This window comes from Aulonocara stuartgranti (assembly GCF_965226115.1).
Source record: "Aulonocara stuartgranti genome assembly, chromosome: 8".
NCBI classification, from domain to species: domain Eukaryota; kingdom Metazoa; phylum Chordata; class Actinopteri; order Cichliformes; family Cichlidae; genus Aulonocara; species Aulonocara stuartgranti.
The window spans coordinates 10,325,755-10,790,080 of NC_138959.1; the positions used below are offsets into that span (position 1 = coordinate 10,325,755).

General features: G+C 39.9%; 12 protein-coding genes and 1 long non-coding RNA gene across 31 annotated transcripts; 7 read left to right on the forward strand and 6 right to left on the reverse strand.

Annotated features, from left to right (window-relative positions):
* Window positions 1-1,831: 1,831 nt before the first annotated feature.
* Window positions 1,832-10,686, reverse strand: LOC309713117 (uncharacterized protein). The gene is made up of 4 exons (XM_082544488.1): window positions 10,250-10,686; window positions 4,022-4,164; window positions 3,155-3,319; window positions 1,832-3,080 (listed from the first exon to the last, which is right to left on the reverse strand). The coding sequence occupies exons 2-4, from the start codon at window positions 4,076-4,078 to the stop codon at window positions 2,991-2,993; spliced, it is 312 nt and encodes a 103-aa protein (XP_082400614.1). The 5' UTR covers window positions 4,079-4,164; window positions 10,250-10,686; the 3' UTR covers window positions 1,832-2,990.
* Window positions 10,687-24,548: 13,862 nt separating this feature from the next.
* On the reverse strand, window positions 24,549-88,334 carry ptprea (protein tyrosine phosphatase receptor type Ea). 6 transcript variants are annotated; one of them, XM_082544984.1, is made up of 22 exons: window positions 88,228-88,334; window positions 57,240-57,494; window positions 41,699-41,776; window positions 40,999-41,089; window positions 40,447-40,520; window positions 38,305-38,349; window positions 36,971-37,107; window positions 36,008-36,098; window positions 34,633-34,709; window positions 34,455-34,491; window positions 34,249-34,346; window positions 32,535-32,654; window positions 31,280-31,443; window positions 30,843-30,978; window positions 30,543-30,692; window positions 29,608-29,701; window positions 29,341-29,417; window positions 29,079-29,213; window positions 28,735-28,860; window positions 26,649-26,800; window positions 26,371-26,506; window positions 24,549-26,244 (listed from the first exon to the last, which is right to left on the reverse strand). In XM_082544984.1, exons 3-22 carry the CDS (start codon window positions 41,769-41,771, stop codon window positions 26,170-26,172), a joined length of 2,088 nt encoding a protein of 695 aa, XP_082401110.1. In that variant the 5' UTR covers window positions 41,772-41,776; window positions 57,240-57,494; window positions 88,228-88,334; the 3' UTR covers window positions 24,549-26,169. The 6 variants fall into 6 exon arrangements, with proteins under 6 accessions (XP_082401110.1, XP_082401112.1, XP_082401111.1 ...); XM_082544986.1 differs by lacking the exon at window positions 88,228-88,334 and adding an exon at window positions 77,922-78,166; XM_082544985.1 differs by lacking the exon at window positions 88,228-88,334 and adding an exon at window positions 71,922-71,980.
* Window positions 88,335-89,460: 1,126 nt separating this feature from the next.
* On the forward strand, window positions 89,461-91,854 carry clrn3 (clarin 3). The gene is made up of 3 exons (XM_082544609.1): window positions 89,461-89,830; window positions 90,272-90,457; window positions 90,601-91,854. Exons 1-3 carry the CDS (start codon window positions 89,599-89,601, stop codon window positions 90,876-90,878), a joined length of 696 nt encoding a protein of 231 aa, XP_082400735.1. The 5' UTR covers window positions 89,461-89,598; the 3' UTR covers window positions 90,879-91,854.
* A 17,662-nt stretch (window positions 91,855-109,516) lies between these two features.
* foxi1 (forkhead box i1) lies at window positions 109,517-112,239 on the reverse strand. The gene is made up of 2 exons (XM_082544893.1): window positions 110,676-112,239; window positions 109,517-110,398 (listed from the first exon to the last, which is right to left on the reverse strand). Exons 1-2 carry the CDS (start codon window positions 111,271-111,273, stop codon window positions 109,863-109,865), a joined length of 1,134 nt encoding a protein of 377 aa, XP_082401019.1. The 5' UTR covers window positions 111,274-112,239; the 3' UTR covers window positions 109,517-109,862.
* Window positions 112,240-125,247: 13,008 nt separating this feature from the next.
* Window positions 125,248-323,281, reverse strand: dock1 (dedicator of cytokinesis 1). 2 transcript variants are annotated; one of them, XM_082543129.1, is made up of 52 exons: window positions 323,086-323,281; window positions 298,783-298,866; window positions 298,424-298,464; window positions 298,232-298,287; window positions 297,341-297,437; window positions 294,393-294,541; window positions 293,654-293,789; window positions 291,387-291,544; window positions 291,053-291,134; window positions 290,415-290,550; window positions 289,183-289,255; window positions 286,584-286,723; window positions 285,074-285,199; window positions 283,457-283,581; window positions 280,504-280,602; window positions 279,999-280,071; window positions 274,959-275,062; window positions 274,205-274,388; window positions 260,047-260,144; window positions 258,290-258,379; window positions 257,417-257,517; window positions 257,196-257,324; window positions 255,242-255,350; window positions 250,509-250,579; window positions 248,958-249,064; window positions 242,298-242,425; window positions 237,420-237,515; window positions 187,587-187,688; window positions 185,718-185,812; window positions 170,345-170,423; window positions 169,264-169,364; window positions 164,018-164,076; window positions 163,226-163,374; window positions 161,381-161,466; window positions 160,945-161,101; window positions 160,226-160,266; window positions 159,779-159,869; window positions 157,068-157,187; window positions 155,792-155,881; window positions 154,959-155,063; window positions 149,432-149,573; window positions 147,610-147,691; window positions 145,586-145,670; window positions 142,810-142,896; window positions 141,259-141,435; window positions 139,292-139,375; window positions 133,978-134,115; window positions 131,693-131,835; window positions 131,026-131,224; window positions 128,764-128,938; window positions 127,970-128,121; window positions 125,248-126,132 (listed from the first exon to the last, which is right to left on the reverse strand). In XM_082543129.1, exons 1-52 carry the CDS (start codon window positions 323,126-323,128, stop codon window positions 126,037-126,039), a joined length of 5,670 nt encoding a protein of 1,889 aa, XP_082399255.1. In that variant the 5' UTR covers window positions 323,129-323,281; the 3' UTR covers window positions 125,248-126,036. The 2 variants fall into 2 exon arrangements, with proteins under 2 accessions (XP_082399255.1, XP_082399256.1); XM_082543130.1 differs by having other exon boundaries at window positions 286,584-286,663; window positions 323,086-323,280.
* On the forward strand, window positions 198,028-232,789 carry insyn2a (inhibitory synaptic factor 2A). Of its 6 annotated transcripts, none has more exons than XM_082543143.1 (4): window positions 198,028-198,451; window positions 209,910-211,143; window positions 217,764-217,835; window positions 229,665-232,789. In XM_082543143.1, exons 2-4 carry the CDS (start codon window positions 209,915-209,917, stop codon window positions 229,846-229,848), a joined length of 1,485 nt encoding a protein of 494 aa, XP_082399269.1. In that variant the 5' UTR covers window positions 198,028-198,451; window positions 209,910-209,914; the 3' UTR covers window positions 229,849-232,789. The 6 variants fall into 6 exon arrangements, with proteins under 6 accessions (XP_082399269.1, XP_082399270.1, XP_082399268.1 ...); XM_082543144.1 differs by lacking the exon at window positions 198,028-198,451 and adding an exon at window positions 204,615-205,770; XM_082543142.1 differs by lacking the exon at window positions 198,028-198,451 and adding an exon at window positions 204,615-205,755.
* Window positions 323,282-323,365: 84 nt separating the features above from the next.
* On the forward strand, window positions 323,366-345,662 carry cUnh10orf90 (chromosome Un C10orf90 homolog). 6 transcript variants are annotated; one of them, XM_082543133.1, is made up of 12 exons: window positions 323,366-323,434; window positions 325,133-325,773; window positions 325,892-326,659; window positions 331,030-331,093; window positions 333,297-333,388; window positions 335,262-336,483; window positions 338,698-338,850; window positions 339,176-339,300; window positions 339,671-339,842; window positions 340,728-340,791; window positions 341,764-341,851; window positions 343,601-345,662. In XM_082543133.1, exons 3-12 carry the CDS (start codon window positions 326,078-326,080, stop codon window positions 343,637-343,639), a joined length of 2,601 nt encoding a protein of 866 aa, XP_082399259.1. In that variant the 5' UTR covers window positions 323,366-323,434; window positions 325,133-325,773; window positions 325,892-326,077; the 3' UTR covers window positions 343,640-345,662. The 6 variants fall into 6 exon arrangements, with proteins under 6 accessions (XP_082399259.1, XP_082399260.1, XP_082399261.1 ...); XM_082543134.1 differs by lacking the exon at window positions 323,366-323,434 and adding an exon at window positions 323,477-324,675 and having other exon boundaries at window positions 325,182-325,773; XM_082543135.1 differs by lacking the exon at window positions 323,366-323,434 and having other exon boundaries at window positions 324,937-325,313; window positions 325,593-325,773.
* A 232-nt stretch (window positions 345,663-345,894) lies between these two features.
* On the forward strand, window positions 345,895-426,388 carry adam12a (ADAM metallopeptidase domain 12a). 2 transcript variants are annotated; one of them, XM_082543132.1, is made up of 23 exons: window positions 345,895-345,919; window positions 359,265-359,386; window positions 364,234-364,307; window positions 385,965-386,043; window positions 391,033-391,109; window positions 393,105-393,291; window positions 399,991-400,056; window positions 400,646-400,717; window positions 401,119-401,288; window positions 402,284-402,368; window positions 403,897-404,045; window positions 410,322-410,499; window positions 415,899-415,988; window positions 416,168-416,363; window positions 416,456-416,564; window positions 417,090-417,288; window positions 418,765-418,842; window positions 420,453-420,561; window positions 420,786-420,921; window positions 421,180-421,294; window positions 422,404-422,664; window positions 424,385-424,560; window positions 424,643-426,388. In XM_082543132.1, the coding sequence occupies exons 1-23, from the start codon at window positions 345,910-345,912 to the stop codon at window positions 424,710-424,712; spliced, it is 2,808 nt and encodes a 935-aa protein (XP_082399258.1). In that variant the 5' UTR covers window positions 345,895-345,909; the 3' UTR covers window positions 424,713-426,388. The 2 variants fall into 2 exon arrangements, with proteins under 2 accessions (XP_082399258.1, XP_082399257.1); XM_082543131.1 differs by lacking the exon at window positions 345,895-345,919 and adding an exon at window positions 346,549-347,077.
* On the reverse strand, window positions 417,851-427,731 carry LOC309712409. The gene is made up of 3 exons (XR_014278287.1): window positions 427,650-427,731; window positions 419,556-419,602; window positions 417,851-417,908 (listed from the first exon to the last, which is right to left on the reverse strand). It is a non-coding gene; the product is annotated as an uncharacterized lncRNA (long non-coding RNA).
* On the forward strand, window positions 427,470-434,932 carry dhx32a (DEAH (Asp-Glu-Ala-His) box polypeptide 32a). Its single transcript, XM_082543139.1, has 11 exons — window positions 427,470-428,082; window positions 428,699-428,892; window positions 430,139-430,511; window positions 430,601-430,840; window positions 430,925-431,018; window positions 431,374-431,523; window positions 432,085-432,276; window positions 432,459-432,599; window positions 434,019-434,209; window positions 434,297-434,484; window positions 434,727-434,932. Exons 1-11 carry the CDS (start codon window positions 427,822-427,824, stop codon window positions 434,923-434,925), a joined length of 2,223 nt encoding a protein of 740 aa, XP_082399265.1. The 5' UTR covers window positions 427,470-427,821; the 3' UTR covers window positions 434,926-434,932.
* Window positions 434,933-434,954: 22 nt separating this feature from the next.
* bccip (BRCA2 and CDKN1A interacting protein) lies at window positions 434,955-439,023 on the reverse strand. The gene is made up of 7 exons (XM_082543148.1): window positions 438,785-439,023; window positions 438,427-438,501; window positions 438,259-438,339; window positions 437,247-437,336; window positions 436,942-437,129; window positions 436,172-436,340; window positions 434,955-435,955 (listed from the first exon to the last, which is right to left on the reverse strand). Exons 1-7 carry the CDS (start codon window positions 438,923-438,925, stop codon window positions 435,785-435,787), a joined length of 915 nt encoding a protein of 304 aa, XP_082399274.1. The 5' UTR covers window positions 438,926-439,023; the 3' UTR covers window positions 434,955-435,784.
* A 118-nt stretch (window positions 439,024-439,141) lies between these two features.
* On the forward strand, window positions 439,142-442,426 carry uros (uroporphyrinogen III synthase). 2 transcript variants are annotated; one of them, XM_082543149.1, is made up of 10 exons: window positions 439,142-439,329; window positions 439,784-439,855; window positions 439,943-440,026; window positions 440,117-440,213; window positions 440,350-440,424; window positions 441,283-441,357; window positions 441,464-441,547; window positions 441,678-441,763; window positions 441,842-441,940; window positions 442,039-442,426. In XM_082543149.1, exons 2-10 carry the CDS (start codon window positions 439,793-439,795, stop codon window positions 442,159-442,161), a joined length of 786 nt encoding a protein of 261 aa, XP_082399275.1. In that variant the 5' UTR covers window positions 439,142-439,329; window positions 439,784-439,792; the 3' UTR covers window positions 442,162-442,426. The 2 variants fall into 2 exon arrangements, with proteins under 2 accessions (XP_082399275.1, XP_082399276.1); XM_082543150.1 differs by lacking the exon at window positions 439,142-439,329 and adding an exon at window positions 439,340-439,489.
* Window positions 442,427-442,487: 61 nt separating this feature from the next.
* Window positions 442,488-446,685, forward strand: mmp21 (matrix metallopeptidase 21). Its single transcript, XM_082543151.1, has 7 exons — window positions 442,488-442,956; window positions 443,066-443,987; window positions 444,517-444,656; window positions 444,762-444,903; window positions 445,037-445,294; window positions 445,384-445,556; window positions 445,996-446,685. The coding sequence occupies exons 1-7, from the start codon at window positions 442,804-442,806 to the stop codon at window positions 446,299-446,301; spliced, it is 2,094 nt and encodes a 697-aa protein (XP_082399277.1). The 5' UTR covers window positions 442,488-442,803; the 3' UTR covers window positions 446,302-446,685.
* Window positions 446,686-464,326: the final 17,641 nt, after the last annotated feature.

The window sequence follows — 464,326 nt, forward strand, 5'->3', positions numbered from 1 at the left end:
GTCACACGCAGCAGGCCTTTTCCACACCTAGACCAGTATCACACACTGACCAGCACAGAGGAAAACCACCAGAAACCTCTCCCCACTGCTCCTACCACTCCACACTGTAGGCAGGCCACTCACACACCTGGCACTCAACACAGCAACACCAGAGAACACCACCCTCCCACATCCAGCCCATCCCCAGCTTATATAACCTCAGAGAGGTGATTGCTGACTGGGCCCAGGTGGTAAATGAGGCTGATGAGCAGCAGCTGTGCCCTGGGGAGAGAAAAGAGCAAGAGAGAGACAGAGGGGTGGAGCAAGAAAAGAGGCGGAGAAAAACACCACAAGGGCTTCGGAGCGTGATGTCACGGGGGTGGGCGTGGAAAGGATTTTGGCCCGATTCACCATTTTGGGGGTCTAAGCTAGGAGCGATAGCATAGCCATGGTTCGTACTTGCTGTGTGCTCGGCTGCAATGTTCGATCTTACGACCGGCACGGGAATAAGGTTGGATTGTCTTTTTATGCTTTCCCAACCTGGAAGCAACGTGAAGGAGCTCATGTATCGGATGTTACCAAACGAAGGCGTCTAGCCTGGATAGCAGCCGTGAGACGAGCTGATATCAAGTTCTGTTATGTCTCCAGATATCAGCTGGTGTGCTCACAACATTTTCATTCCGGTAAGTTCTAAATATGTTCTTATCACACTTTATAGCTGAATAATATTACCGTTGATGGTCTCGGAAGTTATAGAAATTGCGATCAAACATCGAATGGAGTGACTTTGCAGACATATGTGCTATGTAACGATTCGCTAATTGTTTCGCACAACTGTAGGGAAGCCTGCCTATGAAATGGATCAAACATACCATTCTGGGCTCTTGTGTTGCAGTCTTGTGCGTTCCTCAATAGCTTCTGCCTGTTCTTCAGTTACTTTAGCTGTGTTTATGTACTTTACGCAGTGCAGTTGTAGCTCGGTAAGGCCAAGGGACTGTGCACCTGTGCTGTGCAAACACGCCAGAGACAGTGGTAATGTGGATGACTGTACAGTGTGTGATGTGTAGTATTTCTCCAATCCAGACAAACACACTGCTTTGTGTTTTTGAAGTGTGTCTAACACTGGTGACAACTCCTCAAACGTAGCAGAGGGAATCTTTCTTTTTGAAGGATGGCTTCTTCTGCCTTTCACCACAGACGGTCCGTTTATATTTTCATCAAGAGGGAGGACACTGATTGATAATCGGGCAAATTATTAACGCCAATGTGTTAATTTGCATCTACTATACAATTATGGGCACATAATATGATAACGATATTTTAACAGTTCAATGATAAAGATTTAACATTAATTATGGTGGGGGGTGGAAAATGGCTATGTCACTCGATGCACTCCAGCTGACTTACCTTGGTATGAATGACGACGTACTCAGATTTTGGCGGCTTGAAAATAGCCAAATCTTGCACCCAGCCATTTGTAAATTGGATATGCGCCTCCAGTGACTTGTAATTACGAAACTGGTTCGCAGTGTAAGCACTTACTCCACAAACAAGATAGGTGAAGATATCGGGGTAGGACAGTGGCGGTAAGTCGTCTGGGTCTTTACTCCACTGCCGTATGTCGTATGGGTCCAGATTTGCGATGCACTCTATTTTTTTCAAATACCGCTGCTTCGCCTCTGGACGCAATCGATCTCTATACCGTCCGTTTTCTTTCGAGCTGCTTTTAAGCATGTTTCTTGTCGTAGTCGCCGTTCCAATACAGTGTATTTGTTTGGATCGTAGACCCCGAAAATGGAGCTGCGCTTCCACAATGCATTGCGGCGTGACGTCAACTCCGAAGCCCTATCAGGAGGCCCAGCTACACTGAGAAAAATAAAGGTGCCAACTGGAACCAAAAGTGGTTCTTTAGAGTGATGCCATAGAGCACAGGTGTCAAACTCTGGCCCGCAGCCTAATTATATTTGGCCCGCGAAGCCATACCAAATTATTATTAGAGCTGGCCTACTGGTATTATACAGCTAATATATATATTGTTTAGTATTAAGCTTTGCTTGTTCCATATTCAGTTTTTCAGCAAAACTTGTTTGAGTCCATAAGAAAAGATTCATTCTTATATCTGGAGGAAGATTTTTTTTTTAATAAATATTAACGTTAGCCCGCGACTTTGTTCCAGTTTTGAATTTTGGCCCACTGTGTATTTGAGTTTGACACCCCTGCCATAGAGGAACCTTTTTTGGTGCCACAAAGAACCTTTCAAACAATGGTTCTTTGAAGAACCATTTCTTTCAGTGGTTCATTGAAGAACCATTAAAGGTGCCCCAAAGAACCAACAAGAAATGGTTCTTTGGGGCACCTTTAATGGTTTTTCAAAGGACCTTTTTAAAAATGGTTCTTTAAAGAACCTTTTTTGAGTGGTTCTTTAAAAAACCATTTTAAATCTTTCAAAATAAAATGCATCATAAATTGAATTTGAGCAGGGTAAAATAAATACGAGCACAGCATAGACATATATTAATGGTTTGTCATTTTGTAGTTACCAAAAGACAAAAAGGCATTTTAACCCTCAGCACAACATCACTACTAATACATGTCACATATTAGTGTTTTAAACAGTAATAATTAAATATATTTGCTATACTATAAATAAATATAAATACTATAGCTACAGATAACACAACAAATAATACATGTATTGTTTAATTAATAAAACATCAGAAAGTGATAAAACACATTAGAAATAGCAATAGCTTCATAACAGACCAATAAATCAACACATTTTCATCAGCAGATGTTTGCATGTTCAGTAAAAACATTTCAACAAGTTTATGATTAAAATGATCAATGAACTTCAGCCTTACGCTATGTAATGGACGTTTCATGTTGTACTCATTGTCCTTTGTTAGTCCAGTTTAGGACAATGTCTCTGATGTATGTATCATATCAAATATATGTCATATCAAAACAAGCCCACACCTGCAGTTGTTTCAGTTTTTCACTGGTGTTTCCTGTCAGCTGGTCAACCTCACATCCATATCAGCCAACCAAACGACAAGTTCCTCCCTTTGTGCTTCAAACCCCTCCCACTCTGAGACAAGGAGCTGAAAGAGAGAGAAAAGAGTCAATTATAAAGAAGAGAGAAAAGTGAAACCCTCAGAAGGTCTGACTCGCATACCTGCAGTTGACCTGTGATGGACTCCAGTTTGGCGTTCACGTCATCCCTCGTCGATGCCAACAGCCGAGTCTGCAGGGTGCCCTGAAAGAGCTGAGTTAATGTTCGACTCCTCCTGGTCAGGCTCTCCAGCTGGATGAGCAGAGGTCTCCCCTCTCGCCGCCGCCTCTGAACACAGAAACACAAATTGCATCTGAAGCAGGAGGAGCAGATTTTTTTTTGCTATTCTTTTCTAAATCCAGGCTTGATCACGTGGAGGTATTTGGAAAACTTTTTTGGCCAGTGGACGACTGTTGTCTTGCAGAAAGTCAAATCAAACATATGCGATACACAATCAATTCACAAGAACACATTATAAAAAATAAATCCAGTTCTTGCCTGATTTCAAGTGAAATCTGCATCAAATCAGGGTGACAGAAGTAAAACAAGTGCACAAAGCCTCACTTTGTACAAGCCTGCTATTACAGTTCTCCTCTATGCAGACGACTTTCCTGTTTTCAAGGCACAACTTGGATCTGCTGTACGAATCTTATGGATACACACTAAATGAAACAATAGTGTGCATGACTCCAGATTCTGATCCCTCATCCTAATATGGTCCCAACATAGCAACAGCAATAAAGCAAATGTTGAGGCGTCAAAATACAAAGTCCATAAACCAATGGCTGACATGGGTTTTATCATAAGGGTGATAAATATACAGATTTCAGTCTGTCTTAGAGATTTGATGTTCATTTACCTGCAGATGCACTATACGTGCCTGCTCCATGGTTTTTCACAACATTTTGCACATCACTATTTAATACAGGAAGTAGGTGAACTAAAACAAGTCATCTTTCTTTGTGAGAGGACCATATTAATGAAACAAACCTCAATGACATCATAGGGATCCCTAAAGATGCTCCTGCTGCTTCTCTTCCTCCTCATCCTAAGCTTCCTTCTCCTTGTCCTCGCCTTCCATCCAATTGTAATTCAACCTAATTGTGTTTCTCCTCTTCCTCATTTTGTTGGAGCTGTGAACACAATGTGAATCTGGATTAATTTGTGCAAACAAGAAAAATCTACAGCTTTTTGGTCAGAGGTGCTCTTGTGATTTAAGCCGGGTAGAGTAGATTTATGTGTTGATGCTACCTGCTTCAGCTCTGGCTGCTGAGTGATATTTACACCCTGGCTGGATTACAAACTTTAACCATGTGCTGAACTTTGGCCCAGCGTTGATACCTCTTGTTAGTATAACGACCTCTTCTTAGCTTGTATGTATGATGTATGATGGTGGATAAATGAAATATACAAAAAATTAACTATATTACAAAAGAACATCTATCTTGGAAACATCAAATGACCGGAGCATAACTTGTCAACTAGTCCGAAACTAAGTTATGCAGGAACAGTCAAAGACACACCTTCTCATGTCACATTTCTATTCATTTCTATATAATTCGATTAGACAATAAAGAGTTATCTAATCTAATTATTCATTCAAAACTCTTATGCATAGCTGTATTTTATACAGCTCATACAGAATTCAAAGTACAGGTTCATGTGAGTATTTAGTGTACGGCTCAGATCTACAGAATTTCAGAGTTTCTAGAGCAGACACAGAGCTCACGCCACAACAGACTTCAGGCGCCATTTCAGTGACTTTAACAATATTGTAACATTCACAAGAACCAGACGGTTGGGTCTCAGTTTGTCCGTTTATTCGGCACATAAGCAAGCGGGTTGCTAACTCCGGGGAGAGCGCCCTCGTACAGCTCCTCTCTCCAGCCTGGCACACACACACAAAAACAACCAGGTCCCCCCTCCCCTTCCTGTACCACAACCAAACATGAATCTTAAAGGAACAACAACAGTGTGCAGAGATCACCAACATGTCACTGTACAATAACACTTAACCATCGTTACACTGCCCCCCCAGCAATAAGTTCCTCGTCCCCGAGGGAACGACACAGTCTCTGAGGCGGGGTGGTAGCCTACGTTCCCTCCTTGACCTCCTGAGCCCCTGAGGTGGACGCGGAGCTTCGGGGCTTTGGGGTGGAGAGTCCGAGGGAGGGGAACGCAGCCCCGGTCGGGGGTCCCTCTGAGCAGGGTCACGGACACTCTGTACACGTCCCTCTGGAAAGGAGGGGAGGGACTGCCCTCTGTAGGGGGCCATCCGGTCTCTGTGCAGCGCTACTATCCTCCCCCTAGGAGGCAACTGCACCCTGTAAACAACCTCCCCTACTCGCTCTAGGACGCTGCAAGGCCCCACCCAGCTGCTATCCAGTTTAGGACACCGTCCCTTCTTCCTCTTTGGGCTGTAGACCCACACCAGCTCCCCAGCATGGAAGTGCCTCCCCTTAGTGGTGATGTCGTAATTCCTCTTTTGGCGCAGGCCTGCCTTCGCCAGCTGCTCTCGGGCGTAGGAATGTGCAGAATCCAGCCGGTCCTGCAGCTTCCTTGCGTAGTCCCGGCCCGGTGGTGCCTCTGGCGCGTCCGGGGGCTTCCCAAAAGCCAACTCTGCAGGAGTTCTCAGCTCTCTCCCTAACATGAGCAGGGCAGGCGTACATTGGGTGGAGTCCTGTACTGCCGACCTGTAGGCCATGAGGGTAAGGGGAAGATGGTAATCCCAGTCCCGTTGGTGTTCTGAGGTAAGGATGGCTAGCTGCTGGGCCAGCGTCCTGTTAAACCTTTCCACCAGCCCATCGCTTTGGGGGTGAAGTGGGGTGGTGCGGGTCTTCTTAATCCCAAGGCGTCCACACATGGCAGCAAATACCTTGGACTCAAAGTTACGCCCCTGGTCACTGTGGAGGGTCTCTGCTGTTCCAAAGCGGCTGAACATCCCCTCCACTAATACATCAGCGACAGTCTCAGCCTCCTGATCTGGGATGGCGTATGCTTCCGGCCACTTGGTAAAATAGTCCATTGCCACAAGAACATAGCGGTTTCCTCTGTCTGTGCGAGGAAATGGGCCCATGACGTCCACAGCTACTCGCTCCATTGGGGCTCCTGCTGGTTGCTGCTGAAGCTGAGCCCGGGACTGGTCCTGTGGCCCTTTGTGTGAGGAACATGCATCACAGCTGCGGCAAAAGTCCTCCACGTCCCTCCGCTGTTGACCCCAGTAATAGCCCTGGCGGAGGCGGCGGAGAGTCTTGGAGACCCCAAAGTGGCCGGAGCCAGTGCTCCCATGGCAGGCTTCCAGCACAGCTGACCTCAGCGACCTTGGCACCACAACCTGCCACCTCTCCTCCCCCGTGGCAGGATCCTTCCAGGCACGCTCCAACACCCCCTCCTTCAGCCTGAGAGCTGCAAACTTGGCCCATAGCCCCCTGGTACAGATGGAAAACCCAGTGACCTCATCCCAAAGGGGTTGCTCCCCCTTCTCCAGCCACTGCAGGACCGGCAGCAGGTCCGTGTCTTGTTCCTGCCGTGCCCTCCACTCCGCTGCATCCACCACCAGAAGAGCCCTGCAGGCGAGCTGTGCTGCTCCGTCTATTGTCGTGAGTTCCCGCTCTATTTCCTCTCGCTTCTCACAGTAACGGCAGCCAGCTGCAGCACATGGGCGGCGAGAGAGGGCGTCTGCGTTAGAATGGTGCGTCCCTGCTCTGTGCTCCACAGTGAAATTGAAGGCTTGGAGCTCCTCCAGCCAGCGAGCCACCTGTCCCTCTGGCTCCCTGAAAGACATCAGCCACTGAAGGGCAGCATGATCAGTTCTGATAACAAATGCTGTGCCGCACAGGTAGTACTTAAAGTGTCTCACCCCCGCCACCACAGCCAACAGCTCTCGTCGTGTGACACAGTAGCGCCGCTCACTCCTGTTCAGGACCCGGCTGAAGTACGCCACCACCTTCTCCCCTTCCGGCCCAACCTGCGACAACACCGCTCCCAGCCCCACATTACTTGCGTCAGTGTCCAGGACAAAAGGCAGGGCGGGGTCAGGGGGGGCAAGGACTGGGGACTCTGTCAGCGATCTGCGGAGGGTGTCGAACGCCTGCTGACAGTCCCGGGTCCAGATGAAGTCACGGTCCTTCTGCAGCAGGTGGAAGAGTGGTGCGGCTATGGAGGAAAAGCCCTTCACAAACCTCCTGTAATAAGACGCCAGTCCTAGGAAGCTTTTGAGCTGTTTCTGGTCTGCTGGTGTGGGCCACTCGGTAATGGTGTGAATTTTTTCCTCCAACGTGCTGATGCCCTCACGACCCAGCTTGTGGCCCAGAAACTCCACCTCCCTCCTCATGAAGTGGCACTTGTCGGGGTGCAGCTTCAGGCCTGCAGCCGCCACCCTCTCCAACACTTGTCTCAGGGCATCCAGGGCAGCATCAAAGGAGCTCCCGTGCACTAGAAGGTCATCCAGGTAAACCAGACACCGTTGCCGTGGGACGCCAGCCAGCACACTGTCCATAAGCCTCTCGAAGGTCGCAGGAGCGTTGCAAAGACCAAAGCTCAGGACTTTGAACTGCCATAGTCCCCTGTTAGTGCAGAAGGCTGTCTTCGGTCTGGATTCCGGGGACAGTGGCACCTGCCAGTAGCCACTCCGCAGGTCCAGGGTGGAGAACCAGGAGGACCCGGCTACTAAGTCGAGAGACTCATCAATCCTGGGAAGGGGGTAAGAGTCCTTCTTCGTCACTTTGTTGAGTGGTCTGTAGTCCACACAGAAACGCATCCTAGGACTTTTTTTCTTAGGCACCATCACCACCGCGGAGGCCCACGGGCTATCAGATGGCTCTATGATGCCCGCCTTCATCATTTCACACAACTCTCTGTCCGCAGCCTCCTGATGAGCCAGGGGCAGGCGGCGTGGGCGCACTTTAATAGGCTGGGCATCCCCGGTCTCAATGACGTGCTCTACCAAGTGTGTCAAGCCAACATCACTTTCTTTCAGGGCAAAAATGTCACTAAACTCTTTTAGTACCTGCCATAGACTCTCTTGCTGCTGTGGAGTCAGCCCCTCACAGTTCTTTGACCAGATACTCCTCACTGCTAAGAGCCTCTCCTCCTCCTCCGCTTGCTGTTCTGCTGGCGGGTCTGCAGGGGTCTCTGCGGTGGAGGTGGACGCCGCGGCAGATGCTGTGCAGACCGGGGGAGGAATAAGCGGCACCTTCTTCCCATCAGGGATTACGAGGAAGCCTTTGCCTAAGTCCAGTACACCGCCAATGGCTCATAAAAAATCCAGCCCAAGGATGCAGGCGTCCTGCACGTCAGCCACCCAGGCAGCATAAGACACACCGAGGTCCCCCACCTTGAACTGGAACACTCCCCTCCCTCTCATTGGGGCCAGATCACCGGTCACAGTCTTAAGTTGCACATTAGTCGGTTGCACAGCAGCTCCGGTTGGGACAATATCGGGTCGGACCAGCGTTGCATTGGACCCCGTGTCCAGCAGGGCCGTACAGGACACCCCCGCGATCGTCACTGGAACATGGCAAAAGCCGCCAACCTGGGTCCATCCCACAGCGATGGCCGCACCGGGTGGAGGTGGTGGTGGCGTGGGGATGTCGTTCTCCCAGGCCCGTGTACTCCCGCCTACACGGGCCCGTGGGCGTTTCCCTGAGCCGCTGCAAGCTTGGGGCACTGCCTGATGAGGTGTCCGGGTTGTCCACATCCCCAGCAGCTCTGTGGTCGGCGGTGTGGGCCAGCCCGAGGGGAAGGCGACTGCAGCGAAGCCGCCTGCACCAAACTGCACAAGCCCGCTGGCGTCTCCATCTGTTCCACAGGTGCTGACACAGCCCTCACCACGTGTGCGTCATCAGCGCCCCCAGAGGATCCTGCAAGCATCTCCCTCTCCAACGCTAGCTCCAGGGCTGCACTGAGTGTGGCCGGCCGAGCAAGCTGAGTTTGCATGCGGAGCTCTTTAGGGCTCAGGGCCTGCAGGAACTGGTCCCGAGCTAACTCCGCTTGCACTGATGGTGGCATGCTGTCATACGCCCTCCGGCAAAGGCACTCGATTTCATGGGCCAAAATGTGGAGGGGCTCGCCTGGCAATCTGCGTCTGTTGTGGAACTCCGACCTCAGCAGCACTGGTTGGTTATACTGCCCGAAGCGCCTCTGAAGTGCTCCGACCAGAGCATTATAATCTCCCCTCTGCTCCTCGGTCAGCAGCAGCAGGCATGCAGCTGCATCCTCACACAGGCACAAAGCCAATTGGAGAGCTTTATGTTCCTCAGACCAGCCAGCTGCGACAGCTAACAGCTCGAACTGTGCGATAAACACTTCCCATGGCGTCTTGCCGCTGAACTTAGGCGTTTTTATATTCGCTGCAGCTTGCTGGGCGCCGCCATGTTTGTTTACATCACGTGACGGCGCACCAAGCGAGGTCGACTCCTTCCCGCCGGAATCGCGGCCGCTGTGCGAACAGTTCCCGAGCCGAGTCAAACCTGGAGAAAATCCAGCCTCGGCAGACAGCCGCAGCGCCGTTTCCCTCACTCCATGGGCGGGCGAGCGCGGACGAACGTCCCTCTCCTCCGTCTCCTTCTTAATTTTGCCCGGCAACATCCTCGTCTCGTAACGGCAAGCGTCGCCAGCAACAGGGTGTCGGGCGTTCTGGGGTTCTTTTTTCTTTCTTCACTTCTGACACCAATGTAACATTCACAAGAACCAGACGGTTGGGTCTCAGTTTGTCCGTTTATTCGGCACATAAGCAAGCGGGTTGCTAACTCCGGGGAGAGCGCCCTCGTACAGCTCCTCTCTCCAGCCTGGCACACACACACACAAAAACAACCAGGTCCCCCCTCCCCTTCCTGTACCACAACCAAACATGAATCTTAAAGGAACAACAACAGTGTGCAGAGATCACCAACATGTCACTGTACAATAACACTTAACCATCGTTACAATATATTAAATTTTAATTTCGGTCTAGCTGACATTAAGTTATGTACGCAGCACGCAATTGAACCACATATTTTAGAAGCCAAAGGTTCAAATTAGCTGGGAGCACCTTCACCTAATTATAACAGTGGTTTTGTTAGGAAAACAGTTTCTGTATACCAGATACTAAATTGCGCTGACCTCAACGGCTAACTTATCTAGCTAATCGCTACTGTTAGCACAACATTAACAGCAAGCTACAATGACGAGTAACAAAAACAAAACAGTAATAAGGTTTTAATGAAAATGTTTTACCTTTTCTAACAGTCCCAGAATCCACAGCTTCAAAGTCCAGCAGGTACTGAAGACTGTTATCCATTTCGCTGTCACTGTCCGTGAGTTTTTTTTCCCCAAAAGGTCAAGGCCCGCCGCTCGCACACTCTGTCTGCGCATGCGCATCCCAACGACTGACCCCCTCCGTCCGCTCCCGGGAGGTTATAGTATGACGTGTTCTGACGTCACTCTCCCTGTCATTTATTTGGCTCGAAACACATATTAACAAATTGCTCAGTGATGAACAACTACTCAGATCATTTACCTAAGCTGTGCTTTGTCAAAACGAAGTGTGTGTTCATTACACTGACATTCTGTTCTGCAATTGTTATTTACTTGTATTTTATAATTTGACTTTACATACTGCTGGGTGGTTTGTAAAGTTTACAATAACTAGTATTATCATTATGCTATATTTTCAAAAATATATAATAATCTCAAAAATAATGCCTTGGAGTAGAAAATAGTAATGCTTTATTAAAATTTAAAACTAAAGTACAGTATTTGAATGTGTGTATTGTGTCTACTGTTTGTTAACTCACCATATTTATAATGTGTTTGTGGGGTTAGGGGTGTGTGTGTGTGTGGGGGGGGGGGGTTAGGGTCTTTAGGCTTTGGCCCCCACCCCTGCCACCAGTATATTTTTAAGCAAATATTTCTAACTTTTATTTGAATATTCAGTTTCCTACCATCTTCTCTTAAAGGGTAATTGCCAGGTAATCCGCCCTCCCCCTTCCCACACACATGCACGCAAAGAAAACACACAGTATAATTCACAGCCTCGTTATAGTGAGTAAATACTTATGCCATTTACACCATCAAACTTAGATTGCTAAGGATGAAGAACCTTTTGTTCTTTAAAGAACCATTTGTAATAGCTGAAGAACCATCCACAAAATAAAAAGGTTCTTTGACGTATGATGGTTCTTTAAAGAACCATGAAGACATCTGAAGAACCATTTAAGAACCATAATTTTTCTGAATGTAGGGTCGTAACACATAGTTTACTTTAGTTACGTTTTTCAAACAATTTTAAAGTTTTAACACAAATGATGAAGATGTGATTGATCACAGGGTTTTACAGAAATTTAGAATAAACATTTTAGAGATTGTAGCTGTTTTTTTATACATGATCTTCCATTTTCAGAGACTCAAAAGTAATTTGACAAATTACTCGCCTCACCTGATTGACAACTCCCCTCATTATTTAGTGATAAATAAAGTGTTAAAGTTTGAATGTATGGTAGCTGTTCACTGGAACTGTCAATATGTCCAAAGACACGCAAGTTTTGATGAAAGTGAAGAAAGTGATAGCAATCTGGTGACAGCAACAGAAATCTGGTTCCTTATGTTACATTGAAAAGAAGGAATGCACTTTGTAGCTCAGAAGCACCAGAAGGCTTAGAGGAGCACAGAAGGAAGCTAAAGTAGGTGATCACAGAATTCTGTCCACAAATTCATTCAAGTCCAGGAAAATTACTTGGGACAGTGCTTCAAAGTTCAAATAGATTGTGACCCAAAGTAACCCAAGAGTTTCTCAAAGCAAAGGAATTGTATATTCTTCAATGGCCAAGTCAGTCACCTGATCTCAGTGCAACAGAGCATAGTTTTCAGTTACTCAAGACAAAGCTGAAGGTAGAGAGACCCACAAACTAGTAGAAAGTGAAGGTGGCTGTAGTGAAAGTCTGGCAGAGATTTTCGTGGCAGCAAACCAGTGATGTCAACTGGTTCTTGACCTCAGGCAGTCACTGACAGCAAACGATTTTTATCCAAGTATTAAAAACAATCCTTGTATTTAAAGTCATGCTAGTTTGTAGGGGGTATCTCAGAGATGGAAAAATAACATTCAATATAAGACTGATGGGATGTAAATACGATGGACAATGAAGGAAATGGAAAGCACTCCGAAGTGGCACCAAGAAAACAACACAACAAGAAATGTGCATGGAATAGATGGAAAAGAAATGTAAACTCCAGCCTGTTTGTATGTTTGTTGGTTTGTAATTTTCTTTACTGTGTTTTTTTTTTTTCTTTTAATGTTAACTAAAAGTAATTTAAAGAAATTTAAAGTTGGAAATAAAAAAATCATGCTAGTTTATCCACTTACTTTGAGGCTTTGTATAAAAATAGCTGACGAAGCTAATGTAATTATATTTATTACAGTTTTTCTCAGTCACTTTGGTGCGTTTCTCAGATCAGAATTGAAATTCTCATAACTATTAGTTCAACCTCCACAACACTCAGTCATTTCTGCACATCATAGTAGCAATTTCTCCTCTCTCTGAACAAACTGCAAATGATTTTGGACATGAATCAGTTGCTTCCATACATTTCCCTGCTGCTTTCTGACATTTCCATTTGCTTATGTCATGTCAGTCAAAAGTAATCATACCTATGGATGCTGAATAGTCGTTCCCAAAAAAACTAATAGTCATACATCCATTGCTTGAGTCATCACACACAAAATTGTTGAACTAGTTATCACATGCCAAATATTGGCCATCTGTCAAGCAAATCCTATACCTTTCTGTATCATTTTCCCTGGAAATGTCTCCGAAATTGAACAATTGATCTCGGGTGAATTACAGCTGTCACTCATGAGGAGGCGTGTGAAAGTTTAGTTGTAACCAATGACAAACAACTTGTTCACTGTCAATTATGGATGAATCCTGTGAATCCCCAATTGGCAAGCATATATAAACTGCGCAGGAGCTAGTGTGTACCATTTCTACACTTCTGTGACACAAAATGGAAGGTCAGCACCGTGGAAGAGGGGTGAGGATGCGGGGAGGAAGGGGAAGGGGAAGAGGGAGAAGAGGCAGAAGAGGCAGATATAGGCGGATTCCTAATGAAATAAGGGCTACAATTGTGGACCATGTTGTCAATCACGGCCTCACCATGGAGGAGGCTGGTCGAAGGGTGCAACCCAATATTGGAAGAACTACTGTCAGTTCAATCATTCAAACATTCCGTAGGGAAAACAGGTATGCAAACAGTAATACACTGTACTGTGCCATCTCAGACACATCACATGTTACTGTACTGTATTTGCAATTTCACAAAAAGTTCACTCTGCACCACATAGGATTGTAAGACAACCTCGCGGAGGCGGAAGAGGGCCCCTTTTTACCCCACAGCAAGAAGAAGCCATTTGTGCAATGGTCATTGCAAACAATGCAATAAAGCTGAGAGAAATACAAAGCGCTGTCATAGAGAATTACACGGTATTTGGCAATATTGAATCTGTTTCAATTTCAACAATTGACAGAGTACTCAAGAAAAATGAAATCCACATGAGCAAATGGCCCTGCTAGCAGCCATGGATGCAGCATGTGACGACATCACAACAGGGTCCTGCAGAGGATGGATTCACCACTCCAGGAGACACTTTCCTCGCTGCATTGCGAGGGATAACATCTGTTGTGATGTAGATGAAAATATGTGGCCAGACAGACAGGAACGTCTGGATGTGCCAGAATGATTTACTGTACTGTTACATGTGCTGTTTATTGTTCACATTAGTGCACAGCTCTACCAAATGGGTGATTTTATGTTTACATGTATTCTACAGTGCACAAGTGACTGTAGCATATTTTTCTTTTGCACAATTCTGTAGGATTACAAACACTTCTACACAATGGAAATGTGAAACGTACGTATTCAGTGTCTCAGTTACTCCCAAGACTCCCATAACATCTACAGTGACTTTACTGCACATTTCAGATGGCTGTACAGGTAGGCCATAGTGCTGTCGTCAGCATTTTCAGGTGTCACCAATTGTTTTTGCAATGGGAAACACTGAAATTATAAACTGTCATAGTGGAAACATGACAATGCCATTTGACTATCTTGTTCATAAAGATGGTGTCAAGACTTTTCATTTTGATGGCACTGACAGTTTCATTGACATGGATACTTGCTTTTGAGGTATGGATAATCAATTCTGTGCATGTGACGTGCTTTTGCAGGCTATCCACTAGGTTTTGCAGTTTGCACTAATTGTTTTGGGAAATGCACTAACTGCTGTGCAAATGTTAATGGTGTTCTGAGAAACGCACCAAAGCGACTGAGGAAAACTGTAAACTCAGTTAAAGCTGAGAATCGTTACTTCAGTAACATCTGATGAATTGTTAAGACTGTGCTGAATCTTTTGAGGGGGAAAAGCAAGCCCAAGCTTTCACCAAAATTTTGATGGTGCCCCTTTTCCTATTGTTTACATATGTTTTGAGACCAAAGCCATGGGCACACTATTGCCTGTTACCTATGTAGGCAGATTCTCATGTGGTTTATTCCTCTGCGATATTTCAGATGACACACTTTTAAGAATGCTTCAAAACACAACTCTAGTGCTCGGTGACAAGTTTCTTCTTTATGATGATTTTTTTAGTAGAACTCCAACATACTGTCCCTTTCTGTTGGTGTATTCACTAGCACACAGATAGATAGATAGATAGATAGATAGATAGAGAGCCTCAAATGGCTTTTACTAACCTTTCCAACTCTGTTTCTATTTCTAAACATTTTGGTTCCAAATTGGGCAGCTGGTTCATCAGTGCATCCCCTGGAATTCCTAAAAAAGAAACTTGAAAGCATATTAGCCTGATATGGCAGAGGAAGGAGTAGGATAACACAAGTAACGCACTTTAGAGGGCATCGTGTCACATTAGCATTCCAGTAAGAGCTATCTGATTGAATTACAGTCAGACTGTTTTGTTTTTTTCTGCAGGAAGACCCTGTGCTGTGAAGGAGGAAAAAAAGAGGAAGAGGGTGTGTGAGAACAAATCTAACAGCAATGCATTATCAAGCCAGTGAGGATCCCGTAGGATAGACAGATGCTCTCCTGTCAGACAGACAGACAACAGGATCTCCGGTTCTTTCCTCAGATATTAATGGTACACATCAGAGTAACTTTGTGCTGAACATTGGGGGGGGGGTTAAATTCCCAGATGATTAAACATTCAACTATTTTGCTGGCAATAACAGAAATGAGTAAAGAAAATCAACAGAATATTTATGAAAGATAATTCATAATTTTATTGGAGGGGTTATATTGGTTGGGTCTGATTATTGGGGGGGTCGTAACCCCCTAATCCCACTGGAAATTATGCCCCTGATGGTACAGTTTCCGTGGTTTACCCTGTGCCTGTCTGTTTTCATCAGACATGGCCACACTGAGGCTACAGAAAATTGCGTTCTAATACAGTTGCTCCAAGATCTTAAACAATGCTACTGTAGCATGCGAAATTAAACCAGTCTCCTTTTTTTACTTTAGCTAAAAGGGATTTCATTCTTAACAGTGTTAGAAGTATAGCTTTATGAATGAGAAAGTCGATGGCTAAAATTTGTTAATCATACTTGCCCTGTCTTTTTGTTTAACACTACGTTTGTTGAAATTTGTGGTTTTAAGTAGAATATCTTCCCACTATGTACCATATTAGTATCAGTTACTTTTCATTTAGTGGCAAAATTTTGATTTATTACTTAATCATCACTAATTAAAGGGTGAATACAGTGATTACAATTTTTGTGACCGTCATTGTTAGCAGCTTTTAGCCTGTGGTTGACTGAATTTTTCTGTTGTACATTATTTTCTTATTGTTTGAGAAATCTGAATTTAAAAAAGAAATTGCCTATTTATCTCAGTTAACTATCTGTTTCAAGTACAGCTCCAGGTCACAGTCCATGACAAACCAGACAGCTTTGAAAATGTGAAGGTACACTTGTATTCATATGTGCCCAAAATAGCTTCAATGCCATCTGATGTGCCATCAGATTTCTTTGAATTGTACTCAGAGACCAAGGCATTCCTACAACCTGTTTGTGGTTTGTGGTGGCGTATACTTTGCCTCCAACAAATGGCCTTGCTGCCTGCTGGTTCCAATCCAGTGCTCTTTTGATGTAGCCAAATTTCACTCAGAAGGAATGTTTTTGTTTTCGAGTGCCTCTTTAGCTTTCTTGGCACCGTGTTAGCATTGGTCAACAGCTGGTACACTAGAGCTGGGCCCTGTTTCAGGAAGCCGGTTTAGTGGAAAAACTGAGTAAGTATACCCTGAGTTAACGAAAACTCTGGGTTTTCGGTTTCACAAAGCGAGTTCAGATGAAGCCTCAGTGAGTCACTATGACGACACACTCCGTGAAGCTAATCTGCCCCCTAGCAGGTTTACTACAACTAACCCTGACTGTCTCCGCCCCTTTGTCGGAAAGCTGACAGTAGGAAGTGTCAGACATGGCGTGCCCCTTCCTTGAAGAGCCAGTAGATCGTGAAGCCCAAATTCTCCGCAGAGCTCTCCGCCGGGAGAGAGTGATCAGAGCGCGTTTGGACATTTTATCATTTCCTGATGATTTTCTGTGTGAACGTTACCGTTTCTCAGCACAATCTATAAGTTATTTGGATAACATCCTCAGGCCATATATTACGCATGTGACACATCGTGGACATCCTCTCAGTTCTGTACATATTATTTGTATTGCACTTCGGTTTTTTGCAAACGGGAGCTTTCTGTATAATATTGGTGACGCTGAGCACGTTTCCAAGGCTACCGTCTGTCGGGCAGTCAGGAATGTTACAGTTGCACTGAAACGTCTCCTGTACTCGTTTGTGTTCCCCGGTCATAGACCCACAAGATTTATCAAAGAGGGATGCCACAAAATTGCAGGTATCAGGATGACCAAAACTTAATTTATGATGTGGTGATACTTGGACTACTACTTAAATTGTACATTTATTTTCAGGGTTCCCAGGCGTGATTGGCTGTACAGATGGCACTCACATTCCAATCATTGCTCCTTCAGTAAATGAAGGAGACTATGTGAACAGGAAGTCTTTCCACAGCATTAATGTGCAGGTACATAGTTCCCTGTAGCATTTCAAACTAACAAATTATTTCATTATAGTAATGGATGCTAATTTGTGTTCTCTGCACTGTGAAGATCATATGTGATGCTGCCAACATTATCACAAATGTGGAAGCCAAGTGGCCAGGCTCTGTCCATGACTCACAAATATTCCGTGAATGTACACTGAGCACAAAATTTGGACATGGTGAGTTGAGAATACTTTAAAATATATAAAGACCAATTGCTTCAGGGACATTTGAACTGAAGTGTATCCTTCTGTCTTAGGAGAGTTCACTGGCTACTTGCTTGGTGATAGGGGGTATCCATGTTTACCCTATTTGCTTACCCCTTACCCTGACCCTGAACCGGGCCCACAGCAGCGATATAATCTGGCTAATTGCAGGACAAGAGCCAGAATTGAAATGACTATCGGAATGCTTAAGGCCCGGTTCCAGTGCCTGCAAAGACTCAGGGTCACCCCAGAAAGGGCATGTGACATTATTGTGGCATGTGTGATTCTTCACAACATTGCCACAATTAGAGGAGAACACTGTCCTTCTGAACCAAACATCAGCAGTGATCCAAACCATGAACATCCTGACCCTCCCACGGACATACAAGATGGAAGAGCAGTCAGAGACACCATATGTCACAATCATTTCCTTTGACCCATCACCTCAACATGTTGAAAGAAGAATAAACAGATTTTTTGTTCAACTGGCTTTATTGGTCGCCTGTGTTTCCTGTACACAAAGTATTAAAAGATGTACACCTCATAAAGTGTCTCTGTTGCTTCCTCCTCTGTAACAGCTGTCAATGTTTCTTCATTATTTTCCTGTAGTAAAGAAGTTAACAACATTGCTGTTCTACTGTAAACTCATATAATCTGTGGAGTATTACTCACAACTGCATGTTGGTCTGGCTCAACAGGAGGCTGCACCAGATGCAGTACACCACCACCATCAACTGATAGAATATGAGGTTTATACAGGTCACTTATAACAAGGGACCAAATGGCAATTAACAAACATACCAAGCACCTTACACTTCATTGTCATTATGCTCTCAAAGACAACCAAGACTGAGGGAAGGCAAAATCAGTAGGAAAATAACTTCACTACAAAATAATCCATTATGGTAAAGAGTTTATCAAATGAATGAGTCGCACTGCAAAGGTGACTGTGAAGAAAGGATGTATGCACATCATGTATTATTTTGAATTTACCCCCTACGTAGGCACTTGTGTCTTGCGGGGTTATTGACTCAGAGGATGTCCCCGCAGAGATGCCTTCGGCCACAGGGCGCCCACTGTTTTGGCTGAGGGCCAACTGCTCAGCCTCTGTGAGTGGTGGTGGTGGTGGAGGACCCCCACCTGTTTTTCGGGCCTCCGCTTTTTTTCTGTTGGCTATAACGGGCCACATTTGAGCATACAGAGTAAGCAAATATGTACTTGTAATGTGCTCAGATAATTTCAATAAGTGCTTACAGAAAGAAAATTAATGTAGCCTCTAACTGCAATTGATTTACATCGGACAAACAGACCAAGCACTGTGGCTCATAATACAATTACACCTCACCTGTTTGGACTATATTTTTATATTTCATTTTTACTTTCTGCCAGGCACGTTTGGGGCCTGTTGGGTTGCACCTGCGCTCACATCACATCACAAAATAAAATGTATAAAATAACAAATAAAATAACATATGATAAAATAACGTGTTAAATGGGTGGAAATCCCTAGATCAATGTTTATATTAACACTCACGCATTGACTCTGTCGGCTATGTTTTGCCATGCATGCTCCCTTTGTTTTGCAGCTGAGGCTGTGTTACTTTTTTTCTGAGAAATCTGCATGTTATCGGCATATGCTGCCATCAGAATTTCGGCCTCAAGCGCTGTGAAATACATTGACCGCGCCTTCTTTCCCTCCGTCTCCATGGTGACTCGCTTAATCTGTGCTCCGCTTATCAGGGCTTTATGTATCCTCGTCCGCGCGCTTCACTTGGGGTTAAAGCAACTCCGCGTTGATTGAACTAATTGTTATCAGCCTTTCTGAAACCGAATATTCCGAGTTGGACAGTTCGGGGTTACTCAACCCTGCGTATCATTTTTAACTCTGAGTTTTCTAAACCGGCTTCCTGAAACAGGGCCCTGGAGGCTGTTAACAGACCAGCTGAAGCCATAATATGAGTATTTTTTTCTACAATATTTATTGTTGTCATTGTTGTTGGTTTATTAAAATAATCAAATCCCTGTTGTTATTAAATGTGCTTTATAAATAAATAAATGAAATGAAATTACAGCATTTACATTTATGTTAGACTACTTTTAACTAAGTGTTTTAGCCTACTGGTTCATGACATGTGTATTAATTTAACTCTATTGGAAGTGAAAACTTCCTTTTATATTTATTTAATGAAGGTAACGGTGGTCCCCGTGGTAATCGGAGCACTAGGTGCGGTGACTCCCAAGCTAGGCGAGTGGCTCCAGCAGATCCCGGGAATAACATCGGAGATCTCTGTCCAGAAGAACGCAGTCCTGGGAACAGCTAAGATACTGCGCAGGACCCTCAAGCTCCCAGGCCTCTGGTAGAGGACCCGAGCTTGAAGGATAAACCGCCTGCAGGGGCGTGCTGGGTGTTGTTGTGTGTATATATATATATATATATATATAATATATATATATATATATATATATATATATATATAAAATATATATATATATATATATATATATATATATATATATAAAGCTCTGACTTGTATTATGTGTATGAGTCTGTGGTCTGGGAGAGTCCTGTAACTCTCTGTCTGCAAAATACAGTCAATAATGTTGGGCAATGAATTATATAGTTACTTCTTGAAAAAGATAACTTAGTTTTGCAAACAACAAAGTTTTTTGCTGTTCACCTAAAAATGCAGCCAAGGAATTTTTTTTAAAATAAACATTTCAAACTATTTACAGAACAATCAGGTGTTCTGCATCAAATCTGATGCCACACAAATTATTTGGGTCACTCCAAGAAATAATTTCTGTCCACTATGAGATAAAGGAGAACAACAGCCTGATACCTGCAGGCCCGAGATGTATCACTCCTGGCAGAGAGTGCTTTCAAGCACTTTCCTTATAAAACTCAGTTTTTACCGTTGCTTCCCACAGTAAACATAAACAATGATAATATTCAGGGGAAAAAAAAACATTGCATATATTTTTATCATAACTCTGGTTTTACGTGGCCTCAACACAATTTAAAAACTGCTATAAAGTCCACACTTTTTCTGTCAATTGTTCCGTCTGTCCTGCTCACATCTCCAATGGTTGTACACGTTGCCATTAACGTGGCTTCACTCCACATCAGCCGCACCGCTTTGTTAGCTAAAACACTGGTGTCGGCACATAAGGACGCTGTCATAGCCTGTCAACAACGTTGATTAGCTGCGTATATACTGTAGACACTCACTGTCACCTCTCTCCTGACCTCCTTTGACAGTGATTTTAACCACAATTTTGAGTCCTTGATTTATCACTTCCTAGGACCTGTTCCCACTGATTATCAATTTCCAGTACTTATGTATTTTGGCATAGCATACCAGCCTTTTCTTCCTGTTTTCCTTGCTTAAGAATGGTTTCTTGACTGCTGCTTGAGTTTGAGTTTTAAATACTGTTAAATTCAGTTGTTTTCCACCTTTCCTTCTGTACTTCCTTTGTGGAAAGCATTAAATACCCATAATTTACCATAATTTCTATGAAATGCTGAAATCTCATTGTTGGTTCAAAGAGTTGCTTTGTTCAGGAGATGTTTTCAAAGGAACTTGAGCTTGTTTTGGACAAAGTGACAGAACTAGTGACAAGACTTTTTTTTTGACACGTACTCAGTATAATCAGAAGTTATTTTCCAAAGCTACATATGAAAGCATTTCAGCAGAGAGGTCACATCTCATGTCATCCTGCTTGTAAATGGCTCATGTTCCATATTATACTAGAAAGAAAATGGAAGGCACTGTGAATGACAAAATAGAATTAGCTTGGGGTCAACCAAAGTAATGGAGTCAGTTAGGGGGTTAATACATAATTCATGTGACTTCTTCACTCATCCTGACCTTTTTTGGGCAGCAACTCTTCCCGCTGAGGATTGTTACCATGGCACTGGTTGCCCGAGGAAGTTGTCAACAAAGAGGCTTTTTGTCTCTTGTGTTTTTTTCTGAAGGATAGGAAATGTAATTGTTTGACAAAAATAGCCTAACTTTACTCCTCCCTGAATGACTGGTGACAGCAACCTTTTGCTATGTAAGCACACATACAGAGTTTAACAAATTTAAGCAACCACCACCTTGTCCAATATTTATGCCACAGCTGCTGTAAATTAACAGTATTGGAAATTTAAAAAAATATTTTATGTTTCTGTTATACCTCTAGATCCATCTTGCATCTGGATACAATGTGTAACATATTAGATCAGGTGTGTCATCTTGATTATGAGATCTATGACTTGAATATTAGACTTCCCAGAGCTTTTCCTTTAAAAAAAAAAATTTAAAGAAGCTTCTAACTAGCAAATGCACATTATCTATGTTTTATCAATAATACGGCAGATGGGACCAAAATCTCTATTTGAAATGAGCACATCTTTACCAGTGTTACAGAATTATACTCCAGAGGAATATGTGTAGCAATTGGGTGTAGTGATCATAAATGGTGATCAAAAACTGAAGTACCCAGAACGGGATCAAATAAAAGATGTTTTAGAGATTCAATTAAACATAAATTTGTAGACAGCATTCAGAGAGTTTCCTGGTTAGATGTTTTATTAGAAATGGAAAATGTTAGTGAAATTATTTTGCTGTTTTTGGTGAAATATCATACACCATGAATGCCAGAAAGTCGGAAATATTAGCCATATATATGGCTAATATTTCTACATATTCAGATGATGCAACAGTATACATGTGAAGTCTATTTGAAATTATTGGACCATGCATGGCCCTCAGACTAAGTTGGAGTGCATTTATCAAGAGAAGAGGTGCTTTATTACAATTTTCTTTTCACATAAAGCGGAAATCTGTGTGTAACAGCTTACATGTATGATGTAGTAGAACACAAAACATTATTTACTGTTAGATCCCAAGCCAGCTGTGTGTCAATAAAGATACTGTTATTGTGCCACATTTGTAAATATGCATATTGCTCTGGGTTTTCTGCCGTGTGTGAAACTGTAATGAAGTTATGCACTAGGGCTGCTGAAAACCTTGCCATGAGTTATTTTCTAAAGAAATGACAGGCACATCGTTTCTCGGCTTTGTAAGTGATGGAGGAGCTGCTGTGATTGGCCAGTAGAGAGGAGCTGCTGCAGTTGTGGGTGAAAAGATAAACCATCATTCACTGCATCATTAAGAGAACATGCTTCTGTGATGTTGTAAAACATGTTAGAGACCAGAGATATTTTCACAATGACTCGCAAATTCCAAAAGTCTGCTGTTGATCTCAGGAAGTGGGTGTCTCCTATAGAGATTTACAACTGTGTGAGGAAGAAGAAGGAAATGACGCACTGAAGGAAAGCAGAAAAAAGTCCCCTATCAAAGCAGACCATTTCTACAGAGTGTAATAGTAATATTAATCACATTATCAGTATTATTTCAGGACTTGACTGCAAACACTGAATGAGGACTGAGTAAAGAACAATAGGACAGAGTCAGAGTGTTGGCACTGTGCTCACAGCTTTGAGACATCCAGCCAGTTGTGCACTCCTTCTGATAACATCTCCCCCGCTTAGTCCAAATAGAAAAAGAAAAATGATGAAAAATATTATTGCTTTAATACCCACAATTATTTTGTACAGAAATGCACATAACAGCATAGAGGGATATGATTATTCTAGCCCCAAACTAGTAACCCGGGAAACCCAAAAAATTTAATTTGGTGTAAGAAAAGGAAAAATAGTTTTTCAAATGTATGTATTTGCTATGACTTTCGTAACTGCAGGTAGAAATTGTTAACATGAATTGATATCGCAATAAATGTATAATTTTCACAATGCTCACCCTGATATGGGGAATAATTTGTGTTGTAAGGAGCTGTTTTGTTTGTTTTACATATGTTTTTGGTATGGTGTTGTATGCCTATGTGTAGCTTGTTGTAGTTTCTTTTTTGATGATGTGCAGTTACAGTTAATGGGGATCAATGGCCCCTTTAATTAAAAACTCTTTACATATAGATTGAGGCGTACTGCCCCCTGTTGGCTTAAACTAAATATACAAGTTAAAAAAATCTGACTTTTTTCATTGTTTATAGAATGGAAGTGTAGGAAGAGTAAGGAGGGACAAACAAAACCTCTTTGTTACTGTGTATGTTTTGAATTAGTTTGAGGTTTTCGCTTTCTTTTCTTAAACAGTCTTTTGTATAGACATTGACATTACAGTTTTTCTCTGATGTTTGCATATTAGTGGCTAGTGTTCGTCTGTGGTATGTCTCCACTGTTGCTTAAAAAGAGAAGGTAAACTGCACACTTAGAAATTTTTATTGTCTTACGATTCACATAAAATGGCATTAACGTCATGGCCTTCCTGTATGTTGCCTTCCTGTCATCTTGAACTAATCAATCCATGCTTCTCTGAATTAAACAAGGAATTGTCTCTGACAACTCAGATCAGCAGTTTCTGAAATACTCAGACTGGCCTGTCTGGCACCATCACATTCAGAGTCACTTAAATCACCCCTCGTCTATATTCTGATTCTCAGTTCACACTGAGTGCCTCCCACGTGGTTGGCCGAGTTAGATATTTACATTAAGGAGCAGTTGAAAAGGAGTACCTAATGAAGTGGCCAGTGTTTATATGTTTTTCCTGCTTTAAGTAAAAATGTATGCTGGGAAATGCCTATTGTTGTGCAGACATCCAGGGCTCTAGGAACCAGTCCAAAGTGCTCTATACAACATGCCTCAATCATACGTTCACATTCATACAAGAGTCAAACATTCACACACATTCCTTCAGAGAGCAACTTGGGGTCAGTACCTTTCCACAGGATATTTGGCATGTGTACTGTAACAGCCAGGGATCGAACCACCAATCTGAGTAGTAGATGATCTGCTCTATCTCCTGAGCTTGAGCTAGGTAGATTAATAGTTTTTGGGTTGTGTGGGGTTTTTTTGTTTTGTTTTTTTAGAAGTAAGATACAACATATAATTATGTGTAAAAACCATGGCAAATAGTTGATATGAAAGTTATAGTACTAATTTACAGTTAAAGTGCAACTCTGTTATGTAGAGTGAATGCAGCATTTTCTCCACACAAATATCGCATTAAGAACACCCCGCTGTCACTGATTCAAAAGCAAAACAAACAAACCAAACTGGCAGCTTAAGCTGTCTCCTGTGTATCTCACCTAAATTTGAAATGAAACATAAAAGCTGTTGCATATTGAAGACATTTTTTTGAGACACCCGCAGCATTTTCAGAAGATTTTAATATTGCAATTTGCATTTCAAAGACACTGAGAGTCAAAAAAGGGATAGGCAAAGGCAGAGCTGTACGTTAAACAGCCTCTCCTCGAGTTTCTCAAAAAGGGTGCACGGACAGAAAAGGAGCCATGGGAAAAATAGACTTGGGTTGTTTCTTGTGCTTAACCTCACATCTCCCACAGACATATACATTTAGCGCACGAAAATATGACCAATCACTTGACAGGTTCTTGCTGTTCAGCGAATTTCACAATGTTAGCACTTTGTCATGTTAGCCTATATTTACATACAGCATCAACAAAATTGCTAATGGAGTACCAGATGGATTTACCTCAGAAAAATGCACAGAAAAGCTCAAACATTCAGATACTTACAGTTTTTATTTAAAACATTCTGCTTCCTCATTTTTACCACTGTGCCAAAACAAACCAATGGAATCTAAAAGATGTCAAAGAAGTAGACGTAGATATAATGGGCTGTTTTTGTTTCTCTGGCATTAGACAGGCACTGAAGCACCACATTGGTATATTGTGGTTTTTGCCATTACAGGACTGAGGATTAATGATGAACTTCTATTACTTCCCTGTATAGTGACTGTGCATCGTAAAATTATACTGCAATTACTACATTTGGAGACCACACTTCCTGTCTTTAAAAAGTACATATGGCACTAATTTGTGTAAAACTCTAGTCTAAAATACAAATAAAGCAGTAAACATGCTCTTCAGTATTACAGGTTCTTGGTAAAAGGCTTAGTTGTGTGCTTGTTAATGTGCAGCCACTTTAGCAAAATGCTTTTTGCTGTCTACAGACAAAAGGCAGACTCTAGTTATGTTACATCCATGTTCACTGCAGTTACACGACCTTTTGAGGTACAAAACGTTAAAGTTTAAGAATCTTTTGCGATTCTGCTACGTCTGTTGAACTTCTGCCTCAGTCCATATTTTAAAAAAACAAACTAAAACCTATGTATCGTCACCTCAGCCTTTGGTGCGTAACTTTATGCCCTCTGCATTATGGTTGATGTGATTCATTCATTCATTTTCAGACACCGTTTCCATTGGAAAAAGCATCACAATCGTGATGGCCATGTAGCTCGAGGAGAATGAAAAACAGTTTCAGTATCACCTCTAATCTCAGAAGTCATCAAAATGAAAGAATGTATGTGTACAATTAACTACAACATAAAACAAATATTAACATTCCTGCCATCTTCTCCAAATAAAAGAAAGGAATGTCATTGTCAATACATAAATACATTTACAATAACTACAGCTTTTAAAAATATTATGTGGTCAATCCAAAATAACACAAACATTTAAAGTACAATATTATACAACAAAACTAAAATCGGACTCTGAAACAACACTTCATGATGAAGAAATGATCATACATGTTGTGAAATATACATTATTAATCTAGCTTTTTCATTTACAATTCTCATCGACTGACATACCATATATTACAGCGAGAAAGGAGCTGGAGTTAATGGTAGGACAAGTGCATAGCAAAATAGTAGATTATTTTAACCAAGTTAAGGAAACGCATAAAACTGACAAACTGGCTTTAGAAAACAACATTTAAAAACCGTGTTTAAGGCAAATCTCATCATTTAAAATTGGCATAGTCTGAGAAAATGTCAACAAAGTCTTGTACCACCCTGTAGCAGAAGTCATATTGTTCCTGTGGGACGGAAAGAAAACAAAAAAGATGGTTAAAGATGGACACATAATTGCCTACAAAATCAGCGACACTCGAGCTAAAGCGAGACATTTTTCTAGTGCTTTTAAATACTTGGGAACCACTCACCACTGTTTGGACCATGTGAGGCCTCTGCATGCGTAAACTCTTCACAGTTTGAAACACGTCCAGCAGGCCTTCTGCCTTGACTCGCTCCAAGATATTGCTCAGTGCAATGAACGTACCTGTTCGCCCTGCACCAGCACTGCAGGACACACAAAGCACGAACAGTGTTTGCAATGCAAAAATCCTTCTATATTTTATATTGTCAGATAAAAAAGAAGACAACAAATGTGACAAGGTAAGTGTATATAATATTTATATGAATAGAGTTCTATGTGTTGTACCTGCAGTGTACAACAATGGGGTGGTTCCCAGACTGCTGCTGCTGTTTCTGCACTGCGGCGATAATGTCGATCATGCCTTTCCCCTCGGCCGGGATTCCGATCTCTGGCCAGCCGTGGAAGTGGAAGTGCCTGATCATCCTTGTCTGCTTCTCCTTTGAGAGGAAACCCACAGGCGGTTGAGAGATCATAATATCGTTCAAATATGATTTATTAGCAGCATATGAAAGCGTAATGGCAAGTGTGACGTCAGTACAGGTGAAACGTGCAGCAGACGAGTGGTGGACATATGGGTGAGGCCCAGGGAGGCAGGAATGTACTACAAAGCCTCTGGGAGGTGAGGCGGGTCGAATTAAATAAAATATATGAGATGGGAGGCTCCCGCTTGATAACCCTAAACACTTCCTATCCTTATTTTTCCCTCTGGCAGCCCAGAGAGCTCGATATACTCACTTAGAGATTTGTTGCTGTTAGCCAATTGTATTAGAGCCTGTCTAGCTTTACAAAGATAAAAATACTTTCAACTTTCTAAAAAAAATCCTACTCATCTTTTAACTAACACTCTACTAAGCAACTAATCTGTCATTTCACTTGTTGATATCTTTATACCATTTTCACTCACATCTGTAGTTTAAATGATTTGAAAATCATTGCAATACAGCAATTTAAAAAATATATAGTACACCTTTATTCAGTTGTAAGGTTTTATGTATCAGGACATAATAGAAAAAAAAAACCTTGTCCGTAAGAGGTTTGAAAATCGGGTAAATACAAGCATACATGACAAAACATCAGCAGGGATCTTAGGTAAGCAGCTGCTGCTGGGAAGGGCTATAAGTTCATTTACAAACACTAAACTACAGTGAGAGAGATTGCTGCTGTTATTGGTTTTAGCATTTAAAACACTCGATAAATGAAACGAGACAATACATAGTTTGTCCACCAGAGGGTACACACATATTCTCTGTAATTCATAACGTTGTGTCAATAAAACGGTAGTATTTTTAAACTGCATCACTATATCGTCTTAGTAAGGACCAATGAATGAAACAAATCTATTTGTTTCACGTCTGTAAAAGGTAAAAAATTATCTTCAGATATATTGACTTTCTTAAAAAAAAGAAGAAGAAAAAAGAAAGAAAATCACCAAATCATTATCGGTATCTCTCTGTCAAACTTTAGATCACAACATTCAACACAGCCACCAATCTTCCCACCAGTGGATCTCCCAGCAAATTCATAACATGAGGACATCTGCCCAAAAGCTAAAGCTGGAGCCACATTAGCTCATGCACAGCAGATATTCTAAAAGTGATTGGCTTAAAAAAAAATCATACAGAAAGTGTATGATTGATGACTAAGAACCATTCTGAAAATGATTCTTAGTTATTTTACCGACTGTTTCTACAGTTTGGCTTAGTTTTCTTTAAATGACGTGGTGTAAATAACGTGGTAGTGTTCATCTGAGGTCCTATTTGCCTAATTTTAAGACGTGCTAATGGCAAGATGCTTTTAATTATTTATTTTTTAATTTTATATCCTTATCCTTATTTATTTGATACCCCTGAGCCACAGTCGCCCCGTGGCTCAGGGGGTTGGGAAGCGCATCTGTAACCGGAAGGTCGCCGGTTCGATCCCCGGGCTCTTTGTCCTGGTCGTTGTGTCCTTGGGCAAGACACTTTACCCTACCGCCTACTGGTGTTGGCCAAAGGGCCGATGGCGCGATATGGCAGCCTCGCCTCTGTCAGTCTACCCCAGGGCAGCTGTGGCTACAACCGTAGCTTGCCTCCACCAGTGTGTGAATGTGAGAGTGAATGAATAGTGGCATTGTAAAGTGCTTTGGGTGCCTTGAAAAGCGTTGTATAAATCCAATCCATTATTATTGGGTAAGAATTCAGAAGTTGTAATGGAGTTATTTTATGTTGTGTTGCGACACTTGTTCAATTTTCATATTCTAAAAACCAATTATTTTATATAAAGGAGTTGCATGAAGGATCAATAAAAGCCTTTATTTCACGATAACTGATAAAGATGCAGAGCAGGCGTGTTACATTTGCCTGTATTGATAGGACAGGTTTAATTTGCTTACCGGAACAAAGGTGAGTACCAAGTCTCGTAGGCTAAAGGTTTCACACAGGGTGTCTCCCTTTAGCTCTACTGTGTAGTCTCCATAGGAGACTGAGTCCTCTGTCGGCCAGTACTGGCAACATTTGTCCTGCAAAACAGATGAACATTTGTTTACTCACAGCGATGAATAAAAGAAACTGTAGTTTAACAAGTTAAATACTTCATAAATATGAACTTAAATAAATGTACAGTTTCGTGACAAAGGCAGGAAATCAGAACTGGGACGTTTTATGTTGTGTGTATTTATTGTGTTTATTAAAGCCATCAATCATAGCTGGCTTGCAGCGATTAGTTACTGCAGCTTACCTGCTCCCTCTCCTGGAGCTCAGTGAGCATGACTATGGAGTGACATTTCCACTCCCACACCATTCTCCAAAAATCCTCCACTGTGTGCTGCAGAGGGCCCTGTGTGGCAATGTAGTAGTCCTTGTGTCTGTAGCCCTGAGTCAAATCAAAATATAAAGGACTTTATCAGTATAATATAAAGCTTCATCGGTACAATTATTTGTGTTAACACAAATACCTTAAAACCTCAGAAAGAACAAATTAGGAAATACAATATGCTCACATCTATAAAAGACGCATTGACATAGTCTGTGTACTCTTGACCTCTTCTCATGGAAAGAATTACTCTGTTGAAGTCATCTGAAATGGAAACAGTACATCATGAACACGCAGATTAAACTCAAAAACATGTTTACATTAGTAGTATGGTATTGTAAGTATTGCAAGGGACAGAATTAGAAAAACATTCTAAAGGCAGCTGCAGGCAATGTAATCTGCAGCTCAAAATTTGACATAAGTTGGTTATTTATATGGATTTCATCTTACTTACAGGGAATAATTTGCAGAACTCTGTTCTTCTTCATGTTGGCTGGGAGGTTTCCTGTTCTCATGTTCTCTTTCATTATGCGCATGTTAGTCAGTTTCTAAACAAGGAAAATCTAAATGTTACAACTTTATAAAATATTCACCGTCCTTTGGTTTAGGAATCAAAACAGGGGAAATAAACTAAGCTGCAGTATTGATGATAAATCATAATGACCATTCTGTAGCACAATTGAATTCTCATGCAGCAATAGAGGAATGTATGCAAGTCAGGTTTATATGTGCAGTGGTGTGCTGATTTTTGTTTTTTTTTCTTTCACATATTTCAGATACGTTTAGACAAAGATAACCAAAGGAAATAAAAAGGCAGTTTTACATCATGATTTCATTTATTAAGAGTAAACCAGCTATCTATGTGTACGTGTCTTGTCTAAACCTAATAACGGACTTTGACCATTTGTGATCATTTGCAATGAGTTGGTCTTCTTTGCTGATTTTGAAGAAGAGTGGTTTCAGATCATCAAAATTTGCTTGATCTGTTTGATATGAAACATGTGACAAATATGCAAAAAAAAAAAAAAAAAAGAAAGAACTGGGGAAGAAGCTAAGTACCTTTTGACTGCACTATATGTTCTTAGAAGTGATATGACTGAAGGGGATTGAAAAAGCTAGAATTTCTTTTGCATTGATTATTAGTGTATATTTTTAGTGCCTGCGTGGGCAGGTTCATAGTTTCCAGAACCTTCACATGCTTCATAACATTTATGAAAAGTGTTTCAATAACTGACAAATAAAAAGCTTAATAAGTTAAAATGACTAATAAAGAAACAACTGCATTTTTGTTAGGTTTTCTTTAGAGATTTCTAAGTTTAGTCTGTAATATTGTGTGAGCGTTTGTTAGATGGGATCCTTTATGGGTCTGAATGTAAAAAGAGGTTCTACCTTAAACTCTTCCTCCAGGCCAATCCGATCACCATCATTAAAGGTGTTGTGCAGTTTCTGCAGATGACCTTCCAGAGAAGAAACATCCAGTTCTGTGTCTCCATAGAGGTAGTATTCAAGCAAGGCCTGATAGATGAATGAGTACTGCATCTGGAGTGAAAATACACACAGATGAATAACACACACTATGCATGGGCCTAGTTGCAGATGATTTACTGTAAAGGATAATTCACATGTCCCACACACATGCCAGGTGTTAGCGTTACGTCATGTGGCTAACATAATCCTTCCCCAACTCACATCTGTCTGGATGAGTTGCGAGCGCTGCTCTCGTATCTTGGAGACAAACCCAAATACGTCAATTTTCTGCTCTGCGTGCATCATGTCAATCATGGCATCTATTACAATGAAGGTTCCCGTCCTCCCAACACCAGCACTGGAGATGGAAAACAAATGACACACTGAGCTGAGTGAACCATAATCCTCAGCTGACACTAGCACGTTAACAGACATCAGGAGGGAACAAAGCAACATCTGTGCTTGTAAACACATGTATTGCAATAGTCACTCCAAATGTTTCCATCTTTAGCAGAGAGATTGCTTGCCCACACACATACAAAGGGGATGTTTAAGCATAATACACTGATCTCCACAGAAACAAATTGGATAATTAAAACCATTAGGAGTAAACAGTAAAATACTGAACATTAGGCTACATTAGCTCAGCTCTCGCATACCTGCAGTGGACCACAATGGGCCCAGCGAAGTCTGGATTTACTGACTTGACCTTTTTGAGAAATTTGAGCATTCCAATTGGGGAGAAAGGAACTCCAAAGTCAGGCCAGCTGGTGAAATGGAGCTGGGTGACCAGGCGGGGAGTCTTAGCGGCGTCACTGGCCTGCTAAATAGACACAAGAGGGGGGAAAAGCCATTATCTCTTGTTGGTTGAGCATTCTGTTGAAGATCATTATCAACTCTGTCTTACTCCCAAACCAGCTAGGGAAGCAAAAACAAACCCAATAATTGTTCCTCTAAGACGAATTTGGGTCAAAGTGGTCCGACTGTTTGACTTCATATTTAATGTATCATCTAGTATTTAGTAGAGCCCAAAATTATATGTAGGTAAATCCACCCCTACTACTGGAAGGAATGGCTTAATAAGAGTATTAGAGTTTGGGGGGATTTATATATTATAATGGTGCACTGAAATCCTTGCAGCAGTCTAGAGTAATTTTAGTTTTTCATATACTTGCAGCTTTATCATTTTCTGTTGGGGATCTTTGGATCTGTTACAGTGGCTCCAAAATAAGTAGAATGTCTGGATAGAGTTCTACTAAGTTATGGGAAGCGTCATAAGGCTTTAGTGTATTACTATGTTATTTCAGCATATGGGTAACAGAACCATGTTACCCCTAAGAATACTTGGGAAAACTACATTAACATGACATTAAATGGTTAAGAGTAGTTATTAAGTATATCAAAACAATATCACAAAAAGTAAGTACAAATCTTTTCCAGTTTCATTTGCTACTCCAATCTGTTAGAGATGTAAGTCTCAAAAGGGGAATTTCATTTATGTTCTGTGGTTGCATGACAAAGTGCAAGGTTTTTGTGAAAGTGTTAAGAAAACTGTTCGTGAGATTTCAGTTCCCAGTACCACTTAGCAAAAGATTGGTTGTTTTATGGGATTGGTAAATCTGGATGGGTGGTGATAAATACAATATATTGCCGTGATAATGGATGGATTCTGGTTTATTATGAGTGGTGAAACTTTGTTTAATTCTAGCCAAGTGTTGCTGACAAGTGCTACTATTGAGTGTTATGTATTGAGTTTAAAGACTAGACAGGAAGCTGTTAACGCTAACCAGCGTCATGGTGGCAATTGATTTTATCCATAGTTCTGGATATATTTGCTATCAGAAAAAAATAACCACAATTTATAATGTATGCATACTATGTGCAATAATAACAGAGTCAATGGTCAAAACTTACATATTGCACACAGAACTTGCGTATGGTGTAATCCACCAGGACTGTGAAGTCATCGACCGCTACCCTCACATTTCCGTAAGTCCAACAACCCTGGTCTGGCCAGTACTGGTAACATTTGTCCTGCAGAGAGATGATATCCATTAATATTAGTATTCATTTTTACTGATCTACATAGCAAAACTGATTCTCTGGCTTTTGCCATCTTAAATATAAAGCTGTGTCTTTGTAAGTGGTGCAGTGATGGAAATTAACACGATTAGCATGTTTTTGATGGCAGGAGAAAACCAAATCTCCCAGAGAAACCTGGTTCAAACCCAGGACCCTCTTTCTATAACCACGGAGACGCTGTGCTGTAATGAATAAATGATCAAAGCAACTGTCTGTGACACATCTAAAAAAAGTTTCCTTTATTAAGACAAACGGGTAACTTGCATGACTTCCGTCTGTAAGCAAGCAGTTAGTATATGAGAGCGGTGAAACCACTCCATATCTATTTTTACTTGATTATGATACTACCTTGGACGACTTTATCTCACACGTTATATGACAGCTGATTTGAACACATTAACACCCTTTTTAATACTTCCCTATTTTTATCGATCCTTTGTTAATAAAGTCGCCTTTGCTCACAGTAAAAACACTTCAAGTACTGTGCTGTGAAAAAGTATTTACCCGCTTCCTGATTTTAGTGTTTTGCATATTTACCCTACTTCAGATCAAAAAAATCTTTAATGTTAGACAACAATAATCCAAGTAAATACAAAATGCAGTTGTTAAAATAATGATTAAAACCTCATTCCATTTATTAAGGAAAAAAGCTATAAAAACGTACCTCACCACGTGTGAAAAAGTAATTGAATCAAGAAATACCTTAAATAGAACCTGTTTAATAAAATGTGGTACGCTGAGAGCATCATGCTACGATCTAAAGAAGCATATATCAGTCTGGAAAAGGTTACAAAGCCATTTCTAAGGCTTTGTGACTCCAGTGAACCATTATTCACAAGTGGAGAAAACTTGTAACAGTCATGAACCTTCCCAGAAGTGGGTGGCCTACCAAAAGTACTCCGAGTGCACATCGCAGACTCATCGAAGATGTCATAAAAATATCCCGAGCAACATTTAAAGAACTGCAGGCCTCACTTGCTTCAGTTAAGGTCAGTGTTCAAGATGAGGGAAGATATAAGAAAGACACTATCCAGTGCAAACGTTTTGTAAAGTTTGTGTACAGTTACATATTGTATAAAAACATTGCAGCATTTTCTAAGTAGATCAACAGTCAACCATTTCTCACATAGAGCCAGGTAGGTTTGGATAGCTTTTTTTTTCCTTAATAAATTCAAAACTACATTTTGTATTTAATCCGGTTATTTTTGTTTAATATGGAAATTTTTTGATACAAAACATGTAAGTGCAACAATAAGAAAGTAAAAAAGAAATCAGGAAATCAGGAACAGGGAAAATACTTTTTCCCTTAACATGTAGCAGAGAAACAGGCGTCAGACAAGATAACATCATCTGACACCACCTTTGACCACAACCAATGAAATCTATATTTAAATGTGCTTAAGGGAAACTTTACTTTTCACTTCCCTTGTCCAAAATGCTGTTAGAGACGAGAGTTGGTGGAAGAAGCAAACACTGTAGTTATAGCTGTAGAGACCACATGACAACTGAAGCACTCCCGTTATGAACAACGTTTAAAATCACTTACTTCTTTTCTTTCTTTCAGATTTGTCAACATAACAACGGTTGATACTTTCTGCTCCCAAATCATCCGCCAGAAATCTGCTACGGTGTCTTCTTTTGGACCTAACAGATCCCCCCCCCCCCCAAAAAAAATTTAATTAAACCACAATTTAAAACTAAAAATATATAGAGAGATAATTATGTCATGTTTCTAAATGCCCTATAGCTTACCTTGTGCGCCTATGAATTTGTTCTTTTCCGTGAAACCCTATTTTTTTAAAAATCAAAAATAAATATAGGATTAATAATCTTCACTGTTTTTCACCTGAAATGGTAAAGATCAGACAAGTATTTAAATGCTCAAGAGTTCAAGCTCAAATTCACTATTTTGGCACAAAAAAGGACTCACATCAATGTAAGAGGCATTCACATAGTCTGAACAGGGATTTCCCTCCAGCTCTGTTAACACCACTCTAGAATGATCATCTGCAATGAAAAGTACCACAAATTTAGCAAAAATGTAACTTTTAAATCAGTTTACAATGTGTATCATTACTACATTATTAAAAATGATTATAAAATATATATATTGAGAAATATACTTTTGCTTTCTTGGAGATGGCTGGATGAGAAGATTAAAGCATGTCTGTGCAGTCTGAAGCCACAATCAGCAGACTGCCTGACTAATTTGGCATTAAGCCTTTAAACAAGCAGTAACTTTTTTAAGGCTCTTCTGGTTTACTGTCATTTGTTTACACTATTTGTATATATTTACAGCAGACCCGTATTCCCTTAAACCCGGAGAAAGCTGAAAATGCTGCACTCAGTGTATGTTCAAGTGATTCCCAATGTCATCATTTTGGTATTTGGTCTCCATTTAAGAAGGCCTGAAACAGTTTTCTCTCAGTGGAGTCTGTTGAAGTACAGTGACCTGAGTGTTTTTGATGGAATTGGATGTTTTGGCTCTGCAGAGACAACGCAGCTGCTTGTTGATAGCACAGAGACGTACTGTGATTACTGATCTGCAGAGCTAACACAGCAAGGACTATATGAAACGCTATGACATAAGAACCGTAGAATGTAACCACCTTTGTTCTTACAAATTTGTTTACCACTTCCCCTTGAAATTAAGCAATTATTTATATTTTATACTATTCATCTGTGGCTCTTGGGCAAACCTAGTCTCATTATAAATTCTATAAAACCTGTATTTCACAAATCTGGCTTCCAACAATCACTAATCTGTCTTTAACGTGGTCATAGCTCTGACTGTGTCAGCACAGCAGCCCCTCCAACCTGCTGTTCAAACTTTCAGTTTGCAAGGTGCAGCCAATCATAATACAGCTGGGTGGGGGGTGGAGCTACACCAAGGCCAAGATGAGGATGAAGATTATTCTGAAGAGTCCAAAAATAGAAACATGGCTCCGTAAAAGTATAGGAAGTATATATTTCAAGTCTTTGTGATAGGGTGACTAGAAGGTTTGTATTAAAATAAGTGGTAGCTCTTGCCTTGAAAGCAAATGAACATGTTTCCATGGAATTCAAACCATTTATTTAAGGTGAAGAACAGTTTAAAAAAACCTAAACCGTGATGCATTGTGAAAATACAGCAGAAACCGCAAGTAAAAAAGATTTGTGATGAAACCACTTCATTGCAACTGCACACACAAACTCTTCTGAAGAATCTACTGTAGCAAGGGAAACAAGAGTGTTTGAGGCATGTGACACATGGGACAGGAAGCTTGTAGGTGTGACTCAGAAAACTGAACAGAAAGTATACTCACAGGGAAGGATGTTGGGGTATCTGTTCTTCTCCTTATTTTCTTCCTTGTTTGCTTCTTCGTATGTCCCTTGGGGATTACCCCCTGGCAAGGACTGCAAAATAAAATGATAGTTTTGAATATACGCGCACATAATGAAAAATGATTCGTCAGCAGCTCACGGCCAGTGCATTGTGTTCTGCTCTATGCAAGGCTTTGTTCAGCCTTAGTGTAGGCACTTCCTCTGCTGCCTGCCATAAACAGTTCTCCATTAAAAGCTGAGAACTTCAGCTTCCTCTGTCTGTACTGATAAACCATCTAAATGAAATCATACTTCAATGTGTTAACATAAAGCATGAATCATACTCTTTATTTTGACACAAATTCTAAATCATAGACACATATAGACGAAGGGGTATTTTTTCCATCTGTGTGGGTGTATGTATCAGACCAGTATCAGATCAGTTATGTGTCATGGGAGGTGCAATAAATAAAGCTCCCGTAGTTTTCCCTGAACAAAAATACACATGTAAGTCATGGTTTTGAACTCTTGCTCACATATGAACATGGAGAACATTACAGTTATGGGAAAACCCTTTCAGTCCAGTTTTGGATAGTTTGTGATAGTTTTGTTGCCACAACACAGATATGACGAAGTTTGACCATTGTAAATCATTTCACACAGTGTTACTGAGTAACACTGCGTGAAGGTTTAAAATGTAAGTAACTAAATTTCACTGGTAAATCATGCATAGAATTAGAGGTGGGGAGGCACTTGCAGTGTGTTTAAAAAAGGAAAAAAGTGAACCAATATTTCAACAGACCTACAAATGCACATGAAGGCACCATAATAGCCCTGCCTCACATGCCTGATGTAAGCATCACTCTGATTGTTTAAACCACACAAAACTGCTTTGTGACTACCGTTAACTACCGCTAATCTAACTTCCAGGAAAAAAAAAAAAAAATAGAAGTGGGGCGGCTTACATTGTACTCCTCCCTGAACAGCTTGCCATCATCAGCTGAGCGGAGCCTGTATTCCTCCTCTAGGTGGTCAACTGGGATGGGCAAGTATGTCTTGGAGGCAGAAGAGGATCTGGGCAGAAGAACCACCGTCTGTTGCTCTGTGGGGAGAAGAGACAGTGGGTTTATCACCCAACCTAAGCTGATTTCTTTGTTTGGTTTTAATATTTTGCCATTAAATTATTTGTTGTGTTCAAATAAAATTTACATTAGCATCATTCAGCTTAGTATTTAAAAGTTGTCTGCTATTAATAAATCAAATTGGTGTCACTGTGATATTTAGCTATGTTAAATGAGTAGTTGAATGTAATTCAATGCAAAACATTTGATTTGGTTTATTTAGAAAAGTGGTTCCCAACCTTTTTGTCATGTGGCAAGGGAATCATATCTCAATTACTGATTTCACTTTAGGGGGTTACTTTGCACAACCTATATAATATTATGCAATATACTAGTTTCATATGTTTTTTTCTACAGTTCACCGTATGATTACCACTCTAATTTTATCAGTAATTTTAGGCAAATCATTGGTTTAACTAATAGCTAATACTTTATTTTATCAGATCTCATTGGCTAACTATTTTGACTGTCTATTAGTTACTTAAACACTTTAAATAGCTAAAGCACTTATTTGCTAGTGTTACTTCCATAATTTCAATGGTATACTAGCTCCTTTTAGCTGACATCTTGAATGTGTATCTGTTAGCTGCCTTTAGCTGACTATGTTGACAGCTTAATTATTAGCCATGCATTTCAGCTCTCGCTAACGTTATTTTCAGCTGTAATTTCAACAATTTGTCTACTTCTTTGTGGTATTATGACCATTTATCCACTCCTTTTAGCTGTTTACACTATTCTAGCCTATTAAATAGCATTACATATTCTGAAGACTGTCTGACGCTATTTAGTAAAAGACTAGACTAGTTCAGTCTACAATAGCGCACCTTGGGACTGAAGCATATCTGGTTGGGAATCACTGAATTAGTTTACTGAACTGCTTTACAATGAATCAAAAAACAAAATCATGACCAAACTGCTTTTCACCCATATGTGATGCTGGTGCGTGTTTGCTAAACAGGAAACAGAGTGCAAGTACTGGATGATCACCACACATCAGACATTAAAACCCAAAAAACCCAAAAGGAACCCCAGGGAGAACCCATTTACACCATCCCACAGGTTTGCCAGCGCACTGGCAAGGCATTCTGTTAGCGTCACAATTTGCAAAATACAGACTGGAAAAGTACTGAGAGAGGGTTAGTAAAAGGTTCCTGATACTGCCACCCTGTATACTTGACCTGGTGGTATAATGGTGTATAACGACTCAGTACTGTGTCCAAGCTCTAAAACATAACACACACATCACATCACTTGTAACACAGACATGTACAGAGGACAACACAGCACTGTGATCAAGCATTGCATTTCATTCATTGTGATAATGTAATCCTCATAGATGTACTGTGTACAAATAAAAAACTTGTATGTATATACACTCAGAGGCCACTTTGTTAGGTACACCTGTTGAACTGCTTATTAACAAATATCTAATCAGCCAATCCCATGGCTGCAACTCAGTGCATTTAGGCATGTAGAAATCCTTAAGACAATCTTCTGAAATTCAGGAAGAGCATCAGAAAGGTGATTTCTGAGATTTTGAACGTGTCATGGTTACTAGTGCCAGATGGGCTGGTCTTTTCCCTCACAACCATCTCTAGGGTTTACAGATAATGGTCCAAAATAGGAGAAATTATCCATTGAGCAGCAGTTCTCTGGAGTAAAATGTCTCATTTATTTAAGAGGTCAGTGGAGAATGGCTTGATTATTTCAAGCTTATAGAAAGGCAACAGTAACTGAACCACTTGTTACAACCAAAGTACACAGAAGATCACGTCTGAACGTACAAAATGTCGAACCTTGAAGCAGCTAGACTACAGCAGCAAAAGATCATATACAGTGTCACTCCTGCCAGCTAAGAACAGGAAACTGTTACTACAATTCACACAGTCTTACCAAATTTGGACAATGGAGGATGATGAGTCTGGACTTCAATGATATTTGGATGGTAGGGTCAAGATGGCATAAACAGCATGAACAACAAACACAAACAACAAGCATGGATCCATACTGCCTTATATCAACAATTCAGGTTGGTAAAGCTGTGTGGGATATTTTCTTGGTGCAGTTTGGGCTCCTTAGTACCAATTACCACTGTTTAAAAGCCACAGTCTGCCTGAATATTATTGCTGACCATGTTTATGCCTTTATGACCACACTGTACCCATCTTCCAATGGCTGCTTCCAGTAGGATAACATGCAATGTCACAAAGCCCAAATCATCTATAACTGGTTTCTTGAACATAACAATGAATTCACGGTACTTAAATGGCCTCCACAGTCACCTGATCCCAATTCTGTTGCAAACGTTTGGCATGTAAGAAACAGGAGATTCACATCAGCCAAAAAGTCAACAACAACTGTATGATGCCATCAGCAAGGTGCCAAAATCAAAATGCTTCTGGCACCTTGCTGAATCTAATCAATGAAGAATTAAAGCATTCTAAAAGCAACAGGAAGTCCAGCCAAAGACTAGCAAAGTATACCTAATAAAGTGACCAGTGAGTGTATAATGAATGTAGACAACAATAAGCGATAAAATTAAAAAAAAAAAAAAAAAAGCAATACAGTGTATATTTTATAGTTTCATTATACAGACATATTACTTTAATTAATCAATCTTTCAAATCGTGTAGAATTTAGAATTAAAAAGCAATTAAGTACTACACTTCCCTATCGAGTGAAAGTTTCAGTTTCATATAAAATACTTTTGTAATATGACACCGTTTCATGTTTAAAATTATTGTGATCGGCAGCAAGATGTCAACAAGATATAACAACAAATTTGGGGTGTGTTGTGTATTTTATTTCCCCTTAGCTCAGTGATATACTATTTCCCATTTGGATAAATACAACATGCTCTCTACATTCCTCTGTAGCGTTAGACAAAAATATACTTCCAAAAGAAGATTGAAACATGTTCAGTGAGTTCAGCGAGTTTCCTGTAAGAGCTGATAGCTCCTGTCATGTGGTACTTTACATGAAACTATTATGATGTCGCTACAAGTTGTCAAAAACTGCTCAGAGAGAAGAACTACCCTTTGTACCAATAATGTTCCAAACTAATCTTACATACGCTGTCAAAAAGCTATACAAAGTGGTAAAGATAATAGAGCGTTTTGTTTTTCACATCAACCACAGGAAGTTTAAAACAACCACAAGGCAATGGTGGGACAACCTGCATATACAGTTACAAATATAAAACCTCTTTGCAGCTCCCTATCGATGCATATCTTAATCTCTAGCCTGTTTTTCACTTTAAGTTTCTGTTTCTGTGCACCACGTTTTAACTCTACAACCTACAATGTGTCTCACAGTGTTACCTTGTTCCTCCAGGATGCCATTTGGTATCTTCTTGTCAACTGTTGTGACTACAGCTTTCCTCTGGTTTTTTAACCTGCAAGGAAAAGAACAGAGACGTTACCGCGTTGTAAAACACAAGAAAAGATGATGACATGGTAAAATCATCTACGCTGTTTTCGTTTAACCAAAGTTCTTCATTGTAGTTAAATTATAACATCTGCCAAAAGATAACCTTGGAAAAAAAGCTATCCAACCTACCATCTGAAACTTGAGAAGCTATTTTTTCTCATTAGCTGATGTCAAGGAGAGACAGAGTTGTAGTCTGAATGCGGTACAGAATTTGTTATTCACTCTGTTAAGTTGCCTACTTCTACTGTCACAGTCTTTTCTGTTCGAAGCATGAGAGGGAGTCAGCCTACAGCACTTCCTGACGGGGCTCCGCCTTAATGACTAAAGGAGGAAGTGTTTGTCACCGGAGCTCTGCCCCTGAGCCTGGCTAATAGCCAGTGAGTGAAGAGCAGGGAGAGGGATAAGGTGAAGTAACTGAATCCCAGCAGGGTGGGAGTTTTTACCTGAGGAAGTACCAGGCTAGCAGTGCGATGATGAGCACCAGCAGGGACACAACCAGCACAGTGGAGATGATGTATTGGTTACCTGTGGTTTCTGTTTAAAGGAGAAGGAAAGTCACAGCCAGGGGTCATGTAACACCACCAACAAAGAAACAGGAAGAGGGGGCAAGACTGATAATATATGTGCCTGTGTGCGCAAATGCTCTGCAGCATTCATGTGTGCATCACATGAACTCATCACATAAATACTTGATGAAGCAAAGCACCTCCAGTAAACTCTTGTGGCCACAGAGCTGATTTAATAACTGGCCTAAGCAGTATTTTGTCTATAGAGATAAGCATCAGCATATTTCATCCTCCTGGAGTGTCGATCAGAAAACAACAGACTCTTAGAGTGGCGACTCAACCAAGAGTCACAGCCACACAGCCGACCATTATCTGTGTTTATAAAGATGTACAATAAGCCTTAAATTACTGTCCAGGGTTCCTGAAGTTCACTGTGATCTGGTAATAACAAGGCTGTGTAAGAAAAAAAGGCTATTATCAAGCTGATGCCTGCATTGCAGAAGATGTATTATAATTATATCTTATGGAAAAGCACCGAGTGCAGTGTGTGGGGATGGGATCTGGTCGCTGTCACAGATTGTTGAGTGCTGTGCAGTCTCACACATTAAGGTAGAAGTGACCTTGTTTGTGCTCTTACCGTCATTACTGTTGTTGTTCACTGTTGTGGAATTGTTTGCTGTTGTTGTCGTGACAAACAAAAGTAGAACCATTGTGACTGCAGAAAAACAAAATGAAGACGGATATTAAATTTAGTGCCAGACATGCCTGCAAACTCAAGATTCATGTGGATGTGGGAGTTGGATAATATCACTATTCAGAGGAAACAAAAGCCATGGTTGGTTGATATGAGGCTCATTTCTTTATTCATGACCGTTGCTTTCAGGAATGTGCTCATCGGTGCAAAGTTCGCTGGGACACAATGGAACAACACACTCATATCCTGGTCATTCATTAGTGCTGTCATAAAAACCCCAGTGTAATGCCAAACATGTCCACATGGTGGCACAATAGACCAGTTTTTTGTTTTTTTTATTGTTCTTTGTTTTGTTTTTTTAAATCTGGTAAAAAAAACAAAAAAAAACATAGTTCCTTAATAAATCCAGCAATAAAGCATCCAAAGGTAATACACAGGCCAAGGAAAAACACATCCTTTAAAGCTTTCATTTAAAGTAATTTCATATGAAAGGGGTTTCACATGATGGTTAAGGTTATGGCAGCACAATTATTACAACCATTTCGACTCATCAATGTATTTTCAGATTAGGAAAGAAGTTAGTAGTCTTAACAACTGTTTTCCTTCGGCAGTTTCCAATGCAATTCAATTCCAGGATATACCAAGAATAGGGCTTTAAAGTTAAAGAAACCTCCCACAGTCACACCCCATGTGTGCCAGCAAAAGCACTAGATGTCATATGACGTTGAGCTATAAATGAATGTCCTATCCAAGTTGAGAGTACGATCACGAGGCATGAAATCAAGCGACGCACACCAAGAGGTTTCACAAAAAACATTAGATACTCTTCCTTTTGTCACCTTCACTGCTCGCAAACACAAATGTTTGTTCAAATTCACAAATATACAAGACTTGCACACACACACAGATTTTCAGATTGTCCTTGTACAGTGACATCCAAGAGTCGCAACTGAATTATCTTTTTGCCGTTCGTAGATGGAACCAGATAATTTAATTGATTCTAATGTTTGAGCAGTCAGACTGGATTCACATCGGACTGATTTAAGCACCTCTTTTTAAAAAAAGGAAAGAAAAAAGAAAAAAAAACTACTGGTGGGATTTAAAAACCAATAAGCCTTGAGATGTTTGCACCTTTAAAAAGATTTTTTTTTTTCACCAAAGCATTCCAAAAGTTGGAATTTCAGCAAAGGGCACCAACACAGAGCTTCTATCACACCATAATGAAGTGTGCGCTTTCTCTCCCCAAGGCTGCAGGTGTGCCTGGGAGAGAGAGCGTATGTGTGTGTGAGGTGGAGCTTTGCAGCTGCAGTGAAAAGAAAACCCAGGCCAAGTGCATAGTCAATGAAGACACTGTGTTGAAGCCTCCACGCTGTGCCGCAGTGTCCTGTAATGGGTCCAGGCAGGACACCAAAGGAATGCGGAGGCAGCAGAGCAGAGACACCGACCGCAGTGGGGAGAGAAGGCGCAGAAGGTCCAGGTCAATAATATTTCCTGGAGCAATTAATAAACCCTGACATGTCAAGCCCCTGCTCTGTGGGGAAGACTGATGAGAGAATTCTAATGAGAAAAGAGGAAGAGGAGGAGCCCCTCCCCACCCCCGTTTCTCCAGCTCTGTCTTTGCTCTTATCCCCCTCTTTAAGGTCTTCTCTGCAAATGTCACAGGCTCGGATGAGGGGGGAGGTTATTGAGTTGAGTTTGTACAGTGTGTGAATCCTTGGGGTAAGGCTTGGTGTATCTGTGATGTGGAAATAGATTTGCAGCACCATTTGGGACTTTCCTCTACACAGGCTGCACTGAATTTTATGTATCCTGCTTCTGTCTGTTTGTGTATACGATGGCTCAGCAGGGACACCCAGCGGAGTGCTCACAGCCAGGCCTATGGCTGTGTCTTGTGGTTAAGTGTTGCTGCTTCTTCTAAGCTTCTCCCAGTTCATGGCTCCCGTATCATCTCCAGAGATGTCACCCTGTCGTGTTTTTGCCTCCAACCCCCTGTGTGACTCAACTACTCCTTTGGGACTACATGCTGTTCAGCTTCTGCTTTCCAGCTTTTCCCGTCTTGTCGGTGCAGTGGTCTCCTGTCTGACCTCATTAGCATCTTTGAGGAGATCACCAACTTCCTTTCCTCTCTTTTTGTGAGGACATTTCTCACACTATTATACTATTAATAACACTACCGACTATTACTCTGGATAGCTAACTCAGCAAAAAACAGCTGTCCTTTAGTTAGGGTCAGATCCTAGTCAAACAGTTATAATCACATTTTGTGTGCTCTCATCTGTGTATTGTCCTTTGTGCATTTACCACTCAGCAGCTAGCCAACAACCATTAGCCATAAAGAAAATAGGTCATGGGAGATGGAAGCTTCGGGGAGGGGGGGCATCTTTATTTTATTATAGGAGACATGTCCAACTAGCTTTGGGGAAGGGGATTGTCTTGGCCAGCTAGACAGCTACTCATTTCAGTGGCATGCATGACCCAGGTTACCGAAGCATAGAGTTACCTCTGTGGCATATTTGCTTATCCTGGGCTACAGAATGGAAGGCATCAGCTATAGAAAAGGAACAACTTGTGTAGATGGGATGTGATAAAAGTAGAGGATGAGATTTCTAATATAAATCAATGCAATATTAGTTAAGCACCATCTGTGTATGTGCTGGAATACTGGAAAAAGAAATGCTTACTATATATTATGTATATATATCTATGTATAATAATATTATAAAAATAAATCACATTTTATGCTTACTCTAGTATATTCCATTTATCCTATCTGCGCTGCTTTACCACACACATCTTTTTAAAAAAATGAATGCTACATATAGTGGACTGGGCTAGTGGACACTGACAGGTTCGAATCCACTTAACGGCTACCCTGAGGTACCCCTGAGCAAGGTACCGTCCCTACACACTGCTCCCCGGGCGCCTGCTTAGTGGGCTGCCCACTGCTTCACTGAGTGAATGGGTCAAATGCAGAGAAAAACAAGTAATTTCCCCATGGGGATCAATAAAGTATCCATTATTATTATTATTATTATTATTATTATTATTATTATTATTATTATTATTATTATTATTATTATTGCTCATATTCTTTGACAGAATGCAAAGGCTGATTTCTGGCTCTAACTCATGTATCTTTCTGTGGTTTTGTGCAACTACAGGAAATTGTTTAATATGAGGCACACTATATGAGAGTAAGTTAAAGAGAACATGGAACATGTAATTTACAGAGAAGTTACAGCAGGAAAAATCAGTATCACATCAAATTTTTAAGCTCGCACTACTTTCTTGATTTTTCTAATAATTTGTTTTTTTTGTTGCTGTTTTTTTTTTTAAAATCTATTAAGAAGTTTACGGTCACTGTCAAAACCGAACCTTATTTCCTTAGCATGCCTACATATTAGTGGGCACAATCCTTGTTTCAGGAATTAAGTGCATTTAAGGCCAATCTGAGACAGCAAAGTCCTTTAGGGAAAAATGTCTTTTTTGCGTTTTCTCTACCACAACTGAGCAGGGAAACGCTAAACAAGATTTTGTGTTAACAGAACTATAAATTTACCAACTTGATTTTAGGCAAACTTAAATACAAAAGACCCAAATTTGACATTTCTCGTAAAAATCCTGTTAGGAAGGAATTACTTCACAGCTGAGTTGGTTCAGGCATCTGCTTTGAAGGCTTTCTAGCAACATTTCTTTAGAGATTTTTCAGGAAACTCTTTAGAGGGATTACATATCTAATTTGGTCTTAGAATGCCTTGGGATCTCAGGAGGAAATGACAACCATTGCTATGACACAATATGTCTGAATAACCTCACCTACAGCACTTTGGTCAACCTGTGTAGTTAAATGTGCTTATAAATAGATTTACTTGACCTGACTGTTTCCTGTATATGTTCGTTGCCATATAAGAAATCATTTTATCATAATACCATAAAACTGATTCACCTAAAAGTCACCACTATGGAAACTGTTAGCAGAGACCTTTGGCACGTGGTGTGCACTGTGTGAGTCACAACTGATTTGACTGATTATACCCTGCTTCCTCTGAAAACCAGCGTACTTCATAACATACGCACACATGCCCAGATATCAGTAAGACAAATCACACAAATATAAAGATCTTCATTCTAACTCTAAAAATGAAAAGGAGGCCCCCTGGTTACATGAGTGGTAAAAAATATTGTTGTGAGGCAACAAGATCAATGACTCCTGGCTATGAGCTAACAAGGCGTGGGAACGTGATAGCTGGATTGTGTTCACATCTTAATAATGCGTGGCTACAAGATACAGATTCTGTTGTTTACAGACCACAGCTGGAGAGCTCTGTAGAGATAATATCGCGTGAAGCAAAAACATCTTGTGGCGACACGGCATTATTTTCCCTATTCATGTCACCAGGGAGGCTTTGTAAAAAGGCGATGTGGGAATTCTGAGTCATGGTGAATCTATTCCCAAATCAGTAGTCTGATAAATGTTTTTCCCTGACACAGTTGTGTTTTGGAGGATGAGCTATTGCTCTCTGTGGAATTGTGTTTTCCTTGTGGTGTGCTCCATGTTCTGCCATTCTTTCAGTCTAGGTTAAAAAAAAAACACCACAGAAGTGACATAATGATACCCCTGGTCTTCCATTGTCTCACTAATTAGCCCTAGGATCTTAACTGTCAGAAAGACAAGCTTGTTACAATTAGAAGATAAGACAGAGAAATTGGCTGTCCTTGCATTTGACAGAAACGGTGTTCTCGGGACTGTCAGTTCTACTGAACGTGGCTTCTCTGGGCACAGAGTCTCTCTGTCCATTCAGATACATCAGCTTGGGAATTCAGAGAATGGGTTGTGGGTGTAGGGGTGATGTGACAGGCTGAAGAGGCGGGAGGTACACTGTGTCCTTCGAGCAAAATAATGCCAGACTGTTTACCCTTTAGGCCACAAGTTTTTTTATAGCCAAAATCTGCAGGGCAGATTATTAAAAAGGGGGAAAAAGTTATCTCAGGCCTTCTTTTCATTGCTTCCTGCACAGTCCTGCTAAACTTAAACATTATCAACATATTTATAACTCAGAAATGCCCTATTTAAGACTACATTTTGGGAGAAAATTAAACAATCAATACCAATCTCATGTCTGTCAGTTAATTTAACCTTCTATCACAAAGGTTAGCTTAGCTAAAGACAACGGGAGAGACACTGTGCACACCACAGTCGTGCAGGTGCTAGTGTCGAGCCAGCCTGTACTTCAAGAGATTTGATAACCAAACACCACACAGTAGATCAAACTTTGTATCCAGCAATTTTACCAGATTTTTGACACAAAATACATGAAACGTCTTCAAGCTTGAATACAGTTATTAGACATAGTGCAGCTCGGACTAAATGTAAGTAAGCATGTAGATAAAAAATTTAAAAATCTACATCCACCAGTTCAGTCCAACTAACACAATTTTCAACATCCATGTGGACATTTGACAGCCCGATGGTGTTTTCTTCTGACCAAGTGCACTTGTACACTGAGATTTTATTTTACAATGCAAAGTAAGAAAGCCCTTCAGGTATTGTTACAGGAATGTCGCCTTGTCCCTGGTGTCCACAGCTGCTTTTGTACGTGTCTGCATCAGTGTACAATACCCACTTAAAGCCAACACTCTGCTATCTATGACTTCACACTTAAAAGAAATCTTCTCAAACTTCCTACTAGAATATTAACCTGTGTCACAAAATATCAAAATATTTATACTGAATGTACTCATTTACACAATAAATACGACCATAAATATAAGTAGGTGATACTTTCTTATAATAAATTCTGGAATTTAGAAATCAGTAGAGCTCTGTGCTGGATGATAATAAAATAAGTAAATTATATGCATATCTGCAGAATAATGCGCTTTGGGTTTTTGCTCTGTGCATGTGTTATTGTGGTAAAAAAACATCACTAATACAGACGCGGTTAGCAGGTGGCAGTGCCAACACACTTAAATTGTGGTTGTTACAAGAATAAAAGTGATCAGGTGACTTTGTGCATTTTCTTTTTTCGGCTGCTCTTTTGCGGTAGTACCACAACAGAACTCAACAAACACTATTCATCCAGAAAGCTGCAAGACCTGTCCTGTGTGACATGCTGTGGTTAGTTCTGTGTCTGTGTAAAGTTTTTACTGTAATATTTTGCCATCGGGGCAGAAAGGTGCAGAAAAAAGGAATAGGTGTGAAAATAAACGGTGATATTGCAAGTTGTATGATTATGTTTCGCGGTGTTTGTGGACTGAAACCTAGAATAGTTCAGCTGCTCTATCAATTTTAATCATTTCCTAAAATGTTTATTCTGTAGTGACAACCCAGCTTTTGGCGAAATGCAATAAAATGTTATGGTGTTTGGGTACCTAACTTATAGAACGTCATAAAGCCCCTAAATGTGTAGAATGCAAGTGTTAAATCAACCAGTTTTGACCAGAAAACACGGTCAACAAGTTGACACTTTCTATTTGAGTAAGTCGGCCTGTGACACGTCTCGCTGTCTCTGTGGTCTCAGTCACTGGGGAGCTGCAGTGTATAAACCTGAGCTGGGTTAGCTATTTAAAGGACAGTGCACTACATTCACAGCATTGACAGAGGAAATGGTGCTGGAGTGTCCATCTGTGCACACAGATGTGCAGAGGTTTCTCGCGCAATGTAACCTAGTTACACAAGGTTTTCAATGTTTTTTTTTAAAACTTCTGCTTCTCTTTGATTTCAAGACAACATACAAGGTTTTAAACTCTGACTGCTTCACGATTTACTCCATGCAAATGTTTAAAATGAAACTGCAGGAGCCCGGTCTTCTCCATTTTTGACCCATTAGAATCCGGTATAAGATTTCAGTTATTATACCACCAGTTTGTTCCAATATGTATAAAGGTGTTGTTCAAATTGTGTTTCCATGGCAACCTGATCAGCAATGCTGCCACCAGCGTGGCACCTGTTGGATGTTGCACATGTACGCTTCATTTTTTTTTTTAAAGAAAAGAAAATCCTGCACAGAGGCACTAAATGAAAAACTGAAAAGCTGATGTCAATCCAGCCTTTTGTTTCATAAAGAAAAGTGCCTTTTAGTAAAAAGTGTAAGAGAGAGTTTTAACATTTAACATGCCCAGACACAATTCATGACCCCTGGTTATGGGCACTTTTATTTCTGTTTCATATTTATTTAACGTTAAAGTCTAGACACTGATTTACATATTTGCCTGCAAGTCTTACTAAAATACACAAAATCTCTGTCAGTTTTCTCAAGACTCCAACATGATCAGGAGTTAAGCAACCAAATCTGGCACAAAGGTACATCTTAGGCACTTGAAGGTTCTTATCCATAGCAGATATTATAACATCATGTTGCCTAGCAACCACCTACTACTGTGTCATGTTATAAAAACACTGCATTGTCATTTATCATATCGCATTTTCATTTCATGGCAATAAAATCTCATTTACACCCACAAAACTTGAATATTATGATATCTGATATATTAGTATGCCGCCACATTGCCTGGCAACCACATAACAATGGTTGAAAATTGCTAAAATGATGTTTATGTGGTAGAAGAGGGCAGGATCATTCAGTAGTAAATGAAAATATTCTGATTCTAACTAGAATCACCTTTCATGTGTGCTAAAATGCAAATTAATAGCATTTTAATGAGGTCAGGTATCAGTCAGTAGAGGTCTAATGAAGGCTAATGAAAATTAGAAAACTGGGGGAAAAAGTTTCATTTACTGGGTGTAAATTTAAGTTCTGTTCTATACGGAACTTATGATAAACCATACGTTTATCTGATTCCTTGATCAGCTACAGATTCTAAGTCAATTAAAAGTTGAACATGTGTCAAAACTGAAGTATAACAGCATGAAAAAGGGAAAATGGTAAAGCCATTCACCACACTACTGGTCCTTAAAGTATGACAGTCTAAAGTTGCAAGTGTTGCAGCACATCTAAAATCCAGAAAATCCACAAGGGACCCACCCAATCTTACATCTTCACTCCATCCGAGATAGAGTTCCTTGCAAGATTACCAGCTTTAATTTACTTTTTATATAAATGAATAAATTACCTTGAATATGTAACTATACATACTTGATCAATTTCAAACTGAATTTCTATTGTTACTGTGGCCCACAAGGGGGCCCCGAGTCACACTTTTGGAATCACTGGTCTAAATTACACCAACTAGGTTCAGTGCAACCAGAGACAAGTAAAGATAAAGCCATTTATATTAATGTTATTAGTTTAGGAGTAACAAGCAGTGCAGAGTAACAAAATGCACTTCAAAGAGTCTCTAGTCAATCAAGGACATGGAATGATTTCTGGTTTATATTAGCACAGTGTGCTAAAGGTATCAAGATAAGATAAGTCCAGCTTGGTTGCTCACTATCACTGTATATAAAAGATGAGTGTAGCCATCATGACATTGCCCAAGTCCTCTTTTAAGCTTCAGCTGACTGGCGTCATCTTGTATTTGTGAACACATGTCACAAGAAACAGGTGACTCAAACTGAAAAAGCAAGGCATACTGCAGGCTCATACAGGAACAACTGTCAATCACATGGTAGGCTCACCCTTAAACATAACCTTCTTTACTGTAAATGTGACCATAATTTACAAAATCAACACAATTTTGTATTAAATGTTAATCCTAACTATGAATTGTGACCATAAATACATCAAGGAGGTGTTTCCTGAGGTAATTTTATCAGACTTCAGTCCAATGTGCCTTCTCTTTGCAACCCCTGGCTGACCATTAGAAAGAATGCACGTTTGAGACACTGGCTATAATTACAAACCATTCAGCACTGAATGCATTAAGCGTCCATCAAGTTTAAGAGATTATAAGATGCAGTTCAGTACTTTGACACACTCTGCGGTATCTCACACTATCTATAGCACCATTTTACAGTAACAACTCTAGCTCTGCAGCACTGCTCTCTTTGCAGAGTGGGTTTCTCCCCTCTTGTGTTCCTAGCATTGTCATTAATCAGTTTGTGCCTCCTTTCCCAAGGCGCTCAGATGCCGTGGTAGCGGTAATGACCTTGGGGACCCGCTGGCTCCACTCCGCAGTGTCAGCCTTCTACCTCTATGTGAACAAATGTATCATCTCCTACAGAGATCCAAGCTGTGTGAAAAAGCTTGCACTTGTTTATCCTGTTACGTATAAATGCATAAGGCATTGTGTACTTAGCAAAATAGCAAAGAGAAAACCCTGTTACCCATTGCCAGGGGAAGAGAGTTATAGCTGGTTGCCAGGTTGAGGCCAAAATATCCTGCTGACTGAGACGTGGCCGTTTCTATGCCTGACCCTAAAGCAATGCCATTAGAGTGCCCTACCTAAAAATAAGAGCTTTTATCTGCTACATATTAGTTAAAAATAACACAGAGTGAGATCAGAAGCGATTATTGATAATCCTCTTAAAAACATTCTGGTCATAACATATCAGAGTAGCTCAAATTTAGCATAGGACTTGATGTCTCCAGTGTTTATAGCATTTAGAAGCTGCCGTCACACTCTGGTGAGGCCTTGAAACCAAGAGCATAATTGGTAGTAAATATTTACTCCAGTCTGGTGTCTGCAGCATACGCCACATCTGAGCGTACACTTTTTGAGTCTCATTTAGTCTGCGTGTTCACACAGCCGTACGTGTCACACACATGCACACAGTCACAGTTAATATTTTCCAAAGAGCCAGTGGGTTTTTAATCATTTCAGATCCACAGATTTGCACGCCTGCACAGATACTCTCCATGCATAAGTTTCTACACCAAATCTGTTAACAATTGGCAGGCAAGGCGACACTGCCTGCCATGGAATACAAACACATGGAGCTACAATAAGGATACATGGGAAACACATGTGCCGGTGCCCGTTTGAGAACCACCGCGTCAGAAATAATTTTGCTAGTGGTCGATCATCAACAACATGTGTGTCTATGCGTTTGTCTGAGCAGGTGAAAAAGGCGCCCTGTGAGACTCTCATCATGTCCTCCCAGCCCCTTATATCTTCCAACCTGACAGAGTTGAACACCGCAGCATCCATCTTTCTCCCATCCTGACACCTCTGGGATGTACCTCCTCCCCTCTTTCAATTATTCGGAGGCAGGGCAATTATGGCCTCGAATCAGAGCCACCTATAGTCTGAGTAATGCATGGCAGCTGGGCTGCAAGTGACAAAACGGGCTTGTGACACTTCTCATTGCACAGCAACTTGGTGATTATCCCCTCTCTGCTATGAACAGGCAAAAGACATGCAGAAGGAAAGAGAGACAAGAAGATAGGTAGCAGCTAGTCAGTAATATGACATATAGCAATCTTTTTGTTAACCTGTAGGGCCATTAAAAGCACAAAGTGTAACATATAGTGGTCAAATAAGGACCTAAATTACTGTATATGAGGCAACCATTTGTTGGGTTCTTTGTATTTGAGTGTATGCTCGGCCTACATTACTTGAAAATACATGACTTCCAAGATAATTATGGTATTTATCAATCTGCATCCATCATGAGAGTCAAGAGGTGATTAAGCGGGGAGAAAGCAGCTCCAGACTCCATTCAGAGGCTCTACATGACGACATATTTAGAGCTCATGCTATATTATGTTTGCTTTTAATAGAAATTGTCTTATACTGAGATACTGTTTAGCAGTGGAAAGCTATTGCTGTCATACAAAGCTTCTGCACGTCCACACAATAATAATTCAGTTAGATTCTCTTTTATGGGTCTAGCTGTTCTGATGCATTTAATAGAAAGAAATCAATTGAGAAACTTCAGCCTTTCTGAGTCTAAGCCTCAGCAGTTGCCTTTATTCAGCAAACATCTCAGCAAAAGCTATAAAGAAAATGATGACTACCGGTCACATTATGGAAAGTTAACCTCCTTAACTGACTGTAAATTTGTTTTGGGAGGTTTTATGGTCAATAAAAGTGATTAGACAGGTGAAGCTGTAGTTACATGTGGAAAAACAACAGCTGAGTCAGATGCCATCTGGGAATCAGGTTTTAAAGAGTAATTCGGCCAAACAGACTCCTTCCCCTGACAATGTATGCCTCATCCCTATGTCATGTTATCCAAGCGTAGAAATAACAGGCAATTGAAAAATCCTGTGGGAAAGAGCAAACCCACTTCATTCAGATGAACTCAAATAAAGTGCAGTGTTAGTGCCTGTAATGATGAGTCCACAAAGCTTTTCTTCTGGTATGGGAGTTATTTAACATCCGCACGGACACAAAGACTTGGATTAAAAACAGACCTAGCTCTCAGAGGAAGAATGCCCTCCAGAGAAGGGGGTGTTCTTGCACAGAACCCCATTTTTTCAGACACAGACAGAAAGATAACCACACTCCTTTGGGATCTTCACAGGGCAGACAAGATCTATCCCCCAAAATATCCTTTCATTACCACAAGAAGGACGGGGAGGAGGGAGTGAGGGCAGCAGTGGAGAAACAAGTGATAAGCACTGCTGCGGGAGAACAAAAAGCCACTTGATTCTGAGCGAGGAAAAGAGAGGAGGGACCAGAAGGGATAAGTGAAAGGCTCACGCTGAGAGGATGAGGAGCCTGCCTCTGCTGCTCTGCAGAGATTGAGCAGACGTGTCTGCTCGGTGCAGACGCAGACCTTAAAATCCTTCTCTTTAGAACAATCCTTTCAATAAGAGACACCATGACTGTCTTTCGGTTTCTATCATGTCTCTTGACTGTCTGCAGGAAGAGCTAAATTTTACTCTTGCACAGTTCCAGTTGCCATAGCAAAATTGCTCCTCAATGAGAGATGTTATTCATCTTCAGGAATAACAGTCACTTGAACCTGGTGACAAACATATAGAAAAACAAAACACACCAGTCTTTTGTGGCATAATCCTGAATTTAGAAAGTCAGAATGTGCACTGACTGCTTTCTTCTTCTTAAAAAGAAGAAGGCAACACTCTTCCTTTTAAGAGAAAGTAAAAGAGGAAGCGTACTAATTATGTTACCCAAACTTGAACCTAACAAATTTTCACAATCCTCTTTCACGGGATCACTGCCTCTGCTGAGCATATTATGAGCACCACTTTGTTGATTAAGATTGTGTAACCTTTTTGTTTGGCCTGAATCCTATAGAAATATGAGTCATTCACTGAGGCCTTGGGCACCATAGTGAGCCTCATTGTCCTTGCTCCTAAGCAGGCTTGTTGCACAAGTGAGCAAACACACATACACACACACACGAGCCTAAGTCGAAAGCCTCTTGGAGAGTTCGCTCCCGTTTGGAAAAAGGAAGTGCAACATCCAGTCTCCGTATTGCTGACAAAAGCTTGTTGAGACCAGGCCAGTATGGTAGCTATCCTGTTGCTAATAACTCTTGACAGAGGTATGACAGTGCATCAGAAACCATAGAGGTGGCCATGACATACTGGGTATCACTAAATCTTGGCAACAGACAAACACTTTTGATCAGCAGGTCACAAACGTAACAAATAGGTGAGATCTCGGCTTTGCTAATGCCTACACCCATGAAATGGGTCGGACAGCTGTGGAGCATTACTGATAGAAGTTTACACACTGTTTGGGAATAATTTCCATATCTGCCTTTTTTCAACTTTGAACAAAAACAATGCTCTGAACCAGGTGAAAACAAAAGTCTATGCACAATTATTCTATGACCATGGCCTGTTTTTCAATCGTGAAAAGACATTTGAAAGCTGAAAAGCTATAAGAGACTGTAGCAATGTGTAGCTAGGGGGGAAAAATGCTTTGATACAAGTTGAAAGGGCATTACAACCTTCCAAGAAGAAAAAAAACGTCCTTGCCGTTATGGAAGCAGTTCAAAAGTTCCTATAAAATGCAATTTTCCTCCTTCAAATCAACTCTGGAAGGTTCAGATTCCCAGCACCTGACACGTACAATCTGGGTCATACTACTAATAAAAGCTACTGTTTTCGCACATAATTCGTTGTGTATGTAGGGCTACATGTGTGTGCATGTCGGTGCTTATGTGTGTGTTTCTGCAGTGTAAGCACATGCTGTCCTCCATCTGCTGTTTGATAGAGACTGTTTCCTTTCCTGTGCAGCCAGCCAACCAGCCGGCCTTCCTGTACTGCTCTGCTCCAGAGAGGAAACGGGAGCAAGAGAGACACACACTCTTTGCAAACTCGCTGGATAAGATACGTGCACATGCATTTGCAGCTGGAAGCACAATGATGATTTAACCACGCATTGTACCACAAAAACGCATGTAGATAGTCTCTCGATTCTCTCTCTCTCTCTCCTTCCTCCCATCTCAGGCTTGTCTTCCTTTCTGCCCTTGACTGTATTGTTCTCCTTTTCCTTATTTGAATCACCATTACTCACTACGATATTTCAACTGCACAAAAACAAAGCAGAGTGCCAAATAAAAGAAAAGTCAAAAGCATGGATTTTGTGGCGCTTTTGCAGCTGTAAAATCTGCAGTAAGTTACAGGATCTCCTCTCACTTAAACAACTGAAAATAAAGAGCTCTGCTACTGCAAAGAGGTACAAACAGTTAACTTTACCTGACATATTTTACCTCACCAGATAACAGGATATTGATCCTTTTGCTTTCTTTTTTTTTACTTATCACCAAAAGTTTCTTGTAACTGCTTCACTCATACTGAGCAAAGATTTAAAGCGGTGACCTTTGATTTAAGTGTCTAAAAGGTTTGTTTTTACACTTTCGTGGTGGTTCCCCCCATGGTTTACCTTTGTGTGCATTGTGTCTTTGTTTTACAGTAAATAAGTTCTATATTAATTTAATTTGTGGTTATGAGTGCATGACTATTTGTCTGCACTGCTGTGTGCATGTTGTACACACATGAACTAGATGGGCAAGTAATGAAACACATGTGTGGTTAACCAGCCGGTTACCAGTCAGTCTGATTCGAATCCCTGGCCTATCGATTGGTTCACGTGCACCAGGTTTGCTAAAAACTTTGGTTCACGTGCACTAGGTTTGCTAAAAACTTTTAGCATCTTTATATCTTATATTTTTATACTCGTGACCATTAACATGTGCTGTCTCTATTACATATGGTTTAGCTCACTGGGTTGAGCAGGTGACTCATATATAAAGGTAATGCAGAAGGCCCCGTTGTGGTCATAACACATAAGTGGTAAAAGCAAATAAAGCCCTAAAAATATATTTTAAAAAATGCTACTGGTTAGCTATCTAATATGAAGAACATTAGATGTTGCTCTTCCATATGTGGTTAGCTGCTGGAATACTAATCTTGGATGTGTTTGCAAGCTTCTGTAGTTAGCCAGTGCACCTTCAAACATAAATCTATTCTACTATAATAAAACTTGAACATTGTAAAAAAAAAGAAAAAAAAAAAAAAAGAAAAAGCTTAGCTTTTTGACTTCGTAAAAGAGTTTTCCCACTCGTCCTCTGTAGTTTTTTTGCCTCGTTAAAGGCTCTGTTGTTTGGTCTGTTTTCTTTACCCTGTTTTATGCATCTCACCACCCCTCAGCTTTCAAGCTTTGTGCACAATACAATATCAACTGTGAGCCGCAGGACTTAATTGTCATCTGTATCAAAGGTGGACAAGACCCATTCCTTTTTGTCTGGATTCACTTCCATGCCTGTCTTCATTAGTTCTCCTCTCATGCCTTAAGCAGTGAGTCTTCAGTGTTAGCACTGCCGACTTTAATGTCACAACATGATTCTGCAAGCAAAAAATATGAGGTTCATAATACTTTTTAAAGGGCAAGACAATCAAATCTAACCAGAACAAGGTGCTAATCAGGTTTCTCTTATTATTATTACAAAAAAGTGACTTTGATTCGTTCCAGACTCCTGGTTGCATGCAGGGCTTTTCTTGCTAAGAGATTCTTTTTTCCCCAAAGACATGCTTGTTAGGTTAATTGGTGATTCTAAATTGGCTGTAGGTGTGATTGGCTCTCTGCATCTCTCTCTGTGAGCTCTGTGATACACTGGTCATCTGTCGAGGCTATACCCTGCCTCTCACCACATAACAGCTGGAACAGGCTCCAGCCCCTCCTGACGTTCACTCATTGCTTTTAACTTTAGGTGAAACGATTGCACTTATGTGCTTAGTCTACTCCCTAAAGTCCATTTTCAGGCAGAAAAAAAAAACCTGGCAAATTCATACTGAAAATACAAACGAAAGCATTTTATACTCTTTATATTCATACCCTTTATATTCATACCCTTTTAATTTGCACTAAGCTGACCAGGCTTTAACAGCAATGCACCATGGTGCCACTTCCTGTTTGCACTGTTTACTAGCTGACGCAGACAAAAGCTGGAGCCATGAATATCCAGATTGAGGAAGTCACGGAATGGCCAAGATGCAATGCAGTAAAAGGTCTATTAATATACAAAGAAAATGAAAAGCCCTGTACCAAGCAAAAGATGTGAAACACTAATCTCAACAGTGAAAAGATTTTTTTTAAACATAAGTCAGCAGCTGCTATACAGTACAAATGGTCAGATTGCAAAGGTCACAATGTGCTGAATTACCTGGATGAGTTTTAATTCAGTGTAAGCCTTTCCTCGTATCCATAATAGCAGGTCACATGGTTCTGATCGATTCGAGTGGTCACATTGTTGTAGTTATCTCCAGGGAGTAGTTAGACAGAAGAAGGCATGTTGGAGTGACGTGAATCCCTGGATCACTTGTGGGTCTCAGCTTTTCACTTCCAGGAGTTTATCAAGCAGGAGTCAGCCAAAATGTTTGAGGAGCAGCACTGTAAGCCTTAAAGGGATTCTCACCACCTTTATTTTAGGAGAGAGGGAGAAGGACACAGAATACATTAAACAACTGACAACAAAGAGAAACATGAGGACGAGAAGCTAGAGGATGAGGAAGGGGTGATGTAGTTCCAGTCTTAAGCAGAAATGGTATGTGGCAAGCAGGAGAGCACAAATTTCAGAGGATAGCCTCCTCAAAGTAATGAGTATATGGTACTGTATATAGACAGTAACACCTTGCCTTTCATCCATAATGATGCTATTTAGCTTTGATGTAAATTGAGAAGAAAGCATGAACACTGTCTTCATAAAAAAAAAAAAAAGAAGAATGGTGGAGATGGCACAAAGTCCAAGACAGTGGTAATGGATGGCTATGCACTGAATCCACACACACTGGGAAAAACTTTCATTAGTTTATTTTTGGGAAGTCCCATTTTGCAAGCCATCTATAATACAAATTACTCTTTCAAAACACTTGGTATCCCAGCTCACCTTATTTGCAAATTTAAAAAAAAAAGGCTCCACATCTTTTCTATATGTGCCAGAAATGGAGCATAGGTTTACATAAATCCACCTCCTGTATGTCTGCCAACACATTTTTAACAATTTCAGTCTGAATGTGTGAGAAAACCCTCCGTTACCCATGGGAGACCTGAAAGGAGGGTATAAAGAAGGAGGGGAGGATGGGTGAGGAAATGGGGACAAGGAACATAATTTATCTAACTGAGAATCTGGGGGAAGCTTTTTTTTATGTGGAAACCTTATAAATAAAGTTTCACCTTCAGCTGAAGGATTCTTGGATAAAACTTTAATTCTTAAAAATCACATTTCTAAAAAAGAAAGAGAAAAACACAAAAACACAGAAGAAAAGAAAAGATTTCAGCAGTTTTCACTTGATAGCGATGGGGAGCATGCATGCCGAGTGGTTGCTATGGTGACTGTCACGTCTAGCCGTGCGAAAGGAAGGTGCGGATGGAGGGGTTTCTCTCCCTCTCTCTGGCTGTTACAATAAACTAATAGAAACATCTCCTAAAGCCCTATCCTTGTTCTGCCCTTTCCCACTGGAAAACAGGCAGTCAACATTTGCTGTAATAAATGAATTGCCACACTTCAGGATTCCCATGATAATCAAATAACAGCACAAGCCAAAACATCCAGATTCAGGAAGGACAAAGTGGAACAGAAACCAAATTCCGCCCCCAAAAAGGAAATATCATATTGTTAAGTTTGCACAATATAGTTTTAGATTATAACAAAGTTCCTGGGAAGCACCATGAGAGACTGCTTTAAATCTCATGTCGTCTCAAAGTGCATAAATAAATAATATAAGGTCTGACAGTGTGGAGCCAGATCAAGAAAACTGTTGAATAATAGAAGAACCTTCCTGTAATGCAATCAGATGCAGTGCATCACTGAGAGCAAAGGACTGCAAACCGTGAAAGCTGCTAAAAGCAGAATACAAACGTGTACAACTTTGTACGTGTAAAACTGAATTACTGTGAAAAGCAGTAATACATCAAAAATTTTGTGTCAGATACAATATTTAACTCAATCTCTTACGGGGCACATGAAAAAGGCAAAGTATGCATAGTTGTGACAGGTGGGGGGAAATACGATGAAGTGAGTCAGTCAATCGTGCGTGCACATTTTATTATTGTTATTTAAAAAAAATGTCTTGTTCTCCACTACAGCTGCAAAATAAATATCATTTAAACTAAAGCAAGACCAATATAACCAATTGTATTTAGCAAGCCAGGTTGTCCGTGATGACTGCATACAGCTCTCACTTCGTCAAACAGCGCATGCGATAAAACAGCCCATAAATAATCAGTCGTACTTGTCAGATAAAATATGCTAGGGTACGAAATCATTTGCACACCTAGAGGGGTATAAAATACATTCTGAGCTCAATATGCATTATAAGTAAACACAGCCAAAAGGTCATGTGTTCCACAAAGATACGCAAACAACAGCTCGGCTACTGGGATTAAAAGCAAATAGAGTTAAAACTATAGTCAAACAGGAATATATATAGAAAAGAAACTTAATAAAAAAAATCATCTTCCTCTCTGATGTTCATCTCAGCGAGGAACAGATTGTGCAAGTGCAACATATGTGCTTTTCCTGCAGGTGTAAGATTTACAGCTCTGCACCAAATCTCGCATACAGCTGTCATTTTCCCTGCCAAAGCCTGTTAAGTTCAACCCAAATAGAACCAAGGTGACAAACAGCAGGTCAAACACAGATGGACACCAATATGTATGTAGCAGACATCTTTGACTCATCTACCTCTCCAGGGTTGTGGTCAATCAGATTAGAGCATCACACTGAGATTTCCGAATACACTAACACAAATCCAATTATAGAGATAAGCTCTGCGGGCAGCTACTCCCATCACACACACACACACACACACACACACACACACATACACATAGAATGAGAGAGGAGAGAGATGTCACTTCACCCTAGCTGCTATCGGGCCCCAGCATCAGTCCAGCACAAAAGTCCTCTCTGACCTGCCACTATGTGTCACTTCCAAAAACACAAAGCCTCTATGAACAGTTCACAACTTTCCCAAAGACTGATACAGACTGATTCATTTCCAAGCAATAAGGAAAATATGACCTTTGTGTCACGGTTCTGGGTCAGTTTGACCCAGTATTTTGAGTTGTTATGTTTTGGTTCATTTTTGAATGATGGATTGTTCTTTATGTTTCTCTGATGCTTTGTTGGGTTTTATGATGAATCTGTGTTTCAGTTATTTTGGTGTGTTTTTGCATTATGGATTGTTTTCTTATTCTCTTGTAGTGCTTGTGGTGATGATGATGATGATGATGATGATGATTTTCATGTTTCTGTTTATCCATGTTTAAGGATTTGTTGTTTCATGTATAGTTTGAGTTGCATGTGTTATATTCTGTCTGCCTCTCTGTCTGCGTCTTTGTTTAGTGGTTTCTTGTTTCCTGTTTTATTGTGAAGGTCTGTGTCTCATTTGAGTGTGTTCAGTTCTACTGCTCCCCTGTCTCGTTAGTCCAATTTCTCCCAGCTGTGTCTCCCTCCTGTTGCCCATTCCCTGATTACCACCCTGTGTATATTAGCCCTGTTTTTTCCTGTGCTCAGTGTTGTGTCATGCCATCAGACTTGCCTGTGTGTTTCAGTTTCTAGTGATTCAGTGTCAGTTCATGTTTTGTCACCAGCAATAAAGCTGACGTTTTTGATTTTCAATTTAGTGTCTGAGTCCTGCATTTGGATCCACCTCTCCATCCGCCTGCATACAGAGCCCTGACGCTTTGAGTATTTTCTAAGTGCTACATAATGGAAATTATTAAAAGACGGTGGTAAACTTTAAAAGTTAAGGCCTATAGGAAATGAGAGCAGTTTAGCAGCTGTTTTACAAAGTGTTATAGAAATGTAAAAGTGAGAAGAGTGGCAAGGTGCACTGTGATTTATGGTGTTTAGAGTCAAACTTGAAAGGGACTAAAATCAGCCTTTATGAGAACTGCAGCAGCAGAAACGATAATGAATGGCACTTCAGAAATAAAAGCATGTGTGCCAGCTCTCTGATCTGTTATGAATGGAGCCGTGTCCCTGATTAGCCGTCACCACACTGTTGCCTTAATAATCCAGAGCAAGAGGTCAGGCAGGAATGAAGAGTGTGATTTTGTTATCCGATACTCCCTCGCCTGTCTGTGTCACTTCCAAACACACCGGTGGATCTTGGCATCCAGGTTTGATGAGCACCAGTAAGTGGCCCTCAGCCAAAGTAAGCAGGATATGAATGTGATAAGATCATATAGCAGCTCTTCCAAACTTGGCATTTGGAGTTATAATCAAGTATCTCAAAATTTCCTAAAGGGGCCAGTCAGGACTAGATCCTTTACAGACAGACTGTGGATGACCACATTGATACTGATATTTATTTAGTGGACAGCTAAATGAGAACTCTGATTTAATACGCACCTGTGGCTCTCTCAGATCGATAATCAATACCGTGATAGGGCACTAAATTACCCAGAGCTCAGAACAATTGAGCATCTGTGGGGTGAGATGGAAACAATGAACTTAAAGCTGAACTTAATATAGCAGAAAATAGGTTATTTGCAAGATGAGGATTCGCTGAAGCAAGGCCACCTTTAGCAGAAACTAACACTAACCCTGTGTGTTTGGTCTGCCCAGATTTTCCACTTCATGAATGATTATCCCTTCATTTAAACCTTTTATTTGGGTCCCACATTAGAAAGAAAGGGACATAAGTGAATGTAAATATGAAATGCCAAAATGCACACAGAAACCAAAATCAGACAGAACTGAAAGAAAATACAGCATACTTTGTTGAGATATGGGTCACGACCGCTAATTCATTTTTCCTTTGATTTCTGTGGAGATCTTTGGTGTCCTTTCAGATATTAATTTAAGATATTTCTAATCAAATTAGTTTCACAATGACATACGTTGTTTGTTTTTAGAGAAATTTCTGAGCATCTATTGGATGCTTTGCCCTAACAAAGAAAACACAATCAATGGATGAAACCTAATAACTGTATCTGGCTTTTTACATAGGGTAGATCAAAGTTTCCCCTTCTCTATTTGGTGACTGTGGAGTAATGTTAACTAAAAAATATGAAAAAACTAAAATTCGATGAGGAAAAAAACTTTTATTCAACTAGAATAAAAAGACAAATTTAATGTGAAAAAAAAAAAAGAGAACTGAAAGGATTTTGTGATAGGAGGAAACAAGGAGTCAGGTCAAATTTGTTATCACAGCTCGCCAGATGAGGTGCTGATGGGCACGTTCATTGAGACTTAACTGAAACTAAACAAAATGTAAAACAAAAAGTCAAAATGAAACTAGAACTGTAATACAAATCAATAATAATTCTGTGGTGCCTCAGTTTTCCTGTTCTAAGCTGAGAGAATAGGCACTATATATATATATATATATATATATATATATATATATATATATATATATATATATATTATGGAATGCCCTTTAGGAAAATATTATATATATATATATTCCAACCAAAGTCTGAATATATAGAATGAAACTTGAATATATAGAATGATCTTTTGAATATATAGAATGAAGCTTGAATATATAGAATGATCTTTTGAATATATAGAATGAAACTTGAATATATAGAATGATCTTCTGAATATATAGAATGAAACTTGAATATATAGAATGATCTTTTGAATATATAGAATGAAGCTTGAATATATAGAATGATCTTTTGAATATATAGAATGAAACTTGAATATATAGAATGATCTTCTGAATATATAGAATGAAACTTGAATATATAGAATGATCTTTTGAATATATAGAATGAAGCTTGAATATATAGAATGATCTTTTGAATATATAGAATGAAACTTGAATATATAGAATGAAGCTTGAATATATAGAATGATCTTTTGAATATATAGAATGAAGCTTGAATATATAGAATGATCTTTTGAATATATAGAATGAAACTTGAATATATAGAATGATCTTCTGAATATATAGAATGAAGCTTGAATATATAGAATGAAACTTGAATATATAGAATGAAGCTTGAATATATAGAATGATCTTTTGAATATATAGAATGAAACTTGAATATATAGAATGAAACTTGAATATATAGAATGATCTTCTGAATATATAGAATGAAACTTGAATATATAGAATGAAACTTGAATATATAGAATGAAGCTTGAATATATAGAATGATCTTTTGAATATATAGAATGAAACTTGAATATATAGAATGATCTTCTGAATATATAGAATGAAACTTGAATATATAGAATGATCTTTTGAATATATAGAATGAAGCTTGAATATATAGAATGATCTTTTGAATATATAGAATGAAACTTGAATATATAGAATGATCTTCTGAATATATAGAATGAAACTTGAATATATAGAATGATCTTTTGAATATATAGAATGAAGCTTGAATATATAGAATGATCTTTTGAATATATAGAATGAAACTTGAATATATAGAATGAAGCTTGAATATATAGAATGATCTTTTGAATATATAGAATGAAGCTTGAATATATAGAATGATCTTTTGAATATATAGAATGAAACTTGAATATATAGAATGATCTTCTGAATATATAGAATGAAGCTTGAATATATAGAATGAAACTTGAATATATAGAATGAAGCTTGAATATATAGAATGATCTTTTGAATATATAGAATGAAACTTGAATATATAGAATGATCTTCTGAATATATAGAATGAAACTTGAATATATAGAATGAAGCTTGAATATATAGAATGATCTTTTGAATATATAGAATGAAGCTTGAATATATAGAATGATCTTTTGAATATATAGAATGAAACTTGAATATATAGAATGATCTTCTGAATATATAGAATGAAGCTTGAATATATAGAATGAAACTTGAATATATAGAATGAAGCTTGAATATATAGAATGATCTTTTGAATATATAGAATGAAACTTGAATATATAGAATGAAACTTGAATATATAGAATGATCTTCTGAATATATAGAATGAAACTTGAATATATAGAATGAAACTTGAATATATAGAATGAAGCTTGAATATATAGAATGATCTTTTGAATATATAGAATGAAACTTGAATATATAGAATGATCTTCTGAATATATAGAATGAAACTTGAATATATAGAATGATCTTTTGAATATATAGAATGAAGCTTGAATATATAGAATGATCTTTTGAATATATAGAATGAAACTTGAATATATAGAATGAAGCTTGAATATATAGAATGATCTTTTGAATATATAGAATGAAGCTTGAATATATAGAATGATCTTTTGAATATATAGAATGAAACTTGAATATATAGAATGATCTTCTGAATATATAGAATGAAACTTGAATATATAGAATGAAGCTTGAATATATAGAATGATCTTTTGAATATATAGAATGAAGCTTGAATATATAGAATGATCTTTTGAATATATAGAATGAAACTTGAATATATAGAATGAAGCTTGAATATATAGAATGATCTTTTGAATATATAGAATGAAGCTTGAATATATAGAATGATCTTTTGAATATATAGAATGAAACTTGAATATATAGAATGATCTTCTGAATATATAGAATGAAACTTGAATATATAGAATGATCTTTTGAATATATAGAATGAAACTTGAATATATAGAATGAAGCTTGAATATATAGAATGATCTTTTGAATATATAGAATGAAGCTTGAATATATAGAATGATCTTTTGAATATATAGAATGAAGCTTGAATATATAGAATGAAACTTGAATATATAGAATGAAGCTTGAATATATAGAATGATCTTTTGAATATATAGAATGAAACTTGAATATATAGAATGAAACTTGAATATATAGAATGATCTTCTGAATATATAGAATGAAACTTGAATATATAGAATGAAGCTTGAATATATAGAATGATCTTTTGAATATATAGAATGAAACTTGAATATATAGAATGATCTTCTGAATATATAGAATGAAGCTTGAATATATAGAATGAAACTTGAATATATAGAATGAAGCTTGAATATATAGAATGATCTTTTGAATATATAGAATGAAACTTGAATATATAGAATGAAACTTGAATATATAGAATGATCTTCTGAATATATAGAATGAAACTTGAATATATAGAATGATCTTTTGAATATATAGAATGAAGCTTGAATATATAGAATGATCTTTTGAATATATAGAATGAAACTTGAATATATAGAATGAAGCTTGAATATATAGAATGATCTTTTGAATATATAGAATGAAGCTTGAATATATAGAATGATCTTTTGAATATATAGAATGAAACTTGAATATATAGAATGATCTTCTGAATATATAGAATGAAGCTTGAATATATAGAATGAAGCTTGAATATATAGAATGATCTTTTGAATATATAGAATGAAACTTGAATATATAGAATGAAACTTGAATATATAGAATGATCTTCTGAATATATAGAATGAAACTTGAATATATAGAATGAAACTTGAATATATAGAATGAAGCTTGAATATATAGAATGATCTTTTGAATATATAGAATGAAGCTTGAATATATAGAATGATCTTTTGAATATATAGAATGAAACTTGAATATATAGAATGAAACTTGAATATATAGAATGAAACTTGAATATATAGAATGATCTTCTGAATATATAGAATGAAGCTTGAATATATAGAATGAAACTTGAATATATAGACTGATCTTCTGAATATATAGAATGAAACTTGAATATATAGAATGATCTTCTGAATATATAGAATGAAGCTTGAATATATAGAATGAAACTTGAATGTATAGAATGATCTTCTGAATATATAGAATGAAGCTTGAATATATAGAATGAAACTTGAATATATAGAATGAAGCTTGAATATATAGAATGATCTTTTGAATATATAGAATGAAGCTTGAATATATAGAATGATCTTTTGAATATATAGAATGAAACTTGAATATATAGAATGAAACTTGAATATATAGAATGAAACTTGAATATATAGAATGATCTTTTGAATATATAGAATGAAGCTTGAATATATAGAATGAAACTTGAATATATAGACTGATCTTCTGAATATATAGAATGAAACTTGAATATATAGAATGATCTTCTGAATATATAGAATGAAGCTTGAATATATAGAATGAAACTTGAATATATAGAATGAAACTTGAATATATAGAATGAAACTTGAATATATAGAATGTATGAACCTCTTTTTTAGAGATGATGTGTTTCTGAATTCTCTGCCTTTACAAAATGGCATCAGCTGAACTATTTCAGTACTTTTTAGAGCTTGACAACTGTTTTGCGACAGCTGTTCAAATTGCAAATTTCCATAGTCCACTAGTTGTATCCTGTGGTTGTACAGTGTTCCAACATTTACTGACAACATTTGAGATATGGCCATCCAACTAAACCCCAAGTCTCGCATGTCAGTCAGCTGAGTAGCTGGTATGTTGTACCTAAAAGAGTTAGAAACAAAAGAAGAAATATGTTAACTTCTTTCTTATTTCTTGCATTCATTATCTTGTTTGCCATCTCTTGACTCTTTCAAGTGCCATACACATTATGAATGAATTTGTTTCCATTTTTATCACTTACCTTGACCTTCCTCTTTGAGATGTAGAATGATATAATGAGCCCATAACATGTGCTTCAGCTTCTGCTCGAAGTGTTAGCTCAGTTGACATCTCCATCAGTGATTGATAAATTCCCTCAAGAAGTGTGCATAATCTTCTCCCAGAAACATTTTGTGTAACATTATTCATGAGCACTAGAAATGTTGCAATAATGAAAACGTGTTCTTCAAGGTGACGTAGTATAAATTCAAATTATTTCTACCATTTGCAGTTTGAACAGCTGTCGCAAAACAGTTGTCAAGCTCTAAAAAGTACTGAAATAGTTCAGCTGATGCCATTTTGTAAAGGCAGAGAATTCAGAAACACATCATCTCTAAAAATGAGGTTCATACATTCTATATATTCAAGTTTCATTCTATATATTCAAGTTTCATTCTATATATTCAAGAGATCATTCTATATATTCAAGTTTCATTCTATATATTCAAGTTTCATTCTATATATTCAAGTTTCATTCTATATATTCAAGTTTCATTCTATATATTCAAGAGATCATTCTATATATTCAAGTTTCATTCTATATATTCAAGAGATCATTCTATATATTCAAGTTTCATTCTATATATTCAAGTTTCATTCTATATATTCAAGAGATCATTCTATATATTCAAGTTTCATTCTATATATTCAAGTTTCATTCTATATATTCAAGAGATCATTCTATATATTCAAGTTTCATTCTATATATTCAAGAGATCATTCTATATATTCAAGTTTCATTCTATATATTCAAGTTTCATTCTATATATTCAAGTTTCATTCTATATATTCAGAAGATCATTCTATATATTCAAGTTTCATTCTATATATTCAAGTTTCATTCTATATATTCAAGCTTCATTCTATATATTCAAGCTTCATTCTATATATTCAAGTTTCATTCTATATATTCAAGTTTCATTCTATATTTTCAAAAGATCATTCTATATATTCAAGTTTCATTCCATATATTCAAAAGATCATTCTATATATTCAGACTTTGGTTGGAATATATATATAATATTTTCCTAAAGGGCATTCCATAATATATATATATATATATATATATATATATATATATATATATATATATATATATATATATTAGTGTGTGTGTGTGTGTGTGTGTGTGTGTGTGTGTATGTCTTCTTGACCATGTCTACATGCCTAAAAGCATTGAGTTGCTGTCACATGATTGGCTAATAAGAGATTTGCATTATCCTTAACAAGCCATTTAATATGTGTACCTAATAAAGTGGCCGGTGACTGTGTGTACACACATATGCACATATACACACAGACACATCTGTGAGTAAAATTTACGTTTTAAATGAGCAAACTGTTTATATGACTCTTTTTAATTGTATTTCATTCGCCTAAGCACCTTAAATTATGGATTGAATTGTGCATTTAGCCCGTCTGTAACAGCAAAAAAAAAGAAAAGAAAAAAAGGATCAGTCTGGACAGCCTGTCAACCAAATTTTCAGTCACACAACCCAGACACAACGTGACAGACATAACAGCTGCCCAAAAAACCTTTACAAATCCTCAGTTCATTATAAGTACAGCATGTAAAAACAGTTATTATTCAGCCTTCTATCCAATAATCCGACACACATCGCCACAGTGGCAGTGTCTGTCTTCCCTTCCTCCTCTCACATCCTTCCCAAAGTTGCTCTCCCAGGAGCCTGGGAGCACCTCAGACAGAACTGGGTTAAGATTATACAAGATCCCAGCTGAGAATTCCCTGCAAAATATAAACTCCGTGAACCCCAAGTGGTAAATATTCATGAGAAACAGAGAAACAGTGGTATTCCAGCACGAGAGGGAGCAAACACATCGCCACACACAGGCATCTACAAACCATCTTCTAGTACAGACAAAGCCAAAACAACCGTGAACAGTAGACTGACATTATAGGGCATGTAAGAAACATATACACCTACACAAGGGAGGAAAAAAACTCTTGAGGATTTCTCATGCTATATGTGTGTGTGTGTGTGTGTGTGTGTGTGTGTGTGTGTGTGTGTGTGTGTGTGTGTGTATATATATATATAACGGTATATATATCTGGCTACAGCACAAAAGCCACAAGTCATGTCTATCTGCGCAACCTTGTCTGGGAACTGAGATGTTTCACATGCTAGAGAGGAAAAAAACCACCAACGCCTACACGTTTTTCGCAAGAAAACTGCCAAAAATAGGGAGTGGGAAGGAATTTTTAAAATGTCTAGCTGTGATTTAATATATAACAATAACTGTTCATTTATCCACTTTACACTGTTGCTACTGAAAAAGGGGGAAAAAAAAACATAGTTCAGGCTGTCTATCAGATGCCAACATAAAGATATGGATCAAATCAAATCAAAGTATCCAGTAAAGAAAGTCTCAAAAGAATAACTAGTCACTATTTTTAATTAAATTTAAAAAAAAAACAAAAAATCTTATGTAATCATCTGTGGTTACTGCGGGGGGGAAAACCATATGAGTGTGTACGTGAGCCTTGTAAAAGTCTTTTAAATGATTAGTAAGAGGCACAAGTGCTATATTTATATCTAATCTGCTGCATGTCTAGAATACCTTTCACAAAACTAGTGAAAGGTACATTCTTGATGTGGTGTGCACGTACATAATCCTATCCAAAACCTCAACACCACTGTCCAGCTTGTGGGGTAAATCTAACTCTTTTGACCACTGGTCAGGAGTACTCCCCAAGCATCACATCACTGTCATTGTATGCAGCCGACTCAGAAAACCTGCAGTCCACAAGCAGGAAGAGAAACAACAGATCATATCCTGTGTGTGAACTGTGGTTTACAGCAAAAAGTGGGTGGGGGTGTGTAAAATTAGCTGGACTGTGAGAACTAAAAAGAGTGAGGTTGAAAGAAGAGACAGAATGGCCAATCAGATGAAGGAACATAAAAGAACATGGGGAGGAAAAGCGCTAGAGCCATTATTGGTTCAGCTTTGAGTGACTGTTGAGTGTAAAAACACTGACTAAACTAACACATCTCTGCCTCAGCATTGGCTCAGCTGTACAGCATATGAAGCCACGTTATAAAACCGAATAGCTCAATAAAACTGTGTACTTTTGAGCTATGACAGTAATATTTATTTGTGGGTGTGCCACACAGTCATAGGCCAAGAATTAGTTGTCTAAGATTACTCATGTTGTAATAAAATCGAGTTAAAAAATACCAGACGAGTGACAAAAAAAAAAGGCTAAATTGTTCCAATACACACAAGCAAAATCCTAGGGGTTTAAAATTTACAGACGTTTCATCATAATGATCCACTTACCTCAGAAGGAAAAAATAGCTTGACTTTTAGCTGCTACATACTGCACAATGTTCACCGTGTATACAGGCTGCATACAAAGGCTGTATATAACAGCTTGTACATTTTTTGTAGCATCTAGTTTAGCGTTACAGCCAAAGTCATCATGGTTTTAGAAGTAATGAACATATTGTAAGCTTTCTTAGCAATGAGCATATATAGACTGTGTGCAAACATTTTTTCTGGCTTTTCTACAAACATGGACGTCATTTGGGTTTGCTATGCTTTTGGAGAAAGACTCAACTGGCCATTCAAGTTAGTACACTTAGTGTTACCAAGTGGGTGCAAATATTCAGTTTATTACTGCAATCTGGGTGAAAAAAAGCTGTCTGCTGCAGTTAAACCAATGCCACAAGAACGCTTAAACTTTTTAAAGTAAAGTTTTATATAATGTGATCGATTGTTTATATAAAAGGTTCTGCTCATAGGCACTTAAATGATTTCCTGCTTGGATACCGATTGATCTAATTGGCCTCTTCTGGATGTGGCCCATCTTTCCTCTGTCTAAGCTAAAAAGATGAAAGAACAGCTGTGGAAAGCATGGTGTAATAACCTGCAAACTTAAAAGCACTCAAGTCAACTGTGGGATCACCATGCAACAGCTGGACACCCCTATATGGTCCTAACCAAAGTGTGTTTTCAGACAGGAAGTAGGAGATGATGGAAAGAACATCCTGGAAATCTAAGTCAACAGGATATGGATGATTTGCAGGATAACGTTCAATGCACTCAGGAGCAATGAGTAGCCTGAAAAAAAGTTCTGAAACCTCTTTGAATCTTTTTCTTCAAAAGCATCAAATCAGCTGATCTGGTTTCGAGCAAAGCACAAGTAAATATTGCAATCTAGTCATCAGACGGAGATAACCTTGCATCCCTCACCCTACTCTCCTTCCAGGAAGGAGTGATGTAAATGTTCTGTAGTGTGATCACTTGACATGCAACATGAAACGTGTAGGAGGAGATCTGCCCCAGCCTCGAGGGCTAGCAGATCAAATATGCAGGATGCATGGACCACAATGTCAATAATCCTGAAAATAAAAATAATGATAGTGTTGCATCCTGATATCCCAAACAGACCTGAGAGATTTCGGCCTAGTTCTTCAGGGTATAGCATTTACTGGTTGCCACAACTTAATTAATATCAGAAATAGGATTTCTTCTTGGATTGCAAATCATACAGATGCTCAGATTACAGATGCAAAGCCACGGCATGTTACTTTATGCTGTTTTTTTTATCTGTGTTGCAGTGACCTACAGGGAAACAAAGAGGTGGGAGAGGGGCTGCTGTACCCTCTTTAACAGGTAACAGGAAATTGGCCATTCAGCATATCAGCTACATCAGCTGCTCCAGTCAGCCTGCAGACTGATGGATGGCAAGTCACACTCGAGCTGCGACACCATTGATTTCCTCCTCATAAAACCCAAGACTGCTGATTCAAGATAATGCTACATTTTTAAAGGCTTTGCTGTGATATTGCTGCGATAAATTCAGAAGATTAAACTGATAAACAAGCTCAGACACACTGACCAATGAGATTTATTTCCAGTATAGTGATTTATTTGTCTGGTGCTGTTCATTATTTATTTACAGTCTATCATCAAATGTGTACTTTCATTTCTAGTGTGCTTTCCGCTGACTTCTAAAGAGATTATTCACAAGGCTGGAACATTCCTGCTATGAAACACTGGTGTTGTTGTCAGTAAACTGGAATGTTTCCTAGTAATAAACATATCGAGAGCCTTCATATTGTGTACTCCCAGTGAAGTACAGTCCCACTTAATGACATTTTTCACAGTACTTATCATGTCACAAAGTATTATGCTTCCACCGAGCTTCCACCGATTAAAAACGTCTTAATATTATCAGAAATATAACACAATACTTTGATTTTTACAGCACAATAAATGAGTGAACTCAGTGGTATTGGTCGTCTCCTTACTGCAGTGGTCTTGGTTTGATTCCAGGCCTGGTCAGTGCTGCATGCCGCCCTCACCCTCTAAACCATTTCCAGAAACAAAAAAGGCAGTATGTGGTGAGTGCAGACACTCTTTATACAAGCACCACAGAAGCTTGAGGTTCACTTCCTGACAGCAAGAACATGAGCTCATTTGTTTGCTGTGTTTCATGTAGAATACAGTGCAGTTCAGTGTGCGTTTCATTTTCTAGTGCATGGACAGTTTTTGTGGTTGCAGGTTTTGAGTCGAGTAAAAATGCCATTTATTTGATTAAGGGAGACTTGTTGTTGTTGGATGCTCGTAATAAAAACAGCCAAAGTTTAAAATAATGTAGATGTGATCGTCGTGAGCTAACTCAGTCTTCATACTGCTTTGAACGCTCTGTTCAGGCATTCTTTTTGTTCATTGCGCTCTTTAACATTACTGCGTGTGGATAGCTTAATTTGGTCAATGGTTCCCTTAAAGGGTAAACGGGTTATTTTGAATCATGAAAATATGCTTTAGTGGAGTTTAACAAAAAAAATAGGTTAAATATGACCTTTTATTCTCAATTTTAAGTGTGGAAAGCCGTTTTTATGAATACCAACGTGAAAACATATTGTGGCTAGGCACAGTGTTATTACTAAGTTGTACCCAGTCATCAGTCTTGGCTTTATTAAATAGGATGTTATAGGTTGCGGGCTTGTCAGACAGTCATGCTATCTGTCACAGGGATTACTGGTGTGAATCGTTGCGAAGAGCTGTAAACAAAAGGCCCCACGTGCACAGCTCTGAGAACAGAAGATAAGAAAGTGTAGGAGGGATTCTGGTTGGAGGGGGGGTTACTGATCACTGTGCCAAGCTAGGAGCTGTGTGATGGATTTCGCACACATCTTCTCATCTATCTCTGAATCCCTTTGTGATGAACAAAAAGCAAAAGAGCCCCCTTCTGAGTGCATTCTGATGAAGAGGAGCACTATTTTACCATTCATGTCATTTGCCCTCAATGCACATTGTGCATGGGTGAGCAAACACACCCCGTGGTGCTACGGGGTACAATTAATGTTTTTCAGGCACATGGGTCTCATGCTGGAATATTTTCAGGAATGGAAGAAAACCAAGGACATGAAGCATTTCTCAAAGCTGCTAAAATTCAAAGTGAATCTATAGATATATCTGGCAAATCCAGCAACAACATAGAGGTGCATTGTCTGTCGGTATCGGCAAGTGCAGCATCTTGGCGGTACAAAAATCTGAACAGAGTAACGCTTGCCAAATGACATAAGCTGAAAGCAAGCCCCCTCCATTTTTAGAATTAGTGACATTACACAAGCAAATAACAACAGAGATGCCATGTCAGCCTCTCTGGAGGGTCAAAAATGCACGGATTAGACTGTCATTAATACTGAATCTGGATTATAACAATCCTGAGGCAGCTCAACTGCCACAGATTACTTCTATCCCAGCAAGGGCAATGACAGACAATGGCACTTTTTGTTCTCCTAGAACTGACAGTACCGCACAGTAACAAAGAGAGACTCATTTCTAATAGGGTCAGGAGTGATTAGACAAGCGGCAGAACTGGCAGCTCATAGAGAGACCCAAGATCTCCCAAAATCCACTAGTATCAGACAAGATTTGTCAGATCGATTGATGACCTAACTACAATTAGCCTATTAGTGCAGCTTGCCGTTGTAAAACAAGTTAAATTATCAGCCTACCCTTTGAAGATGTTTTATTACAACATGACGCTGTAGTGGAAACAGATTTAGTATTAACACAACACATCTTTGCAGGACCACTTAGCTTTGATACAAATGGCACCCGTCTGTCTAGACATCATCACATATCTTGTGATGACAGCCCACCCATTTTGGCTATTGTGATTGCAGTCATGCTTTTGATGCATTATTTATTAGCCTCCCACAAAAAAGTCCAAGAATTTTATCCTCAGTTCTAATAAACTGAACCACAAATTTAAACGCTGAAGCTGATTACAGTGTCGTAACGCAGTTGTTTACTTTCCTACATCCTTAAAGCTCAGAAATATAAATGACACAAAGGTCGCCTTTACAAAGTATTGTGTTGTTCTGACATAAACAGCACCCATTTTCCTTTCTTATGGCTTCAAAGAGACATGTAAGAAGAGGGAACTGGGAACAGGATAATCTCTAGCATTAAAACAAACTCTTGTTCTAATATCTGGGACTTCATTAGCATTCTTTCACTCAAACTAAAAGGCGTTGTTTCAGTGGAAGACACAGATAGAAGGAAACAAAGTGGAGATACAAAGGGTATCAGAGGGAGTTGGTACAAAAAAAGGCATGAAAATCTAAAGCCTGAGGAGGTAAAGAGGGGGAAGTGAGACAATCTCAGAAACAGACAGAGAGAGACAAAAAGAAGGAAAGAAAGAGGGAATACAGATCAGTCAGTGTGACCTGTCCTTGCCCCACAAAAACAAATGACATCAGGGTGGCTGCCAATCAGCTGATGTGACTCAGAGAGGCTGTCAGAATTCACTCCAGCTTTATTTTCCTGTTCCTGACACTTCCCTGTAACTTTTATAAAAAGGAGACAAATGGGTAACTGGAATCACACTGCACATTATTGTAAACTGAACTCAGCTAACAGTGTTTTAATTACTGAATTTTTAAAAATCTGCCTTCTGATAGAATCTAATTGTTTCATTACAATAAAAACCCACAGCCTTTTTATTCTTTGTGCAAAAATATAGCTTATGTAAACCAATCCGGCAACCGTTTCACTCCAATTCATGCGCAGACACATTAACAGCGAGAAAAAAATGTAATTACTCTGGTTAATGTGGCTTGCTTTAATTAGACGCATCTTTGGTGACAATGCAAAAACCATCACAAATGGCAGCGCAACAGGAATTCTCAATGACTGCCATTTAGAAGCCGACAATCTCACCGTCCTCTTATTGAGTGGAATCACTGTTTAGCTTTAGAGCAAACCAGAGATGAGAGGCCGGCTTTTGTTTACTCTTGTAAGGAATCAAGGACACAGCATTTCTAACGTTTTGTGCAAATCATCACAGAAGCTTGAAAAGTGACAATTATTCAGGCAAGGCTTAGCAAAACGATCCATTTTTGTTGCATTCTGAACTTTTAGCAATTTAATCGTAAATATCAGATCTGTATATTTGTGTTATTATTTTGTAGCTCGACTATGAGTTTATCTGAAAGTTCAAAATTTGATTGTGTATAAATGAGATGTGAACAAAACCCTTTGTTTAAATTGGAAAGGGAAATCCTCTCAGTGCTACACACTGGGGAATGCAGATATAGAAAAAAATCATTTCTTGTGAGAACCCAGAGGTTGAAAGTAAAACATGCCCCTGCTAATCAAGTTCTCCTCTGCTCCAGAACAACAATTTGAACACGTTTTAATAGTCGGTTTCTATAGAAACAGATCAATGCTGATTTCAATGATAAAATGCAGTTGAAGCCCTTAAGAGAAAGTTTTACTATTGCAACATCTTTCACTAGAAATAAAATACAAATTAATCAATTCTGTAATCCACTGCGCCTGAATTAACATTTCAATGAATACAGTAGGGGGCATCATTTCCTTGAATGAAAAAGGTTTTTTTTTGTTTTTTTTAAAAGCAAACGCCTGAATCAGCAACTTTAACCGTCTTCTAATGATATGCAGTGTGTTTGAGAGTGAGATAGATGATGTGCTACAGATATCTCATCTATACTTGACAAACTGGGTGTGCAAAAGTGAAAGAAAGTCTAGTGATAAGGGCCCACAGTAGAATATATTTACTGCATATTAGTAAATCCAGACAGCAAAACTGTGTGTAATTATGACATATTTAGTCTCCTTAAACAATGTAATTTGGAAGTGTGAGTGACAATTAAACTCTCTAAACTTTAGAGAGACCAGCATATGCCATTTTCAAATACGGACTGCAGCCCTGAACTATTCTAGATGTCACCCAACAGAGGTGCTGAGGTGTGAAGATGTGAGAAAGCAAATGTCACGTGAGGTTTGATTGGACATCAAACGGTCTTCAATCTGCAAGCTCCCCAGCACCAAAGAGTGCGTGTAAGCCAACTGAACACAATAATTAATTATCAGTTGAATTACCAGTGAGAAAGCAATGTTGTGTGCGCAGTTTCCTGCACATCGTCTTGCCAGAACTATCACCTAAACCAAAACTGAAAGTTCATGTGTGAAAAAGAGGTTGTTCGATTTCTTATTTTGATTTCTCAGCAATCAAACTACTGTAATGTCAAATTTAGAACAGGGAAAGTTGCAACTCTTCACATTTAAAAGCAAATATTTGTGCTTTTTGTGCAATAAAGACGTCAAAATTGGTTCCTTATAAAAATGCTTATGGGGCATATGTAGATTTGCCAAGTGCTAACTAACTGTATACATAATTCTCCCAAAAAAAAAACCACAGAAATGAATTCAGGATCAAAATGTAAAAAGGCTGGCATCCCCATGACGTCTCTGGGGGAGGGAACCCGGAAACAGAAACCCCCCGTTGACATCACCCCAGCAGGATTTAAAGGAAACCTAATTGGACATATGCAAATGAAAGATGTGTTAAAAATTCCTCTTTATCATTGGGGGATGCATTTTGGCACCAGTTACCATAGCTCCATAAATTTCATCTTCCCCAGCTTGGGCTTGTTGTATGATGTCAAATGTGCATCCACTCCCTATTTTCTTTCTCTCTGCGTCTTCATTTCCCTTCACAGCGTACACCCAACCCCCTTCCATATTTTGACAAGAATCAATTACAGACACAGGAATGCAGGATGAAATGTGTGGCCTGGAGCATGTAGGATTTTATATCAGACCCCACACCGGTATGGTAGTAACGACAAGGGTGGGGAAACTATAAAAACAACCCTCTGCTTCACCTTGATTACCACGCTAACGTTTCCAGTAGCTTGATATTTCTGGTAGCCAGAAGTATCAAGCTACTGGAAGTGCACTAATGAAAAACAACCAAGCAGATATGTAGGAGTTTTGGCTTTTTTACAGGATTAAAGTGCACAAGCGCCGAAGGACCAAACACCTGCTGGTGCAGCTACACATGAGAAACAGTGTGCCACTCAAGCTGAACATGATGAAAATGGACTCCAACTAGTCTGCACTAATGAGTTTTTGCAATGAAGCTGAAGGCATCTCTATGGCTAACTAAGCAGCTAACTAGTCCCCTGCTGTGGCCCAGCTGCTGGATGCGATAGTACAGCGATGAACTGGCAGAAGTACAGAGCTCTTTTTATTTATTTCCTCTTGTAATTTAGCCAAGTTGGACAGACATCACTGATGGCTCAGAGCGCATGTGTCAGATTTGGTTCAAAATGCTGCTCAGCACACAACAGACTCAACATTTACCTCGTATCAGATTCGGCCCAGCAAATAAACACCGCAGCAATGCAAAAAAGGTTAGCATTTCTTTGATGGCATGCTGTGCTTCAAAGAAAACCAGCAGTCCTAGCCTCTCTTGTCTTCCTCCTCATCTTACAGTAGGCAGTCATAAAAGACTGCAAATGAGGGGGTTTCTCAGTATGTTCAGAGAGCAAGGCGTTTTCCCTCTCAAGGGAAGACAGATCTGATGATCAAATCCTTTCCTGTCTCCTTGTTGAGCCCCTCTCTCTGCAACGGAGCGCATTTCCCTCTCTAATGCCAGCCATGTGTCACCCACTACTGCCAAACTGTTTTGATAAAAAGCCTAACTGCTGAATGTAGGAAACAAGGAAACAAATTTTAGATAAAATCCATATGTTCAATATCTAAAACAACAGAGTGGTATAACAATGATGAAAAGCAAACAAACACCCTTTTCCACTTCTTTTAATGCATTTAAGCCACAAACATCCCCAGGGAAAATAATATAAACTGTGAAGCATAAATGAGGTCGTGTTTTCAAGTAGGACGAATGACATTTGCAGCCGAATAACAAATTTGTTATTTTGCAAAAATAGGCCATATAGCGTAGCAGCATTAAAAATACATACCCCTATGGTGTATATTTGTCTTTTGCTTAGTCTCCAGATGCAGAGAGAATGAACGTGGGGAGGAAGAAGTTTCGAACAATCCTCAGTTCACCAGCGGTAAAATAGACGTTTGTGTGAAGAGCCACCCACTGACTAGGCTTGGCCCACAAAGAGACTCACTGTGAAACTCGGCCCTGAGACACATCATTATTATGATCACCCTGATCTCCAACCTCATTTTACTCCTTGCCATGATTCTCCATGAGAGAAACCACTCTGCTTTTTGATGACTGACTGTGATCCCTGCTCCCTGTTAACTGCCACACAACTATCTAGCTCTATGAGACATTATGAAACAGGCAGGCCACGAAAGCAAGCCGCCAAATACAGGAGGAAGCAGTCTGCTAGCACGCATTGCTCACTTATTATCACCATATGTTGCAATCACTGTATCTCCAGGGCTTGTAGTGCATCAGTGAGTGAGGTTGTTATCAGCTCTAGAGCAAATGAAAAGCATTTCCTTTACATCCAAGTTGTTGGCTCTGGAATACGATATGCATTTTTTGAAAATGATGAAATGTCATTAGAGGGGGATGCCTTAGTTTTACTTTCCATACAACAGATTTTTTCAGAATAAAAGCATGCTTTTCCTAGCCAACAGAATGTATTTAAACTAATGACATATGAAAAAAAATACACCAACATAGTGTTGTTTTGTTTTTTATTCTCACAAAAAAACATCTTTTTGAGAAAAGGTGCAGACAGAGCTGAAATAACTATCTAATCTACCAATCAAGACACTGAATCAGCAACCATTTTAGCGATCAGTTAACAAACTGAATCATATTTTAAGCAAAAAGGTCAAACATTTGCTCTTTCTAGCTTCTCCTCTTTGAGGCTTTGCTGATCCTCTTTCCATTTTTCTGTTTTATATCAATAAACATCGGAGGCATGATCTAAAAGACAAAGTCACATTGTAATTTGTATTTTGTGTACCAACATTCTGAAGCCCTGAGTTTAGCTATTTGACTGTTGCCCACCACATTTGGATGCAAACATTTGACTGACTGTAGCACTTGGTAGCTGAATTGTTAGCAAGATGCATTCTTTACTTCGTATAATATTAACTCTTTATTCTGGTGTGTGGCTACCTTAATAGGTTGCTACCACTTGGCCAGGCAATGTAATTCTGAAACACATCACATTGCCTGGCCAACTGGTAGCAACTTGTAAAGGTAGCCACATACCCTGAATCATATTCTTCTTTCTATTTTATTGTAACTTTTAATTGTAAGTTACAAAATAAACATCATGTTGTATGAAAAAGACTTTTTATTGAGCATATAAATGTATAAAGAAGGTGTTTACTGAAGTTATCATTTGTGAGATATAGCTACTTTTTGTAAAGTTTATAATGTAACCCAATGTTTATTTTAGGTACCCAGCATTTAAAAATAACAGATATTTAGCTTAAACACAACAGTTAACCTGCTGATTGAAAATAATGAGTAGAAGTCAAAATAACCAGTTATAGTTTTATAATATCACGAATAAACATTTTTAAATTAGATTCTTAACTTTTACAGCGATGCGATTTGTGGTTCTGTGGCTTGTCTCCACTTTTGTATCTCACTTGGCATCGAAGCTGACAGTAATTATGAAAAACAAATGTCCTTTCATTGTAAGCAAATGGTGTAGATGTGGCTTTGTCTGTGACTGAGCACAAAAAAGCTTTGGCAGCGTTTGGGGGAGTGTTATTGTTGACAGTGTGCTTTCCCAGTGGGAAAACATACTGCATGACCAAATGTTGCAATGATCAGACACAGACAGTACGGCACAGTTTTGCTCATTAGCATAAAAATCTTTCTGGATACAAATCAAGAGAATAGACATGGAATTATGAGCTGCAAGTCATTCAAAACACTCTAAAGTCTAAATGTTTCAGCAGTTATAGATTAGATTTCCATAGCTGAAGGTCAGTGGGACAAAGTCATGTCATGGCACGTATTTTCTTACATAGATGAATCAATGCAAACTACCCCCTAGAGCACGATGCCTTCTATACTCTCACATCTAAATTATTATTGATGCCTTTGCAAACTGGTGATTTATTTTCTAATGGAAAACATCTCATGTGATAACACCTCAAACAGCTATAAGCACATTTTTGAGGAGCAGACCAGTGATTATATTACCCTGTAGAATTGTTACAGAAGGGCTGGAGTGAAAATATAGCACATGCTTCATGCTTATCAGCACACACTACATGTTGGCTAACCCCTGACTGTTGTTTCACTGCAGCATCGAACTGCTGAAACTCATTTCAACACAATCATCATAGTCAAAAAAAGAAGAAGCCTCGACACTATCCAGCCTCCCAAAGTCAAAAGTTAAAAGGTGCTTTTAATGAACGAGATCCAGCCTTGTTCTACACTCCACATCTTTTCAGCTCGACACAAAAACTGACAACCCAGATATTGAATTAATGCTCGTCTCTGTCACTGGAGGCCTTCGTGATGATCAGCACATTTGCAATTTTTACAAGTCTCAGCATACCAATGTTAAAAAGAAACCCAGGAAAGGCTGTGACTCTGAAGGAATAAAATAACAGCGTGACTCTGATTTTTTTTCTTCACATAGTCAGCTAATAAAAAAATTACTTGTGTGTTAAAATAGTTGTTCTGTAGTTGTTGTGAAGCGATCAAAGAAAATAAGCCATCCTTTTAAATTACCCCATTGTATTTGGGTGAAATTGTTTGCTGGTGTTATTCCAGTGCCGTCAAACTGCATCATATTTCTGAAAACACACAATGAAAATATTGAAGGACTGACATAATGATCACAAACAACTCCCTGTGCAGCAGCCTTGAAAGAATGAATAGGAAATGAGCTTCTTTAGTAAGCATCCATTATTCATTAAGCACTGTATTCCTCCATGTCGACACCCTCTGTAGTGACACAGCCAAACCATTATTTCCTTATTCTCACCATCACTCACTCTTTCTCTCGCACCAGTTACACCCAGCTTTCATGTTATCGCCATACGATCAGCACCCAAATGCTTTACACTAGATAAACTCTACAACACGCAACAACTAGTAAACTAACTGCACTTGATGTTAGCTGAAAGAGTAGCACCCGGCAATAATGTTTTAGTAAAGACAAGAGCCACTGCAACTGAGCAGTTTATGGCGATGCAAAAGAAAGGCTATTGCATATGCTGACATATTGCAGAGAATAAACCTACCTGACATTATACAGGACTGATAACATAAGTCACAAGATCGTGTGAGCCCTTTGTAAATTGTGCTGCAGAAGAGATGAGATAAGTTAATCATGCTTTCTACATGCGCTATCATCACATGCGACGCAGCCACTTTTAGACTCAATTAAAAGCCACTTAAAATGCATCTAAGCAAGAATATGGAAGTTCAGTACAGGTTGAAATTTAAAAAGAAGGTAATTCCAGATACTATTTAGAAACATCACTAATCTCCACACACAGACAGGGGGAAGGTTCAGTTTTGTGTTATTCTTTTTCTTTTTTTTAACTCTGGAGACATTGCACATTATCATAAACATCGAGCTATAATGGAATGTGTAGGTGTAACATCTGTGGACCCAAGATGACTGCATCTTGAATCACGCTAAGAATAAACAAACGAGCCTGGAAAGATATCCTCAAAAGCCGACTCTTTTTTCTTCTTAGCTGCCAATGTGAACCCAGCCTCTACGCTGCCCTTTGTTTTCCATCGAAAATCTAATATTTGTTTTTCCAAGTCATCCATTCGGATAAAGTAAAATGGACTGAACATGTTTTAAGCCAAGAGCGGTATATGTTTGCTTTCCCTTCAGCTAAGTCACGCCACAGTGTGCAGGTAGTTAATCTCTTCTGGGCTCCACCCTACCTGCACTGAGCAGGTCACCGATTTAGGAAGCCATTTTTCAGCTAAAAATGCTTAATTTTTATGTTAGAATCATATCTTAAGAAACTGGCCAGCTGAGCCTTGTGATTATTAAAAAATACATTTTGTCCATCTGCTGCACTTCCTGCAAAACACAAGCCAGCACCAGCATAAAGACACTTAAAAGATTATAGAAATATGTGTATACCATTGTCCAAAAACCTTGTCATCTAAAAGCGTTGTGGTCTACTTTGTAAAGCTCTTATGTATCAACTTCCATAAACACAACTAAAAAACTATGCGTTGTCTGGGGTAGGTAACACCCACATTACTACTTGTGGAGTGACATAATTCTGTATGTCCCTGGGCTATATTCTCTTATTCAAACCAGGTGGGCCGAACCTAGCGGTCTGTATCCTAAAATGAATAGTAAGGATCATGAGATGGTTACATAATAATTTTTTTTGCACAAAATCAGTTTTAGTTTCTCCTGAGGCTCCATCTTTGAGGTAAAAAGCTTCCTTACTGATGCTTACAATCCAGGGTCATGCTCAGGATGTAACCTGTGATACACCATCACAAGTAGACATTATTTCATACTAACTGCTAAGATGTGTTTCCTGTCCTTGAATTTTTCCACTGCTGTTTCTAAGAGCACAAAGCCATCACAAACCCCTGTTAAATTAGCAGGCTAAACAGTTTTGCTTGAAAATGACTCACATGATTAATCAGTTATCATTATCATCATGCCAGTGAATAATCATTGTAGGTACACATAATTGAGGTGCATAAATGAGACAGGAAGCAGCTCTTTTAGTGATTTTGTTTTTTTCAAGGGGAGGGCCTAAATAATATAATTTTAAAGTCTCTTCTTTTGTGTCTCATGTGTTCAGCTCCACTGTTTTTTCACAGGGCCAACTTACAATCCTCCTTTGAACAGAGGTGAGTGAGCTCCGAAGCATCTGAAAAGAGGCAACTTTGATCTCTATCCAGCTGTTTCAATGCTTCAACTATCCAGCTGACTCTTTAACACAGCTGACAGTAAACAAAAGCAAATTTCCCCAACTTCAATTTGGCCTTACAGGGACGCTAAAATACTTAGATTCTTATCTATCCCACTGAAGCATCTGATCAGCCACAAAATCCATTCTTGAGCATGGCAACAACATCCAAGACTGAGTCATAAAGATATCTTCAGCCACAAAAACAACAAGGAGTCATGCAGCAAGAAGAGACACAAGCGACTTAGAGCAACTTAACACTATATGAGCAAAAGTATTGGGTTAATCTTTGAATTCAAGTGTTTTCTGTCTAATTGCCGCATGTGTATAAAATCAAGACCCTGAGCATGCAGTCTGCCTATGCAAACAATTGTGAAAGAATGTGTCATTTTAAAGAATTCAAAGAATTTGAGTGTGGTACTGTAACAGGATGCCGTCGATGCAACAAGTCAGCCATAAAGTGCCAGACCATATAATGTTACAGAGCGGGTTTGCTGAGTGCTGAGGCACATTGTACGTAAAACGCTCCAACACTCTGCTAACTCAATAACTGAGCTCCAAGCCTCGTCTGGTATTAACATCAGGAGAACAACTGTGTGCTGGGAGCTTCATGGCATGGGTTTACATGGTATATATGGACTTTGTTAATTCTGCACTGGGGGCATTTCAGTGATTACAGCAGCACAAGGGTCAGGAAGAAAAAAATCAATTAGAGATATATTAAAAATATAAAAATAGAATAATTAAGCAGACTAGTGTACAATACTATGTACAAATGGTTACTATATAAGACAAAATACACTAAAATATCTTCTTTTTACTTGCACATAAGGTGCAGTGGAAGTAGTAATGGATACAAATGTATTTTTTAGCTTCTATTTATCCTATGTGGGTGTTGCACAGTCTGACTGCTGTCGGGATGAAGGACCAACGAAAGCACTCTGTCCTACAAAGTGGCTATAGCAGTCTACAAGTGAAGGAGCTGCTCAGGGCCTCGTCTCATGCAGTCTCATGCAAGGCATGAAGGGTGTTGTCTGTAATGGACATCAGCTTAGCTAACATCCTCCTCTCACCCACATCCTCTATATAGTCTAGAAGGAATAGCCAGGACAGAACTTGCCCTATTTACAAGGCTATTTTCCTGTCCTTCTCTATGCTATCAGCTCCCCAACAGACAACAAGATTGCAGAAGCCGTCATTGTGTCGTAACAGGTCCTCAATAATGTCCAGAGAACCCAAAAGACCTCAGGCTGCCCAGCAGATGGAGACGACATGTGGCCATGCCATGACGGACTAGGTCCTGGAGATATGATACATAATGTGTAGTGTACTGGGCATTGCTGTGTGATACCCAGTACTTTTGCTCATATAGTGTATGATTACAGAGAAAAGACAACAATAGCAAAACAAGATTTCTTTAGTAGAAATCCATTGCCAGGGAAAGTAGTACACACAAAAATTGAAAAACAAAAACAAAAAGCAGACCAATCAGGAAGTGGACGTGGCTGTCTGCATCACTGTTTACAAAAAGTCTGCGTTTCAGTCAGACAAAAACAATCTTTAACTTTTCAGACTAAACGTAGGCCAGCAGCATTTCTGACAAGTCGCTCTTTTTTAAGGATGCCTAAAACACAGTAGTGGTGTGTATACTGGGCCAAAATGTACTGAAAGTTACACACTTTAAAAACAAAAGTATGTTAGCAAGGCTGTACCCTGAACTACATGCCAAATTAGGCTATTACAAAAAAAAAGGAGCGGCAACCTTGAATGTTAACATGATTAAATGTTTTTCACTTATTTTAAAAAAAGATGTTGAGTCTCTTCGTTTCCTTGCAGCTGTGCTGGTCTGGGGTGTAACAGATCAGGTGGTGAGGACTGTTGTGATTCAGAAAGATACAAGTGCAGGTACCAGTTTGTTCAGCTTGTAGTTTGTCTGCCCTTGTAGCAGCCACATGTTTAATCCATGTAACAAGGCCTCCTTCCATGGAAAACCCTTTGTGTGTCATTTAAGTCCCAGCTCACTGAGGTTACAGGCCTGTCTGTATCCTACCAAAGCCCTACAGCAGGAAGCAAAACACCACTAACATGCCGTTTCTGCTTTTTTAGTTTGACTGTTATGTCAGTGCTTTCAGTTACAGTTTGCTTTAACTGTCGATTGAGCTCACATCTAAAAACAGAAGATCTATACAGTTAATCCTCCCCATTACTTTTCATTTATGTATTTGGATGTAAAATGGAATAGCAGGGTTAAAAGCAAGGGTTAATTTTCCATCTTCTCTCACTGCATGACTAAAGATATGTTTTCTCATTATTTAGTGTTTTTCAGGATGAAGCCAACATCTAGAAGGAAGACTGCAGGGTTTGAATTCTGCAACATTCGCCGCAAGCACAAACAAGCCTACGATTGCAACATGCTGCAGCTTAATGGGATTCAATAAACTTCCACCAAGGAAAGCAGAAAAAATAGCAGGTTGGATACAAATACTATCTGCATCAAAAGGAAGATCTTACTGTGACAATTCCCATGCCTAATTCATTAGCCCTTTTTCAAGGCTATGATCATTTCCGCTGGCAAATATCTGATGAGTTCTGGGTCAGACCAGACTCATCCCTAAATGTTTCAACTTTATACCAATTAGTTCCTTCTCCGCCTATTTGAAAAGAGCGTGAAAAAACATGTGCTTGAAAAAAAAAACCTTCAAGCAGAGTGCAGTTAATGTATTTGCAGTCTAGGAGAGAGCACAACATGATGTGTCAAAGTTAAGCATTTCCAGAAATTAAGAGAGAAGTGGCAGATAGTTGAATTGGCAATTTAAGGTTTATATCCAGCAAGCTGTTAGAAACTACAGGTATGGACATCACACTCCTACCCACCTCACTTTGGATTTCATTAATCATCACATCTGTTCATTTCACGCAGCACACCCACACTAAAAGGCACTTACATTCACCACATTCCAACATACCATGTTTTCAGTTCTATCTATAGCAGAGCAGAACTAGAAAAGAACATCTTGGCGGTGATAAAAAACACCAATTAAATGTAAGCTGGCAATAACTGCTGCAGCTAGTAACTGTTGAGTAGTTACGAGACCAAGGCGCTATTACAAACAACATATACGCGCTCTCACACTTATTTCTCAAGATATAACAAAGAAGGAGGTACAGAACATACCACGGACAGGGCCTTTTGATTATGCCAGAGATTAACTTACATCCGGTATCCTTCAGCAGAGCAAGTACAAATTACCCTCAACGAATAGCGTTTCGCTCGAGTCAAATATGAATAGCAAGAAGATGAAAGCCAAATCAATCTGCCAGCAGCACTCAGCAGTCAAATGTTATTTCTTCCCTTACACAGACTCATTTGTCTTGGCGAGCACAAACTATTTGTTTATTTCATTGCATCCTCATTAGCTTCTGCCAGAGCAGTGTCAGAATCTTCCTTGGGTCTATGCTGTATAATTTAAATGAAATTCAGACACAGACTGTCTACATAAGAGACAAAAGAGAAGATAAATGAGCATTAAGGAGAACATGTTGCATGACAGCTGCATTAATATTGAACCAGCAGAATGATGCAAGGTGTGTTACAAAATAAAAAGAAAATGAAGCAATACAGACACATTACAGTTTATTTTTCAAATTTAACAGAGACCCTTTATGCGTTTTCCTATTTCTGTCATACATATAGAAGATATTCATATTAAAAAGCTGTCGGTATGTGCAGTTAATCACGAAGAATAAAAAACCTCGGCCTCAGACTGCTCTAGACAATCTGTTTCTGTCATCCCAGTCACAAAGCTCCTGCTGGGAGCAGAAGTCCTGGCCACTAACAGATCAAACCTTCTGTTTGCAACGGGCGACCAATCAGGAAAAAAAGCTGTCTTAAAAGGAAGAAGATGAAAGTTAAAAATGGCTTGTTTCAGACAGCGTATGACCTAAGGGTTTGCACCAAGGCCTTATATAAAGTGAATACAGAATACAGTGCAAGAATCGAGCATAATACCTTCCCTCTAAGAATTTTTCTCTGGTTTCTAGAGAACATGTAATTGATTTGTCTTTCATAGTCTAGTAGCAAGAAAATCTTGGTAGGTCCTCAAAGAACTAACCTTTGCTTGACAGAGTATTCAGGTTTGTCTGGCAAGATCCTTAAGCTCCTTTATGTTGTAATGAACCAGATATTACAGACATTTGTTATTTTCGATACTAATCCAAGTTCATTCTGGAGGCGGCTCTACTCAGGCTGTAGAACCTGGCTGTGTCAGGATGACTAACAGACTTAATACAAGTAACAGCACCTCTATAAACTTGGCTAATGTTATGGCCCAAAATAGTGTGTAGTGACAGTACAGTGGCAGCTTGGTCCACTGTAGGCCAAGCAAGAAATGAAAAATGTGACATGAAAAGCATGTAGAATTAATTTCAGTGCAAGACTACAAATCTGTTTCTGCGTGGTGTTTAAACTGAAGTCCATCCATCAGTACAGGATGTCAAAGTGACCGCTCCTGTTGAAGGTCAGCAGAGCACAAACTCAATTGTTTCTCGGTTCATTTAATTTTTAATTTCCATGGTCTGATAAGAATCAAATGCCAAATACAGCACAGCATCTTCCCCCTTGCATTGAACTGGCAAACTGCCACAAGCAATCTGCTCCGGGGATGCTGATTTTTTGCTGGCCCTGACCTCTAACCTCCCAGGGGAGAGTTCTTCCCTTTGGGGATTAATGTCATTTCTGGTGATCATTACATTAAAACCAATGTTCAAATGCTTCGGAGCCAACAGAGCATTCAGCAACCAAATAACATTAAACTTGAGTCAAATTTTAACCTGACTCAAAAACCTGGGTCCTCCTATGACTGCAAGTCTAAGGAGACCATTCATGATATCTGAAGTAGTAATGCAGCCGTGGTCACCGACATGTTGAAACTGGCACAACTGCAGCCCACGTAAGAGTCAGCTAGCAAGTATGAAGACAAGAATGATCATTTTTATTGTTATGGTTTCTAAATAAAAACATGACGGTTAAACAAGGTAGAAGGGGGAGACTAAACCCCAAGACAGGGGATCAGGATAAAACTCCAAACGCTTGATCCATTAACCCATATTCACTGACGCACCGGGTTGACAGAAGTCGCTGCAGGTTGTCAAAAGGAGAGCTCAGAGCATTTAAGCACACGATAAACATGGTGACTTCTACGAGGAATTCACTCACTGCAACGGTAAAGCTGAATGCGCACCTGAAATGGACGCTAAATGTGAAAATTCCACGCGCTGCTGTGCGTAACGGACAGGTAACACGGCGTTTGACGTGACTGGGAAAATGACTGAAAATTTGGATGTTTCCCTCACCTCCTCGATATACAAGTGTCCGGGTGCAAAAAAGACGATGCAATGCCATAAAGGAATCTCATCACTCACCTTAGATGGCTTTAATATTCAGTCCTGAGCGCAGATTGTCTTGGAAAAGCCGAGGCGACGCTTCAGTGTTGCCGCCTGTCACCGGGAGGGAGGAGTTTGTGTTTACTCCAATATAACAGAGCTGTCAGCAACCGCACGGATCCTCTCTGTTTTTGGCGAAGAGAGGGAGCCGCAGTCTGGCCACAAACTTTATTACAACGTGTGTGTAGGACTTCTGCATTACAGATTCACTTTTTTTGTTTGTTTGTTACAAAGTCGTGTGGTTCCTTCTGAAGGTGTGCTTTATCTTAATAGGATTACATTTTACAGTTAATACTAGAGATGAAACGAGGGGGATTTGTGATTTAAATAAAGGGAATGAATTATGTATAATTTTTTGAACTGCAACAATGGGTGATAGACCGACACAAGAGTCTTTTGTTAATATGAGCAAATACACGTTCAAAGAATTGAATGCGTCATGGTTTAGGGGAATGGAAAAAAATGATTCTCTCGATCATTGTAGCTGCTTATCTGTCCTTATCAGGAGGCATGTATCCCTGCCCTGAGGTTTATAGCTCCAGTCATACTGGAAAAGCAGAACACTCTTCCTGTCTATTCTCAGAAAGCAGCAAATAGCAAAAAACTGTGAAATGTGATCCACAGTGAAACACGCTAATCTGATTTCTCTGTAATTTTGACATTTTATATAGTGTAAATGTGATTTATAATCTGTGACACTCCCCTGATAGCTTTAGTGCTTTATTGATGACGTATGCGTGTTATTAAGTGACAGCCCTCTTCCAGTAATTTTCTTTCTCATGCAAGATAAATAATTCATCTGCAATAAGTTTTATTGCCCTGCAATATCAAGGAAAGGACTTTGAAACCAAAGGCTGCAAACGTTTTTTTTAATAAGTCCAGCAGAAGGTGTGTGAAGTTCCTGAATTACAGGATCAAGAATCCTTGAAAGATTTGACATATTTCTTTTACATGTTTTGAAGTTGTTGGGTTTTGTTTGGCTCAGATCTTCAGATTCATCATCTGCACTTTACAATAATTTACTTCAAAAACAAATAAACTGTATATTTCTTCTTTTCTTTTTTTTTTTACATGACAATGGCATGGCACCAGGATTATTGTTGGTGAAACAGGTGTCTCTACTATGACAACCAGCTCCATGTTTCCCTTCAAACCAAAGGTCGCAGCCATAAACATGACATTTTATGACCAGCTATCTATATTCCCCTCCAACAAGGAAGGTAAATGAGAATTACTTAGAGAATCTTTAGAGGCTCAGAGGACCTTGATCTCATTCTGTGGCTTCACCAGAGCTTTAGAGAAGAAACTCTGGGATTCGTGTTTAACTAGTGTAACTGGAATACAGTGATAATGCCTTCCACAAAGAAGACTCTGCATTTCATATCAAGTGCTTTGGCTACATCTATATCTGTTGGGCTTATTGGATATGGCATGTCAACAAAGTGGGTTATAACAACCATGGAGTGCGCACAAAAGGCTACTGGTTTGTACAATGGATCTGCTGAGATCACCTTGGCCCTTTTTGATGGAATATTAAAGAGATCCTCCTGCCCCCTGTTTGGAGCTACAGATACATTCCAAGGTAATTTTCAAAAGTTCAACCAACTAGAAACAGACTCAAACAACAAAGTTCTCTCATATATCTCCACAATGGTAACTGTTTTTATTTTATTTTAATAAATTTCAGTCGCTGACACATCCTACCTTCAAGCAATGGGGAAAATTTAATTTAATTTGATTAATTTTGACCACCAGCTTCTGGTCTTACTCTAGAATCTGTGTCGCTCTTAGTGTGCATAATGAAAAGAACACACTGTCAACAGTTTTTCCTTCTGACACAAGCTGTTATGATTAGAAGTCCCAGACAGATATCTCAAAATAAAGACAAATGCTATCAAAACTTCCATCGTGAAGGAGAATGAAACTGCTCGGGCAGTTTTACCAGCCTCTTGTACTCAATAAACATGGAAGTTCAGTACAGCATTAAATGTAGGACCATAATAACCTGTGTTTTTGTGTTTAGTGATTCCTACATTGGCAGGAAGAGAAGTTGCTTCAGTAGTCCTACACGGTCTGGTTTTGTGCCTTCTTGCCCTCTGTCTGCTGTTTTCGGCATGCAGCATCCTCATCTCTCTCTACAATAGTGTCAGCAATCCTTATGAAACCTACATGGGGCCTGTTGGAGTCTACATCTGCAGCTCTCTCAGTGGTAAGTGACTGATATGTTATAGCAGTAAGCATGTTGCAGTTGCACAAGCGGAAGTGCTGGGGCATTTCCATGAAAAAATAAGGTGTGATTTTTGTTCTATTCTTTTGTTTGTGATATTTCTAATGCTACTTATTCTCCTGCAGCATGCTTGTCTGTGATAGTCCTCATCCTGTTTGTGGTGAACATCAGTGCGACCAATATGGCAGAAACCTTTGTAGAAAAGTATACTGAGGGTGTTCCAGTAGCCCTGAAGGGAAAGGCTTCAGTGATGCAGGTAGGATATTACCTGGTCATCCCTTACACAGTGCTCTCTCTCATTGCCATCGCCTTGATCTACACATATGAACATGCAGCCTACACACGCAAAAAAGAGCAGCAGAAGCCTACAGAGGATGCACCCATGGACTTAACAATGTATTAGTGCAACAGAGACCATGGAGTTTTCAATACCACTGATATATTAAAGACTTTCTCAAGAAACCTACTGTAATGAAAGATAACCAACTGTGGTTATACACAGTAAGGTCTGGATACACGGTAAAGCCTTGTTCATTGTATGATAGATTTATAATATTTAGTCTTACTATATCAGGAATAGTCTGGTTGGATCAAGTACCTTACACTTAAATGTCATGTTTTGAGCAACAATTATGTAATTTCAGCATTTTGATCAAATTTGATATCAAGGTATGACAGTGCAAAGTGTTTGCTGATACAGTAAAAATATTACCATGTAAATTTCTTTTCATTCATATGTTTTTGAAATTCCATTCTTAAAAAATAACTATTTATTCTGTTTGTTTGTTTTTTTTAATTTTGTGTAATCTTTTTGGATTAAATGTATCAATTTAGTTTGTTTTTTCTTTTTAAAAAAACCATCATTGTAATATAATCATCACAAAACATGCTTTACAGATCGTCAGGCAGACAAAACCTCAATGATTTTACTGTGTTCTGTGTCCATTAACATCAGCTTGCAAAATAAAACATTAGAAAACATGAATAAAGTGATGAGATTGGATTGATTTTACTTGAAAAAATGAATTTTTGCAATTTAATGTTATGCATTTACTGCGGTACTGCATTACAGATTCACTACGAACAAGCAAAATGATTACATTTATTGGAAAAATCTAAAGAGCGAGTCAAAAAAAAATGGATGAACCCACTGAGGGGGGTTTTACTGATGTCTGCTGCCCTCTATCTCTGAAATTATGTAATTGCAAAGAGATGCCAACAAGTCAACAGTTTCAACCGGGAATAAAAGAAAAGGGATTTGTTTTCAGTTAAAGTCTCTCATTTGCTATTATGTATTGCTGGCACAATCATTTGAAGGCTCGAATTTATCTTTAGAAGGGAGAATTAAGGCACACCCAGTCTACCCAACATGGATTAGACCACTGGTACCCACCTTTTCATTGGTTCTGGTCCACAGACCTGCCAATAAACTTGATAACTGAAAAGCAGCATGTGTTCTGTGATACTTATTTCTTCAGTCAGTTTCTATATTACCTTTGGTTCTCCCTGTTTCAATCAACTGCATTTATCTAACTACTGTTTCCACTTGGAGTCAGTGTGAATATATATTTACACCGCACATAATTATTTATTCTACTTTCCAGTAAATGTGCTTTGCCAGCAGGTAACTACACAGCTACTTACCTTCTGAATTACTACAGAAGCCATATGGATTACCTTTCTTACCTTCATCAATTCATGGCTCACCAGTGAAGCGGTGCTTAAGTTGAGCCCTTTAAACTCCAGTGATGCAATGCATCTTAACTGTATCCTTTTCCACGTGAGACCTACTACAGAAACCCCTGATGAGAGATAAAGATTTATTACTCAACTGTTTAAAACATTTCAAAGGGCTGGAAAAATCGCAGCCGATGCTGACCAACGTATTGATGGTTACAAAGCTTGCAGATTTTGTAAAAACATAGATCACAGATAGATCTTGCTGAGAGTTGGCGCCTATTGTCTCCTGGATCTTCGGGCATTCTCACAGCTGTGATTCACATGGCTGTGTTGACATGAGAGCAAGGGTGAGGTGTCCTGTTACCGTTTCCCCTGTCCCATCACTCAGGGCCTAAAGTCTGTTTGGACATGCCCTTTGCAGCACCTCTCAGCCCTGCAACGCCTTCTATCTGCCTTCAAAAGAACCACTCTTCCTTAAAGTCTCACACTTCAAGGGACCTGTGGAAGGATGCAGCAATTTGCTTTGTTGTCGTCAGCGCGAATATGTATTAAATTTCATGCATTTGCATGCTTTCTGCAGAGACATGTCAGGCCTGACAGAAATTCTGTTAGTAGAGCAAGAAAACTCACCATGCTTTTTGAGGTGAAAAAAGCTAGTTTTTAGTCTAAAAAACAGTCATTACCTTTCAAATTGTAGCTTATGTTTTATAACATGCCACCAAATAGCTCCTGCCAAATATCCTTCTTGCAGAGTGATGTAGACTGACTTAAACCTGCAGCTGTGACAAGGACACAGTGTGAAGTTGCGACAGGTTGTGTTCTCCAGAGGAAGCCACGTCAAAGCATGTTTCAGCACAAAACCGCCTGCTGTGAAGATGACAAGCCCTTCACAAGAAAGCACGGATTTGCCAGCCATTAGAGACCCTTTTAGTTTATGTTTTACTTTAACTCTGACAGAATGCAATAAACCTGTCTTGATCTCTAAAATGATCATTTATTTATTTAGTTAGTTTCAGTTAGCAAATATATATACAGCTTCAATCACACTTTCACTTTCAGTCATTTCAAGTTGATACACAGTAGAATTCCTCAGTTCTGAACATCAGCTGGTTTAACAGCAGCCAGAGGAGAGATGTTTAACTGTAACTATTACTGCTCTTCCTCTTTGTGCACTGAGGTGTGGAATAGCTACTAATAACGGATTCTTCTTGCCGTTTGCTGTGCAAACACTGACTGAATAAAATCAGTGATGGACGGTAATCTCTTCCTCTCTGCATACTCTCGGTCTCAGAGCTGACCAGAATGGATAAACCTGGGATTAGGCAGAAGCCCTAAGCCCTGACCACTCACTCTGTGTGATAGGATTAAAGCAGAAACTTTTGTACCTGTGAAACATTATCCACTAAGGTCCTGAATTACAGAGGACTGTGAAACAGACACCTCCAGCTGCGGGGAAGTGGGGTCACACATTCAGCCATGTCGAGTAAACGGTGGTAGGCCATAGTAGAACGGGGGAAGGCCTGGCCACCTTCCACTTTTAGGAACATATTGCTGGCAAGTGAGCAGTATGGTGAATACATGTAGGAGTATAAAACTTTCTACTCTAGTGAAGAACTCAAATAGCTTTATACAACATGTCATATTCACCCATTATTTTGTGCAAGAATTTTTTTCTACATCTAAGATTAAACGTTCACACACACTCAAACCACCAATCTTCAGATTAGCTCATGACCTGCTCCACCTCCCGAACCACCACCCCAAAATAATAATAATAATAATAAGAAGAAGAAGAAGAAGAAGAAGAAGAAGAAGAAGAAGAACCAAGTGGTACAAACAAAATAATAAAGCTTATCAACCCGAAAAATAGAGTCATGTGCCAAGACTCGATTATTTGATGTCGTGATTACAGTGGCGTGACTTTTTTCCCTCCACTGTGGCAGTAAGGTAGGTGTGTCTATCAAGGTGTGCCTCCCTGTTGCATTTCTCTATGATGTAATGAACTTTTATAGCGCTGGTGGATCTGTAATAAACTGTATTTTATGAATTTGTTCTGTCGACACAGAAAAGCAGCTCTATGTGATTTCAAAATTGTTTTTTTAATGAATTTGGACATAAGTTGGATTTTAAGACATTTTAATGGATGCGCATGGCTTTGAGTCTGTCTTGCTGTGATCATAAGGTGTTCTCACACTCAACTCGACTGTGTGATATTGGAAGGCAGGCTGGTTTCTTACTTATCTCCATCATTAATCTTAATTTGTCAGAGAAGGCTGAGGTGAAGGTGGCGGGAAAAAAGAGAAGAAGGAGGAGGAGGGCTGAAAGGTAATTGCACCCCTGCTGCTCCATTATGGTGTCATTCCTCTGTTAACAGAAGATAAGATCTTCCCCAAATCACCTGAAGCCAATTCTCCACTTTACCTGCACAGACAGAGAAAAGGAGAAAAAGACAGAAAGGGTTTTTGGCTCAGTCTCGCCCAAACAGCGATGGAGACAAATTGATTTAGTCACTCTGTGTAGAATCTTACTCGCCATTTTGTCTGTATGGTATTTGTATCTATACCTACAAGATGCAAATTGTTGACATGTTACAGCCAGAGTGATGGATGGATGCAGGGTTGACCACTTTCTCTGCCCCATGCCGCATGACACTATGGTTGATTAATGTGGTCTTGATTGGCGGGTGCGATCACTGGTTCAAGGAAGGATGGATACATTTAACCTACTGACACAACACGAGGTTCAGTTGAATTGGAGCCATTTGACCCAGACACAGAAACAGTTAACATCAAAAACAGTCAGTCAATCTCATAGGGCTTTTTTTTTTTCATTAAAGAACATGGCAGGACTTTCAGATACTGTTCATCTACTGTAGGTAGGTTTTTACCTCCATATGTCCAGTTTCCACATTTTTTTAAGGACACACTGCACACCGTGACAGGATATGTTAAGTTTTTGGCTAATAGTTCTTTGGGAATCAACTTGTTGGTGCAAAAATACTCTTTTATGTCTGAATAAAACTGATATCTTTAACAGGCTGCTAATAAGAAAGTATCTGCAGATTCTTTTGAAGGTTCTTTGATAAGATGTTTTATATCCCTTGAGTATGGTGTCTAATTTTTCCTTCTTATCCTTGAATGATTCGTGATTCATTCACTGGCAATGACATAACAAACGAAAACACATTTTTCTGAAAATGGTCAAGTACAACGACTGGAATAAAGAAAGAGTTAAAAAAAGAGTCAGTGTCCAAAGAAGAAGTCCAAAAGACTTTAAGAAAAAGTATTTTTTAAATTAAAGGACAGTCTGTTTCTGTGGAAATAAAATATGAAGAGGTGAGTGGTGGCTCAACTTTTGCACGGTACTGTGTATCTGTCAAGAAACTTTTCTATATATATAGCACACATTGCTTCTCTTCCAAAAGTCACTGAATTTTTAAAACAAAATATACCAAGTCTACATAATCACACTTTTTACACAGGAGGAAAACCTTTCAGGATAGTGAGGTACTCAAGCACAGCTCAAGGGGGCAGCATACAATAACTAGATCAACTGAATGAAACAAACCCCTTGACACCTTTGTTACCATAGATGCAGATTTGTAGCCAAATACCCGGGAATTGATTATGGGAATAGTTTTTAATTGTTATACTTTTTGCATGAAATCACATTTAAGAGTAAATAACTTCAATTATATATGTGGACTAGGCTTGTGATGTTCCAGAAAACATGTGGGATCTTAGCAGTTTTTCATTTCCCTTCATGTTTTCACTTTTGAGGTTATTCTCTTTCTCAGTGAGATATTACAAGTCTTCTGTTTGAAGGAGCGGCCCTAAGAGTCACTGGAGTGGGACACAAATCCATAGATCATAAACACTCAGCTGTAATTCTGACACTCCGTCACAGATAGCAAGCTGCTCTCCAATCCATATGGTCATAAAATTACAGAGATTCCAGCAGTCTGCACCCTTGGACAGGACATATAAATTCTCGCCTGCCTTACAGTATTTTCTTACCCTGGTTTGGGAATGAAACACTTTTCTGTGCAAAGAATCTGTGTAGTTTAGCCAAAAAAAAATGTGCAAAAGCAATGTAAGCTTTAAGGTAACAAATAATACATGCAGGGAAAAAAGTTGTTTCTTATATTTTTATGTCCAAATAATAGTTTAATTTGGGTTTTTTAATCCATGTTGAACTGTCAAAGCACTCAAAATGTCATGTGATCGGCTCCTGTCAAGGCTCTCAGAGCCTCTGAGTGTGTTTTACAGAAGCCAGATGGGGAGAAGTACCAGAATAAAGTGCATCAAGTGCCCCCTATTGTGCTTCATGAATGGATTAAAGGATTTGCAAAGGTCTGTCATAAGGCCTTCAATCATTGCCACACCTGCCTGAAATTTACAGCACCGACTGTAGGGGGAGGGAAGAGCCTTTGCGATGTTGTCACAAGGAGTATAACTTAATCTGTCAAGTCATTCAGCTTAACATCAACACCTTGAGCAACAAGAGCAGAGATTTAAACCATGACATAAGACACTGCAGATTATCACAGCGCCTCGGTCGATGAAGTTCATGTTTGGGAATGTTGCTGCAATTCAATACTTTCACACTCCATTATTCATCAGGTTTTCCACATCTCGTCTGCTGAGTTGCTGTGGCATTTTAACTTGTGATGCAAAGCCTTGAAAGCTGCAATCACGCGTCTGTCTTTCTAAGAAACAGAGGTTCTTTGAATAAAGTCGAACTTGATATTGCTTTTTAAATTTCTAACTTCTGCATAAGAAACAATGCAGCTTCTCTTCAGGAGACAATGTCCCGTGTCAGATGTGGAGACATGGTGTCTGATCAGAAATCCTCAGGGCTGATTGCATGTACATGAAACAATTTGTCAGCCAATATAACCGACTGACCTCCTCCTGACCACAGCCATGACCTTTATCCACTAAAAGATAAATGGGGCTAAATTTAATATTCTTTTTGAAGTTATAGCCTCTCCAGAAATAAATAAACTCTTATATTTCAATGTGAAACAACTGACATAGACAAAGCATAGACAGCATGAAGCAATTGGCTGTATGTAACCTGTTTCCCATTCTACCTGAGCTTTTCCTTCACCCACTCATTCCCTGATTCTCAGCTCTGTCTGAGCTATCAAGCAAAAAGCAAAATGACGTTGGAAACCGCCATCTTTAATATACAGTTGCAACCACCATCTTTAACATACAGTCTTTGTTAAGAATCAAGAGAGGTGGCTACGTGCAAAACAAAAAAAGTTCATCTGTAAGTAGGTTATTCGAAGCATGTCGAAGCACAGTTTTTACATATAATACCAGACTGATCAGCCAGGCCAATGTTAGTATTTTTAACAAAAAAATGCAATAGGTATGAAGTGATTTGCAGTGGTTTGCCCACCAGATAGCAATGGCAAATTAATTGTTTAACATGAAATCTGTAACTTGGTTCTAAAATCTAAAAGTGCTTCTCTGTGTGTTAATGTCATGACATATGAATATTGGATTTTTGAAACAATTCCAGTGTCAGCTTCAAAAATCAGTTGCCACATGCATACATGAAGTGAGGCATGAAAAATTATGCACAGGAACATGCACACAAAGCACAAAGATTAAATAGGGAAAAACTCAGCCATGCGCAAAATATATTAAAAGTAGTCTAAATAAAAGCTGGATTTTTTTGTGCTTTTCCCTAAAAAAAAAAAACCCAGCCAAAAGTAATAATGGTGGAGATAATGCTCCCTGACCTTTCTTCACCCTCTGTGTCAACTCATCACCTCCTAGTTGGATGTCAACGAAGGGAAGAAGAGCAGAGAGGGGTGAAGTGGGAAAGAGGTAGAAGGGGAGCGGGCTGGCAGGAGATGGATGGGGGTGGGTGAAGGGATCACCTTGCCAAATCCGCTGTGAAGGTCTCTGTTCTGTGCACTTAGTGTAGCAGCCGGAGCCAACACCTAGCAATGTGTAGGTCTCCCTGGGGCGACACTCAGGCCCTGGCCTCCCTGCCATTGTCATCTGTCCGTCTCTCAGCCAGTCTCTCCGTCCACAAATCTTGCCTGGAGGAAACTTACTTCCTCCTTCTGCATTCTTCCTCCCTCCATTACCCCCAGGAGGAGCAGGAGATGTGTTGGAGGGAACTCCCATGCAGGGTCAAGGGAGTATCGATGTCGAATCCTTAATGTCCGCATCTTACCACTAATTAGAAAATCTATCAAACAATATCAGACATAATAAACGAGAAAAAGCATATCCTCACATTATTTCAGCTGCTGAATATATGCCAGTGACATAAGAGTGATAAGATGTAATCACACCTCACTGACTGGAATGGCAAATATGTCATCGTCCTGAGACAGGGTCTAACCGGGCCATTTCAATGAGTGCACCCATGTCAGGGTGATGTATGGATGCAGTAACACAACCTCTGTGAAGGCATAGGGGGGAAAATGCTGCACTGCCAACCTGCTTCTCAGATCCTGAGCAGGAGAATGGGGGCTGCATGTAAACATTTAAGACGCGTCACTCATTTCTCCTCTGGTGATTTATAGCCAGCCTGGATGCTCACCCTACCAGTACTTATGTGTAAAAATCTGACAGAAAGCCCCACTAGGGGTCTAAATTTATTTAAAAACTTACATATAAATAAAAGTGATGAAAATAGACATCAGATAGCTAAATAGAAAGGTCAGTCATTCTGCTTTTAACACTCTGGATTACACCTTCAGAGGTTTGTCTGACAAAACCCTGCCCTTTGGCTGGTTATACATTTTGTGAAGCTTGGTTCTCTTAATGGAAATGGCTTGGGAACTCATTTGTGAGTAACAGCAAGGGAAAAAAACTAAGTCCTGGAGGAATTTCTTCCCCTGGGGATCCTTAAGTGATGTCCATCTCCTCTCAGTCATTCAGAGCTGAAACAGGAGAATGTGCCTGACACTTTGAGAGCTCTTAATCAGGATCTCTTAAGAAATCTGTTTTATCAGAATCCCACTGTGTGTTTAAAGATTCAGAAAGGCAATTAGCCATGCAGATAGTATGATTTTTTTTTAATGTGCTCACTCCTGTTTGGGGGCTGTTGTCCTGTCAGTGTGCAGAGTGCATATTTGCATTGTGAACAAAAGGCTGCAAAAGATTTTCCTGAAAAATAAAATATTGCTCTGTGAAAATTTTGAATGCAGTGAAAACATCACGTATTAGCAGTCGGATTCCAATTCCTGGGAAGTACAAGCCATCCAATTTGCATAAGAAAATTTAATCTTTTAAATTCTGGTTTTCTAAATGTAGTTTTAGTTCACAGCATAAAATAGTCAGGAAAAATTGTTTACTGTTTAAAAACTCATTTAAAGAGAAACAACTGGGCAAATCAATAGCTTTATAGTTACTCTAATTTTAATCAGTGACACAACCTGCCCAGCAGAGGTCCCCAACCCCTTTCCTCCCTCTAAACAGAAACCAAAAACCTCTCCATGCCAAAGCAGCATAGAGACAGAGGATCCTAAAGCACAATAAAATAGGAGATGTATGGGAACCATTGAGGTAGAAATGTCTGCAGTGATTTATCCCAGCGTGCCTTTCCCAGTTTCGACTCAGACATGCCTACATGTGAAGATTTAAATGTGAGATACAGGTGAGGAAATTCAAGATGACCCCGACTGAAACTATGAAATATGGGAGCATAAATGTACATTCTGTCAAAGAGGGTAAAATATCATGTGGGTAACACATACTGTACCATAGAATGAACCCCTGCCAGCTCCTGGAACAGTGCCCATACTGTGATCTGGGAGTATTTGCTTGCTGTATTCTCAAAAAGTTGCTCATTTTATACCCCACCCCACAGGATGAATCTCTAGTTCATTACCTGGATAACACGAGCAGAAAAACAGTTTAGTAGGTGACTCCAAACATTATTGCCTGTGCCTTTTTAAAGGCTTTCTAATTCTTTAAGTATGACACAAATACTTAACAAAGGAATGCTTCTTCTCTGTGATTAAGCACAACCCGCTGAGAAGAGGCTTCTACTTGCCATAAGATGTCAAAATAATCAGCTCAAAATGCTCAGGAGCTGCTTTGCCTCAAAGAGCTGGTCATGATTTGTGACAAAGCCAGAGTGTGTAACCAGGAAAACAAGGACGGTGCGAACCAACAGTGATAAAATAAACAGCCAAATACACACTGGGTGAAATATATAGCTTATATACAGGTTTCCCAATCTTTTCTGACAATTTATAGAAAAAAACTGATTATTCATGGCAGTTCTGATTTTGATTGTCACATTTTTCGAAGTTCCTTTTTTCTCTTGTTCTTAACTCTTTATTTTGTGTTTTTTAACAGGTGCATGAAATTGACTCATTTTGCAAGTTGAAGTCAAGCACATAACATTTTACATTATGAATGACTTCAATTCTAAACTGCAGCAGAGGTGACCATCACCCAGGAAGGTTATTAGAATATAAAATTTCTCAAGCCATCCCCTATGTGAATCTCCGATGCCGTTTACTGTAAACTAAAGTCGATCCTGACATGCAGGTGCTCTTCCCTCTAACTGTGTTGTAGGAAAGTGAGAAAAGGACTGCATGTAATCCACACCTGAGAGAGGAAATCAGATTGTCTCAAAATTGAAATCATCACTTCATACGCAGATCTGTTAAGCAATGTCAGGCTTTAATTTAGCCTGAGAATCTTCTTTCCCAGATATTCATTCAATAAGTTCATATCTGACTTATTTAACAGCCTTTCACGGCAGAATGAATGAGCACTTGGGCTCTGTTGGAAAGCCTTGAGATATATGATATTGACTTTGGCAGAGTAGTGTAATCAAGTAAGCGCTATATATCTTTTCTTGCACTGACAGTTTCCCCTGCTCTAGCATGAGGCTGGCTTTTAATCAGAAACAACAGCGTACATCCGATCAGGCTTTTCACACCAGAACCAGGGCAGTGTCATGCTGCTACAACATCAACATTATCTCAAAATACCAGTTTTTGCCCATAATATCTGGAGCCTTTTTGGGGTTATCTCAGTAAATGAGCAATCCAATTCATGGAACACACACACACACATAGGCTTTCATGCATCTGCAGTCAAAAACACATGCAATTATTGCTTCTATTACATCCATGAGCAGCATGCTTCATCTGAAGATCATTTTAAACAGTCTGCTGTCTCTGAGGTCTATCTGTGCACTTTAGCAGGTGGCTCTTTTCATTAAACCTAAATGCCCGATGGCTGTGCTGTTCATTAAAGGCTGTCCAGTAATATGGGCCTGAGATGATTGCCCCTGCAGTGGTTAAATATAGTGGTTGGACAAGGCCTCTACCACCGTGTAATGAAAAAAGTCAGTAGAGCCGGGGCTATTACGCTGTCAGCGCTCATACCATTACAGACCATTAAAAACATCACAACTCTCTGATTCATCCTCATTATATTTATTGGATAGATGGCTTGGTCTAATTGTAAAAGCAGTCCGACCCCTGCATAGTTCAACATGTGTCATCTATGTGTAGCCATGCAGGCACTCTGTGTTACTGAATAATAGCACAGAGGGTCTGATCAATTCAAAACAAAGATGTGCAATTATGATATATTTAGACTTTTAAAGATGTGGAACTTGCACCGTTTTTGTGTTCATTCCATAAAACAAGAGAACAAAGCTGTAAATTTAGTCATTAGTGCTGGACCCACATGAGCTCCCAGTGTTGACATGTACGCACAGGGCAGTGTGCCTGGCTTATTTAACAGAACGGAAATTAACCTCTTGTCACCTTCCCTTAATCACAGTCTTTCCACAGCGCTATGCATCCACTTTTGACACTGCTGGACTACAAGGGCTACCTTTTCCAAAGGGTACCTTAAAAATCCAGCTACACATGCTTCAACACCAGAGAAGTCCTGAGATATACCCAAACAAAGCATCCTCTGACTGCTCATTTGTGAAGGTCGTTAAAGTCTAATCATATTTAAATGACTCTCAAAGAGGCGTTTGAGCAGATCACCAGTATGCAGATGGGGGAAGAGGGGAACTTGCCCTCCAGGACTTGTTCTTTTGTCTTACCTCCTGCTTTGAATCCCCTGTGGGACTGTAGACATGTCATGACACATCAGCCTGCAGACAGAGAGCTACCTGACTGGGACAGGGACTGATACTACAGCAGACAGGCAGACTACCTTTATAGACACCCCCTAGATACACCCCCACCAAGCCACCTACACACACATACACTCACACACATTGCGATTTAAATGTTGAACACAAGAGCTATTAGCATAATGATAAGATGTAGTGACACCTCTCTTTGAATTCTACCAGGTAGCCTTGAAGCCGAGTGTAATGAAAGGGATAATTATATAATTTATACAGGGAGGGTCACTGACAGCTAAACAAAGCTATTTGGCTAAGGTCTGACCTACCTAATTAAGAAACAGTCCCCGTCAAATCTTTGACAGGGACATCAGTCTTGATGTCCCTGTCAAAGATTTGATCACTGGCAGTTTAAAATACATAAAAATGAATGTTGTCCAGCAGTTTTTAATAGCCCATAAGACACATAGTCTGCATATTTTTTCTAATCCAAAGAAAACTACTTAGTATTTTTCTGGATTAAAGAAGCCTAAAGAAAACAATATTACGTTGTCACAATCATTCACTTATTCATTGGCTTTTAACAGCTTTCCAAATGTTTTAACGACAATTTCAAATCCTACTTCACACTGAGATTCGTGGGGGGGGGGAGCCCCCTTAAAAGCATACACTATAGGTTATAATGCAACATATAATAAAATCACTAATGACCATGAAACGTCCCCACTTTGTTACTCACATTTAATTTTATTAATTATTTTCAAATGGTATTGATTTATTTTTCTTTTATTTGAAGATAGAATTTTATATAAATCACATTATGAACACACCTTAAGGACAGAAACAGGAGTGAAAGTTTGGTAAGTGTATCACTGAGACTTTTGGCAGACAGTAAAAGAAAAAATGATTTTTAAAAAGCTGCTTCCTGTGTTTTATTGGATAATACAAAATGTAACTAACGGATGAGAAACACCTTTGTTGATTGTTTTGATTATTTTTTCATATTATTAAAACCAAACAGACCACAAATCTCAAAATTAACTAACACTGCAAGAAAAACACACACACAGCTGACTGAAAACGACACTGTGGGATTATCTAAGTCCTACAAATCACTAAATGCTTTTTTCAAATCACAAAGTATAATTATACTCCGACTCTCAGCACAATCCACTGCAATTTTTGTAATTTATGCCAAGCTCTCCTCTGTGTCTCTAAGAAAAGCGAGTATTTCTTTAATGCTTGTTTTTTTTTTGTTGTTGTTCGGCTCCCCTAAGATAAATGTGCTGTAGTCAAACCAAGGGCATGAGAATGGCCCATTAAATGGCACAATAATCAGCACACCTCTCATCGTCATTAGTTAAATACAGCCCTACCCTGTCAATGTTTTAATTGCTCCTTTGTGTCCCTCAGATTATCTCAGGCTTGTAAAAACCCATTTTCTCTCATGCTGAATAAAAAACGGCCTCTTTGTTAAGTGGGGGCATGTCAACACACTTCTCTGGATGATGTTGGCCTCTCGGCTCTGCTGTCAGCATCGGTGTTGAGCGGACAGACACACATAAAAACATGCATGGGTGTGCGTGTGCGTGTGTATCCTGAATTATGTCACAGTGCTGGAATGCCATCGCATGACAAAAGGGAAGAGACTGTATTAAATGAGTTAGAGCTACACGGCATTGGAGCAAGACACACACAAATAACACAGACACACACAATTCGCTTGTTACATACAAACACAACATGGGCAGCAGTGCCACACTGTCGGCAATTTAGCGTGTTAATTGAGAAGCTTTTGCAGCAGAAGCAGAGAAGACTCTCTATCCCGGCAGCATGCATGTCGTGTGTTTATAGTTGACACCCAAGCTGTTTGGGGTTGATAGACTTCAATACCAGAGTCAACACATAGCACTTGCTGTGTGCTGATGCTTGTTTAAACACTTATCTGGCAAACATGTGTCTTCTTTCTGCTTCTTGGATTGCTGCTGCACAAGCCAAGCTGATTTTCATATGACTAGTGTCTCTCTATTTCCCCTAAACAGGAGAAATAGAGGAACCCACACAAATAGAAATCCACATATCACTTATATTTTACAGTATTAAAAGAGGGAACAATCCTTGATCTGTACAAAAACTTTAGTGTGTCAAGAATCATCAGCAATAAAACAATAAATGTTGATAGGAATCACTGACTGTGCGATTGAGGTGTAATTACCTTCTTAAGGGGGTGATCAACCTATTAAAGTATTACATCTTGTTGATTAAAGCACTTTAAAAGCACGGCCTTTCTTTCCCTCCCCTTTAAGATGATAGCAGCTGGCTTAGAAGAGAGCCAAGGCCTTGAAGTGTGGGCTGGGATTAGTACCATAGCAAACACAAAAGGAGCATTTGAAGGGGGCATGCCTGTCTCTTTTGAAAGGCTATCATTTAGAGCCTTCAGCCATAGATCATCTGCAGTTTACATGGTGAAAACTTTAAATGTTGATCATACCCATTATTTGTCTCTGTGAGGGGTGCGTTTGATGGTTTAGGCCAGGGAAGGCTCCAAAGGTCTCCGAGCTTCAGTCTGTCTCCCCACTCCTGTCTCTCTATTGGTATGCATCCCTCACAATAGAGGCAGGAGGCAGGGGGTCTCATTAGGGGCCGGGGGAGAGCTGTTCTGGGAGGGAGCAGTCGATGAATTCCTCGGGGCAGATGCACCATCATCACACAGCAGTGAAGCTGAAGAAAGGAACATGGGAAGCAGGTGAAACGAAATAATTCTCACTGGCGTTCTGCAAACTTTCGTGCAGCAAAACACAACTCGCAAAAACACAAAATGTCTTGCGGAAAGACGTGTCTCGAAACACAGAGGTACTCCAGGTGGGCTGCGTCTTTTAACAGCGGGAACTTCATCCGATGTGACTTTCAAACTGAGAGATGGCTTCCTTTAGAACTACTGACAATGACTGACAAGTGGAACAGAGGTAGCTATTTTGAGGGTCCCCTGAGTACCAAATGATGACCTGACTTCCGTCTTGCCACCAAAAGTGCAGGCTGGAGTAAGTTAAATGAATTCCCTCTGGGTAGCTACTTCCTCTGTTATCTGTCACCACTTCCTGTCTGTAAGGGGCAGGTAATGACAGCATGCAGGTGCTGCAAGCCGGGTGGTATCACTACAAAGTGTCAGAAGCACAAAACATGCCATTTTTCCCTAAAACAATATTACATTGTTTAATTTCTTGTTTAAATGCATCCATGTGCTCAAGCAATCACAATTCCAAGTTTTTGTGCGAGGTCAGATGGACCCTTATCATGTGAAAGTAGTCCCTGAACCAGGCTAAAATGATTACACATTGGCTGTTACTCAGATATTTGCTCTGCTGCACTGCACAGAGAAATTGATGTTCCACGAACCCTGGATATTGTTCTCGGAAGGTCACGGTTTGGAATTTCATGTAAGTGATGAATGGTTGCAGATTCACTGAGAGGCTTATGAGTAAGTCTTTCAGTGTACTGAGATAATCAGGAAATATAGCTGAAAAAATATTCCGCTGTGATACTTGTAATTTTTTTCTTCTTTAATTACTTAAGGTTGGCTTCAAGCGAGCCAGAAACAGACGTAAAACTTGTTAGAAGCATCAAATGATTGAAGCAAGCTTTCTTTTCTGGATTTCCAGCAGTGTGTAAAAACACTGCCATGGTTTGTTATGACAAAGGTCACGGATAAAGGATGATCTGCCTACAGTTCCCTAATGCGAGAACAAAGACTTTTTCAAAATATATTCCAGCAGTAGAGTGAGCAGGGGATAGGTTACATTGTTTTGGGGATAGGTTTTCCAGACAGAGTGATGTGAAGACAGGTCCTGGCTGTGGATTTACTGGGACTCGTTCTAGTCTGTTAATCCTTGTATCTCTTTGACTCTTTCAGCAGGTTCCTCAGCTGGAAAGCCTCATGGGGCTCTGAAGTGGCTTCCTTTCCTGTGTTCGCCATTAATTTTCAAATGAGCCAGTTTCCACTGCTAGAAAAGAGGAAAAATCAAGATTAAAATAATCTCAGGAAACTCCATGCACGTGAAGAAAAATACCAAATCAACATGGTGCAAAAACAAGTTGAGAAAATCTATTTTTCCCATCTTTGATAAGACTTAACAGCTGCTTATAATATACTAAAATCAGATTTTTTTACAAAATTAGAAAAGAAATGAAAAAAAAAACTACATGAATACTTTATCAAGTGTGGTTAGAATAGTTGTCTTGACATTTTCAATGTGCTCTCAATAGCTGAACAATTTGCACTGAGATGACTCTTGTTCTGTATAAAATCATCCATATGGCTGCTCAGCCAGAGCCAGGATCCCATGCTATTAGCGGCTCAAACATCAGTCTTTTTATGGGCCTCAGACGGGGAATGATGAAACCAAATCAGGTCATGCCAATTGATAGACATTCTCCTCAGCTATCACTTGCACACACAGTCCTTTTAAAGTAAAGTCTAGAGAGCTGCCTCTATCTTTACAGGTGTAGCGTTGCTTCCCCAGAAGCTGTCATCATATTGTTCAATGAAATATTTAACTTCCTCAAGAGATTGAGCTGTAATATAAGAAATCATCCCTATAATGCCCACTGACTGCTACAAACAGATGTGAAATTTCAAAGTAGACCCAGACTCTGTTTAGCCCCCCCATGGACGAGCTATCATGTTCTTCACCGAGGTCAGACGCACAGTCTCCCTTTTCAAATTATACCCCTCAGATTTGTCTGTTAGGTAGTGTTATATGGGCTGTGGAGAATTAAAAGGCTCTGATTTTATGTGAAATTCCCGGTGCTTTACAAAGTAATCATTTCCCATACAAAGTACATCTAAAAGCTACGCTAAACCTCTAAACCACAGAAGTAAGCCTACAACACATGGCATGGGAAAAATAAATAAATAAATAAAAATGGCAGATTATGGGGAGATTAAAGGTTGTACAGCTTGTTATCTTTGTGTATCAGTCGAGATCTTGGTTGACAGCTGATGGGAGTTATCTGGAAATGATACATCACTACTTCATGTCCCTCACTGACTACTGTCCCAGGCAGCAGACATCAGCACTCCTGTTGTGATTTTTACATTAAATAAAATTAAATGAAATTAAAACAGGGGAATATCTTTATTTATGCATTTATTTATGTAACTCTTCAGCTGGATTCATCGTCATTCAATAAAACACAGTAAATGAAGAAAGCTTCCCAGTGTATCTAGTCCCATATAGAGAAAGAGAATTAAAATAATCCAATGTTGAAACACTGACTCCTTCAATTATGAACCACCCTCACCTTTCGAGACATGACCCTTTGAGGATGGAACCCATCATTATGGATTTAGCCCACTAGGCATGGGGATTGAGGCCACCCTTATGCTGAGGCATTCTCCTGAGTCTCAGTCTTTATTCCTGGAGCAAGGGGCCCTCAAGCAGGTAGACATGGCCTGACTGATATTCATGTGGGCCAGGTAAATGTGCCCTTCAGGCATGGGGCACTGGAGCATTACTTTTCTGAGAAATGGGAAGGTGAGGCAAACTTGGAAAGCAAGGAGATGTACTCTGCAGTTTGCTGCATCCACACTCATATGGTGGTGCTTTAATAGTAGTTTCTGAGAAAGCATTAATACTAGCCAGACCACCATGGAGAAATACTCAAGTGTGCACAACTTTATATGCAAATGTTAAAATGCAGTTTAGCTGCCAAAAATACTCAGAACATTATATTTTATTCTAATGATGCATTAATGGGTAATAATGCTAAACTACTTTATATACTGCAGGGTAGCTTAATATAAAATAATACATCATTATTTATCAATTGGTTGCTCTAGTGGGGGAAAAAACGTATCTTAATACAATTTTAAATAATACTGAATTACTGAGTCTAAGAAGTTGAGAACAGAACTAAGGGATCAAGAAATTACACCATGAACAGAAAGGCCTGAGAATATAAAAGGCTCTATACTCTATTCACTAGATGTGATGAGGATTTCAACAGAAAACTTGTTAGTGTGAGAACCTCCTGTATGACAAAAATCCCCTTTGTCTGATCCGTGGCCCTGCTCCACAGATAATGGAGCAAAATGTGGCCTGAGGGAGATAATTTGTTCCCAGATCTTCAGATCGCAATATTTTCATTTGAGCCCAGGAGGGGACCTCTTGAGTTGCCAGCTTCCATTGTGTTCCAACAAGGGGCACAAAAGTCTTGTCAATTAATTTTTCTTTTATTCCAGACCACGGAGCGCCTGGGTGAATTCAATTATCAACCAATTAAGAGGTGTTTCCTTTTATTTACAGACTTTGATTCCGTGCGTATCCATATTGTTTGAAAATAAGACAGAAGCCGGGTGTAAAATCACTTGAACATTTTCCCCGCATGAGTTGTTTAATAGCCTTTCCCCCCCAATAGCAGCCTTTCTGTTGTGTCCCCTGGGTCACAAGCACGACAAAAGCGCATTACATGCTGCTGAACTCTCTCGTCAGTTGTTTGGCGGATGCTCCTTCACAGTGCTCTCCAATACAAACAAAAAGCCCTCACACAGACAGTCGGCCTTTTGCGTGACAAGACTTTGGGAATAGATGGAGACAGGTGGAATATTCAGTAAAAGAAAAATGAAGGTTGAAATCAAGCAGTCTCAGTCTGAGTCAAATCCAGTCCAGACAAAAAGCTGAACTTCTGAACCTCATGGAAGCAAGCTAAAGGTCTGATTACTTGTTAATGGGTCTATTGGAAGTGACAAGCGGAAAATATCTCTGTCTTACACACTTTACAGCTTACAGCTACTTGACTTCAGATTTCCTGACAGACCATCAAATATTTGTACAACTTTATGCTTTCATGGATTTGAGAACCTAATGAGGTTTTGTAAAGCTTTTTTAAAATATATTTATATATATATCTGACTGAGACTCTGAGCAACAGTGAAGCAGGCTCTCCAAAATACTTTGAACTTTACATCTACAAACAAAGCAGGGGCGAATCACACACTAATAAATAATGGCCCCATGTGCTGATGTTGATACATCATCAATGAATGACCCTACAGCAGACAACATGGTGTCCAAGGAAACACATAAATGTATTTATTTTGAGGAAAAATCCAGAAAAAGTCTGAAAATGCTTTGTACTGCCAGATTCACGTGGGGAATAAAACATAGTAACTCTCATTAATTATATAGAATTTCATACAGTCAAAGCCTTGACTATTTCTGACTAGTGCATCCAGCTCTCCAGAGGAAAAACAGGAAAATGACACATAAGCCTTGAATATGGAGTTCAAATAAATGACTTTTATTCAAACATAGAGGACACAAGTTTAAATAAAACACAATTAAGTCTAACATACATGGTTCTTCTTATGAAAATAATTTCTGTACATAGGCATCTTCTTTAAAGACTAACTGGTCCAATCCAGCTGCTACAGTGTGTTGTTTTTTGTTTTGTTTTTTTAAATCTACCCATCAGATCTCAGTGGGAAGATGCACTGACAAATTTTCTCAGTTTGAGAGAGTCACTGTGATAAACACCAGTTTAGTTCCAGTAGTCATACTACAAGGTGGCCAACCACACCAGAAAATTAGTATTAACGGGTGGTTACATAAGAACTGTGAGCAGTCTACACCTCTGTTCCTTCCCGGTTGTATATGAGGTTATTCACACTGAAATGGTTGGAGAGGCTCTGCACTGATGTGTAATAGTTCATTCTGCTGTTGTCAGAGTTCAGAGGAGCGATCACAGAAGGCGAGTAGGAGCCCAGTCCAGACATGCCCTCTCTGGGCTGAGAGAGTCCCCCGACGTGCCCGGAGCCGTAGTCTCCACGCTCTACGCCCCGGGCCCCGTCGCTTCCCCCGCTGCTCGCCAGGATCGAGTTCACGCTGGATGAGAAGCTGCTGAAACAGGGGCTGTGCTCCGCGGAGGGAGACGGGGACGACTTGGGCTCAGTGGAGGCCGGAGAGCCGTGCAGGCTGGGCGGGGAGGCACTCAGGAGGCTGGCAGTGTCGGCGAGCTTGTGTGCGCCGTCTTCAGATTTAAGTGGAAGAGCTGTGCTGTCAGCTCCGTTCAAATCTGATCTCCTCTTTCTCTTACGCCTGAAGTTCCCGTTGTCGAACATCTTCTCACAGTTTGGGTCAAGAGTCCAGTAGTTTCCTTTACCTGTATAAGAAACAGAAGAAATAAAGAAGGGGGGGATGAAAAACGCTGACATGCGAATACTTTGAATTCAAATTTGTTCCTGCTCACAACTGAACAGTTCACTTGACTTTTCACATTAAAATCTAAAAATAAATAAATAAATAAATAAAAATCAATAATTAAACGTCTCTGGTATTTCAGAAATACTTTTGATAAAGTTTACAAACAAAAGTAGTAATGATTCTCTGATATATAATCACAGAAAATTATGAGAGGTTTATAAAAAAAAAAAACTCACCAGGGTCATCCTCGTCCCGTGCCACTTTTTTGAAACAGTCGTTCAGTGACAAGTTGTGGCGAATTGAATTCTGCCACCCAGCTTTGCTCTTCTTGTAGAAAGGGAAGTTATCGGCCACATACTGATAAATCTGACTGAGAGTCAACTTTTTGTCCTGGGCATTTTGTATGGCCATCGCTATCAGTGCGGAGTAAGAATAAGGTGGTCTAACCATTTTGAAGAGCTCCTGCTGGCTGGATATGGATAGCCATCCCAGGTCTGCTCCACCAAACCCGGTGGGAGGCGGTAAGAACTGCCTCTGGTTAGACCCGTATCCAGACTGAATATAAGACGTGCCGTTGTTCCCTTGAAGATAAGGAGAAGAGTTGATGCTTGGTCCGTTTAGCCATAGGTATGGGTTTGTAGAGGGGGACGAGTACTCTCCGAGGCCGTAACCGGAGGGGTGAGTAGGCGGCCTCTGAGTGTGATGGTGATGCAGATTCTGCTGGTAAACGCCGTAGTTGTCGCAGTACACGGCCATGTCCAGGAGCTCTTGGGCGCTGTGGTGCTGAATAGGGCTGCTCTGTGGGTTAGATGGTTGGTGTCCAAAAGCATTCATAATCCGCCTTAAACAGATTCCCCAAACCTAATTTCGTCTCTGTGTCTCTCCCTCAGGACAGAACTTATTCGGAGAAGCAGGAGTATTTATGCGCAGCGCCCGGGTCCTCCACAGGTAGCCCATTGAAGAAAAGTTTTGATTTGGTCACACCCCCCTTCTCTGTCTTGCTACACCCAACTCACCCAATCTCCCTATCAATGAGCATCGATACTTCTTTTAAATGCAGCGACGAACTTCGTGTTAATTGTAAAGTATGCCCACATTAAGGAACGTTAGTGGTTTCGAACTTTCTCAATAACGACGCGTAATTACGCACCGCTGCTTAAATTGGGTGACAGTGTATACAGACGTTACAAAAGGAATCCTTCGCAAATAATCCAAAGTGAAATACAAAGCACGGTTGTGGCACGATGTTAATAATTGTTCCTTACTAGAATAATATTTTTTATTGAATTTTCTTTAATATTGTGATCAAAACTGCAGGTTACAAACGTATCTCGTTTAAATCAGTTTCGTTTAAAACTTGGTATCCGTGTCAGACTCAAACAAGGAAGTTCCACGTGCTTAAAACTTAAAAAGAATTTTGTTTGCAATAAACACTTCACAAGTGCCACAAGTTTTGTGTCAACAAGTGACTCGTGGAAAGCATACTCACTGCAAGCTCCCCAGGAAAACGGGTTATAGCTGCACTGCGAATTAGGAACAATTATATTTCTAATTATGTCATTATTTAATTATTCTGCATTATCAAAATTTGCCTATATTAGGCTACGGGGGCGGGGTCACTTTTTTCTACTAAAATTATTTTATAGGCACTTTTGAGAAAAACAGGAATAAGAAAAAAAAACACATTCCATTCACTTACATGTACATACAAGTATAAAGGTATATAATTCTACCGAGAGAAGCACACAGAAACTAAAATCTGGTCCAGAACTAACTTATTTGGTGTATTTGCTTGGAGGGAAATCACCTGGTGGTGTGTAGCCGACCCAGACGGGGGGCTGCAACAGCAGGCAAACGGTCCTTGTTTCGACTGACGGGAAAGTGGAACAACTTTAACAGCATCGATACTACAGGCGTCCAGAATGTGAGGTTATTTCCAGTTTAAGTGCTAAAAATCAAAACCTAACTGCGCAACCATGACAGACAAATCTGTGCTGCACCATTTATTTCTTAACACTGTGTTTAAAACCTTTCTGGAACTTAACAGGCCAATAGTAGCTGAAATCTATTCACTGCAATAATTCGCGTTCGCCTTTTTTAAATGATAAAAGTAGCTCAAGAGTTTCAACGTTTGAGCTGCGATTTCTTTCATAGCTCGCTGACACAGCCGAAGTTTGAATTTCAAGCGAATCTAACACGTTTTTTTGTTTTATTTTTTTGTTATTGTTAGATTATTATTTCATCTGAATTCTTTAGTCGCAGTTTGCTGCCGGACTCCTGCACTAATCGGCAGAACATTCCTCCTCTCCATGACCTTGATGTAATTGTTTGGCTCCAAGGTGTTGTCCCGACCACAGGCTTTACAGCAGTGGCAAGCAATTGGCTCCACGGGGGAGGAGTGGCATTTAACCCCCAGATGAAAACAACACAACCTGTTAGGTGTCTAACGAGTACAGCTAATTACTGCTGACTCGAAATCCCAATCTCAAAAATTCAAGCAAACTCTGCAAAGATCTGTATTTACAATTTACAGTACCTTCTGGCACGCCGTGACGTAATATCTGTAAGTGAATAATTGGGTTTTTAAAGTGCCACATGTATGACTAACACTGAAGATGTCAGGTGTGGCTCGACGTGACAACCTAACCTCCCTAATCCCCAACCTCCATTCGGTTGTAAAATAATAATGCTGGGCCTTTTTTTCAGGTTGGGGGGTGGAAGGGTTCTTTTGTTCGCCCATGTCTGTCTTCATCGCCTGTTTCCTCAAGCTTTGTAAGGTCATGGGAGCTATTCTCTAGGATTTCGTGTCAATCATGGAAAGGTCAGAGAGGAAAGACGGAGTCACACAAGCTTCAGTTTAAAATCTGCGCTGCAGGTGATGGGAGAATGGAACATTCTGCTTCTTCTCTATTCGCTCTGTTTCAGCACATTTTACCACTGCATTTGCAGCTAAACACATGCTGGGAGCAACAAAAGCCTTTGGGGTTATCTGCTAACTGTTACCGGGCAAAGATGCACTTAAGACCATTAAAAACACAAAAGAATATGATACAAATATTAATTTTGACTGTGCAAATAAGGTGACTTTGTGCAGGCGGGAGCTTGTCCTTCTCAGCGTCTCCCCCTAGTGGACGAGTGAAGCAAAACTAGCAATAGAACTGTCGGTTTTAGTGCCTATTAATGTGCAGCCCGCACGCCAATGCGAAAATAACAGGCCTTTTTTCCCTTCTTGCTGAATACTTTGCACAAAGCTTTCTCTGACAGTGTGCAGGAGATTAAATACAATTTAAGTGTTCTGATCTCAAACTTGGCAGACAGAGTAACAGTATGGCACCAGAGCATCTTTCACTTCTGCACTCAGTGGTCTTTTTTCTTCAACATGGCACATCCACTGCAAAAAAGCATTTATAATAGGATCTCTAGCGGAGGTTTGTGCTTTTTCTCAACTTCACTTCTAGGTTTTAAAAGGGTTAATAGGGGATAACTTTAAGAACAATGTTGCACTGTACCATCTATCTGTCTATCTAGTTTATATAGCACCGAATTAGCTCTTGTTAGCACATAAATGTGAAAGTGTCTCAGGATATTCACTCTCCTTATGTGGCCCAACTGGGAGAATCTGTTTTCTTTGTAATTACATGTTCATCTCTGCGAAGTCCCCTCTGACCACTTACTGTTTGGCCCTGACAGTCTGCCTCCAGGAGCTAGGCAGGCAGTCTAGAAGATTGCACGCTGAGAGAAATACAACCAGCTGGGCCTTTAGATTCAGTCTCCTCTGAACCTCTGATTTATGTCTCTACTACTGATTACATCCTTGGAGAGAACAGACTTTTCTGGTTTCTGAGAGCCAAAATCATAGCTATGCTGGGTTCACTGTCAGCTGCAGGCAGCTGAGGTATGCTCTAATCACTGTATCCTAGCGTGGTGTATAAAATATCTAAACATATAACATATCTAAACTAGGCACAGTTAGAATTTTGTTAAATGTGATTGTAAGCAGGAATTCCAACTGTTTCTACGACTACGGTTTCACGTCGGTTGCTAGTCTTGTCAAGACTGTTAATATCGCCTCATTATATTAAACAAGGCTAAGTTGATGTCACTTTGGTAATTGCTCATCTAAACAGTGTTTAGATGGCTGCACTAACTGTATTCTCCAGATGAGGGCAGCATTACCTTAAACATGGTACAGTTCAGCATTGCTAAACAAACCAAAACCACATCAGTCATGCTGTGCAGCCCTCTGGAAAGCAACATACATCAAACCCCAGAATCTGATTAGTGTATTGATTTTAATGGCACAGAACCCAGGAATTTATTGGGGAAGTGATGAAAACTGTTTGGAACATAACTCTCTGAATGCACTTTAATGGTTTTTTTCCCTCTGACATTTACAGTTTGACAATTTTATTTCCACTGTGTATTATGTACATTAGTACACACAACAATAATACACATTCTGCATGGGAAAGTTCAAGAAAGACAAACGTAATTGCGCTTAAAAAACAACACGAGATTCTGTGTCCATCATGCAACAATTCTTATTAACTACTTTTGCTTGAATATTACTAACAAAATTTAGATTTACCATTTCTCAAAGCTTTTTCAGAGTAAGTAACTCTGGTACAGAAAGATACAGGTGAGTTAGAATGCAAGTGGCAACCTCTGACTCTCTGGCTCCAAACCCAATCGACTCCTGTGTCAACATGGCCAAAAAAAAAGAGTATAGTTACAGCCTCGTAGGAAAAAATGGTTTCGTTGTTTATAACTAATATAATTATAACAGGGAATAAATAAAAACAAAATAGTTCAAGTTTTATTATCACTTAATGCAGGAAGGGTGATCACTTTAACTGACAGGTGGATGTCTAAATATGCATCTGCAGATGGCAGCTCTCTGCTAATGTGATTCACAGATCTAGCGAATGGCTCAGGGTGAGGTTAACTGCTCTGGCAGCTTTTCCAAGACACCTGCATCTGTATGTGATGCACCCTAACATTTAATGCACCTTGCTAAACTAGCACGCTAGCATTAGCTAATAACTTAGCACTCCACCCTTTCATCATAATATGGTCATTTTAGATGCAAAAAAAATAAACGTGGTAATAGTCAAGATTCTAAAGCTGAAGCTTTAAATTAGGGCTTCACAAATTAATCATGACGACTGTGTCCATCTTTTATTTACAGTTTATGCTTTAAAGTTGGGTGTAATCACTGGCATGTGTGAAAAGCAGATTAAACAGTGAAAAGGGAAGAGAGGTCCCAGCTCTCAATAGAATCTCAGTTGCTAGTAATATTAGCTGGAATCCATGAAAAGATTTATCTATTTGATTTTTATGAAACACTTGTGAATAACCTCAAAAGTATAGACACAAGATCACAAGTCCAAATGACCCAGATTTGATTGACTGATTCAATTCAATACTCTGTCATGGGACAACACGTCTGTAGCACTTTTTAGTTATTTCCATGTGAAGCTGAAAATGGCAGGGAACTCTGCTTTCTCATCAAACCACTTCTCCACCCCCGATCTCTAGGTATGTTTCCTAGCAACACATCCTTCTGACTGCCTGGGAAAACCCAGTGCTTCATAATAGGCTCAGCTAATATCAGCACCACTTGGCTCTCTCCCTCAAATCTAGATAATAAACGTGTGTACTGAATGTACATTTTGTATTTAGTGCTGAATGCAGCACAAAATAGCAGCTGCACTTACAGCCTGAGATTTAAAATGCCATCAGTTCTCTCCTGTGCTCTATATATTCACTGTCGACTGGTCTCACAAGCGCTTTTGATAAGAGTGATGGAGTGTCTGTCTGGAGTGTGTAAAGTTGGAGGCAGTACAGAAAAACAGCATTAAAGTGTTCAATCAAAGGCTTGTCTCATGGCTGCCAGTTCAGGTGTTTACTTTATAAAGTTTGCCCACAGATCAGAAACATGCTCACAGGAGTGTGTTCATTCTGTTTAATAAAAAAAAAAGAATACTCATCAGTTTCCTCAAGTCCACAGCAACGTTCAAGATGCTTTTCTTCTCTAACTCAGAAGCAAAATTGTTGCAAACTGATTTTGGTTCTATCAGCTATCCAATGACAGAATTTAAAATTTACTGGTAGAGGAGTCCGTTGAGGGTAATTGGGTTAATTTGGCCATGAGGATGAAATACCTTATTGTGTCTCATAAGCAGTCCAAAAGCTCAAAACACACACACACACACACACTCAATTGCAAACTGCAAACTTTTACATGTGAAAGCGTGGCTCTATTAAAATGTCTCACGTTTTTACTTCAAAGGTTAATTAGTGATTTAATTGATTCATGTTTCCATAGCTATCTCATGCAGCTCTAATTTAGAGTAACAGAGACATGCAACTAAAACTCTGTCTTCATATAATTAACATAATAGTAGGTTAATTCTACGAAGGCAGGCAGTTAAATTATGTTTTCAAAGAAATTAATCCATTCATTAATCCACAGTAAACATTATACTGATGGGAGTAGTTGCAGTGACTCAGTGATGATGCTTAGTTTCACATTTCTCCAGTGCAATGGAGAAGCTATTACAATAGAGCAGTAACACCACACCACTTGTTCTCCTGACACAAGTGATATTTGCTCTGTCGATGAACACAATTCATTCAGTCAGTTTACTGAGGCGCTCAGTGACAACTCTGCAGAGATAGAAGCGGCCTTATGGTTCTTGCATGACGCTATCTGTGACAGCTACATACAACACTGCACTGTCATGTCGACGTCTATCGACTGCTGGTGAAGTGCCATGTTTGTTTACAAGGAGGTACAGCACGCAGCTTTAAAACTAGAAGGCACTGGGCTTCTATTCAGGTTTAGTGTTATAGAGACAATCGTCTACACGTTTACAACGATTTCACGACATTTCCTTTTATACTGGGAGGAGACTGCTGAGTTGAGAGTTGACCTGATGATGATCATTGATGCTCTCCAAAAAGGAGGTTAAACCAAAGAAGGTCATTGCTGAAAAGGCTGGCTCTTTGCAGAGCATATTAATGGAAAGCTGACGGAAGGGTGCGGTGGGATGACCGCAAGCTTGAGAGGATTGTCAAACAAAGTTGATTCAAGAACTTGGGGGAGTTCCACAGGGAGTGGACTGACACTGGTGTCAGAGCAGCAAGAGCCACCACACAGGAAAGGAGCTACAGCGTTCACATTTCTAATATGCAGCCATTCCTTGAACAGAGGCAAGATCAGTAGCATCTTACCTGGGCTGAGAAGAAAAAAACTGGACTGCTGTTCAGTAGTCCAAAGTCCTCTTTTAAGATGAAAGTAAGTTTTTTTGCATTTCATTTGAAACTGAGTTCCTAGAGTCTGAAGGAAAAGTGGAGGTGTTTGAAGTCCAGCGTGAAGTTTCTGCAGCCTGTGATGATTTAGCGTGCCATGTCATCTCCTGGTGTAGGTGATGGTTGGTCCACTGTGTTTCATCAAGTCCAAAGTCTTCATAGTGTTTACCAGAAGCACTCCATGCTTCCACCTGCTGACAAGCTCTTTGGAGATATCAATTTACTATTCCAACAGGACTTAACACCTGCTCACAGTGCCAAAGCTGCTAGAAAATGGTTTGCTTACAATGTTATTATTGTGCTCGATGGGCTGGTCAACTTGCCTGACCTGAACCCCCCAAGAGAATCTCTGGGGCAATAAGAGGAAAATGAGGAGTGCCTCTTTAGCTCACTGGGTGAGCAGGCGTTCACATAGCAAATGTCAGAAAGCAGCAGCCCAGATTTGGGTCCGATCCACAGCCCTATACCGCATGTCTTCCCCCTCTCTCTCTCCCCACTTTCTTGTCCATCTTCACTATCCAATAAAGGCAAAATACTAAAAAAGAAAAGAAAAAAGAAAGCTATCTTTAAAAAAAAGAAGAAAGAGGAAGACCAGAAATGCTACCCTACATAAAAAATAAAAAAAATGAGCTGAAGGCTGCTATGAAAGCCTGGGCTTCAGTAATGCTTCAGCAGTGCCACAAGCTTCCACGTCACGCTGCAATGATGCAGTAATTTATGGTAATGGAGCCCAAAGTTAAGTATCAGAAGTTTGGCTTTTTGTATTGCAAATCCTTTTTGGATACTTTGATCTTAGGAGATGCTCTAAGTATTTTCATGAGCAATAAGCTATAATCATCAAAATTTAAACAAAAGATATTTCATGTAACATATAAGGTAACAGATAAGGAAGGTAATAAAAATACCTGAAGTTGACCTTTTTTTAAAATAAATGACAAGAAAAATACACTTTTTCACCATTCTCAGTTTTTTTTAAATGCACTAGCATTTCTTCAGGCAGTGGTAGAGATATTAGAGATACTTATGTCCCTAGGGGTTCCTTGGAGTACTGCAGTGGTTGTATATTTTGTTTAAATAATTATTAAAAATTGTCTGACAACCACTGGCTAAGGCAACTGGAAGATTTGACATTTTTATCCATAAAGTAATTCCCATATTACCGATTATTACTCAATGTTACCATAACTGCCACGCTCGAAACGTTCTAACTATTGGATGTCATAAAATTATGAACAAACAACAAAGGTTCCCTGAGGATAAATCCTAAAGATTTCACATCAGAACTATCAGTTGGCAGATGCTTTATTTTAGAGTGAAATTAAACTGATAAAGGTGCATTGTGTCAGTCTGCCACTGACATGGCTTTCCACTCTCTCTGTAACATAGACTGTATATAGAAGATGGACTAGCTTGAAAGTAATTATAGCCACGTTTTTCTAAATAATTTCATGCTAAACAAGCAGCCCTGCTTATAAACAGATGTATATTAGTGTTTGTTTTTTATGAATTTCTGTTGTCAATAAAAAAAAATCATTTTGTAGAACAGAATAACTAACTTAATTTCCTAAAAGCTTATGTTATTAAAAGTTAGACACTAACCATTTCCATTAGTGTACTTGCACCGGGGCTGCATTTAGGAAAAAAATAATCATATGTAAACTGCAGACAGTTGTGATTGGATATATCAGTGGCTGCTGATTTATGGAAATAGTCTTTTATTATGCAAAGGAAACATTTAGAAGGAAGCATGCACACTTGCTGCCTTCTGGCAAATGACAGTGTGTCAAGAGAGAAGGAAAATATACACATTATTCCTGGCTGAAATGACAAATGAGATGGGGACAGAGTGTGTTGTAAATACATTGCTCCTGGAGAGGAGCTAGCTCATAGCTCTCCCCCAACAAAGCCTCTGGAAATCCTCTCAATTAAGCGATGCATTTCCCCATGCTTTGAGGAGAGAGAGGGTGAAGCATAATGGCAGAGCACAAATCACCAAGAGCCTATTGAAAAAGCTGCCAGTTAACTATGTAATATTACCACTGCTGAAATGCTTCACCCTTTATCCCTTTTCAATTGCAAGGCTAGATATTGAGTGTGCACTGGGTATTCTTGATAAGTGAATTATATCACTGATGAAACTTTTTATTCCCACCTCACAGATTGGAGTGAATGGATTTATCATTGGAATCCAATAACCAGGTTAGAGTGACTATTTAAAAAAAAAAGAAGTATCAGGCCCTCATTGGACTTGTTCAGGTTTTATTGTTCTACAACTCTGAATCAGTGTGAATTTAATAAAGTGATGACACTCAACCAAAAATTGTTTTAATCCCAGGAGGAAAAAAATGTTATCTATATCAGGCAAAAAAATAGATAATCAAACGATTGCAGCAGAGGCACAGTCATGAATTTTACACGTGGATGCAGCAATACTTTAACCATTCTTATCAAGAAAAATGATTCAACTACATTTTTACATTATTTTTTTACACAAGTTTTATTAATTAATTATGTGAAATGTATTCAAAAACAAACAAACAAAAATATTACATAGACATGGGTATTCACAACCTTTGCCAAGACACTTAAAATTGAGCTCAGGTGCATCTTTTCTCCATGGATCATCTGTCCATGTCTGTATAAGGTCCTGTATATGACGCTGCATGTCAGAGCACGAACTAAGCCATGAAGTCCAAGGACTTATCTGTAGACCTCCAAGAGAGGATCGTGTCAAAGCACAGATCTGGAGAAAGGTACAGATTTATTCCTGCGTCGTTGGAACCTTCAGTCCCCGTGAGCACAGCGGCCCACCTCATCTGTAAATGGAAGTTTGGAACCACAAGAACTCTTCCTAGAGCTGGCTGCCAAACCAGTCTGAGTGATTATGGGTAAAAGGGCCTCAGTCAGTGAGGTGATCAAAAACTGATGGTCACTCTCACTGAGTTTCAGCATTGCTTTTTGGAGAGAAGAGAGCCTTCCAGAAGGACAATCATTTCTACTGCATTCCACCGATCGGGCCTGTATGGTCAGACACAAGCCACTCCTCAGTAAAGACACATGGCAGCCTGCCTGGAGTATGCTAAAAGGGACCTAAAGAACTCTCAGACCATGAGCACCAAAATTCTCTGGTCAGATGAAACAAGTATTAAAGTCTAAAGAAAACCAGGCATCACATCATCATTAGACGGATACCATAGTAACAGTGAAGCATGGTGGCGGTAACATCATGCTGTGGGGATGTTTCTTCAGCAGCAGAAACCAGAAAACTAGTCAAGGTCCAGGAAAAGATGAATGCAGCAGTATGCTAAATTGCTCCAGAGCACGCTGGATCTCGAACAAGAGGACAAAGGTTTATCTCCCAACAGGACAAAGCATGTAAAAAGGTAGTCAAGCCACAACAAACAAATGACTTTGGGATCACTCTGTAAATGTCCTTAAGTGGCCAAGCCAGAGCCTTGAACCTGACCGACTCTTTACAGAGATCTGAAAACAGCTGTGCACTGATGTTCCCTATCCAAACTGATGAGCTTGAGAAAAAATACTTTTAATAAACAGGATTTTTAGGTTTTGACACACTCTAGCAGCGATGCTATGCTTTTTATGTGAATGCATCTATAGTACCACCTGCTCTTTCTGAAGACACTGGTTCAACCTGAAGTCTGACTTCAGGCTGTGCAGTTGTTTTTAATCAGTTACTTCACTGCACCATTTCTCTAATTGCAACTTTCCTATTTTTTTTTCTCTTAGCTGATGGAATTTTCAAGTTTAGCTGTTGCTATTCAACCTAAAATCACACGTCACTTGGATGTCAGCTGCAATCTTTATTTAACAAATGAACGCACCCGCACTTATTGCTCATACGTGTAAGTGTGTCACATTGAAACTGAGCCAGGAAAGGACGGTTATGTAAGTCTTTCACAGGAGACTGTTTTAGGTCGCAGTAGATGGAGGATAGGTGTAAATAATAAATGCTGGCTGAACTGCAATTAGCGGCTTCATTTTCAGGCTACTCGAACTGAGCTATTGTTAATGTTCTTATTGACTGCATTTGTGTCATTTAACAGCTCTGTGGCCAACACTCAAGCGCACTACACGTTGGCTTGCAGCGATCGATCGGATGGTTTTAAGTCTCCCTATACACCCCTTTAGTTGTATATGGAATCAAATTAAACAATCATTTTAACAGTTTGACATTCAGATTATCATTTAGTTGCAGATTCCTTTATTTCCTTTAGGAGTTTAGTGGCCAACACTATTGCACTTTCTTGTAGGCAATGACCTGCTAGGTCTCCCTATACATTCCTTTAGCCATGTATGGAATTGAAATGTTCTTGTACCTTTTCTCTGATTGCAACTAGTGAAACCATAAGTCACAATGGGAAGAAAAGTATGAAGGTAATGCTTCTTAAAGAAAGAATGTAAAGTGTGCTCTTTAGAGGAAATGGAAGAAATAATGACAAAAGAGGTGAAACAATGAAAGATGATATGATTGCTATCACACTAAAGCCTGCATTTTTATTGAATATTACTTTCCATTTCTTTCTGTCATTGTAGAACAATTTATCATCCTGACAGCTACTACTTCCAAATGAAGGTCATATAGTTCACATACCTTGCAGCAAACCTTAAATCCAGAAATGGTAACATACATGTGTGTTAAAGTCAAAATGATTTTACTGGTCAATTATGTGCAAATATGAAGATTGGGGGAGTTTGTGTGAGTGAAGAATTATGTAAATATGAATATTCAACTTATTTCTAACCCATTAGGACACTGACTCTGTAGAGGGATTCATACTTAATATGTTTATTGCTAAAGCATTTAAAAGCAACTGATCGTGGGTGAATTACCAACACATTAATAAGACATTTCATAGTCTGACAAAATATGTTAACACCACCCATGAGCTACAGTTCTACAAGTGGTCTCATGACTATTTTTCCCAGAAAAAACTCTGAGGGAAAAGATGTCATTCAGTGTTCCTAATTAGGACAGGCTTTGTAATCCCCAACTTTCTGAAGATAAAAACACCTTCAAACAACAGATGCAGTATTTCTCCTCAGGCACACGCCCACTCACAAAGTGTCAGCAGAATAGGAAAGCAGAGGAATATGAGCCACCTGGGGCAAGCACTTCAAAAAGGTCCCACAAGCTCATTTTAATGTGCAGACAACAGGGTCTGTGAATGTTCTCACCAAATGTGAGAATTAAGGTGCAACAACACAACTTTACAGCATCTGTGAGCCACCGGAGCAAAATGAGAGCCGGAAAAGAAAAAAAGGTTCACCGTTAATAAAAAAATTACAAGACTGAATGCGCTGGGTGAATGTCGACTTACCGTGGAATGAAAGCTAATGTAGTGAAAGCCATTAGATTTCTAGTACTACTTATACACTGTAGACTCAGGAGCTACATTTGTTTAAATGCTATTTCTAAATGCAAATATCTCATCAGCCAATTATGTGGCAGGAACAGAGTGCATTCAGGCTTATAGAAATTCAGAAGTTCAGACTGAGCATCAAAAAGGGAAGAAAAGTGATTTAAGCGACTTTGAACATTGTGTGGTTGTTGGTGTCAGACAGGCTGGTCTGAGTATTTCAGAAACCGCTGACCTACTGGGATTTTCCCACACAATCATCTCTAGGGTTTACAGAGAATGGTCAGAAAAAGAGAAAATGCCCAGCGAGTGGCAGTTCTCTGGGTAAAAATGCCTTGTTGATGTCAAAGGAGAAAGGGCTGACTGATTTGAGCTGATAGGAAGGCAACAGTAACTGTTTAAAAAAAACCCACTTGTTACAGCCAAGATATGCAAAAGAGCAGGAAACCAGAAACTGATGCTACAATTCACTCAGGCTCACCAAAAAACGGACAATAAAAAATTAGAGAAATGTTTCCTGCTCTGATGAGTCTTGGTTTATGCTGCGACATTCAGATTGGACGGTAAGAATTTGGTGTAACATGAAAACATGGGTCCAACAGTTCAGGCTCCTGCTGGCCGTGTAATGGTGTTGGTGCTGTAATTGGCTGGTTTCTTGAACATGACAATGAGGTAACTGCCCTTAAATGGGATGCAATAGAACATATCTCAAAGGTGCTCTATTGGAATAAGATCCATAAGCGCATTTTGGGAATGGGAAATTCACATCATAGATGTGCAGCTGACAAATCTGCAGCAACCGTGTGATGCTTTCATGTTGTTATGAACCAAAATCTCTGAGGAATGTTTCCAGCACCTTGTTGAATGTATGCAATGAAAAATCATGGGAGAAACAAAACACAAAGATGGTCCAACCTTGTACTAGCAAGGTGTAACTAATAAGTGATTGCCTAATATTACTTTTGTCTTGTAATAAACGTTTTGGTGTAAACAATGGAAACTCTGAATCAGACTTAACATGACTGAGTTGATTTTGCACTGCTGGGAGTCAGTCTCAGGACACCAGCAGTCGACTTGTTAGTGTAGCTAACAGGCTGAAAGATATTAATATTATTGGCGTCATATTATTTATAACATAATAAGGATGAAAACTGGTTGGAGGGGCACCCGGCGAATTTTTGCACTTTACAACAAACACGACTGTTTTTTAAAATTCAGTAACTATTAAAACTTCTTTCATTGTTAAAGAAACAGGAAAACAACAGTAATTATCAATGTCTAGGTTATTAAAATGATTAATAAAATTGTCACAATATGACCTTCCAGTCTGTAATTTGTTGATTAAAACAGCACTCTATAACATTTGATAAAGAACATTATAACAACAGTTATTTCCTTAAACCTGGGCATGCTGCCACAAGGCTTTATATTAAGTTATTGCACCAACACCCAGAAGAATGCATATTATTAATGTAATTAAAGCGCAATGTAATTTAAAGCTGCTCTCCAAGTAATAATTATACACCGACTTTCCACTCCAACTATTAATCTGGAGTCACAATATATTAAATCTGTCCAGGACAGAAATCCCAGGAAGTTTCAAGGATAGCCACTTATTTAGATGACACGTCATTATACTCGAGAAGCGTGGAAACCACCCAGACTAAAAAAGAAAGAAAGAAAAAATGAAAATCTTGGTGTGCCCTTCAGCAGCTCCCATAAAACGAGAATTCAAGATCGTACGAGGCAGGACAAAGCTGGCAGCTGTTGTTTGCTGGCTTATTGACGCGTCGCCACTTTCAAACACGGGTCACATTCACACATTCGGCTTCGAAAACAGAAACGATCGTTTAGCGAGAGGACAAATTATGCAAATGAAAATGCATTTGAGTACATGTAAGCGGCATTTCCCGATAACACACCACTGATAAAGAAGTGGCTGCGGCGACGGCTGTCAATTAAGCAGGAGAAGCAGAAAGCTTCGTTACTTAGTGCTCAGCTGAAGTGAGGAAACATACAGATTGCCAATTTGTTCAGGATTTCTGAAATGTGCAAACACTCGCGTCTATTTTCAGCACCTCTCGCCGCGCGCAGAAATAATGAGGAAGACATCATCTTTTAAAAATACATACATTTGAAAGTTTATTCAGAAGTCATGTCAGTAGTGAATTGGGAACAGTCATTATTACTGAAATCCAAGGTTACAGCAATCAAGGACAAGATCTGAACAATGATAACGTGGTAGGAGTTAGTTGTATGTGCACTCCAAAATTTTACCAATAAAATCCATCTTTTTTTTTCCACATACCAACTTTGTAAAGCCCCTGTCAATTCAAAACCTACAAGCCCTTTTTTGTTCATATAAATGCCACTTAATCTAATGACACGTTAATACAAAAAATCATAATCAAGTCACATACAAAAAACCTGAAATAAAATAGTCCTATATACAAACCTCTGTACACAGTGGGAATATGAGTAAAGAGGGAAATAATGCTTTAATGAGCCATTTGCTCTCATATATATTTGAGAGTGGGTCAGTACTGGAAAGCCGTTGGTCCAAGCTCGTCTGTCTCAGCACAATGTCACAATAAAATTTCGATGCGGCATTGTGTCGGTCCTAGACAGCATCTGCAAATTCAGTGAATGCTTCTGTGCAACATGCTCCCAGCTGCAGACTGCATCATCGTCAAACAGCAGGCAAAAAAAACATAACATAAAAAAAGAAAGGAAAAGAAAAGATGGTACGAGGGGGCGGGCTGCGGTGAGGTATTCATCTTGTCAAGCTGGGACAGGGAAGCGAGGAATGTGTGGGTAAAAACAACCACTTTTCTGGGGTTACTGTTGATGTTGTTTTTGTTGCGTTGTCAGTGTGTTGTTTGGTCCTACTGTCAAGTTTCTTTGTTTACTGCACAATTCCTGAATCGATGGAGGCCTGTTTCCTGGTGGTCTTGGGAGGAGGTGGAGGAGGAGTCTTGCTCGGAAGAGGTGGCGGAAATTGCTGCGAACAGACAAAACGGGAACGTGAAACCTCGTTTTTGCAAAATAGTTTTGGATTTAAAGCGCAAGATTAGCATGTTCTATTGCTCCCATATTATTTTTTCTTTTACAAGAGGTTAATACTTGGATCATCTTACATAATTTATTAAACACAAGGCTTTGATTTATTAAAACAGGTCATACCTTATCTTACAGCCTGCATGGCTCTACAAATGACGGAAGTAGTAAGATAGAGTTTACAGAGCAAAGATTTCTCACCTTCTTTTACAACACACATTATTTCACCAACTCAATCCTCCACCCTGATTGCATCAAGCGATAAAACTACTATATAATGATAACCAACGATAACAGTTAAGCACACAATTATTCAGACTCCTGTTTGTATGCTTTGTGAAGGAAACTGAAACTTGTTTTCCTGCCAAAGGGCTCACCACATTTCACTGTGTCCCTGTGTGCAAGTCTTTTTTTTTTTTTTTATCAGAGCACAAACTGCATAACTACAAAGTTTCTCCCTTTTCCAACTGCTGCTTTGTAAATGGCCAAATGTACCTTGAGGTTTATGGGCTTCAGCATTGGATTAGTAGCCTCTGAGGCTAGCATTATATCAAGACTTTGCTGAAGTTTAGACCCTGAAATCTGTATTCAATAGTCTGACGAATTCTTCAAGATGGAGGTGATTCTTGGATAAATGCAACATCTTAGCACAATTTTCTGGACCAGGGTTGGGGACACATTGCTTCCAACCTTGTTGAACAATTTCAATGTTCTTAACAGATGGGTGTCCTTATGATCTTGGAATTGCCAAGTCTTGTGTTGCTTTTACAGTCCCACTGACCATTTGAGAAAACTGTCATCAGGCAGTAGATATTTTCAGTTACAGCTAAAATATCCAGGAAAAAAACATTACTTTCTTAAAAATGCCGTGACATTTTTAAAATTGTTAATACTTAGAATTTTTGTATTATTAATTAATTTGAAAAACTGTTGAACAATTTGACAGAAAAATTGGATAACATTTTAAAACAAAAAGAATTAAACGGGGAGGTGGTACGAATAAAGATTAGTGGCTAGAGATCTTCTGGTGTGTTGAGATAAGTGAAAGGTGATTTCAAGTCTTATTTAATCCAGATGGAAAATGTCTCAGCTGTTTAAGCCTGTCTCTCCACCTGAATTCTCCTCCTCAAACACCTGAGTTCCCAGCAGAGAGTACAGACAAGGAGTAATGCAAGTCAGTGACCTCACCTCTGCCTCCATCAAAACTGTAAATGAAGAATGGCTGTCACTCAGTCTCAGGACATCTGCGCTCACTACATTACTGTCAGCTTGCTGCCACACGGTGTGCATGTGGCTCTGTTTTACTACCTGTCTGTGGGCCGTGACAGTGGATAAATAAGATTAGTTAACAGAGTGGTGAAGCTGGCTAGAGTAGAAGTCGCCGAGCGTGGAGAGATGAGCCGCTGATTAACAACACGAGGGCTTCTGATGGATGTGAGAGGTAAAGTAATCATCCAATCAATCACGTCTGAGCACCAGGGGCAATGAGTATAAATAACACTGGGTGGACAGGTGGGTGTGGGCTCTTGCTGCTAACTGACTGATGCCTACACTTTTCTGTGACACACATTCTAAAAAATGACGGACAAATCCACAACGAGCCCAAATGTAAACAAAAAACACACATGCACGAACTCGCACACGTCAGCACAGGAAGTACACGAGCAGGGGATAGTGGAGGAGGCTGACCCAAATGTCAAGTGCGTGTAGCGGTCGCTTGTTTCATTACAAGTGCCATGCATCATTAAGAAGCTGCTCTCAGCTCTAATTAAAACACCTACTCTTTGATGTGGAGGGGGTGGTGGAGGTGTCGAGGGACTCGTCAAGTCTTGATTATCTAGCAGGTTGCCGTAATCAGCTGTGTTGCTTTTCAAAGGCAGCGGAGGAGGGGTTTCACCTTTGTCAGAGCAACCCATCCCGTTCAGCTCCAGACCTGTGCAAGAGGGCACTCATCAGCTCACATTCGTCATTGAACTACATTAGAATATCTTACACAGCAGGGCTGGTACCCAGAAGAGTTCAAAAAGGGTCCATTTCTGAGAAATTTATGTTGATTGAGACTAATTAATTTTTTTTTTCAAAGAAACTAGAAGAAAGGGGACTTAAATTTCGGAGACAGTCATTACTTCGCACATTTGAGGGGAATTTACAGTACAGAACAGTATACCTCTACTGAATAATGGATTTTCTGGCTCTGCAGTAGGTATGGAGTCCTATGAAACATCTATCTATCTATATATAGATATATCTATATCTATATATAGATATATCTAGATATAGATAGATATATCTATATCTAGATATATCTATATCTAGATATATCTATATCTAGATATAGATATAGATATATCTATATATAGATATATAAAGACAAGCGTCTGTCATCAAGATAAAGACAAGTGTCAGCCTTAGATTTGCTGTATGGACAGAAAATGCTAATGGTAATGTTACCGTGAAACTACTTGGTGTGCGAATATACACACAGAAACCCCTAAAATACTGCAGTTACAACGTGTCACGGTAAGAAAACAGAAACAAAAATAATGCTGAATGGCAGCAAAGTACGACGTCTTACTGGAAACGGCATGCAGGTTGTAGGAAACTTTGCTCCTTGGTGTAATGGGTGGGGGGCACTGTGAGGAGGAGCTGGAGGAAGAAGTAGGGGGTCCAGGTGACACAGAAAGACGGCGGTCTCCAACAATTTGATTAAGGACTTGGCTTCTTGGTCTCTGGGGCCGCAGAGGGCTTATCTGTGTGATCAGCCATAAAGAAAACAAGATATCAGTGTGATATTACAGCGGGCTCAAAGTAAACAACGAAAGTTACAGAAGTCAATAAAATAGAACTGAGAATAAAATTTACTGACAAGAGACTTTTGATTAAATATCATAGGGAGCCAATAAAAGATCCCTTAAAGGGGAACATTTTATTTTCACATGTGTGTATATACAGCCATATTGAACGGGCTATTTGTGAAGGAAAGCAAAAACCATTCAGATAAATGTTCTTGTTGGACTGCAGGAACTTATTTGTGGCTACAAATAATTGTTTGCATGCAAGACTGTGTTTTCTCCACTTTGGTATAGCAGGAATTTGAATATGAAAAGCTGTATCCTGAGGGCTATTCCACTCTGTAGTCGACATTAACAAACAACTTTGTAATTGGCCAACTGAAACAGTCAGCCACAAGGGAGACACTAAAAGTAACACACTTTATTCAGGGATTTAATTTTCTCTTGAATGCTGAAGATGAAATTCACATTGTGGGTGAAAAAAGCAATTTCTTGATTCCAGATTATACTTTCACACCGAGCTACTACATCCTAGTATGTGGTAATCACCGGAGACCAATAGGTTCTCTACCCTTGACCCCGGGGGCATGACGCTCGCATCATGAGCCAGACGGCTCCACCGTTGCCAGGGGCTTCTTTTGGATTCCATTCCTGCCCTTATCTTACTGCCGTTAGCCAGGGAGCATTCCCACTGGGCAATGAGAACACAGTGATACCACTCGGCTGTAATGGACACAGCGGTGGTGAAGAGGGACATGAACACAACAGAGAAAGAGAGAGGAGAGGGGGAGAGATGAAGATATGAAGAGTAAAAAGAGAACTGAGGGAACAGTTGAGAAGCAGAATTGTGAGCTACATCATGGAGAGAGGAAAAGGCAAGAAAATAAAGACCAAGTCAAAGATCTGAAGAGAACAAAACATAACTGAAATACTCTTGTTTGTAGCTTCTCTTACTCTACATGAGAGGGAAGACAAAAAAAAAAAAAAAAACACCTTCACAGTAACACCAAAAGACACAGCAGGGATATTTCTCTATTCTATGGCCCACTGATGTTTGCCGTGCGACATATATTGCACAATGTTTTATGTGCAAGTGGAAAAAGACGGGTTATGATTGCATTAGGTGATCACGTGTTTACTTGCCAAACTTTTCTGGATTTTTTTTGCCTTTAATACTTTTCCCTTAGAAGGTTTAAAAGAGTATAAGGAAGGTTGATAAAAACAAACGAAAAATAATCTCAAACCACAGTTTTCACCTTGCAGTTGCACGTCTCCTCCAATCGGTGAAATTGCAGTTTACACCCCTGTCTGTCTAGAGCACTTCCATGCTTGTTTTCCCGTGTGAACTTTGGGGGAAACAAGTTGGGATGTTTTCTACAGCTGTCTGTTTTCACCCAGCAGGAAGCAGTCCACAGTGATCACACCACTTGAAATACTCTGCGGTCTAGGCAAGCGAGGTGCCTGGAGAGTATCCACAGCTCGCATCACATCCATTTTCTATTGGTGATTGCACTGGGCTGTTAGCTACCTTTTTTAGCACACTGGTGCAAAAACATCATTTGGTCTTCCTACTTGTGAGCTAGCAGGTTAAAGACGGTCGTCGTTTTAGAAATCTGTTCTCACCCGGATCTATGTCAGGTGACAGCTAGAAAAGAGACACTTTCTATTTGGGCGCCTAAAATTAGTGTCACCAAATGAGTATCTGATCAAATTATAAATACAGTTAGAATTTCTCCTTCTGTTCCTGATTTATGAAGTAGCTGAATAACAACAAGAAAAGTGTTTTGGGAGCACATTATGATGTCGCAGTGAAGTTGACCCTCGGCCTTTTGGATATTCAAACTTCATCACTTCCCATTTCATTCTATTTGACATTTATGTCTTATTGGGTCATAATTAGCATATAAATTCTTAATTTATCATGTCTTGTGTGGTCACAGTAACCTCTGACCTCAAACTCCAATCTATCCCCAAGTCCAAATGTTTGACACAAGTTAGCAGAGTTACGAGAATGACCGACCCAAACAGAAGACGTAAAAACGTACCGTCTCTGACAGTATGACAGCTTCAGCTGGCTGCAGAGAGATGTCCGCTGTTTTCATCTCTTTGTCAAAGACCTCCTGGTGCTTACTGTTCCTCTTCTCCTTCTTCTTCTCTTTGCGGTCCTTCTCGGGTTCATCACGGTCTAGTTTGTCCTGAGACTTGGTGTGCAGCTTCTTTGGTAGAAGAGGCTCCAGCGCAAAACTGAATAATAATAATAATAATAATAAAAACAATACATCAACTCAAACAAAATGTGTTAATTTGTATATCCCGACTCATGCCAGAGAACATGTGGGAATATTCCTTTATCAATAGTAATCAGTTTCAAAGATCTACACAAATCTGCTGCATGCATGTGTTTTATGTACATTCTGATTAAATAACAAACAGAGCTAATAGCGCAAAGAATACTTCAGTCACAATTTCAATGTGAAGTTGTTAAAGTTTCAACCTGCATGTGAACTGGAAGAAAGAAAGCAGATGCATTTTTCAAGCACTTTCTCTGAAATTCTCTTAGATAAGAAATCAAAGTGGCACCTCTGTGTATAAATGACACGATTTTTCTCCCCCCCAAAAAAACAACATTGATTCCTGCAAGAACAATAAAACAGAACGAATGCTAGAGATGACATAATTTATGCCCCAAAGAATAGTGAAGCATGGTGTTACCCATCTGAGCCGGGCCTGGAGGGTGAGTTGTCAGAGGAGATGGAGGTGACTGAAGCTACTGACAGTGGCCTTTGGGAGGAGGGCATGGTGAAGGACCTCACCATGGAGGGAGGACGAGGTCCCCGCCGTTCATCTGCTGGAGGCTGGCAGCAGAGAAGAAAACAAACAAACAAATAAAAAACAGAACATTATTTAGTTTAAATGTTACTGATTGCTTTGTAGTTACTTAGAAAGTGCTCGGTGAATAAGGTAGCAGTGGGTGACAAATTACAGGAAATCCCAGATTAAAAGAGTAGAGAAAGAACAAATATATGGCATGGTACAGAGGAGCAATTACCATGAAATCATCCTCTGTGGTATATATAAAAATCCTGCATGGGGGCTCCTGAATCACATTTTTTTCCATCAAAACTACAAGTGGAAATGATCTAAGTGAGCAGGAGAAGGCCTACACTAGACCCACTTCTCCCATTAGATGGAAGGGTCACTGCAAATCAATACTAAGCAAGAAAATGACAGGAATCTTCTTCATAGTCACTAGATTGCAACCTAAATGAACACCTAGGGAGAGATTTTGGACTTTGATGTCAGGTGGTGCTCATCATAACATCAAATGAGGGGAAAATGGCTTCCATCACTGCAGCAAAGAATTGTGAAATCAACGCCCGAGGCACACCGAAGGCCTTTTGCTGACACATGGTGGCACAACACTTCATTTAGACACTTTATGTTGGCTTTCCCCTTTAATTTGTCACTCTTTCACTAGCTGGCAGTGATTATACTTTTGTATAATCACTGCCAGCTCGACCATTTTGCAGTCACTCGAATGGTCAGCACCTCCATACCAGGAAGAAAGGTGATAATTTTTTTACACAGCATTAAAAACACTCCAGCTGCCAATAAAACCGCCCACAATATATAGCTGGCTTGTGACAGGAAAACTGTAAAGCTGAAGGTCTTTTGCAGTTTTATCCTAAACCGATGTCCAGTACAGAGCTCGTAACAGAGCCGCTTATCTGAACATACAAGGTTAGCGGTAAAAAGAAAAAGAAGGAATCTTGTAGGACTATTAATTTTTGCTGAAATCTGACAAAAGAAAAATCTCGCAACAGCAGCTCTAACAAAGGAACCTTTTGCATTTAAAGAGTCTTTTCAGCCAAAGAAAGGGGCCATCACACACCTGATAGGGTAACCTCATTATCACACCCTGGAAAGAGATAGCTTTTCTCTTGTTTGAAAGGTCACCACCCTCTTACTTTAAAAATGGGCAGGTGCCCCGTTACCTCAGGCAAGATTGAGTGAAAAGCTTGGTCAAGCAGCAATTAAATCTGTAAAAGAAGAGAGAGATGGAGGCTACCCCACCATGCGCGCACACACACACACACTAACTTCACAGCTGACTGGAGCAAAAAGAAAAACACACGTGACACACAACAGCAAACTAAACTGTGAATTTGCCATTTTTATCACGTCAGCCCGAGCATCTCGACTTAGAAATCTCACTGAATTGTTTCGCTCTATTTTCTGGTTCAGACGCCAGATTATAAAAGTTTGGAAGCACTTTATGACACAGGAAAATCCTGTAAGTCCTAACAAGAGTCAGTCCTTCTCAGTTGCCATGTTTGTGTGCAACCTACACCTGTATCTGTTTTAATGACAAACCAAAAAAGTGAATTGTTTGCACCTCGTTTTTGTGTCATTATGAAAAAAATATATGCAAACATCTTGTCTGCTTTCCACAAAGATGGTTTTGAGCACTCTGAAAGGCGTTTATGCATCTATGGACATGTTTTGCCAACACAGCTCTGTGAGACAGAATTTGGAATTTGAATGAAAATTAAAGCGTCATTCGAAGATGGACATTGTTTCTTTGCAACTTTAATCCGGGTCAAGAAAGCCTTTAAATTTTCTGGGAATACACCCGTAATTAGGTATATTCTAATGACACAAACCTAACAAAATACTAAAGAAAGAACATGTAATTTCATTAGTGCTACCTTTTGAATATTAAAGACATGAATAAATGTACAAACTACAATCTGACCACAGAAAAAGGAAGATCAACATCCTACATAATGGATGTATGAGAGATGTAACAATAACAAATAATATTATAAAATATTTCAGAAAGTCCATCTCACAGAAATCGTTAGCCAAGCACCAGAAAGAACTGCAGATCCCATTAGTCCCTGTTAAAATTAGCACACTGAGCTACAAAGCACTGTCTGTGTTTAAAGAAAAGAAAGAAAAAAAAAAGAAGCTCTAGTACAGGAAAAAGCTCTTACCAGAGACTTTACCCCATACTGTTTCTCCACCTTCTCCCGCAGTTGCTTAAAGCACGCCTCCATGCGGTCATGAAAAGGCCTCAGTGCCTCTGTGACCTTCTCTCCATGGATCCGAACACCTTCAGCGAGATGCGGAATCTGGTGGAAGAAAAACAGCAGCGTGAGACAACTTCATCAAACACACCCTGGACTGCAGAGATGAGAGATCAGCTACATGCTGCTTCTTCCTTCAGAGGAATGCATTAGCGTCTGTCATTAACTTCATAAACTTAATTTCATGCACATGTCCTTTAGCTCATTGCCCTCTTGGATGTGCATATTCAGCACCAGCAGTAAAAGTACATCAGTAATTTTGCATATGCACTGCAAGCTTATCCAGGTGGAAGCAGGAACATGTTACAGAAAGCTGTTGCCATGACACTACCGCCGCCTTCCTGACCCCACCAACATCAATGCAACATATAAATTAAAACATGGCAATGAAAACAGGCATCTACTTTGTTTGGTTGGATGTTTTCTTCTCCATATCTGATTGCAAAAAACAGTATAATGCATCCTTTCAGGAACACTGCTGCCTCCCACTCTGTAGGAAGCTGGTGAATAACAAAATCTAAACACATACCAGAAGCAGCTCAGGTAGAGGAAAAGGGAGAAAGACAGGCAGTGAGCGAGAGTAGGGGGGAAGACTGAAACTGCTGCAAACTAGTAATTAGGAAACCCCAGTGCCACAGCTCTGCTGACTAAATCTGGTAAGAGGAGGACGCACCATCCCTTGGGAGAGTGACCATTTGAGTGTTATTTTCCTCTCTGCTGGTTAAAATCACAGGTTGAGGGTTTTCTGTTTTTTTTTTTTGCAGAGGTGTTTCATGCCATCTTTGGCAGAAAAAAGCAAAGATGTTATAGTCAGCTGTGTTAACAGCAGATCCCTTCTCTCCCATAGCAACTGTAAAAATATTACTTTACCGCGTTACCTCTATAAACGAGAAATACAGTTAAAGCTGAAAAAAGGTGTTTGTAATTCCCCTCTGATGAATAGCTTAAAAAAAAACTGCATTAAACGGGATTTAATTTCAACATCTGCATTTACTGATCCCAGTCAGACAATGAAACAAATTCACCTGAACAAATGGAAGAAATAATCTGTGAGACGTGAGACATATTGGATAGGTGGGATAATAAAGAAAAGTGTTTGTGTGTGTGCTAACCTGACCTTCCCTAGCCTACCCTTCTTTATATTCCCCGAGGACAAACTTCCTCCCAGGGCATATCATATCATGAGCCCACTTCATTCAACTTGTCCAAAACACCAATGCACTTTTGTGATGCAATGTTTCATAATACTCCCCAAATCATTTATATTTTATTTACACCCATGTCAAGATAAGAATTTCTGTCAGAAAGGAAGATTAGCAGCGCAGAAACACACCTGTTAAAAGACACTAGCCACCTAGCTATATGTTCTCAGGTATGTGATACGATGTGCTAATAAACAGCATCCTGTGATATGAGAATCACAAAACCTTTGGCCCGAAAGCATAAATGAAATGGAGGCCACAGACACCATGCAGGCATTCCCCCTGTTAGTGAGCACCTGCATCATCACCACTGGGATCTCACGGAAGAAGGAAAAGATGCGTCTGGGTATGAAAAGGCGAAGGGAAGGAAAAGAGAGGCAGAAGGTGAAAAAGGTTAAGAGAAAGGAGGGGGGAGAGGAGTTTTTGAAGGACGAAGTGTTGTGAGATGAAAAAGCAATGAAAAAACACAGCGAGAGTGAAAGCTGAGGCAAGATTCACGTCTCCCAGGATACCCACATCTTTTTATAGACCTTTGGATGATTGAGTGCGGCTGAGTTGAGGCATGGCAACAGATTTCTGCTTGGTGGCTGCACAGCGATAAGCTCATTGCGGAAGACACTTAGGCTCAAGGTTGTCAACACACACACGTGCGTATATGCGCACACAAACACACACAAACTTGCGAGTCTAATTACATAACTTAACTTTTAAAAAAATGCTTTTAATCCTCTCCGGCTGTCTAAGAGAGATATCTGTTTATCAGTTTCACAATTTGGTATATCAGTAAGAGATATCAGCTCTCGTGATGCTAAGGTGAATGTCATTATTAGAAACTGGGGACTTGGTTCTGCATTCATAAAAAGCCAACACCAAGTCCACGGTAAACATTATCTTACAGAGTCATGACAATACAAACTGTAAAAACTAGTTTACTTCATGGAAGAGGTACATTTGAGTTATTTTACGGGATAAAGAGGCAAAGCTGAGGTGTCAGAGATGACATGCTAGTTGGGGAGGCTAGGCAAAGCTAAGAGTGTTGTTGTTGATCATAAGTCACAGTGACAATAACATGTCACTAACAGTGCCCCCTTTCATGCAAGCTTTGAAAATAGCATTCATTAATATATTAGAAGACAATCAAAATGGCACGAAGGATATTGACATGTGGGTAGTTTGAGTTTTCTGCCCCGATATTGATAAATGACGGTAGCAAAAACAGTGGAAGAGTGTATCTAAACCAACACAGCAGTTTGTAAAACTACAGACTGCTTGCAGAGAAGGTCAGACGAACTGAGCACAAAGGAGTCACGAGTACAAGAAAATGAGTGGTTATTAAATAGAACATGCACAGTTCAAGCCTAACAGCATGACTTTGCTGTTCTGTGAACACAGAAACTAGACACAAGCGTGTCTAAAATTACATAGAGGCGATACAATACGGCAATACTGAGGCAATGCAAATGTACAATTGTGGCCACGTCTGTCCTTTTTTAACCCCCTTATGACAAAAGATAATTTTTGTCAGAAGCTTTAAAGGTTGCAAAAATAACCAGGACTATCATGAACCTATAACAGTTTATTTTTAATAATTCTTAATAATTTTTAATGTGTCCCGAATTCACATATTGTGCCATCATAATTAGTGGGCTGCAGCGATTAGAAATCACGCTAGAGCCCCATTTATAAACAGGCAAATGCCAGTATTATCAGCTGACAGCTATAAATGAAATGGCACTGTGGTTTAAACCCCCCCCCCCCAAAAAAAAAAAAAACAGAGCCTACTGTTCTTAACTGAACCCTGTCATTCAACTGCCTTTCTGATTCACAACAAACAGACTTCTGAGCCACACCCCGCGGTGGTAGGACAGCCACGCTGACTTCGAGATGCTTGGTATTAAAGCTGCGATGACATATTAAGACCTTTCGTGAAGGTCGCGCAGGTCTTGGAGACGTACGCAACATTTGGCGAGTCAGACAGACTAATAAGCAGACTCCGCTTTATGTGAGATGAAGCGACCAAAAGAAAAAGGCTTCTGTTAGAGGGTCCTATTAGGAAACAAGCCTGCCATTAAAAGATGATGTTTTTATGCTAGTGAATACAATGTTGATGCCCTGATGAAAATTCCCCTGATCGTTTAGCTCCCCATAAACAGACTGAACGATGTAGAAGTGAGGCGTTTCAGGAACTAATTTAGGCATCTTTCCAGAGCCAATTATAAACATAAACATTTCTAAAAACCCTACTTCGTACTTGCCAGGGAGTTGTTGTTGTTGTTGTTGTTTTTTTACAACACCTATTTTCCTGATTTCCACTTGCTCATTTCTCTCTAATTACTAAATGAGGACAATGGGTATTTCAGGATAGCAGTGCACAACGGCTCATTTCTACCCGTTTAGTTTGCTCATTGGAGCCGGCTTGCCTTCATTTGTCTCATTTAGATGGATTCAAAACACAAGATAAACAAGCCTGCAGTCTCTGGCAAAGAGACAGCTGACACCAATTCAAATCTGCTTTAGTGATCGCTCTAAAGTTTGTTGTGGGTATGTTTGGCATAGGCTTTCCTCTATGGCATGTGTGCATTATGATTACACCAAATAACCTCGAAATAATTTGAAACAATGATTTTAAGGACACTTTTTGAAATGGCTCCTTATCTGAGTAGTACCCTGGAATTAAAAAATAAAAGCCTATGCCACAAAGGTAATCACACCAAGATTACTGCTTGCTGCCATTGCTTCATGATAAGTATAAAAATAACTGATAGGTCTTAGAGATGAAATCCAGCTGCTTGCTCCAACCCTGTCATGTATAACGCCTTTGTGATATGCACAACGTTCCAGGAGTGATGAAGCAGCAACATGCTTATTTTTAGGTAACCTGCCGCTGCTGTGTCAACCTCTACTTCAGTCAGCGATTTCCTACAGATCCCCACGTACGCGCCACTTGTATGTCTAAGTAAAGTAGGCACACATGGAAAATTGTATTTTTAAAAAAAGTCTTCGCTATACAGCAAAACAATTATGTGAGCAGCATCATCAGTGTCAGACGCGAGGTACGAATACAAGATACATTCTTCTGTGTGAATCACTGAACCATGTAAAGTCAAAAGGCACAACAAAAACAAAAGAGCGTTCCTTTTTAGAGTCGGCGAAGTTCCACCAAAGATGCGGAGCACAAAGTCGACCTATTTTACAAACAACTGAGAGAGGTACAACTTTAGAATACGAAGCAGACTTTTCTTGTATCTGTTCAGATCCTGGGTGAACCATAAGGCAGGAAACCACAACTTCTTGAGTATTAAAGTAACCCACAGTTCAGATCCAGAGAGTTATACTCTATTAAACAGGATGTTGCTTTCCAGCAGTCCTCGTGTGCATTTCTTGCCTGCTGCATGTGCATCTCGCTCAGTGTTGCAGTGATGCTCACAGAGGCTCACATTTCCCCTGTTTGTAAGAGTTACTGCACTGAAAACTACTGCTACTGCACAAACAATAATGTATGTTCAGCTGTAAGTTTCACACTGATTCATTTTTATTTTTTATGTATAATCACTTTAATGAAGTGTCACACATAAATGCAATTTTACTTTAAATTTCAAAATCACACAGCGTAATGTCTGGAAGGCTGTAGATGGTGGTGCAAGGTTTGAACATTTCTGGTGTTGATTCCATTAATAAACTTCTCTAATAATTTTAACCATAGTGACTTGCCCAAAGCAAATGAATGCAAACCAGTGCCAATGATGTTAAAAGACTGAGTGGGATGAATGCACATTTTCATGCCTCCCAAGCTCCTTCACACCATCTAATCCATACTCAGCATTTTGACTGCCTGTCGGCCATGTCTTCCTATGCTCTTTACTTGTGCTATGGAAAAAGAATGCAAAGAATGTAACATCGTTTAAAGTAAATAATTTCAAACAAACTGGCAAAAGCACTGTTCCCTGAATCCTGGACCCTTATGATGCTTTGCCATTTTCACCTACGTGTCCCATGGCTCTTCAGTGGTATGGTCTTACCTGCCAGGCGATGAGGTCCTTGAGTTTCTCTATCTTTTCAAGGTCCTCTGGATGCTCCTGGATGTACTTGTCATTGAAAAAGGCCTGGAGAAAAAAAAAAGATGGCAGACAGAAAAACACTGGAGTAAGTATGACTATATAGAAAGGAGGAAAACCTGGAGTAAAGTTAGGTAAAGGTAAAAATGTAAAGATGTTTGCGATATAAATAAAAAGAAAACTGGGAGGAAATAAAGATGAAACAAGGGTGAAGCACTGGGAAGGTCTGTTAAGATGTGAAAAATGTAGTCAAGACAACCGTCTCTCATTCACTGCTCGCACTATTTCACTGAGACGAAGGAGTGACCTGAGGGCAAAGAATTCCCGTTGCTTCTCCTCTGACTCAGAAGGCACCCTCAAGACCGGTATAACTCTATTTCAGGTAGAGAACCCAATAGGCTATCGCTTTTTAAAATAATCAAAAGGGTAAAAGGGTTGTGTTAAAAAAAACTGAAAAAAGACCACATGAGCCACTATAGTATTTGGATTACACGTGAAAAATGATGAAAAACAGGAAATAGTGAAGACTGAGTTGGGCTTTTGGAAAAGGAAAAAATAATGGATTTATGATGACCTACAAGGAACATGATATAAATAAAAAGGTATAAAACATTAACCATCATAGTGATAGGGATTCAAGAATTTGCAGCAAGCATACGATGATAAGAAGTAGGAAGAAGTAGAGATGCGCTAATTGCAATTTTCTGATTCCGACTTTTATTTTTCAATTCAGATCAGGAAAAAAAAAGTTTAAGCTTTAGAATTTAGGCAACAAATTACAGGATGTTCAGTTACTTAAACTGCATTAATGCTGTGCTCTTACTGAGTCTGCTGGCTTGTTGCTGGCTCTGAACTCTGGACAGCTTTAGCCACTTGGCCTTTGCTTACTTCTTAAAAATGTCAGTGCTCATCTGGGTTAGGGTGATTTAAGTGTCTGATTAAGTTTATTGTTATGAATGTTTTTGTGGTGGCCCACATGTAGTTTATCTTGGCACTCGGAGACGACCAGCATGGGGCAGCGAGTGATGCTAAACAGACCAGTTACTAATCAAGCTAACTGGTCAGTCACTGGTCTGGAAATGAGTGGGTTTTGGTACTTGGTACTCTAATAATAACACCCAATTCACATCATATAATATAACCTGGAAATTAATGTGTTTTTATTTGAATGAGTTTAAAACATACTTTGATGATCTTAGAGATAATTTAAAGACACGGAGTACCTTTTTATCCTTAACGTGTACTATATGCAAAAATATATACTATAAGCAACAATAAATAACATAGGCATTCCTCTTGTTTCGTTTTCAGAAAATGTTTTTCTCTTTTTGGAAAATGTGTGAGATGATTCTGTGATGATGATGATGATGATCATAAGACATGTCTATTAGAATTCTTTATGGCAGTTACAAAGCTAGAGAAGTGGATGCTTAGCTCAGCTTACGACAAAGAAGGAAAATGGGGAAACTGTTAGCTTAGCTTGTTCAAAATATAAAAATACCTGACTAGCACTGGTGTGTAAAACTGTAGGCTAATGAAAAAAAATAAGTGCTTTGCCTCTCAGTGTATGAATCTTATATATCATGCCCCTGCTTCTGTGTATTGAACTGTCTCAAGGTCATCTTAGGGTCATCTTTAGTCATGTCTGCTGTGGTAGGCTCCTGCCAATCTTGCCCAGAGAGATAAAGGGGCATCATTTATTTCAACTTTACAACACCTAAGGCTAGAAACCGAGTCTTAAGGTTGTGCACTGGCCCTATAGATTTGAGTCTCCTGGTTCTAGCTTTATGTTTAACAAACCTTCACGGCATTTAGAACAAGATAAAATAAAGCTTCATGAATTGTGGAAACGTTCAAATTAAAGATTTGGACATGAATGTATAAAAGTTAAGATGATTTAGACACATCCAGAACTGTTTTCATTTGTCTACCTTCTCGTAGTTGGTAAAACCTCCCATGACAGCTGGGTCCACAATCCCATTCAACAGCATGGAGAGCGGGTTGATGGGAAGGTTGGGATCATTGAGATGCCTCTGTACCATGCTGCTGATCTTCTCATTGGTCTGCTGCATTGTTTCAATAGCATTTTCCAACGGACTGATCTCCTCCTGTGTAGCACAGAAGTTAAAGGTGATATCAGATATTCCCAGCGCTTATTCGCCTGTTTCAGTGCAAATACACATACTGTACACTGCTTTCATCCCTGCGATTACAACAATCAAAGGGAAACATTTTGTGTTACGAATTACAGAAAGGTTATAAGAAGATAGGCTGAGGATCGCTTAACTACACACATAAATCAAACAGAAACAATGAATAATTTTTGATCACCGTGCCCATATACAAACCTGGAACTGTCAAACGAAGATGGATAGTGTGTTCATGTACCAGAACTTCAAATCCCATGCCAAAAAAAAAAAAAAAAAAAAAAGACTAGCAATTTAGAGGAAAAGATGAATGAAGTACTTGGAACTGTTGTCATTCATTTCACTACGGTGTGAAAGCTAATTTCGACACAATCTATTTAACTCCACATAGGGGCAAACTCATCTCTTGGATGGATGAAAAAAATCACTTCATTGTATTAAGAGTTTAGAGAAAACATGCATGGACTGTTAAGTAAATGTCAGAATTAGACCCAAGCCAAAAAAGTAAAGATGTTGTACAAGCGAGACAAATCTCCAATCTGCTCCGGTATGTCTCAGGCCAGCTCGATAAAAAGAATTGTCAGATGGAAGGATTAGGCCTGGTGAATCTCAGCCCAGTCATTAAGCTTTAAATAGAGAGTCTGACCTCAGGGACCTTGCCTCTCCCTGGCTCATCTGGAGGGCAAGCTGCTCCTGACAGTAAATTCTAACTCTGCCTGAAGGAAGAGGTGTCCGCTCCGAATTAGTGTGACAATGGAGAGTAAAACTCTGCTACATGGACTCAGGTGTTTGGGAGGTAAAGGAAGGCTAATCGCACTAAGTAGTGCATTTGTTTTGGGACAAACTAAAAACACATGAAAAAAAAAAAAGCCTGTTTGGACTCTTAATTGACACTATAATCTGCCCTTGTGCTCATGACTTATATGGTGCACTTTTTTTCCCCGTACTCGGGGATGAACATTTAAAAAAAATCACTGATAAAGTAATTACATTTTGATAAAGCTTCAGTCAACACTTAGGTCCTCTGCTGTTGTCTGAAGGGTTTTCAATACTGTAATCCAGGTAATTGTACAAAAAGTGAAAGGAGAGCAAAGTCTGAACTGTTCTCCAGTTATATTTGTGCTGTGTAGCAATTTTCAGTAGAAACAGGAGTGCCTGGTGAATCAATGTGGGCCATCTGGCAGAGAGAGAACGTGCCCTGTCGTTAGCCCGGGGAGTGGCACCCCTGCGTCTATACTGCTTAAGTGGACAAATCACATTGATTGTCTTTAAGCAAGCCTGCACATCCTCATCTGATTAGGAGCCTTGCTTGGCACACAGGCCCTTCATACTCACAGTGGAGACTGACTTGACTTCAAACCAGCGCAGGATGCCAGGAAGTTTGTACGCTGTAGAGTACGTGGTTCTCTCAATCCACATGTTCTGCAGACACAAAGACAGACACAAAATTGGAACACAGTTCAAATCAAGATAATGTGGCTCTTTAAACAGATCAAGCTGCAGCTGTGCCAAGATATCGCAATGAAACAAGACTGCTGTTGCATAGATGAGACTTTAGTGACGCAATGGATTTGGTTGGAAGACGGCTCTACTGCCTCCCCGTCTGGATCGGAGCTCATTTGCTCAAGTGCTCAAGGGCAGTTCCAAAAATGTTGAGACAATGTGTAAAATGTAACATTAGAATAAAAACAAAATTTCCCTAAAAGAAAAAAGAAAAAAAAGAATAAAAACAAAATGCAATGATTTCCACATTTCATATATCCTATATTTTATTCACAACAGAACATAGAAATCAAATGTTTATGCTGTCAGTGCTACCAGTCACCCTCCTAGTAGATGGTAAGAAATTTCAGAAAAGTTCAGAAAATTGACCCCTGACCTTGAGAACAAGGTCACTGGAATTTGAAACTTTCTGAGATTTTAAGTAGACTAATCTATGGTATCAATTAAAACATCCTACGTCACCTTATTCTCAAATTATTCTCAAACTCGGGTGTTGAGCCTGCCTGCCCGCACATTCAACCAGGTGACAATGACAACACCCCATTATCCACCTTTTTATGGCTGAAGAAAAAACAAAGAAACTCATTTTGTGTTTGATGGCAGTAAGACATTTTTTTAAAAAGGCACAGGGCCAACTGAGGAGATCAGATACTGGATTTTTGGGAGAAGAATGTTCCGGTCCGATATGGATTCTAGCTGCTCAGCAGTACTGGGTTTCCTCTGTCGTAATTTTCCTTTCATGATGCACCAAATGTCTTCAGCTGGCAAAGGTTCAAGGCTTTTCCACTACAAAGCAACACTATTGCAACAGATGCAGTATTGTCTTACTGAAATATGCAAGCCCGTCCCTGAAAAAGACTTGCAGTTACCTTTCTGCACTGACCGTGGTCTACAAAAGCACCAATGCAAACCACTAATGCAGGCCTTTCAACTGAGAATCGTGCCTGTTTTAAATGCACCTGAGAGCTTGAAAATCAGACATCCAATAGTGATGTTCAGTCTTGTCATTTGTCCCAGAGATTTGTCCACTTTTTCCTCTATCTTTTGATGATATTATGTACTACAGATAATGAGATATTTCAATTTTTCACAATTTTTACATTGACGGGCATTATTCTGTTTTTCAAAAATGTGTAGATGTGTTTGTTTTTTTGCAGATTGGTGAACCTCTCCCCATCTTTACTTCTGAGAAGCTCCGCCTCTTGGGTTTGGGCTTGTGCGATTTGCAAATCACTGCATTCTGTTATTTATTTACAAACACATCAGCCCAACTTTTTTGTTATTGGAGTTGTAATATGGGATATGATATGAAATTGGATAGCTTCTAAAGCATCAAATATTTATAATCTCAAATAACAGTACACATTGAGAAAAAGAACTTGCATGGCAGGGATCACCTGCAAGTGAGGTCTGCTCCAAATGTAGTTTCCAGCCTCTTTTTAACAACCAGCACATCTGAAAAGAAAACTAATACTTCTATTTAAATATTTAGAGACTGCGTTGTCTTTAAAATCTACTTACTACTCACTCAGGAGCATCTGCAAATGACAAGGATTTGTGTTTATTGACATGCATAATAGATGTGACAGACACAATATGTCAGGCAATAGATATCCATAATCGCTCTGTCAGGACAGAGAAAGTCCAATCAGTCTGACAAGGGAAGCAAGTCTAAGATGAGTGAAATTCATCACCCTGTTCTGCTGAAGTGACGCCACAGTAAACACAGAGGAAAGCGTGACTGGCTTTAATTTGTCGTCCTTGTTATTGCTACCTGGTTATTAAGTGCGCACAAAGAATAACTCTCTAGATAAACTAAAAAACGACTTGACAGTAATAGTTGCATTTACTAAACTGGAGATAGATCACTGTCAGCGATTTTATTTTGTTTGGATGCTCTTGTTGGCACCACCTTCTCCTGTGTTCAAAGATGAATAAAATCCTCCGTCTATCCCTCCTCTGCGGTGTAAATTCTTCTGCCTATGTAAATTAGCTCTATGTTCTGCGGTGCTATTGATTTTCTGTGCTGAAAATATCTACGTAAGTATACGTGCATCATAAACTTGAAAGATTTCTCAGTCCTACGCTAGTAAATTTCAAGGTGGTGGCCGTGACACAACAGCAACCTGATGAGAACAGGCAAAAATTAAAATCCATTTTCAGCTCGACTCCACTTGCCACATCTCAGCATAAAACACTGACAAGCTTTTTGATTCGGAGGCTACTAACCTACCTACTCTAATTTAACCTACTTAAGTACATTATCTTGCAAGTGTGCAACTTGCAAATGGAGCTGAGTCATTTGTTCCTGGGAAATTATTTCATAAATTTACTTGTATTTTTTTCCTGTGTTTCATCTCTGAATGTGTGTAAATGACAAAGAAAAAAGATTTTTCTTTCTTTGTCAGTATAACTGGAATTCTTTAACAGTTACTGGTTGGTACACATTTTTTAAACCTACCATTTCTACCGCTCCTGTAAACGTAGACTCACATGTTCTACTGTAGTCCAGTAACACAGTCTTTATGTTAATTTTATGTCTGAAGTTAACCAAATAAATGGGGAAAAACTAAGTAACAGTAAACAAACAGAAAAAGACGGGAATTACCGCAAACTCATTGTCGGGATCCTTCTCTCCCTTCCTCACCGGCCTGGAATACTGGAATTTATGGACTTCATTTACCGTGTAGAAGCTGGGGAGGGAGAAAAATCAGTACCTGAGTAAATTAAAACTGTTATGGGCAATCCACAGCTTGATTCAAAGGTTGATTGCTTTGCTTCAGGTCAAACACAGGACAAACCGCCTCCCAGGGCAGCTGTGACAGGAATTATTGGGATTTGCATTTGGCTTTTGACTAACTATCCGAGATATGGCCTCATTGTGGGAAATAAATTCATTTTCGGCTCCCACACATAACTGGGAGGCCCTAAAGTTAGCCTGAGATGTCAGACATGCAGATAAGCTGCAGCACACCTGACAGGGGCACATGACTAACAGGGAGGAAATTTGCCAAATCAGGTTAACAGACTTTTCACAGCAGGAAAATGATGGTGTTACATAGTGGCTGTGGATACATGGCTTCCCTTACACAGGCTCATTACTTGCTTTCTTCGGCCCACCTTCATCTGTCTCACTTATTGGCATAAAGAGACATAATCACAGTCTCCTAGGAAAATTAGTACACCATATTGCATTTCCCATTTCCAAAACCACACCATATGGTTCAAAGCGTGCGAACTGGCTTTATTAGCAAATAATTATAAAGAAAATATGAACTGAATCAGTGCCAATCCAGAGCCACAACCCTATAATGATTAAAGAAATGGCGATCAATGTGTGCAGATGGGATGCTTGAACTTTTTCTGTGAAGGACCGATAATCTTTTTGATGAACAGACCACAAAAAAACAAAAAACCCATTTGTGACTACACAGAAAAGCTGGACTCAGGTGCCCCAACATTTGAGCCTTTTATGTTATACCGAGGACCAGATGTTCCCGTCTATGCTTACTCGCAAAGGGCAGCACACTGTTTAATGAACATAAGACCTATTCCCAAGTTAGCTGAAAAAGTTCGGCCTTCACGTAAAAAATGAAGCCTCTGAACTTCTGCTTTAATAAACAGGTTATTAAAGCAGTTTAAAATCAGCCACGTTACCCCAATTACGCCTTTTACATGTTTTTAGCTGGCGGGCTAGAATTGATGGAGTAGCATAGTCTGGCAAAGCAAGGTCAGATTGGGGTATGCTTTGCCTGCTGCTGTGACCCTGTGGCTCAAACAGCTCAGTCTCATTGCTATGCACCACTGATCTTTTCACTGAATGAGGGAATAAATGAGAGAAAATGGAGAGAGGGGGACAGAGAGAACAGCACTGCGAGAGTTGAAGAAGTTATAGAGTTAGCTGAAAACGCATCATGGAAAGTTTATATAGAGCAATCCTCTGTCAGTCTCTAAACACGGCTGTCTAATCTAGGCCATTTAACAAAGTTACATATTCTGATCAGATACACTTAGCGAGCAAGACAACAGCGTGCTGAAAAGATCAATGCAGGGGAATGTGACCAGTGCCTTGACTGGGCTTCTGATAAGATCACTGCGCAGGTATATTTGCCTAAAGGCTTTCCCATGTAAATGTCTTCTTTTAATTATGCCCATTGATGCGTTGGATGGCATACCTAAGTGAATTTGCACAGCTGAGCGATGCAGCACATGGCTGGCGTACAGAATGTGTACAAAGGGGAGCATGAGGGCCCAATGTTTGCTGTGGCCCTGACGCGCCACACAATGGTATTAATGATGTCAGAGGAACAATGTTGTACTTGGCACAGTTGATAACAGCAGATGGCTGCTGGAAGGTAATAACCACTAGAACGACAAGAAGGTCAAGCGCTGTTTGTTCTACAGAGACCCACATTTAAATCAAGATTTAATCGCCTTTCTCCATAGCATAAGTCAGAACGCCACACGAAAATGCGAATGCACTTGGACTCGTGTGTCACCACAAGCTCGCTGACCCGTTTGAATGACTGGGGGCAAGTAAACTTGGCTTTGCCAGATTGAAATTAATCTTATGTGACTCTGAGTTATCCACTGTAACTGTGAAGAAGTGAAGAGCAGGGACTTTGTTATTACCTGAGTATTTGCTCAGAGACAGACTTGTTTTGAAACTTGGCAGGCAGGTCGAGAATGGGCTTCACGGTAAAACACTGGATGTCTTAAGCAGAAACATCAAGGAATAAATGAAACTGTTGTACACACATCACTGAAGAGAAGTTACTCAGAAGCTGGTGGCGATTCAACCTTATAGTTAATACTGCAGTAATTTACATTTTGCAGTCTAGCTCTGTTCTAGGACTTCGGGAAGAAACGCCCTCACAGAACACAGCACACATCAATGGCAATCGCTATGCTGTATATCAAGTCAGAAATGATACGAAATGGAGAAGCTGGGGTGGAGGTGGATTTACAAAGCATCTTATAACTGTATGCAGGCTAATGCAGTTTAAACAACATGCCCCGAGCTTTCATCTGGCACTGAGGTCAGCTAATCTGTCGCAACTGCTGACTGTGCTTGACAATTTGTTGTAATGTATTGCTACTGGAAAAAAAAGATGACATAGTAATGACAGTAATATTATTAACCTTCTGGACTGGCCTATACAGCCATCTGAAAAAGATAGTTTTCAGAGCAGTTTTCGCTGCAGCCCTGTGAAAAGCCAAGTACACCCAAAGCACTTTTAAAAGCAATAACATTTTTTTTCATAAAAAAATTTTTTTTCTGGACTTGAAGTGTTTTCTTCAAGTATTGACTTCATCAGCCTCTCAGACCGTTGTGGAATTTTGTCCCACTCTTCTTTACAACATTACTTAGGCTTATTGAGGTTTGTGGGGATTGCATTGTGCACAGCTCTCTTAAGATCCTGCCTCAACATTTCAATCTATTTAAGCCTGGACTTCGGTTGGGCCACTGCAACAACACAATTCTTTTTCATAGATTTGCTGCTGTGCTTGGGATATGACCTAATTTTGGCCAGTCATTTGCTGTTGGACAGGTGGCCTGATATTTGACTCTTGAACCCTTTGACGAGTTCAACTAAGAGACTGCAAGGTGTTTGGTTGTTCCCAAATGTGGTGCTGTGCATTATAGGTGAACACCTCTAATCTGGTCTTGTCCAAAGGACATTGTTCCACAAGTTTTGTGCAAATGCAACTTTGCAAACCTAAGCCATGCTGCATGAAAGGCTAGAGGTTTTCCTCTGGCAACAATTCCAAACAAGACACATTTGTTCAGTCTTTTTCTAATTATACTTTCATGAACTTTAACATTTAACATCCTAACTGAGGCTTGTAGTGTCTGAGATGTAGTTCTTGGGATTTTTCAATCTTTTTCCGTGCACTGCAGAGTCTGATCTTGGGGTGAATTTGCGGAGACATCCAGTCTTTGGAAAATTGTAGCATTGTGCTAAAATAGACCTGAATGCTCCAGACCAGGAAACGGCACAAACTTTGCTTTTACAAAGGTGATCACGCGCACCACATATGTTTGATTAACAGCACCTGCCCAGCTATTTAATTTACTCACATTCATACACTGGTGAAGGCAAGCTACAGTTGCACTGCATGAAATAATGTGAAAATGTTACTTTTCACATGACTGTAATTGCATCATGATTCAGTCCAATTTGTCATTCACGTTAAATGGGGTGATGTCATGAACTGCCAGAATGTCCGTGCTTCACTTTGCTTAAAAGCTAAGAAACCTCTTCCTGTGCAAGTATGTAGCCATTCTGTGGAAAATAAAAATTCTATACTCTTATTCTGTGCACTGATATAATTTAATATGGTGGCTGCACTAAAAAAAAAAAGAAAAACAACCTTTTGAAAATTACGCCTTAAAGTTTAAAAAAAAATAAAAGTAAAATAAAGATTTGCTTAGTAAATGTGCTAAGGATACACTGTCCAGAGGAAGACTTTGTGTCTTCGCTGGGTGGTGTCGTTGTCTTCATCTTCTCTGCATTGGGAAACTGTGTCAGGAGACGTGCCTCGAAGTCTTCTCGCCGCTCATACTCCTTCCCGCGGTAAATGAACATTTTGTTCTGAAGGACACAGAAGAAGACACTAAGATCGTAAAAAACATCTTCATGAATGCATAATTCGAATTTACATTTGCAATATATATGCATGAGGTACACTACTTTATGAATATGAATATATATTTAAAGTACACACACTAATAGTACACAAAGAGCATGCAAGACCATGACGAAATGAGAAAAGCACTTTGATTTGCAAATCTACTTTGCCTGGTACTGTCGCTGGGTTCAAATGCATCATCATAATCTCCATTTTAAACATTTGGAAATGCACGTGACAGAAAGTTCTCGGAACCGATTCAGTGATTCGGTTAAGTGAATCCTAGCCAAGATCAGAGTTGGCTTGCTTGAGGAGTATTTCTGTTTAACCCAACTGACATACAAATGCATTTTGCTGTGGGCTCTTTCTAACAATAACCTCTAATGTGGTTGAAACATTGTAATGTTTTTGAAGGCAGACACAGAGAATTTTCCCGTCAGATATTAGTGCAGTAACATGACATGTCATCTTTGCATTACAGCAGTTAAGTGTCTTCTGGAAACCATGACGTGGTGCACTGGATATGAGGCTGAATATGACTTAGTTTATAAGCATAATAAGGAAATTAGACGACAGACAGTTTACAAGTAAGGGTTACACATAGGAATATAAGTCTAGTAATTTCTCTCCCATAAGCCATGGCACAAGAGCTACATGTGTGCTATCTGTTCTCATGCACAGATGGCAGAGCACATTTCTGTTTCAGACTTGCGTGAGAGTCTTAATTATCACATTAGTTTCTTCCTTATCCTCTCAGTTTCACTGTGCATGTGCAACCCCTCTGAGCAGAATGCTGCAGAAAGCAAAGATTTAAAACTTGACACTGCCCTTACTTAGGCTTCAAGAACAATAAAAATTAGCGAACCTCGTGAATGACTATCCATAAAAGCCAAAGAATACACACAGTGATACATAGGCACTTTTCATTTATTAGTGAGATGAATTGCAGGGATGATAAACACCTCGGGCACAAAAACTTTACAAAGACAATCCAAGTTGTTTTGTTTTTTTTACTTTAATTTGTCACGAGTCTGCATTTCTCTAAGACAGATTAAAATCTGGACGAAGACAGCTAGTCTTTCTCCAGCACTGCATATTGTTTTCTTATTCATAAGAAGACAGCAGATTCTCATTATGCTCGTTGAGCATTCAGGTCGTGTGAACAGTTATCTCAATGTCATAATTCTCCTTTTCATTACCCTCAAACCCACACTGGCTAGTTCTGGAAAAGAAAACCACTTTCAGTGAGATAATGAGTCATACTAAAATGGTCTTTTCTTTCTGGCTAGTGGGTAAAAAGCAATTTCCAACGGTCAAGTGACAAAACAGCAACAGGTCACATAACTTAATGCCATGGACTTTAAATAAAATTCATGTTGTCAGGATTTGAGGTCTTAAGGTCTTTGTGTCATACCCCTCTTTACAAAGAAAAGCCAACGGAAATGGATGGATAGTTCCTTTGAATCTACTACATAGATTGGCATATAAACTGATGAAAAGGTCATCTTGTTTTAATCCAAAACAAAAATAAATTATAAGAGAAGAGTGCACGGAATGCTCCTAGAAATGCATGAGCCATGAACGTGCCTTCAGCTGCTTGAATGTGCTCAGAAGTCTGTCTGAGGAACATTTTGACTGATAGAACATGACAGCTCATATCAGAGTGTCTCCAAATGTGGAGTCTTAGGATACATATTTCAAACCAACTCTCACACCCTCAACCACTCTATAAGCTGAGCTGTCACAGGAAACTTAATACGGGGATTAAGTAAAGTTTAGGACTGATGGGAAGAGAAAGGAGAAAGGAATAAATAAGTGAGGGAAACAATGGTTAGAGGAAATACTAAGCATTTGAAAGCTGAAACTGCTCCGTAAGGTTTTTTTTAATATAGAAAATAAATATAACAAAAAAAATGAAATGATACAAAGCTTTTTGGAAAAGTAATTTTCAAGGTTAAAAAGACAACTTTGGTTAAATATTCTGGTCTTGATCTTTTTGTACAATAATATAACCATTTATACAATATAGACCTATTGATGAAAACAATCTAAAACCACTCTGATATTCTTTTGTAGCACACAGCAACTGGAGTCAATGACCTAATCGAGTCTGATGTTTTAAAATGTTATCTGTAGCCTTTTACCACTAGCACCTTAGTTACTAACTATATTAACAACTAATAAATCATAAGCAGTTGAATTATGTACTCTTGCATAAAATCAATTAGTATGTGGGAGGGAGGTTACGAAATGTCTTCATCGAGGAATTTTTTTTTTTCCCCCTGAGGACACTGCAGTGCTGCAACAAAAAGCAATACAAGGCGTGACTGATAATTTGGGGTCCTCCTTATCATATTGTCCAACATTAACACCAGTATGAATTATCACATGACAAAGTGTCATATCATCATTCATATAGCAACACCATATGTTTGTGTTCCTTGTCCAGAACTCCAATGAGACAAGCCCAGGCATGTCTGAGAGTGAAAGCAGTCTCAGCTGCTGATGACAATTTAATACCTAACAAAGCAGCTCCTTCAACAACATCCAACTCTGCCAAATATATCCAAAAAAGTGTTGCTTGGAAACAACAAACTTGTTTTACCGCTTTGCTTTTACCGCAACCAGGCTATTAAGTGGGGAAGAAGGAATACAAACAGCTGGTGGTGTATGACCCAAGAGTAAACAAGTCTTGCTAGCTGCGCTCCATTTGAGAGTTTTGTACTCTACGTGAACACTCAAAGCGCTTTACACAACATGTCTTATTCACCTATTCACACCTATTCGTACAATCACATTTTTCTATGCTTAAGTGCTTTCTGGCTAACAATCACACTCCGATGGATCCAATGGAGAGTAACTCATGGTTAGTATCTTGCCCAGGGTTCCCAAAGGAAACAGTTAAAAAAGTTGACCCAAAATACAACATTCTGGGTACAAAATACTTTGTGGTTACATTTGGCTTATGTTGTGTCACTCCATATATTATGTCCCTACTTTTGCACTATAATGCTTCTGCTGCTGGCACCTTATGGTATTAGATTCACAATTCAAATTAGGCAGTCTGTCATCAGTGACAGTAGCTCATTGGGAAAGACGGATAGAAAATTGCATTTATTTTGTGTGCACTAATAAATGCTCTCGCCTGCAAGGTGCACTCATCTATTTTTGATCAGTATTCTTTTCTATATTGACATAAAAATCATTATTGCTCATTTCCTCAACATATTGGGATATAATTTTGAAGCTATCTTGCCAAACAATAGAGAAAGCCTTCTTCTATAACTGTATTTATCCATTAGTAAACCTCATCAAATTTCCAATATACCTACACAGAAATCCTTTAATATAATTATTAAGTATTTCAGGATGGGCCCTTATAAGAGAACAATGTCAACGCCATAACAACATTTAAAATGTCATAAATCTTTGGCTTTTTGATGTTTAACAAGTAAAAAAAAATTAACGACAGTGGACTAGTAACCATGACCAGCTTGTAAACTCTTTTGCATCTAATGTAGTACAAAGAATGCTCCACCTTTTTTTTTTTTTTTAAAAAGATGGAAGAATACAAATGTGAATTAAGTGTTGGTTTTTATACCATCTCTGGTTATTTCAGGTAAGGGCAAACATGAAAAAAGAATAAAACAGAGAAAGAAATAAGAGCTCCAAGCTATCCTCAAAGGTTCTTTAAAGAGCCTGTTAGATTAGGCCAGTGCAGCTTGCCCTGTCTATAATGGAGTTTCTGCCCTACCAGATGAAAGGGGTTAGACGGGGGGGCTGCGGAGATCGGAAAGTAGCCAAAGCCCTTGAGAAATGGCTGTTCTTCATAATAGAATGAAAAGGGTATGATCGGGGATCACAGTTCTTAAAACTAGAGTTTTATATCATCTTATTCCACGAGGACTTTTAGGCCATTTAGTGGCTGATTGTACGATAAAATGTCCTTCAGTAAGATGCCAGATGACAGTCTGAAAAACAGCCATAACAGGTCATACATTAAAAGCAAATTTAATCAGCACTGTTACTTTTCTTCTTGCAAAAAAAAAAAAAAAATCTCAGGCCTAACATTAAGCTTACTGTGACACAGCAACAGAGAAAAAATGATCTAATATAGATTACATTTAAAATGAAGAAGAAGAAAAAAAAGACAAAACACATCATTGAGCAAGTGAAATGAAATAGAGGGCAGATATGCACCCAGCAGCACCTCAGACACTGTGCTGAGATATCAAACACCAATTAAACACGTATTTAATCTCTGATATGCCGTGATCAGATTGGCACAAGGCCAGCCGGGACATTTACAGAGGAAAAAGAGATCAATTCAGGTTAAGCAGCCTGCTTTACTTGGTAGATGTTTATAAATAGGCGGCGGATTTTCCATCAGCTCAGAAAAATCAGTGTTCAGTTCTGGTGGTCATTTTAGAAATCAGTGTCTCTCATTGTGGTGCCACCACTTTAAAGAACATTTGCAGCTCCATCTGCTTAAACAAGCTTAGAGCTGAACGTAAGGGGAATGTAACCTGTGATTCAGCAACTGAAAGCAATTTACAATGGGACCAGACAGCCTTTTTCACTCTGTGCTGGGTACATGGTTTTGTTGTGCAGGTGGTGATGGGACACCTTGAGCGGAACTTCACCGGAACACCATCTTCCCGACACTGTGATGCTCGTGCTGTTGGAAAAATGGTGTCCAGCTGTAGTTTGGCAAATGGACTTAAGTGCTTTGCTTGCCGTCTGATCAGTCTTTTACTACAGACAAGATTTTTTTTTGGCTGTTCTTCAAAGCTCTGCAGTTTTTACAACTACTCCTGGCAACTGCAAATGCAGGCAAAGATTTTGAGTGGACCGGCTCACAGTGACTTACACAGGTCTCTTAACACTGAGGAAAAGTGATACATGGTGAATGAAAGCGAGGCACACATGCTAGAAGTGGGGGATAGAAACTGATGTATTCATTCATTCTTGCTTTTGTATCTTTCTTAGCTGTCTGCCTTTTTCCAAGAGAAACGTTCCATTTTCCCACACTGAAGGGGATCCACTCAGCGCATAATTCTGATCTACTCCGCAACCCACACATGGAGCAGCTGCCTATGATTCAGAGTTTGTCTCAGTGAGTGAGTAAGTTAAAGCCAGACTAGGTGGGGCTTTGAACAAGTGAGCCTCGCCACAACAAAACAATATTCATGGGAGAGATATGTGTGAAGCACGTATGTATTGAATGCTGAGGCTGAGAACCAAGCAGGCACCGGTAAATCTATTAAATCTATTGATCATCTTTTTTTGACAAGTGGCTCACCCACATTGTGCTTATCCGCCTTGAGTATGTCAGTGTATATACTCACACGTAGGAAGGAGGGGAACCCGGTGCCATAATAGCCTACAGCAAAGTAGTCTGGTTTAGGCCGGATGACCTTCACTATATTCTCATAGAACTGCGCCTGTTTCCGCTGTTGAGAGAATCAAAGATAAATTTTAGACGCAGGGACAGCACGCACATGCATTTTCCTTGCATATTTTACAGATGCAGTTGTGTTTTATCTCAAACTAGTGGTAAATTTCTCCCTTATCCTTTTTTAGTCTCAAGAGATTACAAATTAGACATACTACAGTAATATTTACATCACCTGTATGTATCTGTGATATATGAGTAACTATAGTCATTATACACAGTGTGCACAGTTATTAGACAATCAGTCCAAAAGAATTCAAAATCTCAAACTTGAATATTTAACTTTCTTTGCTATAAAAACTGGTAACACAAAAGGAAAATAAAAGGTTTGGCCTTTCCAAAATATTAACCCTTCCTTTTTTAAACATCAGAATAATTTTATAATCTTCCACCTAAAATTGCAAAATAACTCCAAAGGGTTTGTATGATACTTGTGCAATAAAGGGTTAACCCAAGTTTTTAGTGCCCCTTCTTGTCTGTAGCTGTCATGTCTTTGTACTTCCAGACACGGGCTGCAGGTCTTGAATATCAACATTCCTGATGCTCCAGATTTAAATGTTTTTTTTTTAAAAAGCACTCAGTAGGGCATTTTGATCTTTTTGTCACTTTCCCTAAAATTGATTAAATCCATTAAACATGCATATGCATAAGGTCAGTATAATCTCCTAATAATGTTGCAGTTTGCAACTTGAAAGTAAAGCTAACTAACAACATAACATTACTTACCAAGGATGCACTGAGTTGTTCAAAATCAAACATTTCATTCTCGTACTGCTCAGCCAGCTCCTTTCCCAAAATGATTGCCTCCTCCCACATCTAAATGATACATAAATAGTGAGAAAAATAAGATAAAATAAATAAAAATCAAGCATTCATTCGGTACCGGCTACTCTTTCCCAGACAAAGGTATTACGGTCCTTCTAAAATAAATTAATCCCTTCAACTTGTCACTTTTCCCCCCCATTTCTCTGAAATGAAAATCCAGAACCTGTCCTTAGAAGCAGAAAATGTGTCATCATGCATGTTTCCATGACTCAGTACAGTGAACTGTGTCACAGGTACATGTGAACCAATCAAACATGTTGAAAAGCTTCTAAGTGGGTTCCTGACAGACTAGATTGGACTGAACTGATATAGGGCAGCCTGGAGGTGGACCAAGTCCAGACTGCTATTCACATTAGCCTCCCATCAGTGAGAGCGGTGGTGGCAACACCATCTGGTACTGCTTTCTAGATGACACATCTGACACCCATGGTACTGTCCTCAGTTTAAACTCCACTCTCTCTGGAGTGCTGATGTATTCTTACAGCCACTGTAACACTTACTGATCACTCTGGTGGGTTTGTATGCGCATGTTTGTCCACAGCTCTTTCAAACTGTTGTCTCCCTAGCCACATCTTGCTGAGTGACAGCTGGCTGCAGAACCAAAAGTGGCGACTGCACCCCAACACTCATGACACATGCAAAGCTTTGGGACATCATCTTTGAGAAGCTGTGGCTTCAGTCCTACGGATTCAGTTCCAGGCTTAGCTTGCAGGTTGAAAAACACTTTTCTCCTTTGGAACAAATAACAGGCAATACACCAAAATAACACAGCAGCTCTGGTCCTATGAAGCTGGAAGATTTTTCTGGCTAAGGCAGACGAGATGGCATTCAAGTCCCTGACATGCTATGAGGGAAAAGGAGAAAAGGGAACAGTGAAGAGAAATATAAAAGAAAAGAGGTTTTAAATGGAACGTGTAAGAGCTACATTGTGTGCTCGGATACATGCCTTCATCCATAAGAGCAGAAACTAAAAACAGGGGATTATCACTGTATCAGTGCCTGTTCTGCAGAAACAGCACATTAAACTTCCATTCAGTCTTAAAAACCTGCCTTTTCAAGCCAGGAAGGCTATTTAGCTGAGACGACAACATCTAAAAATAGCATCTCAGGAGTCGAGGAAAAATCATTATGTCCACTTATGCTTATGAGTGTGAGTAACTGTGTATGGATGCCTTACCTTGCCCTTGTCGAAGTAATTAATAATCTCCTGGTAGAGATGGTCCTTAAGCTGTCCTTGAGTGGTGGCCTGGTAGCCGTCTCTCTGTGTCAGGTGGGCTGCACATGCCTCATCTGACCACTACAGAAAACACGTTAGCACTGGGGTCAACACTGTACAATACGATACAGAGTAAAAAGGAAAAGTGACAAGAAATCAATTGCTGACTTATATCCAGTGTAAATGGGTTAGAGTGATGTGTGGTCCTTTTTATAAGCTGCTCTGTACTTTGACAATGCAAGATGGAAACAACTCTGCAAGAAACCCATATCAGTATATACTGAATGATTCATTGATGGCATCAGTGCAAAGTGTAGCATTCCTGTGGCTAATGCTTAGTGTTAAAGGGGAACTATAAGCACATTCGGAGATCCATATTTACTGAGTCACACAAAGCAACTGAAGCAGAGTTGCATGACTCGCAGTTCAGAATAACCCTCTCTATCTTATACTGGGCCTCGGTGCTGCCCCTTAGCTGCAGCCGTTTTAGTGCTTTTCCTTCTGCATTGAAGCCAAATGTCTTCTGAGTAGTTGTACCTCACCAACAGAACTTTTGAACATGATGTGGGAGGGGGAGCTGTGCTCACAGCCGGTGCCTGGCAGAACCATGTTAGAGATGTTCAGCACAACAGCGTGTGTCTGAAACAGAGTTCTTAGAAGCCTGAGCTTTTGCCTCATAGGTTCAACTTGAACATATGCTGACCTCAATATCTAAAACCTAGATAAGAAAAAGCATATCAACCCCCCCCCCATAAAAAGCATTTAGAATGAGAATCTACAGATTAGTGCACCAGGAGTTTCCAAGGGTAGAGAGAAGCTGGGCTTTTACTACCAGTGTAAACACTAGATACAACTGAGTCACACACTTACTTAATCTTGTTTAGTAGAAAAGCTTTTTCATTTTTAAACAATGAAAGAATCTTTTGTTCTTATTGTTGACACACTATAGAGACTAATAAGGTTTCTGACGGCCTATAGCATCTTGGCAGAAAGACAGACAATCTGATTGGCCTCTGTGTACAGCAAGCGTAATCCTATGATTCTGTCAGGGCTGATTCATTACTGGCCAATTTTAATTGGTTTCTATGGTGTTGTGAGTAACCTGAAGAGTTAAGATCTCTGACCAGGTTTTTTTTTCTTCCGTTATTGTGATAGCCACATTTGAATAGCAAAGCTTCAATATTTGCATAGCCTTCACGGACAATGGGTGAAAAATAAATTGCACCACGTTGCTGTGGTATAAGGAAGGATTCTGGGAAGACTTGGCTTACGTTATTGATCCTTTAGTGCTGGACTGCATTTATATGTTAAAAAGGATCTCTGGTAATTCATGGACGAGCAGTGACCCCGTATCGACAAAACCCAAGTGCTGATACATCTCTGACTATGAAGAAAATGTTGTGAATTCATCAATGTTATTACACTGCTGCAGGTACTCTACTGGGACACTAATTATAGCCAGTCTTACTCTATAAATGCTGGAGGATACAGAATTATATATAAATCATTCCTTCTCTGGAATTTTGTAGTTCTCCCTCTGCGTGTTAAGGTTCCATCCAGGTACTCCAGCTTCCTCGTGAAGTCCAAAACTGTGCATGGTAGGATAATTGCTGAATCGATGTGTGCGAATGGTTGTGTTAGCCCTGCGATGGACTGTTGACCTGTCTAGGGTGTACCTTGCCTCTCACTCTATGACAAATTGAATAGACTTCCCTCTTCCAGACAATTACAAATGGGATAAGGGGTTAAGAAAATGGATGGATGGATGGCATTCCCTCTCATTCATTCTTGTCTACACAGGCCTCGACGTGAATAAAGATCAGTCACTTGTAGATGAGCAGAATCATAACAATAATAATAATAAAACATAGAACTCATGCTACAGATGCTACTGTGACTCCCGAGTGAGGAAAATGTGATTTAGTCACAGCCTCCTCTTCCCTGACGAGACCTGCACAAAGACTGAAGCAGCCAGCTATTTATGCAAAAACAGATGAGATGTTGGATGCATCCATTTTGGATAAAAGGCAGAGAGGAACAACTTCAAATTTAGGGTGTACCAAACCCCAGCTGGGAATAGACGCTGCAGTTCTTTGTATGAGGAGTTTTGCAAGTGGATGCGGTGTATTTTTGGCAGGAGATAGAAACTTTCAAGGCTATGAGCATGACTACTAACAAAAAGGTACTAACATAAAAGAAATGCTTCTTGATAATCTATAAATATTTATGTGCTCAATTCAAGTTGTGTCAGAAAGATGCCCTTTTTGCACCTTTAAGTAGGGATGCCTTGCACTGATGCTTGAGGTGATGATGATCGCCAAAGTACACATTTATCTTCAAGTATCCAGGGTGGTTGAAGCTACCTTTGTCTCTGTTTTAGAACATGAGCAGGTTTTTCTTTTCAATTAAAGATCAGATACTAGCTGTGACTTGCACTGGCTGTGCAAATAAAAGGCTGCTGTGCAAATTTGCCTCCTTAAAAGGTGTCGCATGTGCCACATTGGAATTAAAGGGATACAGCCCAATCAAGTCATTTGCTTGACACGTTAACCCTACGTTTAACATCTGCCTGACAGCAGCTTAAGAGTGGTTCAGTGTTTCTGTGTGCAGCTTCAGATATTTTAGAGAATGCACGTTAACATTTATTTTTTGTTGGCCTTGTGCATGGGTACCTTAAGCAGTTTTGCGTGCAGAAGCAGAGTATAAGCAGCCTCAGTGTAGTTGTCGCACTCTTTATGGAGGTCACACAGCTTGTAAAGGTACCTGGCAGTGAAAAAAGCAATGATTTATGGGTCATGACAGGGGGGGGGGGTTTCACACTTTAACAGACAGAGGGTTAACTCTGCCAGACGGATGTGTCTTAACAGGCTCTTCTAGTTCAAATACCGCTTGAAAAATAGATGGAAAACTGACAGGTAAGATTGCAGACTGGGAAACATATTTTATCAAAATCAAATATTTTATTCTGGGTCTCTGGAGACCTACTTTATTTAATCTTTGGGAGGCAAAAATGTAGCTCAACTAAGACTCCTTATTACATCTATGTTGTAGTGTTTAAAATGCCTCACAGGGACAAAAACGCTTCAAATATAACAAATGGTTAACACGCAGAAGCTTACCTGATGTACATTTCCTCTCTGTCTATTTCCTTGTAAAAGTTCTACATTGTGGAGAAAGACAAAGCATTAAAACGGGCTTAAAAGACATAGCAGATTTCCACTGAGAACTATGGTTGCATTCTGTTTAACTATCTAAAAAGAAGTTACTGGTGGATTATTTTAAAAATTAAAAAAACAAAACAACCCCCCCCCCCCAAAAAAAACCCCCCAACAGTATCAGGGCTTGTAGCGGGCACACATCCAAGCACCTAGTACACTGACTGGCACTGTCGTATTCACTGTCACATTCTCAGTGAAACCAAAGTTATTTAAAGTGCAGACTCGCTCAGATAAAATATGAAATATAGGCCATATGTCTGTAGTCTTTTCAATATGCCTAGTCATGTGAGCTAAAAGTGACATTTTGGTGCTTCCAGATGAAATGTCACTTTAAAGAACAGGGTGGTTTAGATGAACAGCTCAGGGATAACACTTTAATGCACTGACATGTCGAGATGCCTGCTACTGCCGTCTGTATGTAATTCTACATCATTACGGTGTTTTTTACCGGCAACAATAACCTATGACAGACAACCAGGCGCTGATAACACAAACAATTACCTGTATTGTTATTTATACATTTCATGTGTATCATTTCACGCAGGGGGTTCAAATCTAATTATGCATGTATCACCAGCACTCGGCTTATGCGCATTCAGGATTGAAAGCAGAGATCTTACAAGCACGTTGACAGTGCAGCTCATGCGGTTCTCCTTGTTCTCGTCATGCATGATGGTCCTGTAGTCCAGCAGCCTCTCCAGCAGACGCACCACCAGAGTGACGAAATTCTCACCCGTCCTGGCCAAGTACTTGTGCTTCCTGCAATGCTCCAGTAAGCTGGTGTTTGTGTCATGAGGTTGGATGGGGACACAGAGAAACAAATGTGAAGTATGTATTAAGATGGTCTTTGACAGCTGGTCTTTGAAGCTGTCTATTTTACACATTAAAACAGAGTTAGCATCTGCTCCGAAAGCAGACATTATGCAGGCAAGCTGCGATGGCAAGTCCTGTGATCATCAGCACACTGTGATTATTTTGAGAAGTGCTATGTTGCAATTAGCATTATCTAACTTGCGAGAGGCTCAAGCATAATCCTGCCCATTAATCAGCACTTACATTTTCTGAAAGAGAACTTTGTACTGCTCGTCTCCGCGGCCCCCTTCCACCTCGTGATCCAGCTTGGTGATGATCTCGTTCTCAAACTGCAATTAGACAGAGCAGGCGTAAATAATCAGTGTAGCTAATTTTTCAATTCATTAACGCCATCTCCCTGTTGCTCTCTCTCTCTCCAACAAACCCAGCTGTGAGGGTTTACGCTTCAACTTAAATCGGCCCTTATTTGCAACAGAACTGGCTGTGAGCCGGTTCCGATTTTCTTTATCTGTTGAAATTCTATTAGGACACAACTGAAAGTTGCATCATGAGACACCTTGCCTGTACTTTTTGCTCTTTAGTTGTTGTATCTGCTGACAGTGATGCATGGATCTATTTTTCCAATATTTGTATGTAGCAGCTGTATAAAAAAGTGAATTTCATTGTGCTGAAACAAACCTTTTTTCACTGACTTTTTGATTTACGTGTGTCTTGGACACGAGTAAAGGAAAAAAAAAAAGTGCAGCAAAGTAGAAAAAGATATGAATGCTGTTTTCTGGAAAGCCAAGGACTTATAACACACAGAGAAAGAGAGAGAACTAGTACAGGAAATATACTAGTTCTCACAATTGTAATCAAAACGTTACTGATCACAATTCATTGAAAATGATAGGAAAGTAGCAATCGCCCAAAATGATCCTGATCCAGACAGAAGATATAAAAGCTTTGCACACTTTCACTATAAAAGGACACGGCTGTGCAACCAGTAAAAATGATATTGGAGTGCTTTGGTTTTCACAAGACTACAATGGCGAGCAAAGAGACATTTGGAAAGTGCTGTGTTTCTTTACTATGATAGAAGTGAAGTACACATCACGTATTTCGGCAGCTCTCAGAAAACATCCCAAAGCTGAAAACAGCCTGTGAAATTTTATGACAGAACAGCTGTAACCAAATGGATTTCCTCATGCAGAAAGGCTTAATTTTGGATTGTAACGAGGCATAACATTAAGTTCCACTTACCATGGCTGTTGATAATCGCAGCACAACAAAATGAGATTTGCAGAATTACAAGTAAGCTGTGGGCTACAAAACTTCTTCCTTACTTGTGTTCTACCTTTGTATTCCTTTATTGTTTCGCTTCATCTAAAACCTTGTTTCCAATAAGCAAGAAACTCAGTTACATCTTTCCGAACTAAAGTTGGGAGGTGTGCACCAGTGAGTGAATACTTCATAAATTAAAATAATATTTCTTCATGTACCTGTCCAATGAATTTGAAGATTTTATCATCTACAATATTAATATTAGTAAAAGATGAAAAACTAAGAGCATCCAGAAAATATCTTGTAATATGTACTAAAAATAAGAAAGAAAGCCAACATCAATAGGTGCGATAATTCAAAAAATAAAAATAAAAAGTTTCTTTTTCCCATATATACATGTGTAGGTGTCTTCTATGACATAGCTGATTATACGCACTATGCACTGCATATACACACTCACGGGCCAAGTTATTAGGGACACCTGTTCAAATGATTGTTGATACAAATATGTAATCAGCCAGTTGCAACAGCTGGCAATAACTCCATGCATTTAGGACTGTAGACACAGTCAAGACCATCTCTAGGGTATTTCAAAATTGCCAGTGAGTGCCACTTCTCTGGGTGAAAATGCCGTTTAAAGAACAAATCTTTAAAGAACGTTTCCAGCATCTTTAATCTGGAGGCTTAAGACGACAGGTCCAACTAGGTAGTAGAAAGATGTACTTAATAAATTGGCCAATGAACATGTATATTCATTTTCATCTTACATATAATCTTTTTTTTTTAAGTAAAGATGAGCTGTAGTTCATGTTTTAAATGACACACCCGTTGGAAATGCATTGTGAAGTGGAACTCGCATTGCATCATGTCAAAGAAGATGGGGATGGTGGCCTTTCGCAGCTCGATCTCAGGAACTAGTGTCATCTCCAGGATAGGACCCACCATCTCCGGAATGAATTTTATCTTGTGGGGCCCTTTGAGATGAAAAAAAAAAAAAAAAAGAGAGAGAGAACAGAACATGTAAGTGCAACCTAACTGCACAGCTCATTTGCAGAATTTAAATTTGACAGAACAAATAGCATAAGTGAGGTAACAAGGCATAGATAATCCTTAATCCAGATTTAACAGTTGCAGTTTCAAACAATAAGGAAATGTGTCTTCTGATGTTTAGCAAATCTCCTCTCATCACATCAGTCAAGCAGTAAATAAGTGAAAACCAAACACCTTGGTTAAAAAAAAAAAAGCAATGGGTATAATAAGGCCAGAAAATGAATCAATCTAATCTAGTGGAAAGCTCTAATTAGAGGATCAGATGGTGTGGGTTGCAATGAAACGGTAGACATGAATGCCAAAATCTTAACACTCCAATCCCTGTATACAACAATCTCACTCCACCGAGATCTGACTGCCGTGTCTCTCTCTTACTGCACAAAATAACACTAATTAACACACGACTGTTAACATATACCTTGCAGGATTGACATGTTACTTGGTTGGCAGATAATAATAAAGACAAACTGAGAAAACACTGCTTCAACAAGTAAATTCATGCATAAAAGGGATTTTATCAGTTGAAAGTGAAACATCGATAGCGACACATGGAATGAGCTTAGTTACCTAGATTGTACCACATATCCCTGATTTCAAAGCCAATCTGTCTTCTCATGTCCTGGTACCTGAAACACAAACAAGGTATAAATGTCACATTGGCTGTTGTAATATCCACAGAAGATGAGAAACTCGATATACGCAGTATAAACACAAACAGTTCTTTATGACTATTTCAACTGCCTAAAAAATGCAATATACTCCAAATTTAAATAGCTGTCCTGTTTCATCTGTGCCGTCCTGCGCCTGAGTCAAAGTCAGTGTTTGCCGTAGTATGAAAATGTGAACTGAATTGAGAGAAAGATCATGAAGGAGAAGTGAATAAAGTAAAATCAGAAGTAAACAGGCCTTCTTTAAAGTGTCCAGGTCACAGTTTTCAACATCAGCTGTGACAAAGTTAAAAAAGTACTTCATAGCCCTGATGAGGGCTTTTCGGTCTGATCGAGGTCCATATAGTTTATGCAGTGACCTAGCTTAACACAAAATAAATTTATCTGAAATATATAGTAAATAGTTTCCCACTCTCTTCCTGCAGGGAGCTGAATAAATCAATCTCTCTCATCTATGTCTGAATGATAATCGCTTCAAAAGCATAAAATTAGACTGTCATAATGAAATTCATAATGACACAGATTCATTGATCTGGGATCATGGTGAGTTAGTTTAGTTTTGTTGTTCCACAATGTTCTTTGAAATACAAACACACCCTAATGAGATGTTTCCATGCAAGTTCGCAACATACACAGAAGCTGACAGTAAGTTAGTCTGTCTTCTGCTCTCTGTACATATTTGAAGACGGGGAAAAAAAAATCCAAGGATGATGACACAAGGGAAAGTGTTTGATCAAACAATCTTTGTTGGTGCTAGTATTTTTAGGTCGACTTTGTGTGTCAAGAGCCCTTACATAAAATAAAGATTTGCAGAAGAAGCTAGAAGGAGAGCTCTTGCCCTGACTCTTTGTCTAGCTTGTGCGTATTGTGGGCTTATAAGCTGATCAGCTCTGCCACGTCTGGGTCATGAACCAATCTTCATGGCAGTTTGGTGCCCGTCTTCGCTGCCTATCGTACTGTCCTTAGGTCACAGAAAGGACATATAGTGAAGTAAAAAGGACAGAGAGGAAAAGACAAAGCGTGAATGATGGAGACGCTAACAAGAGTGGAAACAGCAGGCAGAAGGGCAGAAAGGGTATTCTGAATCCGATCACCTGAATCAAACTGAATGGCTCTTGCTCCTTTGACAGACTGAACATTTCATAGGAGAATAAGCCAATTCTGAAACTGGTTTAAAAAAAAAAAAAAAAAAGGCCTGCAGCATTTTCACAAATTTGGTATCAAAAGGTACCTTAAGTACGGATTCTGGTGACATCCCTACAACGTTCAGACCAACACAAGTAACTAATATACCGCGGCTCTGTTTGGATGCAATGCTAAACCATCATAGTGTCTGCTTAACAATCCTGCGTGGTTGACCCCTGCTCTGATTGTTGGTATGAAAACCTGTGCTGCGCTGCCATGTTTTGTTTTTGTTTTGTTTTTTGGGGGGTGTTATATTTAAGCAAGAATCGAGATTTAATTGTCAAACAGCACTTGCAGATAATTACAGATCTCCTGGGGAATGTGGATAAAACAGAAAAAAATATATTGACGTGACTGAAACAAGATTGTGAGATTTGAAAAATAGCTGAAAGGTCTCAAATAAACTCAAAACCCCTCCTTGCCTAAGTAGAATATGGGTTCCATCTAAGTGGAGTTTGCATGTTCTCTGTGCATGTAAATGGTTCCTGTGGCTACTCCAGCTTCCTCCCATAGCCCAGTGACATGTACATTTGACTTACTGCTGATTCTTTCTTATATTAAATATATATCTTTATTAGATGTAGTAGATGTGGCAGTAGCAGACTTTGGACAAACTTTTTGTTTCAGACCTCCAGCTTTTCTGTGCATTTTGGATCAACCACAGCTAGCAAAAAGAAAACCATCTGGAGCTTGCCACTATTTGCTGACTTGATGTAAGCCTACATATTCACTGCCAAACAGCCTTTGAATTTCCAACCATACACACTAATGTATTTTGACAGAATCCTGAAAAAGCAGCTGCATCACCTCTTTACACACTGGTTTGGGTCAAAACAATTTACCATACTTATTTGTTAAATGGTAGAGCCCGAGGATTAATCCTCACAGTTTTTGGCAAAGTTATAAAAATAAATCAATTTGCATTTTTATGTATCAGGTATTACATGTTTGACTGTTTTTGCATCTTGTTGGGGCTGAAATATAGTCCTGTGTATATCTGCGAGTATGACGGCTCACGGCTTGCATGAATCAGTCGTAGGAAGTGCGTTTCTGTTCCCACATATGGGCGTTCAGATGACTGTGCAGAAGGCAGCGTGTCCTCATTGCGGCTGAGACAGATGTACGGTGCTGTTCTGTCACACTCCTGTAGGCAGCGGACAGGCAGCTATGACTGTCAGCTGTCAGACCCTACAACATATACCTGTCAGCCAGGGGCAGAAACCTGTAGGAGAGGTTAACTAAGAATAAAACATTTGGAGAGAGACAGTAGTGTGTGACTGGGGGCTCCTTGTAGTTTGTGTTGTGTAATGTAATTGGGTCAGAGGGCAAACATCAAGGCAGAGAAGAAAAAAAACAAAACAGTAGAGGTTGTGACTAAAATACAGAGAAAACAGATTGACAAGCAGAGCCCTATAAGGGCTGCTCAGCTGTGATCAAAGCTTGAAGCAAAGGAAGTGTGAGATATTCACAAAACCTGTCAATACGATGCTCCTCCTCATCACTCAAAAGTGGCTATTATGACAATGACATTGCTGCATGCTCATTTATGAGTACATGTGTCTGTGTCTCCATGTTCTCTGCGTAAGTGCATATATTTCAAAGTAAAGGGGAAATGATGGTTAAAATTAATTGCACAGTTTCTGCCAATTATAGCCATTATTAAGACATAAACAAATATCAACAAGGATTATAATGGATTTTTAAGGTCAGACAAATAATTAACCCCCTGTTTTATTGTGGCAAATTGTTTAAAAAAATGTCAATAACAATATTTTATTGTACAGAAAACTTAAATATTATTTTTCTCTGCCAAAGGATTCTATTATAGTTGTGAGGTTTTATCAGTTAAGTCAGAATGTATGCAAATTTGTTAGAAAATCACAGCAAATCTTGCTTTATTTATCACTTTTTACTATGTAAATATTTATTCTGATGTGTTTATGCTTTTATTTTGTAGTTTTAAGTCTGTGACTGACAAGTTGCTATGGTATCACCATGCAGTTTCCCCTCAAATACTGCTCAGGGTTCTTGAAAACAAGCCAAAGCCACAGAGGAATCCACAAAGGTGACGTCAGTGGCTACGTCCATCTTTTATAATCAGCAGCCTATGACTACAATGGGTGTTGGGAATGATGGTTGAAACTAAGAAAAATAAGACCCAGACTGCCATAGATATATTTATCCTCCCACTCAGGGCATGCAGACATGTAAGCTTGTTATCTGTGCCTCGGTGGTCTGAGTGTGAGAATGGCATTAGGATTACACAGGCTCCAGTAATGGAGCAGAACTTCACAAACAGCACTAGTAGATGTGTGATGCAGGGACAAAAAAAAAGCCAATGCAAAGTGCTAAAGAGCTGTGCTTCACAAATCTTTGATTTCACCCCTCTGCTCTCTGTTTCTGAGCAAGGCACAATAATTGGTATTGCAGGGAAAGCTTACAATTCAGCCACAAGCAGACAAGGATACTGGATGCAGAGAGGTAGAGGCTAAAAAAATTGAGCAGTAGGTGGAGGGACGGTGGAGAAAGAGAGTGTGCAGGTAGAGTTGTAAAGACTGTGGGAAAAAAAATGACAATCCCGATAATATTCCTGTTTTTTTGCTTAGAACAAATCGAAAAAGACTTGGTGGGGGTGGCTTGGATCTTGCATTGTGTTTGGCTGTTGTGCTGCATAGAACATTGTTTATTATCTATTGTGAGTTCACCGCGGCCAATAATAAAGCACTGACAAACGAGCAGTCTGCCTGTCGGGCGTGAGCCAGCGTGATGTATATTTCAGTGTCAAAAGCTCCTCAAAATGAAGATGAGAGCCAATATGCGCTATGTCTGCCCAGAAAACATTTACACATTTGGATGCATTATCACAGTTTCTGAGAAACACTAATGTAGATGAATGGCTCTTTGTGGATAAAGGGAGCCGGATGAACACGAAATGAATAGCTCCCTGAATTTATAGCTGAAAGCACAATTAAGTAGATTTTAGAAGCAGTAAAAAGGTCTAAATTTCAAGGATTTAAACGTTCAGCTATTTAAAAATTATGGGCGGTATAATAAGACAATTTTATTTCGCCTTCAGTTTCTGTCTTCAACAAATGAAAAAACCCCCAGAAGAGTGATGACCTGAATATCGAACATTACCCAGTAACTACATTTTGAATGTAATATATGCCTCTTCCTAGCCTTGAAAGTTTTGCAATTTTACAACATGGACAATGTAAGAATAATTTAGTCTGGATGTTGTTCATAACGGTTCTTTCTTTCATGTAGCAGCCAACAGCAGGATAACCATGTTCTTACCATTAGAAATACTTTTTTTTGTGGTGGCAAAGGTGTCGCCAAGGTACAGTGTGCAAGAGACAAAGACTAATGACACCCACTGCCTCGCTCTGAATTCAACAACTGTTACCTGATTTTTGGGACTCTGTATTTGGGGGGCCGGAAGGGTAAACACTAGCTAATGTCCGACGTGACTGATTTGAACATTTGTGTTCTTGCAAACAGCTCTGCTGGGTAATGTCGACAAAAGCAGCAGTACTAAAACAGCTTTATTAGGCCTGTACTGCCTCTGCCAGAACCACAGGAAGCCGTGTTTGCACATGCACTACAACCTGGAACATTTTTAGATATCACCCTGCTGGGATGTATGTGAGAAAGCACATGTTCAGATTGGTCAGAAATGGCTTTAAACCAAACAGCTACCCCAATATAAAGTCAATTAAGCCCATAGTTAAATATAAAAACTTAGGTAACTGTCAGGGGAAATGCCAGGTTTACCACGGTGTAAAATGCCCTGTTGTGCACTGCATGCGAGAGAGTTCAACACTGGACAATATCTGGGTGTGAAAATAGTTTATCTGATGAATTATACATAGTCTTGTCATGGTCATGCTGGGGAGGGAACTCGAGCTGTGCTGGTGGGAAATTAGGGCATCGTGTTTTTTTGAGAGTGTTCATTCTCACCTGTGGAAGATCTTAGCTCTTTTGTCACTTGAAAAGTTCTCTAGCTGCAATGACTCCTGGGTAAGGAAGGCCACAGCCAGATGAAAGTAGTTGTTCCACAGCTGACCCAGACACAGACGGAAAGACAGGAAGATTGCAGCAAAAGAATAGTTCAGAATGTCTGGTTACAGTTGTTCCAAAACAATAACAGTAACAGACTGGATTAAATAAATAATACAATATATTACAAAGTTTGGACATTTTTAAGAAATAGCTCTAACAACAGTCTTATCCAGTACTATGCTACGTGAGCAGGAAAGCATTGCAGTTTCATTACACTGCAATGTAATGATGAGATGGAATCTGTCCAAGTGGACGAAGAGGGCGCTGATTTAGGCCAACATCGTCTAGAGAACACACTACATCAGACAATGACAGAAGCTAAAGTGCAATGGTGTCTGGCTTTTTTTTTTTTTTTTTACTGCCAGCCCATGCATGAGTATAAAACACAACTCTTCATGATGTTGATAATTTCTAAATTCTCTTTGCCCAACCCATGTGCATTAAGCTATGGAGAAAACCCCACAGCTTTTTCCTTAAACCATAAAGAGGCCTCCGGCTCCAAATGCTGTATGCAATTAACGGTAGAAAAAGACTGTTACAATGACCAAGCTTTAAAAGCAAAGCTCACAGCAGTTCAGTTGTTGACAACATTAACATTTTTCCACATTTCAGACATTTAAAAAACAAGTAGAAAAAGCTGTTCAATTCCAGGGTGAGCAGGTTAAAATATTCAGAAATGCACATAAAATTGCTGGCCATTACAGGGTAATTGATGTTCCCTCTTCACAATTTTTATTTATTTATTTTCTTATGTCTGCTGCCTTCAGTGATCTTTTTCCAATTCAGAAAATCCAACAATGCGGCATCTCCAACAGCCCCAAGATAAAACTACAGGCTATAAGAAAAATGCCACAAAATTATTCCTAAAACTGTTGGGTAATAGTGCTTAAAATGTCAGTGCTGCCTTGTCTACAAAAAACATTATCTTGAGATGTGAAGTGCTGATATCAAGATATTTATTCAATGGTTCAGTTCCTACCTGTAGCTCGAAGTTGGTTTGATCCAGAAACTTCTTGTTCAACACGGCTGCATACTGACTGATGGCCCGTAGGAACACTCTGCAAAGATAAGAAGATTATGCTGGCTGTTTACAAAAAAGTTTTTCAAGAGTATAGAAGAAATGTAAGTAGCTTTTTACTGAAATTCAGCTTTCTAAAATTATTTCATAAAACTGCACCACCGAAAAAACATCCACCTGATTAAAATGATCAGCAATGCTTAACAACGAAAACATCTGAGAGAAAAAAAAGAAAGAAAAAAAAGAGGAAAGTGTTAAAAAAAATGCAGGATGCCCTCAACAAGTATGTATACTAGTCAAAAAAAATAAACACCAGATTGTGTTTGGAATAGATTTTAAAGAACATAACTATAATAACTATATACAGGATGATTAACATAAGATATGGCTTCTTCTGAAAGGGATGCAAGCTGTCACCCCTCTGCGAATAGACTGCACGTGTCTATATCTGGTGTTGAGGAATCGCTCTCCATTCCTGGATGAGCACAGACTATATAATGCAAAGGTCACTGGTTGTGGCTGTATCCATTGAACATGTCAATTTTCCCAGGTGCCTATCCAAACACATCCTTGGCCAGCCTTAGTGACAGACATATCACTAAGGGACATGAAAATGATTTCAAACTTGTATGTTACTTGTATGTGACATGCATTCTACAGTGGGGCAATAAAACTGAAAAGGTCATGCCCACTTTACTTGGAATAAAATAAAAAAAAAGCAGAGTAAGTAAAACGTATTTTAATGTGATGCAATTCATATTTGTGAATTATTTCTTCATCTGAGTTTTGCCTTCAGAAGTTACCTGTTGTTGCCCTACGTGCTGCGCTGGTCCTGAAACTCAGCATGAATTTAACATTGTTCACTGCAGAGTTACCCAATATGAACTCATTTGTTTTAAAGCTGTGACCACACAAAGAAAGAAATATTAACAGTATGCACTATCACGAAGAATGGATGTTTGCTCTTGTGAACAAATGTGTGCTTATAACAGAATAGCCAAGCAGGTTGAATCTCTCTCTCTGACAGACTGAGGTACAGTAGGCTATAGGCACCGGTGAAAAAACATTTGATGAGTAGATCTTAATGAGAACACTGTCTGATGGGTTAATCCACTGTGATGCTGCAGAATTAAATGTTAATAACTTAAGTGGCATGAAGCTTTTAGAGGGGAATTATGACTGCTACTCGCAGAGTCAGAGGTCCATCCGCTATTTAACTTAATTTCCTGGTAGAACCTGCTACACAACAATGTGTGTACCATCTCTAAGAATTAGCAAGCAAGAAAAAAAAACAGTCTAACACAGCAAATTCAGTAATCTGGCTCATTTCATTTAGGGTTTTCCAAGCTTAGTCCTTGCTTCAGCTATTGCGAGCACAATTACAAATCAATAAGACAACAGCAACAGCTGATTGCCTGCAATAGTGGATGAAGATATATCAGATTGGAATAAAAATGGCAAGGTGAAGCAAGGACGATTGTTATGCCACTTGAGTGGATTGCATCAGGGTTTCATGAGCAGACAATAAAGCAGCATTAAGATGTAACGCTCGTGTAACTGACACTGGCAGGTAAGCAGACATCTGCTCCACAGGCAGCCCCGAGAGAGCCTTCTGCTTTTGTCATTGTCCAAGCTAAATCCTTACTGGAACTGGGTCTCATTGTGGGAATTAGCAAATCCACATCCATTAGCTGCTTCTGACTTTAAAATTCAGTTCTGTGGCAGTAAGAATCTTTGGGCTGGAAGGTCGAAATTTCATTGCTGTACAGACCGGGCCGGGGTTTCCCACTGCCCCAAACAGCTGACCTTGAACAGGAATAACCATCACTGTTAAAACAGCAATGTTCTACGACCCGGGGTATTTTAAAGTTATACAATATTCATGTTCCACATTTATCTCCATTGGTGACTAAATGCTATCTGGGGCTGATGTGTGATACACATTACGAGTGACCTTAATCATTAGCTGGAAAGGTTAACTGTCATTGAACACCTTTGGATATGCCATTAGAATTCCATTTCTTTGGCTCTCTGCCCTCTCAGAACACCCCCGCCATCTCCTAAGCACTGAGACAGCCTATTACCACCCTGTCTGCACGAGCACATGCACCCTCTCTGCACACCTCACTCAATTTTCTGCAGCTGTGAACATGCCAATATAGTTGATACACTTAACACTGGACCAACGCTAAAATGGCTTTTCTTCCATTGCATGTGTGGGCAAAGAAAACACTTAGTGCTTAATGCTTTTGGCTAATTTATGACATTATTTTGTAGATTACTGGGGAGCCCCCATTTAAGCTATTAATTTAAGTGAAGAATACTACTGTATAAACAAAAACAAAAAACAAGCGCTTATTAAACATTTATGGATTGCCCCGTTAAAATAACACAACTTAAATGTTTTTTTCCCCCTTTTCCATATGTATTTCTTAGAGGCTTGCAGCAATAACTAATGCAACTCAAAGTTGCATGGGTTATTAGTGACACATTTTCCAATTAAACTCAAGAAAAAGCCAGACTGGAGTGTTTAAATGGATGCCTACAGGCACAACTACAGCCCTACATGACCTATATTTGCATTACACCAACTACATATTAGTGGGACAACAAGACATGGTAATTGCAAATTTACTAATCACAGGCTGTGGTTTGCATTTAATTTTGATGAAGGTGAGTTTATAATAGGTACAGGGCATGAAATATCCTAAACACCACATCTGCCGCTTTGTAAACATGAGTGATGTAGCAAACAGTTGTAAACGCTGGGTCAAACGACAAAATAAAATACGAATATCCGGGATCTTCATAGTTTTCAGCAAAATATGGCTCGGCATGCAAAAACGCAGCTGTGCCCAACCACTCCTTTTTGATCTCCCTTTCTGATCAAAGCTTACCTTCATGTTTCCACTACACCTGCATGATGATCCAGGGAATATGAAGTTTCTTGGGCTTGAAACGTGATTAAATCGTACTAACGTATGCTAACATGAACTGCTTCCCACAAACAAGTTCGCACAATATTGTAGACTCCACTATCTAAAAACCTATTTGAAGCCACCAGTCTGCCTCTGCACAGACATATAATTGGCTTTAACGAACAGACAGGACAGTTCCTCTGTGAGCACATCCTGCCATTAATTAAAGTGAAAAACCTAATGAGGTGGATGAAAATAGAATATACTCTCCCTCACAGTGGGTTCTGACTAAGACACTCCTGACTAAGACCATTTCAAAGAAGATTAAAGGAATTTAGGCCTATTTTCTTTAGTATTAAGTGTGTGTCTGTGTGTGTATTTTATATATATATAGTGACATTAAAGATATGAAATATCTAACTATAATAAGATAATGGTCCTTAAAAGGAAATGTGATAGAGTAATAAAATCTCATCTCTGTCTGTATTTCAGTTAGTCAGTGAAGAATTATTATTCATAAAAATGAGTCATTTCTGTACAGTCTATAATTAATTGCCATATTGATTTCAGGGAATATCCTTTGTACCGACACAGCAATCGGAGTGTGAATCATGAGTGTCTGCATAGTACCATTAAGTGTAAATTATACCATCTGTTGGTCTGTTGTGCCACAGCTTTTTTTTCCTAATCTAAAAAAGAAAAAAAGCCAAATTCTTGTAGAAGAGCTTTGGCTGATTTAAAAAACAGTAATGGTCAGTCATTAAGCAACAGAGAGAAACAAAATGAAGACAGACAGTGACAAACCAGTCCTTTATAACTTCATTACAAATACAATACAAACAATGGTGATTTGCATATACACTACTACTAATCAGTGACTTGTGTGTTTACTTGGCTAAGAACTTATACTTTTCTTGGAATACTGCTACAACTTTGTAATTCCTATAAAACAGCTGGTCCTTTGCTTTTTTTCCCATTTTTTTCATGTTAGGCTCAGTAGGGAAAATCAGGGTACCTCTAATCATCGGCAAAAGAACAAAAAACAAACAAACACAAAAAAAAAAAAACACAAGACCTCCTTAACTTCTGCTTAGGAAGACAAAAACATCACTAACTTTTTAATTAGGCAGCGCAAGGGCAACACAGCACCTCCTACACAGTCATTTTGATACAGTACACATACCGTATCATTATAATAAATATGGTCCATCAAACTGTCAGCGTCAGAAAAATACCCCCATTACTGCTGAATGATGGATGTGCTGTACATTTCAGCAAAACAGAGGATTTGCTTTTTATGCCATTGTTGCCTTTAAAAAAAATAACAAACAGGTAAGTTCCTGCAGCTGTGATACAATGACTTGAGCTCTGTCAGATGATCTGCAGCACAGACACCTAGCTTAGGTGCTAATGAGAATTTATCAGCAGATCATGCTTGGTAATTGAGTTCAAAGAGCATCGCCGATAATGATCATGAGCTATTTGCATAGGTTTGCTGAATAGACGGCCTATCTGCCTGTGCTCTGAGATAATGCAAGGTCAAAAACCTTCATTATCTGTCCAATTAATTAAATTAGATTACCTTTATTTCACATACCTGATATAATATCAGATCTATTTAACTGTCATTATATTTTAACCCAATTTTCTCTTCTGTGTGACAACTTCTCCTCTAATGCAAAGTGCAGCTGACTCTGGTTAAAATTGATGTCCTTTCCAATAGGCTGTCAGAAACCAAACAGCTCACCCTAGGAAAGCTTTAATGACTCAGAAATATCACTGGGGTGAGTCAAAGTATCGCTATCATGTGTTAGACCTTACATTCAGAATGAGGGAAAAACTTTGCCACTCCATTTGAATGTTTAAACCACTTCTCTAAGAAACTCTTAAAACTACAAGGATAGTGTAAAAAAAAAAAATCAATGCATCAAATATAAAACTCAAAATCTGGATTCACAAATCTGAAGTAGTGACTTGTAATCGCCTGAAAATGTTATAAAATTTGTCATAATTTCAAGTTCTAACAATCAACAGCTAATCAAATGAGAATTAGAAATATTACAGAAGTAATTAAAAGCCTTGACCCAGCCCTCATTTCTTTATATTTTAAACGCCATTCTTTATTGGGATTTCTAAAGTGGTCTAAATACAAGGATTTTTAAAATTTATTTATTTTTGTGAATCCACTTGACATTGACCTATGAATCATTCGAGCAGACTCAAAAGATGAACCACCTGCTGTATCTTTAGACATTTCTTTCTTCAGGAGTGGAGAAGGATTTTTTTGTTTTGCTTGTTGTTTACTTATTAAGCCTTAAAAATTGTGAGGCAATTGGACAAGTGAAAGGCAAAAGAAGAAGTGGCAGGCCTAAAATACTATCTACATTAGTCAAACAGTATCTGAAAGTCATGTCCTTAAAAAACAGGAAGAACTGACACATGACCTGAGAGATGTCATTATTGAAGCCTGGGGAACTGTTCCTTTCCTTTAAAGAAATTAGAAAGCACAGTGTCTGTGAGCTGAACTGAAATCATCCTCTGACCTCCAGGAAAAAATAAAAGCCTCTTATAACTTTATTTTATTCATTTATTTATGAATGAAAAGCACTGTGCTTTGAATTGACAGCATGTGCATGTGCTATTCATACATATGTCACAAGGACTGTATTAAGAAACTGGTACAGAGTACAGACTAAGTAAATGTTTGATCTGATGGAGGGAGATATTTGTGTTCTCACATACAGCGCTGCCAGGTTACTGTTGAGAAAAGTTCAGGGGTGCAGTTTATGTGTGAAAGCAGCTTTAGTTTAGTGTGACAAACTGAAATATGGCCCTCATGGTGCTATCAGATAAAAAACTCAGTGTTTAAAGATCTGTCTGGATGAACTCGCAGGCCAGTGAGGGCCTGTCTGTTATGCAAATAATGTGATAAAAAGCTGCAGTCCCTTTGACTCTGCAGCACCAGGCAGTATGATGTTAGTGTTGTAGCAATCAACCATGCAGCAGCCTATAAACACAGAGACCTGAGATGTAACAACGACAGCATGCGCTGCCTTTCATTCGGGGGAAAATTTTGCAAGGAGGTGAGAAGATTACTAATGAGGTAATACAAGCAGGATTCAACAGAACTCCAGACACTGGTGAGCACAGAAACTTTGTGAACTGGGGTCAGGCAGTGTTGGCAAAGTTCATGTTGAGCAACGATGAGATAATGAGGCACAGTTAAATTTCTCAAATGAGTCATGAAACAATTATAACGGATTTTAAAAAGCAAACTTTTTCAACATTTTGGCTTATTTTATGGTTTAAAAACTACTGATATGCCTATATAGATAAAGAAAATTAGATGAAACCTTAAATGCTTCTCAGGCCACAATGTTTCACTCAGTATAAAATACTGACTGATCTGAAATATATGTTCCATAAGCGTATCAGTGTTTTAAAGATGACATGGGGCCTGGGCATGTTAGCAGATGGGCATTCATGCTATGGGTACGCTTTTAATTGATGCTGAGTGCAGTGTGCAACAGTGCTCGTTTGAATGCCAAAATAAATACACATCATTAAATGAGGCTATTAAGTTTGACATATTGTTGATCTAAAGACAGAAGTAATTGTGCGAAAGGCGCAGTCGTCGGGTGTACTACAAACACGTCAGTTATGTTCTGAGAGGACAGACATAGATGAGGTGCAACATATTCACAATGTCTCCAGTGAAGCATCTGCCATAGAGTACTAAGCAATACTTACATTATACACAACAGAGAAAAAGTAATTTTTCTTGTCTGACAATAAAAGTAAATAGTAATAAGTCCCAGTCATCTACAAACCTGATGTGAAAAAGGAATGCACTGTACAAACTTTAATTTCTATTTAAAGCCCATGTGCACTCTAAATAGGATGGGAATACCTTTTGATCAATATAGCAGAACTATTATTATATTATTTTCAAATATAATAACTAGTGCTTTCAGCATTAATCTCGTTAAAATTAAGTTTATGCCATAACCACATTAACACGGCAAATCTCCGTTAGCGAGTTATAGCGGATCGCCCCGTGCGTTAACGAGCTAACCGCGCTAACGAGCTAACAACACTAACGCGTTAACGAGCTAACTGCGCTAACGCATTAACGAGCTAACTGCACTAACAAGCTAACCGCGCTAACGAGCTAACCACACTAACGCGTTAACGAGCTAACCGTGCTAACGCGTTAACAAGCTAACCGTGCTAACACATTAACGAGCTAACTGCACTAATGTGTTAACGAGCTAACTGCACTAACGAGCTGAGCTAACAACGCTAACGCGTTGACGCCATGTAGCCCCACGCATGGGGCGATCTGCGATAACTCGCTAATGGAGATTTGCCGTGTTAATGCGGTTATGGTGTAAACTTCATTTTAACAAGATTAAGGCTGACAGCATTAATAATAACTAAATTAATAGTTGTGATTTCTAATGGAGTATTTCCACATTGTAGTTCTTGTACATTTCCTTCCTAAGTAGAAGTATTCCTACTTAGGGCTCCAGTATAGTAGCTGATGGACTGTTTTCCTACACAAAAAGATGCCCTGCTGGGTTTTGATAATGACTTAGATAAAATCAGAATGAGAGAAATAACAGTGGGTGTTATCACTCTTTAGGGGGCACTATTCAAAGGCTAACTGGCTTTCACTCCGGTATACTGCAATCCATGGGCAAAAACTGGCCTGGGCAAAGGCTGATCATCGAGCAGATACACACAAAGTGCCAGACATCAACACAAACTTCAAATAGTGTACTCTGACTGATGTGTGAGAGTGGTGTGCCTGACATGTAAATAGTAAATCCTTGAGTGTATATCAAGATGTAAGATCACCTTACAGTTTTTAACGCATAGAGCAGTATAACATTATGCAGTACATCAGGCAACGCTATATCATGAAACCATATGTAATGACACCACAACAGATTGTAGATGTCATTAATTCTAAACTGCAAATGAGGAAGCAGACAAAAACCAAACATCGGAGAGTGACTGCGTAACTTCCACAGATTTAACAAAGCGGCATGGTTTGAAAGCTATGGAAAGGTCAGACCTTTCTTTTCAGCTGACAACACTAATGCTGTGAAAAAGAGTGTGGACAGGGTGTTTGGAAGGTCTGGTATAAAACATCTATGTAACGACATACACTGGAAGATTTATTCACCAACTGCTTTTACTTTGTAAAAAATCTTCTTTGAAATTGCATCATACTATTAACTAAAATGACCAAAACAGTGAAGATTATAAAGAGATTACTGTGCTCAAGACCACTTAAACATTTTCAAGAAAGTCTGGCTCTGTGAAAGCAAAATGTAAAGAAACAAGGGATGGCTCAAGACTTTTGCACAGTGTAGTCAATTGGAAAAATAAAGACAGTGCCAGGTGTGACAGGTGTGAGCTTTGTCTTTAAAGACAGAAACAGCATCCTTATTTCAAGGCTAACAAAAATTTCAACAACTGCTGAAACTGACTAAGGGATGTTTTAAAAGAACCCTAAAATTTCTCTGCAACTAGACCACAATCAATTCAGAGGTTTTCAAATAGCATTCGTTAAATAAAATTGTCTTTACAACAAGAAGATTTCAAATCAGACACCCTCAAAACCACAAGAACTGTTATTTTATTTGGTGAGTGCTGATTTATACATGGGGACAAAGGCGACAACAACATCAGTTTCAGTCTTTTTAAAGCCCTTCATCCTTCTTCCCATAGACCTGCCCTCAAGGACTAGGATTAGTCTTTAGTCATTAGTCAACTCCAAATGGCAACCATCCAGCTCCAGAAACCCGATCCTAATGAGTCTGTGTGATGGAGTAGGTTAGAGTTAAGGAGCTGCTTCTTTAACTTGTTGAGGCTTTCATCTTTTCATCTGCCTTGCAAGCTTCTCAAAAAACCCATTCATCTCAAAGTACTATTCTTAGTCACAATTAATAACACAACGCCACAAATCGTTGGTCTTATTTTGTGGAATTAACTTTTGAGAAGTCCATCTAATGTTAATTCAAATCACAGCATTAAAATATGATGGAAGTAGCCCTCTGAGACATGAAGGGTATATCATATATTCAATTGTGTGTTGCAAAAATACAGAAGACAGTTTGGTTTTATCTATATACAATGCCCTTTAAAAATGTAAATAAATATATATATATAAATATATCAATTGATTTAGCTATGGCTCTGAAAAATATATCACCCAATTTGTTAAATATGTTTTTGTTGTTGCAGTAATTAGAGAGTTTAGAGTGTTTAGAGAGTTTTTTTTTGCAGTAATTACAGCTGATCAACAATTTTTACTCAATCTGTTCTCAATCAAGTCTTCTGGTTGCTTCAACATTCACAGCTGTTCAAGTGCTGTGTCTTACAGCTGAAAAAAACACTGCCAGTGCACATTGTTCTGGACGTGATTCTCATCTCATTAGTGGTGCTATCACGATGTGTGGAGAAGAAAGAGCTGTCTGCTGGTGCTGGTGAGCCACATGCTGAATGCGGCATGTGCAAACTGCTCAGGAACCAGCGGTATATATTGTATAAAAGTCTTGAGCCACCTAATTTCTTTCTATTTATAAAGAACTTAAAAGTTAATGTTTGGTATGACCTCCTTTATTTTCTGCTGTAGATAGTTTTTTCGGCTTTGCCACTTTTGCCATCGAGTTGTCCATCTTCCTTTACTTTTTTAAAGGACACACTGCACACCAACATCCAAAGACAAAATTGGAAAAAGACATTCAGAAAGCCAGGAGATCTACTGCTTAATGACAGGAAAGTCAGGGTCCTTAGTAGAGATGGACCGATCCGATATTACGTATCGGTATCGGTCCGATACTGACCTAAATTACTGGATCGGATATCGGAGAAAAATAAAAAATGTAATCCGATCCATTAAATATCACGAAAGCACCTCGCAAAACTTGCAACACGCCGTAACTCACCTCAGAACGTTAGCAGTCGGAGCAGTATGCATCACGTGATAGAGCGGCTGTGGCATGCGGGACCTGTCGGTGGTCTGGATAGCATGTGGAGCTTCGCTAGCAACCTGGCATTTCATCTCCGACAAAGTTATCCCCGAGAGAAGTAAAGCAAGTGTGTAAGTCCATCTCTGAATGTTTGTAAAGCATTCCCACGTTAAGCTTAACAAGCGACTGCCTCTCGCTCTCCGGCTGCTACTTCAATCGTGAAACTGCTTAAATGATCAGCTGATCGGCTTTTCTGTCGCGAGTCCGTGTCTCTTGTTTGTTTTTGGCCCACTTTGCACCAGAAAGAGGAAACCAGCGGCTGAACAACAGCAGAACGTTTAAGCTTGATAAGCTGTTGTTAGAATGTATTTAATATTACTTTCTACTCGAGGATCTTTTTCTACGTAGCTGACGCTGGTAACTGTGCAGGGGCGGATCTAGCAAAGTTTAGCCAGGGGGGCCGATAGGGCATGAACAGGGAAAAGGGGGCACAAAGACATACTTTTCTTTCTTATTCTCATTTAAAATGTCGAGCTTTTAATAAATAATTATCTGACACCCAAAGTTTTAATTTGATGTAAAATGAATAGAAGTCAATTACTGTATATAGTGACTATTAAGTCTAATATATATACCCTAGTAAGCTATAGTACTTTTTACTTTGGGAAGGTACCATCTGTGCAGTCTGCAATTTTGTTGAAGAAAGATGTTGAATCTATTTAATATTTCTTGAAAAATAATTGATTTCTGTGCATTTTTTTTCACACTGCATCAAATTAAGGTTGATTACGTCGATTAAGCATCATGAGGTGGCGCGTGAGGGGTGGTTCCTTATTTTTTATTTATTTCTTTTTGTTGTTGCTGGGAGTTGGAACCCTATTAGTTAGGTTGCTTAATATTTACGCTAAGTACTCTTTAAAATACCAGAATAGGGAGGATGGTGTAGGTCTAAGTTTATTAGATTGATCAGTATTGCTGAACTATGAAATATTTTTTTTGTATACAGGTATAACAGAATAGCTTTAGTGTAGTTGTTGTTTTAAACTTGAGTATGAACTTGCAGACTTGCAAAATGCAGCAAGATATTTTAAAAAACAGTTTTGTTGATTAAAAAACACTATATCGGATTCATATCGGTATCGGCAGATATCCAAATTTATGATATCGGTATCGGACATAAAAAAGTGGTATCGTGCCATCTCTAGTCCTTAGAAACAAAACAAAAAATGAGGGGTGGCTCGAGAGTTTTGCACACATTTTCAAGCACTTGACAAAACAGCAATAAAGTAATTATTTTAAAGGTCTATTTTAATATGAATGGCAAATTAAAGCACTTTATTCCTTATTTTAGTCATGGTAAACCTATGGATAGATATCACCATAATCTTCAGTTGCCCTCAGGACTAAAAAGCTCAAATATCACAAGGTAATTGTTCTGAAGTTATGACACATTCACTGCATATTTTAATATCACCTTTATCATTAATCATTCCCAGAAGCAGCAGGAAGCTTTTTCAGACAAAAAGTTCTAATAGACCCACTGCACATAACCTGCCAAAGTAGCAGACTGACAGAGTTAAAAATGAACTAGTGAATAAAGCTGAAGAGAAAGACTTTCTTTGTTGAGATGTTGGTGGAGACCAACAGACAGCTATAAGGACATAAAATAAATGAGTTCTGCTGAACTGGAAAGTTGTTTCATGTCGACTGATAAATAAAAGGCAACGTCAAATTATTGTTGTGTTAACAAAACCAATCTGACAATGATTCTTGGGTTTTTAACTTTAAAAAAAAAAAAAGGTTTTTCTGTGAGATCTTCTGGCTTAAAATGGCTTCTCTTAGAAATTCCACTTAACCCCTACCCCTCTTGTCCTCTTGGAAGTTTTTCCTTAGAGTTGCTGACCCACTATTACTCATTCAAGTCATCAAATGAGCCACAGTGTGGAAAAAAAGCCATGGGTCATTACTGTCCACGGGGCCAAAGTGTGAAACCCCTGTAAAGCAGGTGGTTATGGTTTAGCTGTCAATGTAAGTCCATGGTCACTGAGGTCACATGAAGTTGTAAATGTTGGTGGAAACAACTAGAAAGGGATCAAATGAGTGCTCCGAAGGCTTGGTGCTATAAGCCACTACCTCTGCTTACAGTGAATATAGATGGTCTCTTTTTGTTCATCAAAAGGTGTCATCCAAACAATGAATGGTAATTTTCTGCATCTTTCAAATGTGGATAAGTTTTAGATACTGTGGGGTAGTGGGCTTATGGAACAAGACCCAGCAGCCACTAGCCACTGTGAGCTGATGAAGAACTGTGAGCTACCAGTTGTATCCCTATTGTTGGCAGATTCATGCCGTGTGCAGCATAATTCAGATCACAGTTTGCAGAATGATTTAAAATGGCTAGTTATGAATGAATATGATAGTGGCTTGTTTTCCTAAACTGTCTGACCTGCACTATTAAACTATAATTAACCCCAGTAACAAAAGTTTTAATCCACCAGGACTGAAATCTCCAAGTTTATTTGTTAAAAAACACAAAGTAACTTCAGAACACAGATCGAGATAAAGACATGGTTCAAAGTTTGTGGAGGATGTTATGAATTTAGTCTGTCTTTAATCCTGTACTCAGAAAAAGAAAAAAAAAAGGAAGGGCACATGAGGTATACCAAATACTCCCTTTTCTGTTAGATTGTTAATGTAAAACATTTACAGCTCTCTTATGTCACCTTGAGTTCTCAGTGTGAGGAGCAGGAAAAAACATTGATCAAACACATTCTGGAGGATGGCGACAAATAAAAGAGTTTTTCTAATTTGCGGCAAAGCTAACACCTGCAGTATTCAAACAGACTCGAGTATAAAGACTGTGAGATCAGCCAGACATTGACAAGCTTATTTTTCATTGAGCTGAACAGCAATTTAACTCCAGCAAGTGGCTGAATATATAAACTAGTATTCAGAATTAATCTCTTTCCAGCTATTTGCTAACAGGCAAAAGCTTGTTGGGTAAGATTCTGCTGAGGCAGGAGACTGAGTGTGAATCAAAGATTCAAACGCGTGCTACAAAGTGTGATCTTAGATTCAATTGCTCAGTGAAGCTCCTCACACCCCCAAAGCTGTTCTGAAAAGTAAAGGATCACAATCGGTATGGAGTGTGTGAATAAGCTTGTGAGACCAACACACCATGGCGTCGACTGCTGGTGTGCTTTGCGTGTGGCTCAGTAGGGTCCAGCACTGAGTTATTCCCTGGTATTTTTGCTCAGGTTAAACCAGAACAGATGTGATTATCACATCTGCGGGATACCGGGGAACACGCTCATGAAGCTATGCCAAAGACTTCAGCAATGTGACTCAGGTGGCAGACAATGTCTGTTCTGAATTCCAAAAGGAATCTGGCTTGCAGCAATCCGACGGACTAATGAAAGCACAAGAATCTAAATTGAATAAGCAATGCAATCTCTAGTCAAATGTCCTCGCTGGCAATGATGTTGGAATGGTTTTAGAAAGATTGGGCAGGGGGTGAAAACTGCTCACAGTAAACTAGAGGTTGCTGCTATGAGCTCTGCACCTGCCATAAATGGCCACTTTCAAGGTGCCCAAAAGGATTAAGCTCGAAGCATTGCTATACAATTCTGTTTGTGTGAGATGCATATTACCTTAAATGCTTTTAAAAACTGGTATTTTTGATGGCATTGTGGAAGAAAGTACAAACTTTCGCAATTCTTAAAACAGTTGGGATGCTGTGTAAAATGTTAATATATGTTAATATAAACAGAATGCAATGATCACTTAAGATAGAAAACATGTTGAATGTTTAAAGTGAGGCATTTTACTATTTCATGAAAAATATGAGCTCATTTGGAGTTTAATGACACCAACACATCTCAAAAACATTGGGATGGGGCCACCAAAAGGCTGGAAAAGTAAAAGAAACAGATGGAGGAAGATTTTTCAGCTAATTAGGTTAATTGGCAAGAGGTCAGGGAGATGACTGGGTATAAAAAGCAGATCTTGGAGAAGAAGATTTTAACAGAAGTGAAGATGGGCAGAGGTTCACCAATCTGCAAAAAACTACATCTACAAATTTTGCAATAATTTCAGTTTCATGTTTAATGATGTACCACTGACATGAAGTATCTCAACATCCACAAATAAAACTAATAATAAAATGATTCCAGGAAACCTGGAAAAATCTCTGTACACAAGGGACAAGACTGAAAATCAGTATTGGATGATCTTGATCTTTGGTCCCTCAGATTACATAAAATGACAGAGGTGGGTTGCTAAGTCCTACAGAGCTCCAAAACGTCCTCTACCACTGATATCAGCACAAAAGCAGAGGGAAGCTCCATGCATTGTGTAGGTGGCCCGTTTTGTGCATGTGGTGTGTAAGATTTTAAAGGTTGTTTTCTGAAGCTAGAACAGGTAGCTAGTTAGCAGATGAATTACAAAAACATTATCCTGGTGGAAAAAAGTGAGTCCAAACCCACTTTAGGCACCAGGCTGTAAACATGCTGATTTTTGCTGTGAGGATTTCACCAAGGGGCTCTACAGGGATCAGCTTACGTTTCAAGCCAGCATCAAGAAGCCATCTGAGGAGAACGGCAGATTTTGGCACATCTGCATTGGCTATCATCTCTCTAACTACGCCTTTTGTTTCTTGTCTTTTTGTTTCCCCTGTCAGTTGGGACTCAGACAGTATTATAATGCTAAATTTAGCAGAGTAATCTGTCCATGGGGAATTTGAATGTAGAATTTAACCAGCGATCATGATAATACATGAATGATGGTGGAGAAGGGAGAATTTTCTTTGTCAAAAAAAAAAAAAGAAAAAAGATTCAAGCATTTCATCTGGCAGCTGTTTTGGTATCACTGTATAATAGAGCTCAGCAACTCATTCTGATGTCTTGTTTTTTTAAAAGTGAATATTTTATATAAATTAAAAAAGAAAAACCTAACTGTTGGCTATGCTGATTTTCCTTGTTTAAAAAAATCACTAAGAAATCCCCCAAAATATACAAAGAACTCTAAACTTAACTGAAAGCTACAGAAAAACCCCACTACTGACTAAACTGCAAAGCATCTAACTTTGCTTTAAATTTTTAAAATTGCATTTAAAAAAGGTTTGCATCAATAACCCAGAAGCCTGCTGCAGAACAGCACAAAAAAAGCAGAGAGATTCTGAGACTAAGTTTGGAGATTAGCAGCGTATACCAGAGCATCTATAATTCATGTGATTGTTTGCGGCTGCGCTGACTGCTCATCTGATTGCTACACTGCTGAGGCCTTGTGCCGATATTTGCATGAAGAGAAAAACATTTGAAAATATTCATACCCGCTTCCGACTGCTGTTCCTTAGCAACCGTAGTGAAGCGAGTTGAAAGCAGTATAGTTTATGGTTTGTGTTTGCGTGTGCATTTCCAGCAGTGTCGTACTTACTTATTTTGCATCATGTTCATTATGATCCAGTCAGAGGGGTAGACATTTTTTCCAATGAGATCTTTGAACATGATAAATGTTTCCATTAGGAAATCCTGTGAAAGAGAGAAAGTTTTCAAAATGAGAACTGCTATTCTTCCTACTTCCAAGATAAGAGTAATCTGAAATGAACGGTTTGTCGTCCGTGGCTTTCAGGCAGAAACGGGTTTTAGATTCGTTTTAAAGGTCAAGGTGCTCGTGTATTTCTCTTTTGCAGGTAGCACACAAAACTAATAATCCAGTATTTTGTTAATATTACACAACTAATATTCATCAGATATCTGGGTAACACCTACAATGACCATTACCATTTAAAACATAGCATTAGTCATATCTACTCTGTCTGCACTCCCTAACTTTACATGTTTTAAGGGTTACAAAGTCACAATTAAAAGGCATCACGCACTCACCACTAAGATTATTGGATTCACCAAATATAAGCCAATCACATGGGAGAAACTCAATGCATTTAGGCGTGTAGACAGGCTTAAGTATTTCACAAACTGCTCATCTTCTTCCACACACATCCGTCTCTAGGGTTTACGTAACTTCATTTGTTGCTTATTTTATGTACTGCCTGTTAATATCAATTTAAAAGCAATTCCTACTACTGCTTTATATAGTTTCTTTGTTTTTTTAAAAATTATTGTTTGCATGACAGTTTAACATCACCAGGGTTGCAGCAGAAAGAACATGGGCTGAAATAGTTGTACAAGCCTTGAAAATACATCAAATAAACCCATTGATGTAATGGAATACACGGCTGTAATTACGTTTAGCTTCACTGTGCTTTATTGGTGGGCCAGTGATATTGATAAGCCTATTAACTTGCACCATCAGCAAATTCTTTTTTTTGTTTCAGGTTACAGCTTTCTTCTCCGGAAGGAATAACCAGCGCTACACAGCTGTGCATGTTTACTATTGCCATCTGGTGCCGATGTCCCTTTTTATGAGTCTTACCAAATTAATTGTGATTACAATTGTTATGTTCAGTGACGCCACACAACAAAAAGATATCCTCATCTGGGCTACAGCCAGCATCAGGATCTATAAGTGACCCATAGCCGAACCATCTTCAGGTACCACAAACCTGCAGAAAGATTCACGTTCATTACAGTGATTCCTTACCCTGCTATGGGAACTGGATAAGGAGTCCCAAACTGGATTTTCTTCTAAAATCCACTGAAAATATTACATTTAAGCCTCAATAAAAAAACAAAAAGCAAAACATGCAATTAAAATAAATAGTGCTTTTAAGAGAGAATGGGATGTCAGTGCATGCCAACTCAGTCACACGAGTACAAAAAAAGTGATTTTTCAAATTACAAGCAATGCCAACGTATCTGTCAGTGTGCGTTTTATAAAGCTTCGCCTGACTCAGATTCGTGTTCATACGATGAAAAAATCTCCAAAGAGCAAAAGCAAACAGAGTGGAGTAACTGAATGCTAATCTGGCAGGAGATAGGAGAGAAAGGCTGCTTTGAGGGCAGAATTATTCTGAGCTGAAACCCATAACCTCTGCGAGATTTATCCCTCCTCCACAGCTTGTTGGTTGCAACAAGTGATCATTTTCCCTCAGGAGCTACTATCACCAAGAGGAAGTGCAATACATGTATCGGCCCAAGTGCAAGGACTAAGAAAAATTCAATTTCATACTTTATTGCAAAAGAAATTGTATTTTTTCCTCTATAAAAGCTCTAATCTGACTTTTGATTTCTAGATAAGACAGAGCAAAATCATTCTGAAGCACAGGCAAGTATTTTAAGTTATAAAACGACAATGTGGCCTGAAGATCCAGCAGACACAGAAACACTGACAGAGTGTACTTACCACCACATCACTCCTTATCTTGCCAAAGGTGCTGATCAGATGAGCATAATGATAGTCGTCCATCTGCCTCAGTACGCCAGTCATGCTGGCCACGAAGCTTCCCTGGAGAAGAGAAAGTAGTGCATTCAATACACAATCAAGTTTAAATTGAAGGATCGGACAGAAAGAGTCTGTCTTTGATTTTTTGGCCACTGACCACCTGACTTGACTGGATTGGATCAGAGTACTGAAGCAGGCTTGGCCTCCCAGGTTTAAAAAGGTAGGCACCCTCACCTCATGGGTGATCTCATTAACCTGCTGCCCTCCACTCGTCAGCTCTGTCTCCACTGATTATAATACCCATGAGGTCCCCAAAGTGCCGTCATTCATTTGCAGAGCATTATCCTGCCTCTGGTTAGTACAGTGTATATGTGCTGCAGAGAAGAGATAAGTGGATGGCAATGTGTGCAAGACTAGGTGAAAAGAGGTTGCTGCTGCCAGTCAAGTGTCATTCCTTTGATGTGAATAGACAAAGCCAGATACACACTGAAAAAAAAAACAAGTGGAAGACGACTGGAAAGGCATGGATATGAACGGCTAGAGTTCGTACTGTTTACAGCTGACAGACTGCACAAGAAATTCACATAAAAAGATGGATTACTCAAGAGATTTGTACAAAGGATAAGAATAATCAGCTACCAAGAGACCAATACAAGAACAAAAGAAAACCAGTAAGACACTAAGAGAAGATGTTTGTTGTTATCTAACAAAAGATTTGGGGCTAATTAAAAGGAAATCTAAAGAAAAAGTTACAGAATTTGCTTAAATACTTTTGAAGAATAAAAGCATACTGTAATGATTTACTGTTCCCACAGTTTTACCTCAACCAGCTAATCAAAAATGAAAAGAGAAGGTAATTAAAATTACTCTGAAAAGAAAGCATGAAAGCACACCCAGCTTAATGAATATAAGGTCTGATAAGCATTAAGATACACAAGCAGGAAGAGTGACTCTTTATCTCTAAAGTCTGCAAAAATAAGTAGAATGCTGGCTAAATGAGACGACTTATAGTGCACCCTTTTCGTGCATATCTTTATTTAAAGGCAAAATCTTGCACGAAACATATTTCAAGAACAATTCAAAATAAGGCCAAGAGTAAGGTCTTCCTGTTTGACACTTATCTAACTGGCAGTAAAGCAAGCTGCACGAGACACAGAAAGACCTTAACCAGCAGTGAAATCACCATGTCTCCATAATCTATCATCACGTGAACAATCTCCTGATTGGGATTTTAATTTGACTACCTCAGTGAAGCGAGGAATGGTTGAGCAGCTCTAAAGCAACTGATATAACATTGCTGCTTCATGGTAGTTAATCCTCACAAGGCTTTGCTAGAAAACTTCTCCTTGAGCTTTAATTAGGCCTGACCTACCAAAGCACAAAACACAGCTGAGCAGAAGGGATGCTCGCACACACACAAACTCCTGTTCTTACCTCACCTGACCTGTCTTACCAATTCTGATTTTTTTCCCCCCTCTTTACTTGGATTTTATGGTTATTTTTTGCCTTAATATCCATATAATATATTGTACTGCATTTACATTTATCATGCTTATAATAGCTAACAACATTAAGATAATAATGCAAAGGCACCAAAATAATCCTCAAATGCAAACATCATGTTTACTTCGCCTTCCCTTAATGCTATGCAATGCTGTTGACGGTTTCACTTCTCCTCTCTGTAACGCTTCACAGAAACCATGTTATATTAAAATGGAAATATTTCTCTGACACACAGAGGACCAGACTCCTTCATCTGTGAGGGCATGTAAGTTTCAGTTAGTCTCAGTTCTTCAGCACTGAAGAGCACATTCAGACTAAGACTGATTAGAAAGTACCAAAGAGACAAGTGTACATACAAAGTCTACAAAGTGTATGAAGTGCCTAAGAAGTGGTTCTCTTGCCCGTCTCTATCTTTGTATGCTACTAACTGAGGAAAAAATGTTTCTGTTGCTCAATCGTATTCGGGAGTAGATACATGGATGGGTATTCCCACATACTGAGTTATAGATGATAATGGCCTTTTTTACCTCCAGAAAGGAAGTTGTGGTTTTGTTCATTTGTGTCTGTTATATTTGTCTGGGTTATGGAAAGTGGTGGAGATGTGGGGTATTGACAAAAGCACAACCCATTACAAAAATACATTTTATTGGAATTACACATTATATGCATCTGTAATGCACTACTGTTTGAAAATTCAGTGACCAAAAGGTTAAGATATATGGGACAAAATTAAAAGGACAGTGTGCAAAAAAAACAAAAAAACAAAACAAAACACACTACCTAATGCTTACATAAGTACTTCATATGTATTGCAGTTGCACTTGTTCTTGTTGGAGACCTGCTGTCAGCTGCAGCACCACCTTAAACAGAACCTGGAGCAAGGTGAAAGGCTGCTTCATGTGTTACTACACAATGCTCACTGAAGCTGCAGAACAATATAAGGGTAGTGTTGCTAGCTGCAGTGGAAAAAGGTTGGACTTTATTAAATTGAAGTGAATTTTTTCCTTGAGTATAAAAAGACTGTAACTACTCCATATAAATATATGAAAGGGAACAAAATATGGGGAAAACATGCAATATAAAATATAAATATATGTATATGTAGCGCAAATAATTATTTAAGTGCTGTTGTAGTGCAAAGGTTACATGAGCTATCTATAGCTATGGGAGACCACCCAATCATTTATTGATGACAAAATCCTTATAAAATGCTGGTGCAGTTCAAATTACAAAGAAGCAGTCATTTAAAAAAAACAAAACACGTCAGCCTCCTCTACATGCATAAATTAACTGGTAATTACCTGGCAACAGATATTGAATGATGCTGTGGAGAAAAACAAAAGTAATCTAAAAAGTAGTGTTTTTACTTCCAAAGAAGTAATGTATTACTCCAAAAAATGATGACTTGAATGTTTTTTTGACTAACGAACCCAACACTGTTTATTAGAGTTTGCTAATAAATGTCACAGGAGCTTCAAAGCAGCCAGCAGTCACTGATGCATGCTCCAGCAACACCCTAGCCCATACAGACTCAAATGGTTGGATGAGCTGGAGGATATCCCACATTTGTTCTTTTTCTTATGTTCAACTGTGAATGAATCTCCAAGATAAAGAGCCTTCAGCAAACTTTGTACATGCTGCAAGCCTCATTGTGGGAACTGCCATAAGGCTCCGAGGCTGCATACAGTAGCATAAGCCCCCCCAAAGCTCACTACCAACATTCAATCAAGACCGCCAACAGCGCAGCCATATATCTGCCAATGTTACTATTGATCCTGATGGAAATCCTGATGGAAAATTAAATACAGGTGAGGAATCTTGCAACCATATTTCCAAATTGCCGTGGTACACAGGGAGAGGCCCTCCCAGCAAAAGAAATACAGACGGCGCTCTGTGCAGCAATTAAGATCTAGATGCGAGGCAGAAACATGAGTCACACCAGCTGTTAAGGCGTAATGCGAGCAATGGAGATGTGTGTTTGGAGGGAACCAGGAGGTCTCTAGAGGCCAACCAACCAAACTCTTCACTTTTATCACTGGGATGAATCCAGTAATGTTACCATGACAACTCTTTTATTTCATATAGGGGGAGAAAAAGAATGGAAGTAAGTCGAATAAAGCAGCGTTAGAGAAGAAAGGTTCAGAAAAGAAAAGAGAAAAAAAGTGTCCCTCACTGGTAAGAAGTGGGTCGATCTTTTCTGATTTTGTTATAGAGGGGAGAAGGTATGTGACACACTGAGGAGCACCAAACAGACCAGTTGCAGAGGAGGAAGTGATAGAAAATGCATTTTACTGGGCTGCTTGCCTAACGAAACGAAGAACAATAACCACAAAAAAATAACAAGACTAAGAGAAAAGAAACTGAAAGGTTTAGAAATGATGAAATATATCTTTTTGCATTTTAGTTACAGGGTCACTTTAATTATGTGACACGTCCGGCATGTTTTGTGGGGTTTGTATTCAAACTCGAAGGCTGAAATTATTTGAACTAAACACTTTATAAAAAGGAGTTATTTTATGATAAATATTCTGGGTAAAATGACACTCTGTATATTAATGAAAATTGAAATCAAAAGGATTTGAAATCACGAATTATGCTGAAAGCTCTTTGAAGCAGTGTAGGCCAGAAAAAAAAAAAAAACTATTACCAGGATGAAAAATGTAAAAACAACAGTTTGGCATTTGCTATTTCTGGTGAAGAGAATGTAAAAGTATAAGAAGTAACAGTAGAGCAAAAGTAAATTCATAACACAACACAAGTTAATGTCAAAGGTTTGTACATCAGCTGGTTTTTGCAAAACAAATCTCACAATCCAAAGCCTGTTTGAAGCTAAGATAACAGATGAAAGAATTTATAGTGATCTGCACTTTGTATTATATCTAAATAACATTTTTTTTCTGGCTGTTGATTTTTTAAACAGTAATGAGATGGATAGTTTGCGTTACAGTCAAATGATCAGGAACAAATTATAGACAACCAAAGCCAGAACGCAAATGGTATCACAGAGCGCTCGGATCAAAAGGACGACATATCTCAAAAGTATCTAAAAGACAAGCAGCCCATCCAATTAAAATACTACCCAATTATAAGTTAACCATCTTTCTTATGAAATTTAACATAATGATAGCTCATTAAGTGAGCTGGGTGCTGATAATAGAGCACCGTCATTACTGATCAATCTCTCCAATATAACATTGTGCATGCTAGCAAGGCATTTTTTTTTTTTTAATCTATAAAAGGAAATATTAATCTCATGGCCTCAAACTGAAAGGAACCATAACTTTTAGCCTCTTCACTGAGCTACTGCAGGAGATGATGAAGCAGCAGAAGGACAAGACCAAATTGTTCATGACGCTTATGGAAACAGTCATTTAATGGCCGCCAACTGAGCCGTCAATCTCAATTCATTTATCTACTGAAACAATTTCTCAGCCTGAACAACAGTCAACAAAAAGTTTACAGGTGATATCTATCACTGAGTCTAGGAGCTGGAGATTTCCCAAACCCTGCCTCCATATCTGTCTTATGGGCAAATGAAACAGATTCTTAGAGGAAATGAAAAAGCGGTGATTAGAGGGCAGTGCCTGATCCATCATATGCGGCTCTCTAGCTTGCATCTCCCTGATAATTCATCTCACTTTAGCGCCTGACAGCAGAGGAGCAAAAATTGATGTTTGCTCTGAAGGGCTGCCCTATTAACAGAGCATTGTTTTAAGCCTTTAATTAAGCCAGTGGGGAAATGGCACAGCGGTATATAGAGTCGTACCAAGAGCCTCAACGAGTCTCTGAACGAGGAAAAACTGACACAATAGCAGAGGGAAAAAAAAGATGAGAACGAGGGGTTGATGACCAACAGGGATCCAAATTACTCCCTCCTCCTCTCCATTAGATTCAAGCTTGATGCAATATGATTTTACTGGCTCATTATGATGGAAATTACAACAGCACAAAGGAAACCTCGCATGGGCACCATGCTATTTAATCTTATAAGAACAACACCTGTGCAAGCAGAAGTGATTTGGGCTGCTAAGTCACGGAGGTTGTAAGGAAAGTGCAACGCACCCAAAAAAGATTCCAGTTTAAATTCTCCCCAATTTGCCTCCTCGCTCAGAGAAAGCATTAAGGGTTGCTGCAGATGAGATTCAAACATTTCCAATGAGGTGATTTTGTGAGGAGAATTCAAATTAAAAGATGACTGGCATCAGTAGTGCCTGACAAGAGAAAAACAGGTTAGAAGGAATGCAAAAAGATAGAGAAATCCAGAAATTAGCTTTGCGTCAACTATATTTAAAATGTCCAATTAAAAGTTTCTGTTATTATACTCATATTATGATTATAGGTCATGGATTCCTTCATCACAAACATATATTATTCATGTTCTTGAAACTAAATATACGTAAATGGAATCGAAAAAGAACAAAGGACCAAAGACAACAGCACTTTTCACACTGGTCTGTCAAACGCAGGCAGAGCTGAAACATACAATGTACTTGGCCACCGCTACACAATTCAGCTAACCCGCTTGGCTCCGACATCAGGCCAACAAGGTGGCAGGCAGGAGGGTCAGCCAATGGAAACAAGTTGGAGAGCCAGCTGAAGCCATTCACACTTCATTTGGGCTTTTTTTGCAGCAGCAGCAGCAGTGGGTTTGGTGCTTGGTGATGTCCAGATAAACACTTGACAGTAGATAATATGTGCAGAAAACCTGGGCAGCCAGCCATGAAAGTGACCCGTTAATTCATTCATTCAGATGGGATTCGGCTAAGACAAGCTTGAGGAAGCACTTTCACATCAAAGCCAATACACTTCCTTGAACAGACAACTTAATTTATATAGGGAACCCCACTGAATGAAGGCGACTTTCTTTGACAAGAAAGCCCCGTCTCTACTGCCAAACACGCATCATCCACCGAAAAGGAATGAGATCTTACCGACCATTGCTTGGTCAGTGTGACAGATTCAGAGATGAACTAGAGCACGAGTGGGATAGCGAAGGTCAATAATATGTTGCCATGTTTTGATGCCACGAGACCCGAAACTGTTTGCTATTAAAGATTAAAACCAGCTTTTAAAAAGATGTGGTTGAAGACAGTCCACGATTTCAATTGGCTGTTGGTGGTCAGTGAGCCTGAGGCAGAGACAGAAAATCAGACAGATTTCTGGAAGAAGCTTTAAAGCTCACAATGCACAGTCTGTTCGAAACACACCACAGATGCCCTGACACTTTGTTTAAAAATCAAATGTTATTAAGGATGAAATGATCGAAATAATCAATGTGTAAAACTGTATATAGGGTTTAGAGGTGACTACTAATCTAAATTAGTATGCAGTATGCTATATGGTAATGTGTAGTTTAAGAACAGGTAAGGTCTTCTGTCAAAAGACTTGATCAAATTTAGTAAATAAGGATTACAATGAAAGGAAAAGAACCGAATCAAACAATTGTTCCACAAGGTAATGCTAACAAAATGTTTGGCAATTAGTGTGAGAGCAATTTGACCTGAGAAAAATCATTGAGAGTAGTGACAGTAAGATATCCGGCCCTATCGAATCAGTGACCTCTCTGGACAAAGGTATGACCACAAGGTGAGGCAAATTTACATTAAAATGTTAAAGCAAAAATCCACAATTTATGTAAATATATTCAAGTACGGTGATAGTTCATTGCATTTCACTGCTCCTTCCAATCTATGCTAACATTTGGTTTTTTCATCACTTTGTCTCTTCTCACAAGGTAAAGTTAAGTTGTTCTCTGAGGTTTTTGAATAGAAAAAAAAAAGAGTACCGTATACATAAATTGGTTTGTGCTTATGTCTTCCAACAAACAAATACATACTCATAAATTTAGAATCAAACCATTAAAAGTACACAGAACAGGGCATCGGTTTGCAGAAGCTGCCATGTTGCCATGTCCCATCATCTTGAGTACAGTGGCCGAGATGGACATCGTCGTTCCGCCTAATCGAGTTATGTATGTTGCTAGAGACCAGCCACATATGCACAACTTCTAAGTTAGTTTTGTAACATTTATGTAATTGCTGATGCATGCTCAATCATTCAGGTAAGTAAATCGCAAAAGATTGATTCCTTTCATCTGGATGTAGCACTTGGATGAGTGATGAATCTCAGTTTAACAGCTGGTGTTAGGCTTGAGTTTCCTAAAAATCACAGTAGTAGAAACACACGGCCGTTATGGTGTAAAGTCTAAATTTTAGTATCAATGATCTTTCTTGGATGACCGAAACACGTTTGTACTAATGCAGCCACCGTAGCTAGGACTTGAGGAAGGGTAAGAAAGTTGACTGCAAACTGCAATCTGCTGACATCTAGTGGTGAGATTTTATACAATGTACCTTTAATGACATCATGTGATGTTATTAAAAGGTACAGTTATTTGGTAGCCAAATTCTAGAGATATCAGCGTCCAAATCCAAAGAAATATTAAAAGGAAAACAGAACTCTATCTAATGAAAGCAAAGAGTAGATTTTACTGCAACAGTAGACAATCACAGCAAAATTACAAATCACACAATCTATAAATCTATTTACAGGCTAAGCAAAAAAACTAGGTCTGGATTTTCCATTGACCACAGTCCTGTCTATAGTGTGCATGTAAGGACAAGGACATCAAACAGGAGACCCCTGAGGATTTAGCTTTGAGGTAATGAAATCAATACGAGAGGAGAGTCACTCCAGCGACTTGTCCTTTGCCACCAGTTTATCCATCTGAGAAACAGTTTGCTTACACAAGCAGATCGTAGAGCAGATTCCAATAAAAGAAAATGGCAAAGCCTATTCTGTTCCTACTAACAGTAGACATCATCTCCCAGAGGAGTTCTACCCATTAAACAAATGCCATTACCCTGGGTTCAAATCTAAAACACTTTCCAAGAACTGAGATGTTCCAAGGTCAAATCTTTACAAACATAATGCAGCTCTTTGTGTTAAACTTGCAGGTTTTCGCTGCTTGGCTGAGCAGTAACAAGGCTGTGAAGCAGATGCGTTACTGTCATTCCAAAACAAGAACCCAGACTCATAAAACCGTGCTGTGAGAGCAGCGTTCAGCACCTGGAAGGTGCAGTCAGTCGGGAGGCAGGGGTGTCTTATGTGACGTTGCAGAAAAGTGAGATGAGGCAAAGGGGGGAAAAAAGAATAGCAAAACTTTCTTTTGTGTGTCATAAAGGACTTTGCGGCAAGAGCTGTGATGCTGTAAGTCGGCGATAAACAACGGGAAGGAAGTCTGATGAATGTAAATGTGAACTGAATATAACTGTCATACACATCTCCCCTTTTTATTCTATAAAAATCTTTGGGCCTGTTCTGCCACAAATGACTGAGCTGTCCACTTGGCTCATTAGGCTGAAACTGAACTGTGTTCCTGCTGTCAAGGATAAAAGACATTTAACGGTGACACAGGAAGTATTTCCATGATCAAATAAAAATCATTAAATGTGATCCAGTACATGAAAAACAGTGTGATAAAAAAAAAAATAGAATAGCTTTATATAAACTTGCTTTTACTAAATGAAGTTGACTAAATTATAATTCTAATTTCCAGCCTAGAAAAAGATTGTTACAAATGGATTCATTCAATCAGTTTGGAATGTTTTAAATGTATTTCTCATTCATAAAACATCCATTTATTAAGAAAAATGATGGATGCATTTATTGAAGCGTTCTTACAAATCAATGTTATTATTTCAAAATGTTTTACAACTGTTTAAATTTCATGTCATATTTTAAATTTTCTCCTGATCATTGATTTCTAGCCCTCAGTAACAAATGTTGACTTCACAGTTGCATGAACGGAGAAAGAAGTGACTCTTTACCCTGTTTGGTAAGGAAAGATGTGTGCCCTTTATTTGCTTTTGGTACCTGTAATATATATATTTATATAAATGCTCACACATACAGACACACGCACACTTACTTCACAGCAGCTGCTGTCTGGAGAGCTGCAGCTCATTACCATGGTACCTGAGGCTTATAGCAGAAGTTGGGTTTTCCCTGTCAGTGACAGCATGAGCTATGGCTCCAAAAACATCCGACCAAGCATACACGGCTACACTTTTACATGATCAGGGTTCCACCGAGTGTATTATTTCCCTCCTTCCCCATTATGGTAACTAAATAATACAAAATGCACCACAGATCCAATTAAGCCTAAATAAAGCTGCATATTCCCTTATGAAAACTGGTATTTTCCTGTGACAGATGGATAAATACCTGAAAGGGGAACGGGCAATAGAAGCTCTGTAATAGGCAGTTGGGAGGGAGGGAAAGCAAATGAAATTTTCCCCTCACACAAAGAAAAAAGCTGTAGGGAGGTGACAGAAGGTGAATGGACTTGCAAGAAAACTCTCAAGGGTAACACATGACAAGCATCAACATACGGATGCCAAGAAACTCAAAAGAATCAAAAACACAGGTGTGAAGAATGACAAATCTCAAAAACATCGGTCTGTGTGTGAGGTAAGGTGGCCCTCAACAAAGCCATTCAAAGTTGGAATTTATTTCTGCTCCTGACAAACAAAGCAAAGCTTCGAGGATATGAGGTAAAGATGTGCATATGGTTTTGTGATGTCACTGATATAACTGCTTTATAAGATTCTAAGATAAATGGATGGTGCACGAACCTGATAGATGTAGCCAAAACTAAAGCTCTACTTTCTCCACTGCAACCTCCCTTCCTCCCTTTGCACTCTCCATCTCTCTTTTTCGCTCTCATGTTCCCTCCCCCTTTCACTTAATCTCTCTCTCTCTCTCTCTCTCTCATTGTCTCTCACTCTCTCTCTCTCTCTCTCTCTCTCTCTCTCTCTCACTCACTCACACACACACTCATACACACACACACACAGAATAGAGGAGAAAGCCAGAGAGCAGAACTGCGGCGGCACGATGGGGATATTCAGCCTGCGTGGGCTCCGTCGCTGAGCCGTCCGGAGTTCAGCCACAGTATGTGTGTGCCTGCTCGTGTGTGAGTGTGTGCATGCATGCATGTGTGAGTGAGTGAAAGCCCCTGCCGACACCGTGTGGAGAGAAGGGGGAAAAAAAAGAAAAAAAGAGGGGGAGTGTTGACTCTGTCTCGGGCTTAGAGGAGGCTCACGCTACTGGATCATAGACGCCGATGTGCAACAACTACTCCCAACTACTGCTGCCCCTGCTCCACCTGCGTGCCACTGCCTGACTGTCCTCTTTAACTTCTGCCATGGCATAGCCTCCTCTTCCAGCTCGCTTCTGATCTACTGAGGAAACAGGCATGCATGGGCACAACCAGGGATCTAGGCTATCACATCCTTTACGTCAGTAATTCACAGTCTGAGGTAAGTTGCTCTTCTCTGCTCTTGTCCTCTCCTCCATTTCACCTCTTAGTCTGCATCTGAAAGGGGGGGGGAAGTCTGCTCATATAACCTATGGAGTGGGAAATCCAAGAAATCTGCTTGCTCAGAGGAACTGAGCCCTGGATAAGCCATAAGGAATATTTTTAGTCAAAATGTTCTCTTTAGTCAGATGATCAAATATCAAATCTGGGTGACAGATGAAAGGAGGTAAATCTCAGATGGATTTTACACTCAGATGCCTCTGCTCGGGTGAAGGGAAAATTCAGGGAGCGCTTATGGAATGTGCTGGTGCTGACTTTAACAGACAATTTACTCACTTCGGAAAACTTTACACATGAAAATATTTGAACTATTGGTTAATTTTGCGTCTGGAGGGAGGGGAGGGGGTGGACTAAATGCCAATGCTTGCTGACATTTATCAGATCTCGAAGGTCAGTTTTTCATTTCCAAGAGGATTTTGATCCACATTTTACCTGACTGAAGCGGCATACAAAGCTAAAACAGTGCTTGCGTATGAGGAATTGCATGATGCTGCATTTCCTCTCAGCTAAGTGAGCTGAGTTACATAAAACACGCCGATATCGATGTTCAAATTAAGAATTTGTGAATTATTGCATTAAGCTGCTTTCCCACGTTTGGCTGCAGCAGTGTTTTAAAAGCAGGGAGCATGCAGCACAGAGAAACACGTAGTGAAAGCTGGGCATCACACAGCTGGCTGCATCTGATGAAGGACCTCCAATGGACACTAATCTAGATTAATGGAGTTGGTGAAGTCACCATCTCCTTAAAGATTATTGGTGCATTTGTGTGTGTGGGGTGATAAGATGTTGGCACTGGGTTGCCGGTGTTTAGGGGGTGAGAGGGAACAAGGGCTGCCAAGAGCCCTCACATCTCAACTGTCCTTCAGTTGCCACACAAAACGCATGTCAGTCCCACTCATTCCTACAAACCTCTTGCTATCGCTCTCCGTCTCCCCTTTAACCACAGCTCACATCAGCGCTCTGATACAATCTCCTGTATGCTCTATTTCACTTTCAGCAGACACTAAGAAGAAGACAGAGGGAAACAGATAAAGATGGATGGAGAAAGAGAAAGAGATATAGAGCGAGGGGGAAAGAGACTGTCTGCAAGGAATAGCAGAATAAGGCAGGAGAGGATATTGAATTTCTCTTTGCTTTTATAATTCCATTATATGAAATTACAGGGTAGGAATAAAGGTGAGAGTCCAAAAAAAGCAAAAAAATATGATTACTTTAACTGGCTGTCTTACTTTAACCTTGACGCTTGATGTCTTTATGAGACCTGGGGGATGACAGTCTAGGAGTAATGGATGCGATGGCCAAACGCTTCAAAGCTAGTCTTTATTTCTAGGAGACATCAAGCAACACTTCACCTTCTAATACTACAGAGAAAAAGAAAGAGGGACAACTGCCACACGTAAACACACGAGACAGGAGTACGCTCAGGCCATCACCTATGTCCTATCAGTGCAAATGCAGAGAGGTTCCTGGAGATTTAAAGCTGGAACAAAGTTAAAGCTTTTACGTGTGCACACAGAAAGGGAGAAATGGCAAGGGAGGGGAGGGGAAAAACACAAAACAAAAAACATTAGAGGTGGCCTGCAAAAAGTACACGCGTTTCCAAACGAGTGGTGAAGTGTGCATTCACCTCCCATCACCCCGCTCACTGGGAGGGGTACTCATTCATCCAGAAAACAAATGACTCTCCTATGTTACCAGATGTTACCTTTCATGTGCTAATAGGATTATTCATTAAGAATGAGTATTTTCACTGGGAGGACCACAGCAACGTAATGCAGTTTGGGTGAACTGTGTGTGTGTGTCGCTGAAGATGGGACCGTGTGTAGATATGTGTGGCTGACTTTGTACATCACATGAATACAGAAGGAGGCACTTCACACCTGATCTCACCTAAGTGTTGCTGCAAGTGTATGTGTGTGTGAAACATGTGCTTTCCTATTCATCTGCAGGAGAAGAGGAGTTTTTTGATTTTTTGAGGCAAAAATGAGACAAAACTTTAAAACCAACAACTAAATATTGTGTAGCTGCCCTTTGTTCTACCAATTACAGCTTCACCTCCTCAGGGATTTAAAAGGGCACCTCTTGGGGTAGGAAATGTTCAGTGTTATTGGAAACTCTGCAGTTTGAAGGCCCACTCAGCAGCTGGGGATGTGCTGAGTCTGATGGGTGATGTCTGCATGAGTGGTATGTGTCAAAGTGCTATCCACTGCCAGGATCAATGTTTCCCAGTATAACACTGTACTGTAACAAGACGAGGAATGTTATTCACTATGGTGATCAGTGGGGGAACTACAGTGATTTACAAATCATGTAAAACCTGAAAATAGTGGAAGACAACACACCAAATATTATAACATTTTATTGTTTTTTTTAAATATAGCCTTTTGAATTTGTTGCGAGCGGCATGCTAAAAGAAAGAAGAAGCTGGGACAAGGCCATGTTTACTACTGTGTTACATCACCTCTTCTTCTTGACAGTGTTTTGTAAGAGCTTGAGAACTGAGAAGACCCTCTGAAAGAGAAATATTTTCCTGTTTTCTCCTGATATCAGATTTTCTCAAAAGTTTGGGGTCTCGTTCATCATTTTGTCATAACTTTTTCATAACTTTAATTATTGTGTGACGCGTCTGGATTCGAGGCCAGTAACACTAACAGACCATGGTGTTGTAATGCATGCCAAATGAAACTCGGCATTGTTTTGCTGAAATCAGCAAGGACTTTCCCTTAGAAAAAGTATATAAATTTGTATATGTATTTATATATTATATGGATAAAGTTCATATTTAATTAACAAGTCTACTAATTATGAGAAATTACCTTCTCTTGTTTTTATCTGGTGTAAAACAGGTTTGACCAACATCCCAAAATCCAGATATTAAATTTTCATTTACATAAAAGCCCCAAATTTTGACCTTTATAAGAAAAGGTAAGCAAATGTGTTGTAAACATTTTAGGTTTTGTTGTTAAAAAGGTTTCTGTTCACCAGCTAACATCTGTCAAAAGATCGTATGCACAGTTCCTGCTGTATCCAGAACAGTTAGCAAAACCACAAATGTCCCAAGTATTTAGTCATTACCTTAATAGTTATTTACACTGTCACTCAAACCAACTTGTTTGCCTCATCACACGTCAGTGCTGTGAAATATACCCTCACAAAACCTTCTTTTTTATGTGAAAATCCATAAAACATAAAACTTTCTTCAAAGAACATATCAAGTTTCACTTTCTGTGACACTGCTTTGATGTTACTGTCGTCACAATATTTTTAAGATTCAGTTGAGCTGACCAAATGACACAAGACAGAATGGCTTTAGCTGTTGTTTCCTCTGTGGTTTCTGACTATTCTTCTTGATGGATCTTTCTCCATGGTTTCATCTTCCCCTTTCATTTCTGTCTCTATTTTACCCACGTTCAATCTGCAATATCCGAACCGAGTATAAGCCCCATGTTCTTTCTATCTGCACCTGTTTCTTCTCGTCTTTTCCATCTTCATGTGTAGCTGTGTATATGTGTGGGTATTTTTTTCTTTGCTAGGGATGACAATGAGGAATGTGAAAGCAGCAGGGGAGTTCTCTAGTTACCCATCAGTTTTGAAACCTCAGTCTAGAAGGCAAAGAGACAGAAAAACACACAGAGAAAGCAACGAGAAGACAAAACAGGGGGATGAAGACAAAAAAAAGAGATCTAATGTTCTGCAGAAAGGTGGTAAAGAAAAAAAGGTGATGAGGCAATGATGTATTGTGATTAGGCCGGGCAGTCTCTGCAGTATAGATCCTGAGGTCTGATCTCCCTCTAGAGTAGCCTGTGACGTACAGACAGACTTTCTGAGAATTAATCAAGGTCCTACCTGAGTGTGCACAACGCAAAGCCAACTAAGTACAATTCAGCAGGGACAGAGTGCGTAAAAAATAATTAGGATACAAAGTCTGGGGGCTACAGGCCGAGGATAAGAAGATCCACATAAGCAGCAGGCCAGCATAGAGTACACTATGTTCTTTTGTGAGAGTTATTCCTAGCACCATACTTAAACCATGTGTATATAATGTCTTACTTACACATGGTTTACTTTGGGATCATTAAGTGGAAGAAATAAAAACCTCAATGCATAAAAATAACATATGTATTGCAAACATAGCTTTTTTTATTGCAGAAATATAAAGTAAGGATATTGTGATCAGCGTGGATCAACAGCAAATCTGGATTGGTTCGGTCACAATTTCAGGATTCTGGCATCGAAACAAATACTGCAGTTAAGATATTATTATCATTGCTATTGGAGTAAGCTAAATCATTTTAAATCAGCCATTTGGCTTGCGGTCCACTTTAAGAAGATCTGGTTTTAAGCCAAGCTATGTTATCCAAGATGATGGGTGTAATTTTAGTTCTCCTTAAACTCAACATGATTTGTAACCAGGAGTGAAAATACGCCTTTATATTACGCTTTAAGATATCCTACAGATAGTATTTATTCATTGCTGAAATAATAATATAGATAATAACTAATGTAGAAAAAAAAATAATGGAAGGAAGCATCATTGAATTAAACATGCCTGAAACCAATCCCATAAAATCCAGCCATTTCCAGTGCAATGGCACAGCAGTAAACTACTGTTTACTTACAAAGGATTTCCTGCATGTGATGCCAGGAAAATGCACTTCCCTAATATTTTCCCTCAATACCAACTTACTGTCAAAACACCCAGCCGTCAATCCTCCTCACATCCCACTCTATGAACAAGGGTACAGCCAAGCCTGCTCACATGACACGGCACAAAGAGACAGAAAATAATAGCCCAGCAATAAACCCACACTGTCAAATAACCTTACCAGTACAATCTTTTTACTGCGTAATCCGTCTGCTCTTAAGAGGCAGATCAAAGAATTTGCAAAACACCACTAAGCCCTGTATAATTATGACAGTGGAGGGGGGAAAACAGGGAAACAAAGCAGGAGTAGATGGAACTAGATTAAAGAGTTGAAAATGTCCATGACTGTGATGATACTGCCACTCATTCAGCAGCCTCTGAGATCACAATGACTTTTAATAGTGTAAAACTGCAGTGCAATTCAATACCAAACTTCAAGCTCATACAGTCTGAAAAACTCACAAAGCACACAGCTATATAAATTAATATGTACATAAAAAGTACTATTATTGATATTCTGGGAAGGCTTTTTTATAAAATGTGGAAAGCTGGCTGGAGGAATAAACAGTCATTCAGCCGTGGGAGCTCTAGCAAGGTCAGCCACTGATGTTGCTTGGGTGACAAGGCTTGGCTTGCAGATGGCGTTCCAGTTCATCCCAAAGGTCCTGAATGGGGTGGAGAGCTGAGTCTGTGTATGCAAGTTCACCCCAAAATGAGCAAGCCTTTCCTAGATCAATGCTACATACAGGGAAGCATACTTTACAAAAAATATCACTGAACTGGAGACATCAATATTTCTCAGAATTGAAACTAAGTGCTCTAAAAAGCCCCACCGTCTCAGAGTAAAAGGATATAGTCATTTACTATATGAGTAAATAGCTTAGAGTTGTACTACTTGTTCCAAGCTGCCAGGAAAATATTTTTACATTCTCTGCCGAGCGTATGTTTCAGCTGCACGATTGGAAATCCCTAAAATAGAAACATACCATTAAATGCTTAAACGAGATAGGATGCTTACATTGCTGCAGCTAATTGACATGTATAGCCGCATTTCCAGCGTTCAATCGATTCACCGGTTTTGTGATGCATACCATATTAATGAATTTTCCTGTCAGTAGAGCAGAAGCGATAAAACAAAATTAGTCAGGCTCGAAGTTAGGGTAAACATTCAATCCCCAGGCTGAGTCAGGACACGGAAATTTCCACCTTTTAAGATGTCCTCCCAGGGAGCAAAAGCAAAATTAGGAGGCTGCCATTCAGCAAATAAGTGACTTGTATAAAGTTTTAAATAGGGCAAATATTGGGGTTCCATTTAATGTAAGGTGCACTGTGTAAGCGAGGACGTGCTCTGAGCGCACCACTTCTCTTCTTCTATCTAACTTCTTCTATCATACCACGATAATGAATTGCATTACTGCAGTAACCTGGATTGTCCTCGAACCATTACAGAACTTAATATACCGTATTTCCCGGACTACAAAGCGCACCCGAATATTAGCCGCACAAGCTAAAATCAGGGGAAAATCCTGTTTTGTACATACATTAGCCGCACCTGACTAAAGGCCGCAGGTGTTTCAATGTTGACTTATCATATGTAAGAGAATATGCACAAAGGGAATTGTCAGGAAAGAGATGGCTGTTTGGAGACACACCCCTTTTATTAATATTTTGAAAAACAAGTTATGGGTACATATTTGCATAACCTTTTAGGTATATGTACAAGTAGCGGTAATTACAAGTAGGAAACATGTACTGTGCTTCATAAATGAGTAACAAATGTAGTACATAACAATAACCTACAGCACACCAGAAAAATAGATTCGGACTACCTTTTAGGCTCAGGTGCAGCGACACGGCTTTAACAAGAAGAAAAGTCAGTCATTCACCACCATCTTCCTGCCCACTAAAACCACCAAAGTCCTCTTCTCCAGTGTCGGATACAAACAGGCTCAGGATGGCTTCGTCATCCACTCTCAGCTTCTTTCCTTCGTTGTCACTTTCAAAACCAAAGAAATCCTCGTTGTCAGTGTCAGAGTCGAACACCCTCAGAAGGGCCGTGGCGGTGTCCTCCTCTCCATCATGCAGCATTCAGCCCTTCGAAATCCGTTGGTGATCATTGATGTTTTCACACTTTTCCACGCTGTCAGATTCCACCGGTGGAGTTGAGCATAACTTGCTTTTCGCATTGTTTTTCGCGCTACTTGTACGGCACTATGTTGTCTGGCGGATGGACACGTGACCAACACACCACTCTTGAACCCCGATACTGTGTGTCTGATCACATGCCCTTCCGCCAGGCAACGTAGTGCCGTACAACAGCGGAACAAACAAAACAAATCGTCTTACGATATGACAAAAATCATGGACAATCCATAGAAAAGCCGCACCTGACTAAAAGCCGCAGGGTTCAAAGCTTGTGGAAAAAGTAGCGGCTTATAGCCCGACAATTACGGTAATTGTTAAACGGAAGAATATCGCCCCCAGACTAGCAATGCTCAACGGGCTCGCTTTTAGCCAAATGTGATTGTGTCCCTAGAAATTCCAAATGGTGACCTAAAGGGCCAGCGTGACAGCTATGACAGCAGCGCTGCTAAAACCAGGTCAAGTATTAAAATGTCAGTGTGCTTTGCTATGCGCATGTGACCTTGTGAGGTCTGGGTTTTTGATTATTTTTTTGGGTGGGGGGGTCTGGGTAGAAAATTGTGGGTCACTTCACCAATTAGCTTCTAAATAGAAAAAAAGGACCAGGGCCACCATATGAAAAGAGGCAGTTGTCACAGCCTTGCGTGCTGAATCATCCTGTTTATGCAAAAGGCCAGAGGGTGGTGTTGCAGCTGGAGGGGAGATACGAGTGCTGCTGCCCGTGTCTGCACCCAATGGGTAACAAATCAGATACCGGGAGCCAGGAAGACATCATTCATCCTACGGTGCTGACATGTCAAATATGATCAAATGTAAATGTGAACATGAGACAATATCACAAAACTGTACACATTGTCATGCCGCCGCATAGGAAAGGAGGAATAGAGAGTAATAGAGAAGCAACACTGTTGCTGTTTGTGCTGACAAACTACATTCCTACCTAATGGCTCAGAACAGGGTGACATCTTGAAATGTAATCATACATAAATTTGCACATATTAAATATAATGTTTAATTTAGACCTAGCTAATACCACCGAAGTATTTATTGACCTCATTTGGAGAGAGGGAATGTAGGTTAGCGATTTAAACTCTCTTTGAAAATGTCATCCACTGAACAAACATGGAGAGGTCTCTTGACAGTGATGGAACACAGCCAAGCGAGCAAACAGATATATTCTGGGAATAAATGTAACATGGCAAGTAGTCAAAAGAATTAAAAAAAAATATTATCTGCCTTTGTTCAGTTGCTGGTTTTTAAATGTGGGATAAACAGGGTAATAACGAGAGGAAATAATTCACCGGGAGGTGCTGTACCGATTCTTCCACTTTACATTCCTGTAACTTCCTGAATGTTCACAGCTCAATCAGCCTCATGGCAAAGGGGTCAGGAGCCTTTATGTGATTTACACTTGCTATAATTGGACATTTTGTGATAACAAGTGTAACACTTGTTTCCATTGGTAACTGAACAAAGATCTCCCTGGCTTCTTCTTGATCATTTCTCCTTTCCACATACTGGAAAAATATTAACAAAATGTCTATATATATATATATATATTTTTTACCCAAAATTATTTTGTTACAGCAGCTTATATGTTATTATAAAGAGCGGCAGCAACAACAATATAACAAAGTATTTAAAAAATAAAACTAAAATGAATTTTAAATGACTTTTTAAATGTGGTAAAAAGTATCAGGAGACACAACGAGTGTTGTATGAGTGCAGGATTGGAAAAAATTTATCGTTTCGTATGTAACTATTACACAAAGATTGTGATATGATCAGTAGAGAGTAAAATAATCATGTTTTTTTCTTATAATGAACTAATAGTTCCTGCACTGTACCTATAAGCCTGCAGCTGAGGAACAAAAGTAAAGAAAAACCATTTACTGGCACCCAAAAATCTGGAGCTTTTAGTACAAACATTAATTGTGTCCTGTCTTGATTATTGCAGCTCATTTCACGTGTACATCAGTTGGTCCAGAATGGAAAACAAAATCAAAACAAAAAACCCCAAAAAACCTAACACTCGCACATCATCCCTATTTTTCCTTCCCTTCACTGGGTTCAAGTAAAAATCAGAATTCATTTTTTATTAATAAAACAAATATTCCCAGGTTCCTGCATGTATAACAGAGCTACTAAGAACTAATTGCAGTAGTTTTCTTCTGCAATCATCTGATCAGGGTCTTTAATTATCGCATGTTTTTTTCTTCTTTTTTTAATAAAGCCAGAGGCGTACAAACGTTTAAGGTTAGAGTTCCTAAATTTCCTCGGCCCATCACGTTGGCTGAATCAGCTGCTGAAAACTCCCCTGCATATCCTTAATCTCTCAATCATTATTTTTGGCTACAGTTTAACTCTAATGTCTGTGTGGACCTATGTATGTAATAATAATAATAATGTTTTTATGGTTCAGGTTATATGTAGCGGCACCAAAATGTATATTTAAAGCCTTCTATGTGAAGGGTTACAGAAATCCTTTCTTAAAAGGGACACTGGGGCTAAAATTGTAGTATCCATGACCTTTGACATTCTGCTCTTGACGATGGAGAATTATGAGGCAATCCCGCTCTGCCTTTGCGTGAAGGGCAGGGAGAACTATCTCTCTCTCACATCCTGCATCCCCCCACCTTACATTTTTATCCAGTTGTCTGCATTTATTGTCTTTTGTTGTCTCTTACTTGCTTTTTAGTCTTTTGTTGTGGAGTATTTTATAACATCCGCTCTTGAACGATGCACAGTAAATAAAAGCTACTCCCTATATACCCCTGTTAAAGTGGGAAGTGTATCTTAACAGCGGAGGATTTTTGTAGTTTACCAACATGCCCCGTGCTGGGCTTTTATACATTTTCAACAAAAAACTGCATTAGATTGTATTCCCTGGTCACTTGGTCACATCAGTAATTATCCATCTGCTCAGAATCAAACAGACATCTGTTTGCACAGGAGAAAGCATCTCATCTCAACCCTGTCTATGTGTGCATGCTGCTCTCACTTCCCCAATTACACAACTGGAGGAGGGTTGACCAGTTTCAAGGGAAGAGTGTCAATCTGTCTGTTTCAATCAAAATCAGCTTCTTTTATGAAAAAAGCCTATGATAATGACAATTATACCATATGGCATGACATATCCGGTAAACGAAGGATGTAACGGGTAACATATAATTCACAGCTAAACTAAATTCTCATTCTCATTGCAGGAAAAAGCAACTGAGGATGAGGCACCTTTTTGCATAAAATGACTGAATGATTATAACACTGTAAAAGTATCACATTTACAGATGCCACTGACTAATGTCTGTAGACAAGACTCTTAAGCTAGATGTTAGGTGAGACAGTAAAAAATAGGTGTCGCCTAATGGAGCCAGAGACCCAGCGTGCTAATTTAATATTACGGAGTGATAGATGATGGCGAAGAAGACAGTGATGGGGGGAAAAAAGAAAACTGTTCTGTAGCTCCCAGCTAAGTAAACAGACAGGTTTGAAATAGGAAGTCATTTGCTGGTGACAGAGAACAGTCATGGCAGATAAGCTGAGAAGGATAATTGGCCTATCTGATTCAGCATCTATATGAGTGCGTGGAGCGTTTCCTTATTGTAAATGAGGAGGCAGAAGGTGAAATATATTTCTGTCAGAGCCTCAGAGGCACACTGCAGAGTCACGATCCCACTACCATACCTGTGGTACTAAGGAAAGATAATTCGTTATCTCCGCTTGTTTCTCCTCAGAGGCTTGTTGTACAGCGTTCTGACAAAGAGTTGTCTGTTTGCAGATGTCAACCTCATGTTTTTCTTAACATTTTCTCAGTTAAGTCAGAAAAAAGACTACTTTTCATATTCAGGGAATTAATTATTAACTATGAGCAGGAAAGGTGAGGCAGTGAAGAATCGTGCTGAAGCTAATAAACCACGGAAAGGAAAATCAGACATCATCCTTATATATTGTAAGCTCGGTGATTGATACAAACCCAAAAGGCGAACGCAACTAGAGCAGCAGATACTCATAAATGTAGAAAGTGGGGTAGGAAAAGGAGGAAGTCGTTATGAAAGACACTTTAACTGACAATGATAAACGAAGGAAAATTATTTAAAACTGGAGTTATTAGTTTCACAGAGGCGATTAAATGTATCATGGAAATTTGATAGGATAATTTTTGGGGAACCCTTACAGCCTAAACTGAGTTGTGATTCAGCAAATAAACAGTAAATAACTGCCAAGCATAAAAGAGCCATGAAATCGGGCAATAAAAAAAAAGAAATAAAAAGGGAAAGAAATCTGCAGTACATGCATATGAAAAACTGACTTCCATAGTTTAAGCTGCACCTTTAGCTCTAGAAGAAAAGAAAGCATATCAAATATCAACCTCAGCTTTTCAAAGATATTCACTGAAAATGTCTATTTGTTTCATTTTAATGTGAAGTGTCTGATAAAAGCTTTTTTTAAATCATATACCTTTAGCTCTATTTAATTACACCGTTTCCTCCCTTCTCCCTAAGCTAAGAGAGAATGTGTGTTTTATCAAGTGGGATGTAATAGTCAGGCAAGGGTCTTTGTCTAAGCCCCTCATTACTGATGATTAACAGTGTTTCTCCTCTATGCCTCTCAGGAAACATGGTGAGCAAGGAGGGTGGCAAATGCATGCTCACCAACTCAGAGTCTGACTCGGAGGCAGCGCCCGTGCCCTCCACTTCGCTGGCGCTGGAGGTAAAGTATTCCCTGGAAGCCAATCGACAGGTGAGGAAGAGAAACAAGGCCTTGCAAGTGCGTTTCAAGGACATCTGCGAGGCGCAGAACGAGCAAAGAGAGGCGGAGTTGCAGGCAGCGGGGAAAAGTGGCAAACCAATGTCATACAAAGTGGCATACCGCAAATACATGACTGTCCCTGCACGCAGATCGATTCCTAACGTCACAAGGAGCACAGGTGTTCAGACGTCACCCGACCTGAAGAAACGGTATCAGACGTTTCCCTTCGAGCGCAAAAAAGGACATACCTTTAAGCATGTGGCGGCCGTGGAAACTTATAAAGGTCAGAATAACGGTTTTATCATGGAGGTGAAGCAGTCTAAGGCACCTGAGCAGGGTTTAGATGAGGAGGAGGAGGGGGCCTGTGGGGGGAGCGGAGTCCTGAGGACCAGGGCTCTGCTCCATACTAATGAGTGCATTGCCACAGTGGAGCAGCACACTGCACCTGATGGCCTGTGCTCTGATGCTCTGCTGCTCAGTTGCACTGCAGACACAGACTGCCTCGCAGACACACCGAGAGGAAGCGGACCTGGAGCACAGGCAGAGTACCAGCTCTGCAGCATACCTTCCAAAGCCAGAACAGGATTACAACACAGGGAGGCCGACACAGACCGCTCGGCCAAGAGGCAGCTGCTCAATCTGGAGGAAGGCTCATCCCGAACCCTGCCGGACAGGGCCTCCAAGGTTACGGGCCCCATCGCCTGGAACTCCCTCACCCAGGTGGAGTGCCTGGACAGTCCGTCTGTACGGAGCAAGCGAAAGAAAGGCCTGCAGCTCAACGGGCTGTCGAGTGAGACGTTACCACGATCCCGTGGAGGCTGTAAAACACAGGCACAGTGCCACACGGGGCAGTTATCTGCCCGGCCTATACGGGGCATGGAGGAACCTCTGTCACCCTGCATAGGCGGTGAGGCTGATGGAACACCAACCGACCAAACGCAGGAAGCCTGTAAGCAAATAGTGCCTATGAATCAGGACGGGGACGTTAAAGCACAGCTCCAGGCCATGGAAAATCTCATCAGCTCCAGCCAAGAGACCATCAAGGTGCTGCTGGGGGTCATCCAGGAACTGGAAAAAGGAGAGGCCCACAGAGAAGGGTAAGCCATCTCACTCGAATCGTGTACAGATGCACGATTATTTCTCCCTGCTGCAGATGAACAGTACCGGTCCCACGCCAAGGCTCTTCTCCAGATTGTAAATTGGTAACACTGACTGTACAGAACTGAGGGAGAACCAATTTTATGCTAAAAGGCCAAAGATCGATTTAGCACTGAAAATGACTCAGTGGCCAACCATGGCTGAATTATGGAACTACAGATGTATTACAAAACACGCAACACAGACAAAACAAACAACAAAAGCATCTATTGATTGGTTTAGCAAGAGTTGTCTACTTAACGTACACTGACGCGGGTCTTATGTTAGCCACAAAGGAATGCTATAAATCTACAGATAAAAACTGAGAGAAGAATATATTACAAAACAAGAGAAACATAACACGTTCATGATTCAGTATCAACAACAAAAATACAATGTTGGTGTGACACATTATTTCTTTATTACAGTAAAAATCTTATAAGTGTGACAGCTGCTCAGCAGAGCCTTGACTGAGGCACCAAAAGAGCATTATTGTAGCTGTAGTGATGTGGCTTTCACTTGGATGTGCCCTGCAGTGCTATTACAGTGCAATGCCCTTTTGTGACAATTCTCCTTAGATATGGTGCAGCTGCTGCATTACGTACATGCTTTAAATCACATGTTGCCATTGTGTATGTCACCTTCATTCACAAACCCAGTGCTAAGCAACGCTCTCTCAGTTTATTAATTGAGTAATTTAACACTAAAATGCTCAAGACATGAATATTATTCTAAGCAGGGCATCAAATTACAGAATGGCATTAAATTTAAGATTGTTTATTACTTAAAGAAAATACTAAACGTTTAACGATTAGCTTTATCCAGCAGCAGACTATAAGTTTATCTAGAAAAGTCCAAGGCATGTGAAAAAGCCACAGCCTGTGAAAAAGCCATTTACTGTCCAAAAGATACTGAGTATATACAAAAGGGCTGCAGATAGACAATCCTCTATTTCAGTGGGTTTGATGCTATCTAAAGGGACGAGGCAAAAAAAATGGGCAATTTGTTGGGAGAATTGCTGGGGCTCGGCACCCAGATCCCTATCTGTTTTGACCAGTAGCCGTGTTACGGCATGGAGCGAGAAACCCCATGTAATCAACATATCCAAAACACACCTGTCAAGCTTATAAACAAGGAGGACACAAGTACAAGTACTTCCAAGTGTAAGAAAGCAATTCTCAATTTCAACTTCAAACATAGCACGTAGCATTTGCAACCCTCTAACAAGGCAATTATCCTCCTCAGTCTTGCACAATGCAACTTTAATCTCCTAGTTGACAAACTTAGAAAAATGCGATTGAAAAAGTTAGCACACGCGTGACATAATGCGGGACACTACTTTCAATGCGTTGCCGAGCACATCTGACTTATCAGGTGTGTCTAAAGTGGCAGGTGGGAAGTGGGGAGGTAAGGAGAGGAGAAGCTTTTCATAGACAAAAATAAGTGAGCACTCTTTAATGGCACCATCTGTTCACATACACAAAGACACTGTGTTTTCACATTGTGCTTCCTACATTAAGCTAAAGCCAGTGAGCAGTGTAAGCCCCGTGTAATCCATCAAAGGCTAAGTGAACTTCTATTTATCTATTCAAGCATAGTCATCTTTGTCCTGTAAATACAGTATTTCTGTATTTCAAAGGTCACTTTTTTCACACTACATTAGCTTCACTTACCCCCTATGTAAATGTCACTGACACAAGCAATAGGACTGCCCATAGGCTATAGGTGAATTGCATCTTATATTAAGTCATATAACTTATAACTATTGCATTAATCACTGTGTGTGCATGTCTACAGTGGCTGTGATGCTGATGCAAAAAATCTTTTGTTTCTCCTGATCTGTGTGACATCAGGAGAAAGAAAATAGGGGTGCAAAAGACAAAAGTCTAGGAGGAAGAAAGAAGGATACAGTTACAAAATAGAACAAAACTACATATAACCTGATGAGTTTCAGATTTTATCGTAAAAAAAACAGCAAGCAGAGAAAAACATAGTGGTGGTGGATTCAAACTGCTTGGCAGTTTCACATCAAAACAAATTCATCACAAACTCAAATTATTAGACTCCTCTGATTGGATGTCTCGAACTGAAATGTAACTATATTGAGGTGTGATGTCACCAGCTGTATTGGAGCGAGTTTGAAGCTAAAAGTCAGCACCATCTTTCCCATGTGCAGCCAGGACCTTCCAGATAACAACAATCTGCGATGTACATTACATTTACAGAAATATATCGCATGACAGCATCCTCTGAGGGTCTTGTTAGTGCAAATCTTAAACCAAAAGCACAGTAGAAAAATCACTGTTTACTTCTTAAAGGGAAGCTACAAAAGTCTGCCTGCTGCTCTCCCCAGTGAGTTCAAGAGGCGGAGAGTGCAGCAGGCAGCAGGTGGGCACAGAGCTTTCCATCAACCCAAGAACATGGCAGACATCAAAGCCTTCTATGTGCCTTAAAATCTAGCAGTGATCTTAAAGAAACTACAATTTGCAAAACAACATATTTCTTGAAAGAAAGACATAGAAGGCTTTTTTGTTTTGTTTTTTCCTATTGGCTTGATGACTTTTATCCTTTGGTGAATATGAAAGTTAACCCTTTTTTGTAACTTCTCTGTTGGTACTGATGTTTCAACTGGAGTGGTTTTATCCCCATCAAAAGTGTTACTTCCTCCAAAAAACTATATATTGGAATAGCAATTCCAGTGCCTCAGCATTGAAAATGACTTCTTCGACTTGGCTATTAACAAAAAAATGAGACAGTTAGGGAAGAAAACCACTAAAAACTTGGGACTATAAAGTCTGACGAGACTGGGGATGAGAAGCTATTACAAAGGGAACACTCTGAAAAGCACAAACACACACAGACACTTGTCCCTTGACTACAGTTTTGCCCAGAGCATAGAGCGTGACAGTGGGAAGGATTCTAGAGTACATCATTGGCTGGACCCAAGAACACAAAGCTTGGGAATAATGCTGTATCATCAGATAGTGCTGGCAGCCCAGACCCAATTAATCACACTCATGGGGACTTGTTGCTAGCGTGTCTATTAGCACTGTGTATGTGTGCATGTTTTTATGCCCCTGGAATCCCACCCACTCGGTGACATTTGGGAGACTTCACGTAGTAGCAAAATCGAGGGAGGTGTGTAAATATACTGTTAATGGCACTTTTGGCTTCGCGCTCCCCAGGGAAGCTTGCCGAAATGAGCTCTACTCTCTTATTTTCTCCTATCAACTCAGTGTGAGAGGGGGTGAGGAGTTATGAAAGATTGAGGGGGAAAGAGACCTAGACAGCATGAGGGTTAGAGAAAGACAGAAAATAGGGGAGTCGTTCAAAGGGCACAATTCAGTTGACAATGTAACCCATCAGTTGTTTATTGATTGACTCGTCTTGCGAAAAGCGAGCGTGGCTGTGGTCTTCCTCACTGCACTGCACTGCACTTCCAAGCCTATTATTACAATTAATCCCAGTTGCAAATGTAAACATGTAAACGTAAATCTTGTATCACTGCATCCATCCCATTTCCCGAGTCTGGTACAGTCTTAAATAACAATATTGATGTCAACACCTCCAATATACCTGTCAGAGCACACAGCGCAGAAAGCAGTGCAGTAGATAAGGAGGGGAAATTTATGGTAGGGCTTTAATTTTTATTGGTGCCGCAGCCTGTGGGTAGCCTGGCAAAAGTAGTAGTGAGAGAAATGAAAAACGGCTATTCTACTGCAAAGATGAAAGCTGAGGATTAAAAGCAAAAGTTACCCATTAGAAGTATGAGGAATGGAACACAGTGGCTTTAACATTAAGGTTCACTTGAGAAACCAGACATGTGTAACTGTCTGTGAAAGCATCATCACATCTAAATAAACCTCACAAAGAAGAAAAAACATCTTCTCGCTAATCTCTATTGGTATTTAGCTGATGTGTTACTTGACAAAACAATACTGTTGAAAGTTCAACAGCAACATCTCTCTCCAGAAACAGTGCCCCCATTACTGAGACTAATCCACAGACCCCACTCTGAGCAGTCTCTCTCTGTTTTCATATGTTTTATTGATTAAAACTGAGTAACAAAGGCCTTTTTTTGTCTGGAAAAATGTGCAGCTGTTCATCACTGGGATGAGCTCTAACAGAAAGGGTGAAGAGAGAAACCTTAGACATCTCAAAACCTTGACAGATAAAAATACCTGATCCACTGGTAAGCAAGTTTTAAACTGTGTTTCAAAGGTTACATGCCTGTGTACCACGGCGTTATTGATGCTGGCACTGATATAACCCGAATAAGCTGTTTTGGTTAGCAGGAGAGTGGTATCTAATATGCGTGATGACATACAAATACCTGCCAGTGATTGATGAAGAAGAGCACAGCTATTAAAAATTATGCATGGCATCTCTATGTGGTAAACAGAACTGTGCAAAAGTCTTGAACCTCTGCTCGTTTATTTCTATTTTGCTTCTATGGAGCCTGGTATTCTTGTCATTTTTAAAAGTAATATTGGGGGAATGGTTCTTCAGGGTTTCCGAAGATCTTTCAAAGTTTTTCTTTGGCTGCTTTTCCATTCATTTTCAGTCCAATGGTTATACATGACTACTTTCCATTTTCAGAGCAATGTTTTGCTTGCTAAGCTACTGAACGCTGGCCTGTGGATCATTCAAGGATAAAAAAGGCCTTTAACCCAAGGGATGATCCAGTGTTGTGTCTACACAAAAAAAGACCTTATATTTGCCAAAGACTTATGTCATATATCATCACATACATCTGTATGGGGCGCTGAGTGCCCTTAAGAGATTAAAGGAAGCTGTAAAAAATGGAGAATAAAAGAAGAAGTGGAAAACCTTGAACCTATTTTTTTTTTTAAATTTGAAAGTCATGTCCTTAAGAAAAAGACCTAATGATCTAATGGTTAGATCATTAGGTACGGAGGACAAAGGTCTTAACACGGATTCTCTAAAGCCATCTGTAAAACATGCCAGTGATGCTGGGGATCTGGCTAAAAAAAAAAAATTGTGGAAATCTAGATCTTCATTTTTCATCATAACCATCAGCCCAAACACGCTGCCAATGCAGTCAAAGCATACCTGAATAGAAAAGCACACAACGAAACATTACTGAAACAGTGTCGCATCACTTTGAAAGAGTAGAGAACAAAAGGAAGCCAACAAAGAAGATCTTTGAAAGTCCTTCAAGTAACCTGCAGAATTACTCCCAAAGACTACTATAGAAATTACAGGAAAAGGGAAGGGAGTTCAGGCTGTGTTAGAAGAATAAAGGTGGACATACTAAGTTATTGACTTCCAGGCTTGTTAGAATTGTACAATCTCGGCTGTTGCCTTATATAGTTCCCTATATGTTTACATCTTTCAATTCATTCCTGCAATGTTTCACCCTTTTCTACCCGGAATCTAAAGAAATGAGCAATGTTTCAAGACTTTTACAAACTGCTTCTTCTGATGCAGAAGTTTAATTACCATAAAACCAGAATTGCCTTCTTTTCAATAGTGTTGGTAAAATCCAAAGTTGCATCCATTCTATTATGTCATGAATTACAAGAACACCATTGAAATCAATACTCTACTCACATTTACAGATGCCAGAGAAATCCTTTAAGCTTACTGAAGCTCTTAACTCAGGCCCATCAGTTAACCTTTAGAAAATAATCTTTAATCAGCACAATCAGCATTTCCTGTTTTATGTTGTTAAAACATCTGATAACAATATAAAGCATATCATATAATACAGTACTTTAGTTTTTAGCCTATAAAATTGAGGCAAACTATAAAACGTCAATGGGTCGCATTCTCAACCAAAATTGTACAATTTCATCTCCTTAGAGGACCTAAACGATTCTGTTACTTTCAGATTATAACTCAGATTGTTTGCTTTACAAAAAATATGCTCCACAGAAAGGATTAATCAATGAAGGGATTTCTTTCGCGTGAGTAAAAAGGGTTAGCGTACAACGTAGGAGGAGCTCATCAATTCAGCAATAAAAAGTAATAAAGACCAAGTTAAAAAAAAACATTTTTGTGTTAAAAACCTTTATTCATTTTGGTAAAAACTGACTAAAGATTACTTAATTTATTAGCCAAGAACCATTTGGGTTATAAACGCTGTTTGATATATTATGAGTTTACACTTCTAATCAACAGTTTAAATATGTGTTTCTATCACAGTGTACATAAAATAATCAGCCGATTAAATGATAATTACACTAATGTAGTGTTACAGCCCAACAGTACTTTTGTTATTACTTCATGAAAAACTCCAATATAATTGGAAGGTATTTCAACAATCCTGAAACACGTCTATAATGAAAATCCTCTTTAAACGCAGGTCAAAAACTCACCCTGTGTACCCTTTAGCTTTATCTGACTACTAATCAGTCAACCACAAGTAATGGCTGACACCGTGCCCTGGCTACCAGGCACAGGCACGGGCACGGTCAGGAGGGCAGTGTGACTCCTCACCCTCATTTACTTCGCTCTCGCTAACGAGGGATGACAAATAAGATGAGAAAGGAAGGTGTGAGGGAGCAGCCTAACAAGTCCTGTAATTACTCATTCACGACTCTTATCTTCCCCGCAGACTCTCCTATCGAACCGGACAGGACACGGCCAACTGTGACACATGCCGGAACAGCGCATGCATTATTTACAGGTTAGTAGCCATTCCTCTTCAAAGACACGATGATCCAAATGCGCCCTGCTCTTTCTCCTTGAGGGAAAGTGAACAGGTGGAAAAGAGACACCACAGAGAGGAGGGGAAGGGCTATTACTAATGTGAATGCTGCTAATGAGCGCATGGGGACATGTGACATTTACACGCGACGCTGTCCATTAAGCTATATGTCTTCTTCTGATTCTCATACTGTCCCTTCACACTGCTTCATTCACTGAGTAGAGGGGATAAATACAATGGAGCGTGTGAGCACAGGGTTGCAAAAGGTGAAATTAATTACCGTCCACACATCATGAAATATCATCACAGTGCGCTGTTTCCAAGCCAACTAAAAATCTGAATGACTTAAATGTAAAGTTCAATTTATTTGAAAACTAATATACGTGTGCAAAGTCAACCAGGCGAGAAAGTATCTTCTTTTGAAGACACACGTGGCATAACTTAATTTGGAGGCACTATGCTTGTATGTTAAACAATGTTTAGTTGCTCTGTTGGAGGCTTCAGAATATCTAATTCTCATACAAAAACGCTAAATTCAGCGATGGTTCTCAGATATAGCCTCTAAGAATCATGAATCCCTATACACAAACTCACAACAAGCCAGCTAAAAGTTATTGCAATACTTAATTAAAGCCCAACTTTGAAATAAATTGCAAAGATGCAGTGCCCTACCAAACTGAGATTGCTGCTAAATTTCATTTATTAAGTCTACGTGAGTCCTTGTAGGGCATGACAATTAAGTCAAGCTTGTACCATGTTCTTACACAGTCAGTATGACCCCCATGAAGGCTCTTTACTCACAGTTAGAATGGCAAGACACAAGGATAAATTGCGTATGCGCATGCAGCTTAGCTGTTTCTGTTTTTCAGTGATTACAAGAAGTAAGCTGACAACGGTCAAAACGAGCGAGATGGGGAAGAGATGGAAAAGAAAGGAGATTTAAAAAAGTAGGTGGGTGAGAGGCAATCAATAAAAGTGTTTTCAGTGGTCACTGCTGTTCTACTCAGTCTACTTTTCTCCTCTGAGAAGCCATTTATAATCATTTTCTATCTACTGCTCTCAATAACTGATAAGCCTCTGGCCATACTTCAATCGGCTCCTGAAAATCAAGGAGCAGGGCATAACTCTGTTCCCTCTGATGTGTGAGATGAGGAAGGGTGCATTGCAACGTAAAATATTTTAGGATCCCAGCAGGTCCTCTGCATAGCCGCAGGGTTGACAACAAGAATGGTGCTTTAACAACAATTCAATGACAGAACGACGGGGTGATTTGAGCTGACTGATGGCAAAGAATTTGAAGGACACAAGACAGAACTAATTAATAGGCAATGGTTTAAAAAATGAATGAAATAGAACTGACTCCTGAGATGAGATTTCGCTCTTATATATAGTTAATATGTACAGTGTCAATGCAGAGCTTTGCCCATGGAGAATAGGCACCCCTGTTCCCTCTAACACAGGCTCTTTCTCCACTCTCCATTCCTAAGACAAGACCACAAAGATGTTTGCTAACCTTTGCTCTCAATCTGCAAGCAACAAACTGTGTAGCAAAATGCTTAATTTTAACAAATAAAAGCAATTTCCCTGTAAGGCTCTTAAAAGAAATTACCTTTCCTATGATGCTTGCACACTTTTGTTTTTTTTAGTTTGTTTTTTTACTAAAGTCATCACATCAATGTGATTTCTAATGCTCTGGTGTTTAGATGTGGCCGATATTTAATCAGTGATGTGCTGACAGGTGCAAAAGTGAAAAATTTCTTTAAAAAAAAAAAAATTGAAATGACATTTGTTTAATTTGATTGCAGTGTTCAGATTGGGTATTTTTATTCTGTTTGCACTTTTAAACCGACTATAATTCAAATTTTAGGCTTCTGTAAACGTAGCTCCTGGTGTGTATATCAATGTGACCTCAATTCCCACTGAAGATATTAAATATGCAAATGCAGGTTGCAATAAAAGCTATGATTAAGTGTAGCCATTTGAATATGAGCCAATTATACATACGAGTGAGTTGTTCAAAATAGAACGCGTATGGAGATTTTCAATACTAAAAAAGCCCAAAGAAAAACTGATTGTTCTATAAAGTTGACACAAAGTAAGGTCAGATTTTCCCTCTGATTTTGCAGGTGTTGATCTTGCAGAAAGACTGACAACTGTCTTTAACGTCAAATATCCACATTCGGCTTCCTAGATCTGCCACAATTGACTGAAATTCTTCACCTGCGGAGGAAGTGCAGAAAAACACAGACTGTATATTGGAAAAATAGCTGTCAATAAAAATAAAAAAAACCCAGGAGGCTCATTTTTAACAAACCCTGTCTGGGTCTGGCAGGGTTTTAGCTTGACGAAGGGCAAAAATTTTTTAAATGTGATGTTTAAAATCTGTTAAATTGACCCGAGTTCTTCTTTAAGAGACTCGCTTGGCATGGTAAATTGTGTTGATTAGACACAGAATCAAATATAGCAGTTGTATTCACACAGGCGGGGGGATTAAATGGCAATCTAATTACTTAGATCTCCATGAAAACAACCTCTCTGGAGGTGGAGGAACACAGGATAGGAGGCAGAGCCGTGAAGGAACACTGTGTATAAGGGAAGAATAGTTGTCTATGATATCAGGATTTCTCGTGAGTATGCTGGAGTAAACTCCTAAATGTTAATGTGATATACCTGGTCTCGAGGCTAGAGTTGGAAATATGGATACATAAATCATTTTAACGCCAAGTAAGAAGCCATGCACTCTTCAACGTAATCAATTCGTCCAAGAGTATCTGGCATCATCCAACCCAACCTTAGCATAACAACAGCACCAGATCAATATGATGCTGCAGTCTATGGGCATGGACTTCAAACAGAATACAAAAGCTGCTATAGTCTCTTGTCCTTGTCTGGTCCCACTTTCCTCGTTTTTAACCATCTTGAACTCGGTCGGTCTCTCTTTCATCCTCCCTCAGTAACTTTCTCAATCTCACTTTTTCTCCTCCACACAGCTAACAGTGTGTTTTCAAATGAACTTGGGGATTCAAAGCTTAATACAATGTGCATGACATTGAAACAGAATGAGGAAAAAGGCAGAAAAAAACAATATTCTGTCTTGCCTATTACAGTGACGTAACATCTGTTACTGAGAAGGGTTAGGAGAGAGGAGTTTGGTGGGGGGAGTTAGAGACTAAGCATGAGAGTAGGGCTGCCCAAAACGATTATTTTGATCGTCGACTAATCAGATCGTGCATCCATTGGACGTAAAACGTACAGCTTATTGCACCAGCATGCATCTGCTCTTATATAACTATCATTAGCTTACAGCTTTAAGTGTTTATGGTATGTGCTAACAAAAAATAAAGACAAGATGATAGTTTATTAAATTTGAATGAAATTTGCAGATTGTTTTGGTGGAGTTTAATAAACTCAGCCGTCTGCTCCTTGCTATCTAAAATATAACGGGACACCGGAGTATATTCTCGAGCATCTGTGTAAAAACTATAATTTTAATCTCAGCCAAATCGATTTACTCAGGAACAAATAAAATACCGAAAAAAGCCAAACAATAACATTTTAAAGTTATCCAAGTGACTTATATGTCATGTTTAACCTGAGTAGCAAAAGACGGCGGTGGGTTGAAAAAGATTTGCCGGGTGTCCGGTGTTCTCACGGGCTCTAGTGAGCCTTGCCCCCGGCTAGCTATCGAGCTAGTGGGTAACAGATGTCTCGGAAAATGTCGGAGCGCTTTTGAAAATATGTGGTGTCTTGATAAACTGAGCAGATATTTGAGGTTTACACAGCTACATTCTCGCCTGAAAATATGTTAAACGTTTATTTTGTGACCGAGAAAGAATAATAAGAGTAACATTAAAACTAACTAGCTGCCGCCATTGTTGGAAACTGAGCTGTGCTGCGCTATGAATTCTGGGACACAGTTTCTTCTTCTTCGGGGTTTAACAGCAGCTGGCATCCTTGTACATGAGGTGCTGCCATCTTCTGTTTCAGTCCGTTATTACACTCTTAAATCCTACTACTTATTCCTGCATCTTTTGGGATCTTACAAAGCTTCAAACGACGCGTCGACTATTAAATTAGTCGTAGACAATTTTGATAGTCGACGTAATCCTGACTAGTCGACTAATCGTGGCAGCCCTACATGAGAGACAAACACAGAAAGAAGCTGGATAAAAAGACATCAATGGACAGGATGGTGCGGAAAAGTCGGGATTCGAAATGCATTCCGCTGATGCTTCTCGACGCAAAAACCCTGTAATCTCATTTTCCTCACATTGCTTTTATATGGGTTAATGTGCTGATCAAAAACAGAGATAGATTTAAGTGGTTGTGATTAAGGAAGTCGATTTGGGAGGTCCCCATCACTGAGTTACATTGTTAACAACAGACTACAAATATTCCCCAACAGTTAAATTTTCTCATTAGCTTCCGAGTCCTGCGATTAATTCTGAAGCAGAGCATTACAAGTGATCATTAAACTGACTATCTGATGGTAAAACATTCTTTGAATAACACTGTGCAGTGCAATAAGATAGCAAAAAAAAAAAAAATCAACAAAGGAATGGGCTTTTAAAAGGAGGACAAATATCCAATCTATTGTGCGAGGCTATGAAAATCAATTAAGCGTCGCTAAAGGCTGAAGAGCTGATTACATTAGAACATATGGAAATTACTGAGCAGCGAGGCTGTCCTACCGCACAGCAGTGCTGGGGGAAGATATCTCTTTTTCTGCAAGCATAATGATGTTTTCCAACATGGTGGTAAGCCGGTTACCATAGCTACAAGAGTGATCCTCGGTATGACAGATAGTGTGGAGGGACAGTGAGGACAGTCAAGAAGAGCACATTCACACCCAGAAAAGATAAGGGGAACAAAAAGAAAGGCAGAGTGAGAATGTGTAAGAGCGAGGGGATGAAAGAGACAACGAGAGATAAAGACCCAGACGGATAAAGGGCAGGTGAGAGGTTTGTATAACAACGAATAAGTTAAAATGAGAGATTATGTATTGTACGTGGAATTGGACAAAATTCTTTTTCTAATATATATATATATATATATATATATATATATATATATATATATATATATATATATATATATATATATATATATATATATATATATATATAACACACACTGTAGAGAGGAAGGAATGGGAGTAAGAGAGGAAGACAAAGATAGAGGAGGAACAAGTGAGGGACAGAGGTTAAAGACTGACAAGGTCCGAAGTGCTTTCTTCAATTTGTTCTGATCCAACAACCCCCTCCAGGGAGTGGCAGATAGGGGACAGTAAATGCCAACAACGTCTCACTTTTTGCTTTCAGCAAAAAGTCCAAATGCGGAGTGACGCATGGGGGCCCGTGACACTTTTATAAGGCAATGCTGATAACTGGGCTGGGTAGAGACTAATAAATCTTTCATTACAAGGCCTTTTGAGTAGGTTTCAAAGATGAGATGATTATCTTTTTTTTTCTCTCTTTTTTTTCCCAAATGAAGTTATGCTGATTTTTTTTTCTCTTTTCAGTGACATTTAATTTTCCTTGCTATGCTGTTCCCAAGCCACGGGGCACTTTACATCTACTTTGTATGATTCGCCTGGCTCCTGAGAGCTGCGCAGATTCAGTTTCACACAAAGGCTAAGTAACAACACACAGCTACAAGGATGACTAACCAGAAACTTTTGATTGTTCAAATATGTATGCTGTTTGTGGGGATTAGTCTGATTACATTACATTTACTACGTGTATTACTCAACTTTAAAAACGAAATATTTAAAAAATATCAGGCTTGAAAAGGAATGAAAACACTTCATAAGCTATGTTGAGTACAGCATTGTTAGTTTCTATGCTGATATTGTCAACTGGTACTGCATCATGTGACTTTATACATCAGTGCAAACGCTCCTCTTTTTAAAAATAAAAATAAAAATCACGTTCACAGCATTTAAGTTCGACTGGGTAGTGTCCAGGGTGGTTGGGGGTGTTTTCTAACAAAGATCATTCATTTAGTTTCAGCTTCCAATGAGGTTCACAGTCAAATCAGAAGACTACAGACTTATAAAGTAGTGTTGTGTCTATGGATGGTGATGGTCAAAACTACTGACGACGGCTCGTAGATCAGGGCGATTTTTGTGCTTTTTCTCCACTGACGCAATAAACTGATATAATTATTATGAGGTGTATAATAAACTGAATCTTCCTCATTATAGTTTCTGGTTGCACTTCCACATATAACAGGAACTTGCAACCCAGACTTACTTGGGCGTGCGTGGCTACGCATCCACAATTCACGCACGGACTTCTACAAGCTTTGAAGTTAATGTGCGTCTGTGTGGAGAGGTTACACTGATCTATCGTCATCATCAAAAGAGAGACAACAGCAGGATATCTGTGACTGCTGGTTTGATTTTTAAATGTGTGCAAATGTGACCGTTGAGACTGTAAAGTGCAGAGACACGTATTCGTCTCCTAAACTTCCTGTCTCGTCTCAGTATTAAAGTCTGTTAATACTCTTTTAGCTGTTCAACTGATACCTGTCCATTAGGTTAACTAATTACGATAAAGCTAAATCAATCAGTGTTTTAAGTCAACTTATAAACGTTTCTTCTTACTGGATGAAAAAACTCCCAATGTAGATGTTCCACTTTAGCTCATTTGGAGGTTTTTTGCCCTGTGGCCACATATTGTTATTATGGAAGATGAATAGAGCCACCACAATGGGTGTGCTTTAACCTCCTCTGCCATCCAATAGCGATGCCACAGGGGGACGAGAGGATGGAATCACCCAACCCTACTATAAAGACTTTTTAAATCAGCGGTCCCCAATACCCGGGCCACAGACAGGTACTGGTCCGTTAGTCGTCTGGTACCGGGCCACGAGAGTTGAGGTTTGTGTGTGAAATTTATGGTTTTCAGGGTTTTTATCATTTACTCGGTTTCCCTTGGTCTTTTCCAGTGTGTTATGAATTTTAAATATTTACATGTTACCATAGCGACAGAGAGCATTAATTGGCAGAGAGGAGGATGTTACTCACAATGTTGTTGGCGCATTTCAGGAGGACGCTGCTAATAAAGTTACACAATTACACAGTGAATTCACGTTTACTATTTTATTTACAAAACACCACAGTTTTTGTCTTGGTCGTATCAGTTTATTTTGTTGTATTTATCTGCGACACCTTAAAGGCCAGTCCGTGAAAATACCGCCTGACATTAAACTGTTCTGTGGCGCAAAAAAGGTTGGGGACCGCCGTTTTAGATATAGTCTGCATTTAGATTATTTAATATGTGACTGAAACTGGAATTTAAGGTTGACTTATTATGGTCATTTCCAACTTGATTCTTTATTCTTGGGGTCTACAAGAATAGTTTTTCAGAGGGGGCAGGTTACAGCCAGAGTGGTGGGGCTGAAATGACCTTGCCCAACCTGGTCGTCCCCGTTCTACGACATCATAGAGAGCCAGAATAGAGAAAAATCTGAAACCTGAGCATTTGGCTTTCATGGATTACTTGATTGATTATTTTAACAATTTACATGTGTTAAAGTTTAGAATTTAGAAGCACAACCTTTAACCAGATGGAAACAGCTGTACAAAGCAAAGATTGCTGCACATAAGTATCTTGATCTGTGCAACATGTAATGTACAGTGTCCATAAAGAGCATTAATTAACTCTTATTATTGTACCAACAATACAGCATAATAATCGGCATTTTAATCAGGTTAAATGGCTACATGTCCATGTAGGACTATCACCTGTAGCCATGGATGTGAAGCAACAACCGCCTCAGCAGTATTAGAGGCTTACGCTGAAGAGCAAGGAAAATCCTATCACTGCTGCTGTATATGTGTGTATGTGCATGATTATGTGTATGTGTAGAAGGAGAAACTTATCCACAGAAAATGACACAGCATTGAGCTAGAGCACCCCCTTCCCTTAAAACTCCAAGGAGATCTGTTTTGCTGTGCCTTTATCGCAGCAATAACTAAAGGTTTTTAAAGACGTGCAAAGCATGCAGGGAAATGCTCAACATTTTGCTTCATCGGTGTCACCCCCACGTTTATTACATCTATGCCACTTCTATCTGAGCTGCAAGAGCCTGTTAATTTAGTGGCCTATGCATCTTGTTTTATATGCATGTCAGAGTTTGACAAAGTGAACTACATTTGGGAACTATTTTTATGAATGGATAAAAATCAAATTTTTCAGAATGAATATAAAACAACTGTTATGACCACTTAAAATTCATATATAGGAAATATTCTTGGCAAACTTTAAAATCTACTCTGGTCTAGCCATTTGAGGCCCAAGAGGCCTCGAAGGAGGACTCTTTAAATGGTACCTGCCAACTTTGAAGCTCTGGGCCAACTGTATGACAGACATGGAAAAGTTCAAACAATGTGTGCAGGTGTAATCTTGCTAAAATAATATCAAGGCACGTGCTGTTGTACTTTTTCTATGTGTTCAAAGCACAAAATCTTTTTGGAGATTTTACAGAGATGAATAAAATCCCTCAGGGATAAAATCTGAGCATCGAAAAGTAATTGTGAGCCAAACAAGAAACAGTCTTTTTATGTCCTGGTCTAAACATTTAGTTCAGGTCCTGCACGTTTTTTTCTTTCTTTTTGTTTTGTGTTTTTTAATAAAGGCTCAGAGCAAAACAAAGAACTGCATATGATTCAGCTCGCCTTTTAGCTGTTTATCCACAAATCTGAATAAATCCAAAGGTTGCGAACATGGATTGATCTGACCTTTTGAGTAAATTTGTTCATAAGACAGTTTAAATGATTTTAAATATATGCGCTCCTTCTTTAAACGTATCCCCAGTGCATTTGCTTGCAACACGGAGCTGTTTCCACATGTAATCATTTGTGCACACAAACTTCCACTAATTTCACACAGAAACACGGATATAGATTTTTACCAGTGTAATTAGCAGCCAGTGATTTATTGATCAAAGTGGCTGCGCTTTCCCTTTTATATAAAAGCCTAAAGTCAAAGAATTATATAATTCTGAGTGTCTGCTTCACTTGAGTTGCTCATATTTGCAATTATTGGAGAAAATAATGACATGCAAAGGAAATGTTTGACTCTTTTGTGTGGACAAGTAAATTCCTCATTGAAACTGTGAAACTGTGTTGACAGATAAAGTTGGTGAACTTGAGGAGCACGCTAAGGAAAGATTTTTTCTTATATTTCATTCAAAAAATGCATATCAATATAAAGTGCCTTGAGGGGACTGTTGTTGTGGTTTGGTGCAATACAAATAAAATTGAAATTGAACTGAATAGATGTGATGCAGGTCTGGAAAACAGTACACCAGACAGAAGTTAAATGCATTCTGCACTACGGTCCACCAGTGTCAAACATCAGTCTGCTGAAAGATCTCCCATCCTTGCATTCCAAATTCCTTTATTTGCAAAATGTGCAAGAATTTTCTTATCTGTTTCAAATCTCTCCATAACACGTTCATGAAATTTTAGCTGTTTTTTGACTTCTCCATTCCACTAACCTTCATTTCCTTTTCATAACCACAACCCAGAACATTTGTACTACCAGGAATCACAGATCACATAAAGGTTCTTGTCTGTTTTTCTGCTCAAAAGCTTTTTTCAGATCATGTCAAACACATATTGGCCCAAAATGACTACATTTTTTAAAAGTAGGTTTTGCTTAAATGTTCAATATTGTTAAACGTTACATTTTGTATAACAGAGGCTTTTTCTTTTCTCTTTTTTTTGCTAAAATATATTGCCTATAGATATATATGTATTGTTTAAATGGTGATTAACTGTTTTTTCAAATGTGTCAGAAATTTCCACATGAATGTCTCCTCATAAAAAAAACTCCCCACAAATGTCACTTTACTACAGAGACTTGATTTAAGAACTTATTACTATTTGACTGCACTTTCAGAGTCTATACGGCCAATAATGTGCAATTGCAATTCCCCTTGAATACTAATAATGATCTAACTATGTATCGCTTCAAGTCTTAAATCCCAACAGATGCATTGTAATTAAATCTGAGCAGGCAGCCTGCTGCTATTATGCAAGTCTGTCTATCAGATTTGCCACCAGCCTGACTTATGTAGTGGCTGACGAAGGCTTTAGCAGATTAAAGCACAGCTGAGGAAGTAATCTGAGTTTCACTTTGCAGCACCTAGCAGTCAGTTTGCAAGTATGGGATTACAATGACGCTTGGTCCAGATAAATACCCTTGAACCCTGAGTAAATACAGAGTGAACCAACAAGGACAAGAAAAAAAACAAAAAATTAACGCATTCGTTATAAGCACTATTTTTTTCTGGTATTGTAATACTGAGCATGGATTGAAGCGACATAAAACAAAGTGACATCCTCACATCAATACGAAGGCTCTCATCTGAGGTCCAGCTAAACAAATGATCTTCAGTTCAACATCAACACCAGAGACTGAACTGAGAGTGGGAAAAACACTAATGGACTTCCCTGTCGCTCTATGATTCACAATGAGAAGGCAAATAACAAAAGAAAGACAGAAAAAGAAAAAGCAGTGGGCCAAAATGAGCAGCCAGATGCAATCAAGAAATGTCTAAATTTGGAGGTTTTACTGGGAAATAAAGATGAAGCAACCAGGAAATGTAGGTCGCTTTACCAGGCTGAGCAGTGCTGTGACAGATGCCTGCGCAGGGGTCAAGTGAGTACAGGCCATAACTTTGATGCTTAATATGGTTGTCGGGGGAATGCAACAGCCAAAAAATGTCAAGATTAAAAGAAGCACTAAGGGCAAACCTCAACCCTGGTTTCAAAGATGATAAAAGAAGAATATAAACAATAAAAGGCATTAAATAAAAGCCAGCACTCTAATATTAATGAATTATAAGAAATGAACTATACGACTTGGGTAATAAAATCCCATTTACATGGTATTCATTTCAACGATAATATGATAAAACTGCCACACTTATCATTCTTTCCCTGCAATTCATTCATTATGATTAATTTGGCAATTGTGTCCTAGAAAATGAAGATTTGGGCTACAGTAAAAGAATCAAGCAATGGGCGTAAATGGGCACAAAAAGGAGCTTTCTACAAATCTGTATCCAAAACTGTTGCAATTTTGATTCAAATTTAAATTATAATAGAAGACAAAGCTTTCAAAGTCTGTCAGACCATTTATTTATCATTTCTTCTGATTATTTTAATATTGAGAAACACATGCTCACTTTTACTTTGACACATTTAAAAAAAGCTGGATAATTCATCACCTCTTCTTTTTAAAACTCTATAAGCATTTGATGTCGTTTTAATTTTCCCCCCCCATTCTTTCTTGATCCACTTACAGCTGCTCAGCACTTCAAGGCCTCCCTTTTCATAGTCTTTGCATCTTAATGCATGCAATGTCCTCAATGAGGGACATGTCTGGACTGTATTTAATACATTCATAATAGTTTGTCTTAATAGAAGAACTCCGTAATGTACTGAGTAGCCGAGTAGCTGAGCTACTCACACATATGAATGTGTGGGGCTGCAAACCTTCAAGCTTTTATGGTGCCTTCCCACATGTACATGTTACCTATGCCATGGTTTATAACTGTGTGCTAATAAGTATTCAGCTGGTCTCCATCCACTTCAGCCCACAGGATGCTTTGTTGATGAAATCTCAAAAAAATAATTGTCCCATTTTGATTCATCAAAAAACTCATTCAGTCCGTCCCAACGTAAATGACTGTTTAAATTGGAATTAAATGCCCTGGAGACAATGTTGTTAATAGCAAGCCAGCAACTGGCAGTCATTTAAGCTAACACCTTTCTGTCTTTGTTCGCTGCAGTGTTGAACTGGATTTCAAACAACAGGAGGACAAGCTACAACCACTGATGAAGAGGCTTTTCCCAACAGAGGACACCCACTTTCCCCCCCTGCCTTACCCTCAGGAGGCCTTCACCTCCACCCCAAAACGCAAGTCCAAAGCTGACTCCAAGAAACACGCTCGCTGGAAACTTTGGTTCCTGTGACAACAAAAAACCATGTTCCCCTCCACCACCGTGCACAGGATTTAAGTGTCCATCCGATCATCCGCTTTTGTTTGGTTTATTCATCAACTTCTTTTATATCTATTTGGATGTAGACCTGGTATTAATGGAGACCTTGACTGGATACCGAACCCTTTTCTGAGATGACAGGATGTTTAATGAGACACGAGTGTGGATCCCACGGAAAATTCAAAATGTCATGCTTACCAAAAATGGATTCTGAGTTATTTTGAACTAATTTCTTCAAACAGGGTGTGAAATTACACCAAGGAAACATATTTGGAGATCGGCAAGGTGAGAAGATGAATTTGATTTCCCGATGTCTATTTGCATATATATTTTTTCTTCTTCTAGCTGACGTCAACGGGGTTCTGTTCTGTAATGGTTCTGTGCCCTTCACATTTCCATTCATCAGTTGGGACTTTCTTCCCAGCCTCCAGGAGAGGTTGGCAGATCAACCATAATGCTCTGAGGCCTCCATAAACAGCATATCACTGTACTGCAAAGCACAATTAGAACTGTTCAGGATACATTTTCTCCAGAATAATTAAAAAGACCTATTTTGAGTAATAACTCACATATGTAGATTGTCTACTAACCATGCAGAGTGAAGACTTTCATATCTATATAAAGAAGAGACCTAAAGGACAAAATATCAGAGATGTTTATTGGAGTTCTACAGTCAACTTTTTATCCATCGCTAAAATGTCTCCTTGAATCCACTGACTTTGAAGAAAAAAAACAAAACAAAACAAAAGAAGAAAGAACACTTATTTTCTTAATATTTGCAAAGTTAAACATCCATGTACTTTTTTCTATATAAATATATCTATATACATTCACTTTAAGATTTAGCAAAATGTATTTATTTGAGCTGCAGTGACGGGAGCTGTGCAGTTCAAACACTACAGTGCAAAAGGAAGTCGATCATTTTACAATTCTCAACTCGTTTCCATGCATCGCAAAGTTCGTACTAACCTCACGTATGCATATGGTCATTAAACACCAAGAAAAGACAAAAACCCATTCATTGGTATAAAAGCATAGACACACAGAGAAAACTGTTACGAAACCAACTATAATAAACAGTTGGTTTTCAGCACACGCGAAGGGTATCAGAGGATAGCTTTGATTGTATTGCTGCAGTATCCTGTATCAGCTACTATAATAATAATAATAATAATAATAATAATAATAATAATAATGATAATAATGGATTGGATTTATATAGCGCTTTTCAAGGCACCCAAAGCGCTTTACAATACCACTATTCATTCACTCTCACATTCATACACTGGTGGAGGCAAGCTACAGTTGTAGCCACAGCTGCCCTGGGGCAGACTGACAGAAGCGAGGCTGCCATATCGCGCCATCGGCCCCTCTGGCCAACACCAGTAGGCAAGTAGGGTAAAGTGTCTTGCCCAGGGACACAACGACCAGGACAGAGAGCCCAGGGATCGAACCGGCGACCTTCCGGTTACAGATGCGATTCCCAACCCCCTGAGCCACGGTCGCCCAATAGCTACTGAAACCAAGCCAGAGAAACTGAATGTGCCACTTCTGATCACAACCAGGGCTTCTACAGTGCAGGGTGGCAGGCTTATAGCCTTGCATGCTTTTTACAACCTTTGAACTTTGCAGGATATTTTCTAGCTTTTAAAACAATTTTTAATGAGATTGACAAAATCCCCCCCCCCTTTCCCTTTATTATTGTTATAATTAGTTCCTGCTCATTGCTTTGCATCTATTTGACTGTAAAGTAAAAACCATGTGCAGTAACTCCACAGCGGGTTCAACAATTACGTACAGCCAAAACATTTACTACACCTTCATGTGAAAAAGTGAGAACATCCGATAAGAATGATTCGTTTTTGGACGGATATGGACGGACAAACATTTTATCCTCTTTGAAATAGTGCTCATTAACAAAGGTGCTAATCTGAAATTTTTAAAAAAGAAACAGAAACATACATGCACACACCCAAGTGCAAATCGGTCGAATTTACTTTCTATTAACACACCAAAACAATTTGGGCTTCCGGGTTTGTTGTCAGTGATTAGACCCTACACAGGCTTTGTGAGGGTATGTTGATTAAGGTGCCACAAAGCAACAATCTCTGAGCAGTCTATGAGAACCACTAAATTTTAACTCTTGCAGCGTTGAAGTGCTCATGTCTACAATCATGACATGCATGAGAGATATGTCAAGAGAGCTGTTTGGCCACAACAGTAGAGAGAACATTTTTGAAGAGAAAAGCCTTTTACAATATGTGGTTGTGGTTATCATGTTCTTTAAGTATACTACCTTTATCTGTAGGAGCCATTTCAATTCAAAGAGGATCTAGTGTGTGCTGGTCCAGATATTTAAACAAGTAATCAGTTTCCATGGGATGTTCTTACTTACTCACATCACTGTATGTAAATATATATTACACAATATCAAATAGTGCTAAAAACATTTCAAGTGTGGGATAACAGCCAATATCTAAAGAGAAAAAACAAAAACGTAATAGCTGATCACTCTAAAAGACACAACCACTGCCCTAGAAGACAGGAAATATGCCAAAGTGGTTTCAAGGACATAAAAAATGTACAACAACAATATCCAGCAAACTACTAGCTATCACTGGCTTGACCTTCACAAGCTCCAACATGCTGCATTTTGTTAGTTACATATATTTCACAACTTCACTCTTGTATATGCTAGGTTGGTTTCTTTCAGTAGTTATACTGTAGCATCAAGAGAGAACTAGATGTTTATCTGTATCTTAAAGAAGTGCAATTGATTTATTATGTGCAATACTGTGTCTTTTATACAGTTTTTTTAAAAAGACAAAAATAAAGATATTTAATATGCAAAATATGAAGAAAAAAAAAAGAAATAAAAAAAAGACATCGACAAAGCTCTCGAAATCTGATCTGGACCGAGTTTAATTTGTGGAGCTATAAGCACAATGATACTTTTTTTCCTACCTTCTTCAGTCACATTATAAGTAAAGGATTAGTTTCCCTAACTTTTAGCAGATGCTTTGGAATAGGTTTGCCCAGGCTTGATGGGTCTGCACTGTGAAATTAGATCACAGCATCTAGAAAGATGCAGTACTTTTGAACAACTCAAATTTTGAATAAAGCAGCACTCATATCCTAAGCAACCAATCTGCATAGCTAATACCTAGTATTAGCTAGGTATTAGCACATTGGTTGCTAGTACCAGGGTTTAGTGGGGAAATGTGTTTTGTAATTTAGATGAACAATCCCTGTGAAAACCAATTTCTGACTGCACTGCTGTGGAAAATTCTTCGCTAACGCACTGATATCAACAGTGGACTGACCAGTACTGACCAGTGTTGATAAAGTAACAGTATTGGCCTTGTTGACCGACTTTAACATGCGGGCAAATCTACAAGTGAGGGTTGGTGTCTTATCTATTGTGTTGGATCAACTTTAAGTTTGCTAAAGAAACCCTGATTAAGATTTCAAACTCTTTAAAACAGTGCAGCTACCCTTTTTTAATATATCATGTAAATTTACTTAGTTTTATTCTTGGACGAATAAAGAATAACAAAAACAGATCGGTATCTCAACTGTCAAATTTAACATCAGTATCTGACCAGAACACTTGGTACAAGATAAGGCTGAAATCATACATCTCTTTAATGTACTATGGTGGGCTGAGGCGAGAGGAGAATACAGCAGAAGGGTAAGCAGCAGTGTTTTGTGCACAGCCAACCTGCTTGGGAACCAGTCTTTGCCCTTACCATCCTCACTCTAATACAGATTTTGTTTTCGGGCATGTCCGTGTGCTCATGCATCTGCACCTGCACCTGCCTCATGTTAGTACAAACAAGTCTTGAAGTGCAAACATGAGGTAAACCAGCAACAAAGCTCTGAGCAAAACCCCCACAGATGCACAGTCACCCTCACACTGATGCATGAAGTAACGCTGCTGAAGGTCAGCGCTAGCCACAGCCTGGCCGACTCCACCGGGCTTGATGAGTGACTGCGTATGCCCAAGAACTGAGAGCGCAAACACGACACCTACTGCAGTTTAACATTTTGCATTCTTACTTAAAAGTCTTCTGTGGTCTTAAGGTGACAAACAGCAAAGAAGTCCCAGCGGTTTATACAGTCCTGACAATCACAACACATCACAACATGGTTTGTTGCAGGCTCAATAAACCCAAAGGGATGCGCAGTCGAAGCTTCAAAACAGGTGAGGAGACGCGAGGTGTAGCGAGTGATAAGTGCATGTTTGAGGCATTATGATGCAGTGCCATATCTCACTATGCTTCTTTTCTGTAAGAGCTCTGCAGTAGTCTGGCCAGCAGAAAAAAGAGAGAGGAGAGGAGACAGAGCGGTAGATGCAAGGAGGTGCTAAGAAAAATATTTGAACAGAAAAATATCCAAACACAGAGATAAAGCGAATGTGCAATACCAGATTCTGAACTAGACACGCATACCTGGAATGACCGTGTCGCAATTTACACTATCAAGTCAGTGAGTGCACGCAGCAAAGGAAAAAAGCTCTAGCCCTATAGCTGGTCAGCCCCATACTGTCAATCAATAACATAGAGTCCTTCCCCTGCAGCTTTCCAGTTCGTTCCCTCTGCACACTGCAGGAAAATCATGAGGATAACTGTGGAGCACTGCAGCGAAGTATCACTACAACATGTTTTGAGTAGTCTTGAGAACTTGAGTCCACAAAAAAGTTCAGCAGTGGGTTTTTTTTTTTTTCTTGACAACATCATGGGAAACCTAGCTGTCAAATATGTACTCAAGTCTTTTAATCAATTCTGTCAGCAAGCATATTTAGGTATTTCCTAAACCATAACAAAATTATGCAAAAACTAGTAAAATCTAACGTAACACATTTATACAACAAAGTTGTATTCTGTGGTTTTGCTGCATGGAAAATATAGATTTCTTTTCTTTTTTTAAATACATTTGCAGCTTCCTATTTCTGTCTATCTGCAAGGCTTCCTATTCTCGTCTATCCAGGAACTTAAACTAGAAGAAATAAGAGCATAAAGAGAGAACCTGGTGCTTTCCACGGAAAGCGGCTAAATGTTTCTGCTACAGCCATAATCTAAATGTATTCAATTCAAGGATTTCTTTCAACCTGTGTGAGGGTGGACATGAATGCAAAGATACAGCCTGCGAGATGATGCTATGATGCTGTGTCCAAGTTGCTAACAGGCGTAGCACTGCAGTGACAACACGCAACAAAACCAACGCCCCCAAAGTCGTCACTGCGTGCTTTCTCATCAACATTCTGTGTCCACCGCTGCCAGGAGAGAGCAGAAAGGGAAGAGAACGAGAGACGGGCGGGAGACAGAGTAGAACGTTAATGCATAAATCTAAATGTAAGAGGCTGCCACTCAGAAGAACAAGGTCGGTGGTTGGATGCGGTGTTGTGTGAGCAGCAGCGTGCAAGCTGCCTGCAGAGTAGGCATCTGTACCCAGAGGCAGCAACAACAGCCCTCTGATTAGAAAGCAACAACACTGCTAGCAGCACTAACTGGGTCTCATAGCTTTTAAAAATTCACGCCCACCTTATTCATCATTAAATAATCATTTGGGGACTTAGTTCAAATGCAATTTCTGTCCCAAGTACTATATAATGTATAATGTGTTTGAGTAAAAGAGCCTTAGGCTTTCATGTAACCTCTAAATCCCACTGAGTAAAAGGACACTCTGCACATTGATGCAAAATCATATTCAGATGCTTAAAATGTCAAGGCAGTCAAGTGCAGATGCTAGCTAGCTATAAAGGCAGCCGCTGACAAAAGGTCGGGGTCGGTAGGGACAATAAACCCGAGCTGTGTTCGAGGAGCAAAGTAAAATAGAGGCCAGTGGCAGCATATGTATACAGAGTAGATCGTTTCAACACGGGCCAAAACAGGTCGTGGGTAGAGTACTTTGATTAACTAGAAAGGAGGTCGGTCTTCCACAGCACATGCCAGCACTCGCTGTTGGAAAAAAGAAACCCGTTTCAACTACCCCACAGGTGGACACCAAAATAGATGCACTTCGTGTAATACTGTGAAAAGGAGGCCTGCATATGCCTTCATACTGACAGCCTTTTAGAAACTTGCCACTACAGTGGAAAAACAACAAACAGGAAATGGTGTGAGGAGATGGTGAGCTGTTCAGTTTACCCAGGCTCTAACAAAACATCCACAGAGATCAAATCCATCTTCAGATTTAACTTTTAAAACTGTTTGACTATGAGCTAGGCAGGACAGCGCACTATTTGAATAGCTGGTATAACAATGAATCGACTAGAGAACTACAGTGGGAGAGTAAGTGGGAGCCCTAGACGCCCTCCAGGCAGCTGGTTGGGAGAAAATGGCCAGTGGGACGGCCTTAGCTCAACTCGCAGCTTCATTAGCTTGACATTATTTAGTGTGATGCATGCTTAGCAATCTGTTACACAACGGAGGGCTTCCCATCTATGGGATTAGCTGGTGCATAGCCGGAATAGTTTTAGAAGAGAGAGAGAGACAAAAGAAGCAGTTAGTGAATTTCTGCTGCAAAAATCCCTCGCTGCAACCCAGAAAGAAAGACCCAACACAGGAGATGAAGCGTCGGGGCTGTGGACATATTACAGCACTATGATATAACACACACATACACAAACACACTAGATGATCACTCAGTGGCGACTCCGGGCTTTATGGAATCATCCTCTGCCGGCGTGGCTCAGTTACTGGTAATAAAAGCTTCCATTTAAACAAGTGATGGTGAATCCTGGTGCTCCCCGATGGAAGCGGTGTGAATATTTGTCATTACTAAATGTCTATAGGCTCATAAGAAAATGTCTCATCACTAAGCTGTATTTTACAGAGCTGTAAGAATACGAATGTCGATCATGAAAAAAAGTCTAATTTTCAAAGACGATACAACACATCTACACGCAGCTCTAATAAAGACATTATTCAAAAGGAAGAAAAAGAACAAGTCAAGCAAGACAGAAGTTCACATTTCTGACTAAAAATACAGTTGTACTAATTGGCGTTTGGGACTGAAGAAAATGGGTGAAGCCTTATTCGCACACATCAGACAGACTACATATTTACAGGATGACTGATAAGTGCATTAATTGCTACCAAGCTCTGGCTGAGAGAGTGATGGGAAGATGAATGCTAAAGGCAACGGTGGGGTGATACAGTGATTAGATTACAGCACAGAGCACCAGAAGTGTAGTAATAAGTGAGGATAAGACACACAAGCAAAGCAAAAGGAAAACACACACAGACACGCCGGCGCGAAAACAACCGGCTGGAGAAAGATATGAGCAGATCAAAGCCTCTCTTAGACTGAGGGAGTGTGAAAGCAATCTGCCAAGGTAGGCTTTACCTTTAATGATACTTTTGGATTGGAACTGTGGTTGCTGCGTGACTGTGGGAGTCAATCTGGTTGCGGTACATGTGCCTCTAAAATTGTGTGTATGTATGTGTATAAAAAAAAAAACAACCACAAAAATCAAACACCGAGAGTTGCGTGCTTAGCGTGATATACTGCCTGGTATCCAAGCAGAGAATTACACTTACGATATGAGGAGAATCGCGACCCATAGAAATGATTGTCCTGTTAACGGTCCTCAGCAGCTTCTCCATGATGATTTGGACGTGCCACTGGGTGGGACCCTGTACATAACACATGAATAATATCATCACTTAAAAACAGAGGAATAAAAAAACATAATAAAGTTAAAGAATATGGAATATCAGTCCAAACTTATGAGGCCTGACAGAAGCTCAGATTTCAAGGGAATTGTGGTCATTCGGGTGAACAGCTAGAAAAAAAAATACATGATGATGAAAGTCTTGAGCCATCAGTAATTCCTTTACGTTTTGCTAGGATAATGGGAAATAGGTGCAAATATTAATGGAAATATAGTATGTAAGGGAAAAATAGAGAATGTAAAAATTAGAGATGGACCGATACTGACCTAAATTACTGGATCGGATATCGGAGAGAAATAAAAAATGTAATCCGATCCATTAAATATCAAAAAAAGCACCTCACAAAACTTGCGACATGGCATAACTCAGCTCATAACCGTAGCACGTCGGAGCAGTATGCATCAGGTATAGAGCGGCTGTGGCGCGCAAGACCTGTCAGCGGTCTGGTTGAGCATTTGGAGCCTTGCTACCAATCCGGCATTTCATCTCCGAGAAAGTTATCCCAGAGAGAAGTAAAGCAAGTGTGTAAGTTCATCTCTGAATGTTTGTAAAGCATTCCAGCGTTAAGCTTAATCACCGATATATGGAGCGACTGCCTCTCTCTCCCTCCTTCTCCTGTTGCTACTTCAATGATCAATGATCAGCTGATCGGCTTTTCTCTCTTGCTTGTCTATCGCCCACTTCGCGCCAGAAAGAGGAAACCAGCGGCTGAACAACAGCAGCACGTTTAACCTTGATAAGCTGTTGTTAGAATTTATTTAATATTACTTTCTACACCAGGATCCTTTTCTACGTAGCTGACGGCTGGTAACTGTGCAGGGGCGGATTTAGCAAAGTTTAGCCAGGGGGGCCGATTGTGCCCCCTTTTCCCTGTTCATGCCCTAAGACATACTTTTCTTTCTTATTCTCATTTAAAATGTCGAGCTTTTAATAAATAATTATCTAAATCTTACACCCAAAGTTTTAATCTGATGTAAAATGTATAGAAGTCCATTACTGTATATAGTAACTATTAAGTCTAATATACCCTAGTAAGCTATAGTACTTTTTCCTTTGGGAAGGTACGATCTGTGCAGTCTGCAGTTCTGTTGAAGAAAGATGTTGAATCTATTTAAATATTGTAGAAAAATAATTGATTTCTCTGCATTTTCTTTCACACTGCATCAAATTAAAGTTGATTACGTCGATTAAACATCATGAGGTGGAGGGTGGGTGGTTCCCTTTTTCTTTTTCTTTTTTTGCTGGGAGTTTGCAACCCTATTAGTTAGGTTGCTTACTCTGGTAAAATACCAGAATAGGGAGGATGGAGTAGGTTTACGTTTATTAGATTGATCAGTATTGCTGAACTATGAAATATTTTGGGTGCAGTGTATTTTTTGCATACAGGTATAACAGAATAGCTTCAGTCTCTTGTTTTTTAAAACTTGAGTATGAACTTATACAAAATGCAGCAAGATATTAAAAAAAAAACAGTTTTATTGATTAAAAAACACACTATATCAGATTCATATCGGTATCGGACATAAAAGAGTGGTATTGTGCCATCTCTAGTACAAATATAATGAGCTAGAAAGTCAACACCACCTTATTCTTCTACACACCCTTAACACTCTTAGGGAAGCTTTCTTGCAGTTTCAGGAATAGTCCTCCAGGCTTCTTGAACGACATTCAAAGCTCTTCTTTGGATGTTGGCTTTTTTGTTCTGTCAAAATCTGACAGCACTTTTCTGCATTCATAATTCCATCAGCTAAAAACAGTGACCGAAACGCAGCCTCAAACCACGACAGAGCCTCCACAGTGTTTTACAGATGGCTGCAGACACTCACTGTTGTACCTCTCTCCTGTCTTCTTTCATACATACCGATGACAATTTGAAGCAAAAAAGTTCAAATTTGTATTCATCGTTCTATAAGTTCTGCTGCCACTGATTTTCAGTTCAGTTCTTGTGTAATTTGGCATACCTCAGCCTTTCCTCCACATTTCTCTTCCTTAAGAATGGCTTCTTGACAGCCACCCTTCCACTGAGACCATTTATGATGAGATTTCAGTGAACAATAGATGGTTAAGCTGAAGGGCTAGATGCATCTCTCAGGTCCTGTGGAGGGCTTTTGCTAGATTCTTTTTCAACACCATCCATCTGCCGTAGATAGCTCTTTTCCTCAGTCTTACCCCTTCTTTTTTGTCTTCCACTTGCCCAGTTTACTCAAATATTTCAAGTTGTCAGCTAATAGCTCTTTGGGAATCACCTCCTTGGTGCAAAAATACAATTTTAGACCTGTCAAACTGTTATCATTGGTATTTTTCATAGACTGAACTAAAGAAATGTCAACAAATGATGTATTTTTGTGACAGGCTGCTAGCAACAAAGTGCCTAAAGATACCATTTAAAATTGGTCTTTGCCAAGTTGTCTCTCATGTCCAGACCCATCGTTTGGGTTAGGCGCCATTTTTACGCTTAGGTCAGTGTGAAGTGGCATAACAAAATTACAAATCGTTCTTTGAAAAGTAGCTATGCAGCAGGACTGGACTGAAAATGACTGATAAAACAACCAATGTAAAAAGTTCTTTTTTTCTTCTACACGAACATCTGGGTTCTTGGAAGTGAGAGGAAATGAGAGATGGCACAAGACTTTTGCACAGTACTTCAAAAAACAAGGAGTAGACCATGACTGAGATAGGAAATTTAAGAGCACTAATGATATTTGGTCAGTTTGGAAAAAACTGAGATTTCGGCTAAGTATTCTTCTTCCAGACTTCCAGAAACACAAAGAGATTGCCCTAACATGTGTTACGTGCAGTTATTACATGAATCCTTACTAAGATGTTATGACAATGCAGTTTTAAAATCTTGTTTTACTGTCACACCAAGTCATGGATTATTCCCCGACTTTGATCAGATCGCCTGGTTGTTGTTATTGCTGTCTGTACCTGGCGTGGGGGAGTTTTTCGAAGGAGGCTTATCTTTCCAACACCAGCCAAAACTTTCAATAATTTAGATTATCCAGTCTGCAGCTGAACAACTCACAAATACTGTATGCACACAGTGTTTGTGAGAATAAACTGGTTCAGCCTGGGTCTAGACCAGTGTCAACCAAGCAAATGCAGAGCATGAATGGACTGGGAAGTTTTGTTTAAACATCAAGCTATGTAAAAGAGGCCTATGCAGTTAGATACTTCTTGCTGACAAGGCATAAATTGTTTGATGAAATTTAAGTAGACAGACATATCTACAGAGGTTTTCGCTCTCTGTATTTTTGCGAGCATCTAAGTCTCTGAAAGCCTTGGTTGTGCTGATCAGCAGGACAGATACGACAGAGAGCAAGACAGTGAGAGGATTCAGCAATTTGTGAAACAGCAAGAGAGGGGTGTAAAAACCAGAGCAAGTGGGAGAGGTGGATAATCCCTAGCAGAGTGGAGTGTGAGAGGCTGAACGGTCGTGATCAATGACGAGAGTCTGAGAGGGCCTGAGGGAGGACATCAGGAGTCTGGACATGGAAGAGGATCAAACGCACTCGTAAAACAGTGTGTGTTTGTGAGCGTGTCTGCTATCATTTGAGCTTTTGAGGTAAGGGGCCGATACCCGTGTGTGTGAGACGCGGACTCAAGTTTAAAACTTTTAGAAAGAGTTTTGTGCTTAAAAAATGAGCCGATAGAAAGTGCGAAACTGTTTGATCGGCTTAGAAATAAAAATAAGTTGCATTTCTTACTTTTCTGAAATTAAATAATTAAATAAAAGTAATGATTTTAAGGATTTGTACTGTTCATTATAGTAATGACCTGGCTGTAAAGGAGCAAAAAAATGTAAAGTAGCACTGAACAAAGAATAACTCACAGCTGTATGCATGTGGCAACTAGTCAAATTCCAGTTTACATCCATTTCTCCCTCTAGTCCCGAGTTACAGCATTTAATAACAGCCAGAAAGTGTTTTAGTCGATGTGTTATGATGGCCACAGGCAGTCATCTTTGACCAACAAATTCTAATCAGTTCATTCTTGAGACTAATTAAAACACAGTGATTCTGAGATATGGAGAACGGTGTGGACGTTTTTAGCCAGTCTCCATAAAAATGGACAACCTGAAAAATCTAATGCCAGCAGTCACAGCTGTCACTGGCACCGAGGCAGAGAACACTTAACTTTTACTGGTTACAAAACTGGCTCTGTGACCAACACTGATACTGCTCATCATCACATGGACCACATCGCTTTATGGTTCTAAACTAGAGGTCAACTAATATCAAGGACATTTATGTTTGACAAATGATTAATTTAAAACAAATAAACTTTCAGCATTTTTTAATTAAAAAAAATGCAAAAAACTAAAAAAAAAAAAATACTGATAATATGAAAAAGACTGTATACAATAACTGGCTAGGCTGATAATGAATAGTCCCTCTATTCCAAAGCACCACGGAGATAACTAGAACTCATTACAATGCTATTGGATAAAATTCAGTGTTGAATGGCCTCTAGCAACCCATAGAAATGAATTACTGAGCACAGCCACCTCTACATGTTAGTAAATTAATACTGTCGTAAAACGTGCTCCTTCCAGAGCATGCAGGGCAATAAAACGAACTGAGAACAGCATACTAATAAACAGTTATTAAGTACAATAACCACAGTCAAAAGAGGTTGTTTTGTTTTGTTTTTAATGGAGGTATTCCTAGATTGCCTTATTACGCTACTGTTTATTCAAGAGGGAAATAAAAATATGTAAAGCTCCAGAGTTGAATTACTCACCACATCTTTTCTGTAAAGCACCTCCAGGATGTCACTAAGCAGCTGGCAGCAAGCCTTCAAGTCCTCCCGCTTCTCCAGGTGGAACTTCAGCTGGTCCGTCATCAGTGGCAGCAGGATCTCGCGGCAATCTGCAGGGACGCCGATAAATACACACATCCGTGATGACACTCAACACATGGAGCAGATGATAGATCGCACGAAGCGGTACAGCATATGTTATTGACACACTCGATGCAGAAACATGTAGCTTATTAATGACTCTCCCACATCTCCGAGGAGTAAATTAAAACAACATACATTTATTAATTAAACAACTGTGGGGGGAAAACTCCCAAAATCCCAAAGAATAGCTATGCTCCTATTTGACCTGTTGCACTTTTAATCCCTTTTATTGTTCTAAAAAAGAAAGCTGTACTTGTCGCAGGGTCACCCTGGTTTTTTTGTAGTTCAAATACATTTTTAGTTACATGGAAACAGGAAGTACTTGACAGCAACACAATCAAAACAAAAGCCAGTTGCAGCCATAATCATTTTGCAAGACTAGTCAGCCATGAAACGTCTTATGTTATTAACGTCTTATTAAACCACCCCTTAGATTACAATAGTAAACCTAAAAATATGGATAAACTGGCTAAACTGGTCCATAAAAATTTAAACCAGAAAGATGTGCAGTCGTGAAAAAGTACTCCAATACTGCTTCCACAGGAATTAAGAAGGTAAGTAACAGTCATACAGTACTAATCAAATGCACTTGATTAGCTGTGTAACCACAGTTTGCTGGTCAGAAGCATTCAGGTGTGTGTTAGCACAATGTCTTGCAATCAGTCGGCCAAAAACTCTGCTGCCTTCCAAAGTCAAATGTGAGGCAATCTGTCTGACAGGTAAAACTTGGCCAAAATTGGTTCATGTAACAGAACAATAATGCAAAGCACAACAGAATGTCTGACTGGGCCATTGCAGCACAGTGATTCTTTTCTTTTTCCAAAGTGCTGACTTCAACCCCTGTGAAATGCTGTGGTGGGCCTGCAAAACTCAATGAACTCAAGCAACATTGCAAAGAACAATGGTCAAAAGTCCTAAACAATAATGTGAAAAAATTACACAGAAAACAGCTTCAATTCTGCGGCAACTCTTGTGAACTGTGGACGGAAGGTTGACAGACACATCTCAATGGCATAAGCCCATCTGACCGATGGCTGGGTGAGCTAATGAAAGAGGCATTGAATGATGGTGTCAGTGTAAATCTTTGGAGTTTTGAAAAGATAACATATGAGGACTTTCACTTAACAGGCAAAGTTTTATGTGAGTAGAAAGTTATTTTCTGCTTGTTTGCACTAATTTAATAGTAACACAGCAATTAAGAGGAGCTGAAAACCATAACTTTCCCTTTTAACTTTTTTTTCTTAACTAATTTTGTTGTCAATTTGGACACAGAGTACAGAAGTGATGAGCTGACATCCATTGTACTGCTGGAAGGTAAACCCGAGGCAGTCTGCTGCAGATTTATCACATTTTTAATTGAACCTCATTGGTTTCATTGCGAGTTTGTGTATGGATGTGTGGGGATCACATTTAAAGTCAAGGGACAAACACTGGAGTTATCCTGGTAGTAATTAAAAGAATCAGGGCCAATTAATCAATTCGTAAAGTAAATATTTAACAGACTTATGAAGTAGAAAGCAATCCTACTGTAGCTGTCTGTCTGCTACAACATATAGCAAGTAGAAATGTAAACTGGTAATCCCTATGAGACAGTACTGAAAAAAGACATATTTTCTACAATGAGTACACTAAGTGAAATTGTCCCCAGTGCGGTTGTAGAATCAGGCAACAATTGTGTTCTTCAAATAAAAATCTTTATGACTTCAAGATGGAGAGATGCTGCTGCTCTAAATGGCCACCAAGCAATGGATTTTATTTCAGAATCAATACAATCTCTTTGCTTCACAGATAACTTTAATAAGACATTAAGCTGGAAGAAAATAAACTTGTTACTTTGCTGCACATCAAAACACACATAAAAGTTTCCATCAATGCTGCACGTAACCTAATGAATAGCATGAACTACTGTGACCTCTTTATGAATAATACCCACAGAAAGTGAACAATCTTTAGCATTTTCTGACCTCCTTTACTAAATGTAGTGCGTGTCTAATTGGGTAGTATGTGATGATTTCATGAAGCCAAACAACAAAATTTCTGTCAATACAGCACGACAAAGCCACCTTTGACAGAAGCGAGCGTGTCTTCACAAGCGGTTTGTTTTTGGTAATACTGAAATTAGCTGTAAGCCACAGACCCACACAGAAAGCATAATGATGCTGTTTTTTTAATTAACGGGTAATGAATGCACTATGCATAACTAGCAGTGTAACAAATAAATCCTCCTGGAGAATCAAAAATGTCATTTTTAATTTTACAGGGTCTGATTAGTGCATCAATTACAACCTTATTCCCTGCTAGCAATCTAAGAGATCTCATGTAGCTGCTGGACTGAATGGCTGATGGACTTTGAATGGCTTTTAATGATTCTAATGTAAAAAATAATTAAGCTGGAGCTCCTCTTTGATAATAGTATTTAAACTAAATAGTGCTCCAAATACAGGAAAAGAAGTGATGCACTGATGCAATTCATTTAGATGCAGTTTAGTAGTATAATACTTTCCAAAAGTCTTGAGTCACCCTTCATCTCTTTATAATTTTCCTGGAAAATAGGAATTAGGTGAAGCAATTTATTGAAATGAACTCTCTTGCAATTTCCTTAAGTAGTCTTCAGGAGTTGTTTTCCAACTTGTTCTTTGGAGTTTGGCTCACTTTTGTTCTGTACTCTGCAAAGATTTATTCAGGTATGCATTTACTACTTTGGCAATATGTTTGGGATAATTAACACACTGAAAAATAAAGGCACTGCCAATGAGACGGTGTCCAGATGTTACTGTGTTATAGATCAAAATCTGATGGTTCTTTTCTGCATTTATAATTTTGTGAATTGAAGCTCCCCATGCCCAAACCATGACAGAGCCTCCACCGTGCTTTCCATATGACTATAGGCTATTGTTCTGTCTCTCTTCTGCACTCCTCTGTACACACTAACGACAATTTGAACCAGAAATGTGACACGCATCACTCCATCGGACCTGTTAACAATGATTTCTTCTTAAAAATGGCTGCTCGACATCCACCCTACCACTGAGACCATTTCTGATGAGGCCTCAGTGAGCAGCACATTAGATTAGGTTCTGTTTTTAATGCTTGAATGACAGTAGCCTAACAACAACAACCAAACACATTCCTCTAAGGAGGGAAATCTACATGGAATACACTGAAAAAAAACAAAACTATTTCCAAAGAAAAACTTCTAAAAAAAAAAATGCAAGAAAATCTGGCTCCTTGGAAACAAAACATAAAGAAATGAGGGAAGTTTCGAGACTTTTGCACAGTCCTGCATCTCATTTATAACATGCCAAGACATATCACATATCAAGACATATCCATTGTTTGGCACAAAAGATTGTGATTAAAGGTTGAGCTGGCAGCTCTTATGGTATTCTGCTCTATTCACATAAAGCTTTTAGTTTTATAAACCTCAAAGAAAATGTATGGTGAAACTGACAATGGTGCCTAGAGGGAAAGGATTTTGGTGCTTCAGCCACCTGATACGATTTTAAATATATCTATTGTCTAGATTTTTGTGTGTATCTGCTTAAAAACTTTAAGTGCTTTAAGTGGACTGAGTGGATTATATCAAGCTAGGCCATGAGTGTTTTCCTCAAACTTCCAGCACAAACAGATTTTAGACGCTACAGTAATTTCCCCCTTTAACACAGAGCAAGAGAGCAGCTGACATATTTGTTCTCTTACAATGAGCCAATTTCAAAGCGATTTATGCACCCATCTCACACGCTCCTTTTACATCGTCAGCACTGAAGGTGAAACAACATTTTGCCTCCAAAACTTACAAAAAAAAAAAAAAGAATAAACGAATGAAAAACTTTCTAAATTAATGCAGTTTTCATTCGAAGCAAAGATTTGTATACCCATACCAATTCCATTTCACACAGAGAATTTCAGACATATATATAAAACCCTTGGAGAAAGAGATGTCCTCTTTATTCTCTAAAGTTGTCATTTTGAACTGAATTAAGCCCACTGGGGGCTAAAATAAACTAATTTAAGACACGCTTTTCAGCAAAAATAGTTAATATGTTAATGCCTGTGCAGCCTGCAGGAAATAAAGTATTTTCATGCGTGAACGCATTCAGATTGCACTGATAGAAAAGGTTAAGAAAGGTAAGATGCATCTCACTGAGCCTTGATTTACTCCAAGCATTCCAGTACGTTTCATTTTGGGTTTAGTTGGCAAGAGAACCTTTTATGGACCACCTGGGAATAGGCACTTATTACAGCTTACTACACCACCTTAAAAACTGTCTGGCTAATTCGACTGCTTGTCGCATACTGATGGAAAGGACACATTTTCCTGGCAACTAAGCCCTCTCTGTGAGTGCTTTTGCACAGCTTGAAACCAGCTAGCATCTCAGAGCCTACTACAGATGTTCAAAGCACCAGTGCAGGAACTGCTGTCAGAATCGAGCAGCACACATGCTTTTAAAGCAGCGGGATGATCCTTATCTACATTATAGCAACAACTCTTCCCGCTGATCAGCAGTCCATTCGCAAACATCAGGGGGGCTTGGCTGTCCATGATTATACCAACAGATCAATAGTAATGACCAGAGGACCATGCACTGAGCACTGGCCTTCAATAGTTACTTACCGACACAGAGACAATTTTATGTTTGTAAAGTATATAAGGAGCAGATCATTAAGCTGAAAGCAGTGACATTTACACTGCATTATGCTCAATATCAGACATTAATGACTAGGAAAAAACACAACAACTTCCTGCTACATCCCACACAAAGTGTCCCCCTCATCATCTTTTCCTGTACGGCCATGCTGAATTGAACAGCGGCAGACAAGCGCACATAGACTTCTGCACTATAAGTGTGTAAAAGCAGCAACCTACAGAGATGGAAAAGGTAAAGAAACACATAGTTGCAGATACTCAAATTGCTGCTTGACGCCGTCTCCAAAAATGAGTCAGTCTTTATAGGCTGCAATGTCAAAATACCCAACTTTACAACAGATATAAGCATCTTTATACCCTGGAACAGCCAAGGTCTTGTGGGTTTTTTGTTGTTTTTATAACTCATCTCTTAAATGTTATTAAGCCGCCAGCTGTCCCCTGAGCTTCAGTCACCAAAACGCCACTAAACCTCCTGTGGTGCCTTTTATTTTAGCATTTGAATGCTTTTATCTGAGTAGTAGCTCAGCAGCTCATTGTTTTGATCAGTGAAATGCTGTATTTCATTTGTATTTTTCTTAGTATTAATTAGCAATTAATTATCTACACAATCTACAGATGTAGCTTACTATCAAAACTTGCTACCCCCTCCTGAAAATATGATCACTTCTGGCTTCAAAATACCAACAAGATAGTAGTAGGAAAGCATTGTGTACTAACATGCACGATCTGATATCCTCGTGTTGGTGTTGTTCCCAGATCATCATACTAAATGTTGCTCCAGGATCAACATTGCAAGTGACCAATCAGAATGTTGTGACGTCATACTTTTGCGACTTCGGGAAAAACCGGCGTAAAACAAAAAACTGTACTTAAGCTGCGAGAAACCGCCTCTGTCCGCCGATCAACGGACCCTAACCCTAACCGTAACCCTTTAATAAACAGTAAGCAGAATTGATATTGTCCTTGCAACACTGGAATTTCATAAATGCACGAATGGCTTGGCGCGCAAAAGAATAACGTCACAACAATGTGATTGGTCACTTGCAATGTTGAACCTGGAACAACATTTTCATGATGGTCTGGGAACAACACCAACACGAGGATATCAGATCATCCGTACTAACATAGTGGCTAAATTAATCTAATGATTGGTGGCTAACTATTTTTCACTTCCTGTGGTCGCTCTCTGCCAACTAAATTCAATTACTACTGCTTTATTGAGACAGGGATTTTATCTTTAGTTGAAATCACAGGTCAGTACGTGAGAATGTTTGTCTCTAAATCAAGACCAAGCCAAAAATAACCCCAGAACGCACGGTGCCTCTAGCAAAACTCTTGGCTCTGGAGCATCTCTATGGTTGAGCCTCGTCTCTGGGATGCCACAGGCTAGCCTGTCTGGAGATAAGCATGTTTCTAATTAGCCACCTCTACACTGTGCCCTTCACATGTGACATTACTACAAAATGACCAAAATAAACAATAGTATGGTGCTCAAGGGTATCATTAAAGTTTTGGTGTAAATACATGACTGTGTCGTAGGGAAAGGACAAAGACAGGAAACAAGACTGAAAACTGATTAAACAATAAAACAGAAATAAGGCCATGACACTCTATGAAGATGGGAACCCTGAACATCAGTTCCAGTCACATCTAGGTGACTCAAGCTTAACTTGTTGCAGAAAACAAGAACAATTTCTACTCTACTCCACTCTACCAGAGACCCTTTACTGTGAGCCCACACAAGGCTGCCTTGGGGAGGCAGGTGGTGTGTGTGATTGCCTATATTACCGAACCATGAGTGAATTTACTGAGGAACTATGGGTACAGTTTTTGTATGTGCGCGCTCTCACCGTGATGATTGAAGAGATCGCTGTGTACGATGTCAATCAGGCAGTCCAGCTTCTGTTTTACCAGGCGACCCACAGGGACTTTAAGGATGAACTCTGTAAACAGCTTGCTATGGAGACACAAAGAGGACAATATAAATTAAAAAACAAAACAAAAAACAGTCCAACTGATTAAGCTCGTCTATTTGTTTTCTCTAGCTTGACTTGTAGCTGTTAAACGGCATGTAATGTTGCATTAACTAGGTTTTTATTTCTTTTTCTGGGGCATTGAACACAGTAAACAAGATTTAGATAACTGAGTTTCTTGGGTGAGTTTGGATACAGGAACTTTCTTATTTGGGTACGGCACTTCTGTTTTGCTGAAACATTTTCTACTTTGTTTAAAGGTTTCATTATATCATGCGGTATTGCATATAACTATTTTTCTTAAACATACTGAACAAAAGCAAGTCCTAGAAATGCTTTGAAGCTTTCAGCGCCACAGAATAGCTTCATCAGTGGATTTTAGTGAAATGGATGACGACGTTACTTAAAAAGCTAATCACAGTATGCCCGCATATGTTCTGCGACGCGTCTAATAAGTCTAAAGACGTGGGTGCATGTAGACCTTTGAGTTTGTTCCTATGACTCACATTGCCATTATTCTGAATGTCTTCTGATATTTAAGACGCTTGAATGCAAATGAACTCTACTGAACTAAAAATTTATAAAGTCATTAGTATAACCTAACTGCATTGCAAAAACAAAAAAAAAAAACCCACACAAATGAAAAAAGAAAATGAAAAGATACATAAATCATAAAAAGGTTTTCCTTACAAATAACACATTTATTAATCAAAATCCACATTTGAGCACAGATACAAAACATGCATAATGTTTTTCCCCCATAAATGAAGAAGCTTAATGCTCATTATGCTGGCAAGCTATGCCTCAAGGAGGGGAGGCAAGGTTTTGGAAGTCGATGAAATAAAATGTTCTGTTTGGTCAAACATGAACATGAATTAATTATTTAATCCATGAGCATGTTTGTATTTTATATAAAACAGTATTAAGCTACAGCTGGCGACATGCGCAGTAGACAACGTAAACTTAAATAGACATTTGAGTGGAGAGTTTCCAAGGCAACCTGAACTTCTTTAAGCAGCAACCATCAGAGCACAGCTAGTGAATGTTGAGTTTTTGAATAAAAGCAACTTAAGGTGGAGAGGCAGATAAAATAAATAAACTGTGCTTTTGAAAAAGCACAATATTCCAATAGCCTGTCTTAACATAATCTGCACATGAAATTTTAACAAAGCAATCGAACTGAAGCAAATGACTCTTTTTGTTTCTTTGCAAAAGGCAACGGATTTAAGCATTTTTCTGCTCTGCTCTAGTACTCTGTATGATCCTTTATTACAGAACTCCCACATAGAAATCTTGAAGTTCACAGAGAACTGTGTGATCTGTTTAATGGCATGTTCACTTGTATTAATGTTTAAGTCTCTTAGATAGCTGTTGGTGTCACTTTAATGACATTAAAGCTTAGGAATATGTAACAAAACATGAAATTACCTTAGTTCCTTGGGATCAAAGACCAGCTTGACATCATTGACGATAGTGGGAATGTATTTCAGTGCAGCACCCTTTACGAGAGGAACAAAAAGAAAAAATATGACAAAATCATTTCACATCTTAATGCATATAGCATGCCCTCAGTGAGCCACTAGAGGAGTCAATAAACAAGAGTTTTAATGTGTCATTATTTAATATTTGCAACAACCTACCAATACCAATTGAAATCGCTTTCTCTCTCATGAATGCGCACACACATGTGCACATTTTCTGCCATATACATTACAGAGATTGGAGGTTAGAAATTAATTAGACAATTGACTGATAAACAGTTTCATGGACGAGCGAGGATGGATGTTTCTGATTTATCTAAGGGATTTAGAGTTGACTTAGTAACACAACCTTCAATATACGACTAGAAGAAATGGAGAAGAAAATGGAAGAGGTTAAAAATCCTAAATAAACCTGACAGAGAAGTTGCAGGAACTTTAGGAATAGCCAAATCAAAACTCTGGTACAGTGTTAAAAAGAGGACTAGGTGATGGCCATGGGTTCTAGACCTCAGGCAGTCATATTGAAATACATTGGATTTGAGCTTCTGAAAATGGAGAAGTATAAAAATGGCTATGATCAATCAATTTTCAATTTTGACTGTTGACCTTAAATCCAGTGTGGTGGCATAACATTTTAAAATGGCATCATTGCCCAAAAACATATGGACTTAGCCATAACCATGTTTTACTTTATGGTAAATTAACAAAAATAGGATCTAAATTTGTCCATCAATAGTGTCAGTAAGTCATCAAGCACATGCATGCAAAGGCTAGTAACATAACTGCTATGCTTAGCCAAAACAACAACTTCTTCTCTAACTGACTGCTGCTAAACTTCAGCCAGGGTGGGTTGTGTCTTTATACTGCATTGGTGCATTTCAGCCATTGTCTCTCATTGCAATGGGGTTACAGGTGTAGCACATTGGATATTACAATCCATTGGGTTTTTTCTAAACTGTTCATGGTTTATTCCTGAAAACATGTGGAGGAATAATTAGCAATATTAAAATGAGGTTGGCAAGAGAGCAAATACTGACTTTAGTAAATGATTTCTAAATATTGGATTTGTTAAGGACACATTTTTGAACAGCAGAGACTAACTGCAAAGTAGGATTCAGAATGATTTTTTTCAGGGATATAATCATGACTTCCAAACAAACTCCTGCTGTCATCTTAATACGATCTCATCTTATTAAGTATTCTATATTTCACATTCACCTCTCTCTGCAGGGAGAAAGAATTAGGCAGATTTCAGTGGTGTTTGACTTTGATTCAGTTGGCAATTCAGCCTCTATTCTAATAAAAAGTCATCTGCATCTGTTAATGCTTTGTGCATGTGCATGTGTGTGAGAGTAAGAAACAGAAAGAGAGAGAATGTGTGTGTATTTATTAGATTTTCAGCTGCATGTGTGCTGGTCTGTCCAGATGTTCATCAGTACTCCAATTTTTTTTTCCAGAGAGGCATAATGGGACTACTAATTAGCTTCCACCTGTCACAGTGCTTTCACAGGGGTGGATTTGGGAAGAAACCAGGGTTCCTCGGTTTCATGGCCGTTCCTCAAGATCAGTTTTTAATTTACTGACAGTAAAGCTAATATCTCACCCAATTACACAGCAACTGACTCCTAATTGACTCCTGAGCTCCTCATATGGTTGAGTGTGCACATGGATATACTGTAGGTGTGCCAAGGTGCATGTACCCTGTGATTATGTTATCTCTAAAAGCATAGCCGTGGGTGCGCACAAGTGTGCACGAGTCTGTGTGCGGGTCTTTTAGAGTATCTACATAAATAAACAAACATCCTTATGTATCTGTTTCTAATCTGGGGTGGCCGAGTTTGAGGTCAGAAGCAAGTAAATATGGGGGGAAAAAGAGTGTTTAAAGGTAGAAGGAGAAAGAGAGTGAAATAAATACCTTAAGGAGCAGCTAAAGAGCAGAAGGCCAGAGAAGACCCAAGCATCAGGACAGTCAAGGTCAGAGTGAAATATAGGAAAAGGAAAAACACAAACACACACAAAAAGGTATAGACAAACAACAGAAATTAACAAACACACTTAAAAGTACAGATGCAAGAAAAGCCAAGTTGTATATCTCAATAACTTCATTGTGTAATACACCCTAAACCTTCTTCCACGAGTTAAGAGTTCTTCTATAGTTCGTGCAATATATACATTTATCCTTTTTATTATCTTTTCATAATTGATTCCAATAATTACTTTCAAGACAAGTCAGATAATGTTCTGAAGATGGAAACTTAAGCCAAACATTGCTGCATGTTTCGAATTCCTAGGAATTTGGAATAAATACAATCTCGGTTATGATTATGAGTCTAAAATCAGGAAATATCTGACCAACCAAAAGGAAAAAACACAACGTTTTTATTGACATGTTGCTGAGAACCCCCCACCAAAAAAAACAAACAAAACAAACAAACAAAAAAGCAGCAGTCTATAAATGAACTGCTGTATGAGGCCACAGCTAGCATGCAGTTAGTCATCGTAGCTTAGACAGGAAACAGGTGGATAACAGATAGTGTGACTAAAGATAGTACCTCTAAAATGCATTAACAATATCCTGTTTATTTAATCTTTTCAGAAGGTTACAACTGTGAACTTGTGACTCTCCAGTGGATTATGTCATGAATTATATCTTAGTGGGAACCAAAAATAGTCAAGCAAATAACCCATTTAAAACCTCGACTGTTTCTGCTTTGAAACGTGCCTGTATTATGCCCGTGTACAGTCTTGTGATTTTATTTAGGAAATCTGAAATGTAGAATGGCTTTAAAGCTTTAATTATTAAAAATAAATACAGTTTTAGTTATGTGTTTCTTTTTGATCTCTGACCTCTTTTCGATCTCTGACCTCTTTTCAAACTCGGTCTGACATCCTCTGTTTCAATCCTGAAAAGCCAGCTCAGCTAAAACCTGAATTATTGGTGTGATAAAACAAGTAAATGGACGGCTACAGAGTGCTTTTCACACACACATTCATACAAGCATTTTTGTCTATTTGAAAGCGCTTTATTTTTCTGAATCTGCATCAATTTCAAAATCCTAGGTGACTTCCTTCTCGACGTATCGCATTCACAAGAGTTTTGGAAAACTTTAACCTTGACCTTGAAAGTCCAGGCCACTGAGATTTGAACCTGTTGGAGATTTTGAAGCTCCTACGTTGCTTCGTTCTCGAGTTATTGCATTCACAAACTTGGGTGTCCACGTCACCTGCTCACGACAATACCCCATCAGGCTGAGGGGTACACTGCAATCACAAGCTGATATATCCACATGTGGCTCAGTAACATGAATGGCCCACAAGCGCTGGTATTGGCTCCCAACAACATTTGGGAATGCTCTTAAAGGTGATGGTGGATCTGGGCATCCCTGAGCTCCTGGATAGCCTGTGGCACTGGCAATGTCCATGGCATTAACGCCTTTGTCATCAAGGGGCTGCCTGTGCATTCTGATCACACGATTCTGAACTACATAAGGTCTGACAGTGTGGCAGCAACACACCTGCTGATTTTGGTGTTCTCTGACAAATGGCAGTTGAGCTGCATTGGTGCTGGACCCACTAAAAGATGCAGATGAGTCTAGCAGTCTGTTCAGAAACATGCACATGACCAGACTGCAGGATGTCAATTTGTAGGGCCCTGGCAGTGAACCTTCTGCTCCTGCTTCCAAAAAAAGAGCAGATACCGGTCCTGCTGCTGGATTAAGGCCCTTCTACAGCTCTGCCCAGCTCTCCTCTTGTAACAGCCTGTTTCCTTGTATCACCTCTACTGTCTTGTGACTGTCCTGGGAGAGACAGCAAACCTTTTTGCAACAGCACGCATGGATGTGCCATTCTGGAGGAGGTGGGCTACATTTGCAACCTGTGTGGGCTGCAGGTACTATCTCATACTATCAACAATGACAAAGAAAAAGCAAAACTAGAGAAAACCAGTCAGGAAGGACAAAGAGATAGCAATGGTCTATGGTGAGACCGTGTAGCTATTTGGACCAAAACAACTGAAATGAATTCACAATGGTTTATTCTTTCTATCTGGACAGACTGACATCCCTGAAGTGCGTGTTTTCATTCACCTTTGTTTGACAGCACAGTGATGATTGGATATGGAAAGCAGAGAAAGTGAGTCAGGGAAGACGAGCTGCAAAGGTTAGACTTGAACCCAGGCTGCTGCATCAGCTTTGCAGGCACCAGTGAGCTAAACTGGCACCACTGATATCTCTAAAGTTTAATTGACTTTGAATTATACTATGCTGAATCAATACTTCCTTAATTCCTCTGTATCGTCCCATTTTCTCACAGCATATCAAGAAGTCATTAATTACTATAACTACTACTTTAAGTGGCTAGATTATCTTTCTCAGATTCTCAGCTCTAACAAGTTCACATAAAAAGAAAAATCTGCACAGAGACACCTGAAAAAGACATGGAAAACAAACACAGTGCACAGAACACAGTAAGCAGCAATGATCTGAAGGAATGTTAGCATTAATATCTAATAAACTGCTGTCATAGTTTAAATCTAACAAGGCACATTAATCTCCAATTACAGAATCTGTCATCCCAAGATAATCACATCAGATTTATTTACTATTCACAGTGCAGCAGATGATTCTTGGCAGTGAGGTTGAGCAACAGTATGCAGTTGGACTTGAGTGGTAATCAGCCTACCTTCACCATGCCAGTGTTCTCTGAATTACTGTTCATCATATCATTAAAGGATGTGAAAAGGTTCCTCAAGGACTCCATGAAGTCAGCCTCTCCTTTGTTCTCATAGAGCCTGGGAGGAGATGAAGTAGAGAATTACACTGGCAGATGATCACAAGGCTGTTGTGCGTTTCATCCCTGTGTAAACAGCCCCACCTGCACTGGAAATGACAAGGGTTTGATGCTTCCCTGTTAAATCATTAAAAGCAGCCAGCAGAAAGGCCCTGTTTTATCAATGCAAATATTCCTGGATCAGAACCAGAGACATCACTCTTGCTGCCAGCCAGATTAGCATTTAAAACAACATGACAAGACCCCGAAGCACCTGCCTGCTGTCATGCGGAAACAAAAATCTGAAAAATTTATGATCTATGCTAATGACTTTCCCAGAACACTATACAAGGAACAGAAAGCAAATGTCAAGCAAATATTAGGGTTCAGTGGCTTTACTTTCTCATATTTTCTCCAACTCGAATTACTAATGTTCCTTCCGCTAGCTTGGTTATGTGGAACAAATGCTGCCCACAGACTGTAGCAACCAAACGCCAATGATCACACTACAGCGACAGAAAACGCTTTCCCCCCATTTTTCCAAGTGTATGGGAACACACAGAAAGAAAGGACACATAATCCCTCAAAGATGAAAATCCTTAGTGCTCACAGAGACCGTAAATCTTAACAAAACTGGTCATTAAGTGGAAATGAGCCGAGCAGCAGCAGCGGCTTCAAATAATTTAGCGTTGCAACCGCTCAGTTTTAGAGAAATAAAATCAAAACTCGCAAGAGAAACTAAAACTGTGCAAGATGAAATGGAGGTAAAGTGTTTAAATTCCCACTCCATCAGATATTACTGGCCTTCTGCACAGACGTGGGTTTTGTGTGGCTACAATATCTCAAGGGAATGGATGTATTACATGGTACAGGATAGCCACTGTTGAGGGCTTACAGAAATCGTGGGATTAGAGGCATCCGTCTCAGAGCTCCCGCAACAACAATTACTTAAAGCCGCTGCTCACCTGCAACACTAAGGAGCTCAGTGAGCCCTGGAAAGCTATAACAGTCGAATTGAATGAGGTGGGGGCAAATCTACAATTAAGGTGTTCTTCTGCACTTTCATAAAAGTTCTTCACTGACCCACAGTGAAAGGCTAAACATTTGCTGATGTAACCTTGGCACCTTCTTGTTAGGCTCCATCAAACCTAACTTTAAAGTTCATAAGAATTTAAAATGATGGCTTGCAACCAACCAAAGAAACCACTCCAACAAGAGCTAACACAAAGTGGGACCACCATAAAGCTTGAGTTTTCTTTTTCTCTCTCTCAGATATCTACGAAAGAAGCCACTTGGCACAAACTGGAACATAGAAAAGAATGGCAGTGCTGTGTTCTGTGAGGTAAAGGACAGAGTGTCCTCTAGACATTGGACAGAAAACCAATCAAACTCTGCACACTTAATTAGTCCAGGATCATACATCAGGCCTTCAGCCACCAACAGCTTTATTTCACGACTCTCGAATATTATCATTCATTTAACGTCCCCACAGCCTATTATAAATACATCCATAGAAATGACCTCATCCAAAGACCATTGGCTTTTACTTGTTTCAACTTTATTACACCGGAGCTGAGGTGTGCTGCAGAGAACTCGGTGTTACAAAACGCATTGCTCTTTTATAAAAGACGACTGAAGCCAAGAAATTATTTAAAGGAACAGCAGCAATTAACGAGAAAAAACTATAAATTTAGAAAGACCATCTTAAAAAGTTCAAAAGCTTTCTTGTACTTTGATAAGACAGCTTATCAGACTCATACTTGAGCACAGTTACACTGAAAATACTCTTCACAGTAGCTTTATAACAAAACTGCATGCATTATGATGCAATGTTACACTTTGCAAAAAAAAAAAATACCACACGTACTGGTTAAAGAGGACTCTGGATCGGACGATGAACTTGAAGATGTATTCCAGAGCTTTCATGGCCTTCAGCAGCTGTTCTGTCAGCTTATCTGCATTGTCCACGTAGTTTTTCAGAACTTTTGTCAGCTTCCTGCAAATAGAAACACAGAGTGTGGATAATGTGTTAATCATAAAGTGGAACACGCATGTTTATAAATGTTTCTGTAAAGAAATTAAACTCACGTGTATGCCAGTGTAGCACTGAAATGCTTTCGAATGTAGGTCTCCAGAACTGGATTAAAGTGCTGGAACTTTCTGTCGGCTATAAGCCCAATAATGAACACCTATCAAACAATAAAGACATAGTTATTAAAAAGTAAATTAAACGCACCAGGAAAGCCTAACTTAATAATTCAGAGCCCCCCAAAACTACCCGTCTTGCTCAATATATCAAAACAGATTGGGAAATTAAGCAAGGTTGCATTTGGGCAGAAAACCATTTTCTTTCAATTCTCTGCTCTGCAGATAATCTAGGAACTCAACAAAAAACAATTACTACCAGCTTTCTGTGAATGACAAAAACTGCTCTTTTGAACTGCATGCTAGACAAGTTTCAGGCTAATACTTTGAATCCCATTATCTGCAGCCCATGAGAGGACAAGGTTAATAATCATAACCTGTTTTTCCCCCAATGTAAAGTCTTTTTTATACTATATATTGCAATAAGCATGTGAGCATGTTCAATAAAAATGCTTCACAGGCACTAAGAATTCATGCAATTCAATGCAGCAGCTATCGAACATCAGTGGCAATGTGTGGAGTTCAATGTTAACATACAGCAATGGAATAAAAAAATTTTAGAACTAAAACAATATAGCCAAAAAAGCAACCAAAAATTGCTTTGTTCACTTTTAAGGGCAGAAAACAGGTAGCTGCATACAAATTAGGGTACCAAACAGAGCAGGGATGCCTGTCAAAAACCATTTTAACACATGAAGTATTTCCCAAGTTATTATATTTGCTTCTGAGCTCCAAACATGTCCAAATGTTTATTGGCGCTGACAGGGAACTCTATTATAAATTATGCGCTGCCGTTACAGCGGGATTCTTCCTTACCAAGGCATCAAACACCAGAGTATCAAAAGTGTCACTGTCAGAGTTTTCCATCATGATGTTGAAGAGAGCATCCAGAGTGTCTTGCAGAAACTAGAATGACAGATGCACGGCATGTTATGGCAGGCCAACAATGAGGCGTGTCATTCAAAAAATAAAAAATAAAACATGCATATGCTAAGTCCTAATCTCACAGCAAGTCCACACGGTTCTGTCAAATAAACCGAGTCAAGCTGATCATGATTTCTTTCCTCTGGCATGCACATTCAGCTTGTGTCATTAAAGTGATAACTAACATTAGGACAAACTAAATCATCCGACGTTTAAAGGAATGACAACAGCTAAACCGATTGTGAGTCTTTGGGAGATTTTTAACTTTTGTGTAGGGAAAACTGTGCAATAGCATTTTTAGGTTTTTATATAGACATTATCCTATAATGATTCAAAGCAAACTGATAAATAAAAATAGAGAAATACACAACAAAAATATGTTTAGCACCCCGGCCCTAAATACGCCTCTATCATTTGAATGGCGCAACCAAAGTGGCAAGTGAACTCCTGCTGTGACGGTTCCATGCTACCCATTACGCACCCTTTACAGCTGTTAACATACACCAAAATAGTTCTATGAAGAGAGTGATCATTTCCCTGTCAGCAGCACCTCCAGGAACACTAACTACATACATCCTTCCTCTCTGGGGAAACATGCTCCATTTACTCAGCCAATTCTGCAGCAATGTAAAAACAGATGTAAAAGTGTCGGGAACAGAGCCATCACTCTCTACTGCGCTTGGTCTGTCATCTCAGAATGGATGAGATTCATCATCTTCTCAACGAGAAACCAACACATTGTACGGTATGCGGCGTTTAAAGTGAAATTCGGTCTCACAAAGGCTGGACCGCATGACAAGGACAACGGCGCAGTGACCTTTTCGCTCAAACGGTGTCACATTAGGGAGATGGGAAATAAAAAACAGAACAGGAAACATTTTTTAAAAATGTGTTATGAACATATTTGTGCTTTATGTTAACTACAATGGGGGAAAATGAAATGATGAATAAATAATGTATACTCTTTTGATAAATAGTCTTTTAAATGCCAAGATGAAAATGCTATCTAATTGCCCACCGACAGCCTTGAAGCGCTTTGAAGCAATTGAGTGCTAATGCGGTGGTAATAATAATCACACTCCTGTGGTTTAATGAACTAGTCCAGCTGTGGTAGACATCTATCTGGCCTGATCAAAACTGTCTAGGTGAAGGACTTCTTTAGATAGGCTCCAAGCTGCCAGGCACCCAACCTGCCCCTGCAAAACTTTCTCTAAATAATGATTATTCATCTGCCCCATGCTGAGCACTTAAAGGCCCTGCCTAAATCTCTGACAGCAGGTCATCTCCTCCCTGTCTGTAGACAGTGTGGGGTACTATGCACTCCCTCCTTGCTAAAGCCATTAAAACAAAAGCAAAAAAAGTGGCAGCCAACTCCTCATGACAGGCAGCGACATCATTTGTGAAATTGCTGCCAGGAAGCTGTAGCTTTCAGGAAGAGTATGCATCGTTTGTGACTGAATGTTTATTTGAACAGCTGTTAAGATCTGTTTTTCGTCCATTTGTGCCAATCTCTGTCAAAGCAAAGGAATTAGGTACATTTGCAAGGCGATGAACATTGCAAAAGAAAGTGAGACGCATTTATTTATGTTTACTTAAGCTTTGACTGAAAGCGGTTTAACTCAACCGAGCGGTAATTTTGGGCCTCTGACCTTCACAACCTCGCCACCCTCCACCTTCATTAGCTGACGTAGATTCTGCTGCAGAAGGCTGGTGTTGGAGCGCCACTTCAGCAGCCCAAGTAGGTCCACTGGAAAAAGACAAAAGGGAAAAAAAGCTGTCAACACAATGCATAGCTTTCACCCAGAAAATAGTAACGGCGGGTAAGGAGACTGTGCAAGAAAAAGTCCACTATTTGCATTTAATGAGATTAAGGTCTTAGCATGTTTTTCCAAGACGTCGCCATAACGTTCACATCAGTTTACAAATTTCCCAAACACAAGGTTAGCAATTTTGTCCTTACAAAAAAAGGAAAAAAATCCCTTTGAAAATGGACAGGTGCAAGAAGTGGACAGAAAACGAGTGAAAAAGTTTGGCTCCTTGGAGACTAAATATAAATAAAATTAGTGTTTGCTCAAAACTTATGCTGCGTTTGAGCCATTCTAGATTCTGCCGATCTGGGTATCTCCGCCTCTGCAGCATAAATTTTGGCTAGGATTTTTAATTCGAGTCCCAAACATAAAAAATGTGCATTAATAAAACAGTTCATATTGTCGTAACAACCTTATTATTTTGATTGTGTGGCTGTATGATCTACAGAATCCCATTAACCCTTTAAGACCTACCATAGAACTTAAGGTTATGTATATAACCCCGGTTCTCTGAGTAGCATGAGTGAGTGTCTCACTATGGGAACGCCTCCTGCGTGACCTCATCAGAAGCTCAAATACCATTATGCCAGCCCTTACAGGCTGGCTAAGTGACGCCCATGTCAGGAGGGGCCAGTGCCTCCCTATATAATAGGCTGACATAGCATCAGATGTCATTCAAAACAAGCCCACCTCTTCCTCGCTTCCATAGCAAGGAGGGCGGTCTGGTGAGACACTCACTCATGCTACTCAGAGAACCGTGGTTATATACATAACCTTAAGTTCTCTTTCATAGCATTCGTTTTGTGTCTCACTATGGGAGAAATACTGACTCCCGGATTGCCAGACATGCCTGTTAAGAAGACAACTGTCCCCAACAGCACTTCACAGGGGAGAGGCCCCCACCCGGGAAGAGCCTGCACTGAGGACTGAACGCGCTAGGTTAGGTGCTGTCACATCTAACCTGTAAAACCTAGCAAATGTATGAGGTGAGGTCCAGCATGCAGCTGCACACACCTCCTGAATAGAAACTCCCCTAAAGAGAGCCCATGAGGTCGCCAGACCTCTAGTGGAATGCGCACGTAAGCCAGCAGGGGGCTGAAGGCCCCTGCTAGTATAGGCCAAGGCAATTGCTCCTACTATCCAATGGGAGAGGCGCTGTTTAGACACAGGCTTTCCCATATGTGGTTTAGCCCAGGACACGAACAGCTGGTCACTTTGTCTGACACTCTGGGTTCGGTCCATGTAAATGCGCAGAGCACGGACTGGACACAAGGTATGCCGCTGTTGCTCCTCTGAGGAGAAAGGCGGTGGGCAAAAGGCCGGCAGTTCTATAGGGGAACATGTGCCGACAACCTTCGGGACAAAGGCAGGGTTGAGCCGCATACAGACCCTCGTATTATCCGAGGAGAACTGAATGCATGACTGATGCACTGAGAGAGCGTGTATCTCTCCCACACGTTTAGCAGAAGCTAAAGCAATTAAAAGAGCCGTCTTCAAGGACAGAAATTTCAACTCAACCTGTTCCAGGGGTTCAAATGGGCAACAGGAGAGCGCAGCCAATACTGTGGGAAGGTCCCACGATGGAGCCAATGGCCTAGACGTAGGCAATTTACGCCGTGCACCCTTCATGAAACGGCATATTAAGGGATGCTGGCCAACAGTCTTTCCCTCAAAACCAATATGGCAGGCTGAAATCGCTGCCAAATACACCTTGATGGCGGAGAAGGCTTTACCCCTATTAATCAGGGCCTGAAGAAATGACAGAATCACAGCCACAGAGCACTGAAAAGGGATGGCCTGTGATTCTAAGCACCAGCCTTCAAACACACGCCACTTATGCTCATATAGCGTCCGAGTAGACGATGCTCTAGAACCCTGAATAGTGTCGATAACACTATGAGGGAGCCCCACCGTGTTCAGGTTAAACCACTCACGGGCCAAGCCCACAGAGCCAGCCTCTCTGGGTGGGGGTGGAATATTTCCCCCCGTGCCTGAGACAGGAGGTCTCTGCGTAGTGGTAACAGCCACTACGCTGTTACCACTCAGCACAGCTGCTGAAAAGTCTCCGCCAGCCAGTGTTTCCCTGGCCAGTGCGGGGCTATCAGGATCATATAGTGACTTCTCTCCCTCACTCTGGCCAGGGTTTGAGAAATGAGGGCCACTGAGGGAAAAGCATAGAGGAGGGTTCTCGGCCACTCGTGAGCTAGAGCATCCACCCCGAGTGGAGCTCTCTGAACGTTCAGCGAGTAAAACAGGGGACACTGAGCATTCTCCCTGGATGCATAAACGTCCACGGTCGCCAGACCGAATCGCAGCCAGATCTGCTTCACCACCTCCGGGTGAAGCTTCCAGTCCCCATACAGCGGGTTGCCCCTGGAGAGAAGATCTGCTCCAAAGTTCAAGATCCCCGGCACGTGAGTTGCTCTCAGTGACAGCAGGTGAACACTGCTCCAGACTATCAGTCTGTGTGCCAGCGTGTGTAACTTGGGGGACCCCTGTATGAGAGCATTTGTGTGACAAGTCGCTCCCTGGCGGGTTGGGGCTGCCACCAGCCAATCGTCGATGTACGTGGCCACCCGAATGCCCTTTTTTCTGAGCGGGGCCACTGCTGCCTCGGTGCATTTCACAAACACCCTTGGGCTCAGTGAGAGACCAAAAGGCAGGACTACAAACTCGTATGCCATCCCCTGGAAAGCAAATCTCAGATACTTTCGGTGTGGGGGATATATGGGGATGTGGAAATAAGCATCCCTCAGGTCGATTGATGTGAACCAGTCGCCCGCTCGTACAAACCGTAGCAGCGAGGCGTGCGTCAACATCCTGAACTTGTATGTCCTCAAATGCCGGTTCAGGGCATGGAGATCCAGAATGGCTCTCATCCCCCTCCCCCTTTCTTTGGCACAAGGAAATACCTTGAATAAAATCCGCTGTGCATTTCCTCGGGAGGGACAATTCTTATAGCTCCTTTGTCTCTCAAGGTGGAAATTTCCTCCAGGAGAAAACTGGCAGACTCGCCCGGAGCACGAGAGTAAACAATTTCTTTGAATTGTGGTGGAGCGACACTGAATTGCAGCCTGTAGCCCTTTTTCAATGTCCTCAGCACCCATGCTGACTGAGTGCAGGTGGCCCAGCTCTTCATGTGAAGAGACAGAGGGCTCACTGGCCACTCCACCGAATATGGCGTTTTGGCGCCCCCTTGTGGTCGCAGCGCGAAACATACGTCATTTCGGCGTCCCGTCACCTCTGTCACAGGCGAGCGAGGTGACGGGCTCATCTGCATAATCACAGCTGTGGAAACGCGAGTCTCCACGGGCTGCGTTATGGCAGACGGTGCTCCGTTTTTCAGCATGTTTGATTTTCTCATGTGTTTTGCAAGACTCGACAGCGCCCTCGGCAAACTGCCTGGATGCGCGTGTCGGGGCTTTTTTAATACAGAATGCATGAGAGAAGTGCTCGTGAAACAACACTGCGAACTTTGGCTCTCTTTCCCTCTGGCGGGTCCGGTGACAGGAACGCCGGCCCGAGTCAAGCACTCTGTGTGGAACATGTCCCGTTGAACTTGCTCTGGAACGGAGCTGGGAGGCGGGAGGGTGGCCGTGAAGGGGGGAAACTGGGTTCGCTCCCGCCTAGAGGGGAGGCTGTCAGGCCGGCCGATTCTTCCTCCTCACGATCGCGGCAGCGGGGGGAGGAGGGGCCGCTTGAGGTCTGGCCTGGGGAGACTGCTTCCGAGTCCATGGATTCTTAGGGGCCCCGGCAGCCTGGGGGGCTGCTTGCGTCTTAGGCACTTTGGGAATCCTGAAAGCGGGGACCGGGCGAGACGCTGCCTGCGCGAATGACTGGCGCGGCGCTGCTGGGGTGGCGTGCTGGGCCCTCCTCGGCAGGCAGAGTTTCAGAGCCTCATCATCTCTCTTTTTCTCCTCACATCTCTTCTGCATGGATGTAACAGCCGCACCGAAGAGACCGTGAGGGACGACAGGGGTGTCGAGGAGTTGCTCTTTTTCCTTAGTCGTCAGGTTGGTGAGCCCGAGCCAGCGTGCTCGCTCCTGAAGAACCATGAGGCCCATGGCTCTCCCAGTAGCCTGTATGGCTACCTTGTGGAGGCGGAGGACGTGGTCAGTTATAACGCAGATTTCTTCCCACACTGTGGTATCTGTGTTAGCTGTCATGCCCTCTTCTAGCTCAGCTTGGTAAGCCATTAGCATAGAAGAGGCGTTGTGGGCTCTTACTGACAGAGCCGCTGCCTTGTAGCACTTATCTGTAAGGCTAGACTGGAAGCAGTCTGTTTTGGAGGGGAGAGATGGGGCCGATGAGGACAGAGACGTCTTCGGGTGAAGATGGCTCGCCACCAACGGCTCCACTTGTGGCATCCGGCGGAGGCCGATAGACTCCATCCCCTCACAATCCAGCAGGGAGCTCCCCACGATGGAGTGTTTCTCGCTGCAAGGTTTTGCTTTCCACGTCACCGCTATCTCATCGAGTAGCTCAGGGAAAACAGGCAACACATGCTTCCCCGTCTTTTTCGCTTTCGGCAATTTCTTACCGTCAAAACGAGACTTTACAACCTCTGTTTGTATGGCGGGCCACAGGATGTTGAGCCTAGCGGCTGCGCGCTTGCACATGTCCTGCATGTCGAGATCCAGGGGAGACGGCGGTGTCGGTTTTTCAACCTCGCCGGTAGCCGAGGGCTTTGGAGCCCAGCTGATGCTAGCCAAGGAGGTGGAATCTTCCTCTTCGCCGTCGTGGCGAGCAGGAGCTCCGAGTCAGCCGACTCATCTCCGTCCTCGTTAGCATCTCCTCCCCAAGTGACTCCAGCATCGCGGAAAAACACACGATCTCCGTGTGCCTGCAGCGACGGGAAAGCGGTCGCGATGGGCTGAGGGTTTGCCTCTGCCCAGCTCGGCCCTGGCGTTGCGGCCAAATCATCGGGCATCTCAGTTTCTCCTTGCGCCGCAGCAGCCTCACACAACAAAGGGTCGCCGCCCGACAGGTTAGCCTGGCGAGCTAGCCTGCGGCGGAGTAGTTTGCGTGGGAAAGCCACGCAGTGGATACAGTCGTGTGCAGGTGTCAGGGCAGCCTGAGCGTGAGATAAGCCCAGGCATGCCGCACACACGGGGTGTGTATCCCAGGCAGAAATCTTCTTGCCACAAGGACAAAGTTTTGCAACTTCGTTGGCCGTCGTAGCCATGGTTAGCTAGAGGGTTGCGCACGTTAGAGAGACTGACACTGAGTGCGGAGAATATTGCTATTCCTCGCTAACGTGGGTTGAAAAGTGTTGCTACTTTTCTACAGGTATTGCTACCTAATGTGTAAAACCGCTAGCGTCGAAGGGTATTGCTACCTGATGGTGAAGCTAGGGGTACCTTTATTAGCAAAGTGTTGCTACTTCGCTTTTGGAAAGTATTGCTACTTCCCTGGGTGAAAGTATTGCTACTTGGCACCAGCACTAGCTACAGAACAGTATTGCTACTGCTTGTATGCTAGTGGACAACTGAAAAGCTGGGAACAAAGCGCCCGGCGACCGAGTTGTTTCACTCGAATCTGTGGACAGTTTAGCTTTAGCGCCCAATAGCACAGTTGTCTACAGGCTTCTGTGAGAAGCGAGAATGAAAGAGAACTTAAGGTTATGTATATAACCACGGTTCTCTGAGTAGCATGAGTGAGTGTCTCACCAGACCGCCCTCCTTGCTATGGAAGCGAGGAAGAGGTGGGCTTGTTTTGAATGACATCTGACACTATGTCAGCCTATTATATAGGGAGGCACTGGCCCCTCCTGACATGGGCGTCACCTAGCCAGCCTGTAAGGGCTGGCATAATGGTATTTGAGCTTCTGATGAGGTCACGCAGGAGGCGTTCCCATAGTGAGACACGAAACGAATGCTATGAAAGAGAACCAAGTCCTAAACCAAGCTTATATTATATTTTTACATGCTGTAGTGCCATTTTTGGGAGCATTTCAAGTTGCTATACATCAATACAACCATTATAGCCCAAATTTTAATAATATGTCTGCATTAAGTGCATAGTAATTACATAAATTGCAAAAAGGTGCAATAAACTACAAAAAAAATTGAAAATCGTTTTTGTTTTTTTAACATATATTTCTAGTTAGAGAAATTTAAGAGGCTTATCCCTCAAAACTGTAAATACAAAAAAGTTGCACAAAATAGTTTCCCACCACAGGAAATTTATTTTAAGTGTCTTCATAGTTTTATTTTTGAAATACACCAATTTTTATATACTGCAGGAAAAACGAAAATAAATATTATAATGCAAATTTGAAAAAAAAAACAAAAACAAAAAAAAAAAACCAGCATATGCATCAAAATAAACTATTTCCAGCAGTGCAATATGAGTCCTAAGCATCCCAGAAACGACACAGAAAGTCATAAGGTCAAATATAACTTTTAAAAACACCAGTATAGGCTCATAAGGCCCTGATGGTAAAAAACTACATTTCCGCAAAATGACGTCACTTCCGGTTTCGGCCAGGACATGGCGGACATGCGATAGTTTGCGCTGATGGACGTAAGAAGTGTTACAAACAGCTGATCGGATCGGCAAAGCGTGTTTCTGGAATATTATGTTTTTGTTGCTGCAAGCGCTTTTTATGCAGTTTTTGCAAAGCCATATGTGAGCCATATGTGGAAGGAAACCGTGACTTAGGACAAGCTGATGGCATAAGATGTAAGTACAACTCCTCCGGTTTCATATGCAAAAAAAATTATTGCGCTAGCTTACGTGGTTGCAGTGCTACCGAGATTTAAAAATAGTTGCGCAAAACAGAGCGTGCCCGCTCCAACCGGCTTTAAAGGGTTAAAAGCAGCAAATATGGGCGAAACCAGGAGTAAGCAAAAAACCAAAATAAACAATTTATCATTTAAGAAAAGTTTCCATTTAATGTTAATTTTAATTCATTTTATCGTATAAACAGATTTTTCATATACATTTTCTCAGGTATAATCCTGAGAGATTCCCAGAAACATCTTTATAGTATATTCATGATGGTTTATTAGCTTTCATGAATATATACTATATTCAGCCTCATCTGACTGAAGTGAATAAGAAGAATCTCTTTGGCATTCTTGCAAACCTAGTCCCTAGGGGCTGCCTCTCCCCGTTCGCCATGGCTGATTGGCTCAGGAAGAGTCAATCAGCCATGGCAACACAGTAATGGATGCCCATCATCTGTAAACCTGACAGCCTATCAGGGTTCAATCACAAGAACCTGTCTCAACTACCAGGGTCCTCCGTCCCCAAGGAGATATAGATTTGGAAATTGATGCTTCAGCACCTCAGAGATAAATGGAATAATGTGAGAATAAATCATCAGGCAGCTTGGTCCCAGTGGGGCAGTGGTGTTAAGAGGCCAACTACGTGTAGCACATGGGGCTGTAAGGCACAGTGTTGGGGGGCAATCAGTTTTGTTCTGGAGAAAAATACTGAGAGCCTTTTACAAATAACATCTGTCTGAGAACGGATGTTTCCACAGGCAGTGGGAATTTAAAAGACTGTGGAAGTAACTGGCAGATGGAGAGCAGTGGAATAATTAATTCAGAGAAAATAGGTTACATTGTCAATGCGCAACTGAAATGCAAAAGACTTCACATTACCATTTGAAAGTTTGTTTACGGAACTCCTTCACAAAATCAGTTTTGTTCACTTTTAAAAGCAAACACAACCACTAAGGAGTCTTGATAGCTTGTTCTTTGCCGTTAATAGTGACAGCCTTGTATGTAGTCGTTTAAACGTTTAAAAGTACAGGCTTCTTCAGCGCACTGATGCTGGAGTAGCTTCAATACGAACATGGATTCCATAGTTTTAAAGCTGCTTTGTTCATAAAAATGTGTTTTCTTTCCAGCAGAGGTGGGAAGAGTATTTTAATCAATTTCACTGGGCTAGGTTCTCTCCCACGTGTGCTGTCGCTGAATCTCTGCTCTGTTTAGCGAAGCACACTGTAAATGCCCAGGGAAGAGCTAGGAGCCACTTCACGGGAGCTCACAGCACTGGGAGGCCGCCTGCATAAATCTAGCTTAGTTAAAAAGAGTGTTTCATCTCGGATGTGGGGATCAGCAGTGAGGAGCCATGAGTATAAAGCATGCAGTCTGTTGCAAGGGGCATTTCTAGGGCTCCTTTTTCCCTTTGCAAGAATAAGTGCTCAGGATAAACTGCTGGTGAGCGAACAGGCATCACAGCCATTCATACAGGCACTTTTTTATAAGTGCTTTCCATCTAATAATTACACTCTGGTGGACGGATCCGAAAGCAACTTGAACCTAAGGGTTGAACCACCAACCTTCTGATTAGTAGATGACCTGCTCTACATCCAGAAACAGATCTTACCGCAATTACATTACTAATCATATTAATTATACTGTCACATATTCTCCAAACGTAAACATCAAATTGCTGTTTCAGCAAACCAACAGTCAAAACAACCCGAAATATTTGGTTTGATATTGTATAAAACAGGAAACTGCCAACACATCTGATGAGCTGGAATCATGTGATCATTTCATTTACAGAAATGCAGAAAATGGGACAGAGATGACTATTGGACAAACACACCTAGATCTTAAAGAGCTTCTGGGTTTTTAATAAAGAAGCCTGAATCTGGTATCATGGGAAATATTGTGGATAGATTAGCCACAATATCAAAACCAAAGACAGGTAAGTAAATAATATTGATCCTCTAATAACAATGCAATGTTTCTGCTGTTTCTTGTACACTTTCTTTTTTTCTGTAGAAGGGATATTGGATGGATGGGTAAAAAAATAAATAAATCATATGACAATGGTAAACTAAACATGCGGACACAGGCAAAAAAAACTGCAGTAATGGCTAAAGGAGCCTGCAAACAAGCCCAAGGCATTGACCGAGCATCCAGCCTCCCTGGATTCCAACTCAGAGCATCCGTCCAAACCACTGAAACGAGCCACACAAGTTACTAGACCCAAAGCAATAGCTGCCAATGTCCTCATGCCACCTGCAAATTCTGCATCCCTAATGGATAAGAGCCTACACAATATAAATGAGGCGGTTTTAATGTTGCGGCTGCTCTGTGTACAGTGCTTTATTAAAATAGCTGGAACCTTTTCCTCGAGCTTTAGCGTGGGATGATATATCCCATACAACACACAGCTGCACAAAGTTTAATCAAACTTTGTGCAGCGACGAGGCCATCTGATCCCCAAGCACCCACCGGCACCTTGCAAATTATCAGCACAAAGTGACAGGTAAATATGGAGAGCGGAGCTGCTCTACAGGAGTGAATCTACAGACCAGGACACATACTCCCCCTCCCCCCCATCACTCTCGCACAGGGAACGAGATAAATCAGAAAATGGCAGGCAGGGAGGAGAAATAGGAGCAGAGAATAGTGCTGATTGATATATGCTGCATACTACGCATCTACATAACAGCTGAGACAACCATTTGAGCCACTATCATTACTTACAGGAGAGGCAGGCTCTCCTGTAACTGAGACGACTCATTCATTGACATCACCACCCCCTGAGCCGAGTAGGAGGGCACGCACAATTGTATTTAAATGACAACTTATACCACAGACTAAACTTAATAAGCTTCAAAGGGAACATTACTATAACAACATGCGACACCCACCGCTTTCACACATTATATACAGAAGCCCTCTGACAACAAAAACCTCCCGTTGTCTTAGAGAAATGCCCAGAGCCTGTTATGGGGTCTGCAGTGATCCCATTAATGAGGCTTTATAAATGTTTGCTGCGCATGCTATTAGGTTGTATCCCGGACAATTAGCTTTATCGGCATTTCACGTCTTTTTTAGACTGCAATGATTTAGCACAAAAAGCGCTAAAATCATTACAAGTGTCACATAAAGCCTGTGCTGCTGACAGGTCAGAGATTCAGCTGTAGTTTTTAAATTGCCAGCACGCCAAGACCATGCATCGTCGTTCAGAAAACAGCTGATCTCACCAAGGCATCTGTCAAACTTTGGGATAATCTCCCTCTGAAATGAATTTTTTTTACCTAGTAGTCTTAATGTTTACATGCAGATTGTTTTTCCCCATAGTCGGGCAGTCGGATAATCACCAAGCTGGAAACATCTCTACCTGAAAGCAAATATTGATCCTACTTTTCAGGAAAAAAATTTCTGGTTCAGCTTTGACCTAATGTTTTGTAGCTTTATGTGACCTCTGCAATGAGAGAGTCTTACTGCCTATTTGAGTGCTTTAGCTTCACCACCTCATAAAAAGGGTAAAGCTGCCTTATTGCTGGCTTGATTACAATATCCATAGAACCTCTAAAGTATTGCACGAAAGTCTCGAGCCATCCCTCATTTCCTCATTTTTTGTTAGGAAAATGGGAAATACATACAGTAATTTACTGAAATGCAAAAACAGTGTTTGGGCACTAATCAGCTGTTAATTAAATGATCTTTCTTCCCGTTCTTATGATCAGTTTAAACTTGCAGGTTTTCTTCACCATTCCCATATTTCTAAATGCACTGAGATGCTGCCATGTGATTGGCTGATTACGTATTTATGTTGTGTTGGCCAGTGGGGTTGGGGATCTCGTTAAAATTGATAAGAGGCCTTTTTGAAAGACGTTTTAAGATTTTATATTATTAGTCTTTGCGTAAGGCCACTTATTCCTGAAGGGAAGTTTTAAATAATATTTCAAATCTGAAGAAAGCGAAAAATGGTTTACAGTGGATTTTCTTTTCACAGGCCTACACAAGGATTATTCAAAGGATTAAAGACCACAAACACACATGATCTTGCTTCAATAATTTACTCCAAGCTTTTCTCTTCATTCTGCCCTTGTTTGGAGGTTTAAAATGATCTTTTTGTTAACGTGAATACAAAAACGAAAGGGCATGATGCACTCCTTATTTAAACAGGGCATTGCTCTTGGCGAGTAAAACAATTAATTTCAATTCAAGTCAAAGTTACCCTGCAGTGTGTCTGTTACTTATTTATTTCAGACTGTGGCCAAAAACACAAAAGAAGCTTTAATTGTGGCTCTAATTAAAATTGTGATTCATTCTTGCATACAAAAAAAAAAAAAAACCCAAAACAAAGCAGCAAATTACAACCAGTGAAAAAGAAATCAAAGGAGACATTTAGGTTGGTTTGGTTTAGCTCTGTGAAATCAGAGCTAGAAGCATCTGACCACTCACACAAAAGAGAACAGCTTTTCACACAATCTAACTACAACGTTATGAACACAGCTAAGAAATACCAGCATGCTCAAGAGGGTTTACGCTGACATCTGTGGGGATTTATAAACATGCAGAAAGGCTGGTGGGAACACAAGATGCTAAAATCCTTAATCCATGAGCCACAGTGGCAGGCATGAGGATTTCCCAAGCTTAATAAGAGTAGATCTTCACGGGGAAATAAAAAGGCTGTTGTTCGCTCAACAGAGATGAACTGGAATCTAACTGAGACTGACTGGCGTACTGAGAGTAAAGAGAAAAGAAAGTACTTTAGAAGTAGGAATAGAGAGGAGGAAAACAATTCCTGGCGCTCAGAATGTGGAAAAGGAAAAACCAGATAATGAGAAAAAATGTTTAAAAAGCTGAAGCTAAGGCATCCTACATTAAATGATGTTCCCATGATCCGTTTGTCAAAGCCAGAGGCTACGGTCCATCGGTGGTTTCAAAATTCAGGGTCTACCTGGCTAAGATACAGTAAAGAAATCCTTCCTCCCCCCAGTGAGAGCTCTGTTTGATGTGAGCAGGCATTTCATCAAGCTGGAATTGTACTTCTCTGTGCTACAACAAAAGTAAATCCACATACGTCGCTAGGATTTTCTCTCATGTGTGCTACTTTTGTTATACAGCACCTCAAGAAAGAAGAGATCAGAGAGCAGTGGTCAGTAAAACCTACTCATGGCCACTTCATTAGGTCATCTGATCTCCCGCTCGTTAATACAAATGATCTAAGCACCCAATCAGGTGGTGGCAATCCAATAGTTTAAACATGAGGACATGGTGTAGAGAACCTCTTTAAGTTCAAAACAAGTATCTGATTGATGAAGAAGAAGGGTGATTTAAGTGCCTGTCAACGTGGCATGGCTCTATTTCAAAAGCCGCTTCCATACTTGGATTTCAACACAACCACGTCTAGGATTTACAGGGAACGGTTCAAAAAGAGAGACTATCCAGTGAGCAGCAGTGCTCTGGGTGAAAATGCCTTGTTGATGGCAGAGGTCAGGAGAATATCCACACTGCTCTGAGCTGACAGGCAGGAAGCAGTAACAACAGTAATCACTGCTTATTACAACCAAAGGATGCAGAAGAGCATCATTGAATTTACTGAAGAAGATGGGCCACAACAGGAGAGATCACACTGGATGCGACTCCTGTTACATGAGCAGGTAATTGAGACTGCACTTCACAGATGCTCACCATACCTGGACTATGAAATATTGAGAAAGTGTTGTCTGGATGGTAAACAACATAAAATATGGATCCATCCTGCCTTATATCAATGGTTCTGGATGTTGTAGGTCAGCGGTAACCAATCCCCGGGTCCGTGAGTCATTTGGTACCAGGCCACGAAAGTTGAGGTTCGGGTGTGAAATTCATGGTTTTCAGGGTTTTTTTAATCGTTTTTATAGTTAACTCGGTTTTCCCTGGTTCTTTTCCCGTGTGTTATGAATACATCTTTTTTGGGGGGTACCGGTACTGGTTTTATTTTGTTGTATTTATCTGCGACACCTTAAAGGCCGGTCCGTGAAAATATTGTCGGACATAAACCGGTCCATGGCGCAAAAAAGGTTGGGGACTGCTGTTTTAGATGATATAATGACATGGGAAGCATTTTCTTGGCACATTTTGGGCCAACTCGACAATTGCTGCCTATGTCGATCCCATTACGACCACAGTGTACCCATATTCTGATGACTCCTACAGCAGGATATCACATCATCTCACAAAGCTCAAATCATCTCAAACTGGTTTCCTGAACATGACAGTGAGTTCACAGCACTCAAATGGCCTCCACGGTCACCAGATCTCAATCCAGTAGAGCACCTTTGGGATGTGATGGAATGGGAAATTCACATCTAAATGTGCAAGGTGCAAATCTGCAGCAACTGTGTGATGCTATCATATGACTATGGACCAAAACCTAGCATCTTGTTTAATCTGCGGCACAAACAATTAAGGCAGTTCTGATGGCAAAAGGGGGTTCTAGCAAGGTGTACCTCTTTAAGTGGCCAGTGAGAGTATATCTGTATATCAGGCAGCAGGAACGGATTAGCCAATTCACACTGGAATAAACAACTAACTAGATTCATTATTTTTAATTAGGAAGTTATTTATTCAGCTCTACTAGAAGATTAATTATGTAAATTCTATTTTGAAAGTGCAACAGTTGTTAGCTACCATAGCATGGAAGAATCTAATGAAAAGAGGGTCAAGAACAGTCAACTGATTTCCTTTATTTGCTTTAGTTGTCGAGTTAATCGCAAACAGTGGTCCAGACTGAAACGCGCCAATGACAACATTTTCTCTCTTGATTGTTTTCAGTGCTGTTTTCTTTGATTTAACAGTTGTTGGGAAGCTTTTATTAAGATAAAGTAATTTCTCTTGAACTCAATTAATATTATACTGACTTCCCCACATTTCTTTTCAGCTCCGCTGGATGCGTTTGTGCAGGGAGGTGTGCTCGCTGTGAGACTAAGAGCAGGGAAAGTAGAAACTATGTGGTAACTATGTGAAGCTAGTGCAAATCAATTAGGTGAAAAACAGAGATCAATAAAGGATAAAATATATAAATATGGATGGCATGGTTAAGACAAAGACAGCGACTATAAAAAAAAGCTTAATTTAAGGATTCAAAATGTCACAGTAGCTGCTTTCATTTTTTTATATAATATCTAAGTTGTGTTCCATGTGTTTACTGACGTTTTGATACGTTTTCCACAAGAGCATAATTTTTAGCTTAAAAAAACAACTTGCGCAGGAAAAGAGACAAATATTCATTAAAATATAGCAGCTGTTACCATTTTGGGTAAGTTTGGTAGAGCAGACCAGGGTGGAAATCTGAAAGGAATCCTTGCTGATGGTACAGATGCCCAGGGTCTGGGTATTTTTTCCAGTGGTGGAGTAGCCTTTCTCTTCCATCTCCAGCTTTGTGGAAGGTAGGTTTAGGTACAGAGAAGAGTCCTCTAGCTTCTTTACCTCCGCCTGGTTTTAGAGAACAAGTCTCAGTCAGTTTATTGGTAGAAACCCCAAATTACTGTGTACACATTAAAACAATGTTGCATTCTATAGCTGTGGTTTTAATGGATCTCCCTTTGATATATATTATCAACAAAACAATTTGTGTGTTTTTCTACCGAGCTGTTGCATGTGAGAAAAATATCATTCATTTCCAAATGCAGGGTTGACTGACGAAAACAACAATCCAGAAAACATGACAAGACAAATGTAACAAGATTGATTTTTCCCATATGAACTTTTTAATTAACATAAATGGGCACCGTAACACAGAGGTATCATTATGCAAGGGTTTTTAATTGGAAAGTACTCTCATTTCCTTGTGCGGGCTGATGTGTACCAGCTACCCAATTCACATACAAAGCACTGATGGCAGGCTGTTATGATGACAGTCGCCGATACAATAGGGCAGTTTTTCACCTACAACTTATTTCATGGTCATTTCACAAGGAGAGCGGGCTGTCTGACGAGTAGGCAGCAAGAAACAAAGACTAAGTGTGTTTATGGGATGTTTTTGTTTTGTTTTTTTACATTTACCTTGTACACGATGAGATCATGCTCACCGTCCCTCAGAGTGGTCCCGTCATACCTCATCAGCTTCACAAAAGATAAGGCAAATATCTTCTCCGATTTATCTTTGGCTGTGGAAGAAAAAAGAAACACGCAAGCAATAAAGACAACTTGGTTATTGGTGTTTACGTTTGAGACTAAGACTGCGTTCATATATACAGTTCGCTTTTTTGTACCGTTTGCTTTTTGTCTCATTTTGCAAAACAAAACACACCGCATCTTTCGTACGTGTGCAATATGCTTATGTGAACAGTGTTCGTCTTCGGGAACAAAAAAGAGATCATATTGCAGTAAACCATGCAGCACTGCTGACGTTACAACAAGTCATTAACAAACCAGCAGTCTGAAAGAAGTGATAATCCAAACGCTAACCTCAGCACTACACTCCCTGAGTCAGCTCCTGAGTTAGCACAAGAAACTACTGTTCCCCTCTGATGTCTTTATTAATGCTATGGCTGCATCTGTCCGTGAACGGTTTATTTTTCACCCTGAAGTGAAGCAAATGTACGCACGCCGACTGTTGAGACCAATTATGCATAGGTCTGAAGGACTTGTGCATAATATAATGCGAGGGACGTGGGAGATGCAATCACAGTTGGTTGTTATATAACAATATGTGCCTTAAAATAAAATAAAAAAAACCTGCTAATTACAAAAAGGAATATTGTTCAAGTGGCAGGCTTTGGATTAATGTACACTTGCTGTTATCAAATGAATAAACACTTGCACTTGTGCTCTGCTGCAGCTGTGACCAATTTGTATAATCCTGTAAGAGTGGAGGAAAGATGCTCGTGGTTTATGTGTGCAAGTGCAGACACATGTGTGATTGGGAATGTTGAGTGGAAGCGCTGCATAAACAAGGAAGAGAGTTACGACTTTGTCCTGTAACCGGGACTTTGGATGGGGCCACATACATCATCATTGCGGATCAACAAGCTCGGATTTACGCGCAGGGAGACGTGATTCATCGAAGTATATATCTTGCATTCTATCTGCATAAATCCCCTCATTGGTTTGCTGCCCGCAACTCACCGGTGAATAATTGCTAGGCTGAGATGAACCAGTGGAGGGAGAACACTGTAGGCATGCCATCCAATAATACCAAGTGTATTAGTGACTTCCTAAAGGGCACAGAGCTGAAAACTCTTAATTTGGACAAAAAAGGTCACTTTCAGGACAGAGCTACTTCTTTAAACCAATCGAAGTCCGATTTGTGTGCAAGTTTCGCAAATTTCCCCCTTAAGGTGGGCTGTCACTTCAAATTTAGTTGACTAAACTGTTCCACATTTTAAAGCCTACCTGACTCACGAAGCAGAGGCATAAAGACAGATGAAACAAAAGTGAAAAGATGGCAGGAATCTTTTACAGCTACGGCAGCATCTGTGACAGCAGCCATCAGCCTGATGAGGCCTGACAATGTTAGAGTGCTACTCTGACGCACTGTGTTCGAGCTGGCCTAATTCTCAACCAGAGGGCTGAGATACTGAACACATGAGCTCCACTAGTGGTCTTGATGAGCAGCTCTGTCACTCTGTGTATCCCCTTAAAGTTCAGCTCTAGCTAGGAGCACATCGAAGGAAGCAGGAAGGACACGGCCACATGACAGCGCAGGCAGGCAATACAAAGGCCTGACAGCCTAAATCTGCACTGCTTTTCATCACAAACTAATCACATGTAGAGAGGTTAAGGAACAAAAATCTATGCCCGTACACACGGCTGTTCCATCTTTGTTCACCCTTTCAAATATTAATATTAATATAAGAAAGTGGCTGATTATAGCACAGGTAATAGGTATGCTAGAAACCACACAATTAAACCAGGTTGTTCCCACTGAGTTAAGTGCATGTATGATCATCAGTGGAGCCCTGCAACAGGTTAAGGTTGCGCCAGCTGACAGCTGATTATCAATAGCTTGCAAGTTAGCGAGCTTGTACTCCCTTTAAATACTTTAAATGAAAATCATAAGTATTATCAAATTCATATTAAATTTAATATGATATGCTAGAGTTTATTTTTACATCTCTAAACAGCATAGCATTTCCTACAGGGGATTATACAGTATCTTTTAGAAAAAGAGCTTTTGTTAGTCAGTCTTTTCTTATTGAGCAGCGCAACATACTGTCATAGTCTAAAATAATGTCACTTTACGTCGCTGTTTTTCACTGATTGTCCACTGATGTGTTTTTTGTTTTATCATTCATCTGTTTCGATCCCTTATATGTGCCTAGATAACCTTAGATCTTTTGTTTTCCGTTTCTTTCTATTAGTGGCATCAATCTGAAACGGTATGTGTATTAAAATGAGCCTGTATGACTAAATCTGGCACATTTACATAATGGACCTAAACGCTCATGTTAATTAATGTGCACTGCTCCTTATATATAACAATAATTATATCAAAAACACTTGCAGAACAGTCATACAGCCACTGTCAACACCAAAAAAAAAAAAAAAAAAAAGAGTTTAAAAGGTTAATAAGAGCAATGCAGGTTTGGACAGTACCATTTTAGCTGTTCAACTGATAAACACACACTTATGTCGCTTTGATCATCAGGTCAATTACTCCTGGCCCAACCTAAGTTTAGGCTGAAGACCAGAGGCGATCGTGCCTGTGCTTCAGCTGCACCTTATCTTTGGAATAGCGTCCCCACTATTCGTGCCTTAGACTCTATCCAATCCTTCAAATCACAATTGAAAACATATTTAACCTGGCCTTCCCAACCAGTTAGTGCCCTCTAATCTAATTAACTTCTTAGTTGATATTTTGTATCTATGAACTGACCTTCCTTCTGAACTGAGGTCCGATACCTATTTTTACCTCACTCTTCTGGTCTATTAGTGCCTCGCTTCTGTCTGTGCTACTGGTAGTACCTGACCTGTATTTTGTTAATTGATTTATTTTGATGTGATGTGCTATACAAATAAAACTGTATTGTACTGTATGGTACTTATGGTCAATAATCAACGCATGCAAATGAACCTTTCCTGCTGATGTTTGAAGTGGGGAAAATAAGCTTCCCAATGTATCACCCTTTCTCACTTACCAGCAGCAGTTGTGCTTTTGCATTTGGGCTACACAGCACACATTACTGTGGGTGGACAGCACTACCTTACCCAGTGCATGCTCAAAAATATTCACATAATCTCCCAAATGGCATATTTAAGTATATAAAGAATGTTCCCACACTGTAACCAATCACAGTATGGCAAAGGATTAGACACGTGAAACACGGATCAGTGAACAAAGCGTCATAAAGATTTAAAACAGTGATCACTATAGAAATGCACTTTAAAGTTTTCAGCGTAGAGAAACTGGCTGATAATCTAGTAAGTATCTTGAACTCAGACACTCCCAGTAATAGAAAAAAATATAAGAGAGATTTTACTCTGATCTGAGTAAGACTCGACCGTAGATTGCAGTCTATGGCCAACATGGATGACAGATCACAAAAACAGTTATCTTTAAGGTAGTCTTATGAGATCGTAACGTGTCTAAAGGATGGAAAACATTGGAAATTAATGAATTCTATTATGTGCTTTGATATCAACTGTACAAACGAGAAAATCTAACGGTTTGTTGGATAGTTCCTTCAAGCACAGCAAGAGTGGATGAGTAAGGATTTGTTTCATTGAGCATATTAGGTTCAGAGAGTCTGACCCAGACTTTACGTTAACTTCCTCTGTGAAATGAAAAATGAGTTTCTTCACTCTTCGGGTTATCGAGCTTAGAGTTTTCCCTTAATGCCCTCTCTAGATCTGGATCAGACCTCTGGTACGGTCTGCGGTATGTCTGTGATATTACGTGCAAATATGCTAGTTTCAGGAGGTGTTATTCTGCTCTTAAAAGCAATCTATTGCAAACTGAGATGAAAATTTAAGTCGTACACAGCGACAGTGAGGCAGTGAGAGAAGTTGGTCAGAAAATTATAGAAATACATGCCTGCACGGATGCATACAATCTTAAACATGGATAAAATTAGATCAATGTACATAGGAATATCACCTTTACACCCAACATAAAATAAACCCTGGTCTCTATACTGTAAGCACATTCACCAGCAGCAGCAGTTCACCATGCACAAATCCAAAGAATCCAGCTATTACACCTTTTTTAACATGTCGCTATTGTCAATTGTCAGAGAAAAGTTGAAGTTTGGCGGAATCAGCATGTCCCTGCAGTCCCAGAGTCACTTGAGGTGAGCCAGTTTCTAAAGTAACCGTTACACCAAGATAACAGCAAGTCAGAGTTTCAAAGGCATGTCTCGTAACAGCATTAGTCTCCAGAGAAGCAAGGTGCCGAGCATGACAAGAAGGCTCTCCAAGTGGATTATAAGCCAGCGTTGAGCTCTGAGACCTGGCAATTTCCTCCAAACCACCTGCATGCAGGTGAGAAGCAAACAAAGCAAGAGGATTTTGGAAGTAGATGATGACAGCAGCTGCAGATTAGCGAAAGGGTATACTTTCCAATCCTCACGTCCTCCAAGTTCTGCTCTGCCTTCTGTGCCATTTGAGCTGATTGCTTTGTATATACTGTATACACCTGTCATGCTCCCCAAACCCTTTTTCCTGCACCACTCCTGTGGCTGTAGGAAAGCCTTGCCATGTGGCAGGCAGATGGGCTGGCAGAACTACCACTGCCAGGCTTCCCTGACCTTTACACCCCGAAAATTAGAAAGGGTGTAAATAAAACAGAAAACAGAAGGGCGTACAACGCTGGCTGCATTCAGCTAGACACTGGTCCCAATAAACAAATATGTCCCCTCAGGCATTTTTCACATCCCAGCCATAGTCTCTGACAAGCCACTCCATGATGCTGCTTTGTGCGGGGGACAGACTAATACCTCTGATTAATGTGACAAAGGGTGAGCTTCAAAGTATTTATCACTGTGCAACACATCTGCTTGGTTTGGATATCTTCCATTATATTTGCTGGGGATAGATTAGGAGCCAACTGTGCAGTTGGTCATCTGAAAAACTGATTATTCACAAGCTGACATTTATACTCACAGTCCTGTGATGAGCGGTGACGAAAGGTGAACCGCAAGTGGCTCCGGTTCACGTCTTCAATGGGAATAGCAACCTAAGACAAAGGACGGAAGAGGATTGGCTGACAGCCAGGAACATAAACACACACACTCACAGAAAATAAGGACAAACTGAAATCAGAGTGAACTCTAAACTTCCTGGATTTTATGCTGTACAGAAATTAGCTCACATGTTGCAACACTTTTGCAAAAAAATGCTATATAATTATATGGGATTTCAGGAATTGAGAGAAAGTTTGCCTTTCTTTAAGTGTGATGAATAACTTCACTCTTCTATACAGTTTTGCACCACCGCATTTGCCACTAAAGTCTTGTGATAGAAATTACTGGCAATAAAAGCCTGCGGCGTAATGAAAAAACTTTGGAAACTACATGAAGGGGATGGCATCAAGGTAAAGGTAAAATAAAATGATTTAGAAGAGTAAAGAAAAAACCGTTAAGTGGCAGAAGTAAGCAGAAAAACAAACCTTTATCGTTTCAAACCAGCGGGGCTGCTTTACTTGGTAGTAGATAACAGACTTGTACTCATTGATCCCTTCATCTCCAGCTCCGGGAAAGATCACATTCTAGATAAAAGGTAAAAGACACAGAGCAATTAGGTAGTCAGACAATATAACTGGTTATCTGGTTATCCTTGCTTAGCTTTTAGTTCGCATAAAGTGCTATAGTTGTGATGGGTGAACTGCTTTATCATCACTCTGTCAAAATATTGGCACGCTCACAGTATGTGGAAAATTGACTAGCACTTATTTCATAAAGCAGAGCCCCTGGAGCAGAAAGCCTTAATCTAGCAGAATGGCCTTTAAAAGTCTGGATGCGCTTTATGCATGAGCACCTGTGTGCTGCCTGTCAATCTCATGACAGCATTGTGGAAATAAGAAATAAATTAGAAATTAATTATTTAAGAAGGAGCAGCAGTGGCTCCCATGCAGCAGGACGTGGAAGGAAGCCAAGAGCAGGGAAGCAGACCAGCTGGTGCTGATGGATCCAAACGTGTAAATTGGTCTTCCTAGCGGGTCCGCTGCGTTTCTACAACAGGTCAGGGTGCGTATGTAAAATACTACGTGCCCCACTTGAGGATTCGCCAAGAGGGATGGAGTGACAGCGGATGGTGCGCACGCCTTGTTTTCGATCAATCTGTGTTCAGCCAGCCTACCTCTTTCCTCCCACTACTCCAGCTGACTCCCTGGCCTGCTAGTGTACTGCTGCTGAAATACTCCTACACTAATGGTTTCTGACAACCAGCAATTATGAGGAATAACAGACCTCATCTCCCCCAGCCATGCTCTGGGGGGCAGGTGGTAGCTCTAGCAGTGCTGCTCCTTCTCTAAGTGGCCAAGGTTTCTGACAGCTCCAGATTTCACAGAGGGTGAAAGTGGCTAGGGTCTAACTACAGGTGAGAAGAAGTTCTGGAGGGGTGCTAATCAAAGTCAAAGGTAATAAAAAGTTACTGTCCAGCCTCCACAAATCCTGTAGGATTTGGAGGAAAGAGGAAGGATGACAAACACCAGAGGCAGAAAGTCACACGGAAAGAGAAGAATGGACAGAGAAGAATAGAGAGGATCAGAAGCCTGAGGGAGGCAGAAATGAAAAGAAAAAAAACACACAAAAAGCAAAACCCACAAATTTAACCTGTTAAAAAACTCTGTGTGAGGAGAGAGTTATTTCAAGTGCCTAGTACATACATATACATCTTTAAAATGAAAACAAGACATTTTTTATTTTGGAATAAAAGCCGAAAAACCAAGTTTCATTATCAAGAAAGAGACTTTCAGCCCATCAAATCCATGAAGGGTAAGGAAGAATTTAACCACTTCTTGCATTTCTTGCAACAAGGGAGCTTTTGCAATGCAACAGCAACATGGTGACAACACTTCTAGATAGGATCGATCTCTCTTGATCTTTGCTCTCTACTGTCACTGACTTTATTTATTATACCGCAAAGGCTCAGACAGCCTTGAACACAGACCTTCAGCGAAACATAATGACACAGGGTGGGAATTCACACATCAAATTTGTATCCGCTTCAGCTTATCATAGCTGTATTTGTCTCATACTAGGTTCTTGCTTCAAAAAGTTGCGTTTCCTTCTTCTAAAGAAACTTTAACAGCTAAAAATGTGAAACTTGAGGAAATGGTACAATTTTCCACCACCATTCTGCTCTAAAAAGCTTGAGACACTATATAAATGTCTTTTATGTCTTATATGCTTCCCTAATCTATTTGAGAAATCTCTCTTTATCGCACTCTCACTAAAATACACACAGTTTTGCTTCATCGAGCGCTACAAATTCGAAAAGTCTCTCTCTCATACCTGGCTGCATTGATTTGTATAAAATTCAGTTTACTTGATCGAGGGTTATGACTCAGTCAGTGGCTAAAATTTAGGTATGACTGATTAAAGTCGATGTGGTTTATTAAAACAAATCTGCAATAAGTCTGCCGCACAGCATACCAAAGGCCAATCCAAAAGTTAAGTTACTTAATTCAAATCAAATTCAAAGTAACTGACAATAAACTAGAAAACAGATGTTACCTGTATTGTTGCTGTTAACTTCTTATATTTGAATAGACTTTAAGAAGTCAGTAGTGTATATGGGGTAGGTTCTCAACTGCTGTTTGAGGTTAACAACTGCTAATATTTAGAATTCTTAGAATAAGCTTGCACCTACATTAAGTGTTGGTTTCACTCAAATGTCATACTTGCACCTCCCTGCAAGACCAAATGATCTGCTTTGTAGGTGTAACAGCTTATCTATGCATCTTATATATTCTGATGGGTATTCAAAAAAAAAAAAAAAAAAAAAACTCAACAAGTGCACATGAGATTCCAATCCTCATTCTATAAAAATACAATTTATAAGCAGAAGCTACTCAAGAATTGATTATTCCTCTGATGTAAGATTAATTAACAGATTTTTTTTACCAAGCGCTGCAGATTGCATTAAAAAAAATACAGATTTTGAGACAGCTTGCTTACAAACAATTAGACAGGGGAGAAATGATCCCTCTAACTTCATTAGCAAAGGTAATTAATTATACCAGAAGAAAAATGCTGATTTCACATCATCATTATGCTGCCCACGTTGCCTGTCCACATGCCTGAGTTTGTTACTGGCTCTGACAACGGCTGATTTTCATGGTAGTGAGCCAAATTTTAGGCTTCTCCATCAGCCACAAAGCAACAATATTACAACTTGTAAATCCTGACAAGCAGCAAAGACATACAGTTTCCCTGTGTATCACTCTTCTTTATAGGAGACCTGGTCAGTTAAGCGCAGTGCTGAGCAGTGTGAGACTAAAGGAAGCCGGGTAATATCACAGTCTGTCTGAGAAACCACTTGGTTACAGCACTCGTGTCCTGAATGCTGAGAGCACAGGAAAAATACCAAAGCAGTAGGTTAACATTCCTCGGTCGTACCTCGAGCTTCTTGCCGTCCTCATCATAAACCGACATGGTCACCTCAACGTTTTTGGGGGTTGTCTTACTCCCTTTGTCAAAATCCCCCTGAACCAGAGTCACGTAGATGTCGTTTCGCACATCCCCTTTAGGAAATAAAGAAAAACAAAAACAAGAAATGAGAAACCACCAACGCTTCGACGCTTCTTAGGGCTTCAGTTTTATCCTTTTCAATAATATTAATATTACAGCAACACTGGATATTATATGTATGACTGACTTTGCCCCATTAAATAAATAATGTCTTGGGTTTTTTTCTGTATTACAAATATTTTATGAACTGCAACAGTTTTCAGTAAAGTAGGACTCTAAACAAAACACTGATTTGCAAATCAATTAAACCCCATATTTAACTACTTTTTTTTAAAATAAATACTACTACTATAAATAAATACTTTTAAATAAATGTTCATTTTGAGTTTGATCCTCTTTTTTTTTTTATAAACTGAACAGGGACAACTGAAAATTTTAAAAGAAAACACCTGCTGGGTGAAAAAAATGACAATTCATTAAATTATTTAGTAGCATCACTGTGTATAAAAAGAGTATTATGGGAAAGGCTCACTGCTCTGTGGGAAATACTACAAAAACTTAAGAATTTGGGATCTCCCAGGTAGCACTGCATTAAAAATGCAAACCCATTGTGAGTTAACACATCGTTTCCTTGCTTCCACTGATGCAAGTTTAAACTCCACTATGCAAACAATCACATATCAAGAAGACGCAGAAGAACCGGATCCTTCTCTGGGCCAGAGCTCATTTATGATGTATTGAGGTGACATGGAAATCTGTCTTGTGATCTGACCAATAAAAATATGAAAGCCTTTCGTCTCTCTTTGAAGAGAGCATGTTATCAGTGCACATGATGCTATGAGGGTGTACTAATGCACAACTTGTACAAGTTTTGGAAGCACTATTAATGCTGAAAAATCTATTTTGGAGCTGGACGTGTCACCTTCCACATTGTGTCTTTTTCATGGTGGTGAGCCTAATTTCAGGTTACTCCATCAGCTACAAAGCATCAATATTACAATTAGTAAATTCTGACAGGCAGCAAAGGAATACAATTGTGCATCGCTTTGCTTTATTGGAGACCTGATCAGTTAAGCGCCATGCTGAGAAAGCACAGTATATCACAGCTTGTCTGAGACACAGGGTTGCAGTCCTGGCCTGTCACCAACTGAGAACATTTGAAGAACTGTGAAATGAAAAATACAACAAAGGAGGCTTCAGACTGAGTCGCTTCCAATCTTATATCAAGGAAGAATGTTGCTCTAATATGAAATGTGTAGCCAGTCTTAAAAATCCTTTAAGGGTGTTTCGCAAAAAGAATATCAGAGGTGATGCGAGACGGTCATACACCTGCCCTCGTCCAAATGTTTTTATTAAATATTGTCGAGCTTCTCAATTAAATATGGGGATTCAATCATTTTCAAATCATTTCGGTCTGTTTTTATTTACATTTTACACTGAATCCTGACTTTTTTCTGTAACAGGGTTATGAACCCCACTGAAAGCATTCAGCCATTTAGCCAGGGAACTTTCTAGGCAGGCAGCAAAGGGGAAGCTTTTTAAAACCTGGCATAATTATCTCAGGGAAGCCCATCTTGCGAGCCACGGCTGTTGATCGGTCCACAAGGTGAGGGAAATCCTTTCTTATCTGATGGATGTCTCCAGGAAGCAGCTTCAGAGTGACCCACAGGCCTGGTAATGGAAACAAGAAAAGGAAGTGAGGCATCAAGTAAAGCAGTATGTCATGAGGAGTCGGGTAAAGAGGCATGAATCAACTCTAGGGAAAGTGATTCATTTTTGTGCGTTTTGCTTGGTTCAAAGTTGGGTGTGATAAGCTGCTGTGACTAAAAGCTACGACACAAGTACGGTTTTATTGTATTAGAGAGAAAATCTCTGAACTATTTATAGTCTATATTGTTTTCATTTCATCTGTTTGTACCAAGTCTTTTAATTTTTCTTTTTGTTTTTTTAAAACAATCTGACACCAGTAGCTGCTCTGACTTTCTTCTGATTGGGAGAAATCCTTGGCTCTTTTTCCAAAATGCATGGCAAGCCAGTTTCAGCTCTGTAAGCACATTTAAAGGTGGCTTCACTCACTCTTAATATTCTCTAGGGGGGGAAAAAAAAAAGACCCACAGAGTCACAGCTTTGAAGAAGAAATGACTGAATGGATCAAATGAAAGCAGTCTGTAGTGCCCTTGTTCACAGGCCACAAGAATGAGTGGTCCTTGTGAACCTTAGAGACTTTATTCACTTACACTTTATGGGCCCCTTATTGCTATGAGTGACAAATCCCTCACTAGGTTAGCTGGAAGTCTTTTGATATGCGGACATGACCGAAACAGCTGCTGCGAGTACTCCACTGTTCTTCCCAGCGAGGGTCAGGGCAGACCTGACATTTATCCAAGTACGTCTTCATTGGGCGTGACAACACCATGGAGACTGTCATGTTATTTCCCCTCCTCAGCAGCACAAATCCCTCAGATGGTGAAGGTTGTTCTTCTCAGCACAGATGTCGAGTCCTTGATAAGCGCCATTCTTCACAAAAGTCTCAACAGCTTAATTAACAGCTGGATCGCTTGGATACTGTAGTCCTGGCGATGAGACCGACTATTTATAGTGTGAGCAGTAATTTATGGTGTGAGCGCTAAGAGTAAATTGTGTTTTTCATTAGCAAGTGGAACAGTTTTACTGCCTTGCAAGTATGTTGGGGTTAATAGTACCTTGTACAAAAAAAGATCTAAAACAAAAAAATAAGGCTTGCACTGACTTCAAAAAAAGATTTTTAGCAGCATCTGATTTAATCAAAAGATAAAATAGATTTTTTTCTCCTGGTTCATGTGAGGTGACGATGGCAAGGACAATTTGACAGAAAACTGGGCTTTTTTCTGATGTTTTGAATTAAAAGAAAAATTCTTGACTAAATGAAACCCAAATGAAAGAAGAAAATAAAAGAAAGAAATAATAATTTTATAACAGTTTTTCCGTCGCCTGTACAAAGTGTACAAACGCCCGATGTAGTGAGGCGAGTTTCTTCCTTGGCCTCGGTTCCTCTATCAGAACTGTTGCACTGTACCTTGGCCCTTGTGATTGACCTCTTTGGCGGTGATAACTTTGTTGATGACTGTCTGGAGGAAGTCATTCTCCCCTGCCACCCTGGGTGAAAAACGGGAGATGTTCAGCTGCTTGTGGCGAATGGCGTCATCCAACGCTAGCCTGCAGTACGTACACACCAGGCAAACACCACGGAGAAGGAGAGGTGGCAGGAACAGGAGGAGGAAGAGGAGAAGGTGGAGGAGTGGGGCAGGAAGAGCCATAAAGTGATGGTTGTAAGAAGGGGAGTGGGATGAGGGACAGACAGAGAGAAAAGAGAGACACACCGAAGAGTGATGCGAATACCATGACAGACACAAAGCCACTTGTTAGCAGTTAACAGCGAGCCAGGATGGGTCATGAAAGAAACACAAAGAAAAATGATCATTTAGGAAATTAAGTCCAGTCAGTATCCATAGAGCAACAGTATCAGAGTGAATGCTGACTTTCCCAAGTTTGATCTTGGTTGGGTTTTTTTCCCTTTTATTTTTAAAGATGCAACCCCCCCTAAAAAACCCCAGAAAAAATCCAATCTCAGAAACACACTCTGCTTAGCATCAGAAAAACACTTAAATATAAGTACCAAGTATAACATGTTTTGTACTCCGTAGGGCAACAAATTCATTGAAACAGCTGATGCACAGAGCATAAAAAGTAGCAGATGTGATCTGGGAGGCACCACATGTGTGGCAGCTGTCACAGGAAAGTGTGTTGTGAGCAAAGATGGCGTCTGCTGTGTAGAGGCTTCTTAACAAGCAGAAGGAGATGAGCATGGAGAAGACGACTGTAGTGATGCACGGAGGAAGCAATAAAGAATCTCTGCCCCTCGCACTGTTTTCAGTGTCTCCCATCTTAAACCAAAATCAGCCCGAGCAAGGAAGATGAATAAGCAACAACAAACATTTGCACATTCAGACACTGAATTCACTCAAACATTGTACAACAACCACCAAAAGACAGATTTTGACTTAAATTTGCATTTCTAAAATTATGTTACCTTTAACCTTCAAAATGTCAAAACTGAGTGGCCACTTGATTAGTTACACCACTGGTTGTTCATACAAATATCTAATCAGACAAACACATGGCAGGAACTTAGTGCATTTAACCATGTAGAAATGGCCGAGACGACCTCCTGAAATTCAATATGAGCATCAGAACAGGGAAGAAAGATGATTTAAGAGACTTTGAACATGACACGGTTGTTGCTGCCAGATCTGATGAGTCTTAATTTCTGCTGCAACACCCAGAGGGCAGTGTCAGAATTTAGTGTAAACAGCATGAAAACATTGATCCATCTTGCCTTGTATCCAAGTTTCAAGTTCTTGGGACACTTTGGGCTCCTTAGTGCTAACTGAGCACCGCTAAAACACCACAGCCAAGTATTGTAGCTGACCATCTCCGTCCATTTATGACCACAGTGTACTCATCTTCTGATGGCTGTTCCAACAAGACAACGAGCCACGCCCCAAAGCTCAAATGACTTGAAAATAACAAGTTATTTGTACTTCTTGGCCTCCACGGTTACCAGATCTCAATTCAGTTGAGCACTTCTGGTATGTGGTGGAACAGGAGATTTGCATCATGGATGTGTAGCTGACAAAGCTACAGAAACTGTAATGCTATCATGCAAATTTTGCAGCACCTTGATGAACCTATGCAACTAAGAATAAGGCAAAAGGGCTTCTAAACTGATACTGGCAAGGTGTAACTAATAAAGTGGCCAGTCACTATATGAACTTCCTGGAGCCCAAGAGGATGCCTTTAAATTAGGGACTTGGCTGGCTAACATCATTAATCTAAAACAGAGAATATCCGTCAATTTCAGTATCTCACAATAGCTGTCATTCTTTTTCCTGCCACTCAACTATCATTTATTACTGAATTGACATGTCAGTACAGCTTGTTTGTTTTTTTACAACAACTCAATTGAGTCTCAAATCTAATGTCTGTAAGATTATTGCCAATTTAACCTATTTAAATTTCTGTTTGGCTGCCAGAAGCTAAATCACACCACTGTGTCACGTTCTCTAAACGGCTCCCTCGCTTCCTTGAAAACACATTATTAAGCTTCTGTTTCAAAACTTGCTCTGTTTTTGAATGGCAATTATTCACACTTGGACATAAATAACTCCTTGTAAAACCTCCTCTAATTTCCATGATTTATGCTCACAGATAAGCCCATTAAGTGAGGTGATCAGCAAGCTAAACTGCCTGAATGTGAGGCATTTCAATTATGCAGGAAATCACGTTAAGAAAAAAGGTTGCTCTGCCTCTTTACACTATCCTACAAAAATGGTAGCAGTTAATGAGATTGCCTTAATTGAGTCAGCGGGGAATAGGGGAGTGTTACAGTCTTAAAACCCCTTCTAATCTGGCGTCAAGGAGACAAAACTTGTAGAAAGAAAAACGACACTACCTTTTCGGATATACAGTGTATACCTAAAATAATGGATGAAATTTTAAGCCATAAAATGTATCAGTCTTGCTTCTTTTATTTATTTTTTGGCAAGTTTATCCAAAACTTAAAGGACCTCTATGTTAAATGTGATTTATTTTGTGCTTCAGCACAATGCACTTACGGCTGAAATGGGATAAAGTGCTGCTTATCCTCGTCGTCCATTTTGCCTGTTATGATGTCAGTGACATCCATTACTGTGGAAAAAGGAGAGAGGTGGGGGTTAAAACGTTCTCAAGGCCTGCAGAGTGTAGCGTGGCTATGAAAGAGATCCAGAAAACTGCATGGTGGGCCACATCAGGGGGTAAAAGCTGTCTCAGCCAATGTTGGGATTTTCTTTGATGAGCACTAATTAAGTCAGAGGCTGAGCTGTGAGGAGAAAATCTGAGTAGTGGTTACGATGTGCACAAGCCTTTTGAAGCTTAAAACAAACAATGATTAAATATGAAATGAAGTTTCTTTAAATAGCTGTTACAGCGAAATGAACAGGAAGATCATAAGGTGACATAGCATACGGCTTTGAGTAGAGTTATCACAATATGTCAATAAGATACCACCGCAAGGATGCGAGTAGCAGCCTCATGGTGTAATATTAAACAGAATTATGTTAGATGCTAGAATGATGAGTCCTTCTTTACAACAAGACGCATGATTATTATTTTTTTTTTTCCAGTTTGCTTTGTTTGCGCGTTTGAATGCAGGCATTTGAGTCGGAAAAACCTGACAGCAGAGCTTGCCGACGAAACAGGAAATGCATTCTCAAGTCTGTCTGTTGGACAGACCAACTAAAGATAACACAAACATAAAAATGACACTGACGCCAAAGTTTACAGCAGGTCATCTTAGCTGTGTGAGAGTCAGCAAACCTTTATAATTGTGCCTAAAAAAAGAGCGAATCTCAAAAAGCGTTCCATCACGCTGTGTACAGCGGCAAATAATGATGATGTCTAAAGATAGGCCATCATAAATCAGGCTGTCATTTACCTTCCCCTCAAGTGGCACTGGAAAAAGGAAAAAAAAAAGACACCAAGAGAGGGGCGTAATTTTCTCTGTTGGATAACTGTGGGCAAAATGGCAATCTAATTAGTTTACGATACGCCTGGCAGCTTGCCAACAGGCAATAAATCAAAACTTTCTCCCCCCCCCCCTTTCATTTAGCTGGAAACCTCTCAATCTTACCCAAATATATTTACTCAGCCACGCAAGGCACAATACTTACTTTTACCACAATGCAAAACAAGAACTGGTACACATTATGATATTCAAGCAAAGCCGGGGCTCTATACAGAGCAGCTTATTTCACGCAGATCTTTAGAACAATAGATTATCATGAAGTCTCCGTGCTGTCTTCTGTACCTGCCACTCCAAAGGGTCTTCTCAGACCTGACGTCAGCTTCTTGGTGTTGTTGTCTCGTAGCTCCATCCGTCCAACTCTTACAATCTGACACACGAAGCTGATCTTTTCTCTCTTCAGATCTTCGCTACCCAAGTCCTGAAGAGGTGTAAAGGAGAAAAAAAGTTCTAACAAAGCGCCTTAGAGTCACTACAAATCCCGGGCTGTTTCAATCAGATTGTACAACATAGGGATGAAAATCCTCTGGAAAACACAATTGGATTTAAAGCCCCATCTGACAGCAGCCTTTATCTGATCGATTAATAGCACTTTCTGCGGTGAAAATGAGTTTACGTAAAAGCCAAACATTTTACCGCAAATTGCTTCAGCAACATATGTGATTGTGTCCACAGATTCATTTTTCCAAACCTTGGAAAGTCCTCCCAGTGGGCTCACACTGACCCTTCTGCCCTTGGGCGTCCATCAGATAGAGGTCTTAGTAAATACATACAGAAAGCTGGGCTCTTTCTGAGAGAGCTTAACAAATACAGGCTCTGCAAACAGGCTCGCACGTGCTTCGTAACATGGCTGAATAAACCGTGAACTACAGGCGAGTGTGCGCACACTATAATCACATGCATTTACACATCCAAACACTCACTGTGAAGACTGCCCGCAGATTATGAAGCTGGTCGATGTCTTTTACTAGGCCACAGCTTGACCATTTTACCAAGTAGTTTTCACTGTAAGGGAGAGACGTCAGGGGGGAGGAGCATGACGTTCACAGGTGAAACAAAAACAATACAGTGAATTCAGACACCGAGATTAACAGCATTAACATCAGTTTCCTTCAGAGCTACAGAACCTTGAATGTTAATCCAGACATTAGTCTGCTTGATTAATGCTGGAGGCATATGTAACACTCCTCAGCTGAGCAGCTCAACACAATAATTTGCTGTCACAATCCTGAAGCGTGAATAAATGAAAGGGTTTACCTGATGAACTTGGACTCCACTGGGTCGTAAAGCGACATGAGCACCTCTGCATCTTCGCCAATCTTACACACCACATTCTTCAGAGTCACAAAGAGGGCGAAAGCTGGCGTGGAAGCGAACTTTGCTTGCCTCGTCAGATCAATATTCTGCTTCTGAGACTGAGAAACAGAGAAACGGAGGGGAATCAGCAGTATCACACGTTGTTCATGCGCAGTAGTGTATTGAGAGAGAAACAGTGCTGATGCCAGCTGTACATTGGATTAAGACTAGCCACTGTGGTTGGTTTTTGTTTTTTTTACACACACAAAAAAAATCTAACAAGTTAAAAAGCTCCTAATATCTTTCACATTGAATAAAAAGGCCTTTACATTTACTTGATCTCCAGGACTGCATATACAGTAAAAGAACCTATTCCCTAGCGTCCTTCAAAAATATGCTGCGGTCACGTCATTAATATTCATCGTGTTGACCTGGACACTTTCTTATTGGCCATCCATATGCATTAAAGACCTCCAAAGGAAAGGTCACGTACGATGAGACCACATAACTGCAGGGCACTTAGTGGCTGGCACTCCCTACATACTGCAAACTGACATTCAGGTGTGGCACACCACTGATAAGCCAAGTAAAATAGATTGGGAATCTGGCACGGCTCCTGACTTTCTAAAGAAATCAAGCATTTTAGTGTACCAGGATTGGCTCAATTTGTCCTACTTTTAATCCAAAGTTGTTCAAATGCCAAAACCCCATCGCAGATTGAATCAAAGTGGTTTAGGTCATCTTTTTGGAAAACAGAACGGTAAAACAATCTGTATGGATGTGCATCAGTACAGATGGGTTAAAAAGAGGCAGTGACAGTGTTATCATACCAATGGCTGATGTGTTTAACATGTTAACCCCTTTAGTTTAGCATTTTATCATGCTATCAAAACACACACGCACACTTTAGCAATAAACACAAATCACAGGGAATGTCGCTGTAATTTGTCATTAACTGAGGTACTGGATACAGTGAAACATCCGCTTCAGGTGAACAGTCTATAGCAGCGGATTTTCACAGACCGGCCTTTAAGGTGTCGCGGATAAATACAACAAAATAAAATTATATGACCAAGACACAAACTGTGGTATTTTATAATTATAATAATAAACACAAATTCACTGTGCAATTGTGTAACTTTATTAGCAGCGTCCTCCTGAACATTGAGAGTAACATCCTCCTCTCTGCTCCTTATTGCTCTCTAATCGCTATGGTAACGCGGAAATATTCCTTTCAAAATAAGACACACAACTTCAACACGGGGAAAAAACGCAGGGGAACCGTGTTAACGATAATAACCCTAAAAACCATAAATTTCATACCCAAGCATCAACTCTCGCGGCCCAGTACCGAACGACTCACGCCTGGGGGTTGGGGACCGCTGGTCCAAGGCACACAAAAACTACTGCTAACTGAATCAGTAAAGATTATCTAGTAGTTGAGACTGGACCAAAGGGGTGTACCATGGAAGCTAAAGTCACATCACCACTAATCTTAGCCATTTCGTGGCTAAAATTACAGATATTATTTTGGATGAAGAATGGCAGATATTATTGCAGAAGACCAGCTCATCATCTTTTACAGTGACATAAAAAAGTAAGTAATAAAAAGAAAGATTGAAACAGCTGTGCCCAAACTGCACAGAAAACCAAACAACTTTTGTCAGATGTCCTTACTGTGGAAATCTGTGATTACCCTTCTTGTTTTTATTTCTTTTTTAATGCAAACACTATAATCGTGCTTGATTGACCAGCTGAGATTCGATGACGCAGAAGGAACAAGATCATGATGTGATCTGTGTTCATTCACACTGTGCGCTAATGGGCATTTGCTAAGCTTTAATATAGTATCTGGATAATAGAGCTGTCCCAAATACCATATTCTGGGCCTTGGAGGTTCAGTAGTGCTGAACAAGAACAATAATAATCATTAGGAGTTGCTAAATGAGACTTAACTAGAGATACTGGTGCTGTGCTTTGATTTCTGCTGATATCAGAAGCGGGACAGCTAAACTACATACCAACAAAAGTGTTTTGTTTTTTTTAAACTCCCTGGATTTGTTATATTTGCTAGCCACTTAAAAAATAGCTGCTGCTGGTTTATGAAAAGTCACAAAGTTGGCAACAGTAAATTTCAGAATCGAAAAACTTGCAAATTAAATGTCTTTCCAACAAGCAAATAACAGTAATATATTCAGTTTTTCTCTCTACTGAGTTTGTCTGTTTACCTTCTCCTCTTGGATCCGGTCCTCAATTTGTTTGGAAGCTGCCTCGTGTGCCCTGAACAGGCTGATGGTGCTGGTGAGCTCTGGGTCCAGTATGTTCCCATCTTTGTCTCTGACCACCAGATCAAGATCCAGGTACCTTGCATAAATAGAGGGTAGAGTTAACAAGCGCTCAGACCCACCAAGACAGTGTGCATTTGTCAGAAAGGAAACAACACATTTTATTTATAAACATGTACTCCTGTCACCTTATTTCCTGCCCAAATTCTACTTCATATTCATAACCTCGGCTCCACTGTTTTCTTTCGAAACCTATCTTTCTGCTATGCAGGGGAGCCAGAAAAAACAACAGTATATGTCTACATATACTCAGTGCTGCATTTCATCAGCTGATCACTACTTGCTTCTGAGGGAAAATTCATTTCTCTACCTGGCCAAAGGTTCAAAATTTCATCACAGGAGCAGAAAAGAGCTTCACGATTTTCATTTCCAACTGATTTTCTAGGTCCACTGCAGATAGTGCAAGAGCTGTCATTTCATGATGGAATACAGTGCAGTTTGCTGAAGCTAAACCCCATCAGTTTGTTCTCAAGCTAAGTGATGACCTGTCATTTTCTATTGACTGACACTGCTGACCTCTTCCAACAAGACTTGTTTTTTCCGGATAGATTTGAGGATAAAGGGATATAAGCCATAGGGAGAGAAGGAAAAATATAAAACACTCTCACAGCTGAAGACTCACTTGTTGCCATAGTCTATCTTGGAGGTGACTTTCTGTTTGAGCTCACTCAGCTCGTCCTGTGGGAGGGTGCCGGACAGAATCTGTGAACGCCATTCGATGAGGTCGTAGATCATGTCACGGACACAGTTGAACATCTCACGCTTGTCTCCCTGTTAGGCAGAACAACAATGTACAGCTTAGACACATTAGGAAAAGCTAAGAAAAAAAGTTTGAACTCTAGTAGAAACTTGCACCTCAGTTTTTGGCTATAATGTGGTGATAAGCACCAGCCAGGGCAGGGAAGATGATGACTTAATAAAAACCTTTTTTGTGTATCCGCAATGTTTGTTGAAAGTGTGTCTCTACACTTTTGATATACTTATTTTAGTTTAAATGTAACTTTTATTTATTAAAGAAGTCATGTAAAGACTGTATATATAAGATGGATGTAGCTTCCAGGCATAAAAAGTGAAGCAAATGTAATGACCACTAGAGGGCGACTCCCATGGTTGTAAAACAGGGGTGTCCAAACTCCGGTCCATTTTTAATTGGCCCGCAAATAATTTTATAAATAGAATAGAATATGGCCCGCACTTCAACTTTTGCTTAAGTGTATTGCACTTCTTAGTTTTAACACCAGGGGGAGCTACTGTTGATCAAGGCAGTTGCTCCACCAAAAAGGACAATCACAGAAGAAATGTACCCCAAGTTACTAAACATGGCAGAACCAAAGAAGCGAAAGGTAGAAAGTGAATGCAGAAAATTTCAGACACGGTGGGAGAGCGAATATTTCTTCAAAGAATTCAAGGGGAAGTGTGTCTGTTTGATCTGCACTGAAACTGTGGCAGTTATGAAAGAGTATAATGTACGACGTCATTATGAAACCAAACATCAGGCCTATGCATCCTACACTGGTGCTGAGCGAGAGGAGAAATTAAAGCACAGGGTAGCTCTCCTGCGGGGTCAGCAACAGTATTTTTTTCGTGCTCAAAAGGTCCAGGAAAAGGCTACAATAGCCAGCTATGAGGTCGCCCAACTCATCGCAAGACATGGCAAGCCTTTTTCAGATGGAGACCTCATAAAACACTGCCTCGTTAAAGTCACCGAAATAATGTGCCCGGAAAAAGTGCAGGACTTCAACAACGTCAGCATGTCCAGAGATACGGTTGTGCAACGCATTGAAGACTCGTCAGCCAACATTAAACTGCAACTGTCTGATAAAGCTGTGCTTTTGATTTTTACACCATCGCATGCGATGAGAGCACCGATGCCACAGACGCCGCACAGCTGCTATTTTTTTGCGGGGAGTGGACGAGAGCACGAGCGCTTTAGGTGAGTAAAAACATATATTCCACAGTACCCGTGTGTTAATGTGCAGGTACACATGCTTCAAATATCAATAATGCGCATCAATTCTGTCACTACCGTGCTTTTGCGCACAACTTTCTTATATGCGCTTTTCTTGTTAACACAGAGTACACACCGCTGTGCACAGCGCACGCACATGTAGTCAGCTGATCTCATCTGATGCAGATTTGCTCCTTGATCAAGTGACATTTGTCCGGATTTTTGGCACGAGTGGCATACGATCAGCACCGCAGCTGGATGGCCCGATTTACATACCCAGCGCAGCTGATACTCACCAGAATAATTTACTAAAATATATGCACTCCTGTTATTAAGTCCAGTTCAGTCTGTTAATGTTGATAACGGTTTCAAACGAACGTTAATAGGTGTGTTGCTAAGCCTAATAACTTAAATAACAAACTTGAAATGTACCCGTCCCATTTTCCCCTTTATTGTTTTTTCTCTGTGCTGTAAATCTTCTGTCTAAGAAGAAATCTGAGGCTGCTGTTCTGAGAATGAGCTACCAAAGCTTTTTCTGAATAAATCAATAAAGATCCATTTATGGAAAGCTGTGATGAAGGCAGTTTCGTCTTTAATTATATTCAACAATATAACATATTCGACCACTTTTAAGTGATTTTTCTAACTTTAATACACTAAAGTTAAGGTTATATACCTAATTTCTAGTAAGTGGCCCAGCCCCTCCTATATTTTTATGTATGTGGCCCTCAGTGAAAAAAGTTTGGACACCCCTGTTGTAAAACAACACCGATTTTATAGAAGTCTGTGGAAGGATAGCCCTGCCCTGTCTATCGCCCTAGTAAACAGTTTCAAGATTAGTTTATGGACTGAATCGGTTTAGATTCATGTTGAATATACAACATCACTTCACCCTATAAGTTATAGCCCTCACTCGTGCCTAGGAACACGATAACATTTAATGTTTCACCATGTGATAAGTTGCTAGCATCTGAGCACTCAGCATCCCTCAATTTTTCAGTTAAATGCACACTTCAGTCGTCATGTCCAGTTTTAAAACAGCAAGATAACAAGAAACTGCTGAATGTTCCCCTGGCAACCACACAAAGTTCTTGTGACCTACGGCGACTGCTAAATGACGAAATTCTAAGTGCAATTTGCTAGGGGGTTGGTGTTGGGGAAATACACTTTTTTTTCTTAGTAGGGGTCACCTACTGGCCTCTAGGTCTGTGTGGCTGGGGATTTATTGGTACCAAGCAAACTGCTGTGTTTATGGCTTCATAACAGGGCTTTGCTAACCAATAGGTGACGGCACAGTGGCTCCATTTTTCTTTTATAGTCTTATACTTTTATGTTTTTCTCTTACCCATTTTCTTTTATTTCTATAGATACAAGTGAGTCCAGGTAAGCTGGTTACAAGCAAAAATCTGTTAAAGCCACTGAGTCAGCATAAAATAATAGATTTTTTGTATTTTACAGGAAATCCTCCAAATAGTATTTACCAATAAACATGAAAATATGACAAAAAACAATTGGTGAAATAGAAATAAACACAAAAAAGGGCAAATAAACCATAAAATAATGCACATTATCATTTTATTAATGTGTGTGTGTTTCCACTGGAGGAGCAAAGGTTGGCTTACCACATATAAGTCCCTCCATATTGTAGCCCACTCCCGCAGTGTCGTGGTAACCTCTTGAACCAAGGGCAGCTCAGTGGGAATGACTGTCTCCTTTTGCCTGCAGTGACAAAGAATGATTTTATTTTATTTATTTATTTTTTTTACAGTGATTGTGTCCCGTCTGCCCTTTCCTCTCCACATTAAGGCCAGGATTATACTCCCTTACACACAAAGAGAGCTGCAGATAGCATGGACAAGTAGGTATTCTTGTTATATTACTCCATTCTGCTCGGAGTTCTCTTGGAAGTTCTCTCTCTCAGTTAGCTGTATTGTAGCAGCTGTAACAGGTGGATAAATCCACACAGTCACGTCATCACTTGGACCCAAGTAGACCATTAAATAGTCAAGGACGCACAAAGTATAACATAGGTATAAGATTCATAAACGGACAAGTTGTGTGAGAAGAAGAGAGATTTCAGCGTCGAGCGTAATCATCACATATATGTTCCTTATACTATATCAGTAAAATCCAACTATTAAAAAATATCAGTGCCTAAAGATTCTCAATTTAATTCAAAGATTCTGAAGTTTGGGTTTCATCTTTGTGTTGTGCTGGTGAAATCAAAGAAGACAGACCAAAACAAAAACAGCTTCGCAAGTTGCGCCAAAGCGAACACACATGTCACATCACATCAAGCGCAGACCTTTCCACTGAAACAACCTCCGAGGGTGTCTACAAACAACTTGCACTTTATCTAGTCCCTAATTTTCTCAGCAGATCTATCAACTAAAAAACTTGTTATATACTTGCTTCCTGTTTGATCTCTGGTGCCATCTTTAACACTGTTTGTTGCTCCTGATAAATATAATATAATAAAGAAGCATTCAGAAATTTGACTTAGCAGTACTGACCCGCTGCCCTCGACCGTGGCCTCTTTCAGGTGTATGTAGCAAGCGGGAAATATGCCCTGGAAGAGAAAGAGATCGAAAAGAGACGTAAGTGTAAAAGCCGAAAGAGCATTTGAAGAACTGAAAAACTGAAGTTGTAAAGTTCAAATGTGTAAGTAGCAAATTTAAGTGTTTAAAATGTAGTTTTTTGCTCACCTTTTTGGATTTTCTCCTCAGCCTATAGCCTCTGTACCAGTCTAATAAGGAGAACGGTTACAAACCATGTTACACAAGGAGAAAAAAGCCCTCCTAAAACAAATCACAGTTTGCTCCACTAAACATTCTTTTGTTTAAATAAAGGATGACACTAAAGAAGGAAATAACAGTTCTTCCACGATGCAAAACATCAGACCAACTCATGGGTCTGGGATTACTATCGCCTGCCTTTACAGCAACTAAATATCATTATCACACAATTGATTCTTAGAAATGTACAAAAACTTGACAGAAAAGCCGATGTCCAATGTTGTCGTGTCAGCTCCGATTAAACGTGGCATCAGTAAGCCTGTTCTCACCTTCATATGTCTCAAGTATGTGCACTGTGTCTCCGATCTGCAGTGACAGCTCCTCCTCTCCCCGGGCATCGTAGTTATAGATTGCTGGAGAAGGACGAGAGAAGACAATATAAGAGGAGGAGATATTACAGCAGGAGGAAAAAGGCAATAAAGTGTTTGGCTCCCTTGTGGCGCTAATTGTGTGCCACTGCAATGTGTAGTAGAGGCATCACACATATACTGGATGTCCACCCACACAGTCTAACACAGTGATGCTTGGGCCTGGCACCTTCAACGCTGTAATATCAACACATTTTTTTCCCCACCTACTGAAAACAAACCAATAAATATGGATAATGCCAAAACAAAAATGATGACAGTAACTTTATGGTGTTCCTGATATATATATTTGTTTTAAACTGCTCTCAAACAACAAGAAGATGATTTATATGTTAAGAAAAATATACAGTGCTCTTAGAATTGTCTGAAAAATGACAAACATAACCTGTCAAATCATATGAATTTATAACAGAAAAAGTTGTGTTGGGTTCTACCGGTTATTATTCAGTTATGTGTAATGATTAATAAAGTAACCACCAAAGTTTGAAATGATTTGTATGATGCAACTTTAAAGAAAAAGAATGTTAAAAGACCAAGAGAACGAATGTGGACATTTTAACACGCAGATCAAAAAGCAAATCACAGATCCTTTGAAATTTCCAACAAATCTATTGAAGTCTCCAATGCTTCCAAGAAAACAGAAAACATATGTTGTAGGGCAACAAAATAACATCAGCTTGGCAAAAGTAAATCTTCCTATCTAATGTCTATTTTATACCCAATTAGGACATTAAAGGACTCGTTTCTTGAAGTCAACCAATAGAGCGCAGGCTATTAACTCTAAAGCCACTGAATCCAGTGCCAACACACACACACACACACACACACACACACACACACACACACACACACACACACAGTCAGAGCTCCATCAACATGTCAAGGTCAAATTATAAAGACAATAAAATCCTGACTGTTGACACTTGTTCTCTCATTCAGTGAGCAGTAAACAATATGTCACTGTCAAACAGCCAAGCCCAGCACCTGTCTGTCTAAGAGTGCACAATTGCCCCCCACCCCCCCACACACAGACACACACACACTGCATAAAAAGTAAACTGACAGGGGCTGTGGAGACACATGTTTGTGTGCATCTATAGGCACGTGTGCATGTCCTGCTGAGAGCAGGCACACCGAGGTGCTTCAACAAAGGTTTCCAGAGGTGAGTGACTGCTTAATTAAAATAGACCCTCACTGCAGGCACTGGAGCCTTCCCAGCATGCCGATGGTGAAGCAAGTGAATCAACCATTTCCTTTCTCAATTACCTGCCATCTGAAGAGTTCACTGTACTTCATTAAACTATCACACAGCATTTTAGCTCTTTTTATGTTGAAAAACAGTCAGTTAGCAATTTAAATACTTCTGGAAAGTCCAGGTCATTTTCAGATAATTTGCAATTAATGATAACTGTGATATTATTGGGATTTTTTATTCTGTATAAGGTAAAAGCATTAAAGAACACAATTAGTGATTTATGCCAGATCATAGTTACAAAGCAGCTTTGATTATGCAAAGTTCAAATTAGCAGTATGTGTGTCAGCTAGAATATAAGTCGGAACATTTTATAACAATCCCCTTGGTCCTGTCCTATTCTGTCACATGTTTTCCCTACCTGCTGGATCTATGACACCTTTCAAAGCTGGATCTCCACCTGCTTTGGAAGGCACTCTAACCCCACTGTCTTGGACCGAAGCTGGCTGGAGATGCGTATCCGCTTTATTGCCACTCAAACCAGCTTCTCACTTAATTGTCAGGATGTGATATTCGTTACTGAGGCTGGTGATTATATTGTTCAGCTATTCATTTGTCACAAAGCACATGGCAAATAAAATATCTGCAGAGAAGCAACGAATACTCTAAACGTGTGAAAAGCACTGAGGTAATGTGGCAGAGAAAATGACAAATTCAGACGTTCAGCATGTGCATCGTTACAGTGCATGCAGTAAAGAACCTCACTGCATCTAGAGGGCATAAAAACGCATGTGTACCCATTTGATTCAGGCCTGTGTGTATTTGCATGTACGCGTGCATATCCACGGTGCATTTTGCGCATCCCAGAACAATCCAACGAGTCCACTGAATCTACCAGAACATGACCCATGGGCTGACAATGGAGCAACAAAGGCCCTAGGAAATGAATTCAATGGTACCACACTGAGATACAAAAGGCACCAAGAGGCCTAGAAAGCAACAAAACATCAAAAAGGGAGGTGGGATTAATCTGTGTCGAGGCATCACAGAGTAGCCCAGTCACTCCGCATGCACTGCGCGCTCAATTAAACTATCATTAAGAGTAGCTGGAAACGTCTGTAAAGCCATCAACTGCATATGTATGTTTGTTTAAAACTAGGCGAGAGGGCCAGCTGATTCAGCACGAGCAGCAGGTGATCCGAGGGAGAAACAAGACACGAACCGCTCCAATAAAAAGATAAAGCATGACATTTTATCAGTAAATGAGAACTCTATAATCAGTGCCAATGAGACAAGTTTAATAGAGTTTAGAGAGTTGGCAAAATCGTCACTGGGCAAGAGGTACAATTGTAAAATGAACACAAACAACACCCTGGGAAGATGCTGACTGAGTGACGACCATCAAACTCTGACATGAGAGAAGATGGTGCAATTGAGCAGGGCGGCTAAATGACAGCTCTGATTACTCATAAACCTGTATTTGCATACTCGAGTAATCTGATGTCAATTAGGAAGCAGTGAGGAAGAGAAAATCCATCAGAGGAAGAAGACGAAGAGGATGGGGAAGTGGACCGTATTCTCCCTAGAGTGTGGCATGCAAATGATTTTCTGGGAACGGGATAAACAGTAGCATCATTTGGACGGGGCTCATTACCATACATAACGTTGTGCATAAGGCTGTGCAAACTCGGAGAACGTTATCATCATAGGAAACAAGTGAGGAATCAGATTACAGAACTCTCCACTTAGCCAGCAGTCTACGCCCTCTACACAATTATAAGCAGCATCGTCTAAAATTTGGACTGATTGTAATTCTACACTTTGGACTCACTAATAACTGGCACTAATCCACGTGAAGCACAACATACCATTACACTCAAACGATAACACAGTATGCTGAGGAAGGAGGGGTTTGAAAGGAGAGGGGAAAGGAAGTGCACGGAAAAGTGGGAAGAGACTGAGCCTCTTGATGTTTTGAGTAAAATTCCCATGGGCTGTAAGCCCACAGAGAGAGACAGCCAGGAAGTCCCAGACAACAGAGAAAGACAAGTGTGGAGCATAAGGCAGCTCTCAGCACTGGAAGGGCTTGGATTATACAGCACTGGAGTCAATGTGCAACTTCAGAATAAAAAGGCCCCCAGGAACTTATCCAATTTTTGTAACATAATTAGGGTTAAACTGCCATTAGTTTGTGTAAAGTAAAAGAAAATGAAAACTACAATAGTAGTTTTTCATACTTAAACACAACCAAACAGGAAACAGTAAGTGCAAAAGGAAATAAATCACAGCCTTCAGGTTCCATTGTAGTAAGTTTCAGCTTCATAACATCCAGATTCGATAAACCAAATACTAAACAACTAGCAGACTTTAGTTATCATGTTACTCTCTCTCAACAATCAACTGTTAACTTCAAGGCAAGTCCCTTCCTGTGCCTTTTTGAGCATGAGAAGCCAAATAATTAGCAAAGAATGTGAAGCAAATCGTTCCAGCGAGTCGTTTTGAGTGGCAACAATGACAAACTAGGCAGGGCTCCATACTTCATTGTTTGAAACCCACTGGAACCTACTAGTGGTTGTACTTCCTTACTTTGAAAGTTTGTGTTCTCTGACAAAAGAATGCGACCTCTGTCATGTTCAAAGTGGACCTATTATTGACATTTCTAGCTCTGTATTTTTTTATTTTTGAACTTTGCTTGAGTAGCTTTACGCAATTGACAGTTAAAATAATAAGTTCATGATTGATTTCATACTGGGCCAGGGCACAGCGCCACAGGTCATCTACTGTCTGAAAGAGGACACTGTAGCTCTCTTTATGGCGCCACACCTTTAAGTCATCTTCCTTTTGACTGTGTACCTCTCACTAACAGAAGGTGTTAGTGCTGCTACTGTCCAGTGACAGGGATAACAGTGGCACCTTTGCATTCACACATACATCAACAATTTAGAAACAGCAAAAACCTAACGTGTTCATCTCTCGAATGCGGGAAGCTGCCAGAACACCTGGAGAAACCTAACCCAGGCCCAGAATGGCAGGCACAAATCTCTTTACGTTTACAGCGATCACCCCAGCACCAGTGATAACATCTATCTATTAAAAAGACTTTCTATAAATACATTCAACTTGTAGAACCTGTCAGTAACTGGGAGCATGACCACTAACACTATACTGTTTTTTTTTGGTTTTGTTTTTTTAAATATGAACTGAAAAGGGTTGCGCTAATTGCGCAAAATTTCAAATGTCAATACAAATAAAAAATGTGGACTGTGAGAAAACAATAATATACACTGAAATTGAGCATGACAATCGGGATGAATAAAGAGCACTTTAATAAGCACACAGTGGGCTAAGAATAACCTTTTCCAGGCAGCAGGACTGAATAGAGGATGATTATTATACTCCTGCCGCACTACAGGTCTCCAAGGCAAGACGGAGGAGTCAGCAGAGAGGGGTTTTACATGCACGCAAACACACGCAGTCTCTGAAGGATATATATATATATATGACCATTCCAGACTAACTGAAGTGGTCTGAATGTAAAATGACACAGCTCTTACTAGCTAAAAGCATCAGACTACATTATACATCTGACCTTATAAAGCTGATGCAACTCAAGTTTCTGTGAAGCATCACCTCAGTGCACACAATGAGACATACCAGACCTCAAATAATAATATTCAGCATCAAACGCAGCCAAATTTTAAAAGAAAATAGTCGTTCATTTGCATAAACATCAACATGTCTTATTGGTGGTGTAATAGTAATAGTTTAAAGCAAGATTTCAAATACTAGAAACTAGAAACTGGTTCAGTGTCCAACATCTTGCATACAAATTGTTTCTGTGAACACATCTTCAGAACACGGGGTGTCCTGGAGGACATGGCAGGAGCCGAAAACAAGCATGCCTTCAGATCAAGCTTGTGTAGTCATTAGTATGGGCGAGTATGATCCGAGCGAGGTGCTGTTGCAGGTGTTTGCTGTGTTTTCCCGACGAGCCCAGTTGGTGGTGAGATGCAGTCGGCTGGAGCGAGCACTGCTGCAGCAGAGATCACAGGTATTCTTCGGGGACCTGCCATGTGCTATTAAGGTAACGGGGAGAGCACCAGTCTGGGGGAAGGGGCCGAGGACCAGGCCTTTGTACTGCATTTCTGGAACACCTGTGGACTTCTGCGGCAGCTCCTCTGTCTGATTTCACCAAGGCTGACAATAATACACACTAAAGGAAGCGGTTGTTCTAAGTAGTGACTTAGAGCATACAAATGAGTCTCAATCTAGTACCAAATGTGCAAATAACTCTAAATAACAAAAGTAAAAATGGCTCAAAGGCAGTTTTCGTGTGAACAGAATAGCATTTAAGTTTTCATTACATTTTAGCCAGAAGAATTTATTATTTATACGCTCGAGCATTTCCATTTCCATCTTCACAGCACGTTGCCTTGACTGTTTTGTTTTTTGAAACCTGCTTCATTTACATCTGTTTACTAGTTTCCCAATCTTTGACTTTTCTTGGCAAGTTACTGCCACTTTTAAAATTAGAGAAAAATGAAAAGTCAATGGGAGGAATTTGAACCGTGTTTACATGTACATACTTGTATACACATGGTGCAAAAACAAAGCCTCCTTCTAGCATTCCTAAATTCACTTCAAGAATAACACAAAAATTCTGAATGTATTTATCTCTCATAAATGTCTACGCTCAATATCTTCAGTTGATGGGTGTATGAGTGTTTTGTCCACAACTTGTAAAAACAGTAGGAAAGGGGTTGCTCTGGCAAACTGAAGATTAAAGTGCTAACTGTAAACTTCAAGGCCCCCCCATTTCAGATCTAGCCTTCAGCCTTTGTTGCCTGGACTTACCAATCTATTCCTTCCTCTAATTTCCTCCCTATTGAGTGCATTAAAGGGAATCAAAAAAGGCCAAAAGCAAACATATATGCGACAAAATACACTGATGTTATGAAATAACAGGAAATCAAAAAGTTATTTTTAAAAAATCTGCTTCGTCTGACCGCCTTTCCAATACACAAAGATATCTATCTTGAGTAGTATAATAATAGTGAACAAACAAAAAAAACCAAAACAAAACAGGAAGTCCTAATTTGAGAGGCCACTTCTATTGGTCAACATCCTTCACTCAAATTTAGTCTCAACCAAGTCTGTGTATAAATAAATGCACATTAAGTCAAAAGGGGAATATTAACAGTATAGTCATAATGCTGAGAGCGCTCATGTATATGTTGTTTCTTTATACAAGTGTCACCTTTGCAGTAATTTAAAGCCATGCTAGTTTCTCTCCACAGCTGTTATGCTGTGCGTGAGGAAGAAGGGCTCAATCTATTGTGCACATGCAGTACAGCAGCAGAGAAACATTTCTGAGTCTGGTAGAAGTGCAGCTAGTTTGAAACTGGCAACCCTCTGGAAACCTTGTGCAGATATGACTTATAACAAATAACTAAAGCCTTATCATATAAGGGAGTCTAATAATATTTCAAGCACTAGACAATTAGAGGAATTTTCATTGAAGTGAAATAGAAACCTTTAAGTATGCTATTAAAATATACTGTAATATAGTGGGATTTGGCTGAGGTAGTGAAATGCATTCGGTCTCTCAGTGGCATACACTGAGAAAGAAGACAATCAACTATACAGCATTTTATAACAATCAAATGACAGAGAGAGAAGCTTTGTCAGTGACATACAAAGCAGGGAAAACAGGATAATTAATTTCAAGTCCCTCACTAATAGGGTTTAATAAGAGGTTTAGGCATTTAGACAGAAGCCTGATGATTCTAATTTAGGGGCAAATTCAGACAGTGATCTTAGGATTGTGAAATACCAACAAAATCACCCTGTTTTCTTTGAGCCCAATTATATACAGCAGTCATTATGCTTCATCAGCAGTTCGAAACATAAGATAACACTGTTGTAACTAACCTGAAATGAATACAACAGCAGTTAAGCTGGGAAACAGGAAAGGCCCGGGTCTTTCTCTCCGTGCTAGAGCCACATTTTTACTCCCTCTGGAAATCAACAGGAAATGCCACTTGAGATATTACTGTATCACAATAGATAGGGCCCTTCCAGTAGGCAAGAAGGAAATACTGATGCTGTTTCTGACTACAGGAAGATTAACAATGCCGTGTTAAAAAGGGGGTAGCAGGAGAAACAGAACACGGTAAAAAATTGCGACGATGTACAACTGGGGAAGTGGACGGGTGTGTGGCATGAAGAGTGAAGTAAGGTGAAGGGAAGAACAATCTGAGAAAAGCACTTGTGCCAGTTTTGGATGCCAAGAGCTATAATACCTTTTGGCAGCGCTTACAACCATGTGCCCAGCTCCAACATAGGCCTTGGGGTGCAATCTAACGCAGGCTGATAACTCAGCATCCACTGCCTCTGTAGAGCCAAGTTATTCCTTTAATTGAAAATCATCTTCCCAATACAACAGGGAAAGAGCACAGCACAGCTCATTACAGGGCGCTGAGTAAAGCCTTGCACAGGGCTTCTCAACAGAGTGGTCTTTGCAACACCTCTGCAAAGCAAACCCTCCTGCCCTTTGCACATATGCCTCAGGAGCCTTTAAACGAATAATCAATGGAAGCACTTACAGGTTGTTTTTACAGCTTATCAAGGACAGTAACATCAAAAATCACTTGTTAAACAACTGTAAGAGATCACAGGATAGCAGTTATTCCATCCACTTAGCCACACTAAAGCAAAGACAGATGAAGTAAACTGGCACAATCCACAAAGTTGTTTTGTTTTTTGCACAACAAGCTATAGCTAATTGTTTCCTGCCCTGTGTTACATCTCTTGTGAAATGTATCCTGATGATGTATAATTACCTTCAAAGATTTGGAAAACGCTCTAACTGAATCATCAAGTTTATTTTCAAACCTCTTTGGCAGCAAAAAATGTGACTTCACCTCACTGACAAGCAAATGAAACAGTGCGTCACCAGATACTAGCCACTGCATCTGGGCCCGCAAACAGAGCACAAATATGCGTGACACGCAACAGGAAATGCCTACAACCTGTTCTTCACACTGTTATTTATAATCACCGGCATGAGGCTGTGCTCTGCTAAAACAGAAGTCAGAGCTCACATCAGCATAAAATCAATACAATGGGATTTCCAATAGATAATCAGAAAATCAGAACACACTAAACAACTGCTATTAACTCCTAACATCAAAACATCAACTACTCGTACAAAAAGCATTCCTGCAGAGGAGGAATATTCAAGAGGTGACTGGTGAATGAGCAGAAACTGCAGTCCTACATTCAGCTGTAGAAAGTAGAAATGCTGTACTTTAGTTCATGCGCGCTTCCGAAAATTCTATCTGCCAAATTGCTGGAAAAGATGAGCGCAATTAACTTCCAGCATAATCCACAGAACCACCAGCTCCACCCAAGGATCGGGTTTAGTCACCCAGCAGACCACTCTGCTCTGTGGTTGCAATACTTTCTAAATGAGCAGACACAGTGTACAAGTTTATTAATATTATTATTAAACAACCAGTGCTGAACAAAGTAAACCTACTTTCCAAATTCGAAAGTGTTGACTAAAATGCTCCAGATTATTTGTAAAGCTATTTGATGTACTGTATATGTGGATACGCTATAACAGGACGTCTAAAGCTTTGTTTTAAAAAAGATCATCATTAATTATGAAATTATGAACAGCTATGCTACTACGTTATTTAAATTATAAAAAGGGAGCAATTGAAGCAAAATCCGAACACAAATTCTTGTACTATGCATTGCGTATTTAAAATAGTTTGTTCTGTTGCCACATTTTCAAAACCCTGTTTTATCCACTTTCACTATCTCACTAGTTACATGGATGTTCAAAGGTGATGGCTTCACAAATGACTAAGCATGGTTGGTTTCATGAGTAGGGGAGGTATTTATAACATCACTCCAAAAAGCTTGCAGAAGCGTGGCTGTTATTTTTTTGGTCCACACACTGTATAAAGTAGAGATAAAATACAACATTTTGAGTGTTCACACATTTTACAATTACTCGGTGTGATGGATTTGACACTCGAGTTGTCGTTTTTGTCACTAAAACTTAACACTTAAAATCCTGTTGTCCTTCTGTGTGACTGACGACAGGTTCTGATTGCACTTAGAATAAGAAGAATCACATCAATTATAGTGTATTTCTGTATTTCTGAAAAAGTCAGTAGCCTGAATATCAGAGTTCCCAGCCAGAGGTTTTCTGTGGAACACTACCTCCAGTTGGATTTCCCAATCAGATAGTTGAAGCTGCCCAAAGTATCCCAAGTTGACTGAACGTAAAGAGCAGTAAAACTGCAAAAACTTTTACTCTGTCCTGCCGCTGTTGTACATTTGTGAGTCGTAAAATAAGCCGCTGAGAAAGCGCTGACCAAGCTATGTATTAAAGTGCTGCAGCAGTGTTTTTAAGCACCAAAAAAGAAGCACTGCTCTGTTCTGCTAGGGATACCTGAATGCTCTACCTTGCTAAGAACCATTCTCCAAATTTACTTCCAGAACATTCCAACTCGCAGGTGATGCCACTCCCAGGTGTCTGGAACGTGGCGTTAGCTCCAGAAGAAAAACTTCTCCAGATCCACCTTGGTTGCTTCCACCCCCCCGCTGCCTCGTCAGCCAGACAGGAGGAGCATCTGCAGCTATAGTGAAGCACTCGGCCTATTCAACACTGAAACCTTTTCACAATTAGCAAGAGGCAGAGAAGAAACGCTAGCCCCACTAGTGAGAGCAGCAGTGGCTCCTATTATCCTTACAGCATGAACAATGCGCTACTTGTATAATCCAGCTCCGAAAAACAAGACTCTGCAAAAGGGTTATTAACGGAAATGTTATCAATGAGAGTTTCGATGATAGCTCAGACAGTGTGGGGGGCATTACATAACAGCAGCTTTTTGGATGGCTGCTGAGGAAATAAACTGGTTGGTTGTTCTTTGCTACAAAATGGCACTATTAAGCTTTCATAAAGAAAATGAAAAGAAGCCCAATGACGCACTTTCTTTGGTCAGATGAGATAAAGATAGAATTTTTCTGATCAGATGGAGTTGGTTTGAACCTAGCGTGGGCTGCCACAGCCGATGAATGGTCCTAACAAAGCACAGAGGTAGAAATGTGATGATACTGGGCTGGCTGAGTGCAAAAGGTAAGAGCACTATGGATGTTGGATAAATATACTAGCTGACATAATAATGCCCAGTCTCCGGGAGCCTGACAGAAGAGGAATATTCCAGCAAAGCACAGTCCTAAAACCAGACAACTCCCTTAGTTCAGTAAAGGACAGCTGAAGAAAAAAAAAAAAAACTGTCTTTGAAGAATGACAGAACTCCTCTCTAACTTGTATAACACTGGTATCCACCATGCAGCAGAGGTGGATGCAGTCTATCATCAAAAAATAAAGGTAAACATATAAAAAATAGACAATATAAAAGATCTGAAACTCTGTGATGAAAGGTTTATTCGGTTTTGCTGCACGTGGCTCAACACGCTCGCACGTCAAAAGCTGGCTGAAAAGTGGCCATGAACAAGAACAGGGAGACGTAGGAATAAAGAAAGATAAAACCACACGAAAAGTACAGACAGTGGCTGCGCTGGATACTTTCATTGTTTTTAACTCTCATCTGACTTCAGCACTTTGTGTGTTAAACTTTGTTCATCTTCAAAGTGCTGCAGTTGGCTGAGGAACCAAGCAAGAGAAGCCCATTGACCCGTTTCTTGCTCCAGTCTGCAAAGCTCTGTATAGACTCTGGACCAACTCGTAACCACGTTCAACTCATAAGACAGCATGAAAAGCTCGGTGCACAATAGACTGCTGCAACTGGTGTTTCCCAAAGTAGACGATGCACGACGATGTCTGTGCAATCAATGTAGTTCTTATCAATTATTGCCAAATCCGTTTTACATCACCATTCATTAAAGTTATTGCCTATCATGTTAAACGAGGTGGTCTTTGTTTTGAGTAAAATCACCTCCCTACACTAATAATCACAGTGGGAATATGTAATAAAACCACAACTATTAGAAAACCATTACAAATAAGGCAGTAAACCTCACTAAGGCTCACCATTAATGTTTTTTGTCACTTTGGTTACGAGCTACTAACATCTGCGTCTAAGGTTTTACTTCAAATACACTCAGCTGCATTTAAAATCTAGCAATTTTATTAGATTAGCGTTTCTTTCAAGCAAACTCGAGAATAAGCAGCACAATTGTTTTGTGAAAACGAGGTTTAATGTCTGGGAATAAAAAGTAGAGGAAAGAACTGGAAGTAAATGCAAGACTGTCAGCTCAGTTTGTGTTGAGTATTCTTAACATCTGACCACTCTAGCCCAGGCTTTATCCTGCCAGAATGTAGAGCTCGCAGTTGAGCCGAGGATGTGCCAGCCTACCAGTGGGTGAGCTGACACTCAATGACCTGTCTGTTTCAGAGGGTCAAGCATGGGCTAAAAGGATCAGCTCCCTGAGAGAACTCACTTGCCTGCATCTCAAAAGACAGTGTTTATCTTAAGCTTCTAAGTTAACCACATACAACATACAAGCTGTTCAAGTCTCATAAGCTAAAGCACATTCTCCACTTAACATATTTATCTTACCTAAATAACTTCCTCAGAGTGAAGTCTTCGAGTGATTACAGTGTATTGGCTTTGAGACTTGTAATCCCAGACGCTGGGATTCATTCATGGTGAAAATCACAATGCTCAGCATCTCCGATGCTATCGTGGTTATAAAAAATGTTAGCATTAATGTCAGCTGCAGTTAATATTAATGTTGCATTTGTCACCTTTAAAACGTCCCGCGGGTGGTTTTGCAGGCTTCTAATGGAGGTGTCAGGCATTGATTGTGGTTGCAAACGGGCTGGGGTTTGCAGCAAAAGAGCCTTTCTGTATGGCTGGCATTTGATGAAATGGTCTTTTGTGTGTGTGCATGTGTGCACCCGTGTGTGTGTGTGTCTGGCTAAATACTTGATAAAGCCAGAACCTCGCAGCTCAGATGCTGGCGGGCCCTGGAGGCAGTTTGAGATTTCAGTGAGTGGCAGCTCTACTCTGTGATCAACCTTTAGGGAGTTAGATGAAGTTGTCTCACTGCTGTACCTGACAACTCTGTCTCCTTTTGTTTAAAAAATGAAACAAGACGAATGAATCAAAGTGTCATTTGGCCATCGCATCATTCACCTGAATTTCACAATTTAAAGTCCTTCTCCTGGCACTGATTAAACCCCTAAAGATCTCTCGCTCTTTACCAAAATTACATATTTACAACACAATAAAATCAAATGCTCAAATGTGGATGTCAGCTAAAATAGTACACGTGCTCTATCATACTGCGTTATTACAATTTTTACTCTAAGGTTGTGCTTTACACAATAACAGAGCTCTAACACCCAGAGTAAAGTGAGCTGTCGACCATCTTTGCGGTAGAACAAAGTGATGTGAAATTGATTGTACTGCATTTGCATCCATTTCTGTAAGTATTTGATTAACCAAATGAAGCACTTTGAGGATACAGCTAGACAGACGTATATGTAAGCAGTTCGTATATCCTGAGTCAATGATCAAAAAAGCAGCATAAGAAAGACGGCAATGGTTTTCAGTATTTTAACACTGTTTCACTTTATAAAAAAGATGCTCATTGTATGTTAAGGCTTCTGTCTTGTCCACAGCACAGGCTAAGCTAAAAGTCTAACCCAGTAGCCCACAGACTGGTTGCTCAGCATGTTTTTGCGATGCCACCTGATGACAGTCCCCAGCTAACATGTCCACAATGTTCTGAAAAGCTCCATGTAGGCTCTGAATAGGACCTAGAGTATGCAAAGCCATGCCGGTCCACCTATATGCTAATTATTCTTGATCTTGTTAATGTCAGCCACTCTTGCTGATGGATTATTAAATGTGAATAATCATTAAACAAAGATTCTGTGTAAGACAAGAGTAATAAATAAGGAACACATTTAAAAATAGCACTGAAATAAGTATACATATGTATATTATATATCATATATACTCCAAATACTTCATTTCTGAAAATATTTAAAGTTAATTTAAGTTCGTCAAGAAAAAAAATAAAGGTTTCAATATGTAAAATAAAACGTGAATAATAGGATTGAATGAAAATCAATGAAAAACTGATTAGTCTTAAGAAAATGCCATTTTAAATATTAATATCTATTAAGAAACTCAAACTAAATAGTGGTATTAAAATGACCTGCCAAAGCATTTACAGTCAAAATATTTCCCATTAGCTGGTTACTAAATATCCTTGTGGAAATCCCTGACAATCCTTTGAATTGATTTCTTATACAGTTAATAACTGAGGCAAATAAATGCTTTATACATTATGTTCTATATTAATTTTAGCCAAGTGAATTTAAATGATGTAATAACAAATGTCCACATCAGTAACCTTTGTTTCAAACAGATGTGTTACACACCATTAACCATCTGTCAAGCTAGCCAAAGCAGCACAGCAGGACTCCTTTCAGACAATGCACATGCTGCTTGGCGTGTCCACAATCAATCCTAAGTGTGGTGGAGAACCTGTTTATGTAACCAAGCCGAAGGATGAATCCAGACATGTTCAGCAGCGAGCGTTTGCACGTCTTCGCTGCCTCTGAACGGTTGCCATAAAGTCAAGGCAGAGTGAAACCATAAACCATTTTCAGACATCGAATACTTCACTATTCTGGCTTAATCGGTATGTTAAAGCTTAGGCATAGGTCACTTCTCCTTTAATGATCCTTGTGGCTTTAATTGGGTCATAACCACGAAATACACGGAACAAGTAATCACGCAAAAACATGAACCATGGAAATTTGTTACATGCAATGCATGCCGTCAGAGTTTTACTACCACAGTCACTATATTATGATAGTGACTTAGACAAAAAGAGAGGTTACATCCTATATGCAATTATAGGAAACCATCTATAAACAATGAGATTTAGTAAACTGTAGCTTAAAGAAGAAAACTAGCCTAAAATCTAAAGTTTATCCATTTTCTTAACAGATTATCCATCCTAGGGCTGCGGGAGCATTTCCCAGCTGTTATGGGGCAAGAACCAGGAAAAAATCCTGGACAGGTCACCAATCCAGCACAGGGACATAACCACACACTTCTATACCCACACCTACAGCCAACTGACCATCACCAATTAACCCAACAAGACTGTCTTTTGACAAGCTTGTGAGCTGTATTTTGATGCACTGATACATAATGAACTTCAACAAAGAGCATGAAAGTCCTTTTCAGGCTCATTTAGCCAAAATCCACTTTACAGTCATTAATGAAGCATGTGACTTGTCAGAGACTCTGCCTTCATCTTCACCCTAAAGTAGTATTTTATACACATTTAATTTATACTACAACAGTAGGGCAAAAATCAAATCAAATCAATCAATTTCTATAGCACAAAATAATACAACAAAGTTGACCAAAGTCAAAGGAGCTTGCAAAGAAAAGCGTCTGGACTTCTTTAAGTTGCTTGAAGACGTTTCACCTCTCATCCGAGAAGCTTCTTCAGTTCTAAGGTCAAATGGTGGAGAGTCCCAGATATAAACCTAGTGGGAGTTTCCCCCCACAGAGGGACAAAAGGACCCCCTGATGACCCTCTAATCGCCTGAGCCAAGGTGTGAAACTGGGCGTGGGTCCCAATCAGCCAGAGTTTCGGGTATGTTCATTGTGAAACCTGGCCCCACCTTATCATGCGAATTCCTGAGGTCAGATGGCCCAGGATGTGAGTGGGCGTTAAGGCGTCTGGGAAGGGATCTCAAAACTGGATTATAGATAGCAGAGAGTTGGTGTTGTAAACCCCCGCCTCTGTTCAAAGATGGTCGCTCACAGTGGACATAGATGGCTTCTTTCACTCCTCTTTCAAACCATCTGTCCTCTCTGTCCAAAATGTGAACATTGGCATCCTCGAAAGAGTGTCCTTTATCCTTAAGATGCAGATGGACTGCTGAGTCTTGTCCTGTGGAGGTGGCTCTTCTGTGTTGTGCCATGCGCTTGTGAAGTGGCTGTTTGGTCTCTCCAATGTAGAGGTCTGAGCATTCCTCGCTGCACTGTACAGCATACACCACATTGTTAAGTTTGTGTTTTGGCGTTTTGTCTTTCGGGTGAACCAGTTTCTGTCTGAGCGTGTTGCTGGGTCTGAAACACACTGGGATGTCATGCTTGGAGAAAACTCTCCTGAGTTTCTCTGATACACCGGCTACATAGGGGATGACAATGTTGTTGCGTCTGTCCTTCTTATCCTCCCTCGCTGGTGTCTGGTCTTCTTTTCTGTGCCTCTTTGCTGACTTTAAGAACGCCCATTTAGGATAGCCGCACGTTTTGAGTGCTTCCTTTACATGTGTGTGTTCCTTCTTTTTTCCTTCAGGCTTAGAGGGAACATGTTCTGCCCGGTGGTGTAGGGTCCTAATTACTCCAAGTTTGTGTTCCAGAGGGTGATGGGAGTCAAAGAGGAGGTACTGGTCCGTGTGTGTGGGCTTCCGGTAAACTTCGATGTTGAGTTTGCCGTTCTCTTCAATGTGCACAGCACAGTCCAGGAAAGGCAAACAGTTGTCCTTTGTGTCTTCCCTGGTGAACTTGATGTTTTTATCCACAGCGTTGATGTGCGCAGTGAAGGATTCCACTTCTTGTGTCTTGATTTTGACCCAGGTGTCGTCCACATATCTGTACCAGTGGCTGGGTACTCTCCCTTTGAAAGAGCCAAGAGCCTTCCTTTCCACTTCCTCCATGTAAAGGTTGGCTACAATAGGTGACACGGGGGAGCCCATGGCACAGCCATGTTTTTGTCTGTAGAAGCCTTCGTTGTACTTGAAATATGTAGTGGTGAGGCAGAGGTCTAACAGTGTGCAGATCTGATCAGGTGTGAAGTTGGTCCTGTCCTCCAAGGAGCTGTCTTCTTGTAGTCGTTTTCTGACAGTCTCCACGGCCTCCGTGGTGGGTATGCAAGTGAAAAGAGAGACTACATCAAAGGACACCATGGTTTCATCTGGATCCAGGGTAAGTTTCTGGACCTTGTCGGTGAAGTCGGTGGATGGTAGCAAGGTGTTTAGCAATCTTGTAAGTGGCTGAGTTTATGTTACTGACTATGGGTCTGAGTGGGACAGCTTCCTTGTGGATCTTAGGAAGTCCATAGATGCAGGGTATGGCATCCCCTGGGTAAAGGCGGTGATATGTAAGGTGGTCAATAATTTCACAGTTTCACACCTTGGCTCAGGCGATTAGAGGATCATCAGGGGGTCCTTTTGTCCTTCTGTGGGGGGTTACTCCCACTAGGTTTATATCTGGGACTCTCCACCATTTGACCTTAGAACTGAAGAAGCTTCTCGGATGAGAGGTGAAACGTCTTCAAGCAACTTAAAGAAGTCCAGACGCTTTTCTTTGCAAGCTCCTTTGACTACGATGACCTGGATGACTGAGAACCTTCACAGACAAAGTTGACCAAAGTGCTTCACAGTTGGTCAGAGCAATAGCATAAGACAGAATAAAAAAGAAACAGTTAAAAGGAGGGCAGGAAACAATATGACAATTGTTTGAAACCAAAAAAAACATAAGCTAAATGAAAGATGATCAGTGATTATGCTCTTCCAGCAACTTAATGTCTTTTGCACTCTCCGACATGCATGAAAAGTTATTCAAACTCTTTGACACTTAAATGTTAGTTAGACTTAGTTAATCCAGGATTCTAATCACTTGTGGAGACCGTGAGCATGGAGCCTGTCTGAACGACACGTGTAGTTGCTGTATTACCAGTGGAATGCACTAGTGCCTGTGCAGACAAGACACTACGGAAAAAAGGTGATGTAAATGCACAGGGAAGTCTGTGTGAAGCCTCACTGAAACTCTAACACAGGAGTAACTTTTGAGGAAATGTGACCAGGGCACCCATATATGAAAGGAACGCAATTTTCCTAAGTGTTTACATAGATACAAATACAGATAGGCCATTTAAATGTGATGTTCCACAAATGTAACTTTCCTATCACCAATGGCATTCAAAATTTTCAGCAACCATGGGTGTGTTCATACATTTAGCTAAAGGAAGTTTGTTTTTATCTTACTGAAAACGGACATATCTACCAATGTTTATGAAACACTTTCCGATGACTACAGCTCTAAGCTAGACGTCTTTGCGTCCTTGGATAACAAAGTAACATTTGACAAACAGGTATATGTAACAGGCATCGTGATGATTTGTGAGGATCTGTTTTCTCCAGAGGTTCCAGAACAAGTCAATACAGTTTGAACCACACTGGCAAATGGCAATATGACAGGATGCTGATGATTTCTGACTCATCACATTCATACACTCGTTTCATTTTCACCACAGGAACTCCAAGACTTGCAGGAAAGTTCAAACGTGTTAATCAGTACAAATAGAAGTTGAAAAACGTTTTTAATTTGAAAAAATTCAGATGTGTGTAAATCCAAGGTTAACGTTACCCAACCTCACTTTTTCTCCTCCGCTCAACTGGGCCGTCCCAAAGACAGCAACACTTAAAACAAGACGTCGAAGCGCTCTAGCTTTGTCTCGCTGGTGAGCCAAGATGGAATAGCGTGGAACCACTTAGCTATGCACTGATTGAATAGGCCAGCTGTCATTTGTCTTATCCACCATCTCACAGCAAGCCACTGGGGGCTGTACTATTAGAACTGCCTCACCAGGCAGCATGAGCCATAGTTAATATATAATTCCCTTTCAGAATGAACAATAGCAAAGTCGTACTGACCTCCAAAGAGAAACCAAGAGGATGATGGGCAAAGATTTGGCTATGTAACATCATCTAATTAATACTAAGGAAATATAGAGTCAATGAACAATACACCTTCTTTTTTTTTTTGGGGGGGGGGGGGGGGGGGTCCAAAAAGCTTCACATACTACAAAAAGCCAAATAACAGAAACCTACTGGGAGAAACGCTTTACCTAAACCAGATATGAATCATCAGTGTGATCTAACTGGCAGCCTCAAGCTTTGCGGACATCCAGGTAGAGTTGGCTCGCAGAAAGAGGAAGATGTTCTGTTTACAGATCTGTAGGGCAGCTCAATAAATGCAGTACAGCTGTATTAAATGGGGAGAAAAACTTCAGCAGGATGAAGTCCCAGGTGGAGGCTGTATTCTGCATTCCGCATGCAGACGAAAACAAATAATCCGAAAGCACGATGCACAAACTCATAAAATTGGAATTAATGGTGTTAGCTTAGTATTCAGTCTCCAGGTGACTGCTCGAGAGAGTTAGTTGCACACTCCTCAGAGTCAGCACAAATAAAAAAAAAAACAAAAAAAAAAAAACACTTGTTAGCATACAACCCAACACACACACGCAGACACATTGGTCATGCTGCCAAATGGATAGGTGAGACATAAAGAAGGCATCACACTGCCAAATGAACTTCTACGGTTCAATGTATAGATGGTTTACCACAAAGAACTTTCCTCTTTAGAAAAGGTGAGAACGACGTTTCTTAAATGGAATGTAAATGACTGCAACGGCTAAAAACAGGAGGATTTTTTTATATATATTTCACACCAAATAGCCGCAGCGAGGGCTACGCAAGCAGAGTAAAATATGAGAAGTGAATTTTAAAACATATGGTTGCTATTCATGAAGCAACCCAAACTAGCCTTTAATTGAGGCCATATTTGTCCTACTGCTTGCATGACAATTCGTACACAACGACTGCATCTCTATTTTCTGCCACAAGCGTGTTACTTGTCACTAACCTATTCTAAATAAAAGCAATCTAAGGCTGTCAATCTTCCACGAAACAGTTCAGCTATACCAGTCATACCCCCCACCAGAGCTTAAATTTAGAACTCGGCGGCTTATGTGTCCACTTGTCCTTTTCTGTAAGCGTGCAATCTAACCTGCAGGAATCAGCACTTCCTTTTCCACCAAACCTACAGCTGAGTAATTGCAGTTCACATGCATTTGTTTCTGCTTCGTTTTCTGAACTGCTCTTAAGTTAGATTAAGAGTTAATTTACAAAAAGAGAAGCATCAACACGTGGAAAACATTTCTCAGGAAAGCGCATGCTTTCATACACCATTTGCGCTGAATTCTCAAAAGTGATGTGTGAATCCAGTAAATAGTCCTCCATAGTGTTCCCTGGTTAACTTTCTAGAACCGCAACCCTCTGAAGTCTCTCTTAAGGAACAGAAACATCCACGATGAAACAGAATTAATGAGACAACCCTTGAAATTAGCATCAAAAAGTATTTCCGGTTAATTCATCACAGAAATGGGAGACAGCTAAACAACCTTTCCCTAGGGCCATGTTAAATCATTTTCGAGATGCCACCAGAATAACTAGGCTTCAGAACTCCTCATCCCTTTAATTTATGCTGGGCTGGTTGGCATTTGACAAGGAAAGCACTGTGTACTGAAAATTAGCTCAGGGTCAAATGAGATATAAATGTAAGTGATTGACCTTTCTCCTCTTTTAAGTATGAGCATGGGTCAAAACGTAACTCTACTACTTCTTTTTATTTCACTCCATCATAAAAAAAAACCAACCCAAAACAAAACACAAAACTAGTCTAATCAGCTGAGTGACGTCTAGGCAAGTTTGCAGCATTCTGCAAATGCCGCTGAAGCTGAAAACATTGTTTAAAGAAGGAAGTTAATCTAATGCCTCGGGGCAATCGTTATCTTTACAAGAAACAGAAAAAGCTATGTACTCTGCTGCCTGTAGTGAGACAGGGGGAATTCTAGAGGCGTTATTAACATAAAGCCAAGGTGCTTACACACAGTACAACCAGGTCCAATCAAAAAGGAGTTTTGCCCCAAATTATGTCCATATACAAGTGGAGAAAAGATTTAAGACTAGAAACACAGTTATACTCTGCAATAGCCTTGAGCCTCTGGTCATTTTTTTTTTTTTAGACTTTTCATTTTTAAGTGGTCTTGAGCAACAAGGTTTTTCTTTGGACATTAGCTGCTTTTTAACACACTTTCAGTCCAGTCCTTACATCTGACCATTGTCAGAGGATTTCTTTCTTTCTTTTTTGTCTTTAAACCGCTTAACAGTGACCTGTGAATCATTCAAGCATAAAAAAAACTAATTCAAGGGATGAACCAGTGTTGTGTCTGCACATAACAGACAAAAGAACCAATCTTAAACAGTATCTTTAGGCAATTTGTCAAAAGCAACACATAATTTGCTCCAGTTTTTTTTCGGTTGAATCTATGAACAATGTTGAAGATAATACATTATGACAGGCAGGTATTCCCCAAGAGCTATTAGTCTACGTTGTGTGGAGTGTCCTTAAAACATCTGAGGAAACTGGACGAGGGGAGAATAAGAAAACACTGGTGGTTTTGTCCTTTTCATAGAATCCGTTTGATTATGAAGGCTATCAGATTTTGATCCACTATAGCTTCATTTTTCATTCTTCAACGTCTTGCTAATGCAGGAAAAGCATGCCTGGATAGAAAAAACACAACATGCACACTGGCAGTGATGGATTGGCCTCCCCAAAGCCAGAATGTCAACATTATTGCAGCATGGGGGTCATCTGTATATGTATATGTATATCATCCCTAGTGTTTCCATGGATGCACTATGTTTGCACTATTGTAAAATGTTATATTTTACAATATGTGAAGTTACGACTTCTGCTTAGCAAGATGCGATTTGCACAGCATTACTGAAGCTTCTGACACCTAATTCTTTCATAGAAAAGTTTTTTTTCGTCACTGTTCTTTGTGATAATGACCTGTAGTGTTGGCATTTATTACCATGAGATCAGAGAATTATGGTAGAATTAAGGTAGAATTATGGTAACTGTAGCAGAGATGAGAGCAGAAACTGCTCTGAACACAGGTTGAAGCACAGCTGAAGATGAGGTTGCTCTGCTGCATGCTGAGATGGATGCAATGGAGTCAAAGAATAAAACTTAAAAGGATAAACTCCTTCACTCTGAGGCCACTAACCTTGCCACAGGAAATTGAGCCACACCTCCCTTTTTTATTTCCAGATGGGTCCATTAGTCAACTGAAGGTCAGGTGACGAGAAATCAAAGTTTTGTTTGGCAGGTTAGTACAATGTGAATACTCAAAAGAAAGAAATCACAGGAACTGAAGGCACTCAGTCATAAACATACATTATGGCTTACAAAGCTGCTACCTGCTCACTATATTAGTTACATATGTTTAGCAGGAACTCTTAAGTGCACAATCCTTTTAAGAGGACATGTTAGTGCCCTCAAACAGTAACCTGGAACCTCTGCAAGCAAACATTCACCTTATTAACAAGAGATCAGCTGTATAATTCGAACCACATAAAGGTGTAGTCTAACTTTATCTTGGTAAATTAACATTTTAAAGACTCACTTTTGAATTTTCTGTAATGTAATGTCTTAACAATGTTACCTATAAAGAGTCCACTTTATCTAAATGATAAAAAGACATCAAAAGTTAGTGTTTGCAGTATATAAATCATTTTCATGTATATTCATGAAGAATGATTCACCTTTCTGCTAATGGTCTTAATATCCCGAGCATTAGATTTGTTGTACAATCATTTTTTCAGTTTTTAAAAACACCTTCACATCCAGTTTGGTGTGGGTGTAGCTGCTGCTGCTGCTGACAGACTCTGGAGGAACAAGCACATTGAAATATGCCACTTCAGATGTGTTCACACTATAAGCCTCAACCCTAACGCAAATCATCTGTTCCCCTTTGTTGACAATAACAATGGACCAATCCTGTAAAGCTACTGATGTAGCATTTTTTTCATCACCAAAGTAACACTTGTTACCAAGAAGACGATAAGAGCGTGCTGCCCAAACAACTGACCAGCTGATCCTGAGACTAGAGCCATACTGCTATAAAATTTAAGAAACCCACACATTATCATTACCCAACACGGATATATTACTAATATATTACTAAGTTTTACATGCAACAAAAACGGCTGGTTTACTAGAAAGCTCCTCTGGTTTTGTTCCAGGTTTGAAGTGCTTCGCTTTCCACGCAGTGAAGCATAACGATGAGCAGAAAGCTATGCAATATGACACCGAAAAACAAAAACAAATGAGAAAAACAAAGATTTATTTTGTTTCTGGTTATTATTGACACAAATCTAACATGGCTTTATACAAAGACTTGCTTGCATAAATACTGTAACGTGAATCGACCAGTATGAGGACAAAAACATGCGTAATCACTGCTATGCTCTATGCAAGAAGACAGTGCCATTCATTATTAATGCTTTTGTGGGAAGACAAAAGGAGACACTTTTCCCACATACACAAACAAAGCAGTGAGACCATTATGAGAGTAGTAAATGGTGTGAGAGAAAAAAAAAGTTTTGCTGAAACAGAAATAGGTCCTCAGTGAGCGCTGCTAGCATAAGGTGTCTCACCGACTGCTCATTAGTGCTACTTGGTCAACACATAAAGTATTAAAAGTGCAATGGCTGTGCACCCAACCAATACTGTGCAGCAGTGAGGTGGCAGCTGCTTCTCTTTTTACTAATGACTCATCCACTCTTGCATTCACTGAACCCTGAGAGAATTTTCTCCATGGCTTTTGAAGAATCTCAACTTTCAAGAACCGTTGCATATTTGTGACTAAACAGACAAGCATTAGCATCAGAACTGTAAACTTGTCACACTTCAAACGGACCAAAAAAATAGTGCTTTCACGTAACTGGCTGAACTCATCCATCAGTCAGCTTCAGTAACCCTCATACAGCTGCAAGCCCTCAGTCCCACTAATGGACATAGCCAAAAGTAATTCAGTATGTTGTGGGACATTAAAAATAACAAACTGGGGCACTGGTTTGGCTCACTGGGCAAGCCCAGGCAGCCCAAATGCAAGGCCCAGGTTCAAAATCGCCCCCAAGGACATTTACAACGCAACTTCCCCCTGGTTTTCTTCCAGCTTCCCCATCTTCTCTCCACTGTCCTTACAAATAAAGGCTAAAATGAAAGATTTCTAAAGAAAAAATCTGTCCTGTGGCACAATGAGCAACTTTAATCCATCAAAACTCAACAAGTCATGCAACTCTTTTCTTATATTCTGTGCATTACAGATTTCATCTTACCTCAACTTCCTCATGGTGGTTTTTTATTTTTATTGTTCCCTGTTCCATCCCACAGTCAAGTGGAATTACCAAAGAAATTTCAAAGCACTTCTTTTTTTATATTGCACACCTGGATAGGTATTATTCAAATGTATCTAAAGCCAAAAAGTAAACATGTGAAAAGATGTGGTTTGTGCCATTAGTGTCATTTTTAAAGGCTGCATATTAGTGCCTAAAGCATGGTAAACCTGGTAAACAAAGACAAAAAACATATCAGTAATATAATTCTAACATCTCCTGGATGTATCTGATCAAGCCTTTTTCCTACAGGAAAACATAGCAAACGCAGCCCTTGTAGCAGTTTCCCTTTAAAGCTAAGTTTTTCTTCATATCATTCATAGTTACAGTTACTTTTTGCGACGAGGTTCGATACTGTTGAGTAAATCCCCCCTAAAGGAGATGGTGGAAGCTAAACGGCACAATGCTCTTCAGCCAGGTTTCAAACTCTTAGATGAGCTGACAATAAGCAACTAACAGCGAAGGCTTTCCCTGGTACAGAAGACGAAAACACAAAAGCAAGCATCAAACTTCACAGTTACAAGTCCAGCGTAGCCTGAAACTAGCTAGTTAGTTTGTAGCGGAGGCCCCATAACACAGGAAACACCGCCGTACTAGGCGCGCCTCTAACAATTCCCAATCCACACACACGCGCACACACACAGTCCTCTTCCTCACAAAAGACAGACAATCCTTGTTTTGCATTTCATGCAAACCAGCTGGCACATTCCCCACTCGTAATATTTGCATTCCACTAGCTTTTGGCAAATTTGACCACGAGATCCCGCGTACAACCCCACGGATGGGAAAAACTCAGCCGTTCGCTTTCTAATCACAAATCTTCCCTAACTTGTTCAATCTGAGAGCAGAGAGCTAGGGCGAGCTAGCGATGGAGCATGCAAGTTTTCTTACGTACCAACTCCATACTTTTCCTTTTTAGTGGGCACCCAGCGAGACATTCTCAGTGTCGAGGCTTCCTCGAGTTGTCGCTCTGCCTGTTAAAAAAGGTCCAGACGTGACCTCTTGTTATTAATGTAGACTTCTTTTTTTCAGTTTTCTCTGAGCTTTGGGGAGATACTCCGAGCAGCCATTTTCCACCAGTGACAGGACGCTCCGCAAGGGGGAGGAAGGGAACACAACTTTTTCACCCTGCAGGCGTCCTGTGAAACTCGCGGCGCTGGTCGTGCTGTGACGGACGCTGCTACATGACTACTGAGCTGCATGAATGATTAGACGATTGCAGGTTAATCTGCAAGGGCGTAGAGGTATTATTATATCATAAAGTAGTTATAATTCAAGGTTGATGTTAATTTATTTTTTGTTATTTTGTTTCAATATCCACATTACGTGGCTACAACGTTTATGTTAATATAAAAAATTTGCTAATTGTATAATGCAACATTATAAAAAGCCATCTGAAGACTACTATATGCAAATGTTATAAGAAAATCAACTTTACCAACAGGGGACTGAATTAATAAATGCGATGATAACTACAGAAGACTAAACTTAATAATAATATCACTAATAGTGATAGTAACATCCATTTGTGTCAGGTTTAAATAAGTGCTTCATGTGCTTTAGAGAGTCACTGAAAATAATAGAATAAACGCACAAATTAAACATGCTGCAGTCCTAACGTTTAATAGTTGACTGTAGCATTGGGAGACTTTTTTATTTTTATTTTGACCTTAGAGTGCATGGTGTTGAGGTAAAACACGTTCACAAATACACACACTATATTCATCTGATTGACTCGACCGCAGGTTTAAAATACATGCGGTCAGCGTTGGTTTCCTTCCTTGTTTGCGCTTAATGCTAAAGGCGACCGTGAGATTTCTGAGTAGCACTGCGCCGAATTAAGCAATAGAAGTGGCCTCTTAACCTCCTAAGACCCGAACTCTTCCACTGCATGCATTTTTAATTTGTCTTTGATATTTGGTCACATTGGGGCCCGATGAATGTAAAAACAAAGAATTACCAGATTTATTTATTTATTTTTACCTTATTTTTGTTATTAATAAAAAATAAGAGCCACATATGAGGATATTCATTTAAAATTGTGATAGAACAGTAGCAGTATAATGTCCTCATAAGTGGATACCAGGCCCTTGTAGAGCAAAATTCAGTATTTTGGTGTAAATAACCCAAAATGTGACGTCCCCATATGTGGACGCCAGGTCCTAGGAGGTTAAAGCTGAGGGTGCTAAACAGATGATACAGAAGTGATGCGTCTGCTTCACACGCTCGAATCTGCTCAGCTTTATTTATCTTTTCTGCACAACTGATGCATCCTACTCTTAGATGCACAAGTCTCCCAACTTATGATGACCCTCCCACGGTTCACTATCCCACAAACACTTTTCTCCATCCCCTTTGCTTTCTCCCTCCTCTTCAGGTTGTCATATTAAAGTCGTGCCAGCAGAGGGGGCTGCCGCTTTCAGACTTCTTCGCCTATGAAAAAAGTTGCCTTTCGTCTATCTGGTCAAATTCTGTCTTTTACTCAGTTGAGTTTTTCCATTTGTTTTCGTGTTATCTCCCAGGCTGAGCAGACAAAATTATGCAAATTGCTTCAAATCATTGCATTTTCATTCTACATGCGGCTTCTCAGCTTAAAAACGTTCCCTCAAAGCAGGCCATTGCAAATGATAGACATGACATCTCTGTCTTATCTTTGTCTTTTTTTTTATACATTTGGAAAATGTAATTCCACCCAGTGATACTGAGTTGTTTTGAAAGCCATGTAGGGACTGGTAATCCACCGAGAACAGTGAAATTCATTAAATGTCAAAGCGGGTGCCAGTTTTCTTTTCTTTTTCTGTTTTTTGTTGTTGGAAGAAGTTGCATCTTTGCAGATCTGTGTTTAAAGATTAAACATGCCCCTGAATAAAATCTGAAGCAAAATCTTTCTCCCAGCAAGTTTTCCCAACTTGTAAATATTCTTCTCTTGTGCATTGCGTGAGATCATGTGGGTCACAGTTACTTACCCAAGAAACACTGGGCCATTTTAAGACAGTCTTGCTAAAGTCACATGGCTTGGCTAGAAGCTTGAGGATAGCAATGCCTCATCATCAGCCACCAACCACGAGATCACAGGGAAGAGACGAAACAGGGGGAACTGAACAAAGAGGATTTGCCAAAGCAGTAAGTGAGTCGTGGATTAACATGGATAATCTGCTCATTAGTGATGTTCTATCATTTGAAAGGACTCTTGAATGTCAGGAAGTTTGCCTTTTAAAATATTGAATACTGTATTTGGCTTGCTGTAACCTAAAATCAGATGGTTTAATCCCTTCAAGATGAATGTTAACTTTGTTTAAATGGAGCTCTTGTTACGTCAGGCATCACATCAACAAGTGTTTGTTTTTCGGCCCGCCTCTCCCTCTGTCTCTTCCCATCTTCCTCTGTGTATTGGATGTTGAGCCCTTGTGCTCAGTAACTCTTTTGTCCTCCAAACATTCCCTTATACTGCTACTTGCTGCTTGGCTGGAGACAGTACCCGCTAGCACCTACTTTATATCAACAAAGGCAGTGTTTACTTCCTAAACACTAAAGAGTGAGAAGAACTGGATTCAAGTGAAAAAGGACTGTACATCATTGACTGGTGAGTAACACCACCATCATGGAATGAAATTGATAATAACTGTTGTGAGTCTTATAACCTAAAATAATATATCTGAAACTCTAATTCTGAACATTGTTCTCATATGTTCTCAAAACAGGAACTGTGACAAAGATGACCTTGATCATTACTGTAACTGGTGATTCCTTGCAGTGCATTTCTAGGATGACTCTTGTCAAGAAGTTGGCTTGAGCCGGGAGTTTCTCATTAATACCTCCACAGTAAACGGCTTTTGTTGGGGAGCTGAAACTTGAGAGCTGTGAGTGGTAACCTAAGCTCCAGAGGGATGACTCTCCGTAGGCCAGCTGCCCACCTAAGGAGGACTCCAGGTTGGAGGAGATCAGGAGATGAGTCCTACTGGGAGAGCTTGATGTCAGAAGGGCCCGCTGTTTCTCATCCACCACGTGCACCGCGGCCCCAGAGCGCCATTGAAGGTGGCCAGCTGGACAGCTGGCTAGAGCACCTGCAGGCTATGCAGAGCAAACTTAAAGCCCCAGCTCATAATCAGGCTCGAGGGTTCAATGACCGAACAACATCCATGCCTGTTCTGAACAAAGAGCCAACTGGACGTGCTTGGAGACACACGGGTTTTCCCTCTTTCAGCAGGGTCTCATCTTCATGTGAGAGTTCAAGCCTATGTGACAGCTCGCTGGGCAGCCAGGAGTCCCTCCAGACTGGGGTTTTTTCACCTCCGGAGCGCAGAGGAAGCTGGGAGAGAGCCCATATCATGCAGGCTCCAGAAAAGGAACAAGCCGAACTTAGTTATCTTTCTCCAGTCAAAATTGGATGGCTGCCAATCCAAAGAAGAGTGATGATGGTTGCAGACACTTGCAACCAAAACCAATTTTTGGACCATGCTCCCGGCCATGTAAGACACATAACACCTGGTACAAAAAAAAAAACATTTGGCAATAGAATATTTTATGAAATTCTTTTATCTGCAGTTAAATTAGTGAGGACTGAAGAATGCAGAGAATTTGAGCAGTTGCACTCTGCACCTTTCTGGAAAACCAGTTAGAGTAACACAATTCTAAAACAAGCACTGGCAAAGATTTAGCTTGGATTTGGCTTTGGCAACATTTTGAATTGTGGGACTTTTGCATGTTAGTGTTGTGTATGCTCATGAAAGTGACGCTGCTTTGTGGCAGGCACTGTAGAGTAAAACACACAGAGTGCCACAGAGAGCCATTTGTAGTCAAGTCTCTGTTACCCAGGAAGAAGGCAGCGCTCTGGCATCCTTTGAAAACAGCTTACTCTGCAGGAACTCAGTGCATTCTCAAAAGGTTTACGACTCATTTGGAGCTATGTGCTCTGTGCCCAAAGAGAGAAGCAAGTCAATGTACAGAAATAATTTAATAGGAGCATCAGTAATCTGATAATATGGCTTTGAATTGATAAGTTGGTGTGCTGTAGAGATCTGACTGAACTGATGCATTAAGCAGATTCCTAGACTCCTGACTGATCAAAATGAGGTTGTTTATATTTTCAGTTGTTTCCACTCTAAAAAAAAAAAAAAAAAAAAAAAGCTCTGAATGATTGTGGTTAAAACTTAAAACTTTAAGGGAGATGTGCTTTATTTAAGAAAATAGATACTCTCATGGCTGTTGGTTGACTAACTTTGGTGCCAGTTAGACTGAAAACCAGAGGAATCAGCTAACCTGATATTGTCGGACAGACATGGACTAGCTATACCTTTTCCCTTTTCAGTCTTTCTGAGAAAACCTGTTAGCTAGAAGTTGGCTGCTGTGATAGCATCGTATTTACCATGCAGGTCTTAGTCAGTATACAAAAATAGACATAGCCTCTTTGACTGAAAACATAAGCAACTTTGGAAGTGCTTTAAACATGGATCCTTTCTAATGGCCACTGGAAGCAAATCTTTTGCTAATGAGAATAAATCTGGGAAGTTTATGGGGAAAACAGACCGTTTTTTTGATCATCTTCCCAGTAAATATATTCCCGTTGAGCTTATGGTGTCGTTTATTAGTTTGAAATCTTACTAAATATAACATGATGCACATTTTGAACATTTTGGCCACCATTAGCATCCAGAAGGACAATAAAGGTGGGTGTGCTTTAGAGCAGGTCTTCCTTGTTAGTGACACCTCACTTAAATTGTTAGTTAATATCAGTGTTGGGTAAGTTACTTTAAAATAGTAACTTAGTTACATTACTAGTTACTTCTCTCAAAAGTAACTCAGTTACTTCAAGTTACTCGTTACTTTCAAAGTAACTAGTTACTAGGGAAAGTAACTTTGGTTTTACTCAGAATTCTCTTGTTAATGTGTTGCTTCCATAACTTTGCCAGTCTTCTAGCTTGCTTACTTGCCACAGGTGCACTGTGCCACCTATCAATAGAAAGGAAAAGATAATGTGCATATTTCCACGAGAGAAATCCCACGCCTGGACCGTCATTGACTGCTGCCATGATTCTAGCCTACGTCACAGTGTCATGTGCGCCTTTTACATCCAACACAAAAACTGCAGTCGTGGTGCTTTCGATTGTACTCGGAACTCGGAAATTCTGCCTTCTGAATAGGAAGATGTAGGTAACACCAGACTGCAGATGAGCTGCTTACAGGGCTGGACTGGGACAAATAAATCGTCCCGGGCATTTTGACTAGAGACCGGCCCATCATTATAGGAAAAATCATAAAGCCTTTGAATGAAAATAAACACTGTTGTGACAGTGATGTACACTGTTCTGATGGTATATATGCATCAATCTATCAATCGTTTGTTGTAAGATTCAGATAATTATTTTTTAAAAGCTAGACATTTTAAATGAGAATAAGAAAGTAAAGTATTTCTTTGTGCCCCCCTTTCCCTGTTAATGCCCTACCTGGCCCCCTGGCAACACTTTGCTAGATCCGCACCTGCACAGTTACCAGCTGTCAGCTACCTAAAAAAGGATCCTGGTGTTATTAGTCTCTCAGAAACAGTTCATAACTTCCGTTCAACTCATTCATGTCACCTAAAAGGTAAACCTGTTTCTCCATCACCTGTTCAGCTCTGATGATCCAGTAAGGACATCTCCTGGTTTCATCTTCATGTTTCCCTCTCACCACATAACCAAACCATATCATGACCAGCAGCTTTTTTGCAGCTGTGGCTCCAGCAAACATCAGCTGATAGTAGAAATTAATATTAAATAAATTCTAACAACAGCTGATCAAGCTTAAACGTGCTGCTGTTGTTTAGCGCGACATCCGCTGGTTTCCTCTTTCGGCGCAAAGTGAGCGATAAACAAACAAGAGAGCCGATCAGCTGATCATTGATCAGTTTTATGATTGAAGTAGAAACAGGAGAGGGAGGGGGGAGAATGAGAGAAGAAGAGGCAGCTGTGCAGCAAAGACACAGAGTAACTCCAGCTTTGTGTCTTTTTCATTGTAGCTGAATTACGGGACAAACTGTTCCTTTTCACCTCAATAAGAAACGCGTAATATTTTCTCTGAATACCAGACGGGACGGTTGGCAACTCTGATAACTTATGAACAAAATAAAGTTCAACATCATTAACTTCATAGCACCCACCCAGCTGTATAGAAACTCCGTCATGCTAGCTAGCACGCAGTACGGAAAAAGTCAGAATAACGAAAATAAACTCCACCTAAACTTGGTTCATATCTGACCCAGACAGACTGCAGGTCATAACTTCTTACCTGAAGTTCAGTTCACACTTGGACCGGCGGCCGCCTCGGGTCTCTTTTCCTTCTGCGTCCCTTTTCCTTCATCCACCTGCTGCCTCCACCACTTGCTAATGTTACTGAATCTGTGGAAGCTCCGCGATGCCACCACACGAAGTAACGAGTAACGACCCTATCTAAATCCCAGTAACGACTAACGCGTTCCTGATTTTGGCATAATAACTAGTTACCGTGCTCGTTACCACAATAATAACGTAGTTACTGTAACGCGTTACTTAATAACGCGTTAGTCCCAACACTGGTTAATATTAATCTCTGGCTTTCTTTTCATCTTCCTCCCATTGCCCCCCAACCAGGGATTTTCTCTCTACTATTGTAGGGTCTTTTCCTTACAATATAAAGTACCTTGAGGGGACTGCTGTTGTGATATAAATCAAACTGAACTGAACTACCCTATCAAAGTGCAGACAGATTAAAATCCACCTGACATAACATCTCTTTTGGAAAAGCTAAGATGCTAGCAGCCAAAACACTTCAAAAATGGGGCTTTGCCTTTTCCCACTCTTTTGAATGTATCAAACACTGACCGAAAAAAAAAATCTGTACTCCTAGACCAGTGGTTCTCAAAGTGTGTGGTGCGGCCCACTGGTGGGGCACAGAGTTCTTAAAGGTGGGGGGGGCAAGTTACCTGGCAGAAAGGTCATGCGGAACTAATGTTTAGCATCGGAATCACTTTTATGGCAGAACAGAGAAATTTGCGGCAGTTATGTTACTAATATGCGGATCCGCTGAAAAGCTGCAGCTGCATGTGTAAGTCGCCAGCTGCAATAAAGAAGTGTACTAAAAAGTGCGTGCATGTGGTCGGGTCTGTCATGCATGCATGTCATTTACAGTGGTGCCGATACCCAGGACTGGGTCACTTGAGACCCGACCAATGTTCGCACTTTTCAGTACACTTCTTTATTGTAGCTTTTCAGGTACATCCTACACACATCAACAACAACAGGACCTAGTTCATTCTGTTTAAAGCCGGCGAGGCGTGATTGGGGATGCCGCTCAGGTGCGTCCGCTTCCCCGCAGCCGCAGCACAGACCACGCCCCGCCACAGCTCTGCAGTCAAAAACAGGCTCGCTGCAGCCACTAAGAGTGAATAGTATTAAACTCTCACTAAATTATATATTTTTCATCTCAAGTTCACACTTTTCTGGATTACTTTTTTTATAAGACTAAAACTGAACTTTATTTTTCCATGTTGGCAATTTTCACATTCTGTTTAACTTGTTCCATTTTTGCAGAACTGGTGCAAACTAATGAAGCAGTCTAATGACAAAAGTTACAAATAGTTGTTTGAAATGAAAGTTGTTGGTTTAAAACAAAAAATACTGAAGGATTCATTGGGAATGAGTTTATTATCTAAATAAAGTTGCTGCTAGGCTTTTCTGTCATTGTTTTGTTTAGATGGGGCTGAAAATATTTCTTCGTGCCATGTGGGGAATGATGTAAAAAGTTTGAGAACCACTGTCCAAGACGGTTATTACTAATGTAATAGTAGTGTTTTGTAATTTCTCTGCCACACTCTTTCTTTTTCCAGCTGAAACTGAAACAACCCATCACTCCAACATTTCAGAAGAATCAAGCAACACCTAAGGCACAGAGTACGTATGCAATTTGCCACTTGTATAACAGATGGGCTTTCAGCTGAGTGTAGTAAAACAAAATTCAGTTATGCAAATCTATACATTATGCAAGTGTTATAACTGAAAACCATACATAAAATAAAAGATTTAAAAAATGTAAAGAGTAGGCTATTTGTCTGTCACCAAGAAACGTAATTAATGGCATAATAAATATGGTCATAGGGTAACTATAGGGGCTGGGTTAGCTAGGAGGAGAACAAGAGCTTATTTCAGGGCTGACTTGCCACACAGTTTACTTGCCTGTAATCAGCTCCTTGCAGCAGTGTTGCCCCTGTCCTTTTTCAAATGTTCCACACCGACTGGCTGGATGATCACTTTAAACGACATCAATTTCAAGAACAACTGATCGTGACTGTTGTGCCACGGTGTTCTGGCAGTATTGCAGGCAAAGGAAATGGGCACTATTAGGCCTGAAAAGCTGATGAAAAAGAGGTAGGGGCTGGCATGGAAACGAAAGGGCAGAAAGATAAGACTGAGAGATGCTGACTGACTGGAAAAGTGGCCGTGTTAATCTTTGAGCATGACATCTAGCTCCATCTGGATTTGATCTGAGGTTTGATCTTTCAGCCTTGTTCTTGTTTATACATAGATTATCCTGACAGGGCTCAGGCTCAGAAATCAAAGTAATCCATTCATGACTTCGATAGACAGCATATTTTCAAAGATAAGTAAACCTCATTAATATCTTATAAAGGCCTAATTAAGCTGTGCCGATTAAGGTGGCATGACATTTTGTATTTTTTATTATTAACCATTTTCAAATAGTCTTTGATATAGGTTAGACTGCCTTTTCACAATCCAGCTGTTATTTACCGTTTAGTTATAATTTCTGTGCAACACATACTTTTTCTAGAAAAACTGCATTTAACACATGGCTTTTCCCAAGGTTTTCTGAAAACAATAATAATTACCTCTCAATTAAATAATCCGTAAATATAGTTCAGTTGAACAAAATAATAAATAGTCAGGTGCACACAATGGCTGAACTCAACATCAATCACCACCAGTGAGTTGAAACAGGAAACAACTATCTCTATGAAGGTCTGCATCCAAATTTGTTTTATTGCTAGTCACTTTTGCTCAGCCGCCAGTGGATTTAAGTACACAATTTCACACCTGAAACCAAATGAATTTTAAATCGCAGTTATTCCAATAAGAATCAACTCAGTTGCGCCGGAACTAGAAAATGTATTTCTCGTTATTTTCTCTCTCTCTTTCTGGTTGTTGCTGACAACAGAACAAGCAGAAATAGTTTTAATCAGAGCTGAGGTCTCATTGCAGACATTTAGTGCCCTCTGCCTCCATAAAAGTCACATTTAACAAACTTGAAATGGTCTGGTGTTAATGAGCAAATGATAATAAAAATTGGATTGTGTGCTTCAAGGGCCTTCGTGTTTGGACAGGGTGGTTAATTTTCACCCTGCTCACACTTACTTTTTCGATAAAACTCATGAGGATGATGAATAAATTGGGAGGGCGGGAACTCCAGATGGGTATTTGCCATATGGCCTTGCTTCTTTATTTTCCTCTGGGATATTAAGGTCAGCTGTTGATTCAGGGAAATGGCAATTTGAGCTCAGCTAGTAGAGGTAATGAGAGAAGCTTTTCAGGGTGTTGGGGTGGGGGCTTTCTACAGACAGAAAAAAGCTATGTTATGATTAAAGCAGGTGAAAGGAGGCGTTAGAAGGGCCAAAGTCCTTTAGGAAGTCGGAAGACATTTGTCTTTAGGTCTTGTTTGCAAAGCTCTGCAATTTTCACCTGCGCTCTCATTTTCTCCCTCAAACGGAAAAAAAAAGAAGAAACCCAATACAGATTACACGCACAAGGGTTATCCCAAAGTGAGAGCATGTTACCATGGTAACAGTAGCAGGTGGAAACGCAGTCAGGGTGGCAGTCAGGGCTGAGAGGCAGACCAGTCAAGTTGCTGTGTCTCCTGGGTAAGGAGACAAGTGACTCTGGGGTGGTGCTAAATTCACTTTGCTGTGCCAGTGTCAATTATTGACAGTGTCAACATTGCTCTACAGTCACAGGAATGGATGACTTGCATGTTTGTGTGTGGCAAAGACAGAGAAAGAGAGAGAGAGTGCGGGCGAGTTAGGACGTGAGAGTATGTGTTGCAGAGACTGTGACAGTGGATCATTTGTTTTGCCTTGATACACAGATGCAGAGGTGGAGAGAAGTCACGTCGCTGCCACTGCTCTGGGTGTGAAGACGTGGCAGACACCTGATCAAGGCGCTCCTGTTATTAAACAGGTAACTGATAGCAGGTTTTGAAATATAAAGTACCACATAGGTTAGGAGACAGTTTTACAAAGGAAGGATATGATGATGATTGTTATTATTGGGCCCATTTATGGCTGGAGATGCAAGGTATTTCTTTTTATATAATGAAGTTTTGTTGTTGTTGTTATCATGCTCACATTTGCTCTTTTGCTTAAACCAGAATCTCCCATTTCTAACCAGGATTGGCTATATACAAACAGCAATGTGTGTGTGTGTATATATATATATATATATATATATATATATATATATATATATATAGAGAGAGAGAGAGAGAGAGAGAGAGAGAGATAGATAGATAGATAGATAGATAGATAGATAGATAGATAGATAGATATTGTTGTTGTTGTTTTTTAACCTTTATTTAACCAGGAAGTATCTCTCGCAAGATCTCTTGCAAGACTGTACTAGGCCTGACATATAAGAGAAATAACATTTTTACATAAATAACATTTTTTTCTAATGGCAGGAGAAACTAGATTATAGAATTAATCCCTTAAAGGATTTCTAAAGCTAATTTATTGAACTAGAGCTTAAAAACAGACAAATAAATGGAACAGTGGAAGGAGAGAGAAAGAGAGAGAGAGAAATGGTTGCAGTCTACAAATAGTATCTGACTTGATCAAGACAAAGTTAAGAATGAATGTCATGAAGTGATCTCTTTGTTCTATGGATCTATAAAGTTGTGCTAGATGCTTTTTCTTTCTGGCAAATTGTTTTGTTTTTCCTTAAAATTCAGCCATAGAGTGCAATCGCTATAGTCACTTCAAATCAGGTAAAAACTCCCCAACATTGTAGATAATAATCCTGTGGCACAACAAACCCCTATGAGAAACCACTTGCCAACAGTGAGGAGAAATAAAAACTTCCTTTCAGCAGAAATTTCTGGCTGCTGAAGCCACAAGTTATTGCTAAACCAGACTCTGGGAAGGTGTCATCTGCTGTGACTAGTTAGAGTGAGGGGGAAGCAAAGAAAAAAATGAAATCCAAAGATACAACAAACAATATAGGTAGAAACAGTCAGCAGGTTGTTTAGGCCCATAACAACAAATCAGGAACATGAAGCTGTGGATTCAGTTAAACCTGCAGAAAATACAGGAAGGGAAAGAACACAGAGGACAAAAGCACATACTACAGAAGAGAGAAGGCACAGTAATGTCATAAGGAAACCAAGGTTAACACAGTTTAACAGGTAGTCTTTACAAACACAGCACAAAATCATGGTCAAAGCAGTGGTGTGGACTTCCTTAAAAGAAAACTGAAATGGCTAAACTCCTTTATGGTTTATGCACCTTTGATAAACGAGGGAGATATGTCTTATCATTTAAAAGAGGGACATATCAGTGTTTCTCCATGCTCCATAAACACCATCAGAATGCTCCAGCCTAAGGACCAGAATCTTTGCTTTTCGCCTGTTGAGGATAGAGTCTCATTGTTATTCTGTGAGGGATAAGTCACGCTGTGTGCTGGCTTTGCCTGCTGCTGCTTCCATTGCCACTGGGGCATTTAGTGTGTCAAGCATGGGGAGAGTCATCTGACTAAAGAACAAACAGCAAAGCCCTGAAGAAAGACAAGACAGTTGACCTGTTGTTGAAATGTAATATTAGAAAGATGTCATGTTGTCAATATTTTATGCCAAGTTATGTTTCATTTTCTCCATATGCCACTTAAAAGCAGCAGCACAGACTGAATGTAGATGAATGTGAAGCACGTGTTTTAATGTGTTGATGTATGACAAATCATTAACCATAAGACATCATCAACAACAGTAGGGTAGGACTGGGTTTTCATATATAATTAAAAAATGTTATCACATAAAATCTCATTTGTCCACACGCTGTAGGTGCCAGAAAAGCCTAGCTTTCCTGCTAATGAAGGGGACAGACCTGTCGGCTGGCAAGCTCTGAGAAGGGGCTGGAATACCAACAGGGTGTCAGCTTTCCCTGGAGGCAGTAAGACCATTGAGCTCCCCACAGGGACCAACTCAGACCCTAATAGGAAATCCCTTTTGATGAAAACAGCCAGCACAGAGGCCCTCAGGCATCCTCTGCTGAATCGCACAACTTCTGCAACAGGCTATAGTCCGCAACCTTCAGACATACAGACAAACTCCGCTGTGGGAATCTTCATCCCTCAAAACAAACCTGGCTTCTCCTCCATCACCATCTCCTCCAGAAAAGTGAGCAGAACAGCTAGTCTACCTGGCTCTGATACCAGCAACCACTCTTCCCAGTCACGTGAGTCTCCTTCTCCACGCAACAGCTTGGACCACCAGCCCATGGACCCAAACTCCAGGCATTTAACAGTGCAACGGAAAGCCACTATAGTCAAAGTAACAGAGAAAAGGGTGATTTCAAGTCCTGTATCAAACACAAACACAGCACGGACACCACCGGGAAGCAATGGTCTGGACACAGTGGTCCACAGAAGGAAGGCCACCATCATCAAAGTGACAGAACACAGAGAAAGCTACAGTCCAGGCAGACTGAGGGCCAAACACCCAGAGTATAGACACAGCTATAGTGAGGGAACATATATGGGCAACAACACATGGAGTCAGGAAAATCATTCACAAAATAATGAACAACCTTCTTATCGTCATCTGAATTTTATCCCAAACTCTGCAGCACCAAATACATATACTTCAGATCCAGAGAAAAATGGCTCGCGGCACAGATCCACACTGAGCCTTTTCCTAAACAACCCTCCTGGTGTAGCAGCACCCACATCCTCAGAGATTTCTCCAAAGCCTGTTGGACAGCGATCGGGGAGGCTGCACAGACCACTGAGCTGGTATGGCAATGTGATTGGACACACTGAGACAAGCAAGGAGAATTTGACACAACCATCTGCCAGGAAATGGAGCGCTGGACTTCCAAAAGAAACTGATGTCAACCCTTTGAACTCGGACAATAGTTTCATCAGTCCTGGAAAAGCAGTGAAAAGACCAGGTCAGCTTGTGGCAGAGACACTCAAGTCAAAGGCCGGTGAAAAAGAAAGATTGCCTCTACCAAGAAGCACTTTGCAGGCAGAGTCCTCCAGTCTGACTCTCATCAAGGCCCCGGGTAGGTTTCTCTGTCCCACTTTGGGAGCCTTCTTGTCAGCACACATACTCCCTCAGTCTCTGATCTCCATTTTCAAAGGATGGCAATGTCTAAATATGCACTTCCTTTGTGCCATTTGTGTGTTCTAGCTTGAAGTTATTACACACCCGCCTAGGTTTGATACAGTCTTTCACTTTTGATGTTTTATAGGCATTATTAGATTGCAATGATATTACTTCTTGATCTGCTGACACGAGCCCAATTGTCACTCACGGAAGATGTCTTCGCCTGTGTCGAGCAACATCAGCTAGACGCAAAGGTGCCCATCAGCACCTAGATATGCATTCTCATTTTCACCTTTTTTTCATTTTCCCACGCAGGCCTTTGCATGCATAATCTATTCCTGCCCCCTTTTCACTGGCAGCACAGGGAAGGAAGGGAAATCACAAGCTGCTAAACATGGTGAAAATGAGGTATTAGAATGTGTTAGAATCTGGTTTGGCGTTAAAGCCCTGCAATGCAGCAGTTCTATTTGTATGTGTTTCTTTGCGCTAATCAGGTTGTGATCGGGCCATCTGGGTGCCCAAAATAAGTCTTAAAAGTTTTCTGCTTACTTTAAAATAGATCTAACATGCATTTTCTCACCTTCTGTCATATTTACAGTTTTGTGCAATAGTCTTATGCCAAGAGAGTCTGTAAAATTGTAACAAGCCTGAAAGCCAATATGTCGTATGACTACTTTTATTCTTCAGCACAGCCTGAACTCTCTCAGACAAGCTTTCTTGTCATTTCTTTAAGTGGTCTTCTGGAAGAGTTTTCTGCAAGGCTTCTTGAAGGGCATTCAAAGATCTTCTTTGGATATTGGCCGCATTTTGTTCTGTTACCTGTCAAGATTAGAGATGGGAATCCATAAGAATTTAGGGATTCTGATTCCATTATTGATATCACTTATCAATGCGATTCCTTATTAATTTTCTTATCGATTCTCGTTGGGATCTCACTGGCTCCAAGTAACCACCATTGCTAAGCAGCAATAAATAAATTACATTCATGCAAATTAATTGCATGCTGTGGGTCCAATGTTTGTGCATGTTTGTTGAAGTATTTCCCCTCTTTGTTGTGATCAGTGTCAGGAGTCGTTATTCAAAAACGTAATTACACATACTTAAAAGTAATGCAGTACGTTTTAGGGTAGCAGCACTTCAGGAATATCTTGTTGTTGCAAAAAATAATATTTTATGCCAGTCAAACTGTGTTATCATTGTCATTTTTCATAGCTTCAGCAAACAAAGGAGAAATACTGTGTTTTTGACAGGCTGCCTGCCAGTGACAAATTGCCTAAAGATCCTATTCAAAATTAATTCTTTGCTAAGTTGTCTGTTATGTGTAGACACAACACTGGTTTATCCATTGAGTTATGTGTATTTTTTAATCCTTGAATGATTAATAGATCAATTTTAAGTGACTTAACAAACAAACAAAAAAGCAAAAAAAAACCCACAAGGACTGGACTGAAAGTGAGTGAAGAGCAGTCAATGTCAAAAGAAAAACATTTGAAAGAACTATTGTGCAAGGCCACTTTAAAAAGATTACAAGAAAACTCTGGCTTCTCAGAAGAAAAAGATAAAGAAATGATTGGTGGGTCAATACTTTTACACAGTGCTGTATGCACACAGAGAGATGGATACTACTACTAGATAAATATTGCCACTAAAGTTTTGAATAATGAAGCTAAAGTTGTTACAAGTAATCTATACGAGCCAAAAGCTTTGTCCTCACACTGATTCTAATTCCTTTCTGCCTGTAGCATTATATTAGATCCAAAAAATATTCTTGGTAAAAAAGCAAATAAGTGTATTTTCCAAAAATCTCAAAATTTCAAGTTAAGTCTTCACAGTGTGCAGTTGTTAAAAGACTCAGCTGAAGCTATCTTTTGGAAAATCTGAATATCCAGGTGAATAAGTAAGAAGATCAGGGAGTCTTCTGCTGAGCAACTGTGTTTCTTGATTCATGATGTCTTTTCTCTGTGTGAAATTATTAATTATTCTTTAATCACATTCATTAAGAGTGTCATCAATTAATTACAAGGCCCTAGGCAACATCATTTAAATTCAACGTTTGTTACAGTCAACCACCAAATGAGGCAGGATATTATACAGGAATGATAGCTCCGAAACAGCCACTGTCAATGTTTTACTCACTCTTCAGTTACATCAAAGCCCTTTTGGATTTCAGATCCCCACTCCCAACAGTCTCCAGAGGAAGTGACTGCCCTGAATGCGGCTGCGATCATAGCAAATATCAAACTCCAAAGACAACTTAGTAAGGAGAAAAAACCAAGTGGCGATTCTGAAACGGATTCCACTGCATCACCCCAGGGAAATTCTGGTATTATTACTTCTCTCTTCCTCTAATTATATATATATATACTCATAATACTCACTGTATAAAGCATTTATCTTCATTACAATAAAGTAAAACTATTGGTGGTTCAACATTTTCCCCCCACACCTATACATCCTTAATTTTATCAATACTAATATGGTAAAATTCCTTGACTTATACATACTATGCCAACCTGGTTCATTCCAGTAATTAATATGTCATGGAGACCCAGGGGGCTCCTGAGGAACTGTGCATTGCAGTCAGGCATGTGAAGCTAAGCCATGTGTACATGAAAACCCAAAGTAGTTGATTTCCTCTGTCTTGATAGTGACAGATGAGGGAGAGCGTGCAAAGCAGCATCCTAATCACAGCCGACGCCTCAACCGGCCTCATGCTGAATTTGTTCCACTGAGTCTAGATGCTGAACAGTCATCTGAAGCTGTTTCTCTTCAGGTGAGTTTATTTTCTGTGCTAATAAAACAATTTTGAGAAATTGATTTCATTTTCTAAATGAAAAGTCCAGAGCCACAGTGTAACCAGCCAGAGTAACTTCCCTCTCCTAAGAGTTTTTGTTTTAGGTTTACAGAACTCACAAGGCAAAACTAGCCAGTGTTTTCTTATAAAGGTTCCAAAAACAATATAAAGAAACCACTGTAATACAATTCAATATCAACAAAAAAGAATGACATATTTATACTGGCTTTAGGGTTTTTTTTTTCCATGACATGCCTCACCGTGTATGCTCAGGTGCACGGGGAGTTTGAAACAAGGGTTGTGCTTAAATGTTTTCTCAAGAAGAGCAATCTATTTGTGGTTTTGGCAGGACGCGTTGCAGAGGTCTAGACCAGACTTCATTAGTCGTTCCCAAGGTAGAGTGCGAGAGCTGGAGCGAAAGGCACAGGAGAGAAGGAAACTGTCAAATTCAGTAGGCCCACAGTTGGAGAAGGCACCCAGGCAGAGGAGAGCTCTCAGCACTGGGTCTACCTCTCTGAACGGTAATGCACTAGCAGCCAGCCTCACTTCTTGTCTCCAGTGTACTGTCCATTGTTTCTGTGCAGCTGCAGTGGCTTTTTGCCACACGACTAATCATACACGGATACAGATTTAGACAAAAAAGGGGGGCAAAGGGGTGTTTGTCAGTCAGTGCTGTTTTTCTGAATTCGTGAAAATATTTCTTTTCTAATTAAAGTTAATAATAATATCTACAAATATTTCCAAATCCACTACAATCAACAACAACCAGCAAATATTACATTAAGATTTTGCAGTAGCTTCTTCAGGAATTATTTAATTGAAATTATGAAATGAAAAACCTGGATAAGTACGTTTAATAACATAGATAAAATGTTAAAGTAGCTTCATGCATCTTATGGATTACATAACAGACTGATATCCTAAAGTAAATCACCCTGATACACTTTATTACATTTTCTTTTCTTTTGAATGTAGTTAAAGATTTTGGAAACAGAAAGTGGCACACCTGGTGAAACTTTGACTAAATATAATAAAAGCAACCTGAAGTAAGATGTTAAATAAATGGTTTTAAAGACTTAGCAGAGATTTTATGGCTCTCTCTGCCCTCTACAGGCTACAACAGAAAGGTGCACCAATGTCAAAATACCAGCTGAGAAATCAAAATGATCAGTGGTGTAATTACAAATGCCCTGCAGAATTTGACAGGTGCAAATGTGATGGTGCAAAGTGCCTTAAGAAACAAAAAGAGAAGGTTACATACTTTTTTAAAAAAAGATAATCTTATATGTTCAAATTCAATGTGACATTTTTTATGTTCAAACAAAAAGGAAGTGTTTTGTCTATTCCAACTTGTGTAAAAGAAAGACTGACTGCAATGCTTTGCCCTTGTGTGTGTGTGTTTCTAGGTAACCTTTTCACTCACAGAGAAAGAGCATTTTCTAGGAAAGACATGCAGCCCAGATCCAAGCTGTGAGCGCCATCTATGTTTTTACTTTGGCTCACTATCAGATGCTTTTACTTTTTAGGCTTGTATCACTCCTGCATTTTGAGCATTTTTTCCTTAGGCTTTGTCTTATTTTCCTGGCAAACTCACAAAAAATTAACAAGCTGACATAGTTATATACATAAATACTGAGCAGATGTTTTTGCACCACCCCTTTTTCATTTATATATGTATATATATTTCTGCTGAGCCACTTAACAGTGACCTATGAATCACTGAAGCTTCAAGGTATACCTTCGAGGAATAAACCAGTGTCGACACATAAGAGCCAACTTAGCCAACCAATTTTGAATTGTGTCTTGAAGCACTTTGTTACTAAAAGCCTGTGGAGGCTCTGGCTTGCAGGCAGTGCTTTTAGGTTGGGAATCTTGTCAAATTATGTCATCCCACTAAATTTTGATCCAAAAAACCAATACCATCTGTAAAGCGTCTCATTAGAAACAGCTTCATTTTCAGGATGACAATGATCTTAAACACATTGCTAATACAGTAAAGGCCTACCTGGGCAGGTTGGCAGTCTGTGGCAGGGTCAAAACAGAGCAACAGACAACCATTCGCACCTTTGACCAGTTTAGAATCACAATTAACCTTACCCCACTAACTGTATATTTGGACTGTGGGAAGCCAGAATACCCGCATATAAGTGTGACCCCCCCCCCCCCCCACAGGGACACATTTAAACTCCACGCAGAAAAGTTCTGGACAGATGTTGGATTCAAACCCAGAGTGCTAACCACTATGCTATTGTGCTGCCAATGTGGCACATGTTTGTGTAAATCTTCAATAAAATTTCCGATTTTTCTACCAAATAATGACGAAATAAGGGGTGGCTCAAGACTTTTGCACAGTAATATAGTTCCTAATAAATGTTTTAGGTTTTTTTTTTTTTTGAGAACCGCAGATTCCAGATCTAAAACACCATTTTTATTTTTGTACAGGACACCTGCAGATCTCAAGAGACAAAAAGAAGAAGAAAGGAGGGAGGTCAGTTTGAACAACAGATATCGAGCTGAGCTTTACAAAAAGGTAAATCCTCTACCTATTTTTCACAAAACAATCACAAATGAATCTATCAATTAAAAAAAATTTTTAAAAATCAAAGTGACTTGATTTCTGTTCAGGAACGCAAGAGAATAAATGTAATTTGACATCTTAACCAAAAAATAACAACTTGCTTTACTTTTTTCTGCTTTTTTGTAAAACAGTACATTTTAAAGTTTGTGGATAACAACAATAGGCAAATAAAAGATGATCAGTTAATGAGACAACTCCACCTAACATGAGTTTAAACCATCTAATTCTAGTTGTCATCTCATTAAATATCAGCACCAGACGTTGTTACAAACACATATTTAGGTAGAACTTACGTCATCAAATCATTGAACATGGAGAATAAAGCAAATAACTCCTGTCTGGTAGTTATCTGCCCGAGACACTGAACAGAACATTAATAGCATGTATGACCCACAGGCAATTGAGCAAGTAATAACACACCTTTCCCTTACAGCTCAATTAAACCTTGGAAAGAGTGAAACATTTTTGCAGTAATGACAAACACTTAAGGGTTTCTATGTTAATAATGCACCCTTGTCTCTCTTCAGAACGATGCCGCTGTTGAAAATAATGCAGTAAAGTGGGCACGTAATCCATTATAATTAGCTGAAAAAAATGGATTTGAGTGGGTCGCACGAGGCTGAGTTTAAAGGACTTTTTTGATGCAAATATCAGGGGGCATATCACATTGTGGGGCCCTAATATCAAATTATAACAGATAAAAAGACCCACAGTTACTGATAAGGTTTGTCATTTGCTTTTGGAGGTCTGGACAATGTTTTGGTTTGTTTTGAAGTAGAAAATTACACTTTAGTTATTGCATGATCCACCAAATATTCAGTGTTGCAATAAAAATCCAGCTATAGGGAGAAATATCTACTTTTAAATGGTTTACCTTTCAATTTTATACAGTTTTTAGAGCACTAGCTTCAAGCATGTAGCAATGTAAAAAATTCTTTACATAATTAAATGTCTGCTCTGATTGTTTACAGCGAGACCTACAATAGACTGACTTTTTACGCCATTGCATGATTACTTAAACTTTCCTTTACACTTATTTTCCACTAGAGGGAGATGCTGCCTAACTTTTCTATTTTCTTGCACGCCTGCAAAAGGTTCCGTGAGAAAACCCGATCTTAAAAAACGCACTTCAGAGGCATATTTGTCATGTTTAGCGATTGCTAGCGAGCATTCCTTTTTTGCCATTTTATAGTCAATAATTCTGACCTTCTATAGAAGTGAGTTTGATTTAGAGGAACTGTAGTCTCTCTTTCTCACCCTGCACCCCACACCCTGCCTCTCATTATGAAGAGAGACTGTGAACAGTCTCATTGTGCTGAGTGTATGAGCCCGTGTTCCTCATGAAACAAAAGGCCCTTTAGTGGCAGAGAAATCCACAGCGCAGTGCCACCATTCAGCCGAGCCTGCAGACAGAGTGGGTGCCCACACACAGCTGCTCCTCCCACACTGCTGCTGTGGCAGATAATGCAGGGAAGAAGGGCTATGATGCCAGAAGATCCAGCGGGTCTTGAAAAAGGAGCTGGAAAGCTTAACAGTTTGGGTGAGAGGGTGCCATGTACCAGGAATCGGTCCTGTTTCTGCACATGACCTCTGAAAATTAAGGAGCATGCTAGGAGACTTTTGTATGGACCAGATTTGTTGTCTGTATATAGCCTTTATTTTGTGATATGCGTCAGCCACTTGTGTGTTTTCTTGTTACAGAAACTGCTGGATCAACTTCTTCAAAGGAGCAACAACTAAACAACTGAACACATGGATGAAGATGTAGAGAAAGGCATAAAAGACTGAGACAGTGAACTTTGCCCTTTGTCAGTTTAGTTTATTATTTTTCTAGAACCTGTCTTCTTATGTGGATTAAAAACATATATTCTCATACAAAGTTAAAAAAAAGACATTTAACCTTAATGCAAATTTATTGCACTTCCTGATCAAACAATATGTAGTAAGCAAAATCAGCATATCTCACTATGTGACCTTATCACAGATAAATCCAATTACATATTTGTTCATTCTTTTGCTCTTCTATGCAAATCTGGTAAGGATGTCTTTCTGTGCTTGCTTAAAACTGCTTGAAAAGCGAGCAGTGAACACACTCGGACACGGTCCTTATGGATTCTAGAAACATCTTCAAATCAGCAGTGCCTGCTGTTTAAATGACCTTTCTATGCTCTGTCACGTGGTTGTCCTAGCCACCCTTGTGGTATGCAATTTCAAATAAAGGTTGTTGAAGGTCGAAAGTATGAAATCATGTCTGGACAGTCTGTTGTGGTTTTAATCAAACATCAGCCTCGCCGATATGGTTTCGATTAACTTCTGTTTATGCAGTTTGTTGTCTTGTTTGCACTTGATTGCAAGCTGCCTTTGTTTTGAGACTACTCCATGTAATTGGATGCAGAACAAGCGTCTCACTGTAGCAGTGGCGTCTTCTGACAGTCACTTTCACATGATACCATGTGATGTGAAGCAGCAATGTAAGACAAAATCATCCATTATGCTTCACAGTCCAATCCGGGACAGTCTTTATCCGTCGTCTTCATTTAACATCCAATGCTGAAAGAAATGTGAAGTGAGCTCTGCCACCATTCGATGCCAGATGGAGGAATGTGACCTCGTTACAGTGGAAGCCCCCCCCCTGTTAATGGACAGTTCAACTGAATGGAGCCTTTGTCTCTGTCATTGTCTCATGATGGACCAAGCCTCGCTGTTGCATATTCAAATTTGTGTGTTTTGATCCAGAATGAATATGCAGTGAGCGAGGGGTGTTGCACAACAACGTGATGATTCTGGGTAAAGCAATGTGTCAATATTTATTTTTAGAACAACAGACAACAGAGCAGAAGACCTTCTCATTACTCTCAATTGTCATTTTTCCTCATTTGTCTTTAGGTTTGTGCTCCTCCGTAGTCCAGTCGTTTCATCCATTGTAATTTTCATTGGTGTGTAGAGAAAACAGATGGTTGCTACTATTTTTATAAACCTATTTTCATGTCTGTGCAATTGCATGTGTGGGTGTATTTGGACAGTGGGAGTGCGTTAATAACACCATTCATGGTGCACAATGATAATAATTTGAGACTAGAAGGACACTTGTGTACCATGGATGTTCTTTAAAGAAGATAATTGATCGCATGCATGAGGCCTTAGTCAAAGATTACCTTATTTTACCCTTGCAACTGAGTGTGTGCATATAAAAATAGCCGTTATGAAATTATTCACACATCAACTGACTCTTATTTGATTCTACATTTATGTGTTTTATATCTGAACAACTTTTGTGTTTCAACTTTTGTAAATGTGCTTTGGGAAGTGAAATTCTTTTCCATTTTGTTTCTCCCAAAATCGTTTTCTCATTGTTGCATAGGTAAGATGGAAGGACGTTCATTAATCATCTGTTCTAGCACCAACAGAGAGCCCTGCTCTGCAAGCACCCCTTGGTTCTTAAAAAGCAAGCAGAGTGCTCCTCAGTATTCATTTATTTCCATGTTTCATCTTGGAGGCAGAGTTTTGAGAGGTTTCTGTGTGAGGGTGTATGCTTTCACACTGCGTTAAGATAACAAGTGGATACGGCGCAGTGACTTTACCTTAAGCCTTAACGCTGGAAGCATGCTGGAGCCCTACCTGAAATGCTAAACAACCCGATGCGGCGCACTGCAGAGTGCACATCGCGAAAAGCATAATTGAGCAGAGCGCTTTGGGTCTATCAGATGGCTTTCTGGCATTTTAAAATTTAAATGTGATGAAGTAAAACCACTTTTTTGTGGCATGCGCACGAGTGAGTCTGTTTTTTTTTTTTCTGGCTGAGTAACAAGTAATTGATTTACCTTATAACACCTTCCCAGGGAGGCTATAGTCAAATGTGGCCTTAGTGTGTGCTGGTCTGTTAAGCTCCCTGGGTGAAGTTGATCAAGGAATACCAGGAAAGAGGAATGAAATAACCTGGTTTACCTTCAGAATAAAAGGGTGTCTACGTCTACAGCAACGAACGGTGGGCAAGAGAGGTGAAGAAGAGAATGCAGGCAGGTAGGAGTGGGTGGGGACCAGTGTCAGGGGCGATTTGCGACAGAAAGATAATAGTCCCAATAGGTTGGGAGTGACCAGAACTGACAAGACTAAAAATGAGTATTGGGACACCTCAAGTTGAACGGTTTGGAGACAAAGTTAGAAGCATGGCTGAGATGGTTTGGACATGTGCGGGGGATGGATTGTGGATAAACTGGGCAAAGGATATTGGAGCTGCCAGGTAGGAGGAAAACAGGAAGAGTACAGAGAAGATGCAGGGGGTTGGGGTGACACAAGAGGATGCTAGGGTGAGATGGGGGCCGATGATTCACGATAATTAAGAACTTCAAAATAAAACCTTATAATATCTCTCAGCCTGTGCACTTGCCAGACTTATGCTTTAACAAATGCATACAAAATTGGTTAAATTGGATTCATGCAGGTTTTTGCTGTAGCTTTTGGAACACACTGTGTTCAAAAGGATGGCTTTAAATGAAACTTGAGGATATAAATCCAGTAAATTTTTTCCATCAAAAGAATCGATTTTGCCCTAAATTATTTATTTATTCTCCATGGAACTGTTGCCTTCTTGTTGAAAAATGGGACCGGAAATTGCTTGTTTTTTGCGTCTAACTTGACAGCCTGGTTGCCATTTGTGTGCCCTGGCGGTGGCTTTAGGACCTCGCGGAGCGCATCATTGAAGCACATGGTCGCTACTCATAAGACAACACTCCTCGCCAGTAATTGCTGTGGAATTGATGTCATTCCAGTGGGGCGACTGAGAGACAGCAGCGGCTCGTGCCTTTGTCAATATTTTCATCGCTCTCCACAGTTTTTACTTACGCGCGAGCGGCTTCGCACTTGGACATCTTTGAATGGGGACGAAGTGAGTGGACTCGAATCAGCTGTCTTTGGGATTTCCTAAAGCACCGGTCATATACTTGATCACATTTCAGGAAGTCGTTTCATTTGTGGGGAGGCTCTTGCACATCAGCTGTTGTTGGACTGGAACTGTATGATGGTTGCGCTGCAGTGAAAGACAGTTGGCTAGTCCCCCTCCACGCTTCAGCATCATGAACCCCGAGAGCTGGAGTGTGAAGTTTGTTATTTTGACAGCACTTCAGGCTTTAACTGTCACTTTGTCGGTGTGTGACAGGATGCTCTTAAAATCTGTCAAAGGTAAGAAGGGGAAAGAAGGGGTCTTGCTATATGTTACCAGGGAGGGTATACTGAAAGTCCGTGCGTAAAAGTAGCAGATTATTTTCCTGTTTTCTTTTAAACGCGAAGAAAAAGCTTTTTTTTTTTTTTGTCAGTTTAAATGACCCTGTAGCATCCGTCTATATGCACTGTGTTTCTTGTGTATATGTTTTCCCGATTCATTCTGTTCTTCATTCGTGTCTCCCTTTTGGCAGCGTGGGATACATCGTGTTTTATATATGCAGCTGTTAGTTGCTACATCAGACCGACAGATATGTAACACATGCTGGGGTGCAGGGATACATCTTCAAGTACAAAAACTTGCTTAATTCATGGTTCACACTCATTCTCTCCATGTGTGAGCAGCAGAACATGATTTTTTTTATTTTTTGTTCCAAGTCCACCCACTGTGTACCGCAAAAAAGAGGAGCTGCTGTATAATTGATGGTGCTGAAAGTCTCTTTAGTAATCAGTTGTAACACTTTTGGCGTTTTGCTGGTGCTTTTAAAAGCATACTTCAAGGCACTTTAAGCATACTTCACTTTTTCAATTCCAGGGTTTCTCTAGTGTTAAATTTAAAAATAAAAGCCCATAGTTGATTTGACGTTAATCAAGTGAGAAGCTTTTATGAAGCCTGAATTATATGTATGGGTTCCCAGCAGCAGCATGACAAAGGGGCTGTACTGAGGAGATGTTCAAATGTGAAGTCAGGTTGTTTTTATATACTAGTATGTGCTTGTTTGTTTGTTTGTTTGTTTATCTGGCATTGTGACTGCAAGCCTTTGGGCTCGTGTCATCTGAGTCACCAGCATTCTACGCCCTAGGTGAGATTCAACAAGGATGCCACACACAATAAAATTGCAACTGTGGTGAGTCGAGGAGCTGCATTTCAGTAACTTCTAAACACACTGACAGTCACGACACTCACTGTGTGAATCCTGGGAATTAATTACCAGGAAGGGCAAATGTGTGAGACTGGGATTGAAGTATAAGGAAGTTGTTCATTTATTCATCAACAGTTCATCATCGTCAGACGTTAGCCTTGATGTGCATTTCCCGCGGGGCCGGGCTCATCGAAAACCATCATTGTCAGTTGATCGGTCTGTGAGAGTCTGAGACTGTCTGTATCGGCAGAATATTACCAGCTTTTAAGTAATTTGGGCTGATGGGGAAAATTGATGGAGGGTATTCTTCATTACAACCCACAAAAAAGTTTGCAGCCATGATTTTGGTGGTCCCTTTAATCATTAAGACATTTCTGACCAGACAAAACAGGCAAAACAAAGATGGTATATTTCACTTTCTAAACTTGAGAGGGGTTCTTTTTCTTCATGATTTCTTGGACAAGTTGTGCAAAAAATAATTTTTGTGATCAATGAAAGTAATTAGTTGTAGCCTTACTTAATGCAAAGCATAATTAGTGAGGATAATTACTGCTCATTTTCATGTGGCTCTACTTCGTCTCTAGACTGTGGGTTTCATCCAAATCTAAGGCAGCTGAAGGAGCGACTCAGTGCAATGTTGTGTTTGCATACATATTTAATGACACCCTTCCTTCAACTTTCATGTCGATTTTCTCCCTGTCTGTCTTATGCATGTTCCTGTCCTGGCTGGGCATCGTTTATGAATGATTTCCTCCCATTGGTTGACACATTTTAGTGTCAGTGAGTATTTACGAGCCAGATGTACTGCTTCGGCCAACATGACTGCCTCTGCCTTGAGCGCTGCATGCAGCTTGCGTGCTGCACCCTCTGACAAACGAAAGCTGAGCTGTGAATATATTTTTGGACTGTAGTAAAAAATTCCTTTAGCAAACAGTGTCCTCCCCTAGAGTGACATTATCACCGTGATGTGACCCATCTCAGGTCTAAGGCATTTAGTATCTTCTCAGTACGAATGGATTCAGTTCTTCCAGATGAGTTGTTCAGGATATTTAAGACCCAGGAGACTGGTAAGAAGAACTGGCTGATCTGTAGTTGTGCATCAAGACAGATTGATCAACCAGTCGTCGTTCCGCAGTGGGGATATTTGTATATAAGAGGGAAAATATCTGGACTGTGCTCATGTGGCCTGACCCTACATGTGTTACATTAATTTCTTCAAATCTGCCGTGGACTTGTTTGACCTCTCCAGCAAACGTTTAAAACACGAGCTGAAACCTGATCCTGGCTCTGGACTTTCTCGTTTGGCTTTCACACCCAGACAGGTCAGAGTTCGACTCAGCATGTCATTCCCAGAGTCTGTCTTCCCTTGTTTGGTCAGAGGTCAGTTGGCTGTGATATGTCTTGCCAGTGTCAAATCTGTCCGTGGTAATTCAAGTTCCACCCCATCAGTATTTCACCCCAAAAACATCACGTTATTATATACATTACTCTATAAAAAAAGAAAGAAATCATACTAGAAATTATCTTACAGAGGGATTACAGAAGCATCAATCCTAATGAAGACTTCTAGTAAAGAAGCCCCACAGCGGCTGCTCTTCTTCCATGTCCTGAGGAAGAATAACCTGGGAGCTGCTGCTGGACTCCTAGCACTCCTAGCGCTCATACTGCCTGGGTGTTTGGGCCACAACTGAGAACAGAATGGCTGCGCAGAGGGTAATTATCACTGCCCTAAAAAATCATCAGCCTCCCTCTGCCACCTCTGAAGGGCATTGGCAGATCCTCCTGTCTCAGAAAAAGCAGGGCCATTACAGGTGACCCCTTGCACCCCGCCCACCACCTGCTTGACCCCTTGCCCTCTGGTCAGATCCCACGCCTTCAGACTCGAAAGCAACTTCTTCCCCTGTGACATTCGGACTGTTAAAAAACACTATCCCCCACACACCGCCTCTGCCCACTTACCTCACCAATCTGAGCCGTGGTCTGAGTAACCCACATCACTCAGGCCACTCACATACGGACTCTTTTCAGACTAAGTGCATTGCACTACTTCGAAGCACTTTGTGTAACTTTGTCTTGATTGTATATATTTCTCCTGTTAGTTATTCCTGCTGTCTTACTATTTGTGTTTTATTCCTGCACAGTTGGCTAGGAGCATCCATAATGTTGCCGTACATGTACAATGACAATAAAGGCATGATGCATGGGTGTAAAACCGTCAACAGACTATAGCTCATCATGCCTTGTGGCACCTATGCTCAATGTTAGCCAATTTGACTACATTCAAATTACAGCTTGGCCTTTATTTTTAACACAGCTATGCATTTGTAAAGTCTGAAGACTGCATCTCATAGAGTTGTAATGCTAATTCTCCTCCTACCCTCATCACTCACTTTATTAGTCAGGGTTGGACTCCCGCTTTGGCTTTAGAACTGCCCTAATTCTTGATGGCATCGATTCAACAAGGTGCTGCAAACATTTCTAAGATTTTGTTCCATATTTACATGATAACAGCACACAGTTGCTTCACATTTGTTGGCTACATATCCTGTTCCACCAAATCCCAAAGGTGCTCTATTGGATTAAGATCTGGTGACTGTGGAAGCCTTTTGAGTGCAGAGAGCTCATTGTCATGTTCAAGAAACAGTTTGAAAGGGTTTGAGGTTTGTGACGTGGCATCTTGTCCTGTTGAAAGCAGCCACCAGAAGATGTTTATTCTGTGATTATAAAGGCATGGTCAGCAGCGATACTCAGGTAGGCTGTGGTGCTTAAACAAAGCTGATTTGGTATTAAGGTTCCCAAAATGTTTCAAGAAAATATCCCTCAAACCATTACATCACCACAACCAGCCTAACTGTTAATAGAAGGCAGGATGGATCCATCCTTTAATGTTGTCATGGCAAACTCTGACCCTACCATCTTAATATGGGAGCAAAAATCTAGACTCATCAGAACCTGGTGGTAATGTGTTTCAAGTGTTCTTAAGTTGAGTTTTGGTGTGGTCTTCTGCTGCTGTAGTCCATCAGCTTTTGGATTTTGATGATTTATGCTTTGAGAGAGGCTCTTCTGCATATCCTGATTGTAAAAGGGGGTCATTTGAGTTTCTGTTGCCTTCAAATTCCTTTCTGTCACCAATCTGGCCATTACCTTCTGACCTGTGGCATCAACAAAGCGGTTTCACCCAGAGAACTGCTGCTCTCTGGGTATTTTCATTTTTTCAGACTGTTCACTGCAAACCCTGGAGATGCTGAGTGTACGTGCATCTGCTAGAGTTAATACTGGTTTTAGGTAAATGGTGATACCAGTAATTAACTTGGCTGTATCAAGCATTAATGCACTGAGCATTTCAGAAATGAACATACCACACTCAAACATGCAGGAAACATGCACATCTGAGTAGCAGTCATCATCTTCCTTTAAGGTTTGAAAAACAGAATTTTTTTTCCTTATCTAGCCACCTGCCAGATTTTACATGCCCTGTTCCTGTCACAAAAGGAAGCAAGCTGCAATATGTTTCTTAATGGGCGCACATGTTAACAGGAGCTCGACAGGTCACCTCCTACCTTGGCCAGTTTCTGACAAATTGGCTGCAGTGAAATTCTCCTGTTGTGTCTTTGGCTTTGTCTGTGTCTGTTCGAGTTCTGGTTCATAGGTGGAGCTGTGATGTATTTTTAAGTGAAGCAGCACGAGCCGCACATCAAAAACTGAAGACAGTTTGAAGCACAACTTTGACCAGTCCAGCCTTGTTAAAAGTTTGGGTTGGTTGTTTTTGGTTTTCATATAAAAAAGAAAATAGTAGCACCTTTTTTAAAATTGTAATTTGATACACCTTCAATTGTTTCTGTGTGACAAAACCTCAAAAGCTGTACAAATTACACTGATACGACGAATAATTATGTGAATCCTTACATTTGTATTTGGGAATGTCAAAAGAGTGTGTGTGCACAAATTACTAACTTGAGTGCACAAGAGCAAGTATGATTTAGTAATGACTTTTTCCCTTCATGAAACCTCCCAAGAAAAAACGAATGTTTTGCACTTTTGCCATAATGAATTAGTTACATGAACAGAATTGATGTATATTTAAATCTGATTTGCATTATTTTCTGTTGACGCGCTAATTGATTAATCAAATAACCATGCCAGAGCCATTTTGGCTTCGTCAAACACTTAAATGTCAGTCCCTGCTGTTGTAATCCTTGAGCTATATGACTTGTTAGGCGGCTTTGATTGTGCGCCAGGCATGTGCTTCCCATGGCAGAAAGGTCTTCTAGGGAGTTGTAAATGAAATCTATCACAGGAACCATATTAACAAGCTTTCACGCAGCTCCACTTTAAAAGCTACCTGACTCTGACCTTCGATGCTGAGGCAAAGCGTCCAAACCAGGCAGCAAGCACAATCCATGCAGCAGGGAGGGACTGGGAGGGAGGAAGGGTAACATTGTCACCCAGCCGGAGGTGTAACAGCACTGGTTTCTCAGACAGAGTTAACCTCCTGCTGAGCCAAGGGGAAATTTTTGCTGCAGGACCATCTATTTCCCATAGAGTAATTATGTGCTGACATCAGGGTAGTGTGACAGTAAATGAGTTGAGTATATGAGAGAGAGAGCATACAAAAGAGCTATTTACCGGTAGAGGGAGCTTAGTGTTAAATGATTTGGTTATGACCCTAAATATACACCCCAAAAATGTATCCTCCATTAATGACAACCATTAACAGCCTACGTTGCTGTGGCTCTTGACACATTGCTACCTAATTAGATTTAATTCAAAGAGGCCCTGTTTTCCAGTATGTGTAGATTCCTGTTACCATGATGTCACATACAGGTTTCTATGCTCCCTAATGCAACCCTTTGGGTGTTGACATAATGACCCCCCAACTGAGTGAAGTGTTTACCGTGGAGTCGAGCCAATATTACCAGGCACTTTTCACCTTTGCTGAACAGTCTTTATGAATTCAGAGCTGTGGCTCCACTAACAAATTACAGGTAACAAGCAGAGGATTTGTCGATAAAGTGGTGAGCGCGATCTTAAGGCCTGTTTTTGAAATGTGGCACTTTCTTGGCTTTCTCTTTTTCATGTGGATCCAAGTACCAATTACTTTTAGCATTTATATCTGCTTCTTAGTGTAAAAACAAAACAAAGAAAAAGCCTGACAATAGTGACAGTCCTTAGTTTCAAGAGCTCAAAGTGGGGCGGTTGTTCAGCTGATAGGGATATTCTTTCTACAACGAAAATGAGAGAACCTAAAAAAAGAAGCCAGTCTTGATTTTTGTTTTTGGAACGATTTAGAGAATATAAAAAATGTGAATTAATTCTGAATATGCTTTGATTTTATTCAGCTGGCTAACCACAACAAGCAGTCTGATCTCATCTTGGACTGTTGGAATTTGAGATGGGCATTTTTTGTTCTTGACACGCATAAAAGAAACTTAGAAAAAAGTCAGTAATGCCACGATAATAATTCACCCTGGACCTAGAGAAGATCTTCAAGGACTCAAAGAGATAAGGAACACGATCAAAGTTCAGTGCTTTTGAGTGTCAAGGTCATTTACGAAAAAGTGTCTACTTGATGGATCTTCCTTTCGATGTATCGTTCATCATTCTGTTCCCATTCTCTTTGAATTAGCATAAATTGCCCACTCTGATTGGGGATAAATTGAGTTCGTGATATGCTTGTCAATCACCCATTAATAAATGAACAATAGCCAATTTTTTTTCTTCTTCTTTCTTGCCCCATGGCCTGATGTCAGAACCAATTTTGGGCTTAGAAACTTTTCTGGATCGTGTCCCCAATCCAGTCAGAGCTCTGATTAAAGACAGTAAGCATCTGCGGACACATGCTCTTGATGCAGAAAAAAAGTGTTCTTTTTATTTGATTTGCTTTATCAAGAACACATTTTCATATGGATCCAAGGACATGACATTTTCATGCTTTTCCCCCCCCTCATGTTGTGTCATAGTTCCACATGCAGAAGGTCGACTGAACTCATTACTCTGTTCTAATTAATTAATCCCACATGCTCCTATTTCACGTCCATTTTCTTGCTTTTCCATTGTAGTCTTAGTTAAGTCACCTATACGGCAGTTTAAAAGTAATCCATTGCAAGTATTCAAGCATTTAAATACACCCTGTACTGTATTACTTTGTACTACTACTGTTAGAATAATAGTCAAGCAAAATTTTATTGCAGTAGCTGTTCAAGATGGGGCTAATGTTTCATTACTTTACATGACATTAGACATTTTAGTTGATTCTGCTGTTGACTTTGCCTCTGGGGGCATTGGCCAGTGTTTCAGGGGTCCAGGGTTGCCAAGAGATATGTGGAAATCTGTTCCAAGACTTCCTGTTCCATGTGTCAAGTCATTGCATTGTTTATTTTCACACTGTAAATAAAGACACATTTAAGCTGAACTGTCAGATAAAAGCAGGACTTTCGATCTGCACGCAACCAAGCACGTTTAAATGTTTTTGGTCCCTACTCGTGAAATTACATACCGAAACCAGGAAGTTACCAGTGCTAAAAAATGCTATCTCTACAGATTTTGGATCTTTCTCTGGTGGACAAAAGTAGAAAAGTAGAAGCCTTAATGATTTTTAAGTTATGTCACGATTAACAGCAGCCTAGAGCTACAGGTTATGCTGCCTATAAAAAGTCTATCAACTCTATAAATCTTTTTTGTGTGTGTATGCCAGTTTTGGCAGAGCAGATAAGCTTCAGGGCAATAATTGGTTACAAATTGCAGAACATTTTTGAATTTTAATTTTCTACTGTTCCAATATGCCCCTCTGAACAGCTTCCACAGCAGGACCAGCGATACCAGTAATGCTTAATGTTTAATGCAATATATAGGCAAAATGATGGATACTGTATACCATAGAGGTTGCATAAACGTAGGGTGTTGTTACATTGTCAGAGAGAGCCATGTTTTTGTAATGAGTAATATTACCACTTTGCAATCCTAGTGAATATGGTTTCCAGATTTAGACTGAGATTGTTTTCTTCCTGCTGTTCCTTATCTTTATTGTGTAGAAATACGAAACTTATCACTGATACAAGTAGAATCTATATTGGTACATAAATGCTTATTCACTATGCACTGATTTATGGCATTCAGTGTTGCCTAAACTGTAGTGGTGTGAAGGACAAGGAGCTCAGATGGTACTTGACACTATGGTGCTTGAGTTAATGTTGCTTGGTTCACACCACTATAAACTTGTCTAAAACAGTTGTGGATGCATGTGTCCTCTTCACTTGTTTTTGTACCGTTGATGGGGTTTTGCTTGTCAAAGAGTCTCCTTGAGGCTGTCAAAGGCGTTATTTTTCCCATTTCAAATCTTAACATTTTCAAGATCGGAGAGAATTGCTGTCAAAGTCACTTTGGAGTGTGTCCTTGTGGGCTTTTGTTGTGCCAGTCATCAGGCTAAGAATGGCTGTCATTTGGATTGCTCTTGATTGATGTATCCACATATGTGAAGCCTGTATCCCATCTCAGTGAGGACCTGCATGCATGTGAGGGGCACGGCCTCATCAAGTACGCAGATAAAAAGAACAGCATGCCATTTGTGTTGGAAAAACCACAATTGTTATGAATACATTATTATATGGTTGTCTGTCAAAGAGAGAGTTGTGGTTCCAAACAACTGGGCTCTGGGATATAATAAAGAGGAAGAATTGTGTTGATTTGTTTTAGTGTGATGGATAGAAGGAAAAAGGGATGAGCTGGAGTTGTGACAGGCTGGTAAGAATATGTCTGAGATCTGCTAAGAACTGAGGAAGGTCATCTGTTCCCTGCGGCCAGCAGCTCAAAGGCTGTGGAAAAGCATTCTTTTAGGAGCACTGACAATGCCAAGAAATGCTTCACTGTGAAACAGCATCAGGAAAAAAGTACATTTAGACTCTTTAATGTCTAGGATAAAACTGGTCTTGTGGCTGTTCTTTCAGAGATGCATAAATGAAGCCAAAATGTTAAAAAGTGCAAATTTTACAACCAGACTTTTGCCCAGTTTTAGCACCAGTGATTCTGTTGCTCTAGATCAATAAATCAGTGCTTTCTGCTCAAGGGTCCCTAAGATTATCAATGCAGCAGGAAAACAAACAACGATCTTCCTTAGATTTCTAGAACCCTGGAGGGCGCATGGCTCTACAGTTGGAAATTGAAAGGTATTAAATATAGGATGGATGGATTGCTTTGAAATTTTGTAAAGATATATTTTTTTGTCTCTAGCGGGGGAATATTTTTGACTTGACTACCAAAAGGTTTAACTTTAAACTTGAAATATCTGTCTTTTAGATGGATTGCCACAAGATACCCTACAGGCTTGCTTTGCACTTTTCTTTCTGCACCATAATGAAACTGAATCTGCAGTTTTGAGTACAGTATCTTTTGTCATTGGATCAACTGTGCATGATATAAAGTTTGCATGTGTTCCCCAGCTACTCTGGCCTCCTCTCAACAGGGTTTATTGATAGAATCGTCAGCAATCCTTGACCGAAGTCTTGTTAAAAAACTTTTTAAAACAACCTCTGTGCTTTGAGGGTCGGGAACTAGAGTCAAATTTATCCCAGATTCAAATCTTTGGTGCACTTGAGCCACAAATCGCTCAGTTTATTCTTAGAGTGAATATTCTGCACCTTCCATCAACCAGTCAAACACAGTAATGCTCTGTAAAATAATAAAACACTGACTACACATGCTCAGTATGTAATAGATTTTTGGTTATTTTTCTTAAGAACGCTGCTAGGGAAAGCCAGAATTATTGCTTTATCCAGTCACGGATCTGTATCACGTTTCTGTCACCCGCAGGCAAATACACACACAGTCATATTTCTCAGTACACAGGCACACCTCTCACCTAGCATTGACTTTATTGAGGCAATATAAGTGGTACAAGCTCTCATTGTGTACACTGGAACATAAAGGAAGGTGAACATGGCCAAAACTCTGCTTTATTAAGACCCCTGTTTACACTCTCTGTTATTGAGTATATAAATAAGGCATTGGGATCTGGTGCCACTTTTACCGCTCCCTTAATGCTTCTAGTGGCTCTTATAACATTCCAGCTAACAAAAGTCACTTGCACATTGCATACACTGCAGTCCTGTCATGCTTCAGTTTTACCTAATGTCTTTCTCAAGCATGTGGAAAAGAAATGAGCCTGCAGACTATTTCCACTAATATAATGCCATTCATAAAAGCAGGAATTAAACCTCAAAGAACACCACATTTGCAAAAGGGTTATTCACTTGTGGACTTTGAAGTCAAGGAACCCAACGCTGTATGGTTGTGAATCTCGTCTCCAAAGATGATGAGGCTCATGCATCAATATAAATCAAAAATCGGCTAACCACAATGTGAACCTGACCTTTCTCTGTCAAAGCTTTCCACAGTTTTCCCCCTTGTCTCTTGTGTTTATTTGTCCATACCTTCCTTAGAGGTTGTCATCTGTTCCCTTACTCAGCATGTCCACCTCCCCCAGACAGTGTGGTTTTCTGGGACTAATTAGAGTAGGAGTGCTTCTCTTGTTGTTCTGTGTATTATGCCGTTCCGTCCTTGCCCAAGCCTGCTTCTCATCATCAGGATGAAGTTGCATAGAAACTGCTGAGCAGGTCACCTCTGGCTCTCTGCTATCAGCTGGAATGGGTCTGTGATGTATTCCAGAGTGGTGGTATCCTCAGAGGGTAACCAGAACAAAGCTCAGCTGGGGTGTGTTGTGCCTGACCTGGCTTACTAATGCTGGATAATAGGCAGACTCAGCAATTTAGATGGGTGAGTCATGTGTAGAGAGACAGCAGGGGACAGAAACCTCAAAAGAAGCGCCTTGAATCTGCTGGAAATAATAATCAAGGATGAGTATATTCCCTTGAGTTTGCTTTATGTTTATGTGTGCTTAGAATGTTATTCAAAATTAAGATGGAGTAAAGTTTCAAGTTCAAAATATTATGCACAGACTGACCACACGCATAACTTTCCACAAACGCACTGACATCAAACTCAAACTAAATCTGTCTCTCTGCTGTTTGGAAGTGCTCAATGGAGTATCACTGGGAGAAAACAGAAAGCAAGCAAACAATTGATTTAGTATGTTTGCTCTGAAACAAATGGTTCTAACAACCCCTGCTGTTTTAGTAAGAGACCCAAGCTGAAAAATAACTTCCCCAATGCGGGGAGCTGATTACTGCAGGAACCCTGTTAGCAGTGTCCTCCAGAGGCTCACTATTGCATTCTGGCTCAGTACGTGCTCATAATGTACTATTTAGAAAAGCTGCAGCTTCTGTCTTGCTTAAAGGTAGTAGACTTGCTCGGGTAGTGGTTGTTTTCCCGCTGTTTCCTGTCAGCTCACTTTGGGGACGTGAGTATTGGATTTGGAGACGGATATATTCTTAAATGACTGGCAATACAGCAGCACCCCAAGTGTTGTAGCCATTCGGAGGCTCAGTTAACACCCTGTCAGAACAGTGAGAGAGGAGATAAAAGCGTGCTGGGAACAATGCCCCAAAGCTACGTCTAATCCCTGCGCTGCATTCTGGACACTGGCCCTGTGTTAGGAGTTATCGCAGCAGCAGCAGCAAGTCAAGCCGTCTTCGCTCAAAACTCTCCATTAGTCAAGAACTACGGAGATTTATGCAGCTCGAGTGTGAGAGTGGGTGGTTACGGTTTTGCCACAAGTTAACAGTTTTCATCGCTTGATGTCTGAGAGTGCCATTTAGTGTTGTTGTATTTATGTCTTTATGGCAGAGGAGAGGGGCTCCATTCTACTGATGGTCTATAAAAAGAAGACAAACATATGTTTGGGAACAGCTTAGATATAATGGAAATGGCATTTTGTCAGCGTAGATAATTGTTAGCTATGAAAAACAAATACATTCAGGGAGCATTAATTGCACGCTGTGGTGCAGAAAAGTCATCACATATACAAACGCTGTGATTCTGTTGAAGTGACACTTTATATTACAAGGCAGCTCCACTGTCAGGTTGTGCTCTGACTGATGCTATTAATGAACACCAGGCTCAGGATTTAATAGCGAGGAGGAATTCGCTGTCAGTATTGTTTGAAGAAAATCAGTTTTGAAAATGTTCCTCTAGTTTGTGAACACAGAACACAATGTGGACATTGTCTTTCTTTCTTTCTTTCTTTCTTTCTTTCTTTCTTTCTTTCTTTCTTTCTTTCTTTCTTTCTTTCTTTCTTTCTTTCTTTTTTTTGCAGATACTGAGAGAATTTGGAATAAAGAACACTTTGAAGTTTTCTCTGCATTCTCACTTGGTTTTTATATTTTCTTTTATAGGAAATCCTCCGAGCACTGTTGTTCCACACAGACCGACAGCAAGGCAGAAACACTATGGGACTACAGTACCTCTTCAGCTTGTTGGAAAAGACTGGAAACCAATCAGCCAGCTCAAATCCCAGGTGGACAATAGTAGCCGTTTATGTTTTTATATTTTTTTATTTTACTGTTCGTCTACTTTTCAGCATCTGTTCATCGTACAGTGGATCAATTGTCTTTGCATATTAGTATTACTGTGTCACCTGTGACCTAGGTGTGTTTTTATATATGGTGTTGTGTAAGCCTTAAGCCACATCTCATTTCTTTATATTTTGCTAGGAAAATGGGAAATGATATACAGGGCAAAAACAAGAGTTTGTGCAATTTTAACAACCTTGAAAGTCAATATTTGGTATTACCACCTTTATCCTTCAACACAGCCCGAACTCTCTTAGGTAAGAAGTCTTCAGAAATAGTTCTCCAGGCTTCTTGAAGGAAATTCAAAGCTTTTTTTTGGATGTTTGCTTGCTTTCCTGTCAAGATGATCTACCACTGCTTCAATGCATTGTGGTCCAGGTTCTGAGGAAGCTAATCCATGACTGATAGTGATCCATTGTGTGTGTGTGTGTGTGTGTGTGTTTTTTTTTTTTTTTTTATATTCAGGTATGCTTTTACTGCATTGGCAATATGTTTGGGATCACTGTCATGCTGAAAAATTACATTTCCAATATTCCATATTGAGAATATTTGAACCACCTGATTCAAATGATGTTCAGTCCACTTCTTGTTTAATTTGGCATACCTCAATCTTTTGTTTTCCATTTTCTGTCTTTAAGAATGTTTTTTTGACAGGCACTCCTCCAAAGGGTCAGAGTTGAGTCTTTTCTTGATTTTTACTTGTTTTTCTCATTTTTAAGGACATGACTACATACACAGTTTATCTGCTATGGATAATTTTTTAGGTCTCCAACTTCTTATTTTGTCCTGTACATTGTGGCTGATAGCTCACCTTAATGGTGCACAAATCATATTTTTGCCTATTAAACTGTTATTCTCTTTCTTTTTTTTATTTTTATTTTTTAATAAATTCAATGTGCCTAAAGGTGAACATTTTTCTTTTACTAAATTTTCTGTTATGTGTAGGTGCAACACTGGTTTATCCCTTGATTTGCATGCCTTTTTTACACTTGAATAATTCATAGGTTAGGGTTAAGTGCCTTAAAAAGCAAAAGTACATTCCTTTTAAATGGTGAGGTGAGGAACTGGTCTGAAAATGAATACAAAAATCAGCCAATGTTCAAAGTCTCAGGATCAACTGACACCTATCAAAAAAACAAAAGTGCAACTCGACTCCTAGTACACTAAAGTTATATGGAAGGCAAAATGATGGGGTCATTGGGGTCAGTTTAACACAGCTTTTCCATATATCCCAATATATTTTTGCATGCTTCCATTATTTTTTTTACCATACAAAAACTAAACGATTTTACAAAAACCAACGACTACCAGCGTCAAAATTATTAGTCTCTGTGATGTTATTTGTGCCTCCATTTTTTGCTGGGTAACAGTCTGCAGTCCTTTTGTCCTGTTGTAGTTTTCAGCAAGTCTCGAACGTGCCTCCTGAGCAATCCAAGCCCATTCTTCTTTGTCCTACTCTCAAGCTCCTCCAGATTTGATGGTGTTCTTGGATGGACCTTCACCCTGCAGATTTTCAGTGACATTTAAGTCAGGGCTTCGTGTAGGCTATTTTTATCATTTTAAAAGACAAAGTGATAATCCAGACTCACTTTTGCTGCAGATTGCTTACAGTTTTAGTTCATATTCTTCATGATTCCTTACACCTTGAAGAGATTCCCAGTTCCAGATCCACTGTAGCATCCTCACAGTATAATACTTCTACCACCATGTTTCACTTTGGGGACTATTCTTCTAGTTGTACTCCTCTTCTCCAAACATAATCAGCATTTCTATGGCCAAAGAGCTCTAGTTTCGTCTCACCTGACCAAAGAACATGCTTCAAATATGCATATTTTTTTCTTCAGAATGTCCTTAGCATACTTCAGTCTGCCTTGAAAGGATCTCTTCTGCAGAAGTGGTGTTGTGTTTTTCCTCAGTCTGCAAGCTCAGTCTATTCTTGTGCAGTGTTCTTGTGATTGTCTACTTTGAGACTAAAACTCCTGAAGTCATTCACTAGTGTCTTGGCAGTTGTTCTGGGGTCTTTAGTCACATATCTCACTATTTTTCTTTCCAGAGTCATTGAAATCTTTCACTGCCAACCTCTTACTACCTCTGCCAGGCTTGTGGCTTTCTTTCAATTTCTTGATCATACTTTTCACTCCAGTTCTTGACACTTGAAAACACTGTGATAACTTAGTATATTTATCTTCTGCTTTGTGAGCGTCAACAATTCTTTTTACGAAATCTAAACTGATTTCTTTTGGTTTTGGCATGCTCACTTAAGTGACAGCTCCAAACCCTGGTTTGAGTTTTTATACCGTGTGTAAAGTGGAAGATAACGCTCATTTGTAACTTGTTGTTACAAGGTTTGAGCATTCCAAAGTTAAAGCACATCATTGCACAGCAGTTGTTTCTGTTAACGCTCAATAAAAAAAAATCTGTATTTCAGGTGGCCAGTAATATTGAACCTAGTATTTTTCGTGTTATTGTATGCTGATTGCAATGATTTATGCTTTCTGTAGTAAACTGATATGTGTAGAAATGCTATGTTGAATACTTATCTGGAGCTATGATGCATACTCTGCATGTGCTGCAGAATATTATTAACAGTATCATATCAAATTCAAAATGATTCAAATTTGAATCAAATTGATCTGGAAACTAAATTAGCACAGGTATCTTTTCTGCAGTAATCTATGTTCAGAGGTAAGTTCACTAGTACCCATGCTACAGTATTGCTTAGTATTGTTTAGCAGGTTTGTGTTGTTGGGAAACTAGTACACTTAATCAGATTGAGAAAAGTAAAAACTTGGGGTGGCCAGAGTTGTTTATATAGTAAAATGAGTTATTTTAGCCTTAAACAGATTTTTGTAGATTTTTGTAGATTTTTGTAGATATCTCGCACACAAGAATTTCACTCGCATGTGCTGTGCCAGTGTGCCTGCACATGTGACGTGACAATAAAAAGTGATTTGATTTGATTTGATTTGATTTGATAAATGAGATGGTATTGTAACGACGTAAAACTGATTTTTTTCTTTTTAAGTATAAGTGTATGGAACGTCATTTTAGCCTGTTGCTAGGTGACTGCAAGGCAACATGGCTGACCTAATAATATCTGATATAGATAAGAACCTTCGGTGGCCTAAGACCTATCTGTGTGCTAGGTTTGGTTGTTCTAATCCTGGGGGCTAGTAAGATGACATAGCCTGTCAGTGCATGGCCCAGGGCCTCGCTGCTGGATCTCCAACCAAGTCTCTGCAAAACTGACTATGAAACACAACTGAATATGATATTCTTTTTTTTTTTTTTGGCTAGCCTAACTATCTTGACAGTTTTTTTTTTTCATCTCCTATTAATGTAATCTGACAAGTAACATTGCTTGTGTATTTAACAGATAGTCTCAGTGTAGGAGTCATTTAAATTCGATGCAATCTGAAGTGAATTAAAAAAAAAACAAAAAACAAAAAAAACAGATCACTTACTAACAGATCAGGAACAGCAGTCAGGTAAAATATATTTAAATGAATTGGATCACATACAGTCAGCATAATCATAATCATTTCTTTATGTTAATATTTCAAGCACAGACAGCTGTTCGAATTCAGCATCTGAGAATGGAAGAAAGCGCTAAATGACCCGCTGGAACATCGATGAAGTGTTTGAAATGTGGGCTCCTTGGCTCAGTTTGTTGATATAATCCTAGACTATACAAACAAAGTACGTGGCTGCAAGCAGACATAAAAGCACAAAGCTGAGCTAAGCTTCCAGGTTGTGTTATTGACTGAATTCATTTGTGCATTATTTTGTTTTGTCTTAACCAAACGATCAAGGTGCCACAATATTTCTTAATGAACACTCGCCATGAAGGCGAATTTAAGTGCAACTGCCTAGTAACAAATCCAAATATCCTCTGCATCATCTGTAATTCATCTGAAGACAATGATGGTTGTACCCATTATATAGTGTAAGCCTAACCATGTGTTTGGAAAAATGTGTTTGCAGAAAATAGCGGAAGGTTTAGTCCCACAGACAATATTACTGCCTGAAACCTTAAGTGTTCTGCTTCCACATCCTCTTATGATCCACTAGACATTCTTCTTCATGGGGGGTGATGGATGACTTAACCCAGAGAAGTGCTCTTTGCTGCAGTTGACCCAGATTGAGCTGCATGCGTCAAATGTGTTTGTGTGTGCTTGTTGTTGCCCTGGCAATTTGGAAAATGTGAGGCAGAGGAGGATTTCTCTTTTTTTGTGCTTGTGTGTATGAGTAAGGGTATCACACTAAAAGAGAGAGGTTGTGTGTGTGTGTGTGTGCACGCATGTGTGGGGCGGAGGGAAGACAGGAAGGCACGTTTGTTGCACAGCGTGACTGACAGAAGTGATATATATGACCCTTCATCTGACTCTAACAGAGACGCACGGTGTTGTAACTCATTGGGTGTGAACACTCATGGGTTTCTGCAGGATTAATGTCAAATGCAATAGAAGCATAACGCTAATCCTCTCAGCTCTTGTTCTAAGATACAAAGTAGCTTCGTAAGGATTTCCGACTCCTCTGATCAATTGAAAATTGCATCCTTTCTCACAGTGCTGGGTGGTTCAGTCAAAGTTTCATTCTGATTGGAGTAAAGTTTCTCGTGTTTTGGGGTTGGTTTTTTTTCATTATACTGCCACACAGCTATTTTCTAACTAATGCTGCGGCATTCGAACAGCAACAAGTGTCACAACAAGTCTTCCCTCAATCAAAAATCTGTGTGTGAGAGTCCAGAATTAATTTTTCCTATCTCCTCTCCTGCTTGTTGTCTCTTCAGAGCCACCCAGCATCACTGAAGCTCCTGATTGAAGTGGAAAGTGAACAGCTGCTCCTGGCTCTAGAGAAAAATGAGTAAGTGTCCCTCTTTTCATACATGCCTTTAGCTTACAACTGCGTGGTTTCTGGAGTACAAATAGGTGGCATATGCGGTGCCCAGGGGCTACAACTGGGGATCTATCCAAAGAACGAGAGGGAGGAAGTGTCTCTTTGCGCTGTGGTGTGGGCATGCCAGGGCTCTCTGTGCTCGAGTCTTTTTGTGTGCTGAAACAAAGACTTGAAAGATAGAAATTCCTGGAAGCATCAGCCAGACTGATGAAAACCGACGTCTTCTTCCTTCTTCTCCCTCTATCTTTTCATTTGATCTATTGGCATAAGACGGGGGAGAAGGAGGCTTTGTTTGAACACCGCAGACACCCAGCGCTCTGCGTATTAAGATACTGTCAACATGATGTCAGTTAAGGGACTGGCGAGGAGGAGTAACATCATTTGAAAGAGATGAGGTCATTGGCGGAGATAGATTTTGACAGAGATGTAGCTGTGGAAGTGTTAGGAGGAATATTTGTCATCTTTGCATTTTTACAGAAGGACTCATTCAATGTGGCCTCAGACAGTCGGAGTTGAGCGTACTGCTGAGAAGGATGGGGCGTGATTGATGGAGCAATATGTTTTCCATCCAGCCTGCTGCCACACATGAGCAACCAGAAACAAGCAGAGCTGTCTGTGTGATGGAGAGAAAGCGGGCGAGGGAAGCTGAGAGAGAGTGTGAAAGGGTTTTTATACCATCGTTAGCCATGAATCTCACTTGTTTTCCAGACTTAATATATGTAAATTCCACCTGCAAACTGTGGGACAAAGCTTTCAACACTAGCTACAGCAATTTTTATGGCTGCCTGCGCTGAAAATATTTTTTTATTGGAAATCACACTCGTTTTTTTTTTCCTGTTGAATATTCATGCTTTGCACAGGTGGGGATTTTGCAAAGCTGTCTTTCAGATTGTCAGATTTTCCTCCGCTATATTTCATTTTAAAATGGAAACAAAGCTTTTCCCACAACCAGCAGCAGTGGAAACACCTTACGTTCTCATACATCGCCCATCTGATTTTCATTCGGTATGACTGCCATCATTGTCCTGTGGCTTGAAATGTAAAGTCCTGTGTTAGTTTCAAAGCCATAGCCAAGAGGAACAAACAGGGATGATGGAGAGGTGCAATCTAGATCTTTCTAATGAGCTTGAGCATGATGGAATCACTTTAGTCAAACAAACCTCTGTGCTTTCCAAATACCAATCTGTCACAATGTACTGTCAACGCTTGCAGCAAGTCTCGAGAAAAAGGTTTAATTACTATCAATGAGTGTTCTGTCGCAAGTCAAAATAATACTTCATCAAAAAAATAGCTACTTAATGCCATGTATGTTTGACAAGACAAAACACACACAAAGGACATGAGTTGAAAGAGACGTGTTGATAAGTGTGTTGGCTTTGGTCGGTGTCGACAGCGAGAACAGAACCTGCTGTGCTGACTTTTAGTGAAGGTTCTTGTCTGAGGTTGCTGTCAGACTGGCTCTACGTCGCTGATGAAACCCAGTTGTTCAAACACAGCCGACATCTGTAGAGGTAGGGAAAAAAATGTTCCAGGATGAAGAGATTTGAATTAAGCACCCAGATTTCTCTATTTATTTTTGGGGTTTCTTTTCTTTTTCAGAAATCTGTTAATAAATATTGCTGGCTACAAAACATGATTGAGGTTTCACTGCACGGCTGAATGTGATCAGTTCAGCCGTAATGATAGGTGAACGTGATCTGTGTGACAGAGTAGCGGTTGCTGCCTTTTTCACAAAGTTCATCAAATGCATTTTCTTTCACATTTTTTAAATACGTGTTGCAAAACTTAAGTCAAAAAAACACATTTTTGCAACTATTACCGGGTTGTTTTTCACTTAAAGATTAAAAACATATAACGTATATCTTCATCCTTTTTTTTAAGGTGTTAGCCCAGGAACCCAAACCTTTAGACACAACTGAGCCAACGGTACGGTAACAACTCTGGTGTATAGTTAAAAAATGCAGCTGTAACTGGCACCTTGTCATTTTCAATTACTGTATTAGTTTCAGTCAATATTTAAGAGGATCTCTGGTGTTTCTGTGATGGTGAGTTGCGTAGTGTCTGTGGCACTGATGACATTTGGAAAGCCTGCAACATGATGAAAACTCTTCGTGATTCTTGAAATGTGTTGTGCGCGGCGGTACGGAAAATGCTTTGGTGTCTGCTCTTTGGCATTAAGGGCTGCGGAAGCACGAGACACCGACTTCAGATATTCCTACAACATCCCCGGACACACTCACAAAGCAGCCTGTTGTCAGGATGGAAAGGGCGCTTGCCGCCTGGAGCAAAATGTCAACGTGTGTCAATGTGTGAACTTGCACTTTTAACTGCAGTTCAAAAACTTGCTGCCCGAGCGCACTGTTGAACTAAAATATGTAAAGTAAAAAAGAAATGAAAGCAGAATGAAATAAGCTCCAGACTGCTACCTATTTGATTTAGATTATGCTTTTGGATGTATGCACATCAAATAAATTTTTATGTGGATCAAGTCACTGAAACATCCAGCAGGTATTGCTTGCAGAGGGATTCCATCTAAAATAATATTAGCAGTGGTAAGACATTTTAAACATCCCCCGCTGCAGACAAATTAAAGTCCCTACAATACAGATGTTGAACATGATTTACATTTCCCACCTGTGAAAAATAATCTGTTTTTATGTGAAATGCATATTCAGCAGATGAGTATCGCACTGCAAGCTTAAGTGATCGCACTATTTGCCCGGTGGGTGTACATCATTCCACATTTTCTGACTCTAAAAGCTCCAGTTGAACATGATGAAGCAACACATTGTTTCATTTACTGCAAAGAGGTTGGCTGTTGAGATGCCACTAGGCATCCTAGACTCGTCTTCTTGGATCGGTTTTGTTAATAGGAGACAGTCAAAATGAGACTTGGTGTTGTCTTTGTTTCTTATTACTAGAAGGTTAAAGACCTTAATTACAGGCTGTGGCAATACTCAGAGGGAAAGTAAACAGAATGCACAGCATATACTACTGTATATATCTCATTACTATTGCATATACTCTCTGTTCTCATTTCCTTTGTCACTGTTTGAAGCATTCATTCAGATTCTTGCCTTTGCTGGGTGAGAGAGGCTTATGCACATTTAGTCTAGTTGTGACAGTTACTGAGCTTTGACCTCAGCGTATTGAACCACTTCTGGTCAAGCTGTTATAGCAGCTCTTGCTGCTTTGTGCCTTTGAATGTGAAGCCTCCAGGCATATCAAGATGAGTCCCAAGCTAAGCAGGCAGCATGCTCTCCATCCATATTTCCCTTTCTAAATGGACTGCAAGAGACTGAAAGAAAGCCTGGGGCTCATCAGCTGGGTGGAGAATGTTTTTGGTTGCTTTCGCTTGAGGTTTCTCGCTGCTCATCATGGCTTATAGCCTTGAGCATAATGTGCTTGGAGGTTTGCTATTCATCTTCTGGAGTCTTTTGTGTTGTCAGACAAACAATCACAACGGAGCACACATCGATGCAGATCCACAATCCTAAAACTGGCCCTTTCCCTGGACAGAGGGCAGACAGGAAATGTTTCCTGGCTACAAACTTCTTCTATCACTCTGGTGCTTGGCAAAACAAAAGAGACAGAGTCCAGACACAGTTTGTCCTAGTTTGCGTATTGGACGTTAAGATGTTATTTGATTCCATGTCTTGGACTGGACCACTGCTGGCCTGTGACCTGTTGCTTCTCTCAACGAAGACATTCTCATGTCTCACTGAAAACACGGTTAGGAATGGGTCTCTCCTGGGGAGCTGAACAAACAAAAGGCTAAAGACTCTGCATAAGTGTTATTGTTCTCGTCTAAGCCACACACAGATTGTTTAAGGAACATCAAAACCAAAGATGCTCATGTGTATCAAATCGTCGCTCTTGCTATAGAGCTAAGATTGAGACAAAGAGAGCATTAAATCTTTCACCAGTATATACATGAAACGACATGGATTATTTTTTTTCTCATTATGATTTATACAAGACTAGAATGTGTGAAATAACGACATCTTAACGATAATGTTTCTGAGTGCACCTTGCAGATATACTCTTTTTTTTTTTTTTTCTCCATGACAACTTTTTTCTTAAAGGTGATTTTTCTTTTTTTTAATGATTGATGCAATATTTGGCAGTTTGTATTTCACTGCAGCACAGATGAATGGGTAACTATAGTCAGCTCCTACACTGTATTTTTTTTATTCCCCCCTGGTAAAGGTTGAAAGAATAATCCTAAACTATGCTGGCCTAAGTCTTTAATGCATCACCCTGAATGATCATCTCAGGGATGAACAAGAAAACCTATTTTTAGCCAATGAAATCGGGCGACATCATCAGCGGCGATGACGATTCCAACGCCAGTGAACGGCGATGAATTTTCATCCGTGACTTGATTGACTTTAGATTTGATCTTTATGTGCATTTAAATTGCTGTCTGTCTGCTGAAGTGTTTTGTGTGCGTAACGAACTGTGCATTTGCTCAGGTGACGATTTGATCTAATTGTAAAAGACTGTGTCCCGCTAAGCCAACAACCAGTGATTGAAACCCAGTGATAACCAGTTTTCTTGAGCAGCACTTATACTGAAAACCTATTAAATTTCTCCCTATTGCTACCTACGGTACAAAAGTGTGAAAAAGTAAGGTGGAATTTAATTTCATTAGGCGATACCTAAATACATCTTCCCTCCTGTTAATGCTGCATAGATCCAGTAAATGTATTTTTTTGAAAGAATGTGTCTCATGTATAGACAGAAATATACATGAGCTTTCTTTTATCACTGAAACACACAAACACACTATAGTCTAAAATTCATTCAGAACCAGGAAACCTTTTTCTCAGCGAAGGATGCACTGAAGCTTAACTAGCCTTTGTACCTTTCTTGTTACCCTTGCGGCTGCAAGGCCATGATACATTGTGATTCATTAGTTTCAAAGACAAGCCTTGGAAATAGGCTCATCTTTTCCAGAGCCTGCACCTTTTAACTACTTCCTTCAAAATGGAATTTTTTGGAAGGAGCTTCCCTCTTTTGAATTACCTTCTCAGAAGCTCCAATTATTTTCAAGCTCAGAGCTGTAATTAATAACTTGGACTCAATGTTCCTAATTAATTAGAAAGTTACACTTGAAAGGTCTTAGAAAAGCTTGTTTCTTCTTTCAGAATGGGAAAAAGAAAATGAAACGGGCTTTTGTTATGATTATTTCTGTATATGTGTGTTTTGGTGATCTTGAAACCTTTCACTCCGGTCTGTAAGCTCACTTCAAAGCTCAAGGTGCAACAAGAACTGGGACCATTCACCAAATGCAACCTTGTTCCTCTCGAGTTTCTTTGTCACCTTTTTTTTTCTTACTAAAATGTACATGACATCTAAATAAAGGCTGATATTTGCTATGTTTTAAGATGTCATTTGTGTCTGATATACTGTAGTTTTCCCCCTGGAATTGGAATAATTGGAGTTTCAGTTATCAAGGTTCAACTCTACATGTTTAGCGCTGTGATTTTGAAATGTCAAAACAAAAATTCACAATAGCAAAGGACACTTTTCTAAGTTGTGAGGGACGTTTTCAGTCCTTTGCTCTAAACCCGGAGCATTTTTCCAGATAGACCACAGGGGTCTCAAGGCTCCAGCTGGTAGATCTATTCCTTAGCCCCCCTCCTCTCACCATCAAGTACACAGCCAGCTGAAACCTTCTGAAAGTAGCAGTTTCTCTCTGGCGAACAAGCCGTCACTCCTCCTTAAAGAACTTATAGAAGCTCCTGCAAATAATAAAGATGCCTCTACTTTTAAATTCGGACCAATCTGGTTTGGTGTCTCTTGGTGATTGCAGATGATGGATGGGGAGCATTTCTTAAAAATAAAAACTTGGTTTCTTTTAACTAGTCGCCATCCCGTACAAAGGAGCAAAGATTTTCTGAATGCTGCTTGTGTGTAGTGCTCAGGGTTTTGGAAATACATGAATTGTAAAATACTAGACAGCCCTGATCCTGTGTTTTGTATGACTCTTTTGCAGCTAATCCATGAATTGAAAGTCTTAACAATAACCTGTTCGATTTTACCTGTAAATGCCAGCCTGTCATTTCAAATAGACTCCAGTGCATCTTTCAGGATAAGATTAAATAAAAATGAATGAACAAAAGGGATTGTTAAATATAGACTAGGCCACGTGTTTTATTTTCACACCTATATGCAATTGCATTCTAACATTTAAGAAAGTATAATGTAATTTTCAGCACATCTCAGGTGTCTTCTACTTTCAGTTCTCCATCCATCTTGTGAATATGTGATGAAAAATCACGTCCCCTGAGTATCAGCTTAATCAAATTTCAGCCCTGTTTAACAGCACCATAGCTTCATCAGATATATTAGCATATATTAGTTTTTACGTCTTGCATTATTGAACAGCATAGTTACATTTTTGTTTTGATTAATTTATTAAAGTACAGCATTTGAGCAATAAATTATTTGGTGATTAAACTCAGATAAAGCTATATAGCAGATTGGACTCCAACAATGATAAGAAGTAGGACAGGACCCCCTAGAGTTTAGATGCTGGTGGTGGCGGAGATGAAGCAGGTGGAGGCATGACTCTCCAGCTGATCAGGATATGAAGGGGGCCACACGAATCAAAGTCTGGAAGGCAGAACTGAGGTTGAATGAGTTGCAGAAGACGGGCAAGTAAATGACTTGGCCAGAGTGATCGCGGCAGAATTGAGTTTGACAGTATGGGAAAGTGGAAGCGATGTAAAGATTAGATCAGCCTGAACACTCAGGAATGCGAGAGAACCAGTGAATGCAAATCTTTCTTACTGAACTTGCACATAAACTTCATGTCACAAATGTACTGAAGGCTTAAATGGCACCAATAGGTAATATGACAATTAACCCTGGAGAACCCATGGGGTCAGAGCCGACCCCATTGGTTTTCTAGGGAAACCATGGGGTCAAATTTGACCCCATGGGTTCTCCAGGGTTAAGATGATCTCTCTGTAAAGGTAAAAATCCGGCAATAATCTAGGACTATTACCACTTTGTAGACACAAATGATGTTGTATTATCACTTTATATTAATGTTGCAGATGTGCAGGATGTTATTATTTTATTTACAGTTGGCTAATATGGCTATTGGGCAACTCTTAACATTTAGACAGATGCCCAGGTTAACAAGGTTAGCATTTAAGATCATTTCATACTTAAATGGTGTTGAAAATGGAAGATTTACTGACACCTATTGTTAATGTGTTCAGGTCTAGTTTAGTTCATATATTTTCTGAAGAACATATATTTAAAAAATAAGATGCAAAATATCCAGTGACCTAACCTTCTGCGACTGCTATCATCCTTAAGTAGCCACTTACAACTTATTGGGGAATCCTAATTTTTCCCTCGTGACCGGTGGTCTCTAGGTCTGTCTGCCTGGGCTCTTTATTCACTTGATCATACATTGTCACCATGACTGTCACACATTGAAAATGTTTAGTTAATGCCACATTGGTAGTGTTTGCAAATGTGTAAGATGCAGTCATGTGAATCTTAACAGCCAGAAATCATTAGAAATATCTTTGATTACAGAATTCGCAATATGCAAAAAATAGAGTATTATTAGAGCACAATTGGAGGATTTTTTAGTACAAAAGCTAGCTTTAGTCTTACTTTTCCAGGTTTCTTCATCTATGCATCTATCTTTTTTTGTTTGTTTTCTTCTCTTGGCCTCTAATTATCTGTTTTTCTTTCTACCTCTGCTTCACAGCTTTTCCCTTTCACCTACTTAAGCAAACTGTCTTCATAAATTCTAGTGAAATCTAATTTTCTCAAGGCTCAGGGGTGCCAAAGAGAACAAACAAAAGCAGCCAAAGTTTTTGACCTTTGTGGCTGCTGACCATGAAGATATGCAACCCGAGAGTCATAGTCCTGGCTTCCATCCTCCTCCTGACAGACAAACAGATTTGCTGGTTTTACAGTGTGAGTTAATGTCAGCTGGGTGGGAATGCTCACTGTATTTCCTTACTTCATCCTCCATCCTGTTCTCTCCGTTCTCACAGTCCAATGACCTTCCTTTGACCAGTCTTGCTTGTGTATGGGGTCACTGGCTGAGCGAAGATGCCACGTGTGGTCATCAGTCAGACGGTTGGATTTTGGCCGTCTCCTTTAGCTGATCCAGGGTTTTTTTTTCACCCCCTTCTGCTGCCTTGCACATGTTTAGACAGAGCAGAGTCCTTGTGAAAAATGAATGCTGAATGAAAAGCAAAAACAGCATTTGTTCCAGTTGACTAGCAGTGAAAAATACCAGCAGCAGTTTCTCTTCCTTGCCCTACAAGGTAGCGTGTCTATTGAGAAACTTGTGGTAATTTGTTTAGTTTAGTTTTTTTTTTTTATGTTCTCCAGTCCTGTTTTTTTTTTTTTTTTTGACTCATTTAAAACTTCAAGACTACACAAGTAGCAGTGGGAAACCTGTGTAGGAGTTAGAGCTCAGATAGCTCTTTTATCACTAAATTTAGCTTAGTGATAAAAGGAAATGGTGCAAAGAAAGTCAAGGACATGGAGCAAATAGCAAACCCCTCTCTACACGTCATGCAAAAAGCAGATGCTTTTGGCTTCACATCCCACTCGTCATTAACAGTATGACTCCAGGTTGTTGTGGTGGACACACAGGGGGTTAAAGAAAGTATGGGGAGGATGTGTGAATGAAATGGAGATCTCTGGTGTTCTTGCTTTGCCTGATAGGTTGTGAAGGCAATTCCCCCTCATCTTTTGTACCAGCCTTCCTGTCTCTCTGATAACTCCCTGTTGGCTTATGGGACACGATAGGGTCTCCTTTGGTTGGCCCCTGTACTCCTCCTCACTCACTCTCACCCAATCCCTCAAGCACTGAGAAGTGAGCTGCCAACAACAATAGGAGCTGCTAGGGTTTGATAAAGAGGCTGTGGACTGCTTTGGGGTGCAGGGACCCAATGAAATCAAAGCTGGACTCCATGACACAGTTTCCTTCAAATCATCAGCAGCGTTTCTGAGAAAAGGGGTCAAAGGCAGGTTGTAAATTCATATAGGGTTAAGCAGGAAACTACACTTGCTGATTAATGACGGGAAATATCATCGAGGACACTGAGAGAACATCCTTTATATTTTTTCCCTGCAATTTTTTTTTTTTTTTTGCAGTTAAGCAACAGTCAGCAAGTTAAAACAATGGATTTGGAGAAATGAATGCGAAAGGTAACATCATGCAAACTTCACACAAGACCAAGTTAAATTAATTAATAAATTATGAAACATTTAAAAAAATAATAATTTTAGTGTCTCAATCATGACCTCATAGTTTCTATGAGTCTGACTGGCCCTGCTCCTGTGATTGATTTTCCTCCAAATGCGATTAAAATGTAATAAATGAGTGATTTGTGTGGTGGCAGATCTGGTATACTTTCCCTTTCTTTGTGCCTAATGGGTCATTGATGTTGTAAAAATGAATGAATCCCAGCTGTGTGCTTCATCTGAAAGCTCTGCTCCGTGATGGGATGTTTGCAGACAGTGTCTTAGAGCCAATTATGTTCCACTTCCTGCGTGCGTCACCTGAAATACAGGAGTATTATTCCCCCAATGATCAATGGACCATGGATGATTCAGTAAGGCGTTATTGGAAAATCAGTAACCAACCTTACAAATGGGGTAAAATGATTTTGAGACACAATAAAGTCTTTTATCAGTATTCGCTGCAGAAAACAACTTTTTCTTTTTTCTTTTTTCTGCACCAACTGTGTGACTTTGCAGAAGGAAGCGTCCATCTGCCTGTGACAAGAGACTGACAGCATGACAGGATGTACAACATTAATGGTGCTGACCCTCAGATAAGCTGTAATGTTAGCTATCTGCACACTTCCTTTGGTTTGTGTATGGAAAGAAAATAATTCCTACGTGAAACTGCTGGCAGCAAGATTTGAAGATTTTCTTTAGTAATGACCTCTGGCGTCATTGCTGCTGATTTTTCTAAATGTGTAATAGGTACTATGAGCCCTACAAGGCAAGCGCTGTCTCCAAAACTGAACAAGCCACACCAAAACAACTTTGATGGATAAATAGCACCAGAGGCCAGAGGGAAAATACTTTGATAAATAATTGGATTTTGATGCGAACTGTCCATTTAAAGATAAATGAATACGTATCTGTACGTAAGATCGCTTAATAAAATGGACATAAAATAAGATCACACCTTTTGGCAAAGATTGCTGATAATTCAGTTGCTTATTCGCTCTTCTAACTTTAATTTTGTAGCTTTAATCTTGCAAAGGACCCCAGGGTCACAGTGTATAAGCAAACCCACTTTAATACATCACTTTTTCTAGACAGAGTGAAGACATCTCTCTCACTGACAGATATCAGAGGGGTGAAAAACAGGATGGGAGGGAGAGTACATTTGTATTCAGGTCTTAATTGTTTGATTTCCCTTAAGGGAATGCACGGCAGAGGAGAAAGGCACGAAAAGTATGTGGTTGTACAAGTACCGACAGGCTTAATTAAATGAAATGCTCCTATTTTCTGTGTGCATTTACCTTGTGAAAAGAATGATAGGCTTGATTGTTTGAAGTTCCCTTGTCGCTCATTAGTCAAAGCACAAGGTTGCAGTGAATATAGATGCATGAGCTTTGTGCCTTGGGCCAGTTCCCTGCAAAACATTGGAAATGATGGGAATGCTCAAAGCTAGTCTGTTTGTTTGACCCATCCTGAAAATGACTTTGCATTCACCTCTCCACGGTATCTCCTCTTATTCTTGGTCTTTACCCACATAATAATCAGAAGAAAAAGCCAAGTAATAAATGATGTAGACAACAGACAAAAGTCTGTTTCACAGTTAATTGTTTTGGAACTGCACATAAAGCCTTTTGTTTACACTTGAATATATTCACAGAAGGGAATATACATTAAACTGCATCCATCTCCATCTGTTAGCTTTTATCATTTCCTGGTTTTGCAAAACACAAAAGGACATGGATTGCAAAATCTCTAAAGGGGTGTTTCACTCAAAAAAAAGAAAAGAAAAAGATTTTACAACTTTTTTGATTTTCTTGCTCATTTTTCTAGTCCAGATTTTGCAATATCTGGACTCTTACATAGTTGTTTCCGATTTAACACGAAACAGCTAATCTTAAATTTTGTTTGTGTTGCACACAATATTGTGGAAAACACATTTTCTAGCAGCTTTGTCCTTTTTTAATTTTGTATAACCTGTAGATCTAATTGAAAAGAACTATTATGGGAACTGTTCCTGTGGTAAAATGTAGTTCCAGTGAATGCAGCTGGCTGTAATTTGCTGTTATTGGCTCCTTTTTGACAATTTTGTTTCAGAGGAGTTTTTAGGAAAAACATTAAAGTTCTATAATTCATTCATGATTTTTCCAATGCAGGATGCTCTGCATAAGTAGTTTTTAGAAATCGGGCAGAAAGTGTTGTGGTTTGCTGATAGTGTTGAAGGAAAAGAATGTGTTGCATGATCTATAAGCCATGAGCCTGCTGTGTGTGGAACACGAGCGCAATCTGCAGCTATGCCTGGATGTGAAATGACACACTCGCACGCACACATGGACGCATGCACACAAATTACCACATAGATGTGCATAAATCATGTTGAGCTACCAACACATACAGTCATTACTGCACACAAACAGGGACACGCTCTTTCCATCTCTCCCACACCCCCGCATGCAGACACATAACGGGAGCTCGTCCTACGGGAGAAGGAGCGGCAGAGCAGAGGCCCCGTCTCTGCTACAGAGGAACAGAAGCCCTGGGGGCAGATGGGAGTAGAAAGCAGGATGAAGGATCTCCTCTCCACTGATCCACAGCAACAAAGGCAATTGGAGAGGCTGCTGCTTAGGCACCTGACATAATTAGTTTCAGATAACAATGTCACTGGCCCATGCCAAAGAAAAGAAAAATAAAAGACTATTTTTAATTGTTTTCCTGCAGTTTCCCTTTGGTTGTTATCACTCATTTAACTGCAGTCATGACGAATACAAAAGATTCATATATATTTTCGACCCGAAGTGCAACATTTAGTCTTTTTTACCGCACCAATCAGTTGCCTTTAATTAGTCACATGTGATTACTTTTCCGTAGCCCTCTGGGATCAGCAGTATCATGAGGAATAAAATGACTATTTATGTCTTTTTGGGAGAAATAAGAGAGTCTTGCCTCGTTGGAACTCATGACTGAGCGGGTGATTTTAATATTCCGGGTGGCTGTTGTCATAGATACCATTTGTTCCATTTGGCGCGTGCATGAAGGCTTTTGGGTGACAGAGACCGTGGCATAAGCAAAACAAATGAGAGCCAGATGTGTCTTGACGTTACATGTCAACAAGTGACAAATGATGAAGAGACAAAAGAGAGAACGGATGCATAAAAACAACAGACTACATCTGAATCAAAGTCGAACCTTTCTCCTAGTTATCCTGCTTGAGACTGTTTGTAGTTGAATTTTACAGCACACCTATGTGAAGACGCAGGACTGTGCAACTGGGAGGAAATTAACCGTATATTTTTTATGCATTTCAGACAGGAATATTGAGGTATATGCCACTTAACACCCAATCTTGGAACCCATCAGCTATGGTCTGATGACTTAGCCTCTGGGGGGCAATGGCCAAGCGCCTTCATTATTGCCATCGGATTTCTAGAAAATGTATAACTGATATCCAGGCCAAGACTATCTGTCCTGTACTGTGCTACAGTCATTGTATTTACTTATTTAAAAAATAAACTGATAGCCAGACAATAGAGATGGCTTTGGAATTGCATTCGGACTATTTAACCGTATAAGGCCAAAGCCTGCCTTAATGTGAGTGGTCAGTACTGCTCAAAATACAAACAGAAGCCAAGAGGTTTCTGGCACCCAGAAATCTTTCCCCTCTGCTGCTTAGCCTGCAAATTTTAATACAGATATCTTTTTAATACATATTACTTCCCATTGAACCACGGCTTAGTGAAAACAGTAAATACACAGAGCTGCTGCATCAGTGTTTTCTGAATCTGAACAGGATGCAAATGTAGCATTGTACAGCCAATAGAAAACACGTCTTCCTACCTACAAGTAGAGCCTGACTCATAACTATTAACTATTAAATGAAACGTCGTGCATGTGTGAAACACTCTTCAGCCATGTTATGAGTGTTGATGTTGCATAGTTTGTCCATGCTGGACAAACTATGCATAGTTTGTCCATGTTGGGAAAATCTGTTTATGTGTCGTGTGTCTGAAAGGGAAAAAAATAAAGCTCGGCCTATATATGAGATGGTTAAAATACCAAATATTGGTATCGGTTTGTAAAATTTTGTACTGGTCAGTTGTAAAGGTTTACACACATGCTTGGCAAGCAAAAGGTCACATGTTCAATTCCAGTATGGCACAAATCTCCTTTAGGGTTGTTCTAAATCAAACATGCGGAGCTAATCGCTGTAGTTTTCCTGTAACAATAGAGCAGCTAAAAGTAACTTTTACAGTTAAAGTAAACTTGATTTCATTGGGCCATTTTTTTAAATACAGGTCAGTGAACCTTTTGGTTTGTGTCTCATTCTGTTCTAAAACTGAAAATGTTCAAAGGATTTTCTGCAATTATTTTCCTGATTAGTTTTAGTCTGGATCATTATCTTCACACTTTATCAAAGATACGTGTTGCATTTCTGCCCTAATTCCAATTATCTCATCTATTGTTGGGGTGGTATTCATCATTCCCTTTCTTTAATTGGGATCCTGTGGAATAATCCATCATGCAGACATTGCTCAGAAATGACACTTTATTGATTTCACGGGGCGTGCCTGGACTTAACCACATCAATCTCCAGGTGACAGTCACTGCAATAATTGCATGCCACTGCTGCTAATGGCTCTTCTGTTTGACCATCTTGCTGACCAATTAACCACCCCTGGATGCTACACAGGTGTAAAGAATAATAATGAGGCTCTTATGATGTGGTGAAGCTGGGATGAAGGCCAAAGAGACCTGCTTGGTATAGAAATGAATAAGATAAGCATTCTTATTGTACCCGGAGGGCAACTGGCCTTCTTGACACAATCATTTTTTGGTTCTTACCTTGTCGTGTTTGCTGCTGGAGCATTGGTCTTGAGGCCAGGAGCAGCACTGTGCAGCATCTTAACTCTCTACTGAACACGGCAGGCTATATAAACACAGCTAATACCAGCCGTGTTGATTTCTTTTTTCTGTTTTTCCGCTTCCTCCCCCTTTCTTAAGCCGTAATCATTGGCTGGCATGCTCAAGTGGTTCTCTTCATGACATGCTTCATGAAGGTTAGGAGTTGTATTGAGTACAGGGCAAGTAGGGGGAATTCATGCTTCTCTGCTCTACTTGGCACCAGCCTGCAACACCGCCTGATGTCAGACACATCACGGCCAGAAAGACTGGCCCTCTTCACTTGTTCATGGAAAAAGAAAATCTAACACTGAGACAAGGTTTTTTTGGTGGTGTTGAGGGAGTTGCACTGTAGTTTTTCATGCACACAATCCCACTTTCCCTTGACTTTTTCCAAGTGAAACTGGGTTCTTGCCATTTGCCACATAAAAGCAGTGGGACATTATAACTCCCACAATCCCTCACAAGTCTTTCAGTTGAAATGTAATGTACTAATTGGAGGTCCCAGATTAAGTTTTATGAGAAATGTTTCTCTTTGATGGCGATTTCATTTGCTCTAAATGTTTATCTTTACATCTGTTCTAAATAACTTTCCGTTAGAGACTTTGGTTTCCAAGAGCTTTAGAGCAACTTGCCCTTCTGAGGCCTAAAACCTCACTTCTCATCTATCATAGTAAATTCCAGGATTTGATTTCTACAGAAGTCTCTTATTAGGTTGTCTGAGTTTAATGAGTTTAATGAGACATATCGGAGACTGTGACTGGGAAATTCAGCTTGTTTTGCCAACGTCGTAGTCTTCTCAAGTCAGTTGAGAGTATTGAATTCATGTAACACAAAAAGGGAAGTTAATCTACTCTTTCCTTTTCCTTGCTTAATTATACTGGCTGCTTTAACTAAATGGAGAAGTGAAAGAGCGTTTGTCATCCCTGACTGAAAAAGAGACTGTTTTGTATTTTGCCAAATGGAACGCTATGATCCGCACAACTTGAGCAAACTTTTCCCATATTTCTTAATCCAAAAAAACGGTTTTCCAGGAAAACCTTCCTTTCTCACAAGAACAATTCTCACTCTCAACTTTTGTTGTTTCTCCAAGATTTTATCAAAAGTCTCCAAACAGTTTGAAGTCTTCTCTCCGCAGTATTTTGCTGTATTTTTTTTTAACAACTTGTGCGTGACTTTAGCTCAGCTCTCGATTTGCCTGTATGCTTTGACATTTAGTTGTTGCCATAATCACATCACAAGTTTTCAGCACAAGTCTACAGTTGTGTGTCATAATCAATAAAAAAACTGGTGCTTCATTAACATATAAAAACTCTGAAATGTTTTCTCCAGCATGACTTCTAAGCAGAATGTTTGACATTTAGGACCTTTCTTTTGAGGTCAGCTTTCACCCACAAATGAGACTCCCTCTTCCTGTTGATTGATTAGGCTCTGGCACCGATTCATCAAGTCTGTTTCAATTAATGTACCTCACATACCTCCCCATTTTAGACCCCTGGCATGCGAGCAGAAGAAACCCTGATGAAGAAGACCGCATGCAACAAAAATGTGGAATTTATTGGTACATCACTGTTGGTCAGCAAGCCTCGTGTTTTCTCAGTTACATTTCCAACCAGGAATGTGTTTGAAAGGTTAGTCCTCTATTTAAAAATTCCCTTTATATAAGACTTTGTGTATATCCTGACAGAAGAGGCTGACAACGCCGAACAGAGATACAACATAGAAAAAAAAAATATAATTTAATGCAGAAAGAACAGGAGTGACATTTAGTTGCTGGCATTCAGGATTAGTGTGAAGCGACTTCATTGTCTTTCTGTCTGCAGTGTCAAAACTACTGACAAGCAAATCCAACTCTATCCTCACCTAATGCATTTTCTTTCAGAAAGTTATATGGATGCAGCATGACAAGGTAAAAACATGACAGTTGTAATTATGTGTACCTGTCGAACAGATGCAGAGAAGTTAACAAACACATCTCTGGTTTGAGTGTTTTGAAAACAAGTCGATGCCGCAGTAGCACAAAGTCTGTGATATTTTGCCTCGCACTGTGTCCCATTTTGAAGTCGCTGAGCCTTTGTGGTTGTCTGGTTCTCAGGCTGCCTGCATTTTCAGACTGATTCTGTAGCTTTAATAGCCAGAACATGAAAACTTGTTAACTCATAGCGCCTCTCCCTCATTGCTGACTCCCTGTCACTCAAGCAGAGCCCTGCTGGAAGCCCGTCCTCTGGGTAATGCATTTTAAATGGGAGGGCGTGACCCTCCTCTCTCTCCATTTGCCTATGCCTCATTAACTTTGCGCTGATTGATAAACAGTGAGCTGCTGCTGCAGCCACGCGGGGCGAGTGGCTCAGACACTTAATGCAGTTGGGTGGTGGTTCATTGCTTGGCATGGATTAGATGCACCCATAAGTATTGTCAGCTGGGTGACATGCAGCGGAAGGCTTTTTGCACTTTGAAGACTCATTGTTGTAAAACCCATTAAAGATCTTTCTTATGTGCTCTTCTACTTTTAGCACTTTATTATGTTCTAGTCTCTTTACTACAAAACCTTCTTATGTTCATACAGTGTTTATGCTTTTCTTGTATTTCTCCAGTTTTTGATTAAAAATCCCCACCTTACACTTTGTGTCAGTAATGAGGGACAAAAATTCACAGTCCTAGTTTTAGCACTTAGGCATATTACGCTGATATCTTCCGAAGTTACACCCATTTTAAAACAGAATTTTCCCACTTCACTTTGCTCCACTGCATCATGTATGCTTTATATTCCTGCTGCTAGCACCATTTAAAAAAATTACTCCACTGATATTGCAGTAATATTTCATCCGTGTTCTTCATGACAACCAATACTAGATTTTTCCAACTTATTTTAGGGAGCAAGAAAATTCTGCTGTTGATATATCAGGTGACATTTTTTGTGTTGAGCCAGTGTGCTACTAGTACAAGTCCAAAGTCCAAGTAGATGAAGAGGGTTTCATCAGGAACGGCATGTGGAGTAAAATCGTAGCTAAATTAAACACGCTGATCATAAGAATATGAGATTTCTCTACCAGATCGGTTGGGCTCAGGTTAACAATGACTGCCTTTGGTGCTGTTGGCCAACAGGTCGCCAGTGGAAACTGTGCTACTATTGGCTGCGGAAAAAGGAAGAGGAGGATGCTATGGCAACCTTAAAGAGAGCAGCCGAAAGTAGAATCTAATATGCAGAGAGATCTGGCAACATATCATCCCCATGCTGGCTCCTGGTCAAGTCACACATCCTTCTTCTCACTTAGAAATCCCTCAATTCCCTGGCCGGTCAGTACCTGTTCGACCTCCTTTAACCTGGCATACAAATCTAAGTTATTGTAACTACTACTTTTTTATATAGAAGAAGAAAACATTTCCATATCTCCATATAGGTCTTCCAACTAAAAGTCAAAGCTTAAAAACATCACTAAGATCAACAGTTTGATTAGGATTCTTGGAGTCAATTTGTAATTATCCAAGATGCTAAACTCAGACTGATACTCTTGTTAGTAGACAGACCCTCCCCTTTAGCGAATCTGCATGTGCACTGTAGCTTGTATCTGCTTCCACTTAATATTATGATATATAACATCTTCTTTCATTTCAATGATGATCATTTTTAATAATTATCTTCGCTATATTTCCTGTAGCTTCTACTAGGCAGTCTTGCAGACATTAAAGGTTAGGTTACTAAGCAGTTTAGATCATTTCATCTCATGCTCTGGGTGTTAGTTTCATGATGAGCTTTGCATTAATAAACAGATTTGTTCTGTTGTCAAAAATAGCTACTATCAGTTTAAGAAACATAACAAAACAGAAATCTTTTTTGTTTTTCATGGTCTGGAAAAAGCAACTAGGTTTCCCCATGTTTCTCATTTGCTGCAGCTTCTTCAAAAGCATTCTGCAGCAAGACTGCAAAAGCATATGAGGACATCATAGTCGTGGCATAGCTATATTGTCTTCCTGTCCATTTTAAAATTCAGTTTAAGATATTACTGATTTTTTTTCATGCTCATAATGGATAGGCCCCAGTTTATATCATCAGTCTTATGATATAAGATTTACATTAATCTCTTAGGTCTCTCAGACCCACTGGTACACATCTCTTACATGTCCCAAGGGCACCCCTCAGACAACAAGGCGACAGAGCCTTTGCGGTCACTGCTCCATCTTTGTGGAATCAGTTTCTCTGCTCTTAAGCCTAGGCTCAAAACCCACCTTCATTCTCTGATTCTCTGGCATTTCAGCCTACTAATCTCACATTTACTGTTGCGTCTACTCCCAACCGGTCACGGCAGATGGTTGCCCCTCCCTGAGCCTGGTTCTGCCGGAGGTTTCTTCCTGTTTAAAGGGAGTTTTCCTTTCACACTGTTGCCAAAGTGCTTGCTTATAGGGGGTCATATGATTGTTGAGTTTTTCATTATAGGGTCTACCTTACAATATAAAGTACATTGAGGCGAGTGTTTATATATATATATATATATATATATATGTATGTGTGTGCGTGTGTGTGTGTGTGTGTGTGTGTGTGTGTGTGTGTGTGTATAAAAAGCTGTGTTTAAATGTTTAAATGTTCTTTGTAAAAAGATTTCACCAGTTTGAACATTAAAGTCTTTCTTTATTGGCAAATATGGGCCAATCATAGCTGTCAGCTGATATTATAGTTTGTACACTAATGAAAAGCAGATCCTGTCCAGTAATTTATCTGTAACCAATCTCAGACCACACTGTATATTTCTTTCTTTTTTCTTTTCTTTTCTTTTTTTTGTTGTTGTTGATGTATTGTTGCATGAAACCGATGTGAGCTGAAACTTGCTTGTCTTTATTTGGAGATATTAATTGGATTCCCTCTGTGTTTAAATGGAATTGTGAGCAGCTTCTGTTTTAAAAATGATCCTCACTGTTGCGGTCAAGGATGCTCCGAACTCTGAGAGAGTCAAATGAGTATAAATCAAGGGCTACAGTACTTCAAAAGTGAACGACTATTCTCTTTGTTAAGCAGTCTGGTAAGCTTAGGTCCTAACTTTTCTGTTACTTACACTCTGCAGTGAGTGAACCCTTAAAGGATTTCTCCTGTGATTCTCCTGTGTTAGAAAACCACTAATTCCCTTGCGCTTATTCATCGAAAGCCACAAGAACGTAACATATGGATGACACATGGAGGTCTGCAACATGTTTTTTCATGCCAACACTCAAGCGGCGAGGCAAATGCATACGCGCATTCACCACATCATATTGTCTGTTGTGGGCAGATGTTGAACTCGTGTGTTCAACTGAGTGCATAGACCTAATTAAGACTGTAGAAACACATCATTTTATTTGGCTCTCTCCTCTTTGTCCTCGCTTTGATCTAGTGATTATTACCAGTTCATTGGCTCTGTAGAGGACTGGAGGGTGGGGAAGCATTGTGTCTCATGCTGACAGCTCCCAAACAAAATAACCCCCCTACCCGGGTTGTTACAGCTGAAACTCCCAGCTGGGTTGTCAGTGGTGAGGTCAGTAAGAGGATCCAGCTGCCTGCTGAGGTTTGTTCCTCTGCTGTGGATTAGCACCAGCCAAGCATCTGCTAATGTCCTGGAGAGTAATACAGCACATGTGCTCACTGTATGTACAGTACATGGACACTCTCATGTTTGTTTGCACAAATACTGAGCACAAATGGAGATATGTTCTCATCAACACAGGAGGGGGTGCACACAGTTTTTTTGGCTCATTGATTTCTTTCTGCATGTGATCCACAGCACCCCAGCTGAGTATCCTTTCCTCCACCAGAGAAAAGCCTAGTGCTCAGGAACCTCTCTAGGTGGGGTGAGAAAGGCAGCCAACATCATAATAAGGCTGTGATGGTATTTTCTTTGTCTTGCGGTAAGAGGAGAGCACAACCCAGAGGTTATCTGGTGTACTCATGCCATAATCTCACCCTGTTGGCTCATAAAGGCCACAGGAGGCTCTTTAGGATTGTGGGTTTTTGTTTCAAGAGAAGTTGGACTTAAACTTTGATTCTACAAGTAGCTACTAGGAACAGCACAAAGCATCTAAAATCAAAATGCTGCATTTTAGTGTGTTTTAAAAATGTATAGATTTGACAAAACATAACCGTTAATGTCTCCACAAAATCTGACATCTTAGGTGTGTAAAACAAACATGTTAATCACTATACCACAGAGCCATTAATGCTAAAAAATAACCATAGACTTAAAGATGACCAATGTGAAAGTGCCTTAAACGTGCATCCTTTCTGTTATCCAGTAGGGGGCTCTGGCTTTTAAAAAGAAGTCAAACTGCGTAGAAGTCTATGAGAAATTCTCACTTAATCTATAATCTCAATAAATAGTTTATGGCCACAATCACCAGATTTAAGTCTTATATGATAAAATATGATGCGCATATTTGAAATTATAACAAGCGTATCATTATAACTAGTGATATGCTAATTGCTTATTGGCTGTCCTAATGGTGATTAGGACCAAAATTCTCAAGTTAGGCTTAAAAATATGACTTCACCAACTCATGTGTGATGTCTGTGTGATTCTGCCAGGAGCTATAACTTGACTGAAAAACATAAATGAAATGTAAACTGAGTTTGCTACCAGCCATGTAGCCTTATTGTTGACAGAGATACTGTAAGTAGATGCTTTGTCAAAATTAGAGGAAAGAAGGTGGCAGGTTCCTCATTTCCACACTATTGCAATTTCTTCTGTTTCCAGTGAATAACAATCAAATTCCATCCTGTATTTTCTACCCGTCTTTGTGTCAAATAGACAATCCTTATAAAATATTAAGTGGGTTGGTAACAGCTTTTCTTTTATGATAAAAAATCCTCTAAAAGGCAAAATGTCTTGATAATAGTAAAACATGCAGGACTCACTTACACTGAAGCATTAAACTAGCATGACTGTTGGGTCATAGGTTATTTTTGGTTTTAATTTATAGGTTAAAAATAAATGAACTGTGATGGTAGACTCAGTTTTACAAGTATCTCGATACACCTCTTCATTTTATTGAATCTGTATTTTTATTCTCAGTGCTAACTTATACTTTTTGCTCATTTTTTATTAAGTGTGGTTATACCTATATGGTTCCTTCATTTAAAGCACAGTGTTATTTATTCCCAGTCGTTAAAAAAAGAAAAAAAAAATCAACTCATGACTTGCTGTTGTCTGCAATGTGTAAACTAATTATTGTTCCATTTATTTCACATGGAATGAGTTATTGATTGATATTGAATACGTCTTCATGGTGTTGGGAAAGTGAATTAATAGAAAACGTCACTTCGGCCTCTTTTGAATGTGTTTTTTCCCCTTCATGCCTTCTTCTCGAATCAATTTATGCTATCCTAAAGCAGTTTAAAGTTTTAAATCAGACTGTTTATCTTCCATGCAGGTCTGGCTGTGGTTGAATGGCTTAAGACATTGTGATTGATTTTTTGTTTTTTTGGATGAAGCCCCCAAGGGTCAGAGCTGAATGTTTGTTGTCTTTGTTTATCCTTTCTAGGGGGCTCTTTGCAAGTAACTATACAGAAACCCATTACCTGGAAGATGGCAGCGCTGTCACAGGCGTTCACAACTTCACGGTATGTTTCTTTTTATTTTCTGGGTTTGTGGGTGACAAAACAAAGTGATTGAATTTCGAACATTCTTACATTTTCTTCTATGTTACCTGCCCAGCAGCTCATATGAATGTTGACCTTTTGTGAAACTCTTCCTCTGGATAGACTCTCCTTTGCTGTGCTAATATTAGGGTCCGTGAGAAAGTAAAGGAAACTTTGATATAGCAGTTAGAACCGCTTTTAAAACCACCTGGAATTGTGCAGTCATGCGCACATAGAGGACAATCCAGGTGAGTGGGGCCATTTTCAGCCGACAGATTCATATTTGATGAAATGAGAAGGCAGATAGAGGTCAGAAAATGCACTCTGTTTTAGGCAACAGCTCAGATCTTTCTTTTTTTTTTTAATGGATTGGATCAAAACAAATCCTAAAGAATTGTTTGTTATGAAGGAATCTAAGAAAGATTGAATTGGTGATCATCTAGGTGCAATCTGAAAGCCACAGTGACCATGAAATATTAAGCACCTATCAAGCATTCATGAGTTTCCCACTTTGAAAATTAAGAATATATAGATATGAAAATATATCTCTAAAGTATAACAAATCACTTGTAAATGTTAACCATGAAGAAATCAATTTAGACATAAAGGGATTACATAGAGAAAAGCAAGGCTTCTGGTTGGTTGCATGATGCTCCCGTATGAGGAACACACTGTCTGCCAGTTCAAATTTAAACTTTACTTCAGCTGTGACTAAAATATTTTGACCGTTAGATACACAGCGTGTCTAGTGATCACCAGACAGAACGTCTTTCTTTGTCAGTGCAGCTTTACTTCCTCTCACTTGGCTGTGTTGACTATGTGTGGTTTGATTGTATTATTTGAACGTGCATGTGATGTGAAAAACAGCACAACAAATAACAGTCAGGACTACATGCGAAACAGCAGAGCAAAGCATGAATTTTTCTGCACTGACACAGACAAATGTTTTCTTATGCGAGCATATGGCCGGACAATCTGTCAAACAGCTTTGCTACAACTGAGGTAAACACTCACCAGCCACTTTATCACATACACCTTGCTAATACAGCCTTGGGCCTCCTTTTGTCTGCTTAATTCTTAATCTGCAGAGTCAATAAGATGCTGGAAACATTCCTCAGAGATTTTGGTCCATTATTGACACGATAGGATCACAAAGCTGCTGCAGATTTGTCGGCCGTGATGCAAGTCTGCTGTTCCACCACATCCCAAAGGTGCTCAATTGAATTGAGATCTGATGTTCATGGAAGTCATTTGAATGCAAGCAACTCATTTTCATATTCAAGAAATGATTTTCGAGATGGAGCTTTGTGACATGGTGTGTTATCAGAAGTTAGGTACACTGTAGTCATGGTCAGCATCAATGGTTTTGGTCAACAAAGGATCCCAAAGCGTTCCAAGAAAATATCCCCCACACTATTACACACCATCATCGGCCCGAATTGTTGATATGGAAGGTTGGGTCCATGCTTTCATGTTGTTTACACCAAATTCTGAATGTTGCGGCAGAAATTGAGGCTTGTCAGACAAGACAATCTTTTTCCAGTCTCCTTTTGTCCGGTGTTTTGTAAAATTGTAGCCTCAGTTTCTTGTTCTTAGCAGACATGCATTATACCCAGTACTGCTGTAGCCCATCTGCTTCACAGTTCAACATGTTATGCAGCAGTTTGTCTTGACCATGTCTAGATACCTAAGTGCAATGAGCTCCTCCGTTGTGGCTGGATGATTAGACATTTGCATTAACGAGCAGTTGAACAAGTGTGCCTAATAAAGTGGCCAGTCAGTATTAAAAACAGAAAATAAATGTTTCTTCATATCCGACACAGAAGGCATGATTGGGAACATATTCTTGGCACAAATGAAACCTCATAGAATTGAAGTACCTTCTTTGTTCTTGGCTTCAGTGCTGTAATAAATATTGTTCATATTCATTAAGCTCAAATAGGTTTTCTCCAGCAACATTTGTTCTGCTTTTAAATGCTGCCGGTCTCTCAAATTTTCTATGGATCCATAAATACTCTAAAATATTACAAATGGATGTAAATAAAATATTCATCTTTTGAAAAGGTTATTTTTTTTTTTGAGGTTCAGAAAAAGAAAGGCTATTATAGCACAGAGTAATGAATGAGTTTGATGCTGCTGAACCATGAGGAGCAGTTTCAGTCCCTATGAAATAAAACTGCCACCAGCTTGCTTGATTTCAGGGATTTGATTATGAGCAGTTTGGAAAGCAATTTAACGTTACATTTTCATTTCGATAACAATAAACGGTCTATGGGGTCTGTGTGTAAAAGGCCTAGCAGACTTATAGCTGAAATGCACAAAAAGATGAGATTATTATATTCGGTAACGTCCAACCCACACAGCAAAATGATTTTCCACTCGAGACCAGAGTTGGGTCATCCCTGGCAGGACTTGGCCAGCTCATCAGAATTGCTGCCATTCCAGAGCACAAAGACAATGAAGGAGTTGTAGTGGAGTGTGAGATACAGAGTCCGCAGCTGTGGGTGGATAAATAGCTTCCCATTTTCCATAGCTATCCATTAATTATAAAAGCTGCATAATGTTTATGTGGACAGAAAGAGTAACAATGATCATAACAATAAAAATGACACACAGAAAATAAAGAATAAATGTCTATGTTACAAGTTTTGTGTGACTACAGCCGATATACAAATAAAAATTTGGGAGAATGGATGAAGCCAGACGCAGGAATGTGGCATTTTGCCTCATGTTTGCATTTCTTTTGTGGAGACTTTTGTGGAGTCTGCAGTAGTTGATTAAAAGTGCGGACACTTCTGACCTCCGTCCCTTCTCTCATTCCTCGCTCATGACCACAGCCAGTTCTTCATGGGAGGATCTTTTTACTGGAAACAACCAGATCATTCGAGACTGATCTGTAGTTAATTTATTTGTCCTGCCGGCAGGGAGGAGACTGATATAGTGATCTGGGCAAGGGATCTTGTGGGTTCAGTTCTGTGTCAAAGGCAAGGTACTGCTGGGAGTGACTTGAGTATGAGTCAGCTCTCCCACCATCGTTCCCATTATCTGTTTTACACAGTCTCCCTTTCTCACTAAATCTAAGTCCACGTACAATCCAATAAATACATAGCATGTAACAAAAGCCATCTACTGGGAATATGAATGATTTCCATGATTATTAAAGCAGTAACAGAATAATAAGATTGTGGTTATAATAAACAATGTAATGTTCACACCCAGGATTTCCACCCACAATAATCTGGATTCTGGTTATTAATCCTCTGTATTTCAAATATGAATGCATAAGCACTTTCCTGTCTTCCTGCAGAAACCTTAGGAACAAAAAGTCTATTCATATCCTTTATATCAATGCATCATAGTCATGATCTCATCAAAGAAACATGAGGTGCGAGCATTAACTGAGTGTACTAAATCCAGCCCTACTCCTCTCTGCTAAACTATAATTTCATATTTCATGTAATGTGCTTTCCTGTCCCTGCACCTTTTTGCCCGACTATAATGGATTGCTCTCTTTTCTGTCCAGTCCACCATCAGAAAGTGTCCGCATAAAAGTTTCCAAGGTTTCGGTCCACTTCTCTTGTGAAATACGCTGCACAAAAGTACCGAACCACCTACGCTTTACACCTACAGGAGCTGCTCTGCCATGGAAACCAATGCCATGAAACTCCCAGTGGACAGTTTTTGTGTTGCACTGCAGTTGATAGTGAAATATCTAGAAACAAAAGAAATCTCCTGAGCCGACTTGCTGCACCAGTGGCATCCTAGTAGAGTGCCATACTTGTGAAGAATGACCCGTTCTTTCGCAGGTGTTTCCAAAAGCATGCTAGCTAGGTGCTTGATTTTACACACCTGTGGCCATGGGGACTGAAAACACCTGAATTCAAAGATTGAGAGTTATCCACATAGTGTTTCACATCTTTATTGTCTTTTTAATACTTTGGAGGCAGCAGAACAACTCGTCAACTGGCATATAACATGTCAGAAAAGAAATTACCTCCACCCAATAGATATTGAACAACATTAATATTCATGAGATGCTTCCTTGCAACTCAGTGTTTATAAGCCCAGTGAAAAACAATGCTTACACCTAATAATTCATGGTGATTTTGTCACTGCGTCTAACCCCTCTTAAAGAGTTAGTTGCATATGAAATATTCATGAATGTAGTTAAAGGGATTGAGTGCATTTTACATGTGTCAACCAAAATTAAGGTGATGGTAAGACTGAAAGATGCTATTTGGTAAGCCCTTTTCCTCTAGCTATTCGGAGAAGTGTGATATTAATTGGATTATCATAACAGAATTACTGCTAAAAGTGCTGGGATTCAGTATTAAGCAAGGATTGCCTTTAATGCCAGAAACCCACTGAGACACTTGGCATGCAAATTCAGCTGCCTATAGAGAGTAACCACCTCGAAGAAGGCCAGACATCCAAATTTACTGCCTGAACTCTATATTTAGAGGCAGTCAAAGTGGGGTGGAAAACTCACATTTCCTTGTTTTCCAGAACAGGGTGGCAGAAGGACCTCACCTGAGCAAGGCTGTCTAGCTGTAGCAGAAGGCCTGTTTTCACTCTAAACCAGACGCTTCCTCCACACCCTCTAGGCCTTGTTCAATAAACACAGGCTTAATTCACTTTCTTTACTCCCTGCTGCAGCTTGACAGGTGGTCCGTGAAAGTGGGTACCTGGGAATACGGCAGAAAGCAAAGCTTGTGCTGGGAAATGTGGAACTCAGATTTCAACCATCATTAGCCTGTGGTGATGAGCAGGAATGGCTTTTGCTGAGCTGGCAAAATACTATTCCCTTATAGTTAATTTACTCGTATTTCACAGTTACAGTGTAACACCTGGGGCTGATTGGGGTGAACTCTGCTTAAAACCCGACGCCTGTTTTGTTTCACACGCTGCTACTCTATTCCTTCTGTGTTGAGTTTAAAATCCTATTGTTTTGTTTGTTTTGTGCTCCCTCAGGCAAACTGCTACTACCATGGTAAGGTGGAGGGTCATGACAATTCGGATGTGAGCCTCAGCACTTGCACTGGGATTAAGTAAGTGTGCCAGGCGCTAGTTTGTTTCCCATTTTTTGACATGACACCACTGGTGTAAAAGCTTAGTGATACATTCAACAAGCTAACCCTGATCTCTCTGCTTTGGGACCTGTAAAAGTTTATACTGTAGTGCCAGGTGTCGCTAGAACGGTACATAGTGTAGATTTAAAGTCACTTAAAATATGCATAAAATGCAATATGCAAATATGCAAAATTGCTTATCATAATATAATGTTCTATACACAGTTTGATTGCTTTAATTTGTTTTTGTTTTTTTGTTTTTTGTTCTCCACATTGCCAAAAATCCCTCAGTAGCAGTTTTCTATTACATCTGAGTAATAAAGTGGTAATAGTAGGGTAACAAACAGCGTAGTTTAGCGTAATAGCTTGGTAACAATTTGATAAGCTGCTAGAAATAAGAAGGTAATGTCTGTGAGTTTGAATTTTCACATAGTTATAAAATTGTAATACCCTCATAATAATAAGGTAATATCGGTTGATGTTTTAGTATACAGTATTTGGATAGCATTACTATATTATAATGTTTAAATTAATCCTGCCTTAGCTTCCAAGCATTCTGCTTTGCTTAAAAGCAAATATGTAAATATTATGTTTAATGCTCTGGATTATTAAATGGAAACGTCAGCATATTTTATATCTGGATGACAATAGATAACATGTTAGGAAAGAAAGAAATATTTAAAATGTCCAATACACAAAAATAAGACGTCATCCATGTTCTCCCGCTCATCCAATTCAGTGTTGTGGGGGGCGGGGCCGCATTTGTCACCGATTAACCTCTAACCATCCAAAGATCCAGCCTCTCCTGCAGCAAGTAGCACCAAGCCGACAACTTGTATACTGACAAATTTGAAGTTTTGAAGGAAGAACAATGGTAAAGCAAGCATGATGTAATTGACAGTTCTTTGAGTATTGTCTTATTTAAAAAGATGCACTATTATATTTTGTGTATAGAGTAAAATAATTAATTTATCTTTTTCCTATTATGCCCAAAATGACATATTGGAACACGTTATTAATGTCTGTCATTAGAAATAAACCACTACTAAATTCACTTGGGGTGGATAGCTATATTCTGAGTACACCACACCTCTAACCCCCTCAACTAAACTGTTGAAGCTGGAGTGGTACATTTTGGGCGAAAACTCTTAATAGCATTGGCCAAGTTTTAAACAAGCTCCCAGTTTAGCTGCACACATCAGCTTCCAGGTAAAATTTGGGCTGTGCACAAGTTTTTGTCTGTGCAAAGAGGACAGTTACAACCAATAGTTATGATGCATTAATGGCTTTACTCCAAGTTTTAATGGTTTAGATTATGGCTAATTTGTTGGTTTGTTTAAAACCTCTCAGGCTGCTTAATTTGTGTTAGTAAATACTGAATTTTCTGCAAACCATGCAAACCAAGGTAAAACCCCATGTATGTAGTACTGTTGCAAATCTTTAAACCTGACATTCATTAAGGTTTTTAAGGCACGTGGAGGATTTCAGTCTTGTCGAAGCGCACTGCAAATGTCAGTGAGGAGTAAGGATTGCAGCAATATCACTGGACACAATCAAGAATGTTTTCATGAAGCAGCCAGATGTCGACACCCTCTGCAGAGGGATATGCCTGATTGTGAAGCTCATTCTGCTGACCTCAGTCTTGATATTTATTCATTTATTTCAGTTATTCTTAAACCTGTCTGCATAATAATAACAGATCACCAGAACAGTTTTGACAGGAAGCTACACAATTCTTGACCTGCTCACAGAGACAAATAGCTCCCCATTTGTGTTTGCAGCAGTCAGGCTTGGAGTTGGTTCAGCACGAGTTTGTGTGATTGTGAACATTGTGCAAGGTTTACAGAATCTTACAGCTTATGCACAATGGGTACACTCATCACTAATGACATGTCATCTTGGTCATCACGTTTGATTATTTTTTATTGCATTGTCGATATTTGCACCTCTGATAGCCTCTTCCTCGTTCTGCAGGGGTTTTATATCTCTTGGCGAAAGATCCTATGTACTGGAACCATGTGCTGATCGCTCTGATGGGACTCACTGGATTTACACAGCTGAACACCTCAATTTTGCTCCTGGCACCTGTGGCCATGATTTCAACACGACCTATTCATCTGCGCACACAGACGGCAGCCCATTCAAGGCTTTTAGCACAAGGGTAAGGATTATTAAACACATATTTTTTTTCTACAGCTAGTAAACTCTCAGTATGTAGTATGTGATTTTATTTTCATTCAACAAAGGTACACTCTCAGACTGGGTCATGGTTTGAACTTTAGATCCCTGGCCTTTCAACCTGTCTTTTTTCTTTCCTTTCCAAATAAGTCAGATCGTAAAATCAGGCAGAGCAGAGAAAAAGTTTTAGCTTTCAGCCTTCTTTGTAGTTTAAACATTTAACTTCAGTGAAACCTAAAGACGTAGCTTTAATAGGACTAACTATTTATACCTGGATAAATTATCTAGTAATGTACAAAAGTCTTGAGCCACTATCAATTTCTTTATGTTTTTTGGGGAAAATGGGATTTATAGGAACACATGTAAATACAGTATATAAGGCAAAACCAGAGTTTGTACAGTTCTAGTGAGCTTTCTGGTCAGTATTTAGTATGACTACCATTCTTCTTCATCATAGCCTGAACGCCCTTAGGTAAGCTTTCTTGCAATGTTTAGTCTAAGCTCTCCAGAGTTCTTGAAGGATAGTCGAACCTCATTTTTGGATGTCGGCTTCCTTTTGTTCCGCTTTCTGTCAAGATGATCCCACCCTGCTTCAAATATATTGCAGTTCAGGCTCTGGGGAGGCCAGTCAATAACCAGTATTTTTCCATTGTGTGTGTTATCTATCTATCTAGGTATGCTTTTACTGCATTGGAAGTGTGTTTGGGATCAGTGCTTTCCAGATGGTATTATATGGTGGATCAAAATCTGATGGTACTTTTTTGCATTCATAATTCCACCAATTTTCCTCCAATCTCCAGCACCACTGGCTGAAATGCAGTCACAAACTATGACAGAGCCTCCGCCATGTTTTTAACTTGTTTCTAGACACTCATTGTTGTACCTTTTCCTAACCCGCTCTACAATATTGAAGACAATTTGAACCAAAATATTTCTAACTTCCCGATAAAGATTCATCACTCCATAGTACCACTGATTTTCAGTGCAGTTAATGTGTGATTTGGCTACCTCAGACTTTTCTCTCAGTTTTCCTTCCATTAGAATGGCTTATTTACAGCAACTGTTCATGCTGAGATCATTTCAGATGAAGCTTTGGTGAACAGTATGTGGATTAATTAAACGACCAGATGCATTTCTTAGGTCTTGTATCAGGTCTTTTTTTATTAAATTTCTTTTCCCTTCCTAATGACATGACTTTTGGATGCGGTTCATCTGCTGTGGGAAACTGCTTCACTTGCCATCCACTGGTTCAGTTTCCCGAAATTCTTTTGAGGACACAATGAACACCATGCCAAGATATAAGTTTTTAGCTAATAGCTTTTGGGGAACCACCTTATTGGTCCAAAAGAAAATCAAAGATAATTGTGTTATCTTTGGCATTTTTTGTAGATTCAACCAAATAAATGGAAAGAAACTTAAAATGGGCTCTTTGCTAAGTTGTCTGCTATGTGTAAACACAACACTGGTTCATCCTGGTTCATGGTTGAGTCCGTTCAAGCCTTTTTAGGCTTGAATGATTCATAGGTCAGTGTTAAGTACGTTTTTCTGAACATGGTCAGGTTCAGCAAAATGTTTAGATGAGATAAAAGACCTTTGATAAGGCCTGAAGAACTGTTGCTAAAGACTACTTTAAACAATTAAAGAAGTCTGGCTCCTTGGAAGCAAAATATATAGAAATAAGAGGTGATTTTTTTCATAGCACTCTATGATATATTAACCCCTTTAAAAAATGTCTCTCAAGTTCTTTTGTGCAGCCTCTTTATGGGACTGATGGTTATGACAGTATGCTAAAATTAGTAGTTAGCTATTAAATATGTCTTCACAGAGCAGTTACCACAGGCAAAACTCTCTCTGTTTCATAGAGAACATTACAGTTCCCAGTAAGAAATTAACACTTTGTTTTTTTGTTTTTTCTTTATGCATTAAGATGATATTATAATCACGTGAGGCTCTGAAAAAGATGTAAAGATGACTAGCTGCATCAACTAGCTAGAGAGAAATATTTCAGTTTGATTTTCTGGACTTCAGAGAATATAAAATGCAGAATTGAACAGTGACAGGATATATATTTTTGAAGCCGGTACTTGTTCTGACAGATGCTCTGGAGTGTGTTAGGAGAGCAGTTTTTAAAAAAAAAGCCTGTGAAAAAAGTACATTCGCTGTTTAGCAATAGCATTTGCTCTTAATGTGAGATGAAACTGCTGGGTTGTGCTTACGGCCTCCAGCAGGACCATCCAGAATTAAAGAGATTGCTTTTAAGAAACCCCATCCCACTCTGCCCCCTGCTACAACACTGAGCATAGAGATAAATCACAAGGGGCACGGCCCTGGGGAGTTTCTAACCTCAGAAAGCATAAGCTTTACAGATGATGAGCACTGATAAGTGAAAAACATAAACTCCAGTCATCTTTATCTTTGGGGTGAGGTAAAGCAGGAGTGGACAAACATGGCTGATTAAGCAGATTAGTACAGGGAAGGACTCGGATATAGGTGGTGCATAAGATGAAACAGATGTTCCAGTTGGAGGCTAAGCAAACATACTAAAATCATAATGCAGAAAAAATGTGAGGGACTTTCCAGGGCTTTAGTTAAAACTGATTTTTATTTTTGCAACCATTTCATTGAGATCAGTGTGGGACGCAGACCAAACATATGGGTATACTGGCTGAAACATCCTGTGTTTTCACATTGTTATATTTATTTATTTCTCCGGTATTAGGGATTTTCTGATGTTTTATTGTAGAGCTTGATATCTGCAAATGATTATAGCGCTGGCTTTAGTGGCAAGCATTGTCTTAAATCTTAAGAGGAGTACAAAGATTTAGCACAAATGAACAAACCCTGACAACAACGCAATTTAGAAGTTCAGATGGATTATACCCGTGTGAAAAATGAACTTTTATTTGTTTTATTGGATCAAAATGTTCTCATTTAAAGCACTATGTCCCTAACACTCATTATATGCTAAGAGATGCCAGAATTAGAATGCAAATCATCTCCACTAAGATGCAGTTTATTCATCCGGATGTCGAATGTCGCAACCCCATTGTCAAGTTAAAAATGTGAAAACAGAGGAGACAATGTTTTAGACATCAATGTCTAACTAATGGCGAAAGAGCTTAGCAAGCAGTCTTGTTAATATAGCAAAGAGTATGGTAATAAACAGAGTTTAGTGTAGCAAAGAGAGAAGAAGTACATCAAAAAGCACAAAGCCTTATTTGCTGTACTTAGCAGAAGGCATGCAGGTTCATCTCAGCATGTTACACGGGGGCACAGAGGTGTGCACTGTAGCTTTGATAAACTGCAAAGTACCCTGCTTGAGGGTCTAAAGATTAAAAGGTGTGTTGACAAGAGTGCCCTTAGATGATGAACATCAGATGAGGCTGAAAAGGGTAGAGAGATATGATGGCTTGCTGAGAGGAACAGCACGTCTGCAACATGAATTCTAACAAGGACCCATGTTGAAAATGTGACTATCCATAATGACCATGATTTGAGTGTCTTGTCTTTCATGCTTGAAACAGATCATAGCACATGGATGAGTCATGTCTGAAGTGTGCTTTAATTCATATTAAAGAACTATGAGCTTATACATGCTAGCCTAAACTAATTACAGACATCACATCACCTCCTTTGGTAGGTTGAGGGTGTATACCACATCGGCATCTGCTGCCCTGTAGATGCATCCTTCTTTCACTCCATTACCTATAGGTTGATTATCTAGGTTGAGTTTTTTTTATGCACACCAGTGGAAGTTTCATCAATAAAGGGTGTGTCGTGCAGATTTTCCAGATATATGTTAGATAAGATAGATGCTATAAATAGGATAACAGGTTTGTTTTCCACTTTAGATTAGCAGTGTTTTCCTCTTCCAATAGCAGTTTCAGTTTTATTTTGATAAAGATGCTAGAAAGTATATTTTGTACATTTAGACCTATGACTCTGACTGGATTCTCCTCCAGAACAACATTGCTCTTCACTGAGTTGAAAGAACAGTATTTGTGTGTATTTTTCCTCCCCAGTGGCCTCCTAGAGACTTAATCACCATAGGGTGTATTTAGAGCACACTTGCCCATCCTGGCTTATCTATGGAGGAGGCAGATAAGAGCAGAGAGGATCCAAGCTGCCAGGCCAGCAAGGATAAAGAGGCTCAGGTTGAAAGAGGGCCATGGTGTGAAGTCAGAACCTTTAGCTCGCAGGATCTGCAAGTGTGTGAGTGGAAAGAACAAGATTGTGTGCATGTGTGTACCTATATGCAGGTGAAACAGACTGTAGCGCCACGTGTTGTATCAAATAGTTGATGCCAAAGCATGTGATCAGTATGTACTTTGTGACCACAGGCTGTGAATTCTTTTACAATTGGATTTATAGAAGTTGCATCATCATCACAATGGTGATTTTATAAGTTTCATTTCATAAATATTAGATCAAAATTTTAATGAACCAATTTATGCCCAAACACTAACGACATTCCATTCAATGTTTTTCAATTTACTGCTAATCAGCAGTAATGGTAATGGTAAATAACCTAAATAGGACTGGAAACTCCTGTTTAGTATTAAAATGTCAGCCTAACAATTTTAGCAATAACAATTTTACCTTTAAAAATCCTCAGCCAGGCCATTATTCTTTATATTTTACTTCCAAGGAGTCAGACTCAAGTACTGTTTAATGCTTATTCAAGCATTAAAAACTGCACCTAATTTAAGGGATGACTCCAATGTTGTGTCTAGACATAACAGAGATCATTTCTTAAGGCATTTTGTTACTAGCAGCCTGTCACAAAACACACAATTTGTATTCTTTTTCTTTAGCTCAATCTATGAAAAATGCCAAAGGAATATAGGTTCACAGACATAAAGTAGCATTTTGTATTAATGAGGTGATTCCCAAGGAGCTATTAGGGTTAGGGTACACCATGCCCAGATATGCCAAAAACTTGGCATATCTGGGCATGGTGTGCAGTCTGTCCTTAAAAACATTAAGAAAATTGGGCAGAGTGGAGTGGAAGACCTAAACAACAATCTACAGCAGTATTTACTGCTCTCAGAAATCCACAAAGACCTGTCAGAAAACGTTGATCCAGCATCTGTTGAATAAAGGTGATCAACTAAATATTGATTTTTAAGCCTTTTTTTTCCTTATATTTTGTATTTCCATATACATTTATAAACGTTTCAATAAGTCGCTGTACTTTGTTTTCTCATTTTCCTACCAAAACACAAAGAAATCAGGGGTGGCACAAGACTTGATGCTGTGTCTTAAGTATACTCGCTGCTGTAACTGATATTATTTCAAAAATTTTCATTTTAGTTTCACACCATTTTCCTGTCTATTCAAAACAGGTTGAACACTCACAATCTCTGACCACACAAAAAAAGAGCTGAATATTCAATATACTGTATATAAACGATGGGTGTAGCTTCCCTGCCCAGTGACTTAACCCTCTGGGGTCGACGGACGCGCCGGCGCGTGGAAAACTGGACTGATACACCTGATACATCTGATACATCTGCAGGTCTGACACCAGTCAGACCTGCAGGATTAAGGCCTGTGGTATTCTCCTCTGTCTTATAATGGACAGAAACTCTTTTTTTGGAGTGGCACAAATATTTTGTGTGCCTTCTTATTTGATGCAGAACACCTGATTGTTCTGTAAATAGTTTTAAATGGTTATATAAAAATGCCTGAGGCCTTGGCTGTATTTTTAGGTAAATAGTACCATATAACTTTGTTGTTTGCAAAACTTGTGCATAATTTTTAGAATTGTGCAATTTCTATTTGCATTTCAAGTTATGAAAATGATTCATTAGACATGTTTGCGGTTTTTACAGTAAAAATATACCTTTCTTCTACTCAGATTTTAAATTTTTTGTCTGAATTTAGATCAATTGTGCTAATATAGTATGTCAAAATGAAAAAAGAACTCCAATTTCAGATATTTGAGGTTGTGCTGAAAATAATGATTCCAAACAAGGCAAGATAAACAGTTTTTAAAAGTGAAATATAAAGGTAAAATCAAAAGTAGTCAAAAACGGCCAATTATACCCTGGACCCCAGAGGGTTAAACCTGCATTCTTTATAATAACCATCTGGGGGAGAATCCTCTGGGTGCAAAAAAAAAAAAAAAGCTGGTAAAATCCCCATAAATTTGTCTGAAAATTTTATTATATATCTATTTAGCAAATCAAAAATCTTTTTACGTTTTATAGAGAAAATCTATTCATTTCTTTATATTGTGTGCCAACAGACCATGCAGCACTGCACTAAACAAGCAATAGCGATTCGTTTGGAGTGTTATCAGATTTGTGTGACCTTAGTGGCTCTTACTGGGTCAGATGTGAAGCGTAGCTGATTGTTTTTTGCTGATTTTCATTTCTGCTGCCTTTTGTGTAGAGTGCCGTTCAGGTGAAAAGCCATCTCCAGTGGCCACCTGCTGAATTTAGGCTGCCCTTTCCAGAAAGCTGCAGTAAAGTGCTCCTTACTAACATCCTTCTCTCTCTACCCTCTCCTCCTACTCCTTTCTTCTCATCCCCTGGTTTATTGTTTTGTTATTTGCACCCTCCACCTCCTCTGTCATTTTCTTTTCTTGGATTCATATCTCCTGTTCCTCCATCTTTCATCCTTTTCTGCTTTCCATCCAACTGTTGCCTGTCCACTCCCTTTCATTTATCTCTTGCAGCATAAACGCCATGCCCAGACTACAACCAAGTATGTGGAGCTGATCATTGTGGCTGACAACCGAGAGGTAAGCAGAGGTCAAACGTCTCATCATCCTCTTCATCTTCCTGCTGACTTCCAAAGTAAAGAGGCTCAAAGACCAGATCCCAAGCTAGCTTCCTTCCTCTTGAGACACAGATAAGAAGGCGCCACCACTGCCTTTGTGTCAGCTCTGATGCGTCCACTCGCTCCCCCAATTCGCTCTCCAGCTCCATCTACATCCTGCTGCATACATCACTGACCACTTGACTCACAAATGAGACCGTTCCTTATGTGGGCTCTTAGACCTTTTAAGAAAGCTAAAAGAAGAAACAGTTTCTCACTAGTTTGAGACACATGGGTCAAAGTCACATGCTTTAGAGCCTGAATAAATTCTGAATATAATACAAAGCAGTTGAGGTTATCTTTTCAGCATAACCTTTACCGAGGAGCCTTTTGATGATAACAGCTACAGCAGCAGTGGCAAGAATGGGGGTTAGAGCGCACCCTATGAAGACATTTCTACAACTGATACAGTGTTACACTATAATGCGATATGTCCAAAATACTATCTTTGAGGGTAATAAGCATTCAAGAGGGCAGCACTTTGCTTCATTCTCTCTACTTGTATTGTTCAGTTTCAGAAGCAAGGCAAGGACATGGACAAAGTCAAGCAGCGGCTGGCTGAGATTGCTAATTACGTGGACAAGGTAACAATTGAATCCAAAGAGGGAATGCAGTGGTGGATTGTGATTTATTAGAGGTCACATTAAGCCTGGTGAGAATTGACCGACCTGCGGGCAGAGGTTGATTGGATTATGAATGGATGATCAATTTCATAACTTGGCTGGGCATTTTGTGATGCAGCCAGTTTAATAGATTGTGCCGTGGGTGGCTGTTAAACACAACAGAAGCAAAAAGCTGATTTATTCATCTGGAGAGCCATACGCTGATAAATATTTAAGGACTTATACAGAGCCACTTTCGGTTTTAAGTGACTTTTTCTATAGCATTTGTGGTTAATAGGTAATTTGCAGTAAAGACAGTGGCAAAAATATTAAACACATCTATAATCGCATCCCTCTCCCTGCTTCCGACTCCAAACTGTTAGTTCTACAGGGCTCTGAATATCCGTGTGGCTCTCGTGGGGCTGGAGGTGTGGAGTGATGTGGACAAGTGTCCCATAACCCAGGACCCATTTACTACCTTGCACGAGTTCCTGGACTGGAGAAAGGTCAAGCTGTTGCCTCAAAAGCCACATGACAACGCCCAGCTAATCAGGTACTGTAGCATAAAGATGCAATGCCTGTGTTTAGGATAAATCCTTTGTATGAAAGGTTTTCTTTATTCGCAACTAAACAAAAGATGCTTAGTAGTACAGTTGATGGTTATTCTTTGGAGCTACCCAGTTTACTGGGTGGTGTAGAGTTTCTAAAATAAACACATGACTACAAAAAATTGAACTCCCACCTTTTAAAACATCTGCAAAACCCGTAGCGCACAACATATTTGATTTTTTTTAAATACACAACACAAAATTATAAAGTAAAAGGTCATTTTTAACCATTATTTATAGCCTACATTGTCCACCAGTTACAGAACGACCCATCGTACGGTATGTGGGTAGATGCTAGCCACACAGACGCTGTCAAGGAGACATGATGGGTGTTTGGGTCTTTACACAGTTGTTACCCCTCTCATTTGGTAGATGAATGTTAACAAAACAACCACGGCTAAAAAAGAAAACATTCAGAGAACAATGGCTCTGTTACAGCTGCCAGTGAAACAAATGTTAACAGAAACATGAGGTGGAATTTTTTAACGAATATATCATTTTTAGTCAGTGGAAAGATATTAACAGTAGCAGTGTTACAGTAGTTGTTGGTCTGTCAGTAAAAGACTTAAAACTGTAAGCTGAGATGTGTGGGCATTTATCTAAGGTGATGTATAATTTCACACAGCTGCTAACTTGGCCGTATGCTCCCGATTTTGAATAAAGCTTTAGCTTATTTGGCATTCACGACAAATTAGAAGCAAATGAAATGCTTCCTGCCCTTGTATGAAAGCCTTAATATATGTTTTTGAAATGCAGCTGCCAGAGCACATTTGCACTGGTGGACCCGCAGCAGTCTTCAAAACATCATCTTCTGTTACAGGAAACGCCGCATATTGCTAGTGGTCAGAAATCCTCAACGGCGCCTTTGATGACAGAAGTGTGAACACATGCATGGCTGCATATTTGAGCAATATAGTAACCATTGTGTTCTCATTTTCAGTGGGGTGTATTTCCAGGGAACCACCATTGGTATGGCACCCATCATGAGTATGTGCACAGCGGAGCAGTCAGGAGGAATCGTCATGGTAGGCTAATAAGTGTGTTTTTAAGAAGGGTATGAGGAGGGTATACATGGGAAACGCCACTGAATCGCATTTAATACATTTTAAGGGATCACAAGCTGAATGAAAATGCAAGTCATAAATAATGAATCATTACAGAACTTTAATGTGTTGCATTAGCACAAGTCATCCTATTATTTCAGTCTTAAAGGCCTGGCTGGCTGGTTAGGTTTGGTCGCCAGATGGTTCTTCACTCTTGTCCTGCAGATGGTAAAGTAGGGAGTGGATCATTAGGATAGAACTGTGTACTGTATGCACACATACTTAAGGCTGTAGAAATGGGGATTAACCCCCAGCCACTGATGACCGTGTTTGACCGGGTTGTGTCTCTTCATTTACCAGCTACCTCTGAACTCATTAGTTAGGCTTTCCCTGTGGGTCTCATTGCTCTCTCTCCAGGCAGTTAAATCTTAGACATGTCAGACATGAGGAATCTCAATTCACCAGCCCTAAATGTCATATTCATTTCATTGGTGTGGTGAGACGAAGCACAGACGGTTGCGTGACGTGCCCTCCTGAGCTCCTCAGCCTCATCTGTTGGTAAATGAGTCTGAATGGGGTTTTTCCAGGAAACAGAATCCAACTTATTTGCATGAATCTGGGCTGCACATTTGGATTGCACTCAAAATAGCTGACTGTTTCTTTCAAAAGCCCCCAGCAGAGCAGTTCAGCAGCCTAAGCTTGATTTGCACAGTGCTACAAAATAACGTGCTGTGACGAGAGACTCCAAAAGTGAGGTGGTCTGACATGTACAGCTTTGCATCCATGATAGCCATCTACTGTATATTATTTATATGCCCTCTTTGTGGGTTAATGCTTTGAACACCTTGCAGAAAATCCCCAGCAAACATCAGGTTTCACTCTGTGTGCCACTGTAGATTCATCTTTACTGTGCATCTGCTAACACCGTCTATTTTTAATTTCTGTCCTGCCAAAATTGAGTGTCTGATTTTCACCGAGGCCGTTTGTTTTTTCTTTGTCTTCCAACCTATTTGCCGAGAGGATGTCTTTATTTGTGAAGATGAAGCAGCACATCTGCCTCTGTCAGAGTTTGACGAGCGAGCTGAAGGTGACAGCCCGCAGTCTGCTTTCATAGCTCATTTCTGTGCCTCAGTGTCGAGCAGACGAAATGCTCTGATAAGCACAGATTCAACAGAATTGTTTGTTTAATCTTGGCAATATGCAATTACACTCACTTGTTTTGAGTAATGTTTCTCCAGTGGCTCCTGTGGGGAACAACAATTTGGCTTGCGTTAATTTTTTTGTTATTTGGTATTTTCCTCGGAGAATGCAATCAGAAACGTCTGTTCTTAATTAGCTTCTGCTATTGTTGCTGCGACAGATCTGTATACTGAGCAAATTTAATAATGGATATTGCTTCATGGATTCATGCCTAGCCTGGAAATACAGAGATAGCTCTGAATCACGAGGTAAAGAGGTTTGAGGGGAGATGAGGTAAGACGGCACGTTTTGTGATTGATCTCTTTTGCAGGACCATTCAGACAACCCCCTGGGTGCTGCAGTCACTCTGGCCCACGAGCTTGGACACAACTTTGGGATGAACCATGACACGCCAGAACGGGGGTGCGGCTGTAGAGTGACTGTGGATCGTGGAGGCTGCATCATGACTCCCTCCACTGGGTGAGTCACAGTTTCAGCTCCACCCCATCTTAAAAAACACAGGCACACATCTAAAATACATCATTATAATATAAAACTATCACTAATTTAAATTAATGTACTCATTAAGTACAGTAAGTGTCATCAAAAAACCCTGATTGCGATCTTATGTAAACATAATTCCACATGCTCTTCCCTTGTAATTTATTGTTTGCTGAGCAGTAAGCAAATTATGCCAATTAACTGTTGGGCCATTGGGTTTATGGCAGATTCAACAGCTGTGCTAATGCCCCAAGGCAATATGACTCACTCCGAATGGGAAGCCAGTAGTTCAGTGGCAGTGCATGGCCGTGACAGCACAAGACACTGACTGACTTATTCCCTGACATAATGCAGATGATGTCTTGCAGACTAAAGATGTGTACTGTACATGTGGAAACAAGAAAGTTGCTCATTAAGAGTATCTGAGTGACAAAATGGCTTAAAATTCAACAGCTCAATTACATCTAATTGCTCACCATAGTCTTGACATCTTATAGTAGACCCAGCAGATGCAGAGGACGTTCTGAGAAGAAACATTGGGGTGTCTGTTTCAGCCAAGGCCTTGTGGTCTGTGGGAGCCTCCGACTGGTGTTTATGCTGGAAACATCCCTCTCTATTTGGTTTGGCCCAAGCCCATGAAAAACACCATAACAGTATTCCTTATTATAGACTTAGAAAACAACCGAGTCTTAAGAAGTGTAGATTTACATTATAGTCTGATTGAGGGTATTCCTGGTCAAGGTCTTTGCCAAATATGGCAACAGAGTGAATATATTAAAAAGGGAAAGAAATGTTTGTTGAAGTAGAAATAAAATGGTTTTGTGTTTCCTTTGCTCTCCTCCTCTTGTCGTCTGGCTCTCCCCTTTTCACAGACAGTTACAGTGACGCTATTCTTTGATATACATGCAACTTTAATGCTGGAAAATCTCTTAGCAGCCCCAAGTAAATAATTGAAGACCCCTGAAAACGGTAGTTTTAATGTAGGCAAAACCCACCACCTTCTCATTACTGTTTGAATCTGAAGTTGCATGTAGCAATGATGAACCTCTCTGAATGTGAAAAAAGGTGTTTGTGCCACACTTTAAATAAAGGCAAATTAAATAATACATGAATATTTAGCATGTTTTTCTCCACGGAGACTGTTTGCTTTTTTTTTTTTTTATTATTATAGCAGACAAAAGAAATAAATTATTTAGTCCTTGGTTTTAAAAATAATCCCCTCTACTCCTCCTCTTTGCTCAATATTTCTGCCCTGCTTTTTAATCCAGGATTAAGGAACCAATACATTTAAATAAGGATGTTTAGGAACTCTACATTCTCTCATTCTGCCTCTTTATTTATTCCAGGTCAGTACCATAAAGTTTCCCCCATGGGTCCAGTTCAAGGCCCCTGCAGTTGCTTAAAAGCACTATATTTCTACAAACATTTTGCTAAAATTACCCGAATTCTGTTTTTCTTTTTAGAGAGAAAATCAGATATTTTTACGAAACCGTGTTATCTTACACACCTCTACTCAAGGCCTGCTCTGGAAAGAACTGCCACAAATGCCTGTCTGATTATCAGCCCCTCCATTCTGTAATTGAAAGTACTGGCAAGGCTCGCCTACACTCAGTCAATCACGAGTACCGTTTTTTTTTCATAAGTCTCTTTTGTTTTAGTTAAATGGCACAGAGTAATTGTAGGTTCACAGGAACATTGTTGCTTATATACGGGTGCCCTTCAGACTCTCCTGGCCTTGCTGTGGCTCCAGGAATAAGGCAAAGGAGATAATGAGATCCAGTTTGTCATTGTTACTGTGGGGTAGAGAGTGTTTGTGGGGTAGATGATGGGGGCGGGCAATAAAACTGCAAGCTGACCCAGTGCCAACTACACATCTGCACAGAGGACCGCTTGTTTCCTGTTCACACTGGTCACGGCCATTTGTTGCGTCCTCCTCTCTATCCATCTCTGCATCCACCCATTAGCTCTAAATGAGAACACGCTGGTATTTCTCATCCTTTGAGATTATATCTCCTCGACAAACGCACAAACACAAACACAGCAAATGAGCTCATCACTCTTTTGCGGACATATGAGCACGTGCGTGTGTGTGCACAAACATGAGAAATCCATGTTTTTGAAAGACTAATGCAGAAACTACAGTTGTGCATTAGTCTTCCAGTCCTCTTCCATTTTATTCCGTTGTGTCCGAACTCCAGGTTTGATGATCTGGTTTACTGTTTATTGACCGGTTTTTGTGCTTTCATTCAGAAAGTGCAGCTTTCTGGATGGAAGCTGTTTATCGCAAGGGCCATAAAGTAAGATGTTGAGCTCATAAAACATACAGCAGGGTGTGCAGGACATGAGAATGAAAAAAGAGAGTATAGACTACATTCTGACTGAACAGCAGCTTGGCTCAAATCAAAATGGGATAGAGCGTCTTGGTTTTCAAAAATAAAAAAGATGAATGATTCTCATAATTTTAGAAAAACTGACATGTCATTCTAGCTAAAACATATTGGCTCTTAGGTATATGCAGATAGCACTGATTTTCTGGGCATGCATGTCCTTGATATGTTCTGAAAGAGTGTGTTGCAAAATGACTGTAATACAAAGCTGATATATATGTTTTGTCATTAAATAATTAGAAATCACAGAAAGTGAGTCAAAGGCATGCCATGGAAATGTGACTCATGCCCCACTGATGAACAGGAACTCACTAGTGTGCCTTGTTTAATTGGCTCCGTGGGGAAAACAGTGCTCTTCAGTATCTACAACAAGGCCCTGCTGACATGGCATCAAGGAGTAACAGCAGATCATATGACCTAATGGCATCGCTTAGAGCTCGGGCTCTACTTGCATTAAGGAATCTGTAAAAATCCATATGAAATATCTGGTGAAGCAGCAGTCGTTTTGTTCGTCAGTTGTCATGTTCAGCTTCAAATTTTCTTTGTTCACAATTGTGCCAGAACATTAGGTCTTCCTAAATGTATGTCAGTAATAGACTAATTTGGTATTTTTAAAAATATTCCCCCTGGATATTGCAGAAGATCTGATTCATAACCTCATCGCTGTTTTGTGGCTGAAAAGATGCAGTATAAATTGAATTTTTGTGATCTGAACTGCAAGGACGGAAAGGCTGTGAGGAAAAAGCCCCGCTGAGCTAAATTTGGGTCTAACAGCTCTCTGAATTTTAATGTGATACGTTGCAACTAATCACTGGTATAATAGGGTTTGGCTTTAAGGTCATAGTTTACAGCAAACGCTCATATTAAGATGACGCTCGTGTGTTGGTTATTTTATGTTTTAATAAGAAATATGTAGGGAGGCAGGACATTTTGTCAGATATATCTTCCTTTAAAGATTACTTACTTCATTCACCTCTTCAAACAAAACAAACAAACACAAACAAATGTCACAGTTTATCTACCTTGTTGTTGGAGCAGCAAAGCTTCCAGCTCTGTATTGTGCGCTGTGCAGAAATTATTCCTTATCATAGACCGATCCCCACTCTCTCCATTTGCATCGATGTTGCTACACTGTAGTCAGTGATTGTTTTGTACTCTCTTTCAACCATCAAATGCTGGACCTCTGAAGCTTAGGAGCCAACTGTCAAACACTGACTATAAGTCGGAGATGAACCAGAGAGCACAAAAAAACATTCAATCTATACTGGAATTAGAGCATGAGTGGGTGGGAAACATTGAGTTCGATAAGACGGAACAAAGATTTGTCGTAAAGGCAAGGCAATTCGACTTAAACCAAGACAAGAATGGGATCAGCTGGGAACAAGATTGAGTCAAACTGGGTCTTTTGGCCGAGACGATGAGTGGTTGTCTTCAGCATTTCCAGTTCACCGTATGCACCAGATGTGCCAGCCATTACTGGCCTTGGCAATGGCCTGCTAGCCCTGAGGACTGCAGCTGCTAAATGCCATCCACTGTAAATCATTGGTGCCTCTGCCTTTTCACAGTCATTATTCCTCCTCCTACCTCCAGATTGTTAGGCTATACCAATTATTTGTGTATTGCCTCTCATAAAGAACAGCTGGATCCCTGAGCAGCTCGTGTATCTCAAGAGTTACAAAAAGAAAAAAAGACGGACGTGAGAGTTTTGTCATGCATTGCACAGGCTGGTAATTGAAGAGCAGGGCTGAGTTCATGGAAACTGAATGAATGCAACGAAGGAGGGGGTTCAACTTTTCAACGGGCAATTTTGGCTCAGGCTTTGGGGGCAAGGAGGAAATCAACAACAGCAGTTGCTAAGGAAGTGCCCTGCTTGTTGAACAGCAGTCTTGACAGCTGTTGATCAGAGAGGAGGAGGAGGGGGAAAGAGGGCACAATTATGGTTATTACTACAGCTGTCTTTAATGCTCTTTCCTTTCACCATTTCATTTCATTACAAAGCCACTCTGATCTTTTGCTTTAATCCAGAATGTCTGGAGATCTGCTTCGAGGTAACCCACTTTTACCTAATGCAACCTGCGAACGGGGTGGGGGGGTCAGCAGCGAGGGGTGATGTAAGCCGCCTCCGCACATGTTGGAAATCAAAGACAAGCCAAGAATGAGGCCGTGCCAAACATTCACAAAGTGTCATGACATATTTAGAGCTGTATTAGATGTGAAAACCCAATCAGAGGGAAACACAATTTGAAAGAGTTGCCAGCATTAAGTTACACAGACGTTTCTCCTTCTCAGAAGTCAAAGATTCCAAAGAGTAAGTGTTTTATAGCTTGTGTGCAATACAGCCAGTAGGTCTCAACAGCTCTACTACATTCATACTGACCTCAGTGAAGTGAAGAATTGTGGGTTGTTTGCAGTTGTGACATTTCCTGTCAACAATCCACCAGAAAAACCTTTAAAAATTACATAAAAATATCATCAAATTAATGCCAGTAAAGTTTTACTAATCTGGATTTCATGTTTGACTGTGTCTATAATATTCAGTTGTTGAGCACGTTGCTGCTGTGGCCAGGTTCAAGATAGATGTGTTTTATATGGTAGAAAAGGTCTCTCTTTCCCATGCAAAGGAAAGAAAATCAGGCTTTTAAAGCCACAGGCACGAACAGGCACGTGGGTGGCAGAGGTGGTAAAGGGTCAGCATTAGTGTTGATGGCATAAATAATAAAATGGCACGATAATAATACATTTTATTTAAATGACACCCTTTTTCAAAAGGGCTTTTACAGACTAGCAAGAAAGCAGAATAAAGCCGATCATTAAGGTCCAACAAAACAAGATAAATCTACGGTGAAGTTGGCGGGGATAGGTGCAAAATGCAAGATACAAGATGACAATTTAAATAATAAATATCAATAAAAGAATAAAAGCAATAGAGCAGAAACAATAAACAATGAAGAAAGACAACGATAAGAGAATAATGGAAAACTGAGACTGTGAGAGATGGCTTCACATAAAAGAGGAAGTGATTTTTAAAGAGGTCACTTATTCAGTGAGACTTATCTGCTTATCTCAGGCGGGTCTCTCCAGAGTCGAGGGGGCCCTGATGAGAATGTACATTTAAAAAAAATTCAAGGGTCCTTCATCACACCGGTTGAACGAGACATTTGGGTATCAAATCATCCACGAATTGTCTCATGCATGTACTTATCTATGAAGCACAGCACTGATATAAGTTTGAAGATTACGTATATATTCATCCATTCCAGCTTTGTGCTGAGTTTTATTGTGTCAGTGGAGTATTAAAAATCTCATATGGTGCTTTTTTATCAGGAGTCACAAAGAATGAGATACAATCTGGACTTATTCATGCACATTTTACACAGACGCTGTCATCTAAGGCACTATATTATCACAGAAAAGCTCAATAAAGCCACATGAGGTCTTTAACAAAGCTTTTGGCAGACACAGCCTTGGGCCGAGTGCTTTCCCCACGGAGCAGACCACCCTCTCTCTCTGTTCCAAAAACAATATTAAAAACACACAATCCCCTATTCCTCCTAAATTTATGGGTGTTGTACGTCTTGCAGAGGAAGCACTTTTTGGGTTGAGTGTTCATAATCCTTTTCTCATAAAATATGTCTAATCAGATCTCCCACTCTCCATGGAGAGAGAAGTCACAGGGGCCCTGTGCTGTTCATATGCTGATGGAACTTTGGAGAGCTCGCTGAGCTCTAGTGGTTAATTGATTTTGTGATTAGCAGCAATTAGCCCTGATTACATTAGACTAAAGAGGGCTCTCGTGGGGGGATCTCAGTTGTCTTCTTGCTCTCTCTCTCTATTTGTGTGACTCACGTAACATTTCCTTCACTCGCAGGTATCCTTTTCCTACGGTGTTCAGCAGCTGCAGCAGGAAGGACCTCACGGCTAGTTTCGAAAAAGGCGTTGGAATGTGTCTCTTCAATATGCCAGAGGTCAAAGTGCTGTATGGTGGGCAGAAATGTGGCAACGGCTATGTGGAGGAAGGAGAGGAGTGTGACTGTGGAGAACTGGAGGTGAGGGTGCTGTAGGTCATAATAAAAAAAATAAAAAATGTTTTTATTTTCAGGTCTCTTGCAGCTTTTGCCAAAAACTCTTAGCTGCTACTCATAAATCATTGTTAATTATGTTTTCCATTCTACATCAAATTAAATAAGGAGACATGCTAGAGGGGCGTGCTGCCCTGACACTAGTAGTTCGCCTCAGCTTCAAATCTAATGGCACAAAGCTTTTGTATTGCAAACACATTCTTCTGATAATTAGGTTAAAGATATGAGTATGGATTAATTCAATCAGTGGAAAGAAGACATGTTTGCGAGGGTTGATGTCTAATTGTGATACAGTACACTGAGAAGAAGCACTGCTGACAGTTTCACACTGTCAACTAGTGAATTATTTAAATGAATCTGCATTGGCATGCACATATTTAATGGAAGTGCATGTTGCCAACTGTTACAACTGCAGGATGATAAAACAGATAATCGTGATTCGGCTGACAATTAGCAGAGGCGAGCTGCTTATCGAATTATGAAATATGAAGGCGACATCTATTGTGATTTAGAGGGATATTTTGAATTACATAATAGCTTAAATGAGAGAACGCCTTGTTGTCTTTTGTAATTTGTTTATGCTTTTGCCCCCCTATGAGTTCTTTTGTGAGCTGCTCAAATTTCAGTCAGGGTCACACTGAAAGTGGCCTTGTCCTTAAAAACAAAGCGCTAACATAAGCTCCGCTGACCTGAGCCAGCAACAATAATAAAGCTCTCCACAAAACTGAGCAGAGTCATGCCAACTCAGGCCAGATCAGAGTTCTCAGCCAGCACCCCTCTCCGCCATTAAAAAGCCTCATTAAAAACTCTGGGTCCTGCTCCTCACAATCACTGGCTACTTCTTTTCAGCGTGACTTCTCTGCCTCTTTTTGGCCCCAGGGACCATGGGAAAGGCCCTTAATGGTTTTCAGACTGAAAGAAGTTTTGGAAGGCCCATCATATCAGCTGTGTCCCCTGCCAGCTCCATCCATCCACTTCCTCCCAACTCTTGCAGCATATTCAGACTATAATGGCAAAAGGAAAAGAGCTGACCCTCGGGGGTCCAGACAACCTGCATGAGATCATATATGCACAAGCACACACACACACACACACACACACACACACACACACACACACACACACACACACAGTGCATATCGTATATTCTGAGTCTTGATTGAATTCTTGCTTCCATGTGTATTGGAAAGCAGTGTTACTGATTGGTGCGGTGCATGGGTCACGATAGAGGCTAACAGGAAACAGATGGTGCTCAACAGTGAGATGGGAAATGTTATTGTAGATCTGCCCTCTCTCTCTCTCCCTCCAAAATGCCTCTGGATGCTATCTAAGTGACCTAAACCAACCAGAGCAATGAAATAAGTGATGGCATGCTGAGTGACAAAAATGTAAACAGAGCATGTCAGTCATCGTATCGCACCTGCTCTATTTCAGATAAATGGAATGGAATCTATAGCTGCCCCTAAAAGTGTGTGATTAAAATATTTTTTTAAATTAATGCACTGATTGGGAACAGTCCCCTCTTTTTTTTTTCATCAGCCTCCACATCTGCACCTGGAACGTTCTTGGGAAACTGGACAAAGTTGGAGATGCCTGTAAATTTATAACCATAGTTTAAAAAAAAGGGCATATTTGTATGCTGAGCTTAAACCTCCTTTTGGCAAAGGCTTTTTCAAAAGCTCACAAAATCGTTTTAAATGTGTATTAAAGTGAGGTTATATTTCCACAACGCTTTGATCTATCGCAACCATGCCACAGATGTTTTCTAGTCCATCCATCCATCCATCAATTTTCTGCTTTATGTCTGGGGTGGACACCCTTATTTCTCTGTCCCTGGCCAGCACCTGCAGCTTTTCCAGGGGAGCACTAATAGGTTTAATATCTCTTTTTTTTTTTTTTTTTTTTTTTTTTTTTTGGCCTGTCCCGTTTGGCTCTTTTGCCATCAGAATTGTTGTCTAAAGGCAAAGAAAGATGCCCAACGGATTTACTTTACCAAACTGACCATCCCAGCCTTGCCGTAATGGTCCATTTGATTCACCTTTTATTGTTTATTTTATTTTCACTTACTGAATACGGGACAGACTTGACTGGGGGAAAGAAGGGGAGAAAGAAAGAGGGAAAGAGAAACAGCTGAGAACAGGGACGGGGGAGAAGGGCAAAAGACAAAAACCAACAGAACGGGCAGAGAAAAAAAATGCATATATCAATCACCTGGATCACCTGCTGAGAAAGAAAAAAGAAAGCAAGCAGAAGAGAACAAGAGTAATAGAATAAACAACATCACAATGATATATGGGAATATGACAGTAAATACTAAATGTTAAACATTATTGTGCAGCACATAAGATCAACAGAACACAGTGTGCTTTGAGGTAGGAGCCAAAAAGGGTGTAGTTTGTGGGTGTGATCACCCGTGTGTACACCTGTGAGCATGGACGCGCTTGTTTGTTTTTTTAAAAGGTTCCTTCATGTAATAATCTGCTAGAGGGTGTGGGGGGGCCACAGCCCCGTCCTCCAGGGCGTGAAGCAGGTGTGGAGGAGATCAAAACTCCAGACATCCAGAGGCCCCCAGAACACAAGAGACCAAGGAAGACCAACAGAGGGGCAGCCGCGCCACTGTCCCAGAAAGAGCTGAGGAGAGTCCCAGATGAGGGCTCACTCAGCAGCCGCGGAGCAGAAGCCAGGGGGAGTTGCAGTGACGCGCCCGTGAGCTCCGCCGGCAGCCAGCCGTGCCTGAGTGACCGAGCCCCAGGCCGAGAGGCCGGGGGCACCCCACCTCCGAAGTGGCCCGAGCGAGCCCCAGGCTCCAGGCCCCGATAAGCGGCCGCCAAGGAGTGAGCCGGTGTGTACCTGGACGCCCATCCCCGGACACAAAGAACCACCAACGCACCGATGTCTGAGGGGGTCCGCCACTGGCAGGGGAAGTGGTGGTAGGGGGAGATAGGCCTCCAAACCTTGGAGGGCCTGAGATGTCCCCAGAGAGGTGGCGCCTGACACCCAACCTGACATATAGACACAGACATACAGGCACACACAGATACAAACATCCATTCCCACCCTCATGCTCTCATATGCACTTACTCCACACTCAACCAACGTGGAGACAGACATAAAGAGACGTTGTACACACGATCACACTCCCCAAGCGTACTCTACGAACCGGGTCTAGGTGCCCCCGCCCCTGGAGGGGGGAACTGCACCCAGACCCAGGTGGTGTTTCCCTTTTCCCTGCGGTGGGGAGAGGCAGACCGCCCCGACTCCGCAGCAGCAGGAAGGCTCCACACTCCAGACCGCAGTCGGACGGCCAACTCCTCCTCCTAGTCCTAGCCCCCCTGCTCCAGCAGGTCGCAGAGAACGGGGGTGAGAGAAGACTCCGAACCTCCCTCCACCCGTTCATTGTAATGTTGATGCAGGTTTAATATCTCTGATATATCCTGGGTCTGCCCTACACCTCATGTTCAGGATGTTTTACAGTCTTCACCGAAATGCCTCAGCCTCACAAAAGTTGTCAAATGGAGTTAAATTTTTCTAAACCATAATCGTTATTGCTAAAAGTATTAACTCACCCATCCAAATCATTGAATTGAGGTGTTCCAATCTTTTCCATGGCCACAGGTGTATAAAATCAAGTACCTAGGCAGGTACTCTCTCAGGCGCTCAGTGAATTCCAGCATGGCACCATGATAGGATGCCACCTGTGCAACAAGTCCAGGTGTGAAATGTGCTCACTACTAAATATCCACAGTCAACTAATAGTGGAATTATAACAAAGTGGAAGTGACAGGGAATGACAGCAACTCAGGCATAAAACGGTAAGCCAAGTAAAGTCACAAAGCGGGGTCAGTGGATGCTGAGGCTAATAGTGCGCAACTTTCTACAGAGTTAATAGCTACAGACCTCCAAACTTCCCGTGGCCTTCAGATTAACTCAAGAACAGTGTAGTGTGGGAACAGTTTGGGGACAGCCCCTTCCTGTTCCAACATGACCGTGCACCAGTGCACAAAGCAAACGTCCATAGCGACATGGATGAGGAAGTTTGGTGTGGAAGAACTTGACTGGCCTGCACAGAGTCCTGACTTCAATCCAAAAGAACAGCTTTGGGATGAAATAGAGGAGAGGCTTTTAGAGGAATGGTCAAAAATTCACACGAACACACTCCTAAACATTGTGGAAAGACAAGCCTTCCCAGAAGAGTTAAGGCTGCTATAGATTCCTTGCAGAAGTGCTTGGCTTATCAATACTAAATATGTACCTGATTGTTTGTTTGTTTTTTACTCAAGCTAAAAAGTGAGCAGTTTGGAATGTTGATTGCTGAAGTTTCACTTAAATATTCCAAATAGTTGTATATAAATTAAGATAACCTTTGCCTATTTAAATTATCGAGCCAGTTTAGTAAGCAAATTAATTACTGTAGATTGCTTACATTTGTATTCAGAAGAATTGCATCTGAAAATACGAAGAATACCTGAGTGAGCCTTATATCATGGCAGCAGAGTGTGGGTTAAGTTTTTGATTGCTATTGTCACACCTGCCTGAACTGAAGTGGAGTTATTAGCTGTGGAAGTGTTGTGCAAATCAGTCTTTTACAATTTGCTTGTAAAGTAGCATCGTCTGTGTTTATATAATCTAAAGTTTCATTCATTTAAACTTACGTCTTTCTTTGTTATCTTCTCAGACATTGTCTTAGCATAACGCTCAAGAATCCAACTAACTTAAAAAAGTATTTTGGCACTTGCTTGCTTATTTAGGGTTTCTGCAGGGTGTGTCCTTTTCTTTTCTCAGGGAATGGGGCGATTGTGGCTCAAGAGTTGGGAGTTCGCCTTGTAATTGGAAGGTTGCCGGTTCGAGCCCCGGCTTGGACAGTCTCGGTCGTTGTGTCCTTGGGCAAGACACTTCACCCGTTGCCTACTGGTGGTGGTCAGAGGGCCCGGTGGTGCCAGTGTCCGGCAGCCTGGGTGGCTGTGGTTACAATGTAGCTTGCCATCACCAGTGTGTGAATGGGTGGCTGACTGGTTGTGTAAAGCGCTTTGGGGTCCTTAGGGACTAGTAAAAGCGCTATACAATACCATTCTCTCCTGTTCATTTTACTATTGAGTTCAACATGGTTTCTGGGGTCTGAAAAAATCCTGTCAGATGTTTTTCGAAACCTAGAAACTGCTGTTTCCTTTCTTCACTCAGGTTTTTTTAGTTGCTACGTTACACAGTCCTGCTAGGGCTGCATCCCCTCTGATAACAAAATTTGAGTTTTTGCTCTGGGGTGAAATATGATCTCTTTGTGCTGAGTTAATTCTTCTTCACTTTTGTTCCCTCTTATTTACTTTTCCTTTCTCTGCTTGTCTTCTTTTACTATTCTTTTCCATCGGAAGGAATGTATGAATCCCTGCTGCAATGCCACCACCTGCACTCTGAAAGGAGATGCTGTTTGTGCACATGGACAGTGCTGCCAGGACTGTCAGGTAATATGTGTTATAGTATTTCAGTACAAAGTATTTTTACAGACATCTTACAAAAAAGTTATTTTCTCTGATTAACTTGATTTGACATCCTTTAATCCGATGTAGTAGAAATGTGTTTTTTGGCGTAATTCACATTTCTCTGGGCTTCACTGTGGGTCTTTGTCTTTGTTGTCGTGTAGCTGAAGCCATCAGGCACACTGTGCCGTGAATCCAGCAACTCTTGTGATCTGCCTGAGTTTTGCACCGGTACCAGTCCTCACTGTCCCTCCAACGTCTACCTTCATGATGGCCATGGCTGCCACAACGTGGACGGCTACTGTTATAATGGCATTTGTCAGACTCATGAACAGCAGTGCATAACACTGTGGGGCCACGGTACGTGAAAAATCCCCCTTGCTGCGTCACACTCAACAGTTCAACAATTGTTGCGATTTTTTTTCTTTTTATGTGTTTAATGCATCTTGCAGGAGCCAAGCCAGCTCCAGGCATCTGCTTTGAAAGGGTCAACTCAGCAGGAGACCCTTATGGCAACTGTGGCAAGGACACAAAAGGCTCCTTTGCCAAATGTGAAGTGCGGTAAGTCCTGATGTCGCCATAGAAACTAGTGAATGTATTCAATAGCATGTGATTTATGGAATGCAGTTAGGAACATAAAGCATATTGTACCTATTTCATAAAAAATGCATATACCTCATTGAAATAGGAGCACTTTTTCAATGCTAGGCACCACTCTGTGTGACTGAATGAGGCTGACACAGTTTTCTCAGTAGTTAAGAAAAATAAAGCAAAAATGCCAGATTGGTGTCTCAGTTTTATGAAGCTTTTTTCCCCCCAAGTAGCGGATCCATTAGATGATAGAAAATAATCATTAGTTGGAGTCCTAATTGAGGGTTGCAGAGTCATTTGATGTAATGCAACAAGTTCTGTCTCTAAAATCTCAGTTGTGATCTGGAAACGGCGTAAACGAGCTGCCTGTTCTTCAGTTTCTTTAATTGGACAGAAGGAGAAAGATGAAAATGAAAATAAAGCTCCTCGTATCCACAAAACAGTGACATGTAATTTAATTATTGTATTGTTATTCCCCTTGGTGTTTGTTTACAGAGATGCAAAATGTGGCAAAATCCAGTGTCAAGGAGGAGCTAATCGCCCAGTAATTGGCACCAACGCTGTTTCAATTGAAACCAACATACCCCTTCAGGAAGGGGGAAGAATACTGTGCCGAGGTACGCATGTCTACTTGGGTGATGACATGCCTGATCCTGGCTTGGTCCTGACAGGAACCAAGTGTGGAGATGAAATGGTGAGAGCTAAGGCTTGTGCTTTCAGTCTCATTACATTTATCAGTTATGATTAAGTAGATGTTGCTATTTCTATGAGCAGTTCATGAAAGATGCCTATTGTGCTTTTCATATCTTCTATCATATATACTGTTACAACAATGGATCCTCATGTTTAATAATGAGGTCAGCATATGTGCAGATAATCCCTATGGGCCAACATTTCAGACTTCTGAAGGCTCTAAAAGGTTAGTTTCAGACAGGTTGTCTACTCTCATCTCAAGGGCACAGCACTCCCACCTACCTGCAGTTCAGACCTTCTGTTTGTGAGGACCAGTCAATCAGAAGAATGTAGCCTATATAAAGGGGGAATGGAGCTTAAATGGCTTGCTTTATCCAGTGAAAGAACTGGTAGATCTTTTAATGAACAGTTATAAATGAAAGAGAGGGTGATTTTCTTTTATATTAAACATCATCATTGTAATCAAGAAATGAAATAACATCAAATCAAACCACTGAATGTGAAAAACGGTTGGTCCACTGTTCTAAAAATGTATGCGTTAAGGTACATACCAAAAAAGGAAAAGGAGAAGTGCTTATTAACTTCCAGTCAGGGTGGAGAACTCCATCCAACATAAACATGCTGTGAAAAAATCACAAAAGACATACATGGAAAAAGGTTACCAAAATAAAACAGGAAGTGGCTTGTAGTAAAACACAGGAAGCACACTGAATCTGCGTCCCAATTCTTTGGATGTATAATTCGGAAGAGTGCCTAGATAGGTTGCAGTCCCTGATTTGGGTTGTAACTACAGACAGAGACAAAAACAGAGAAAACGTGGTTCAAAATCATAACAACAAAAACAAATATGAAAGTAATAGCACCAATGCTAATCTGTAAGTCGATATAAACACAAAACTTATTGCTGAGAAATAAGAGTGGAGAAGGGGTGGAGTGAAAGGCCATGACTAAGATGTTTTGAGGAGTTCTTTAAGCCGTGTCCTTTTGTCATTTCAGACTTGCACTGGCTCAGACTCTTAACTGACTTAACATTATTCAGTCTATTTGGCATCTCCTAGTGTTCATCAATCTAGCCATTGGTCATTTCGCTGATACAGTTAGTCCATTTAGTCTAATTTAGCTCTCTATGAGCCTCGACTCTTAAGGAGGATCTACCCTCCGCCCTCATCTGCAAAGACATTACATTCTGTGCCCGCTGCTGCCAAGCTCATCTTCACATTCTGCTGTGCTATACTCTCTTTGTGTCTGGTGCCTTTAAGGAGACATATAATACATTTCTGATACATTCCCGTCAGTGGTGACATCGTTTTATTTCATGCTATACTGATTTACCGCTGAAGTGCCTGTCAGAAGCAAATTAAAAGAAAGGGCATAGCGCCTCTGTCTGTTTTTACCTTAAAAATGAAAGGGTTTGGAAATTTACTGACATTGTTTTTGAGCTCACACTGTTGATTTTTCGTGTCGTTTTCTGCTTCAGATGTGTTTGAATCGTCAGTGCCAGAACGTCAGTGTTTTCGGTGTGCACGATTGTTCGGCCAAGTGCAGCGGTCGAGGGGTGAGTACAGTACGTTTCATCCTGTTTCGCTGTTTGAAAAAAAACGATGTGATAGTTGTCAATCCTAAAACAAACCGTATTCCGTCTTCACATCAGCTCGTTTGGGCTGTAATGTGTTCAGAATGCCCAGTACACACTGGCTAGAGAGCCATTACACTGCCTTGCAATCAATCACTCTGAATGCTGAAAGGTTCAATCAATTAGACATAATGATTTCATTTCCGTTCTGCGTAAAGGGTCATTCATCATACCATCAGGCAGTCTTCCTTGTCCCGAAAAATCTGTTGAAATCTGAAGGCCCGGCTTTGTTTGGCCAAACCCTCGGAGCAATGACACACAGTCTGACTTTGAGCTGGGGAAAATAGAGATTAGATTTTTCTTAAATGCCACCCATCAAATGTCTACGGGTGGTCCTGTTAGAGATGAAATGTATGGCTTTGTAGTATTAAATTTCCTGGTGAAGCCCAGAGGCTTTGGCTGTGACTGTGACTGTTTAAGTTGCTCTTTCATCAAATGCATACAGACGAAAGAATTGCGACTGTCTGTTAAAGTGAAACGTGTCCGGGTGTTATACAGCGATATTTGTTTGTGTAGCGCCATAAGACATGTCTATGAAATTTTAAGGAATGTTTTACTTGCTGAAATAAAAAGAGACAGGGCACCTCTGCATGTACAGATTAGATCAAGATGTTGCCTTGGAGAGAGGCCCTCACCTGTTCCATATTACTCAGATAGGGAATCCTCTTAGACTTCACCATTCCTGCACGACAGGAAGAGGGAGAGAGAGATTATAAAAATGTGGTTTAAGAGAAAGGGTCTGCTCTGAATTTTATACCAGACATTTTTGCTACGCGGAGCCTAGCAGGGCTGGCTGTTGGTCGATTCTGTCTGCTTCATGCGGCACATAAAGAATGGAAATGATTTTATCATCTGTTCATTCATCAGTTTTCGACTGCTTATTTGGGTCATGGGTGTAGGAGGGCATCGGTTTTAGCAGATCTGCCCAGACTTCCCTCTGCCTGGCCATTACCTGCAGTTCTTTCAGTAGGCATTGCCAAGCCAGCAGAGAGATGTAATCTCTCCAGTGTGTCCCGAATCTCCACGAAACACTTCACCTAGGAGATGTCTAGAAGGCATCTTAGATAAATGCCCAGACCTCTTCAGCTGGGTAATTTTAATGCAGAGGAACAGCAGTTCTACTTTGAGCCCCTCCCGAACGACTGAGCTCCTTACCCTATCTCTTAAGGGCGAGCTCAGACACCCTTCAGAGGAAGCTTATTTCTGCCACTTTATATCTCAAGCAAAAATCCCACATTTACTTATTCTATCGTATTAAATTTGAGAAATTGTTACTTTGCTGTAAAGTAAATGAAAATTTACTACTTCTTTTTTCGGCAACTCAATTTCTAATTTCTGAGATTTTTTTTTAACGTTGAGAAATTTACTATGATATTGTATTGAATCACTCTGCATCCCTTTGCATAAACATAACTCATTTGTAACCTATTAAATTTAAGCAGCATAATAAATGTATGGAGTGTAAAAGGTGTTAAAAATAGGGGGGCGCTTGGTCTCATATAATAGTTAACTGTCCTTTTAATATACTGTAGGTGTGCAATAACAACAAGAACTGTCACTGTGAGGCTCACTGGGCGCCTCCCTTCTGTGACAAGGCAGGTTTCGGTGGGAGTGTGGACAGTGGTCCGATCAGGCAAGCAGGTAAGTCAGTAGCTGTTACACCACAGGAGTGATTTATTACATTTCAGGTCATTAAATTTAAAGGTTTTCAGAGTGTCATTTTTCAGCATTTTTACCATAATATACAATAAATTGTGGACTTATGTTTAGACACAAACTCCATGTGAGAAATCCTGAAATTCTGAAGTAATAATGGAATAAACTTGGAGAATACTCCCAAAACTTTTGTGTGTGTTTCTGAGCAGACAATGGGAATCTGACAGTGGGCATTCTGGTAGCTCTACTCGTCGTCCTGGGTGCCGGTCTGACCATGTGCATCAAGAGAAAAACTCTACTGAGACTTCTATTTACAAGCAAAAAAAATCCAATAGAGAAGATCAGGTGTGTTTTCAGCCCGTAATAGTGGAATGATTTCTAGATATAATGCATCTTTTTTGTAACAGATCAAGGTCCGTAAATGAAAACAACAGGTGCCATTGAGCGGGCGAGTCTTTATGATTGGTCACACTGTGAATCCAATTACAGTGGTGAATTTACTTTTGATTGCACAGTTTAAATTATATTACTATTGTAACTGGTGTATGATTAATATAATAAAGTATTTAATTACAGATATATAATTTCTCCTTTATATTACAGATCAGTAAGCGCCGCAATCAGTGGACCAACAGCTCCTAACCAGCCTCCATCAGCAAGCTTAACCTCTCCATCCCGACCGGCACCGCCTCTGCCTCACAGTGCCACCATCTTCAAGGTCACTAGATTGCACACATCTGCTTTTGACCGGCCGATCGCATACACACCAATAGATGTGGCTCTGACAAATGGAGGATCAGCAATAGATTATCCTTGCTGTTTTATTTTTCCTGGAATGCCGCAGCTGTTTCGACAGCGCACATCATTCTCAACTAGATTGACGTGCTGTTTTCACACAAATGGCAGCTCATTCAAATCCAATTAAATCATCCTTTTCCATATGGACTTGTAGAGGAGGTTGTGATAATGGAGTCTGTGGCGAGCAGCATGTTCAGGCACTCTAATACATTTCATGTCATTAACAGCTGTCTGTTAAGAGAGAAACTGATTCATCTGCACATGAAGAATGTTGATGCAGCTGCTTAGTTGACTTCTAAAGCCATCTTGTTGCTCGTAATTGCAAGGCAGAAACCGCATTTTGCTGTACTTGTGTGCCTACATCGCTGTATGCCTTTACCTCCCCCCCTACATTATTGCCCTGACTTAGTTTGTAATGGGAAGTGACCCGTGATCGATCGAGTTAGGGGCTGCTGAAGGATAAGAGAAACTGTGTCAGAAGAGCCTTTTGTGTTGCAGGGTGGCACACAAGTGGAGTAAGCTGTTGTGCATTACCATGAGATTGGTGTTTTCAGTTAGTGGCATGTGGTTTTCATTTGGGGTCAACGGTAAAAAGAGAGAGGATGTAAGGCTGTTTGATGTAGGCACAGAGCAGGTGAGGTCATTTTCCAGTTGTTGGGAGCTGCATTAAACTGCCGCCTGAATGCATGTGTGCCTGCCTTTGTATGTCTTATATTGTGTTTAAGCTGTGCACATCTGGACAGGTTTAAATATCAAGCAAGACTCATATTTTGGCTCTTTAGCTGTGTTCATCTTTTAAGAAGCCCAAGCGAGTGCTCATGGGATAGTCGTGGTCTTTTCCCTTTACGAAGTCACCTGATGTCGACTCGGGGGAATAGAGAGCAACTAAGTGGGAGTGTTTGATTTATGTATCTTTGAAAGCATCAGGAAGGACAGCAGAGGAAGAGGAGGAGATTATCATGATTGTTTCTGATAGGAAGCAGACGGTTTCTCTTCTGACAAACTCTTTCAACTTTAATCTCTCTGTAGCCTCCTCACCGAGGGCCAGAGGCGGGGCTCCCACCGGCCCCCTTCCCTCCCCACAGCCTGCATAGACTGCCCCAGTGCCCTCCAGTTCATCTTAGCCACCCAGTCCCTCTTTCCCTTACCGTGTCCCTCTCCCCTGGCCCTGGGCAACCGAGACCCCCAGTCCCTCCTCCTCACCGAGCCCCTCCACCTCACATCCACGTCGCACCCAGAGGGGCGTCATTTCACAGTGCATCACACCACAACTCTTGCAGGATGGTCATGGTGAGTGAATTTCCTGTTTCCTCAGTTGGAAACATTTTATTCGATGATGTTACTTACTGTAATTTCGCCACCGCTGTGTCTGGGGAGCTTTTACTCGCTACCCAGGCCTGTAATACCCAACCGGGGAAATGATGATGTTCGATGCACTTTCAAATTGCTGTTTTTTGATGTCGACTGTTTTCATGGTTCTTTCGTGTGCTATAAAAGCAGAGGCATCTTGACAGTTATGCACAGTCACATAAAATAACGAGGTTAGCCCAGGAGCTAGCGCCATCCAAGCAAAGCTTGAGCTCTACAACAAAAACCACAACATAAATAATAAAAATGGAGCCAGACTCACAGGAGGGGAGCGTGTGAGGGCAGCAACTGCAAGGAGCAAGTATGTACAAATATCACAGGGTGGCAAACTTATTGCCACTGTTATTGCATGGGCTTTAGTTATGGCATTGCAGGGTTTCAAAACTGAGAGGAACAGAAAGCCAAATAGTAATTCTTATTTGACTTTAAACTGATTTGATTTGTACTCTTGGAGGTACTCAAGCCCAAAGAGACAGAAGTAAAAAGAGCCAATCTAAATGATTTGAGTGTTTGAGTGTTGTTAAAAAGACAGAAACTGATTGGAGATCATTGGTGCACGATTCTTTCAGGCTCAGATGAACAAGGTTGGATCTCAGACAAAAATTGTCGGCATTCATTTCCAGCCTTGGCTGCTTTTATGTTTCGGTTCTGTAACATTGAATATTATCGAAAACGTTTGCAAATGTCACCTTTGCCTGTGGAAAAAGCATAAAGGTCATCCATTGTTACTAATTGATCAAGAAAACTGAACATAATTGAACCCCAGCGACCTCAGGAATACTGCCGAATTTCTTTTTTTTCATTAAATATCTATAATGTATTTATGTTGAAACTACCATATACATAAAAAACAAATAACAACGTGAGAAAACAAAGATTTAATCATATAACAAATGTCTTCCAGGTGACAGTTACAATAGGTGACAAATGCTGTGTATTGCACAAGATGCCAGAAAAAACACACAGAGACACAAAGCACAATACAGCGTGCATGATAACATCTTCTAAAAAGCAGATTGATAATATACAGTATTGACTGCTGGAGAATTTTTAAAAAGCACCCATCGATTTCATAAAAGCTCATACACCTGTTCAAAATGTGGCGTACAGAAGCTCTTGGCTGTTTTTACTTTAAGAAGTAGGCCCTCTCAGCTGCTCCTATTAAATGGCAAAGTGATTCCTGTTGGCAGCAGGCTTCATCAACTGTATCTTTAGCAGCTGTTTGGCAGTTCCAGGATGTTAACAAAGAACATAAGTCATGAGTGAAATCTCTCTGCTGCGGGCTTTGAAGCACTGTTAAATGTGAGAGCTCCACCTGAGGAAGTGAGCGGGGTTTTAGACAGACTGTTTTGTGGGTGTGTGAGGTCTGAGGTTCATCCCTGTTGATCCTTTCTCTCTGTGGTGTTTGTGGAAATGTCTCCTTAGCCCAGGAGAAGAGTAGGGAATGACTCATGATCTCTGTATTCTAGAGAAGATTTAAACAGCATGATAGTTTGCCTGTTATTAGTTGGTTAGAGAAGACAGCGTCGGCGCCTCAAAGAAAAGCTCAAAGAAAAGCAGGCATTGGCTATAATTATCTGACTGTTAGTGCCACCTGGTGGTGAGTTTCCATCATTATTTAAAAGTGTCTGTCCTTTAATAGGAATTGGAGAAGCCCAGTCCTCCTCAGAAACCTCTACCTGCTGATCCAAGGGGGTCTCGACTGGTGCGAAGTCCCTCTGTTCAGCAGAGCCAAACCGCAGGCCAAGGACCTCCTAGTGTCTGTGGCCCTGTGCCTGCCGTACCCAGACCTCCACGTCCTATCCCACACCTCAACAGGTGGGTTCAAACCTTACCTGGATATATTTAACTCGCTGAAACATTTTTTTTACTTTTTTTTCCCACTTTTCTCTTCCTCTAGGCCGAGTCCCAAGCACCCCCCAACACTACCAAAGCCTTGCATTATTGCCAACGTCAAATACAGCAGCTGAGATTTTGGCCAGAAGGGACATTGTTATGATAAGACTGAAAAGATTTGCACTATGAAAACTCTGAAAAACCTTAAAAAGGTGGTGGCTTCTCTGAGTTTTGAATCAGGAGACCTGCCGTGTCCCTTTTGGTGCTCTGTCTCTGAATGGTGCTACGAGTCTGAGCTCAGGTACATGTAAAGTATTTATATTCAGTATTTATTGCCACGCAGTGCACTGTGCCAGACACTTTTAAGACATGGTAGCAACTTTGAATTTTGAATTACTTGTTTTCGTTTCGCGCCTTCACATCAGCCGACGTTTATGAAGGAGAGCGATCTGTGAAATTGTGCCAACGGAGACGCTTTTGTGGAATGTGTTTAAATGAAGGGAACCCTTTACATTGTGGTTTTGTTTTGCGTCATAAGTGAAGAATTTCAAAAGAGTTGTGCAATGATAGATGGGAGCATCAAACAACATTTGTAGTATTTTTTTTTTTTAATCCACTGGGGTTTTCTTGAAGGGTAACGCTCTGCATAGCAACTTTGGGCCATCTGACAAGGCTTGAAACAACTGCAGCAAAGGAGATTGTGATATTAATACAACAGATCTTTGATGCGTTCTGCAATCAAGAAGACGGGTCGTTTCTTGGCTCAAAAATGAAATCCAGGCCTGTTCCTTTTTCTTCATCATTTTTATCACGGAAAGGTAACAAATTCAACTGTGAAATGTCACTGATTTGCCATTTCCTTTTCATTTGCAAGGCCCAATATGCACTCTTGAGGGATCCGGGTACAGAGATCTAAAATGAGCCAAGATCAAGAAAGTATCCCTCAGAAAGAGTAAACCTATCTGAAATATTTGCTTTGCTAAAGGTCATGTGTGTTTTTAATTTTTTTTCCCTTCTATGCTTGCTGCACCAAGGACTAGATTAAATCATGGAATCACTGATGACTTGCTTAAAGGTGTTCCTCGCATGTAAACAGCCAAAGTCTGGCTGCAGTGTTCATATGTGCATTTTTAACATGTTTTTATCTAACTGGAAAGGACAGTTTTACTTGATAAGAAAACATTTTTAGATTTCATTCTGCCACAGAAATGATGTTTAATGGTTACTCAGTATATGCTGACTCACTCAAGTGTATCTGGGCTTCTGTTCATTTTTTAGTTTTCCTTTTTTTTTTTTTTAACATTTCTACTTTACATATTTTAGATAATCTTTTAAAAAATGAACACTGTTTTATCATTTTGGTTTACTTAATGTTTTTGCTGGATTGCAGTGCATCATATATAAATACATATATACATCCACAATGAGCAACATTTCCTTTGAGCACCGCTGTTGTTCACAAATATGTCTGCTAAAAACTGATATGGATAGAATTTTGTTACTTTTGATACTCTTTATAATAATGCACTAGTTTTACATGCATTGCTTTATTTACTTTGCTTTTTCAATGCTGTCTGTCTATGCCTAATAGAGACCTGTTTGTATGTTACATTGTATGTTCTTTGTATGTTGTGTTACAGGTGAGCACATTTTTTTTTCATGGAGAATTTTTGTTAAGGATTGTTCTTTAAGGCATCATATGTAAAACAAAAACAAAAAAACACTTAAAGTGTCTGTGTCTGATCATGGTATTTTAAACAATCAGTATTAGTAAACCTGTTTTTTACACTGAAAACATTTGTTATTGACTTTTTATGCTTTTTTTATTACATTCACAGAAACACAGGCGACACTTGAACTCATCAATTAAAGATTCAAAACTGAAAAAAACAATGACATGTTCATTCCACAAGCCTGAGCCAGTGTAAATACAAAAAGATTTCATCCAGCTTCACATTTCAAAACCTCAGTGTCAGAACCCTCTGGCACTTTTTATGCTTAATAAACCAATTTTAAATTACATTTCAAATAATAAACATTATAATAAGGGTGATCTAACATTTTAGAGCAGCATTTATTTTCAGAAAAGTCTAAGGCTTCATACTTGCTGTAAAAGCTTATCTCATTTTAATGCTGTGAGCCTTTTTCTTAAAGCAATTTGACAAGGTCTCCATAGGGGATAGAAATAAGGCTTAAATCAATAGAACTGCTTACTATCAGGATTCGCTTGCAGTGATGTGGTGGAGTTAAGTGGTTGTGTGTAATTAAAAGGATAATGAAAGGAAACTTTGGGGAGGAAATCTCTTGTTGATAAGAAATTGAGGCCGCGCGCTAACGAAGACAAATGTTTCTGATGAGCTTTTGAAATCAGCCTCAGTCAGCATTTTCTAATTAGTCACATTTTATTTGTCAGTGGGTGAGACGTAGTGTCACCTCAGTGAAGTGTCTAAACATTGGGTTTAAAAGCTTTAAATAATGATCAAAATTACTGACATATCTGTTTTTGGCTGCTCTCAGGCGCTTTAGCTCTATTTTTTACAGATTTGCTGTTTATCAGGAGCTGAAATAGTTTCATTTATTACTCTGATAAAGGTAAGGTGATTTGTAAATGAACGCCAATTATGTAAGAATATAATTGTAACATTAAATAAAGTTAAAAATGGAATTCCAGCTAACATTTAAATATAAAAACAATAATAATCATCTATATACAGCCTGCTGACTACTGCTGAAATTCTAATACACTTTAATGAGCTTGTACCTTTCAACGTTACATGAAAAGATATTTTTAGAGATATTGTTACTGGTGGCAACAACGACGCCATAAGTGTCCTCACTGCTGTACACGTGATTTCATGATAATATGCAGGCGATTATGACAGTCTCTCGGACGTGCTTATTGGTGCATGTGAAGCTCTACGCAAATCAAAACACGTGTGAAACCACGCTGAGATGAAATTACGCACCGATGGACATTGCGCGCACCAAGCTCCAAAGTGGACAGCTGCGAACTTTGAACAGCTTTAAGTAAAACATTAAAAACAAAAGCCTCAGCAAAAGGATTCTCTCACCTTGTACTCCGTCCAAATACGCGAACATAGCGTGGGATTTTTGTTTTTTTAAACGCCAGATGGAAAGGCACGCAGTCTGTTTTTCTATGCTTCCGATTTGAGAAGAATGGACCTGTAGTTGGAGTGGAAGAAGAAAACTTAATGCGCACTAGTCCTGATAAACCCGTATGTCATGTGGGAGGAAAATAATTTGGCAGAGCCGAACGTTTGTCCTGACCGTGAAGAAAGTCCCGCAGAAGACACTTTTGGATTTGGAGATGATCTGGAGTTAAATCAGTTCGATGGATTGCCCTTTTCCTCGCGTTACTACAAGTTACTGAAGGAGAGGAAAACTCTGAGTGTGTGGAAGGTCAGATGTCAGTTTGAGGATGCTCTTGCAAACAACCAGCTGGTTATTGTGTCCGGGGCAGCAAAGACTGGCAGGAGTACACAGGTAAGAGTGTAGTCAGTGTTATTATTATTTTAGTAAGGAAATTTTTACATTCAATTTATGAACCTGGACTTATGTACAGGATGAATGTGGAGCTTCATAATAATGGGGCGTTTACCAGAGCATAACCTACATTGTATAAATTACACATGCTTAATCCAATGTTCCCTGCGATTTGATATATTTAGGACTACCGTTTGTCACTCAGTGTTGCCATGCTTGTGTGAACAGAAGCTGCCCAGCTCAGCAGATGATGTTGTGTCACTGTGAAGCTGTGTAAACTCCTGTCTGCCTGACCATCAGTCTGCACAAAGGCTCCAGCAGGGGTGTTAGGGGACCTCCAGCTGCTAAGCCCTGATCCGCTGGAGCCGACACATGCTGCCAAAGCAGTTTTGCATTATGAGCGATAATAGCATAGGATATCTCCTGTCACAGTTTGTTTTGCTGTGTGCTCAAACAAAAGCTGTTGGGATAATCTGAAAAGGACTCTTGTGAGTGAGAAAAAACAGCTGATGTGGTAGAAAACATTCTCTTGTTTAATATTTGAGGTAGTACTGATGTCCTGAATCATATTTTACTATAAAGACTTTTTAAGCTTTTATCAATGATCTTCTTTCAGATCCCTCAGTGGTGTGCAGAGTTCTGTCTGTCTGCCCAGTATCAGCATGGTATGGTTGTGTGCACTCAGACCGGCAAACAGCAGGCTGTAGATCTGGCCTTGCGTGTCGCTGATGAAATGGACGTCAACATAGGCCATGAAGTTGGTTACACCATCCCTCTGGAGACCTGCTGCTCCTCTGACACTGTTTTGAGGTTTGTTAATGAGCTCTTACTGTGTCTATTTCACTGCCAGCAGTGGACTATCATTTGAATATAATCCACAAATTTCCCCTTTCATTCTTAAATTTTTTCCTTTCCTCTATTCCTTATTAATTGATGGAAGCTCACTGCTGACAAAGGACAGAGCTCATTCTTGATCTAAATAAAGTCGACCAGTTCAAAGGAAATTATGCGCATATCTGTATAGCCTAATATTCAACGACTCTTGTTATGTTATGTTATTGTCCCAAATGTCAAACACTCAGTAGTAGAATCCTCCGAAATATTGCAATATTAAACTGGACAAGTGGAGGACAAAAGAGGAAGTGGTAGACCTAAAGATATGTAAATCTTTAAGAAGACCTGCCATAACGCTTGAAAGATGCGTCTGACCCTTAGTCGATACTAAGGGTCAGACGGCAGCCAACATCCAAAGAGGAGCTTTGAATGTCCTTCAAGAAGCCTGGAGAACTGTTTGTGAAGCTAACTTAAAGAAATGACGTGAAAGCTTGACTGAGAGAGTTCAGGGTATGTAGAAGAGTGAAGGTGGTTGCACCAAATATTGACTTTTAACCACATTAGAAATGTACAAACTCTGTTTTTACAGTATCCTATTATCCATTTTCCCAGTAAAATGAGATGTGTATATATAGAGAGAAATGAAAGATGGCTCAAGACTTTTGCACAGTACTGCATCTAATATATCAATGCACACTAAACACTTTTTGCTTTTGAAACTTGTGCTGGGCTTTGCACATGATCTAGTTTTAATCAAGTAAATGTTAGTAATAGAAACGATCATCTCTGAGTGTTATTTCCTACAGTGCCATGTGCAAATGACCCCTATTCTCACTTATTTTATAGAATATGTGCATCATTTTCACAGCATGGTGTAAAGCTAAAGAGCCAGATAATATTTAGGAGTATGACACGGAGAAATGAAAGGGAGCTAAAAGAGGGTAAATACTGGTCTCACCAGTCAGCCAGAGATCCACTTTACATAAAAGATAATATTACTGCTAGATGTTTAAATCAGCAGCTGCAAAAAAATTAAGACTTAAAACTTAAAAGGGTTTTAGCTGTTCCCAAGTGTGTGTGTGTGTTGGGGGGGGGGGGGGGGGGCTGTGCTGTGTGTACTTTTAACTAACAGGCTCAAGCAAAATGGTGGCAAATTGACCGTATCTTATTCCTGTTTTATAAACCTCTATTATTAACCCTCCTGATCACTTTGGTTTATCAGGTACTGCACTGATGATATGTTGCTGAGAGAGATGATGTCTGACCCTTTTCTTGAGCACTACGGGGTCATAATCATTGACCAGGCCCATGAAAGGACGGTTGGCACAGACATTCTGTTGGGTCTCCTCAAGGACATCCTGCTGCAGAGGCCTGAGCTCAGGGTGGTGGTTCTCACTGTGCCGCCCATGACAGACAAGCTTCTGAGACATTATGGCAGTGTCCTGCATATCAGTCTAGAGTCCTCATGCACTGCTGAAGTTGTGCACAGCAACAACGGCAACAAAGACTACTTCTACTCAACACTGAGACTCGTGCTGGAGATCCATCGGACCAAAGAGGGTGGAGATGTTTTTGTATTTTTAGGCTCAGCTGAGGTAAAAGATTTTATATTTCAAACAGCTCTTTCACTGTGCTAATGCCTGTTGTGATCTGGTTTAAATTTCGCTCCCACTACCTCCTGCAGGAGGTCCACTGTGCCTATAGTATACTCCAAAGAGAAGGGACCAGGTTGGGTGGACAGTTGGGACAAATGGTACTTGTAGTCCTGTGCTCAGGCCAAGGAGGGCTACTTCCTGTCCTGCCTGAGCAGTCATGCTCCACAAAGTCCAGAAAGGTTTTTCTCAGTACCCGTCAAGGTGAGGATGCATGGTGGGCTACAGAGTCTGTCAAATTTGTCATTGACACAGGAGTCCAGAAGAAAATGGTAAGTTAATTCCAAAGTGATGTAGCAATCTTAAATGAGCATTCCTCTGATATTAATTAGCACTGTTTTTACTTTTATGTAAAGGTGTACAATCCGAGAGTAAGAGCTAGCTCAGAGGTCCTTCAACCCATCAGTCAATGCCAGGCAGACATTCGCAAGCAGCTGTCTGGACCATCAGGTATAAGGACGATCTGATATGGTATAATGTCATGTCATCTCCTCACTTGGCAATACTTAAAGCAGTTATCTAAAAAGTTTCTTCTTTGAAAAAATGTAAGCTGCCATCTTTGGTAACTAAATCTGATGCTTCTTGGGTTAGAAACAACAGAAAAGACCAAAGCAGACTGGTTAATTTATCATCCTTTCATTCATTTGGATAATTTTCATACTTGCAGATTTGGACATATTACAATATTAATTAATATTTGGACTTAAGAAAGCCAAAGAAAAAACTTCCCAGCATTATTTAAAAAAAGCAAAATAAACAAACACAAAATTTAAGTGCAACGGTTTTACTGATTTTTTTCCTCTAGGTAAATGCTTCTGCCTGTATCCAGAAGCAAGCCTAACTTCTGCAGAGAACTCCCCACAGATCTTGGAGTCCAACATTACACCGACAGTTCTTTTCCTCAAAAGGATGGAGATAGCAGGCCTTGGACAGTGCAGTTTCATCGACAGACCAGGTAAAATATCTGTCCAGAGGTGTTGCCACTGGAACACATGCAGGACAACAAGAAGTTTTGTTCTTTATTTTAGTTTTTACTGGTTCCCACTAACAGCATCTCTCTCACAACCCAAGCCAAAGATTCGCATGTGGGAGGTTTTTGACTCAGGAAGGGCTCTGTGTAGCTGTTTGAGCCCAGTCATCCATGACTTAGCTGAGCTGACAGCCCAGCTACTAACCATTGTCTGTGCTCTGACCCACCCTAACATGAACAGAAGAGGCCAGCTCATTAACGATTACACAACATGTCTCATGTATTGCAGTGCCAGACGAGCACAATGAAAAGGAAGTCCATGCCAAAAGTGCTGTAATATTTTTTTGAAAATGTGGGACAAAAGGCACTTGCTATATAAATTATATTTTCTCTATAGGAAAGAAATAAAAGCCGAAGGCATTTGATTTGTGATGAGTGTGTCTTTGATTATTCAGATGACACAAGTTGCTGTTGATATTTTATCCCCCTTAATAGATATAGCAATGAAATGTGTGAAATTTTAAAATATTCCATTTGTTGTTGCAGATCCAGAGGGTCTCATGCAGGCACTGGAGGAGCTCGATTACCTTGCAGCTTTAGACGATGATGGCAACTTGTCTGAAATTGGCATCATAATGTCTGAAATCCCTCTGGAACCTCAGATGGCCAAAGCGCTGCTAGCATCCTGCGAGTTTGACTGTGTGAGTGAGATGCTGACAATCACAGCCATGTTGTCAGGTACGTACGTTTTAGATTTTCCCATTCCAGAATTTAAGATTAGTTACAAGTGAGGATCCTTTGACTGGTTTGTAGAATCACCAGGTGGACAGCGTAGTATTGGCTCATCTGCAGTTTCTGATGCTCTTTGGTGAGAGTGGTTTCTCTCAGTGAAGTCGACCTTGTTTGTTGTTGTGTTTTAGCACCAAGCTGCTTTGTGGAGCCGCCTGCTGCCATGAGCCACGAGGCAGTCCAGTGTCACAGGAAGTTCCAGCACCCTGAAGGAGATCACTTCACCCTCATAAACATCTACAACGCCTACAAACAAAACCAGAGAGAACAATGTAAGACTGTCATTGAACAGAACCAATCTATTCTCTTCAAGAGATAAGTCTCATCAGCCACTTCATTATTTATACCTTACAGCTTTATTTCTTCATAGCATTGGTTCAATAAGGTGCTGGAAACATTCCTCTGTAATGTTCAAGGAACAGATTAAAGATGATTTGAGCTTTATTTATTTGGACATTATCATGCTGGAAGCAGCCAAGATAATGAGCCAGTACAGTGTGGTCATAAAGGGATAGACACGGTGAGTAACAATACTCAAGTAGGCCGCGGCAGTTAAATGATGCTTGATTGGTTGTAAGGGGCGGAGAGTGTGCCAAGAAAATATCCCTTAGACCAGCAGCCTGGACTGTTGATGCAGGGCAGGATGAATTAATGCATTCGTGGTGTTTATGCCATCCAAATTTCAGAGCGGAAACCAAAGCTTAACAGACTCAACATTCCTAGTCTTCCATTGTCCAATTTTGTTGAGCCTGTGCAAATTGTAGCAATTTGGTTCAATTATTTTTTGCTCTTAAATCTGGTGTGGTCTTCTGCTCCTTCAAAGTTCAACATTTGTGCATTCAGAGATGATCTTCTGCATACCTTGGTTGAATCAAGTGCTTATATGAGTTACTGTTGCTTTTGTATCAGGTCGAAACAGTGTGCCCCTCACTTGTTGTTACTGTTTTGGCCATTCTTTGTAAACCCTAGAGATTGTTGTGTGGAAAAATCCCCATTTTGGCAAAATCAGCAGTTTCTGAGATATTCAGACCAGCCCGTCAGGTATAACAACCATACTACATTTAAAGTCACTTAATCTTTCTTCCCCATTCTGATGCTCGCTTCCAACGTCAGCTAGGTCACCTTGACAATGCCTAAATGCATTGGGCTGCTGCTGCCATGTGATTTGATAAATTAAGGTATTTGCATCAATGAGCAGGTGGTGAAACAGGTGTACCTAATGAAATAACTGATGACTTGATCTTTGTTCTCTACTGTGGTAAATTAAAACTAGATTCAAAGACTGTGTTATCCTATGGGACAGATGTTACATTTCAGTTTCATGAAGAATTATAACCAGATGGATCAGAATAAACTATCTATTCTAAAAATTAACGCAAAAAACAGTTAAAAGAAGACATTAAAAATGTTTTTAAAAAAAGCTAAAATGTGTATGTTAATACCAAATGCATTCTCATTTAAGCCCAAGAACAAACTTTCGATTCCGAGAGGCAAACTGCTTGAAATTTTAGTAAATCATATTACGATACTCTTGAATTAATTAATTAATTACCTCCACATTGTCATTTTTCCACTCAATCTGATCTATTTAAAAGGCATTAGGAATTAAACTGTTTTTACTGTGATAGAAACTTGACGTAAATACTGCTGACCACAGCGCTTCTCTCTCTGTGCATGATGTTTTCTCCCAGATTTGACTACTGAAAAGTGGTGCCAGGACTATTTTCTAGATCATTCTGCGTTGAGGACAGCCGATTCCATTAGATCAGAGTTGACTGACACACTGAACAGAATTGAGCTCCCCATTTCTGAACCCTCCTTTGGAACCAAGACTAACACTCACAACATCAAAAGAGCTCTGCTGGCTGGATTCTTCATGCAGGTACAGAAAAACAAAATGTCAATATCAATGAATTTACCTCCAGCAATTCAATTGTGTTCAAGTTTACGAGGCCTGTTCTTTTCCCAGATTGCTCGAGATGTGGACGGATCAGGCAACTACTTCATTCTTGCACATAAGCACATGGCCCAGGTGCACCCACACTCCTGCTACGGGGCTCAGTCACACAAGCTGGGACTGCCTGAGTGGGTTGTTTTCAATGAGTACATCCTTTCAGAAAACTGCATGAGAATAGTCTCGGAAATTTCCCCGCAAGCGTAAGTCAATTGATTTTTACCCCAAATCCCCATCAGAACAGTTGTGTACAGATTAGAACTGAGGTCTCAAGGATTACCTGTCGTGTAGTGCAGAGGTAAAACAAACATGTTTATTACTGCAGTAAGCATGAGCCATTTGATCTCATTTTAATTTGAATATTTTTAATCTCTTTATCTACGCAATATCTTGTGTTGACACAAATGTTTTACATTTAATATTGGTTTTCAAATTTCTCTTTTAGGTTCGTTGAAATTGCACCACTGTACTTCTTCTACAATCTGCCCCCTAGCGAAAGCAAAGATATACTGCAAGACATGTTGGACCCACAGGGATCCAAAAACCGCAAAGAGAAGAAACAGGAAGCTGCAACAACAAGTGGTGACGTAAACAGTGGCTGTGCAGCAGTGACACAGACGTATGACAGATGTATGATTCAGTAAACTGAAAAATCACAAATTTAGACTGCAAATGCATGAATGCTTGTAAGACATTTGTATAATTAATACAGTAAAGCTTAATTTATTACATTAAATTACTCATGTGTACTACCCAATGTGCTTACAGTGCTGAGAAGGCAAAGATGTCTGTGCTGTAAATATAGAAAAGTTTGCAGTTTAATAGTTGTGATCTAAAAACAATGAGTGAGGGGGTTTTCCGCAACACTGCTTAGGTGTGGACTTTATGCGCACTGTCATTTGATATACCTCACAGGCAAAAAAAATATGTTCGAGCAAAAAGTAATTTGTCTCCTATGTACTTCCCTATTATGCAAAGTTGTTGTAAATGCCAGTATACCTTCACATCCAAGGATCTGATTTTAAAGCTGAAATACGTATGAAACAACTTGCTCAGAAGAACTGTGCTTTGCCCGTTTATCTTAGAACGTACATCAAGGAAAGTCTGCTCTTGAAGGGATGAAACACGTAGCTGAATGTTAAAAACCACATACCTACAGTGTTACAATACCACTCATTTGCTCTGTAGCCATTACTCCCATTCTTCAGTTTACAACTTAACACCAAACTCATCTCATTTTGAAGTCTTCCTATAAACACCTTTGATATGCAGTTGCATGTAGTTTCTTCCAGTATTCAAGTATGTGATTATTCCCTATGTCTTTACAATTTGTACAAACTGTCTTTAAAATTTCTAAAAATGGGTAAACTATCGCCCTACATATTCTAAATATGAATACACGCATTCCTAAAGTCAACTGTACAAAAATTGAATATACTGAATGTTTTTCAGAAGCTTGAAAGCTGTCACTGTGTCCATAGGTGTCTTGGTTTATTGTGAAGGTCACACTGATAGATATTCTTTGAGTTTCTCCATGATGGCAGGCATTCTGTCTGTGGGTATCAGCATCACAGTCCTAAAAGGCTTCATGGGCACATCCGTAAATGACCACCTCCCACTTAAACAGGAGTCTGCCTCTTCTTGGACTGTGTAGTGGAACTTCAAGATGGCTTGCTGTAAGGCAAACACGGACCAGGCTTGAAATCAGAGTATAAATATATTGAATAGGTTATCAGATGGCTGTTTAAATAAATATTTATCTGAAGTTTGACATGAGTTAACGAAATGCTGTATTATTACCCAGATACTGTTAAGTAAGTAGCCCTGTGTATAATAAATATTTAGTTAAAACCTTGAAATCTGTGCAGGTTTTTTTTCCCCCCGCTTTACCTCATAAAAGAATTCCTCCTCTGCATTGACAAACATGTATTCCTCTTTGGGAGCTCCTCCTGTGGCTGGGATGCTCTTGGTCTCTTCTCTACAGGTCTTGCTGATAATCAGGCAGTAGTGGCACCTCCCACTGGGCTTATTTGTCCTCTGAGCTTCAGCGATTTCTTCCCTAAAGGACCGTAACATGAAAATCTTTTAACCCACACAAATGGATGTTTTTCCTAGTTTCTATTAAAAATAAATACAGAATGGAATCATTTCCAAATCTCACCACCATATTTTATTAATAGAACACAAAACATCAAATGTTTCATAAATAAAATAAAAAAAGTATTTTGAATTTGATGACCGCAACATGTATTAAAACGTTGGGATGAGAGCAATAAAAAGGTGGAAAAGTAAGTGGTATTAAAAAGAAAAAGCTGGAATCATTTATAGCCAATTAGGTTAACTGGTAAATATCAGTTCCCAGATGTTCAACAGTTGTTAAGAGGGGATCCTACACTATAGTAATCATGGACCTGTCCCAACATTTAAGATGTGTTGCTGCTAATATATTTCATGCAATACTAAAAAGGTCTCAGTTTAAACATTTGATATATTTCATACATTCTACTGTGAATAAAATGCTGATTTATAAGATTTGCAAAGTATTGCACATGTTCTGTCTTATTTCAATGTTTTCAAACACCATCCTGACCATCTTCTACCTGCTCTCACTCCAATAACAAAACACTAAAGATGGAATGAGAAGGTAAAGCAGAACTTACTGGAGCTGTTTGTGCAGTGGAAGGGCAATCTGTGGAGGCACATTGATGAAGCGCTCACTTAGCAGCAGCCCCACAGGCTTGCTGTTATCATTAAAGATCTTCTCCAGCTGTTCTGTCACAATATGAGAAGCATTCTTCTCACACTGATCCACAATCAGCTCCTTCACCTCCTCCACACATTGTACACCCTGTGAACAGTTCCACACGTAGGTATGACAATTTATATTTAAAAAAAACAAAACAAAAACACTGACATATTCCAGCCCATTCAAGACTAATTCGTTTTAGTTTGCTAGTCATCTGACCTTTCTCTCTGTGAGGTTGAGCATGGTGATGAAGCCAAACACTTCATTTGGGTCGTCATCATCGTCGCTGTCTTCGGGCACCTCAGCTTGCTGGAGCATAGTAGAGAGACAAGTAAATAAACAGCTGCTAAGAAATGAATGTGAATGAGCATGAATATCAAGCTTGGGTTTTAAATGATTTTTTTCCCTGTTCCTTTTCCTGGTGGAATGATTGCACAACATAAATCTTTTAAAAAAGAAAACACTTTGGTGCACAAATTTGAATTTATTCCAGCCTAATGTTGCCATCCACTTTGTACAATGTAGCAATGCTGTTAGCAGCAAAGCAGCTCCAGAGCATCATGCTGCCACCACCATGTTTGAAAGTACCGGTATAGTGTTCTTAGGTTCAAAGGATTCTCTGTGGACAGTGAATTGACGCTGGTGTTCCAGCAGTTTCCAGTTCACGGCTTGAACTTTGGTGGTTCCTGAACATCCAAAACAACTCTCAAAACAACTCATCTCAGGGTGACAGTTTAAGTCTTTGTCCAGATGTTGGCAAAGTAGTCCCACATTCGAATAACTGCTCTAGTATTGCTGTTAAAAATAAACTACCAGTTGTAGTAAATAATGATTACAAATAAGATAAATAGGCCTTGGCCTCATCAAGTCAAGACACTGTATAACCTTCAACACCCCTAATCAAAAATGTAAATAAATGTATGTATATATTTCAGCCCTTTGGTTCCTCATGTTTGCTTCTGATCCCATTTGGATTAATAAAACTCCAAAAGAAATTCAAACATGCACTCCCAAATGCAGTTTTTTTAAGTCATTAAGATGTGTGCAGTATGCATAGTTTGCATTAAGATGAACAGTTCAAAGAAATCACTGAAAGCCCAAATTTTCATGACATATATTTCCTTGATCATGTATGTAAACTTCTGAGCACAGCTGTTTTTGGGTTGAAACTGGAGAAATAAACAAAAATAATGAACAAATCCTTTTTATATTTAACTACCGAGTTACTCACCTTGACGACACTTCCAACATGATTTTGTTGGATGATGATGTCTGTCATCTCTGATGTATTCACATGAGCTTTTAAGAAAAGCTGGATCCAAACATAACAGAAATGACGTCAGTGACAGCTGCTTGCACACAGTATTTGAAACGTGAAATAACAATAGTGAACCCAAACCTGCTGCAGCAGCTTCTTTATGCCGTTGAAGTCATTGTCTGAGATGGTGTGAGCTTCAAAGTCTACAACGACCTCCTGAAAGCGTAGAAGTCGTAATTGCAAGTTTTATTGTAACCCATTCTCTGTTTAGTTGTGCGAAACTTTCCGATATGAGTTTCACAGGGTTAACTTATTACAGCGTATTCAAGTACAGTATCTTCGAAATAACATTTTCTAGTATATTAGTTATTTCTTTTCTCACATGATTAACCAAAAAAGTATTTTCATGAGCATTCCCGTTCACATTAGCCCTACTGCTGACTTAGCTAACTAGTTAGCAAGGCCATGCCTCCCTTCTAAGACGTGTTTGTTCTTTTACCTCATTAATTTCCTCATCTGACGCCTCACTGTCCTCTTCTCCGGAATCGTCTTCCTCCTCTGGATTCTCATCGGAGCTGTTGTCACTTTCCTCGGGTTTTTCACCAAAACCTACTGCCCTTTTCTTAGCCAATGAAGCCATGCTGCAAACTTAAAACACACGTGTCTACTAAGTGGGCGGGGCAAAGACTAGCAACTATCAGCTACGAAACTAAAACCCTGAAGCCGCCATTATGGCTCCACATATACACGGCTTGCCGCTTATTAAATCCACATTCAGAGCTTCAATGTCGGCTTGTCGCCTGTTGGTGAAATGGAATAAACCATTCTATAAAACGGGGACAAAAATAAATTCAGATGCCCCCGAACTCTTTGTCACGTGTAGTAGATATTAATTTAAATTATTGATACTATATTTTTAAATTAAATAAACACATTCTTGTAATATTACTTGTAATACGATTATTTTACAAGGTTAGTAAATTAGACAGTGTTCTGTCTCCCCTCCTCGACCGTGGATGATGAAAGTCTGAATGAACACTAGAGGTACATAAATTTTGCCTAATATTTCGTCTTTTTCACCGTTTGTACTTCGTGTCACTGTAGCTATACGCGGATAAAATATTCGTTTCTATCACACTTTATCACAGACAGGTTCTGTTAATGGCTACCGTAGATAGTCTGTCATGCACCGTCTCTTGCTAGGGTAAACAAGAACACTCTTACGGAAGAAGACACTAAACATACACTTTCAACTAAAATGGCCCATTCGCTTAATTTATTCGCTGTTCATGTACAGTCTTATGATCGTGACTCAACAACAGTCTTATCAGCATGTGACCGTTTTAGGGTGTAACGTTGCTTAAAGTGCCTTCACACCCACTGTCCTCAGTGTTTTTGTAGCTTTAAGCCTGTGACTTTACATTATTGCAGACCTTAGTAAACCTATTTTACCTTAGTTTGTTCGGAATTAACCATCTTTGTTATTTTAATAATCCAGTGTTTCAAGATGCGTGTATTGCTGCTTAAAGAACCAAAAGATGGAGAGTCTGGACCTGATCCCTATATTAAGGTACACGCCCTTTACAGTTAAATCAACTAACCTTTAACCAGTTTCTTAAAATTTGTCAGTTGAACAGTTATTATTTTCACTCCGAAGGAGCTGGAATCACGAGGACATAAAGGAACCCTACTTCCGGTGCTGTCTTTTAAGTTTGTGTCATTAAACACTTTGACAGATAAGGTGAATTGTTGTTCCATTGTCCTTTCATTAATTCGTTCATTTTAACAGTTTGCATATTCAATGGATTTATGTATTTGTTGCTTATTCCAGCTTTTCCAACCAGAGAAATACGGTGGGCTCATATTTACCAGTCCAAGAGCAGTGGAGGCTGTAAGGATGTGTTTGGAAGAGGATGAAAGAAGGGAAGGTGATAAACATTACTTTTCTCCAAGCTTCTGTATATCATTGATATAAATGACTTTTTTTTGGTAAAGATCTTAAAAATACAAGTTAAGTTTGTGTAGTACATTTCTGTAATGCCCAGTGTATGTTGTGCTTTTGAGAATGGCACAAAGCAGTGAAAAACAAATGGAACACCAAGTCCATCTATGTGGTTGGGAAGGCCACCGCTTCATTAGGTGAGTCACATCTATGGACAAAGGTAATTTCTTCCAGAATCCTCCTTTGCGTCTTGAGCTCCTTGTAAACTTGTGCTAATTGCACCAGAGTGTGTCGGGCACCTGGTGCTCATAGTGATGTGTGAAATGCTTTGTCTACCTTCAGCCATTTGTTATACACAAGTGACAGTTTGTCGTTAGTGATTGTTCTGTGTCTTTACAAAACAAGCAGGTGCAACAATTTCTACATGTGTGCTTTAGCTTCTTCTTTTCAGTAACATTTGACAGTGGGTTTTTATTTTGAGTCTCTCAGTGAGTTTCTAATTTAGTTATTGAATTAGTTGAAACGATTGAATGTGTTTTCTCTGCCACACTCTTATGTCAGTATTTAGCAGACTGTGCAAAAGTATTGAGCCACCCTCATTTCTTTGTATTTTACTTCCAAGGACTCAGACGTCCTTGTAATTCTTCAAAGTGCTCTTGAGTTACTCATCCAGGCTTTCAGAAAGTCTTTCAAATTTGTCTTTTTACATTTGCTGGTTTTTCCACTTATTTTCAATCCAGGCTTTGTACTGTGCCATTTTCAGAGGAATGTGGTTTGGTTGTTAAGCCACTTAACACTGGCCTATGAATGCATCAAGTATAAAAAAATGCACCCAAGTCAAGGAATGAACAATTGTTGTGTCTACACATAGCAGATAACTTAGAAAAGACTAGACCGTAATGTCTTTTTAGTGTTTTCTGCTTTTAAAAACATCGCTGCGCCTATTTCCCATTTTCTAGCAAAATATAAATAAATGTGGGGTGGTTCAAGAATTTACCACATTACTGTAAAGCTTATCAATTTTTTTTCCTTTTCATGATTTTTATCCCATACAGTACAGAATCTAGGTCTGAACCCTTTGGGAGAGGACACAGGGACAGCAGAGGTGCTATCACGACTTATTATTGAACGTACGGCGTAAATTTGGAGTCTCACATTCCTCACAGTTTAATTTTAATAGTAATTTTATGATTGCTCTTATTACTCATATGATCTCACGTATAATTCCCGTCATAGGAGAGGCCACCAATATCCCACCGCTTTTTTTCCCCTGTGGCTCAATCAAAAGGGAAGTCTTGCCCACGGCTTTAAGGGAAAATGGTAAGCATTCCCCCTGTTGTGCCTGACAATTAAAAGTCAAGGTGATAAAATTCCCATTGGGATTATTCTAATTATAAAATAATAATTGCACTATCTTTATCACTGTTGGGATCTGTTTCTTTGTTTCCAGGAGTGCCCCTAGAGACATTAACTGTCTATCAAACAGCAGAGCATCCCAATCTGGAGAAAAATCTAAAGAACTATTTCAAAGAGCAGGTAAAGTGTCATTCTTATTGCTTGTATTTATTTATTTGTTTCAATATAGCAGCTGTTCATTTGTTTGTGTGCTTATAGGGCATTCCAGCAAGCATAGCTTTCTTCAGTCCATCAGGAGTGAAGTTTTGCCTTGAAGTGGTGCGGAGGCTCTCGGCTGAACAGCTGACTCAAATAAAGGTGCATCTTCCTCACAGTCATACACAGATAGATTTAAATAATGCATGAATCTGAAGTGCTTAACAGAGCTTTACTCACATAAATGTCTTTGTTTCCAGTTTGCAGCCATAGGGCCTACTACACAAGATGCAATAGCAGCAGAAGGCCTTTGTGTCAGCTGCACTGCAGAAAAGCCAACAGCTGAACACCTGGCGATAGCGATAGCTAAAACTCTGCAGTGACCAGCTTTTAAAATCCACCTGCCTCATCTTTGGTGTTTGTTGTTATTATACATGTAAATATGTACTGTTATTTGTGTATTTTACTGGTTTACTGCTCATCTTTATTGTTGTTGGACACATGATTCTGCTATTTTTGCACTGAAAGAAAAAAGTTATTTTTTGCAGCACCAGAGCCAGGAAAGTCTAAGATAAAATTATAATTAGCTTTATATGATGTAAGAAAATGACTGAGAAAATAAAAGGCAATCATTGTGATAATATTGAAGGTTTTGTCTGTGGTAATTGCTTGTGTGTGTTTGTGTGTTTATTTCCTGTTCAACACAGTGCTTGCAGGGGTCATCCCTGTCTTTTACTGTCCACATGAAAGTGAAGGTTTTAACATCTTTCCACGGATCAGCTGCAGTCCATTTAAAACCACTGAAGCTTGTATAACATAACCACAGAGAAAGAGTCAAATTGAACAGTTGTAGATTGTAAAAGTTTACTTTTCACGCAGAGGTGAAGAAAGCAGGTTACATCTGTAGAGTCACACCTCTGAGGGGTGTGGAGAAGCAAAGGATTTGCTTATAAAGCAGCGTTGCTCCTCACTCGTCATCATCTCATCTTGCATATAGACCTGGGAGTACACCGCTAAAGGACACGATGCTGAATTTAATCCAGCTGATATTTATGTTCTTTTTGACCAACATTAGCGCAACTGATGCAGAGAAACTTTTCCATAATCGGGATCATTCTGATACACAGACACTTAATTCTCACAAAGCTCAGGCTATAACAGACAAGTACACAGCTGAGGTATATTGTTTTTTTTTTTCTTCGTTTTTGACTTCCTGTGTTTCTCAAACGTCAGCATCCATTTAACCAGACACAGGATTTGTCTAATGTAACCCGTGTCTTGTTTTAGTTATTTCTCTCTAGATATGGATTCATCAAGCCAGTTAACTGGGAGGAGGTTCGGTTTGAGGATTCAGACACCTCTTTCAGTGGTGACTTCCTCGACGATCTTCAAGCCACAATCCAGGAGGGAACCTCAGTGTCTTACTCGAGGGCTGCTCATCGAGCTGGTGATCAGCAGGGCTATAACCGTCAAAATGAGAACCAAGCCTTTATTTCAGCACTTAAAGAGTTTCAGAGGGTTTCAGGTCTGCCTGTTACAGGGGTGTTTGATGAGGCCACCAAGTTAGCAATGAACAAACCAAGGTGTGGAGTCCCTGATAAAGAGACTGGTCTGACCATCCCTGTCATCACTACAGCACCTCAGAGCAGTGGTGACTTTGATTTTGAAAACAGTACCACTGACAGTTTTACTGAGACCAACAGGAACAACACAGCAAGTGACATAATCAGTGGCACTTCTTTAGGTACTGCAAATTTCTCTGAAGACAACATATTAAATTTTAATGATACAGACGGTGTGTTCACAGCCATTTCCAATGACACCAGCATGAATTATACAACGGAGCTTTTAAAGATCACTTCCCTAAACAGCTCGCACGACAGCAGACCGGGCAGCCAAACGGGGAATATCAGTGCGAACGCGCATCCGAGTGAAGCAGTGAGACGCAAGAAGGAACCTCTCGCAAGTCTCATATCCAAAAGCAGGCGGAAGAGAGATTTGACTCCAACTGGCCACATGGCTTTTTCCAAGAAGGTGTTAAACTGGAGGCTGATAGGAGAAGGCTACAGCAGCCAGCTGACTATTGACGACCAGAGATACATCTTCAGACTGGCTTTCAGGATGTGGAGTGAGGTGTCGCCACTGGAATTTGTGGAGGATACACATGCCCCATTGGAGGATGTTGACATCAGGCTGGGATTTGGTACAGGTGGGTTTTAGTCAATGTTTATTTGCTTCATTGCAGCATGAAAGCTACTTTTGGCTGCTCCTTTATTCACAGGGGCCACAGCAGGTAGCTCCGCATGTCTGGTTTGGCAGAGATTTATGCCAGATGCCCTTCCTGACACAACCCCAAAAGGATTTGTGTCTTCTCCTGAGATGACACTGGGGATCTTTCACTTGTTAGGTGGATATGTAAATCACTATTTTTCTGAATAAAATGTGGAATGTTTAGATTTGATCCTTCACATCACTAGTCTGTGAAGGTTAATTTCTCATTTCAGGATAAAAAAGTTAAAGGATGTTATCTCCTTGGCCACATATATGTTTAAGACTAATAAAACATCTGTTAATGAGGCTTATTAAACACAAAAACTAAGTAAACCACCACCAGTCTTCTTAGACTGGCCCTTCTTAGGGTCATGTGTATGTATGTCTGAAGAGGATCATTAATGTTTCCACTGTACCTCCTTTTTGTGCCAAATAACATATTGCATCGTTGTGAAATTCTTTCATAGGAAGGCATCTGGGATGTAATCAGAAGTTCGATGGCACTGGTCAAGAATTTGCCCATGCTTGGTTCCTGGGTGATATACACTTTGATGATGATGAGCACTTCACAACTCCCAATGTTGGCAGTGGAATCAGCCTTCTCAAAGTAATTATATTACCGCACGATCAAAGGAACTGCCAGATTGAAATAATTCCAGTGATTAACAACGCATTGCTCTAACAACGCCTTAAAAATATTAAACCCGTTCAGGTAGCAGTTCATGAGATTGGCCATGTTTTGGGTCTACCTCACATATATAGACCCGGATCCATAATGCAGCCCAGCTATCTACCGCAGGAGTCCAGCTTTGAAATGGACTGGATGGACAGAAAAGCTATACAGCAACTCTATGGTACATGGTTACAGCACCATCTAGTGGTTACTTATACACTCTTAGAGAAATGCACTTTGCTGTATTTTTGCCCTAATTGTCTGACGCAAACCCTTTTTTTTGCCCCACCTGTTGTGCTTGCATTTGACACCAGGAGGCTGTAAAGGTCGGTTCAACACGGTGTTTGATTGGATCAGAAAGGAGAAGACACCCTATGGGGAGGTGGTGATCCGCTTTAACACCTATTTCATGAGAGATGGCTGGTACTGGCTGTATGAGAACAGAAATAATAGAACGCGTTATGGTGATCCAGTTCCGCTGCAAACTGGCTGGCATGGGATCCCAATGGATGGAGTAGATGCACATGTCCATGTCTGGTCCAGGAGAAGAGATGCTGTATATTTCTTCAGAGGTACACTAAGTGGAGAGTTATACTGTTTGAAAAGAGTTAGTGAACAAATGAATACTTGGTGAAAATGTAATTAACTTATTTATCTACAGGTACTCAGTTCTGGAGGTATGATAGTGAGAACGACCAGGTGTTTGGACAAGACTCTGAAGGCCACCATTATCCAAGGTTAATCTCTGAAGGATTCCCAGGGGTGCCAAGTCCTATTGACACAGCCTTTTATGACAGGAGGGACTCCCACATCTACTTCTTTAAAAACAATCTTGTAAGTGCAATATTACCTGGCTGTCAGATATTATTACACTAATACAAGAGCAAAGACATGAGGTTCAGTAAGAAAGTAAATTAGGAAATATTCATGAAGTGCTTAAATGACAAGCTGGAATGATGTGGTTCGATATTAAAACACACAGACCATTATACATTATACATTATTTAGACTTAAAATGTGGCTTAGGCTTAATGGTCATTAATCAAACTGTTTCCATCTGTGGTTTGCAATCTAGCAATACCGATTAGCAGAACATGCAGATATAAAAAGCAGAGTCCTGGAGAAAACCCAAGCTAATTAATTGTTTCTTAGGATTATGAGGGAATGTCTTCAAGCAAACAAATGCACTAAAGTTCCTCTGTGAATTGTTTGCATTGTATAATTGAATTGATTTCTGCATAACAAAAAAAAGAGCAATTATCTCTTTGAACAGGTGTATGCATTCAGCATGGAAGCCAACAACTTGGCAAGAGGGTTCCCAAAAAACATCAGAGATGTTTTCCCTCCTGTGGTGAACACAGACCATCCAGATGGCAACATTGACGCTGCCTACTTCTCCTACACTCACAATGCCATCTTTCTACTCAAGGGCATACGCTTCTGGCAAGTAGTGGGCAGTCGTGATCGCTGGCGACGGCCCTTTCTGCCACGAAATGGCCTGCTGCCACATAAGGAGGTGGATCAGCATTGGTTTGATATCTGCAATGTTCATCCCACTGCACTCAAACTAACCCGCTGAGAGTGTTGCAGCAGAGATGTGATAGAGCTTGCTAAAGTTTGCATATGTGATCTACTGATTTCGTTTTATGTACACATATTGTCAAGCTGCAATAACTGTCTAATTTCTAGGAGACAACAACAATTTTGAATTTTGTTGGCTAATTTTCACCGAGGTGTGTTATTTATATATGTAACAGCTGCTCTTTCATTCCTTTTCTCTTTTTCGGAGCAGTGCTGAATGCATTCTGCCACAAAAACAATCCTAAAGGACTTCCTATTATTGAGATATTCAGAGAATACATGTATGTATAATGTAGATAAAGCCAATAAATGTTTTGCTGAGCTGCTCAAAATGATATTTGATGTGCTTACTGTAAGTGCACTGTGTAGGAAAATGCTTTCAAATGGCAAATGTGCAAAATAACATTAAAACAGGCTTGTGCGTACTGTGAAGTGACTTCTTATGTCACATGTAATCTTAAGAAAACCTCTAAGAAGATTTGTGGTATTATGAGTGTATAAAAATAGAATTTTGCTCAAAGTGGAAGAGCTGGTTTCAGGGTAAAATTACAGATTGAAAGCATCTTTCCTTTGACGTAACAATATTGAAGAAAAAAAAGACATCAGATTTGTATCCTCGGATTGTTTCTTTTTGGTACAGTATGTGCCTGGAAGGGATACAACATTATTCTCTCAACTTAGATTGATGATCGAGGTGTAGATATACAGTACTAGTCCCTATTGGCACGACTGGATGATTTGATAATTCTATATTTGTACGAAACTCTCAATTCCTGTAAATTATACTTGTAGAAATCCACATCTGCCTGTAGGCATGAAAGAAAGAACGAAAGAAGTGACCTGGAAGCCATGAAACTTCGTCTTTATTAAAAACCCTTAAAAGTTAAGAGCAACTCTTCCACTACAATAGGGTTTTTTGGCTGAGGGAATCAGATAACCCCTATCAATAACAACCTGGAGGTGGTGGAAAACAACTATCGAGACATCGTATTTTTGAATGCCCTCTCATTATGTAAGACACACTATCAATCAAAAGAGAGCCTTTTGAAATGCGCACTGAAGTAAAACGATTGAACAAGGTGCCACAATACTGTTATATTTTATAATAATGATTTGAGCATGATGCAAAGAAACAGGCATTGATTCTGTAATCAATATGTTACTTGAAGACGCTTATTAATTCAGCTCATCTTAAGAGATTAGGCTCCTGGTGGGCCCCAGATAACTAGCATTGTGCTGCAGGCGCTCTATAGGCTATATTAATAAATTAAAGTAGAAATCAATTACAAGCAAAGGAACAAAATGTTGCGGTAAGTGGAGCTACATAGAGGGTTATCATGGGATGATGAGTGTACTCACACAGCTATAGAAGGAGCTTCTCTGTCTGCTCATACCTCTGCTTGTTTTTTGAGATAATGTTTTGTTTTTTCTTGTAAGATTAAAGAGATTTCTGTGATTTAACAGGATTAGGCAACATTTTAGTGATTATTATAAACACGAACTTCATATTTAAAACGCAAAGTTAAAGAAAATTAGAAAATAGTATTTATTAAAATACTATATTGTAATATTAACAATCAAGAGAAATCACTTACATATACCCAGGGTATTGTTGTTTGAATAAAATCAGCTTTTATTCTGCAAATCTCAGCATAAAATATGGACACAGGAATGTTGAATTCAGTACATAAGATGATGCAGTGCAGTGCAGCCATTTGATCTGTTTGTTTATCCCATTATGAGGCACCATACACCTCCTCCATCCTGGAATTTCACATGCAGCAAAATCCTAAATACAAACTGTTATTCATGCATTCATATGGTCCCCAGCAGCTCACTGATCTGTGCTTTTGCACTGATGGTACTGCCGTTGAAACTCCCTTCCCTACACCTCGGGCCTCTTTGAATGCGACTATGATAAATGAGATCAGTCATGCTGATGAAGCTGCAGCAGCCCCAGAGAAATACAAAAACCTGTGTCGTTGCAATTCACATGGGAGGCACTTTAGAAACTGGAGAATGGGATGAAACTCCCGCAGCACATCCATATACTGAAAATCCCCAAACTCTTCCAAGACATAAAAATAACTTTGAATACTGTTGCCTTATTTATATGTCTCCAAGGGATTTTTTTTCTTAAAACATGGAAATAAATGATTTCTGGTGTTATTTCAAATGAGGATCATACAATTATGTGTTTTTGCATTTGTCAAGGGATTAGTTCAACAAGCTGTTGCGTGTAGGTTGTGTGTTGCATTTAAATGTAGAGATTTTTGTCTGTGAGTGTTTTAATGATATCCTTGCTGTCCCGTGTCTGGGGTTGAATTAATAATGAGTGCAGGAATTTTATCACTGTTAGTGTGTTCATAGAAAAATAACAAATGTCACATCTTGTTGGAGCGAATGGTAAATACAGTCTCTTTAAAAATGGGCTTTATATTAATTCACCCAAAAATCTTTCGTGTCCAATTCACCACCTTCCCTTGTAGAACAAAAGGCTCACCAAGTTGTAGCCTGATTAGAAAAAATAATGATAAAGTATTGATTGCTGTCATGGACCTTTTGAGCTTTTGTATAGTATTTTCTTATGGGTTTTTTGTTTGTTTGTTTGTTTTCCATTGGGGGAGAGGGGGGTAAGTTTAAGCTTCTTTATTCTTACTTTTGAAATGCAGTTTAATTTTACCTTTTGAGTTTCCCTGTTTTGTGTGTCTTACCTTCTGTTTTACATCCTGTATCATTATTTATGGATTTACTTCACCTGCCTCTTCTTCCCCAGCTGTTTCCATTCTCCCTTATTACCCTTAAGTGTATTCATAGCCCTGCCCTTCCCTTCAATCCTTTGTCAGAGTGTCTGTTTACCTTCTGTTGTGTGTGCGCTTTGTGCCTTCTTTGGGATCTATGCCCTTTAGTCTTATCTGCTTAACCTTACAGTACCTAATACCTTTGGATGACAGCTCAGTACTAACTGAGTATTTTGCTCAAGTACAGGTTTAATCTGCTTAATCTATTTATTCTACTATTATTATTTATTTGAAAACTTGTATTTCTTATTATTTTGCAGATTAATCATATTATTATCAATTAATCTATCAAGCAACATCTCAGGAATTAAAACTGAAAACAGCTGAAATATGAAATAGATAAATGCACATCAGTGATTTTTTATTTACCAGTAACTATGATCCATTGATCCAAAATAATTTAGGTTTTATTAATCTGGAAAAAAAAACCTCAATTGTATATTATAAATATAATTTGGGGACTTTTAAGCGGTGCACAACAGTTAAGCTGCTTAAGTATGATAATAATTATTACTTAATTAAAAGGTCTAAACACTGTTTAAACCAATTATCCGACACAAAGGGAGATTTCCGGAGTCACTTTTCACATAGCAAATCTGTAATAAGACAATCATCAGAAAATCATAGGCAATCATTTTTATGCTAGTTTTCTTCACTGATTTTATTTGTGATCAAATCTTCGAATTTCCCGGTGTCTTGACATCAAATAGCTCAAGCATTGTGTGACAACAATCAAATCAAAGACAAAGGCAATGCAATGTGCAAAGGCTCCACACCTATTCATTTCCGGGCAGGTTTTCTTTTATTAATCTGTTCTCAAAGTCAAGGCGACGCTCCACAGGATACATACAAAAGCGGAATTGTGCTCCTTATCATAAGTACGCTGCTATGATTGATTGAGGGCTCTTATGGTAGTTTGAATAGGTTTTTTACAGCTATTAACATGCAAATATTAAAAAAAAAAACACAACAACTTTCAGAATAAAATATGAAGCTATTATTTCTTCTTATTCTAAACAGCAAATGCAATAAGAGCAAGAAGTCAATCTCCTGATAATAATAAATTTGCTCTGAGGTATTTACATTCCCATCCTTCCAATTACTTATGCATCTACGCCAGCATTTAATCTTTGTCAAACTGTTCTGCACCTTCGGCAGCCTATAGCTTAGCACCTCCCTCTATGAAGTGAAGTCTGGTGTAAATGCTCTGTTAAAATGTTAATCTAGTAACATTATATTGTGCCTTGAAGCAGTTAAACTTATCTTCCAAAGTTGCAAAAAAGAGCCCAGCAGAGGGCAACCTCAACACACAGTGCACTGTTGTCAGCATCCATATGAAGTTTTTTGAGGCATCTTTGTGGGTTTTACTGGTAGCGGATGCATGTCTCTGTTGCATTTCTTTCACTCCTTGAATATGTCAGATATATTTTAACAGCAGAAAAAGAAAAGATAGGATTTATTCCATGTACTGCAAATGTCCCCCCCACCCCTTGTCAGCAACCTACTGTGGAAATTTTGACGTGCGTGGGGCGAGAGTGCATCCTGAAATGACAGTTTATGGAAATACAGTTTACCTGGTGTACACACACTCTGTGCTATGTTTAAAAAGGGAATTTGTAGTTTATGCCAAAGATTTCCGACGCCACGTTGAGGTGGAGTGCGGATCAGCATTTATTCTGCAGTAATAAGCGTGGAATTCAGACTTTCCTGAAAAGCGGATTTTCAGTTGAAAGTTGTTTTGAGCATTAACTCTGAGTGGCATCGTTAACAAGGCTCTGGTGTGTTTACAGTGGTTCAAAAAAATCAAGCACTCGGCAAGAGACAAACTACACACAGGAATGCACGGCGATGCTCACAAACATTGACTTTGCAAATGCATACACATGTACACCCCCATTACAATTAAAACGTACAAACTCATACACACACAGATGTCCTCGTACACGTCTCTCTTCCTCCCGTCCATCCTTTCTGCTTCTCTTCTTGCCTCCAGATGAAGAAGTTTGGCTCAAAAGAGAAAAATACTGACTGAATCCTTTGCGACTGCTTCTCAATTTCAAATTTAAATCATTATTTCAAAGGTTTTATCATCAAATAGTTTGGCGCAAAGTGCTCCTCGCTAAGGATCTTTAATGTAGTAGAAAGGTAAATAGGATGTTGAATTCATAAACCCAAGCCTTCATGCTCTCATTATACTGTGGAGAAGAAGAAACTCCATTTGTGTGATTGAAAACTGTGTAAGTGTGGACTAAAACCATATTTTTATATGGCAGAACAAGTATCTTTGCCTTCACATTTCTTCTTGTTTATACATGCAAGCAGGAGTTTCTATGCCAAATAGAAATAGTACAGTAATTACAAATCTTCTCTAGAGAATACCCCATGTATCAAACAGCCTAATTTGAATGAGGAATCCAAATCATGCAAGTGTAATTAAGTATTGTGTAGCCTCATGCATAATGCAGAATTTAGGTATTGACTAAATACCTGATAAACAAATACTGTGAGTGTGGAGGAGGATATGTTTGTCATACCACAAGCAACCTTCCCAACAAATCCAGTCAGTTCGCTAATTTGCCTCCATATGTGGCAGGGGAATCTCCCACCCGCTGCAAACTGAACCTTGACCTTTGGCTAAGGAGGAATTTTGGAGACAAAACAAGACATGTCAGTCTGAGTGGCAACTGCAGGTCAAGGGGGGAGGGAGGAGGTTCTCTTATGCATGGCCGCACAGAAGTGACTACCAGGCCACCACTTTCATTTACAAGCCTGGGAAAGTGACAGGAGTTGTGCGTGCCATGGCAGACAAACAAAGGGAGGAAATAAGAAACGTAAAGCAGTCTGAATACTGGGCTAGAGGAAGATAAGAACACCTAATGCTTGAGCTATCTTTGTGTTTTATTGTATATTCAAGATGCACTTTAAAGGAGGAAAAAAATCTCGCTGTGCTGATTTTTTTGTACTGGAAGTATTTATTCAACACAAAGTGGTTTCTCTGAAAACTAACATTTGTAGAATCGCAGTGTGGGTGATCAAATGTAAGAAGACACTGTTTCTTGAAATTAAACTAATATTGCTTGGTACACTTGATAAGTTAAACCTTTGCAGAAACCAGACGTTTAATTAGTCCGAAAGGAGTTATGCACTGTTGCTGTTACCGAAAGCCTTTTGATAGCTACATCAGCGGCAGCAGAGTTCTTTTATTCGGTTTCAAACGTCCTCATTTTACAGCGATCACAAGTTCCAGCTTCACACATTCACACAAAATATGGTGTGATGTTGTTACAACCTGTCAACAAAATTGTCTCCAGTCATTTTACAGCCACATCTGCTTATAAGACTACTTGCACATTCAGAAGAACCAAACAAGCAATTTGTCAAGTGGTTGACAACTGGATTTTGGCTTTCCTCCTCACTCACTCTGTTGCTCCTTTCACATGCAAAACACCCACCACCTTTTAACCATCATCTGTACCTCCTCTATCTGAAGATCGAATCCTGATTTTATCCTCACCTCACTTCCCCAACCCCTATTTCTCCTCCTTCCCCCTCTTGCCTCACTTTTCTACCAGAGGAACAGATGGGGTGGAACTCAGGGGAGGGGGAATGATGGCTGGGTTTGAATTTAACAGGGGGACAAGGTTGCTACACTTTGTGTTACATGCCAGTCCTGTTTTTGTGTCCAGGTTTCACTTTCAGCTTAAAATTAGGTTGGAAAACATTAAATGGGGTGACTAAAAAGTCACTCATATCATTGTAGACGTACACAGAAGTTAAGCTGAGTTGCAGTTCCTGCTACCTGGCCCACCCAGGCTGATGGTTCACTGGATAGATGTTTTAAGTTATAGCAGCGGTCCCCAACCCCCGGGCCTCGGGTCCGGGAGTCGTTTGGTACCGGGCCGCGAGAGTTGAGGCTCAGGGGTGAAATGTATGGTTTTCAGAGTTTTTATCGGTTTTCAGCGTTATTTTGTTATCGTTTTTATCGTTTACTCGGTTTTCCTGGGTCTTTTCACGTCTATTATGAATAAATCTTCTTTTTTCGGTACCGGTACTAGTTTTATTTTGTTGTATTTATCCGCGACACCTTAAAGGCCAGTCCGTGAAAATATTGTCGGGCCTAAAATATTGTCCGTGGCGCAAAAAAGGTTGGGGATCGCTGAGTTATAGCAACTCCCTGCAATTGCTATACATCTGCATGCCACTTTCCAACCCAGCCCTACCTCATGATCATCATCTACTAAGAGTTCACATCCACTAGCTCGCTGGGGCCTTTCTGCATTGACTTGTCACATTCTCCTTGTGTTTGGATAGGTTTTCTCTGGATTCTCTGACTTCCCACAGTCCAAAGATGTGTATGTTAGATTAACTAGTGATTCTAAATTGACTGTAACTCTGAGCATGAAAGGTTGTCCCTGTGTCTGAGTTAGCTAACACCCTACTGGGGTACACCCTAACAAGTTGTCCAGGGTGTACCCTGCCTCTTGCCCTATGACCTCTGGGATAGGCTCCAGGCCAACCTTGACACTAAATTGGTTAGTAGAAGTGAATGGATGGATGCTTCAGTTTTTAGTATCCCAGCATTGAAGATGCTGGTTCACTGTCACTCACCCTTAAGAATACTTGAGCAGTTCTTCTCTCTTACCCTGATAACTGAAAAATGTCTCTTGTAAAACAGGTATTTTTTCTGATAATCTCACCGACCACTTTCTTGTAACTTTCGATCTGTGTTGTTACAATGTTGCCAAAGGAACACTTTCAGATGTCACAAGTTATCTATAGAGTCCAGTGTTATCGTAACCTTTACAGGATTATGGTCTGGAGCTAGAAAATTATCGGCAGCTATGTGAGCAAAGGGCTGGTATGTTCTTACTTAGTCTTGGTAGTGCTTCGGCTCTCTTTCAGCTGCCTCAGGAGCACTCCCTGGGCTTGCCACCCTTAACGAAGCCCCTAGTCCACGCAGAATACACTACCCCTTCACACAGACGCTGGAAAGAGTGAACGACTGCCACTTTAACCCAGAGATTCTATTCTGAGGGAGCTCTGCCATAAAAATAACACAAAGCACCTTGCACATGATGAAATATCTCTGCAATGTTAAGTCTCTAGTTTTTAATTTGTCAGTAAATGTGTAGTCAAGTCATTATCTCAAAATCTTCTCCTTCCATCCTTCCTTCCTCCCTTACTTCCTGTTCTTTTTGTTAAACACGTGTTAAAATGTCCTGCGCTCATACAATATATAAAAGATGCATTTCCTAGCACCTACTCACTAAACCCAAACAGCAGGATAGCTGTTTTGCAGCATTGCAACTGAAACCTATTTGAAAATAAACCTCAGAGCTTTTCCAAACAGCTGCCATTATTCATGAATGTCAGCTAAGGGGTGTATTTCATATGTCACTGTCAAAGAGATTATATTATGTTACAACCTCTGGCTGGTGTCGGTAACGTGTTTTTAATGTACCAAACAGTGCATCAATAAAATAAATATTGCATGCTTTTCGCCTTGAAGGATGCGGTGTATATTCTAACCTATGCTCCAGGAAGTGTCGTGTGTCAACCATGAGAGAATTATGTCTTAGAGGAGAAGCGCTCTCCTCCTTAATGTTCATGCATTACATTTTGGAATACTCAGTAGACGGGAATCTTGCTGGGAGCTGGAGTTTGGGCTTTGGCTCACTCTCATGTAGGTCACACCTTATAATGGCAAATTTAAAAGTTCTTGCCACGACTCTGTTTAGAAAATGAGAAGGAGGTCCCCTGTGTGCATGTGTGTCACGGATTTAAACGGTACCATTTCACCTCCTTTCTGGAGTGTTTTGTTTGATCTAAATGAGAATTCGGAGAAAGTGGAGCAGCTTGTGAAGGAGCAGTGAGAAATCGAGACTGACGTTGCCACCTCATAGCCCTGAAATTGTGTGGAGTAGTTGTGCCAGTGTCTTTGTTTGGAGATTAATGTTGCGTCAGTCACATTCTTTGTATGAGGGACACTAGCCAAACTGCATGGTGAAATCTAGCTACATCAAAAACACCCATTTTGATGCAGAGGAAAATAGGAGAGCAGCATTTGGAGGGAATCATAAATTTATCTGACATGCATGGGCTCCCGCTGTTATGAGGTATTGATATTCTGCCAGTCAAAGCTTGCCATTTGTGGCATCATCAACCTCTGTCTTTTAACTTTGTGTGCATGTGTCTTTGTATGTAGGTGGAACATTGCAGGGTTTTGTTATGCGTAGTTGTACACACAGAGTACTGAATTAGAAGGCCCCTCTTTCCATTTTTTTCCTCCCCTTTTCTGCAGGCTTTGCTCAGGGGCATGACACATTTCTGAGGGGCTTTGGATCCACTGGCCTGATAATTCCTTCAATTATTAAATGGTTGGCTGGCAGATGAAGTGAGGCCATAAATAAAGCAAATCTGCGGGCATACAAACTCTGACAATACAAACACTGTACGGCAATCATTTCCTCTGCTCGTCCTTGAAGATACACTACAGTATCCTGAGTCTGTAATTATAGAGATTTTCCTGGGCATTGCTTTGAGTCTCACCACCTGTAATGGCAACAAAGTCAGTAGAGGGTCAGAATCATACACTGAATCCCAGCCAAACTCCTGCAGGAGCGATCTGCTTGTCGGGTCAGCTCTGAGGGCTTTGTCTCTCTCTTTCCGCACTGGTGTTTGTAAAATCAGAAAAGGGTTTTATCGGTGCACGCTCATTGTGAGTCAGAGCATCGAACATGCATCAGATTGTAGCTCTTTTCTTGTCAAGAGGTATGATGCCTGTGATAGAGCTGTGGCGCATAATAAAAAGCTGATCTTCTCCGACACACTATCCTAACTTAGATCAGTCAAGTGTAGGACAAAAGCAAAAGAAGGGCTGCTGTGCTCCGCCCTAATGAAGTTGTAGGTCTTGTTCCTTGCTGCGCTCTGTTGGAGAAACAAAGCTAATCATAGTGAGAGCAGCCCCAGACTGCTACAACAGAGGGACCAGGTGCTTGTTCTTTTCCCCCCCCTTCTTCTTGTTTTTCTTTTTTTTTTTCTCTCAGAGCACCTGCCTTTAACCATCTGCACCTGCTGTCTGTAATAAGACGACGGTGCAGCACTCACAGCACTCCCTGGATGTTCGACAGATACCACAGTTCACTGCGATGATGCCTCAAAGACATACAGAGCACACGTATCTCTTATCTCCTCCTGGGTCTCCGTAAATAAATAAAAAATGGGGGGAGCTGACCTTTTTGTTGCTCCGACAGGAAACCGAACTTGTCATAGCAGAAGCAGAGATTTGGCTTTTTACAAGCAAAAAAGGTTAAAACACCACAGCTTCAGATTGGTGCCACATATAGGAAGCACTGGCCCCTTTTTCTTCTTTTTTTTGCTCCTGCAGTGCCTCATTGTTGCTTGATTTTAATCTCCTCAGCAACAGACTCCTGGTGGATTTGGTTCACAGGGAGGTCAAGGACGAGCCAAACACTCCACCCTCTTCTTCCAGCAAAGCTTGGGAGGAAGAAGATAGACCTCAAAAACTCAGTACTTAATAAACACACCTTCCCCACAGATGAGAAGGTCAATTCTGCTTTTCTTCAGTGTAGACTTTTACCAGGAAAAAGTTCTCTGCCTTCAATCATTAATGATATAAAAAAAATTAATTAATAAATCTTGCTGCGGATGAAATTTTGGACAAAAACCAATATTTTTAATCTATCAAGAAAAATCCAAATTTAGAAATGAATAACGAAAACGGGATGCAACAGAAGATGAACTGTGTGCCACGCTGCGCCTTAGCCTTTCACTCTGTAGCCTTCTCTTTGATGTGCGAGGTGGAGAAAGCATTGCACCTGAGGGAAGTGTGAGAGGGCGATATGGTAGAGAGAAGGGGAAGGGGAGGCTGCAGCACTGTGAGCCACTGCCAACTTACTTGAGTGTCTATCCACCTTAGCCTGGTATAACCATTGCCAGCATTATTGTGCCAGACTCTGCTCTTCCAGATAAATAAATGCTAGACAAATTTCTCTTTGTTAAACCTGTGTCAACTGCTGCATCATAATGAAGGCTGTTGCTGCCAGAGCATGTGTCCAGCCAGTAATGATCCTCCTGTCTGAGAGGACAATGAGGAAAGAATGTATTCATGCAAACGGATCCCTCTGCTGCTCTGTAGACTCTTTCTTCCCGGACTGTCCTGTCTCTGGCGTCATTGTGCATTTGTAAACACAGTAGTCCAGTTACTGTGCGCAATTATCCTTAAACGTATTCATAGGAGATCTGGACTGTAGTCATTCTAATCATTATTCTTATTATACCAACGACTTATCATTCAGCTGACTCCAGTATAACCCCCAGTTAGCATTTGCTTGCACTCAAGAAGAGATTGTTAAATTTAAATTGCAGCATGGTAGGAATACATCGCATCAGTGCTTGACAAAATGCCAAATCTGGGTGATTTTATGTCAGGGATCTGTCAGGGCTGTCTTAGTATCTGGCTCCAACAGGGACCACTGCTTGTTGAAACAATAATACATTACACTGTGCTTCTTTAAAATCCTCCTCTTGGTTAAAAAAAAAAAAAATGTTCGCTATTCTCACAGGACTCTACCTAATTATGCATGGAAGATTTCTGAGGGCTGTGGGGGGAGGAGGTGAGAAAGGATGGCTACTGGTGGACTTCGCATGGCTCGAGTGCATTGCTGAAGGCAGCCAAAGACTTTGATACCTGGCAGCTGGATCTCCCCGGTCCCGATTAAAATTACTTTCAGAATATCATGCATCATTACGACTGAAAAATTGGCCAGATCACAAGGTTACTGTGATAATGAGGAGAGGACGACAAGGTAAACTGCTGCAGTGAGACACGGTTTCAAATGTGACGCATATTTACCTCACAGGGTTTTCAAAAGGGGACCACATCTCATTTTCTGGAGGGCGACCCCTTTCCAGAGGTCATATCCAATTAAACAAACAAAACGAATGCAGAGCTTTTCGGTAAAATGCAAAGAGGCGATCCCCAGACTGGTGTAAAAATGCAAAGACTGTCCAAGAGGATTTGATCCACCCCCGACTCCACGCCTCCACTCACTCGTGTGTAATATCCTTTCTGTCAAATATGTATGTAATGAGAGTGTAAGGAGTACTAAAACACATTGCCCTCATAAAATGCATTTTTTACACTGCTTCATATGCAGCCATGCATTTGATGAACATTTAGCAATGTATGAAAGAGAAATGTGATCTGAAATATAAAAAAGGTTTTTTTTTATTTCATATATACGTTGATTTTTATGTTTTTACCTTCTAAGTTTAATCATTCTTACAGTTTATACAGTGGCATGAGATTTGTTTTTTATTTAAAAGTACACTCGTGCGTTTCTTCACATTAGCTATGTGAAATGAGAGGTTTTGTTCACCAGCCTGTGAATTCTCCTCAGTTTTTTAGTCTAATTTAAGCCCACAAATATATTGTTTGGGTTTCTTTATTTTTTTCAGCAACAGCAGCTGTAAAAAAATAAAAATTAAAAATTAAATAAATCCACTGTTTAACCCAGAATATACAAATAAGCTCAGCCCACATTCCCAGTGCATCAGCTGATCTCAATTCCAGCCCACAACAGCTGATGACTCAGCTAAATTCTGCTCATCCTGTTAAAATCTCATATAGGAGGCATCTGCCTACAATGTTGCTCCCTCTGCAAGCCGCTTAACAACCCATCTAGGTGGGCTGGAGGTGTGTGATTGCTTTGTTACCTACAGAGAAACAGGAACTCAGGCTGGAGTTATACAGTTAAGGCTAGGGGGATGGGGACTAGATGATGTTATTGACACGTGAGTCCACTCAGGAACTCAGGAAAAACATAAGGCAAAAGGGCATTGTTTGCTCTCAGTTCTGGCATCTAATCATCAATACAATTACCTTAAACGTTAAAAAAAAATGTAACTATCTTGTTCCGTCCATGATCATTTCCTGTTGAACTTGTGACATTTTCAGCACAATGGGACAACAGGAAGTGAACAGGCTCTGACTAAAACTGGTATTCAGATATAATTCTTATTGAAATTGAATCTGCTTTAATATAAACATATTTTGTACAAGAAAATGACATTTTTAATGTTACTTTGTTCGGGGGAGTGTTTTGTTTCTTTTTGCACAATTTATGGCAACTTATGTGTGACCATAAAGCCAAAGGCAGACTCTACACATTTTGAAAAGTTAAATTCATTTTAATGTAACGCAGGTAAATAAGACGTGATGACTCTGAAATGAGACCCCCGTCTCCTTATCAGCAGCTGACCAGAACAGGCATGTGTCTCCTCGTTCTCGATGACCAAAGTGTGTTTTGGTAGCTGCCTGCTGCTCCTGCTGCTGTTGTTGCTCCTTCAAATGACAGACGCTCTGATTCAGTTTTTATTACTGAATCTTACTCCGGTAATGAAGTTGGGACTGTTATGTTTCTCTCATTACCTTTTCATTAAAGATATGACTAGAAAATGGGGTTGCCATGGAGATGGCTCCATAAAGTCTCCAAGCTGTATGCAGGGCTGCATTGTTTACTCTTTTGCCAAGACTGCTGTCTTCAATAGGGAACGAAGACTTTTTTTTAAACACCCCTCCACCCCCCACGCACGCACGCATACACACACACCCACCCTTACCGCTCCTTCATCATTTTTCCTTTCTTTTATGGATCAAACAATGACCTGATGCAAATAGCGCATTCTTCAGTGGTCCTATTTGTTAATGCTGAGAGGTTCCATTAGCTTGCTCATTGCTCCCAAAATGATAGATGATGCCACTCGGTGAAATGAGTGAAAGGAAAAAAAAAGTGATTCACAGGCTGTAAGCAGTAATTTACACAGAAGACATTCAAGAAAATGGTATTGAGACATTTTGTCTAAATGACGGTTGGACTTAATGTCTACAAAAGCAGCTGCCAGCCTCCTTGAGCACTACCTGCAAGGCAAGTAGTGTCACTGGTTCATATAAGTAAAAAGTAGCTGACATTCAAAAGTGCATGTTAACCCATCTATCCAGGCATCTAACCATCCTTCACGCCGTGTCATCCAAAAACGCTTTGGTATCATATTCAAGATGTAATGGCGCCCAGAAGCAAGGTAAATAAACGAGGGTAAAGACAGAGTCACAACCTTTTCTCCTCATTCATCAGCAGCATTTTCCAAACCATTAGCCCTGTCATTGCTTCCTGTACTTTTCGTGTCTGCTGGCTGGCTTCACCTCAGTACTGTGATTAGTTCAAGCAGGATGCCCGCTCATCGATTTTGCTCCACTGGGTGTTAGTTAACCCTCTGCCAGCTTTTAATTGCTTCTCTTGCCTGTTAAAGCACTACACATCTTCTGCAGAAAAAAAGAGCTTAAGATTGATTTGTTGTTGTTTTTTTTTTAATTTGCATGCAGAATTGTGCCTTTCGGAATATCTAGATGTATCGAATTGTATCTACGCTATCAAGGAATACATGTTTTACTTGTATCTAAGAATAAGGTGATTAATTGAATGTGTTACCTGCTGGCAGTAATTTCTTTCATGCCGAGAGGTGGAGATAAAGACGGAGAACAGATGAAAGAAGAGAAACGCTTTGTCTTTCTCATGCGACTCTACCTCTGCCTTTCGAGCTTATTGTGTTTGCCGAAAATAACATAAATCTAGCGTGATTGACAGAGAGATGATAGTTGCAGTAAACAAAAGGTGCTGCACATACACGGAGAGACGAGGAGAGCGTGGAATGGGTTTTTGAAAACAATAAATCACAACTTGCACAAAATTCATGCTGCAACAAATCTCATTTTAGTTTCATTACTACCCCTGGATCCTTCATTACGCAATATGTATCTGTTTATATCATGAAAAAGACATTTAGACATAAATTATAAAGTTACTAGAGGACTCTTTTCCTTCATTAACTCAAGCTGTTCACTGACAGTAAAACATTGTTTGCAATGGATTTATATTTGTGAACAGAATTTTTCATTTTACACAATCAGCCCTCTAATCACACCTGCGCAAAGCTAATCTGTAGATCTAACCATTTTAATATCGGAGCTCTACTTTCTGATCTATGAAAACTTCTTTTGAGGACCCCATAAGCAATCGGTTGCACGTGCCCCTGGCTTCTTGGAAACCAACTGAGAACTGCTGCAATAAATGATCCCAGACCTGCTAACAACCCCGAAAATGTATATATGTTTGTCATGGTTTGATATTAATCCACCCATAAGGAACAGTTTGTTAAAGCTAGACAGGAAAAGTCGGCAGATGCTCTGTCATTAAGACACGAGAAACATCATTCACAACGAAGGATGATATATATGTTTTTATATTGTATCTGAGATGAACGCTGTATGAAATTCTAGCAGTGAAAATGTCATCTTGTGAACAAATGGCAGAAAATCATCTGCAGCAGGAGGAGCCGATGTGTGCTGATGGATTAAATTTAGCAATTTGTGGAACAAACAATTATTTTAAATGACTCAATATTTGGTTGGAAGCAGCACCTTCTCTATGAAAACAACATTTGTAAATGAGACTAATACATTTTATCAACATGTTGACAGAAGTCCTAGAATATGGTTATGAGGGCCTCATAAAGGCAGCCAAGCAAAACTTCAATACTTTGCTAAATGCCCCCTTGGTTTTCTACTCCCTATCATTATTTGAATGCTTTTTGAAGGTCTTTAATTTGCATCCTAATGCTGTGCCCTTGTTCAATTTAATTTACAATGCAGATACAGAAGCGATAAGTGTGATGGAGGTTCATCCCCCAAGAAAAGGAAGAGAGAGAGAGAGAAAAAATAACAATAAGGGGAAAAAAATAATCATTTTACTTTTATATGTCTCTCATATGAATTGAGCTGATAAAACATTCATATTAAGCGAAAAACCATTCACATCAGCAAGTGCATTATTAAAGAATACATGTGGAGACATAAAATAATCATTTCTGAAGCTGCTCAGAGGAAATTTCATATACATCTACCGTATGACTAAGCTGCCCCTTGTTTCACGATTTGTTTATCTGCTTTTTTGCTTCATGTCTACATGTTTGCTTAGCAGTAATTTATGTACTCATAGTCAACATTAGTACATGCAAACAAACAAGACAGAGGCGCACATTTAGGGAAGTGGCAGAGCTGGCGCAGAGTGAAAATGACAATGGTGTCACAAGAAACAGATTGGATTTGGGCATTTTGGGCCTTTTTTTCCCAAGGAAAGGGTGTAAAAAGTAGGTTGCAATGCTGGGGGTGTATGTGCCCAGCCCCCAGGGCTGTTACAAAAAATATGGGGCACTCTCACTCTTTCTTTCTCCTACACACACACACACACACACACACTCACACACACACACACTTCCTTTCTCTCTCTTCACCTCCCTGTTTTTTCTCCCTTCCTCATTATATCTTCAATTATCAAGTCAGGAGAGAAACTCATTATTTTTGGAAGTCAATGCCCATACCGGTGTTCTTTTTGACACAACACAAGAGGGGTGCAGACAAAGTCCATTTGTCGAGATTCCAATCTCTTAATACCATTAGCTAATTGTGAGAATAATCATTTTAAAATTACACCGAGGAAAATATGATTTTATATTTTCACTTTTAAGCTCCTAGAATTAACTACGCAAAATGATCCTTTTATGATCCTGTGCAGCTGTATCATTAAAGAGCAGGGAGTAATTACTGTTGGCTGATTTCACTATTTGATGCAGCATTTTAATTGTCTTACGGGACACTTTTCGCAAGCCGTGACCAAGCTTGGCGGCACGTGACCCGACTCCGGGACTGTATCTGATTTCATTATTAGCCCCAGTTTGGCTGGCTTAGCCCTCATATGTACCATGAACACCTTTACCCATGGGTGGCTCGAGTTAATTACTTCAGCCAATAATGCCTGAGATACCACCTAATAAGCATGGAGAGTTACAAATTATGATGCTCAGTTGACGTGTTGCTTGTGTCACATCAGTATTTGGGGGTGCTTTAAAAAAAAGATGTTGAACTTTTGGCATAGTCTTTGTTTCTGTGTTAGCTTTGTGTTCTGAATTGATTAGCCAGTCGAACTTACCAAAGTCATTAATTAAATTTGCTCCTAGTCTACCTAGATATAGATTCTCCCTCCATAACAGAACAATAGAAGTGAAATGTACTGTGTGTGTGTCTATGCATGTGTTTTTACAGAACTGCCTCCTAATGAAAGATGTGCTGTTGATTTTTGGGAGATTAGTAGACCACACCGTTAGCAGTTTCCACTGAAACTGCTGTGAACAGTGAAAGCTGCTGATTAATTAAATTACCTGTGAAACTATTAACTTTAGTCACGAGCGCCAAATGGCAGGCTCTAAAGATCTTACACTTTCCTAAATATACATTTTTGTTTGTTACACTGGCTTTCCATAAAAATGTGTCTATAAAGTCCAAGCAAAGATGACACAGACGAAAAAGAAAAAAAAAAGCTGTGCCCACAGGCTGAGTAGTACTATTTCTCAGGAAAATTAAGTTCCCGTTTAACATCAGCCAACAAACACTGGAAAATACCACCATTTTCCAAATGATGCTGCCAAACCCTCCATTATTCAGACAGCACACAGGCATAGTGATCTAGAATAATGCCTTGTGCTCTCAAAGTGTCTTTTTAAGAGCTTTAGTATGAGCCCTCTTGCACTTAGCGAGGTTAAGTTCAACCTGTCTAACAGTTAGCATGTGCAAATGGGCACAGTTCACCGATGTGCAGAGGACGCAGGCTGTTTCATGGCGATTAGGTGTATCTAGGGTGGTAGGTTTGTGACTACACGTGTGGGTTGGCAGTTGGGGGAAAACTTGAGACAATGGTCCACTTCATGAGCGTACACTGTAGAGAAGCCCTCCCACACAGCCTTTGTTAAGCGTTCTCTCTTGAGCTGGCACTCCAGCCTCCCTGAGCCCATTGACTCCCCCTGGATGCTCTCCACAGTGTTTCCTGGGTGAAATATAAGGGGGCCTCTTTAATACTGTAACATCCGTATCCATTCCTTTCACACATGCCCCCCTCTCAGTAAACTACAGCCAATACAATTTAATCCCATTTTGTAGGCAACTTAAATTCATCCAATTTCACAGATTAGGAGTTGTGGTCTCTCTGCAAAATTTTGCTTGGTTGCATTCTTGATGTTTCTTTAGCTTTCATTTTTGACACACTAACACACAAGACACACAACTAGGGCAAATTTTATATAAATATATAT

Coding starts and splice junctions, on each gene's coding strand:
- clrn3 (XM_082544609.1), top strand. CDS start 89,599: ATGCCTTCCACAAAGAAGACTCTGCATTTCATATCAAGTGCTTTGGCT. Junction 89,831..90,271: donor AGCTACAGATACATTCCAAG/GTAATTTTCAAA, acceptor TTTTGTGTTTAG/TGATTCCTACATTGGCAGGA. Junction 90,458..90,600: donor CATCTGCAGCTCTCTCAGTG/GTAAGTGACTGA, acceptor ATTCTCCTGCAG/CATGCTTGTCTGTGATAGTC.
- foxi1 (XM_082544893.1), bottom strand. CDS start 111,273: ATGAATGCTTTTGGACACCAACCATCTAACCCACAGAGCAGCCCTATT. Junction 110,399..110,675: donor ACGGGACGAGGATGACCCTG/GTGAGTTTTTTT, acceptor TTTCTTATACAG/GTAAAGGAAACTACTGGACT.
- insyn2a (XM_082543142.1), top strand. CDS start 205,731: ATGACAGCAGCGCTGCTAAAACCAG. Junction 211,144..217,763: donor GGAGAGGCCCACAGAGAAGG/GTAAGCCATCTC, acceptor TCTTCCCCGCAG/ACTCTCCTATCGAACCGGAC. Junction 217,836..229,664: donor AGCGCATGCATTATTTACAG/GTTAGTAGCCAT, acceptor TGTTCGCTGCAG/TGTTGAACTGGATTTCAAAC.
- dhx32a (XM_082543139.1), top strand. CDS start 427,822: ATGTGGGAGGAAAATAATTTGGCAGAGCCGAACGTTTGTCCTGACCGT. Junction 428,083..428,698: donor AGACTGGCAGGAGTACACAG/GTAAGAGTGTAG, acceptor ATCTTCTTTCAG/ATCCCTCAGTGGTGTGCAGA. Junction 430,841..430,924: donor CAGGAGTCCAGAAGAAAATG/GTAAGTTAATTC, acceptor TTTTATGTAAAG/GTGTACAATCCGAGAGTAAG.
- adam12a (XM_082543131.1), top strand. CDS start 346,972: ATGAACCCCGAGAGCTGGAGTGTGAAGTTTGTTATTTTGACAGCACTT. Junction 402,369..403,896: donor AGTCAGGAGGAATCGTCATG/GTAGGCTAATAA, acceptor TCTCTTTTGCAG/GACCATTCAGACAACCCCCT. Junction 422,665..424,384: donor ACTCTTGCAGGATGGTCATG/GTGAGTGAATTT, acceptor GTCCTTTAATAG/GAATTGGAGAAGCCCAGTCC.
- cUnh10orf90 (XM_082543133.1), top strand. CDS start 326,078: ATGACTCTCCGTAGGCCAGCTGCCCACCTAAGGAGGACTCCAGGTTGG. Junction 331,094..333,296: donor AGCAACACCTAAGGCACAGA/GTACGTATGCAA, acceptor CTTGATACACAG/ATGCAGAGGTGGAGAGAAGT. Junction 336,484..338,697: donor GACTCTCATCAAGGCCCCGG/GTAGGTTTCTCT, acceptor TTTGGATTTCAG/ATCCCCACTCCCAACAGTCT.
- mmp21 (XM_082543151.1), top strand. CDS start 442,804: ATGCTGAATTTAATCCAGCTGATATTTATGTTCTTTTTGACCAACATT. Junction 442,957..443,065: donor CAGACAAGTACACAGCTGAG/GTATATTGTTTT, acceptor GTCTTGTTTTAG/TTATTTCTCTCTAGATATGG. Junction 444,904..445,036: donor AGCTATACAGCAACTCTATG/GTACATGGTTAC, acceptor ATTTGACACCAG/GAGGCTGTAAAGGTCGGTTC.
- uros (XM_082543149.1), top strand. CDS start 439,793: ATGCGTGTATTGCTGCTTAAAGAACCAAAAGATGGAGAGTCTGGACCT. Junction 440,214..440,349: donor AGAGGATGAAAGAAGGGAAG/GTGATAAACATT, acceptor TGTGCTTTTGAG/AATGGCACAAAGCAGTGAAA. Junction 441,548..441,677: donor CACGGCTTTAAGGGAAAATG/GTAAGCATTCCC, acceptor CTTTGTTTCCAG/GAGTGCCCCTAGAGACATTA.
- bccip (XM_082543148.1), bottom strand. CDS start 438,925: ATGGCTTCATTGGCTAAGAAAAGGGCAGTAGGTTTTGGTGAAAAACCC. Junction 437,130..437,246: donor TCAACCTCACAGAGAGAAAG/GTCAGATGACTA, acceptor AACTGTTCACAG/GGTGTACAATGTGTGGAGGA. Junction 436,341..436,941: donor CCACTGCACAAACAGCTCCA/GTAAGTTCTGCT, acceptor ACGGTCCTTTAG/GGAAGAAATCGCTGAAGCTC.
- ptprea (XM_082544984.1), bottom strand. CDS start 41,771: ATGGTTCTACTTTTGTTTGTCACGACAACAACAGCAAACAATTCCACA. Junction 31,444..32,534: donor GCAAGTTCTGTGTGCAATAT/GTAAGTTTTGAC, acceptor GTGTCTATTTAG/CAGGCCAGTGACGCCGCTAA. Junction 29,418..29,607: donor AGTTCTGCAAATTATTCCCT/GTAAGTAAGATG, acceptor TTTCCATTTCAG/ATGACTTCAACAGAGTAATT.
- LOC309713117 (XM_082544488.1), bottom strand. CDS start 4,078: ATGAGGAGGAAGAGAAGCAGCAGGAGCATCTTTAGGGATCCCTATGAT. Junction 3,320..4,021: donor ATCCCTATGATGTCATTGAG/GTTTGTTTCATT, acceptor TTCTGTGTTCAG/AGGCGGCGGCGAGAGGGGAG. Junction 3,081..3,154: donor CCATCACAGGTCAACTGCAG/GTATGCGAGTCA, acceptor TCTCTCTTTCAG/CTCCTTGTCTCAGAGTGGGA.
- dock1 (XM_082543129.1), bottom strand. CDS start 323,128: ATGTCTCGCTGGGTGCCCACTAAAAAGGAAAAGTATGGAGTTG. Junction 275,063..279,998: donor TCACCGCTCATCACAGGACT/GTGAGTATAAAT, acceptor TTTCTTCCACAG/CCAAAGATAAATCGGAGAAG. Junction 160,267..160,944: donor GCTGCACTGTCAACGTGCTT/GTAAGATCTCTG, acceptor TCCACAATGTAG/AACTTTTACAAGGAAATAGA.